Genomic DNA, 519,263 nt, shown 5'->3' with positions numbered 1-519,263 from the left:
CATTCTGTTTTGGACTAGGAGAGCTAAAAGCCTCCCATTTAAATTTTTAGTATGGCATTTAGCAACACAGGATGTGGAGCATTAGTTGTCCTAAGCTATGCTGTAGGTAATGTCCAGATGGCCAGATGCATTAAGGTAAATATGTTTGGGAGCTTGTATCTGAGAAAAATGGTTTTGCTGAGTATTTTATGTAAGTGCTGTCTGTACTTTGTGCTCACAGCCACGAGGTACACGGTGCTTTAGTGTGAAGGCAGTAATTTGTGTTGTTTTCTATCAGCCTGCTGGATTTCTGCAGTTCTGTCTTAGTAATCAAGAGTCTTAGAATTTGTACCTTAAAAAACAAGAGCTTGATCAGATGATGTTAACTCCTGCTACCTTCCTTAATGAACTGCTCTAATTCCTACAAAAAGCCAGCCATTACTCGTCTTTCTCAGATAAATTGACTTTAATATCCTGGAGAAGCCATAGATATAACTTTATTTCATTAAAATCCATGTGACAGTCTTATTCCTAATTAATGTAGGGATACCCACCATGCATCTGATTCTCTGTTAGAAGACAGTGGTTATTTAGGGCCTTAAACTCAATTATAAGAATGTATTTCTTACGAACTTGTAATTTGTTTTACTCAGCCTGAGATTCTGTGTGTTCTACAGCATTATTATTCCAGGTAAAAATGTATTTTTCCCTCATTTATGCATATATACTTAGATCCTCAGCTGGTGTGAAGTACTTCAGTTGTATGTAGCAGATTCAATGTAGCTATACCAATTTCACACTGCTGAAGGTGTGTTTTACTGAGAGCAGAGCCAGGCAGAGATTTGGAGTCTGCAGCTAGAGCTAATTATATCTCTGACACACTTTCCTTCAAAGGAAAATCAAATATTGGGGAAGTTATTTTGGGGAATGTATTGAAGCGTTAAGGATTAGTCTAAATCTCTGGTATGCTGGGTCAGTAATACAATGTGCATTTAAAATTGTTCTGGCAAATGGGTATTATCTGAGACTTGGCTACCTGAGCTTTGTGTTTTGTTCTCCTGCTAAGACATCTGCAAAAAACAAAAACAAAAACAAAAACAAAAAAAACCCAAAACAAACAAAAAAAAAACCCCACAGTTTTTGGGGGATGTAAAATTATAGTATGTAGATAAATTATTTAGGATTCTTTTGCATGGAAACCTTTCTGTGCATACCCTGTCCTAAGCCTTCCATCACTTCAGGCAATTTAATTTTTCTAGTGGAGATAAAAGTCCTGGTGCTAGGTGATGAGTATTTTTTTCCTCAAGTCATTCTCTTTATATTGAAAGGGAAAAGCTGCCCTTGACCTTTCTTAATCAAAATCCAGTAATCTTTTGGGGAGACATGAAACAGAATTGTCTCTGACAGCCAGTGAATCAAGATGTATCTGCAAGCTCAGGGCAAGGACGTTCCTGAGGAATCGCAGAAGTCCCTGAGCAGGATTCTACAGTGCACCTGGAGAGCTGGGCCCTTCTGCCTGCTGCTGAGGTGGGGCAGAGTATTTCTGGGGATGAAAGGCACAGCAGTAAAAAAACCCCTGCTCTTGCAAGTGCCATGTTTGTTTTGTTATGGAACTGGGTGAGTGAAGGGAAAATGCAGCAATGATAAACAGAGAATGCCCATTTTTTCAAGCAAACCAAAACACTGTTTCTGCTGGAGAACCTGAGCTGTGGGTCTTGCTGGGCTGAGCAACCTCCACTGAAGAACAAAAGAGCTTAACAGGAGCAATAAAAGTAAAGTGCTCTTGTGAGCAGCGCTGTCTCTAGAGGGAAGAGTTTGCAAGCCAAGCATCCGGAAATAAATGAGATGCCAGAGTTGACCCTATTTCTCAGGATGGCACCAGAACAGCTGGAAGAGCAGCAGGATGCTGCCTCAGCAGGAATTGTTACCTGTGGTACATTCATGGAGAGCCTCCACTGGGGACTGCAGAGTAGCCGCTGTAAGCACTTGGCACAAAGCAGAGTCAATAAACAGACCGCTGTTAATAAGCTAATGTACAACAGTGATTAAGCAATGGAATCAAGATTTTGGTCCCTAAACAGCTGTACATCAGTCAGTCATAACTCATGATGTTTTTTCGAGTGTATAGATGCACAAAACCCTAAAATCAAACTTTCTGAAGGAAGGTGAAATATACACTATGTACAAAGCAGAAGCAATGGGAATCTTAAAAAAAAACGGAGGTGCCTGTGTTTGGGTATTCTTTGTAGCACTGCAGGAATGTTTAGGGCATGCTGTTTGCAAAGCAAAGATTTGGGTCTAATTTCAGGCATGCTGTGCACACTGGAGTAGATGGAAATGCTATAGCTCCACACTGTGCTGTGCAACAGATTGGAATCCCCCCTTTGGCCTGTGCTTGCTGCGGGAAATGGGGTACGTTTTGGATTAATGTGAGAGTTGCAAGTGTGTTTGTGTGCTGAGGCAGGCAAAGGCAGCTGAGAGTCCCAGCTATTGGTCAGATGTTACCTGATTAATCACCATTGCATGTTAATTATGTATTAGTGACTTGCTGCTGTGTTGTCTTGGTCAAGTGGAGTCCCCTGCTGGAACAAGTGTTCGCAGCATGAAGGATAGGATGTGGATGTGATGGTTCTATATCAGGGATGTTTCTTAATTCCTTGTGCTAATGTGTATTTTCTCTGATAGTCAGCAATATCATCAGTGGCAAAAGGACCATAATGTCATGGTTGGCACCCGGAGTTGCAGGGCACTGTGCACAGCTTACGTTTCATATATTTGGGAAGTGCCTGGTAGTTGCAGTCGAGTTCCTTTGTTGAATGTGTAATTCCTTTTTTTTTTTTTCTTCCCTCCAGTGGTTACTTAGCATTCAAATGTGAAACGCTACATAAAGAATGAAATTGCCCTCCTGGTAACTAGGTTTTCCAGCACTTTACAGTTTTCTAGGCTATAGAACTTCTTGCTTTTCACATCAGAAACTCCCAACCAAGTTGACTCTGTGTCAAAACTTTTTATGTCTCTGTGTTTGACTTCCTAGCTAATGAAAATTATCTTCAGATCTGCATGGGTGGATCTTGACTCCAATGTTCTTCTCTGCCTAAATGTACAGGTCTCCTTTTAAAGTCTGTGGGAGCTCTGCTTATGAAAGAAGATAGGCTACCAATGTCAAGATCTACCATATGAAGCAGCAAAAAGAGCTTTTTGTCCTCTATCTGTAAAACTTGTCTCAGTGCTGAGTAGCAGAAGAACATTTCTATCCAGCAGTGTGTGAAGGCACCAACTATAATGGAGCTTTGACTAAGCAAGAGGAAATGGCAAAGTCTGAAATGTTTCTGTAGGTGCAGTTGGACAGGGAGTGGGATAATAGGATGAAGTAGCAGAGAAAGAAACAGTAAGATGCAATGAACATGAACGTACATCATGAGGTAAGTCATGATCTGGAAGATTAGGATCCAGCAAGAAATCAGAACAGAAATCTAAAGAGAACAAGATTGGGAGGGGAAATATTTATAACTCTGGTTTTAGTTTCTGCAGACATTTAGAGGAACTCAGATCTTCCTCTTTCTGCTCTAATTTTCTCCTTTGTTGTAAGTTTAAAATCTATGAGCTTTGTAAATGTTGTGTTTGTGCAAGTTCTTTGAATTTATCTCTGAAGCACTTTTGAAAATCTGCTTTAGTATCTTGTGACTTTTGTCCCAAGTACATTCGATCTGGCATTATCCATGCATTCAAAACACTTGCCCTTTTCTTTTGGTCCCAGTGCCAGAGTAGAATTGAAGTCTGTAATTTTTAGTATGTATATATATTTCTACACTTGTGCTGGAGATTCCCTGTGTGCTGTGTGACTGAGGAGCAGTTGCCTGTAGGTTACAAACTCATAGTGGTTTGTGCTCCATGGCCACCCTGCACTGCAAGTCTGGCAGGCCTTGGGGTTGGATTCTGCTGAGGCTGCTGGCTAAGGTGGGGACAGATGGCATAGGGTGGTCATGCTGAAGTGCAGTGCAAGTGTGGCTGCACGTCTCATGAACAAACTCCTGCTTGTGCATCTTCTGTAGACGTTGTAAGAGCTGCCTGAATATTATCTGACTGCGGCCTTTTTTATTTTTTTTTCTGGTCAGGGAAGTGTTGATTTGATTAAATCAAACTGTCTTATGTAGAGATATTGCTTTGGTGACAGCTATATTGAAAAGTTTTGCTTTGATAAGATCAAGGACCTCTGGTTCAATTTTTATTATATTGCATAATTTTGACATAATTTAAAAGGGTATTATAACAAATGCGAATGCAATTACTTTGTAAGAATAATAAAGTCAAAACAAAAAAATTTCATCTCTGAAGGAGAGTGTTCATCTGCATCAAAATGAAGCCACTCACTTCACAAGTGTCAATTCAAGTTTCTGAACCAGATTTTTTTTGTAATTTTTGTCTTGTGGGAAAACTTTGAAGTTTTGGCAGCAAGAAAGTGATGGAAAATCCCAATTCATGTATCTCCTTATGGCATGAAAATGCCAGTTCTAATCTGGCTTGACAAATAATTATTCACATTAGCAGAGAGTTGAGGGCTGGAATTGGGTTTAGGCCATTTCTGTTTGCAGTGCTCTAGGAAGAGCAGGCCAGGAGTTGGACTGGATGGTCCTTGTGGTCCCTTCCAGCTCAGGCATTGTATGTTTCTTGTTCTTCTCTGAGGAATGAAGCAGCAGCTTTTTGTTCCAATTCCCATCTCACTGCCACCAAGCTCTCTTGCAGTGCCTCACAGCTCACCCCCTGCTGCTGTCAGATACTTCTCCTGCTTCTAGGAAAGCCAGGCTACACAGCCTCTGCACAGCCAAAAAATGCTTCTCCTGGCAAGAGATCTGTGGTGACTTTTAAGCAGGCTGCTTTTTTTTTTTTTTTTTTTCCCAACAAATTGCCTAATAAGAGGGCAAATATTAATCACATGTCTGGAAAAAGTTTGTTTTGATCTCTGTGTCTGCTATTCCAGCTTTAAAGAACAGAGCCTTTTCTGAAACATTTTCCTGGTAATAGAATTAGGACATAATTCCTAGAAGACAAATCTTGGCAGGTATGAAGTGTATAATACCTGTCCTTGACTGAACTTACAGCCTAGCCTAATACTTCCCACATTTTCCTGGTTTCAAAGTGAGTTTGATCTTGTGCTGAAGGAAATGATTCTCTTTACTTGAGCCCTCTTGAATATTTCACAGTAAGAAGGATGTGATCCATTACTTCAGGAGCCCTCATTACGTGCAGCTGTGGGATACTCATCTTTTTCCTTTATCTGCTCTGCTGGAAAACTTGGATACCTTGTTTTACTAAACAAAATCAAGATCATGGATGTTAAAAATAGATTGACTTACTGAACTTGATGGAATAATAATTTTCTTGTCACCAGCTTTATCTTTTCTTTGCTGAAATAAGATTAGCAGAGATTAAAGCTATTTATTTTGGAGGTATAGCATTCTGGTCAGGGAAGCTGTGATGAGTTTTTCTTTAAAAGGATATTCATATTTTATGAATTTGCAAATTCTTATTTCTTTTGAGGGTTGTTTGTTTTTGTAACTGCTACTCTTGCCTGCAACTTCTCTTTTCCAAGAAAATACTTAGTGGAAACATGCAAATATCTTCTGTATTTGTTCCATTTTGCTCAGTTAAAGCAACAATGTTCTTTCTGATATAAAGCCATGCAAAATGAGATGTGAATTTTTTACTGCCTTAATAAGGGATGGCTTGTCTAAGGATTCCTCTAAAATTCACTTTGTGAAAGAAATAAGCACCAACCTTCATTCACCTTTATCGAATACAGTGAGGGCCTGATGTGGTAAAGCATTAAGCCATGCACTTCAGTACATTCCTAGTCAGTAAAACACTGGCGTGTGTTAGCTGAGTTTGTGTTAAAATGCTCTGATGAGTCTGGGCCAGAAGTCTGTGGCACAACCATGCCAGTGCTAATGCCAGCAAGGAACCAGTGGCTGAAGAGACCTGCCTGAGTGGGGGACTCAGTGTTAATCAGCAGGGTTTCATTTCTGCTAGAAAAAAACTACCTTGGTGCTCTGTGTTTTAAGGTCAGTTGTTCACTTTTGAGGAATATGTTGGGTAAATGTGGCAAGGTTTTGGGAGCACAGGAAGGAATTTCTGTGCCAGTTAGGCTTCATAAGGCTCCCATATCTCTCTTGCACCTCTCCCTTCAAACTTTCTCATAGTTTTTAGATTAAAAGAAGAGCCAGGTCTGGATTTCTCAAAATTTCCTGTATCCTTGCTTACAGATCAGTAGTACTTCACTTTTCCTGAGAGGTTTAAATGAGTCACAAGACATTAAAGGTAAAAACTAGGAAGTGCAAACACACAACGTTCTACACAAAGTCTCGACCACAAACGTGGTGCAAACCTTCCCTCTGCTTACAGAGTGCCCGGCTCTGCTGTGCATCACCTCTTCTCCAGACCACTGCTGGGAGGAGGCAGGATGCCTCTGCCTTTGCCCTGCTTTGTTAGGGTTTGAAGGAGTTCTTCGATGCCATCCGCAGTGTGGGAGCGGCTCTGCTCTGTAATTCCAGAGCTTCTCGACTAGAGGTCAGTAACACATCAAAGAACAGGAGCCTGAAAACCAGAAACTCTGGCATGTGAGCTGCCACTAAACATTTCATGTTGCATTTGAAATAAAGACTTGTGATTTGGTTAATCAGCAGCAGCTATAAATCATACAGCTATGGGATAAGAGCGGTGGAGTGCTTCTATTCTCTATTTTTTAAATTCTTTTTTTGGTATTAGAAGTATGTTGTAAGTAGTCCTTCCAAATTTTAAGCAATAAGAAAAAAATATCACCCTTTTAATATCACTTGGTCTTATGTAGTAAGTTGGACATTTTGACTTGATATGTAGTTTAGAAAATAAATCTGATTTTCAGAAATTTTTATTGCTAATTTTTTATGTAGTCACTTTAGCTGCATTGGCATTTTCTCCTGACAGGGCTAGCTAATTCGCTTGGAAGAGAAAACCAGTGTCTGAAGCAGAGGTGGTAGATTATAGATAGGCTTAGAGTCCTATTTGTTGTGTCTTTCCAACTTCGAATGTAGAATAGATTAGTCACTATTTAATAAAGTACAGGTTTAGGAATGCATAAAGGTAAAAGATTTGTTTGTTTCAGTTTCCTTAAAAAATAACCTTTATTGTTCTGTAATAATTTAATTCTGTTTTTTTTTTTTCCCTGCTGAACTGTTTGTACTCAGTGGTAGAGAAATTGGTCATCTGGACAATTAAAAGCAATTTATGGAGTATCTCTTTCTCATCCAGACAGATTTCTTTAAAGGATGCCTTGAGCTGTGCTGCCATTTTAATAGCAAGCTGGTCAAATGCATACTCTGAATTATTTCTTCGTAAAAGGAGGCACAAAGGATTCTGTTTGTATTCTTTGAGTGTGTCCTATCCTGAAAATACTCATTTCCTTTATCATGACTAGTGCCATGAGTGGTTTTGCTGAGCCATTTAGTTCAGCTGTGTTCATAACTGTGATTAGTGCATTTGTCTCCAGCTAAAATGCTGATTCGTGTTTGCATACTGCACCCCTAGGAGATGTGCTCTAAGTCTTTATGAAGGAGACGTCTCTGTTTACTGCGGTTTTGTGTCAGTTGTTTTTTTTCCCTGCAGACAGAAACCTAGACCAAGGCATTTCGATAATCTTGTTACTCAAGTCCTATTTCCTCCTCTCACACCACTTTTACACTTGCATGATACATTATGATTTATGCTACAGTTAGTAAGAGTGGAACCAAATGTAGTATTCCACAAAAGTACTATCTGTTCAGATAATCTCATAGGGAACCTGTTGAATAGTGAGAATATAAAGTAATGTTTGCATTAAAAAACTCCTAGTGTATCTTGAACTGAAAATTTAAAGGAATAAAACCAGGTGAGTGGGGCTGCTGTTGTGAACTGAAAACACAGGTACCTCTTGGTTTGGAGCAGCAAAATATATTAGTCTAAAAGTGGCTGGTTTTAAGAAATGATTCTGCCTTGGAAATGTTACATGCAGGACATGAAGATAAGTTTGAGGGATGGTATTTAGCTTTCTAGGGATATTATTAATAATAGTTACATTTAGAATGGGGATCAGGCTGTAAAGATGTGTCCTTTTCTTAATTTCTCTTCTCAGGCAATCTTTGGGCTGCACAGCACCTTCACTGCTGTGACCAGCTTGCACTTCCATGATCTCTATGTTCTGGTCCCACTCTAACCCTGACCCACTTGGTGCAATACCAGCACTTCCCTATTTAGCACCAGCAAAGCAAAAAGATCTTCACAGTGAGCAGTCACTGACTGGGGGCTGACTGGTTTAAGTGCTTTTAAAAGCCCAGGGCAGCCATCTCTTCAGGTCTGGCATCTCTGTTTCTTGAACTTGCACATTGTCAGAGTGCTCCCTGCAGCCTGCAGGCTCCAGAGTGAATGGTGAGAGGCCATCATCATCTGCTACACCCTGTCGTTCCATGGGGTTTAAAATGGAACCCTGAGCTTGAGGGGTACAATCCAGGACTCTCACATGTTTGGTCATTGAATGAGTTGGGGAAATGAAATATAATGGGAACTCTGCTTTTGTTAGCCTCTTCATACAGTAAATCAAGTTCTCTGCTTGTGTGACTGCATGAAAGACGCTGGGATTGCAGATTTGCATTGTTTCACTCAAATGACAGAGGTGGATTTCTAGTTTAAGTGGTGCTCTGATTTGGACTTTTTCCTAGAAAATGTTCAGTGTTTCAAATCTCCTGTTTGCAGTGCCAGACACCGTACACACCATCAGAGGAGGTTTGAGCTGTGGCTGAGCCAGCTGCCAACAGCAGGGACAGCCCCACCTCCGAGCTGCTGTTCACAGCTGGCTGGATCTTTTTTGGTTCATGTCTGATTGCCTGGAAACCTGTTCAGCTTGATAACCCACCAAGAAACACTTCTTTCTTCCCCTTCCTCCTGTTGGTTTAGCTCACCAGTAAGTCTGAGTAGGACCAGAGCTGGAGCAGGAAAGAGTGAGTGGCCTAAGACACATCTCCTGCCTTGCAGGCTTGGCACCTATGTGAAAAAGATGGATCAGAGCAATGCAATTGCCTTCCTTTTCCCAGTAATGTGTCTGAACTTTTCCAGTGGCTTTGCGAGGAGTGTGGTGGCTCTATGGAGGCAGCAGTGCAATTGGGATGTGCATTAGTATTTTGTTGCCAGGGTGAAGGTGGTAGCCTGGCCAGATTTCAGAAGGGGATGAGCACCAGGTGGGCACTGGATGAGCTATTCATACGGTGATACTATCACTTTCCAAAGTGGGCAGCATCAAGATCCAAACCCAGCCTTTTTTGTCAGGTATAAAAGACCATTTAAATGCTGCCGCTTTTGTCAGGTGTAAAAGACCATTTAAGCACTGCATTACTGGTGGCTTGGACAACAACTGAAAAAAAATTAATAATATTCCCATTGGGATGTTGCTTTGTCCACTGTTGTTCTGAAGATTAGTTTTTGTACAGTATGGTTTTTACCATTATGGATCTATAGTCTAATCAGAAAATGATAAAGTTGTATAATATTAGCAGACAATTAAGCCAATGTTTGCTTTAGGGTGAATGAGTTGTTCCAGCTCCAGGTGGAATCTGTAGGTTGGAACTTGGCAGATTTCTTCTCCTTCTCTCTGAAACTCTACAATCTGCTCTTACAATCCACTGTCTTGGACTTACAAAGAAGGTCCTTTAGCTCTGTGGTAGTATACTGTTTCAGAAAGCCCAGCTTTAGTCCTATAATTGTCTTATCTCCATAGACTCATTTCGTTATTGTTTACAGCTTTTGAAAATGGGCTTATTGCCAATGTGAAAGCAAAGAGCAAAACTCTCTCTGTGACAATTTTCATACATCTGGTATAATGATAAATATTTTATATTATTAATAATAAATAGAAGTTTTAGAGAATTGGTTCCCTATTATGGGCAATGGTAGGACAGCTGTCTAGCTTGTAGTTTTATATTTTGTCCTAGAGGCAATTTTGTGCTTATGGCATATTGACTTCAGTAGGGAATTCTGCTTAAAACCTGATCACTCTATTTCCATGAAAGCAGGTGTAGGCATTTGTGTTTCCACTGCCAGATCCCTGGGTGCCTCTATGGAGAGGCTTTAGAGGAAGAAATCAGTGGGATTTCTAGGTGTGTCCTGCATGTGAAAGGTGAACTTTCTAGGAACAGTTACAATGATCCACAACGTGAGAGAGCTGGAAAGTTACCTGCCCTCCCCTTAAGAATTCTTTTAATCTCTTCAGAATACCTCGTGTCTTTGGCATTAGGAATAGGATCACAACTTGGATCAATGTTAATGAAATTGCAGAACAACTCAAAAGTTTATCCAGAAAAGAAGCCACATCATGCTGATACTCTGGAAGTACAAAGACCTCTTTTTTTGATTTCCTGATGTGTGCTGGCAGACACGTCTAACCCCACCAGTGGTCCTTGTGTTTTGGTGAAACTTGCTGTGGGGAAAGGATTACTGTCTCTATCTGAAGGATCCCCTGATTCATCAGTGGTGGTCCCAGCCCCAGAGAACAGCCACTGACAGTGAGAAAGGCTGATTGTATTTAGCAGAGCTCTCCAGGTCTTGTGAGCTGAGCTAAGGTCTGTCTGGCAGGTGAATCAGAAACTTGAAAGCAGTAAGGATCTGGAAGAGTTGCTGGCTTCCCCTAACAAGACCCTGACCGGTAAGTCTTGGTTTAATACTTCCAACATTAATAGCAAAAATGCTGCAATTTACAGACTAGTTCTTGGACACAAACCAGATACCAGGGATCCAGTAAAGAAAGTCTTAATGCCCAAGGCTATTGGGCCATTTTTTCACTCTTTCAAATAACCTTACCTCTCATAAATCTGTTGCTCATTTAAAGCAAACTTTCTGCTTGCATCAGAAATTACTTCCAGCATTGGATATGAAGCATTCTGCAATATGTTTTAAAGTGAGGGCTGGATTCACTGCTTAAATAAAGAAAGCCAGTTTGCTTCAAACGATCATTTATTGCTACCTTCATGCTGTATATTTATTGTGAGGATATTGTCACATTTCTTTCAGTTTTGAAAATGTAAGTTGGATTTTCTCTTTCAGGTTGCCATCTGGTGTATTGCGAACAGTCTCAGAGAGTAAGAGGCCATCTGTTAATACTTTTTCAGGAAGCTTTTTATAGAGCAGTGAAGTGGCAAATCTCAAAAACACGTTGTAATGACTTACAAGATCTCGGGTATGTGTACAAGTAAAGGCTGATATTTTATTCCTATCAACAATATAGCTATCAAGCTGGGGAGGAAAGGAAGAGAAGAAAGAGAACTTGCACACAAATGCACATGCATTTTAATGGCTCTATTGCATATATTACTTTTTCTATTTTTACATAAAATGTAAAGTGAGTTTCTGAAGCTCTGATTCAATTTATGCTCATGTACTTTAGCAAGACTGATTGCCTCTTTGAGAAGCTGTTTCCTTCTTTAACCATTAACAGAGATCAAATTACCCAGGATTTTGCCCAATAATACTAAGAATGTAGCTTGTGTTCCCATAGCATGTGACTTTACATCTCTAGTGCTCGGTGCTCCCAAGATGCTGATATGTCTATTGCAAGATTCTGCCACATTGGAAAGCCTCCAGTTTCAGATCTGCCAACAACCTCTGGCCAATATTTGGTGCATTTCTAAGGCAAAAGGTTATTTCCACATTCAGCTCTGCAAGTAAAGAGATTTTCAACCCAGATTTGATATGCCCACTCAGTCACTAATGGCAGCAGTGGAGGACATGCCTGACAGAAAGGTTGCCTGCATATTCTGGCTCTTGTAGGAGTACAAGGCTGGCTTTATTGAGAGCCTCCCTGTGGGCTGTATATGTTGAGCAACTTTTTTCCACTCGCAAGGACTTCCTCCATTATTTTGTAGCACAGCAGAAGCAAATAGAGCTACATCATGTACTAGCCTGTGCAGAGCTGAGGTTTATCTCAACTCTGCTCTGGCCTGTCAGAGAGGAGACGTTGCTTTCAGGATCAGAGGCTTTGGAAGCACTCAGAGAAGCATCAAATGACTGATTGCTTTGTGGGCCTGACATGCAGAGAAAGAAAGGCAAGTGCTGATTATCTGGGCAGGTGAGTTGGAGCTTTGCTACCACAGAGATAAGGTGGTTTTTGGGTGCTCAGATGAATCCTTCCTGAATGTTGTGTTCGACTTCCAGCTCTGCATCATCTGAAGTGTCCCAGTCAAGCACATTTTTCTGTATTTTAATACTATATTAATTTTCTGTGCCTTGAGTTCTGCAGTAACAAGATTCTGTAGTGATGTTCTTGGGCATCCCTCTGTGGACCAAGTCCTGCTTCCATTAAGTGTAATAGTAAGATCTTTTTCTCTTCAGTGGTTCCAAATTTGATAGTGAGACATCAAAAGTATCATCCAGGTGTCACTGATAATAAATGTCAGTGCTGCTGCATGTCAAGGTCATAAAACCTCTAGTAAGGGCTGTTCAGGCTGGCATTGTGCTTAAATACTGTCATCATTTAAACAAAACTAGGCAGCGCTAAAAGCAAAGGCAGCATGAATATCACCATAAAATTAAGCCCACTAGCCAGTGGTGAGAGAATCTGAAGCCTGTATGTTGGAAGAGTTCTAAAAGCAATGCAGATTGGTTTTTTCAGTGCTAAAACCCCTCAGAAATAGAGAAATAAGCAATCCCAGCTGTGTTCAATATAATGTGAGTCAATTGTGCATAATGGTATTGAGCAGTAGTCAGAGTATCTTCTAAAATTTTTATTTATAAAAAAGAACTTTTCTTCCAAATTATTTTTAGAAACATTCTTTTATTGAATGAAGAGAAACTATCTTTGTCTTTTTCCTATATTTTTAGTGTAAAAGAAAGATAAAGAATGCACAGTAAAAATTGGGGGAGGGCTTTTTTGTTGTCCAAAGAGATCCAGTATCAGCCACAATTTTTAGTTAAGAAGCATGCTTCCCCCCTCCCATCGAATACTCATACTATGTGGTTGAATGATTATTAACCCCAGGCAACAGGCAGTCACAATTTTTAACCATATTATCTGAGAATGCTATTAGAAAGGCTTGAATCCAGGGAAGCATTCACAGGAATTAGTTCTGTTGTCTTTATTCTTTGATCTCAAAACAAGCCTAGGTGGTCTTGACTGGCAGCTGCCCTGGGCTTTAGCATCTTTCTTTCTTTGTTAAACAAGAGAAGCTGCCAAGAGGTCTCCTGAGATGTCAGGAAGTTAAGTGCTGGTGTGAAGATGTGCCCTGTGTCCTTCATCCATTCCATGTCTGTTAAGCCAGGTCAGCATAGAGACAAAAAAGCTCATGGCTGAAAATAGTTCCCCAGAGGTGGAGGCTTATACAAGTCCCCTAAAAATTACCTGCCGACAGCTCAGCACTGAGAATTATGGCTTACTGGGTCACTGTGGAACAGATTACTACACTCTCTGCAGATGAGTGGATTGCATTAACAGTGCATCCCTGATGAATTTTGAAGTGCCCTAGCATATGGGGTACTGCATTTTGCCATCAGAACTGAGATGCCACGTAAACATCTGTGTGCTACACCTGAGTTGTACTGGTATAATCTGGAGCCCAGGCCTAGGAAGTGTCAAGAACAGAACTTTCCTCTGTTGTGGTTTCTTTTGTGTTGCTGTGCATCGCATCTACGAACTGGTGTTGTGTGGATTTACTGGGGTAATGAAATATGAAAGATTGACTCTAGTCCTGTTCAGGGTTAAGAGTCTGTAAATCTACTGTGCTTGCAGAGACCAGGAATAATTTAAACACTGCTCACATTCCTGCCTCCACAGTAGGGGTGGGTATTTTGTTTTGAGGATTTTTTCCCTTATCTCAACTCCTGTACCATTTGGCTATCTGAAGCTTTTGCATGCTTCACAAACACCATCTGTTACAACCCAAGACACAAACACTGCAAGTGATTAGTAATATAAGGCAGTGTTGCAGCTGTATGTGGTGTGGAAACCTGATAGAACCAGAACTTTCTTTGTAAGCCTGACATGCTGAATAGTGTGTTTGTGATTTGTCTAAGCTTTTGCATTCGTCAAATATAGATTAACTTTCTGCTGCTGTGGAGACATGACAGAATAAAAAAATTAAGACAAACCATTACCCCCCACCCAAAAAACCCCAACCAACAACAACAACAACAACAACAACAAAACAAAACAAAAAAAACCCCAAAAAACCCACCCCAAAAAACCTTCCCCCAAAAAACCAAAAAAACAACAAAAAACAAACAAACAAACAAAAAAAAAACAACAAAAAACCCCAAAACCCCAAAGAACAACAACCCAAAACAAAACAAGAAGCCCAAATAAAACCAAAACAAAGCCACAAGCATTCAGTTTAGGAAATAATCTTGGAGTAGTTACAACATCTAGGATAGAGGGAGTCCCTAGCAGGGAAATGTTTCCAACTGCCACATGATAATACTGTATTAGATGAAGCTTTTCTGGAATAAACTATATATTCCATGCCCTTTTAAAGTCATAAAACATTTAAAATATACATATATATTAGGGACTATTCAGCTGTTCTGGCCATGGGCAGATTGCAATAAATGCCAATACACTCCTTCTTGGCTTGTCATTCAATACATATTCATGGCACAGACTGGTTCTCCTCAAGCTCCAGTTTGGTTTTTCTGTTTGTTTTATCCTCCAACCTTGATTGCAGTAACAGATGAAGAACTGCTTATGCTGGGAGGTACCAAATTAGAGAGGAACACCCTGTGTGCTCATGGGTGTACATGAGAATGAACAGGAAAGGAAAGCAAGGTTTAAATTTGACTGCTTGCAGGATAATTGTGTTACTGTGTAATAATCGAGGGCATGGTCCAGTTACAAAGACAGAAACTCTGAATTGGTGAGATGAGGCCCTTTTTAATGTTGAATAAAAGAAACTGTTCAAATCAATAATGGTAACTGTTGTGTTATTGCTAATCTTCCTCTCCATCACTAAGATATGCATGTGTCTGTGCCATCTCCAGGCATTTGGAAATATGAGGAAAAAGTTAGAATCACTTTTATATTTCCTCTCTCTGCACTCAGATCCTTATCCTGTTCTCATATCACGTAGTGCTTGTTTTGAAAACAAAAAGGAGTTTTAATTCTAAAAAACTCTTTCATTTTTGTTAGACTAATAGGTCAAATTTGGAAGAAGATAGGTCTATGGTTTTTGCTTATGCAAACTGTTTTCTCTGTATAAGAAGTGCACTATTGTCTTGAAGTTGTATTTTCAAAAAAATATCTCGTCCTTGAAGAGAGGGCAAGAAGTAAAGCCCTTAAACTGAAGCTAAAACTTCCAGCTGCATATTAAGGGAAAAAACCAAACCCTCACTGATGGAAAGGACAGCGAAAAGGGGCGAGACTCTCAGGGAAATTGTGATGTCTGCATCACTGGAGACCTTTAAGAGCAAATACCATATTTACAGTTCATCTCACCGTGAATAGAAAGATGAACTAAATGGCCTTCTGGGGTGTCTTCCAGTACTATGATTTTGAAAGCTTGTGACCCAGGAGGCCTTTCCCAGTGCTGTGGTGTCTGTGAGGAAGGTCAGAATAATCGGCAGAGAGCAAGCCTTGAATGCGGAGACACCCGGCTCCGGGGTGCAATCCTGAGCAGACTCCTAGGGGCTTTAGCATGTGCAGCAAAAGCTTAATGTCCCCCAGTGGACCCTGGATACTTGGCTGGCTGAGCAGGGAGGTACTTTGTTTAGCTTGTGGGAAAAGCTCAAGAATGAGCAAATCTTAATTTCTTTTCTCTGGAGTTGTGGCAGCAAGAAAGCAGCAGTGTCAGAGCAGTGTGTACAGTGAAGTCTTGCCTGCATCATGTTGTGCCTTGCTAAAATACAGTAGGTGATACCCTGATGGAGGAAACCAAACTTATTGTACTTTTCCCTGTTCATGGCTGCAATCTGGAGTGTAGTCTTGGTATGGTGATTGGCTTGTGAAAAGATGAACCCACCTTTTCTTCTTCCCTGAGTAAGTCTTCAGTTCCACTGAGTGTGCTGTGGCTGGCTGGACGTTTGCAGTTCCCCACCCTGAGGTCATCATGCTGGAGGAAGGCAATGAGACTTTCCCACCTTCTGAGCCAGGCATGTCCTTGGAAAAGGAAAGGTGCTGCCTTGCCACACGAAGTGCTGATGCCAGTGCTGTGGCCTGCCTTTTATCATGGGCTGGATTGCAATGCAGGGAGCTGGCATTTTCATAATAGAAAATCTAGATAGTCTATTCTGGTGGTTTGATAGCTGGTATTTAAATAACTGCAGCATATTCCAGAGCACTGAGCAGGCACATGTTTATGCCCTGCCAGTTGCCCTTTGCTGTTTATTATGAAGTGTAAGACAGCAGGATTGTGAGTGGCTGTGATTTGAATGACCAAATTTACTCTAGATTAAATGTTAGCCTTTCATGTTTGATTTCTCATTAACTGAGAATTTACCAAGTCAAGTACACAGTCCTATTCTTATTTGTAAACTTGCAGCTTTCTATCTTAATGCCTAATAATAAGTTCTCCCCTCTGGTTGTTTAATGTATCACTTGTAATTCAGTTTTGACAAATCTCTCAGCAGTTCAGAAAACTCTTTGTTATAAGGAAATAAATATCCTGCTGACTCAATGGGAAAGAAATGCTTTTTGTCCTTTGAAAAATGTTGCAGCCCTGTAGATTGGTCAGTGTTACTTATCTGAATAGTGCTATTGTAGAGAGGAAAACGATTCTTTATGGGCCAAAGAGCATTCGAGGGTACTGGAGTATGTAGGGCAAGGTTATCAAGGCTTTGCTTTGGTAATGTCTATTTTTGCTCTGAAAGATCATCTTACATGTGATATTTGTCTCTGTTAAATACATTGCCTTTATTGTTGTAGTAGCTTTTCTTTTTTAATTACAAAATGCTGACAAGATGTTTTGCAGTGACATATTATAACTACATTAACCAGGTGCATTAGGATCTGTGTGTATGGCAATTGATGCTTTCTCTTTGTCACTTACATAATGAACCTTCTGCCTGCACAGAATAAAATATTTATCTGGAATGCAGGCTAAAGCAAATGCTGGAGACTGGAGGAGGAAAAAACAGGCTGCCTGCAGTGAATAATTGTTATAATCTCATTGTCCTTTGCAAAGTTGTTAATTAAGCCCTTTACTAAGCAGACTGTGCTTGCAGGAGTCCCACAGAAGTCAAGTTGTTGTGCTCTTGTGCATCTGTTAGCTCACAGTGGTTTGAATGTGCTTAATGCAAGGCTCCCCAAGTTTCATCCTAGAGAGGCTATGTGTTGGGGGGGTGTCTTATAACATTCTCCCCTCTCTCTCCTCTTCACTTCTTTCTTCAAAATAAGAAAGAAAATAACACTTGAAGGAGGATGGTAAACTAATGTGTAGAGCTTGGGCATCTCCATCATCAATATTGGCATGTAAGCCTGCTAGGCATGTGGGGTTGTTAGTTTATTTGCAGGTGCTCTCTGGAGTTTTCTCTGCAAGGAGCAACTGGTATAAATTGTGTGTACTTTGCCTACTCTAGTTCCAAATTCTTTTTGTTATTTAGTATTTCTATTTCTATAGCAACTAGAAAATCCACTTAGGGATTTTGACCATTCCTGGTAGGCAGCAGTGTAAATAGCATAAGGAAACAACATTTTAGGTGAAGAGAGCTGAGCAAAAAATGATCTATTGTTGTCATATTTTCTGTAGGTAATTTTTGAAAACCAGAATGAATTAATTTTTAGGTTGTTTCCTGTGTGAGGGGAAAACATGGAAGGAAGAAAAGAAAGAAAAAAAGGTCTGATTTTAAAAAGCAGCAAATGGAGAAGTTTGGTGCCAAGGGCTGATTGGAGGCAAGAACTGACATCTTGAGAGCAGATGAGAGGAAATGGGATGTGTCAGTAAATTATGAACAGCCTTAAAACTCAAGGAGAGCAATTCATAAATAATAGAGAAGGGAGAGCCGAAGGAGGAAGGGAAAAACCAGCAAGATTTGAACTCAAAAAAAGGTATTTGCAACAAGATTTGGGAGGGAATGGTATTGGGGAACAATCGTTTTAGGAAGGCCAGAGAGAAGAACGTTGATGTGACAGGATTGACTGATTCCTGTGTGAAAAAGCAGGGGGAAAACCCCCAGCATTATGCAGACTGAATCAGCAAAAGAAGACTGAATAGGGGTGAAACAACAGGTGGAGAAGCAAGCAGAATCACGGTGGAGATTTCTGAGCAGGGACAAACTGAATGTGGTAATGCTGAGTGTAAGGAGACACAGAGGAAAATAGGAAATGAGGTGAGGATGAGAACAATTCCTGAAGAACTAAAAGCTGGCAGAAAGAAAGTAATTTCTATGTCTCATGGGAAAAGAAAAGGAGGAAGGGAGAAGGAAGAGTAAGATATTCAAATGTCTAAAAGTCTGGTGTCCTTTCTTTTTCTTGGTAGATCATTGGCAAAATCCTGTATGGATAAAGAATAAATTGTGGAGGTGGATGTATTTTTATCAGGAAAGCAGACTTTGTTAGAGACATGCCAGAGAAACTGATGGATAATTCTGGTCTCCACGATTCTTCTGGAACTGCTTTCTTTTCTGAACTGAGCTAATGCGGTGTAAATGGAAGTGATTTGGGGTAGAAGCTTGGAAAATGAGCTCTGGTTAAGTGAGAAAGAGTGAGAGAGATCTTATAAATGGAAAGGAAGGCAGTGAGGAGGAGGCTGAAAGCAAACAAAAGTTTTTCCTGTGTACTGGACATGTGAAGCAATTGAATTGTGAAAAAGCTGACAGTCATGAAGTGGGATAGAGGTAGAGAAAGCAGATAGTGCTAATAAAGGCATTGTAGTAGAAGGGCTTTGCAGCAGGGGGGTCAGGCCAGACCTGCAGGTGTGAGACCAAAGAGATGGGTGACAATGAGCACAGATAGCTCATTGGCACAGAAGTTGTCCTTGAATTAAGCTGAAGGAAAGCCAAGAGTCAGCGACAGAGGAAGGTGCATGACAAAGCTGGATTTAAGGTAGCCGCAGGACTCCTTGTTTACTAAAATTAAGTATCTCTTTGCTGCTTAATTAATCAATTGTTTTAAGTTTGAGCGCATATTTCATAGTTTTTGGCAGTATCTGTAAAAGCGGGATTTAAAAAAATCAACAAATATGTATAATTGAAAATGAGCTCTCAGTTACTAACCTAGACAGCTGTTTGGTGTTTGTTTGGTGAATACAGGGATAAACCTGGAGTCACGCTGTCCATTGCTGGTGAAGTAACCCCAGTGGAGAGAAGGTGGTTGGAGCAGCCCTTCCAGTGAATCTGCAGGGCCCCTCCAGACCCTGCCCAGCTGCTGAGCAGGACCAGAGTGGCACCAGTGAGGGGGGAGTTGCTGCTGCCCAGCCTGCTGACCCAGCCTTGCTGATCCAGCAAGTTGGATTTTTTCCCTCATTTCTCCTGTCTTTCTGAAGAAAATGAGTGCTTGGAAACCGAGCTTCCACCGGCAGAGGTTGCTGCTGTTCTCTTCACCTCCTCCTCTTCTCAAGCTGGTAACCTGTCATGTCAAGCGTTTAGCTGAAAGCAGTGGGAATTGTGAAGGTTTAATGTTTCCCAGACTGTAGTCTGCCACATTAACAAATCTTTCACTTTTCAGAAGATGATAGTGTCAATCACCGTGACAGCCTGAAAGACACCATTCATTGTTAATTAATTATTAGCTGTCAACTCGAAGACTTTGTTGAACTAAGAACATTCAGGCAGATTGTGGATTTCCTCTTTTTTAAACTTTATGTTTAAAGGACACTAAATACCCTTAATTATCAAAGTACATTGAAATCCTTTCAAACCTCTTTCTTCTGCAGGTGACTGCTTCAGGTACAATATTAATTATAAATAGAATGAAGATTTTGTAGCTTCTTATTGCTGATTTATGTTTTCATAGTGGGTGAACTAAAAAGAATTAAGTTGCCTTTTTTTTTGCTTTGGTAACAGCCTGTGATCTCTGGGCTGCCTCTGAGTTTTGGTTCGGAAACAAACAAAAGCAAAGGAACTGTTTTCTTGAGAGGGTCTGAGGGCTGTATGACCTACAGTGGAGACCATGACTTTGTGCCTGATTCCACCACAGAAATCCTTGGATTTGAGTTGCTATATTTCTTTCACTCTTTGGACCAAGAAATTGCCGCTAGCTTTCTCACTGCGCAGGTGGGAATGAGCTCTAATGGCTTTTTCCTATGCAGTGATCTGATTTCCCAGCAGTTCTGAGCATGCCCAGCCATCCCTGCAGAGCTGTCTGCTAGGGGAGCCTTGCAGTGAGATGTGAGGATGCTCACACGGGCACTGCTCTGGCTGAGGGCCGTGGGAGTGCCCAGCCAGTGCTTCCAGAATGTGCCTGCAAGTTTGAAAACACTCGCCAAGGCTCTCTCCATTTGGGCCTGCCAAATGCAGAAGGATACAATAATACTTACCTACCTTACAGGAGTGCTCTGAGGCTTAATTAATGCATAGGGTAAAATGCTTTGAGATCCTCAGGTCATAATGATACTTAGCACTTTATATCTTCAAAGCCCCATACCCAATGCGAAGGAGCTAATCCCAAACTAATTAGGCAAAAGGCACTATAAAAGTGCCAAGTGTTGTTATTTGCCTTAAAGTATTATTATTTAATCACAAATTGCCTCAAAGTGAAGTGTGACTGTATGAGATTAGAGACATAGTAATTAAGGCCCTGATTTAATATTTTAAATTTATTCAGCATACTTCAATGCAGCTCTTGATTTTTTTTCATTCTTTCCCAAACACCCAGCTCACATTTTAATTTTTATAAACACTGCATCCTCATCACTTAATAGGCTTTCCCTCTTCTCTCAGTTGTGTGCCCCTAGGATGTTGCAGTGCTGAGGGAAGATAGTTTGGTGAACAAGGATTTGGCCAAGCTGGAACACAGCAGACTGAGTGTGTGAGGGTATGAATTAAATATGACAAGAAGGAAATGTGTAAATAAAGTCTTTCTTGCATGCGTAGTAGATATATTTATGTATGTGCTGTGTAAGTTCTACAATGCAAAAAACAGCTCTGAAAGCATCTGTCACCCCACATTACTTATTCTGCCTTTGAGATACAGGCTGCAGCAGCCCTTCTGAAATACAGCACTTCCCTGCATGTCAGGGAGCAGCTGTAGTTAGACTGATTTGGGAAGTAATGGTTTTGGGTAGAGAGTCTGGTGAAATTCACCCCTTGGTACAGAAGCTCAGGCACCACTTCCCTCATAGATAAACCTATTTAAACCTATTTAAATGATCCTTGCGTACAGGATTAGATTTCATCCACAGCATTATGGTGAGTTTAGGGAAACTCTCTTAGTGGGTAGTGACTATATTTACTCTTCTGTTTAAGGCAATAGATCTGTTTTTCAGATGCAACGGACTTGAAGTTCATAGGTACATGTGGTACATGGTGGAAATAATCCTGCCTTCTAGAGCTGTGAGATTACAATTAACCTTGTTCAGCTGTGAGGCTGAACAAGGAAGTTTATGGGATAGAAAGGCTTCATAGTGACAAGGGAGCAGTGTGGACACTTGGTACAGAGTGAGCCTTGTGATGGCACGCAGCCATTACAGTAACAGATTGAAAACTCAGTAGCAGCCACATAGACTCACTCTACAATCACCACACTGGAGAGAAGACATGTCTGTAGCAAGAAAGATGGGGGGAGGCAGGAGTCCCACAGCTCTGGATTGCAGTATCACTGTGCTTTCTGAGGAACCTCACTGCAACAGGTGGAATTGCTTCCAAAACAAAGCAATGCTCAAATGACAGCAGCACCACTGATAGCATTTGAATCCTTTGCATTTATAAGTTATAATTGTTTAGCACTTATCCAATCAAAGGAAGCTTTTGGAAGTTTGGGGTTCTTTTGTAGAGCAATGGTTTCTCATAACAATAGTAAAAGCTTATAAAGGCAATTTTCTTAGAGCTCTGAAAACTCATTGTCTCTGCTCTCTTGCCTTCTCCCCAGAAACTTTCCCTTGCAACTTAAAGAACTTTTTTGTCTTGGAAATTTGTGAAGCCTACTTTTGGAGGAAAGCAGTTCTGTTCCCAACTGATCTTGGAAGAGCTTGGAGACCAGGAAGTGTTGACACTGATCTGCATGAAATCAGTCAGAGAATTGCTTAGGTAGCAGTTGGTGAGGCTGGCCTGAGCTGGGGAAAAAGTTGCAGGATATTTGTGGCTCTGTTACTCTGAGATGTGCAAACTTAAATTCAGTTTTGAAATGGACAAATTTTGAGGAGGCTCCTGACACAGCCACATTCAAAGCTCAAACTTCTGTTCCTTGTGCTGTTTACCTTGCATGCTGCAGGAGCTGAGGGAGATTCAGCCAGGGGCATGCAAACCCTGTTTGCATGTTCTGTGAAACTGCACTAGCTTCCCTGCTTTTCCACCAGCTGAAGAAACAGTGCTGTACACTGGGACTGAGCTGCAGCACACAACTCTTTGAAGACTCGGAGCTTGAGAGGGTTTCTTTCTCAGCACGAAGGACCAGAAGGTTTCTGTTTATTCTTAGCTTGCTTTCACTGAAGTGTTCAGCTGTCTTTTGCAGTTCAGGTGCATTGCGTTTTCAATGAAAGCCAAATAACCTTTGCCTCCTCCTGGAAGAAAAGCAAAAATCCTCCATCCTAACAGAAAACATCAACATAGCAATGATCTTTAAAATGAATAACTGAACCAGGAACTTGTGCTTAAATAAACAAATGTGGTTTTGTCATAATCTTATTGCCAGCATGTATTTTGATTGAACTTCATGGTAGAGAGGATCTTTGTAAAGCAGGGACATTTGAGTGCTCTAGGTAGGCTGCTTCATTCTGGAGAACTGAAGCTCTCATTGAAGAGTCTGACAGTAAGTTCTCTCTTGAAGCTTACTCTTGATGCTAAGGGAGTAAAAGGTGAAGAGATGAAACAATGAGACCTGCTGTACTTGGGAGCGTCTTTTGGTTAAACTTCAACAGCTCCTTTTGTGTTAGAAGTAAAGGCACCTGTGTGAATTGTGAGACAGAGAGCTCAGACTGGTGAAAGTCAGAACGACTCTGCTACAAGAATGCCAGCTTTGACCAGCTCAGCACCTGATCCATCTGCCCTTACAATGACAAAACCTGCTGAGGGATCCAAAACCTGCTCCTGCCACACCCAAACATAGGCTGGGGTGAGAGACATTAATGTCTTCCCACTTCTCACACACCTTGGGGAAAGATGAGGTGTAATGAAGCGCTGACCTAAAACACAAGAGCCCCCGAGGAGATAGGTGCTATCAAAATGTCATCTAGATAAATAAGGACCTGAACTCCTAGTATCTTAAGTAGCTGGGCTATTGATTAAAGAATCATGATAAATGAGTATAGGGCTGTGAATTAGATCAATACCATCAACCTTAAAAGTCAATCTCCTGTACCAGCTTGAGGAGAGACTAAAAAAATGCACTCAGGAGAACCACAAATCCTTGGGCTGATGGTGGCCTTGAGGCTTTGAGTTTTTCTCTACCATTTCTTTTCTTCCTTTGTTTCTCTGAATAGACTTTAGGCAGCTGGTAGAAGTGAGGTTTATGCCTGGTAAATATTTCATAGTTCACAAAACTAGGTAAGACTACCAAAATCCAGGCCTTGCAGTAGCTAAGAATGTCTGTAGGAAACTGTTAGGGTACTGTAGAAGAGAAATATTTCTGTGGCAATTGTGCTAGAAGTACAGGGTCAAATCCCCAGATATGCTGGACAGACATTGACCCTCTTGGGATGAGTTCACACCCACAAAGAAGGAAACTGTAAAGTTTCTTGTTTTGTTGAAAAAGGGACCATGTGCTTGGGATATTCTGCAAAAAAAGAAGTCTTTCTACAGGGATAGGAAAGAAATTACTAGATTTTGAAAAATTAAGTACCCTTGCACTGTGTAATTCTCTGCTTAAGGCTTGGGAGTGGGGAGTTGGTCGTTTTAGCACAGCAGGTTCTGAAGCAGACTAAAAGTGATGGTGCTATGCTGAATCAGAACTTGTGCCTTGCAGTAGGGCTCTGCATGTACCAGGGCTTCATTAAAGGGCCATATTGGCCTTTTTGTGTAAGCTTCAGCTTTCAGTTTCTAGGGCCATATTGGCCTTTTTGTGTAAGCTTCAGCAAAGTCACATAAACTTTCCCCCTCTCTGTTTTTTGCATCTACAAAATAGAAATGTGTAATCCTTATTGGATGCTGATATGTTTCACTTGTATCACATATTTTTGTTATTCTTGCAGAAGAATTGCTTCAGGGTTTCTTAAAGTACCTTCCTTTGTTTGCCTACATCTCTGCAAAATGAAGTTGTAGCAACCACAGTTCAACATCAAGGGCTGTTAATTGTAAAGACTGGTAAGGATGTTTGTAGGAAGTATTTCCTTTGTTTTCTTTTGGAGGGAGAAGTCCTAAGATACCCAGTCCTTGTTCTCGACTTTTAAAGTCTTTCATTCTTCAATTATGGTTCATTTCAGAGGTTATAGGTATGGTATTTATATCTCACTGTGAGGGAGAGACTTTCATCAGTGTTTCTGCACTCAGACAGGACTCAGCACAGACATTACCTGCAAAGGTGTGCTTTCTTGATGCTGCTTTTGGAAAGTGTCCTACAAATCAGAGTCTGTGAACAACCTATTTCTGACTGTATATAACAATTGTAATAAGAATTTGTTTTATGATGTTATTAAGAGGCTTTCCCAATACATGAGAGCTCTATCTCTGCTGGTAATCTGTATGTGTGTTGATTTTGATAGAGCACTCTCTTGTCATCTGACTTCTTAGGATGAAATTAACCCCCTGTGCAGATATCTGGCACTTGTGCATCACTTGACTTGCCTTTTGACATGTTAATTGTGATTGAAATGATACCTAATACTTCTACTGGTTTACTTCAGAGAATTGAATTTCCTGCAAGCTAGGTAGCAACTCTCATACAGAAATCATCTCCTTCCTAGAAGCATCTTCATCTTCACCTTCAGAGTGCTGCTGCTCCCACCTGAAATAAGGAGACAAACTCTCAAAAAACTGTTGAAGAGTAGAGGTCAGGGGGATTGCCTGGGAGCAGGTTGTCATTTGTGATCTTTTATAGAGGGCAAGAACCTCAGCAAGTGTTAATGTGTAGGAAAGAGAACCCCATCTGAAAGCAGGTGTCTACTCTAGGGAGTTTCAGTCCCCTTTTCAGTGGGGGAATGAGTCTTTCAAAAGGATTAGTGATGCAGTAGGTCATCAAATTGCTTTTAATCTTTACATGATTCTTCTTCATGCAGAAATTTGTATTAAATCAGGAAAAGTTAAGGGAGTATTTTCTGTTGTTGTTGAGAATATGTTTTCCAAATCATGATTCTAGAAAACTAAAAAAAAAAATTAAAAATGGACTCAATTAGAAATGCTAAATGAGGACCATAATGAGATATCCAAAGTATTGCCAAGTGAATTTAATCACTTTCTGATCCTAACAGCCACACAATTCAAGTCTTTCTTAGCATAATTAAGCAAGTGACAATGAGGATGCTATTCCAAGACATGGTAATGAGATGCTGTGGGGCCTGAATTCAGCTGGAGGGGATTTCCTATTAAATATTTATTGTATGTGCAGCTTCTTCAGTAGCTAGAAATATAGAAGAGGGAATTTAGCCAAATTGAACCTCTTTTCTGAAATTAATATGTGAAAAACTGAAGAACTGCCACCACTTGGTTTTGGACTATTATTTTTGGCCTGCAGGCTGAATTCAGCATCAATAAATATCATTGTTTGTGTAGGAGGAAAATAAATACGAGGAAGCTAGAATGTAGGAAAATGGAAAGGGTTTGAGGAAGATATAGGAATGTGACAAACCAATTAGGGACAGTACAAATGATAAAATTCAACAGGAATTAACTAACGATGGGCTGTAGAATGCTGAAAGACTAGAAGGTTTAAGGGAAAAAAACCCCCAAGATGTAGAAAGGAAATGGATAACAGAAATGAAGGTATGAGCCAGTGGACTAAAACATAATAAGACTTTTAAGCATAGGGAACATTTAATTTTGGATCCAGGGGCAAGTAAAGTATGCTTTCATCACATTGCTTTTTGAGAGTTGGATGTTGTGGAAGTCATGGCCAACATATATTTGACTGAAACTGCAGGAAAAACACTCTGTTGAGGCCCCAGGGATTTATATCACATTTGCACATATAAGCCCAAAAAGAATGCTATTTAGGCTCCAAAACTGAGCTGGGACCTTCTTGGTTATTGATTTTCTCCAAAAAATCCCGCATGCTTTAAATCTCTTCAGATGTCCTGATAATCTTCCATACTGTCTTATGACACTTATGATAAAAGGAAAAATGAAGTGAGAGCAGAATTTATTCTTTATTAAACTGGGAGCACCCAAAATAAATTTGGGAGGTGTTGAGAGTGGCTTTTTTTGTTTTGTTTTGTTTTGGTTTGGTTTTTTTTGTTTAAACCAAACTAGTGCATAAGGAAATGTATTGTTAAATGCCTTCCTGTTCCAGGCTGGAATGTGCAGGGGCAAAGGTGCTGGGGGTGCAGAGCAGTGCAGGTGCAGGGCCTGGGGACACGGAGGTGGCTGCAGCCTGCTCTGAGCAGAGCCCACCAAGCCCCACTGCTGGGGGAGCCACTGACCCTGCTCCCCTGCCTTGCCCGTGGGAGCTGCCTGACTTTTAGGGACTGCAGCTCTTCCTGGCCTTTGGCAGAGTGCACTGCAAGTTCTTTGCACCTTTATTTTCTCCATGGCTTTGAGAAACAGATGGATAGCTGAGAAATGAATGAGATCTGGGAAAGGAGTAAAGCCTTATTAGCTCCCATGCAGAAACTGTAGCCTTCCTTCCCCTCTTTGCTTCCTCACGCACCTATTCAGTTCTTGGGGTTTGCTGAACTTCTTTCCATGTGTGTTGGAGTGATGTCTGTGGAGTATATTGGAATTCCCAGGAGAAACTGCTATGTAAATAATAATAATTCCTGTCATACTTGCTAAATGGCACTCATAATTTTCAAAAAGTTTTTGGCAATAGGATCAAATTAACTTGATGAGAAAGCTCTTTTTTTTCTTGTAAAGTACTAGGAAAGCTGTGAGACAGGAGGTGCAATTAATTATCTCACTTGGATTAAAAGCTCTTTTATTTGATATTTGATCTCGTATTACTTGATTTCCTACAAAATTGCTGGTAACGTGCAGTCTCAATAGCTCATTAGCACTCTGGTAAGGTGGTCAGGTTTGTGTATAATAAAGCAGTTGCTGGCTAGCAGTGAATGACTTCAGCCATAATTAATTAATTAAATGTGTGTAAAACATGGTTCATTAGCAAGGTGTGTGACAATCTCATGGTGTCCAATGCTGTCCCTCTAATCGTGTATTGGGCATGATGCTACTGCAGCACCGCTTCATTAGTTTCCAGCTTCTGCTACTGTTATTTAGGTAAAAGACCTCTGATTTCCAGGGCTTGTTCCAATGACCTGGTGCTGTTGGCAGGAACAGTTTACGGTAACCAATCGAACAGCATTTCTTCCTCTTTTCACTTAAAACCCACACAATTAGAAATTATTGCTATAGCTTAGCAGCAGTAGCAGAACAATTGCTAGGGAAGCTGGAAATCTCAGTTCAACTGTAGTTCAGGCAATAACTATTCTTTATACTCAATTATGCACTGTAACCCATTAGGGAAGTCTGTGGTTTCCTGATGCAGTTTTTTTTTCCCCTTCTGTGTTACAGCAAGGTTGCAACTGGCTGCAAGTATATTAGAAATTGGTATGGTTGTTCAATTATTCTGCAGGTTATCTGACAGAACAAAGCCAGGAGGTTTAGACCTTTAACCCAGATTGTTAAGTGTGGAAGAATACTAATCTGCAGAACTGGGCTGTAAAGCCATTAGAAAGTCATTCTCCAGACCTACTAGATCCAGAAATAAGTTACTACTTGGACTTCTGGGCCCTGATCATGATTGTCTGCTCACAAAAGAAAAGTTTGAGGAGAGGTTTACTTGCACCACTTGAAACCTCTTCCATTCAATCTCTGTGAAAATCTGATTGATTGGTTCTATCAACATCTTGGTTTGCTTTCACAAGCAAGGCAAAAACATTTCTGAGTTTTTGAGACAATCTGTGGGTGTGATAATAACAAAATCAGTTAAGGGAGATATGATAATCCCCATTGTAGTGAGTAAAGGCATTAAGAATGTTGATCTTCCTTGGTTTTAGTTAGGTTCAATTATATTGAGCATGAGGTTCTTGTTCTGATACTTGTGCATTTATTCTTGTGGAAGTGTTTCTCTGTGCCATTTTGTTTTGTGGTTAGGAAAGCAAGTGGGTTTGTGGTGTTTATGTTATGGTTTTTTGCTGCTTTGTTTCTGAATGAATTCCCAGAGAGCTTTGGCACTCTGTGATATTGATGCACGAAGCCTGCAGTAATGATGTTGATGGCTCTGGCTGTTGTTCAGAAATATGGTTTTACAGGATTACTGTCATATTTGACTGGTATTTAATTAACTTTCTGTTCCTGATGTTTGCCATAGTCAGAACATGCATAGGTAGTTTCCTTCTTCAGTGGCTGCATTGGAGGTCATTAATGAGTTTATGAGGAAACTAGGAAAGGATAATGTGTGTGTCCTGGTGCCTTTTATGCAACCATTTCCACACCTGAGGCATGGCTAATTTCAAAACTGTGTTCATTCTGGAGTTAGTGTGTTAAGGTCTCTCTCAAAACACCCTTTCTAGATTTCTCCTGTCCTGAGAAAGTCCCCTGCTTCCTCTGGAAGAAGGACTGGCTTATTCAATTGTGCAGATTGCTGTGGTGTGACTTTGACTCAAGCTTTTGGATTGGGTTGTCTGAACATTGTGCTTCATCCAAAACATTACTGAAACACTGCAATACACACAGAGATTTTATCCTTTTACTTAAAATATATCTAACTATCAAGGACAAAGAGAAATAAAGTAACCAACTGCATGGGAAATATCACTGAGAAGAGCACCTCCAGTTTCGGGAGTTGTCTACTTGCTCCCATTCCATTTCAGTGCCATAAGTATGGACATGAGCAGGGAGTTACAGGCCAGATATGAATATGCAAAGCTGCTCTTCCATCCCTTTATTTGAGCATCCCTCACATGCCAGTTATGTGCTGCCAATGCCTTGAAAGCCATTAGCCCTCATTGCAGTGTTTTTAAGTCTTATCTTTCAAAGTTCCCCTATAATATGTTTCTTTCCAGTGGCAGGGAGTGAAACTTGGGTCTTTTTGAGTGTCGATTTCTGAGGCTTTTCATGGGTTTGTAGTTTTTGGTATTTGGAATTTTTTTGTTGTTGTTTTGGTTTTGGGTTTTTTTTATGCAGAAGGTTTTTTTTTTTTTTAATAAGGATATATTATTATTTTCTCCTCCTTGAGTCTTCTTTCCCTCCATTATTACAATTTTCAAAAATGTAGATATTTCCTAAATGTTCCTAATATAGAAGAGACTGTTCCACAGCTCTGCCTTTAATGGAGTGAGCAGATTGCAGTAAGAACGCGGTGCTGCTCAGTAAATTTAATGACTCTATGAAGATAAATGTTTCCCTTCCAAAGCCCCTTCTTGTCAGAATACATTTAATACCACCATTCCTTTGAGAACTAAATTCCTGTAGCACTTTGCAGCATATTAGCATGTTTTTCTCACCACATGAAATTGCACTTCAAGCAAGAAATAATAATGTTTCTGCATCCCCTTGTACATTTTTATTACTGCCAATGAATAGAAGTAAATTAACTATTATGGCTAACATTATTCACAGGGACAAATTCCTAACTAATTTTACAGAGAATAATAAATAACTGAATAAATAAGATGCCTTTAATTTCACATGTGAATTATCAAAGATTTCTCTAAATAGGAGGAATAGGGGCCAGTTGATTTTACAAACAAAATGCAGCTCTATAAGAGAAGCTCTAGATGTGTGTCCACTCATCTTTATTTCCTTTTATCCTCCCAAAACTATAACAAATATCCTTACTATTACATGTGATTCCTATGAAAACAGGTTTCTCCTGTCTAATTATTTGTTTCTATCTTTGTTTATCCAGATACTAATCTGGGAGATGAGCCACATTTCATTGTTGATTGCTTGGATGCTGCTCTGATTGATGGCAATTATCGTATGGTTTGCTTCATCTGCAGACCTCAGAGTGCTTTTTAACGACAGACTCATTGTAGCCTTTTACAATGAAGGAAACTGAGGCTCAGTGTGATTGGGGTCTTGTAGTAGTTACTCAACACATCCAAGTCAAAGCCCCAGTGGATCACAATGTCTTAGGCCATCCAAAGATTCCCTTGTCACTTGACCAAAGAATTGGTCCAAGAAAAAAGCCTATTAAAAAAAAAAATTATATTGGTATCCAGTTCATTAGGGATTGCTCTTCATTAAAGCATTTTAAAGCATACTTAAAAATTATTATCAAAATATACATATACTTCTGTATTATTCACCAACTTCAATTAAAATAGAGTCCATATTTCTGAATATGGAAAAACTGGAATATTTGCCCATGAATTTCTGTACTGCGAAGAAAAAAAAAAGCCATGAATAAGTTTCTGCTTATTCAAAATCTGATGGCAACAAAATATTTAATTGAACAAAAATGGTATTTAACCAGGACGTTCTACAGTTCTTCTTGATAATTTAAAAATTATATTTCAAGTTCATGTACTTTATCATTATGTCTGCTTTTCTGTCTGTGTTTAGGCATGTGCACACACACACACACACACACACACACACATCTGCTTTGGCTTCCTTCTGAACTGGTGCTGCACTGTTTTTTTCCAATAATACGTGGGGATCCAGGTGCCAGTGGTGAGAACATCCCTTCTTAACCATATTTGCCACCTAATTCCCTTCACTAACCCACAAGGGTCTGCCTTAAGCCTCCAAACTGAGGAAATTGAATTTCCAGTTCTGTATATAGAGGTGAAAAGGGCCAGGTTTAGTATGAATCTGTTCTGATAGTGCTGCCCCTGTCTGTTGGAGGTGGAGGAGAAGGAAGGGTGTACCCACATCCCATAATGCAGCATCTGGCTCTGTGTTTCAGGGACCTGTGTGTGTAACAAGAGTTGCTGTTCTTAGGCCATTGCTCATTCCTCGTGGAGGGCTGTGGGAAGGGTTGAGTCTGCGTGGTTTAACATACTCTATTCCTCTGTTATAAATTTATACCTCCATTCCTGTAAAGGTGAGCATGAGGATGTGTGGGTGCTGTTGTTATAACTAGAGCTATTGAAAGACAATCTGTGAAAAGTGTTTTTTACTGGGTGGAAAATTGTATCAAAGGTTTGGTGAAAAATACCTGTTCTCCCTGAAAAATTCAAATTCTTTATTGGAAGCTGCACACACATACCTCTCCCAACCCCCAGCATGGAGCAATTTTTATCACAATGAATTATTTTATTTGGCTTATCTTTATTTTGTTACAGAAAAGAATTTCCCTCCCTAACTGGTTTATTTCAGTCAGAAGAATATTCAGAATACCACAGGGAGAATCACACAACATCTTGGGTTGGAAGGGACCTTTAAAGGCCACCTTCATGTAGATCTTCCTTCATGTAGATCTTGTTGCTGAGATCCCTGTCCCACCTGACCTTCAGTGTTCCCATGGATGGGGCATCCAGCACCTCTCTTGGCAGCCTGTGCCTGTTTGTGTGGCACTAACGTGCCAGCGCTGAGCACTTGGAGTCCCTCAGTCCCAGAGCTTTGTTTCTTCCCCTCCTCTGTTCCCCTGCAATAACTGTTGTAAATTAAGCAGTTACTTCTCTTCCTACAGTTTCAAAGCACCAAAGATGTCTGTGAGCCCTTTACCTTTGATGCTAGTTTCCTGTCAGAACGTGTGTTTTGGCATTGCAACATCCTGAAAAAGTTTAATCTGAAGCAGAAGAACTGTAAAATGAAGAGAGCAATTATACACAGCCCAGAGCCCCAAGCAGCTGAAATGACAACAAAGTTTCATCTGTTTATTAGGTTAGCTCTGTTTAGGATAAAATGCTATTAGCAATTTATGAAGAGGAGAGTATGACTTTGAAATTGAATATCTGTCAATTAAATCTGGAAATCTTAATATGAAATGCTTTTAAAAGTCAAATAACATCTATTAAAACTCCAGATTTAGTAAATGAGAACAGGCTGTACTCCGGGTATACACAGAAGTAAAACTTGTGTATGACAACAGAATCTTACCTGGGAGTGGGAGGGGATCTCCTTGTAGACAGAGAGGAAAAACGAGGAATTAAAACAGCCTTCTACTCTTCAAAGAGAATTACTATGTAAAGATGGCTACAGTTGTCAAGGCAACTTTGCTTTTGTGAGTGCTCCAAATACGGGCTCTGAAATCCCTTCCTTCCCTGCACTGCTCCCCCTCTTCCCTCATCCCAAAAAAGACCCCAGACCCAATCCAAAACCAAAGAGCAACCCACACAGATTTATCTAGATAATCTCTATTTTTCCACAGAAAAACCTTGGATAAAAATCTGTGAAAATTGACATTCTTTCCAAGACGAAATAATGAAAAATCAGCCAATATTTGGAATTGGTATTTCTGTCTGTAACTTGTTCTTGGTAGTTAGTGATTAAGGTCTAGTGTTCAACAGGGTGAATTGGGGATCCTGCTTGGAGTATGTGGAGAAGAAAAATAGACATTGATAATCTTTAATGTAGAAGCAACTTCTGAGCTCTTTAGTTTCAATAGTATCCTTTTGTTCTGTGTTTGCACACCACTCAGCTCTTGTACAGTCTTAGTCCACTCACTGGGATAAGTCACTAAAAACCTCTTTCTTTAGGCTTGAAGGTAAGTGTGGAGAAGAGCACAAATCCTTTAGCTGACTCTGTTGAAGAGGGTGGCAGGGCAGCCTGGGTGAGTGGGATTTGCTGTTCCCTTTGCTGCAGAGTGCCTGCCTGACTTGTCCTGCTGGGTGGCCTTTTCTGTTATATTGCATTTTCACCTGCAGATTGAACACTGAGAGTGACAGCCCGCTGCTGCTGTGTTTACTGACACACAGATCTTGCAGCTCTGCCCTCACAGGACCCTTTGCTTTCCAGAGCAGAAACCATCTTTTGGTGTGTGTAAATGTCTGCATGTTTACAATGTCTGCAGCAAGGGCACAGGGTTTGTGATCAGCACCTAAAGTTCAACAGCAGTAATATCAGTATTTTCTGTCTCCATGCCTGTGGGCCAGGCATGAATGCTTTAAATGGTTTGTATACCACAATATAATCTTCACTGAAGCTGCCTCAGATTTTCTTATTTGGTCACAATAACACTGACAATAATCCTTGTTTATACTGATAATGCAAAAAGGACAATCTTGTACTTAAAGCCCAAAGTTCAGCCTTTCTGACCCATAGTACAGGAATATGAATAATTCCTTTTTCACTGCATCTTGCCGTACTTAAAATGAAAGCTCTGCAGGGCAGATGCTGTATCTTAGTGTGTGTCTATGTGGTACCTAGGATATGCTCTGATCTCAGCTGAGCCATCAAAGTGATGCTTTATCACCTGTAATGTCAAAGAACAGATGTAGCTCAGTTTTTTCTGAGCTATAAGAAGGGTTTATATCCTTCCTGTGGTGCCACACTTGAAAATCAATATGGAAAAGCTGTTGGTTTTGAGCAAGTAAATAATGTACAAAATTTGTTATAATCCTTATGTTAAATGACGGTTTCTATGGTTTCATGTATCTTTGTGGTGGTAGTGCATGACAGTATAAAACTTTTCTGAACAAGCTCCTTACATTTTTACGTTGGTCCCAGGAATTTCTTTGCCATGATACTGGTCACTGGTTGAACTTAATTTCCAGAGACTACACTTGGCAGAGACCATTACCCATCCTTTTTTTCCTGGACCTTCTGTGAAGTATTTTGTAGAGTACCTTGTATAATCCTCTGTGGATCCAAAGCAGGACTATAACACAGGCTGGTGAATGCCTGTCACAGGGATGTGATTCTGATTTCAAGATCATATTAAACAGTCCACTGTTGGATGGTTAAAAAAATACAGATTAAAAAAAAAATAAAAAGGCATCTATGTGAAGCTGTGCTTGGGCAAATAAGAAAAAATAAAAAGGCAGTTGTGATGCAAAATATTACAATGCATTGTATTAGGGAGTTCCAGGATCTTTATTTACATTGACAGAGTGAAGTAAATTATAAATTTTCTTTGATAGAAACATTGATAGGTGTAAGACTACACAGACATGGGAAAATAAATTTTTGCCTTAGGAAGGATGTATTCTTTCTAAAAATTCTCTTCACTGTCTCAGACCTGGTTTGCAGACAATGTTTCTGGGACAGAAGGTGTGATATCTTTGCTTCTGAATTAGTTTAGATTACTTTTAAAATCTATAGAAACTATGTGTTTTCTAGGCTCTGATTTACCTGAGTCCTTTTGATGTGCACTTTAGGGCAAGAAGAAAATGTAAAAAGATCTTTCTCTCTAGGGGCTATAAAGTCATACTGGACAAATAGCATGAATGCAGAAGTCCCCACTGGCAATCCAAGTTTGGTTCCTCCCCTACCTGTTGGGACCATATAATCCTCAGGACCCAGTTGCCCAGGGGTTGGACTGGAGTTGATAAAAAGCTGTTTCTGAGACATCCTTGCTTCTCAGCATTTCCAGTCTTTTGAAAGCCCAGACTTGAGTGTGAGGCTGAGCTGCTTTAGCTGAGTCTCTCTTCCCAGGGAGCTGTTACTGCTCAAAGGTGTCAGCGGTACCCAACTGCCAAAGGATAAATACAGTTGTGGCAAGGGGGGAAAAAATTCCCAAACTTGTGCCTGAAGTTCTTGACAAGTTACCCGCTGCAAAGTCACTTTTCTTTTCATGCTAATATGACTCTCCTGTGTGTATGTTGGTTTTATTTTTTGGTGGAACACATAAAGCACTGGTGCTTGTCTCCAGCCCTGCAGGTTTGAATGTGCCTGTGATAAATAGTTAAGAAAAAGCGTTATAGTATGAAAAGTGTAGCTCAACAAAAAGTTAAGCTACATTGGCATTTGCTACTATGTAAACACCAGTTGTTAGGAAATGATAAACATTATTGATATCCCAAATGTATGTATTAGTGGGAATGATGTTAGGTAAAATGTTAACATCTGTCAAGACAATATAAACAATTATAAGTAACTTTCTTTTAATGATGCAATTAAACCATAACAAAAGGTGCACTGTAAATTAACATGACACCACACCAGGTTTATGTATTTTAGGGGATAAATTCCAGTCTGTCTATGAAAATAAACAAAGTTTCCAGAAAATCCCTTCAGAAAAAAAAAACAAAAAAACACCTCTGCTAAAGCTTTACGAAATAAAGTCTGGGAACTGAGATTGTTATTAAATCTGACCTTGATCAGATTTTTATTATGTCAGAAAAAATGGTTCTTGAGAGACAGAGTTGTCATGGGATTAGAGTACATCTACAGCAAGATGTTTCCATGGCAACAAATCAAACACCATTTCCTAAGTCTGCAGTCGTCTGCCTCAAACCCATGAACTTAGCATTGAATAATTATAGAGAAACGCTGTAATGTTGTGTAAAGAGAGGGGGGAAAATAAATCAATCTGGAGGCAGTGATTTATTTTAAAATGCCAATTAACCCCGTAAGTGTGATTGTTTGGAGCTTCTGTTGGTGGCGACAGGTCCCACATAGGTATTTGGTTTTACAAATTGAAAGCATAATTTTTTTGTCACACATAACCTTAAAAAAAGTGAAAGACGAATCATAATTCTACCAGAATTAATGAAGTCTGAAAGTTATGTATAAAAGCTATAATAGAAATTCAGAGTTGTGTCAGAGACTCAAGGCAGCTGCAGCACATGATACTCTACCTGAATTCTCCTCATGTTTGAAGGATCTGAAAACATACTTGATATGGGTACGTGTTTAGTCTCCTACAACCAATGAGCTATCTAAATTCATAGGCTCCAATGTCACACAGCTGTAATCTTGGTGGAAAGTTAAACCAGTGAACACATCACCACTTAGAACTCGGGGAGTGAGTTAAGGCTATTTAGTTTATCAGTCTTTTACCCATTCTGCCATAATTGTATTACGAATGTGTTGTTCTCCTCCAGAAGCTGCACCTTCTGAATTTATCTGCTCTGTGGTGACATCTGCCTCTGACTCTCTGTCTTCCTCCTCTTCCATCCCCCAAAATGGAATGTGGTCTTCCTCCCCAGTAACTGGGAGGTTTCACAGGTACCTCTGAGACATTTTGTACCACCAGTTTAGAAGACAAGTTGTGTTTTGGCATTGCACCTGATGAATGACCTTTAATTAAAGGACACAGGATCACTATGGAGGCCATTCCTTGAGCACTGAGTGCAAATAGCCCATGCCTGATTCCTACATCTTCCAACAGGCACCAACAGGTGCCTGTTACTTCACAATGTGGAGGCTGAAAGAGAGTGTTGGGAGAAGCTTTGGAAACCATCAGTTTGAGACTCAGTAGTGACATTTTGTTCATGCTGTTGTAATTGCTCACACAGCTGCCTATTTTCATCTTCAATAAGGTCTCTCTAACAGAAACATTTTAGGAGGGCCATTGCTGTGCATTTATTCCAGCTACTAATAATCTGATTAGTAACAGTTGGTGTCTCACGATTAGGTTGCAGAAAGCCAGCAAAGAGAGAAATGTGCTAATGGTGGATTGTAGACTGCAGCAGCAGATCTGCTGTCACAAGCTAACAGTAAACTGGCCTCTGACTGCAATATAAATTCTGATGAAAAGTGTGGATTTCATTTTGCAGTGTGAATGGTCTTAGGAGAAACTGGTGTAGCCTTGAATCTGATCACAGCTGCCGCTTTCTCCTTTCTACTGGGTGATAGGTTCATTCAACTGACCCTGTTTCAGCTACCCTTGCTGCTGGTGTGGCCCAAGGAAATTTGTTTCCTGATGTGGTGATGAATCAATGTTCTGCTCCAGATCAGGTCATTTGATACCTGTGGGCTGTGGGTGAGTACCAGTCAGATTTTCTCAAGAAATGCTGTGGGAAAAAAATGCTAGAATCAGGATTTATACAGTATTACTTTGCCTACCTCAGGAGGCTAACTTCACACTGTAAACCAGAAGCTGTATCTTATTTTAATTCAAAAGATCTGTGGGGGCATTTGTGTAATTTTAAAATCAGTGAGTCAGAATAAGGTAAATGCTGCAGCTGAAATTTTCATGTAGATTGAAATGATAAGAATCTTTCACTTCTTATGTGTGCACAATTTACAGCCATTATAAGTGTATTAGTGTAGTAGAAAATGGGAAAATTGTTTGTTCCCTAAAGGTGTAAGGAAAATGATACTCTTCTTGTTCACAATAGGGAATTATTAATGAAGATGGATAAGTGATCCCTCTCTGAAATATATGCTGTTTTTAACATAGCTAAAAATATTGGTAATATTCTGAATTTTTAATGGAACACACTTATAAATAATTGTATTTTCTTTTCCTCTTTAATTTTTTACAGTAATAAGGCCATTGATGAAGGAAGTAACCAAAAATCATTACCATGGCATCAGAGATTTCAGTGAATTTCTCTTCCCAGCAGCCTAGTGAGGCGGAATGAAGTCTTTCTGGTTTTTACAATTTGAGAAGACAGCCTCTGAGAAGAGATGTATATTTTTTTCTTACAACTTCCTTAATACTTTCACAAATTCTAGGTGATGCATAGCTGCACCATTGACTACATGAAAACTCTGGAGTCTAAGACCTTCCCAGCAATACACCAGCAATACACTTAGCAGATAATGGGTTTTAAGCAGCCTTTTGCAAGGCTGTGGTTACATTTCTCACTGTTGGCCCAAACTTCTCAGCGAGGCCCACGCTCTCGGGCAGTGACGATCCAGTGTTTGGAGGCTGCTGTGCCACCTGCAGATGGACACCACGGGGAGTGGGCAGCCCTTTGCTAGAAGCAATTAGCTGCCAGCTGAGGTCATTGATCACCAGGCTTCATCCCTTCCTGATGAAGCAAAGTTACCTGAATGTGAGGAAGATGAGAGTGTCACCAGAAGCAGTGTGTTGCTGCAGGTATGGCAGAAGAGCCAGGTGAGGGAAGGCTGCTGCGGGACATGCGTCCAACTTGGCAAAGCCCAGTGGGGCTGCTCTGTGCAGGTCACCTCTGAGTCATTTGCCTCCAGAAATGAAGAGGTGCCTCAGTTTGTGCACCACTCAGGTCCTTCATGGTGGTCTAACTCTTAAATTAAAATATACAAAATGTGAAAGCTACCAAAGGCTTATGAAAATGGGTTTGTGGGTGAAGCGTGGCCCATTAAATTATATCAAAGTCCTCTAGGAGAACACGAAAGATCAGAGCCATGTCCTGTTTGTTGCAATGGGCCCTTGGCCAGGTAATAATTAGCCTTGACTCCATGATTCACAGAAGGCTGATCAATCTCTTTATTATATTATAACACTATTTTAAAACCCATTGCTTTTATAGACAGTTACGATATGCCTGGACCTAATTGGTCCTCCAATCCAAACACCATCACCATTGGCTAATTAAGAAACCACCCTTTGGTGAACAAATCTCCATAACACATTCCATGTGTTCACACTAACAGGTGCAGCAAGCTAAGAATTATTTCTCATTATTTTCTCTGATCTTCTCTCAGCCTTTCCCAGAAAGCCCTGGGAAAGTTGTGTGTTGCTCTCTGTGGCCAGAGAGCTGCTGCCACAATGTCCCTTTTCTGGTTTGACTCATATACACCTGCATCATGTATAACTTTCTGGAAATGTCACCCTGTTATCTTTTGCCCACTAGTTGTCAAGTTATGTTTAAGATTTGAGACATGTTTCCAAATGCCTTTCTTTCCTGTCTTTATTTCAACAGTAGGAATGTGTAGGGATGTCAATCCCACAAACAGCTAGATGGATGTGCCATCCTAGTGGATCTTTACAGCAGAGATGAGTTATATGAACCAGCATAGATTAAAAAGAAGTAACCAGAGATGGGACGTTTTTGACATGCTCAGGTCAAACTGCATGTTTATTGCTTTTCGTTTACAAGATGGTTGAGATACACAATCACTATTAGTTGTTATGTTGTGGAAATATCCAAATGTTACTTATTTTTTTCCCATTATTCTCACACTGAATTCGGCACTTTTGCCAGGAGACTACTCTGTCCTCAATGGATGGAGGATGGGAGGAAGCACAAAACCATCCATAACCATGACTCACCTGGTCTAAGGGAGGAGACTGCACTGCACAGGTCCTGAGACCTTTGGGCAGTGAGTTTCTGGCTGGATGTGGCTGCTGATGTTGGGTGGCTGTGGTGTGTTGAGCCAATGAAGAAGTTCTGGACAGTGTGGGCTTGTGGCTTGTCCTGTGGAGCCAGGTCAGTGACTCACTATGCAGTGAGTCAGAAGACCTGTTTTGGAGTATGATTTCAGAACAGCTACCCAGTTTTCAGGGTTTTCCACTGAGGTCCATGTACCTTCTCCCTGCAGGCTCAGAAATGCTCCAACTCTCATTCTTCATAATTGTTGGAGATGCCAGATGCCTGCAGGAGGGCCCATAGTTATGGGATGAGGACTTCTTGCTGTCAGTGATGGTGCTTCTTGGTCAAATGAGAACATTCTTGGGCAAATGATGTGAGGTCAGAAGTCTGAAAAAATTAATCTGAATGAATCAGACTACACTGAGTCCATGTATTTATGTGTAACATTCCTGGAATGTCTTTCTCTATAATTAAATCTTAGACTTACAGGTTGTGTATCCCATGTAAACACTGAGCTGCAGATGAATGCCAGAGCAACCAAACACAAAGTGCAAGAAAGGAGCATAATCAGAGTGATTTTCTCTCTCTAAATAGAAGCTCAGGAGAAAACTTTAGTGTGAGGAGAGACTGAAAAGCCTGGGCCAGTTGAAGAGACTGAGGGGAAACCTTGTCATGGTCTCATAAGGGGATGTAGCCACTGATATCTCTGGTGCCCAGTGACAGGACCTGAGGGAATGGCATGAAGATGTGTCAAGGAAGGTTGGAGTTGGATATTAGGAAAAGATTCTTCACCCACAGTGTGGCTGGGCACTGGAATAGGCTTCCCAGGAAAGTGGCCACAGCACCAGCCTGAAAGAGTTCAAGAAGCATTTGGAAAATGCACATGGTGAAATTCTTGGGGCTGTGCTGTACAGAACCAGGAGTCAGATCAGAGACTGATCCCTGTCAGTCTCTTCCAACTCGGGATGTTCTGTGATTCCACAACTATTAACTGAGCTGATCAAGAAAGGAAATATAACAGGGACTGTATCAAAATAGGGACTATCCAGACAGATGCAGGCGCTGGTTACTCCTGTTTGTCCTTTCTCCAGAAGGCACCGACAGGGAAAGATGCCTCAGTTAGGATGAGCTGAGGCACCCCGGGGTTCCAGGCACAGCCCCGCCGCTCGCTGCTGCCGTTCCTCTCTCGGTGCCGTTCCTCTCTCGGTGCCGTTCCTCTCTCGGTGCCGTTCCTCTCCTCGGTGCCGTTCCTCTCCTCGGTGCCGTTCCTCTCTCGGTTCCATTCCTCTCTCGCTGCCGTTCCTCTCTCGGTGCCGTTCCTCTCTCGGTTCCGTTCCTCTCTCGGTTCCGTTCCTCTCTCGGTGCCGTTCCTCTCTCGGTGCCGTTCCTCTCTCGCTGCCGTTCCTCTCTCGGTGCCGTTCCTCTCTCGGTTCCGTTCCTCTCTCGGTTCCATTCCTCTCTCGGTGCCGTTCCTCTCTCGGTGCCGTTCCTCTCTCGGTGCCGTTCCTCTCTCGGGCCGGCGCTGAGGCTCGGGCCGCGCCTGCAGCGCGCAGCGCTGGCAGCAGGTGGCGCTGTCCCCCGCCGGTGCCGCCGCGGGGCCGGCCGCGGGCTGGGGGCGCCGGGAGCCGCGGGGCGATCCCGGGAGCGGCCGGGAACCGCCGGGAGCCGCGGGGCGATCCCGGGAGCGGCCGGGAACCGCCGGGAGCCGCGGGGCGATCCCGGGAGCGGCCGGGAACCGCCGGGAGCCGCGGGGCGATCCCGGTTCCTTGTTCAGCTTTGAACACAGATTTTCAGCTGCGGCCATAGACCACTCCGTGAGATCCTGCTGCAAACGCCAGCTCTCGTGACAGTGGGTTTTCTGTTGAGGGTGACATTTAACAATTAATATAAAGGAGTTAAAATAAACAGTGCGTTATTTGTATTCTTGCTTTGTATCTTTGATGTCTCTCCCATTTTATCACCTCCGTTAGGACCCGAGCGCCAGCCGAGGCTGCCGGAACACACGGCTGCCCCGGAGGGAGGGACACACCCGGGCTGGGGGAAAGGTGTGACCTGCAGATCCAGGCGAGTGCCCAGAGGGGCTGCAGCCTCCGTTGTGAGACACGGCATCGATACAAACTTTCCTAAGAGGTCAGTGGCCCAAAGCGAGCGCTCACAGCTTTTGGCTGGCTAGCGGATGGCTCGACTTGCTTGACGTGGCTTTTTGGCCATGAAGCCTTGTGCACGGCCATCAAGGACCTTTCTCCTGTGCCTCCTGTGCCCCTGGGCCCAGCAGGAGCAAATGTGCAGAGTGCAGTACAGTTATCTTTTACCTCTCATCAATCTACCTCTCTATCCTCTGCACATATTGACTTGCTCTAAGGGAAGGAGCGGTAAAATATTGGCCAGGGGTTAGTTCCTGAGAGAACGTTATGTTGTTACTCTGTCTTTAGACGAAGACTGAAGACAGTAATCAAAAAGGCTATTTTTAACCATGGGTTGATTTATTTGTTTTTCTTGTACAGCTATTGCACCTGGAGCCACTGATGATGGCTTGATTAATTTTCAGTGATATTTTTTTTTTTCTCCATCTTCCTCCACGCGACTCTTTTGAGTGGCATGAAGTTACATTGCAGCAGCACAGTCTCTGGGCTCTGCCCCGCTGGCCTAAGTAAAGGCAGCTTTGGGCTGGCGAGGTCAAGGATCCTGGAGCGGTGTCTGAGTTGGCCAAGTGGGTGGTACACGTGGAGGTAAGTCAGCTGAGAGGGTTCTGTTCCCCTGTAGCCATGAGTAGATACAAGTGTGGCTTAACTCACTTCAAGCCAGGTACCCTATGCAGGGTGAGCAAAGAAGTGCAGGATAGACAGTGGCCGCCACTGGCTGCAAAGCTCTCCCAAGCGAGTGGATGAATTAGTGTGATTATTATCCAGCCTCTGGTGGATAATGTGCTTCCATCATTGCTGTGCTGCTGGCTGTACCACAGCTTGTTTAAAGTCAGCTTGGGTGTCCATGCAATACGGTTATATTGACTTTGTAGTCCTACACTGAAGAAAAAAGATTGATCTGGAGATTTTTAAATTTTTTTTTGTCTGTGAGCATTGAACAAATGCTGAGGATTCTCCTTTTCTTTGGGCTTGTTACTTGCAGTGGGGGAGAGAGGGTGAAATGGAGTTTCCCTGCCATATCCTGGGGCTGAATCTACCAGATCTGGACCCAGCAATACCTGTCTTGACTCTTGTACTCCAGCACTTAGTGCTATGGAAATTCAAGGCTACACAGTTATTGGAGAATTGTGGGAATATATAAGGAACCAAGATTTTCAAAAGTGTCTGTGGATTTTGAAATCACAGACTTCAGGGATCTATCCTGAGAAAACCTAAGGAAACCTGCTGGCAAACCTGCAGCAAAGTAACTACTTCTGCAAACCCAGTGCTGCCAGTGTGTCTGCCCTATCCAGAAGCCTTTTCAAAATACTCTGCCTCCTAGGATTTTCTAAATATCTTCCATTCGTCCCCATTGTAATTCACACCTTATTTCTTTCCCCTCTCTGTGACTCAGTAACAGTCACCTCCCTTTTTTATTTTTCCTAGTTAAAGGTCAGCCTGAGCTGTGTATTACAGATGAAAGGGTGCAGCCCAAAGCCAGCCTAGAGGCCCAATTTGTGTTGTGGATCTCTCCTGAGGGCACCTCTGTTTGCAAGTGTGTGCCTTGCAACTTCTGAGAAGCCTACAGAGATTGCTGTTGTTTAGGATAAGTTCTGTCCTATTTATTATTCAGGTAATAATTTTTTTTTCATATTTTCTTCAGAGAATCCAGTCACTTTCAGGCTGTAGTTTTGAGCCTACTCTGTGCCAAGTGTCAGGAATGACTTTTTGTCCTCAGTGCTGAGGAGACATTTCCCACCAATGCAGGTGAAAGCGTTGCTTCCCTCCAAGGATATAGAGGAGAAGAGGGCAGAAAGTGAACTAAATTCTGTTCTCACACTTGAAGATAAAAAGATGTCAGATTTTGTCCATCCACACATGTTCCTTAATATCTAATCTTGAGGTATCTTTTCTAATGTACTTGAACAAATAGTAGATAGATGTGGTGGGAGGGAGTTCTAGGGCAGCTGCAGTAATCCCTAGGTGTAAATACAACTGAAGAGAAATAAAAAAAAGACAATGCCCCAGTGAAGACAACCCTCAAAGTGACAGAACCTCTGCAGGACCTTCTAAAAGGAAAAGACGTGTCCACTATGTCATTTTTCTCTGTAGCTCATGCTTTCACCTAGGCTGCCAGGTGGATGTTTACTTCCAAAGCAGAAGTCGCCTTCCCCCAGCCTGGATCCCACTGCCTGTGGACAGAGTGGCTGCTGGCACTCTGAAACACCTGGCTCCCCCCATGCCCCATGATTAATGCTCAGAGCTGTCTGTGGCTCTGTGGATGAAATCTGCAGCAATGCCATGTGTGTCTGTATTTTAGTTTCCAGACAAGCTATGCAGATACACGTGGTAGAAACTTTATATATACCTTTGAGATGCACACCTATAAAGGGAATACACCAAAATCTTGTAACCTTGTATCAGTTGTAAATAAGGAATGGTATGTCATGTATTTTTTATTCTTTTGAGGGGATTTTATCTATAGGTTGAGAATGTTAAGGGAGTTTACCTCACTGCAGGTGTACCTAGCACTTTTATTGTGATGGAGCATAGACTGCACCATGATTTCTGAAGAGGCTGCTCTTTAAAGAGAGATACAAAACAACAAGGGCATTCATATAATAGATCATCATTTAAGGTAACATATTCTGCCTGACATGTAGTGTTTTGCACATTTTGAATTGTCTCCTGCCAAAATATTCAGGCCTGCAGCGGGAACCCCTGTTGGGAACACAGGACAGATGGATCTGAATCCAGTCATGAAACTCCCTGGGGCCAGCAGTGTGATGTTAATGATCACACCACAGTAAGATGTAAAACATACCTTTGTGCAGCTCAGTGTAAACAGCAACTCCAGTATTATGATGTAAATGAGAAACCAGCAAGAGATGATGTGTGAATGGAAACACAGCAAGGTGCTCTGAGGGAGCAGGAAGCACAGTGCAAGGGGAAATTCTGCACATTTCAAGTGGAGGTGAAATTAAACCCACTTCATTGTAGAGATAAACTTTAAATACTGCTTGGGCTGATTCAGAAGAGAGGGAACTCACCAAGCTGTATCTAACTCCACCCAATGGTCTGGCAGGGCAGTGGTTGGGTTACAATTAGGCTTCGGTGCCTGGGCTTACTAGTCAAGAGCTGGAAGATGGCACCTGGGTCCAAAGGGAAGATAAAAATCCCCAATAAGCCTTTTTCTGATATATCCTGTGGTCGACCTTTCTGCTCAAATCAGGCCTGGCTTTGAAGTTAGGCAGTGTTGCTCAGGACTTAGTCTGATTTTCAATTGTCTTCAAGGATGGAGATACCTCTCTTGGAGGGCTTGTTCTAGTGTTTGGGCAACCTTATGGTGAAAACATTTGCTGTAGAATCACATAATTCTGAAATGACACCATGGTTGGAGGGCATGAAAGATGAGAACAATAGGCAGAAATTAAAGGGACTTGATGCGGTGCCCAAAGGTGCAGAATGTGCAGCTGGGTCCTCAGCTTAATTGCAGAAATCCCTGGTGCCCCTCTGGAACCTCTCCCCTTTGTGGATAGTGGCAGCTTGACTTTGAGACATGATTTGCATTGGGTCCTGGCAGAACAGAAGGTGCAGTCACAGAGCCTGGTGTCGCCAAGGTAATTTAAAAATGTGCTGGGCAGCAGGAGCGGTGCTGTGTCTGCTGCTGGCGGCATTGTAACAGTGATGTGCCTCTTTGTCCCAGAGTTCCCTGTCCTCTTCCTCTCATCTCTAGCAGAGGAGTGAAGGGCTTGCTGGGAAGCTGAGCTTGAAGCTAGAGGAGGTCATACTTAACTAACCTCCTGGAGTTCTTTGAAGATATTACTGCCAGGCTAGATAAGGGGAATTCAGCAGTGTGCTTAGAGTTTCAAAGAGCATTTCACAAAGTTCCACATCAGAGATTAATAGCTAAGGCAAAAGGTAAAGGAAGAGGAGGTAATAGAGGCTGTTGGATCAAAACCAGCTCGAGGGCAGGTATGAGACAATAAGCACAGATGAAAACTTTTCAAGCTGGCAGAAGGCTGTTCTTGGGACTGTTTCAGGATCTCTGTGATGCATAATCCTGACAGCACAAAGGTGCCCCACCATGATCATGTCTCTAAGGCAGCCCAGATTTGGTACTACCAGCAGCAAAGCATCCTAGCAAGACCCCCTTCTGACTTCCCAGCCTGACCAGCCTGGAGTCCTTTCATGTCTCTGCTAGGTGGGAGCAGTTGTCAGCAAGGTCAGGAGTCACGGGTGCCTCTGGGGCTGTGGCAAGGGGCTGCCAGCCTTGCTGTGCTGCCACGTGTTTCAGAGCAGCCTGTGTTTGCTGGACCTTGCAAAGAGCGAGCCTGCTCCTCAGGAGCACTGTGTGCATGTGCACTGCTGGTGTCTCAGGAGCTACTCTGGCTTTGCAGTGGGCTGAGGAAGGAGATAATTTGGTGTAAGATCTCCCCATGACTGGGCACAGCCTAAGCAGATTCACCAGAGCCACAATATCTTCAATTACTCTGCTAACAAATTAAAATGGAGTTCAATGTAGAGAAACGTAGAGTAATTAACCTTGAAGGGGGGGAATCAGTCTGGGGAATATGCCTTAACAGAGTGAGCATTCAGCAGAGGGATGAAGAGAAGGATTTGATGTGTTGGGGGGTTAGATTCCTTTGGTAAAATCCTTGGAACTCTCTGCCTAGATCGCATCTGTGGCAAAAGGGCAAGAAAGAGACAAGGCTGCATTAATGGAGGGACAGGGAAAAAAAAAAAAACCAAAAAACCAGAAGAGGCAATATGTCTGTGGCAGGCAAAGGCTTTGGATCCCACCTGGAATATTGTCAGCAGTGCTGGTCACTGTACCAGTGTGTTGTAGCATAAGGCAACAAAGAGCAGCCCTGCAGAACCTGTGCACAAAGGTGAGAGTGCTGGGTTTTCCTCTGCAGGCTTCTTCCCACCCCATACATTCATCATCTAAAGAGGAAATCTGAGAAGCACAAAGGGTTTCCCTTTAACTCTAACAGAGGCTGGGAGTTTTGAAGTCAATTATATTTTTGTACAATTATATTTTTTATACAATTATATGTTGTATATATTATATATTATATACCATATTATATTTCTGTCTACCTTTCTCTTGCTAGCTTCTGTCCATTTCTTCTTTTCTTTTTTTTTTTTTTTCTCTTTTCATCCTTCTTTCTCTCCTCTCCCCAGCTGGGGTTTGATTTATTGTTCCCTAATACATTGTTTCTCCTCCACCCCTGCCTGGGAATAGAGGCTATTCAGTCAACTTGCTTCTGGGTCCTGAAGGAGCCACATCTCCAGTGGAGGGGTTGTTACTTACAGGCTGGGCAGCAGGATGAATAATACTTTTTTCCACATAGATTTGTATGAAAAGAAATCTAAGTTGTTGCTGTAGAAGAGGAAAAGCTCAGCAATCAAACTGAAGGGAGGGCATGGAATATTACACAAACTGACCATTGAAACCCTCAGATGTGGCTTTCCTTCCACACTCAAAGGAGTTCACAATGTAACAGCTGTTTCAAATCATAAAAATTCAGTACTAAAATCCTCCTTTTTTTTCCTCTGGTATATATTCAGAGCAAGTTCAGCAAGTTGCTCTGAATTTACCCAGCTATAGAAGACAGCTGATTTCATTTGAGCCGTACAAGAGGCAATCTTATTTTGCTTTCCCTTGGATTATGGTAAGCATGTCAACCAATGCCCAGGGCCAGTCCATACAACACAGCTGTGCCAGGTAAGAAATGCACTTGTCAAACTGTCAAAAGGCTCATTTCTTCTGCCCCACTCTTAACCAGCCCTGACCACTGAAGGAAGGCTAAGCATTTTAGGCTTGTATGTACATTAAGCTGGAAGTTATAAGTCACAATACTGACAACACCCTCAATGACAGCAATTAGTATTTCTCAAAAATAGTGCTTTTTTCTTCTTCATTGACTGATACATCAATCAACAGACTGATGCACAAAATTATAAAATAGGCCTCTAAGAAGAAAAGAAAAATCTATTATTCTTGCTTTTTAAATGCCCTGAAGCAGGACTGGCTACTGCTGTAAAATCAGTGGAGTTATCCTTGCTCTTTAAAATTGCAAAACCAACCTTCTATCCCTTTATGTTCAGATCTACAGAGTAACTTGCCAAAATAATCTCTTGGCACCACTGAGGTGAGGATCCACATTGCTGCTCATGTAACTTCCCTGCTCATTGAACCATTAATTCCACAAAGATTTTGACTGGGAACTTGTTTTTTAAACTATTTTACCTGCTTTTTAAAATACTTGCTAAGTTGAAGGAAATGAAGATGCTATAATGTGCCATGACAATGGTGGTTGTGGAGAGTGTAAAGAAACATTTAAATAGAAATTACAGCTAGAAATGAAGGCATGTAAGGAAAAGTCAAATTGTAGAATTTACCTTCCAATTCTTAAGGGCAAGGAGATTTGTTTGGCCCTCTTCTTGGTTGTAGCTGGGCAAGGGAAAGAAATGCCGAGTCTCATATGATCTTAATTATACACTGTGGGTGCCAGCAGCTTTCAGGGTATGTGTGGATTCTTGACTGAGGCTCAGTGTGTGAACTCTGTCACTAGAGGAGTATGTCACACACAGAGCTGGGATAGGAGCCATCATTCACAATTCAAACAAACCCCAAGCCCTTCAGAGATTGAACAGGAATATTCAGTTAACCATAGAAACTGTCACGATTCTCCATATCCCCATGCCCCTTGGGAACAGAAATACTTCAGGCTGCAAAGTCAGGCCCTTCTTGTGAGGCTTTTTGACTGGACTGGAACCATCAGCTATTCAAACCATTGTACAAAATCTTTCGCAACTCCCAGCAGTTTTTTCTAGACAAGGAGCACTGTAATTCTAGGCTATAGACGCAAGTCCACACCCTCCCTCCAAAACATCTCCCTTGATTTCTTGGGTGACTTGGCAGAGGGAGACTTTGGGCACAACAGTCTGGAGGTTCTTGCCTTGCCATGGGCTGAAGACAACGGCAGAGAAAGGGGCAAGTGCTCAGCACAGGATGCTGATTTTTACTGCTGTAGCAAAAGTGCCTGGTCCCTGTCAAGGTTCAACAAGAAAATCTGCTTGAAAGAGATGATGTTGGGAAGATTTAATTTCTAAAAATATCTAGTCTTCATGTGTTGACTGAAGGACTGCAAAACTTTACCTGCCTGGGTGTAAGACCCTCAGTGGGTTTGGCAACAACCTTTGAGCCTGAGAGATGGTGCAGCTGCCTCTATCCTCCCTCCCGAGCCTCCTGTGCTGCAGTGGGATGGCAGGCAGGCTGCACCCTCACCCGGGGGACACACCTGAGCTTGGTCTCCCAAAGGGAATCTGGTTGTGAGGAGCAGGAAAGTGTCCTTCATGTTGCCTCTGGAAGTGAAGTTAGTCTGCTTCATGTTCCTACATGAGCTGTGTCTGGGAGGAGGAGGCCATGTACAGTTGTTCTTGTGCTCCCCTGGGACTGCATCCTTAGCAGAAAGCTGGGGGATGTTCCTGTGGCCAGCCCTGCGACCACAAAATTACTGCTGGCATGGTCAGCAGTAAAGGCTTTGCTGCTGTTCAGAAATAAACTAAACGTCCAGACCAGAGTGAAAATCAGTTCTACACATGGTTGTTCACATTGTGGGCTCTTTGTACTGTCTTCAGGGGAAGAAAGTCTGCCGTGGAAATCCATCCTGTCCTAGCAATTTAGAAGAATTAGAGGGAACATACTGACTTACCTCAAAGAACAAATGCAAACATTTGGAGATAGTCTTTTTTTCCCATTAACCTTAGGAAGTACCAGCAAAGATTTTCATGTTTGTAAATTGCCATTTTCTTAGAGCAAAGCCTTATGGAAAAGTCAAGCTTTTTTAAATGAAAGATGTGATGGAAACTGTTACAGCTCTGGTCCTCACTATTGCTAGAAAACAGAGGTAGCAACAGAAGAGGAAAGTAAGCACTAAAGGTCAGGTATGAGCCACAGGAAAAATGATGTGGCCTCATCAGTTTGTTTTTTTTTTTTTGGCTTCCTGAGGTCCCTCCCTACCCTTCCAGGCAAGAGAGTTCTTTCTTCATTGGCTCCTGTGTGGATCTGTCCTCTGATGGCTGAACAATCTCTGCTCAGCAGTAATCAAACATGAGAATGATGACTGTGCAGATCACATCTGGCCAACCACTGTCATCTTTGTCTGTCCTGCTTGCCCTAACTCTTGACTTGGAGGGAGAGAGTCTGGCATTTCAGTTTATGAAATGCCAGCTGGGATCAAATTAATAACATTGATTTAATCTTGTGTCTCCAAAGTGTTGGAATTTTTCCTTTCCATTTTTTTTTTTCTCTAGCTCTATTATTTGGGAAGTGGAAGAGTGAAACAAAGGCACTGAGTGCTGCCAGTGGTCCTCAGGCACAGGAGCTGGAGCCAGAGCTGCAAAGCCCTCCATGAGTTTGAATAGCTTTACTCTTGCAGGACTATATCAGCTTTAGATGTAGGAACTTGATTTTCACTTTGGGTTGGTTTGGTTCACTGTTTGTGATCCCTAACAGGACAGAATGCCCTTGCTTGGTGGGACCTGCAGCCAGATGCCCAGCTGGTGTAGGTGACTTCAAACCTTAGATACTCAAGCCAGGTTACAGTTGCTGACATTTTGCTCTATATGTTTTTAGACAGATTATAGTGCACAGACTGTTAAAGGCAGTCACTGGTGACTTTTTTATGGGCAGAACAAGCAGCAGTACAGGAGGTTCTTTGTGCAGCCCCTTGAACCTGTGGAGCAGGCAGCAAAGCTGGGACGAGGGGGCTGCACCTCTTGCTGCTCTGCTCCCTGCTTCTCAGGGCAGTATGGACATGTAAATCCTGCTGTGCAGCAGTTGTAGTTTATCATGTGGAATGGTTATGGATGCTAAAGTCATGCCAAGATCTTCCTATGGACCCGTTTGTTCATGAAATATCAGAGGGCAGCGGAGGACAATTCCTAGTGAGGCAACTAGAGTAAAATATAAATGGAAAGATGCAAACTTGATAATCCAAATGAGTTTACTTTTTATACAACAGACGTTGTTTGACCCAGGAGAAAGAATAATATTATAGAATCTGAGGGGAAAAAATAAAGTCATCTAAAAATAAAACACAAATAGCAGCTGCTCGAATTGTATTTCTAATATATCAGTGTTTACAGCTCTCCTTTCCTCCAGTTGACCCAGGAATCTTGTAGAAATGGCTGGTAAGGAAGAGCTGAGGAGGAATGTGAGCAGAGGTGGTGGAGAGGCAGAGTTTATACTGATTAGTGTGTGTGTCCTGGGCAGGAGCAGTCTGAGTGAGGGGATGTGGATGGTGCCACTGCCCAGCCCCTGAGGGGCTCAGGGTCAGAGGCTCTTGCTGTGGTGTGTGACACTTCTGCACTTGGGAATATCACTGGAATAGGGTACAATAAAAATACTAAAACAAATAAAGTAATTCAAAATGATGTTGCTGCTGAATTCCCACTTAGAGTGAGGTTTCTGGGTTGCATTAAATTGGTGTCCTGTGTGTACCTATGCCAGATGAGTTGAATTTGCGTAAGGGTGGTGGGTGAGGTTGCTGGGATGTAAATGCAAGGCAAGTTTCTCACTCTGTAGGCTCAGTCAGTGGGAAAAATGCTACCTAGAAAAAAGGAAAAAAAGATCTTGATTTTGCAGTTCTGCAGCCAGTGGTTTTGGACTGGCAAGCTCGGGCTGTTCAGCCAAGACTGCGTGCCCAGGTCTGATTTGCAGCAAGTGGTAAACACCTCTTCTTTAACAAGTGGTCTCTGACAGGGGCTTGAGTTGAACACAAAAAAAATCAGGCATTCCTTCATTGTTTGTGAACAGTTGGGCTGGAACTGGCACAGTGGGACTGTGAGAAACACTGCCTGTGCTTTCCTTTGTGTGTGAGGAGCTGTGCCTCGGGCTGTGTGGCGCTGGGAGCCCGGGCAGGCACGGTGCAGCTCCCAGTGTCCTGTCCGCAGTGCGCGCTAGAGCAAATAACACATTTTTATTTTTATACAAATGTACATAACTTCATCCATTTCTTGTGGCTGCTCTGACAGGAAAAGGAAATTTATGACGCACATCACCCATTTGTTTGGCACAGGCAGTGTTTATTGCTGAGGGAGGCATTCTCATGGAATTGATTGCACAATTTCCTCTTGGTGTACTGTTTTCAAGTAATATCCCAAGACCTCGGTGTACTAAGATACAGAGGCACTTCTTTAAGACCCACAGAATACTACAGCAGAGGAAAAAAAGAAGCCATGTAGTGGAAAATAAAATGGAAAAATACAATTCTAATTACACTGTAAATCTGTGGCTCTCTCCACTCCGTTGGGAGTGTCTGTGAAAACACCCATTCCCAATAGGTTAAATTTCTAGGTTTCTCTACAGAACTAAGAACAGCTTTGAATTTTATCACTGTTCCATTTTCACAGGTATGAAAGGTGGGGGTTTTGTCCAGGGTTAGTTGTGTCTCATGCTTCAGGCATTCTGGGATTATGGACATGGGTGGGGAGAGAAATTCTGCACTTTAGAAAAAGAGAAAGGTACATGCTTAGTGTGATGGCTTGCTGAAAGGCTGGGGTTGTTGCCTGTCCCTACAGGCAAAAAGGGGTTGAAACAATTAATGTCACAAAAGGCAGGATGAGATGTGTTGTTGTCTTGATTCAAAGAACTGTGTGACAATATATATTTTAAACACTGTGAGTGCTACACAGTATAGAAGAAGAGAGAGAAACGTCTGTCCTGGAAGAGGACTCTTGGCTTTGTTTGTTTCTTTTTTTACATATTTAATTTTATTGTTTTTAAAAAAAATATTTAATCTGCCCATGCACAAGCATTTGTACCAAATCTTTGGTATAAGAGTTGTCTCATTTGCATGTGGAAAAGCATTGAGTTGGATGCTTGCACACAAAAATGTGCCAGGTGATGACAGCGGTTACAAGCAATCATGAACTGAAGATTGCAACCAGAAAATTTAGAGCTCTTTTGTTCAAAGATGACTCAAAGTGCAGGGACAGAAGAATGGTGGTAACATTGGTTATGGACAATAGATTCTGCTGCCTTCCACTCTGTAGGGAATGTCAGTGACAGCTCCACACACGTCTGCATGCTGAAGGTACACATCTGCTTCTGAAAGAGGTGGCTGATGAATACCTTTTCTTTCCTGGTTGCTTGCTGAATGGTTCCTCACCTGCTTCACTATTCTATTTTTTTGAAGGGGAGTTTGACAGCCAGCACTGCTTTAATTTTATAATTTCACTTCTCTGGTGTCTCCCTTAGTTTCTGTTAACTTACAAATTTTCTTTCAGGCTCCAGATGAAAGCAATCTCCTCCTAAGCTTCTGTTTTCACACTTCTGAAGGCAGCTTCCTCATCTCAGCCTCCTGGTGCTCCTCCTCAGGGCTCGAAGCTGGGGAGCAGCTTGTGCCCCAAGCTGCCTATTCCGCAGCTCTCGGGTGTGCAGCTGTGTCATGGGTTGCAGTGGGGTTTTGTTAGCACAGAGGAGGATGGCTCACTGGTAATGGCCTTTTGTATGTGCTGACCTCTGAACCAGAAACAAGATTCAAACCTCAGAGGAGACTGGTTATAAATCAAATCAGGGACCAACTGTGACTCAACCTTCAGATCCACAGCTGAGATTGTGTCCATGGCTGAATAAAAGAGGAAAATATATTTATTTACAGCTGTATCTCCCTCTGTGAAAGGACAAGGCACCATGGATAAACATATTTATATTTGTTAGATATGCAAATTGTGGTTCCTTTGAAAACCTCACAGTTTATCATAAAGCCCCAGAAAGCACAGGGCTGTTTACTGACACTGCAGAACTTCCCAGGACTGTGCCGTGGACATCTCTGCTTGGAGTGTTTGACACAGGCATGTCCACAGGGGACTGTGCCCAGGCACTGCCATCTGCACATGAAAGACTAAAGGTGGCTCCCAGCAGTCCTCTGCAGGACATAATTTTCTCTCTCAATTAAGTTACACTTTCTAGATGCTGCACTTCAGAAGCCTACACTCTTCCCAAGCCCAGCTCTACAGTCAGTCAGTGGCGAACAGAACATACAAACTTTCTATTGCTAATATATTTCACAGTGCTGTGTGATATTAGCAAACTCCAAATAGCTGTCAGGACCTCAAGGTATTCTGGAACATCCTTTGATGTAACAAAGTAATGCATTTTCCATATTATTCCTTTGAACGCATTATATATGCAAAGTCTAGCACTTCTTATGGGAGAGGTGGAATTATCATGCAACAAAATATTTTTTTCTCTAGTTCTTTCATGGCACATAACATATAAAGTTTCTTCTTAAAATCCAGGCTAGGAACTCAAACTTAATTTATTCAGTATTGAAAACATTACAGGGCATAAATCAGTTCAATTTTTAAAGTTCCTGTATGATATTTTCAGAGCAGCCAAATTCCTTCATTTGCCTGGACTCCTTCCAAAATTCTGCCAGCGCTCATGGAAATCTAAATAACTTTGGAGAAAAAGCAGGTTTTCTGTGGAGGCTCAGATTACCCTGTCACCCTTCCTCCACTGCAGACAGGCCTCTGATAAACATGGAGAATAGGGACAGGGAAATTACTTCATTACTTCATGTCCTTTTCAATTACAAACATCAAGGAGTCTGAGCCTCCTGCCAGCTCATGCCCCAGACCCTTGCAAATTTGTGGCTTTCAAAAGCCAACAGTTGCATTTCCTTTGCCAGCAGGGATAAGCGATAGGAAGCGAGCAGGGGAGCGCTCTTGAATTTTATTTCTGAGTGTTATTTAAAAAGTTTCAAATCTCAACTGTGTTTATTTAAAGTAGGACTCCAGCTGAAATGTAAGGCTGTGAACCAGAGAAGTGATCAAAACAGGGCTGCACCTTCTTTTCTTTTCTGAGAATTAATCACTCAGTGGTGGTGTGTTACTGTAATTGTTCTATGATCACTTAACCTGGACACAGTACTTCCAGGGAGCTTTGGAATATTCTCCTGCTGGCATCTTCAGATCTACTATTTGTACCGTTCACCTATTTTCATAGCACATGAGGTTAATGCATTGTTTTTCTACCATCTTTGCTTTGTGTTTTGATTTACACCTAAAGAAACAGGTGTATTTTCTTTGATGCAATTTTTCCATTATTGATGAACTAATGTTACAAAGCCAAGGCTGTTTAAGATCTTAGAAACACTGTTATTGCTACCAAAAAAAAAACAAAAAACCAAAAAAAAACCAAAAAAACCACCAAAAACAAACCAACCCCCCCCCAAGAAAAACCACCAACCAAAAAAACCAAACCAAACCTAACCTAACCAAACCAAACCAAACCAAACCAAACCAAACCAAACCAAACCAAACCAAACCAAAAACACAAGCCAACCCCCACCCCAAACAACCAAACAAAAAAAGTAGAAAACCCAGCTTCAGAACATTGTGTTGCAGAGGTGGGGGAAATATTGCAGGACAGGATCTAATTTTCCTACTTCAAGCATAAATCTTACAGGCTCAGCTTCCGCTCAGTTTTGAGGTCTGTGCTAAAAGTCACTGAAGTAGAAGTCTGTGTTTGGATTAACCACAGGTGTCTGTGTATAGCTCTGGGAGGGTTTTCTGTGGTTATTCTGCTCCTCTGGTTTTTTACAGCCAGATTCTGCCTTGTGGGCTCAGGTCACTTGGTACCTCAATTGGCCAGACGTCTGCACTGCAGTGGCCCATGGCCCTTGTGATCATTGCTGTGATCAGGAGAGAGGGAAGGGAGAAAGGACCAGTAAAAAGGTTGTGAGGTTCCTTGGCGCCTCACATTTTGGGTTTTGCTTTGGTAGGAATTCAAAAATCCAGATATTGTTGTGAAATGAACCTGAAGTGGGTATGGGTAGAGCAAACAGCTGATGACATGGAAACCAAGAGACTATCCATGAATTCTCTAAAGCCTTCCCCAGGTTTTACTTGTTTCTTACTTGTTCATTACTTGAATACTTCTGTTGAAGTCAGTGGGAATTCTTTGAAATGAAATTGAAGCATGGGGAGTTTTTAGTTGGAAGGCTTGCAGCATCTTTTTCATGCTATCAAAGCCTCATCCCTTGGCTACAGCTCTCCTGGATTCAGACTGTGTGTGGGTACATCTGTGTGTGTGTGTGTGTGTGTGTGTGTGTGTACGTTTGCTTCTTGAGATTCTCTGCTACCTCTTGGGCCATAAATATTGTGTGAACCACAACGGAGGCCTGTCTACTGCTGGTATCAGCCCAACTGTGGAAGTACATAAAACAAAAAAAGTACTAAGGAAAAGTTCACCACACTTGGAAAGTCCCAGCTGGCCAAGCCTGGGATTTGGGAGCTGCCTGGAATGAATGATCTGTACCTGGAATAATTTTGTCTACTCACTGACTCTCGAAGTTATGATGCCAATTTTTTTTTTTTTTCTTGCATAGTGCTAAGGTCGCAGTGATATAGATATTTTTTAAGTAATGGAAATTTTGGGTGCACTATAAGCAATTTTTCCCTTTAAGAAGGAAAACTACAGATAGACTCTCATTCTATTTGCTGATATATAATAAGGAAAGCTGTATCACCCCAAGAATGTATATTTATGTGACAAATCACAAGAAGGGGAGAAAGACAGTGTCTGCTAAATTTAGCCTGTACAAATCCAGTACATTCCAAATCCATGGAGTGAAATATTGTTTGCAGTGAAATATGATTGAAACATTTCTGGAAATATAACTCTGCTGGCTAGTTCACCACCTGGACTTAGTTTTCATATTGTAGGAGAGTAATTAAATTTTTATTATTTTTAAATTACAGCTCCCCCCCCCTTCCAAAATATCAGTTCTCTTGTCTTCCCACTGAAGCAAGCACTGTTAAGCTGCTATAACTTTTAGAGCATGAAAGCAAATGTTGTAAAGAGGTCACTGTAAAGGTCACGCAGCAGGTTTGATGTGTCAGTGGATAAATGATGGGATCACATCTGGAACAGTTTGGTGAATAAATAAAATGTGAAAGCTCATATATCACTGCCCACCTTCCAATCTGTAAGGGAAAGAGAAAATAAATTCTCTAATAACCTTGTAAAGCACATAAAAGATATTGAATAAACTCTTGAAATTTTGTGACTAAAACTGTCTGTATTAAATAATGATTTTAAGAGTGGCAAAAAGCTTGAAATACAGTATGAGTCTTCCTTGTAAAATGTTGTTTTATTTTATGGTTTATTTATTAGACTATACTTGGATAGCTTAGAAAAATATAATTTTGAGTTTAACTATGTGTTATTGAAACACTCTTCCTTTAGATATGTCCCCCAGAGGTATTTTATATTTACACTTAGGGAAAAGAATTTTCAATTTTTATTATGCAGTGCTGCATTATTGCTCATACTGCCACTATATTCTGCCTTCTGCAAGTTACATTAATATATGCATATTTTACTGCCATTACCTTCAAAAGGCCTTAGAAAACCCATAGGTCCAAAATAATTTCTCTAAGTTGGTCATTACTGACTACCGAATTAAGATACAACAGGCTGTATATTGTTTTACTGGGCCATTAATAATAAGTCCCTGTGAGCTGTAAGACAGTAAGCTAGAAACTGAGTAATTCTGGGCACCAGAGGAATGTACAGTATTAATAAAAGGCTCATAGAAACCTGTTCTGGAGTGTGAATGCCTTTGGTGTCGAATGTGGGAAGCAGGCAGGGGGTGGGTTTTGATCTCCAGACTCCTGCAGGGAGCTCCCTGGGGCGAGTGGCAGTGGGGCTGCGTGGGCAGGAATCACACTCGTGAGGGATCAGTCCATGCAGGGGTGTGTGTGATGAGCAGGCACTGCCAGCAGGCTCTCAGAGCTCTGCTGCCCCTTTTCCTCCCTTGGACAGACCGTGGCAGTGCCCCAGCTGTGCCCTGAGGCACACAGAGAGCCACCCTCTGCTGCAGTCACTGCGCTATCTGGGCAGGCTCTGGGTACACCCAGACACAGGCTGTGCTGTAGGAAAAGCAGACAAATTAGTCATGGCACTGGCACTGTTTTGCTGGGAAGGAAGAGCTGAAGCCAGTGCCCATTGCAGCCATGGAGAAAATGCCTCATCTACTTCAGCCAGAGTCATCTGGGAGCAGCAGGGTGAATGCTTGTTTTTGGAAGGTATGGGTGTAGGGAACTCTGGGGTGGATGTGGACTAGGGGGGTTCTTGGGTAGTTCTTGCAGAAACCTGAAATGTCACCACCAATGCTTGTTTGACTCCAACTTTTCACACGTGCAGTTCAAGGCATTTAGCATCTGGGATGATGCAGGAAGATCTAAAAATAAATGTGGGCAAAGTCTAAGCTGGTTATATCCACAAATAGAGCTTTTATTCTGAAAGACCATGTTACCTCTAACCTTTAAACTAAACTTGGAAATCACAGATCACCTTGTAACATTGCTGGACCTCTGTGAATTTGATGCCGGGAAGCAAATCCATGACTTACAAGAAAACTTTATTTTCCCAAATACAATCTTGTTGCAGATAAATTAATCCTGCAATTTCTCCAATTCATTTATTGAGCTCCCCCTTCATGTGGGTTTGGTTTCTTGTCCCTGTCAGCTGTTCTAAATATCGTATTCCTTTGATGAGCTGAAACCTCTTCAAATTCCCAGCTGATACTTTATAGCCAACTTAGCTCCATTAAATTTTTGGCAAATGTATGGTCATGTGTTTTTTGAAGACAGCCATATTTAATACAATTCTGTGCAGATTTTTTTCCTCAGAGGAAAGGCAATTTAACTCATAGAAAGAATTTTATACTTTAGCACTGGTTTCTGACTCGCTGAGCAGACCAGCAAGTGTGTCAGTCTTGCCAGAGGAACCTGGAGCTTTGGGGTTTTCTCTTTCATTTTCCTGTGCAGGATTCCAGTTACTCTAAGGATTAACAGAACCATGTGAAATTCTCCACAGAGAGTGACAGAGTTGGGGCAGAATGTGACACCTGTTCTAAGGCAACAGAGGTTGTAAAGGGAACAATTTCTTTAGCAGGCACATGATGAGGTGCTTTGTTGAGACAGTCTTGGCCAGTAGAAGTGATCCATGAGTTTCTTTGCAGAAATTAAACTTACTTCTTAGTCAACTTTATTCAGCTTACTTTTTTCTTTTTGCAAGCTGAATTGTATTCATCTAGAAATTCATCTGGGAATCTGCACCCAGGATGGCTGTAGGGGACAGCCCATGAAGAAAGGGACATGACAGACATTGCCTGCGTGATGACAGAGAAAGCATCTCAGCATGAGTGCCTATCAGAAGCTCATTATCTGTTACCAGCTGATGATTTTATCTGCCTCAGAGGTGCAACCTCTACTTTCAGCAGTGAAAAGCTTTGTGGTTCTGGACCTAATCAGGGCTTCAACCCTCAGCTGAGAGCCAAGGCTACACATCTTGCATCCAAGTCCCCCAGGCAAACCCTTTAAGGCTTCATTCTGCCTCATCTCACAGCTGTGGGGGAGGCAGGACCCCACCTTAAGTCATGTGGTTCAAAGTCCATGAACCAACTATTGCAAGCCTACACTGAACTGTTATGCACACAGTCTTGTTGGTAGCAAATGGTGAAGCTGAGAAGAAAAGCCAGGAGCCCTCATTTCATGGCTGGATTTCTGACTCTGTCATTCTAGCCCAGCACAGAACAGTGTCTCTGAGATTTCAGTAGTGGCTAAGCACAGAAATATCGCAGTTCATCTGGCCCTAATCCCACAGTTCTTTGCCCCACTCATACCCTCACTGTATTTTTGGAGCCAGTTACTAGTTTGCTGTGGGATGTCTTCAATTTCCGTGTACTTTTCTGAGAAGTTTTAATCTTGGGGGAATGTCTGGGTTTAGAGACATGCTCAGCAGAACAACTGTGCTGTGAAGAATGTGGTTTTAATCAGAGTGAAGCAATGCTTCTGCTAATTAAGTTGTGTAGTGTGTGTGATACAGGAGATCTTGTTCAGTTTTCTCTTCCATACTATGTGGACTTTCGTATTTTCTATCCCCTGCCAGAAGCCATCAAATCTTTTTGAAATTCAGTTGAAATTCAGCTGTCCTTGCAAACAAGAAGAAGTTAACAGATGATATTCTAGGATCAAGGAAGATCATGAGATTGAGGAAGAAAATATGAATTTTTCACATTCATTGGAAAGTCATGAGATTGAGGAAGAAAATATAAATCTTTCGGAATTATAAAGATCTGGCAAATACTCATAAAATTTGAGCTGGTGCCATGCTGTTAGAAGATCCAATAATTTTCATTTTGAAAGATTTCAGCACATTTACAACCTGTGGTCAGCTAAACATGCTGCTAAATCAATACCTGAAACACTTTTTAGCTTTTTCAGCTTAGTTCTTGCATCTGGCTTTTCTGGGGGAGGGTGCAGGTCTTCGAAAATTTACTCTAACATAACATATATGAGGTGAGATGTGATGCATGGCTGAGGGGAGGATCAGCCCAATAATCCATGGTAGGGCTACATTATGGTTCTACAGTCCCCCATCCATCTTTGTCAGGTCAGTGTGCTTTAAATGGGAAGTGGTAGCCACTGGAACATATAAGATTAATAGGTGATGTGTGTGTTAATTACAGGATCATAGATGCTGGGTTTGGAATGGCCTTTATAGACTGTTGAGTCAAATCCCTGGGATCTCTTGTGGTTTACCCCAGGTATTTTTCCTCTGAGAGTTCTCGCTGGCGTCAGCTGGGATGTGTCTGTTGATAATGCTTGTGGCTGCTTCTCTCTTCAGACTGCTACACTGTTGAATTACTGTTCCTGTTGGAAAGTTTTGTCTTGTTATCTAATCTAAACTTGCCCTTCTTTAATTTAAAGCCATTACCTCCTGTAGTACATTGCACTTGGCCAACCTTAAATAAGTCTTTCTTCTCCTTTGCATTATTTCCTCTCAAGCATTAATTACCTCCAACACTTCTCTTTATTTCTTTAAGCTATTTAGGTTAACTTCCCTTAACCTTTCTTCGAACCCTCCTCTCAAAGGTTATGTTAGCTGACATATTGTCTTGAAAATGTTAACTGTTGCTAAAAGGAGTTCTTACAGAGCACACTCCTACCGAGTGTGCAGCTGGATAAATACATGGTGACCTTTTTTCTAGGACGTCTCGTGGCCATAGCATGGCCATGTAGATGATTCTTAACCACTGATTTCCCAGCAATGTACTTGGTGTTCTCTGTTCTGTTTGTAAATAAATCGGGGGCTGCTTAAGAGTAAAGGAGCTGACCTGAGAAGTATCCAATATGATTGCTCAAAACCTAACATGAAAAACTGAGAGAGGCTGGATGGGCTGGCAGTAAAATCTGAATTGTGACCTTCTAGAGGACAGGCTCTGTTCAGTAATGCCTCAAGATTACTGAGGGAGTAATCATGGAACAGCACAGAGAGTTTAGTGCTGTACACCTCTGTTAGGGGCTCGGAGAGACTTTCAGTCTTGTTGGCTCTCACACCTGAGTGCTGGAACCTGTCTGGGGTCAGGACACTTCAAAGGCACTGTGGTGGAAACTCAGTTGCATAAGTGGGGTTTGCAACTGATGTGGACCCTATAACATAACTGCTTATAGTGAAGCTGCCCAGAAACCCCTTCCCCCCTGTCCTGCCCTTGGTAGGGTTATTCCTACCAAGAAATGCCTTCTTCCAGAAATTCACAGAGGAAAGTGTCTGTGCTCTCCTGGGCACATGGGTTAATTTTGTAGCTTCTAATGCAGGGTACTTGTGGAAGAACAGGTTGGAATCTGGTCCTTTATCAAGAATCATTATGGCAGGAGTAAAAAGTCTTGCTCTGCTAGTCTGAGCAAGGGACATGCATATGAGGAGAAATTATGTTATCCCTTTAACAATCCATCCATTAAACTCCACACGGGAACATCTGTTTCCTTCATATTCCTCACAGAGGATGGGGGTTTTGCTCTCAAAGACAAGGAGCTTTACTATCACATTGTATATTTTATTCTGTTCCACTCTTTTGCATTTTTCCAGAGTAGATTTGAGGTGTTATTTGAAACCTGTCAGAAAAAGGCTCATCTCTTACAGCATCGGCTTCTTGTGTCGCCTTTGAGACCCTCCAGTGTTGCTTGTTCCATCAGGGAATTAAAACATTCAGATTGATGCAAGCAAGATGAGAACAGGCTGAGATTCTGGCAGAGTGGTTTTTGTTAACAGTTGTTCCCAGGCCAACAAAATTTGAGGACCCCTGAGTTTGGGGCAGAGTAGAATCTGTGAGAAGCCACCTCGATGTCACACATGCATCCCGTGTGCTGGCTGACAAAAGCTGCATATCCAGCATGCTTTGCTTCTTCCATGTCTGACAACAAGCTCCTTGGGATCTTGTTTTAGAAGCACATGAACACTGGTAAAACTGAGGTTTACTGAATTCTTTCCCAGAGCTTTTCTGACTCATCATATGGTATATCCACATGTAACTAATTTTTCCAGCAAATCTTTACTCCAGACCTCAAAGAGGATACAGGAATGAATGAAGAGTTGCTGTTTCTTTTCTAAAAGTTTATGTGGAAACAGATTCTTCCCTATTTCTGTGGTCCTGATTGCATTTTCAAGCCTGGTGCTGCTCTTTGTGCTGTTTTAAATCCTGCACTTGAAAGAGTTCCAGAATAAAGGGAAATCCTTATAGTAGTTGTGCAGCTGAATTGAGCAGGTGACAGGTAATAATTTGGTGTAAAAAGGCAAATGAAGGTGTATTTATGAATATGCCATTCTCTCAGGAAAGTGAGAAAAGAAGCCCTTCTTTATTTTTTTTAATTGACTTATGTGCCACATTATAAAAGAAAAAAAAAAAAAAAAAAAAAAAAAAAAAGCTAATTCTGATCTCCAGATCACTTTGCATCAAATGTTTTACCCTTGCAAGAGCTTTTTCTGATTTTTCTGATAGAAGCCAACTGGCATAACCTTCCAGTCAGAGATGAAGCATGGAGGAGCTCTATGATGGCTCAGGGCTTGGCTGGCTTAGTGATGCTGTTGTCAGCTACCAGTTGTGAGCCTTGAACTCCTTTTGCTCCAGTGTTTCCTCCTTCCAAGGTGTGTTATTTTCTGCCATCATGAATTGGTGATCCCTGCTGTGGTAGCACAATTTCTGTAAGGAACTCCCTAAAGGGAAAATTCAATACCACTTTTGAATCCTAAAGCTGAAAATATCTGACGTATCAGTGCTGCTTCACCACTGAACACTTCCTTATGCAGAAATAGCAAAATGGGGCCAGGACACCAGGGCATGTAATCCAGGAATCCTGGAAAATCCTTTATTTCACCAAGCTTTTCAAAAGTTTGGGGAGTAAATTTTTTGCATCACAGGTTAAGAAGGCTGGTCTCCCTCCCTACATAGGAAATTCTAGAATTTTGTGCAGAATCAGCATTTCTAGAATGTATGGAGTGTTTGTGATGAGTGCTCCAGTGTGTCTGGGCACCTGAGCCTCCTCAGTGAGTACAAAGGGAGAAAAAGGGGAGTACAGCTCAATCTCCTGCTCACTGGATTGCTCTTTGCAAAGAGGGAATGATGTTGTTACTGCTCACGTTGGATGCCTGCACCACAGTAGCACAGTTTGGTAAAGGAGCCTCCTTTTGAAGCTCCCAGAACTCCTGATTTTGCAAACCTCCTGATGTCTGCCAACACACATGCACTTCTAGTCCTGTCCCACAGAAGCCAGAAATCACTGAATCGTGCAGAGACATCTCTAGAGGATCATCTTTGGCATATAAATGTTCATACAGAGTGTGAGAATGGGAAAAACAAATGTGGCACCCTCTTGAACGGGTTGATTTATGATAGAAGAGGAGTTGGGAAGTACAAAGCTGCCTTCTGGGAGCAGCTAATTTCATGTTTTAGTTGCTTGTAAATAAGTGTGTTTCAGATAAATGCACCCATCTAGCTGACTGCACGTTTCATTACTGGGAGGATTAAGCCAGTTTAAAAGATTTAAGAGACTGCTGTGCCAAGTTCATGTTTTTTAAGAGTGAGGACTGCCAAGCCCTGTGGGTGTAAGAGCTACTTTGGAAGCACTTTTATGAACTATTCCTGATGCATATCTTCAAAATATTTAAAGCAACACCTGTCATAGGCCGTTCTCTCTTTATCCTCTCTTCATGCCAAGTAATGGTGCCACGTGGTTTCTACAACTGACATAACTCTTGGAATACAGCATCCTGCAGCTCCGTGTGCAGTATATGTTGGCAGGACATCTCTTTTTCCTTTTTTTCCTCTCCAGGATTTCTACATATTGGGTATGAGTGCTAATAAACTGCTTGGGAGCCACTATTATTATGTTAATCTGGATTTGGCATTGAAAGGATATTAAAGCTATTCCATTATCAGCCTTGTGAATATAAAATACCATGGACTTTTAAATATTTACATTATTGCAAGGTTCAGGCCCAAAGGTATGAGGGGGCTGTATTCAGGCCTCCCACAATGGAGTCTTGGGTGTAAAGAGGGATTTAGCCTCCTGACTATGCAGGATTATCACATCCTGTCTCCCTATATAATGAATGAAGAATAAGGGATTTTGTTGGCTAAATTATGTGTTTATAGCAAATGATAATTTTTTCCACTAGTTTTAGAGGGAAGTGGTGTCTGAACAATAGGTTAAGTCCTTCTCATTATTCTAGATGCAGCCACTTGAAAATCTTCTCCCTTGGCATTCCTTGAGTTCAGGTCTATACCACAGTCAGGCTGTGCAGAGTTTCAGTTTGGGGTCCCCTGAGCCCAGACTTCAGGTTGCTTTACCTGTTTTTCTCAAAGAGCACTCAAAAAAGAGAAAAGCTTTTCTGGGACAGTTGTTCATATCAACACCATCATGTTCTTTTAGGGCATGTCTAGGCATTTTACCCAAGAATTATTTTTGTTGCCCTCTGTACCTGGTGGTGTAGGTTGGGGGTTGCTGCCACAGCACGATGTCGCTTCTCTGTGCTGTGCAGAACCTCAGAACACACTGCAGGCCATGTGAGCGGTAATATGTAAATCATCATTAGCATATGTTTATTGTTTCTTTTCAGAAAATCAGATTTAACTAATCAGCCTAAGTGAAACATATGCTGAAATTAATTAAAGTTTGTTTTAAAATAATTTGCATGCTTATTGCTTTTAACTGATTGTAATTGGGGCTTTTGAATACTTTTTAACAGACAGAGTCACCTAGGTTGAGCTTTTCAAAGCACCCACTGGCACGTTGCCATCCATCTTCTACCGCTGGCTAAATGATCTGGGTTGCACTGAGTTCCCAACCCCACCAAACCATGGTGAAAAAGGAGCATGTCATTGTTCCCCATTTTGCCATGGTGATTTTGTAACGAGTACCGTTGCTGAGATATGTGTGCCATGATGAAAGATGTGATGATTACAGAATAACAGAAGAGAGTAGAGCTTTTATGAATAGTACACAGAGCTGACAGCATTGCTTGAGCATCATGTGTGGTGGAAGGTCTCATTGTTCTGGCAAGATTGCTCACCTACAGACATAAATTCCAGCCACCTCCAGCATCACCCCTGGACAGCACTGGGGATGTCAAGACTGTCAGAGATGCCTGTGGTATGGGGTGGCCTTACAGGTAAGTGCCCTGGCCAGCCAGACTGTGCAGGAGCTGTCTGACACTCTGCTTTGAGCCTGGAGGGAGCCAGCTGGCTCTGCAGGCAGGGACATTTAGGGTGGGGAGGAACTGGCATCCTCTCAAGTTCTGCCCCAACAGGCAGCATGGCTCAACTGGCTCAACCCACTTGTCTCTGGGAATCCAGCAGAAGAGCCAAAGGCAGCAGCAGCCTTGCCAGAGCATGCTGGTGTCTCACTTGCAGGCTCAGCCAACACGCCTGGGTTCTGTGTCTGGTGCTGCTGCTGGCTTACTGCTGAGCAGTGGGCAAGTCGCTCCTGTGTGCTTTCCATGCTTTTCTAGCTGAAGGAAAGAGCTGGGTCTGAGAACTGTCTCTTTGATAACAGCAGGTTGTACAATGGGGCTCTGAACAGGACATGCTTTCAACTCTGGGCTTTTCACTGGGAGCCAATGAATCATGTGCTCGAGGTTTTACATGGGCTTCTTAATGGTCTCCAGGTGGAGATGAAGGTGTGGGTTATGACCTATAACTTCCTAAATAGCCCGGAGCTAGCCTAGCCGTGTGACTGCCTTTCTCTGTGCTGTGTCCTGCCATGGTAGGCAGAAATGTGCTCCTTAATGGAAATAACAAGGGGACCAGTAGTCTGCAGCCAGGAGAAGGGGAAGGAAAGGGATCCCTTTTCCCTCACCTCCTCTTCTTTGGTTTGAAATTATCAAGAAAGAAAATGTCAAGAATGGCCCTGGGAAAAAACATATTTTGAGTGAATCTAGAGCTCCTAGGGGTAAAAGGCTACCTTAGTCAACAGGTGAGCTGCAGTGAAAGGCCTCTCAGTAAGAAGAAAGTTATATTCATTGAAGTTAAATTTTATTGTATTTAGTCTCACACCCTCATCTGGAGAATCTAAGCAGACCTGGACTTGGGCTCCTTTATGCAAATCTATGGGCCTGTCGGTGGAGCCATGTATCAGCATGCTGCCACTGATAAACACTCTTCATCCCAGCAGAGGATTTGTCTCACTAGCACTGCTTACCCTGCAGCAGAGCTTGCAGGATTAGTGCAGGACTTGGTTTGTTCTTTTCATTCATTAGCTTGCTTAGATCTTCCTCAGACCACACTGAAGACAAGAGGCACTTATTAAGAGCAGCAGTTTGTTTCAAGTGCTTTCTCGTAAGTTTTCAAATCTTTCTGCTATAATGTCATGGCATCACTGACTCCTGTGATGGAGAATAACAGTGGTTCATTAAGCTCATAAATCCAAAAGGAAGAAAGACTCTCCTGGAGACATGAGTAGCTTTATAACAAACAGAGCAGCAGGAGAGCCTGCAAATTATCAGCCCTATGCTTAAGCATTTTATCATCAGTTGGGGGAAATTACAATAAAGAGCAATGAGTAAGTGAAACATAAACCATGGCATAAACATGCCCCATGTTTCCTCTGTCCACGTTTCATGTAAAAGCTTATTTGAAGTCATGGCACCAGGGTGAGAATCCAGGAAAGTTTCAGAAGCTCTTTCTCATCCAGGGATTTGCCCAGGCTGGAAATTACACTGGGTTATATGTTATGTGTACAAATTCTGCCAGAAGAGTGAAAATATATGCAACATTTAACAATATCTCCCCCATTATTCCAATGCAAGTGCTGCATGACAATGAGCTTGATGATGTTTACACCCTATCCAATAGTTTTGTCACTACCACATTTTTAAGTGTGCAGCTTTGATTTATGACTAGTGATACTAAGATCCCAGCCTGTAAATTTTTACAGCAAGCAGACTTGAATTATGTGTTGAGTCTGCTGCACTGGATCAAAAATGTTCAAAATCCTCTCTGGGAAGATTTAAATGTACACAGTCTCTAAGCCATGAAAATATTGCTCTAATGTGCCTGTGTGATTTTTAACAGATTGTGAGTTCAAATCCATTTATCAGCTGATGTCTAATGAGTTTGGCAGACCCCTACTACATTAAGTATAAGAAAAACTATGAGCATAATGATGTAGACTGAGGAGAATTTAATGAACAAATAAGTGACCTTCATGTTTATGTGAGGTAAAGATTTCATGCCAAATTTTGTATAATATACGCTGGAGATAATGGAGTATTTATTAGATTTCTTCTCTCCTTTATCCTCTTCTTTACACATTGTGTTTTGCACAGCTGACCTGTGTCATCCATGGTATGTGACTGGGAAGAGCGCAGCTGGCCTGCAGTGGCTAAACCTTTTAATTCTACTTGGGGGAATCTGACTGGACAAAATAAAGGAGTAAGTCATCCAAGGCCTGTTTCAGGGTGGCAGCTCTGCTGGGGGTCAGCACATGGTTGCCACATGTCCTGGGGTTCCCCTTGGTGCCTCCACTGACATCACTGCTTGTCACTTCTGCAAAATCACATCACCAATTTTGATGCTTGAATATGTATTTAGGAGCTTAATTACAGGCACAAATCTCTGCAAAATGCATCCCAGCATTCTGGCCTGAATCCCACAGTGTTTCCTGGCAAGTGACCATTAGTGACTGGCTCTAGTGTCTTTGAAGACAGGACTGTCCTCTGGATGAGGAAATCTTGAGCTCAAGACTTAAAGCTGGTTGACTTGGGCTTTGTTTTTAGAGCTGCTTTGAATGATGAGCAGGGTAAGGCTCCAAAGGTCTCCCCATCCTCCTGCCCTGCCATCTCTAGTTAAGCTCAACTGCTAACTGGTATTTAGAAGTCACTTTCTCTCTTTAAATGTCATGCCCTGCATGGTAAGCTCCTGGATGTTGTCTCGCCCCAGGCCAGGGCACTGACTGCATGGGGTGCTGAACAGCAATGAAGGTGGCAGACCTGCATATCTGGGTGGTCCTTTGCAGTCCCTACCCTGAGCTCACCACACACCCACTCATGGGGAGCCTCTTCTGCATCCAGACCAGCTGTAGCTGTGCCTCCATCCACTCTGCACAACCCCAGACCGAGCCATGGCCCTGTTCCCATAGAGCTGGGTGGGTGAAATGCTGTCAGATCAATAGGTGCTGCCTCCACAGCTCATCCCATGTCCCAGGGGAGCAGCTGGTGCTGACTCTGTCCCAGTGCACTGACTGCAGAGCAGCAAGCATGAAGGACAACCTGCACTTTGTAGAAACACAGTTTGTGGTAACTGGGAGTGGGGCTGGCCCAGCCTCATCCCCAGTGGGCACAGCTGTGAGCAGCAGGTGAGCAGCACTGACAGCAGTGAGCCATGGAGTGCCCAGGGGCACTGAGCAACCACAAAGGGAGCAGAGGGCACACAGGTGTAAAGCATGTAAGATGAAGAATACAGAAAGGGAGGGCTAAAGACATGAAGGGCAGATGCTTGCAGCCTTCTGAAGTGATGTGATTCTGTGTGGGCAGATGCCTGAAGCCTTCTGAGGTGCTGCAACAGCACTTTTCCTTGCCCCAGCTTCCACCTTTCCACAAAGGTGTCTGTTGGCTGCTGCCTGCCCATGGAAAGCCTGACAAAGAGACTGCTTGCAACAGTGAGCTGGACTGGCAGAAAAAACACTTTGCTGTTTTTTGAGTCCATGACATTGTACCTTCATTAAAAATAACCAGTTCTAAGGGTATTTCCATCAGAAGCAATGGGAGATTTTGCTGAGGCTGTCCAACTTGGTGGGAAGGAGAGAATCACAACCTGGTAATTGAAGAGGGATCAGGGCAGACAGGCACTGTTTTGAAACAAGCTGATTGAGCCAAGTGGTAGGAAAAAGAGTATCTTACTTACCTTTTCCCCCTCATCCTTGTTTTTGCTTATGCAGGAGCAGCAAAACCTGACTTCATTTTTCTAGTTTAAGTGATCCATGGCTTTTCTGTGTGTTCTGTAACTCGGCAGGTATTACAAACTGTATTCTTAACTAATGAACTGAGTGAATAATTTATTTAATGTGTCAGACATGGCAGAAGGTACTGCAGCCAGTCACCGCTCAAGAAGCTAATTGCTGCACTAAGAAAACAAATCTGTGCAAGTCCCCATTTCAGAGTTATTTCCAAACATTAACTCAAAAGTTATTTCAATAATGAGGCCTCTTAAAAGAAGCATCACTTTTCACAGCACATGGCAGAGCTCTGTTGACCCTCAAGCACTGCTCAGCTGGGAGAAGCATAGTTCAAATGAAACTTTAGCCATAAAACTTGGGCAAGAGGGAGGCTGTGTAAAGTCTGTGATTAATTAGCAGTTAGCAATATTGAAATGCAGTGAGAAGGGAAAGAACTGGTTCTGTGCAGAGAATTTGGAAACCTTTTTTGTGGTCTGGATGACAAGATATATCACTGGCAGAATCCCTCCCCCTTCCTTCTATCTGAGTTTTTTGAGCTCTTACACAGACCTCCACCTATTTAAAGTCACTCTTAGCTTATCCTGGAGAGGTTTTAGGGGTATTTCTCAAATCATTCCTTAGCCTCCTAACTTGCTGAAAGGAATATGAAAGAAAAGTCCTAGGTAAATTAATTTTTTTGCCCAGGCAGCAAAAAAAAAAAAAAAAAAAAAAAAAATTCAAAACCTAGGCAGCAGAAGATAGCAGGTAACTGGAAAATGATGAGCTGGTGGCCGGCTCCTGCTCACCATGGCTGTCCCAGGGAAGCCAGGGAAGCACCACAGAGAGGTTTGCCTCCCTTTGCTCTATGGCCAAGGGATGTCAGCCTTGATGTGAGTGAATGCAACTCCATTTATTTCCATTTGCATTTGATTACACCCAGACTGAAGCTGGTCCATGGTGGTTTATTGTATTCCTTTGTTTGATTTAGTTTTGTTTACTCTTCCTATACCATAGAGCTGACCAGTTGAAGCATACAGCATGTAGCAATTTACAGTAAACTGTCCTTGTGATAGATGGAAACAATTCCAAAGTTAATGGTATTAGTGAGGAAATACAGTCATTCTTAACCAATCTTGTAATGCCCTATTGGAAAAATGATACTTAAAACTACTTTTATAATTCGATTTACAAGTCACAGATTTTTGCAAGAAACTTGACTTTAAGTCAGTCACACACCTTATAAACTGTGCAGGGCCAGTTCACAAATGGTTTTACAGTTCCATACGCTCCCTGGAGGAGCCATCTCCTTCCTGCTGGCCAGACACATTGCCTTGAAAAGGCTGCCAACTTTTAAAAAGTTCCTTTTTGGCTATATTCTTCTTTTCATAGCAGCATTCATGGCCCCAGCCCAGGTTCATAAGGAACAAAGTATAAAATTAATCAATGGATTGATGCACTGTTTAGAATAAAAACAGCCTGGTTTTGGCTACATTTTCTGCCCTTCCAGCCAAAAGAGTGCATGTGTGTACATGAAATGTAATTTAGTTTTTCCTTTGCTGCCTGTTGATTTCCCCCTAATTCATTTTCCTTTTGCCTCTTATTGAGTCCCCTCTTGTCTGAGTAAGCTTAACCCTGCAGTGCCTGGTTTGTAGAGCACAGAACTATCACAGGGACCCTGTAGGTGGGCCCTGGCATGGTTACAGGCTTCATTAGCCCCTGGAAGGGACATGACAATATGCAGGAAAAGGGCCATGTGAACTCAGCAAGCCACAAGTGAAGCCTTTGGTAGGTAAAATCTACCTGGAGTTTTAATGACTTGTAAAGCCCTGAGAAAACCTCTCGATTGATATTTATTGCCTTGAAAGTCTTCCAACTGAACTTTATCTAAAATGCAGCTCAGCTTTTTGGAAGCCTTGGTTGGAGCTGTTAACACACAAACAGTTCTGCCCCTCCATGGACAGAAACCACAACCCAGTCACAATGGGATGTAACTCGAGATTCTGTGTTACAGGGCTTTAGTGCACAAACATGCACATTCACACTTTGAAATAACACTAGCAAATATTAATCAAACATCTTGAAGCAGAATGTCTGAAGCAGGAGGAGGGTTTGGGTGGGCTGATGGATAATTGCATACATCAAACAGACTCCAATGAGCCCTTTGCAGCCAGAGGAAAGTTGACAACAGCTGTGCTGGTAACCTTAATTTCAGAAGTAGCTGGTCTGGGAAAAAGTTAATCATATTTTAGGCACTGCCTACCGCCACTCAATCTCATTTCTATCACTCTCAAAGTCATGTATTTTTAAAAATACCAAAAGCAATTTAAAAATACATCTAACAGTAATCACTTCATTGGAAAGAACACACTGCAATAACATAAAACAGCAGCTACTTTCCTGTGAAGATTTATGAGACAGACTAGTTTTCTCACGACTTATGTTATTCCTGCCTTATTGTTTTGTCAGCACTGGATATGGAAAGTGGATGATATGTGAACACTCTCCAGCACTAGAAAGCTTCAGAGTTTTTGATTAGGTAACAAAATTGAAAAAGTGAGTTTGCTTTCCCTGTTCAATCTCTGTGATTTAAATTTCAGTATAACAAAGATGCCTAAGCAGTGAGCTGCCCTCTCCCAAACCCACACTGGCTCTTGCAGTTCTTATCCAGAACCTGTTTCTGAATTTCCCCGGCTGGGTCTGGAAATCCAAAGGGATTTTAAATGTCAGTCAGATGCTGACTTTGCAGTGCAATGAGAAGTAAAATGATAGCAGTGGTGAACAAATGGAGACATGAAGATATTTCAGGGCATGTAAAACCACATTGACACAGACTTTGTGATCACATGAGTGTGTTTGGCTCACGCCAAGGAAAATCTGTCCCATGTTTGTGATGGCTGGCTGCTGCTGTCCCCTAGAAATCAACAATGTGAGATGACAATGGTAGGCCAGAAATGAGGAGCCTGCACGGAAAAAAACTCCATTGTTAGTGGGGGAATTTACACCCTGCGAAAGCCTAGAGAATTCAGTTCAGTGTCCGTCACCTTGGCGGTGGAAGGCTGCTCAGTGGGACACAGGCTGCCAGCTTTCAGAGTGACAACAGAAAGCTTTGGGTTCATTCCCCACCTGTTCCACTGAACTGGAATGTCTGCCCTGCATGCAGCTAGCAGCCTCTGTTAGGCACTCAGCACTCCCTTTTACAGGTGTGCCTCTCATAACTCACACCTTCTTACACCAAATGCCTGCTACATCTGCAGCAGTAATGCAAAGAAACAGCTCTCTGTGGCTTTTAATACTAGAACAGTCATAGAAGTGAAATTTTACTCATATGTATATTATATATCTCTAGTTACAGAGAGAAAATGTATAAATAATAAAATGGGGTTTTCTATATGCATTTTTCCACCCCAGAACGTATTACAAAGCACTTGTATTATAATCAAATAGGAGCCAATAACACAATAAACCACTAGTCTGATACTGTTGCTCTTGGTTTCTCACACCTTTTAGCCTACTTCCCCAATGGCACTCCCAATGGCATCTTGTCTGTTGTGTTTATAAATTAATTGTGAGATTCTGAAAAAAAATTAATCTGGAAATGCCATAATTCAGTGTATTCTCTACTGACATGCTGCATATCCCAAGTCCCTTGGGTAAAACTTCTTCTGACTGCACAGTTGGCTAACATCTACCAGGTACACTTACTGATGGGAGACCATTTTGTCAGCTCAGACCATATATTCATTATAATTTGTAGCAATTCAATAAAAATAAGTTGTCTGTATTCCTAACAGAACAGCAATTAATGTATATTGAAATAGCGATTGCTTTGCTGTAGTTCATTAGGAAGTAAAATTTTAATTCCTATTTAATTACAATTCAGTTACTACAATTTATTACCAATAATTCTGATGAGGTAAATTAAGAGGTGTATTGAGGACTAATGAAAACGTTACAAAGGTTCATTTGGAATTCACACAAAAATTCCTATTTAATTACAATGGAATTACTTCTATTTTATTCATGTGCAGTGGGATGTGGTGTAATTCTTGCTGGAGGATCGGCCTCTGCCAGTCATGGGTGTTTGTTCATGATCCTCTGAGCTTCAACCTCCTGCACACAGAGCTGTGTCTGCTGGCTGTTGATGTGCCAGGATGCAGGAGGGCATCTGCTCTGTCTCACACAGAATCTGCTTCTGCACTTTGGTGACGTGCAGGGCTACAGGTGCCCTCCCACGGCCACCAGCTGTTAGACAGAGCTCTAAAGGCAGGGCTGTGATCAGCCTGGAGGAACTGCAGAGTCAGGAGGAGAGGTGCAGAGGAGGATGTGATGGGAAGTTCCCTCTGCCTTGGCTCTTCTGCAGGGAGGTGGAGTCAGGAGATTAAATGGAGAACAGTCCCCCTGACCAGCATCCGTGTGGGGATCATTTCTGAGTCATAGTGAGATGGGAGTGGTTGTATGCAATGGAGGAGAGGCTGAGATGTGTGTAAGAGGGCACGGTGAATTCCACAGGGATGTAAAGCTGGACAAAAAGGTGGAAAATGCTGTCTTTGATTTTGACCTGAGCCTGGCAAGAACTCCACATGGCAATGGGGCTGGTAATGAGGCTTTTCTCTGGTAAGAGCTCTGCTGTGCTCTGCCTTTGGAGGCACCAGGGCTGCAGATCATGAGATGCTGAAGTGAATTGTCCACTGATCTCTGAAAAATTGTTTCCAGAGAAGACTGGGATGCATTAAAAACATGCCTAACAAGGAAGGGTACCAAGCCCCAGGCAGGCTTCCTAAGCCTGGCTCTGAGGGTCTGCCTCATGCTTTTTCAGAAATGAGGATACAGTTCCTTAAGTAAAACCAAGAGACTGTGTGGGTTTTCTTTCCCTCCCCATCCTCAGGGAAGATAGGCTCTAGTCTAGGTTTAGGCTCACCTTTTGAAAGAAAAGTATAGGGTCATTTCTCACTTTGCTAAGCAAGACCACCTGATAAAGAGGAATTTGAGGATAGTAATTTTCCTTTGAGTTAGACAGCCTGAAATGTTTGTGGGAAGTTGCCATGCACATCCCTTGCTGGCATTAAGGTTTGTTATCTAAAATTTCCATTTAAAGCAATGAGCCAAGTGTGTCCCTGGTGTAAGCTGTTTGCTGCATTCACAGGCACTTCACCAGGGACTGATTTGGTCAGATGTGCCTGATGCCACGGTCCTAAATCAGCAAAAGTATTCCTCTTCTATATTCAGCCCAAGGCACAGGATATTTATAACACCCACTTACTTAGGCCCTCATATTTTCCCTCATTCTAATTTCCCCCTTCTCTTTATTTCCCTGTGTGTCTATCACCTTTTTTCATGTCTCTCCAGATGCATTTCCCAGCATAAGATAATTGAAAGTCAGTGAACTGAGTTCCAGGTTATTTTGCTAAAAGATGCCTATTATTTTGATGAAGCAGGTGCACAGAATTAAAAAAAACCCTCCATAATTGCTACTTTACTATCAGGCTTCTGCTGCCTAATCTTCTTTGATGTTGGTAGAACAAGCTTTCCATCTCTTCTAGGATGATTACAGGGAACATTGCACTGTTCCTCCTACAGAATCCAATCCTGATGGATATTAAACCTGGGTTATCAATTAAAGTTTCTTTATGTGCCAAGTGATTAGAGTCAGGATTGTGTGTGATTTCTAGCATAAAGCAAGTTTGAAGTGATTTCTGCCATTAATATTAATTAATCACTGATATGCCTAGTGCTCACAAATGAATGCACAAGGTAAGCATGTGCACTTTAGCACAGCAACCTGGGATTTAAATAAGAACTGAACTGCTCTAATTTTAAACATTTGGCAACAGTTTTTATAAAGTCTTCTTGGTATAATCAACTAAAAAAATGAAAAGGAGAAGCTAAATGAATAACTGGGATGTTAAGAGCGTGGCTTTAGTACTGACTCTTACCAAAAAGTCTGGCTCTGGCCCTCTTGTGCTCTGTTCTCACTTATGGCTCTGGCAAGCTTCAAATCATTAATAGAATTTAGTAAAAAAATGTAGTAAAATTTTTGATGCTGGATGCTAGCTTTTTTGTGTGCAAATGATACCCAAATATGTGTATGCTGAAAGTCTTATAATATATGTGGTGGTAAAGAGATAAGTGTACTTGTACAGACTCAAATTTTGGCAGAGTTAAAATCTGAAAAGCATCTAACCTCACGTCACTCACATCTCAACTTCTCTATGGGACTGGACTACCCCTGAGCTTGCTGGGGACATGTATGGGGGCATGCCAAACACTCACAGAAGTGAAACAGCCTCAGAAATGGGCATCCATGTACATTTTTAAGCCCTCACTACATATGAGTAAACAGTTTGCTTGCATTGAGGGAGAGGGTGGTGACTGCCCTTTCATCCAGGGTGACACAGGCATGTTTACACGTATTCAAGCAGCACTTAATCTGCACTGTCTGATTGCCTCCCAAAGGGAAATGAAATTGGGCAAGGAATCACTAAAGGTCTTTTCCAACCTAAATGATTCTATGATTATTCCTGTCTTGGAGATGGAAAAGATGAGGACAAAAAAGTTAAGTTGCACCAAAAACCAAAAGCAAAGTTGGAATAAAGAAACTCCTCAGTGTCAATCCTACGCTTTAGATGATCCTGAAGTCGAAAGGTCACAGGACCCTCTAACTGACATAATGGCAAACAGGCACAGTGATGACCATTGCACCTCTGACAGATGAATAGCTGGAAAATGAGATTTAATTATCCCACAACACTAATCACGCAGTCCATTCCCATTTTTACTCTTGGCAGGAGTATGAACAGTGCTGCCAGGCATTAAGGGCCTGTTTTTTCCCTCTGAGCATGTGATATTCTTTGCTCATACAACATCATCAGGTGCAGGCAGCAAAAGAACCTGATGCTGCACAGCTGTACACAGGGCATCTTCCAGTTGCTGTCAAGGTCCTCTTTTCAGCTGAACTGTTCACATGACTGGTCTCTAAGACCCAAATTTACTGCTAGAGCTGATGCAGTACCTTTGGCCTCCCTGGAGCTGTATATGTTTACACCAGCAGTGAACATAGCCAAGTGCATGTGGTAACTTGTGGCTTTTGCAAACACTTTCAAATTTCTCCCAAGAAATGCATCTCCTAGTTGGCCACTTCCTTATTTGCATCAGCACATCTTAAATCTGAGTCTTGTTCAGCAAATGCCCAGTTTATTCATTACTCACATTGTCATAAATCTTACAGAAAAGCAATTATGAGGAAATCATATTTCATACTTTTATGGAATTCCTTAAAGCTGATGAGAGCAGGCAGATGGCTATTTTCATCAATGAACCTTTGATAGAGCATTAGGAAACAGAGATGGTGTCTTTTAATAGACCATTATTACCTGCCTTGGGTGTGAGGAGCTCTCATGCATTCCAAAAGTATTTTAATGGCAGAGTAAAACATGACTTAGGAATAATATCTCCAGAAAGGGCCTTATTTTCCCTCTTAATATGATTTCAAATGGATTTCGCTTTCACTATTCAGCATGAGAGGCTGGTGAGGTAAACCTGCATTTCCAGCCCCCTGATACAGAGTCACGAGGCTCCTGCCCTGCACGTGAACCCCTGCAGATTCTCAGTGTAGGTGCCAGGTGTAGCTCAGGGCTGTGCAGAGGCGAGGGCGCTCAGAGCCCGAAGGGCAGACGTGGATCCTCTCACTGCTGGAGCAGGCACTGGCACAATAAACCAGCAGAGGACCCCTGGCAAAGTCTTTTGCCTCCCTTTCCACCTCCTTCCCCTTCCAGCTGTCCTGCCCCACCTGTCAGGCTCCAAAGGGGAAAGATATCAGGGTTATTTCCAGGACAATGGGATAACAGACATTGGTGAAGCTAGGAGTGCCACTGCATAGCAGGTTTTGCTCTCACCTGTTTCTGACCACACTGAGTTTACTTTATCCATCTTCCATGTGAGGGTGGACTAGGAGAGTGGGATGGGATGGGATGGGATGGGATGGGATGGGATGGGATGGGATGGGATGGGATGGGATGGGATGGGATGGGATGGGTAGAGGTGTCTGTACTGTGGCCTGCTGAACTCAGGTTTGTGTTCAGCAGCTCCTGAATGGAGCACAGAGGCAAAGGAGTACCTTCCAAAGAGCTTCCCTAGAGCAAACAATGAGGAAATATGCTCCAGATACTGAAGCTGAGAGAGAAGAGGTTCAAGAAAGGCAATAGAATAAAAGGAAATAGAGGCAATAGAAAATAAGGGAGGTTAACTAGGAAAATGGACAGGCACTTTTGGTTTTAAACAAAGCTGCTGTCTATGGGAGATGGTGATTCCAGGGAAGGCCAAAACAAAAGCTCTGGAGAAACCCAAGACAAGATTTGGCTGCAGCAAGGAGTAAATAAGAAATTCTGTGCTGCTTCCACAGGATATTTGAAGGAAAGAGGTTGACAGAAAAAAAAAAAGATTTCTCTGTTTTGGGAGAGATAAAGCATAAGTGTTTCTAAGTCTAAATGAGGGAATGATGAGAAATTCTTACAGAAGTGCTTGCCATAATTCTGGAGCACGGTGTGCACAAGCCCCCACAGTGACTGAGCTGTGTTGTGCTCCTTCCCACAGCAGCAGTGGAAGGGTGAGTCCAGCCACAGGACACCTCAGTGCCCTCACCTCCATCCATGGGCAGGCAGGAGGAGGTGAGCAGCAGGGCCTGAGCCGTAGCTGTGGTTCAGGAGGTGAACATGTGTTGTGTCTGACAACAAACGTACATTAACTGGCATTATCTCCCAAAACAGGAAGGCTGCAGTTTCCCAGCTTAGCACCAACAAGGCAACAGCTTCCCAGGGCTGCTGTCTGAGGCCTTGTGCTGCTGCAGACCAGCTCTGGGCACTGCCCGAGGAGCTCCTGCAGCCACTGCCACCCCTGGCCCCTGTCTGCACCAGTGACACCTCAGGGAGCACTGGGAAGAAAAGCTGGGGGGCACAGGACATTTGGAGCAAATTAATAAAATCAACAGTAAATAATATTTACTCTCTTCCATCACTATTGATTGAAGGTAAATTAAGTTTAGCTCTAAACCAGTCTTAAAGTCTTTCCACATGTGACTCTTAATTAGAGTTATGAATTTTATGGGGTTGTTTTTTCTTTTGGCTGCATAACATGAATTCTTTCTCCTCCTTTCTGCTCAGGTAGCTTTTCCTTTAACGATCTTCACAGACCATCTTTAAGGAAGAGGCAAGCAAGCAATTAACAAAAGTGTTAACAGGTGGTTGCTCTGCTACTAAAAATGATCAGTAGTGCAATAATTTCCTAATTATTATTACACCTTTTAAAGGTTTTTAGATACATTATATTTCCCCATTTCTTCTTCTGGCACCCCTCTTGCTCCTGGCATTATTTCTCATTCCAAATAATAATTAATGATAACTGAGGTATCTAATATATATTTTATTCCTTCTGTTTCAGTCCCTTAAGTAACCATCTTGTCACATTTGTTATGCAAATTTTCACACATTGCGTGTAATTTCAGCAATATGTGAGAATGCCTCTCAAAAACGCCTTGAGTATTTTATTTTATATATTTGTAAAAAATTATTGGTTTTTTTTCTTGAAAGCAACATTTTTCCGGAGCCCTTGAGAGAAATGGATGAAGCTTGCATAATTGCTCTTGCTTTATTGAAGTAAAGGAACATTTATAAACATATGATAGTGATAGCAATAGCATGATAACGCTATTAATGATGATGATGATAATATTTTGTTTTCTTTTTTAAGAGAGCACCCTTGTCTTGCTTTAGGGCTGCAAAATGTATAACTATAAACAAAGTACAGTCTTCACTTGGATAGGTAAGCATCATGTACATGTTTAAAGTTATTTAATGCAGATGATGGACCACATCAAATACAGGGTGCTCTAGTGACAGTGCAGCACATTCACTGTGCATTTGTCTGCTTGATCTGTTTGCTTCTAAAAATTTTGTTGTCTAACAGGAATCACCCTCACTGTGGGCTGAGTAAATGGATATTTAGGCACAAGGATCTGGATGGTCTAATGGAGCTTCTGGGCAATGGAGCAGCTTTTGGAGCAGAGCAAGGCAAGGGAGCTTTGCTCATCCCCCGTGCAGGTCCCAGTGCAGGACACCAGCGAGGCAGGAGCACGTCCCTGGCCCTGGGCTCACAGCTTCTGGGGCAGGGGCTGTGTGAGGAGAGCCAGGCATGGCACCTGTGTGGGCAAACTGCAGCCAGCACACAGCTTGAGGTTTGGCTGATGAGCCCCTCACAAGTTCCAGTTTAGAGCTGGTCAGTTGAGGTGGGTGATATCCAGGCTTGGACTTACATGTCCAACCATCCCTGGCTGAGCTGTCCAGATGCCATGCAGACACACTCCCTCTCTACTTCTAATCACCCTGGAAAATGAAAGGCACTGACTGCCTGGTTTTACCTGCCCCGTCTGTTTTTCCAACAGCCACCTCAGGCAGGATTTTCTGCTGTTCTGATGATGGGTCTGTCTCAATGGACTAAATTATAGAATTCCCATTCCTTGCAGCGAGAGCAGGATGCAAACCCAGTGAACTTCAGAAAGCATTTCCTTACAGACTGTCCTGGAACAAGGATTACTTCAGCAAGTGGTTGGGCTGGGAATTCATCTCTCATGTAGTCTGTGTTGTTTATTTCACTCCTTCTGGTTGTCCACCAGGCATGTCCACCACCCATTCCTTGGGATCTGCAGCTTGTACCTGTGAACTTCAGATGGGAGTGTCCCAGGTTCAAAAAATAAATGCATGGGCTCAATTCAACCCATTTTCCTGCTGAGTTCAGCTGCACTTTTCCTGCATGAAGCTATAGATTTCCCTGTTAAATTGCAGATGTGCACAAAGCAGAGCACTCATCAATTTGGGCTACATTTTGGATTCTGCAGCCAGCAAGTGTCCATCTGTAGGATGGCATAAGGCAATTTTTCCTGAGCCTGTTTAATTTTAAACACATGTGGAAAGAAAAAATGCTTTCTGGTATTAAACTACTGTATTGAGAACCTCACAGAATAAGTCCTTACTTGGAAAGACAGTGCAAATTCATGTGGGATATCTTAGCATACAGTCCAGAAGGGGTGAGGAAGAGAGATATCTGACCTGAGTGGCCAGTGTGACCCTGTGTGCATGCATATATGAGGATCAGATGCTCATTCCTGCAGGAAAGCTTCCATGTGCTTGCATTGCTTGCAGCCATGGAAAAATAAGGAAACTTGGACTTCTTATGTAGCAGTCTAATATGGATGTTATGAATCTATCAGTGCTGTACAACTCAGTGAGCAGAATTTTCCTTAAAAATTTCATAACCTTCCAAAAGGAGTCAGTAGGCCTGGTGTACTTACTGTTTTCACTATGATTTTTTACTGGCAAGGATCCTGGGGTCATGCAACTCTCTCACCTGGTTCTCTCTTTTACCCTTAATCATATTTTTACAGCGTTGGATAGTGGCAACCATTTGTCCCCAGAGTGCCTTCAAGGCCTTGGCAATCTGTTTCTGGTGACCTTTTCCATACTTTGATGGAGATGTGGTCAGTGCTAGCCTCAAATTAACCTACGAAGGGAATGATTAATTAGGCAAATTTGAGGGAAAGTCAGATCTATTTTTAAACTGTCCCACCTTACTGAACAGTGGAAATTCTCTGTAGAAAAAGGGTGGTTGACTGGTATAACAAAATATCCAGGGTGGTTATATGGAATGAAAGCTGTGAAATGTGATATTGTCAGTGCTGTAATGGGTGAGTATGGAGACCTGAGGTTTAAGGGCTTCTGTACCCTCTCTGCTCAAGTTCAAAACTATAATTTATTGTGAAATTAAAGATGACTATGTTTTGGACAACTATAGAAAATGTTTTTCAACATTAACAGCTTGGGTAGTGAGGGAGGGTGAAGGGTGGCATGACTCCGTGTGCATGTGTGTGCCAGCAGCAGTGGGAAGCAGCTCTGTGTCACCCTGCTGCAGAGCCCAAGCCTGACATCTCTCAGAGGTATCTCAGGTGGCCCTAAATTATGCCAACAGTCCATCCTGTGAAGGATGCTGCATGCCACACACACCTTTGGCTCCTGCCTCACAGCACCCTGCAGCCAGCCCGGGCTCTCTGGCCCTTCAGAGGCAGCGCTGTCCCTGTCCACTCCAAGTTACTTGTGGCCAATGCTCGGTGTCCTTGAAGGCCAATGTCAAGGATCAGTGTCTCTTTTAGCACGACTGATAGATTTTCCTCCTGCACAAAGAGTGAGAAGTAGCAGGTTCTGAGAATCTGAATGCCAACATCTGCTGGGAACCATCACTGCCTCTGAAACAAGCCCTGGAGTCTCAACAGCTGCACTTGGAGCAGAGCCTGGTGTGGGATACTCTCACTTAAACTGGAGGAATCTGGAGGTGTAACTCTGGGACTTCTTAGTCTGGTGTTTTCTATGCAGGAAAAAAACTTCAATATAGCAAACCCCTAATTCCCAAAGATTTGAAAAGCTAATTGGGAGGGAGCTAAAACCAGCCTTGTATGTAAATAAGGAGTGATAGTTTGCCCTCCCCATCCTAAAAATCCATGCAATAAAAATGTAAATATATCCCTTAAAGGCTTTCTTAATAAACCCTGTAATTTCCTTAAAATTCTTTCTATAATATCAAAATCCTAAACCACTTTGAGATGAGCTATTTTAGACTGTAATTGGGCTATTCATTCCCTATGCATACAGCGATCCTAATCTAATATGTAACAAGAACTTAAAAGCTAATCAATAATGGAACACGATTCTCTATCAGTAGAGCTGCCTGTTGACTCCTGTGAGAGGGATCTTCACAAGACAGCTCGGCTTTGATGACAGCCTTATATTTATTTTAAACATGAAGTTGAAACATCATCTTTCTCTGTATTGTCACTTCCAATTATTTTTGGAACAAAAGCACCAGGGGAAATGAGATCCTCATCCTGACGGGTACATTCATATTTGATAAATAGCCACAGATTCTGGAGAATGTTTACTGAAATGTGGGCTTGGAATGCTTTCTTGTGCATTTTACCAGAGCCATTGATTATCTGTTGTAACACGTGTCCAGGTCATTTTACCAAGCTGCTCCTTTCCTATGCCTTAGAGGTTGAGAAAGAAAAAGGGCTGATTATCCTGGTGTGGGCTTCCATGTCTTCCCTGAATAAAATGAAGGTAAAATTAGCATTGAGAGGGATTCAAAGTGCACTGTTCTTCAGTGGAAGTCAAGAAGCTCTTTATACCCTCACGTACAAAAGACAAATTCCCACTTTTCATGTCTAGGCAGCGGTTTGCGATGGAGAGGGTGGAGGGAAGGGTTAAGTGAGTACACAGATGTGCCTAAACCATATCAATCACAGGCATGAGAAATGCTGCCCCTTTAACAGGCAGACCCCACCAACCCACACAGCTGTATTTTGAATTTTATAAGCTCTCTCAATAAAACGCAAGTGGAAGACATCTTGCATCATTCCCACAGCTCTGACCATTTGGGCATTGCACCACTTTCCCTCGGAGCCACCCTGGGGAGGGAGGAGCTGAAGCCCTCCCTGCAGGGCTGGAGCCATGTACAGCCCCCTTGCTGCTGTCTGGAGACAATTAACATGCACTGCAGAAATATGGGGTAGGTTTCTGACGTCACATACACTTCCACAAAGGCAGTCGATTTAATCTGGAATTACTCAGGGTGTGAGGGATCAGGAGCCAGCTGGGAAAGCTCCTCTCTAGAGGGTCCTAAATGCCAGCAACTTCACATGATTATTTATTGAGCTTCATAATAGTGCATATATTCTCATGCACACCCTTTCTCCTACAAATTACCTTACAACTTTCCAGCCTTCATTACATTGTAGAGGTTAAAGCTTTCCTAAGTAATCAAAACATCCAGGAAGGAAAGCTTGCTAAATGCTGAGCTAAGCTTAAACACTGACCCTATCTCTTAACTGTAAAAAAAACTTTATGTACACTGTAAAAAGTAATAATTGCTGTGGTAACTGCTCGTTCATATTAACTAAGGGTGTAAATGAAGTTGTGTGACATAGCCAGGGCTAATGTTGGGAGCACAAGGGAGGTATCTCCATTGAAAGGTTTGATTGATACATGTAGAAAAATTTGCTTTTTACCCCCATAATAGGTATATTTAACACCTTTAAGGCAGTTCTCTTTCAACCTGCTCCCACTCTTGCCTTGCAAACCATTTGAGTATAGAAGGCAATTAGACAGTTGCAAGGAGATGACAAATCAAACATGAGCTGTGTTTACCTTTGTTTCACTCCTGGTTTTAACAGTGCAATAATTCAGCCCTGTCCTTTTCTCAGATGATGCCCCATATTTCAGCTGTGCCACACAGGGGGTCAGAGAGTGTGTATTCCTCCTTTCTGTGGTGGATTATTCCCAAGCTTGGACCCTGCTGTCATTGATTCTTCTTCACATCCTTTTGCCAGTATTTTGGTCACTTCCACAGTAAAAAATAATTTAATTTTAGATGCTCTGAGTGGTCTGCAGGAAACAATGCCAATTGAATGACTGGGAATTTTATACAAGCCAGTTCTGGACCTGCAACTACACTGGGCTGAGACAATGCATTCAGCCCAGCTGCTCAATGAAACACTATGGATCAAATAAATTCTCTATGCAGTTGGTAAAGTCACACTTGATGCATCCAGCCCCAGAAGCAGGGTGAATGTACTTAGATTGCAAACGATATCGCCTATCTTTTTACAAACACACTCTCCATAAGCCTTAGTTTAGAATTTTCCCTTTGCCTCACTGAAGCTCAGTCTGCACCTTGAATAATACATGTAAGTTTTTGATTGACATACAGTTCTAAGCATTTAGCTATCTTGATGTCTTGTCAAGTCATCCTTTGATAAAAGCATTTTAGGTGCCATGAAATGTAATCACTTCACTGCGGCATTCTACATTGCAGATTCAAGTTTCTCTGCACATTTTTCAGCTGAAGTTCTTGGCAACGTCAATAGATCTGTTCCATGGGCGATTTTGGATGGATCTATTAATATTCCTCTAAGAGTAATAAGTCCCACTCCTTTACAGAGTGAATAATCTGTCTCTCCTGTGGACAAGTGAAATTCTCTCTCACTGGAGTCGTAGTCCACAAGTTGGCAGGGTTTCCTGTTTTGTTAATAGTCTTCATACAGCAATGAAGTAATTTCAAAAGATGTTCAGCCCAGTTTCGGGGCCAAGTAGTATGTCTTGGCTATTTGTTTTTCTAGACAGGCCATGTCACCATTAGTCATACTTCAGAATGATGGTTTACTTTCATTATTCACTGACTGCGCTGCTTCCGATTCAGTGCTTTCCAACTCAGAAAGATTTTCCTGTGCTAATTCATCTGAATCATTTCTGGAGAAGTTTATATCAAAGGACACATTCTCAATGTTAATAAAGTGCAGCAGTTTTGAAACAGCTGGTAATTGTTTATTTAAAAATGTGCTTTTTAGAGATGTTTATGCTATGTGTGTGAGCACAGTGTATGCCAGTAGGGGTCTTAACATGATTGATAGCCCTTTCCATCTTTATTTACATTCTGTCTGGGACCTCTAGCACACTCACTGTGTGACCAGGACTGGGCAAACGTGGCTCCAGACTGAACACTGAGGCTACTGCAGCAAAACCAGATTGGTTAGAGTGAATGAGATTCTCTGAAGTTGCCAAGTTCCTTCTCTTGGTGATCAGTGGAAGGACTTGTGTATCCAGTCAATAAATGTGGGATGCTTTTTCTGAATACCTGGACAGGTTTTGTCTTGAATTTGAAGGTGCCTGTTGACGTTAGGTGCCTGGAGGCTTATGTGTGTTTGCAGGGTGTGAGGTCTGCTCAGCTCACAGCCTGAGCAGCTCCCTGTTCTAAAGAGAGAAAACACAGACCTCAGCTCTGCCCATCACTGCCCGCCTTAAGAACTTGGCATTTTCCCTTGGCAACACTTGAAAGTGTGCCGATTTTCCCTCACCCTTCCATCTCCCCTCTCCCATCTCAGAACACGTTTTTGGGTTTTCTGATTCCCATTTGGTATGGCTGACCTCTGAGCCCTGGGATTACTGATTGTGTTTGTTGCTGCTCAGATCCCTTCAAGCTCTCCAAACCAGTCCAAAGCTCTGGGCTTTCAGCCAATTTACTTACAGGTTTATCATATGCTGACATTGTTTCTCTATAAATAGGTCTACCTTTACAGACATTATTGATTCAACTGCCTCTCTTCTCACTAATTCTCTTTTTAATGTATCCAACCTGCCTTTGTATTTCACCCAATGAAAGGCTGAAGTCAGAAGGGTAGAGGTTGAAGAGGTTAAACTGTAAGCATAAAGGTCCTGGGCTTTAAAGTCAGAGTTTGCTATGGGAGACCCACCAGATTGTCAGTGGAGCAAATCTGCAAGTCCAAGCTATCTCTTCCACCAGAAAATATAAGCCATCAAGTCAATTTCACATTTTATTACTAATAATTTGAAATAAGAGGAGATTATTTTGCAAATTGCTTCATCTGATACATTTATGGATTAACAATGATAACACAGACCCTAATCTGCCTATCTTTGGTAAGAAGGAGCAAATTATCCCTCAGAGGTAGGCATACTTGCTGTTTGTCTTGGAGTTACTCCAAATGAACAGACCAAAGATGTAGTTGTCTTGCTTGTAAATTAAATTCAGTTTTAATAGATCATTTGTGTGTTTTCTATATATAGGGTTGGGGTTTTTTGGGACTGTTGTGGCAGTTTCTGTATACAGCCCAGCCCTCCAGTGCAGTGGCAGCAGGAGTGCTCAGCAGTGCATCACTGATGCAGGCAGCAGCACTGTCCTGCATGGTGGAGGGACAGCGCTGCCCCCTCACACCAGGCAAGGGCCAGTGGCCCACTCAGGCAGTGTGGTGGCCACTGGGTCATGCATTCTGCCCTGCAGACACCTGCAAAGCTGGAAATTCATTGCAGCCTTGCAGGAAACAAGTTCTCCCCAGGCAGTTCTGTGGACAGGGCAGCTGAGAGCTGGAGAAGCCCAGTGCAGCAGTGCTCAGCGGCCAGGGAGGTGCCGAGGGCTGGGATTGGGGCTGTGCAGGGGAGAGAAAGAGAAAGCTGCAGAATGAGATTGGTGTGGGGGAAAGTCCACTGGCACACGGGACTGGGAGCCATTCAAGATGACCAAACCTGGTTGCAGCCCTGCTAAAGGCTCCAGAAACCTCCAGAGCTGCTGGGGAAGCTGCACTGACCCACAGCAGCAGAGGTCTGACAGATCTCCAGGGACATCCCTGAGGATGTGGCTGGGAGCTGGCAGCTCAGCATCTTCACAGCACAGCTCCCTTCTGCCCTCACTGTGCACCCGTGCCAGGCTGGCAGAGCAAAAGCCCTCCTTAGTTTGTCTTATGAGGTTTGGTCTGCTGGCCCCAGCCCTGGCATGGCTCACCCATGGAGGCCACTGGCAGCCACACTTCGCTCTGCCAGGCTGGAAGCCCTCATTCTCCTGGTGCCACCTCGGAACTCCCTTTAGCCAAATGTCCTCAGCGGGGCAGGATAGTGAGTTAAACACTCCAGCCTGGCAAGGGAAACTGCCAAGGCTGCCAGAACAATATGTAATCAAATCCCATACAGAAACCAAACAGCTTCTCCCTCCCCAAATAAATCATTAGAAAGGAGAAAATGTTTCACATTTTAAAAAGTTTAGACTATCTCTGACTTCAGACATGTTGCCATTAACCCGGGATTTAATCAGGGTTTTCATTTGCTCCTTCTGAACTATAATGAGCCCTTTAACAGTGTAAATAAAAAGATCTAAAGATTCAATAAGCTATAATGTCACAAATGGCAATCAGCTACATTGTGAGGCCTCAGTGTTAAAAAGCATCTCACAGCTGGAAACAAATGCTTCTATATAACATTGTAAATAACCTCTAAGCCCACTACTAATTAAACTGAAGCCGCTCTTCTCCTGGGCATTGAATATATGAACCAATTAAGAAAATATAATTTGTTTTCTAAGAGACCTGTGCTGTCCCTTTAAAAAAAAAAGAGGAGGGGGAGAGATACAGAAAGACACGGTGACAGAGAAAGAGAGGGAAAGGAGAGAGGAGAAAGAAATGAAGAAAAGAGTTTCACAGGAGGGACCACACTGATGTGCTGGGGTTACAATAATGAGACATTTCTGCTTTAAGCAAATTTTGCACCTGTAACCTGCAGAAATATAGCCATAGCACTTGAAAAATTACTTCAATGCTGCACAGTGCCATGAAAATTTATCTTTGAGATGATTTTATTGCATGGTTACCCTAGGCAATTAAATCAATAAATCTTAACTGTCAGAGAGGTTGGCCTACTGCCAGGAATAAATGAAATGCATGGAATCAGTAAATAAAAGGTTTCTGACAACTCATTCTAGGAATTATTTAGCAGTTGGGCTTTTTGTTGTTGGTGGTGTTGGTGTTCCTTTTGTCTCCAGCATTTATTGACATTGTCCATGAGAAATGATTATGCTAACATAAACAACGTAACCCAGGGATGTAGATGGATGGGGGAGAAGAGTCAGGCTCTTCAGGGTAATAAATTACCCTCCTGGAATCACAGACAAACAGCAACTTTGGGGGGCTGATAGCACCAGCAGAGGCAATTAGAGAGCTGGGGCCTGAGCCATGGGCTGGCAGCACATGTGTAGCCCCACGGCATGTGCCCCATGCCAGCCACCAGCAGCTTCATGTGCTGGCCCACAGTGCCTCATTATTAACATAGATGTGCTTTTCTCATTGATTGGTTCAGAGATGATTGAGATTGAAATGCCTCCCTAGACACAGAGGTGACGTTTTTGTTGATCCAGAGTCCAGCGTTCACCACAGGAGATGCCAGTTTTGACAGTGAAATCATAGTTATGCCTGTGTAAACCCTGAGTGGTCAATGCAGCTGGATTGTTTTTCACGCTGGGGTTACAAAACTGAAGGCCCAAGTCTGTTTTCACTTACCCTGGGATTTGACATTTTAAGTTAGTGTGGAATAACCTGTATTTAGGCTTAAGCTCTGCCTCTCACTGTGGTGAGATCAGGTGACCTGATTAATAAACGAATCGGTTTTTAGTCATTGTGGTCATCTACTTTGAGTACCAACAGGCCACCAAATTCACCTGGTAAGTCCTGGTTCAAAGCTTCCTTCACTGGCTGAACAAGGCAAGGCAGCAGCTGCTGGGATAATGATGGGGGCATCCCTGGCCATGGGGGATCTGCATATTCTCAATGCCACTGGTGACAAGGACACCAATGGCAGAGCAATCTGCTATGCTGAGCACTGAAAGAGGCCTTACCTGCCTAGAATAGAACTAATTAGACTATTTACAAGGGCACCATCACATTGGGGCAGTCTGGGGCATTTGGTTCTGTCCTTGAGCCAGCACCAGCTTCATGGAGCCAAGAAGGGATTTATCTGAGTAGTGTGGGAAAGGGCCTGCTGTGAAAATGTCTGCATCCAGTCTCTGGACACCCAAGTGACCTTCAGTCATAGGAGTCCTTGGGGAGAAATTAATCTCTCTGCCTGAAGCTGGCAAAGGCTCACCAAAACGTGGTCCAAGCCAGAGACATAATGTTATCTTGGCTGGGGAATATTTCATTTGAAAGTATTTCCTTCAAGGTTCTCTACGGTCTCTCAATGTCAGTTTCCTAGCCATATTGCTCCTCTGACATGTCCAGTCCCAGTCAAAATTTTGCAGCCCTTGTGCTCCCCTGTGGCAAATTTTCTGCCTCTGACCGTGGGTGTGTGGAACCAGGCAGGAGGACACTCAGGAACAGCAGCTCAGGCTCAGGGCTTTGACAGTGTTGGGTGAGGGCTGGGGCACTGGGAATGCCCTGGACACCCATCTGGAGGAGGCTTCTCTTGGCTAATCAGCTCCCAGACCATAGAGAGCATTAGAGATCTGAGTGCTGTGCTGGACTGAATGAGTCGCACCCATTTCCAGGTACAGATAAAGCCGATGGAGTTTCACAAGGATGATTGGCAAGCAGCTTCTCATTGCAGATAACTCCCTGACAGCATATCCTGAACACATAGGTGATTGCTCTTAAATTGATGGATTGAAGCCTTTTTATTTAGCTCCTGCTTGATAGTCAGCAAATGTAGAGTTGCAAGAAAAAAAACCCAAACCACACGCACACACAACCCCCCCAAAAAATTAAAATTCAAAACAAATCCTAAAAAGAAAAAAGTGCTACAGAATTTGATCTCTGTTACACCTCTCTAAGGATGAAATTATTTGGAATGGAGAGTTAAAGCTCCTGATGCTCCTCAAAGCCTAGGATGAACACGAAGGGGTATTCACGGTGTGCTGACTTTTCCAGCAGCCCCTGCCACAGTTGGGAATTACCCTTCAAATGCAGCAGTCATTTGAGGGCTTCACTCTCCCCGCAGATTAGAGCTGGCATGCTGAATCTGAGAGGGAAGCTGGCACCCTGGTACTCTGGCTGGATGATTCAGCTCTCTTAGCAGAAAATGGAGCATTTTTCATGTGGCTTCATCACTTCCAGCCTTATACATTTCTCACAGCACCCCCTGCCAAAAGGGTGAACCCCGTGTGCTTGGAGCTGGCTGAGAAATGGGGAGTAAATGGTGGTGGTGGTAGTGGTGGCTGTTGGGTATGTCCTACTTTTTTCACTCAGATTTTCCTTTCAAAAATGTAACTTCTTGAGCAAATAATCCTACAAATAGGTAGAGTTGAAATTTGGTGATCCTGATGGGTCCCTTCTTACTCAGCTGATTCTATGATTCCATGATTCCAGATAGTATCTTCTGCAATCCAGTTCCTGAGGTGTGACTAACTCATGTCTTGCATTTGGCTGGTCTCATGTGTCTCATGTGTCTCATATGTCCATAGGTATACAGGTCCCTAAAACAGAGAAGAACACATCTCTTTCACAAGGCCAGCCTACACACATGCCTAAAAAATTATCAAGAGGGGCTCTTCTGTAGCTCATATGACCAGAAAATTTTGGTTAACATTAACTTGATGTGTGGTTTGTTTGCTGAACATGTTTACATTAGCCATAATAAAGTCCTTCCAAATGTATGGACACAGTACGGAGGGGAAAATCTCCCCATGCACATGTGCTTTTTCAATAAAAAAGTATCTAAAATCACATTGAAATGCAGCTGGTAAGTTAAATTCCTCCCTATTATGTAGAGTTGATGTTGCATTGCTTTCTTTCTGGACCATGTGTGTGGGAGGGGCTGAGGAGTGATGGTATCTGGGCTGTGCTTTCTACTCCTTAGCTCTACAGACCACGACAAGCTCCAGCCTGACTTTTTAGATATAAATAAGGCTTCAAAAGCTCTTCATGTTTTGTTCTGGCAATGAAACATCTTGTGTTCTAGAGCAGCTTGTCATGGACCAAACTCATTCTCGAGGCTGTTGTGCAGTTAAATCATCTGAACTGGCTGCCAAACTGTAGTGCTTCCCTCTCTCACTTGAGCCTTTCGTAGCTCTTACAAAGATCCTGCTCCATTGCCTCAGCCCCAGCTAGGGAGGGAGGGAGGATGTCTCCTTGGCTGTGGAACAGAGCACACAGTACTTTGCCTGAGGTTGTTGTGAAATTGTGTATGGAAATGAGCATCCAAATGCCCATCTTCCATTATCCCTGACATTGCCATACTTGGAGGAGACATTTCTCCCCCTACTCAGCAGGGTGGCATCTTTTGCTCCTGTGGGAATCCCATGTACTGGCTATATGAATAATTATCCCTTTTTTATTTCCAGAGTTTGTTTTTTTTTTTTTTGGTTTGTTTTTTTTTTTTTTTTTTTTTTTCCTGAATTGAGTAGTCACACCAAGACTGCTGTATAGCAAGGTTTATGTGGAGCCATTCATCATTCATAGCTGGGATCACAGAACACTTCACAGCTGATTACAAGGTTACACATGCAGGGAATGACATGAACTGCCAGTCTGAAGTCAAGCTTCAAGCAGGTTTCTGGGCACACCCAGAAGATGAACTCAGGGAGGAGTGAATGGCACACAAAGCATCGGACCTGCCGTCCCTCCTGCTGACCCAAAAGACGTGTCCCTGAGATATCCACAGAGGATGTTCTCTGTCTCCTTGGACACAAAACGGGCACCCATGACAGTGTGTTCCAAACACCCCATTCCAGATTTCCCTCTGAAGTGACTTATGCCTAATAAGGACTGGGGCTCCAGCACCCATTTTACAGGTAACTATTCAGACAAGTGGGATGATGAACTGCAAAAGCCTTAGTCTGGTCAGACCAGAGAGCTTTAATCTGTTTCATGAGGTCAGAGTTATTGGAACATGAGAAGCTGGAAGACACCAGCTACTGGTCCTTACCATTTTACAGGTAACTATTCAGACAAGTGGGATGATGAACTGCAAAAGCCTTAGTCTGGTCAGACCAGAGAGCTTTAATCTGTTTCATGAGGTCAGAGTTATTGGAACATGAGAAGCTGGAAGACACCAGCTACTGGTCCTTTGTTCTAAGGGGGACATTGCAACAGATACTCAGCCCCAAATCCAGACTAACACCTACTGGTGTGGCTCTCCAGGAATTCTGTGACACCATCTATACCCTGGGCTCACCACCCCATCCCCAGCACTGTCTGGGATGAGATGTCCCCACCAGCTGCCCCCCAGCCGTGCCATCCTCCAGCACCTCCAGAGCACGCAGCTCTCCAGGCTGAGATGGAAATGTTTTCAGCAGGATTGTGAGCGTGAGAGGCCACGAAGCAAACCACAGCAATGGCTTCTTTCGCTTGGAGACAGCAGCCCAAGATGGACTCTGTTTCGGGAGAGCTGCGCTTCCTCTCTCCCTGCGGGCACCTCGACCTCACTTGCCCGGTGAGCAGCAGCACAGCGCGCTCAGCCTGGCACTGGCCAGCCACATCACACGCTGCTCTGCATCTTCAGAGAGCTCTCCACATCTCTCAGCTGGTATTCGTGGCACTGCCCATCAGAGCTATTTCTGCAGTGGTGATACACAACGTGGCGTTCCCAGTTCTGTCATGCCGGGAAGCCCCTGGGGAACAAGGCACCCCGGCAGAGGGTCGGTGACGCTGAGTGGCACCACTTCAATCCCGCTGGAGCCCCGGGCTGCTTGTCCAAAAAACCCTCCTCGGGAGCCTGGCCCCTCTGCTCTCCGGGCCCCCTTGGGACAGACAGGATTTAGGCTGCTGTCTTGCAGCTGAGGCCCCTCGGGGATGGGGAAAGCACATTATTGATCCCGTTACCTCACAGCTGGTATCAGCACTACATGATTTTCTAACATCAAGTCATTTTAAGTTGCCGCAATGGCACAAACACATTGATTAAAAATTAAAGCCAATGATGGCTCTCCCACAACAGTACTTACTGTACCATACTTATTCTGTCCTGGGAGGAGAATGAGAAAATAGCAGAAGACAGAATAATTTATAGTGATAAAATGGGTTACATTTTCATAAAAATTTTATTTTACTTTTTTTTTTAAATAATTCAATGCACTGGCAGTATAATTAATCCCTCTATGAGAGACACGAATGTACCAGTTCAACCAATATTATTTATACAGAGACATTGTGTTTAAAAACAACAAAAGTACATTTAAAATGTTTGTACATAAAGTATTACTGTTATTTCTTTTTTTTTTCTGAAGGAACAAATGTAAACAAAATGCGTAATTGTGCAACACGTTGGAAATACAAAGCAAAACAGGCAAGATACAATTTTATACATATAAAGCAAAAGAAATCAAACTTTTATAACTATACAACATTTCAGTAATTGCTTGACAGTTTAACAGTTACCTTGGTCTGTACAAAACATCTTAACTTATACTTAAAACTTTACAAGAATAACATGCTTGTTCAGAACAAAGACACCTTGTGGAATTGCAATGATTATTGATATGATACTTGCCAACATGAGAAAAAGAAGAGGCTACTTCAATAGCAAATAAAAAATAAGAACATAAGAACGTAAGGTAAAAGGCCATTTAGTAAACCATAATCTAATTCCAATAGCTAATAAAGTTGCACTGCAATGCAGAAATTAAATCTGACTTTTGCTGGAAGACCATAAGGTCATAATGTTGCTCTATTTCCAGGAACCAGAAGAAAGCATATATAAATTTTCCTGATATTTTGGTTAATTATACATGCACGCACACACACACACACACACACACACACAAGAAAAAAAAAGCAAAAAAATAGTATTTGCCACAACAGCCAGAAATGGTGGGTGAGAGAACCCACAGACTAGACTACTCCCACCATGGCAGGGTTAAAAAATCAGGACAGCTAGAAAGAGCAAACAGCCACCAAGTTTGCCGGGATTGCTTTCCCTGAACCTTAGTTGTATTTTGCTTTTTTTTTTTTTTTTTCTAAAAGACAGGAAGAAACTTGAATTGAGTTGAGCCATTCCAAAAATTCTGGGAGTACCACAGCCAAGCCAAAACACAAACTGAAGGAGAGCTCAAAACCAAAGCAAAACATCACCAGATCTTTGACTTGTTTTTATATTCTGTGATGGTATGTCCTAGACATTTTGAATGTAGGTTTAAAAAAAACCCAGCATTTAAGATTCAGTAGAAGATATGCAATCCAGAGATGTCAAAAATACAGACAGGAATAAGTTATACAATATTTTATGGAAATACAAGGACTGGCAGCTTGGATAAAAAGTACATAATTTTTAAGTGTCCTCAAATGATACATATGGCTAAAATTAAACCCCTGATTGCAGCAACCTAACATATTCAGTGCCTGCTTCTGCAATCTGTGTGCTGAGCAGTTACTTCTGTGGACTTCAGTGGAGCAACCTGCTGACCAGGATGCTCAGGGGAAGAACAGCAGAATTGGGCCTAGATAAATATTTGCCATGACTTCTAAATGTACAGAACCCAATTGGCTTAGAAAAACCACTTTAGCCTGCTGCAATGTCTTTGAGCTAAAGTAACAGATTCCATCTCTAGACTGAGAGAATTTATGACATGTTTGAATTTATTTGCCATTTTTCTATGCAAGCTAATGCTGATGCCAGTAAATATTTAAACTGGTAGGTAATGAAATTGCAACATGCTTTTAGTTAAAACCAAAACATATGTTTGCTTAGATGGCAAGCAGAAATTACCCTCCAATTTTTTTTAGCAGGGATTATCTGGCACTGAATTGGAATAGTTCAATATATGCTCAGCCTCAGTGTGCATTTATAAAGCTGCATTAGGGCATGGAGCACAGTATGAAAAGGGAGAGGACTGGTTTCTCAGCTGGTGTAAATCAGCACTGACATCCACAGAGCTACTTAGAGGCACATCAGCTGAAGCTTTGGCCCACAGTCATCAGAAACATGCAGCCATCACTCAGACTGTATGAAAAACTCAGCTGTGGAAGTGCAGAGTGAGGTGTAATCGACATCAGATCAAAAGATGCTCTGCCCATCTCCTTTCTGAAAACACGTCTCCAGACTGGGTGGTCTAAAGCAGTTTTATGATGTGCTGTACACTGCATAGCTGTGCAACGTACAGTATTTCCTCACAGGCAAGGCTTATGGTATGTTAATAATTTCAATGGCATGATCAGTTAAAAGGCATGATGATAAAAGCTTTGGGAGTTTATCTGCATAGAGATATACTGGCAAAAATTAGTCTGGGATTAGAGGGTTTGCTCCTTGGTGTGTGCATATTGGATTAACTCCACTGAAATCAGTACTTCTTTACCAGTTTACAGCAGCTGAAGAACTTGTACTCTACCTCTGTTATAAATAAAACATTTGTGTTGCTAGCCACTATTCCGTTCTTTCATAAATTCAAGGGTAAATGTCTCCTGCCAGTGGGTCAAAGCTTCTCCGTGTCCATAACATCGTTACTTGTCATGAAGTCAGTGGTGGTTTCCCTGAGCCAGGGCTGAGTCAACACATGGTCTGCTTGAAGAGCAAATCTGCTTGCAGTTATTCCAGCTCTAGTACACAGACCTTGAGCTACTTTCACTGAGATGAGTGCCCAGCCAGAACAAAAATGGATGGAATTCCATTCAATTAATTGGGTTAATGCAACTTAAGTTCTGGCCTAATACACACAACTCCAGTAAGGTTATGGCATTTTTTTTTTATCCAGCTTCTCCTTTGATAAACAGTATTTGGCAAGCTCTGTAAGACTTGCACTAATGCCACATGACAGCAGAATTTGGTCCCATGAATTCCACCAGTTGAGCCAAGTTACATTTGCTAAGCTCAAATTTTGGTCCACTGTAGTTACTGTTGTTCAATAAAACAATTAAATTCACCTCAGAATCTGATCTTCCTTTGAATTCTGAGAAGAAGACAACAATGCAAATTAAGCCTATCTATACTTGAAGGGTCTTTCAATGGTATTACAATAGGGTGACACTCACACAGCTGTGAGTAAATTTATATCTAACACAGAGAGCTTATGGAACTTGCAGATAGAGGAACTCAGTTAAAATCAAAGAAGAAAACAAGCCTCAAACAGCTGCATTGTCCACTCACATGACTTTTTAGACTGGCATCAGTGGGACTCAGTCAGAGTCCTGTAAACACGAGTGGTCCTCTGGACACCACAATTAAATTCCAATTCTTTGTACAGTGGGTATTGACTGAGTTCTACGCTGTCACCGTGTGCACGGCTTCTGTCAACTTGATTGGCATTTCCAGACGCAGTGCAAGTACAAGTGAGTGCTCAAATCCCAGTCCATCTGCAGCTGCAGAGACCAAGACCTGAAAGCAATGCAGAGCCACAGCTCTGCTCACCCAGGCAGTGGGGCTGGGGTCCCTCAGCCCTCCTGGACACAGCACTGCTCCCCCAGGACAGTGGACAGGGCTATGTGGGCATCCACACCACACAGACCTGTAGTAGTCCAACACCCAGAGCAGGCTGAGGGCTCAGGAGCTCTGTGCGGCTCTACAGCCTGTGGGAGGCAACATCAGGTCACACAATGCTGCCTAAGGTGGCTGCTGGACCTTTGGGCTTGGTCCTTGCTTCTGTTGTAAAAATAAAGTAAACATAAAGGTTTAACTGGATGGTGACTTCAGGGTGGTGACCAGAATTACCTCTCTGTGACATGAGGTGGCACTCTGAGGTGCATTGAAGAATTGGAAGTGGTGGTGCTGTATTCTGATTTCACAGGATACCATGATATAGGTATTATTTTGCAGGACACATCAACAGTAATAAGTCCCCTTTCCCAAGAAGCACACTCAGCTTAAATTCACAATGCCAGACCACAGCAGCTTGCCCCACTTTATTTAAACCACTCTTGACATCTTTACCATTGCCTAATATCATTACAGTGCCAGTGAACTGCCTGACATGTCACTACACACCCTGTGATTCTGGGAACAGCTTTTCATCACAGTATTTCTGCTGCAGTGCCTCCTGATGAGGCCAGGTTTGATTTTCATGTGACACCAGTTTTATGAGTAACGCATCTGCACCTGAATTTGCTCTCATCTCTCTCTATAGAGCCACATCCTCCCCCGAGTTGAACACAAGATCTGAACTCAATCTATCATGACTTCAGCAGCCACCACAAGAGGTTTAAAGTGGTGTGAGATGATCAGAATCCTTGATCTTGGAAGACAAAACATCTCTGAAACAAAATGGCTTAAGGAAATCTATGAAGTCCATCAGAAAGGGAGGTCTGACAAGGGTACTGGGGAGAAGATGACGACTCTCTAAGTCAGGCAGGAACATTTTGCATTCAGTGGCAGAGAGGTTTCAGTAATGAAGGAGACCCCAATAGCTTTTAGCCTATACATATAGGCTAAATATCAAGTGATATAACCAAAATATGCCCCCATATAGACATATCTCTTTAGACAACAGAGAATGCCTGTATGCATTGGTGTGCTCTGGTTATATCATGGAAGTTCAGGAGGATTATTGGAAACTGAGGAATTGAGCTCTCCCAGCATTAAGATTTGTTTTATTTGTATTTATAAAGTAGCATGTAAAGTAAAGCTGGAAGATATCATAAGAACAAGTAGATTAGTTTTCCATCTTCATCCCCTTTGCCTCACTCCCAGTGTATTCAGGTGAAGTCAGGGAGATGCTGAGAGGGAAAGGCCCTTTGAAATGACCCCTTGGTCTGCAGCCTGCCTACAGTTGGGACACTTCTACACTTGCTCCAGAATGGCAACTTAATTTTCTTTGGTGACTTCTTAAATATTTTGTCTTTCTTAAAACTTCAAGACAGTGGTCTATGGCAAATGAGTTAATCTGAAAAGCAGCACATTGACACAGCACATTCATTCTTACACTGATTTTAGGGACCACAGGACTAAAATGACAGAGTTGCTGCTACTTCCTGCACACCTTCATCGTCTGCAAGAGGCAGTAAATGCAAACAGGACTATGCACAAACTACAGAGGAACACTTGAATAATGCCACTACCACTTGCAGTGGTAGGAGTGTTTTCTGTTTACAGCTACCGTATCTTTTCTCCTGTGCTATGAAGTAATGAGCAGGAGCTTTCTGCTGCAAATCTACACATAAATCCATACAGATGTGTACACACACTCACACTCATGGGCTTGCTTCAATGCTGCATTGAGTTTCTCCTGAACTCCAAATAATGAAGTATGTTAATACTTAAGTCAGAATCCCTACCAGCCCCATTTTTGTTACCTGTTTATTTACACTCACAAAACTAATAATTTGATTTAGACAGCATTAAATGCTGATAAAAACTCACTGAAACATTTTTTCCAAAGTATGTAAAAACATCAGTGAATCTAAACTGTCATAACAGAAGAACATAATAAAATCTGTGAAATTTAAAAAAGCATGGAAATTAAATTTCAGATTCAATTGGCTTATTTTGTTTCTTTAGGAGGAATGAAGATCTCCAATCCTATTTTTTGAAATCCCCCACATAACTATCAACAGATCTGTCTCTACTTTTCAAAGGAGATAATTTATAAATGAGGCAATCTTTTCACAGAGAGAATATTTCAATAATTGAAAGTCCAAAGAACATGTAAGAAGAAGTGAATTAAAATGCAAGCTGTGAAAGTTGCCACCAACACGATCACAAAAATGCTTTCCTTCAGCTCCCTTCTCTTGAGCACCCAACACACATCCTGTGGCTGGAGATGTTCACTGCACTTGGAGCTGGATATTCTGCCTGCACATTGTCAAATACTTAAGACCTGCTGCAGGCCTTGAAGTGGAGGTTAAGTGCTATGTAGATGCCTCTCTTGAGAATTTAGGAATTTGCTGCCCTTGGGTCTTTCATCCCAAATGCCTGAGTTTAGCCCTTTACAGGCCTGTTCCCTTCACTGCTCCAAACCTTCTCAGGCATGGGTCACAAATGACAGTCTTGTCAGTTCTGGCAGTGCTCTACAAAACCTGGTATCCTTCTTAAATCCAGCTACAGAAGTCAAGAGATTATATCACTGTTTATCACTATTAAAAAGAAATGTATCAGTTCCAGCCCTTGGCACACTTGTAAAATGACTGAAAATGTGTAATAAAACCAGTCCCAAAGCTCACCACCCAAAAGGCAATACAGGAACCAAAGAGTTTATTTAAAAAAACCAACAAAACCAAACCACAATTTTAAGCCAATCTTGTAATTTTTGGTGCTTGGTTAATGAGTTTGAAAGGCTGAATTGGGCAGTTTTAAGTGCAGACACTGCAAATGCCCAAACACAGACATTCTGCTTCCCCATGGACTGAAACAAACAAACAATCTTATTTGATTAGCTCTGCTGGAAGTAATATTTTAAGGAGTAAAATGATTCCATGATGACATGTTGGCAATTGAAATGAGATGAATATAGTGCCTGTAAAAGTGCAATAATCCTTAATAACTAACCCAAAAGAAGCATCATCCCCAGGGATAAGACAGTAATTTACTCTCCATATTTAATTTGTTTCTAAGCTGCTTTTGAAACAAGACTGCTAAATAGTAAGTTGGCTTGTGATCCTAGACTTTACTGCTGGACTTATTATCATCATGCCATTAATTCAGCATACATTTCAACCTAAGTCACAGGATACAAAATCAGGAGGGCTAATTCCTTAAGCTGTTTAAGCAAAAGACTGAACATGGGATAAATTTAGAGATAGGAACCTGTTTACCACAAGCAACAGGGAAAAGATAATATATGGTGATCACTGAGCGACTGCAGCAAACTCTGAAGAGTCCTGTGTCTGAAGACTTTCAAGACATTGCTATTCCTTGTAAATGCATGGAAGTCTTGGATTTCAATCTACATTAAAGGAGCAAGTGATGACAATGCACCTAATTAGACTGAATAGTTACTTGCAAAAACAATGGAAAACTCTGGCTTATGAAAAAAACAGCCCAACCTTAGGTCATCTCAAGTACCCAACGTTAAAAAATTATTTCAAATCTTTCATTTTCTTTTTCTTTAAAAAAACCCCGATCACCACCATTCATCTACATTTCTGAATAGTTCTCACTGGTTTTATTCATTAGCTACTGGGGCCAGAGTTGGCATGACCAATGTGTCAGATTCAGGTTTCAGCCGTGTTACTGAAACCCTCAGAGAACAGATAAGGGTGAATCAAACACTTCAGGAACAGGAATGTGCAGATAATACAGGATGGGCATGTTCTGCAAATGTCCTTTGCAGAAAACCCTCCACTGGATGGTTTCTCTAATGATGCACATTGGCTGTGTTTACAATACAGTCTTGTGGAACAAAATGTTAGGAATTATTGATTTTTAAGAAAAGGTAGTACTACAGGGAGCTAATATGCAACAGCTACAGAAATGTTTGTCTTAAATGTGCACTAGGCAGAGTCCTTAAACTGCTCTTATTGCAAATATCCAAGGCCTGCTCTAAAAATCTTAACAGTCTGAACCTTTTAAATGCAAATTTGTCCTATTTATCTGGTCACAACCCAGTGAGTAGAATCCAATAACTCACCAGATTAAAGAATATACAGGTTTATATAGCAGAAGGTAATTGCAATTAACTAATATCTGGATGGCATTTAATACACATATTGTATTATTTCAATGAGATGAGACAGAATAATATTTACATTGCTATGAGCATTTTTTGTTTATAGAAATGGAATTTACAGTTCAGTAAGGTATGCAGGCATTATATCAAGAATGAGATGAGACCATTTAAAGTCTTGTGAATTATTGATATAAATTCATTTTGTTTTGTTTCATGCACCAGCGCTTCTTGCAGCGGCACCAGAAGAGCAGTGCAGTTTATAACAGGGAAAAAAATAAGAGGAAAGAGCAAATGTGAAATGGTGCAATTTATTCACAATTGCTTTGAAATTCTATCTGAATTGTCTCATTATTATTCACGCATTAGAGGAATGGTCCAAAACATGACAGCATGGGTAAACAGATGCAAAGCTTGGAGAAAAGGTAATCTGACTGAAGTATTCATGGCCATTATTAAACAAATGTTATATTGCTTTTGGGTAAATCTGGTGATTTTATTTAATTTGACATTGTTTTCAAGATAGCAAGATAATACTGTTCGTTTCTAATGCTCTGAAATGAACAAAACAGGTGAAAATTGATGCCACATAGAATTATAATGTTTCAACAGTAGCTGGTTAGTTAAACTTCTAGATAGTTAATGAAGAATCTGCATACACTTATTAATGGACTTCTACATACAATATCAATGCTTAGAGTGCAGCAGTCCTGTTAAAATCTGCTTTCAGTGAGTCACTATGCAAGGAGAGATTGTTCTATGAAGAAAAATCTTGGATAAGTATTTGTTTGAGACTAAACAGTAAAACAGAAAGAAAATTCACAGATTTAGTATAGGAATGGTAGATAAGACTAAGAAAGCTAATATTTTGAAACTGCCTAAAAACTGCAATAAATTTTGCTTCCTACTGAAATTATTAAGCCAACAATTAACAGGAAGAATGGAATATCAAAACCTCATTGCATAGTGTGTCATCATTCTTTAATGAGGCATTCCTTCAACCTTTTACCTCTTAACACCTTTGGTGATCTTACATTATGTACCTGTAAGATATTCAACATTCTCTTTTAGAGATTAAACCCACAGGGAGTATGAAATCTTAGGAATGTACTGAGTCAGGTAATGATGCCAGAATTAAGCGTCAAAAAGCTTGGTTCAGGTTCAGAAGATGAGTTTGAATGAATAGCTATAACTTCTACTAATTTATTTCAGAAGGGACTTCTCATATATACCCTCAAATATTTAAGACGCTTTGTACTATTTCTCAGGAATCCGTATCTTCTCAAAGTGCTTTTTTTGTTTTCACTTGAAGGCAGCATGGACTTAAAACAACACTGCAGGGAATGTACCGTTCCATAAAGCACATAAGGATGGCAGGATCCAGGAGACACAAGGCATAGAAAATTGTCAAAGATGATTAGATGGTACAACACATACTGCTCTTGAGTCATAAGTTTCATTTATGGTGACTTCTACTTCCAATAGATAGGATATTAAAAAAGGCAATAAAAATGAAGTTACATGAATAAACTTCCAAAAATGAGTGGAGTTCCACCAGTGATCGTCTCTGCGCTGGTAGAGGTAGAAGAATGGGGATGTCATGAACAGGGCAGCAGTCACTACAACAAATGAGCCTCGATGCGGAGCCAGTGGAGTCCCTGGCGAACGTAACGAACCAGATTGGTCATACTGCTGTGTTGTGTTAAGGGTCCCATCACTGAGTCCAGCTCTACAAAGAACTCTGCAATACACAAGAAACAGAAGCAATTTTTCAGGCAATGGTACAGAAATAGAGGTATTACTATGATTTCCCACTCAGAAGCAGCACAGTGTAATTGGTGAGTTCTAAAGACAGTTGTGCACATGAGCATATGGTGAATAAGAAAGAATTTAAACAACAACAATATATTGAAACAAACCAAATTAGATTATCCACGCTGGAAGTCCACCACAGGATGGTATGAGTGGTTGCCAGTAGTCTTCCTTTAAGTCTGATCATCTTCACTGTCAGTTTTTCAAGATTACATTTGCTGACTATATTATTTAAATAGCTGGTAATGAAATCTTGCATTAATTTTCCATGCTATAGTCTTTCCCAGACATGAAGGGCTAGACTGGAGCTTTCCAGACTAGAAGACCTTTCTTGCTCTTTTCCCCACCCTCTAATTTCTGTTACTGACATTGCAGCACTTTTGGCCCTCTGCTCACCCTGCTGCAGCTGCAGGCCCCAGAGGATGAGTGTGGGATGGGAGCCAGGGAGGAAGAGCAGACAAACAACACAGCAGGAAAATAACTCCTTGGAGATGGGAACCTCTAAGGGGGAAGAATCCCAGCCCTGGGATTCCTGGTCAGGAAGGGTTAACAGGAGGTCACTAAACAGAGAGCCCCAGTTAGGAAGCGATACACCAGTTTACTTTATGTCATGTGTTAGATGCTCTCTGGGTGAAAGACTAATCCTGTTAGGGCCAACAGACCTTTCCTAATTGCTGTCAATGGAGAACTGAATTGTGCCCTGTATTCTCCCACAGTTCTTTATGCTCGCTGGGGCACAGGCATTCCCACATGTACAACACTTACACTATATTTAGGCAAGTGGGAACCCGCTCTCAGTTGAAGCCCCTCAGAGCTCAGATAACAACCAACAATCACAGTAAGGAATGGCCGAGCCCTCACATTCTCACCCTGTCTGCAATCCAGTACACTGAGCCAGCCAGCACTGCATTGGCTGCACTTCAAGAAAGCAGATGCTGGGTACAAAATCATTATCAGTACTTTCTTCAGCGAGTAAGTGCTGCTTTGAGGTCTTCTATCCAAGTATTGACAGCCTGACCCTGGTCAGCTTGGGAGCTACAGCAGTATCAGAGCACAAAGTGATTTGGCTGGAGGCAAGCATAATGAGAGCTCAGGGCTAGCACCAGTGCTGTTGAGATGCTGCAGCCAGCAGCTACTTTTAATCTTCCTTTCTCTGTCTTTCATTCATCCCCTCCAGTGTAAAATCAATACATTTTGATGAAATGGTGCACTATCTTGCTTGAATTCTAGAGATCTCATTTTAGGTTCAAATAAAGAATAATTGCTTTAAACACTGAGAATTCACCTTAAAGCCTAATTTCAGGTTAATATTTCTGGAAAAAGCTACAAGCACTTGAAGCCACTTAAAAAATTTATGCGTGAGAGAACAGGTCTTGCTCCTTACAGAGCTGGTAGTTTTCTACTGTAGAGAAGAAGTGCTGCTTTCTTCAGAAGCATAAAAAAAAAAGATCCGATCTTGTAAAGTCAGCTGAGAGTTTGATGCTATAGATGGTGAACAACACCACTTTAGGTGATCCAACACAAACCATCCCACGGGCTTTGGGAAATCTGCAGTTTAGTTTGGCCTACTATAGACGCAGATTTATGCCAAATTACATCTATTCTCCCCACACTCTCAACTCTATGGACCAAGGGAAATTCCACCAGAGGTACATGGCAGTTATGTTTCTGCTTTCGTTTTCAAACCAGATCAGCTTGGTGAATCACAGTTCTGCCGCTCTCTCTCTTGCTATGCATTTTTATTTTAATGGCACATCTTTTGTCAGGCTGACAAAGAAAGGCTTCTGTCTGCTGTTCTGAGCCAGCTGAACATGAGGCAAGTTCAAACTGGGAGCATGCAGGCAGACTCAGAGGAGCACAAAACCTGAGCTGGCAGCCGTGGACAAGGGGCGGCTGCACAGCTCCTACAGTGTGGTGGAAATTCCTTGTGACTGCATGGGCATGACCTAAGAAACATTCAGGACAGCAGTAAGACCCACAGGTAATTGCTATTAGGCCACAGTTTTATGCCCATCTCAGGACAGATCATCAAGGACATATTCTTATGCAAGACACACCCTGTGATTCAGAAGACAAGAGAAACAATTAGAACAGACCACAAAAACCCACAAAAGTGACTGAATCTGGGAATCTGGTTGGGTTTGTTTTTTAGGTTTTTTTTTTTTTTTTTTTTACCATGGTTTCTTTGCAGGTGTGTGGGTTTTTTGGTTTTGACATCATTCTTATTTCAATGGGATGGGGGAAAATCTCATTTTTTATATTGAACTGACTGCCCAAGCTTCTGAGAGAGAGGCCAAATGATCACCTGGGACTCACAACAGAGTCTGGGGTTTGCACTGTCCTGTTTGCTGTCACGGGGCAGTTTTGACCCCCAGTCCACAGGCCAGTGCAGCAGAGCTTGGGCAGTGCCAGAGCTGAGACAGCTGGCAAAGGTGGACTGGAGATCACTACAGAGAAAGCAGTGACTCCTGTTCCAGCCAACCAGATAAGGGTGCTTTGAATTATTTGAGAGGGGCAGATGACATCTAGTGAAACAATTACAGCCAGTTTTCATGAAACACTGCACCATTTCTCACGTCAAAGCGTCTTGACTACATCCTTTTTTAAAGAGAATCCCTCATGTGGTATGATGGAGACCTGCAGAGTACTACGACAGTTCTCATATACTTTTTGCTACACCATGAATTTTTCAAATTGCAATTTGTGTTTAAGCATGCAACTTTAAATCAAGCACTTAATTAGAAATGAGGTATCTTTCCAGAAAATATATAAAGGCAGACATGCTATAGCATGTAGGAAACTCTGATATCTCTCCAATGGTTTACAATACTTAAATGAAATTTGAAGTAACATGAACTTTGCATTCCCTGTAATATGTCTGCAGGTTGTGAAACAAGATATGAAAGAACAGGTCACAACCTTAAATGTCTTGCTCATGTGAGAAACCCTTATTCATGCATCCAGTCCCAGTAAAGTCAAAGGGACTGCTCATCTGAATAAAGAGTATTCCTATATGGCTTTGCAGAATTGGGTTTATTTGATCATAAATCAAAATGAGAACAAAGAAGAGAGTAGGGAGGAAAATGCAGAAAGAGAATCAGCAGGTTTTTTCTCATCCAGCTATAGGACTGATAACAGCAGTGGCTGGGTACATTTTCTGTCTGCTGGCTGAATGCCTGAGCTATTTTGATTTAATACCAAGTAGAACATTTAACAACTCCACAACACACAGGGCTAATTACAAGATTATCACCATCTCTTCCTCCTATCAGGGCATCCTTCTGTATTCCCACTGTAACATTCTGCATTACATTTGACAGGGAATCGCTTTCACAGTTTGTGAAAATGGATGCAGCTATGGAAAAAATCCAAAATGACTGCACTGCTACTAAATTAATCAATGTGAACAAAGACAAGAAGCAGTGGGGAGGACTGGACAGAACTTCTATTATTGTTCCTCATCCAGGGATGGATCATTATGACCCACCATTCAGACATAAAACTCTATAAATCTCAAGCTCAGTTTCTCTAAATCAGTGGAAATTTGCCACTGACATTAATGGGAGTAAGATCAAACTGCATACAGCAAGCACATTTGTCAGGACAAGTCGGCCATTTGAAATCTCACTATAATTTAAGAGAATGAGCCAATTGACGATGAGACTATTTCCTAGTTAGGTTCTGTACCTCTAGTGTCAAAGGAAGCTTTCTCAGTGATTTATGGAAGCCCAAAGCTAGAATCTGAATAACTACATTGTCATGGGGGAGTTCACAGCTGGCCAACAGCAGACCAAATTTGTCCCTTAGTTATATCTCAGTCATTCCACTATACTTCATATAATCCATCACAAACTGCTTGCCCAAACTCCTTTGAAATGACTGTGGTAAAGACTTACATTTTGTTGTTAGGAATAAACAAACAGATCTGCAATCCAATCATAGGAGAGTCAAGGTCATGGCTTTCAGTGGACATCTCCTAATCGGACTCCCCACATAAACATAAACATCTAGTGTTTGCTTATTATCCTAGCTAGCATTTTGATAGTCTTAAACCCGTTGACAGAGCAATCTGAAAATAACCTCAGTGCTCTACGAGAGGCTGAAACTGTGAACGAATTTGCAGACTTAAAAGCTCTCATCACTTGGGGCTTGTGTTCACTAAATTATTTGCCAGCTGCTCTGATAGCCCCATGTTCAGCGTGTGTTACACATCCCCCTCTGTGCCTGACAAGAGAAGATACGCATTGGCTACAGCAACCAGCAAGCAGATTTGGTCTGTTTGCTCAAGCTGTCACAGTTGTGCTCTTAGATGTGCTGGTTCTGGGTCCAAATTCAGAGGGCACAGCAAAAGCTAAAGCTGGGGAGCCAAAGGGGACACAGAGAAAGCAGAGAGGGCAGCACCTTTGTTCTCCTTGGTCAGCTTGTCAGCCATGTCCCAGTGCTCGTAGCTGCGCAGGACGTTGTTGGTGATGTTGACGTGGCTGGCAGCCATGTGGTGGATGCGCTGGGGGATGGTGATGGTCCCCGCCGAGGAAGAGCCGGCAGTGCCCGAGCTGCTTCCAGCAGAGCTGACGGGGGACGGGCTCAGGGACATGGGCGAGGGGGTTTCTGTGCTCCTGCAAGAGGCAGAGAGAAAGTGAGTCCCCCTCACACCCCCCACTTTACTGCCGTCCTAAATGCACTTGGAAAGTTAACTCTGCACCCCAGTAAAGGGGGAGCGTGCAGTTTACCTCCTGACTTTATGAGAAAGGACAGCTTATAAACTGGGAATAACTGAAAAAAAAAGGGATTTAATTCCCCCTTTAAATGAATCTGTTATTTAAAAAAAAAATCTATCATAAAAATAGAGCAATCTTTCAGAGAAAGAAGCATCTCGTAGCTGTAATGATTTTTCTACCTGCTGCCAGAAGCTGCACTGGCAGTTAGAAAACACTCAATGTACAATATTGGCTTATTATCAAAGTAGTTTCTGGAAACCACAATGACAGTTTGCTCCAAAAACAGTCACCACAATAAGTAAAGAGCAAGTCTTAAAAGCACCCTGCAGAGCAGTATTAGGACCTGAGGGTACTGTAGGATTATGAACATCTCCATAGGATTCTTTACGGCTATGGAGATTTGTTCTAATTGCCTACAGTTCATCCACACAGTTCTGCACAGTGCAGTGTTTTAAGTTACCTACTTAGTGAGGCACTAATGTTCTAATATAGATTTTCCTTTAATTCTAACACCATCAATTAGGAATCACCTGCTGGCTGCAGGCAGTGCAGCGGTCAGCACAGCACGCTCTTGTTTAGAGCTGTGTAGTGCTGAATGCTCACAGAACAGCTATTCTCTTTGAAAATATATAGGTTCCTGGATTTGGTCAGGTTGGAAAATACCTTTAAGATCATTGGGTCGAACAGTTAATCCAGAACTATCAAGTCTACCAGTAGCCCATGTCCTCACATGCCGTGTTGACATCAAGACACTTTCAAATACCTCCAGGGAAGGCAACTCAACCACGTCCCTGGGCAGCCTATTCCAGTGTTTGATGACCCTTTTGGTGAAGAAATTATTCCTAATCTCCAATCTAAACCTCCCTTGGTACAACTTGAGGCTATTGTCTCATCACTTGTTACTTGGGAGAAGTAAAAAGAGCCACCCTCCTGCCCAACTTGGTGTCATCCACAAACTGACTGAGGGTGCCCTTGATCCCCTTCAAGATCAAGGGGGCTTCAGATCATCAATAAAGATATGAAACAGTACCAAGCCCTGGGGAACATCATTGGTGACCAGCCCCAGCTGGATGTAATTTCATTCACCCATTTGGAAGCACTTGCCTAAACAAAAGCATTCTATTTGCTGTGGAATACACATGAGATGCAGGGCCAAGACATTCCTGGCACTCTCTGCATGAAGCAAAGAGACCAAAACTCTCCAGACAGGGATGTTGCAACCCCTCCCTGGACATGCAGCTGTAAATGCCTCATGTGTGCAACAGCATCAAGCTCAGTCACTGAGCCTGATCCAAAGCCCAGGACAGAAGGACTTGGCCTCTTGGCTTTAAAGGCCACTGCCAATGGCCCTGCCTGGGCACACACCTGCTGACACCTCAAGGTGCTGCAGGACAGACTGACACGACAGCACAGCCTTGGGCTGAAAGGCATTGATGGCAACAGCTTTTGCTGCAGATTTTCCAGCAGTGCCCGGCTATTACCTGTGCTCAACAACAGGCTCCTGTGATACATTCTTCTTCCAGAGCTGGAGATCACATTGATTTGGCAGCTTGTAGCTTTTTACCCAGCTTATGGGTTAGAGTTTAAGCATGTCCTAATGCACAAATGCTTTATTTTTAAGTCTCAAAACATCCTGGTTACCTGACTTGCCACAGTGCCTTTATTGCACAGAAGAGCTGAACTATACCAGATTAGGTCTGGGAGCAGTTAAAAATGATAACTATCTGAGGAGACCAAGAGTATTTTGTTAGAGCCACTTACAACCAGCTGACGCACTTCTGCCAAATAAAGCACATTGTTCATTGCATTTACCCTGTTGTGCACAGCCATTATTACTGTAGTGAGTCTACTAAATCTCTGTATTTTGTGCTTTCTGTCGCTAGAGGTGGGAAACATTTCTGTAATGAAACCAGAGAAAATTTGTTTCATTGCCAGGATGGAACCTGGGCCAGCTTTGTAGAGGTTCACAACCCTTTCAAACGAGTAGGAAGAAATTCCAGTAAGCCAAGCTGTGATTTTTGATGGATCTGAGATCCTGACTAGATTACACTCCATGCCAATTTGTTAAAAAAAAATATCTGGGATTGCCCCACTGTCCCCCCATCCTGCACCAGGCTGCTGCTCCATCTCCAGTGATGCCATATGCTGGATGGTGTTTGGTCTTTTTTTCTGTGGTGTGTGATTTCTCTTCTCATCTGACACAAATTTGCAGAGGATTAAGAGAAAACTATAGAGCAAGTAGACCTGGGGAAGGCAGAGCAGAAGCTGCCAATGGCAGCACGAGGCCCGTGACAAACCTTGGAGGAACTAGGAGCCACCTGAGATACACAGCAGCTCTGAGCCAGCTGGAGAGATGTTTTCTTCTGAGACTCCACACAGAGGGGACACAAGACCTGAGTGTGGACTGTGGTCTCTGTGTGTTGGGTCACAGGTGTCACAATAATGCTGTTGTAACACGGCCTTGTCACTCAATTACTCTCACGTGTCAAGTGCTTCCTGCCCTGAATAGAAGACAGAGATGTGCACTTTCAGAGCTTTCCTTCCTTATCTCCAAAGTTAGTGGGAAGAGACTGATCAGCTGGGTGTTATGTTAGAAGTGATGCTGACCTGAAGGCTGGGTTTCTGCTGCCTACTCTGTGGCCAGACAAGAATTTTCTCCTCCAGTCAAAACCCACTTATTCTCAATCCTGGACACCTCATAGCTGCTTTAAATAGCGAGGGAGATGTCATCACTTGCAGAGCACACACTTCATAGGGGTCTATTATAGGACAGGAATAAAAGGATAACTTCTGCTCCATGAAATGTTTATGTACAAGCCCCTTCTTAAGGAACAAAAGAGATGTTATGCTCCAGTGGTCTATTTGATCACTAAAACTTTATGTTAACATTTATGTATTTTTATTACAATGCAAGGTTTCACTGACACTTCAAGGCCTGGAAAAACTGGCACATAATGAATAATTTAATTTAGTAGTTGCTTTTCCAGTGTTAAAATATTTTTTCAGTTTTTATTTGAAGTGATTTCTTATTTCATCACTTTAGTTTGTGTTACAATCTATACCTTAATAGAATACCATACATATTCAAAATAACTGAGTATTTGGGGTGTGTATATATACCTATCTATACAGCAAAATATTTTGAATTATTTGAGGCAATATTTCACTTTAAGCAAAATGTTGGAATTTTTGGTTTTGCCCTGATTGAGTACAAAGTCTTGAAAACTTGAGTTCTTCTTGTTCTAAACTTCAACCCCTCCTTTGTTTCCCTGGTGTGTCTAATAGTGATTTCTTCTTCTGAACCACCAGAAAGAGACCATTAATAATAATAATTTTCACCTAGAATTTAGCCTACTCAAATAAAGATGGAAAAAAAGGTGAAGTCCTTCACCTTTGTTTTACTTGTGCCTGGATGTGTGACCAGGACAAAGAAGCAGGAGAAATGTGTGTCAGCTGGCAACAGCCACTGCAAGATAAAGGCAAGGATGCAGCAGCAATGCACCTCCACTGATCATCACTGCATTACCCTGACTTCATATCTGAGGTGAGGGTGTTTTAACGTTAATATGAAGCCACTGATAATTGGCTGACTAAGTGCCTTCACATTTTCATCACGATTATACCTTCAGTTTTATTAAACAGCACTTACCATATATCAATGAAATATTCATTGGTCTTTCATTGCTGAACGAATCATTGAAAAATCATTGCAATGAAGGTTAACTTTACTTTGGCTTCCTAAAGTGTCATAGTACTTGCCAGCTAATTAACTGATATTTTTATGGCCTTCATTTGGCTTGAGAAGTAAACTGTCAAAAGAATTCAGCACAGACCATGTCTGATTTTAGATTTAAGGAGGCTTTGCACACCTGAAGGTGTGATTCAGCTCTTCCTTCCTACCCACACTGGATGGCTCACAGGGGGATCTGACTTAGTCCAGTGGGAGCCCCTCACCCCCATGAACCCAAGGCATCTCTGTGATCAATTCTGTAGCCCAGAAGAACAGTTTCTACATGATACATGGTTGAAATATACCTACAGCTCCCTAAACACCAATCCCATGACCTGTCCTTTGCCTTTAGAGGCAGAAAAACACTTCCCCTCCTTTTGGAACCACTTGTTTCCAGACAGAAGTACTCAGCAGAAAATACTCACTTTCCATTGCCGCCCCAAGGTGAGGGGGCCTGTGAGGCTTTTGAAGAGTTCTGTAAGTACAAAACCAAAATGTAAATACAGGTGATGCAAGTACATGAATACTGATGACACAAGGCTCAACATTCCCCCTTTCCATTGCAAGAGCTACAGTGCATGGAGCAGAAAAGCTCTGCACATTGGTCCCATAATTAAGTGGCTGGTGGATGATTACTAGGTTCCAACCAGTAGCTTGAAAATCATTTGATGAAAGAGAGAATAAATTCCAGTAAAAGCAGATGTAGGTCACAAAGAAGTGGTTTAATTACCACTGAAACTTATTCTACAAAGTAAGTTCTTCAGTGCGAAAATGACTGCTTATCTTTAGAGGGACCTTCGATATTTTAATAAACAACAAAAATAATTTGGCTTGATGCTTTAATGAAATTGATCCCTCCCAAGCTGCTTAGGGAAGGTGGCTTGGGATTCAGATAGTATTATAAATAAAGTTTTTAGTACGGATCTGTTTGAATGCTTTTGTTTTTATATATTTTAGTTGCACAAATTGACTTTCCTTACCTGCTTACTCATTCTGCCTTTCACGTCTGTGTAGCACCTTGTAAAACCCTGTACAAAAAGATTGCCGAGCAACAATAAAGCCCAGGTCTTTCCAGCCTTGCTCAGACTGAGCGGCATCTTAGTTCCCATACAAAGTAGCAGTATCAGGGCTGAGGCTATCTGTGTGTGCCCTCTGAAAACAATCATTCAGCTCCCTTGCTGAGAAGTCAGCACGCACAGTGAAAATTCAATCAAGTTTTACAAGTTCTCTGCAAAGTATTACCCACATTCTTACAGCCCTCATCTGGTTACTGTAATCACTATGTTGCATGGGAGGCACAGAGATTCAGTGGAGCACAGACAGTACCCTTGATTCTGAACCACAGCTCACAGCCCAGCATTTCTGACCAAAGCAGAAAACATTGTCCAAGCCACGGCACTGGCCTGGCCTGGGCAATCCTGCACAGCAGCCACTGCTTGTCACAGAGGGTGTGAGCATGACTTGGGGTGTTTCACAGCACAGAGCATATGGAGGAAAGAGGGACCTAAACTGCCCTGGAAAGTCTTCAGAAATGGAGAAGAAGATTTTATTGTTAATTTTTCCTGTCTGGGGATTGTTCCCAGAAGTACCTGGAGACAAATAATAGCTCTGTCAAGATTAAGACTAGATTTCAATTGGAAGCAGTTATTTGATAATGAAAATATTTAGCAAAAATATTTCAATGACTACTGACAGCATGTTTTTAAAAACATGAAAATCTTCCTCAAACTTTCAGAGGAAATACATCACAGGATGTCACTTTTTCTGATCATAAAACGTTTAAATTCAATTAAAAAAAATTATCACTTTAGTGGTATTTTACTCCAAGTTGCCTCTAAATTTCAAAATTGCTTTCATGATTAAATGGCTATTTTCTGTTTTGAAATCTTAAAAGTATCATTTTGAAGCTTTTAATTGGAAATTAATCAGAACCAGTTCTGTCCACAAATGGTTTCAATTTGGACAAAGTGGCATTTGTGAGGAAAAATATAAAGAACAATTTAGCTGAAAAATTCTTCCCCAGCTCTGCTGTAAACAGTGGGCTGCTTTTCACAGTTAAAATTGTGTAAAAGTTTGAATAACAACTCTATTCAAACAGTTAATCTGTTTCATTTGTATTACAGATTCTTGCTAGTGAACACAGAGAGCATGGTGCAGCAATACAAAACTAACACATAGTTAATAGCTCCCATTTTTTTCTTTTCTCCTCCTGTGCCTTTATTACAGAAAGAACCTGAACATATAATCTGTATACACTCAAACACTGCTCCTAGCAAATGAGCTACAGTGCTCATAGCACACACACTGTAACATTAACTGAAACACTTAGCTTCAACTGCATGCCTATGCCTAGTATTCCTGATTCATCTATTTTATTGTGTTTTTATTTTTTCCTCTGATTTTAATTTACATTAAAAGACATTTTCTTATGCTGGGAGTAGTAAATATGTTCTTTATCTTACCTATTTGCACAGCTAGAGAAAATAAAGTGGCTTTAAGGCAAGAGAATCTCCCCTGCTCCTGCCTTTTTTTTTTTTTTTAAGAAATCATTACTTTCTGCAGAAAAGGTTTATTTGTCTAATAATCCTTTTTTTAAGATACAATCTACACTCATCCTAGATAAAATCTGAAGTGGCTGGAATACATTTCATGAAAATGCTGAGGTTACAAATGTGTGTAGCTCAAATTTTATTTGTTGTGCAAATCCCTGACTGAAAACTCCATGAGCACAACAGAGGCACTCCTAATGGTACAAGAGAGCCTCTATTTAAGCACGAGATTAGGACTAACATTACTGAAGTTGCACAGAGACACACATAGGGGACACATGGGCAGTCAGGACTATGGCTGCTGCCATGGCAGTACTGGAGCTTTACAGCAGAAGGACCATTTTATCACCATTTACATGAAAATATGAAAACTGCAGTGTTAGAGGTTTTTACTGGTTTGCAGTACCAATATGTCAAAGCCTTGAACAAATTCACAAAGGCTGAAAACACCAACAAAAAGAGACTGATGGGCTGACAAGCCAGTATAATTACATAATTATAGAATAATATGTAGTAATAAAGTAAAAGAATTAATGTATGCTTCAAACAGCATTAACCAGTGAAATATAAATATCAAAACCTCAGAGCTGAAGAAAGATTCTATTTCTCTCTTAATCTAGGAACAGTGAGGATTTGTCATTTTTACACATGGTAAAAAGCATTTAACAAGGAAAAACAAAACATTCCCAAGTCATGACCAGGCAAATCTTCAAGATGTAGATAAGGTAATTTGAAGTTCCACAGGAATAAAAGGAGAAATCTCTGAAACTGCAATAAGCTTCAGGAAATCTCACTGAATCTAAAATCTAAACTTAACTAACTACAGCCCAAATAATTACTCTATTATGGTTCATTGGGGGTCAATTCATAATCACTTGCACATTGAAACCTTGAAAGAATCAGAAACTTGCATAAACATTACATGGTGTTGAGAATAATATTATTTTTGTAGAATTACTGAGTATGGTCCTTTGAATCAAGTGACTAATCCAAAAATCCCCCAAATCACTTCTGTCCCCATTCCCTGGCAGCCATCCTGCCTGCATTTCCCAGGGGAGAGGTTAAATGTGGGACTTTTAAGTCATGCAGTTATACTTGTGAGAGCTCTCAGTGCTGGTATGAATTTCATTTAATATCAACAAATTAAACAGAATAAAGATTACCTTAAAATATTCCATCAGAGATCTGGAGTACTTCATAGCATGGTCCTTCTTTAGTTTAAACATTCTCAAGTAGAGAAGTGATAAGCATCGGTAGCTGTGGTAATTAGGAAAGGATTATGTTAATTCCATTGCTTAATGAAACCTATAAACTGTAAAAAAAAAAAAAAAGCTGACCTATATTTTGCAGTTTCTGTTCTAAGGTTACATTTTGAAACATAAGCAAATGAAGAAAAAAAAAAAAGTGGTCTAAAGCATTAAAATCCCATCTTGATAAGAGTATAAATTAGAAGAATAAATGTTTAGTCAGCTGCTGAAGAAATCCATTAGTTATCCTTTAATAGTTTAATGGAAAACAAGAATAATGATCTTCTGTAAGCTGTTTAAGTAATTCAGTACTTTTAAAGTCCTCCTTAAGATTTTAGCTGCTTCTCTCATTGTCGCAAAGGGACTTACCATAAAACTGCTAATTTCTTGTCCCCTTCTGTGGCAGAAGAGCCTGTGAAATTCTTGAGTCTCATTGCATACCTTGTCAGAAAGGTGAGAGATAAGAAATTGAGAGTTAAGATGTTTCCAAAAATAATCAGATATTCTTCTCCAACTGCAACCGTTATTGGTCACAGTGTTCTGTAATGAAGAGATCAATGTAAAACTCAACAGAAAGCATCACTTAAAATCTGGAGGCCTTAAGTAAATCACCAACCAGTTTTTTGGGCCAACAAGGTGAACTATTCTCGGGCATATTAATGATATTATATCCAGCCAACTAGGCTGAGTCCTGCAAACATTTGGGATGAGTGTTGAACAGAAGTGTAAGATCTTGGCCCTATAGGTACTGAAGTGTAAAGTAACATATAATAAGGTTTTACATATAATATTTTGGGCTTGAATACTATCTTCAAAATCCTTCTCATAAATATATTTTATATAGAAAATGGTTTTGCATATAGGAAAGGTCATGTTCACAGCTTTTTCATTATTGGGTTCATTAATTTATGAATCTTGTGTACTTGGTCTTTCCTCTATTTAATTGCTGCTGTCCAGCATTTGGATGATCAAGGATTGAGTATTCCTATTTCCTCTGTCTTTTTTTTCCTTTAACTGAGCACACTCCATTCTATGCATTAGTCTCTTGAAAATCAATTCATCCCATAAAATCATTGTTCTGAGCTGTAATGCAATTTCACAGGTACTTGTGTTAGAATAAGTAATAGGGTTCAGCGTTGCATAAGAAAGTTTTAAGGTATCCAGGCAGTCTTGATGAGCTCTCATTTACAAGGAGGTAATGGACTGCAGGCAGCTGTGCTGCTCTCCCCTGCCTTGCTCTCACCACCCATCCCAGCCCCAGCCTGCAGCTACACCACCCCAGCTGGAGTGCTTCCTCCACATCCTGTCCCACCTGCTCTTGGGTATTGTGGTTCTGGTCAGACTGGATGAATGTAATCAAACACAAAGATCTATGTCTCTTTGGGATTTCAGCATTACCATTAACTTAAAACACATTTGACAGTCAGATCTCCGAGAGTCCTAATCTCTTTGATGCTCCACTTGCTTTCACAAATAGGTGTCTGATGCAAATAGTCAGGGCAGACGCAGCTAAATGCAAAAGGGGGAAATTGTGCTTCTGATGAAGAGAGGAGTAAAAATGAGAAAAATCTCCCTCTATTTGTTATCTCACAGTAAAAAACGATGTTAATGTTAGCAGCTACGCTGAGAAGGCATTGTGTGCACAGCCACATACTTTGGTTGTACATCCAGCACCCACTGTAGCTCACAAGAATTGTGTCCTGGTCCATGGAGTTTTACTGAGCCTGTACCAGCCTGCTGCTCACCTGGGCAATCACCTTTTGTCCATGTGTGACCACTGACAGCAATTAAATGGACAAATCAGTCTCACTGGCTGCTACAAGATGCTACACGCAACAGCTGGTGAACTAAACTCTACTTTTGGTGGTAGGTGGTAGAATTAATCTCACCTGACTTAAGCTATTTATATATTGGAGATCTACTATAACATATTCTCCAGGTTCTTCCACAGCCAGAAGCAGTTCAGGTGCTGCTTCCATGCCAAGGTCTATCTGTCCCACAGCCTGCAGCAGGACTGTGCCAGGAGCAGCAAGGCAGCAGGGCTGTTGATGCTGAAGAGTGCCAATCACCCCAGGATACAGCTGTGCCCTCATCTGACTCCCTGCAGGTCCTGCCCTTTCGTGAGCCACTTCTGGAGCTGCCATTCTCTGACTTAACTGGTTCACATGTTATGGGTGAACAAAGCTTTTTTGTCTGTGCACTCTGAACAGACAGACTGTTGGACTGAGGAGCAATGATTTCAACTGGGCTGTGTGGTTTTCTTAAAAAAACCAAAAATAAATGCAGGCTCCTATGAAGAAGTGTTCCTTTCTTTAAAGAATATTTCTTTAAATACAATTTATTCTGCCATGCAGCTGCAGCTGTGTAGCTCAGGCCACACTGTCAGACTGCAGGATGATTTGGGCACAGCAGAGCAGAGGCAGGTGGCTCCTTTTTTAAGTCCTCTGCTCTCCAGGATGGAGAGGATGGATCAAGTGTTGAGTGAACATAATTTTTTTTCTTGAGTGATTTCTTTAGATTTGCTTCTTCCCTTTATGAAGTGTAAAATGTAAAAACCATGTTTTTATATATTTAACAGGCATATTATTTACCTGATAGTAAGAGCTTAAGATTTGATAAATTTTATTATGCAAATACCTACTTATTCAAAATGTTAAACATGCATTATTTTGGCAGTCCCTGATAGCTAATTTGGCATGTTAAAAAAAACCACCGTTGACATATTAAAAACCAAATATTTAGGGCTTGATTTGCCTCTTTTTCTTTCACTTCTGCAAACTCCCAGTAATTGCACTGACATTAACAAGGATGTTCCCAGCGTACACTGGGGAAAGCAAAGGTGCATCACAGTGAAGAGGAAAAATCCTGTTGTTCTACTTACAGGTAAATTTAAGCCTCCTTGATTTCACTTTGATAATTTGCTCAAGTAAAGCAAAGTTAGTAACTCAGGAGACTTATTTCTATGGACCCAACACTACGAAACAGTAAGGAGGCAGTAGCAGATTTTCGAATAATAATTCAGACATTTTATTAGTATGTAAAGACTCTCTTATCCATATTCTAGCCTATGAGTCTCCAAAACTGTATTAAAATTAATTCAGCTGGTTCACATTCCTGTAACATTAAAAATACACTGTTTTCAAGACAATATATGCAGAAGCTTCCTCTCTGGCTATAATCTTTTATCTCAAGTTTCAGCTTTTCTCTTTTTTAACAGCCAAGTTATAAACCTCTAAAAACCAGGGTTTGTAATAGAAATCCTGATAGACTCCCTTTAATGTTTAGAATTATAAAACTACACCTTTTAAAAGACAAGTGTCATTGCCAAACAGTGAAATTACTATACTTTACTTCCACCCACTACATTTCAATTTTAATTTTATGAATATTGCAAATTATAACACTCACATTATAACCTCTAAAGGGGATAATTTATAAAAGCAGTGTCCATCAATTATAAATTTTCCATGACATTAATAAAATGGCAAGAACTAATTATGATGACTTCTGAGATGAAGATGCCTTGGACAAATCATTAATACGTTGAAATGGTATTTTTTAAAACATAGCAGGTTCTAATTATGACTGAAATGAGATGATGAAAATGATCACAGAAAGGACATTAACCTGATGAGTTCCACAGTCTCTGAGTACATGGTGTATGGAGATTTAGCTTCTAATGGATCTCGCTCCATAGCGTTCCCGCACTCGATGAAGGAGAGGGCAGCATCAGCATAATTCACTGCTTTACCAAACTTCTCCAGCTGAAATGGGAATGACACTGTCAAGAAAATCCTTCAGCTTTGATTTCTAGGTGGGCAGATTATTCTACAAAGCAACACTAGCTTTAGGATGAAAGCAAAGCAACACTGGTAGTTAAGAATGAATTTATACAATAATTGAGGCAGGAATTATGTTTTTACCAAAACTTTTCAGGGTTCTATGTGGCTGAATGGTCCACAGAGGAAAGTCAGTGTATGTCCACTGACATCAGGGATTTACACAGGCAAGAAAGGGCACTGAGCATGTTTGTGCACATCCATACTGCCCCTTGACAGATGAACTAAGTTTGAATGTCACTATGCAAGGGTTAAGTAACAACTCCATGCCATTTGGCTAAAGTCATATTCTGTGTTAACTGTTGGTCAAAAAAAAAAATCACATCACTTATATGATGAGTAAAAGAGCAGGAAAAAAAAAAGGGAGACAATATAGCACTGCTTAATATTTCATTTTACTAGGATTTTATTGCAAAAGGTTTTAGCCCTCGTAATGGTTGTGATTAAACTGACTTAGACATACTGATTTCTTTTTTTATGTGTAATGAATATTATATATGACATTTTTATAGTATGCACTTTATAATAGTATTTAACATTTTCAGTTTTTGATAGCTGAATGTAAGAATTCTACTAATGTGGCATTTGATATAGGAGATCCAATATACTTTAAATAATTTAAAAATGTCTTTCTATGTCTCTATCAAAATATTTTTGATGCATCTGCATATGTTTCCATTCACAAAGCAGAAGCCTATTCTCACAATGTACTAAACAAAACATTTATTATTGGTCCAAGGTAAAAGTATACTTGTCTTTGTGACTTCTTCTAAGCCATAACTAGTTCTCTCTGCCCACCTTTAATTTCAAGTACTGCTCTAGTGCATTGATTACATACAGAGCCTTTGTATAATTGATAGGTATTAAATGAATGATCAGAAAAAGGGAAATGTTTCTGACTGCTCCCTCTCTATTCCAGTGGCTGCTTCTCAGCATATTCTTCAAATTCCTTTTTTCACTTTGAAAGAATTTCCATTCATTTTGGAAGACAAAAAAGTCTTCCACAGATGACTTTTTGTGGTATGGAAAAAAGAATCTGGCTGCAAGCAGATTTAGTAGAGACACAGAATTTGAGCCAGGAATGGGATCCGATTCTCTGAAGAAGGTGGAATTATTCCAGCTCGTCACATCTCAGACAGGCACACAGTGAGGTCTCCAAGATCTCTTCCATATGGTACAGCAAGTTGCCACTGCAGCAGCCCACCCAAATTAGCTGATCCCTTACTGCAGCCCCAGACAAGGAGAGGTTTCCATGGGGTCACTCCCGTAAGACATGAAATGTCCTGCCCTTCACCAGAAATCTATTTTCTCTACAAGCTCAGGAACACTGCTGCCACACATCTCATTAACATTTGCTGACACATTTTGAGGTCACATGCATTATCTTTCTAGCCACTGCAACACATCTTTCAATGCTGCCTGTGCTCTGTCATGTCAGCACCAAGTAACCAGCAGCAATTGTTTCCATAGGACAAGTAACACTATGGGATTGCACACCAAATGTGTTACATGGAGATTATTTGCGTGCAGCTGCATTGGGTGGAAAAAAAAAAAAAAGACTTGAGATCTAAATAGCAGAAGGAAAAAGCAGATACTTTGTTCATGGACATTTATGCCTGCCAACAAGTTGATCACAGTGGATGGCCTCACATCAGGACACTCGGGTTGTCAAACTGTGTGTGGCAGGCAGGATGGGCCTGTGGGCAGCAATGGGATGTGCTGTGCCTGCTCCTCTTGGTGCTGCTTGAGAAACACCCCTGATCCTGCAGGCACAGGCTCAGGTGAGAGCACAGGAGAGGGGTCAACACCTTGTGAGCGTGTCCAGCTGCAGAGGGAGGGAAACTGACAGAGCGTGTTGAGATCATCGGGAGCCTGAGCCTGTAAATATTTGCTAGCATGGAGCAGGTAGCCCTGTGCCAGCACCACGTGTGCTTTGTTTAAAGGTCACCCAGCTGTGGGAGGTGTTGTGAGACGCCAGGCTGTGGCTGGACGTGCCCTGCCGAGCTGGCTGGAAGCCATCAGGCCACCTCCTGTCAGTGGGCATGCTGGGAGGGATGACTGTCACCTTGCTGACAGTCACAACAGGTGCCAAAACCCTGAACCCACCCCACACAGAAAACACTTGGAAACACTGCGCCCCAAGCCAAAAGGGAGCCTGCAGAGCTGAAGCAGACAGCTTGAAATGTCACCTCTCCTTCAGCTCACTGACAGCAGAGGGAGAGACTTTTTTGTTTCATTACTTTGCTTTTTAAAAACATAGCATGTAATTGTTTTTTTTTGTTTGTTTGTTTGTTTTGTTTTGTTTTGTTTTGTTTTGTTTTTCTGAGCGCAAAATAAATGTCTGATGGGTAATGATAGAACATACATGCAAAACCCCCAGAAATAATAAAGTTGAGACGTGAACGAACACATCTCTTTGAGGGGCAAAGTGCATGGCCACACTCCATTTTAGACATCTTAGTTAAATTAAGTAGAGGAAGCAAGTTCCACTAAGTCTTCATGAATGAGCCACTGTTCTGCACCCTGTGTAGCATACAGGAGGCAAAGTCCTTTCCTACAAAGCAAACGTTTATTAAAGACACCTCAGAACTGGCATAGCTTGTATAGAACAAACCATGGTAGAATACAATCGGTCAGATTACAGAGTTTTATCAAAATCCAAACATTTGGCATAATTAGGCCAATCTTACTGTAATTTCATCTGGGGTAAAGCAAGCAAAAAAGCTTTCCCAGCATTGAACTACCTCACTACCAGATTTTTTGGGAATAAGTGTGTTGAGACTTTCTTTATCAGCCTAAAACCACGCAATAAAAATGAATGTAGTACATAAAAATGAATTGTTTCAGATTTTAAAGAATCAGATTGGAAATATCAAACAGTTTTACCACATGATAATGGGGTGTGAGGTGATTTGCCTGTCTTTCTTCTATGGAATATTTCATCACTTCTGTTTTAGGTTCAAAATGAATAGAAAAACAAATTTCAAATACACGTCAACTTTCATAAAACCATCTTACATACTTCATAAACAGCATGATTGTTGCTTCCCCTTGGAAGAAACACCAGCTATTGTAAGTAGCTTTCTTTCGGGAACAAATACTTAAAAGTTAGGAATGGCATTCAGGGTTTAACTTGTGCACAGTGTGTTTATGGAGCACAAACTGAAGCACAATTTAGTCAGTAGCAGAGTTCCTCTTGGTCTGAGAGGCTTTAGATCTTGTGCAATAATGTTCAGTTTTAAGCACTGAGTTCCACAGTGGAAAGAGACAAAAAAAACCTGTGATAACCTACCAGTGCATCTGCTTTATGCTTCAGCTTCTTAGCCTCTTGCATGTAATAATCTGCATTGTGCAGCCTAGAGAGACAAAATCAATTAATTCAAGTCTTTGCTTTCATATAGCTGGACAAATGTTGTTTGAAAAATACTGCTGACTGCTTTAAAGAAGAATTTTGACATATATGCCCACTTATCTTATTAAATCTTAACCTGATATCAATCTGAAGCTGCTGTATGCAGAGATATGATGGGTGACCAGAATGTTAAATAAGTAGCTGTAGAAACTGGCTGCCCAAAGGACCTATTAATGTGTGCTGAACAGAGGAAAAGGAAAAGTATTTTAAACTAATTAAGTATAAGAAGTTTCCATTAGAGGAGCTAAAAAAAAAAAAATTAAGAAGAATTACTGTGAACCAACATTCATGATCTGAAAACATTTATCAACAGAATCTTCATTAATCAGTGACAACAGTTCATTTGCCAAGATTAAAACTGTGTGTGCCTTTGTGCAGCACTATCCACACAGGTGCCCAATGCCAGTACTGTAATCAAAGATATTCTCTTTCACTGGGACCTCTGCTTGCACAAAAATCCCAATCACAGAGCACAAAGTCAATAAAACTTACACATCATCAAATGTTATTTTGGGTCTTCTGGGCTCAGAATTCCCATTGGAAAGCGTTGGCATTGCAGACCAGATGTCTGGTTCTAGATGGCTGGTGTCAAGAAGAGTGTTGGCTGTGGGTGTACTGTGAGATTCTTCCTCCTAGGAAACACAGGACTGTTATTCATACTTCAAAAAAACATCTTCCAACAATATAAGTGCTCACATCCATCCTCCCTGCCAAAAAACCTTCCCAACAAACCGAAGGCTAATGCACAAAGCCCACCTACCTTCATGTCACCTCACCAAACCACCCTTCCCTTCTTTGTAACATGAGCCTAAAAGATTAATTAGGGAGTATGACTCCACTTCTGAGCTCTCACCTGAACTCAGTAATTTACTTGAGGTGTAAGTTTTAGGTGGATACCATGGTGATACTGACTAGAGACACTGGTTAAAGCAAGGGTGGGGAGATCTAATGGGCCAGGCTAGATCTAAACTCAACTTCTTCAAGGTGTATCACACTAATGTAAACTTTATTCTATATTCCTAGGAGCTAACTGTTAATGTGGCTGAAGAGTCTGCTTGGATTTCAGCAGGGAACAATTTCCTCTCTTGCTACAGAAAGAAGAATGGAAAGCAGAAGTCAGTTGTGACTTTGCAATGATTAAAACCAGAAGCATAACAGAGATTTTAAATCAGGCAATTGCAACTTGCAAGCTTGGTCCCCAACCAGATAAACTAAATTACAGATGAACCAATGAACTAGGGAAAGAAATCTAACATATTTTAGGGGAAAAATATTTCTTGTATCAAGATAATAGATTAACCAAGGATAAATCTGACTAGAGATGCTGGGATGAGAGGAAGAGGCCCTGCTGTTTACACAGCACTGTTTATTTGCTGACATATGCAGTTCATTTTGGCACTGATTTCAGTTGAAGGCGTGTGTATTACTGGCGCAGCTTGAAGTGACACAATGATATCAGAAAGCAACAGGGATGAATGAATAAGGTGAAGTGATTTGTCACCTACAATTCAATGCAACTTGTGAGTTTTACTATTACAGTTCAGGGTAACAACCTCTCTCAAAGTGGTGAACTGTGAAAAATGGGGCTATGCATGGCTTTTTCTGTGGCAGAATTTTCTTCTTGTCTTTTAATTTTGATAGTAATACTAAGATACAGTTTGATAATATAAAGTAAGGATGGGCTTGAAACTCTAGAAGAAGGACTATTTTCTAAAATGGGCCAAAACCCTGGAGTTTCTCTGTTTTAACCTAAAAAGAGGACGACAAACTAATGTGAAATTTTAGGTTGTTTTAGTGAATTTGATATGCAGTTTTGGATCTTTTTCATGTATTTTCAGAAAAACACCCTACCTGAATCTGGTGAAAAGCCAGCAACAAAGAACTGTCTCTGTGAGAACCACTGATGGGGAGATGGCCCTAACAATGCGATATTCTAATATTTACAAATTGTCTAAAAGCTTATAAATAATTAATGAAGATTAAGCACAAATAAACCTTACTGTTGTGAGCCTGAAAACTTGAGAGAGGTTATTACCATGCTGAGTGTACTATGGACAGAAATACTTAGTTATATTTTTATTGTCTGTTCAGTTTAGGCCATAATATTCAGTACAACTACAGTGCTTAATTCTGGCTGAAAATTTGGGGCAGTTATTCAGGTGATATTCTGGAAGTTTTATTTTCAAAATGTAAGTGTTGCAGCTACAGAGTTAAGAGACTAATTTCAAATAGCTGATGGCTACAAAAGCTCTTCTCTGAGGCTCAGGGTCCAGGTGCTTCAGGGAATGATAGACAACACCAAGCAGATGCCTAATGCTGACCTAAAAATGGAGCTTGCAAGAGCTGTTTATGCCTGGCTCTGCAAAGATCCGCTCCCCCTGAGTGAGCCTACATAAGCATTTAGAAATTCATACTGTATGGAAAAAAAAATCCAACAGAATAAAGCTGAACTCTTTTCATTTTATCTTGTTCACCGTCACCAACTGAGGCTGGTTACTTACACAGATTCCTTTGGGGTTAGAAGAAGATTTATTTTCATTCTTCCTGTGTTTAGAAACAGAGGAGGAAGAGCTGCTGGTCTGTGAGGTGTTTGTGACAGTGGGCTCCTGGCTGAAGGAGCTGTTGTCACTGCTGTGCCGCCGGTGCACAGGATCGTCCAAGAGTGGGGACAAGGGAGGAGGGAACAGCTTCTCTTCTCTTTTCTTTGTCACCTTCTTCACTGAGCTACTGCTGCTCCTGGGACACACAGAAAAACCAGTTGCAATTCAAGAATATTGGTTAATTCTCCACAGCACAAAGCCCTACATTTTATTTACTGAGAAGCCAGCTCTGCCCTCCAATCTGTCCTGCAGTCCCGTGCCCTCCATGGTAATGCACAAGGGGACAGCAGTGAAAACAGAAGAGCTGCCTCTGCCTTTTCAATGACTGCAGAAACCTTCTGCTTTGGAGGACAACTTGCAGTGCATTAGTACAAATTGCACCCAATTTAAATGCTAATTTGAGTCAGTCTTCATTTGAGAGGTCATAGAGGTTCTGACTCAGCAAAGTGCTGGAAAGTTTTATGCACGGGTTTAGTTCCTTTGACATCAAGTATGACTATTTATGTGTTTAACATTAAGCATCTTTTTAAGAGGTGGATTAGGGCTCACATAAGCAACCTTTGCAAAAAAACCCAAACAGCACATGGCAGCATATGAACCAAAAATAGAATTTATAACAACTACAAAAATGATAACCATAACAATAACAAGATAATAATTATTTAACCCCTAGAATAAAGCAAATGTTCAACACTATATTAAAATGATACATTGTAGCTGGCAAAAGCCCTCGAGCAAATATTGGTTGATGAATTGAACGTGATTCAGAAAATGAATGTGGTTTTGACATGAAAGCTCAAGTAACCTGATAATCTATTGTCTGTTTTATGTACAGAAATTGCTAGCTGGCTAGCAATGGCAGCTGTGATGCACAGTAAAACCAGGAAAAAAAAGCCAACCTAGTAGACCTTTCTCCACTCAAATTAATCAAAAAAGAAAAACCCAAGCTCAAGACTTCACTGACTGTTTAACATGTTAATCAACTCATAGATTTTTATTTCAGGTATTGTCCCAGCTCAGTCAATGAAGATAACCTAAATTTTAATCTTTTGTTAGACATGTAATATTGCTCTACATGACCATTTACTTTTCATGATTATTGACTAAAATTTCAATAATAAATTAAGTCAACAAGAATTTATGTTTTGTTCCCACTTTCAGTCAGTGTCAGGAATTATTGATCTCCTTTGCCTCAAAGTAACCTGGGAAAGAGGAGAAGGCGACCCAGGTTTCCTTACTTCTCGTTTAGGGGCTCTCATTTCAGTCTGGTCTCTTCTGCAGTTTCACTGACAGTAACAATAGCTATACCTCGGTCACTGCCCTGCTTGGGACCTTTGGTAATACAGAAATATTTTAGCCTTATCTGTGAAACCACAGAGTGAAATCAAACAAATTTCTCATGTTTTATAGCTCCTCTACCCAAAACTACTTTAATTCAACTGAAGCAGAGTTAAAAATATCTTATTTGAAACTTTCTGATATTAAAGATCTTCAGACTGAAGAAATAAATCAAGCTCAAATTCATATTGCCTTATGGATGGATGCTGTCCTTCTTGGAAAACACATGGGTCTGAAGAAGATCAAAGGCAAACAACCATGTTGGACTACACTGGCAGTTCTTGGAGGAGACTGATTTTATGCACATGTGGTCTTGCAATATGTCCTCCAGAAAGTTCTCACTCCATCTGTTCACTTTCTGACTCCCAAAGGGCATTTTGGAATTCAGACAAGTTACCATAGTTATAGCTAACAACACTCTGTACTTTTTCCAGAGGAAAATTTTCCAAAAAGGGTGTGCACTGCCCTGACAAAGCATACACGTGTTCTTGGATTGTACAGCAGCGAAGAAGACACAGTTAACCCACAGAAGCACCCAGGAGCAGAATCTAAACCCTCTGCCTCCCAAGCACATGCTCAGCGAACCGTGAGCATGCATACACAGGGGGAACACAGAGCAAAGTGCTTTTCTGTGCCACTGTGCATGTAGGAGTTTCTCCACTATTTAAAACTTCACTATTTAAAATTTCACCAGTTCACTTCATCTTTGGGCTCAGATATAAGATGGGGCAAACCAAGGAACAGGTGCAGCTACTCAACTCTGGCACATAAATCACTCTGTGGCTTAGAACAATTAACCACAAAACAAATGGCTCTAGAGGATATTTTTTCTACATAAGTTACGTTTAACTTCACCCCCCCATAAATACAGTTTTAATTGTCAGTTGGATTTTTTCCTTTTCTTTCCCTTGCCCACTTAATTCTATAGGTTTTTGCAGGAATTAAGCTGATAATTTATTTAGCAATGTTACCTCCCTCTGATTTACACTAAAGCATTTATGCTAACAATAACCTCCATGAAATAGGTTGTTACCAGCAGTTAACCAGATTGTCACTTTGCTTTGGGCTGTTAATGGCCTAAGAAACTGGTCTTTGATTGCAGGAATCGCTAATTTTGAATGAATTTATTGCAATAATTACTGAGACTCAATGGTTTTATTTGCTGACATGATTGTTAGTTAAAATATATTTAAAATCTAGGGAGAAACACAAAGTGCACTGAAAAACTACAAGCAGAACTGATGGCCTTGTGGCTGCAGGGTTTTAATCTTTTGTGTCTAAAACAGGCCAATTATCAAAGAAGGAGTAGGTTCCCCATCTGCCTTTTTTTTTTTTTTTCAGCCTGGTTTGTTTTAGGGCAGCAAGCAAGCAAGCAAACAGGCAACGAGAAGTCATTGCATGAAGAAAGGAGAATTTCCAGCTACTCTCATGTTTCAAGCTGCTTTTCTTTGCCCTTTTTTTAATCCACTCTTTGTGGTATGCAGTGGTATCTCTGGCCTGGTGAGACAAAGCCACTGTCTATACCAGGAACTTGGCTTTCCTTCCCCTCTCCTCCCCCAGCCCACAATGAAATGCTGCACATTGATGATGTATCTGACTTTCTGCAGGGGTTCACAGGGAAAGGTCACTCCCACATCAGCCTGGACCATATGGCAGCACCTGAATGGAGCTGAAGTCATTGTCATAGATGTGAAGGCTGCCTGTGCCATGAAGGAGCCCAATGAATGCTGTTCTGACTATCCAAGGGACCAGCTAATATGTATTGCCAAGGAGAGGTGCATCTTCAACTAAAGGTCAAACAAAATAGAATGGGAAATTTTGAAAAACAAAAATGCAGAAATGCTTGCCTCAGACAGATTTCTAGCATGCCTGCTAAATGGTGGGCATGTTTCACTGGTATGAGTCCAGTTTGACTCACAGTTTGCATCAGCAAATAATTCCCTGTGTTGCTACAAAAAGCCAAATACTGGTGAGTATTTGGTGAGTCCAGTCTCTGTCTGGACTGGGTCTACCAACCAAATATTCATATATCAATGGGATTCAGCAGCACATACAATTAATGCTTAAATTAAAATTTCTCTGTCAAGGAACTAAATATAAATAAATAATCCTTTGTTGCAAAGCAGGCAGCTGATCTGACAAAAAATCAGCTTCACTGAAGTGCTTCAATGTATTCCTATAAACACACTGAAACACCTATTCCTTCATTTGCTGTAAGTATCAGAAATAAGGAAAATACAGTGGCAATAGTTTGAACAGTGTATTTTAAGTGTCAGGTCAGATTTTGGAAAAGGCATCAGCCCCTGAATATGTGAGGGAAGAAACAGAGAGGTAATTATGGCTTATGCAAAGACTACATAATACAAACCTGCTCTCTGGTTGTGCAAATGCTTTTTGAGTTCACAAGTGGCCATTTGAAATTTCTAAACTCAAATTATACATGCAATCACAGAAACTTGTGGAAATTAGGCATATAATTGCCCTTATTAGACATGTGACCCTTTAAAGATTAATTGTGCATCTTTGCTTGCTTTATTGAGTCCATATATTTAGGGGAAGATTATAAAGAAATGTATCCAAGTGCCTAAACCACAGCAAGGGAGGCAATGGGAGCTGTGAAAGCACAGGTGTGACCTATCTTTCGCTGATTGCTCCAGATTCCTGAATGCCTCCAAATTTTGGCCCAGATCGTGGTCTTTCTGTCAAAACACTCTTGTACCTTTAAAAAAGCCTAATAAAAATCTCATGTCTGCCTTGGGGAACTTGGCTTATTGGCATAGGGATCAAATTCTAATAGGAGAGACCAAAGTTTCCTACTAAGTGACAACATCCACCATGGGACTAAACACCTCCTTAAGGGATGAAGATCATCATCACACCTGTAGCTGACTCACCCTCATTTCGTAAAGTCCTTATATAGACAGTTCTAAAAGGAAACTTAGAACTTCTGGGAATAAAAGACCAAATGGCAAAGCCTGTCTTTCAACCTTTTACCCCTGAAAAGTTATTTTTCCCCATGGCCTTGAAAACTGGACTTTCTTCTGCCTCCCCTTAAAAATTTACTCAACCCTCTGGAGAACAGAATCACTCCTGACTGCTTAAAGATTTCTAGGGAATTGTCTTCACACAGTTCATCCAGCTCCCTGATCTTTTGGGAAATACATTGGTCTATATTCAGTTGCATGTGTCTGGGAGTTGAAAACCTGAACTGAAAATCTGAATCAAAAAAAGTATTGCATTTTCTTCAGGCAAACTGAGGAAACACTAGTAACAACAAATGCAGTGTGATCCAGGTCTCACCGAGGTGCAAAAGAAGTCAGAAAATTTTGTTTCAAAACTTCAGGCAGATGAGAGAAAAAGCTAGTATATGGAAATAACTATTGATGGACACAGTTACGTTTTAACAGAGTATAGCCAAGGGTTGAAAGCTCTGAGGAATCAAATTAATGACCTGGAAAACAAGCTCAAATTAAGAAACATCAGGTTGGGGGTGGATCCTTAGGGCCTGATGGTGACAAGAATAGAAAGATTTTTTTTAATGGATTGTGGAGGCGTTGGGGATGGATAATCCTTGATTCCTTCTACTGCTAATTGTATATCTAGCAATGACAATCAGGCAACACCCATCATGATGTTTATCAAATGTGCAACATGTTACAGATCCCACTGTAACTTTCAACTCATCTTCCTTTTCCAGACTCCAACTCTGATTTTCTCAGTGCCTGAATGAGGGGTTAATTGACAGACTGAGGTTACTCCATATTGACACCAGAATGAATAAAATTATGCTCAACTTTTTTTAAGGATTTTAAAATTAGCGTGCTATTTCATAACTTAATTTTGAACCTTATCTAAATTTAGCTATATTATCCTCAAATTGTTTTTAGAAGCACGCTATGATTTTTTGCTTATCCTAGTGCAAAGCAGAAAGAAGCACCTCATCTCAAAATCACAGAAGCATGAAATAACAAAAAGGAATTGGACTCTTTGGCTATTTATAGAATGTTAACCTTGTGACTCTATAATCAGAATCATTATTTATTTGGCACCTGTTTGTTCAAGCATTATAGCCATCTCTGACAGACACTCTGAAAGGCACAAACTACTGGATGGTCTGTCTGCTGAGATACAAAGCAGATGTCTGAGACACCTGGGATGGTGGCCCCTGGCATTGCTGTATACACAGGTAAAACAGTGAGGCAATTTCACTATTTTGTTCAGTAAAACTGGGAACTGTCTCTCATGAAAATGATTTCAAAAAATTAATTCCAGGCAAACAAATAAATCCCACTTTTAGCAGGATTCTCTGTCCACAGCGGTTAAAGGTAACAGAGGCAATAAAGAACATTGAAAGGAGGCTGAAGAGCACACCAGGATTGTGGCAGCATTCTGAAGTCTTGCAGGCCCATCAGAAGGAGGAACGAACCTCATCCAAAGCCACATGAATTCTCTTTCTCATGGATGGGAAGACCAAGGCTGTATCACTTATGCTGATGGGCTGTAAAGCCCATCTGACTCTACAGCAAAGATATTTACAGAACAGTACTGTGAAATCCCTCAGGAATGTGACGTCAAAAATCCACTTACTCTTTAGTGCTGGTTATTCTGTGGTTCGGTATTGGAGAGATGCAAGGTGGGAGCAGACAGGAAGCTGGAGGGTCCTCCAGGCGCTGCTTCTTGCTTTCAACAAAGGTTTCCAGGCTTTCTGTCTGCTTTAACAAAAAATGGCAGAGCATAAAAGATCCAGCATTTATACACAGCTTCACTGGCCACTGTGATGACCTATGGAATCTCAATATATTTCCTTTATAGCAGCAGCAGTTAAACTACTGCTCTAAGAGAAGTGAAAGTCACCTGAAATAAGAGTTAAACGTGCTCCAAACACAGGACATGAAGTTGCTATATAACAAGTGACATAGCAGATAATTAGGAAGCAAAATGTCTCGTGTACTAAAGTTATCTTCTGTAGTGCACTGGAATTTAATTAATAATTTAGATGCAAAGATTTGATAGCACCAAACTTTATTCAAGTAAATAGCTTTTACTCATTGACCTAATAGAAGTTGATGGGAAAACTTCTCTGAGTAAGTATTTCTCACAGGACTAGGAGTAGAGGACTGAGCTGGGGTAGTCATTAACAGCAATAGCTCATTTGAAATTTGCTTTGGAAGACTCCCTGATGCATGACTTTTGTGCCTGAACGAGGACGATACAAGCAAAGCTGATTATTGCTCTGTCTCTAGAACCTTCATATCAGTCTTCAAGTCCACTAATAGATGGCTAAAACAAATCTTTTAATAGCATGATTTAGAAATACAAATTAGTCTCTCCCTACCCTGCTTTAACTCTTGGTATACCCTTAAGTCATCCTAATTGGCTTGTTTCCCCTTGGGTAGCAGTGAACAATCACATGACAACATTACAGGGGCTGATTCAGAGTCTAGCTTATGTTAGCACAGGCTCAGAGCAAGATTCTCCATTTTGTTACTTTCTGAATCAAACTTTCAGTTAAGGAAATGATGAGGTTCCACCTTTCATATAACTCCCCCTATTTTTTTTTCTTCCCTAGGAGCCCTCACTTTAGTTGCAAATAGTACTCTTGTGTTTTAGTCAAGATTCCTTCTCCATGATACAGACACTCCACTAATCTACTCAGGAAGAATTATTTTTGGTATAATTAATATGCACCCTAGTGTACTCAGACATACATAAGTATGGACATTTATACATCCCTCTACCTTTTTTTTTCTCTTTCCTTCTTGCATCTCTGTAGTGTGGAGCTAGAATATAAATTGAATAAAAACCTGCTGAGTTTACTCATGTGATTACTTTCACTTAATTCAGCAGGGAAGGAGCCAGTGCAGTGACTCATTTAGGCAGGGGTGTAGACCCTGTGTCTGCCTGGCATCGTCTGTCTTTGTCTTGCATTAATTTTCTCGTAACACTGGACTCCTCAAACTTAGAATTTCAAGAAGTCCATCAAAACAGACATCTGAAGTCATATTCACAATGATTTATAAAATTTGGAATATAAAAAAAATAAACTCTGATGACTTTTCACAGGCAGACCCGAGTACAACCATTTCAGCTGGAAAAACTGACTACAAAAATTCATTTAGGATATAAAACCTCAGTTTCTTTTCTGAAAACACATTTAGTTTGAAGCGCAATGTCATATCCCACAAGGTAGGATACCCTTGGGCATAAATAACATAAAACACACAATAAAACATAATGTCTTCAGTCAAAATATATTTGTTTTTTTGGATAGCTGTGCAGAGAAAGCAGCTAGTTAAGTAAATTATAATTCTATGGATCATATTTGTTCATACCACAAAACAATATAAAAATTAAATTCACCAGGAACATAAGCAAGCACCATTCCACTGACTTTGATGAAGCCTGTTTAAACCAGTGGTGAAAACACCTTAACTCTGCAGACAATAAACCTCTCCCTTCCAAACAGAAGTCACATTTTCTGAGTATGGCTGAAACTGTACTAATATGAACTCATCACTTTCTGCAGATTACAGAACACTGGAAACTAATAGGTGAGTGAGCAACTACAGTGAAAAACCTGTAAGAAAAATATCAAAAAATACTTTTATTGATTTTGTCAGCTGGGGTTTGCTTTTTACTAGTTTCTGATGTTAATTTGTAGTGCACTTGTAAATGTCTGTCCATTGTAAAACCAATAAAGCCTCAGTGCTCTGATGCCTTCCACAGCCCAGCTGCAGGTGCAGTGAGGAATCACTGCTTCTGGTCCTGACCTCCAAGGTGCTCAGAAATGCAAGTGTTTCCCTTTAAACAATGAAAATTACTTACCTTGTGTTTCCTTTTGGATTTTGTGGAGGGTTTTTCAGCTGCTGGGGTAGGGGACTCTCGAGATGGTCGCCTGTGTTTCACATTTGCCTCTCTTGGTTCACTTTTCACAGACGTGGTCTCAAAGGTTTCCTGTCCAGGTATCCTAGAGAGTAAACTAAGGTCTATTTTCACCCACAGAGATTTGAGTTCTTCATATTCTCTCAGCGGGGACAGAAGTTCATTTTGTACGATTGGGATAGGAGAAAAGATCTGCTCCTCCAGGTCATTGCTGGTCTGGTCAATGGATGTGTTGCTGCCATTGCTGGTTAAGCTACTTACGCTGAGGATATTACTGCCAGAGTCCTTCACTTTGACACCACTGCCAGACCCAGTGCAGGCTGGCAGCACCTTTGCCTGCAAGCTCTCCTCCTGGTCTGTGTTTGAATCAGAAGTAGATGAATCAGTTTCAATGAACTCCCGGGACTTGGGGACAATTTTGCTGGGGCCTCTGTACTTTTTCTTCTCTGAAGTGAGACCTGTGCTAGTTCGTGGTTCTTTCCTTGGAGCTGTCTTCCCAACTGCTGCTTTAGTTCGAACCTTTGGCTGCTCGGGGGGTTCCTGTGTGTCTTTTTCTTTGGGAGTGTTGCTGGTATTATTTGGTTTGGGCCAGTTATACTCTTCTACACTGGAAGTCCTTTCTACCTTTTTGGGTTGCTTTTTCCCAGTAGTCCTTTGTGAAGTTGGCTCATTATGAGCTGGTGACTTCTGCTTGGAGCTTTTTGCCTCTGGGGTTTTCTGGGCGACCCGTGGTTTGGCTTTCTCTCGGATGGGACTAAGGATCGCCCGGTCTTTGGAATCGGTCGGGGGCAGGCTGTTGTTGAGCTTCCCTTTGTTTGGCCCTTCGGCCTGCTGGTTGCTCTGGGCCTGGGAGCTGCTCTCACTGTGAGGCTCATTTTGATTGTTGATGATGGTCTTGTTGTGGGGGTTCACCTTATTTAGCCATTTATCCAGCTGCCATTTGTTTGTTGAGGGGGGTTCGGGCTGCAGATTGAAGGATGACAAGAAACAAATCTCAGACAGAAGCAGTGTTCTTTCCTTTAAAAGAGAACTTTTTTAATGTACCCTTTTATTTCGGTCAACTAGTGCTGACTGCTAGTTTTATGGGAGTATTTATGGAGTATTTATGGTTAATTAGGCTTCCTTATCTGGTTTACAATGTAGCCCTGGAGAAATTTAATACAACTAAAAAGTTTAGCTAGTCCCTGAAGAGACAGTTTTGTCATGTTGCCTTTCCTTAGTCCCAGCTGAATACTGTGTCAATAAAATCTTCTCTAGCTACTGGCGAAAATCGAAATATTTCTTTAAAGCAACTCAAATGTAGGCCAGAAAGATTCTTCCAAAAGCTAGAATGAGTATGTGGGTCATACATGTGAAACGGCAAAGGGAAAAGAAGTCAACAGCATCAAACAGCACAGAATTCCAACATGCCCCTAGCAGGGAGTGGGGCTTTGCTCCCCTCCATGCTCCCCGCTCTGGGGAGAGCTGAGGGTGGCCTCACCTCTGGCGTGGCACTGCGTGACTCCTCGTTGCACTCGCTGTCGCTGGAGCTGCTCTCGCTGTCGGAGTCGGACTCGGAGCTGCTCTCGGACTCGCTGGAGCTGCCGGAGCCGCCGCTGGAATGGGCCAAGCCAGCGGCGTGTGCCACTGGCACTGGCAGGCTGCTGCGGGGACAAGATCCTCTCTTAGTGTGCTCCTGGCTTTTTGCACGTGCTGCCCAGTGAACCCCATTCACACCAAATGAACTCAGTGTCACCTCCCTCTCCTGCAGTGCAGACCCATGAGAGCTCCAGGGGCTGTGCCACCGTGGAGCCACCAGAGGAGCTGGCTGCGTTCATGACTCATGGGACACATTGATTATGGTAATAACATTACCATCATCGTCACCCTCCAGTAAGAAACACTTCAGTGTCACAAGCCTGAGCTTATTAGGCCAATGATTGCAAAAACTAACAACCACACTTAAATAATTCATTAATGGAATCATGGTTTCTTCATTTTTTGCCAGTTCATTTATAATTTATGATCAAAGGAAGGACATCAGGCAACTAATATTGGATGGGACATTTTAAAAATTAATTTTAGTGAATACTTTTACACTGCAGTGTACAAAAACCATGTACTTTTGACAAGCCTCCAGGGAGTGCCTGAGAATTTTTTATTTATAGCTTTTTTCTCTCTCATATTTATGATAATGCACTGAGAAAATAGCATTCATGCTGAAAATAAGCTTCTCTGTGAAATCTATTTTTCTGTGTGTTCAACTGTCCTCCAAGATGTATTTATTAGCAGTGCACTGTGTCATTGTTTCTCCTCATCATTTGTTTCTAATCTAAGAAGTCACATGACCCCAGCTTTTAGCACTACAGAATTCTGCCAATCTGAGTCTTTATAAACTCTTCTTTAATTTCAACTTTTTCATCAGGGAGATAACCATAAGGTTATATGTCTTTTCAGCTGATCTATACAGGGACTTTTGGATGATTGATTTTAAATTTGTGAAGCTGACAAAGCAAAGTGTTTGAAAATTGACACCATTTGCTAGTACGCCTTTATGGATATTCAATACTTCACCTTAATATATCATACACTGTGTGTGTCCCATATTGAGTGATCCAGAGGTGCCTACAAGGTATAATACAGCTTTGTCTCTGTTTCTATTTGCTTTTCTATTTTCCTCCAAGAAGGATTCAACTAAACCAGGAATATGCTTTCCTTCCCTTTTCAAACCAAGTTGCTCTGTGCATCAAGATGTCCTCTTAAAAATCCACAGAAACCAATAAACTGGAAAAGCCAGGGGAAGAAGCAAAAAAGAAAAAGCCAGAACAAACTGATGGGTGACCCTGCTCTGCTAGAATCTTTACAAGCATTGCCATTGGCTTCCGTGACAATAATAGATGGAGTTTAATTTTCTTCTTACACTAAGCTACTTTCTCTCCTCCTTGTTGGTAAAACCTATCGCTTACTCTGCGGTTGGTAACAAAACTGTCTCTTTGAGCCTGGCAATGGCCCTGCAGTGCCCATTGACAAAACAGCTTGGTGCTTTAGGGTGCATTAATGAAACAAAATTACTCACTTGGGTAATTGCTACAGATCAGTAACTTTGTTGCTCATTAAGTCCATACACTTTTTATTTTTTTAATTCTTTTAGCGGCTCCTTACTCAACTGACTCAAGTAGAGCTACTTAGAAAATTTCAACTGGACATAAAAGACAATTCAAAGAACAGATGATGAAAACATACAGGCATTTCTGAAAGTATCATGGAAAACTAAACACTGCTGAATTAAAATGGATCTTACATTTTGTATTTAATAAATTTTTTTTTGAAAACTGTTTTTATTTCTTCCTTTATCCCTCCTTTACAGTGAAGCTCAACAAAGTATAAGAAAACACACTTTTCATGCAGTTTTTTTACAGTAAACAAGGAAACAGAAAAGTGGAGAAAAAGAAAATGTGATTGTAGGGGTGTTTGCCTGTCTCATCATCTAGTAATTTTGGTCTTATTTTTTTTTTACTTGGAAAACACTAATAGTAGATGAAAAATGAGCTTTCATATTTCATTGCAAATGTTTCCAGGAAGAATAAAATAGAAAACACCACAACAATTCCCAGACTGAGGAGGCAAACATGGCAATTCCATTCTATAATGGAGCATCAGCCTTGAAAAAAAGTGTTATTTATGGAATCATCAGAAGACTGACGTTTTAATCTAAAAACAACTTTCCCCCTAAATCTGAGAGCTTCTCTGGAGTGGTTTGTGCCCAGGCAACCACACAGAGAGGTGTGTGTGTGGGGCTGCACACACAGCTGTGCACATCTGCCTAAGGACATGCTCTGCTCTCAGGAGTGGCGTGTCTGCTCTCATTACAACAGTTGATGTAAGGAGTAACACCTCTTACCTTCGATCAAAGAAGGGAAAGGCAGCGCCCCAGCCAGACCCTTCCCACCTCTAAACACAACTTACCTCTCTTAGCACTCTGGGACTAACACTGTAGCTGGGATGCGCTCACAAAACAACAGGAGTCATTCTGGAGCAGACTGCAACTGTCTTAACAAAGGGCAGGAATAAAACCATGGAAATAGATAGCAGCTCCAACCTGGGCTTATTTTCTTTCTTTCTGCACACCAGCCTCAGTCGGAAAAAGCTACCATGTGCCAAACATTACTGAGCAATACAGCTCAGCAAGCATGCAGGAACCAGACAGGCTCAAAATAATGTTTTTCATACAAAACACAATGAGGTCATATTTTTCTTTCATCTGGGATAATAAAATTATGCCTTGGCTACACCGGGCAGTTTCATGCTGAAGGCATCATTGCTGATCCTCGTTACCAAAGTAGAAGCGTTCATTTTCATCGTGTAGTTTGAGTTGAGAGCAACTGTGTATGCTTTGCAAAACAATCAGATAAGACCCAAAATGCCTTTCCTAGCATCTCACCCTACTAAAGATAGATCTAGTACATAGCTACAAGCACAATCAACTTCTTACAATGCAGTTCAGCAGACAAGAAAAAGGTATGCATACATTTCACAAACAAACAAACAAAAGCATAAAAGTGCATAAAAATGAATCTTTGCTTCCAATAAAATAACTTTAGTAGATATTCTGGATTGCCTTTTGTGATTTTTTTTCCTTAAATATAATGCATCTCTTAGTTCAAAAATACTTTGTTTGCACTCTTTCCAGAGATTTCTGCAGATATAAAGTTCAATCATGTTTTGAAAGATGTTGGGCTAGATTCTGCAATTCAAGCAGCTCTTATACAAATAAAGTGGGCTTCCTCACATAGGTTTCAACTACATGAACTGGGGGTTGCTTCTTGAAGAGACTTTCAAAGCAAGCTTTGTTATGTTGCTAAGATCCAGACAAGGAATGCCAGTCCAGACAAGGTTTAAAATGGATTTAAAGCATTTTATCATCAGACACAAGTCCTCAAAGTAACTAAAGGGGGCAGGAAGGACTGATATTTGAAACTATTGAATTTTTATTTCCCGGCAGGAGATGAGGACTCATATTGTTCTTCAGTGTTTGGGTGGACAATGTTTTTATATCATGTGAACTGAAAAAAAAAAATAATAAAAACAATGCTGCACAATGGAACACAGCATTGTTTGGGTAAATAACACTTAAAAGAAAGCCAGTTCATTATTATCACTCGAGATTGGAGGCCCCTACTGAGACCAGTGACCTGCTGTGCTGGATCTGTGTAAATACATGATGAGGCACAGTCCTTGGGCCAAAGAGCTTGCAGTGCAAACACACAAAGCAAACGGCAGAGGTATTACAGTCATCTTCATACTCAGTGTGGGCCTGTCACATTCTCTAAGAGCAAGGCCTCTCTGCAGTTAATAGAAACATCAGTTTTGCCCTCCTTTTAAGTTTGTTCTCGTTTTGCAAGCCCTGTGCTCAGCACTTGAGCTGAGTCCTGCAGGGCAGTCAGATGTGCTCTGCCCTGATGCAGAGCCCCGACCAGGCTGGGAGCAAAGATGTAAAATGACTCGGCAGAGAGACCCCCATGACTCAGACCAGATGGATCAGTGGCTGCTCACCCCTCTCCCAAGGAGCTCCTCCTGTGCCATGGGGATGAGAGCCCTGGAGTGACACCCACACTCAGGGGGAAGGGCAGGCAGGTCTCTGTCCCTTGCTAAGGTCACCATGAAGATATCTCTAGCTGCCTGCAGACTGGTAAGCTGGGACCTGTTCTGACAAAGGAGACCTGCACATCTGGAAGCCAGCTAGAAGGAAGTTCTTCTGCAGCACCTTCACCTGTCTCCCTTCTTGTGCTTTTGCAGTGAAAGCGTTTCCCAGTTCCTGATAATCATGCACAACATGGTCACAAAGAATGAGATGAGAAATGCCTTGAAGGAGGGGACAAACACCAGTACCATCAGTACCTGGAGGATTTTTCAGCTCTTGCTGAGCAAGCTGAGCCTTGCAGCTGTGTGGTTGCTGATGGCTCCTGGTGAGGAGCTGCACTGACCTCATCACACACCAAGCATCTTTCTTTCACTGCAGTTCACTGGTACAGGTGATCTGCCCAAATCACTCTGAAGCTTGCTTTTTAATTCATGGGTTATTTTTCAAAAGCCAGTTAAAGCAGTCATGGCATTATTATGTGGCTGGATCATTATGCTGCAAAGAGAACCAAAGGTCTGATATGTGGCTTATGCTTTTTTTGTTCTTGTTGTCATCCAGACCATTATATTGGTTTCAACATATAATTTACTCTACTGTTGTTATAAATGATCTTCAAAATTAAACCTGGTAGCTACAACAAAGATAATGTTGTAAATGTAAAGAAATACTCCAGCTTGTTCACATCTAATAAGAAAAATAACAAACTTTTAACCTTGTAAATACAGATGTAAAAAAAAAAGTATAATTCAGACTACAGCAGTAAAACTCATCAAGGAACAAAACTTCCTAGCAAGTCCTTAGCTATCTCCCTGAATCTTTTCCCAATTAGATGTAGTCATGTTAATTGCTGTGAGGAGAATTTGGCAAATAGATGGTGCTCTCCGACAATAGGTTTATTCATTCTAACCCTTCCTTTTTAGGGTAATGATGAATCAGCCATTTGTTTCACTGTTCTACTCAGAAATCAAAATGTAAACTTAGAGAAAGCAGAGCATTGCTGGACAGTGGGAAATTGTAGATGGGAACTGACCAGTGAGTCAACAGTACATCCATGTTGGCAATGTATTTCCATTAGAAGCAGCACTCTACAAAGGTTGCTTTACTGCACAAGCCTGTATTCAGGGAAAATTCAACCCATGAAATCTGGAAATGGCAAGGTCTATGCTCAAAAACTGACTACAGACATGACAGAGTAGTTGATCTTCCTGTTGAGGCATTGGATTGGGACTGAGATGAATTTTGGTTTTTGTCTGAGAAGAAAATATGTCTGTGCATCAGTTCCTGCTGAGTAAAAGAGGCTATGTGGCCTATCCTTAATCTGGCTTGTCTATTTAAAATGCAAATTCCTGAGAACAAAGAGTCTGATTCCACAGGGCACTGAAAACTGGGCACCCAGCTCTGAGCAAGACTTCTGAGCACTCAACTACACTGCAGCATCTACCAGAGCAGACAGCAACACTTTTATTTGGATACTGTTGTTGCCCAACTCCCTACATTTTATTTGAAGAGACACAGGAACAAACCCTCTGGAGTTGTTCAGAAGCCAGCCCAATCTCTCCTTTGGACCTATTTCTACAGAAAAACTGCAAACCTCATGGGCATTACTTGGAGTTGCTGGACTCACTGAATTCTGCATATAAAAGGCTGTTTCATTATTCCAGCAGATAATAATAGTGCAGCACCTAGCAGATTAATATTTAGTGTCAGAATTTAATACCATAACTGTTCAATAACAAAGTTTTATTTCTCTTCTATTCTTACACCATTATCAGGAAGTAATATTCTCTTCTAATTTGAAAGGGAGCTGCAATTTTTTTTTTTTATAATGAATTGTTCATATTTTTATCTTCAAACTTATATACGCCTGCCATTAGATTGCTTTTTAAAGAAAAGGATTGCCCTGGATGATTTGTTCACTGCCTTTCCATTGGTTAGTATTAAATTATTTAACATCAGGCTGGTAGGATTCAAATCTAAACTTTCAAAGACTGGGTTGACACAGGAACTGAAAACCTGTATCAAGGCTTCTAAAATATTAATCAGCACCCAGGTCAATGAAATGAAATAAGGTGTGGAAATTGTTGCTTCAACTAACATTAGCATGTGTAGTAAGACATCACTTATGATGGCTCTCTCATTTCAAAACACATGGAAAGGGAAAACCTCTCTAATATGTTATTCAGGATGTGGCAGCTGATCTGCCTGTATCAATCCTGAGCACTGTAATGCAAGTAGGAGCTCTGATTTATTTGAGGGGGAGGGTAGTTTACAAGATGTTGTACGTAAAAAGCCACAGCCTCATTTTACTGTGTTCAAAAGTAACTGTTTTAATCAAAGGCTGTTTATAACAAGGTTGATAGAGCTACTGAAACAGATTTTTTTCATATACATATAACCCTTTTATACTTCCAGCTTTAAAGACCATAAAAAAGGATAGTAAAGATGAAAGAAATAAAAAGAATGACAGAGCTAACTCCTATGAGCCAGAATCTATGTCAAAGCAGAACTAAAGTGATTGACAGCTTGCATTAGTAATGAATAGAGTGGGGAAAAGCTGCCAAGAATCCGTAACAAGGTCAAAGCCTTCCAATAAAGAATTACATTAGCCACAAATCCTAGGTGGAACTGGGTATATACATCTGCAATGTGACTTCAACCGTGGCACTGTTTCTACTGTCCTATTCTGACTCTTTTCCAGTTTTTTATTCCTGGGTTTCAGTAAATTCTAACTCCATCACACCTGTGATAAAGAACAGGTATAGCATATCAACTTATGATACTATAAAAAAACAAACAAAAGAAGAGGAATTTTAATGCCACATTTCTAATGGTGCACATAAAAAACTTTCTGAACTATTGGTATGGTAATCACTCTCTCTCCAGTATCACAGCACTGTTATACACACTTGACATGGAAGAGAAGGGTATTTTGCATATTAAAAGCAATATTGTATCCATGATGCTTGCGTGCATCACTCTGCTCACCTCAGAATTTAGAAACAATTTTGTGAGCTTGATATTATTCAGGGAATGCAATGTATGTAGGCTTTTTGATGTACAATATTTTAGTGAATACATTCAAGTGTCAGAGAGCATTATTTGTACTGTGCCCTGATGTGCTACTATTTGCCTGGCATCTGGAAGAACAAGAATACTCTCTCTTACTGTGAGACTCCAAAGGGTCTCATTTGATAAAAATGGAACCACTTTATTATATCAATATTGCTCCACTGAATCAAACTAGATATGAGGATTGATACATAGAAAAGTCTTTATTTTCCGCAAAGGAAATCCTGGAATACTGCATTTTTCAGCACACTTTGCAAATCTTCTGTGGAAGTGCAGAAACACATATTCGCCCTTCTACAGTTCACAATTTCAAGTGAACATAAAATGTTTTTTAAGAAGTCAGTTATTTACACTTTGATTTTATTTACTACAGCAGAAAGTCCAAGTTTGGTCATGAAAAAAACCATCCAAAGTGAACCTCTAAAAGCAAAGTGTTGTGTTTTTTCTCATTCATGTATGGCAGAAACTTAGGCATGTAACATTCTAAATGAGCTACCCTTCTCATTCTAACTCAGTTCTGCTTCAGCTCTAACTGAAAACAGAATCCAGCTTGCAGAGTCCAGTGGGAAGACAACTGTGGGCTTTGGGACCAAATCACACTGGTGCAGATGGATCCACATGACACCTCCAACTCCTCAACATTTCCAGTCTCATCTGTTATCTGAGGAAAGCTAATTTTACTATGCTGAGCAACCAAGCAGTAAGAAAACATTAGAAAGTTGGAGGGTTTTTTTCCTATTTCCATGTAAAACAACACCTCTGTGCTTGAAAAGGTGCCAAAAGGCATATCCTGATTTTCCAAAGCTTTATGGCACACATGAACACTTTACACCTGAGCACTGAACAAGTGTCCCAACATGAGCTCATGAAACCACGGGAGAATTTCCTCTCCAGGGGAATCCGTTGGGAACAGATCAGCAGTAAAACTGGTTTTACTGACCAGAGCAAAGGGGAGGAATTGGGAACAAAAGCCAGAGGAGGAAAAAAAGCCTGTTGCAGGGTGTTAAAGCTGTCCATATTTAGAAAAGACCCAAGATGGCTCCAACTGCAGTTATTATCAGGAGCATGATGAGTAAAACAAGCAATACAGAAGGGGGCAGAGATAAAAACTGAGTATAATCAGAACTGGGTAATATTTGACTAAATGAGCTTCAGCTGCTCACAAACTGGTAGTAGTCTCCATGCATTATGCACTGTAGAAAGAATGAAACTGCAGGATTGGTGCTACAGGCATGGTTGGTCATAGGCATGTACTACAATGACTAAGGCACAAATAATCCACCTCTGTGGAAATGACTGATGCACCTTTGTAAAGAGAGACAGCCCCGTGGTTACAGAACCAGTCCCACACTTCAGAACACTGCTTCAATTCCTGTGTCTCCCTGGGATTCAACGGACAAAATAATTGAATTCCTGGCACTTCCCCCTGTTATTAATACATGTAGTATTGTGAGACTCCAAGCAATATTTACGTTCATCAGATTGAATTTGTAATAACAGGGACCACAGAAGTACACAGGCACTCATGAAAACCACAAGTAGACACTTTGTTTCACTGCTACTGCCATAACAGTAAAAAGGAATCATCATTATTAATAATGGGCAATTACTCTGAAATAGTTTTTAAAGAAGTATTCCTAAAGGAACATGATGAATTTATGACACACCACCAGAGCCTTTCATGGATATAAAGATGTACTTCAGCACACATGACTTGTTTTTTGAACAAGGAGAAAGCTGTCTAGTAAAATATTAATAAAGCTGAATGCTGAAACACAGGTGTCTTCCTTACAATTCATTTTAAAATGAGATAGAAGGCTCCATTTGGAGTGAAAATCTTAACCTTCAGTATATTTATGTTTAATATGATCTCCTGTTAATGCTGCTGATTTTAGACAGTTACATAACACTGCTTTATAGACTTAAAAAAAGGTATAAAATCTATTTAGGATTAAATATCATCTTGAATGCTCTTATGTTAAGAACAGAGCTAAATTGTTTAGCAGCATCCACCCTTAATTATAACATACGTAGGTATTAAGGAAAAAAAGGTGCTCCTCTGAGTGATAAATGGACCTAAAGATCCGTCACAACATTCACTATAAATCACAAAAGACCATTAATAAACAGTCAGAAAAAAAATGACAGTTACTACAAATATCTGCTCTCATACTCTGCCTAATACTATCACTGTCATGTTTAAACCTGACATCTTAAATCTTTGACACGAAAACCCTTTAAGTCAAAAAGGCTCATCTATTTTAAACAGAATTTTCTATGCTTGTTATTTTGAATGACAGCAAAAGGAAACAGAGAATCTGTAATTCTGTAATCTTATCTGGCTGAAAATCTTTCCTTTCAGCCTTTTACATCAACCCCAAAATAAAAGGAAGATCCAAATAGCTTCTGCACTTATTTGCTGGGATCTTGTGGGCAAACAGTGTTCCATGTCTGCCAGAGGGAGCTGGTGGTGCTCAGCAGCACTTGACTCTGTGGGAGCCAAGTCAAAACACTGCAAACACAGGGATTGCACTGCCTGTCTGCAGCATGACGACAAGTTTGGAGCCAGCTTTCATTCAGACAGGAAAGAATAACTGGGACTGCCAGAATTAACACTGGATGCTTTCCTGAAGTGTCACACTGCCTGCTTTCTTAACACAGGCGGAGAAACTGGGATGCCTGGCAGAGGCACTTTAACATCTGCCCGGGAGTGGGCAAACATTGTATTCCCCAAGAGGGCTTCAGGAAAAGAGTGACCACAATCCTGAGCATAAACTGGGTTTTGTCAAGGGAGTGCTGAAAAACACTCAGTACGGACAAAATTATTTAGATCTTTAGGATTAGTTATATTATTTTTTTTTAAAAACCTTCCACCTAAGATGCTTTCTTCCTGGACATTTATGTTCCCGAGTGACCAGAAACAGACTTTTCAACATTATCACCATCCATTCTCCCCAGACTCAAGAAGGGTTATCGTATCAGCAATGATTTGTTGAAGGTCTGCCAACAAGCAAAGGTCAGGAAAACCCAACCCCCTCATGTATACAGAGGCAAATAGGCAAAGTTCGATCTCTCTTGCTCTTTTTATTGTTTTCCATTTGATAATCATTCCCTTAGTAAGGTGCAAATGTCTTCTTCACAAATCTGCTTGGACAGCCTCAATCTCTTAATGTTCTAGTGTGGCATGGAGGTGACTGATATCAAGAAACTTTTGTTTTTAATGTCAACGATCAGTACTGAGACGTCACTCTACCAGCAGGGAAGTGGAGCAGTGGCGACTTATTTTCAGAATTACACTTAAAAAATACCCCATCCTCTTGAATTCTACCTGCAGTGTTTGGGATATCACAGGTAATAAAGCTACGTTAATGAAGGACAGTGCTCCAAAGTCAGCCCCTGCAGCAGATGGTAACACAAATGGTCCAAGGTTGAGCACGACCAATTGCTTCAACAGCAAGGTCTGAGGTGAACACCATCAGTGCTTGCATCCCTGAAAATATGCAGGGAGAGACACAGACACTCTGGCCCAGGGCTAAAAAGCTCACCCTGCATTTCAGATCAGTACTAAGCTGGATCTTGTCCATTAATAACATTGCTTGGCTGATCCCTCTTCTTTTGCAGGGCAAAACCTACAAATGCCAGTCAGTAAATTCAGATGATGCCTTCAACATGCTGGAGCAGTTTAGCATCTATTCACTGCTTTGTTTCCTCCTTTGCTTTTTAAGTGAAGCAACATCCCTAAATGTTTTTGCAAGTCATTTGTGCAGAGGCTGCTGAGAGTAGTGTGGCAGCATGTTCCTCCCACCACAGTCAGGCTGGATTCCTGCACCAACAGACTGTCAATGGGAGTTTGCATTGGGCAAAGTTTTGAAGCTGAAAGCTCTACGTGCATGTTTTGAAGTGGAGAGGCTGGTTTTTTTTTTTGAATCTGAAGTCATAAAACATCGCTTAACATCTAAGTTACAGATGGACTCAGGATCCCACACTTGGCTCCTGACTGTAGAAAACTCACACTGCATATCTGTGGTTTGGGTTCAAGCCCATCTTGAATATAAGTTTAGAATGAAAGAAATACATGCAAATAGCAGGCACTGCCAGCTGTTTTCTTCTACTTATAAGGCCGTTTCTAAGAAAGCAAAGTGTTTAAGTATAGGTTGGAATACGGGAGTGATGACAAGCTGGTATCCCTGAGTTCAGTGTGAACCTGACATTCTCAAGTTTAGGGTGTCTCTTGTTCCTGACACATGCCTTCCTAGGCCTCTGAGGATACATTCTTCATTAACTTTGTTGAGAAATGGAACAGTATGTTCACAGCCCTTTTTTTGGATCTCTCCTTGAGAAATATCTGTGTTCTATCTGTGCTTTAATGACAGCACACTGCTCATTTTCCAAGAAAATCCATGCCAAAAAGTCAGGATAACACTTAACTCACAGGCTGGTATACACAGAGCTGGTCTTGCAGGTCATGTTCCCAACTGAGTAATGGACTCATTATATTAGCCCTGGCAAGTCTTGCAGGTTGGAATTTTCAAACAAAAGCAAACAAAATCAACTTTTGTTTTGTGATTTGATTATTTTTTAATGCCACAGCTCATTCATTTTGGTTTATTAATTTGTTGGTCCAATGATTTTTATGTGCTGCAATTCAGAATAGGTCTTTCTCTAGTATCATGTTTTATATAGATATGGGAAATGAAATGTAAGTCTGATACAATTACGGTTGTGTGCCATGCAAGACAATATCGTAAACACGACGACAGCCTGGAAAGCTGCTTAGCAAAATGATCTTAATATACAAGGCAGTGTGAAAATGTAAAAAGAATCTATAATGACAACAAAGATTAGCCATTTGCTCTCTAACCTTATTTACAGAAGCAATCAGAGGTATTCAGGTCGAGTTAATGACCCTGTCTCCAATTAATTCAATTGTCTACAAACAACACTGATGCAGTGGTTGTCTCAGAGTCTGCCACATAGTCTCTGAGGGAATACATAAGACTCCATTAAAAGTGACAATAATAATGCATTTATTACTGTAACACTATTGTATTATAAATAAATTCCTGATGTTAAATTATGCTCCACGCTTTAACAGAAATTCAATTACTGAAATAATAAAAAAGATGGTGTATTTGCCAAGTGCATGGACTATAATTTGGCTGCTTAGTTACCAGCAGTTGGCTGTTTTGCAATTTCTTGTTCATAGAGTATTTCTTTTGAATAAATGCCAGACTTTTTCATACAAATTTCATGAACAAGTTGCAAAATGAAATTTTGAGCTTTTGAATCCAATTATGAAAGACATAACTAAATCTATTATTGAAAAAATATTCTTGAAAGCCCTTCTTGCTGTTGTTCAGCCTTGTGTAGTAATTGAGGTAAGCACAGGTGCTGTTCATTATGGGCCATTGTGCACCATCTGAATTCTGGGAACTGAGGAATTCAGACGGTTTCAACTCTTTGTGTGAATAACAAACAGGCATGATTCGGAGGTTGTTTGTACAAGCTTGCACATCGCTCTTCTGGGACTCCTAAGACACCTGCTTACCCTTTTGAAGCCAAAACAGTATCATTTATGTTCTGGCTATTCTTCCTACAATGATTTTTGGAGAAGCAACATATTTCCCCACCCCTCTTCCTGCAGGCTGATATCAATGGTGGAAGTAGGAACAAAAGAAAACAAAGGATGAAACCATTATCTAGTGGGGACAAGAAGCCTTAGAGAAGCCCTTTTTGGCTTGATGAGATTCCGGCAGGGAAAAGCTTGTGAAAAAAGAACTGCTTCTCACACTTAGCATCATTCTTCCTCTCAACCAGTTTCCTGTGGTAGGCTGTTAAGCATAAAATATAATTAATTTTTTTCTCCTAACACCGATCTGTATTCTCTCTTTGGGGTTTGGACATGTATTTATCTTGCTAATGCCTCTCCCACTCTCTTCAGATGTTTTACAGGGAATAGATGAAGAGGTGCATGCATCTTGCAAATGAAAAACTGCTGACAGTCTTCCTATTGGGTCCCACAGGTGCCTGCAGCCATATGGCGGCGTGTACGTGGCTCTTGGCTCTTTGAGGATGACAAACTCTCACCTCTGCATGTTTCTATCAACTATAGATTTCTGGTGACAGTGATTATTTACTCTGCACTTTTATTTGTTGATATATTGCTAGTAGTTATCAGCAGAGATGTTATCAAAACATCTGGGGATGGAGTATGTGGAGAGCAGCTGCCAGGCAGCCCAAAGGAAGGAAACATGGAGGGGAAGTTCCACCAGTCTCAGTGGTAAAGGTACTTTTTTTTTACCACCCCCTTACACTGATTGCAGTGCAACTAAAACTGCCTCAGTTCAAGTACTCCTGGGATATATTGAGCTGTTAGGAGATGCTATCAGACTACATTTTGCAGAAGTCAGCAGGCACAAGAATTCCTTGAGCATGTCAAAGTTTCAGCTATAATTCAACACCTGCAATACGATTTCTCAAAACTCGCAGCGACCAAAGTTAGATGACTTATTTTCTGAATTAACCTCTATCACGAGCCATGTACAATTACAACAGCAGATCTCAGTGCCACTTGAAGGTCAAGTTAAGACATGGGAAGAGGAAATAATACCATACAACAGACAAAAAGTAAACTACTTTCCTGAACTTCAGAAAAAACAGATCTTCAGGAAAGAAGTCTTGGGATTTCAGGGGGTGAAGGACTGAACACCACAATAGAAACTGGAAACACTGGAGAGGACCCTAGTTACACAGAGTAAACCTACAGACTTCTAAAGGAGGTTGAGCTGGCAGTGAGGGACAAAGTGGCATGCCATTCACAGTGTCTGAGTTAGTGATGAATGGCAGAATCGTCCTCCAGCCAGGGAACCAGAAGGAATCTGAGCAGATTCCTTCCAGATGTGTGGTCAATTAGCCACACATGTATAAAAGAAAAAAAGACTGAAAGGAAAAGGAGAAGGAAAAGAAGAAAGAGGAATAAAAGTGAAAAAAGGAAAAGGAAAAAAAAAGAAGAGGAAGAGGAGAATGATGAAAAAGAAGTCAAAGGAAGCTGAGACATTCATCAGTCCAAATCCACTTCAGGAACTTGACGCGATGGCAATATTATAATAGCAGATTACAGATGGAATTAAGTTCAACAGCAAAACAACACATGCAAGGATGAGAAACAAAAGGCGAAGGTAAAGACTAGAATTATGCTGGCCTTCAAGCTCCAAGTCTAACATGGAGACAAGCTCCAAGAGCAACCACAAAGCTACAGAGTTTATATACAGGTACTGTTTTTCTCTGGGAGTGTGCCATGTTTTAATACACTGGTGTCAATTATTTGGGGCTTGGGCTGCAAATTGTAAGCAAGCAGTAAACTAAATTCCTGGAAAATGTATCAGCTCTGAGAGCAATCAGCTCTGAGAGTCCAAATCTCTGGGACTAGGTACAGTCCTGATTTTCACTGTATTTTGTTTGACTTGTATAAACATGCACTTAGTGCAGCCATCCCCACAGTCACTTGCACTTCTGCACTACAATAAAAGAGACTCAGGAGAAAGACATTTTCTGCAGATCTTTCTCAGGTTAGTCACTGCTGGTCATGTAGGGGAGCTACTCATCATCTGAAGAACAGATATTTAAGTGGGATAGGCTAGACAACTTGCCACTGTCATTTCTTTTTTCTCAGTAAAGCTGGCCAACATATGAGGGGAAACAGAATCTATGCTTTAAGAGAAGGGGCATGTGAGCACTGGCTTGGTATAGCTATGGGGTACCTTCACAGCCTCCACACCACGCCTTGAACCTGTGACAGCACTGCTGCAGTGCTGGGCTGTGCAAGACCCATAAACACAAAAAACAGATTATCTGCAAGTGTGACTTTAAGGAAGAGCTCACAAGAGAAAAGAAAATGAGAGCTTAAAGAAGCAACTGATGAAAGGGGTGGTGAGACAAAGCCTGAAATAGGATAGAAAAAATATGAGGTCTTGAGAGGAGAGCTGAGGAGATACAAGAACATGAGTAGCCACAGCCAGGGCAGGAATAGTAGAGACTCTTGAACAATTAGCTATTTTTGTTTGGACAGGAAAGAGTAGCCCACAGTTAGACTAAAGATGGCCTTACATTTTACATAGCCCTTGAGAACAAGATATTTTGTAGCCATTGGAAGACCTATTTGGCCTCAGATTCCTGCTAGCTAGACTTAACAGGTCACTCTATGACTCCTTCCTTCCACTGAAGATTCTCCCTACTCTACAGGAATTTAATTCACTAAACATCTCAACACAGCCAGTGAAAACAATGTATTACCATCACCATCTTTGTGCCAGCATAATTCTGTATAGTTCTTGGTAGAGCAGAGCTGGGACCATTGCATGATGATGAGGATAAGTTATTTAAACGTGGGACCTAAAATAAGGCTGGAGATGCAGAAAGATAATGGGAGGAGGGTGACACTAACAGCAGTACAGGCAGATTATAATTACTTAAGTGGCAATTTGGCTGAGACACAGGATTAACACCCTTCACTCAAATTCTTACGAGAAAGCTATGAAACCTTAAATGGGAGGACCTTTGCTTTATACCACATCTGAAGCAGCAACTCCTACAGCACAGTGGCCTCTAACACAATGGAAGGACATGGTTTCACAGGTGGCATGGGGACAGCAGCCACTTTGTCAGCCCCTACCAGCACCTGCAGAGCCACAGGCACCGCGAGGACATGACTGCCCCAGCCTTGTCAAACCCAGCTCTAACACAGCCCCAGAAAAAGGCTGGAGCAGAACAGCACAGGTGGGCATGGCTGGGGGCCAGCAGAGCATTTAGCTGTCATTATTCCTACAGCAGATTCCTATGTACTGCAAAGTAGGCCTAATGAGGGAATGTTAATTTATATCCACTCACAAGAGCGTAGTGGGGCTCAAACACTGACCAACTGGGGGCCTACCAGGCTTTAAAACTTGAAAACGCTGTGGGATCAGAGAAAGTTATACACATGATAACGTCTAATAAATCAAATAAAAATGGATAGCAGCCAAAGTAAGTTCCTGCATGTCAGATATTAAATATGACTAATGTTGTTTGACAGTGTTCCATAGAATGTGCATTGGAGTCTCACTTCTTCCTTATCATTATCACAGAAAGAGAAAGGTAAAGCACTGCAGGAATATAAATAATTTGAAAAGCCTCATAGACAATATTCTACTGTGCACCTCATTTGCACTTAAAAAAACCTGCCCTACAGACCTTATGTACTTTTAAGATTCATCTGAAAGATACATGAAGAAGTCTTCCAGTCAAAAATGTACATATTTAATGGAATTAGATCTCTAGGCAAGAAAATGTCAGAAGAAAAGGAGAAATATTAAAGTGAATGCAGGGTGCTCCTTTCTAGTGCTTTCCTGCTTTGATAAATATCTTCTGGGATGTCATTTACTAGAAAGTCATGATTTAACAAAAAGAAAAACTGCAGTATAAAATATACTCTCTTTATTGCTGAAGTAAGTTGCTATTTTCATATTTTCCCTCTATATTCAGCTTTTGTCAGCCAGAGGCCTTGATATTTGCTTTTATATCATCTCCATTGAAAATGCAGTGATTATTGCGAAATATTCAATTGCAGAGCTCTTCTGATTGCATGGCAAGGGGAGATCATAGGAATTTGTACTGCCACAGCCCTTTCTCTGCCTTCCAGCCTCATGCGAGGGCAATCAAACTTTAAAAAAACAAGAAAAAGTAAAAGACCCTGATTGTAGTGCTCAGTAATCACCCCGGGCCCAACGGGCTTGAAAGAAATCCTCTTTATTCTGTCACATCAGCTCCAGCTGCCTGAGCTGAGCAGCAGCTGAGCATCTGCAGAGCTCCTCACCCTCCACTGCTGGCAAAGTGGAATCACCTGGAAGCTGTGCCTTAAGTCTCACCCTGCAGAGACCCTGCAGAGGCCCCTGGCCTGATCCTGTACAGTCGGGGTACTGCCCTCTATTATAGCTTATTTGGAGGGTCTGCACCTCCACTAGTGATGCAGGAGGTTGTACCACAGATTGTCCCCGCAGCAGGACCTGAGGAGTACAATCCTAATTAGCTCTTCTATGGAAAACATGGCAGAGCTCTTAGAAAATCTCCCCTAGGACAACCTGACAAAAAACAAATTCTCATTAAATTCAGCATTACTACACGCAAGAAAATTTCAAACTCCCCCCACAAAGTAACACATTTCTATTGGGAAAATTCAAGTAAAATATTTTGAGTTAATTTAATCTGCAATGCAATATTTTGTTTCATTAAAATGAGTTAAAATGTTTTATGTAATCAGTTAAGCCCAGAGTGCAGTCCCTGCTGAGAGCTTTAAGTTGGCTGCATCCTGTCTGTGAGGGATGTCTTGTGCAGTGCAAAGCAAAGCCAGCGGAACCTTTCGATCAATTTAATAAAAGTGTGTTGTGTCTGTCAAAATATTTTATTTCGTTGGAGATATTTATGAAAAAAGCACTTAATATAGCTGAATTCATATGCTTCTGTTTCTTTTCTGTTAAAAGTTGTCAATTTTTCAGACTACACTAGAATTTTCCTCACTCTTATGCATGATCAACAGTTACAGTTTTTCACACACTTTCCCAAAAAGACCAAAAAGAATCTGCTCAGAGTTTCTAGGTTCTTCTCTACTTCTAGGTTTTGCAGGGACGTAACTGTTCAAGTATTTTCCTAGTGCACACTAGCATGTTGTGGAGGATGTATATATTTCACATATATGAGAACACATTTATTCATATATGAAGTCTTCAACAAAATGCCTTATTCCAAATTCCTCTGCACTTCCCACAACAATTCACCAAATCCCAAGTGAATCTTCTAGTGTTTCTTGTTTCTGTACAGAGTTTTAGGATGTCTACATCTTGACACACAGGCTGGAAAGTTCTGAATTGTTTGACCAATACTACAGAGATTATTGGGAAAAACGGCAAGCATGGAAATTAGGATTTCTATTTCAAGTCTTGTTTTTAGGCCACTGGACTAGACTTTTCTAGTTTCTCCTACTTTGTAAATACAGAATGCTGCTGCAGTAAATTGCAATCAGGGACATACAGGATAACGTGTATCTTCTTAAATGCCTGCACATGTTCATGTGCAGCTTCTCTCACACATGTATCTACCATACTGATACCTTGCCACAGATTTAGTTCCCACAGCATAGGGGGAACTCACCCTAAAAATGCCCACACAATCTCCTGGAGAGATGCTCCCTCCTTTCTGGCCATGCTGATCATTTGGGTGACAGATGTTGATCCCTGAAACATCCCTGCCACCATCTCTATCAGCCTGCACTGCACTGCCCAGAATTTTTTGCTGCTCAGAGAAAAATGTTTTCAGGCAATTCACAACCCAGCCAGACACTTCTGTATCAGTTACACTCAACTTCACTTTTAAAGACTTTTTTAAAATGCTCGGTAAAGACTTGCCTTTTGCAAAATGAGAAGTGTGAAGGTCCCACTGTAGCTGCCTGGGATGTGTTCCATCACATTTGCTTGTTTCCACACAGAACTGAACTACAACTGCTTGTTGTGGAGGAACTGATCCAGCTCACATTAACTTGACTGAGAGCTGGAGCTGATCCCAAACCATACCCACAAAGTGTTGCTGCTCTGAAGTATAAAAAAGTAATGCAAAACCACCAAACTTCCACAACTTCATGGGAAGCATCATACTCTTGCTCCTTCTTTCAGTTCAGCTATACTGGAAGTATTCACTGCTTTATGAGAAGATGTCTCCAAATCCTTCTGTAAAGTGGCTGAATTTTACCTCAAAACACGAGCAACAGATTCATGTCACTGACACAGACCCTTAGGCCCATTCCTCATTGCCAATACTGGCTCTTGAAGTCAATGTTAGTATTAAAAAGTTTATTTTGACAGGAAGTCCTAACATTGAGTTAGAAAGAAACATTTAAAAAAATGTAATAGATATTTCCTTCACTAAACTTAAAATTGTTTTGGATTACACCAGCTTGACTCCTGTGACTCCTGGCCCCACTCAGAAAGTCTAATGCTATAAGCTTAGCTATGCCAGGCAAACTTTTATTTACATTAAATAAGTAGGATTAAAAAACTCAAAACTTTTCATTGGAGAATTAGCTTGCTTACCCCAAAGTCACAAACTGTCTGTCTTCTCTCTACGTCTTGTACCTCAGCTGTTAGCCCCTCTTATCATTTTGTCAGCTACCTCTACTTTTGCAATGTTTTGGAGCAAAATTTTTTGCTGGGGTAACTCCAAAGAAATGAATAGAGATACACCAGAAAAGGTTTTGATTAATGAGGCAAACCCTTAACTGGTTTAAAATGATGCTGACCTAATGAAGTAAATGCATTAGTCGTGTAATGACAGAGCAACTATCAGCACAGCTGTGGTCCTTTGCATCCAGTCTATGGACAACTTTAAGTAGTCAGGAGAATTTGCTGCTGCTGCTATTAAACTGTGAACTTCTCTCACATGCTGGTTAGCCCAGCTGCAGCACTGCACTGACCTTCTCCCAGACCTGGCAAACAGAGACAAAGTGCTCTTGCTCCCCACAAACCAGGGCAGAGGACTTTCTAGCGGCATCTAACAATTAAGATTTCTTTTTTTTCCAGCCTGCAACAAGGGACACTGCTAGAAGTGGTAGCAATGATGCACACCAGCCTCCTGCTCATTAACATTCACTTGGGGAAAGAGATAATTTGCCTTTGTCTTTCTGAACCATGTTGAGAAATTTATTTCAGTAGCATCAGTCATATAAGATGATAAAAATGGTGCAAATCATGTAAGGGAAAAGAAGCTGCCTTAGCATGATTTGAGTGCATATGATGAATAAGGTCACTAATTAATTGGTAAAGTGCTATTTGTAATTGTTCCTCTGTGATAAATGGATTAGAACAGATGTTTTAATGTCTTTTTTTTTTTTTCATTGCTTTACACACAAAAATATGTGTAAAACTGAAATAAAAAAGTGGTGATGCACAAAGCAGGCTCTGGGAGATAAATGGAGGGTTACATAAGACAAAAAAATATGCCACACTCACTTCCTGGAACAGAAGTCACACAAAGAGCCCAATAACTTTCCCAATATGTGCAGTAAATGATGACATGATATGCATTGTTCATAAATGTAGATAAATAATGCCTAATCACTTCAAGCACTCATTTAGTGTTCTCCAGCCCAGGACTTGAACTGCTGAGGAGTGAACAGCAGCAGCCAAGGAAATCAAAAGCACAAGCCAGTGTTATCCCGATCCCGGGGCAGTGCCTGTCCCACTGAGGAGCTGCTGGAGGGCTGCTGTGCCTCGTGCCTGGTGCCTGCAGAGTCCCAGCATGGCACCAGCTGAGAATCTGCATGGAGAAGAGACCCTGGCAATGCCACACAGGGGCAGGCAGCAAGAACACATATGTAGTGCTGCCACCACCGGGCAGCCACAAAGGCTCCTGGAGCTGGTCAGCTGTTTGTCCTCGCTGTGGTGGCCATCCAGAAAGGAAGTGAAAAAGAACAGCCACCGTGGTTTTATTCCATTGTAGAGATGGGAACTCCTTAGGGCTGATAATACTTAAAACACTGCAGTCAGAACCTGATCCTGCATAGCTGAATAATCCTTCATAATCTCCTGGACCTCGGAGAGGTGCAGGAGACTGAGGCTGTGTCCCATTCCACAGGCAGCACTGTGGGGAGCATCCCTGGGCATGGGTCACACTGGCTCACAGCCCCATGCTCAGCCCAGCCCTGGGCTCTGGGCTCCCCTGAGCTGGGAGCAGTGAGGAAAACAGGAAGGCTTCCACCTTATCCCTGCCCCTCCAGAGCCCGCAGCCCAGCACTGAGAGATCTCCCAGCACACAGCACAGGGTGTCACAAAGGGTAGAGGCCTCTAATGGCCAGTGCATGGCCAGCTAAAAAGAATCCTACAATGTCCATCCTTCTAATGGTATTAAAGAAGGCACCATTACTTTTCATTTGTACAAAGTAATCTGATTGAGTGCAACATAGCTAAAATTTAATTTCCTATATCTTTATTAAAGCAGTGCCACTCTTCAAAGAGAAATGTTAGCAGAAGAACAAACAGAAACTATTTTTATTGTCTAGGTTAAAAAAAAAAAAGAAAGAGGCAGGTAGACTGGCTCCATATTAGCTTCTAATCAACCATGAAGACATTTTGGAAAAATATTAAAGGACTTGCAACTGCAATGTAATTAAGTTTTCAGCCTCTGGGGGGGATTTGTGTAAATCTGACCTGAACCATTCTACATGTCCAGGTAATCTGTTAGCTCTTACCAAAGGATAAAGATTACACACTAATTCAAAGGGTGTGTACGAGACACTTGTAAAATTGAATGGGTGTGCCAAAATTAATTAACTAATTAATTGTGTTTTTTTTGTTTTGTGACATATGACTTCCTCCAGAATGCTCTGCTTCTATTCTCCTGCACTAAAACACAATCATCTTTTAAGAAAGATGTAGTTTTGTGATACAACCATGTTTGAAACAGGATGGCATTTGCTCAGGCGGTATTTGCTCACAGAAAAATTCCTTTTAATGTTTTCATTAGTGTCCTTATTGTGCATAAAGTATGAAAACTTCACTGAAGAAATATTATGAGACTATAGGAAGGCAAGCCTCAAAAGATGCTCAGATTATTACTGACAAATGCCACTGTGTGATACCACCTTGCTCAGTAGTAAATGAACTAAAGAAGTGCTAATTGCTTTGAAGTTAATGAACACTATATTGCCTTTCAATAATTGCTGTTTGTTTAGCTACTATGATTATAGCTATCTCTTTCTCGTTGAGCAATGTAAGATGGCAGAAGTTCCACCTTTTACAAGTTTTAAATCCCTGTAGAATTGACAGAAAAAGCTGTAACCACAAATTGGTTTGCAATTTTCCTCTTTCTTCCCAGCAAGCTCTGTATGGTTATATTATGAACCTTGCTTCAAACAAACTGCTTCTGACTTTTATGATCCTTTTGTGATCTAAATGGCTATCTCATAAGATATTCCATTGCAGCTTCTTTTTCAATTGCTTTTACTGTGAAATGGCATTCTGGAGATTTCTGGGGACCATTTCACACTCTTATGGTATTGATTTGCTAAACCTGATGATAGGTTTATATTTAAGATGCAGTCTAGTATATGAACAAAGTGTAAAGCTTATGAAGAGGAGATTCAGGACTTTCAATAACCCCATTTTCTTGATGGGGTTTGCCTCTCTATAGAAAGTCAGTGTTTTACCCCGAATTTCTGAAGGCAGGTTGCTATATGGACTGTGTTTCTAATTGTCTTGGAATGTTTCCATTCCACTGAATTATGGCCACAGAAAACGTATGGAGAAGATGACTGCCAGTAACTTGTAAATCTTCCCACCATAAGGTCAGAGCAAATACACAAAAGCACATGGGAACCTAAATGGAAAAATGTGAGATTGTTCCCAGAGTTCCCACTTGCAAGGATGGCAGAGGATAGATTTACTCCTGGGGACACTAAAAAACTGACAACAAAACTAACTTCTTTGGGCTTTGGTGTTGGAGATATGTGCTTTTCCTTAAAAGACTGATCATTGTAAAATGGTTACAGGCCAAGAAAAAAACAGTCTTTGATGGAGTTATAGCACGAAAATGAGTCAGAAACACCTTTATGCACAGAAGGACAGTTTTTTATTGGGCCAAACCACAAGCCCATGGCTCTACCTTTACTCTGGCAAATGTTATGAATTTAAGACATGGACCCAGGTAATCTAATCACAGGAAAATAAAACAATCAGGTATTCACAAATGTAGTGAGGAACATGCAAAGAGCAGGGGAGTCCCAACAAGAGTTCCAGGACATTTTGTTTAGAAGATGAAGCAAAATCAATGCTATAAATATGAACATCAATATATACATATACCCAAGTCTGTCCCAGTTTTCTTCAAATGCAAGTGAACTCCTCCCTGCAGGACGGTGCAAAAGCAGAAGAATGAGGGTCTGAGACAGCTTCTGATGTGGAGGCAGTATTTAGGTCTCTATAGACCTGTAAGTGGTAAATTAGGGAGAAGAACTGAGAAATTCACAGCAGTGACATACAGGACAGAGACAGTGGGGAATCCTTTACCCTGTAACCAAGACACTTTGAGCAGTAATCAGAGATCATTTGACTGTAGCACGATTATATGCTAAAAAAAGAGAATTAAATGGTTTAAAAAGAGAAGCTGGAAAATGTATCCTGGAGAATAGGTATGTAACAATTCACTACATATATTATTAGATGCATGGCTTCATTATTGAAATGTGTGGATGTATTTTGTAGTATGTGCCTGAGTGATGATATGATTACATATGACTGCTGAGTGAAGTCTAGATGAATTGCTTGTTGATATTAAACAAATGAAGAAATTCCTCTAGCAATATCTGGAAGAAGTGAAGATAACACTAGTTAGAGCTGACCAGGGTCAGCTTTTGCTTACACAACAATCTTGTATGCTCATTTCTAAGCCTGGCCTAATGTCTGAGTTCTTTCTCTCTGCTTCCAGTCACCACTATTTATTTTTTTGCTTTGTTTTTGCACCTCTGTCCCTAAGTGGTGTAGGATCTGCACTAATCTCTTAAATGTCACGTAGACTAGAAATCTGGGATTTTTCTCAATACAATTTTCATGACAAAAAGGTACACATAAAACTAAAGAATTGCCAAGTGCTGCAAGAACATTGACAGTGGGCAGTATTTAATGAAATTCTTATGCGGTAGGTTAGAAAACAGTCAGAGCTGCAGAGCCTTAATTGCTGGTGAGGGACTTTGAAATGTATTGCAGGGAGTCATTTGTACATTTTTGTGGCTTGCTAAATGAAAGTTTCACATGTGTGCAAAAAAAGTTGAAAAGCTCATACCCTCCAGGATCTTCAGACTTCCATAAGAAGTCCTGTAAGATCTGCAGCCATTTCAAGAGTTTAAAGAGTTGATCCATTCTGGTAAACTGTCCATTACTGACCACATAAATCACCCAAATCATCATCAGTATTTTATCTCTTTGCTATAATAGATCTGCCAAGAAACATCTGCCAAGACTACAGCCTAGCTACTGCCACAGTAAACAACTAAACAATAAACACAAACATTTTAAAATACCATGACCGGTTTGGATGGGAGAACAGCTTGCTAAATTAGCAAACAATACCCATGTGAGAAGGTGTACAAGTATTTTGAAGGATGGGTCAGAATATGAAAAGATCCTGATGAAGTGGAGGTAAGATCTAAAGAAACCATGTAAAATTCTCTGTGGACGAGCACAAGGTACTAGAGTTTATCACAAAAATTCAACAGCAAAAATGCAAAATAAGGAATGACCAGTGAGGTAGCTTTCTACAGAAAGATCACACACTACACATCCATCAACAGTATCAGGTGGTTCCAGAAAAGGCAACCACCTTCTTGGGATGAATAAACAGAAAGTGTAGCTTCCAAACTCCATGGTATAATTCTTCTAAGCAATAGCACAGGTATAGCTTAAATTAAAGAACTTGTTTACCTGGGAAATTAAACTAAATTTTGCCTCCCTGCTTGAAAAAGAACAGCAGGTTCTGGTTTTGGGTGGTACATGAAATCTGCCTCTCTGCAGAGATGGGAACTACTGTCTAGAGCAAGAAGATGCTTTCAGGTCTGGTCTGTGGTATCCCCACAGATGCTGAGAAAGATTTCTGCTGAAACATAATTAGAAATTTTTCTTGTTAGCAGCTAATATTTAATTCTTCATGTTTCTCTCATCTGCCTTGTTCATTACGAAACAAAAAGAAAAAAAAAGAAAAAAAAAGAAAAAAAAGAAAAAAAAGAAAAAAAAGAAAAAAACACACCTATATGCTCTAATGTCCCATGTATCTGGCTCACCTTTATATAATACCCATATCTACCTTTTTGACTGTCTGCTTGTCTACCTCCTCCACAGAGATCTGTACAAACCAGACCTATACAACTGGATACACTGGAAACACCAGCATACAGTATTTCTGTAACACATACAAATATTTCCCCTTACTTGTCATCTCAGACCTTTTTTCACCAGATTAAAATTCATACTGCACTTAGATAACTTTTTTTCTTAGTTTTCTTAATTTATTTTTCACCCACAACAATTTTTACTGATTTTTCATACAAAGACCCTTGGGCTATGTGTAGTCAATGACATCTTTCTCCTGTGCACATGCAATTGTGCACTACAGGACTGCTGAAGACACATTTCAGAACAGGAATTAAGGTACTATATCCCCTGGGTCAGCTGAGAATAAACTAAAAGTAGAGCTGGCAAGAATTATTCTGTGATTTCCTCTGTGAAATATTTCAACACGGTCTTTAAAGATTCAACCAAACACTCCCAAAGTAAATTAAGCAGATGACATTATCCTTCCCTCTTGACTTCATGCCCTTAAACACTGAATGGAGACATTGCCAGGGTCAGATTCCCAGCTCCAGTGGAGATATAGTGACTGAAGCTCAGGGCTTGTCAGCAGAATAAGAATAAATAACACTCTGAAAAGGAGGGACTCAACATCCGGGCTTTGAGAACACCACTTTACAAAGAAGGACTCTGTCTGCAACAGTAGGAAGGCAGTTTGGACTACCAACTTGTAAAATCTGTTCAACCAAATTCACATGTAGGAGTCTCTTTTGTCCCAGTGCCTTTGTCTGGATATGCTGACTGTCCTTATTTTAGGAAATCAAACTCCAGCTATGCTTCTTAAAATAACCAAAGACAGAGCATAAAAGCTTTACCTTTCAGATTAAAAATCTTTATGCAAATACACCAAGAGGAAACTGAACAATCCAAAATATACAATGTTAATTTTCTATGGCTATTCCAGATAAACATTAGCAACACACGGGCTATTTTTCAATGTTGGTATCAATATCAAAAGACTGGAAAATCTTAAAACACTGAAAGACCATCTGTGCATGCTAGCAACTGCCAAATTTGCAACTGTGGTTTCTTCCCTGCTAATTCCATATTTTCCTGATAGATTAATGGGCACCATTTATCCAGAATAAATAAATGTGGAAGGCCCGCCTTCCCCCTTCCCTGTACCTCATCATATTACTGATTTCCACCAGACCACTGAGCACATTAGTGCAAGTAAGCCTCTGTCTGGGTTCAGAAATTATCACATTTGCTAGAGAAGAAGTGTTTGGCATTGCCAGTTTCTTAACATTGAAGTTAAAAAGAAATATATTCTGAGAACTCCAGACTACAATCAACACAGATAAAATGCAGTTGAAGGATTTTTCTTTCCTTTCCCTGACTTAAATGTAACCTCTGTGCAAGAAAGCATAGATATTTTACACACATAACTTCTCCTGTTTCACCATGTGCATTTATCTTATTTCTTTTGAGAGGCATGTTAGAGACATATATTTAGACTCCTGGCTTGCTAATTTATGCCAGCTAGTGTAAAATTATAGGGTAGAGAATAAAGTTGCAGAATCAAACCTTTATATGTGCTTTGAAGGAAAATTTTCTGCTATATACAGTCAGACTTCCACAATCCACAATTTGCTAATCTTTCCACTTAGCAATTTGCATTCCTGCCTGCACACACATGCATTCACAAACATACATCCTTCACACAAGAGAATGGTATTTCAATGAGCTCTCACATTATTCAGACTACAGATTCCTATAAAATATATTACTGTAGCTGTGCCTCCTTATATCTAACAGCTTGTTTAATCTACAAAAAGTCTAACTACATATATCTAACACATTATCTGTCACTTGGATGATTTCATTGTGTGTTCATGGGGTGATAATTGCAAATGTGGAATGCAAATAGTATACAACCTTGTTAAATACATTTCTTTAAGAGGAAGAGATATGCCTTTGCTGTGTGTTTGCTGTCCCCACTCACTGTAGCTCCAGGTTTTGCTAAAAGGTATAAGTTGATAAAGCCTGTTGGTGCATTTGCTGACATATCTTATCCTGAATGACATTATCATGACATATTACAGCTAAAAATAAATAAATTGCTAAGGACTGGGCATCCCATTGGCAAGTCACGAGCTTGCCACATGCCAAGAGAAGCATGCACTCCACAGATTTGTAGGAGCATTGCCGCTGTGCAAGCTCTGACAGAGATGTCTGTTGAAGCTCTTTGCTACTTTTGTAATAGTCTCTGTCGTCTCTCCTTCCTTGTAAATACACATTAGTTTAAAAACAAAGCCTGGAAATTCCTCCAAGTGAAGCACAAGTGAGGAGCCACACAAGCTCCCTTAATCCCAACAGACAGAAAAGGAAGGTAGAGCAGCATAGGTTCACCTTCAGCCCACAGAACTAGCAGAGGAAGCATTTTGGTTTTATTTTCTGCTATTCCACTACTTATCACACTATTGTTTCTAATATGCTAACTTAGCAATATGAAGGTTAAATTAACCTAAAAGAAATTACTAAAATAATTAAGGGAAAAAAAGTAATCTCCTTCTCTCCAAGAGGCTTTTCTCTTTTAGTTTTCTAAAGACAGATGCAAAAATGATGCAATCTTATACTTTCTAATTAGCTTTCGAAAGCCTGGACTTTTCTAGAAACCTTTTGGGTTCTTATTCCATTGCTTGCAACACTCTGTGCTAGATTTACTTGCTATTTGCTTAATTTTTGCGTATATTAAAATGATCTTTTTCAATACGATTTCTTTATATTTACATCAGCATGATGAGCAAAGTCAATCACATATATCCATAAGTTAATGAGAATATGAAATAGAAACTTTAATTATTAGTTAAGTAAGAAACTCTGATATTAGTTAAGTGAAAACTTAATGGGGCTTAGTGGGACTTAAGGAGATGATGAAGTATTTCTGAAATGGCTATTTCCTGTTTATGGCTTTTACAGCCCTGACTGAGTCTAAAGTGACAAGCATCAAGCTGTAACATTCAAGAAGTAGAAGAAATAATATATTCACAGCTTTAGAAACACCAACTGCACCTGCTTGTTCATGCATGCAGTGGCCATGTCATCATTATGAAGGGAATTGGTTATTCAGTTAAACAAATACATCAAGAACCAGGAAGAAGAAGAAAAAAATCCAACAACCCAGAATGCAGTTAAAAAAAAAATTAAAATCTGTCGAAAAAAATGGAAGTCCTCAGTTATAGCTTATCCAAGATTTTATGGAGGGAAGAAAGCTGCACTCTTTTGAGCCAATACTGTTTACAGTTGCTGCAATGAAAATTCTAATTTTGTGCTCTAATGAACACAAAACGATCCATAGTCAACCTTGGCAAAACTTATAATGACTGTGTAATTGAAGTGACTTTGTCACATTAAAAAAATATTTCACAAAATTGTAGGAAACTGCCAAGAAATAAAACTCTGGGATGGGCAGTCTTGGGTATGTGACACAGGCAGTCATATCATCTTTGCTGCTTGGTACATGTTGGGATTATAAAGCTGTGAGGCATTTGTCTGCAGTTGCTCTTCTTACAGCATATTAAGACTAATTGTGAATTACAGGAAGTGCTTTGTGGTGAATGTGTGACCCACAATTTTCTTTTTAAAGACACTGCTTGTGCTGTTACATTCTCTGGCACAATCCACGTGCATGGGACATGCTATATGGAAAGCTGCCAGGTGAATCTCTATGCACAGGCTGTGTGTGACACTGGTGGACCTTTAAAGAATTCCTCCATTTTTAAATTTACAAAGAAAGGGCAACAAAGAGAGAATAGGATTGGCCCATTAGGGAGGACACAGCTTCGAGCTCATGGGCAGAACATTCTCCATGACACCAGATTTCTCAGAAATATCCCTGGCAGAAAAGGTGAACACTTGTCTATCAGGTTTATGCTCACCACTACCCATGTTCTGGGCTTTTCCCTCTTTTTCTTCCCACCCTTCCCCATATCCTGACCTCCAGCAGGGTCCATGCCTTCATCCCCCAGCAGGTAAAGCCCTTGGCTCCCTCCCTCTGCCCACAAGGACATCAATCCACTGCACAGAGATGGGCCAGATGTGATGGAGAGAAGGTAAGGATCAGAAAATAGCAGTTCTGTGTTCGTGAAGCATGTTCATATTTAACAGATGCCATGCTGAAATACAAAGGGATCAATTCATATTTGAAGTCCATATTCTCCTCTAACTCCACCTACACAGAACTTGCCTTTAAATATCATAGTTTTGATTTCAAATATGACTGATCAAATATTTTCTATTTACATATCATAACAATGACTTCAGCAAGCACCTGAGTAAATCCTGTGAAGCACTCTAAGACCATCCCCAAATGCAGTTTGGGGATGAATTTTCCTGAATGATCTGGGGATTGGGCACCAAAGCATCTTTAGGAGAAATAAATAAAAAAATCCCTTCCCATTTTCACTGTGGTAGGAATTTTTCCAGACATCAGTATTTCAGAAGACTTTTTACAGCCCTCTTTCACTTGAAGGACGAATCCGATTCGACATGAAGTTCCATTACGAAGAAACTGTTACATGTGATGACACTGGTTATTGAAAATTGAAATGAAGTGAGAGGAAGCTAACACCAACTTGTATGAAATTCTGCAGTCTTTGAATGACACAGGGAACTCAATATATCTAATCATCAAAGTGAAGCCCATTGGGAACTAAACTACAGTTGTATTGCAGGAGGTTGCTACTTGATTGCTAGACTCAAAAGTGCTAAGCCATATGCCACTTATTTCTGTGTCTAAATAGCTTACTGTGATTGATACTGAGAGTGGCTCTCTTCTTCACAGAGAAACAATCATGAAAACAACAGGAATTAGGGTACAGTGGATACAGATTATTTTTTACAATCCTAATTTTCAACCCTGTTGTTTTCTTGAGCTTAAAGTAATTTATTCTTTAATGAATTCTAGCACATGCTCTGTATTTTCCCAGCAGAACACTAGTTTTTGCACAGACCTCAGTGTGCAAGCTGCATCCAGTATTTTTTTTCTCTTGCTGCTGTTGGTGTGTGGCCAGATGAGCCTGATTATAAGGGCTCGCTGTTGGCCTTGAGTGCAAAAAAAATTCCCTTCTTTCTTTAGAAAGATTTTTTTTCCACCGTCCTTGTGCCAATCTCCTTGATTTTTCTTCCTCACTAATCTGTCTCTCTGAATCAGCCTTTTCCCAGCTCTCCTGCAGCCTCCCCACGCTCAAAGTCGCTCCAAGGTCAGCGGCAGGCCCTGGTCCGCGGCGGCCCACGTGTCCCTGCTCCCAGCTGGAGGCAAAACGCGCCGTGTTTACAATATGCTCACTTTCCACTTGACGAGGCCTGGAAGCTGCTGCACGGATCTGAACTCGGGTGCCGTGGTCAGAGAGCGTGGCGCTGTCACGACATGGCCCTTCCGTGGTGACAGGGCTGCTGCAGGAGCTGATGCTCCCATTGCACTGCGGTGGGAGAGCTCAACGCAACTCAATGCAGAACACAGCACAGAAATCACAGAAATCAGCCCCGACATCGCAAGCACCCCTGCCCCAACAATGCTAATCTCTTCTTTCATCCATGATCTCTGCTAGTCACATAGCGTTACAGCAACGCGCTCTGCACTTAAAGGAATATCTGCAGCTTTCCTGCCACTATTGATAAAAATGTTTAATACTCTTGTTAGGAGGCGCAATTTGATTACCGAACTGTTATCCAACAAATCCTGAAAACAATTCAAAGGAAATTTCCCTAATATGTCTATTTTTCTATCCTGCCAGAAGGGTTGCTAATGAATTTGCTGCTTGAATGCACAGACAGATTGGGAACTATAACTGTGCTGGCCTGGGCAACATGGCACTGGCACCAAAAACCTATTTGTACCCATGCAAAGTTCTCTCTAGAGTATGTCTTTCATCCAGAGGTGATTTTCCAATAAAATCAGCCTCGATTATTGCAAGTGCAGGAGCAATCCCTGAGGGAGTATATCAGGCAATTCAATACTAGGAAACGTTGTACTAGGCAAAATTAACCTTGTAGCAGTGTTATTTCCTGAAACATTATCTAGCTTTGCCTTTCTTTTGTATTCATTGATCATAAATGACTGGAATTTTTTTCTACTTCTTTCACTTAGAACAAGATAATTACTTTTTGTAGTTGTATTTAAAAAAATGCTTGAAAGACACCTGTTTTCCTTTTATTTTGCTTACTGCCAAAGTAAAGGACCTTTTACTGTATAGCAGCATGTTTTTGGGGCATTTAAAAGGTGATAACAAGGAGGACCACGTTACTCAGTCCTATTTTCTTTATCATGATAAACAGAGGAACCCTACTAGATATATAATTACAAGGCCACAAACCAGAAAGAAAAGGAAACTTCATTGTCTCCTTGCACACCAACAAGAAGTAGGAGAAATGCCAGTGAAATTTGTGGAGCTTGACAGTCCAAAGGACAGCAGGCACAGGCCCACAGATTTCAAAGATACAGCTGGGAAAATACAGATTACAAGGACACAGTTTCAGTGAAATCCCACTGCATTGTAGCTTTATCCACTGCCTCTTACCAAGCTCTCCAAGGCAGGGATCTTAATCTGGAGAGTGTTTAGAACATGCTTGAATCTTACAAAACCATATAGTCTTATACATACTCTAACAGTAACAGTTTTGCTCTGGTTATTTATCTTCCAGCAACGCTAAAATGGTCTAACAGTGAAATTCAGGGGTATGAGATCTGAATGCTGGTTCCTGTGCTGGATTCAGCCAGCTGTACTGAAACCAGCAGCACAGGTTCTCCCAGTTATATCAGGATCAAGACCTTCCTTCAGTTTTCCTAGCATTTGTTGATTGGTTACAATACTGGAAACACATTTTTAAAGCATAAATATAAAAAAGATGACAGGTAGTTAAAAAATAGTTGTTATTTGATGTTGAACCCAAAGCAAGCACTTGGAATAATGGTTTGAATAAATGCTAAGTAATTTAAAATTAAAAATAATATCCAGGAAGACAACTATAAAATCTAAAATGATCAAAAGCACAGGATGAGTGAGGAGGAACAAATGGATGCTTCTTTGATCAACAGCAGATACATGCTAAAACTGGAAAAAAAATATTGACATTAACTAACTTTTTTCCCATCAAAAAGAGTCAGGAAAAATAAGGTTTTGTTTGGCTCTAACTTTCATTTTTTCACAACTTTTAAAAATGGACCTAAATTTAATCTTGACAAGCTGTATCACAATGAAGGTGCAAAAATGTTTTGAAAAATAACAAAAGTGACCTAGTTAAAATGAAAATACTTTTTTTCCCATCAGCTGCAAGACTCCTGACAAACTTTACAGAAATATGTGATTAGCCTTGATCGTCTGGCATATACATGTCTCTGTAAATACAAGGACCCAAATATAAGGATTCTCCAGGTGCCTGAAGTGGTGCCACAGCACCTTGGCAGCTGAGGGGCATCTCATGGCTGGATGCAGCCTGTGGTGCTTGATACTGATGGTGTGCACTCACATTTGTAAGAGATAAGCTGAACAAGCTCTCAGGGTCTGTCCATCTCATTGTCTTGTAAGCAAACACTGCGCACTTCACGGCCCATGTGGTAATTGAACCATCTCCTGTAAATTACACAATCCAATCGGAAGCATTTCGCTATAAAAGTGCATTGTGCCCATTTGAAAAACATGTGCTCTCTCCAGGTACCTGTTGTGGTGGTAGCTGAAAACCTTAATAAACACTACCTGTTTTATATTTCAGAGCCTACCAATGTGACTCATTTGTACAGTTTTAAGTCCAAACAAACTGCTAGTCAACTAAATTATAACTTATTACCACAGGCTACAGACTTTTAATACATTCTGTGGTTGGAACAGGACTGATTTACTGCTTTGGGCCCTGCCAGTAGTTATCATGCATCATTTCACTAGAAATAAAAATAGCCCTACTGTGGTTATCCTTTGGACTGATAAAAATTTATCTAACAAGATGTATCAGAGGAACAAATTCAGAAAATAAAGGTAAAATATTAAATAGACTTATTATTTTATGTCTAAAGTACTACATTTTCCAGCTGCTGTGATGACTTTGGAATAAAGCAAATGATACTGGAAAAAGGAAAAAAGATCTAAAGGAGCAATTGAACTCTGATAAAACCACATGGGGATAGCTGAATTGTCAGAGCTTTGCAAGAGTCAAAATTTACATAAAAATCAGTATTTAGGGATTAATGCAATATCATCAAAAAAGATTTAATATGTGCTTTTCTTTGCAAACAGTTGAAAAGCAGGAGTTCTGTAATCCATTTCCAACACTAACCTTTAACTTGTGTGAGTAAAGTAATCCTTTGCAACATTTCTAGAGTTCACATTGTGCTGAGGAAATGCAGCCCCCAGACAAAGCTCACTGGAGATCAGCAGCAGCCTGTGCCTCTTGGCTCCACTGCAGGTGCCGATGCCGCTGCGAGTGTGGTGGGTCTGCACAGACTGCACCATGGGGCCCAGCTGGCAGACCCTGGGGCATTCTGTGAAATTTTGGAGCAGCTTTATTGCTGGTGCAATAAACCAATCCCATTGACCAAACACTGCACCTGTGAGAATTCTTAAGTGGACAGACTAGGAAGATCAGGGTCTAAAGAGCATTGTCTATAATTGCCTGTAAGCAGGCTTTTTCCTGGATTTCTGCTGAGGATTTGAGTGCTTTTGCATGCTAGACTTAAAGTATTAAAACATAAATATGAATGGATTTCTTTGAGAAATGAATATGGGCAGGCAGTTTAGGCACTATGTTATAATGGATTTTTAGAACTAATTGAATTGGTGCTGTCTGATTTAGTAGTTTGCCAGAAATAGTCTGAAAAGAAATGTCAGGAAGGAAGGTTTAGAATCACAGATAAACAGGAGGCATGTGGAAATTGCTTGGGAGCTTTACTGAGAATGAGTTATAGCAGGTTTGGGGTTTTTGTTTCTTTAAAAGTGGTTTAAGTCTTTTAGTAAATGTCCTGTACATTAGAGAAATGTCCATAGGTACCTATGGCCCACAGGTGCCTATGTATCCATATATGTACATATATATACACACAGAAGGATGCAATGGTTTGGGCTGGAAAGGATCTAATAAAGGTCGGCCCAACCCCCCTGCACTGAGCAAAGACATCTTCACCTAGATCAGGTGGCTCAGAACCCTGTCCAACCTGACCTCGAATGTTTCCAGAGAAGAGGGATCCACCACCTCTCTGGGCAACCTGTGCCAGTATTTCACCACCCTCGTGTTAACAACTTTTTCCTTATATTGAAGTTAAATTGACCCTCTTTCACATACATATATGTGGCCATCCTCCCACACAACTATCCACGAATGGGAGGCTTTTTCAACCTCATCATGACACACTTTTTTCATCCCTTTTTAAACAGAGGCCAGGAGATATCCTGCAGTGGAAGAGCTGCATGTGTACCAACAGCATGCTGCCTCTTCCCTACTTCTATTGGGTAAAAGTGCCTGATCTGGCTGGCCGAAAACAAAACAGCTTTCAGAGTCAGCCCACTGGCCTGCATTTTTGCCAGTGGGAGCAGGAGACCTGTTTATGGTTACTGCTATTGCTGCATACATTAATTGACCCTCAGAGCCTGACCTGCTTGCCCTCCTGCTTAGTGAGTCAATAAGAAAATCCTTTGGCTCTGCATGACTTGCTTAGACCTCAGACCTTCCATGCAGAATAAGGTCCAGCCAGGGAGGCAAAAACAAGGTGCCACTCCAGCTGGTAAAACAAAGATATTTTTAAAGTGCAGTCAGGAGAAACAGGCAGTCCTATCCCATGTATAATCAAGGATGAAAAGGCCACGAAAAATACCACTGCGCTTTGCAAATGAGAGGTCAATTGAAATGTCAAGATATCAAATGTTAATGGATTGCATTTCCAATGATGGTTGGGACAGAACACCATACCAAGTCAAGTCAGAGGAGAAGATGAATTTTATGGCAGGAAAAGACAATAAACACCAGAAATCTTGCTGGTTAACAAACTTGTGGCTGATGGAAAACAAATATATTTTGCAGCAGGATTTTAACACAAGCTATACTCTCAAAACATGTATCTGGAAGTCATTAAAACTACAGCAAATTTAAGCATATGCAGGTGTTTGGGGAAAATGCCATTACTTTCTACTGAAGATTTTAAAAGGGACTATAAAAGAAGGGAGTATAAAGGACACTCAAGGAAGGCAATGTTTTCTTCCCTGAAGCAAGAAGTCGCTTCCAATATTTTCACAGTTCTACAGAATTTCATGGACTACATGACTACACTCTTAAGAGCATTCATTTTCCATTCAAAAATTCTGATTTCTTTCTTACAAAACTCTGCATTTCATAGTGTTGGATGACATCAAGTTTTACCAAATCATTCTTTCACCTGCCCACATTTTCCCAAGGAATCCACCTGGCCATTTTCACAAACGACTGTAATCGGAGACATTTGTTTAGAGTGACATAATATCCAGTCCATAGTCAGAAAGGTATAACTCATCTCTTTGTATGGAAACCTGAAAAGAACATGTTTATTTTCCTAACGCTGTCTCTGTCTAACACAGCAGACATAGAGTCTTGCTTTCCAATTGCAGAGAGACTTGCCCTGTGTCTGTATAGTTCACTGGTGGAATAATCCACATTATTAGTGCATCTGGAGTAGGAAGACTCCTTGGTCTATACAACAGAGGGATGTAATATCAGGAATGAAGAATGGTGACTAATCATTTTCTCTTTTCTGAAAGAGTAACTACTTGAGTGGATTCCAGTGAAAATATGAGGAAAAGGGTTTAAAACAACCAAAAAGATTGTTTTTCCCCGCACTGTCGTGCTCAATGTTACACAATATTGTGGTGACAGGAGGTATAAACTGACTTCATGAAAGACTTTGCCTGGAAAGTAAGTTCATTGGTGCCTCCTAAATACAGGATGTGTGTTTCTGGAAGTGCAAAACGCTGTGTGCAGGAAGGTGGGAGGATACTCCACACGGAGCAGGTCTCCCTAATTGCTATTCTTTGCCCCCCACCTTCTACTGCTGGCAGAGATAAAGCACCGGGGTGGTTGACCTCCAGTCCATGTTAGTGTAGAGGCTGCCAAGCCAACTGCACTTGTACTTGAGAGTGGGGACTACCCTGGATATGGGGGGATCCTGCAGCTCAGCCCACCTCAGGACAAACGATGTGATCCAAGTCAACATGAACATGATTCCTCTAAGTTTTATGCTGATGTGAGCTCCCACTATCTACACAAGTTGAGAAAGAAATCTGGGTTTTACAACAAAACTATTGTGGGGTTTTAATGCTATCACTGTTTTCCCCATTTTGCATCAAATAACAGGGTATATAAAAGATTAATTCCTCTGGATCTGCCCTAATTCAAAACCATCTCTCATGTAACAGATCTTTAGAAATCAGAAACCCTCTACAGAGTGAAATTGTTTAAGTTATGTTACCTCTTTCAGATGCAGGGATAGGAGCAGCTTGATAAGGACCAGCAAGTAAATAAGCATGTAGGACTTTACATCCAGGAAATCCCTTTTGTACTACAGACTCTCAGTGTAAACATGGATAAAACCAATGGGAGAAAGCAAGTGCTCCTTACATAACAAGGCCAAGAGAGCATAAATCAGTTAAATGTAATGGATTCAGCAGTTGTGGGGCCCACCTTGGTGTCATACACCCTCAGAAAAGGGTCTTACACTTTTGGAAAAAAAAAATCAGTTCTGCAGATACAGAGATTTCTTAGCTACTTTCTGAGTGCTTATTTATAGTAATATTATGTAAGATAATGCTACCAATACATAAAGATGAGTTCTGAGGATGCCTTGTGCCTTCCAGTACTACAAGCACCATGGAATTAAAGCCAAGCCTTCTTTCTGAAGCAGCCAAGTGCCACTGCACCTACTCGGGCCATCAGGAAGTTCCCACAAGATAGTCTGAGCACTAACATACCCTTGGACATTGAAAAACCAGCTGCTTGGCTGCCTTACTGAGCTGCAAAAAGAAAACTTCCTTGTTTTTCCCCCTTTCCTTGTATTTCCGCCTTATTTAATACTGTAGGGATTCCAGAGAACATAAAAGAACAGTAAAATTCCTGCCAAATATTACACCAGCAACGTTAATGAACTGAGCGATGAAAAGTAAACAGACCATTTCTACAGAAATCTTCATTGTGCTCCCAAACTAATACACTAAATGGTGGCACAATTGGCTCTGTCCAAGGACTTTACATAACCTACAGTCTTTAAAAGGAAGTGATTTTTGCTTTAGTTTTAGAACACAAGAAGTATGTCAGCATAAGGTAAAAACAAGGAAATTTTTTATGCTAATGACAACTGCGAATATTTTATATATATATTTATATATGTAAAAAAAATATATTATAGCAGACGTCAAATGCAGTTAGATTCAACTCTACTTATTAGTGCATGGCTTTTAGCCAAAAGCAATTCACATTTGCAGAAGTGTACTATCACATATGTCTTAATAATAAAATGTGTTTTTAAAAATGTATGTGATAAGTCACATATGGTAGAAGGAATCTGTACAGCTTTCAGCCCTTATGACAATGGAAGCTACTAACTTTATTTTGCATAGCTGAAGAACATTAAAATTCAAGTGAAATTCTCCTTGACATTTAAGAGCTACAAAAGCAGCAACTAAAATCTAGCCAAGCCTGAGCTGTACTAAGTGTGGCTCTGACACTTATATAAATGCAGTCCATGGCTACTACTGCTATCTTAAAGACAATATTCTTTTTTTTTTCTGGAGAGTTTAGCATACAATCATAATTGTACACAGGTACCTTAAATAGTTACATGTCACTGAACAAAACTAGGCAGATTTTCAGCTGTTTTGTTATGCATAGTGTAATTAATGTGTATAATGGATCCCCTAGGGTACTAATTGAAGCTGCCACCATGAACATAGTCAAGGAGAAGTTAAACAGCCAGTTGGGGGAAACATTACAGGGTGAAATACACACATGTAAGGGGAAAGAGTGAGACTGTCCATCTGGCCTTCTTCCATCTCAAAATGCTACCCTTAATCAAGTCCTATAAAATATAACTTAACCTAAATCACCCATTCCCCCCAAATCCCAAATCTTTCTGGTGGATTAATTTGACATGCTGTTTAATAACTGCAGTGCTTGATGCCTTTGTTATAAATGGGAAGATAAAATTCAGTTGAGTCGTTCTTGAGAATTTGACTCAAAATATATAAAAAAGTGTATGAATGATAAATGATTGTTTTGGAGCTGGTCCACAGGAATTTCACTACCTTGCAACTCCTGGATCCTGTATAATGTGAGGTGAAAACACAGCTCATTTCACTCTATTAAACAACCCCAGCTAACAATGACTTTAATTCAGCTTGCACTGAATTTGAACTAGCCCTATAGGCAAGAAAGGTCCCTTGTCTTATTACAAGTTTCACATGCTATCCTTGCTGGATCCTATTTCTAATTTTTATCAGACTGAATGAAACATAAAGAGAGAGTGATTTATGGTTATCTGACATATCGCCTAATCACTCCAAGGAGTGTTCATACACATTTTGTGTTCACTTTATAAGGTGTAAATGACGATACATGATGGAATCCAAGTGACAAATAGAGCTGTACTCTTCTGCTATGTGTGCTAGAACACAAGGACTGGGGAGTCCTGTCAGTGCATGTTCTTACAAACACAAATCCACTCCAGTCTAAAAGTCAGCATTATCAACAAACTACTAAAAAAATAAGAACCATGTCTGTAACAGGAATATCCAGTTACTGGGATGTAGTTAAACTGCTATGATAACCTACTGAAGTTTAAATTAGTGTTTTTATTAGTACATAAGAGCCCATTAGGACTGGAACATTCATTATTTAAACAGAATAACTGATGCTGTTAGCTTTAACTGAAAATGCCTTTTCTCAAAGAGCCAGGACATCTATACAGCAACTTTCTTAATTCAATGATATATAGTTGAGTGTTGCTGCTAGTGCCTGAAGATTTAAGAACTTATCATAAAATGCCCTTGAAATTGCTCCCTGGTAGCTTGCTCATCCTTCACAAAGCCCTGTGCAAAGAGCAGAAACATGCACGTGTGTATGGTGTAAGAGAGGCACACGCACAGAGGGGGAAAGAGCTCTTAATCAACAGGATAGCAAAGCCTTGATACATAGGTGCAAAAGATTCCCATGTGCCCAGAAATTATTTGGCACATTCCTAGTTATTTCCCTCATCAGACCTTCTCGAGGATTGCAATTAAAAATCGTAATCTTTTTAGCATGTACAAACCTCCCCAAGGCTAGAAGCGCTATGTATTGAGTATGATTGTGATTATTTGGCAGCTATTCATAGACAACACATTAATTTATGGAAACTGGATGAAACTTGAGGAGTGCAATCATTAGGGACACATAAGAAATCGAAAGCTTTCCTCAATGATACTGACCTTTTTACTACTATGATTAGGGGCAAGATGAATTCTATTATCTCCTTCATCACCCCTCTTACTGTCTTTTTAGTCATTGTATACAACGATGTCATTAAACTTGCATTTTCAAAGGGATATAAAAATAACTTACTTTACAGGAATGTTTCTCAATTTTGTCTTTTCGGCAGCCTGTAAACACAAGAGGGGTGGGGGAAACAAATCATTAAGCAAGAGCCACACCAAAGCAAGCAAACATCAGCTCACGGGAGCTCTTCACCAGCAATATCCCAGGCTGTGGGACCATTCAGAGAGATAGTGCTGAGTCTGAAATGCTCCTGCTCCAGTTTGTTTATTTTTAATGGCCACCAGTCTTTAGCAACCGCTCATTCAGGGCTGTTACTTCATTTCTCACTCTGAGGTTTGGCCCCTTTGTCACAAGCTATCTGTCCCTATCAGGAGCAAGAACAACAACAGGAAGAAATAGAGGGAAGAACGGATTCCATTTCCAAAACTGTTTTTATTCACCAGCAACAGAAAAGGGCAAGAGATGACCAAATGTTCAGATCAATTTCCTCTTGTGAAACCTTTGAGAAAACACACTCCAAATCATCTAAATGAGTAAATCTTTGGGCCCCTCGGCCTGCACCACCTCAGACATGGAGCCTGGTTCCAGTTTATTGCTGAACCCATTGATCTGTGTACAGTCCATTTATCATTCATGAAAAGAGCCAGTGATCTTCACAGTATATTAGAAGAAACAACTCAGATCATCTGTCAACGGCCCTCTTATTTCTGTTTCCCTCTCCACGGGGATTTCATCTCCTTCGATTCTTCTTGAATTAAAATGTTGCTAAGCAACACAGCTGGGGGCGCCGACGGCAGCGCCGCGCCAGTCTATCTCACTGGTTAAGCCGCTCGAGATGTTACGGGAGACTTTTCCCTTTAATGCTTCTCTGGCATAATTATGTAATCTGAACCGACCTTGCATCCCACTCTTGTTTTGTTCGGAATAGGTAAATAATATTTTAAAGGAAGAGGGCTGGAAATACCACTGGCAGAAAAAGCTAGTGTTGTATAATTTCGGAGAATTCCTCCTGGTGTTTGCAGAACAAGGCTGTAATGGATTTAAATGTGGAAAGTGGTCAGATGGTTGGTGAGATTACAAGCACAGAGAGTAAGAAAGGCAGAATTAAGACAACTGATCCATAAACCCATTATAGAAAGGAAAGTTTTAGTGCCTAATTACCTCCAGAGGTATTTTTACAAAGCCTGCCGACATTTAGGAGAAGGGTTATGATGAGGAACTTTAACCTCTGCTATACTTAGGGATGGAAATAAAATGGTTCCTACATAGAAAGTGTGAATATTAGTGGTTCAGAAAAATGCTCATATAAGCCCTTGACAAATTAAATCCTTTATGAAAAATTATGAACTTTTGAAACCTCTGGGATTTGCACAACTGGGCTCCAAATTTTGCCAGAATGAATTTTCCCATGAACTCTATGATGGGGCTAGTTTTTCAAAATACTTGCTGTTTTGGCACTTTTGCCTCCCATCATAGCAAAGGTAATATCTGCATTTAAATCCATGAAAATCCCTAATAATAAGTTTAAAATTTGGGAGAAAGAATGAGAGCTTCTGAGAGCTTGAATGGTGCAACGGCAATCCTCTGGGCTGGCTCCCAGCTTGCAAAGAAAAATGTGTTTGCTTCATTTGGATTATATTTTCCATCTAAAGAATAAATCAACGAATGCATGATAGGAATCAATTACATTAATTGTACAGTAGGGGTGCTAAATAAAACACTTAAACCTCAGGAAATGCTCAACTTCAGATTGCACAAGTAATTGAGAGAAACCCAGGCCTAATTATGCCTTCTCAAACAAGCTTATGATGAAATGGGGTCCCTGTCTCAGTGAGATAATGTGATTGTGTCTCTTTCCAATAGATCTCTGCAAATGCAGACTCAGAAGCATGCCATTAAGAAACTTACTAAGTAATAAACTACACGTAACAACACACAAATGCTTCATTTAAAACTGAAACACCATCAAAAATGGCATTTCAGTTTCCCAAACTTTTCACTAAATTTTTTTTCCCATCCTGCAGGAAAAAAATAATATTTTTAAAGCTCAAAAACATTCTTCCACAATGTCAGAATAGCTGGACCTTAACAATTCTGAGTTCAAGCATGTGAAACTTGCATCTAAATCAAGGTTTTCCCTGAATTATTCAAAAAATCACTACAGAAAAACATGTATCAAAATACAGATAAAGAAGAGGAAACAGCAGAGAGGAGAGTGTCTAGGATCACAAGTAAATAATGATAATGCAGTTGATTTAATACAAAGTACAGCAGAATATATTCTGGAGAGCACATGCATGATGGTGTGAGCTAAACTGTTTACATGAAAGATTAAAGAAGATGAAGATATTTCAGAGAGTGAGAACTGGCAATGTCAAAGTCACAGAATATTAAAGAGCAGAGTCTAAACTGTATGTTTGATTTTTGACCACTTAGCTATGTCTATCACAACTATTTGCCCTGAAAGAAAGGTAGCAGTTTCAGGAAGAAAGAACTATAGATATATTTTGTTTTCTTGGACTGTGAACATTTTAGCACATGTCTTTCCCTAGATTTTTACATGGAGAATTTCTACCTTTTTTTTTTTCCTTTGTTACCAGAAAATCACACTTTCCCAACTCTTAAGAAAAGGCACATGCTGAAGGAACAGTGTCCTTCACACACATGCTTGCTTATACAAAACTGAAAAACCATTGCAAGTGCTCGGGTTAATCTACATGCCAGCCCAGTTTAATGTTGGATCATCAGATAACTGGTCCTTTCCTATTACAAGGGATTGACTTTGAGTGGGATCATGGTGATGTTAAACACAGCACACAGTATGTCAGGGATTCCATCTGAGAAAGAAATGCAGGATCTGTCCTTCTGTTTTTATTTGTCTTGTAGGTGTTGCTCATTCATTTTTCAAAGTGTATTTGTTGTGATATCATGAGCATGCCCAGTGGCAGAAGATAAAGGAAGGCAAAATCAAAGTGACATTGAGTAACTCTACACATTAAGCTTTGATGCAGAAACATATTGTTTGAAAATATTTGGTGTGCAGCAGGTCTGTCAATTAGAGCTAATTATTTTTCTCTGATCAGGAAGAATGCAATCGTGTTTTAGGCAGGTTTCTTTGAAATGTACGTCTTTTATATAACTTCATTATAGGAAAATACTTCTTCCAAATTACTTCTTTTCTCGACTGCTTAGCTATTGACTCAAATTGTCTGTGTTGAGTAGTTCTCTCAGCTTTGATAATTAACTTTTGATCATTACTGAATTTAGCAGCTCTAGTCAGATGTGTTCATAGCCATCCTCCTCAACTATTTTAGTGTTCATCGCCTTTAATCTTTGAACAAAATGATCTCATTGAGCCTCCATCAGCCTTGCTACTCAGTTAATAATTCCTGTTTCTTATCTTCACGACTGAGTTTGATTTGTTTTAGACTTGATGCAAGCTTTTGATTATTAATTTAAGATAGTTCAAAGACAAACATGTTTTAAGAGTTATTTTTTAAATCTTATATTCCTGGGCCTTTACAAGTAAGAAACTGGTTTTAACTTCACAATGACTCCTAAACTTCATGTATGAAAAGTACTATCTAGAAACAGAACAGGTGGGAGGTCCCTAGACCCCCATATGTGTGCCCTGAGTGACAGATGCTGCTGCCAAGGATTGAAATGAAATTGGACTGGTATAATGTAGTATTTCAATGGGTGTTAGGAGAATTACATCATGGGACCTTTACTAATTTTGAGCCTGAAAACATGCATTAAAATAATTTAGGATGATTAGAAAATGGAAGTCACAGTGAACCAGACAATCATTCTACTTTAATTTGTAATTTTCTTCTGACTTTTTTTTTTAACAATTATGGCCTCTGAATAATTGTGCTTCTGCTCCCTAAGACCTTATTTCAACAGCTGACTCCAGTGTTGAATAAGAAGGAAGAAGATGAGGAATGTGTGAAAAGCAGTAAGACACAGAGGCTCACCTGTCAGAGAATTTTTGCTCAGGGATGTTTTACCCTGATTCTTGCAGCTGTGAATGACTCCTACCTCTACACCTGATGCTAGTTGTTTCTTTTACCATTAGCTGAAGAGGCACCTGCACTGTGCTGTTTATTCTGTAGTGTGGATTTACCCATCAACTTACTTTGTTAGAAGGTATTTAATTATTACACAAAAGATTAAACACAGGAATAAGCACAAACTACTTCTAGATTGTGAACAAGGACTGCAAAATGTGAAAATGATGCTTTTATTCATCACTATCATCACTATCTGACTGGCTTTCAGATTGCATGAACCAGGAAAAGTATTCCAGTCAGTACAACTTTCTTACATCACAAAGGGAAGATGAATGAACTGACAAGAGGATGACTCAAAAATAACCAAGTAAAATAGTTGGTATCTGCAAAATGCAAATTATATTTTTGGTGAAGTTACAGCCAAAGGGTCTGCTATCCAAAGAAAAGATGTATTTTCCATTGCATAACTGAAAATCCAGAATTTTCATTGAAAACTATTTGATTTTGAGGAAGTGAGATTAGACAAAAATTTTTTTCCAAGAATGCCCCCTCACCCTCTTGATTCAGAAGCACTAGTGAGCCAGCTAAGAAGGCAATTGCTGAGTCTCAAAGTATCTCGTAGAGTGAGACAGATGACACTTCATGCCATTGAATGTGTTGGCAGAAGAGGGCAGGCCTTCATGCTCAAACTTTCCCCCTTTATCCAGGAGCTGCTGCAACTCTAACTCAGGTTTATTTCCCAGTTTCTAACCAGCTCTGCCTGCTTGGGTGAACAGCCAAGTGACTATACAAGTAAGTTTACAATCCACCACACTCTTCTGTGCTGTAGGTATAAAAGAGACTCCTCAGAGACTCAATTCAACAGTACAGTAAAAACAAAGATACTTTCCACATTAGTTAAGTTTTACATATATAGTTTGTATCTTCTCCTAGGCTATAATTTATTTTGGAAATTATATCATTATTTATACATAATGCCTCCTCTATGATCCTAAGTAACCAGATGAGAACAACAACTGATCAACTGTGCAGTGCTCTGATTCTCTGATGATACAGTTGGTGCTAAACACAGTTGGACTTCCTCTGGAGGAGGAGAATATGGTGTGCAGCAAACAAACCATCCAGAATTGTGCTGGGAAGCAGAAAGCCAAAACCCAAGGCCTGAAGGATCAGTGTGTGTATGTATAAATATGTGTGCTGTGTTCCTCATTTTTTTTTTTATTCTTTACTTCATTGGTTACTGTCACCAGATGACACAAGGAAAAACGACGCACCACAGCTTTGGTCATGATGAAGAGACTAATTTATTTTTTCTGACTCCAATCTTTTATAGTTCTCAAAAGGTGCCAGTGGATTGCAGGGTGAACGTGCCACCTCTCCAACGACACTGGACAAACTACCTGTACATCAAATTTCTCCGCCTCTATGAAAGAATGCAAAACAATAGGTTGTTTACAGAAAGTTGTGTGGGAAAGTTCTCTACAAGAATGTAAACTCAGATGGCTTTAGAAAACTCTTGATAACCAGGGCGACAGGTTACACTCTCCTCTACCTGTCCCCTAATGTCAACAGAGGAGGTTGTATTTCTTTCTTGCTGATTGCCTTTGACAAGAAGTTGGCAACCTTGCATTTGAGATTCTGTGTGTGATGTTCCCAGTCATTCTCACCTCGAGGACAAAAAGGCCAATGTTACTGTATCTAGGACCAAAAACAATGGAAAAGATACTGTCCTCCTCATGTCATAGTTTTAAAAATGAGTATATTTCCCTCAGGATTCAAATGTGTGGAATGGATTAGCCAAAAACCATTTTTTTTTAATATCAAGTCACCAAGCATGTGGTATCAGCAAATCAGAATGGTTCACTGAGTCCTTGCTGTGTATGAACCACAGAGAGCTCCCATCACTGCTTTGAGCAATGCAGTAACCTTCATGGCTTCACAGAGAGATGCTCAGGAGTGCTTGAAATACTGAAAATTTCATTTCAATTGTTGCAGTGGAGGTTGGGTAAAACAAAACAAAACAAAAAAGTTTAAGTGACCAAATGCAAACCAGTCTGTCTGTGGTTTAGGAGTCACCTTCATCCCTGATGAACATGAACTAGTTTTAATTGAACAACAACACAGATAAATTTGGGCTTCTCTCAGCAGTTTTTTCCAAAACCCTTTTTTCCATCAGTGTAATGGTGTAAATCAAACTAAGAAAGTGTGCAATAACAAATGTGGCCACTTCCAATTCCTGAAGAACTATTCTATACTTTTTTTTTTAAACAGAAAAAAGAGCTACACACACTCTGAGTGCACACCATACTCTGAGGAGTGCTCGGCTGCTTGTGTAGACAATATCTGAGTAGGTTTTAAATTAGCCAGTGTGGGTACTGTGAAGATTGTTGCTCTCACCACACAGGGTTTAGTTTACTCAGCGTCTTTGGTGAACTTTGCAATAGAAACTGTTACAGCTATCTGTCAGCGAGCGGCCCTACTGCAAAGATAACTCACATAACATGTTTGCTTATTTTAGGACTTCAATACTAATGTACCTTGACCAAAGAGGCTTGAAACAGTGTCTTCCTTTCCCATAAAAATGCTCTTGATGAGAAGCCACTATATGTACCTAATTTTGAGTCCTCAATCCAACAAAGGAGAAATTGTAACATGACATTAAAAATTCTGATTCTGCTTTTGCAGTCCTAAGAATCATTGTAACCTACCCCAGGTGACTCTGCTTTGTCAGGGGAGTTGGACTAGGTGACCTCCTGAGATCCCTCCCAACCCTGGAATTCTGTGATTGTCAAGTTAATTTAACAATGCTAATCAATGTCTCATAAAACATAGCAAATATAAGTGTTCTTACAATACCAACTATGGCAGAGAATGGAACTCTTTCTAGAGCTAGACCTGATTTTTTGTAAGAATTGTTTTATTTGGAAAACAACTATACATCCCTGGTGACAGAAATTTGGAAAACTGTACTGAATGGTCCATTTTTAAGAAAAAAAGATCCACACTGAAATTGTGGTTTGAAACACCATTTCCTGGAAATTAATTTGTTACAAATTGATCACAAATGACCAAAGCTTAGTGGATGATAATCCTATTAGGAAAATATAAAATATCTATTGGTAACTAAAACTCAGTATTTGCCATTGTCTTATTTACTGATGATTTTTCTAAAATGTGTGTTTGGTTCAACCCTCCAGAAGGCTAACAAATAATAAAAGAATCCATTCCTTACTGGGCTTGCTCCATAGCTGTACTTCATCATGTTAATCACATGATTAAAAAATTGAAAAGGCAGAAGAAATATAAAAAAGGTCAAGAATCATTTATAAGAGAAACAAAAAGTTTTTCCCAAACTTCCTTCAAGGAATAAGCAGCAAAAGGCTTGTTTCAAAGAATATCCTGTGACCTTACTGTCCAGCTGCAGACAGTCACCACAATCTGAGTATTGTTCAGTTTCCCAGTTCTAGCAGGAGAACCATATTTTGTATCCCTGGAACTTACATGAAGAGTGCTGATATTTTGTGGTCTTTTTATTAAGGTCTCTCTGTCTCTCTCTGTAGTTTTAGAGTGCAGTGCCTGATTGTTACTTTCGCAATGTTCACTTGCTCTGCCACAATGGACAGGCAGACACCTCAAGACATGGCCCCTTGTACCCCTGCTCATTTGCAGTTTATGCCCTTAGGTTTCCCTTTGTGATAAAGGCCTTTATCTAATTTCTTTGGAATCCAGCCTATCCTTAGTCTTCCCCTACTTTAAGTAAATTAATAGTTCCCTAGACTTGAGAAGCAAAAGGGCAGAGTCACAGAGTACCAGCAGTGGCAGTGAACTGATGTTGCTGCTGTTCATGCTGCCCATTTATTTCCTGTGCAGGAAATAAAGACTTTGAGGATTTTAATTTATACTGAACATTTCATCTATACTGAATGTTAAATGCATTACAAGCAGACAACAGAGGTAAACACATGTGAAATAACTCTTTGCTGACCTTGGTCTGGTTTAGTACATTGCTAAATTGCACAGTTCCAAAAATTAGACTTAATAGTATTGCCATGAAATTGGGAATTTTGAAAAGCAGGCACACTCTCCATGAGAACACCCTGCTCAAATCAACTGCACTGTCACACTGTGGTCCTGACCTGTCCCTGTGTGCAGGGAGATCTCTTCTGGGAAGATTTGTCCTGCCAGCACAGGACAGAGCACCTACAACCCCAGCAAACCTTTCAGTGGCAGATGAATTCATCCTAAGAAAAACTAAGGTGTTTAGCTTTCATTACTGTTCTCTTTCTGGAATACCTCCAGGGGAGATCAACTTTCACTTCTCTCCTTATTCTGGCTGACAGAGGCTAAGTACTGGATTTATCATGCCCTTTCCAGCACCTACTTTATTGTTTTTCTGGTCACCTATGAGTCCCTCCTTCAGCCTTTTGCTCCCTGTCTCAAACCCAGCACTAGCACCATCCTCTATCAGTGTAAAAAACTCCCAGAAATTCAGATTTTGAAGTTCATAGACAGTTGCTTAGGCTTTTACAGAAGAGCAGTGCTGCAGATGGCCAGTGTAAGAAAACCAGACACTTTCTTCACCAAAATGCTTCACGAGACATTAATGATAAAAATCCCACTCTCCTTTTGAGGAGAAAAGGGAGATAAATGTGTCCTATGTGGTCAGATTAGTGAGTGTTGAGCACTGAGATGGCCTGCAGGTATCACAGACTTCAGATTTATTTTACAGGACAGTATGGCCAAAGCTGGCTTTTCTCTTAGCAGCAACAATGCTGGGGTTGATCAATTCTCTCACCTGCTGCTGCCTCTGCTTTGTTGCGAAAACACTACAGGGCTTTTGCATAAGTAGCATACATAGCAAGAGGCTCTGGCAAAATGTATTTTCCTCATGCTTATAATAAAGACTCCTTTAAAAGAATTGTGTGTGCAACCATGCACACACACACACAGAGTACATGGCCTGTCCTGTGGACTGAAAGCCTCATCTCCCTCTTCTCTCCCACCCCAAAAAGGCTGGCAGATCTCCAACATCAGGCTCTTATGGCTCTACTGAGGAATGACCTCTTTTTAAGTAGTGACAGAGGCATCAGGGGTTCTAAAGCTTCTCTCACACATGAAGTATGTCTTACAGTGGGGCTGACAGAGCTTGGTAGCCTCAGGCTGGTGGCAGAAGTGAACCCAAGAGCAGCCCCTGTTAGAGTGCTGGGGGATTATGGAGTGCCTGCTTACTTGTGGGGAAGAGAGGAGAAGACTTCTTGAAGATGTACATGTAAAACATTTCAGCTAAGGCAGGTCATTCCCACTTTGCTAGGGCTGTCTGCCTGCCAGCATTTCTTTTCCTCTATTTTTTTCTTTACTGTGGTGGTGGGTTATTGACACTGAGCTGCCAGTGTCAAGCCATGGAAACACTTGGAAAAGGTGAAGTGGGAAGGATGGGGTTCCTCCATCTGTGTTGGTCTGGGCAGATGCTGCCCCAGAGCCCAGGCAAGAGCACAGCTCCAAGATCCAGGGGCAAAGTCCTTCTTCTTGATCTGTGCTCCTGTGCACTCTACAGCAACTATTTTTCCTGAGGGTTGTGTTAATCCCCTTCCTCACTGATGGATGACCTCCACAATAACAACATGTGTGCAAAAAAATTACATGTGATTCTGTGAATCTGAACAAGTTAAAAGCTTTTGACAAAACTGTGTGTTTTAGTGGTGTGCTATGTTTTTGCAGAAAGCTCAGCCCAGATCTCAGGGTGGCTACTGAAAGCTTCTGCTGATAATAAACAAATGATATGAACCTACATCATTACCATGTGAATTATAACCTTAGATACATCAGTCATCAAATCTCTTAGTACCAAAGATTTGCCTAATACAAGCTGGAGTATTAACTCACACAGCTGATATCTTGTTGTTTCAACCACTGTTGTGCACAATAAAATAATTTGAATAACAATTAAAATGGACTGAGGTAGCAAGAAGGGACATATATCCATGAAAGGATTTTTCATGGTTAGAGACTGACAAGGTTGGAGAATGACTGTATTATCCTAATAGCTTCTGTTTTCATTAATGGCTTAATGAAAACATTTCCCTACAATTATAAAGCATGACTGCAAATCTTAAACCCCGGAATGTGTGTTCTTTATCAAACACACACTGCTGTGTCTACAACTGACGCTGCACCACTCTGGGATTTCAATGGAACCCAATGACAGATAAACTGTTTACATTAAAAGACTCTATCAAAGTTATTTTGCTCCTAGTTTCTTCCTAATCCATCTGATTTTTCTATAGCTTTGACAAGACGACCTCTCTCACTGTGTGTGCAGTATTGATGTCATTACTGAAGAGCTGTTCTTCAGCCTTTCTGCTGATAACAAAGTAAATGGAAATGTAGAGAAACCTTGGGGAAGTAAACAGCTTGTTCAGGATCCAGCTAAAAAATGGGAAAAAATACAACAGGTAAGGATATCTATTGTTACAAGGAAAGTGATCACTGTTGCACTTTAAAAATGTTTACATGATATGATGAAGGCAAATTATGCCTTAGAACTTCATAAAATCTAAAAATTTTAACTTGAATAAAAGCATTGAAAGCTCAGCATGTATTATAAAAATTCAAAGCTCAGCCTATGGCTGATTACCTTTTAAGATTCTGGTAAAAAGTCAAACATTTTGAATTTAATTATCTAATAATTACCTACCAAAAAAGAATTATGTTTATATAAAATACAAACAATAGAGCAGGGCCATGGATGACATACATGTCTTGTGTTTCTAGGGTTTTCAGAAAAGTGGCAATCACTAAGGGGAGAAGAAAAAAAATCAAGTATAAAAGAAAAATATCTTATTGATTTGTTCTGCCAAAACCACTACATACATGAAATACTGAAAATGGAGCAGGTCTGTAACTAGTATCAATGTTTCTTTGGTTCAAAAACACACAGAACACTAGCAATGTGCTTTAAATTAAGTACACATTTAAAAGGTTAACAGGACTATTCCTTAGGCAGAAGAACAAAGAGGAACTGGTTAAAGAAAATTGGGTCCACCACAGCTACTTAAAATACTGTATCCAAACACAACTCATTTGGATGCCTTTGAGCTCAAAGCTTATTTGAATTATACAGAGGTGCTTTAGAGAACAAAAATACTAACCTGCATTTTATTTAAGCTCTTTCAGCTGAACTGAGCTACTAATTAAAAATCTTCACTATTCTTCCTAATTTCTGATGTACTTTTTTAACAGAGTAATAAAGCCATCTAAAAACCTGTATCCTTCCTTGGAGAAGAGTGTTAACATTAGCATCTCTGAAGTGCCTTGTCATCTCCTGGTTTTACTAATACCATGTCTGTCATCTGCCTTGATTGTACCTCTTGTAGCCAGTCTGAACATCCTGTGCCATACTGAATGCAATACTGATGCATGTGCCAACTGACAACACCAAGAGAGTTCACAATCCAGGCAATGCTCACCTGTAACAGTACCTCTCAAAAAATACATTAAACAGATGTGTATCTGATATTACAAATATGTGACATAAAAATCTATTGGGTTGGTCAGGGTACATATTAAAAAACTATTCAAGTAGGTCAAATTGTGGATAACTTAAAACTTTAAAGACAGCAATTTTAATAAAACTGTCAATACAATTTTCTTTGTAAAAACATTTGACACTGATTATGCTGCTTATATTGAGAGAGAAACACAAGGTCTATATCTTTAGATCTTTTATTGAACTGTGAGCGCAGCATCAATAACTGCTTCTCAGCTGTAAATGAAAATTGATTCCAGATCTAACCCATCGTTTTCTGTGTGTCTTTAATCCCAAATCACCCACAATGAGATGTGAGAATCAGCATTTTGTCTAAGGGACAAAGCATGTGTCACATGGCCAGCTCCATGTCTGCACTGGAGGCACTGTGGTTGTGTTTACATGTGCAGATGCAGGTGGGTAATGCAGCCCCTCACTGCTGCACCAGAAGGTGGTGACAGGAGTTTGCAGCTGGGGTGGAGTCATTGTAACTGCCTCATGTTCTACTGCAATGACCTACATGGTCCAAAGCTTTACAGATCTGAAATCTGAAGGCACCTGCAACAAACATCCCACTGGGCCTCCTGCAGGTTGCAGCCCAAAGAAATTCACTCAACAATTTCTGCATCAAGCCCACAGCTGCCAGAAGGCTAAAAGGAAAAGAACCTACAAAGTTTCCATGCAATTCGCAGTGGTTTGGCACTAGGAGTTGAATTTGCAGTGTCAGCTCTCAGTTGCTGAAGCCTCTTAAGCCCTCTGGGGTGAAATTGATTCATCATTTTCTTGGTGATATGTTGCTAGGCCATCATCATATGTGCCTTAACCAAAATAAACATAACACTTACATTAAGAAGGGTTCTCCAAATCAGGAGAATTTAGGAGCAATTTCCAGTTACTCAAAATTCTTTTTGAAAAGGGAATGCCAAAACTGGGCAGCATGATCAGTAATAACCTTGCTGATACTACCTGTAGAATAAATACCTTCCATTGACTTCAACCTGGTAGTTCCTATCCTATCCAGAAATGAAGCTCAACTTCTCAGTTACATGACTGAGTGGAGCTATTGTGTGGTTGTGCTCCTCCTCAGCAGTGGGGAGAAAAGGAAGGAGATCTGTAACACCTGAAACAGTACAAGGCCCACAGATCCCTGAGTAAATGCAATACAGTTCATAAATAAGGGTGCTCGTTCATAGGAGTGAGGGAGCAAAACAGAAGAGCTTTGTTTCTTGCAGCCATGTTTCTAACAATTTTCTACTTTGACAAATGAACTACTGCTAGTCTCAGAACACGGGCTGATAGATCAAACTCTCCCCACATTCTACAGACTTTCACTAAAAGTTGCTTTCCAAGTACAGTTATGGATCAGTGTCACTACTGTCCTGTAAAAATTGAAGGGACCATAGGAATTCTCAAAGGAGAAATCCTAGGGCTCCCTGCTGACAACGGTTCCAAAGAATTTTGATTTCCTTAAAATTAGAGTAGAAATAAAGGAAACAAACTTGATTTTTACATACTGTGTTGGGGTTTTTTGAATAAAAGTGAGTAAATACCAGCTCATGCTTCACACTGGCTGCAGGCTTATAGCAGAAAAAATCATAAAGACTGTAAAGAAAATTGTTCCATTTCCTTATAGAAATGCTGCATAAACTTCTAGAACGGTTTTGAGCTAAGACTTTTAATCTTTTCTCTCCCTGCCAGAATGAGCACATGTGTACACCTGAATAACAACAGTCATTTGACTGCAAAATATTTATGTTGAAAAAGCCCTTGAAGTTACTTTTTTGTTGTTTATGTGTCTGACCAGTGGGCCAGATCAACCTTTCTTCCAATTTCCAATCCCCTCTTCTTAAAGAGATGTGGCAGAGGCTGCTGAAGTGCAATGAATGAGAGACGCAGCAGAGTCCTTCTGCTCAGCATTGCAAGGCCTTAGCCTGACAAAAATATAAAGGCAGACACTTATTAATTCAGGAAACCTAAAAAGCTGTGAGCTGTATAATTTTGTCTATACTCTATTTGTAAAGCAAATAGAAGACCATACATATATATGTGGGGTACACAGGAAAGTTCAGGGCATTTAAGAAATGTTCTCAGTGTGCAGTTGTGTCCAGTTACTTTACCTGGAACCCCTAAGGATGCAGGTCAGTTAATAGATGACACCAAATTGGGCAGTCAGTGGTGGGCTTGGTATTGCTCAGTTAAGAGTTAGACTTGATGATCTTAGAAGATACTTTCTAACTGAAATGATTGTATGAAAAAAACCCAAAAAAATTTTGTAAGTAGTACAAAAGTTTGAGAAACTACATGAATGGTCCCTGTGGTGCTCTCTTGTTTGTCTGCAGCCTATGCTGTGACCGTGTTTGGAAAGACACGTGGAGCTTTGGAGCAGTCTGAGGCTTCCTGCAGCTCAGACACATCCCCAGCACAGAAGGGCCCGGGCTGCAGCCCCTGGCCTGGCAGCAGGGACACTGCTCACCCACAGGATGCTGCCTTGGTGAGAGGCACATCCCACACTGACAGCACTGAGGGCTCCAGAGCTGTCAGAACCTCTCTGTGCACTGTGTTCTTCCCTGCTTGGGATTAACACCAGAGATGACATCTGCTCAAGTCATTTGATGTCAGCAAACACTGGCCAAGGCCTTTGCTTCTCCATTCACCAGTGATAAGGGATTTCCTCCTAGCAGTATAAACTGTGTGAATTCAGAACTCTGTAAATTCTACATAAGTCACTAGAAAACTATTACTGTGGGAAAACAACAGTAACTGCTACCTGACAATATATTTCCATTTCTATATTTTAGGCATCTCAGGATCACAATGTCATTTTACAGGACCATTTGGGCAAATTTCCAAACTTGATGGTGTCATTAGTCAACATGTTTGCACAACACTGCATTACACAAGTACAGGATTTTGACCCTTTGGCTTCAGAAGACATTGTGAATCTTGCCAGTGCTAAAAAATACTGACATGTATGACTAAGGGGTCAACTGTCACCAGAAGGTAAATCTTTTCTGGCATGGCCCTAAAGGATGGATGAGGTAGGCTGAAGGAGAACATTTAGGTGGTTTAAAAATAAATAAGAAAGAACAATTGGCCTATAATTAACATTTCCCAGACTGAACAGATGATCTTATGCTGAATTACAGCATTACCTTTCTCTCTATTGCAGACATTTAAACATTTGAGACTATTGCATATATAAAGTGAAGGATGAATTTAACACAAAATTCCATTTTTTTTCTGATAAGAATGTTGAGAATATGAATTTCACCAGCTTTCTTTCCCAGCATTATTCATAAATATTAATTGGGAAGGATAGAGAATGACATGAGCCAGTTTTCTGAAAATGATTCTTCATTAATATCCCAAGTACATGGAGAAACTTTCAGTATTGATTTAGAGCTACATGCTGAGGGCTTTCCCTTTCACAAATGGGAGTCACTGGATTACGGTGGACTCCCAACCCTTTACTCTCTGACTGGGACAAAAACTTACAGACCAAATTTTCTTGCGTGGGCTTGTATAAATGGACTGCAAAGTGCAAACAAACTCTGTAGTTTTGTTGGTGCTCATATGTGGTCCTCTTACACATACTTGGAAAAAGCTCATCAATTCAGAAAATGTGTGCAAAGCAAGGGCAGGCTGTTCCACAGTTAGCTTGGAACAATGGAGAACAGAGATTCAGAACACATTGGCTGTTCCTGGGTGATGCTCTGTGTGGTCTCTAATTCAAAGGTTAATAAGTCATATTTTGGTTTAGTTTAATCCACTTCACGAAGTTAACCAGCAAAACTGAAATACATTCCTGTTTGAGAGTGTTTCCTCTAATAAGAAGGAAGCAAACAAGGTTTAAGCTAATGGATTCTGCAGCACACCAGAATGATTTTCATGCAAATATAGTAAATCAACACACAAACAGATCCAACCAATGAAATAACTTTGTCAGCTGAAATGATCTATGCACTTATATTAGACGTATTTACCTGTTCATTATCATCTTCATCACTGCTGAGTTTTAGATCATCCTCAAGCATTCTGAAAAAAAAAAAGAGGAACAATACAGAATTACATTTAATGAATTAACTTCCTATACAATGGGCCAAATCTACACCTCAGCAAAGTCAAAGGAAAAAACTCTTTCAATTCAACAACAGCAAAACCAGACCTGAGGTAAACAAAGTGATGAATAGTCCATGTATGCATGTATTAGTGCTTCTTTGTGATTCTAGGGAAGAATAAATGACTTTCAGACTTCTCCATCATAAAGTTTGTCAGTCAGCTGCTTTTCATGTCCTTTTATTTCCACATTGTCTCACAGGGATTAGTCCATATACACCTACATGTGTTTCTAAATCAGAAGATAAATTCAGCTCTGAGACTGCTAAAAACTGAGAAAAAGTCATCTATGTTTCATTCTTAGTCTGGGGCACCATCGATTTCCTTTCTGGTACCAATCCCTACCTTATCAAATAGAGAATGCAAAGTGGATAATAGCAAGAAGAGGAGGTGCTTGTTTGAGGTTTGATGGGATCTAACAGTTTTTAGTGTCCAAAGGCAGACCAAACATTTTCCAAGCTGAGAACCTGCCAGTTCATACCCCTATTTTTTTTTTCATTTATTTATATTTTAAAACAGAGAAATCTCACAGGCCTGCACCCTGCCCTTGGTTAAGGGGAAGGAAGCTCCTAAAAGTTGTGGCTGTCCCTATGCCTCCTTCCCTTCCTTTGTCAAAAGAGTTGAATTGCAAATTACTGTATTAACACTCATATGACTTCTTTCAATCCAAGACTTGGGTACAGGAAATTACACGGGGTAAGAAGCCATGTTATTTGCTGCTACAGAGACAGAAGAGCTCTTTCATTTGGGGAGCTCTCTACCTAAAGAGAAGAGCAGTCACCAAATAAGCTCCTGTATAGCTTCCCATATATTCATGCTTTTATCTGAGCTGATAATAATCTGGGCACACTTCTACTTCACACCCATTTCTTCACCTTGACAGACTGTCTTATCACAGGATGACGCACAAATGAATTGGCACATCTCCCCCTGACCTGCTGCAGCAGCCATTAAAATCGCAGATCTTCCTTGCTGCCAGCCCCAGCTCCTTTACCCACGGCAGGAGGCTTGCAAATTGCAATTATTGTTTCCTTTCTGCCTTGATGGGGACTGAAGTCTATGATTTTTTACTGTTAGCCTTTAAATAACTCTAGCAATCAATGGATGTTCTGTTAGGAAGGTTTTTTTTTTTTTTTTTTTGTTTGAAGACTACCAGTAAATCATGGAAGCCTCCTGACACATGGAATTTTAAAGAGGGGACAATAATCCCAATGTGGAAATTTTAGAACATTTGAAGCCCTGATGGTGCCTTTGTGAAGGAGATCTTTAAACTGGTTTGTGAGTCCTCTGTCTTCCAGCGACCTCTGTTGTCGGGCAACCCAGTGGTTACAAAGTATCTGGACACAAAACTACCGGTCATTAGCATCCTGATAAATGGCCTCCCCGTAATATGGGAACCCATAAAAGTACCAGTGCAGCATGGATTAAAAAAAATCTCCTAAAACTTAGTATTTGTGGGGGGTTGACCTTGTCTGTATGCCAGGTGCCCACCAAAGCTGCTCAATCTCTCCTCTCCATCTGGACAGGAGAGAGAAAATGTAACAGGAGGCTTGTGGGTTGAGAAAAGGACAGGGAGAGATCACTCAGCAATTACTGTCATGGGCAAAACAGACTCGATTTGGGGAAATCAATTCAAAGTATTGCCAATGAAATCAGAGTAGGACAATGAGAAATAAAACTAAATGATAAAACACCTTCCCCCCACCCTTCCCTTTTTCCTGGGCTGGACTTCACTGACAATTTTCTCTGCCTCCCCGTTCACAGTGGTGCAGGGGGATGGGGGTTACGGTCAGTTCATTGCACATTGTCTCTGCATGTTCTTCCTCCTCAGGGGAAGAACTCCTCCCATGCTTCCCCTCTTCTTCCAGCATGGAGTCCCTCCCACACGGCCAGCCCCTCATGAACTTCTTCAACTTGGCCTTCCTCCAGGTTGCAGCTCTTCAGGAACCATTCCAGAGTGTGTCTCTTCTGTGGGTACATCCTCCAGGCACAGGCTGCTCCAGTGTGGGTCCCCCATGGGGTCACAAGTGCTGGCAGCAAACCTGCTCCAGCGCAGGCTTCTCTCTCTACCAGAACACCAGCACAGTCTTCCCATGGGGTCACAGGCTGCTTTGGGCATCCCCCTGCTCTGGCATGGGCTCCTCCCTGGGCTGCAGCGGGATCCCTGCTGCCCAGGACCCCCATGTGCTGCAGGGGCACAGCTGCCTCTCCATGGGCAGCACCAGGGGCTGCAGGGGAACCTCTGCTCTGGCACCTGGAGCACCTCTGCCCCTCCTTCTGCACTGACCTGGCTGTCTGCAGGGCTGTTTCTCTCACAGACTCCTATTCCTCTCTTCCAGCTGCTGTTGCACAGCAGTTTTTTTCCCTTTCTAAAATCTGTTATGCCAGAGGCACTGCTGCTGTCACTGCTGGGCTCAGCCTTGGCCGGTGGCAGGTCCAGCCTGGAGGTTGGCAATGGCTCTGCTGCAAGTGGCAGAAGCTTCTGGCAGCTTCTCAAAGAAGCCACCCCTGCAGCCCCCTGCTGCCAAAACCTTGCCATTCAAACCCAATACTCAATTTTTCAGGGATATTAATCTATAGAGGCCTGGACTTTGGTGATGAACAGAAACTTTTAATGCTGTTTATCTAGCAGACACATTCATTTGTTTCCCCAGAGCCATTACTTGCTGTGCCATTCTCAATGTATCGCTGTGCCTTGATCTATCCACAGTCCCTGATTGTTATCTGCAAGTCTCATTACACCAAAAGGACAATACCCCCAGGAAACCGAGACCATTTTCATACAGGACTATATCATTCTGACTCTTAACTCTAATTCAATCCTACACTCCTGCTTTTAAACCTACATTTCACTTTAATGTGTAAATTATCCACTGCTTTAAAGAATCACTGCTAGATAATGCATTCTATTGTTATTTTTTAATGCAGATTTAAGTGGATATAATGCAAAGATCATGAATGAAACCCAAAGGGTGGTATGTTTTCTTTCTTCCAGCTATTGGGTGGTTTGGGTTTTAGTGGGTGTTTTTTTGGTTTTTTTTTTTCATTTGTTACGTGTTGAATTCCTTTTTGACATACCCTGGTAGAAATAAACCAAAAAGGACAAAAGAAATTCCATATTGGATAAATGGAAAGAACAAAAAAGAAAACATAAAAAAGATAAATGGATACACTTACTAAACTAACCCTACAGCCATCTAAAATGGCTGATTAATAACTGTCCTCATACAGCCTACACTGCAGATACTTTCTAACAAGTACAGTAAGCACAAGACATGTTTATTGAATACTGAAAAATATAAAATTGATATAAAACATGATTAGTAGGAAGGACAACTGTTAGAGTTGGTTTCAGAGAAACTAAATTTGCAGGATTTATGAGTTCCCTTCAAGAGACTAATAGATGTTTAGACAACTAGAGAGAGGAAAAAATTGGATTTTGGCATTTCTTTAGCAGTTCCAAGCTTATCACTTGGGATATATAATTCTTCTTAGCCTGTTCTGCTAAATGAAGAATATGTCATCCCATTCAGTTCCAAAACTCAAAGCTTAAACAACTAAACCTACCAGCTTCTAAAATGCATCACACTCTTCTGGCAGATGGAATAATTAAAGAGAAACTGAGTATAGTATCAACCAGAAATATATGGTAGCCAGAGAAGTGAGGAAATAAATTAGAAATATACAGTACATGCAAATGTAGAATGCTGAACATTTCAAATAACCTGCTCCTAGAGAATATTGGTTAGAAAAAGTAGTATTTTACAGAACACAAAGGACTAGATGGTGTTCCACAATTTTAGAATGTGCTTAATATTCTGAAGACATGGGTCACAGTAGCTTGTACTGTTTAATGTTTCCATTAACTCTCATTTATAAGCAAGTACCATCTGATTGCACTCAAAGCTCAATAAGGACTTTTTAAGATTGCCAGCAACCTTAATTCAAGGTGACTATTTCACTATCATATCTAGAAAGGTATTTTAGCTTCAAAGCCTTGAGACAGAAGAGTTCTGTATCTATAGCTCTCCAAAACACTGTCTGGATGGTCTGAACGTGAAATTAGGCACTCTCGAGTGAGAGGTCCATCTAAATACCCATATGATCTATTCTGCTCTATGTAATTGTTCACCTCAGAAGCACCCAGACTGGAGATTAAAGAGCATATTTGTTATTAAGATCAGGACAGCTATTAATAAAGGCCAATTTGGAGGCTATGTTAAAATTACAATGAATGCTGCCAATGAGGGCAAATCAAAGAGAAAACTGCCTGTATCAGAAAGCTACCTCCAGGGGTGTTATGAATTCATTTTATTTCCTATTCTTCTCTGACCCAGCTGACATTATTATTGAATATACATGTACTTGTTTGTCTTTTCATCCATAGCTAATGCAAAACACCACTTTAGGGAAAGAATAGGATTAAGTAGGATTTTTTATTTCATTATTAGAGCAATGCCATTTACTATAACAGTAGAAGTTGTGTCAGCACATTTATTATAATCTACAATTTTCAGAGGTTTGTAATTTGGAATGTGAAATTATTGCAAAGCAGAAATGTTGGGACAAAGCAACACATTTATCTGTGGTGTAAGTAGGGGCAATCTCATTGACTGACTACAATACCCACTTCCTCCAGGGATAAATTTGCTCCCAAAGCAGATTGTTCCTACATTACAAATTTAGCTAGACAAATGGCTGAACAAGGGCTTTATTAGGATTGGTTCTCTAAAAGTCACACTAGAATAGTAAGAAAATGAACACTGAAATGGGACTTGTAGCCCATCCTGACTTTTGAGTTCAGTGGATGTTTTGTGCACACCAGACCTGCTGATTTGAGATCCTCTCAACAAGCAGGTGAGGATTTGGAGACATGAGATAATTCACTCCCTGAAAAAGTACTACCACAGTATTTCTCCATTTCAGTTACATATACAGAAGACTCTGAACTTTTCACTGAATATTTTGACAGTATAATTTTTTTTTTTTTTGGTTTAATGTATAACGGATTTAAATGCTTTTAACAAATGAATAAGGTCCTGCTTGCTAGTAGACTTCTGGGAATGCTATGGATTTCTTCCTGCTCTGGTTGTGGAGGGCTGGGATGGGAGTCTGCTGTGTTTATAGTAACATGATTGGTGATACAGCTTCCTTAAGGAGGAGGTATTTAAAAGGCAGCATGGATAGGACAAGCTTCTGCATGTCTAATTTACTCTGGGATCAATTCACCACTGCACTGGGGCTCACTCTAATGTGAAAAAAACCTTGTGGGAATGAAGAGGATGGAGGAAAGGGAAGAGGGTGTTGCAAGCAGACAACCAAGGTAATACTGGGCAATTCCCTAATCCTGAGCTGCCCAGAAAATTAACTCACTCATGTCAAACCAAATCTGTACAAAATGCATATCCCATCTGAGTCACATCACATCAAACACAAGTGATGATTCTGCAGGAAGGAGGCCAGGCAGTGGTGTTAACCAGACATACAGACATGTCATTCTTTTCTTGCCAGGTTTGTCTCTGGTAAAATGGGAATACATTTCTAAGATTTCTGTGCTACAACTAGTTATTTTATTCAATATTAAAGAGAGAGTTTAGACTCTTATAGCAAGTTTCAAACTTGTGAAACTTATTAAGACTTAATCCAGAACAGGCAGGAATCTAATAAATGTCTTTGGGGTGAAAAAGGTAGTACACTGCAGCCTGAGTTATGAAGGCCTTGTCACTCCTGTTTGCAGCAATATTCCTGCAGAGGGAACACAGTCCATGCAAATAGTGACTAGCACTGAGATGCAACCTGTTCTACCCCTGAACTTGCATGGAAATAAGGCCATCAGTTCAACACAATCTCTGCTGGTTTACCCCATGGACTTCATCCCCAGCTTGTTTTTCATTTTCCTAGTGCATTTCTCTGTAGTATACAAGGCTTCTCCAAGAGTGGTAACTCAAAAGGTATCATGCAAATGACAAACTGTATAATGGAATTCAGATGTATTTCAAGAATGTGTTGCACACACTGGAGCACAATTTTATCATTTATCAAGGGGGAAGAAGGGGGCCTATGTGTGTGAAAACATCTAACAATAGATTTCCCCAGAGAAGTTCATAATACAGTGAACAAAAAACTGAGGAAATGAAAATAAACGGTAGAGTAATTCCAAAGGAAAAAAGAAGATCTTTTGTTTTAAAACATCCCATCAATAAATCTTGAAACCTTATATTCATTCTTTTTCTGAAATGTGCAAGTCATCCTTACATTATTTCCTCTGAGATACTGTAAGAGTTATGGTAAAAGAAAATCTCAGAAGATTAAATGGAATTTACAAGCACCATTTACCTTAATAGTCAGGACCATTTGTCCAGCAATTTTATACATACTTAAATATAATTTATTAATTTTCCCTTCTCCTCATCCACCATTTTCTTTCATTACATTTTTGTCAATGATGAAGTCAATCTTGCAAACTGTTACTCACAGAAGTAACTTCTGCTCATTAAAGCAGATTCAATGGCCTCAACAGGACTAATTTGCTTAAGGTACAGATCAACTCCTCAGTCTGTGGCCTTAAATCACCTCCCCTCAGAAAGTACTAAAGTCAAGTTTTGTGTCTTCACTGCGAAACAACGTGTGAGCAATAGAGGTGCCTGTTCTCTTGCCTGCCACAGGAAAGGCACTCATTATGCTGCTGACATGGTCAGCCTCCTCCTGGCCAGTGATGGAGAGCGATGGCTTGCTAGGACACACTCCATCGTGTGTCACATGCAGCCTGCCTTAGTGTTCCTGGCACCATATCAGTAATTAGTGTAATTACAGATGGTGAGAGAGGAGTAACCCCTGTGGTTTTCTATTAGGTACCTCACAATTAGAGAGTGCACTTCATTACTCATCTCTCTGTATCATCTCTTAATTTCAAAAGAATTAAGCAAAATTAATTCTTTCAGTAGAAGAATTTCTTTATCCAGCCATCCATTAATGTCTATGTACAAAAAGCTCTTCAAAGCAACTAAGATATTAAGTTACTACCTAAGTGCATTATAACTACTGTTCTGTTGACAGGCATCTTGTGTTTCATTAAAGCTGAGACAAGAACTTTGGGAGAAGGGAGAAACCTGCAGCCAAATTTTAAGGGAATTGGCATGTTTAGCACAAATAATACTCTGGTATATTCAATAACTTCACCTCTCTATTGAGCTTCAATTGTGCTTGAAAACAATGCTTCCAACAGAATGGGATCAGAACTGGGTCAAATATTTTATCAGTATAATAGGAAGTTGCAAAAAAATCACAGAAAGCTGTATCCTTCTGTTTCGAGCTGGTGAGTTGATATTTTTGCCTTAATAACACTCATACCATTGGGTTATCTTTCTGCCTTAGAAAAGTGCAATCTCCTTCACCTTGTGTCTCCCTCACTGCCCAGTGACTCTTCAGTACAACACACATCTCTGTTTGGCAAGTTCAGAGTATGATGTATCATTGAAGCAAAAAGAGAGGGAAGAAAGAGAGAAAAGAGAGATGAGAACAAAGAAAAGTATGGGTCCAGGAAAAACACAGGGAGTGACTAATAGTTTCTAAAAATGCCAGTATAAAATGTGCATTCTTAGAGTTTGTGAAGAATAAAAATGAGTACCCACCTTTTTTAGTGTGTTCAATTCTGACTGTGTGCACAAAGCTTTTACTATTTTCCCTTTGATAAACTGCAATGGCTGATATAATTTTGGGTTCTGCTATTTATCAAGAGCAATATATAGTTCAATAGCCATTTCTGTGATACATACTCATTTCCAATATATTCCACATGAAAAACACCTGCTTACTCCAACCATATTTGATTAAAAGTGTCTCCTAGCCAGAGTACCACTATTTTCTCTGGTAAACAAGCTTTCAGTTGGCATATTTACACACAAAGGCTATAGGAACTTAGCACACAGTTAAACAATGATTTATAATTCTACCACAACTTGCAAAGGTGACTTTAAAAAATCATACCAGAAAATATATTAAAGAAATTTGTTCAACAAGGAATGAAATCACACAGGACTGGCTCATCTATCCAATGTTCTACAGTGCGTATGATCCTGTAAGTGGGTCTGGCTTCTTCATTTCTGTGCAAATGAACAACAACTGAATAAAACTGTAAAGGAATTCTTTACTTGTTCAAAAGGAAGACTCAAGATGTTTAATAAAGACTGGTTGAAGGAGGTCTTCCAGCTGAAGATACTGAAAAGGCAACAGAGTGAGTTGTGACATGGCTTTCATGATATGTTATGGAGAATGGGAGCTTTTGCTTCAGAAACAGTCTTTGTGCATATGAAGGAAAGTAAAATTGGCCACAGGTTTTTAAAGAACACTGTAAGCTTAGTGCCTGACTTACAGATTTTTAGGGGTGTGCATTACCAGAGCAGAATTCCAAGCAGGAATCCAAGTCCTCTGTACTGGCCTGCTGATGGTGCACAGTGAATAAAGACAGGGATTGGCCACAGGGAAGATGAGCAAGTCCCAGGGGCTTGTGTGTGCATGGGAGAACTGACCAGCACTTTCCAGGCTGCAAAGGCACTACAACTCTACAAAAATACTGCTGGACCATGCCTGGTACACAGGGTAGTTCAGGGATGATCATCAGCAAAAATCCCCACAGAAAGCAAAGATAAGGGGATCTTGGGGAAAGTAAGCTTCATTTTCACTGCCCTAATTTGTGATCAGTGTTTAAAGACACTTTTGTACCTGCAAAATCCTATATCAAGAATCCACAGCTATCCCACAGATCTGATTGAGACTTTCAAAGACAAATGAATCTTCAGTAAGACTGTTCACTTCAATCCCTAAATGAACATTCTGTTGATCAGTCTAAAAATGTATAAACAGAAGAATCCAAGTAGTACTAAAACTAACATAAATATAGGGGATAAAACCAAGCAAGACTAAAACTAATATAAATAGATTGGATAAATGAAAAAAATACTTAAATGATTTCTGAATCTGGATGATTTATAAGGCACTGCATATGCATGAGAGAAATCAAGTACCAAGCACAGTGCTGAAAACACTGACTCATGCAAATAATCCTTGCTCCTGCAAGCACTATTTTTCAGGCTCAGATCCAAACACAATGCCTGACACTGTTTGCTCTGATAATCACTCTAAGATAAACAGATTTGAATAACTGCAAATACTTCCAAGCATTTCCTTTCACTTATAATGTAAAAAGAAAAATTAGAGGATAAAATGAAAATGTGTGTTTCCACTTCTAGATTTCATACATCATTAATTCTGTAAAAATAAATCCATCTTCATGCCGATAGTTCTCTTTGCTTGGCAAGCTTGAAGAATGCAATATGCTAGATAACCTGACTGAAAATTTGATCCTATTGTTTAACAGAATGAGGATTGTTTCATAAGGGGCTCCATCATGTCTGTGCACATTTTCCCCTAAGTAACAGTGTAAGACTTGTATTTCCCCAGACAGCCGAACATTTATGTTGATGTACTTGGCTAGAGATCCAATCTTGCTCTGGCTATAATACAGGAGAATTTTCCTCAGCATTTTCAATTATGGCACTGAAATAATTTAACAGTGCCTTCTGTGCATGTTACACAAGTTTTCTGATACAGTTAGCTCTTACTGAAAGTTTGCTTACCCTATAAATTATGCCACATGGTTAAACCGTTCTTTGTCCTGAAAACTGAGGATATTATTTTTAGTATCACTGCAAATGGTGTAAATCTGGACGAGCCAGCACTTCCCCACAGCCACACACACCCTGTGTACACACACCCTCCAATCTTTATAGTCCCCAGGACCAGGTTACTTCTGAGCTCTCTGCTAATTTGTGCTTGCAGAGCCCTCTACAGCATTGGAAGAATGAAGCTGTGAAGAACCAAGAAAAGAACATTATTGTTTGTTTTAAATGGCTGCATTAGGGATACTCACAGACACTCTTTATGTCCAATTACAGAACCACAGAATGGCTGGAGTGGGAAGTTACCTCTGGAGATCTAGTTCAAAGCCCTGCTAAAGCAGGGTCACCCAGAGCAGGTTGCACAGGATCACATCCATACAGGTTTTGAGTATCTCCAGTGAGGGAAACTCCACAACCTCCCTGGGCAGTCTGTTCCCTGTTCAGTCACCCTCACACTAAAGAAGTTTCTCCTCCTATTCAGATGGAACTTTCTCTGTTTCAGTTTGTGCCCACTGTCCCTTGTCCCCTCAGCTTTAATATCTCTCTCCCAAACTCATCTTGAGACCACTCTGGTCTTCCTTTACCACAAAACCTTTGAGGAGCATTGTGGTTGATTCTCTGAGAGGCAGGTTAATATTATTTTCATACCAAATTGGTTACGAGATGAAATACATGTTACCAGTGAAAAAAAATCTCAAAATATGGTCCTCAGTGCTAAAAACATTCTAAACAAGAAAATTCCAGAGTACCATTTTTTTGCCTTTCTTTTTGACCATTTATATGTCTGGCACTAGGTTTCTTTGTCCATGACTTAAGTACCTCAATGTTATGTTAGACAAATAAACAAGAAAATTAGTACATGAAATTGATAAATGGATAGATACTCAGTGTTTTCTTCAAAGGGCAAAACTTAAGGATGATGCAGACTAAATTTAATTTAACTGTTAAAGTCTAATGACATCATGACTTTACAAAGACAAATAACAAAATAATAATATGCCAGAATTATCAGACTGGATCGGGTCCATGGTACATCTAGTTCTACATTTTGTCAGAGGAGGTTGTCCAATGGAACAATTTCTTAGTACTGAACTATTTTGCCTAATACAGCTGGAATGAAGAACTGGTTCATTATGCTCATGAAGCACATATGTCTCCCCAAATTCTTCATTATAATATTTTTTCGGTTTCTTTGAATCCTGGCTCCACTGTTGGCAGGAACCAGAGTCCTACCTGTAAGAACCTATTTGTTTTTCCTGGCCTTTTAATCCTAGCATTTAAATTGTGAGAAAATAAATGGGAATTTCATAGGTTCTAAGTGAGCCTAGGTGCTTGCCTCCCATCAAATTTCAAACCTTGATTTTCTATCAGAATAGTTATAAGGACATAATACACGTTTTTTTCCAAGGACTATTCTTTTGTACTTTCTCATCTTACTCTACGCAGCTGCCATAACAAGTCTAAATCTTAGTGACTATTATCTTCTGAGGAACAAGTGTGTACATTCACCTTATGCCTAACTTGCAAGCTGCAAAGCCCTCCACACGTTTGCTGAGTTTTGATGTTACTTCAATTGAAAAAGGATGAGTCCCACGAAGAGGAAATTGCACAATACACCTCACACTTGGTGCAGGAGCTGCTAATCTGCAGACTAATCCAGCTGATACATATGGTTAGGCAGTTGGGTAACTATCAGGGCGCAACACCACCTTTCATCTCCTAAGGTAATGCAAAAGTTATGTCTCAAATCCAATTTAAATTGGTGCTCCCTTGAGCTCAAAGATAATTTCTCTCTAATCCTCTTCTGGTTGTCTATAGGGTAACCTTCAAAATCTCAGAAATGACACTAAAAAAAATGATCAAGTCATAATTTTTTAGCACAAAACCTAGCTATTTTTCCTGGTGGCACTATGTTCCAGCTGTTATCAGATTCAAGAATTTTTCAACTGCCTTGAACTCTGCATTTACTTTACTTTTCCAGATTTTTGCCAATGAAAATACCTCAGCACTGCTTGAAGAGAAAATAATCTTGTCAGTTTTATTGTGCCATATCTGAGATGATGAAGGTCATGCTAACTACAAGTCTGTTCCAATTGCTACGGGGTTGGGTGAGGTGGGCTTTTTATTTTATTTTTGGTTTTCCCCTAGCTCCTACCACAAAGTAATAGGGATTTTCCCCTTTCATTCATCTTGCCTTTTGTTGTTTTTAATCGACCACCCATCAGTGCCGAATTGCCTTGTAACTGTCTGCTGAGCTTTCATTTGACAGAGATAGCTGCTATTGTTAGCAGGAGCCTTCACTTCAGCCCATTTAACTTTCCTCAGTTTGACAGCTTCACAATAGCCACCTTCCATCTAAGGAAAACTGTGATTTAGTAGAAAGGGAATGTGGGACAACAGCCTGATCTGTCACTCAGTCTCCAGTGAGTTCTCTTGGCATAAAGTTCCCCTACAAAGCTGGAGGATGAAATACTACATGAAAATAAGATGGTCATGAGACACGTTCAGTTATATATTCTGGCAAAATCTAAACAGCAATCACACTTAAAAATACAGCCCTTTCCTGTCAGTAATACCCCGTGCTAGGCAGCAAAATAAATATTTTGACTAATTCTAAATTTCCATTTTTTACTTACATTCCAGTGTAATACTTGACTTTTTCCCCCCTCTTTTATTCACCTAGTAATTGTTCTCAGACTGATCTACAAGAGCTCCTAGTGGAAACAATATGCCACAAGTAAATTAAAGCTTTCATTGGACCAGTCGTTGGTCCTACTGCATGTAAGTCTACATGAAAAGATGTTGATGAATTAAGAGCCTGGATGTCCTCCCTTACTGATGATTAAAAAAGTCAAATTCTAGCTGCCTTAGCACAGTCTCTGAATACTTTCTCAGCTCATCTCTACGCTCAGCTTTCCTTTCATATGTGCTGTGGAAATACATTTTTAGCTGATTTTTAGCTGTTGTGCATTTATGCCTAATACCCTTTTGCATTTAAGCTTAAATTTGGTTTTATCATTTGGCATCAATGACAAGCTGTAGACATCCCACTATTAGATTTCCAGGCACCATTTTTTTCCTAGTCAGTTAAGTAACATTATTTTCTTGTCCAAAATCTTGGTTCCCAGTTTGAGGAATGCTCTCTTGCTAAAAAATGTGTGTAGAAAATTGAATTTGATTACCATAAAGCATAATTTATTTCAGTCTATCTATATGCTTTTCTTTAACTCTCATTTAACTTCATCAGAAGAGGTGTGAGAATATAGAGTTGGTAGAGCTGCATGCTGCAAAAGGGACCCACTAATCTGACTTCTACATCCACCTGAGTCTGAGGATAATTTCCTGGTATTTAAAATAAGTAAATTACTTTGGTAGTGGTGACTAATCACTGCACAACACATGAACTTTTGTTTTGCAACAGCCATTCAAAGCTTTGTGAAGAAATTACCACAACTATGAGGAAAGGTGTGTACAGAAATGGAGACAGAAAATCAGATCACAGATAAACTCCAGTAGAAAGACAGATAATAGTTACTAGAGAGGAATCTACTGCCCAGCAGAGTTCACTTGTGAGAGAGTACCCACGAGGCTACAGCTAGGAAGAACACCAGACTGCTCCACTGTTTCTAATTAGAGACGACATCCTTCATTTTATAGCTCCTGTGGTCTAATTTGTAGAGAGCCATATCCCCTAAAGCTTTCTGTAAACCAAATTAAAACTCATTCCATCAAGGAGTTTTAGCAATATATGGTCTCTGATCACAATACATACTCATGGTCATGGAGCTGCTGCAGGCAGTCAGCTGGGGGGTGCTGGCTTTTTTTTTTTTTTTTTTTTCCAAGGAAACAGCAGATTTCTTCTAGGAAAAAACATTTTAAAGACCAGAGAATCTGGTCTGTTTAAACAGTCACTCATGAGAAGGAATAGTACACACAGTCTCTCTCTACTGATTTTCCTAGAATTCTCTGACTTTTAATTAAATCATTTTTCTCCCTCCTTTTTTTATTCAAGACACCTCAAAGCTTCAGCTCAACAAACACTCCTAGCAATTTTTTTTTTTCTCTAAATTAAAAAAAGTTAGCTTAGGGCTTTTTGGAAGCCTTAAGACTCGATAAATGCTTTTGAAGTTTGCAGTCCCTTTTCAACCCAGAAAACATTCATATAATGTGCAGCAGTAACACAAACACCCTACTGGGCTTTAACCCAAGGAGAAGAAATTCTGCCTCTATGCCCATTCAGCTGTTGGCCTCTGTGCCACCACTATCAAGAGTGCCAATTAGCACTACAGGTCCTGGATTTGGACACGTGTCCATTAGACTCCAAGGGAGAACTTCATTTCACACAGCCATTGAATAGCTCTGAGAGTGTGATGAGTTTTACTCCCTACAAATCTGCCTTGAATTTGAACTGGTAACCTGAAGGTGAAAGGATCCATCATCCCAATGCTAGGGCAGCCCATGCCAGCCAGAGTACCCTTTACACCAAGAATTTGGTGTCATTTGGTAGTTGAACTTCTCACACACACCCAATTCCCTGCAAACACAGCCCTCTGCCATCCCTGTGGGCTCTGATAGAAACACACAGCTCTGTGGATCTGGCATAGCTGCTTGTATCAATCAACACCAAGTCAGACCCTTGTTTCCTCCCACAGGCAAAGGGACTTAGCTAAATTTCTTCAAGCAAGATTTCAAGAAAGTATTTATCACAGCTGGTGTAATTACAGAATTACCTGTGAAAACCCACAAAGGCTGAGGGATCTAATGAATAAGTGGAAAACTACAGAGTAATATCAAACAAAATGTCTACAGTCAAAATATTCCACTCGGTAAAGGTCACAACTCCCTGCCTGGAGGAACAGCAGAGCACACTTTGAATGCAGGCAGGTGAGAGCTTTGCCCATATTCTGTGAGGAGATTTTGATAAACATTCCAACCTATTTTGACAACGGGTGGCCAATATGGCAAAGTGGTTCACTGTGGTTCACAGTAGCAGTTTGATATTAAAAACTGACCAGTGAGAAATTTGATAGGCTTGCCCAAATTGTGCAGTTATTAACCTTGAGTAGCTTCTGGAAATGGGATGCCCTGGGCAGGCACCACTGCCAGGGAGTCCCCAAATCCCCAGGAGGTGGCTGCAGATCACTCCACTCTGCCTGCTGTACCCAGCTCCTTTCTCCTCACTCTCTGTACTCGTCTCTTCCATTATCCACTCATTTCAAACAAAACAAATATATTTACTGTTGTGTAAAGGCTCATCTACATTTCCTGTGAGCTATTTTCATCAGCAGCACTCTATTAAAGTTATTTCAAAGTAAACTAGAGAGAGAGAGAGAGACTGTGTAGCACTATATCATGTGTCTCCTCAAACCAGTTAAAACTCAGCAAGAAGTTAAAAAAAAAAGAGATCTATTTAAAACTAGATTAAGCTCAAGCTGCTAAAGCATAATAAATTGCTCTATTTTAACTGACTGAACTGTGCACACTTAGAATACAAGGGCATATTTCATTTGGGTTTATGCAATTGTTCAGTCTACTTTTCTACCATTTCACCCATCACAAGATGAGAGAACTTGTCAGGCAAAATTGTAGTTAATGATGTTTAATGGTGGCTAAGCCTGATAGACTTGTTTATTTCTTTTCTACTTTTTTGTTGCTTTACTCTCACTGAAATAATGAAAATATTACAAGAAAAACTTCTATATTATTTGCAGGAAAAGCTTCCATTACCAATGCCAGGTAACATAAAGCTTTATCTGATTTATATAGCAATCTATATAAATCTACTTTTATGTTTTATTTGATTCCAGCCATTAGGCTGTGCTAGGAAGTAATTCTAAAATATATATCATAGTGGCAATTCAACGTACTATACCAAATTAATCTACATAAATCTATACCTGCGTGCAGGAAACCAGCATGGTAACATCACCAGTATGGAGGAAGAAAGGATGCCAGTAATTCTACTTCAAGGCTTTCTAGGAAGTTCAAGCTTTCTCTAATTACTGGGCAGAATACAAATGTCCCCTGCTGACCAAATTCCTCCACCTAAATGAATTGCACTGCCATTAGCATAGATCTTACATTCTAAATTTCAGAATACGAAACTGCATATTAGGAGAGGTATTTCCTCTTTATGACTGATCTAAAGTCAGAGAGCAGGAGAATGAATGGGCTGTTTGGAACAGCATATCCTTTTAAAAACCTGTATTCCTTACTGATTTAAGTTCCTTACATAGCTGAAGCCAATGTGCTCTGCACAGCTGAATGAGGCCAGCTGGCAAAGTAGGATCATATCAGCATCCTGACTGCTTTTCTTTTGTTTGAATATTGCCTCAGTGGCCACACACTAAATGATGTGAACTTGATGGGCTTGACTATGACCTCAGCTAAACTGAACAATATGAAGCTGGCACATCTGTAATCTCAGGCTTGCTATTTTTCAATTTATTTTTCACCTGATTTGTATTAAGATGTGGTTCAAATTTTAAAATAAAAATAAAAAGGGTCCTTCTGCATTCCGAATCAATCAGCAAATGCTGCCATGCCAGAAGGCAGGCTTCATCTGCCTCTTCACACCACATTTGGTGGATCCCTGACTTATGAGAGCTTGATTCTAAATGTTTATGCAGAAAGAAATGCTTTACACATCCGCTCCTTCTCAGATAGCCTACGGGGATTTCTGGCAATACTTTTTTTTTTTTTTTTGCCTGCCTTCCAGGTTTTGTCCCTGTGGATACATAAAGACAGAGTGACAGCAGGAGTAGGCTCAACTCACAGCGAGCAGCATCCGTGCTAATTATTGATATTGACTACATGAGATAAGCTGGACATCTGTCTTTACTTTTAGCAAGTTCTACAAGGATAAACATGAACATGAATGTGGGCTGCCCCATGGACAGTGTACTGGCACTCTTTTAAATTCCCAACCCATCGCTGGGCTTCTGTCACTTTTGTCTGAGCTACATTTCAGCCTTGGGTCACAAGAGTTCAAAACACAGTCAATTAATCAAATGGCTTCTATGAACATAACACTGCAGTTCAATAATGGTTTCCTATTCAACATAAGCAAGGAAATGAAAGCAGGAGGTTAATGTGAAGATAGCTAGGTTACATGTGGAGCTTTAAGCAGCAATCCTTGATCAACCATCATCAAACAGTGCATTTTATCTGAGCAGTTATTTTATGTGAGACAAAAGAACAAACCCAGGATGTTTATGGCCTAATCCTGCTCTCAATAAAGTCAAGTCAAGCTCTTCTCTTGACCTATGCCTACTAGTCCAGGATCTTTGATCTTTGCAATAAAATTAACACAGCAACAGAAAACAAGAGAGACAGAAAAACTCTCTCTTAGAATGCTCTGTGTTTACACTAAGGAAGGAAGGATTCAAGTCTGAGGTGAAACAACTACTCCCAGGAGGACGAGAACTCGATTTGGGACATGGTAGCCCATACACTGAAGTGTTGGGGACAGAGGTGGTACATCAGTGCAACAGGCTTGCACGTGTTGTATCAGTTGTATGAGGTGGCGTTTGCAAAGCTGCTGACCCCAGCAGGGGGGAGTGGAACGCCCAGATCCCGCAGCCTTTGCAGCGCAAACATGACCTGTCAAACGGGGTGGGAGGCAGAGCGCTTAGTCTGCCAGCCACCCCTTTAGAGGGGCTTTTCTCTGGCTCAGCTTTAGAAAAGTGCTGGGATTCTGCTTCGTATCGTCCAACTCTTCTGAAAAGGGGCTGGAAAAACCCTTCTAAGCAGTGTGAGAATTCTTTTCGATGCGATAAAAACCGTAAATATGTGTTTCTAACCACTGAAGACAGCAAGCTTTGGAGGGCTTAAATGGAAAAAGCTAGTTTAGATTGAGCCAGTTCTGGGTACTGCCACACATGTCAAATAGCACTTCACTTGACAAATGGTCCCAAAGAAATCTATGGAGCTATTCAGGGGGTACGGTGATGTTTGGTATGAGTAAGGAGATTAGAATCTGGCCCTTGCTTTATTTTCAGAGAGATTTCAAACATGTGTTTGTTCTAATTTTCCCTTCCTTCTAGGATTGCTGGTATTCACTTGGCTCGGCTTTAGAGGCAGAGGTATGTGAAAAACAGCACCAGTAAAAAAAATTACAAACTCTCTAATATATGACCAAAATAGCTTTTTCTCCCGTAAAATATGTGGCATAAACGAATTCCATAATGATGCTATGTGTTATAAAAGTTTTATTGGCACTCATTTGGGATTACCCGCATAACTCACTTGTGAGTTCACTACTCATGGGTAATGCACTCATCCCAAATGCATGCTAAACACCAGCTTATGTAAAAAGTCCTATTAGAGTTTAACCGAGATTAAACAGATTTTTTTACAGAAGCCTCTTATGGTACAAAGGTCCACAGAAATTACAAAAATCTTAGTCTATAACAGGCAATGTTTTCATTAGGTTTATTCTAATCATCCTGTATTAAATTCTGTAAATTCTTAACCAGTGACATGCATATCCTCTCTGCAATTTTACATTTTTCCTCTCCCTACACACAATTTTGTGTAGTATCACAGTCACGTGACTGCACTGAGAGAGAACACAGGCCCTGGAGCGAGGTCAGTACAAACACAGAGTGTAGGAGTCCTTGCTTTAGCAACTCTGCTCCCTAAACTGAAAGGGCAGGGAACGAATAGGAAAAAAACGTTGTTCATATTTACAGACTGAGAACAGAGACATAATTTCCTAAATGTCATACAGGAAGTCCCTGTTAAGGCTGGAATGAAAATTAAATTCTCCTAAGCACCAATCTAATGCCTTAACAACAAATTCATCTTCCCCCAACATCTGTTTCTTCATCTACTGTACTCCATGTTCATTCCTGCACCATTTGAATGTCTCTCTCTAGCACTGTGACATCATTAGTATCTGTTTTGACAAAGCATCACACAAGCCCCCTGCACACCTGGATAAGCCAGCTCATGAGGAGCAGAGATAAAGTTGTCAGGCAGTCTGTGCATCAGGAAACAACAGTTCAGTTTTGCACAATAACCATTACCAGGCACCTAAAATTGGTAACTTTAGCCTAGGGCAATTTCACAAAGAAAGCTGCAACAGAAACAGGAACAGAGCTGATGCTGGCTGGGCACAGTTAAGCTGATTTTCCTGTTTTCTTTCCTGCTTTCCCCTGTTTTCATCTTTGAACATCTTCTGAGTCATGATGATGCTTGGGAGGCCTATGCAGGCAACATTCAAACCTCCTATGCTGCCAAGCTCAACCTGAAATAGCACCACCACCCAGAGGAGTTCCTCTGCACACTTCTGTGCCTCCAACTACACATCCTTCTTGGACAAAATTAGGAAGAATATCTGTAACTAACCTAAGATTTCTTTTTTTTTTTTTTCCCTGAAACAAATGGAAAAGGGGGTAGAAGACACCCAAGGGACCTAATTGTTTTCTCTAAGTAAATATTTCCTCTCAATATTCAGATGAACATTCTGTGACAATTTATGACCAGAAATAAAACTTTAGGCAATGTTTTATGGACAACATCTTCCTATTAACTCACATATGAGAGAACTCTAAAACTTGGTATGAATTAAGGTTAACCCTTAAAAGAAGCATCTAATATGCTATTATAGCAGAAGATTGAAATTAAAGAAAATTCCTTGGTAATTTGCTAGGTATATTAAGTATTAATGTGATATAGTTATTTCCAAGGAAGGTGGAAACAGTAAGGAAAAATGTCTCTCCTTCTAATTTTTAGAATGATTTCCTACCTAAACATACACATATCACTTGATTTTTAATAATTTCAGAGCAAGTAACTTTCTCTAAAACCTAAAGAATCTACCTGCTATTAACAATCTCAGCAGTGCCTAATAAAAAACCACTTAAGCACAAACTGTACTTAATTTAGATGATGAGTAGATAGAAGTTATCAACCCCAGAATCCCATGCAGAAATTAAATATTCAGATTTTCTTTACTAATTCAAGCAGGATTTTTATCCCTCAATTGTACAAGCTTGACAGTGGGGGGAAATGAGTCAAGTCAATCTTCCAGGAAGCAACTGCATCATAGAGGGTGCTGGGAGGAGGAGAGATGCAGAGAGGTCAGAGAGGTAGAAAGTTTACAGACTTTCAGAGAATTCTCAGTTGTCAATACAAGAATAAATATGTCATCTGTTTTCACTGAACCCATTGGCAAAGCTATCAAATTGCTAAAAAAAAAATTATTTTACTCTTTTTAGCCTAGGCAAGCCCATTGCTGAAATGGATCACAACAGGAGTGGAAAGTGCCCGAATCAACAGAACAGATCTGATGTGCTGGATCAACGCTAAGGGAAAGCTGTAGGAACGACAAACACACACATTCTGCTTAGAACATACTGGAAAAGAAACATCAGAGGATTATAAGTCTGGGAAAGGGGATAGGAAGAAAGAAGGTAATAAAGCAATAATCTCAGGTCCTGCTCTGGAATTACCCAAAATCTGCAGTGTTTTGTAGGGATTTTAAAGAGCATATTTAGAAAATTTCTTAGGAATTAGGAAAGTAGGGTCAATACAGTTAAACTCTGTCAATAATCACTCTGTAATATGTACAAGGATCTTCCACCCCAGTGCCCAAGAGCTACCCCTGAACTTAGGACTGAACTTTTCAAATTTAAAAAGAAGGCAGTCATTTGAGAAAAATCTTATTATGGAAAAAGGACTAAAAGCTGTTTTTTTTAACACTCGGGACCGAAGTGCCTCCCCCTCTTTCCTCCCTGAGACCCTCTATGAACTAAACTCTGCCAAGAGGAGTATTTAATGAGAGGTTTTCTAGTCATTAGCCCAGCCATAAGAGGGCCTGGCTTGGCTGCAGGGACTGGCTCAGCTGGAGCTGGCCACACACGGAGTGCCCAGGTTATCCAAACAGCAGGGCATGGGACAGCACCCACAGGCGGCCAGGGAAGGAGCAGGAGGAATCCTTCTGCCCCCTACCAGCTCACCTTCACACCTCTGAGGCTGTCAGGCCATGTCCCCAGCACGTCCTGGTGTGCCAAAAGGGTGTTTTTACCTGGTGCTGAGCACACCTGGTCCTGCTCCCAGGGCCACCATGGGGACACACCAGCCCTGCCCGGGGAAGCTCTAATGCACAGGGACACACAGCTCTTCCCATGGCTCATGCTCACTGGGCCAGCCACAGAGGCTCGGCCACAGGCTTCAGGGATAACTTGGCATATGGCTTTCAGGAGGAGAAGGGAACAAAAATTCATTGCAAGCTTATGTTTTATTGGAGTATTTACAAAAAGCATGTGGTCAAAGTGAAAAAGCCCTCCACCTCTATAATTCAAAACATTGTGGCAGTACAGGACGCTATTAATGCTGCATTTATACAGATACCCACTGCCTGAGATTGTAGGCACTTGAATGGTGAAAATATCCAAGAGAAAGAGTGGGAGTTGTGTGCTACATAACATCAAAGAGCAAAATAGGCATTTTTTTTAAAGAGAACTACCTAAATCATGGATGTTTTTAAGAGGGCTATGTAGGCCCTAGAACTCGATATTGCTCTTTTTTTTGCAGATGACATTCCAACAGTCTTTTGTTGTTAAATAGCTCCAGGGTGCTGATCTGCAATGGTATGTTACCAGAAAACAGAAAATGCCCAGAAACAGTTGATAAACATGGCTCTTGAAAAGGACTTTCATGTCCTTCAGAGGAATGACTCCGGTAAGTTCACTGAGATGACATTTATGACTAAGGGTACTGGGATCCTGCTCCACTGTTAATTCATCCACTTTATCCAGCAACACAGTCAGGCTGACTCTGACAGTCAGGCCACCACAGTTTATACTTGTAGCAGATTCAGCTTTTGGGTGTCACATATGAAAATACCAACTTGATTTCAAAAATTTCAGATTTAACCACTGATTTCAGTTGGAATAGACCACAAAGAAACAATCTGTCATCCCTCATAGCAAAAAGATTTTGCTGTTGCTTTATAAAGAGCCTTCAGGAACTCAATCCTAAAGATTCTTGCCACTGAAGTCCTAACCTAGTCAGGCATGAGATCACTTGCACATGAGGTTACAACCAGGAGCTGGCAACACAGCACACTTGTGCCTACCATCACCCCTCCTTTTTCCTTAGCAGGAAATTTTGTTTTAGCACAATTTGAAGATTTTCTTGACCAAAGCCCAGTGGGTCTCCTACAGGTGCATGCCTGTGAGTGCCAGAACACACTGGCACCACCTGGACTGAAGTGAATGTACTTGGGAACTGCTGCAGTACCCTGAGGGCTGTCCTGGGCAGGCACAGCAAATCCCAGCACACAGTAAATAAAGAAAACGTGCATGTGTTTCTGTATGGGAAACATGACAGATCTGTGACAAACCTACTGCACTCTGCTCAGAAACTTTGTGGGACTTGGTACTAACAAGCACTGAATATCTGCAGCTGAAAACCTTGAATGCTTAATTCTGCACCCCTGCTTCATTCTGCCTACTTATGCTGTTCAAAATCCAGTGAAATAAACTGCAGTTTGAGTATCCAGATACTAAGTGGGGTTTTTTTTCCTGAGTACAAGCTCTGAGGCTGTAAATTATTAATATTAATAATGGGAAAAATCTGTTATGTATAAACAATGTAAGTAAACAGTAACAACCATTTAAAATTGTTAATCTGAGAATTTCTCTTCTCTGATTCTCTTTCATAAACAAAATATTTTTTTCATCAGGCAGTATTCATTATATTCATCCTTGGTGTAGTTACAAGGCAAAAAATGTGGATTATTGATGAAATAGATCATAATGACTCTTTCCAAGCCATTATCATTTATCATTTAAATGTGTATTCAATGAGCTTTAATCTGCAAATTTTTCACGTTTGGGAGACATTATGATTTAACAGATTCATTGTGTTTGCTTTATTCTTTTTTTAATACAATGCATGGCACATGTTCTGCAGGCTACACATGAAGTAATTTTACCTATCAGACTGGACTTTTAAAAAACTTACTAGAGAACAGCAGCTGATTATTAAGACCTCCAGTCTCCAGAAACACAACAGTGCAGGAACACTGTCTCATTATACTAATAAATGAGTCCTGAAAATCTTCATAACCAGATATATTGGCCTTTCTTCTGAAAAGTCTCAGTATCCCATTACTTCTAAGAACAGCACCTCAACCAATCACACCTGAGATTTCAACATATGAATTTTCTCAACTCTCCTGAAAAGGTACTTTTTCTAGTGACTTAGATTAAGCAAACAAAATCAAAATCAATGAATGCTCTCTCATTGGTATTAATCAGTGTGAGTTGTGTACCATATATTACCAGGGATCCAGGCAACGTCAGTCCTTGTGTGGGGCTTTTTTCAACTAACAAGAGTCAATAATAAGTGGTTAACACTTTGGCTAAAGCAAAAGAGCACAGAAAGTTCTGTCCTTTGGAGAAGGAAGGTGATACTGGATTTTTGGGTCAGTGTTTGCAAAGCTGCACAAGCTACAAAACTGCATGAAATTTCAGCAATTGGCAATACATGAGCTCCTACCAGGTTTTGGCTACAGTAGATTAATTCCACATCCAGACTGTATACAATTCACTTAACACCTTTTCTTACTCAAGTTTTGAAATTTCCTGAACAAAATCCCTCTGAAAAGGACCTGCACTCTCTCTGAGCAAACTCCCCTTGTCACCAGGAGCACTGCTATTTGCTTTGAAAGACATGATGGGTAAATGCAGACAAGCTTATCAACCCACAATTCAGACTGTGCCCTGGCTGTGATCTCCTGTTCCTTCCTGACATCATCCCTGACTGCTGAGAGTTGGGAAGGCTCCCCAGCCATGCACCAGGCAGGATGCCAACGAGGGCTCAGAGCTGCTCCTGTAGCACAGCTTCCCTCTTGCCTTTCCTATTTACAGCAGGCTGCTCTGAGCTGGTTCAGGGTTCTGACAGGGAGGGAAGTGATGTGCACATGACTGACAGACGTGCCAAGATCAGTTAGAAACGGTGGCCTCCACAACATCTGTAAGACACTCTGCTCCTCCTGGGGAAGCAGCCGAAGCCCTGCTGCCCTGGAGCAGCTGGGAGCTCACCAAGGCACCACTGGGCTCCAGAGTGAGGAGGCTCTGCCTGCCCCAGGAGGGGAGCTCTGACCACCCTCAGGCCATGCCTGCAGGCAGCTGAAAGGAGTGACAGCGCTGAAGGCTTTTCTCCTTATCCCTCACAATTCTGTAATTCCACAAAAAGCCAGTGGATAGCTGTGGCAGGACTGCTGCACTCTGCCCTTGTGAGGTGCACGGGGGCACCTTCATTCTACCCTCAAGCATGGTTTGCCCCATGCTCACATATTAATGAATTATTCACAGATTTTCTGAGGATAGCTGATTTTTCTCTTAAACACAACTATTTTCAAGTATTAAAAGATATGCATCTAAAAATAAAAAAGGAATCATCTATTGGGCTTAACACAAAATAATCTCACATAAAAGGAAGTCTTTTTTAACAGCACACATCTACTTTATGGCACTGGTCTCTTAACTTCATGCTTATGAGTTAAGGAAACAGCCCCTTGGTGGATTACTTTTCATAGTTTGCTCAGTAATGTGTTTACAAAGCCATTGTTGCAACTGGATGCTTATATATTTTGATATACAGTCTGCACTACAACAGTACATCTTCAGAGGTTTCATGCTTATTTCAAAAACCTATTTAAATGGTTCTTTACCTGCCTTCCCAGCAAAACACAAGTTTATTGCCAGATACTCCAGGGCTCCATAGTCTAGTCTAAGAGTAATTAAGGCAGAATTAGTGGTGTTTTGCAGGAAATGGTAACAGTGGCAAGTGTAGAGCGGGATGGGCCAAATTCATCTCTGACAGCAAGTCCTCTGAAGTAAGTAACTTACTCTAGGAATTGATTCAGCACTTCAAATTTCAAATAATGGCCTCTATTTTTAACTGTCTGAAGCACATAACTCAGAGTCTGAGAAATGTTAAGTGGCTTTTATTTTCCTTTGTTAGAAAACTGCTCATCTACTCACTTGCTTTTTACTGTGTATCAAGTGTCTACTCCAGAAATGGGGGTTTTGTTAAGACAATATTGCATTATTTGTTAAGATAATATAATGCATAATTTCAGTGCAACCTGCACTTACTTAATGCTTATCTGCCTGGAAAATAGACACTGTTAGTGATAAACATTTCTCTAAACCATGCAATGAACAATACAAACCCCATTAAGCAAAATTTTGTGAGTGTAAACATCCGCAACATTTCCTCTGATCCTGTAATTCTAAACTACACCTATACATAACTAAATCCAGTACTTGGGCAGCACAGTCTTTAGAAAACTAAAGGTAGTATTTTGCCATGCTTTCTACTTGTATTTAAACTCCAAACATGGCCTTGGGATTTGGACACTACACTTTGGCAAAACTATCTCTTCCAGAATTTTACTCATTGCTGTTAAATTTTCACCTAGCTCTATATGGTACCTACATTCTAGTCTGATTCTGCAGCAGTTACCTAACTCTACAGAACAGCTAATTCAATTCAACTCCATTTGTCCCTTAAGAAACATCCTTTTTCTCATATGTAAAATCTACATTTTCATGGGTTTTGCTGTGGGTTTTTTTTTGTCAAGAAGCCAGCAATCCCTACCAGGACTCTAGAAAGATAGGCCTAGCTGCTGCTAGGATGCAGCATTCCCCGGTGTGATGGGGGCTTGTTCTGGTCCTTTGTGGCACTGGGAAGGTGAGCAGGGCCCTCAGAGCATCCTCAGGACCTGGGGAGAGTGAGGAAAGCCACAGGTTTACACAAGATTGTGCTGCAAACTGATCTGCAAGATGATTTTGGGATGAGGGGTATTCCCGGATAAAGGAAAAAAGAGCAGGAAATCCTTTAGGTGACCCTCAGCACCTTCTCCCTTCAGGCTACTGCTGCATTCTGCTCTCCATGGGGGAAAAAACAACTTAACCTCCCTTAGCAGTGAAGGACTTGCACTATTATCTCCCTCTGACTGTTGCATTGATTAGATTGGAAAATGAGTAACTTTTATCACACTTGATCTGAAATAGCACTATCTAGCTTATGTTTATCCCTTTCCATCTACAGAACAGATAATTGCATGGATCCTTGGAGTCAGAGGAGACACTGTGATGTCTCTTTTGATCCCTCGTGTCAGGTTAAAGGAGAAGAAAACAGAAAGTTAACCTGTGATTTAACACTGGCCACTGTCTGGCTCCTGCTGCCAGTCTGGTCTGGGGGGGTTTCAGACATTTGCAAGTGCATGTCTGGCTCCCTTCTCACCATGCAGGTTCTCTTGCTGCCACCTCAAATGTCACAGTCTGCTAGATTCAGCAGCATGAGCTCTGAATTGCAATAGATTTTTGCCTAAAAAAAAATCAACTCACAATCATTTTTTGGGTTTTGCTTGTTTGGTTGGTTTTTGCCTTTAATTTCTCTCTTCCTTTTTTTTTTTTTTTTTTTTGGTATAGGGAGAGGCAGATTATTTCAATTAAGAGTCTGTCACTGACATTTGTAAGCAACCTTTCTTCAATTCAGTGCAGCAGTTGCAGTTTTAAGTTTCTCCCTGCTTCTGTCAGGATCTAATTTTCAAGGCCCGTTGCCATGGCAGCAAGTTGGAATTTTAATCCAGTACTAAAGGTCAAGACAGGTCACCAGTTTCAGTTCCTCTTCAATCTCCCCATAAGGAGCCACAAAAAGAAGCTGAGATAAAGGTCTGACCTAACAAAAAATTCCAGTCTAGCACACAGCCAGACTTGAAGCTCTATGATTTGTAAAGGCTTCTGAATTTGTCTGGAACTACTGAAATTCATGCTAAATCAAACATGGGCAGCACTGATTCACATTCCTCTCTCTGCAAAAAAAGCATATCTACGTCCTTAAAAACCAGCTGTGTGCATTTAAGTAAGCAGAGACACCCAAAAAGCAAATACTTAGTAGAGTCTAACAGGTAAATAGCTGTGAAAGCAATCCCCTCGTTACTGCAGACATTTACTGCTTCTGCAGACTCAGATGAGCCTGACAGCTGCACTTACATCTTTCCTGACAATATGAGGTAGATGAATCAACATCTTTCTTTCAAAACCTGTAAAGATCTTTTTGTGAAGCATTTTGAATAAACAAGACTTCCCAGTAAGGGACGATTTTGTTAAAGCTGAATCACTTCCTCCTGTGTTTCCACAAGATGGATATTAATTAAGCAATTGGTTTGTACCTACTAAAGTAAGGCAATAGACATCTCCCTCCTCTTCCTGGGCTACATTTTCTTGGAAAGCTGCATTTGCAGCACTAGGAAAGTCTCAAAATAAATTTTCTGAGATGTATGGACACAAGTGAGTGAAGCAGCTCTTCCTCTGGGAATTTAAAGCAGTAATTAGCCCAGCAGCGGGTAATATTTTCCTTTTTTGTAGTTTGGGAGGATGTATTTGTAAGGTACAAGTATTCTGAATCCGTGGCTCCAAGGGCTATCCAAAACAGCATAAAGCAGTGAGCATGGCCTTGCCCCATGGGGTGTTGTGAGAACTTCACTTCATAAAAAATAAGCCTTCTGGCCAGAAAATTGATAGGCTTTGGAGCCCTGCTGAGCCCTCTGCCCAAAGGATAATGGTAGCAATAGAAGTTCCTCTGGATAGAGACTGTGAAGCTGAGAAAAATGTGGTGGATTACTGGGGTTGTCAGAGGGATTCAGAGGAAAGATGCAAAGGATTAAGTTGGAATATTAGGAAAAGTGGCTGTTAGTCTTACCTAGGGTATTTAGGACACAAATTGGGAGTTTCAAGACCCACTCTGGTATTATGAATGCCAAGCTTCCTGGCAAAATCCATTCTTCTCTCAAACCCATTTCCGATTATGACTATTTTGCAGCATGGTGCAGATGAATTTGGGTGACAATTTTCTCTGTCTCAGGCTACTAAAGTCTAAGCCATGACAGGAAGAATGAAAGGGACTGGAGCAAAGGGCATCAGGAAGAAAAAAGCCAGAGAGAAAAATGGCTTGGCTCTGGACCAGAAATTTACTGACAGGTCAGAGTTAAGACAAAGGGAACATGGTGAGGTCGAAAGTATGGCAGCCAGAAAGCCAAGCAAGAACTTCATTTGTATGTCTTTTATCAGCAAGTGTGTGGGTCACAAAACAAATGGGTGGGAGAGGAACTGAGTGTGGTGGCTTCCTCTGCTCTACCCTGATTTACATTTTCAGATTTACTGAGTGTATTTCTTTTTCAAAATGAATCTTTGAAGTTGCGCTGAAGTTCGGAAGTGACTCCATCCCACAGAAATGTAAATTGGGAGGTCAGTTTGAGACTGGCCTTAAGCCATAAAGGCACAACATGTGCTGCTGCCTGTGAAAAAGCTCTTTCAATACAGGGAAACCTGTGGCAGATTTGCAGTCTAACCACTTTCCAAAATGGGAAACGATATGTAGCAGACAGGGAAATACATCAGGAATCCAAACATGTTACTGTGTGTCATTTACCTCTCTCTATTAATGCTGACATTTCAGTGGTCGCAGTTCAGCGACTGCATGCACTTGGCACTGACACAGGAGTGCATCCTGCTTGAGAACAAAGTATTTCAACTGCTACTCGTTAGTTAGGGCAAATAAATGTTGAATTTTTAATGGGGGGTTATACAGTATCAGAGGAAATTCAAATGGTTCAGTGCTCACTTGAGTCACAATCAGCAATGCTGGCAAGAATGCAGTTGGTTAGCTTGTTTCAGACAGCCTTAAAGGCAGTAAGCCTCTGATAGGCAAGAAAAATTATTAAAAATTGATCAGCAAAATATCACAGAATTAATTTAGTTCCGTTCCCACCATTTTTAAAACTGATTTATAAACATGTCAGGAGAAAGAGATCATGGAAAAGAATGTATTAGGAAATAACTTTATTTTGACAGGGAGGTTAAACTGTATGTGAGCCAGCTGAATAATGAAAACAAATTAAAAGCCTAATTTAGAAATTATTTTGAATTATGGGCTTATCTTCAAAGATGAAGGGCTTTTAATTATGACACTGGATTTTCACGTATTTCACATCAGCTGAAATATTTTGCAAGTTTGCTTCTATAGGCAACTGTCCATAGGAAACACTAGTATATTATTCCAAATTACTTCCTATTTTGCTCAAAAGGCAAAGCCTGCAGCAGTGAGGAACAAAGCAACAGTCTGGACTGACTATCATTGCTTCAAACCCAAGAATTTACAAGGCAAAAGGATTTAAAAAAAACCTTCTAGCTTACAAAACAAAACAGTAAATATGAAAGATGAGTGACATTTCTCAAAATAGACCCTTCTATTTTCATTTGCTATTTGTCCCTTTAATATAGTGCACTGGAGCTCTCTAAAGATTAATGGAGTTCCAATTACATGCCACTGTTGTTTCACTTATCATAATTTGTACATGGCACTGCGAGGCCCTTGTAGTCATGACTTTCCCAGTTTACCCAGAGGGAATATCTTTGGAACTTCCTACTTCTAACAAACAGGCAGCACTTAGTGCAATGATTCAGGCTGGCCACGTGAAGGTGGGCTGTGACAAAAAGCTGGCTGTCACCACTGAGGGCTCAACTGGTGCTCTCACGCTTTGTTATGGTCAGCTAAAAACGGTAATTAGTAATAGGAACATTTCAGCTTCTCCTGTGTATTACACCTGGGCTGCATTGTGACTGCAACACTGATAGAGAGTTGACAAATAAATAGAAACCTGCTTCCTATGCCAGCTGGAGATGAATTTTACATTTTTGGTTCCTGGTGCATTTCTGGAAATTATGCATGAACATGGAATGAATCCCTTTTTTTTTTTTGCTGTTGTTGTTTTTTTTAACTGATTTCTTTCCAGGTTAAGAATTCACCAGTGCTTCTTGATTTGAATGTTCTGAATAGTTCTGAATAACAACATTACTTGTTGTTGCAATATCCAATACTTGGTGTAAAATCCTCTTGATGTCTGATTACTCTCCATAAGGACCTCATGCTGATTCATTTCAAACTGTGAATTACCTTTAATTCATAGCTTGCACATGCTGCCAAATTTTGTTTTCTATGTTCCCAGGTGGCTGTCCCTGACACAGAGGAGATCTTCCAAAAAGCCATTAGATATTTATGAAAAGTATTTAGATGTCGAGAAGCACATTTCCATTTTCAAACACACTTCCATCAAGTATTATGATAATATTTGGGATTAGGAAAGTACTGGTATTTATTTGAATTTTTTTGGAAGTGTGAAGTGAAATCCTGGCCCAACTGAAAGCTGAGCTGAACACACGTAGGAAAATCCTTGCTGAAATATCACAAAAAGATTTTCAGCTGCTTGCTTTAGTTTTAAGCTCCCTGTATTTAGCTGCTCTCTACTCCACACACAGGTTGTGTATCATTAAGCATGATGGATAACAAAAACTCCATAAAGATAAAACAAGTTGGTTTTGTCTGATCCATAAAAATTTGCTGCTCTGAGTTTTTAATGGTTTCCGGTAGTTCACTGAGCCCATGAGAAGGGCCTTTTAATACTGTATTAATACAGTAAGTATAGGAAGTAATTTTATGACAGGGGAAGAATACCATTATGATTACATTCTTCTTTTTAGCTAGGCTTTTATGGAAACTACCCAAGACTACTCTGCAGTATGATTTCAAAACACAGGATGTGCTTGATTAAAAAGGTTCTGGGTAGTTTCCAACTGGACAAAGGCCAAATGCTAACAACCAAAACAGAACAAAAGGACTGGATGTTTGAGGATGACATACTTGCAATGGCAATTATATAACAGAAACCCAAGTCATGAGCTGAATTCGTCCCCTCAAATTCATGGAAGCTGACAGAAAATCCTTTGCAGTGCAATTGGTTGCACCTTATCTGTTCCTGCTTACTCTGCTTCATAATAAACTAATCAGAGCAGACTGGCTGAAAACTGACCGCACAATGCCCAGCAGAGATTCACACTGAATTTGAAATTACAAAAAGGGAAACCAAGTGCTGCAGTTTTACATAGCCTGATCTCAGCTGTAAAAATTCACCACAGTACACACACATGCATGCACATCGGTGTTCAAAATTTCATTTTCAAGATTTTTGAGTGTAACTTAGGAGCTGAGGTTAGTTATAAGTCCATGTTCTCATGTGCATAGGTGTAGAATTTAGAAAAAATCCTAACTACTCTATCTTCTATTTTACCAGCTGCACTGGGGATTTGGTTTATTCAGCATGTGGATGTAACAAAGTATACTGAAACATTATAAAAAGGATGAAATTTGTATTTCATAAAGCTTTACTTGGACAAGAAGCCATGCATCTTGCATCTCTCTACAATAGCAACACATTGGTAAATTAATCCACCTTGCAGTACATCATCCTCATTTTTCCCCTGGAAGTGTGCACCTGAGAGGTTATCTTGCAAAAATCATACATGCCTTTGGTCTGATCTTCTAGGACCCCCATGTTGCTACACCTGAACCCTGTAATGACATACAGACAGCTTGGCTGCTGGAGCAGAATGCAGCATCATGAAGGTAAAGTATCTCTGTTGTGCATTCGCCTCTCAAGTAGACATGGTATAACTCAGCAGTATGATGAATGCAAACACATTATTACCAGCTCCTTTGGATCTCTAACAAAGCCAGTGGAATGTACAGGACTGTCACTAGGACCAATGTAAACGGAAAAGATAATTTAAGTTTCACTTAAATTGCACATGAACTTTAAAAAGTTGGGTAACAGCTAGAAATATATCCAGGTTAAACGGACTCTAGCAAAGCATACAGACTAACAGAGTCAAATTCAGTAAGATTTGATCAAACTGAAATATGGATGACAGATCCTATTGACAAAATATGTAATTGGTGGGGGATAGTTTTGAAATCAGTAAGACCATACTGTGTGGCTGAGAGTGTAGCAACAGATGTTACTGGGGATAAGCTGGACTGTCATTTCACTCATACACTGCAATATCCCCCAAACCAACCAGTGTTAGAGAGACTAAATCCTCCTTTATACAACTGCAATCTGATAAACACTCTGTCATTAAAATACACAATGACTGCAGGAGCTGTCTACCTATCAGGTTTGTTTGGACTGCACTATCCAGCTCTACTTGATACCATTACATCTTTCTGTCCCACTCCTGCTTTAATTTCATTATGTGCTCAAGTACTGCAATTCCCCATGAAGGTGGTGGTAACTGCACGCACAGATCTAAAGAAACACATTGGCCTCATAATACCAAACCTCACAGTGGACTGCCTTCTAACCTCCCAAAGCCCTGTGGAAATTCTTAGAAGCTGCCTTAACAATTTTTCTGCAGTAAAAGAGAAAAAGTGATAGTAATGGGTTAGCTGATCTTCATTTGGAAGCTAAAAATAAAAGTAGCTTTATTGCAGCTCTGATCTCTCATGTGTAAAATCTATCACCTACCGTAAGAAGGCAGTTCATTGCAGCAGAAATCTGATTGATAGTACTGGAACTTTAGATCAAGCAGCAGAACAGAGAACAACTGGTTCATAAAATGTACTCAGTGTCTTCAGATTTTATATCAGGCTTCCTATAGAGAGCTTTGGTCCCATTAAATGCACTATATACCACTGAGCTCTGAAGCACTGTTCTTTTGAAATTCGGCTTATAACTATAAACCATGATTGACAAGTCTATTACTGTTGGTTACAAACTATTGAAATATTGTATTTTATGGTACACTCACTAAAATATTTTTCACAGTGGAATCCAAATACATTTGCTTTTAGAGAAAAATAATTTTAAGATGCAATAATATTTTTTCCGGTTTTTTTTTTACATTATGGAATGTGCTTGATGTTAGATTTGGATCACTTCAATGTTCTGAAGCATGAATGCACCCACCCTGTTACCAAGAACTATGGGTACAGTTGCTAGAGACTTCACAAAAAACCAAGTCATTACTGGAAGCCAAACAGCAAAGGGCAAAAATAAATTTGTTACTAAGTTTAATAAATAAATGCTATCCATGCAAATAATCTAAATATCATTAGCATTCCTATCCAATTCTCATTTAATCTGAAAAAAAAAACCTATTTAATTTTAAAATTTGATAATTCGCTGAGCCACAATTTTGTAAAGGTTTACTCAACCAACTGTATTTGAATGAGCACTTCCATAACTTGAGTTTGTGAGTAAAGAACTGGACCTTCAGAGCCTGCTGAGAACATCAACGGATTCAGTACCCACATCTGCTCTAGTCCTGTACCTCTCCCACAGTCACAGACACATCACGGAACTCCAACAAGCCCTTTTGTGTACACAAACCTGCACTAAGAATCGGTATATTTAAATTCATTTTTAAAACTTGTCTAGGTATCTCCACATTGATTTTGCTTCCCCTAGAGGGATTTTTAAAATTGTCTTTTGTAGATTAAGGGCAACCACTAGAATAATTTTGAAGTAATTTTAAATGAACATATTGTATTTACACAACTGTCAGTTAAGCTAGTACAGTTCTGCATTCAGTACTTTAGAACACTTAACACTAAAAAACACAGCAGCTCTGAACTGAAATCACACCCATACATTTTCGTAAGTATAAAACAATAGCCTACTGTTCAAAGTTGCTATTTAGCTCCTGTTTGCAAATTAGAGAACCTGGGATAAAAGTAAAAAACAATTCGGTCTCCACTCACTGCTATGCTACTGCAGCCTTACACCAGACAAGCACCAAAGAAAAATGGTTTAACAATGGAGAATTAGCTCTTTCTTTCACAATTTTCAACTGTCATATTTATAGATCATCTGTGATTTTCAGCTGTTTCAAAGTGTATGAAACTCAAGACCAGCTTTTCAACATTAGCTAGCAGAATCATTCTGTATGATGTGTTTTTACTCTCTCTCACTGTATGAATGTAAAAATTCCTGCATCATCTGTTCATTGGGTTGCATTTTCTATTGTAAGAGGCTTAGTATCTGATGAGAGAAGCATAAAAGTGATTTAATTTTGGCAAGCTGTAGAACTAAAATCAGCATTATTTCTGCTTAATAAACTCATCTTTCACACATACCTCTGTTAGCTAATGCTTAAAAAGAAGAAACAGTAATAAGCACTGGAAACATAAAACTGGTTTATGGCTAATTTTTAAGGACTACAGAGAACACCTGAACACCAGGACAAGATTATGAGCAGAGCCAGGTTTTAGTTACCTTTGGAGAAATAAGCTCATGCTTTATGATAAATTTAAAATGAGATTTAAAGCTGGAAATAATAATACTTACGACTTTTGTGGCACTGACTTAGTTGCAACTTTCCCTGCTGGATCACTCCACTCTGCAAACAAAGGAAACACATTTTCAAATGTCAAAAGATTACTGTAGAATTAAAATGCACCCAAAGCTGTCAGCCCATCTAATTATACTTGGTTTCACAACATGCCACAATGCATAACATGTAATAAAAAATGGAACTGATCTGCTTTAGCACCACAGAAATTAATTTTTTAGCCTTTGTTTTAACGATGTTAAGCAGACAAAAAAAATACCCAACCCTGACTGTTAGGACTAGGATGATAAAGACCTACTTTGTACATTGTATCCTGAGGTCAGATGTTGGGAGTCCTACAAAGAAGAACACACAAAATGTCAGCATTAGTTAAATAAGATGAAGAAGGTAAGATATATCTTGGCTTGCTAGATTAAGGGCACTGGCATTGTACCAACAGGGAAGGAGATGGCACAGGGAAGGGATCATGGCATTGTTAAGGCAGCACCAGTGACATTAGTTTAAAAAAACATTAACTGTGGAGACAGAGCACCACTGAGGGACCCTTCAGAGCTGAGGCAAGAGTATGTCCTCAGCTGCTGTAAATCTACACCCCCCTTTATGGAGACAACACACAGATTTACACCCACAGCAGCCCAAGCCTTCCCCAGGCTTGGCCATGGATGTGTGTAGGAGCCATCCAGGACATACAATTTAGAACACAGCATGAATGCAGCTATGCATTAAATTCAGTACCATTGCCTTTCTTTTGTTTGATCTCACTGCCTGGAAATACAGTAATCTTTTACTGGTAGCCACTGTATTTATTTGGACTGTGACACATGGGATTTGATAAAGACACGGGAAGTAGATCTTCACCTGATGGAAATTGGTCCAAATCCAATGAAATCAATGGAAGTACAACAACTAAAAACCAGCAAAGAGTCTGGCTTGCAACACTGAGCATGCTAATGCCAGGATTCTTGTTGGTTCACAATAACTAAGCTGTTTCCTTAATGTCACAGTGTTTTCTGGCTTAGTTTTTCTCTAGGCTCTGTAGTCCACAGTGATTGTCATCAGCTTTCCTTCCAAGCTGAGTTTGATCAGTTGAAATTAAGGTGTTATTTACAACCTCATCCTCCAGCCTGGCTCTGCTTTTCTGGAAGTGTTAGTTCTGTAGGATGTTAAAGTCATTAAAGCCCTCACTGCACTTCCTCTTAGGGCACTATTAGTTCCTAATATTATATTGTGCTGTCAGTCAGTCCCTTGTGAAGTAAATAATGCCCTAAGAGTAAACATGGCACTTTAAATTTAAATGTCAAAGGGATAAATTATTTTGATAAGCTCCACCTCTTTTATCACACTTTTAAAATGTATGTTTCTCATGAGAATACCTTTATTTTAACAGCTGAATTGAAAACTTCTAACAGTGCCTGTCTCTGGTTTATATGGCTGCACAACCTAGCCATATTATGTCCTAGATGCATAATTTGGCCAGCCATAGTTGACTTAAAGTGATGTTTTGAAGAGACGCTTCTGTTGTATTTTTTAAAGTAAGACTACCGAGCATGGAAACATTTATGTGCTTGCCTATTTCCTGCAATGCTGGCTCAAAAAAAAAAAAAAAAAATTAATTAGATTTTGTATTGAAGTGATATGGTCAAGAATTTTAGGATCAACATTTAATGTGCCCAGAAATTAACTTTGATGTGGATCTTAAAAGTTCAAAGCCAATTTGATAGAAACAGAAAAGCAAACCCAAAATTTTAGCTTCTCTGAAGCTCTGCTTATACTGCTACCACTGGAGATAGTGTTAGTCTGCAGGACCCAAACCAGTTTCTGAAGGGCTTATCAGAAAAAGAACACTAAATTAAGAGATGGTATAAATTTACCAGCTTCCAGTAGGTAAAAACTGTATTCACACAGTTCACCGTAAAGGGTTCAGCTGACTTTTACCCAATTTGCAACGAGGATTGTGCTCTTGTAATTATGAGCCTACAAGAAAGATGGAGAGGGGCTTTCCATAAGCACATGTAGTGACAGGACAAGGGGAAATGGCTTCAGATTGAGAGTAGGTTTAAATTAGGTATCAGGAAAAATCTACTGTGGGGATGGTGAGGTGCTGGAACAGGTTGTCCAGAAAAGCTGTGGACGCCCCATCCCTGGAAGTGTTCATGGCCAGGCTGGATGTGGCTCTGAGCAACCTGGTTTACTGCCCAAGGCAGGAAACTAGATGAAACCAGATAATGTTTAAGGTCCCTTCCCACCCAGGCCATTCACTGATTCAATGACTTCTGATGCTTCACACTGCAGCAGGAAACTGCAGTGACAGTGGTAGTGCTAGGGCAGTAACAATCACATTCCATTAAAATAAGACATTCTGGGCACTGGCTTTGGTTTTGTTTAAGAAGCCAAAGATATTGGTAATTTAATTTCTTTCTGACTAAGTATGGTAGCTATATTTCAGACAGGGGAAATCAGTAAGAGCAAAATCACATTCCAGTTTCTAAATCAGGATATGATTGCTTGAACTAAAATGTTAAGCAGTACCAGTTTAATGAGCTATTTTTCAAGATCCTGCCTTTGGAAAGAAACTTTTATGTAGCTCTATGACAGAATGGTATAAATTTCCCACCCTGGGGAAGTTCTCTTCTTCCCCAAACACCATCAGCTCAGTTGTTCAAGTCCCAGCATGAGATACCTCTGGCAGAACCTGTCCCAGGTACGAGCTTGATCTCTAGCAGTGCTACTGGAATCATAGCCAGAAGGCAATAATGCACTGTGGGCTAAGGGCATCTTCACTTATTTATTTAACAACTCAGTGTGGATTACACGAACTACAGGTACTCTCTAGGCAAGTGTGCCTAGACTCTGTGCCTCCCTCTGGGGCGTGACACAGAGATGCCACCATGCTCTTCATATGCAAGGACCTTTTCACTCACCATAACTTGTCTTTGCAGCCAAAACCTCACCATGCAATCAATCAGTAAGTGGGAAAAGTCCATTTCAAACCTTTTCATTGCACAAATAATAATGGAAGAAAACCGAACAAAATATGTTTTACTTGACGTAGAAAGACTCCCATAACAACAGAGATAAAAAGCTCACTTTACTTCCACTGGGTCTTCTGCAGCTTTAAATAAGCAGTTCTACTAGTAACACCAGTCTGATTGGGAATTTCCAAATAAAAATAGTATCAGAAATTGAATTAAATTGTTTTTAAGTGGGACCAATTACAAAAATAAACTCTCCAGCAAAGAACACTCAACAGAACAGAATGCTAATCAGGTCACTGGTAATAGCCCATTTGTACCTTGCTTGGGATGGAAAACTTGGTCTGCTCAGCCTTGCCTGGAGTGTGAATAGCAGTGAGAGGAGGAGGCCAGGAATGGGTCATCTCCTAGGGAAAAAAAGAAAAAGTTTAGAAAACAAATTCATGTACACAGAAAAGAAAGAAAGCCAAAAATGGTCTCATCTGCTCCACTGAGCCTGGAGATGCAATTGCTCAAGGAATCGACCCCACCACCTCACACTCTTAGGTCACAGATGAACACCTAAACAACCCCACAGGCAGGGCTTCCTCAGAATGAGAGTGAGGACAGGTTTTATTCTTGAAAATTGTGACCAGCCATGTCTTCATCAGAGGGCAACTGGCTCCACCTCTGTGTTCAGCCTGCCAAGCCTAGGCAGGAAGGGGGCCCTCCTGTACAGCACTGGGTGCAATCATGTAGGGGAATGCATGGTGGCAAGATGCAGCCCTATTCAAGACTGCAGAGTGGCAAAAGAAACAAGAGGCAGGTCTAGAAAAATCTGGAATGGGCTTGCAGCATGAATGCCTGGTGGAGCAGAGAGCAGAGACAGCACCACAGCATCTTCTTGTGGCACTGGCCACAGGCTCTTACTGTGGTAAGCAATGTCACAGCCTCAGAGCACTACTGATTCCACTTTAAAATGAGGGACTGAGAAATCAGGTGAATCCAGTGAAACGTGCCTACCAGACCATCTAAGCAAAACCCATCCATTTTCTATATCAGTGTGTTTATTCATCATTCGTTCCCTCATGTCCCAATTATCTTTAGAGAAACAACCTGGGTGCCCATGGCTACCAAGCAGCAGCAGAAGAGCAGCACACACCCACTCCTTCCCACTGCAGGGAGCTGCTGCCCCAGCAAGCCTGACAGGAGCACACTGGGGTTTGTGCTCATTGGAGCAGGGGGAAAATCACTAAAACCAAGGAACTGCACAAGTGCTGGCTTAGGCAAAGCTTGCCTAATGAGTGTGTTTTGTGGGAGACACTGCTTCTTTATCACTTATCTTTGTTTTTAATTTAATAAATATCCAGAGACGCAGTAATAGTTGTCCCTGGCATTCTGTTGCATCTTTGTCTTGGTTGTTTTTCTTTGCCTTAAAAGCTCAGAAGGAATTTTTTTTTTGAGACAAGGGAGGCAAATAGCAGAAGAGCATCCCATCTCAGAAATCTTGTGTGCAATGGACTGACTGCAGTAAACTACACTTCCCAGGTGCTATTACACACTGGTCAAACCCAGGGCTAGTCACAATGAAGCTTATAAACAGGCTAGTTTCTGTAGGTAACATGACAACCACTCAAATGAACCACAAATAAAAACATAACATAATGCAACTGATTAAGAAAATATAGGTGGTATTAAAAGGTCAATGTGGTGGGTGCATTTTGGCTAAACACATGCCCTGGGTGGCTACAGCTGATACTAATTATAGTTCACTGAAGACAGAGGCAGCAAGTTTCAGAACTACAGTTGTCCCAAAGTATGTGTCACAGAGGAGATTAGGAGAAAGGAAAACTCCGCACCATGGTCCCCAGTCAGTGGGACAAGCAGAGATACAGACTTCCTTGGGCAGATGGGCCAGGCTGCACTCCTGAAAGAACTTCTGGGTTTCTGCTGTGGAGCCCAGGGCCTGTTTTCACTAGACAAAGCCCAAACGGTGGCAATGAGGTGGAAAGGAGCAATTGCTGAATGGCTCATCCCTCCTGGGTGTGAGGCTGTGGCAGCTCAGTGCCATGACAGGAAGAGCACTATTAAACGGCACTGATTGTCTGGCCCCTGCACAGGGGAAGGCAGAAAAAAATTTCAGCATCCTGTGAACTTCTCTGTGAGATAATATAATCCAAATCCTGCATGCCTTGGCCAAAGCCTTTGCCATGGAGGTTGCTTTGTGGCAAATCTCTTCATATAAAAATGAAGAAACAGAGAGTGTATCACATAATTAAAAGAGAGCCAGGCATTCTGACTGAAGGCAGAAATGAAGAATATTCTGGAACTACAATTGTAGGCTTGACCTCAGTCTCTTCCTGCCCACACAGAAAATGCTGTACAGAGAGCCTGGGATTCATGGGGAGGTGATGCCAGCAAACATTTCAGAATATTGCCTGTCAAAACACATGTAGTATCCACTGCCTACCTACTTGGCAGGCTGAAGTGTAAGCAAACCTAGTCATCTCCCTATTAGGGGACACGTGAACATAAAACAGTGGGAAAAGGAGCCTGCTATTATTTGAGGAAATTCAATTACAAGGTAAAAAATTCTGCCTCCACTGATGTTAAGGCTGTCCAATCTCTGTGTTTACAGAGTGACCTTGTGAGCACCAAAATCTCCTACAAAGGTACAACCTAACAACATGGAAGCATTTCACTTCAATTCTCACTGCAATGAAAATTATTGGACAGAAAATTCCAGATAGGATCACACATGCATAATACAAACATTTAAAGCTCAGCATACAAAACAACACTGTGTGTGGAAGGAGTGAGAAAGTATATAGTTAGCTAAAGACACATACCTACATCTACCTACAGACAGGTACCAGAGCACTGTTGACCAAAGAACCTTGAACAGTGGAAGAGAAAGTTTTGTGTTCACTCATCTGAAAAATGTCACTTCAAAATGTACGGGCAGCAACCCCACACCAACCACCACACAGCTGCATGCTCCAGTCACACAGAGCTGAGCTACAGAAGGACATGCAAAAATGGCACTGCATGCTGTCAGTGAAGGGTAAAAATCCCAACCCCACACCCTGTGGGGATGTGACTGCTTAGCTCGCTCCTACTCTGTTCCTTAAGCACAGGTAGGTTACTATGGAGCATCAGAAGAAAATATGTCATTTGTTTAATCATCCACATGACTTCCCCATTCTTTCTTGTGCCCCAATTTCTTCTGGAGGTCCTTCATCTTTAAGTACTTGCTAAGCTCTATTTTGTTTAGCTCGTGAAATTTGATATATTGACCTTGTAATATGTTAAGACTATAAAGAGCCACACAGATGGTGTCTGTTGTGTATGTGTCCATTAAGATGTGTCTGTAACCACCTTAGTTTGTAAATACCTGGGAAAATAGACAGGGAATTAAATTCATGTTTTTTCCAGGAAAAGTTAAAACACTTTAATCAATCCAAATTTGGAAGTATTTAGAAATTCCTGGAAATAAAAATAATAAAAGCAAGCATATGAAACACTTTAAAGAGGAATTTAATGGAAACAAAGTAATCCCACAAAATTGAATTAGGATTTATTTTCACATGGTTTGGACTTAAAATAATTCCAAAATCATGTTAACTGCTGGAGTGGGTAGATGACTGCTATAGAAGCATGCATTTTTTTACAGACCTGGAGATTAAATGAGAAAGTAAACCTGCACTGTTTCTTGGCTTAAAAGTCACTGTGGTCCTCTGATGTAGTAACATCAAGCATCCTCCTTTCTGAAAATTATTTAAACATTGTTTTAATTGACTCCATGTGTTTCATTTATTAGAGCTAGACATGCTTGTCTCTTCAGCTAAGTCTGGCTTTTTTGGCTATAAAAGCCCTCAGGTAAGTAACTAAGAAGGACATATGCAGACATGCGATCTAATGAATCACCCAAAACACAAATACCCCAAGCAAACCTTCTGAGGGATGCAGAGGTACAAGGCCAAATGATTTAAATGGAAGGAGAGGACTGGGGAAGGATTTAAACTTGCAAGTTTTTAAGGAAGAGGTCAGAGAGAGAGTATTGAGTACAGGGGATATGGGGCATATGGTAAATAGCTTTACAAAACCAGTCCCTAAAATTAATAGCCACCTTCAAGATTTATTTCCTGTCTCTGTATTTCATTTTTCCATAATTTCCTTCTTGTTCAAAAGAAAGTGTACCATGTTTTTAAGTACAGATAAAAGCACTGAGCCAGGCTCTGAGAGGCCATTATGGAAAAAAGGAGCAGGATTGTGTACTCTGCATTCCTACTGAGGCAGCTTCCCTTCCTAGTGTGCTCTGAACTGCTTAGCCTGATCTAATTTGAAGTCTCCCAAGATACAGGGCTCATGCTACTTCCCTTGGGAGAACTGAGGGGAGACATGAGAACAGCCTTTAATTACAGAAAGAGCTGTTCCTAAAGGAGAGAATAATCTGTTCTCCAGCTTTATGGAGGATATGAACTTCAACTGCAGCCAGAAAAATTCCAGTTAGAGGTAAGAGAAAGCTCTTTAATGGTAAGGATCCTGCAGCACTGAAACAGATTGCTCAGAGGGCTACACAAACTCCATCTGTGGAAGAACATGCCTAAGAACAGATAAGCACATATCAGTCAGGCATGGCTTAGGCAGAATTGATTCCTACACTGGGACAGGGATGTGTAGTAGATGATGAGATTTCTAAGACCCTTCCCAGCCCTTTTTCTTGTTTTGTAGTTTTGATAGATCACAACTGGTTTGGCCAAACCCTACTCTTGCTGCTTCTCTTGTGGATACATCCACAAAAAGGCAGAAAAACAAAGCATGAATCCCATTTTTTTTTTCTTCTGTGGCCATAAAGGCAGTCTCAGGACCAACACCTTCCCACATCATTAGAGGGCAGCCAGTGGAGCAGGAGGACCAGCCCCACACACATCTCTAGCAATAAATTCAGTCTGAGACCACTGCTGCTAAAGAGATCTTACCTGTCATATTCTCTCTGTCAAATGACCTTCTATTTTAAATCTTAGCTAACTTTTAGTACTTTTAAATCTTAGCTAAATCTATTGCTCTAAACTTCCTCCAATTTTTGGAGACCCAGCATGTTGAAGTTACATCCAGAAAAAAATAATATGTGAAGAATAGATGTTCTAAGGTTATTACAGACTTGATGTTACAGCTGGTGCTAAGCAACTTTGATTGAATAAAGAAAGGAATAAAGACAGCCAAGTGATTTACCATTTATTAAAGACTCTATTAATGATTTATTAGTGCTTTATTAACTATTTATCAATGCAACCTTAGTAAAAAGCTCGTCTTGTTTCACAGCATCTTTCTGGTTTCTGCATTTATACAAACCTGATCAAACTCTCTCTGGTAGGAAGCCAGTAATGCATGCGGGGCAGCCACACTTTCTGTGTGAGATGCATACTGAATTAAAAACCATCTCAGCCTTTTTCAAGTTTGGGGGAAGGGCTAAGGAAAGAATGAATATATAGATATATATATTTATACATGGAAATGACAAGCAAATGACACTAAAGCCTAAAGGAACACAGAGACAATAAACCTATGTGTTGCTTTTATTCATATTCCTTATGAAGGAATCAATAATTTGAATAAGCAGTTGGAAATACCCTGACCAGTAATCTGCTTTATACTGGGTCAAAAGCTTCCTTAGGAAGGGATTTTGATACATTTTTGGTACTGACATGGATGTGATAGATAAATTCATTAATATATATTGATTATGATGTATCAGCATTTAAAAAAAAAATCTCATCATCAAAGGGATACCACCCCTTTTTCCCTGTAAGAGGAACAAATAATTTAAAAGACTTGGGGGATGGCCTCCAAAGAAAGCTATTTTTCCTGCTATGAATGTTAAAGCCGAAAACCTTTTGCTCGTGCAATTGTTTTAGCAAATTTATTACAAGTGGCTAGTGCTCAGCACATATATTTTGAGGAACAATGTGGTGGCATCTACAATAATGTCTTTGTCATACTAGAATTTGTCTTGCTACTGTCCCAAAAGCTGCTTGAAAGACAATTGGAAATACAGTGCATACATGCCTGAGTTTATTATTGAAAAACTAGAGTTGATTCTACAAAAAGCAACCATTTTTCTGACCACAGCCTAAACCACAGTGTTCACCTGTGGGTTCTATCAATGATGACTAATAAGTTCCCTTTGCCAGCTGGGGAATAATAGCATGCATTCCATATCATCCAATGGTAAATTAATATTTCTTTCCATTTTAACAAGAAGGGGACAGATAAAAATTATATTCTGTGAAAATGAATATAGAAATTGCTTTAGAAGCCAATTGTGGTTGACAATAAATTTTAGAGCATATGTTTTCCTTTCCTACTTTGTTAGCATTTGGAAATCCACAAAGAAATATGGGTATTTTCTTTTTCTGTTGAGTTTCTCAGTACTCTATGACTCCCATATATTTTAAACTTTTCAATGTATTTTCCTCATACTCTAGCTTTTATAACTAATAACACTCATATTCTTTGCTTAGAGCATTTACAAGACAATAAAAAAAAAAAAAAGTAAATCATGATTGATGCACTTACTGCTCTAACCAATCTCATGTATGTGAAGAAAAACAGTGCTCCATTACAGGGAGAAGATATCTCAGCTCAAGAGGCTGTTTCAGGGGGAGAGTAATGGAGCCACACCACATGAACCCACCACTGGATTCAATTTCACATGTCTGCTACAGTCCTAAGGAAACCATAGCCTATGTAAAGTGTGTGTGCCCTGCCAAAGGGTTCAGCTCCCTGCTGGGCCTGGCCCCAAATGGCCCACGCTGTGCATACAGGAGTTCACCCCCAAGGCTCCTCTGTCAAACAGGGTGAATGCTTTTTGCAAGGTGGATCACGATAATTTTCTTCAGGGTCCACCTCGGGAAGATTATATGGTCAAAAACTGGTCTGAATGTATTACATTGCTGAGGACAATTAATCCTTCAGTTCAATACCAAGCAGGTTTTGTGCCCTCCAGCACCTTCTCATGTGTTCTTAGCATTTTTAGCAGCATGCAGCACAATCCCTTATGGACCCACTATGGAAACACCATTATGATGAGCTGCACAGAGATCTGCAGCAGCTCTATCCCTACTCCTGCCAGGCTTAGACTCCCAGTATGAGTGAAGTGCATGTAGGACATGGGGAGTTCACAGAATACAACTGGCAAAAATAATCACATAATTTAAAAACTGAAGCAGAACCTAATAGCAAGCACACAGGACAGCATTCTTGACAAGTTTTATGTGATGAGAGAATTAAGAGTTCAGTGGGAAATGAGGACGTTGGAACTCAGGAAGTCAAAGGTAGATACACCCAGCAAGTATGACAGCCTCTCTGAACCACCATGTCTTTGTCTTCCACCATTGTCTGAGCTTCCAGCCAAACTCCAGGAGATGAGCAGGAGGCAGTGGTGTCTTTGTGATGAGCCATGAGCTTCCAAATGCTCCAAAGACAGGCACGTACTAACCAGGAATAACGACACTGACTGGAGTGGTAACTCTGCTTCCCAGCCAGGAGGAATCTTGTCAGGGCAGGGGTTTGTTAAGGGCAAGTCATAATGGTGGTGTGCAAGGAGAGGATGATCAAAGTTTTGCCAGGCACATATGAGATGCTGGGCCACAGGAGGTGCTTCTATTTCTATATAATTGTTCCTCTGCACAGACCTACTGATGTGTCAGGAACATCAACATCAACATCAGTATGGGTCAGACTCAAGGTCCTGCTCCTCTGGGATGCTACAGACAGTGTTTGGTGCTGTGTCTTTCACAGAGCACTTCAGGAACACCATGGCAATCATGAGGGCAAAATCCTGATCCTCCGTACTTAAAAATTCTCAGCTGTGCTGAGACCTTTTCTGTTTAATACAGCATCCAGAACTGGATATTGGGTTCACACCAGCTAACACCAGTTTTAGAAGTCAATGATATGTCCATAAATATTCAGGTACCTGCAGTCACGTGAACCAAACCCAGTTCCAGAAGTGAGGCATCCTTCTGCTGTCACTCCTGGTAACTAAACTAATGGCTTTGCTGCCCAATACACAGAACCAGAGCCCTGCTGTGGACAGTATGGCCAATGCAACACCTCCTGTTCTTGGCAGCTTCTCCACCCCACTGAGATGCACTGCTCTATCCCACTGATTTTATTTATTCAAAATAATACTTGTTGGTAACCATTCCCAGGCATGGCACATCTTATTGTCACAAGGGCCCCACGAGGTAAGAAGTATGCATTGAACTGTTAAATACAACATAACATCCTGGCACTACAAGAGTATAGTATAAACAAAGGCACAATAAGTCATAAAAAGCTAATTCTTTCAAAAGTTACTAATACCAACATATAATTTCATCTCTGCAATTTAAAAAACATTGGCAAAAACCCCATTCTCCAAGCAAATAAGCAACTGTGTTTTGAAACTATTCACTGCTGGCACTTGTTTAAGGGAATCTGGTAATTTGTTCCATCCATCCTCAGCTTCACAAGCAAGAAAGCATGTCTTGAATTGCCTCTTTTCTTCTCTGAAACTTAGGGTTCACACCAAGAGGAGAGCAGAACTATAATTTACAGTTACAAAACAAGACTACTCCTACCCTGAGGCACTCCACTGTGTGCGTTTATACAATACATTACATCATCTCCTTTACATTGCCAGATGTAATCAATTCATGAGTTTTTTCATACAAGTACAACAGGGTGTTATATAGTTACAGGACAAGACCTTATCAATGGAATTTATTATAAAATGCATTAAATTTCTGAAGCAACTTATGGCAGCATTGTGAAAAAATAAAATCTCCAAATTCAATATCGGGCAAAATTAGATTGCTAAACCACAAAACCTCTTGTTCTGTAAGCTTAGCACAGAAACTGTGTAAGTTGTATATTGTGCAATAATTTTGAGACCCATGTAACCAGCTTATAACTTATATCCTGACAATATGATGAAACTGAGTACAAAAATGATGAGGAATTTGAAAGCATTAATTTGTGCCAGAAAATACTGGATTTAGCTTTAAAACAGGAGGGTTAATTACCTGAAACAGCATATAGAGGAAATTAAGAAACCAAGTTAGGCAACTTATTTAAATTTAAAACCCAATTCTTTTGTTTAAGCCATGATTTGCTTTCATTAAAACTGGACTCTGAGTTGTTACTCATTAAATACAAAGAAATGAAGCTACCAGGCACTGCTGTACAATACACACTGAAATCCTTACAAAAGCTGTTTCTTTGCGTTCCAAATGGACTCTGCCAGATCTCTTATTCTGCTTACCACACAAGCAGTATTGCAGCAGGGTTTTCCTGCGTGGGTGTGCCAGGGTAGCATTTGTTTTTGATGTTATTCTTACAGTCTCATCACCTCCACTGTAATGCCATTAAACCAGCAGTCTGAGGCTAGAGCAAAGACACAGTGAACACCTAGAAAAGCTGAAACCTGCCCTTACAAAGCTGTCTTTTTTCACCATTCCTTTTCCTCGTCTATGTGATGCTCTCCCTGCCATGTGTCTCAGTTGAGAACTTGCTTCTCCCTTCATGCATGAAGAATTCACTTTCCCCTGTGAAGCATGGTTATCTTCCCAGTGCCTACTTCAGAGACTATGAATGCTCTGCAGGGCACAAGCTGTCTCATTTTTTGTCTTATGCAATGCCTAGGGCAGTGGTAAAACTTCTGAATATTGTCTGAAAATTTGGAATAGAGATTATGGGCTGAAAAATCCAATGGATGTGTCCAAAATGTATGGATAACACGGGCACAGCTTGATCAGTATTCAGCAAGCCCTGGATATACAAAGCCTGATGATTGGTACCTCTAATTTTGTCACCTTGGTTCTTTTGGAGAGTTAAAAAGCTTAGCATGTTTGCCGAACAATACACTATGGGTCCCCATCTGTAACACAGAGGTAGAGTCCTTGCTGCCTCTCATGCTCAACCATTTAATTCTGTTCTCTTACAGAAAGACCTAACCAGCCACCTGAAACCCTCTCATGCAACCTGGCATTTATTATAGTAATTTTAGCCTTCAGAAAAGAACAAACATTTCAGTCTGAATTTCCTTTTCCTCACTTGCGCCTTGAAGCAGGTCTGTTCCTGCATCTGTGTGTCCTGTAAATCATGCCAACACTCCCCTTTGATCCACTCCTGCTAGCTAACAGGTGTAGAAAAAATGGATGTGTGTTATAGAAGATGTTTTGATACAACATATACTTTTTTGGCATGTCAGCCTTATCCAAATAAGCCAGCTTAAACAGTAAAGAAAAGTGAAACCAAAACATGCTGAGGTCTTTTTTGATCTCCTTCAAGGTATGGAGGCTTCAGAGTATTTCTGGTAGACAGATTCCCACTGTTGCATTTGATTCCTCATTTCCCAGCATGGTTTTTCTTACAAAGCTAGTTGGAGGCTGGAAATGTTAAATACTTGGGACTGCCACTAAGACATACGACAGCTGAGGATGCCTGGTCCTGCAACAGAGCAGTCCCAGTGTCTGAAATCAGTGTGTTCTGACTGTGCACCAGATTGATAGAGCCTCCTGTGTCTGCATTTTTAAAAAACTTCTGACAGCAAACTACATTGAAACAAACTAACTCCTAAAAACAGGGCTGAAAAAGGGCAAAGTCCATAACCTTCCTGTCTCAAAGCACTACACTACTTCTTTTCCCACAGGAAAATCAATGAATGGGACACAAAAGCCACAGCACTGAAATGCTGTAAATTCAGGGCTCCGGCATTTAAACATCGTATCTCTACATTACTAGACGATGACATGTATTGTCTTTTTTGCTTCTAGATGGCCCAAAAGGAATAGCAAACTGTTCATTAGTAATAGTTTATCAGGGATTGTATGAGCAATTTGGAACAAACTTGGAGCAAGCCCAAGAAAAGACCACCCAGCAGACCCATGGCTGCCTAGCTAGCTCCAAGCAGTGTGAGCAAGTCACAGCTCCAGCTGGTGTCAAACACTGACAACTACCAGTTACCAGGCAAAGATGAACTGGAGTAAACATGTCAAAGGATGGTGGGGGGTTTTGGGGGGATTTTTTTTTTTTTTTTTTTTTTTTTAAGTATGAAGTGCAATGTATTATTATGTTCAAGCAACTACCAAAAGGAGTTGTTGATCTCACTTTGCTGGAGACACACAAAGGGTGGATGCAATAACATGGCATTCTTTTTGAAGGGTAACTTGTGTTGTAAGTGAAAGATGCTAGAAAACGACAATGCTGCTGCAAAGTAGACAGAATGATACATTTAGTCAAATTCCCAGTCTAAGCCTTTTCAAAGAACAAGCAGTTAGTGCAACATTCCTTAGGGCTCCTGTATCCTTTCAAACATGATCGCTTTCTTGTAGTTTACACTTATCATATTAAGAAAAATGGTAATGAGGAGATCATGACAACCTCTTTTAAAAGAAACAATGACTCAATTGCAAAGGAAAAAAAGGAGTGATAACTATTTTCATGGAAAGAAGCCTCCAGTGAATGCCTCACTGTTGAAACTATGTTCTTTGTTTTTGTCTGAACTCAGGAATGACAAGGGGCTGATCTTCAAAAAAATTCTGAGCACCAGTTTTCATTTGATTGGTACATTACTTTTTCAGATAACTAGCAGTTCAGACCTATTGTTGAAAAGATTAGGGACTCAAGAAGTTAGAAATGATAAAATACTGGAATAAGTGGGAAGGGATTAATTGGTTTGATAAAAAAAAAAAAGAAGTCACTACTGGGAATGCGCCTACAAACCAAACATGAAGTGTTTTTATCCTAAGGCTCAGAAGAGTATTTTTAAAGGTTACTGTACCTTGGTGTACACAACATTTTCTTTAGCAGGATATACTCATAGCAAAGAAATTAATGGACTACAAAGCCCAAAGGGGCTTTTAACACTCAATGCTTGTGCAATAAATGCCATCAGAAGATCTCAAAGCATCCCTCACAAAAGATCAGTACCTGCCATTTTCTAGCTTGGCTCCAGACGTGAAATTTGGTCCACATTTTAAACCCCTCAATCAACCCACAGCAAACACAGTGAATAATACAACTCTGCCCATTTTTTTCCTATTAACCACCCATGGCAGTCTCTATGCCCTTGTGAGTTCATATTGCTCCTGTTTCACCCTGCAAAGTACTAGTAGGTATTTCCATCTCCCCAACAATATTTGCTTACATATTGAACAGAAATTTTGGAACAGAGAAAACATTTAAACAAGAGCTGTAGAGTGTTGATAGCAGGTTTCTAGTGACAGGCACACCAGAGCCTGGCCCCAGGAGCTCTGGAAGGCCATGCAGTAACACTTTCAGCAGGTAGAATACACAGGTTATGCAGACTGTTGAAAAAACAAATCTGGGCACTTGGGTCAGACCTTCAGATTCTTGTTTGGAGACAGCCTTTCTCTCCTGCCTCTGAACAATGGTCTACAAACACCTCAAGGCCCTGAAGTAATCAAATCATCTTCATTCTAATGCTAGAACCTGACATTTTCTTCAGGAGACTTCTGCAAGGCTAGGTGCCTGTATGACTGCTTTTAAATCAAAAAGAAATGTGAGAAATTCATTAAAGAAAAAAAAAAAGGAAAAAAATACAAAAATCATTCTGGTCAGGTTTTCCAGCTATCCAAAGAAATTGTTACACCGCTGACAAATCAATGTGGCAGGATCTACTGGTTAATTAAACAAATGTGACAATTTTACCGTGACAATTTGAAAACACTCAAAAGTGCCACCTATCCACAGTGTGCATTCTTCTCAAATGTATATTAAAACCCGTGTAGCGTAATAAGAAATTGAAAGGAACTTACATATTCAATAAAAACACGATTGTAAGCATAATTTGAAATGTACAGCTAAAATAGATTGGAAGTTCATAAGGTTTCTCAGAACATTAAATTCAATGACACGCTTTCTTTAAAGAAATGTTAGAAATTCAGATAAGCCACAGTATGTAGCATAATTTTAAATATCTGATAGAGCCTTGCTTTTGCCCAGTTATCACACCAATAATTCCAGCTGAGGACATCAATGCATTTTGCTAACAACTAATTTAACTTTCAACAATGGCAGTGTGGGTGAGGTTCTATTTCACCATTTCACAGAAGGAGACATAGTGGAGCAAAGGGGCATCTCAAGGTTATTCAGGAAGATCAAAGGTAGGATGCTTTATCCGAGTCTGTGTATTCAAGCATTTATTGAGAGGGTGTTCAAAGACATGAGAAGATGAACCATACCAGTCTTTCACTGGCAGATTTGAAGTGGTGTATTCTGAAGACTGACAGCTGGAACAATCTTCACAGGTAAGAAGGAAGATGCCTTCAGAAAGAGCTCTGCTGACTATGGAGCATGACAGACCAATGGCACACAGCAAAGACACAAATTCTCCTCCCCAAAAGGCAGCTTCCAGAACTATTCTCAGTGCAGAATGTGGAACAACTTGAACTTAAGACAGATGAGGATCACAAGACTGCCTGACCACGTCAGGCTCCTTCCACAAAACTCATGGGGGCTGGCAAGTCTGACTATGTGTCACCACATGACTCTTCCCAAGGAAAAGTCCACCTGCTTGTCCAAGGGGTCTCTCAGGAGGAAATAAAATATGTTTTGGTCCATGCATCTGTTGGTGTCTGTATTCTTGCCCTAAGGAGAAGTTAGGAGTGGCTTCAGTTAAACTCAGACCGCAGTGCATTATGAAAGTGGCAACAAGCATTCCTGGCAACTGCTGTAACAGAACACTTCCACCCACCTCCGAGCCCAACAGCGGGATTCAAAGTCCAAACTTCAGGATTGCTCCAGGTGTCAACTTTGTCCTGTACTCTACTTTTCTTCAAGCAGCTCAAAGCAGTAAAGCATCAAAAGTTGCACATGCAGGTGTAGATAAAGCATAAAGGGGGAAACTGAGCATGCCTCAAGTACCTGGTGTCTTTTTGATCCATCACTTTAATTTCTCTAATGCTTTCCTAATGTATGTTTCTTTTAACCATCAACACTATTTTTTGATTGTCAGAAACTTCAGAGGAGAATGTAAAAAGTGTAAGCTCTTGAAACTTTCTGAAAGTTTGTTTAGTTACATCTCCCAGTCCAGTCTTCCCTTGGACACTGCAAGTGTCTCCTAGCCCTTTCCCAGTCTACTTCTCTTGAGTAATTGAGATTAGACTAAGTTATCCTTCATGGACCCCACGAGCCTCCTCAGCAGTGCTGACTTACAGGGAAGCTTTCTACCAGGATTTAAATCATGCAACACTTGCCCTCAGGGCTGCAAAAATGGAGCTCTGCCCATTTGTGAGAGAAAGAGCCACAGAAGATGTTACAGACATTTCAAACCAGAATTGTTTCTAAAGCATGCATTCATTTCAGAAAGCCTAACACAATTTTAATATGTTTTCAATATCTTCATTCTGTGCCGAAAGCAATTTGTATTGCAGACTACACATTCATAATCTATTTAAATGAAAGGTAACATTGCTAGCAGTTTAAACACTCACTGCCCATATTTACCATGTTTCATTCTGACGGGACAAGATGAAATAACAAAAATTATTAATCTGAGACCAGAGAAATATTCTACTACCTGTATCTCAAAATAGGACTAGATTTTTTTGCTTAATGTTCTGTCAGTAAGCTGTGTAAGTGGAGTATGAGAGCTTCAGATGGCTTTTCTGCTTGGCCACACTGCAGACTGTCATTTTGGAATCAGCAGCAGCACTCCAGGACAGACACACAACAGGCTCTGGAGTTCTTAATCATGTTTTTATACAACATAAACTCATGCAGCCCACAAAGTCCTTAGGAGAGAATACCTGGTACAGCTAGAGCCAAACACTGTAACGCTACAGTAGTGTTTAAAATTTTCCATCCAGTTCAGCACTTGGGACCTTTTTCTGTTCATGGGAGCAAACAAAAGGTCAGAGTTGATCTGACATGCCAGATTCCTTGGGTCTGTTTTCTTTCACACTTTCACTCCAAGATAAGGGAATTACTCTTTAGTTACAAGCATGAAAAAGGATGGGAATTCAGGTCCCACGGGTCTCCAAGCTGGGAGTGGGAATATTAGTTTTATGACATTCTGCACTCAACTACAACACTCCACCAAATTGTTTTCCCAAATTTTTGGCCTCTTTCACTTATTTCTGGAACTGCAAAACTTAGTGGTATTTGAAAAAGTAGTATATAAAATAACCAATATTTTTAAGTTCCATAGAGAGCGCATCTGATCTTCCCCAAGAGTTGCAAAACTTTCTATCTTTTCCTCTAAGAGAATAACTTTGCTTCAGTTACTTTCTTGTTTGAACTGGCTTTAAACAATTACTTTGTATAGTCTCATAAAAAGTAATTATTTTTTATCATAACGGAGTACTTAATCAGAGTGAGGATGCTGAGCATGTAACATTGCAATACATAGTGGATTGTTTCTGAGCTGACTTTCAATGAGGGGGAGAAACTAAAAATGGTTGTTTTGGTGAAAAGAGATACTGAAGAGCTTGGAAAACAAACTTCACTCCTTCACTGGCAGTCATTCACTTATCATTTATCATGGGAGTACTTTGTTTCTCTTCAGGAGCAGCAATACACGTCCAAACTCTTGCAATGTCAGCTCGCTTTACAGTAATTTTAGTAGCGATGGTAAATCTGGCAATGATGGCAGAATTATATCATACTACTGAAATCAGCAATATTTCAATTTGGCAGTACAAAAATATGTGTTAAAATATTATGGTAAAGAAGATAAGAAAACAGAATTGAATAGCGAGTTTGAAACAGGTGCACAGCAATCTCTCTCTCTTTTCCTGAATACCTTTTGTAATCTTTTTTTATTGTTACAGTGTAGACAGGCTGCAATAGACCCACACAATGATCAGATTTTACATTTCAAAGTTCTTTGCTAAATAATTTATTTAATACTGCTATGAAAATAAAACCTTTATTTGATAAATGTGCCTGCAAGATGGAATCAGACCTTGCTTGTCTGTCCTGACAAAGGTCTAATCTTTTGCTGCATTACATCTTGAAGAGGCATTTATCCCTGTAACAGGCAGGTGCAGAACACCAGCTTTCGAATACAGGAAACTCTGCACACCCACACACATTTGTCAGATCAGACAGTCAGCCTTTCCTCCCTGTCACCTCCCCAGCAGCATGCAGTCTGCCTTGCCTTCAGCTGGCAGCACAAAGCAGATTTATGCCATAGATCTACACCACAAGTGCATCGCTCTCCTCACATGTAACCTGTACCATGCCAGCCATGCAATGGGGACCCACAAAACAACTGCCTCAGCCAAACACTTGGCATCGACTCACCAGCTTCCCACTCTGCCAGGCTGAAGTTAGCTCTGAGCCTTAGACATGATGCACCCTCAAGTTAATTCAGGGACAGGGCTCCTGAAGTGCTTTTCTCATAGGTGCCACCATAATGTTATCACTGTAAAGGTGAATGGCCAAAAATTTGGATAATCCTTTTCTGCCACAGTCAGGTGCAGCACATGGGGGCCAAGGGTGTGCTCTGGGCTGGGAAGACCTAAGACTGCCTTTTCCAGCTCCCAAAAAGCCTTTTGCACTCCAAGCTTACACCAGGCTGTCCTCAAATGACTCCAACTATTGATGTCACCCTTCCTGTGTGCATACTGGACAGTGCACAAAATTCTGGGAAAAGGATTCCTTCGACCTTCCTGGAATTGCTGCTGAATGCAACAATTGTGGTGATAATGTTTGTGGTGATACTGAGACCAAAACTGAGCTGATGATCTACCAAACCAGGAAGAAGCTGTTCCATTTTCTGGAGTGAGACCACATCTGGAGAGTCATCAGAGCAAAGAACAGGTCTCTGCTTTTATGTGTATCTAAAGTAATGAAGAGGTAAGTCCTTTTTATTTTATAACAGCAGCAGCAGTGCAAGTGGAGCTGCTGCCAATTTATACCAGTGTGGGAGGAAGAAGAATTCAATGAACTCAAATGAGATCAGAGGTCAGTGGAATTACCCCTTGATTTATATTGATGTGAGAGCAAAAACTGCTTCTGCCTCCATTGAGAAAATGCTGATAAAAAGCTTGAAAATGCAATGGCTTAGAAATTGCTAAGAAATTAATTGTTTTTATCCATCCAAATCTTTGTGTACATAAGCAAAGTCTGAAGGAAAAAAAACAACTCTCAAAGCAGGCTATTACCCATTCCTTGCATGCTTTCAAAGGCTGTACGTCAGAGCAGGGACAAAGGCCACAGATCCACATTTACACTTGGGTTAACTTTTCAATCCATTTTTTCATTTCAATAGAAATAATAAATCACCTTATCCAGGAGGAAGAAGCAGCTTGACACAAAACATACGGTGCTGGGCTATTTTTATAGCACACCTAAGACGTATAGGGATTCATTTATTTACTCAGCTATTTAAAAGTGGCTACTCTTACTCATTCTCTGGACAGCTAAATGCCAGGTTGCTAAGTTACTGTTACTTGACATCATCTCCTCCCCAATGTGTTCCCACATTTGACAGGTTCACATGATTTACTAGGCCAGTCAGCTCGTTATTCACTTGTCCAGTGACGTCTGGATAATCATTTTAAATTCACATCATGTCCTCCTCAGCAAGCCCCCAGACTCCACATGAAAATATTTAAACTACCCGTCAGCTACTAAGTGCATTTGTAACCACACTGGACAGCGTACCTGTATTTTTCAAATTACAATTATTGTAATTAGATTTAGCATCATTCTTCAATGTTGTTTGTATTTTAGAAGTGAAAACAATTACTGAGGGGCAAATAATGGGCTATATCTGTTACAGTCTAATTTTGCTACGTGAACAGCTCACTTCAGCTGTGGGTGAGACATATTAAATCTGTTAGTGCTTTCAATCGGCATGAGGAAGGTAATCCTACACATAATTTGCAGAGTCAAGGGCATTTTCACCTGCTGATCAATTTACATATTCTTCTATGTCATTAGACAGGAGCTAGTCATCAGAAGACGACCATACAAATTACAGACTTTGCTCATTTAACTCCAGTCATTTCTACACTTATTACAATCTGAACTATATTTGGGATCTGTTTTGTGTCCAGACTAGAAAGCTTCTAATTACTATCACAGCTGTGCACATACCATCAGAAGTCCATCTAGCTACTTGATGCCTTCCTACTGTGAATATGCACGTACAAGAATTCTTTTGTTCCTCTAAGCAGGGACTGATTTCCAGACAGCAGAGCCTGCCCGGGTGGTTATGATACAGCCACGAGAGCTGCAGTGCTGGGTTGTGTCCAATTGATTGCCTGAACACCCAGCCCAAATTTCCAATTTACACTCCAAGTTCTCCAGAACATGTAAAAAAAAATTCCTTTCTCTCCCGTGCAGTGTTACGCACTTATCAACTCTTTAGCCAGGGGTAAACCAAGGCTAAGGCTCTCCAAAGACAGGAAAAGGATCACTGCTTGTTCACCCTCAGTGTCACCTACACACCTCCTTTCCCTGGGCCAGCACATGGTTCACATCACATGCCGTGACAGCAAGGCACACTGATGTAAACACTGGTACAAGTGGCACAAGTAACAGCTTTGGAAACTGGTTTTAAATGTCAGCTCTCCCACCCCACCTGCACTTTGGATCACAACATTTCAATGAACTCGTTTTTCAGTGGCTGCACATAGCAAGTGACAATTTAAATCCGTATTAATAAAATGTGAATTACACGCACATACTTTTAATTGTCTGTCTTCCACATTATCCACACTCTCAAAAGCATTGCATTGGTTGGAAAAAAAAGAAAAAAACAACACATTTTGGAACAGAAAAAAGTGTAGATCACCAGGTATTTGCCTTTCTCTTTCAGTTCGGTATTAACAGCCTATATTAGATGCAATCTGTGCTATCATTACTGTTTGGCCTTAGTTGTTGTATAAAAGATGATGGTGATTATTACTATTATTATTATTTACTATTATTTTTCACAACCTGCTCAGCCATCCTGGTTAGAAAAGTAAAATCAGCAGGAGACTGGTCTGCCATTAACCTTTGGCTGTAGTACTGGGAGCAGTCCTTAAGGCATTTATACAAGATGACATAAGTAGCTAAGTGTTTCAGGAAATCTAAAGGACTGTGAAATTTTGTCTCTGAAGACTCAGGGGTCTGAATGAAGTCAAGACCTTTCCCCTCACTTGGTTGAAAATTTTAGAATATAAATTCAATTAAACCTTTTTTGTCCAAGATGGGAAAAAAAAAAAAAAAAAAAAGAAGACGACAGATTATGAATTACAAACCTCTACAATTACAGAAACCATTAATCAAGTTCAGCTTGAAAAAAGAGCCATGTAAAATCAGAGGTCACAGATCTTCACAGGAGTACCTCTTCCTTGTAAAGTCTAGCCAAGAAACCCTCGAGAGTTACTGTGTCTTTCTGAGGGATGGAACTGAAATAAATCACTTAATTCCCCACCTTAAAAAACCAAAACAAATCAAAACCAGAAAAAAAATGCAAACTTCAAGGTATGCATTGCTCCAAGGGTAAGTGCCAGGCAGAGCACCCTTCCCCAGCTCCTTGGGGAGTGCAGCTTGGCAGCAGACACAGCCCAGAGCAGAAACTGCCAGAGGTTGCCAATAGTTTGGTTGGGCAAAATACACAATTACAGCCCAATTGTCCACTTTTGGGGCTCGACTGTCTTGGAATCCTTTGTGTTTACCTCTGTAAGATCCCTGAGAAGACAGAAATGTGAATAACATGGTGTTTTTACAGAAAGAAGTTGCCATGAGGGAGCTAAGACCCACACTCCCAAAAGTTCATCAGGGCCTATGTAAATGGCCCTGAAAGGCCAAGAAGTACCTGTCAGGGCTGGAAATTTAATCCAGGTTCTCAAAGTGCAAATTTCTGCTGAAACCAAGGGTTATTCTTTCATCTAGAGCAACCAGCCTGAATCTTCTGGCATGGTTTCCATGGTGTGCCCAAAGACTGGATTTTGACCACTGCTGGGCATCACATTCTCTTACTTATTTTCTCTCCATTGCCTGTCAAGTAGAATATGATACCCTGCGTGCAGCCAAAACACATTTCCTGCTAGCTTGTTCTGCAGCATAAATTTGAGAAGAACAAAGTAAAACACTGACAAAACCCAAGTACTTCTAGTGCCAGGTGTACTTCAGCACCACATGCAGCTGGAATCCTGAGCCGCTGCCCCGGGGGCATCCAGCTGGGGCTGGGGTCTGCTGGGTCTTTGCTGAGCAGTCCCAAAGCAGCTCTGGGTTGCTGTGTTCACAGTGCAGCCCAGTGCAGGCAGGTTACAAAAGGCTGAAGGCAGCCTGTGGGTGCCCAGAACAGCCCAACGCCGCGCCGAGGGCACAGAGCCCCTGGGAAGCAGCACCAAACCACCCTCCTGCACATGGAGGGGAGCACCCTGGGGAACCATGGCTGAGGTCCACACGCCAAGGCTGTATCTGCACCCCAACACAGGTGTCATGTGCTCCAGGTGCCTTCTGGCCTTGCCAGCAGCTATGGCTGACAGGTTTAGTCCAGGATGGGCACGAGGGATGCCTCTGGGCACCTGCAGGCATAGTCCAGAAAGATCTGCTGGTTTGTATCCCTTCTTCACAGGCCCAGTGCATGTCCTTGTGAGAGAGATCCCCAGAGACATAGAATCCTGCTAAATCCCTGCTCTGTCCACCCTAAGAGTGCCCCCAGGTTCAATGGCTCACTGGCAGCAGGAACGGGGACTCTGCAGTTCATCCCAATTGTCTAAAGGCAACAGAAAATCCTGCTCCAATCTCAACAGGTTTCAGAAGGAAGCCCAGCATATTGTGCTTGTTTGTTGACTCAAATTACCATCATGGCATAGGAAACAGGGAACCATCTTGATTAGAAAAAAGACATTTCTGCTTCCTGTGATTTATATGCACTGTTCCCACATTAAAAGTGTCACCTGGATGACTGATCCCTGAAATTCACCCCATCACATTTTTTTGATGCTTTTTACTGAAAACAACTGCTTTCCCCAGCCAACAAGTCATTCATTCCGAATATAGTAATGAACCTAACTGAAATATATAAAGAAGACATTTAAAATGTACCAAGTATTTCAAAGAGCCTTTCAGCATTTCCTTTGCTTTTGCTCCCTTAGTGTTCTATAGGCAATAAACCTCTGCTCACTTTGAAAGTTGAAAGTAAATATTATTTATTTCCTTGCATTCATTGCTCCTGGGTGCTCGTGCAGGATCTTCTCCCTTACAGCAGGTCTGCATGACATGCCTGCCTGCTGCCTCAACACACTTCTGCAGCAACACTGCCAACACATAAGGACATCTAGAGCAGCCCAAGATAATGTGTGTACAGAAACCAGGAGCAAGTTTTCCAAGCTGTTGAACTCTGAATTGCAATGAATAGCGAGAAGCTTATTTTATTTTATAAGCTAGAGTAAGTCTTTGCAAACAAACTGGCATGACTGTTACACATGATTTCAGGTCTGGGTAAGTCTGCAGCACTACCTCCAGTAACAAGGACATGGCTGGCACAAATTCCCACTGAAAGTTTAATCCCCTCTACAACAAAAATCAGCTGCTTGGCTGGCAATCCTAGGCAGGTAGCTCTGACAGATGGGAAACTCAACCCATGAGGAGAAAAACCTAAATCTGAGAGAGGGACTGGTGGGTTGCAAAACTGCCCCCAGGCAAATCTCACTGCCAACAGGGAATCCCAAAGTTGGGGTGTCCGAGGAAAAGCCCATCTTACACTTAGAGTAAGGCATGCAACTTGTGCACACTCCATTTTTTTATTACATGATCTTGTTGCAATTAAGCCATTCTTAGCTTGGAGTTGCAATTTTCTGTATTCAACCACTGACCAAAGATCACAGAAAAAACCATGTCTGTAAGTCTTTAACAAAACCATGAATGATGAGCAATTGTAGTCTAGAGGAAGGAGGAAGACTGTAGGTTAGTTTCTGAGTAGAAGAATTAAGGCAACTGTACCTCAGGATAGGAGAGAAATGTGTCGTGGATAGACTCAGGGACTGAGAGCTTGAAAAGAACAGGAACATGTGTAAATCCTGAGCTGGCAGATGCAGAGTCTTAGGTGAACTGATCTCACTCACTAAGGAATACCCTGGGCCTACCCCCCGTCTGTGTCTCTTAATACAGACCCACTGGTATGTTATTATTTAGCTACAGTGTTAAAGACAGCCTTATAAACCCTCTCCTTGGAAGATGAAAATAACAGCACTACAATTATACAGGAGATAAAAAAGCAAAGGGTATTACTTACCCGCAGTATTTCTTCCACACAGCTGGAGTCATTGGGAAGGGCAACCTAGGTTTAAAGAAAAAAAAGAAATGTTTAGTCAGGTGCTGGATGCAAAGTTCAACCACACAGGTGAACAGCTAACAAGCAACTGCCTCTGTTTGAAGACTGCTGTATCCATGCTTGCTGCCTACCAAATTTTCCAGTTCAGATCAACATAAATCATCAGCAAGACTCGTTTTGTCAAAAGTTGTTTTTTTCTTCCACGCTGCTTTGTGTTACTAACGACACTTTTGAAGCAATAAAGTACTCTGATTTCCTCACAGTTGAGAACTGGCAGTGGAATTGCCTGAAACTTCTGTAATTGAAGAAGATCCCACTGTTACTCCTATCGGCAGTCTTCAGAGAGAGGGTGAGGTTTGGTTTAACTTGCCACATGCTGCAGAGAAGGACAGAGGTGATAAGAGGAGAAAGCTGTTATCATCAACTATCTTATCCTACAGCTTAATAGGCTAACAGCCCAGACAGCTCCTAAATCTTAAATATATACTGTAGTAAAATACTGGTTGGACTATAAGGGTGGTTGCTGATTTTGTTGTCCCTCACTCCATCAGCCTGTTGCAGGTTCAGTGTCCTCTGCAGCCTGCAGAGCACACAACTATCCACCTCAAGAGGCCTGACAGCTGCTCCTTCTCCCCTTAGAAAGATTCAATTTATCTCTGCACCCAACCACGCACATACAGAGTGATGTTGTTAATATATTCCAATTGAAAATACTTGTTAAATGGTACTTACAGCATTTGCCACAATCCTTCATTCTAAAGATATGAAAGAGCGCAAAACCTTTAAATACTGTGAACGATTACAGAAACAACAGGCAGATGTGACCTGCATGTACAGCCACTCTGTGGCACTTGCAGAGAGCTGTGGTGGGCTCTTATCACGGGGTAAAGCAGGAGAGGAAGAGACAATATTCAGGAAGTTACCAAAGCACAGGTAAGTCCTTTGTGCCATAAATATTCAGTGAGACTTCTCTGCCTGGTTCTTCTACCTTATTGCCCTTAGTTACTAGTTTGGTGAAAGAAAGTCATGACTAAACTTAATCCCTATCATCCTAATCTGCTATAGAGCATGACCAAAGCACTGACCACGGCCTTCTGCCTGCATTTCAGCCAGCACTAAGCTTCATGGATAAATCCACACAGCTACAGAAGACAAAGACCACAGAGACCTCTTAGATCACCAAGCTCATGCTCTTCTAATGTAGCAGATTTCCCCCGTATCCTCTAGTACTATGGCTAGTCTGACCCAAAAGCTGTAGGGAAATGGGTCTCCCATTCCTTCCCTTAATAAAATATGAAGTGTTGTAAACTACTTGGTACTTCCTTTATAATGGATAAAACTTCATTTTCAGTGTCAACTCAGCTTTTCTGTAGAGTTCTTTCCACTAGTACAAGTAATTCATTACTTCCCTTCACATTTACACCATACACAGACATGCAGAATTATACTCCACTTTACTCAAATGCTGTATGTTCAACTTTTTACCTTCTTTCCTGATAAACCAGATTTTCCTCCCCTTTGGCTTATTTCATCACTGTTCTCTGAATTCCCAACAGTTCATCAATATCTTGGTGAAGGATTACTCAAGTGAATATGACTACACCATAGGGATATTAGTGATTTTTATCTATTATAGATTAAAATTTTCCACAACATCGCCTTTAAACTGTCAAACAACCAAAAAAAGAGCCTTACCTTTTGTCCCCAGTTTCTACTCAGCTCAAATTACCTAACAAGCCTGGCTGAGAACTGCCCTTGTGTGGTCAGCATGAACTGCAACACGCATGCAGTCCACCCTTATATGACAGGACTTGGACTTGATGGGACTTCCTCCATCTCCCTACTTTTCATTTAAATTACTTTTTTCTCTCTCAGTACTTTTAAGTTCTCTTCTCATCTGTGTTTTCCATTCCTCATACCAGCTCGCCATTCAGTGAGGAATATAGTTAGTCAAAAGGTTAGCAAGCAGGGGTATTACTGCACTATGCAGTGGGACAGAACACATGTCTCTAATACAAGCTTCATATTTTTTCGTTGAAAAACTAATATGTTGGAATATGAGAAAACAAAACAAACAGTCCTCCAAAAAGCTCGCATCAACCACAAAATTTCTCACAGCAGAAACAGGAGCAGCCCAAAATCCAGCTGAGTGAGTCAGACTGGGAAGAGTGAGAGCAGCAGAGGTACAGAAGCTCTCTTTATTTAACACCCTTCCCTACCACTACACATGCCAGCTGTAACGATTAGCCAAGGTGCCACATGTATTTATTTGTATAAGAAAGTGATGACTGTGTCCCTCACTATTAATACAGGACAGAGCATGATCTTGATTTGTCTCACAGTCCTCTCCCAATTCACAGCCCTGTTTAAGTTCATGTTACTTCAGAACTAATGATGATAATAATAGTAAACATACCATTTTACTTTAATAAAGCCCACTATATATTTTGCAATTGTAACCAGCTTCTGCTGGCAGCACTTGCTAATAACTTTAAATGCTCATGCATCAATTTAATTGTGTTAATGGCAAAGAAGATTTTAATGGCTTGACAGAATTTTTGTTCCCTTTGGCACTGCTTTGTTTTGAATCACTGGTATTAAAGTAATGCAAGATGTCAAAGTGCTGTGATTGTCATATAGGGAGATCCAAGTAGAAGAGAGCACAAAGAGGAAAACATTTAGATTGATGCAAACATTAAAAGAATAATTATTACAACATGGCTATCAGAGAGAAGATCAATGTAAGAGTCTTTCAGTACATTACTATTAATGGATTTCTAAAGAAATGAGACCATTTTTCTAAATTCATGCTGCAGTTGCACATTCTAAGAGACTTGAAAGGCACAGATCTATTAGAAATTTAGAGTGTCTTGAAAAAAAAAAAAGAAAAAACAACCTCTCAACCTCTCAAAGTGTGAATTAAAAATTGCAAGTTTAATTGTCCATAAACACTCGTGTTCAGCTAACAAGTGTGAGCGGGCCCACATGGCACACCATGGCATCCAAGCACAGATTCACTGGGACAGAATGAAACAGAGCAGATACAATATTCATCACTTTCTCAAGTGCTAGTGCTACAACAAATTGTTATTAGAATTGCCATTAATAAACTGCCACGACCCTCTTGTAGTTTAGTCAAGATTGGACATTCATCCCATACCACTACTTTCCTAATCTAATAAAAATCAAGCTTTTTAGGACCCATTATGTGATTCTCCATCCCCTCTCTCTCCTCTTCAGCTTTCATCACTAATCAGAGTCTAGAAAAGGAAGGCACAGTTTGCACTTGTGCATGCTCTTGGTGCTTTTCTTCCCTTATGAGCAGCATAAAGGTTATAACTCAGCTGAAAGGATAGAATCCAAGAATTTGGCATCTGCAAGACTGAGTGGTTGCAATTCACATCATGAGCTCTTCTCTCAGGCAGCAGTGCATTCACAAACCCCAGAATAAAGAACAGCACATGAGCTGCAGACAGACATCCTGAGGTAATAAAACTTCAATCAAAGCAAGGAGATTTCACAACAGCTACATGCTACAGTGAACTCATCTTCCAATTTCCTTTTAATCTGGCAAACCTCTTTTGCATCAAAATGCTTCATGTTTACTTTTAAATATTGCTTGCTAAAAAGAAAAAGAAAGGAAAAAAAAGGAAAAAAGGAAAGGTCAGATGGTCAAATATTCCACCTAATACAAGCCAGTATTCTACAGCTTTCTTCACTTTTTGGTCTCACAGGAGAGAGGAGAGAGCTTAAATGATGTGGAACCAAAGGGTTTAATGTATGGCTTGGGTGGCTCAGTGCTGAACTTTAAAGGGAGGGAAGGAGGGCAGGAATCTAAGAGTGAGGGAATAGTAGCCTTTAATGTTATACAGATCAAATGACATTGGGTGAATGGTTACAATATTTGATGAGCCACATTGGTCTAACCTTCCATTTATTCATTCTACAGTTCCTTGAACTACTCTTACCTCCTGGACAATTTATAACCTGCATGAGATCAGATTTTGTTTTCATGGCACAGAAATATCATGCAAAGACTCTTTTCCCTGTAATTTACATCCAACAGCAGACATTTCTCAGAAATGTTAGCAACACAATCTTCCAACAGACTTGTGAAAATAGTTCTGAAAATTCAAATGTAGTGCCATAAAGCAGAAATGCACCATGAATAATGTCTTTGCCAGAACTGACCGACTACATTTTCATCTGTATAAACTATCCATTAACAATCCCCCTGGTTTCATTGATGCACAATTGGCATTCAACAAGTAATCTCTTCTTCCTATCTTTGTTTTATTGAAAAGGTGAGTGTAGCATGGAAAATGAATGTAGGAGTCCACTCATTTCTTGCACAAGAGCACCTATGGTGCTTATACGTCAAGAGCTCAGCTTTCCTTGTCATCTCCTTTATCAAGGAATCCATTTTGACTCTGGGGAAATGAAGCTCATACTACTGTTTACTCCTTCAAACACAAATTGATTTTTCACTTGCCAGCATGAAAAGATCCTGTGCATGAGCCTTGATTGATCATTTCCAGTGTGCACCACACAGTGATATGAGGAAAACACTTAGAAAACCAGAAACAGCAAAAGGAGGACTGTCAGCAGTGGCTTTGTCCTCTGAGTGCCTTCAGCTCCTGCCAGGCTTCCCATTAACAGAGAGTGCTTGGTTTTTCTGATTTTTTTCTGATTAATACAAGTAAGAAATGGATGGGGCAGTACTAAGACAGCAGAATTTCCAGATAAAATACACTGGACTAGATGATGTTTGAACATCCTTCCAACCTGTATGAACCTATGATTCAATTCTTGTAATATGCACATTACAAATCTGAGAACATGCAACACTTCATCTGCACCTGTCATACACACCCATGTCTTTCCAACACCACCTTTCCTTTGACTACCATCAGTATTTTCTTGCACACTCAGGTTTCATTTCTCTACTTTAATGGCTCCCAACATTCCCCTCAGCTGCCATCTGACTACATACTTCTACTCCTGAGAAGATTGTTCATTTACTTCAAGTTCACACTGCTGCTCAGAGCCCACTGCTCAAACCTCCTTGGATTGTTTCACAGCTCACGATCCTGCTTCCTTTCTCAATACTATGTCCAAAAAGTGCCACTCATGTTAAAGACACTTGGAATAATTGCCAGCTAATCTCACTAGCTGGGGGGCTCTTGGCTCTTCCTTACTAATCTTAGTGCAAGTGTGTAAGAATGGAAGCAGCAAAAGAGCAAGGAATGAATATTGCCACTTGATGGTAGGGTTTTTCTGGTGTATTTGATATTTGTGGAGATATCACCAACATACTTTAGGACTGTATGTTTGCATTTTGGAGGAAACTGAATGAAGTCAAACATGGTGGTATTAAAATAAAAAAAAAAAAAAAAAAACCAAAATAAACAAGCCCAAAATTGCTCCCTGGGTATTCAAATACATACATGTGTTTTTCACAGGCTTATTCATTTTCAAGGGAGCCATTTGTGGGTCCTAAATAATGCATATCCACTGTTTTCTTTTAGTGCCTCCACCATCCTGGAACCAAAATACCATGAGAAGACTGCATTTCCCATTATTTTAACCCCAGAAATATCTCCTGGGGCTTATTAAAATGTCTGTGGAAATAGATACTTTTCTCATATATAAAAAATTAGGAGAGAAAGAAAAACTATTGCCTAAAACAAAATACAGAAAGCTGCTTGTCTATTCTCCTTTAATACAAATACTGCAGAAACTGTATAAAATATGCTTTTACTGGAGAACCTGAAAACACAAAAGAGTTTTAAGGAGTGAGTTAATTCATTTGTTAAGCTAAGGCAGCCTGGCCTGCAGTCAGAGCTGCTCTTCCAAAGGTGGCCAGAGAAGTTTATGCCTTTTCTATCTAGTAAAACACCTTAGCTAGGAAAAACAACTTACTAGTGCGGTCCAAAACGTGACTGAATCAGACTCACAGTGACTTCAGTGACCTTCCCAAAAGGTCTCCAGCTCAGAAGTCACAACTGCCCACAACGGGTACCTTTAGTTTCATACAAAAGCCAGTGACTCTCGTTTGCTCCTCTCCAAGAGCCAGACAAACCTGTGCAGTCACACCAGGAGGGGTAACTAACCCCACACTGAAAGGGATTCAGTTTCATCTCCCTACAAAGAACTCAGCTTACAACGACCTTTTTTACCAGTCTGAGCAAGCCCCGCTACAAGGACAATGTTTTTTCACTGGCATTTAGATCTGCTACAGTAACTTTTAAAACAGACTGACCTGGATGTGACAATTACACTTTTCTTGTTCTTCTCAGTATGTGTTGAATTTACTTCGTTTTTTTTTTTTTTTGGTGTTTTCCTTTAACAACACCATTTCAGTGTTGATCAGCATGAAACAGTCTCCATGAAAGCACAATATGCTGATATTCAATTTAAACTCAATGGTTCACCATTGTTTTCACCCAGTAAATTGCCAAACTATTAGAGAGAGAAGACTGATAAAGTGACCTCTCACTTCAAGGTCTCCTGGGAGTTTCTTCATGTAGGTAAGGCTGCACATTTTACTTATAGAATATTCTGAATGTAATATTTCAGAAACTCCCCATAATGATAACACCAGAGGATCTGATAATGTCAGTATTAAGCCAGGCCCCCCAAAAAGTGGGTTTTGAAGTACTTAATTTATGATCAAAACACTGGCTTGCATAAAGGCTGTTACAATCATTTCATATTGACAAAGACCAAGGAAATTTGGAATGTTAAATTTATTTTTCTTCCCTCCTCTTTCGGTTCCTCCTTCTCTTACAACTTCAAGTACTTACTTACTTACATAAAATACATATATTTTCTTATGTGTCTTGGCATTTTCACCTTATTCTGGAAAACACTACCGATACATTTCTGCTACAGTGATGACAAAAGGCGCCCTGACCTAAAATGCCACTGTGCACTTGTCCACTTGAAACATCAAAGCCTGACTAACAGACTGTGCAACCCTCTGCTGTGGTGAGATATGTGGTGTGGCAGAAAAAATGACCAAGTGTCTGTTTCTTGTCTTCCTTTTGCCAGTGTGAATGAAATTTAACTTCTCCTAAGACAATGAAGCAGTATAAAAGGCATGAAGGGAGCTTGCCTTACAAGTCCACTTGCTCTCAGTCAGGGGGATGTAAATTAGACACCGTATTTATTCTCAGTGTAACCCCTTGAGTAGAACCTCTTGAAAATCATGCAAAATCCTTTACTGTTAGACACAGCTGTCTAAATTTAATATAAGTTGGAATTGGATCTCCTTTAAATCTATTTCACATTAGTGGAATGCGGTGTCTGTTCCCAGTATGTGCCAGTACAAGAGCAGCATCAGGCAGGAATTGTGTAAATTCCTGCTAAAATAGTATCAAAGTCACAAGGTCAGACTGTGGCCTTGGCAATGGGACTAAAGCTTCCCTGAGGTCAGTGAGGCTCCATCAGTGTAACCTGAAGCATTACTTGACCCTCTGAATTCAGACTGTAACATTTCTTTGGAGGCTTTAAAGAGGAACCTTCTTAAATGTGTGTTTACATCTGACAGTACCCCTACTGTGGCTACAAGGTTACAGTGGGTGGTTGTGTTGGTTACCTGTGTCAGTTCTGCTTTTTAAAGCAGGTATGAGTGTCCTCACAGAAAAATGTACTCCTGGGTACAATTCGCACAGCAGCTCGCAAGCTGCGAGGCCCATGCTGGGACCCAAACTAATTGCTCAGAGCTTGTTTGCAAATCAGTTGTTTTCATACATCCTTCCACCACAGTCACAACTTGTAAGTCATGACCTCAGACTGTCTTCAAAATAGAGGGCCAGAATTCAAAGGGCAAGGACCTGTTCCAGCTCTGAGGGAAACAAATGTATTTTGAAATATCTTAGGGTTTAAATACCAATCTGTTAGCATAACTAGTCTACATAGATACATTTTAAACACAAACTTCAATCAAATAAATTAAATTCTTTTAGGAAATAAAAGCTATTTGCCTTTTATTAATACAAAGTAGTACAATTATTGAATATGTTTTTATTGCAATGGCATCCAAACTCAGACTACATTTAGAGCCAGATCTTATGCTCATTAAATAGTAAGACACGCAGTTATCCCAACTGCCACTGAATGTCACAGTTATCTAAAAAAGGGGAGTTAAATAACACTTTTTGGACAGTACAGAACTTAGAACAAGGAAAATCTGATTTTGAATGGGATCTTTATGGCCTCTCTTTTAGTTACATTTCTAATTAAAATGCTTTGATCTATTAATGCCAAGGGACACTGCTAAATGTATTCAATGCAGAAGTTGCATACTTTTCCTGAGCTCCCCAAATCTCTTAGATCTGTGTGCACTTATGCTGTGTGCAGTTAAACTGTTCACTAAAATGAAAAGATATCTAAGAATAACTCACTTCCATTAGATTTATAAATCACATTAATTAATTCTACATCTCCAGTGGTGTAGAGACCAAACTCTAATGCGAGATCTAATTAAAGAAAAGGGAAAAAAAATTGCAATTGAAACACAGAAGTAACTGTTTAGCCTCAAATTAATGAGGCGCTATGCTAAGCAAGAATGTCCATAAATCCCTAATGAGGATTTTAAACACATTAAAACTTCCTAATACAAAGTGTTTGCCTTCCTTTTATCCAATAACAAATAAGCCAATAATTTTCTGCCTCTAAATGACACTATTAACTGTCATGGCATGTTTTATTTGACAAACCCTCCATTCAAATACAGTAAAACCAATTAATTTGCCTGCTGTGAAATGTGTTTCTTGATAGCTTTTATGTGATTTTTCTTCTGAAAGAAATGTAAATAGGAAGTCAATGTAGGTGCCTGATTTTGCTTAAAAATACGACGCAATAACTATAGATTTTCTAGTCAGTTTGCATTTCAAATGAATTGAAAGATAACCTCCATTTTCAGGTCATCAATCACATAATGGTCTCCTGATAAGTAAACAGTTACAGAGTAATAGTTTTATTACCAGCGAAATGGCCCCATATTTGAGCTGTGATAGTTGCAAAATTACCACTTTGTTCCTTTATAAATAATGGTTTGCAGTGGGGCCACTTGGCCTCTGCCACCCCTGGCACCCACCACAGGCAACCCAGACAGCCCTCTGAGTCCACACTACAATTAAACCACACGTCTTGGAAGGCTGAAGATGGTGATGTATTACACTTTTTTTTTGGTCAGAAAAATCTATAGAACAAATAAAAGATAATTCTGTGGTTTCAGTGGTCCCCTGGGCCCCACTTAGCAGATCTCAGCAGAGCAAAGCAAGACCCTGTTACAACTGCCCCACATTACGCAGTACCTGAATCTCTGAAACTCTCTGAAGGTTTTGCAACTGGGAGGATCAGCCTGCTAAAAAGTACATGCTACATGTCAGAAACAGACTTTTGTCTGTGCCCACTACAGGAACTGAAGGAAAAGCAGAGGCTAACACTCTGCTTTATGGGGTCTAACTGAATGCCAATTAATCTTTACAACATATGGACAGTCTCACCAGCTCTTGCACTGCATCATGATCACGTGGAGACTGTGGTTTCTTTGCCTTAAGATGGAAACCCAACTGGAAAAAATCCCATGACATTCCCCCCCCCCCCCGCCCCCCCCAGAACAAGGAATTAAATAAAACAAAGATTTACCAGAGCTGAACAGGACACAACCACTCATTTATTTAATCATCTGTAATGGATTACCAAGCAGAACTGTGTAATTTATGTAGCGTGCCATGACAGCTGATTTTCAATTTGCACTGTCCTGTGTGTGTGTTTCTTATTGAAACAAGCAAAGCAAATCTGCGACTTCGCTGGTGGACCAGTGCCAAGGCTGCCTGACATGTGAGGAGGGCTGGGCAGAAGTGGGGCTGGGATGGATCAAAGGCAGCAAAGGTGCTCTGGAACTCTGTTAGCCACTGTCCCCATAACTGAGACACACAGCCCCAAGCCCACAGTTGCTCCTTTTTCCCAACAGAAATTCCTGTTAATATTGCTACAAATTTTTGCATAGTGACCTTTCCACAGGGATGTCTGGAGAAGCAATTTATATTTATACATTATCATCATACAAAATTACATAAGTACGTATTCAGATAAGAGAAAAATGCATTCTGCAAATATCTGTATTTTGCTCCTTAACCACAATCTTATTTAATAAGCTTAGGAATTGAATTGCAGCAGCTTCAAAAAGTAAATTGAAGAGACCTCTTGCCCTGCCTCAACAGTGAGAAAAACATGGTCTTTCTATACACTCTCAACTAATAAAAATTCCCAAATTAAACTTTCAAAATATTTAAGTGAACTATCCTTGACACAGTCAAATATCAGGAAATCAATTTCAAGTTGATTGAAATCAAGCTTCTGTGCTTAAGGTACTGCATATTTAACCTGCAATTTGCTCACTTTGTAACCCAGTGTTCCTGAAGGTTGAACCAAGCTCCAGCTCTCCCAAATGCAGCTGTCTGCATCTAATTTCGATGACAAAATGTAAATAAACATATTTATATTTTTGAAAACAATCTGGTATAATACCCCACATCAACAACTTTTACATCTACTTCTTAATCGAGACATTGAAGTGGGCTAAGACCACCTGACATTATTTCACTTCTGACCTTTTCAACTGTCAAAGCAGACAGATTTTTATCCTACAAGATTCGAGCCAAAGCCTCAAAGGTGCAGTGCCAGAGCATTAATCCATTTCACTAGACAGTCATTGAAATTATAATTGAAAGTTCAACTTACTTTAGCATTTTATGCTGAAATACTTCTGGCAGCCCAGGGCAGAAAGTCGAAATCTGGTTTCCAATGGAGACCATTTCCAATGGTTTTTAAATGCTGGCAGTGAAATTCCTTATTGTCAAAGAGATCAGCAGATGCCGCCTTCCATTAATTTACTTTCTGTGACTGCTGCTCACTTCAGGAAGCCTTTCTTTACCTAAGGATGCTGACCTGCTGCCAAATCCCATCAGAAATGGTCTAGGAAGGACACTGATTTGTTAGGAGACTGGGGACACCCCAAGAAAAGCCCCTACAGCAGCCAGGGCAGATCCCATCCCTCCATTTATTCTGACCAATAGCATAAGCAGAAAAACAAATCTGCACAAAAGACATGACACAGGTCTGTAAGAGGCCCAAATTCAAGATAAATAACCTGACCTATGTGCACCACACTATCAAGAGTACCTCCAGAACCTGAAGGATCAGTAGACAGCTTTTCCTCTTCACCAAAAGATGTCATAAAGGCAAAAGGAATCTGAAATTTTGAACCTGAATGTAACAGCACCATTTTAAGTGGTCAGTGGGCTGTAAATCCTTTGTTCTGGTATTCTAGAGCTGCCCAGAGGTCTTTGGCCAGGAAGTTCCATATAAAGAGCAGCTTTTTATTCTTGGATTCATGTCAAAAGCTATCTAAACAAGCATTTAAGTTAACTTGGCAGACATGTTTCAGTAAGCCTAAACTCTTTTTTTTTTTCTTAATTTTTGAAGTAGGAATTGACTAGTAAGTCTTTATTCTAATTCTGGCATCTTATCCAGAGGCTGAAAAGCTTCCTGTTTGGGAGGAGGAAGGAAGAAAAGGGAACATGAGTTCTAGTACCGGTTATGCAATGATAGGTCATTTTATCAATGCTTTCTACACCACTGTTGTATTTGCTCTATAAATTCTACTGTCTTTATCTGCACAAGGCCCCTTAAATCCTTAGTGCCAGGATATGAACCCGTTAATTCAAAGCACTGAGAAATAATTCTGCAGCAATGCATGAGCAGTGGGAAGAAAGCCACATTCACAGGGGTGTGATGGGTCTCCTTGAGGCACAGCCATCTCAAGGCTCAGCTCTCGAAGTCACACCATTATGGCAATGAGAAAACAGACCAGGGCAAGACAAATTTCACAGAGGGCATCGGAGACAAATACCAGAATTGCAAGACAGTTTTGGGACATAAGCAGTGACATTAACAAACCTTCTATACCCTTGTAAAAGGTGACTTGGCACTTCCTGCTTCAGCACCTTTAATGACTTTGCTGTTGCCAGCCTATCTGAGGTGTTTCCCACTCTGCACATGCACATGGGTATTTGTGCATGTAACTGAGTGTGTATTTCTCCCTTCCTTTCCTCCTCCTTAAATCTCAGTGGCAAAGATCACCTACAGATTTCTGGACTGCTGCTAGGGTTATTTCACACACACAGTGTGATGCTCCTGGCAGCACTTTGTGTCCAGGTCCTGAACCAATTGCTCAAGTAGGAATTGCTCTCTGGATCTGGGCTCTTACCCAGTTTCCTGCACTGCAGTCAACCCACAAACTCTGTCAATGACCCAATGCACAACTCTCATGCCTGCAACAGGATCAGGACACAGGTGCTTTAACACTGAACTTTCAAAGAAAACAGTTAATTTCAAACAGTTCTTTTTCACAAAAATATTCTGACAGAATTTATTACAGTAAAAGATAACATAATTTTGAAGCCACAGAGAGAATTTGGGAATTTTCATTTTGCTAGATGTGTGCTGCAGCTTTGGGTTAGTTAATTAATGCTGCATTTCTATGTTTAGACATTTGTAGAAACACAAGAAGCAACAGATAGCTTGCCATCACTTAGGTATAGCAGGAAACAGTGGCTTGGAGCTCCTCAGCAGGATGGTGTCATATGGGAGTGACATACATACACAAAGCTGTATACAGCTGGAGATTCCTGACTGCTGTAAATGTCAATCCTCAAAGACTGGTTTGACCTTTTTTATCTATTATTTCCATTTTATAACTGAAATCAGGTCTGACACACAGAGCATCTCATGGGAATAAAGGCAGCTTGGGGATGACTTTGCAGTCTCGTGTCTCACATCACATCCCTGAAATGCATGATCTCCCCAGAAGGACAATGCTGTCTTGGTATTTAAGCCCCAAGGACCTCCAGCATCCATTTGCTGGCTGACCTAACAAGCCAATGAGCCCATTATCAGCATGTCTCTGAAAGCCAAGGAGGTTTCTTTTAGTGGAACTGCTTAAAGCACATAGCAGCTTGATCTTAGAGAAGTTATTCTGCAGGCATTTAATTGAGATATTCCATGGGCAGTGTCACCTTCTGGGTGAACCCACTTCTGCACTGACTACAGAGAGAGGCCAGGGCCAGCACTCTGTTCAACTGGGGAGTTTCAGCTAAGGACTGAAAGTGAGGTGAATTAAATATGGATCACAAACCCCACAACTGTGCCGCGGGCTCGTGTGCCAGGCTGAACTTGCAGTGTAGAAATGGAAACAGATGGGGAATAAATTCCCCATCAGACAGTGACTTGGAGATTTGAATGCAAGATTGAGAGCCAACCACTCCTGTTAAGCCAGACAATGAGCAATTTGTTGCTTAATGATAATTTTGAATTGGAGGGAGGAAGGGGAATTGCTTTGATTTGGACTTAAACCAATATTTTAAAAACCTTACAGAAAGATGAAATTTTTAAGTTATTTGATGATTAAAAAAAAAAACAAAAACAAAATGGAGGGGTTTCCTACTGATTTCAACCTGTTAAACCACTTTCATGAAGGAAACAAAACAAAATAATGGCAGGAGCTCCGTAAAGAAACAATGCAGAATTTGTTTTAATACATAATAAAGCTAATTAAGAAAATGCCTAAATGTCTGCTCTTGATTGCCACAATTTGCCAGAATTTTTAAAACCCAGTAAAATAAAACAATATTAAAAGAAGTGGCAACACTGCTAAATTTGATCTTTCAATGTAGAAACTGTGTCCCACAAGTTGCAGAGCTGCAAGGCTCACTTTCAGGCTTTCCTCACCAACAATTTTGCCAGTGGGATAACAGAAAATCCAGTTTCCCTTCCACATACAACTCAGTTTATTAAAATCACAACATTGTTGCAGGGCTAAATGTGTGGGTGGTGTTTTGTCACAAATGCTTCTGTTTGTGTGCAACCAGTAAGCTCAACAAAATGAAATGGAAGAAACTCTCAGATATTATCAAATTGCCAGATTTTTCTCTTTGGCTTTTCCAGAGAACAGCCCTGCTTTAACTGGCTGAAAAGAAACAGCTTTTGTATCTAAAATGGCCAGAAGAGAGAAGAAGCTGGCAGAATGATGTCTTCCTCAGTGAGGATAGTCCAAGACTTAATTCCATGTGTCAGCTCAAGATAACATACAGTCATAAGCACATGATCTCATCAGCCCTTCAGGAGAGAGGATTTTACTTGATGTTTGGTAATATTATTTTAGAGACTTTCTTAATATGCTTGCAGAACACACAAACAAGGAAAAAATGCCATGTAAACCTCAATCTAGATACCACTTAAAGGGATATGTAATCATTGTAATCAGAGTAACTGCAGCATTATTAATTATGAGAGGAAAAACAAGGAAAGGACAATCAACCCATAGGAATTCCATGTTGGCAGAAGCACTCACTGTCTATCATCACTGCTCACATCTCTCCCAAGCCTATCTGCACCCCCATGTTTATACATGTGCCCCACTTGGGCCAGCAGTGTACCCAACACATACCAGCTCTGTGTGTTATTCAACAAAATAGGGTGAAAAACATTCCTGCTGCCACCTCTGCCCTGCCACCGTGAGCTGCTTGGAGGGTTCGTGCCCATCCACATTCCCTGGCCTCCAGCAGGCAGGCAGTGAGATGCTCCCTGGTATAGCACTGGGGTAGGTTTTGCAAAAAGGCATTCCAGAGCTTTGTACCAACTCAATGGGAATTCAGGGTCAGTTACTAGATCACTTCACATTTCTTGAGACACTGTAGGCATTTCCAGTGTTCCTGCAGGGACCCCAGGCAGGGGTTCCCCAGCAGCCTCAGGGCAAACCTGACCTGGTTTCTGTTGCCTTCCCCAGCTCCATCAGGGCTCACTGGTGCCGCAGCACAACCTGAACCTTACATGAGTTGCCCTTTGGCTCCCACTGGAGCAACCTGCCAACCCTAAAATGCAGGAGCTGGCCACACCAGCAAAAGGGGTCACGCAGGTTTTCTTTTAAGTAACAAAAGCGAAAAACTTAGGAGTTGATTCTCTGTTGTAACTTGACAGCTAGAAGGGAGGTAATAAAATTGTGCTGGCAGAAGCTCCCTTCTCAGACATGGTCTGGCCAAGCTCACAGGAGCGCTGGCTGCCGGACCCTGCTCAGCCATGTGCGGTCCCTGTCCCCAGCATCAACAAAGAGTGGCTCCCCTGCAAACTGCCACCCCTGCCCAGAGCCTGCTTAGGCCCCCAAACACAGCCCAAAGCCACCCTCAGCCTGCCCTCAGCAGGGTCAGAAAAACTAACAATCAGAGCTTTCTTTTCAGCCATGAAGGATAAACTCCACAATGCTTGACAGCAGCTTGCGCTCCCAGCAAAGCCATCAGCCTTTACAAGCCTTAGGGAGGGACAGAGATGCTTGTGGGATTTTATATATAAAGTCATACGTTTGTGTAAATATTGAGATGATTTCCATATATGCCCACTAGCCACACAATGCAATAATAAATTATTTCAATAAATGGCATTACTCTAAGAAAGCAAGAAGGATAAATATAATTGCACAAGGTTTAAACAGGATGTAAATCAGTGTGAAAAAAACCACAAAAAACCCAAGTTAACATGAAGCTGTTTACTCCTAGAGAATCTCCACTGTTCTAACATTTCAGCAATAGCCTCCAGTCGTGAGCGTGCTGCAGGAAGTAACAGAGAGCGGTTCAGCAGATGAAACAAAGAGGACCTAATTACCATGCGAAGCACAACATCCTTCAGATGTGATGAGAAACGTGACTGCATGAAAAACTGGTCCTGGGGAAATTTCAAAATATGACCACCCAAGCATAAAGAAGAGAGTGGTGAAAACCAGAAAAAATGCAACATGAGGGTATAGTATTTCTATACAAAGAATATGAGTTTAAAAACATTTACATACAGATATTGTGCATATACACACAGCCATATGCACAGAGACCAATACAAGGAACTGTGTAATTGTGGATGAAAGCTATAAGCATGTAAAAGCTCCCTAACTACATGATACATATTAATAAAAAAATCACATAAATTTTTTGTATGTTGATTCATGGAGATTCTTGACAGAAAAGCAAACAAACAGCCAAATGCATGAAAAACAACCAAGCAGCCTGACAATCCAGCACTATCCTTCCATTTTCATCATACTTGATCCCTTAATATTCATTTTTTTCCTACAATTCCACAGTGTGAATGTAAATAATTTATGAATATTGGCCATAAATTATTTTGGAGGGTTATTGTGCATGTGGTTTTGGTTTTGTTTTCTTAAAGAAGAGGAACATGGATGATAAGAACTGACACAAGGTAAAGCCTTGATTCTCAGTTAGAGGTAGAGGACTCGTGTCATTTGCACTAAAGTTCAAGGAGGTATTTAAAGCCACAACAGAGAAAAGGCTGGCTTGTGCTGCAGCTGGGCCCAGCACAGGGGCCACACTGTGGGGTCTGCAGCTCATCTCTGCCAGCCACACAGAGCTCACACGGGTTTGGCACCAGCGCAGACCCAGCGCAGACCCCCAACACCAGTATGATGTGAGGCTGTGCTGGGGAATGGTCATTACTCCCTCCAAGTGGAAAAATACAGGGCACCAGTTCTGATTGTGACGTATGAAATCATGCCCCTTTGGACAGGAAATTGCTAAAAAATGAGTATTTCCTGAATGTCCTTTTGCTAGAGAGCCAGACCAAAGCAGATGTTAACCTGCTCATTTATTACCCCAGCCAGGAGGTGTGGGTGTGGGGAGGTGTGTACAAAGCTGATGGTGCATCTTGAAAGGCTGTTCAAAGTGTGCAAAAGCTGAGGAATAGTTTGCAAATTCCTTGGCATGATCAATACTGCTCTCCAGCTCCAGATTCCCTTTATTGATGACAGACTCTCATTGCAGTGATTAGAGATTCTACATCTTTTAATCACAAAGAACATGACAACTACACCCTATCTATAGCTTTGTGATTTACAGCAATTGATGCACTATCATAATTGCATTAGTGCAGTGATAGCTTTTGGGTGTTACCCAAGCAGCTGAATTTAAATATGGTTGTGTTTGTGACAAACTGACAAGGAAAATCTGATGTTTGAAGCCAGCACTGATTTTAACCCTTTCAGCTTCCCTTGACTCCCTCCACCTGTTAGTGGCAGGGATGAACTATTCTTTTCCTGCCTCACAAATTCTAAGCATTTTAAAAAAAGGGAAAGCTGACACGTGGACTAAATGGAAAAGGTTGTCTTGTGTATGTGTTAACAGATATATAAGTTTCAGGAGCAACATCCCAATCTTCTAAAAAATTATTGACTCGTTTTGCTATGAGTGAGCAGATTTCAGCTTAGCTGTGTGCAGGCCTTATTTTGCACATTTTTAGACAATTCCTCAGTTTATACCACGAAGTCATCTGAACACTGATGCTTCTTTTGAATTTCAGGGGATTTGTTTGTTTTATTTTTAGCCTGATTCCTGACAGAAAAGACACCCACGGATTGTAGTCATGGGAGTCTGAAATAATGCATGTGTTTGTGCTCTCAGACAAAAAGGGTGTTCAACTCACCCCTGCTGTCCAGCATCAAGGTCAAAAGATATGGAAACTCTTCAGAGTTTGAAAAGAAGGCAGTGGGGGAGAGGAGAAGGACCCTACTGCTGTCCCATTTCTGGAAAAGCTAATAAAGCTCACCCTTTATAAGATATCAGAGGATCCACATGAGAGAGAGACATTACAAGCCAGGCTTCATTAGCTCCTCTGCTCACAGAGTGACTTCTTTTTACAAGAGAACAGAAGATCTCAGTCTCCTGAGCTGAAAGAAAGCACAAGCTGGCAGGGAAGAATGAGAGCAGATGAAAAGCAGGTTCTTCTTATCTCTCTCTAAATATTTTCATACAAAGTATTTGCTTGCATCCCCCCAGCAGTGTCCCACCTAACAGCACTCAAAACAATGAGCAAGTGCCAGAAGCTGGTGCCTGCTACTTGCAGGCAGTAGGAACCAATTCAGGGCAATCTGCAGCTTTCCCCAAAGACTGCCCAGTGCCTGAATGGCCGTGCCATATGCCACGGGCTTCTTGGGAGACCCCAGCTTGCTGCTCTACCAGATGCTTCCCATGCAGTCCAGGAGGCTGCACTCCCTGTCTGACCCTCAGATCTCCCCAAAGGCCAGAACAATGGCACAGGGCCTCTGGGAAGACCACATCACATCTGACAGGGGGAAGCCATTTCAGGATTCCCTATACTAGCACCTTGGTTGCAGGCACACAGCCAGCCACAGAACATTTACTTGTGAGAGCTTTGGCTTTACAGCAAGAACCCAAAAGCTAATATGAGATTGAGGACACTCTTGGAGGCCTAGATGGCTGTAGCAGAAGTGTCCCAGCACAACCCTGCATGATCTCCCAGTGTCTCTGTTTATGCAGTTAAGTGCTGGCAAGCACAGCCCTGGCTCCAGCTCCAGCATGCTCGGCTCTTGTCAAAGCAATGGGCAGGGCTGGCATCACTTCTCTGCTCACTTTGGACACAAAGGAGAGTGCCACAAATGGCCAGAGTGACGAGCCCAGTCACCACATTCAAAGCAGGGCAGAGGGGGAGGACACAGGAAGATAAATTTCCCTTACATTGACATGAAGCCTCAGAACTTATCTACAATGTTTTATTAAACTGCTCATTTAGATCCAACGTCCTGCTAATGTTTCTGAATATTTTGAATGACCGGGGGTTATCGACACCTCCGGATTTCTGGCAGGAGTATATGAAGCAAAGATAGCTGGTCTCTACCTTCCTTGCCAGAGATCCTCAGCCAGTCTGTCCAGACACTATGCTCTCCTCAGATGCTGCCTTCTAGGAAGGTCTACTGAGCAAGGTCTACTGGGATCAGCCTCATGAGCCTGGCTGTAAACTTGGCTTTGCTGCTGGAGCTGATCATTTTCTCCTGATGACAAAGCAAAGGAATGGGACTGAATTGTGTGTTTAGTTTGGGAATTTTTAAATAGCTGGAAGGAGAATGCTCCGCCCCAGTGTGCGTAGAGCGTTTATTGTTCTAGATTGAAAGCCAATACATAAACACACATCTTCTAAGAAATCCACTCTTTTTATTAAAGCTCTGAAAACATACCCAGGCTATTAAGCCTCATCTCTGGGATAAAATCTGTCTGTCATGGCTGCGTGCATGGAAGGACCATAGCAATGCTAGAAAAGACTAATTTTGTGTGCAGCTGTGCCTGCTCTCTCTGCACAGCCTGAGCACCATCTCGTTACTCCCCAGGTTCCCACTGACAGGCACAGAGCTGTAACTGTGCTGTGACCCAGCTACACTGGTGGACTTGCCCACCCCACTGTCTTGAGGCTCTCCTGATAAGTATCTACTGAACCACTAAGCAGAATTTTAAGAAACTTGGCTTAGACAGCTGCTGGATGTTCTGCTGGATATCCAGTTTGGATATTCTGCTTCTGGATACAGCTTCCTAGAATAAACAACTGTAGTAATCACAGTAAAATAAATACTTTCTTGCAGTTGAATAATGTTGGTTCTAATTACAGTATCATTGATGTATTTTCCTATTAGAGGAAGATTTCCACTTATTCTTTTCTATATTTATTTACCCAAAACATAATACTCAGTATGATGTTTACAATTGGACTGCTGCTGCTCTTTTTTTTCTGCCAGTTTTACAGCTGGTTGTTAGGCAAAATTGATTCCACATCCTTCCCAAAATCAAACAGGTAAAAGCTTAGCCCAGACAACAGACTCAAAAAGGCTTTTCCTATACCTTCTGGGGGTTAAATCCCCTACAACTGCTCTGACATCTGAATGGGAGTCTTTTCCAACGAATTAAAAAGCCTTCTGGATCAGACCTAACAGGCATTTAACTTTGTTCTTAATGCTCAATGGGCTGTGTTAGGAAACTCAGGTTGATATTTTGGTATAACTGGCTCTTCTTTGCCAAGAAGATACCCTACGGATTAGCACTTAGTAGGAAGAGAAAATTGCTACGAATATTGTTCCTTCAAGTTATTTTTCTCATTGGTGCTGCAGGGGAAAACTGCAACCACTTAAATATAGGACAGGCAAGGAGTTGAATGAGCCACAGCTTTATTTCTGAGTGTAGATAGTGGCTTACCTGCAAAATCCCAATAACCTGTGACTCGGCTGCAATACTATCATATATGCTGGCAGAGGTAAAAAACTACTTGCTATCCCTGTTGCTCCTTCCCTAGTGGTGCTCTGCATCTAAGCTCCTATGGCTGCTCCTTCTCACCCAGTTCCCATATGTTTGTGGTCTGGATGCTCTCCAAGGATGTGGAGCACCTGAGATTATGACCTGATTGGGTCATACAGGAAAACAGAGCAAGTGTTATTCAGGCAGTCTATCATAAAACTAAGCTCAACGAGAACAGGATGATGACAATAAAACTGGAAAGTGCAGTTTAAGAACAGAAGTCCTTCAGCAACGATGACAACACCACCATAACCTCGGCAAACAACTACAGAGACACATCAGGGGAACCACTGTGCTACATGGGCTGTCCATGGGCTCAAAACATGTTTATATAATACTAAAGGTCTCTGGATAAGAAAAGGAGTTGGAAGGAGATAATTTATTGATCTCCATGGCTTTGAGAGAACACTCTCCATATGCTGGACTGATATACATTCATTCAGAAAAAGCTTTAATGTCTTTCGCTCCTGATCCACCTTTTCTTGGAACCACTGCTACCAAGATGTGAAGGGGCTTCCGGATGCACTGGAAGTGAACACCTGCAAGGACTGTAGAGGTTTGCCTTAGGCTTGGACTTAATTCTTAGCAGATGACGTTGGGATGGCGGGAGAGAATGGAGGCACAGGAATGTGACAATCGCTGCTCCATAGAGCAGAGACAGGAACATACCCAGGGACCAGAGAGCAGTGAGAGTTTTCTGGAGGTTGAGCAGGAAACTGGGAACCAAATCCAGGGTCTCAGACCTCCACTGGCAAAACTGTCAGTGACTTCAAACACCATTGACTCGTAACAGCTGCGACAATTTACAGGAGCTGAGGACCTGCCCCCAGGAGTCCTGCCTGTGCCCTCTGCTCTTACTGCTAGAGATTGATGACTCTTACAGGTCAGATTTTTTGTTTTGTTTTGTCAGGCTTAGATTGCTTCTTTGTACACTGCTGAGATCAAATCAATTACTTTCCACTCCAACCATCTGACCAAAGTAATTCTAATGGAGCAGAAAGCAGAAACTCAGATAAAAGAAGGGACAACATATTTTTCACTGTTATCTTTGTGCTGAGCATGATAAAGAAGGAATGAAGGCTGAAATAAAGATCATTCTTAATAATTCCCCCTCACGTAAGAGTAATGATCTTAATCCCCACCCTTTGTCTTTGTTGTGGAGATTGGGGACATGAGTTTAGATGGAAGATGAACCCTGTAAGTCTTCAAACAAAGAACACTTATAACAGAAATCCTGTTTCCCTGATAATAATATCCAGGAAAACTATTATTTTGGAACATGATTGCATTTTTCAGCTACCTTAATACCATTTTTACTGTTCAGCTGCATGAAAAATTGCCTAACCTGTTGGAATGGATTTCTTGACCCACACATAGCTACATTAAAGGGTGTAATTTAATGCAATCTAACTAAATTAGCACCAATTAGACAGGCTAAATTAAAGGGCATGTCACTAATAAATTTTATGCTAAACATATTACTGATAATAAGCTCACTAAAAATTGCATAATGAAATAAAACATTCTTTTTAACACTGCTCAGTCTAAATATGAATATATAAAAAGTCATGAAATAATGAAATACAGTATGCTAATTCCCAGTTGCCTTTCAGGATAACATCACAGCAATATTAAAATGCATCAATTACAGTGGTGTTTAAAAACAGTAGGTCAAATCCTAGAGGGAAGCAGAAAGCCAGGCCAAATTCCATGCAATACACAGGATCCTGATCCTGCAAACATTTACATATATATACCCAGCTCCTTTGAACTCAGCAGGTCTGCTCCTGTACATGAAGTTGTTGGCTTGCTGCTGTGCCTGCTCAGAGAGATGAACTGCAGCAAGGAACAGGGTGTGATGGAAGGCTGAAGAAAGTGCCTGGATTTGCATTTGGATGCTTTTTATGAGAGATATTTTCCAAGTTCTGCTTTCCAAAATACCCTGTACCAAAATTTTACAGTACACCCTTCCTAAGTCCTGTATGTGAAGGTGTCCCACAGTACAAAAACTAAGACGAAGGAAACTATTGAAAGCTTGCAGCCACCAGTGCTTTCATCAGTGAGAGAAAGGTGGATTTCCCACAGCTCTGAGTGTACATCTGCCTGTCTCCTTCTCTCTGACTGGGTTCTCTAACACATGATGAGAGCTGGGCTCATACCATGTCCCATTTCCCCACAACCTCGCTGGGCTCTCTCTTTCCCAGCTGACCGCTGCTCTTCACAAAACTTTCCACTCTGAGAGCGCTGCCATCTATTCTAAGTTTGGTGTAAATTGGTCAAGAGGAGCTGGGTGGCAACACCACAGAAACACCACCCCCCTCAAATGCATAATCCCCATTCCCACCAGCCAGGGGTGGAATTTGGTGCCTCAGCCATAAACACAGGCTGGGAAGTGCACGTTTAGCAGGCTGAACACACCGGTGCCCACGTTTTCAGTTCTGCCCCAGTGAGCAGCTGGGAGAGGTGCAAATAAACCATTTGTGACTCCCTTCACTTCCATCCTCAAAACTCTTGGATGCCACTCACTTCCAAGGGCTACTAAGATACCAAATAAAGCCAGACAACCTGGCTGCATCCCCACTTAATGGACCTGTTCTCTGCTGGGTACACCCAGAGGTTTATGACCCTTTTGCATCTTCTTTCTGATCAAAAGGCCAGACAAGCTCTGGCACTCTATGTACCATTAATCTATCAGATATTTCTTAATCAGTAATAAAATAAATTAGGGATAGTAAAGTGGAAGTGACATCTTTATTAACACAGCGCAACATGTGCTGAATAGTAACGAGAATGGGCTTCTGGAACACATGCTCTGCATTCACACATTCACTAATTAGGGTCCTCAGCATGGACCTTGCTCACAAGTTGTCTTTTCTCAGACTGGTAGTCTAAAGTAAATATGCCCATTCATATGAGCAACATCTGTAAAAGCATGTTCTAGACTCCTAGTCCCTGTCTTCAGCTCCTCAAAAACCCAAAATACATTATACAGAAAGAGAGGTGCTGTTTCAGTAAACATGAACAAATATGCAGAAAATCTGCTTTCAAGTCCATCTGATTAATCAGCTTCTTGACACATTGTGCACAGATTGCAACGAATGCCTGACACAAAACTAAGCTTTAAGCCAAAAAGGAAAAGCAGTAATGTAAAGTAAACCATAAAGGGAAGTTTTGCAAGTTAAAAAATTTACATACATGGACATTGTCCACTTTCTGGGGCTGTAGCCTATTCTCAGAAAAAAGGAATATTTCATATCAGAGCATGCTTCCCTTCCTCCATAAATATATCCTTCCTCTCTCCTAAGAAAACAAATAGGATTTTCTGGATTCTGTTCAGGCCATAGTAAAAAAAAAAAAAAAAAAAAAAAAAAAAAAAAAAAAAAAAAAAAAATGTGTAATGACATTGAATGACATTGTGCAGTGTCCATTAAAATCCTGAAAAGTGATAAAGGCACCTGCAAACTTGGCATTTCCTGCTCAAGTTCTTCCACTGTTCAAACAGATTTTTAAATCAGCTAAGAAACCATGCCAAATGATTGTTGTTAATCAAAGACTCCTTTTAAATTGTATGAAAACAAACCAGCGTCAAAACAGTAAACTGCACACTTTACTACATGAGGAACTGAAAAATGGGTGAGCTCACATTGGTGCACAATGTGAGGAAAAATGTTGGCTTTGGAATAAAAGGCATGTATTTGGGGCTTTTTTAGGAGTGCTGTGATTTTGTTTTAAAAAAATGAATTCCTGGTTTTTAGAAGGTTTTTCCTTCAGCCTGTCTTCAGATCAGCATCCATGTGGATGTGAACTGCCATAATTTTACTTCAAATCAGTTCTAGGGCATTAGTCCTGCAGGATCTAGCCCAGTGGAGACAGGAATACCATTCCAGGACACTTCTGTGCATTGTGCACTGTGCAGCACAGAGCCCCAGATGGTGGCTGCCTCTCTGCAAAGTGTTCTTGCTAAATCAAAATCAGCCCTCTAAACATGCAGCTTCACTATCACTTCAAAAACAATACACAAGTGATTTATTCTCTTTAAAGAAATTATCAGTTTGGTTCATTAACCTATAGCCGTACAAAAGCAGGAGTCAATTACGTTGCCACATCAGATGTGTGTAAAGATAATTACCCTGAAAAGAAGATGTAAAGGTGTCCATAAAGGCAGTGAAATGTGACCTATTAAATCAAGCTGTAACCTATTATGGGTCAAAAAACACATTTGTAGGGCCAACAGGCTCATGGCAATGGCCAATCTAGCATGAATTCTGCAGGTGTCCTTTTCAAATAAACATGACATCTCTCCTTTTCATTCCTACCATGTTACTGTGTTCTTACCTTCCACACACACTTTACTCAACACACACATGCAAAGGACACACACAAATGTCTCCTCAAAATTATGCAGATGAGCATACCATATATGAGCAGTTAAATAGCAAATATGACACAAAATAAGAAAGAAAAACCAGAAGATACCAATACCCTGCTGTTTTACTGGTCCTTCCCTAATGGCATTAGTCTGTCATCTTACACAAAGTACCTGATCCTCAGTAAAGTAAATCTACATTGGATAGTCAAGATCTGGCCCAGTTATCTGTAAAGACGAATACAAATCTAGTAAATTTTCTGAAGTTCGTTTTTTGTGAAATTTTCTAACATTAACATGAAGTTATTAAAAAGAAAATTAGCATGCAACTTTTGTTGTCTGTGACTAACTTGTGAGTGATGTTCCCCTTGATTGATTTAAACCACTTCATTTTCAGTAAGCACCTCTAATATTTAAAGGACCTTGTTGAACCAGTTTAGATTATATTTTGCCTCATTTGTACTCACTACAAGTAATGGCTTGAAAAAAATCTACATTATGTCACATGCTAAAACACACAGGTATCAGAGAGATTTCTCAGAATGCCTCTGCTTTGGGATCACTCTGGATAACCTTTTGGGTTATACTGGGCTTGATTCTGCTGTCACTTGCACCAGAGGTCTAATCAGAAGTAATTAAATGGAAGTCACCAGAGCTCTTTCATGGCTCTGGTAGACCTCCCAGTAGAATTAGTCTGTAATTAAACTTGCAAATTTTTAGAGAAGTATTGCCTTCATACAGGTGTACAGGACTGAGGCAGAAACACTAATGCGTTGTAAGCAGTTTCACCTCAGTGCTGAAGACTGTCCCAGTGTGGGAAGCAGATGCATTTCTGATTTATGGAGCTGCTGTGTCAATGGTTCTGACTGCAGTCACTTCAACAGAGCTAAGTCAAATGACCACTGTGAAGGGTCTCACCCTTGAAGGGGGCACAGAAACAAACTGCAATCTGTGCAACACAGGAATAAATCATGAGGAACCCACACTGAGTCATCAGAGTTACTGGTGTAAAATCCACACATTTAGGTAAAGAGCCAGGGCCAAAGTATTTAATCCTTAAATGTATTTACATTATTAAAAATGTGATTTGATTAAGGTATCCATCAAAGAAAGAGCACACATTTTGAGGAAAAAACATCTGTATACTGGAAAGCATCCAGATGCTTTCTGGACTAGGCAGTTTTATGGGTAGCAGACAAAAGCCCACCTCTGTCTCCTTCAGAGTTATTATATTTTTATTCTTATCTAACATACTCCATACTCCTTTATATCCTTCACGCTGCATAGCAGGCTTTTAACTGTTCTAAAAATAACAGTCATTAAAGGAAGCACAGAGATGTTCCAGTCTCTTTGCTGAATGTGAATTCATACCAGCTCTGTCAAGGAAGGTTGGCCACAAACCTGTCTGCAGCAGGTGTGAGGCTGAGCTCCTTTTTGGAGAATTAGTCTCATCTATCATATAAATTTGTTTTGGGTTAACCGGTATGTTGCTCACAGCAAAAGAAATTGAGAAGCCTCCCACCCAGTGCAGAAGAAGTTTAAAGTATTGGTCAGTAAAGTGAAATGATTCTGCAGAGATATCTGTGGAGATAAATTGCCCACTTTATCTACCTTAATTTGTAAGACGCATCAGGTGTCATATAAGACATTATTCCTAAGAGAGTAAGTCACCTTCATAATCATCACAGAGGTGAAATTGTTGGGCAAACACTAAATCAAAACAAAAATAATTTTCTTCAAGGAAACAAAATTTGTGTAACGCAGAAGTCCAACAAACAAAGGTTTAACACATCCAGTATTTATTGTTTGTTTCCTTATGCATATCTGTATCTGCATACATGTCCTTTAAGAAAATCGCACTTAATATAGTTATGATGATAGCAACACTATCCTCTGTGTTCCTTCTTTTTCTTAAGCAATTCCAGAGAAGAAATTAGGTATTGATTCTCTCCCTACCTATGTCATCTTTTCTCTTTAATAGATTCATGGCGTTCAGGCTTTAGTTCCACAATCCAGTAGGTAGCATCTAAACAAGATTCACTTTTCTGAAAGGAGCCCTGATTGCTATTAATTCTTCTGCTTTTCTTTTTTTTTCCCAAAGTGTTGTTGAAATGCCTTTCTAGATAAGTTAAGAATTAAACATTTTCAAGTTTCACAGAACAAAGCCAAGAGAGTTTCTCCTTCACATTCACACCAGACTATTTTATGATGGTCCTGATGCCAAAATAGTCTCTTAAAACTTGGGCAAGTAATTTCAAATTTCCAGTCCCAGCTGACATTTAATTATCCTGCACAGAGAAGAGCAGTTCCAAGATGCTTGGCAAAGAGGTTCAAGACTCTAAGCTGAATTCAAGAGATTTGGAGCTTTGCCATCCACCCCACAAGAGTGCTCCAATTGCTGGATGGTTCCTCACCATCCTCTACCAAAATGGAGTCCCTCTCCTGCCCAAAGAGGGACATGTGTTACAGTGGCAATCCCTTGTACTTTTCTGCTGTTCAATGAATTCATTCATTTCTGCTGTCACTTTGCTGATGCCACACACCAAACTGGCACTGGCTGTTGGAGTGTCCAGTCTGAAATGGAAAGGTCAGAACCAGCCAGAGGTGTGCAAGCCAAGAGGTAACGATCTCGTTTGCCACAATTTTACCTGTATATGATAAGCATTAATCCCAAGAATTTCAGCTATCAGGAAGTCCTATCCTGCAAAATGTATTCCATGGGAAAAAAGGCATTTGCTGTTAAGTTCTCCAGTTTACCTCTGCCTCAAGTCAGCTTCAATGGAGATGGGCTGATTTATGTCAGCTAAAGATCTGCCCTTGCTTCCATTCAAAAAAGACAAAACAGACTTTTCTTCTGATCAAGAAGTGAAATTTTGTAATTCACTTAATGAGGAAGAGTTAATGTCCATAGAGACACTAGTGTTTAATATCAGATGTGTCAATCAATATCTATTAATGTTGAGTCGCTAATTTGATTTGTGAAATACTGTAACAAAGATTCATATAATTTATCCTTGAGGGATATTTGTTGGGTATTAAATTAACCTAGTGGATGTTTGTCCTGTTTTCCGACTAAAAAAAATGTGCTCACAATAGTTTACCATATAGGGCAAAGCCAGTGAGTATAGAAAGAAATAGAAGAATGCTTTCGCATTCATGTTTACTCTAGTCGTGTCATTTAAATTCATCTCATCTTCCTCAGCTCTTTACAGTATATCTTAAAATATGCATTCCTGGCAAGGTTAATTTCAAGAGTCAACGAACAAGGGTTGTGCTTTAAAGAAACCAAGACATTGAATAGACCATTCTGATCAATGAACTCTTGCTGGCATAAGGATGTCTGCATTTTGGGTCTCATGTGTAACCAGGCTCACACTTTAGGAAACTGCAAGATTACAGTTTAATCAGAATTATGCTGTTGTCTCTACTGTTCTGTTCTACACTAAAGACTTGAGAATCACTCTAAATCTCCATTCAGTGTTACAATAAAACACATTGAAAATTAGCTGATTAGTTTCAAAAGCAGGTATACCTAGGCATAGACTTAGGTTTTATTGCTACAGTGAAGTTCTGTATTTGGGGTAAAATGTAGGGAAATGAGAATTGAAAGAACAGCCCTCCTTTATGTAGCTGTATAAATTTACATGTGGCCATTTTTAGGCTTTGGACAAATAATATGTAAGCAAGAGTAAATTTTGGTTTTACACAGAAGAACAGCACCTGGACTATGCTTCACTGTGCCTGACAAAAGCCAGACTCAGTGAGCTATTACCACTGTGTATACTTTGAGCTGATCTCCAACAAACCATCTTATGGCATCAGCTGAATGAAATTCCTAGTTGCTAGATTATTTCCTTCAGCAAAGTGTGCTTCAAAAATTACCACCGCTCATATTTATCATTTAGGGACTATATTGTACAAACTCTGCACCAAGTGTCTTTGCACTCCCTGATTTAAGTGGAACACTCCCCAGGAGAAAAAGCACTAATTTACAGCAGCTATGGCAGCACAGGGCCCATAGAAATGCTACAGTTTACATCTGTTTTAACCACAATGGTTATTTTTGTTACAGCTAACATAAAAACTCCCTTCTCATTCATATTTGTCACTACTTTGTTTTTATGTAAAATAATAATCATTATAATAATAGTAATTCCAGATGTTCATGTAAAGGCTGCTCATTATATCACAGTTGTGCACTCTTCCATGTTGTAATTTACTCAGATAAATTCCATTTTCTTTAAGCAGGTAATAAATACATAAAGCTTTTCTATCTATATATCTTTAAATCGACTGCAGTCATTTAACCTAGACCCTCTAACCAAATTAATAATAGAAAACGTGTCATAACAATTCCTTACCACAGGATGAATTATCATTATTGTTTTGGCATTGAAAATCCTTTCTGCTACCTCAAATTACCCTTCTTTTCAACACTGCACAATACATGAATCGCTTCCCTAATCCTGCATGTTACTAAAAATCACATCCCAGTACAATAGAGCCATCTGACAAGCTACTTTCTGACAGCATGCTAAACTATTGCAGTGGTGAATTCCCAGAGACCCTCTGGATCTGTTTCATTAATAAAAGTTGCAAGTGAAAGCTGAAGGAGGAACTGCTCACAGCCAGTGAGAATCCACCCAAAGGCTGAACTTCACATCCCAGCTCTTCCCACCATCCTTAATGCCATGGGAACAGCTTCCCTCGTGCCAGGGAGGTGTTAAGCAGACAAACATCATTAGAGCTCCAGCTATACTTCTTTTGAAATCTAAAAAAAAATTAAACATCTGGATTTTTTTACAGCTGGGGGCAATTACAGTGTCATTTCCAAACACCATAAATGTGTGCCTATCCACAGTATTATACATACACAGGCTCTGATCCTCAGCTCCCTGTTAAATTAGTCACATTTGACAATGTCAAGCGAGTTGTATTGGATTTACAGCACCTGAGCACCCAGCCTTCCAATCTGCAACCATTCGTAAAAGGATGAGTGATCTGTAGAGCAAGGGTACAGTTGAACAGCAGTGAATTACAATTTTCAGTGTTGATTTTTGTTCTGATACTGACACCCTCCATGGCTTCAAGCTAGTTTGTTTTTGTTTTTTTTCTTGCAGCAACCTCATAAAACATAGTTTCTTCCCTGGTACTTCAGAAGCAGGACTTAGGCCCTGCAACAAAAAATCTGCACATTCAAAGATCTGCAACACACTAGAATTAGTGTTGCAAGTCTGTTTCTATTACTATTGTTTTTGAAAAGATAGTAAACCATCTTCCCTCTTTATGGTCTTCTAATCAGAATCAACTTGTGCTTTTACCAGACAAGTATTTAAGCGACTTTTTATTGCAGCAAACCAGCATTCATCAAAAGTGGTATATTTTTAACACTAATTCTAATTATAACAAGCAGTGCATTTTGTGTGCTTTCCAATTATGCATGAGAAAAGTCAGTGTAAGTGTCCTCTCTTATCATAATTATCTGTTTCTAATTTCAATTTTGGCTATGACTTTGCAGTCAGTGATGTAAATGTAAATGTTCCTGTCAGATAAAGATTAATTTGATTTAAGCCCTCTTTGTTCTAATTATATATTCTATTTCTGCTCACCATGCAAGTTTCATTTGAAGGCACATCTGTATTTTATCACAACAATGAAGAAATTCTTTGGTATTTAAAAAGGTAACTACAGGATTTCATCTAGTCCTGTCAGGCACTGTTATGACAGTGTACGCTAGGACTGTGCCAAATGAATTAATATTTGAGATGACTAATGCATGAATTACTGTAATTATTACTTAACTATTAAAGTATGTGAACTTTTATCAAATGAAATAAAACATGTTGCCCTAATTGCTCTCTGTACTCCTAAGGAAATATGACCTTTATGGGCTTTGAACCTGAGGTACCGAATAGTACCTCGTAGTCAGAATAGGAGACTTAACAAGCACAGAAAAATAATTTTATCTCTGACATGGAACATATCTCCTTGATATTTTCTTGTCTGGAAGTCAAGGTTTTAGGAATAGTCGAGAGAGATTTCTATCATTCAGCACATCCATGCTGTGTGGACATCCCAGTAAGAAGGTAACAGAAATATTGATTGGGTAATTCTGCTGTATTAGTCCAGACTTGAGGTCTCACACTTACAAGCACCTAAAACTATTTAAATACTGAGTTTTGTGGGGCCTGCACTATGGGAACACTCAAAACCACAGATTAGTCCTGGGTTTTGATGAAAATGGGGTATGATACACTGGCAATGTCTTCTGACAAAGCTCTTCTGGAGGCAGCACAGAATATGTTTTGGCAAAGAGGTGATTCAAATATTGCCAAAGCCCACTGTGTCTAACCTTGCTTGTGTTCACATCCTAGAATGACATGGATTTCACCAGAGCCATCACAAGGGAGGGCTAGCTGGCTGCAAAGTCAGGTCTCTACACACAGCTCAGAGAAGAGCTGTGCACACCTCTCTGCTGTGTGCAGATGGTTGCACATAATTAAAAAAATACAACACTTCTAAGATTCATTAGAAAGCTAAAAATTAAAATATTTTTAGCTAAATACTAAAAAACATACTTAAAAATGTTTATGGCAGTTTTATAGCCACAGTCAAGACTCAACAATATTGTTATCCAAACGCTCAGTGGTGCAACATCTCTTTGAACAGTTTTCTCCTGACATTTCTGTCCACTTCAAGGGGCAACCACTCAGATAAACAATCTAACAACTTGAGAGATTGAGATTTAGACACTTACCACTCACTGACATTTGAGTAGACTTCCCACTTGATCTGTGCCAACTGCTGTCTTCTGACATGCCTCAGCTGCAAATTGGCACATAAGTACTTCTGACTGGCTACTGTCTTCAGAATATATTTACAGCATCTTCTGGCTATCCTATGGCCTAGAGGAAAAACTAAGACTAAAAGTGTTTTTATAAAACATCTCACCACTTCATATCATTTCATTTATAAATGAAAGAGAGGATGCAAACAAATGTACTGTTTGTGTTGGTGCTGTTTTCCAATTGTTTTCATTTATAAAAATGTTGCTGTTTTACTTGCCAAAATAAAAATATACTACTTTAATATTGCTGTGATCTCGGCACAGTGCTTCCAGACAGGGCGTGACCTTCTGTACCTTTTATCTGGAGGAATCTGGCCCAGAGAAGCAGAAATCAAACAACTTGTGATTCAGAGTTGCTGCAGAACCCGTCACCTCTCATCAGCTTGTGATTTAGTGTAACCTGAACAGGGACAGCCCTGTTATTTTGTATAGGAACCTACATGACATTATCCAGAGCCAGGAGGTCATTGGTTTAAATCTCAACTAATCTGATGTGTCAGACCAAAGGCTCAGATTAGGCAGTTGGAGAAAATGGAAATATTCCCCTGCAATTTAATATCGTAATTAACTATGGACAAAGGATACAACTACTTCAAAAGAAATAAAGCTTTAGCAAGAAAAGATAATGGGTCAAATACACTGTTGGCATAAACTGCCAGAACTATGCTGATCTCACAGATCTCTGTCAGCTTTCACTAGTGGCAAATTAGGCTACAATTAATGAATTTCAGTGATCAAACTCCAATTAATTGTTCATTGCTGCAACAATCCAGCTGGAGATGTGTAAGGATGCAAACACTTTACAATATCACTGCAGCAATACTTCTGTTATCAAACAACAACAGACAGTAAGAGGCACTGTGGCAACTGTTTGTAATAGCCAAATTTACCTATTAATTTTAGTCCAGTTAATATTTTAAAAACAGTCAGATACTTATTGCTAACAGAAAAATATTCTACATACTGGGGAGAGAGAAAGTTTTACCTAAAAGTCCAAATATTCCTAATAAACGAATTACTTTTATTGAAATGGGCTGGACTGCATCCATCTGCAGATGAATATTGGCTGCATGTGCTTTCCTGGAGAGCATGCAATAAAGTGATTGAAGTGGTGATAAAAAGGAACACATTAGTAAAAATGTCTACCATAACTTTATAATGTACATTTTTACAGTGAAATATCTCTGAAACATTATAAACATCATTAAAAAATGAGCAGTGGGACCAGCTTCAGGATACTTGCCACCTTCTGCTGCAGACCTGATTAGCTGAGCTCTTGCCTAATCAGAATGGCCATTAGAATTTGTTAGGGCTTATCTGTTAGAAAATACATTCTTTGGAAACAAGGTATTGATTTCAGAAGGCATTTAAACACAGGCTTGAGTGTTCTTCCCAACAAATATGAATTCTACATTAAGACCTTGATTTGGCAAGTACTTGTAGACGTAACAAAAACATAGTTCACTTGACTTCAATTCAACAGCTTGAATACTCCAAGTTAAACTTTTATGTCAAGTGTTTGATTGGAGAGGGGGCTAACACATGTTTTCATCTTGAAAATGTTTGGGCTTTGAGGACATGAGCAGGAAAATAATAAGTGAAACTTTAGCAAACGTGCTAATCAATTTGTATGAAAAGATAAAATCTAGTTCTAGTTCTGTGGAGCTCCCCAGAAAGCCAGAACTCAACAGCCACTTCTGTTCAGGGGAGAACCTCTGGACTGACGCAGATGTAATGGGAAGAACACTGCCATGCTGCCCTACTTCCTAAATATATTTTGAGAGGAAAGAAAAACACACAACAAAAATATCTGGGACTGATGAAGGTTGACAGCTTCTGAATGACCTTAAATGCCTCTTCCTAATGCTACAGCCTTGCCCCCTGCTCTGAACTACTGAGTTACCTCTTAAATTCATTATTATTTGCAGCAGCAGTCTCCTCTGTCAATTTATAACCACACTTAAAATTTACCCCATAGTGTGTAATTTTCTTTGCAAAAAACATGGACTACAAAGCAACCACAGAGCTAAAACAACTAGTGAAATAGTTTCTACTCAGTTTCTCCAGGAGAATTTAAAATACTGTCACCCTAAAGCAGCTTTTTAAAATAAAACAGAAGTAAACAATATTTTCCATAACTTCTGCATACAAAGAAATATAATTAAAAATGCAGAGTATGAAAACTGTGGAAACGAGTTAATCCCATCATATTCCTATTTATTAAATCCTTATTACCCCAGATCCAAAAAGCTAACTCTTCACCCCCTCCTCGATATCAGCCAAGCAAGATGGCAGTTACCCATTCCCTGAACTACCTTTTGTGGATTAATGAAAAAAAAAGGAGACTGTGCTTCCCAGGTAAATGTGTGACAGAACAATTGTTCTTGAGATTAATGATATTAACTGCTGCACAAGGCAAGGAAGAAAAAGTGGATTTTAATGCTGTTGAAAATTATGGCCTTAAGAAATGTAGTGGATGACTAAAAGTCCTCTATTCAATGAAGAAATCATTGAGAAGTTCTTGGCAGGATGTCAAAAACTGCATTTAAGAGGACAATTAAAACAGTATAATGCAAACGCTATAATTAGAACCATATCTGGTTGAGCAACATACTATTTGTCTTCCAGGCTGTTAGAAAAAAAAAAGTCCCCATGAACTGCTGCCAGTATTTATTGGGGTATTTACTAAATAATACAGATTTGGCCAGAAGATGAATTTTGTTACCATAAAGATTAAGTAAAAAATTACATCCACCTCTTTACCTTGAAAGATTCTTCTCTGATACTCATTTACCTCCCACAAGTAACTTGACTCACAAACCTATATGTTTATGTTATTTTACAGGGACAATGACCAAGGCCCCCTCCAATTATTCAAACTCAGGCCTGCTCCCACGAAGGTGTCAGAGTTCTGTGCAGTTTAAGCCAGCACAGCTTAATTTGCACCAGTTGAGAAACAGCCTGGAATTTAAAGCAGAACATGGGAAATGTGCCAGAAGTGCTACAGAGACCACAAATTTCATCTACACACAACAAAATAGGGCATCCCTATCATGCATTATGATGCAGACACCTTGGAAGTAGTAAAATGGTAAGAATTTATCTCAAAAATGAAGCTCACACTTCCTAGTTAGTGAACACAAAACATTAAGTAGCATTTCCATGATACAGGACAACGTATGAGGAGAACATTTAAAACGAAATGCAAGCTACTATCACAGCAAACCTCTCTCTTTGAGCAACAGTGAAGCCCAGGTTCAGCACAGCACCGAGGAGTGAACCAGGTGGTTGCCAAGTGATGAAGTCAGAGACTCCCAGACAGTGTCCCCGCTCAGGGAGGACCCTTCCACCTGCTCCTCCAGGGCTGACATGAGAGGGGCTGGTGCTGACAAGGAGCAGGCAGAGCCATCTGTGGTCATCCCTGATGGAAACGAGCTGGATTCTTCTCTCACATCCAGCACTGGCAGAGCCACATGGATCTGCCCAGGGCACGGTGGCTCTGCCATTCTTGCCAGGCCAGGCAGGAGATCAGCTCCACAACGCCATGTGTGAAGCACCTACAGGAGCCCACAAGCCATGGAAGCTCCATGTGCTCTGGGGCATGACTAATAACAGACTTCAAAGCTTTGAAAAAGCTGCATTTTTTGACAATTATCTGAACCAAATTTCAGAATCTTTTGAAGATGGTTTGTCTCCACACAGGGGCTCCATTTTACGAGGCATTGGGAGAAGTTGCAATTGCTTAAACTCATTTTAACATGCAGCAATTTTACAGCGTGCTTTCCTTTCTTAGTGCTCTTGTTCCAAGCTCAGAGGTTTGGGATCCCAATGTGCTGGATATCTGAGATGGGGGGAACATGAGAAACCACTTGGAAACCATGAGGAGAGTCTAGTTTTCCATGCTAGGTCTGGGGATCCTGTAATTCAGATACACTTGCCTTGTGTTCGATACTGCCTCTTTGTGGAAAAATGCTGTTATACATGGTAAAGTTTAATTGTCCAGAGAAACTTTGTATCTGGGTTTGCAGGACAGTTTCTCTGAATTTAAAACAAAATTTAATGGAGAATCTCCTAATATGGAGTTTTATTTCCTGTGGGAACACTTCTGTAGAGGAAGAGGCAGGGGAATACATAAGAACAAGATGTGAATTCCAGTGGTACAAATAATCATAATGTTCAGCGCAGTGATTATACTGAGCACGATGCAAACTCCAGCAGAGAAAACCCACACATATGCATTTCTCCTACTGAAGAAAAACTAAGTGTAAAATTGAGGCTTAATCCTTGATGGTTTTCTTCTTTCTCCCACACTCTGGACTGCATAAATTCTACAGCATATTCTACTTTTCTTTATGGGTCCTAGTTAGTCTAGGTGAGATAGAGGGATATTTTTCCTAAGCCAAAGAAATCAGATGTTACTCTCAGCAGTAAAACATTACAGAATTAATTGACAGCCTATTAGGAATACATCCCCATAATAAAGAGTGCTACCCTACCACTCCACAAAGCAAGCAAGCAACAAATTTCACAGTTACTGTAACCATCAAACTAAATAATAAGTCTATTATCTTCAGCAATGCATTGCCTTATGCACGTGAAATATAATAGGTATTAGTACGATACTTCTTTTGGTACATGACAGATTACTTCAGATTATTTTGGCATTATTGAGATCTCTAGAACATCATATCAGTTTTAAAAGAAAAAATACAGCCCAAATTTGTAAAGGTCAGAGAGTAATTGTTAACCTTGGAGGGGAAAGAAATCAGTACTTTTACTGACAGCACTCAGAGCCTCTTGTAAATCATATTCATATTCATATACTTAAGCATTAATTTACATAGTTAATTTCTGACAGGTTGACAACTGCAGTCGTTCTATCCTCTTGGTGTAAAGTAAGAAGTCAATTGTTATTCAGTGTATCAGTTACAGTGGTAGTGCCACTAACTGTATTTTATATAATGTGCTATCTGCAGAAAAGCAGATAAGAATTTGATTTAACATCCAATTAAAAGCCGTCATTGAAAAATTACTTCAAATAAGCCTTTTATTTTCTTTAATCAGTCCTCAATTCAAGTCTTCCTTGGACCTACTGAACCAAGCATCAGGACTCATGAATTTTGATTAAAAAATTTGAGCCCATTTCTAACTTAAGCAGATTTTTTTTGTTGCACTGTTTGATAGAAATTTAATAAATCTATGAATCCTTGCCAGCGTCATTTATCATCTTTTTTTCCGCAAGACTGGCCTATTATGCCTCGGCAGTAAATTATGAGGAAGCCAGCAAACCAAAACTTTTCAGTCCGATACTGAAGAAGAGATATAATCACTTGCATTGAACCATATAATTATAGTAGAATATGAATCTCTGAAACATTAGGTCCTGTTTTGAATATGTAATGCCCATGCTTTGAGAGCCTACTAAGATTTCTAGCTGATCTGATATAGCTCAGTTTAGCATTATATTGAACAATTTGCTGTTAATGAAAATGACAGCAATAGCCATAAACAACAAGCTGGGAGACTCAGTAAGAAGTATTAGGGAAATTTCCTTGTCTTTGGAATAACAAGACAGGAAATCAAATAGTCACCTTTTAGGGTTCCAAGTTAACCACTTCTATTTTAAATGATCACAAAGAGCTTAACCTGGGGCCACGTCACCAAAGGTTTTCTGGTTTAGGCATGAAGTTGGGATGTGACTGAGCCTCCCCACCTTCCCGAGACAGTTGTAGGAAGAGAAAGGCCCCTCCAGGGGGGAATTTGGATAAGGAGTTGAATTAGCTGCTCCAGTTCCCACTGCAGAGAAGCCCATCTCTGTTGATACTGATCTATGGGAGTAAAAAGACTCAACCTAATTCAGCCCCTAAATTAGAGGGTAGGGCTCAGCAGTGCAAATGCCCGACCCCCAGCTGCCCCCACTGTGCGTTGGGATCCCTGAATCTACAGTGAAGGACACCTTGCCTAAGGAATACAAGGAATCCATGTATGCACACCTGGACAGAGACACAAGACAGAAAAGAAACTGTGTTTAGGAAGGACATCCAGCCCAGGTTTTCCATTATTTTTGAATGGATGTCCTTTCTTTGTTCAAAATATATATTTTTTCCCAACCAGAACAAGTTGTTCCATAAGCTGTGGAAATGCCAAGAGCTAGATTTGTGGTCCACAGTCCTTGCACAGCAGAACAGCCCAGCCCCTCACACTCATTCTGGGCAGAAGGGCCCATGCAGCACCCATGGCTCACACCAAACATGTGCTACCAAAGTCATCACACAACTGCTCCAGTCCGTGAGGCTGTCCAGAGGGTCTGATGGTACCTCATCTATCCCTCAGGAAAATTAACCAAAAAGAACTTAAATTTCTTCAGCCATCAAAAAAATGCTGTGCTAGGTCCATTTTGGATCCTACCTAAATGGGTTCTTCCACCATCACTTGGAAACAGTATTTTCAGACTACCATAAGACTAACTTTGTAGAATAATCTCACTTGTTCAGGCTTAAAGGTTTTTTCCTAATATTAAAATAACCTGGACTCTAGTTTGGCTGATGCAATGAACTTACTGTGTCAAAAGTGCTGTTCTGTGCTATAAAGCAACATCAGTTTCTTATTTTACTTTCAAACCACATTGGAACTTCTGTGTGAGGGTCTGATGATATAAAGTATTCATTCAAAAAAAGAAAAAGTCTCAAAAAGAAAGGTTAGGCTGAGCTGTAGGAAAATTAAGTACCAATGCACAAACAAGGACTGATATTCAAAGAGGGAAAACAGAATTTTAAATGAAAAAGCCTGTCAAGTATTCAAGAATTAATTAAGAATAGATCTAAAGTACATGAATATTCTACTTGAGTGGCTGTAGTATCATCAAACTTTTGCTAATAAAGCAGCCATTTCTTCTGATACTATCTCCTAAAGATTGATATTTCTTACATTATAGCTGCTCTACCATTTCTTAATTGAAGAGCTATTTTGTGATCCTGTAGTTAGGGACGTGAAAATATGTGTTATTTCAGTACTGCCCTGTAACATAAAAGACACTGATAAAATTAATGGACTTCATTATAGCCTGGAGATTTTTCAGACTACTGAGTTGCAGAAGAACCAAAAGGTCCCCATACAAAGCTGGTTTCACAAATTTGTATTATGACTTCTTTACATTCACATATGTCAGACTCCTGAAAAGAAGACACTAGGTGTGAAGTTGTTTTGTAATATAGTGCTTAGTGCAGGCAACCAAGTAAATCTTTCCAAATTCAGCTGGTTTATGGACACTGAGGGTAACCAGATCCAACCTATCTTAATGGCACTCCTGACATAAATCACTCCAGCTACCAGGCTGTTTATTTTACAGAACTTTCTGATCCCTCTCCATCAGACAGAGCTAGACACAGCCTTGGAGTATGTCTTAGGGAAACAGTCCAACAGTCCCAGATTTCACAAATACCTGTGCAGGAAAGCCTGCAAGTGTCTGGCTGGAAGAAAGCTGCCAATCAGCTCTGCAGTGTTAAGTATTTTGAAAGCTTCTTAAAGTAAAAATAATTTGAATTGCCTTTCCTCTGATCCATGGCAGGGAAAAAAAACCTTTTTTTTTAGTTTTTAATAAGCTTGGTAAACTAAGTGTAACCATACCTGCTAAATTACCTAAGTGATGATCTTTTGGCATGGAGAAGCATTTCTGTCTTGCAAAAACAAAACTGCCCATTGTGGGACATTTTGCATTAGGCTCAGAGGAGTGCAGGGAGTCGAGTTTCCTGCCCTGATTTTGATGCTCTCTACAGGAATTGCCCTCTGGCCCCTTGGCAGGAACTCCATGACCCAGCTGAGCTTTCTACTGAATAGCTCAGCAGGGTGCAGGAGCCAGTTGCATGGCTTCACATGGTGCAGAAAGCTGTGGAGATTTTCTCCTGAAGAGCACCTCAGCCATTCTGAAACATCTGCAATAGCTACTATTCAGGGGATGGAGAGAGAGGGGAAGAAATTCTCCAGCTGTTATGTCTCTGCTGAATTTTTCTTTATTCCCATCTACTGCCCTCATGATGATTCTGAAGGACACCAAATGGTTTCCATTATTCAGAATGAAATCACATCTGCTCAACAAATATTGTTACTCCTTGGGAAGCACCTCATTCAAGCAGCAGCTCTCTTTACAACATTACAACACGTTCTGTTTCATATTGTATTTAGAAGACACAATCTCACAGACACACCAGAGAAAGGAAGGGGGGAAAGTAGAAATAGCTGCAAACAAAAAAAAAATCTAAGATGGTGTTTGAAGAAAAGATCTTGTTCTGTAGTCGAAGGGGGTGGATAGACCATGTCCCCCACCTGTAGGGTAACTCAAGAGGAAAAATGACCTCTCTTCACTGCACCAGCTCATACACAAGAGGGAAAACTGTCACAAGGAGGTGATCATGCTGAGAGAGGACAGATGGACATGAGGTCAGTAGCATGGAATAAGTCCAAAGAGATCAGTTTTGGGTTTTATTTAGACTTGAACTGAAAGCTAAAGGAGAGAAATGGAAGTTACTGAGTTTCAGTTTCTTTGAGCAGAAAAAGAAATCATCTCGGAGCACTGAATTGTAAAGATTGGACTTCACATTTCTGATAGAAAGCTGCTACTGAAATCAAAATGTCCTTTTGGGCTGCTATTTCTTTCACATCACTTTTTTTTTAGAGCAGACTAGCTCAATAATCCAAAAACTGGGCGGCACTTAACATAGAATCTTGGGTGCTGACAAACCAGAACCCAGACACTCGCTGGACTTCACCCCATGACCTGGTCAAACACACAAATCTCTTTTAGCAGTTTAATTAAAATTATAAAAATCATATGAGGATATGCCTGCCTAGCATGTGGACACCTAGATCTATTTATTCAAATTTTGCTACTATCAGCATCATTTGGATGAGGAATTGAAGAAAGAAATAAGATTATGTGAAAGAATCCAACATTAAACTGATCTAGAGGCATACTTTTTAGCTTTGTAATTTCTTTTTGTTTAGGGGATGAGTGAATTTAGCAATATCATCAACATTTCAATTTACTGAAGCTCCGCTAATCCTGCAGTTCCTCAGCACCTGTCAGAAGGGCACTGAAGACTTCCCAGGACCTGCCTGTGGAGATGCAGTCATCAAATTACAAGAAAAAGCACAGACATCTGCACAGATGACCTCAGAAGAGATCTTTGTAACAGATAAACCCAGTAGTTATTTATTGTACTTCTGGTGAATAACTATTTGACCAGATTTAGGGTAATTTTTGGAGTAGAGATAACATCTAGCTAATGCTTATACATATAATTTCTGTGTGATCTCAAGTTGTATCATTTGTACATATTTGTAGAGTCATTATAAAGCTTGTGTGTTTAATGTTATCTACACCTTCATGTAATGTGCCAGGTGACGTAACGTGTAGTATTTAAAGACATCGTGACATTGAAAGGTCTATTTCCACAGCTATTAAAACTGTTTAGAGGCACATAAAGCAATGCAGCCAGATTGTTAAAAAGAAGTCTTTCAAAGTTTATGTTTTTTAAATGTTGATTCTATAACACGGTGCCAATTCTTACAGGTCTGGATTACTGAACAGGGGACCACTAAGCTTTTTACTTGCTAATTCATAGTGTTTACAGCTTCAAAAGAAAAGCAGAAGACATTCTCAGCTGTTTGTAAGCCACAAAATTCCTAACAGAGAGTTGAAAAGTCATATCTTTAACAGTCACCTCTAGCTTGTTTGCACGTCTAAGTTCTCTTTTGTGGGAGGTAAAAAGCCTCAGAAGCTATATGAATTTTTAAAACACCTCAAAAATGTAGATTTTACATTTCTGATAGCATTTCATAGTAATCTTTTACTTCAGAATACATTAGTGCATATCTGCTCTAATTATTACATTACATTATTTTAACATTACAACTGTTTTTAGAAGAATAGCTCAAAAATAATGTGCTTAAGGATAGCTTACTGCAAAGGAAGAAACTTGGCCCTGCGAACACATAACAAATTAGGCTGTTGGTAACCTCAAAGTCAACACCTGAAGCAGCTTGTTGGCTGCTTGCATCAGGAAGGGATGCACCTCTCTGGGCTCCAGCCTCTCCTCGTGTAATGCATCCAACAGCAGAGGAACCTCATTAACAGCAAAACCTGGCGACGCCGTTGCCAAAGTTCATCCTGTGGCTCCTGTGTGTGCCAGGACACAGCCTTTACGTTGAGTACTGAAGATTTTTCATGGCCAATGAGTGCTTCAGGAGAAGACAAAACAGAAGAAACAATAACTGAAGCGAGGGGAGGAAACACAAAAGCCCCACAGAGCAGCAGGAGCAGCAGGCACAGCAGAGGTACCAACAGACTGACGTTCAACTCTCTGAGCCATTCAAATTAATGAGCTCTAGAAATGTGGGGTCCTACTGTATTAATACCCATTCCATAATGTGCTTCCTCCCCCAGTAAATAGAGGATTCAGGATGCCTGGGGTATAGACAGTCTCTTACTGAAGATAATGGGCCCAAACTGATTTTAGACACAGGTCCCTTTCCCTGGAGACAGTTCCTAATGATCTTCAGTGTTACAAAGGCATGACAAAAATATAAAGCAGTCACATTAGCCTAGATAGATCTTTTACAATTACCTTGACTCCTGAAAACAGTCCATCATATCTTACTCACAAAATTTGTATTATTCTCTGTTTGCACTTATATAGCTTTGGTTCATTGCACTACAAATGGAATACACATTTATTTTTCATGCACACACCAAAATGCCTTAGATAAAAGAAGCAAATGTTTCTCAAAGGCTGTTCTTAATTTTACTTTTCTTCCCTAATAGTTAATCATACCATGTTTTAGCAAATTTTACTACTGGAAATTGCTAATATTACAAATGCAAATAAAAATTGATGTGGATTTTTTTTTTTTTTTGCTAATACAGGTTCCAATCTGATATTTACTCATGGTGTAAACTCTGGAAAGGCTTTCTTTCATCTTTGTACTTCTCTTCATTGCAGGTAGGTGAGGGTCTGTCCCAAAACAAATTAGTATTTTGTTGGCCATATTGTCAAATTAAAACATTTATTTATGCTTGTGAGACAGAAAGCCACAATTTTCAAACATTAATTACATTCACTGCTGGTAGTGAATGCATACGTACACACTGATACATTAAGAAGTTGTCAGCTCTTCAAAAATGCCTAGCAGCCCAAAAAAGTTAAACATTTGTAATTTAAAAAGAATTATTCCGAGTTTTAAGAAAATAAGAACTTTTTGCTCAAATGCATTTTTAAAATGCAGCATGAATAAAAACCCCCTGATCTTCCTGGCAAAATCTGCAGAGGGAAATGGGGCTTTTGAAACATCCAGGAGTATGCTGGTTTTGATAGCTGTCATGAAACCATGGGTATTTGATAAGAAGGAACCCAACAAAGACATGATGTTTTTCTCTTAATGACCTTCTTCTCCCCTGGAGCTCTGCTGTCTACCATGGAGAAGCTGGTGATGCTGCCTGCAGGACATCTGCCACAGGACAACATGAAACCTCAGGAGAAAGCTCACCCCAAAGCAAGGGAAGTTCCCTGTGCCACATTACAGAGCACTCAGTCATGTCAAATGCAGGCAGGCAAGCAACCACCAGATCCTCCATCCTCACTCCTGGTTCCCTGCTTATGCCTGTACATTTTCCAACATCCTCAAATCCAGTTGTACTGTACAGCCATGAAAGAAATACGCAAAGAGGTCTGATGGAGATAGGAGCAACAAAATCTGTCAGGCCCCTGCTGTTTAACTAAAATACCTGGTAATAAAGCATGGAAGGATGGTGAAATAGATAAATAGAGTTATGGACATGGGGTCTATCTGCCCAAGGCCTGGGACATTTGACAAGCAGTAGAAGAAAACATCCCTTTGGACAAGAGCAGCCAGTGTTGGTGCGTGCAAGGTGCTGGCGCTGTGCCGGCGCGGGTGTGGCTGGCAGATGCCCGGCTGCCCTGGGGACACCCAGGGTACCTGCCAGCTTTCCTCCTGCTGACAGTGTCCTGGGGCAGATAAGGCACACAGGGAATCCACAGTCAGCACCTACTGTGGGTTGCAGCTCCGCTCGATTTGGGTGATGCCGGCAAAACCCAGCACCCGCCCAGCGGGACCTACCAGAGCAGCACTGGTGTCTGCACAGAATTAATCACTGCAGCAATTAGTCTTAGCCTCTAATGACTATTTGATTGTAGGGCAGATCTGGATTCCGTGCTCAAGCCTGACTGAGTCAAAAGCATTAATATCAACAGAAAAAGATTTGGCTGTATGTTTGTATATTTTGCTCTAATAATGCTCCAGGACAATCCCAGACGAACGACATCTGCAATATTTACAGTGACAAAGTGATAGCGTAATGTGCCTTTCTCTGTACTGAACTGAATTTGTAAATGTCTCATTAAAATGTGCTTTTTGTTTCTTCCCTCTTTACCTTAAACTGATTCATCTCCTTGATTTTTACCACTTTGGGGGAGAAAATGTCAAGTTGCATAGTATCAAAACAGCCATTCTGGTTTGGTTTTTTTTGGTTAAGACATCCTTAGATGCATTTTTCTGACACATTTTGTGGTTAAAGGAATGGTTTTGAAATTCACATGTTTAGAAAGATTTGACATTTCCATTTTATTTTGTTTATTCCTAGAACAGGCTACTTATAACAGCTGCATTTGTCTCTAATGGCACAAACTAGACATAAATTAATATAAGCAAATACTGTATCTACAGTTTGCTGTGATAACATATTCTATTATTGCATGCTTACACTTAAAATGTGGGAATATAATGGAAATACATCTTCAATCTATTTCAAAACAGTGAGAGGAAAAATGATGTCCAATGGAACCTAAACAAGCTCAAAGAATAATTTAAAAAGCTATAGTATATGTATATATACATGTATATATACATGTCTGGTATTGCATGTCCAGCAAATACCTTTAAATGCCTCTGTTATTTGCCATCTGTTCTGCCATTTTCCCTTAGAATTTATATACTTTTATAAAAATTCTGCTTATATATAAGCAACAGATTAGTTTTTACAGGAATGGATCAAATATAATAGCAAAAGGTACTTTATTTTTATATGAAAGGTATGACCAGAAATACAGTGTAAGAAAGGTAGAGATATAGGACTGTTCTTGTCCATTGAATAATCCTTTTTATATGTCAAATAAATTGACCAAGGAAACTGAGCATGCCTCCAGCCAGGCAAAGTTTTACTATTCTCCCATGAAACATCCACCCACTCTGTTCCTGTTACATTTCTTTGCAGCTTCTGATTGCAGGAGAATATAAAAACTGTAACTAGGTAAGACTGAAATGAAGCAGGGATAGAGCAAAACCATAAAATTGGGATACAAACTTTCCCAAAGTCTGAAGGTGTTTGAACCCAAGATTTTGGCTCAAAACCATCCTTAATTTGAAGCAGCATCTGGCAGGCCAAATGCTCTGCAAATGCTGGCACTATGAAAAATGAAGTTTCATACGACTCAGAATATTGGAAGAAATACTTCCTTGATGAAGGAAGCCAGGTCACACAGGAAGGGTGAATGCAGGAAAGTTGGGATTTGCAGCTGCATGGAGGGACACAGCTCCCACCATCCTTGGGGTGCTCACTCGAAAGAAGAACAGACCTCCTGGCTGGATTAATGTAGTGCTTGTCCTCCCTGCTGATGCTCTTGTTCCCACCCTATTCTTTCAGAGACCCAAACAAAGTCAGGGACACAGCTGCCAAGGAGACCGTCTCTGGCACTGAGGTCTGTGTCACTGCACTCCTGACTGGCTCCTCCCAAGCCAGCTGCCCTAAGCCAGGAGAGCCCATTACAGCATCCCAGGAGTCTCTCCATGCCTGGTTTTCAAAGTGTTTAGGTACTTAAGGATGCATAGGGATAAAAGAAATTTCAAGGACACCTTGAGCCCGATGTTCCCAGTGACTTGGAAAGTCCTGAGCGCTTCTGAAAACTTCACTCAGCATTAACCACATCCATATACACGCAAGCTTGGTCTTCTGCCCTTAAACTCACCAGTTCCCACTCAAAACAGATAGATGCTTTATCCTGGTATTTCTGCATTTACTGTTAAATTATACTTAATTATAGTCACAAAAGCTATCTGTGTATTTTAACAGCTTGGATGGGGCTGAAAATAAGTGGCTTATTAGCTGCTGTGAGGAACATTTCACAATAGGATCTGCATTTTTCTAGAACTCTGTAATTAAAGTATGAGCTAACGTGACCACAACGTTTTTAAACAGCTGGCATACGAAGCTGAAAAAATAATTAGTTTTCAATAAAAAAAGTTGCTTTTTATTACCCAGGCAAAGTTCTCCAGTGACTTTTAAGGATCTGCCAAGTGAAATTCAAAAATGAAAATAGAGTCTCTACATTGGCTGTTATCCAAGCTGAATGAAACACGAATACACTGATTTGTGCCAAGTATTAGACATGCTGAACTGAGGCAAAGTGGTTAAGTATCTCCCCAGGTTGAATGTTACACAAAACAGTGTATCTGCCCCCCAAAAACTGCTGTACTCAGGGGGGAGGGCACTGCTGTGGCTTTCACTCATTATAGCCTTCTTCTCCCAGCAGTCAGGAAATGAAAAAGCAGTTCAGGAAACAACCAAAATATTCTCTACAAGGAGCTGAGGCCCTTGGCAGCAAACCCTATATATCTGGGCTTAACTGTTACATAATATGGATCAGGGCAGAGCAAACATGGCAACAAGGGGAGGTTGGCAGCAGCCAGGTGAGCACTGCCCCAAGCTCACCTGTGGCACACCCCCACAGCCACTGCCAGGGCCATGGCACAGCTTTGGCACCGAGGCGCTGCAGGACAGAGCCCCAAAGGCAGCACATCTCTGCTTCACCACCTTCACTTTGCTGACAACAAGGGAACCTGGGAGACTTCTTATTTTATGTTCTCAAATCTATAATCCTGACAGCTGTACCTGAGAATGAGTCTGTGGATATTACCCACTCAGATAATGGTTTTTTATGTGGTTCTTCCAGCAAACTGCCTTTGCATTTATACTGATGATAATGTCTTTAAATTAAGGCAACCTACACAGAATAAGGCAACCATGAAAAGCAACTGACTTCATTAGTATGTGCTAAAACAAGAGGTTTTGTAAGAAGGTGAGACCTTTGGCAGAAAAAACCCTATATATTTGGTTTTACCAGTTAAATAATCACAGGTAGGGGAAAGCAAACCCAGTAACAAATGGTTACTCTCAGACAAACAGGCACGTGAAAGCTACAGCAATTTATGGACATCCTGAAAGTCTTCCCAGACTTGCCAGGTGTTTTCACCTTCCTCATCGCTTGACAAAATGTAAAAAGACAAAAATTAAAGGAAGTGTGGTGTCTTCCCATCTCTCATTTTATCACCACCATTTAATTCACAAACACTTAAGTAACTGATCACTTGAAAGCTTATTATTCATTATTCACAGCTATTGGGAACTCACAGGGCCAGTTCTTCCAAGTTAAATGGTAGAATTAGAACTGGCAATTGAGTGCTTATCTGAGAGCACCAAATACACCCTGATTCAAGCCAGGACCTAAAGGTACTTTGGTCCACTCCATCCCACAGCTGCTGTAAGAGTTATTTTTACAGTACAGTTTGTCTACTGATTTACTACTATTGTTAAATGAATTCTAAAATTTGCTTAAACATTTGTGTTTGAAGTTAAGGGAAAAATAGCTTCGTTAGCAAAGGTTGAGTCTAATAAAATGGAAATAGGCCGTCTGCTTCCCACCTACCAGCTCTTAACAATTAGGCAAACTGTGGTAGATGAGCTCCAAGGACAGGGGAAAAAGAGGCAGATTTGTATTTCATGCTCCAATAAGGATAATTACCATGCTATTGTTAATTTAATATATAAATAAAAGCAGAATGGAAATATATTTCAGAGTTAGAGCATCCTATAGGGTCTCCTTTCACAGCACAATGCTGAAGAAAGCCAAACCTGGAACCAGTTATTTCAATATATATTTTAATTAAAACACATGGGCGATTTTCAGGTGGATAAAATCACAGTGGATTCAATGGCAAAGGACTGACTGAAGCTGCATTTGCACACTGAGCAAACCTGGTGTTAAATCATTGCAGCAAAGGTGCTCTGTCCAGAAGGCTTTCAAGTATCACAAGTAAAATAAGTCTGGGTTGCTTAAGTTCTTACAGCTGATCTCCTTTCATGGAAAAAGCCAATTACAGATCACAGATGTCTCGACTAATCCTTTTAAATATCACAGAGGCAGGAAATAATGTGAAAGTGCAATAAATGACAATTTGTATAGTTTGGGTAGGGGTGGAATAAGACGGCGCATGAAAAACAAACACAAAAAGGCTCAAACGTACAAAGGAAAAATAAAGGCTTATATTTTAACATTCAAGCTCAGTATAGCAAGACTGGAGACCATGGCTAGATCCTGTTCTGATTTACAGCCTGTAAATCCCTTTCAACTGCATGAAGAAAAATTAAGCACAGAATGTCTGCCTGCTCTATTGAATTGCTTATTTCTCCTCCTTTCACCTCCTTCTCCTTTATTTCGACACTGTATTTTATTCTAACTTTTCTATGATTTCTGAAATTTATTTTAATGCAGAGAAAGAAAAATTCTGCTTTCTGATAGTGCCTGCATCTTTCCAAGGCATATGTCTGGTAATTAGCATGGTGGGATCATTAGCATAAATATACAAAGAAATTTGATTTTAGAACACAAATACCATTTTTGCTACGGAGCAATATAGGACAGGTGACAGGCCCAGCTGGGAAACCTCTTTTTCATTTTTCTGTGACCACAAATCAGACATCTTGGGCTCACAGCAGGACAGGCTCTACTGGCAGTAATTGGCACCATCTGTAGCTGTCAGAGCAGTGCCTGGCATTCCAGCATTTCATCTTTCCAGTCAAGGCATTCATCACTAGTCCAAAACTCAGCCAGCTGACACTGAAAGATTAACTTGCATTGATTTGCTTGGATAAGCTCGCCTGTGCCTCAGTTGGTACTGAGCGTTCCTGTTAAATAGCCATCACCATCACAAGATGTTTACAAGGTGATTGTCTACTTAGCTGTTTCCTTTCCCTTACTTGGTCCTAATGTGTTTTCAATTATTATAATTTAAGAGATAGTGAATTAAAAGAAAGTGAATGTAGCCAGCAATCAGGGAGCGTGACTTAATGAAAGGTTTAGAAATTCACAGCAGTGGCTATTTACTGGTTTTAAATGAGCAGTTTCTCCCACTCCTGTGGGTCATGAGAAAAAACTTGTTGATTTGGGGGTTCAGCAACAGACCGAGTCTTCTCCAGCTGTCAGTCTTGATGATAAAACTAAATGAAACCGTTATTATTTTCAAATGCAATTTTCCAGTACTCGGGTAATTTGGTTTGCATTTTCCAGGAAAGCTTTATGGCAGCTACACCAGATGCAAAGTTCAACCTCTCTCTCTTAATCACCTAACACTACAGCAACTTACCAGTATTTTTAAGCCTCTGATGTGTTCAAAGCCCAAAGCTTAATCTTTCACAGTCATACAAGGGTCATTACTATTTCAATTTAGAAACCTAACATATTCTGTAGAATGTTTTTGGGTGAACAAATTGCAATTTGAAAGTTGAAAATTCATGTCTATTTTAGCAAATGACAGACAAGACCTCCCAGGCAAACCTAAGACACTGAGCTTTGGCCCAGTGTGAAATTTGTGTGTTTCACATAAATGACAATCCTCCTACTTAAAAATGAAAGCAATTATGGTTTTTTTTGAGTAAATAAAGGGGATTGTTGGGGGCTTTTAAATCTCCTATTATAGCTCTATCAAAATCCTGCTCAGAAATCCTTATTACTGCTCTCTCCTAGGCATTTCCTCATTAATGACTTATTTCCCATAGCACAGGTGATATGTCACAGTCCACACAACATGTCCATACACAGCTTGTTGGGAGTTTTAGTGGTTTGGGGCCTTCTCTGTGTATCTATTTCAGACTAAAAGCTCCATCATCTCATATTTCATTTTACACCCATTATGGGATGAAACTGTAAGAGTTGACACCAAGAAGCACCTGAGCTGTTGATGTTGTGTATCGACAGAGCACAGTAGCAGAGGATGGAGACATACCTGCTAATGCCACCTGTCTGAATCAGCTCACTTGGAGCAGGGGGCACATGAGCCCAGGCCAAGCACCCGGCTCATACCCCTGGTACAGCACCCGGCACCTCCCCTAGCCCTGGTCTGCATCGGGCACAGCTGGCTGACACTGCAATGGGCTGCACAGATGGGCCTTGAGGGTGTCCTGCTCATCTGGGGGCACCTATGGAAAGAAAAGTTAAAAAGCAGAGTGCTCACAGAGAGAAAGCACTGTGAGGGTGCACGAGCTACTGACATCAAGCTGTTAGAGAGTGTCCAGGAGGACACAAGGATGGTGCAGGGTCTGGAGGAGAAGCTGTGTAGGAGCAGCTGAGGGCACTTGGTCTGCTCAGCCTGGAGAGGAGGAGACTGACCGGAGACCTCACTGAGGTTTTCAGCATCCTCGTGAGGGGAAGCAGAAGGGCAGGTACAGATCTCTTCACTCTCACAGCCCGTGACAAGACTCGAGGGAATAGCATGAAGATGAGGCAGGAAAGGTTTAGGTTGGATGTTGGGAAATGGTTCGTCACCTTGAGGGTGGCTGGGCAGTGGAACAGGCTCCCCAGGAAACTGGTCACGGCACCAAGCCTGACAGAGCTCAAAAAGTGTTTGGAAAACCTTTTCAGGCACATGGTAACATTGTTGGGGTGTCCTGTGTAGGGCCAGGAGTTGGACTCTGATGACCCTGGTGGGTCCCTTCCAAATCAGCATATTCTATGATTCTATGATGAAAGAAAAAGGTCAGAAATGGCTGCAAAATCCAGCTGCAAGATCTTGCAGGGTGAATGGAATAGCAGATCCATCTATCAAAGCCCAAGGTTTGGCTTTAGGGATGGCAATCCCATCTGGGCACAGAAGCTCTGCAGGGCCAAGAACTACCAAAAGCAATTTCAACTTTGCATGAGGTACAAAACACACATGAAAAGGCAGCACTGTGTCAGGGAACATGAAAGAGAACAAAACAGCGGCTCAGTCAGGGGCCTATGGGTCCCCCAGAGCTGAACTTGCACTCCTGAAGGTGATTCATTGTGCCCCTGAAAGCAGGGTATTTTAGATAAAAGGGAATATTGTGGCTATGATTAGTGGCGCCTGTCCCAGCTCTGACACAGACTGCTCTGAGAACATCTCCTAACCTTAGAGATGCATGTTAAACTAGGCTCATAACTTAGTGGGGTTTGTCCTTTTCTGCACACAAAAATAGCCATTTTCTCTCTTTTTCCAATGAAGACAGGATGTACAATACTTCATCAAACAGAAATGAACTTAAATAGCTTATATAAATTACATCCATTTTCAACTATCTTTGTTAAAAACATTTCATCTACTACAGAACACTCATGAGTGTTTGCAACACATCTGTAGAATAAAAAAAAAAAGAGTTAAGCATAAAAGAGTATTAAGTCATCTGGTTTGGAGGGATTTGTATTAGATCTTGTTCATTTATTAAGTGTAATGTGATAGTGGCCAGATGATTAATAAAGTGTGGCAGGAGTGATGTAACAGGAAAGATAAAAATGGATATCATGAGCAGAGAAGAGGATGGGGATGTGGAGGGGGTACACAGAGAGGGTTGGGATAAGGAGGCTAGTGTTTACAGTGTCTGAGTGTGACTGACTTCCTTTGGAATGGGTTTTAGGGAGGTTTTACTCTTTTGGATGGTGATTATATTTCACAGGATTTCCCAAGTGAGGGAAGAGAGTACAGCATTACTGTGCTTTGAGAGAGTTACTACCCCTAGCCTCAAGATGTTCAAACCATTTTTCTGCATCTATGGGGAGGGAGATTTTGGCTGCCTTCACCCATTTTCATCAGTTTCCACCAGGTCACCCCACTACAAGCCTGGCAGGGACTCAGGGCAGAAAAGGCAGAAGTGATGTTCTGTGGCTAAGACAACTGCTGAGAAGGCAATGACTGAAGGATTTGCAAATCCCTGCTATTAATTAATGGGTCCAGCTGCCTTTGGCAAGACGTATCTGGAGAGCAACATTAACTATCAACAGTGTTGACGGACAAAAGATCTAAAATGGTGGCATTTATGCAGAAAAACTCTTTGCTTTCAAATATGTATTCTACCACAGCTGTTGAGATCTCTTACATCTAGTTGTATTTGGGATGGCTGTAATTACCTTGAACCAGTGTTTAACCAGGTGCTCTGTAGGACAGTACTACAGAATTCAGTTACAGCTGTGCTCACAGTGAGACCTGGGTCTGGACATCACTACCTCAACAGCCTATCACAGAATCCTTCTACTGCAGGGCCTTCTCCTCAGGGTCAGGTTTTCAAACACATTCAGCATCAGCACATTTCACTGGCGATGCCTGGGCAGATTTTCAAAGACGACCTGATCGCCCAAGAACAGCTACTGAATACCTAAACCTGAGGGAAACACAAAGGATTTTATAAGCTGCCCAGATTGATCACTTGCAATTTTACAGTATGAACATGCCAATTCAGACTATGTAAGGTGATGTCAACACACAGGAGAACCAAAGAAGAAAGGCAAGTGCTCAAGGTCAGCCATGGCCACACTGCACTGACATGCTGAGATCCCACAGTTCTATCTCTAGTAAGCACACTTGACAGGTTTCTTCCAGACCAGCCAGGAACATGAAACCACTGCTGATTAGAAGGAGGATTTCCCTTCAGAGTGGTAACTGCTCAGGGGAATCAGATTTCTGTATTGACTTTTACATATACAGAAGGTGACTAAAGGAATTAGGCCAGTCTGGATTGCTACAAGGGGATAACAAGCCCCGTGGTTAGATGGAAAGGCATGTGGATTGTTCTACACTCTTCTCTAAGTACTTTCACATACTATTAAAACAAACTGTACTTTTGTTTTCAAAAAATGGCTGTCTCGTTACTACAGTCACAGCTGGGCACAGACTCAAGGAGAAGACCCAGTGTCCTAAGTCCCCCCTGATGATAATTCCATGCAGAATTCTTTGCCTGAGCCAGAGCAGTGCAGGGTGTCACCTAAGGAGAGCCACCAGCTCGGGGGCAGCCGTGGTCCTGCCCATGGAGAAGCTGCAGAGCCCAAGCCAGGCTCTCTGGCCACAGCAGTGCAAGAGCGAGAAGCCAGCGGAGCTCAGCTCGCCACTGAGCCAGGAGAACCACGGTGACCTGTGCTCTCTCGGATGCAGCTGGCACACTCCTGGTAGCTCAAGACCTTGTACCAACTGAACTAGCAATAATGAAGGTAGTAGGACAATAAAGCCTACACAGATGAGAAATTCCAGACAGTGTGGAGTGGTGGGAGGTGTCAGCCTTTCCTACAGCCTTCACAAGGTCAGTAGGCATCTGTGGTGTGCCTCCCCCTGCATCACAACACCGAGGCCTCTGCCACTGCTGCTCCCTTCTTCTGACCTTTCCAGAGGCAACGAGGCAAAGCCAGGGCCATGTCTTTATAGTGCATGAGCAGAGCTCAAGAGCAAAACTGTTACTGACAAGAAGTCCGAGTTATGTGGAATACTGGCATAATGGTTCTAAAAGGATAGCTCAGTGAGACACTGAAGAGCTAAGGATGGGCTCTGATTTTATGAACCTTAATATTTATAGCACTGGAAAGGCTTATACTCAAAATCTTTGTTTCCATTAACTAGCAGATTCTTTCCACACCTTGGAGAGATGTGTGTCCATATCTACTCCAGAACAGCTCAGTGTACAACAGCTTCTGAATTACACAGTAAAACAACTACTTTCATTAAGATTAAGGTAATTATAGAACAAAAGATGCATTCTGAGACCCTTTATAAAACAAAACACCTTATTTATGGAATCAAGCAGAATCTGTTTGCTATCAGTTCGACTGCAGGAATAAGGAACTTTATTTTTAAGACAGCAATGACATTTTTTTTTAAAGGTACTCACCTTTACCTAAAAAGAATTAGAATAAATCTACCAACTTTGAAGAAACGGTGCTAGCCCACCAGATTTACACAGAGTTCTGAGACATTTGGTGTTTCACCTAAAGCCTAAGCTACTACATAATTTATTCACATGAAGAACACAGTTTCAATTTATTTAAGAGCTTCCTAGCTTACACAGTCCCAAAGAAAAGCTTCAGACTGTTATTCTTAGAAACCAGAAAGCAAATAGAAGCACATAAGAACTTATTACATTTTAAAATGTCATGATAACGAAGCCAGTCTCATGGTTTTTTTAAGAAACAACCTTTGTCTTGGGTTTTTTTCTTTTCCTTTTCTTTTTTTTTTCCCCTTTTTTGTTCAACTGTCTGTCAGTGACAAAATCCAGTTTAATAAATGTTTGGTTGCAAAAGCAGCATAGAATAATTGGTATTGCAAACCACATTTTCCAAAATTATTATTGGTTTGTGTGGCTTAATTAGAGGAAGTCCAACTTTAATTTCAAAATGACTGAATGTTTTCTGTAAAACCAAAGTTCTTTTTATAATCCCTTAGATTGTTCCATTGCCTCCCAAAATAAGCATTTGAAATTGCCCAGTGTACCCGAATACATGAGACAGAAGTGTGCATTAGAGTGGAGTACAGGTCTCAATCACACAGCTCTGAATCTCTGCAGGGAAAAAAAAAGATGTTGATTTCACCAATTCCAGGCAACTATTTCAGATGTGTTCTGCAATAACATAGCAGAATTTACATCTCTTCCAGCAGCAAGATTCTACTGTTAAAACTGTGGAAGGACAAATTAGGAAAATCTATAGCACAACCCTAATTTATAAGAGATGGAGACTGTTCTATATTTTAAGCACAGTAATAATGGTAAGGAAATGTGTGAAATCAGAAGCCTGATATGGTGTTTTACGTGCTTTACATTGCATAACTTTTATTATGAAGTCCTGCCTGCTTTTCACTCTACATCAGTGTTGTCCTCATTAATGTCAAAAGGATTTATGTGTGCACATGGAAGCAGGAATGTATGCCTATGCGTTTGCAGTCTCACCTGTTATCTTTCTCTTGCCATTATCTAGCAACTTCCCTTTCAAAGGACAACATTTATAGCTCACTGGTAAATATAAGGCAGATAAATTTTATGTACTGAAGCAACATGAGTGTGAAGTTGGTCTGACTCAACTGTATCAAACCAGCTGAAACAGATATTGTGTACACAACAGACATACCTCTGGTTCCAAAGTTTTCATAAGGAAAAATTCCTCTGGGCAAAAGAAATCAAAACATCGGGATGAAATACATTGGATCTCAGGAATTTCCTTTGCAACTACTAGGATCTGCACAAAAATGAACCATTAAAAAGCAATCCCCATTTTCCAATCCTTTCAGCTATAGCACATCATCAAGAGTTTACATAATTCTTAAAATCAGACACAAAATGTCAACAGAGTGCAGCTGAATGCATTATGGATACAGAATACTCTTGCAGAGTTTTCATTAAGTCTAACATGATTTACAGGACTTAAGACACATTGCTTCAAGATTTTTATATCACTGCAGTAAGTACTCCAGGGATGTTTTGACCCACTCAAAATTGTTTTAGCTGTGCTATTACCTAGGTCAGAACTGATGGCAGCATATATCAATTAGACTGCAGCAGTTTAATACCTGCTCCTATGCATCTGATCACTCAGAGATTCACATCTAAGATTTCCATACCCTAAAAAGAATATTACAGCAGAGCCCTGGAATGGGCTAAGGTTACCTCATTTATATAAGAAGCAGCCTTACAGAAAAGACATCAGGAGACTATACCCATTCAGATTACAGATGTCCCTTCCATTCACCACAGAGACTGGTAATACTTCTTTTTTTCAGATTACTTCTAATGTTTGCCTTGACCATTTTGTAGATTATGGGGCAGCACTGTATCTAATTGGGAACAGTGGACTGTAGACTTTTTGATAAACTCAACTAGTATCATTCACACTGATTGACTCCAGTTTAGAGTCTGGATTCTTTATTAGTTTTAACCCTAGTAAATAGAGAACATTTAAAAAATAGTGCCACTTCAATATTTTGTCATACCTTGAGTCAAAAATACATGGTTGTTACTTCTGTCTAGAGAGGTAACTATAGTTAATGACTGTGTCAGTGATGATCACTGTGTTTTATATGACATGGCATTAGTGTAGATGTCCTTTGCTGCAAATTGTTAACAGGCATTTTTATTGGCAGTGGATTTGTCCCTGCAACTTACTAAATTTGAGAATAACTGCCCCTGTGACATAATATTGTTATTCAAGGAGCAGGTTTACCCACAACTTTTTTCACCTATCCAGCACAACATGGTTACAGCTACCTTTTTAGTAATACCTGAGAGGCTCAACCTCTCAGGTAAGGAATTTTGTCTGATGCCAACAGGTGAGACATTTAAGAAACATCTGTTACTTACTTCTCTGCTGTAACAGTGTGAAGTTTTTAGATTCCTGGAAACACTGGGTTGACCTGGTCTACGCAGCAAGAGAGTTTAGCCAATTGACTTCATATAGCTCAGGGAAAAACCTGAGGTCACTAACACTTTATTTGTGGTTATGTCCTTAAGATCTGTCCTTTGCTCCTCTATACCTGTTACTCCACAGAGGTGCCATTTTTAGCATTAAAAAAAAAAAAAAACCAAAACAGGACATCAGCAGAAGACTGTAAAATCACTCTCTACAGAGCTCCTCCCTGCCTCCTCCTTAAACACTCAGCATATCTCTGACAGAGGGCCTTACTCTACCAACACTAATAAGAGCTTTCAAGACCTCTTGCTCCCTACCTGTGAGTGCCAAGATGTGAAACAGGAACAAAGACAATTCAGAATAAACACTAAAAATATGGTTAAGCCTCACATCAAGACGAACATCAGGCTTAAAAGTATTCTGTTAGTGCAAAGCACTGCACATATAAACCACCTCAAAATCTAACTTGCACATTACGTGGCAGTAGCATTTTTACTATCAAGCTTCTAAGAGTTCAACAAAACCTTAAAAAAGGCAAAACTAGGGCAGAAAAGATGAATTAAGGGTAAAAAGCTACAGGATTTGCCCTCCAAACTTTCCAGTGGGGGAAATCCATCTCTTTTAGCATAAATCTGTGCAGTTTTACAGTGGTCCTGCTTCTGCATGAATTTCAGAATACATTTACTAGAAAATTCATTACATGAAACATTTATCCCATGAATAAATTAGAGACTCTGAATTACAGTGCAATAAAACTTTTGCTGCTAGAAAGATTTTTATGGGTGAAATAATGTGAAAATTAGTAACATTAAATATGATTCTTCTTAACCCAGAATAGTCACCACACAATTATTTTGACATGTTCTGGCATACATCATCATAGATCTAGTCAAATAGTGTTATAGAACAGATTTGGAACCCTTTTATAAAGCATCAAGAAACACACAGAAAAGGGCAATGAAGAGGCAAGTTTTCAATCCTGAACTGCTGAAGAGAGCAATTTTTTCCAATACATTCCAGATAAGCAGGATGACTTTTTTTTCAAAAGGGTTTTGCTCGGTCCTTGAGTGGATGAGCAAATAGTTTCACTTTTGTATCTTTTGTGTGTGTGTGTGTGTGTGTGTGTGTGTGATGCCCTAGGATGGGGTAAATGTACTAAGGGCAAGCCTCCCATGGCATCAAATGGGAAGTCTGTATGCTGTGCTGAGGCATAGGCTCACTTCTCTAATTAAAAATTCTAGACATACATATACAGAGCTGCTCTGTGCCATTAGGTCAAGCACTGATAAACTCACTAACAAAGTGTCAGTACTTAGCTTTTTGGGGGCCAGATCCCACCAACCTTCTTCATGCAGAACAGGTATCTGCATTGTTGAAGATGCTGCTACTTCCTATGAATAAACTCATCTAGAACTTTAAACCCTTATTAGCAGGCATAGGAGCAGGTCAGTGTACACTGAAATGTAGTCTCAAGGTACACTGAGGTGCAGGTGAGATCTTTAACCTACACTTCTCACTCTTAGACAACCTAACCCTGGACAAAATGCTTAATAATTTAAGGAACTAAAAATCTGCTGGGATGAAGGATATTGCCAGAATTTAAATCTAACTTTAGAAAGCAGAATTTCCTTATCCTCTACTTTCCAAAGGCTGATGGAATTGCCACGCATCACATTGCCACTGCTGTACTGCACTCAGTTGCTTCCAAACACTTGTGCCAGGCCTGCATGAGAGGTGTCCCTGCTTCAGAATGTTTGTTTGTGAAAGAAAATAGATTATTTTTGCTTTATTGTGGAAGGCATTTTAGGGGAAGAGAGACAGAATCCATGTATTTTCTTTGGGCATTTCCTGATTCATAGATTTTTGTCTAGTTAGGTGGACCTTGGGTTTTGGCAGACTCACAGTAGACTTTGTTTATTGCCTATTCTGAAAAAACAGACATTTGTGTGGAACTTTTCTGGAGGTGCCCCTTTCCAGACTCAAATGATTAAATAGATGTTTATGAGTATTAAAGTATGTCTCTTTCTCAGGAAGGAAAAACCACTGATGCAACGGAAAGCACAGGGCTGCAGAGCACTCTGTGCACACCAGCCATTCCAACCCAAGAGTGCATGAGCATGACTGTATTCAAAGGAGGTAAATCAGACACCCTTGAATGCTTTATCTCCCTCTCTCTGTGTTTGGTTTCCCACAGCATAACTTTACACATTACCTCATGACATCTTTATAGTGGTGGAGAAAATTATTAGACTCCAGTCCTTGAAAAATCGCAAACACAGACTCATTTGTAGCATTTGGCTGCCCTAATTAGCACATCACTGAGGGGTAATGAATAGAAGTCTGTGAAGAAACCTAAAAATTAGTACCACTAGCAATGTTAGAGTAAAAATCAGAACTGTGAGTAACAGTACTCAGAGGATTTGGGTAATTACTGGATACTCCCAATATAAGGTCTGTCACTTGATCCTAAGGGACTCTAAGGCTTCAACAAGCCCCAGAAGCCCAATATTCTATCCCAATAAATGAGGTTCACAAAGTTCACTCAGAGTTAAAGGCAGCATCACAAGTCTATTGTTCTTGTTTCTTTTTTTAAAGGTGGTTCTTAAACAGCATGGAATTAGACAACCTTTTTTTGTATGTCAATCACTGGACTCCTCCATCTGTAATGAGATATTATAGCTTCCATGTGTGTGAAAGCATGGAAATTACATCACTCCAATAACCAAATGGATTCCTAAAGCCCGACAAACAGCTGCAGTATTTGTGCTAAGGTTCTTTAAACATTTCAATGGTCTCCAAGCAATTGAAAGGTGGGGAGGGAAATACTACTCTTCAGTGGATGGTGAGAGACCTTGAGCATGTAAAGAAAGGGCAGTGCCTTCACCTGCTCCTACCTGAGCACTCAGGCCACCCATTCCAGCAGCCTGTGAGCAAGGCACAGGGGGGCAAACATGTTGCAAAGCAGGTGTGCTCCCCCCTCCCAAAGAAGAATGACCACTGCCCAGTGTACACCAGCCCATGCCAGGCAGTCTGGGGCAGCCTCCAGAAAAGACCAAGCTGGCTCTTCCCAGCTCTGGGAAGCAGTGCCAGCTCAGTGGTGCCAGAGAACCCTCCCTCAGCTAAGCAAGGGCTTCCTCCTCCCCTATGATGGGAAGCTTTCAATTCTGACCCATTCTCAACCTGATGTAAAGGGGCTCCAGCCTGTGTTTTATAACATGTATTTTTAAGAAGCCCTGTAGGATCAACAAATTTTATTGCAACTTTCAGTTGCACCGTGCTCTTGCAAAGCCAGATTAAGCTGGGGTCTAAATGTCATGACCCTTTCCTCTCCCTCCTCTCCACCTTCCATCATCTTTTTGTTTGTCTCTAAGTGATTTCACTCAAGATGAAATAAAAAAAAATAAAAAAAAATAAAAGAAAAAGGAAAGAAAGAAAAAGAAAAGAAACAAGAACCAAATTCTGTATATAAACAATGGCAGCTTTCAGGATTGCTTTTCATCCTGAACCGAATGGGCAAAGAGCGTCCGTGCATTTGCAAGCTTTTCCAAGTGAGCCTAGAGGGGCCTGTTTACCAGAGATCAAATCTCTGGCAAACAGCTCATTGCAGCTCTTCAAACAAGCTGAAATTATGACCTTATGTTATTGTTTCTCAACAACCCAAACCTTTGATGTAAACTAATGTTGACCTTTCCAGCATAAATTTGACATGAAGCCACTTTTGTTTCAAACACCCTATGAAAATTCAGCTATAGTCCTATTGGATAAAGCCTTTTTTGTGAGATAACAAATAATAGATAGTAAAAAACTGGAGCAAATTTACTCACTGAAGTATTTTCTTTTCCTGACTATCATAATGGAACTTTTCTACCTTGGCTTGCGTTGGGCTGTCTCACACCACACCATGGGCCCATCCAACCTATGCTAAATCCTAGTGAAGTCAAAGGAAAAACCTCTCAAGAATTTCAGGTCCTCAGCCTCTGAGTGAAACCTAGATTAAACTAAACTAAACTAAACTGCATAACTCCCTTGGATCTCTGTGGAGACATTCCTACCATTCACTTTAGCATTAGGTGGCCGTCCAAGGTAAGCTGGTGTCTCCAGAAATGACCTCAAGACAATTTGGACAGAAAGGCTTCTAATTCAACCTCAGCAAGTGCTGACTTCTGTCAGTTACACAAAGCATGGAGAGGTGAGTTCCCAGTATAAGCACCTCTGATCTACTGAACTGGTGACTGTTCACTCTTGTTCCACCATGGTGGTGATTTGCACATCTTCCCATTCTGCCCAGGGGTCACTCATGACTGGTGTGTGTAGGTATCTGCACACTCTCTTCCAACAACATATTTTATTCGCCATGACTAATCTCTATTCCTTATTGCTTTGCCTGTTAACTTTTGAAGTGGTAAAAGGAAATCAACAGACAAAAAGGAAGATAATTCTGTTAATTTTTCAAAGTGCTGCTATTAATATTTAGTGCTCTCCTCACCAGCTTAGAAGTTTTAAAAACCAGAAACTTAGTTGCAGAATCCAGATAAAAAATGAGCAACCTTTATGTGGAGTCCATTAACTAATCCTAAATTAAAGTGGCATTGAAATGGAACTAGAGGGATGTGTATAAAAAAGAACACGTGATGAGCACATGGATACCACATGAATCCATTATGATAAGTATTCTTCCAGTAAAAGCAAATGAATTCATTCTGACCACACACTTAAAATGAAGCCAAAATTGTTGGGTTTTTAAATAAATGTCAAAGTATCATTTAACTGTTAAACTAAGCTTATCTTTTGTTGGGCCAAAAGACTTGTAAGACAGTGCTTCAGAGCAAAATATCAGTGTATATATATATATATATATATATATATATATATATATATATATATATATATACACACAAATACATGCACTATACAATTACTACAAATCAAACAGTAAGAACCTCACTTTCTTCATTTGCACTCCACATTGGTGATTCAACCCTTAGCTGAGCCTGTTAGAGTACATCTGCTTTGCTGTGTGAAACACACTTCAAGTGTCTGAACTCTGCTCTGCAGAGAGCTTCTTGTGCTGCTTCTCTCCATACCTGAGTAAATACAAGCTGCAAAACAAAGGTGATGAACTCAAGCATTTCAGGTAAGCTCCACTGACAGCAGCTCATTGCCTAACCTAATAACTACTTTCAGAGATCATCTGAAATAACTTTCTCTTAATATTAGAAACATTAAGCCTTGTGTCTACAGTCTAGTTTGGGGGCCAGACTAAAAGGCCAAGTATTTTTTTGAGATATGAGATCCATGCAAATAAAATACACACTTGTGAATTTTGCTTGCTAGTCATAAAGCAAGTCCCATGCAAATCACAGAAACAGCAATGACAAATTTCATGGGTTGGTCATGGCAAAAATAGCAGATTTCACAGCATGACACTGATTAAAAGACAGACAGGAAAATCACAAATAAAGACATTTAAGCTGCCAAGAAAATGATGTTTTTAAGTACTGAATTCTTTCTTTATTAATACAGTCATCCTGGATGGATATTCTCCAAAGCAGCAAAACTGTCACTGAACAAATCTGTAATCCAAAAATACTTCCAGTTTTAGGAACTGTTCAGTCTTCCTAATTCTTAGTTTACATACTGCTGAACAATGAAGTGGACAAGAATCCAGGATGACACAATGAACTTCACAGAAATGTATTTTCTGAGCACAGCCTTCCCTGAGCTGGCGGCCCAAGTCTCTATGCCAACATCTCTATAAAGGGTGCATTTTATCTCTCTGCACAAGAAGAAACCCCAAGGGAAGTCAAGTGTCACATCATAAGTATCAGATAAGGTCCCAGCCCTCCCTTATGGACTAAGGCTTCTTATTTATTTTTAGAAGCACTGACTCATCAGTCACTGCACTGAAGTCCATGTCCAACTGGTTGCCCAGAATGAATGAGAAATTCAAAGCCAAGCTAGCACTATCTGCTTTAGTGTTCAGGTCAGTGCAAAACCCCTATGTTTTGGTGTGAGAACTGAGTTTTCATCTAACCTCAAAGCTGAACCCAGGGAAAAAAAGTTAAAGCTCAAGTCTCTGTTACAGTCCAGAGGCTCTGGAGGGAAGCCAGGCTTTGCACAAAGCCAAGTGGTGGTCTCCTGCCCCATCCTGGTCCTTCTGCACCCCCAACTCCTCCTGCTGTTCTCCACACTCTGTGAAACAGGCTGCAAAGGGAAATGACAATTGTGGAGCTAAATAACCCAAACTGCTTGTTATGTCATCATTCTGTGCTCTATGACTTGGTTAGGAATGAGTATTTGCACTCAATGGAAAACTCTGCTTTCCAAAGGGAAAAAAAAAAAAAAAAAGGTCAGAAAGGAAAAAACATAGCCAAGATCTAAATAAAACTTCTCAGGAAACGATTATAATGTCCATTAATATTATATATAAATTCACAAATACTATGACACTATGTTTCAGAAAAAGATTTCAAAACTAGAAATATTTCTATCTGAGAATGAAATGTGTTTTACTTCAATCTGGAAAAAAACAATATATTCCATTTCAGTGGTTTACTCAACCACATGTATTCCATTTCAGTTATTTACTCTATCAGTTCTTAAATTTTGGCCGTTCAGCCCCTCCAGCAGCTCTGTCTGAAAAGCAAACAGGAACACAGTTCCTACAAGCACACCAAGGAGGCAGGAAGATCTCTCCACAGCACCATTCCAGGGTTCATCTGAATGTGGCCCTATGCTGCAGGCTTCTTTTAGGATCAGAAAGAACATGGTCTCCTATGAGAACTCAGCATGCCCCAGGATCATTAAGACAATGCAAAGAGAATTTTGTGAGGGGAGCTTCAGGGATCTTTCCATTTACATATGGAAGGATCCATATGGATCCTTTTAAAATAAACCTCTTATGGGGCATCTCTGAGGAAGGGAAACTCGGATGTCTTCCCTTCTCAGAATTGTGGCACAATGCTGTCAGTTGAGGAATGTGAGTGCAGCATCTTTCATAGAGAGAATTAACCTGAGGCTCTTGCCCAAAAAAGTACCACATACAGTATGCTGGCCACTAGTTTTTTATACAAATTCTTTTTAATAAATAGTACCAAAAGCCAAAGAAAACTTCATAAAAATGAATGGTTCTAGCACTTCCTAATGAAACGTAGACAATCCCTCATGCAGAAACAAAAAATTACCCCATCACTCATTTCTCAGAGGGAGGCAGCAATTTCACGGGGTAGTAGCCACACAAGGGACAAAAACTAAAATCTTCTTCATTATTACCCACCTCCTAGTTCTGCTCATCTGTATCTCATCAGACAGAAAAAAATGTTTGAATTTATTTAGAACTTTAAACCCCTGTTGAGGTTCAAGACTTTAAGCCAACAGGCTGTTGACCAAAAGTGGAAACCTCTACCTGGGATGGTTTATGGTCAGGAGTGGGAAAAAGGCATACTCACCTGGGCTGAGTTTTCTCTAGTTTTTTTACACAAGAACAAGAATAAATTACTATCTATTTAAAATCATTATTTCATCTGTCAGTCTAATGCTCTGACGTTTCCTACCATGGATGTTGGCCTCTACCAAGATGAATAAAAAAACCACTTCCACATATCAGCAATAGACAATATGGCATGATGGACATTTTTCAAAACCTACTGCACCCCTACATTTTTCTTGATTGCTCAACACATTGGTAGTCATTACTGTAGCAACTTATTTCAAGCCAAGAGATATAAATGTCTGTCTGTGCTGACTGGCAGGGTGCTGTAAAACAACGCTGCCAACCAATCAAACACACACACTCTCTTCCTCCTTGGGGTGACAGTACATATTTTCAGTGGTATAGCTGGGACTGATTGCCATCAATCAAGACTTGGATTCCCAGTCCATCTCCACAGCATACACATGCTGAGTGAAAGGCCAATCTAACTCAGTATACTTTGGTAAACTCCTGAAACTTTATTACATTAACATTTTAGACAAAATAATAATCAGTTCATCAATGCAGGAAAAGAGCTCAAAAGTCTAAATGCTTCCAAAATTGGATCTTCTATGCTTTTAAAGGTAAGCAGATGGAAAACATTTGATTCTTATTTATTACCAGTTAAATTTATGTCCCTTATTTCACCATAAACTACAAGACTTCACAAAAGTGTATCTTATTTCACTGATCTTTAATAACCTGAAAACCGGTAACAGAAACCTATAATGAAGCACCCCATATACTGTAAATTAAAAATAAATAAGAGACCTCAAAGAGGTTTTCTTCAAAAGCTGCTTCAGTTTAGTGTTTCATTTTATATATACACTAAGAGAGAGACATCTGTAAACATTTCTAAAGTATAATGCAAAGGAACTAGCTGTGCTATTATCTATTCTAAGCACATGGTTCAACATTTGTTTATGCAAACCATATAATTGGAAACTCTGTCCATTTTCTGCTTGTGCTAAATATTCTGTGTATAAATACTTTTCATAGTAGATAAATAAGGTTTTTATTTAGGTCTTATCACCTTCATATTACATATTCATTGATTTCTAAACTGCCTTAAACAGCTCTGTAGATGTGAAACATTATGAATTCAGTTTTGGCACCTTGGTATTAAATTTGCATATCAGGTCACGCACCGCTTGACATACATGCAAAATTGCACTGCGGCTATTTTATTACAACCCACAAAATATATTCAGAAACTGCATGCAGCATCAAAATAAATTAAAATGGATAAAAGACCCAATAGTGAGCAACATTTTTTTTATTGTTTAGTAGTGCCTAAAGCCATTTATATGTTCTAGTCAATAAACAAAAGTTAGGCTAAAACAATTTTTAGTCTTTCTGTTATTATATTTTAATTGCAGGGGTAAATATATTTTTCCCCCTTACCAATTGTATTCTACTTAAGGCTTGAATTCTTTTAAATCGTATGCTATAGAAAGCAATGTATATGGATCACTGGCAAGCCTTCATGTTTCTCTGCGTATGTCAGAATGTATATAGACACTGTGTATCAAAAGTCAGACATACAAAGCAATATATTTGTCTAGTTGATTTTGTAGTTGGAGTGTTTTTGTAACTTACTGTGTATGCCAGGGCTGCATTTGCATGGAGACTGCATTTACACAAAGTTAAAAGTACATCAGTCAGTGCTGCTCAGCCATTATAGTGCCCTCAATATATACCAACTAACTACCTTCAGTGCTTCATCTACAAATTGCCCTCTTTATATTCAGTAAGATGCAGCACAGATATTATAAAATTAAATAGTAGGGGACACATTTTCCAATTGCCCCTCACTAGGGCTCCATTTCAATGTCTACAACACTTCAGGATAAATAATTTGCCATTTCTATTCACTTGCTCCCAGGCCATGCTCACTTGGCTGCTCAGGTACCGCATCATGCCTGCAAACTGGGGACTCAGGTGTCTCACAGACTCTCCAGGGGAGAGAAGGGTGCCCACAGGGCAGCTGTGCCAACCCAGGTGGCCACGCCCAGCCTGGCCCCTCTGCCAGCTCCATGCTCCAGCCAAGCCATGGGCAGCGTGAGCAGCTCCAGCGCCGCTGGAAGGAGATCCCAAACAGCCAGCCAGAGCTTGTGCTGGGAGCCTCTGCTGCTCAGCACCATGGCTGCCTTCATCACCCTCGCAAAAAACACAGTTCCCTTCCATGCAAAGCAGGCAGTGTAAGCATCCCCGTGCTCTGTTATGGGTAACAAGTGTCTGTGAGCTCTGGGATGAACCCGTCTTCCTCAAACAGCCCAAGCCCGAACCCTGAGCCGGAGCACTGCTGCCTCCCCACACACAGACAAGGATCCCCTGCCTGATCCAGAGCTGGGCACACAGCATCGCATCCCTGCTCCTTTCATGTGTGCCAGAGTATGGGTGACTTCTCCTACATCACCTGCTCTCAGCCATTACTGACTCTTGAACTTGGGAGATTCATTAGAAAAAAAAGGTTGGGGGTGGTTGTTTAAGAGATTCTAAATGGCATACTCCATCAAATCAGGGCAACAGCACAAACGAGAGACATCCTGTAATTAACACACAATTAAATTTAGAGTGGATTTTACTGAGTTTAGCTCACACTAACATGGAAATTACATGACAGAGCACCCACATTAAACAACAAACAACAGCACCCACAGCAAACAACCTTTGGCAACACAAATGAAGCAGGTGATGAGTGCATCAGTCAGTTACTGCACTTGGGCCCTTAACCAAAACATCTGGCTTCTAAATTTGCTCTGTTTCTCCTCAAAACATCACAAAAGAAACCGGAACATCTACATTCTGCAAGAAAAACCCTCACTGAACTCAGGGGAGAAGGATCAGAGCCTCATCTGTAGTAGCTGGTGGAGACAGACAGACCTCTTAAGAAACCTGCATGACTACACTGAAAATCTAAGCTCATCAGCAACACTAGTTTACAGCAAAAACCTTAAAAAAATCGACATAATATAACAAATTGGTTCAAAGCATTGCTACAGACCACCGTGCTAAATTCTCACATCCTTAGCAGTTTGTAAAATGTTTAATTTATGTTTATGTATTCTTATTCAAAATGTTAGTTAACAGCCTGTAGGGACCTGGTAATAGGATCCTTTTTTCTTTTTTATGTTTATTAGCTACATTAATGACTGTTTCTGCAATTCTGCTACAAAGACTTGCGTTAATGAACACCAATTAATTCTGAAATGATTTTAAACAAAGGGTGATGAGAATAACCAATCAACCATGACAGTGTAAAGAGCAAGCAAGCTGCTGTGACCTAATTTTTCTGTGTTGATTCTTTGCTGTCAGAGTGCATTGTTATTCATCAAGAACACCTATAGATTTCGCATATACATTCTAAAGTATTATAATTTTAGAAATGCTCTGTTCCTTTTCAACATGGAAAGTATAGGTTTCAATAGTATTGACTCACAAACAGCTAATATCTCAAAGGTCAGGCAGATCTTCAGCAGCATTAGAAGGACCCTAGCAATTTCAGCTTCTTAGAATTTAAGATAAGAACTGGCTGGCTCAAATAATTGGAACATCAGGCCTTTCACTCAAAAACGTTACAAAGAATCATCTCCCTGTTTCAACCTGTTAATTAGAGGCATAATATACATCAGTTTGTTTATTGCCCACAATAAATTAATCTTTTAGCCATTTCACACAATTCACAAGGACCTGAGTGTAAAAGAATTCCCTGAAACCAGCAACAAGTTGAGTGATTACATTCCTGAAATAACACATATATGTGTCAAATCTGACCTAAAAAGTAAATAGACCATGCAGGCAGATGTGACTTACACGCCTATTGTGTGAACAAATATCAAAAAAGCCATCCAAAATTGTTCTAAATTTAAACAAAATGAAGTGAAATCGAGAAATGTCATTTGCTTTTTTACCGGTGCCTGGTTTGTGCTTCCACCACAAGAGCCTTGCTAATAACAAAAGACAGACATTTCAAAGCTACAATTTCTTTAAATTGTAGAGTGTACCAACAGACCAGATTCTACCACTTCATTTTGTGGTAGCCTTAGAGTAGAGAATGGACCTTCCTTATGAATATTATGAATGTCCTCTTTTGTCCAACACAAAATTTATCACATAGCAAAAATTCATTTTTATTGGTGGTTTTTCAACTGAAGGTAATGCCATTGCCTGACAAAGATGCAGAAAATCATTAAGCCTACAAACTGAGAAGGCCTCTACTAAAGAAATTACATGACCAATCCTATGGGATCATACTACAGTACACAGAAGAATAAGGCACAGGTTACAAATGGTACCATTAAATGACAAAGAAGCAGGCAGAAAGTTCAGCAGTAAAAACTTTATTTTTTTTTTTAGTTTACTAACTGGTGTCATGGACAGACTGTAAAACAAAATTAATGGAGGTGCAGAAAGGGAGCGCCATCTTCTAAGGACAACATAAACTATGTGATTACTGGCAGGTGGATATCTGTGGTACTAATTAACAGAGGCAGCATTTGTACCATGTCTATCCCCCTGTGTCATTCATGCCCTGTTACAGGCAGGATCCACAGCCACACCCTCACTCCACTCCACCTGCTCCCACAGCTCCTGTGAGCCTGTGTTCATATCTCCAGCCACACTGGCATCCCTCCTGGGCTTGGAACAGGTACTCCTCCAAAAGTCTAGATTCTGACAAAACCTAAGTCAGTGCAAGTACTTAAATTCCTGAAGGACTTAAGCTTTGGTGCTGAAGCTGAGGCAACTGCTCTTTCTATCCCTTATCTCAGGAAAAAGAGGAGGGAAATGTATATGGGCCTATACATGAGGTTCTGCTCTCAGAGAGCTACACTTGAAGGATTCTTCTTGTGTCCACTAACATATTTCAAATCCAAATCTCAGATCAGCATTTAGTCTTCTCTGTGCAACAGCAGATGCTCTCAGTTTACCATGGGGATGCCTTTTATCCCTCAGAGAAGCACAGCTGAAGTAACTTCCTTGTGAAAAAAAAGGACAGGAAAAGAATAAGACAAGAAGCTCTGGCATACAGATCTTTTTGTTCACTTCTCTACATGCAATCCAGAGACTGCTATTCTCAGCACAGTATGAAAAACATTCTCCTGAAAGAGAGCACAACGTGCTCTATCAGTTTTACTGGGAAACACTCATTTTTATTGCAGTAGACTTTACTTGAGTAAAGACAGAGGGCTGGAACCCTGATGCCAAAGGCAGAAGCTGAGATGGGCTTTGGTGCCTGTGTGAAATACACGCACAGACTGGGGCTATGTTTAGAGGACAGCCAGCAATGCATTCAGCCTCCTGCCCTCCAAATGCAGCAGAGCCAGCCAGTCCCAGCCTAAGGTGCTGCATGATCCACAAACAGCATTCCTCCCTCAACCAACCAACCATGTTCTCCACTTGGATCACCCTAGCAGACATTTTGTTGGCAAGCTGTCAGGGCTTTGAGAGTCACAGCCCCATCTTTCAGGAAAACAGGTTTTCCCATGTCCACATCCTGAAGTCACTCCATATTGTTGCTGACAGATTCATATATATAATGATAGAAGTTCTGCATTAATATCTAGCCCTCCATAAAGGGGTTATTACTGAAATGCCAATTCAACCATAGCTGTAATGGTTTCCCTATTTTATAAGGCACACATTTCAGGCACTTTTGCAAATAGTTAAAAAAAAAATGGAGCAGTTAAATTATGCTGCTAACATAATATGAATGTGTCATCACACCCTATCAAGCAATTTCATATCAAACAAGGATGTGATATGGAATTTTGCTGTTATGATGCAAAAGAAGGAACTTGGAGAAAAAAGTGCAGTATTAGAATAATGACACCCTTCTCCACCTTACCCTTGGCAACCTGTAGTGTCTTTCAGTTATGAGACAGACTAGGACAGCTGAAGATAAAGTTGGACTGACATCTTATTAGATTTTTGTTTGATTTGTAAATATTAAATGGAGGATCTCAAATTCACCATGTGATTTCAACCAGAAAAACTGTGTGAAACAACTGATATCTCAGCCCTAACGAAGCTGTATTTTCAAACTCTGAGTCTTCAGGTCTTTCATCATCATATTTCTGCATGTATTATACCACTAACGATGCAATACACAAAGAGGACAAAATGTCAGACCTCAATGGAAATGAACTCCCCACCCTTCAACATTCAGACCTTGCTTAATTTGAATGTGTTAGATCATCAGTCTATTATTCTTCCAGCTTTTTATAATGATTTCTAACACTGGCCAGGCATTGTACACCTGGCTGGAAAATGTTTCTTTTTAAACAATGCAAGAACTAACCAATATGTAAACCCAATAATTAAATTACATTTAGCTGCCGGCCATTGTTATTCTGCACTCCTTTCCCACTGAGGGAGCTACAGTGATCCGATTTAAACAGCAATCTAGCAGAACATTTTTCATTGCCCATGATTGTTGTGCAGAGTAAATTGGCTCACATCAGATTTGACTCTAATTTGGGTTTCAGAACAGTTAATTTGAACTTAAGCACTTATGGAAGGGCTGTTAACAAGAGGTGGCTGCACTGGAATTCTTCTCATTGCAGTGCTGTTATAATCCAGATCCTTATAGATCATATGTGTGTGCTTTCTAGCACACCACTCACAACGTTAGGCATGTCGGAAAACAACTTATCACATATTTAACACTGTCAAAGGAAAATAACACAGATGCACACAATAGAGTCTTGCTATATGAGTGGCAAACAGAAATAAATACATTTCTTTTCAAACACGCAGCTGCCTTGTGACTTAACCATCGAAGGATTAAATCTACCTTAGTCCTTTATTGTGCTGTTTTGGTGTTTCAGCAAAACAAGTAGGGTCAAGCTCTGCTCATTCATAAGTTACCAAGGGATCCATGGAAATACCTAAGGGTTGAATTTTGTCATCGTTAGCTCTTACATTAATAGTACTAATGTCTTAATCTTAATACTCTGGCTCATTAGCTTAGGTAAAAGACTATTAATATAAAAGGTGTATTTTAGCCAATCAACAGAATTTATAAAGGCTTTTGGTTTGTTTTATAACATTGTCTCTCTTGCAGTACTAGTGGTTAGTACAGACATTAGAGCATAATATTCTATAATTAATAATGAAAATATGATCTAACAATATAAATACAAGCTCTACTATCACTTTAACTCAGACAGAGCTTAACCTATTTTTACTCTATCATAAATCAAGTCTGTTACCACTATCCATACCTAATTGCTTGATGATTATTTTTTTCCCTAACAAAAGTACAATGCATTTAGAAGGAGCTAAAGGGAATCTGGGGTTTGGGTTTATATTTGCCTGTTTTCCAGCATATATCAAGAAACAAATTATTATAAGATAGGCTCAGAAATTGGTCTTTTAAGTGACAATGCTGCCTACAGAAAACAAAAGTATGCAGAACTTATCTTAACCACCAAGATGGTCCTGTGGGCAAAGGCAGACTCCTTGTATTTTGGCTTCTCATTAGAAGTCTCCTCCTATCTCTGGTGCCTAAATGTGATCACAAACAAGTGGTACAGCACAAACTTAACCAGAAATGATGCAAACAGACTGTCAGAAAGGACAGGTCTGACCATGGATACACAGTAACCCAGAGTCAGGGCCTACACTCTAAAACCAAATGTAAATTCTGTATGGGTGTACACACTGATTATGATGGGATTGAAAACCTGCAAATGTCCTTTCAAGGAGATTCCAATTACAAAGCCAAGCATCATTAGAGCATCAGTTACTGCCTGGATCCAAGTGCTGCTTCTGCAGTTTGAGGGGGTTGTTTTCTGTTGTTCTGTTCAGAATAAAGAGACAGAATGTCCCAAGTCCAAAGCTGTACTTGAGTGGATATAGAAATGCATTTAAGAAATACGTAATTAATTTCTTGCTTGACTATTATCCTTTTGCATCCTGCATTAAATTATGATCTGTATTTTGAAGTTCAGATGTAAATGAAATAATTAACAATAACAACACCAACTATTTATTACACAATTAAAATACGTTCCACACTGTTCTTCATGTGTACTTGTTCACTTCCTCCAGACATAAGTAATGTGTAGACAGATACATTGTTTATTTACGACCCCAGTGACAGTAAATGTGGCATATGTGCCTACAATGTTTGACAGATAAAATGAGTTATTTACAGAAGCCTGGTTTATTATGTATGAATACTGAAACAGTGATAGTATTTGGAAACTTCTCCATTTATTTTCCCAAGAGCTTGTTTCAGTGGAAATTGTGTTTTGAAGTGCTACATAAAAGGATAGCACAAATAGTCCAGTCCACTCTGTAATGCAGTCATCACTTGTATCTGCTAATTTTAGAATGGTCCTTTCTGACTTTATTTTTACAGGTCTTACTGAACTCAATGACAAATTTTCTATAAGCAGCTGTGGGTTTGGAATTCAGTCCTTATAAATAATATCTCTGCAGAAGGGGAGGTCCATTTCTGGGTCTCACTGTTTAGCATAATATGGAGAAGGTATAGATGTATGAGAGGAAGGAAATGGAGAACACTTTTGATCTATTAACCTTAGGTATGGGGAGGGGGGGGGAACAAAGAACACTTTTGATCTATTAAGCTTAATTCTAAAGGGATAAAAGTTGTTTCTAAAAATTGCTTCCATGAAGCCAAAAATAAAAATTATACTGACTTTGTCAGGAAAAAAAAATGGATCCTCCTGGAGAAAATGTATTGATTATTCTTTTTTGGTAAAACAAAAACTTAGACACCAGATTTTGAAAAAAATTATGTATATCTCTTTTACTTGTGCAAGACTGATGTGTAGTGAGGTATTTTTCTCCTTTTCCCCCAATGGTCTCCTTTCCTCTATTTTCTACCCTTAGTTTTGAAATGACTCAGAGCATTCTCACAGAACACTGCAGCCAATGTCAGTGGCAGTGAGCACTTCCCTGGCTCTAAACCTGCTGCTGTGAAGTGCTGCTTGTTGTGCAAGTGTGTTATGCAAGATGCTGCAAGCTGGAGAGCCCAGTGTCAAAGGTAATCCCTGTGGAGCCTTGCATAACAGCCACATGCAAAATTACACTGGTGGCTTTCATTGTTTCTGCATGTGGGTTGTTGACTTTTATGGTTGTTGTTGTAGGTTGGGTTTTTGTATTTTCAAATTAATTCTGAAATTTAACATTATTTTTCCCAAAATCTTGATAGAGTTGTGTGCACATATTGCTTAATTTTCAAGTGCATTTATACACAACCTATATGGCACATATTTTTATATACACAAACTCTTGCCACAGCTATCTAGGCCTTGAAACTTTTGGAACCCTTTGAAGGAATATTTGTGCTGTCTATTGTGGGCAGACCTGAGTTATCTCAATCTGTGTTTCAGGCTGGAAAAAATGAAGTGTAAGCCTGAGCTGAGGCTCTCAGCACAGTTTATTAGCTCAAACCCAAAGCTGTGGTAAATGCAGTCCTGTGGCTTTTTTCCCCCCACCTTCCTCAGAGCAGAGAGAAGGCAATCATTCATGAAAGAAAACTATTCCAAAATATCTGCTATGTTCTTTGCTCAGTGTGACATTCAATCCAAGGCGAGACTTTGCTACAAGGATGTAGGATTACAATAATCCCTATGCAAAGTCCAGCCTTCACCACTGTAAAAATACACAAAAAAATGGTGGGAGAACACATCTGAATACCTTCTCTTATGTACATAAATACAGAAGCTTTGGCTCGACACCTCATACACATGTATTATAACCACCTCAAGGTTTAAGAGCAGCTTGTTCACTCAAAGCTCCCTAACAGAAGATACTGGATTGCTTCTCAGTTACAAAGCACTCAACTTAAAATGTTCAGACTTTTATATGACAACAGAGTACATGTGCTGCTGTCACAACACCACAGCTATTTGCAACCTGCATCTCATGGTATGTAAGAGGGAAACAGGAGGAAAGGAAGTCCAAGAGTCAAGGGACATCAACATTGTGGGCAACAAGGATCTTGCCTTGTTTGGAAAGGGACTAAGTAGGAAAATAGTTGTGGGAACAAAGAAGAATTTAAGAAATAATTGTATGATCCCACTCAGTAAGAGACAGACAAGCACTGCCAGTAAATTTACGCATAGAATAGAACAGAAAACATTCAATTGGAAACTGATTCCCTTGGGTCTAATTTTTGGTGAAAGGACCAGAAATGACAATTTTTAGGACCTGTGATATTTGTCTATTCAAGGCCAAAACCAGAAACCAGATGCAGTGAGGAGCTCCATGTAAATCCAGGTCACAGGAGACATGGCAAGAAAATCTGTAATTCCTTCCCATTTCTATTATGTGTGATCTATTGTGAAAACACAGCAGTGTACCAGGAAAAGCCTTTCCAGCCTCTCTAAGTGTGGATGTAGATCCAAGTGCTCACCTACGTACTGCTATCTACAATTTTGTATTTGTACATATGCACATAGAGAAGACAAACTGATGAAATCACTGCCAGAAAAATAATCATCTATAAAGTCCACAAAAGCTCAAGTTAATACAGTGCAGGAGTCAGTTTTACTTCTGGTACTTTGAAGAAACCAAAGGTGCCCATAATCACCTCCCTGCTCACCATGCAGTGCCCCACGTTAGCTAATAGGAACACAAATGAAATACAATGCCTTCCCTCAGCCAGGATCCCTACTCAGCTTGGCTTCATTAAAGGACAGTCCTTGCAGTGGTTCGTCTGGGAGCAGTATTTCCTATCTATTTGACACAAACGGCCTTTTCTTCAGCATCAGAGCTGCTTCTCTTATTTTAGCTATTTGTTCTTGAACAAACATATCTCTTGTGGTTAATGAAAGGAGAAATCCTTCTCTCTGTTCATGCCTCTGTTCCCTTCTGTCCTTGAATGATCTGCTATCTGCCTTGCCCTAGAAACTAAAATGACCAGAGCAACCAAGTACATGGAGAATTGTTCTGAGCACTCATTACTGAAACCCTGTCCAAGATCTGTTATGGAAAATCTTCCATGCTTGGCTGTAAAGATCAGTTCCCTTTTAAGGTGCTTAGTTATGAAAGCTGCCTCTAGCACTTAGAGAAGTTTTCCCTTCTCAAAGAGCTGGAGAGTACAGCCCAAGGTGAGGAGAAGGCAGGGTCTTCTCCATTCCTGCCACCTGCTGATACAGGTGTTCATGGTTCTTACAGGGAAGCTATAGAAGTCAGGTGCCCTTTTTCTGCTACTGGGACAGGTAATTTATCCCAGGTCACTCACTACCTGTCCCAGGGCCAGAAAATGAAGCTGCATCTCCACTAGTAAGAAATGCAGCACAGCTGAAGTCAACCTGCAGAGAGAGTCAGTGCCAGAGAACACAGGGTGTGTGTCTTGGGGGAAAGGAGGAGAGATAAGGGGCTGTGAGGCACAAGTGTGACTTCTCCTGAGCACCAGAGAGCATCTGGAGTGTGTTACTGGCATCCCTGCAGAGCTTCTCTTGTTTTCCTTTCAACCTAAAAAACTTTATTTCACATATTCAGAGACTACATCTCAATCAACCAAAAAACAGCAACTGGGGAAGCTCAGATTTCTTTCCAAAGTGTGCTCCTCAGAAAAGGTAAAATGCTAACAGAAAGGCAGTATTTTTCTTTCTAGCACCTGGCTCTTGCAACTAAGCAAAGTCAATAGTAATATGATATTCTTGATTTAGTTAAATCATTTAGCATCTGAAATCTGGTTGCTTATCTGAAGTCTTCATTACAGCTAAAACACCAGCTCTGAAAAAGGGGGATGAAAATTACAAGTAAATAGGACATCTCTCACAAAATCTGATACTTGGGACTAGGAACTTATAGCATGCAGAATTCTAATAAAAGCAGGAAAAAAATCTCTATTATTATCAAAATAAATCAAATATATTCAATATATCAAAGTATATTAAAAACTGTAGCAAACAATTTTCTTGATGAAATGCAGGTGCAGTTACATCTTAATAAAACATGTTTACAAAAACAGCATTTGCAAATTTTAATTTTTCTTCTCCTCTGAAGAGCAATAATTCTCTACATCCTACTCTTGCTTTCAGTCCTAAATAAGTTTAACTCAGACTGATCATTTATGGCCCAATTTTGCTTCTTCTAATCAAAATCAGAAAACCTTAGTCCTCATATGGAATTATTTGGATTACCCACAGCAATACTATCACAAAAGGGCAGGACAGGTCTGGACTAGCTATATTTTACCATCACCTCAATAACCCCACAGAAAAGTGTCTGCTTCTCAGTCTGGTTTATTTTGTTTAGCTTTAGCACAGTGAACTGGGTATTTTATGTGTCAAGGAACTGGCAAGAACCAGTTCATCTCTACATGGAGGAGAAAAAGCAACGGCACTTGTATGTAAAAATTAGTGGGATTTAAATGTACTTCTTTGTATTCAGTATGCAGAAACTTGGTGAATGCAGCCCTGCCTCCACTCCACTCTGCCCAATCATTTTCTATCTGGTAGAAATAATTTATGACAATGAAAAAATACCAAGCATTGGCACAGGCAATGCTTATCCCCATATTGACTTTTTGTCACTCCACAGACCTCAGGAAACTTTAACGGTCAAGTTTTGCTCTCAGAAATACTGGCAAAGCTCAAAATCCCTGATTTCCAAACTTTGGGTCTGCAAACCATTTGTGGTCCATGACACCACAGTGCGTGGTGCTCGCCGTAAACCCGTGTTAAATGGTGACCTTTGTGATCACGGGATTGTGGAACGAATGATGTGGTTGCTAGGATAATTGTTTGGAATAAAAAGTACCCGTCTTAGTATTTCCCTAGCTAAATTTGTGCTGTATTTCATGTCAATGTGTAACTGCATGTGTTGGCAGGAAGAAAAGATGTTACAATCTCTCTCTATTCCAATGCAAAATAAACTGTGAAGTTTTTCTTCACAAGGAAACCACTTACGAAAGCTACTCCTGGATGCAAAGAGAGGTTCAAAATTAACCATGTTCAAGTGTAAGTAGCATATGCTAGTACCAGTTACATTTTGGGGGGAAGTTCCAGGTTTTCTGATGACATGAAAGTTAGGGTTTCTTGACATCAGAAAGGATTAAACTGAGTTAAGGTTACTGACATCAGAAAGGATTAAACTGAGTTAAGGTTACTGACCAGGATGTGAAGGAAGCCTTCATTCAGGATGAACTCTAGGTGATAAAATCCAAATCCTGACTCCCACAAGCCACCTGAGGATTTTTATGATTTTCTAAGTTTACAAAGTATATATTAGTATTTTAACATATTTAAGAAAGAATTATCTCAATGTTTATATTTAAAATACTGGCAGATGTAAATGGATGCCTGAGTATTTACAAACAGCAGAAATAATTGCCAGCTTGTCTTGTGGATTTAAGCATCACAGCTTGCAGTTCAGTGAAATATAACCCAACGAGTTTACATCTGGGGGATATAACAATGGGAAATTATTCTGAGGACATGTGCAAAGGGAAAGTAGCATGTATCAACTGAAATATGTTTAGACTGGAAGTATTAATTGGCAGTATTAATGGGGATTGAGGCTTAGACCTATGATCACTGACTTCTCTCAGAGATCTTTGTGAATCCAAGCAAAACTTCCAGCCTCATTAGCCTGGAAAATGACTGAACCTGTATTTATCTTGCCTCAGCTCTCCAAACCTTTTCTTTAAGCTCAATGTTACAGGACAAAAAGCTACTTGAGCAGCACCCATTGAAAACATGAAAATCACCACCTACCTTTTTTAACTTTCCTGAACTGAACAAACATAAAATTATCCTCCTAATGGGATTGTGGGTGATCAAACCTAAAATGCAACACCAAGAAACTTCTTGGAGGTGGTTTCTATATGCTCTTCTGTCATGAAAAAGAACAGTCATTCCCTCCCTAGGAAGGGAAATGGATACTCTGAGGGCCAACCATGGCCTCTTACCCTCAGTGAGGAGTTTAGTATCCATAATGCTACCACAGATATCTCTACCTGCTTTGTGTGTATAATTTAATAGTATGGATACCATTTGTTCCATTTACATGCTTACCTAAATTTATGCTATTCTGTTGCTCATAAGATTCAGTATAAGAGAATGGAAAACAAACTTTGCAATGACCCAGCAGGAAGAGAAAGACAGAAGTGAATTCCTCTACTCACAACAGGAGACCTGGTATTGGTAGTTCTACATCACACTGATTTTCAAAGGAAAGATTTTAAAACTTCCTTTGGACTGAGATGAAACTCTTAGAATTTTTAAGCTGTTTTCCTCTCGCTTTATTATATGAGGGAAAAATCCAATGTTTCTTTTAAAATGGGAAATGGTATCATTCTGCCATAACAAAAGCCTGTTTTAGATTGGTTTATTGCCCAATTTTTAAATGCACATTGCCACAGCATTTCAGAGGAATGTATTTACATTTACCTTTCTAAAACACACAGTATATTATGTTGCAGTTAAAAACCCACAAACTCAATCTGATATTTCTTCACTAATTTATTCCTAAACCAATATGTATTTTAATGTTCCAAACTGTTGCTAATTAACACATGGAAATATTTTAACATGGATTTTGATTAATTCCATTTAACAGTCTAACCAGTGCTAAAGCATATGTGGTGTGTCATTTCTTTCTTTTGAGGAAGGCATTGGCATTAAATCTTTCAATCTTCCTGAGCACCAAATGCTAATTTCAGGAAGATTAAATAACAGACTGCAGCTACAGTTTCCTTTCTTTACTTCCCAGAAGGTGAAATGAACATATTTATGTGGGAGGAATTTCTTTACTGCACAAGCCAAAATACAGAAATTAGATTTTTTTTCCCCAACACTGCTAATACACCAGCAATTGCCTGCCAACTAAATAACTTTAACCTATATCTGCAGTTCATGGAGCATTGCCAAGTTATATGTTCAACTTTCTTTCACTGTGGTTTTTTTTATTCAAGTATTCCCATATGATGTTTTCACTTGCAGCTCCTAAATGCTTTTCCATACATGAAGCAGAGACTACAGCTAATAGTGGGGTGGCTCTGGCCATAACACCAGAAATGCTTGTATAAGACCTCCTCTGACTTTCACATTTTGAAAGTTATACATATGATTCATGTTGTGCTGCTGCAGTGGTTTAAAATCTGAGTGTAGTTCTGCATGTCAGCAAACTAAAGGACAGAAAACAGCCTGCGGTGTGCATGTGAGTAAGCACCTCACACCTGTGAGAATGCAGGAGACAGAGCAGCAGGGGGGTCAGTGACCTGAGTATCAATCCAGCTTTTCATGAGACGGAGTCTGATCAGCTTAAGAACAGTTAAGCACTTCTGTTCTTGTGATCTCCATCAGAAAGGTGACCACACCTGAGTCCTGCAGTTGCTCTTTCCTGTATGGTGAGTCCAGTTTCACTGTGCTTACAGCCACTGTCCATGCGCTGCCCTGTGGTCAGCATGTTCCTACTGAGAGCCCAAGCAGAGTGCACTGCACATCACACCTGCATCTCCTCCATGTCCTACTCACCTCTGTTGTCTGAGTAACCTTTTCTTCTGATTCTTTCCCTAGGTCTTATTTTACTTGTTGTAATATTCTCTGTAAATCTTCATTCAGCTTCTAATATATGGTGCTGTCCCTCCTCCTCTACCTTTCGCTAGCTGTATTTCTGTCTCAACTGCTCATGTAACATCTGAAGTGTTTTATGTTTGATTTCCTACTCTGTCTACAATACCCAATCACATTCTGCACCATCCAGCTGTCCTGGCATTTGCAAGGAGCATTACAGTTGTTCCTTACTGATCTATGCCTACCAGATACAACAGTCGAATTTTCTACTCGACTACTGTTTTCATCAGGATTAAAACTTTCTTCTCCAAATCTGCATTTATACCCCCTGATTATCTTTATGCATCTTTTTACATATTTAACAGGTGTGTGTTGGATGCCACTAAATGAGTGGCACAGGGAATTTCAAAATTATAGCTTCTAGGGAGAGTCCCTGCTGTTGTTCAAGAAGCAGAGGCTGTCCAGAGAAGCCCCACGTTCAGACACAGTGATGGTTCACAACTGCTGTCACTGCCCCTGCAGAAATGTGTGCATACTCTCCTGCCTGCACTTGAAAAAACTTGTGAATTCTGTGCTCTCAGACTATTTAAAATCTTAGTTTCTCTACAAAAAATAAGGGTTGTGGAAAAAAATATCTGATATTTATTACAGGAATGAGCAGTGAATATGTAGGATGGTTTTCTCAAACTAGTTGTGTGTTATTTTAGAGGTTGCATCAACTAAAATAAAATTTAACATAGCTGGTGGCAAAGTTTAAAAATGGCCAGATGCTGATACCTGTATATCTGCCCATCCTGTTCTCAGAAAGAAGCAAGCATGCTAATCACTTGAGGACTGATCACAGCTCAGAGTGAAAACACACACCATGAAACATTCAAACACATGAAAATGGAGTTTCCCCATATTTTCTTACACAAGCATCGTTTATTTCACTGTTCAGAGAGAATATTTTTATTAAAGCTGGTTAGGCTCCAGAAGAGTATTAAAAAATATTGCAAAGGCTCCACCTTTGTTCCACCTGCTAGGCCGGGCCTAAAAGAATGCCCTTGTTAGCTGACAACTAAGCAGACTACTAATAGTAAGATACAAGAACATCCTTCCTTATGCATTTGCAAGCCAGATAGCTGGATACAAGGTGCTGAAAAATTAGGTCTACCAACTCCTGGTTATCATTCAAAAGGTACATTAACAGTCAACATTGAGATAACATGACACTTAATGCTGGTTTTACACAGATTGTGATATTTTCCTTAAAAAAAGGTGATTGTTCCATAGTCATAAACCAAATTTATTGTCAAAGTTATGAACACACCCTACAGTCCCCCTGCAGCCTTTGAATAATGCCTTCACATCCTTGCTCAAGCCAAACAAATTCTTCTACTGCTCTCCCCAAAGCCTTTGAGGTCATTTTACTTTGTGACATTTCATAAGACCCCAAATGAGACAAGCAAGTACTCTGGCACTGGGAATTTCAAAAAAGGTTTAAAAACAAAAAAAATCACTCTTCAAGACACCACATGTCTGACTCTTCCCAGACTTAACTATAACGTCACTCAGACTTTTTTTCTTCCTCACAGCAAGTCAAAATTAGGAATAGCTTGCAAAACAAGAACCACTAACAAATGAACAATGAGAAAGAAAGAACCTAACCCTTCTTTTCCCAAACCAAACACACATGGTCAGTTCTTTCAGCCACATTTATTCAAGCAACTTTAACTGCCCTCTTTGGAAATGCAGACTTCCCACTGGTCACAGTGGCTCAAAATCAGGCCCTAAATTTGCTTATTTATGTTTAATTTAAAATAGACAAGCTATCCTCTTGCTGCAAAACAGCTTAGCTAGCCATTGTCCAGGCCAAGGGACAGTAGCCTTCAAAAGGCCACAATAAGAGGTCTTCAGTCGAGTGGTGTCATATGGTCTTCATTTAGAAGTATCATAAGAACATTACTTCTCGCAGTATTTGCAAATTAAAAACATATGGCTGTAACCTCTAATACTGCAAGAAATACTGCTCTTTGGGTTTGTTTTTGGCCTCAGACTTTTGAAATATGAACCAAGCAAAGGGATTCCATCTTAATGCGTGATTCAGTCCATTCTTCTTCCAAGCTCAAAGTCGGGGGGACAGCTAAAGCTGGCATTTGAAAAAAGTGATTTGCCCAGAACTATGGTAATGTACTATGTTGGTAACTAGAGTAACATGTATATCAAAAAGGGGTGGGGCTGGTTAAAGGCATCTACTTTCTATTAAATTAAAAAAAAAAAAAAAAACAAAAAAAACCAACAAATGTATTATGCTGGCTTTGGTTCCTATAGAGAGTTTTATAAGTCATATATAAGCCTCCTGCATTTACTATTTAGGTTCAATCAATATGGTTATCTACCTGTCAATTTTTCTTGCTCTTTAATGCAGAAGGAGAACAGCCTTTTTTATAGCTAGCTCAGAAAGCACTAAGCAAATCAATACATGCAGCGATAACAGAATGATTTGAAACACGTAACAGAAGCTTATCACTTTGCAGTATACTGAACCCGTCAAAATATTTTCCTAGAAGTAAAGTGAAAATAGAAGTTCTCCATTTTTTATTCCTTAAGTGGAAAGTGACATAGATGTCGTAGGCCTTTTGGATTTGTTCCTAGCTTTGTATTTTCAGGAAAATTTTGTACAGGAACATTTGCTACTTTGCAGGAACATGAAGCCAATTCTGTAGTGAGATTTAAAAACTGCCTTGAGAATCAAAAATTATCTCAATTGCTCTTGATTCCCCATCTCTAAACCATTATTCGAAATCCATGCATTGTTCTGGGGAACTGGGCATAAGGTTTTCCAGGAATGCAGATTCTGATGTTCCCACAGACCTTAAAACTCTCTACTTTACTCAGTGCGCCCAGTAAATTGTGCTTGAACACAAACTGAAATGTACAGGCTTTCTTTCAGCTGTCACCTGCTGAGTTAGTCAATTTGAAATAATTTATAAGCATCTGATTCCTAGAGGTTTAAATATAGATAGATGTATCAAGATTCTGGATTTTAAAGCAGCAGAGAGAGGATCAGCTGTTATTGTGGTCTCTAACATCTACCTTTTTTGAAGAAATGCATAGGATTTAACTATGTGGCTCTCTTCAAGTGGTAAGTAACAATCATCTGCCATCATAGGATTTAAGTAGGTGGAATTCTACATAGTACAAAAGCTCTTTGCAATATTCCCGGCTTGCCATAATTTATCAGAAGTTAAATGCAAGCTCAAAATTAATATATATGTATTGCAATGTAAGTATGACATAAATACATACTAAAGAGACAGGAGTTAATAGGAAAGGAACAGGAAATAATGTTTACGGGTTGAGGCTTTCTATCATTTTCTCTCCCAGTTTTAGCTCCAAAGCCATTTCTATCAATTCTATGTCACGAGATCTGGTGGATTTCTGCATGTGCCCCAGGAACTCACATGATGGCCCTATGGCTTCCCAGTTCATGAAGATTTGCTCCACAGTTTCTGAGCCTCAGGGGCTGCCAGGCCTGGGCACTACTGGTGACACTGGGTTTTGCTCAAGGCAAACCATAAAATGTTTTACCTTCACCCTTAGAAAACAATACTGATATGAAAAACAAAGCAAAAAGGTAAAAGAAATCAATAGGATCACAAAATCACAAAGAAACCCTTCCATGACATGACTAAAAGTTTACAGAGGCTCTGCTACTTCTATTTCTCTACTAGAAATGGCCACTCATGGTGCAGTTAGGTCTGAACTAGCTCTGTGTGGGTGAGCCACGGTCTGTGAATCACACAGCAGCACCCACTCAGAGGCAAGGATTAGTCCACAGGTGTATAAGAGCTGCTAACCACCTCCTGACCCCACCTGGTGAGTCTGTGTGAACTCACTGAGAATCTCCACAACCTCAGAAATCACTGACCCACGATCTCTTGCCCAGCGGAGACACCAGCAGCGAGGCATTAACAATGCTGTCTGCTCCAGAGCAGCTGAAAGATGGATGGGCATCTCTGATGGCAGAATTGGGCCCAGCAAATGAGCAAAGATTCTTAGAGCAACACCTCAAGTGACACAAATTATGTTATAAAATTGATCACTTCCTTACACATGGCAGAACGTTTCCAGGGCACTCAGCATCTTATTCCATTAAGCCATGATAAATGACACCATATTTCCACATCAGTCTGAGCACTTCTTTTAAATCTACTTGTTCAAATATTTGGTTACTTACTCCCCTCTCTCTCTCTGTTAGATAGCAAGAACAGTCTTTTTCTTTTCCAACACTGCATGCCCTAATGGATGCCATTATTGCGGGACCATCACTAGGAATTTTATTTCTTTACAGAATTCCTCATCTTAAGAACAAGCAAAACTTTGAGAGAATCACTAAGAACCTTTCAGTGTACAATCTATCTGCATACACTCAGGAACTTGAAAAAATGGACTCAGATATACAGGAAAATGACAGAACAAATTATGCAGAAATGCCACAAAACAATTCTATTGCTAGCTTGAAGAAGATCACCACCAGCACCTGGAACAGTGTTAAGATGGAAACCTATGGAGTAGGAACAAAATTGTTTCAAGCAGATCACTACGGCTCGAGGTGGCTTGGGAAGGTTCATAAATTGATAAGCACCACCAAAGGATCATAAGCCTCCACATCAATTGTATAAAGATTACAACAGAGCCACTCACTGCAGTCATTCAGAAAAGGTTATGGGTTTCACAGGTGTGCACTGTCAGTTCTGATTAAGCTTAAACTAAACCAGTTATCTATAATGTTGGATTGGAAGGAGTTTTATAGCTGAACGCAAGGTAAATCAAATTCAGGATACACATCTGTGGAAAAACACAGAGGGCCAAAGTTCACAGTCCTGACACAGGCGAAAAAATCCAACTCTCCAAACTCAGGAGGAGATTTGCCTGTAAAAGATCCATCAGTCTGGCTATTGTCCAGTGTTCTGTCTCAGAAAGGAAAGTTATTTTGTCACAGCTTTGAGTTTTCTTTCCCTCTTCAACTTACTATTCACTCTCAAAATGCAGGCTGCTTTAAGATTATTATCTACTTTCATTTCTAAATTGCCTAGAGTTTAGCATTTATCTGAACATGAAATTAATTATAAACCCATACTTTTCACTACGCGGGATATAAACTAAAATAGCAACAAATTCTAATGCAATTTTTCATCTTTGCAACTAGGAATCCTTCCAGAAACAGCAGTACATATCAGAGATTCCTAGAGCTATGCAAGAAGAATGTGGGTGAAATTCTGTACCCAAAAAACTTTGTTAACAACTCAGTTGATTTCACAGTGCCAGGCTTTCACTCAAAAAGTAAAGAAATTAAAAATGCATTCTTAGTAGTTGACACAAATTGCAAAAGGTACAATTTATTTCCAAAAATACTTTGCATTAATTCTGCACTTTAAAGTGCTTCTATTGACTCATAGCATTAATAGATGGCAAGAAGGAAAAAAAATGTTTGCTTTTGCAACATCATTATTTCCTTTGCATGCAATTATTTACTTGCCAAACAATGCTAGTGACAAATCGCAGCAGACTCTGAAGTCATCTACACCAGCAGATTTTTAACCCAAGGTAAAAATAAACAGAAACATCTGTAAAGTAATCTTGCAGAAAGCTACGTTTATTAACAAATACATTTTCTAATAAAACACCATCTGCAAGCAACCCTCAACTTCCACTTGATATAAATAGGCCTTTTACTGTTTTCAGATGCAGTTCCCAGAAAATTATTCCAAGCTCTACTGCAAAACACATCAGTCTTTGTTGCTGCCTGGAATGTTAATAAATAACATCAAGTTTTTAAATAGTCAAACAAATTATTGGCTTGAAACAATTACTCCAATAGAAAAAGCTGACCTTTTGGTATAAAGCAGTTTAAGAATGCATCACTCCTCATTCCTAGGATAAAAATATTACCAAGCAGGGAAATATTTTTGGGAAAACAGAAAGCTATGAAAAACCCATCTTGCAATTCTGCTTATATGTACACTGTACACCTACCTTCCAAAGGTTACTGGCTTAGAGAAACTCAGACTAAGAGAAAAAATACGCAGAGTATAAATAGTTCAATCCATATCCTTATTATACATTTGTGCTTGGAATGGACACGAATATGAACCAACTAAAATGTTCCTCACAGGACTACTGTTCTGACCAGCAATACAGAATTCAACAGTTTAATCTGTTGGTTGTAGAGATTGGGACTGAATCCCAGTATTAAGGGCTCTTCAAAATGCATAAAAGCTTCAATGGGACACATTTTCATAAGCATTATTCACAACTTAAGTCATATTAACTCCAATAAAAAGAAAAAAAGGAATTTAGCAAACTCTGCAAATAAACTCCTTACTGGCAGGACTGTTTAGTACCACTGAAATTTGAACACTGCCATTTTTCCTTAGAATTTAAAATAGCAATCTATCAAACTACCTACTAACTGAGAATTCAAGAGTAAAAATTGCAGATGAACTGAGATATTAGAGTTCCCTGTCCAGAACCAGTGTAGCTGGTACACATATATTACACCCAACAGAGATCTAGCCTTTTAATATTAATAATAAACAAGAAATGTTAGTATTGCAAAATGTGCTTTAAAAACTACATTAAATATTGCTACTGGGACTATCACAACAAACCGCTGAAAGAAGTCATGCACATTTTAGAAAAAGGAATACACTGTATTGTTTATTCCAGTAATGCAACTGCATATTTCCAGAGAAAAATAGTTAGTGAATGTAATACTCAAGCAATAGTAGAGAGAAGATATTTTAAACCACTTACTTCACTAACAGGAGGAATGTTGAGCTTTGGTACTTTGTTCTTTGAACTAGGTGTGTTCACTTTTCCTTCCAGCAGTGCTCCAAAGGACTGATTTCCATATCCACTCTCAATTTCTATTGGGGGTTTCAGTTCAGGTGAGTCATTGGGTACCTGGTCCTGACCATCCATAGGCCTGACATAAGCTGTAGGCTTTTGCTGGACCATGCTGTTTTTACAGTGAAGTCCTGGTGGGAAATTCTGAGTTGAAAGACCATTGTTTGCAGTTAACAAAGAAGTGGAAGGAAGTGGAGATCCAGGACCATGGCCTACAAACTCAAGCTCTGTGGGCGACTTTGAATGACTGTTTTCTTTGTAAGTGTGTTCTCCAGGTGCTGACTTTGCATGAGTGTGCCTCCTTGAATGTGAAGATGTTGCCATAGCATTTGCTTCCTCAGTTCCCCCACTTTTATGCTGCTCACTCTGGCAATTATAGAGATCTTCATACCTGCCCTGTGACTGGTCATGAGATGAGCTGTGCTTTGTCCGACTCTGCTGACCACTGGATTGGCTTGGCTGGGCCCCACTGGAGTTGTGACCACTGCGTGACCAGTCTGTCCTCGACTTCCTGCTGCTCTGGTGGCTGTGCAGCAAAGTAGAATTAGATGACAATGAAGAAGGTGGAGGCATTGATGTTGATGAGTTGCCACCGATCTGATGAGATGGGATCATCCTGTTCCTCGGTTCTGGGAAAAAGTTCTGTTCATTTTTGTCAATGGGTGTCTGTGGGACAGAATTCTTTGGGATTCCTACAAGGTGGCTCTGGTTGGAGTGGTTGGTTAACAGATCCTTCATCTCATCATAATTTCCCAATGTGTTCTGGACACGGTTTGCAAGGGCGTCGCCTTTATTTGTCTAAAATATTAAAAAAAAAAAAAAAGACAAGAAAAGCGTGAGTAAATTCCTGATTTACAAGTTACTGCTCAGAATAGTTGTCTTAGAAGATGGCAAATGTTAGCTGTTTAATGGTGTCATGCTGACATTTAATTAAATTTCAATTACATTTTGCATATGTTATGTAAGAAAAACCTATCAATAACTGTGTTCAAAGAATTTCTTGAAACGGGCTTGCATCAGTAACACTTGTCTACTGCTTCCCATTTTCTTAAATGTGCTCTCAGAGAAGTGTTTAAATTGCATCAGTTATGGATGTTAGGCGCAAAATAATCTGGGTTTATGTCAGAGACGTTTGGCTTGTACATTTCATATCGTGCAAAACATGAATGCACAATTACTGGCTACTGAGCATTTGAATTGTAATCACACAGTTGATAGAAGTACGTTATTGCTCTATCAGCCCCTTGACCCACAGTTCTGCCATAAACAGAAGCTGGGTAGTCTGTAATGGCACCAAACTCTTCACTCCAGTTTAACTTCAATTACTTTTCCATCAAACGTAGAGTTTGACCTGAAGTATCTAATCTGAATCCAGAGAAGAAAACGCTTCTACCACATGCTATGGTAGGTTCAACTAAAAGATCATTCAAAAATATTTTCTCATAGAACATAAACAGACATGATTGCCACATTCTTAAGCATCGGGATTCTTCTGCTGTCTGCAGGCTGGTTGTATTTCTTAATCCTGCTTTTCTTTGATTTCCAGTAATTATTAAATAAATACTGACTCATATTTGTTTCACTGCTATTATACTTTTCCTTTTGAAGCATTAAGTTTCTTTTTCCTTTTCCCTTTCACTTGTAAAAAGCTGGACAAATAAGCTGGAAGCTATAATTAATACACAGCTGATTTCCTCTCTCTTCCTGTTCTAACTCGCCCCACATGGATGCAAAGCAGCAGCCTTCCTACTGACCTTTCTGTTCCATTGAAGTGACCAGCAGAGAACTAAAACACCTTATTCCCCATGCTCACAGCTTTACAAGACTCAAAGGATAAAAACAAAGCTGAACTACAGTTCCTGTTCAAGCAGATGGTTCAGTTCTACAGTCTGGAATTAAATGGCAAAGTTATGTCATGATACAGACAACTCTATTTCTGTTTGGAGGGTTTTTTTCATTCAATAAAACAAGTAGTGCCACAGTCCAATGGCGCCTTAACACCAGGCCTAAAGATGGGGAAAATCAGCAGTAGGAGCTTGTGCTTGGTTAGAGTGTCACAGTTCTTTGGTGAGGGATCCTACTATGCCCCTGATCCCATTTTCCTCAAGTATGAGAGAGAAGTTTGAGTGATGAAAAAAATTCATGCATGGATTTCTCCTGAAATATCTACTTACATTAGACACTGCTGAAGTAGTCAAGAGGATGAGCAGAGTACTGAACATGCCATAAAAAAATGTTAAAAAAAAGAAGATAATAAATGCAAATTTCTTTTTGCTCATTCTCAGGGATTGTAACATATATTAGCACTGCACTGAGGCAGTGATTTAAAAATTAACTGTTCCATGTTGTTTCCATTTCTATATATTTTGCCAGTGCTCCTAACTGATACAGTTAATAATCCCAGTTGTGGAGAACCACGAATCACTTTAATTCACTAAGTCCCTAGGTTGGTCATTTTAGTGGCAAAAATTATATTTTAGCTAAGCCAAGAATAAGCTCTTTGTATATGAGCAGTCTCCTTCAACTGAGTTGCACAATGAGCTGTTTGGGCAGCAGCCAAAACCAGGCTTTCTCTGTTCAACCCCCAAATTTAAAACAAGGAGATTCCATTGTGCTTAAGGGCCCAGCAGGAATTATGATTCGAAGTCTAAACACTTACATACTTGTTCTGTTTCCTCCCTGCCCAAACACTTTAACTCCTTGCGGGATAGAACATGGGAAATAACTGTACCAAAAAAAAAAACCTGACCACCAACCTTCACCTCTGTGGTTCAGCTACACTTCCAGGGAGCATTTGGCTTACTTTCCAGAAAGTAAAAGTTAAAAAAAAAAAGGTACTGACAATATATCATAACTGTAGCACTTCAACATCCCAGCACACTAAATGGCTCTTGTCTAGGTCCTCACAGAGAAAATGTTTTAACCTGAAAGCAGATACTTTCTATAATTTTATGTTGGAGGTATCTAATTCTCTCAACGTATTTTCTTTTACATGTCACATGATGATAAATATAACTTTGCTTGATATTAACTCTATTTTATGCCTAATGTTCACATCCTGCAGATAGAAGACATTGTATAAATGTTAGGTATTAATATTATTCATAGTGTTTTACAGGGAACATTAATAAAAATATATTTACTGAAAACCATGGAGACGAAATTATTTTAAACATCCTTAGTGTATTTTAAGTACACTAAAGCTCATATCCAATGGTTACTGAAGTCAATGGAAGGATAATTACTCTCTTCAGTGGCCTTTGGACCAGACTGCAAAGCAAAAAAAAAAAAAAAAAACCAAAACATTATTAAGGGAAATTTGGCTTACATTTAAATAAAATTAGAGCACATATGCTAAAATGAGACTTAGGCATCATATCACAATCTGAATGAGCTCAGGAATGTAGTGCACTGTTCCATCTCCATTTAAGACATAAGGCATAACATTAATGTTTTTACTTTATTTCCACAACAAATTCCAGGCTCTCACAAGAAGCACAGGATTCTTGACAAGCCCAGATACAAGCATGAGAAACACAAAATCCAGTCATAATTTCTGCTTGCTCTTTGTTACTTCCAGACTACCTTCATATGCTGGATAATTGGCTGATTTCCTAAAGAAAACCTCTGTACGTCTTATTTTTTGAACAGCATGCTGAATCACAATTTTGTTGCTATCAAGGAAATGCAGCATTTTGAGTATTCCAAGGCATAAATTATATGCCTGGTTTATGACTCATGGCTAGTAGCATTCCCCCGCATTCTAGGCTTCTGTTAATTTAGGAAATGCACATCTTCCTCCATTTGCTTCTATTTCTTTCAAAAGCTATCTATAATAGAATCCTGCTGGAAGACTAATTTGCTAGCTAGCTATTGCATTATAGTTTTACAAAGAAAAGAACTAATGCACTCAAACTTATAGGCCCCATTTACAAGTGTTTTTTGAAAATTTGTGTGAAACTTGAGGTTTCATAATTCATTCACTTCCTTATGCCTCATAGTTAAACTAACCTCCACGGATTAGAAGCTGAGATCTTTTCTATGCTAAGCTTGGAAAGCATGGAGGGGCTTTACCTGAAAAAGATACATGATTTAATATTCACCAAAGGCTCCACAATGGAAATGCTGCCCATTAGGTTCTCTTTCTCAAATTGAACTCTTCTGAGACAATTCCTTTGAAAAGTAACAAAAATACTCCTACTGTTTTCTTTTAAAATACTCATCTGTGAGTAATTCAAAACATTAAAAGGTATCAACAATTCAGTAGTAAAATTACAGCTTCTCCCAGGAAAGCTCCAACAGTGCTTTTTCAAATGTCTGTTGTTGTTACACTGCAGCCACTTCTCTGATCCCTTCTGCAAAATCCAGCATGTACAGGTTGCACCAGGGTTTGAAGGCAGGACCTGCAACCCACTTGCATTAAAGAGAAACACAACCCTTACTGCCTGACCTTCCCAAAATAATGCTGGATGTCATCACATTGTCAAAGGTGTTGTTTTCCCACATGAGACAGTCGAGCTTCAAAAGGAGACATTTATCTTTTAACAAGCATGGAAAAATGTATTTTATACACCCACAGAAATAAGTATCTCTTTTCATGTAAGTGCACACATACATAAACTACAAAGAATCAATGTAGAAACACGCATTTGTCCAAAACGATAATGAACACCCACGTTTTATTTGACAGAGGGAAAGAAAGAGGCTGTAACAGCTAGAGCAGAGAGATGATAGATGAAGGCAGATACTCCACACATCTCACGGTACACAATGGCAGGAGGCTCCATGAGAAAACCTGAGCTCCTTTCTCTTTTAATGCAACTTTCAATATCAATTTCTTAGTGCAGTCTTAAAACAGCTGCCAGTTGTTCAGTCTTTAAAACTTCAGAAACAGCAGTGGTGGTTTGCCCTACCCTGACCCCACCTAGTCCCTCCTCTGGATACTGTTGAAGCAAATGAGGAAGGAATGATAAATAAGGACACTAGATGTGGGAAAAAAAGAAAGAAAAAGAGATGTTTCCTACTTCCTGAAACCTGCTATTCCCAACCTTTTCTTTGTCACTGTAGGCTCCATGTCAGCTCCCACCCTCAGATCTTTCTGAAATGTACCAGCTGTACCACGAGCTGATGCTCAGCAGCAGAGCCAGCCCAGTGAGGATATGGACCCTGTGCCCACTACAGGCCACAGCACTCTGCTGGGCAGTGTTTTATCTCACTCTGCTCCCACTGAGCGTGACCAGAAGAGACAAGTGCAGCTTCTTGTGCAAGGCCTTGACAGAAACATCTGTTCATCTCAAAATAGAGAAGAAATTCAAACTGCACGTGCAGGATATTTGTTCTCACGTCAGGGTCTCTTCATTTTATTTTAGAATAAATGCAAACAAACCCCCGAATTTAATTTTGCACTTACTTAAGAATAAAAATCACTACATATCCACTAAGAGTTAGGTTCAGCTTTTATTAGTGCCTAAGAAACTCTGCTGTGGCTGGGTCTTCGCAATGCAGAACTTAAAAAGGAAGCAGTGGTCTACCAGTTTATCCCTTTTTTTCTCCTAGTGTAAAGTGAAGGCAAGACCTAGCTTTCCTATTTTGTTTTGCTTCTACCTGTTTTTTAAAAATTAAGATTGATTTAACTACTGAATATTTAACTACTTTTGTATGCAATTTTCTCTCAATTTTTATCTTTCTCGATTTATAATTATAATGCTTTCTTAGGGCTGTATTGTATTATATTTTGCTTAATCACATGAAGTTTACAAACACTCTGCCAAGTAGGTGAAAAGCAACTTAAAAAAATTTGCCCAGAAAGACCATCAGAATAATTTTTGGCTTTATAGTCATTCAGTTTTTGAAAAGAAACCACATGCTCTGTGTACATTTGGTGCAAATACACACACACTAAAATCAGATATTGTCATTCTTATTATACAAGAGATATTGGTGATATATTATATTAGTTCTTGCCACACAATTTTGCAGTCTTTTGCATACTGGTCTACCTCCTGAAATCCAAATAACCACTTGCATTAGTCTAATGGAATTATCCATACAGTATTTACAATAATATTGAGTATCTACATGGACTAGTAATGTTCCATAGGATTAATTCAGCATGGTATCAGTCACTTACCAAGTGTATGTCACGGGTAAGGGATCTCAGCCTTGGGTAAGAAAGGAATCTTTACCCCTGAGAGGCATCCGTGCTCAAGTAGAGGGTCACCTGGGGTGCAGTGCAGCTGCACTTCAGGGAGAGATCAAATTGGGCTCATCCTGGTGACAATATTTACAGGGTTAAGTAGTTGGCTGCCAATCAATACAATAGACAAGGTAGATGTCTTCACTTTAGCTCTGATATCTTCCTCCGTACTTTGGTTATCTTCCACTTCATGGTTTCAAAACCACCTTTTGAAATATTTGTCAAGGCATCTTCACTCTCTTGAACATGAGCCAGGGGCTTTCCAGCTGGCAAATTCATGCCAAGAAAGAAAGGCCTGTTGCTCCTCAGCCTGCCTGAACCAAAGTACAGCCAGGACTTGAGTGCATCCATCACACTTTCATGGTCTATAATTATTAGACACCATGTGATAATAATGGTAGTCTTTTCTCCTCCTTTTTGGGTGATTTTCAAAGAGCCCTCATCCTCCCTTACAGCTGCTAACAATGCAAAATGGAAAGATGAAGTGGTGGCCTTTCAATGGATGTCACTGATTGGGAGGAGAAAGATATATGGAAATTTACATTCTGATGAATTCTTTAGGGAATGTCTTACTGAAAATCAAAGCAGCAGAAATCATAAAGGGGGACATCCCTTGGTGATGAAAATCTCAGGCAGCAAAGCTCCTCAGAGAGAATAAGACTTGTAACAAAAGTCCCTTTCATATCCTTGTTATGCTCCCCAAAGATTCAGTCTCCCAAAAGACTTCTTTGGATGGTTATGATTGCACAAAAAAGATTATGGACTCATTATTTATAGAGAGGACATTGGTTTTAAAAACTCAGATATATTTTCTTCCTAAAAGTGAAAGAAGTTATTGTAAGCTTTGTAGGTACAAACCACTTGTAGAAATACCAGCTGCACATACTTCTACTGCAGGACTTTGCCGTGTGTTAAGAGGAAGAAATCTTGAACTGGACTGTAACCAAGACTCCTGATTCTGCCAATGTAACCTGGGCAGCACATTCAGTTTGCTCTGCTGCCATATGCTGATTTGGATAATCAGTGTATTCAAGAGTGTAAGTACCAAGGCAGATGCAATACTTCCATTTCTTAGAGGTGATGAGAAGCTTTATTTATATTTGTGTAAGACAGTCTGAAAATGCAAAATGTAACAATGTAATTTACCTTGTAGGGTTCCCCAAAGAGGTTAAAACCTGAAGCAAAGAGATCTTCATCTTGCTGGACTTCCTGGTTTCTTCTCTCCCATTCCTTCCGCTTAAGTGCACTCCGGTCTTGCTCATAGTGACTGGAGAAAGACAAAAATGACAACACATTATTTTCCCCATAATTTTGTTACATGTTTATTACTATCAGTAATAGCAACAAAACATCAGAAACAATGCAACTTCTGAGGACAATTCTGAAAGAAACAGCCACTGAATAATTTCCCCAAATTTAAATCTGGAATCATAAAACTACGCAAAATTGGGCAGTAGGGCAGTCAGTACACTTCTAAAATGGAAAGTGTTTCAATGACACAATGAAAATACTGTCTACAAATTAACAGAGTATTATGCAAAAGCATAAAATACATTTTGACATCCTTGTACTAGCAGCCTGTAAACACGTGCACCTGCACATAAACGCACACACGTGTACCCATAAAGCATGGGTCTGTGCAGGGAAAGCAAATGTGAAGGCTAGGAAGCACAGCAACATCTACAAATCCATTACACTGAACATCCATCTCAGGGCTCCAGTTCAGCCTTGTGTGATTTAGACCACCTAATTCTGTCCCACTTCTTGTTAAAATTTATGTATGGCTTCATTGTAGATGTCAAGGAGAGGCTAAGAAGTGTTTTATAGAAGCAGGCTGCCGGAAAAGATTTTAGGATAGTTGATTCCAGTATCAGATAATTCTACACACAAACACAGAAAAGGATCTAGCACCTCGGTGTAGCAATGGTGAGTGGCACTTATCTGTGTGTCAGCTTGCTTTGTGCACCTGCCAGACCTAGATGACAGGCTGAGAGACCACATTCACTTCTCCCCTGAATAACACTGAAGTACTTTGGTCTCTTGGCTCTGCAAACTACCTCCTGCTCCTCTGAGGGAAGAGATATAATTAAAACCCTGAAGGAGAGAGAAAAATAGCAAAGGAAAGAGGAAAGGAAAAGATGCATACTTCAACTTGCACTGACAACCTCTCATGTGACAAGCATTAAGGGACACTTATGTACTTTCAACCCACATTTGATTTGTTACGAGGCTTTTGGCTCTGCTTTGTGTCAGTTAATTAGCTCCCGAATTCCAGATGACAATTTGAATAGCGGATTCGGTGCATGGCCTGATGTTATCTGCAGTAAGCACAATCTCCCTGATAGATCCTGGCTGTACATGCACACATCCACACACAGCCTGTATGTACAGATGCTTACATACAAACACACATATTCCAGCTGTAACAAAGAACAGTTAATTCTCCTATCTCTGGTGAGAATGAATTAAATCTCCATAGAGCTCCACTGCACTTGGAAGATAACCAAATATCTACAACTTTTGCCTTTTTAGCTCAGCATGATATTGTATTGAAAGCTTCACACCGAGAGATATAATGAGGAATGAACTGCACAGTGATGAGGCTTTAACAGTGTATAAAGTCACTGATTTCTGAGTGAAACCACAATTACTAATTTGAAGCACCAGCTAATTAAAACCACAGCTATGTATTTAGCCTCTTGTTATACCTACTGCAGTTTATAATTATGAGGACCTCTTTATCTACTCAATTAAAGTTCTTATGATTCAGGCAGGTTGTGTTTGAACCTGCAAGCCCTGTGGAGAGCACAGGAAAGCATATGTCTGTCGCCTGATGACTCCATGTAGCCTTACACTTATACACTTGTTTTTATACAGTCAAGGAAAGAAAAAAAGAAAGACATGCCACAATGAGATTTCTAAATAAAAAATATGAATTAATAATTGGTTTAAGCAATTCAAGACCACTCAGACTTGGACTGAATAAGGCTTGATTATGGCTTGTAAATTGAATGCAAAGCCACCTACATAGGCTGAGCTGAATGACTGCCATCCACATTTTCCTTCTACAAATTAGAAGGCTGAAAATATGCCATATGTTGTTTTATTTAATTTAATTGTTTATAACACCTCCTGATGGACCGACATCACTAACACCAGGAGCAAGCTCCAGAACACTGTTATAATCAATGCTGTATTTTTGCAGAAGGTAGAGTACTGTTTGCTGGTCTCCTGAGGGAGACAGAAGGGAAATTGTTGTAAGGACAGTCACTTTTCTATTCTACACATGACCACATTGCTAATGTAACACTGTAAATCACAAGCAACCTGTTCACAAAAAGGTGAAGGGGGGAATTCCTTTCAAATGCTAAATCAAGATTATAATCCACAAATACAGGAGTAAGTGAATGCAAGCTGTTTCCCAAACTGGTACCCAAAGATGAGGCCAAGGCTGATTCAATCTCTCCCCATAGCTCTACTGGAGTAGGGGGTGGGGTTAACCCAGAAATAATCCAGCCCAGGAGCAGTAGGAACACACTTTATTTATCCCTCTCATGGGGGATCTTTCCAGAGATTTCTCTGGCAGTTTGACCCATAGACTGTGTGACTCTTCAGCAAGATCAGGTCATGGTGAAATTATAAGCCCAGTCTCACAGACCTAGTCTAAGCAGGATTTTACATCCTGCATATGCAATATTTGCTATGGAAGCGTTGCCATCCCAGGACTGCCAGCATTCACTTCAGAAAGAATTATTCATGAAAGTTAGAGCTGCATTTTACAGCTTCCCAGTGGCTTCCACGGCCTGGGGTTTCAGGGTGAAATCCCAGGAACGTTCCAATCAAACAATCTGGCCACTGAACACAGAGATCACAGAGTACAGCACACAACACATCTCACCCCTCATGTGAGGTTACAGCATTTTGTTATCTACAAGCCAGCTCAGGTCACAAGCATGCAAAGTATTTAGGAAACCAAGTGAGACATTATGCCATATCCTATCTGAGTAAAAGCAGAAATGACCCTAAGACTACTAAGATATGCTTTATGACACATTACAAAACCACAACTTCAAAACCTATGAAAACAGCACTGGCATAATTCAAAGTGGCATAATCACTTTAAAAGACATTAACTTAAGCTAACACAGTGTTTAGAATGTTCACATTAAAAGTTTGAAAATATAGTATTTTCCAATACAGCACAGTGAAGTATTTATCTTTTATTGTGTTTATGAAAGATTTTTTTTTTCAGCCACCCAAGAGGTGAGTACAAAGGCACACCTCAAGCCCTACACCCCAACAATGTTTACAGACTACAAAACTGTGAGAATCCATGTTACAACACAAGCAAACCTTAAGTAAATTGTTACCTCTACTTCAATCCAAATCTCACTCTCATATAGTTTCTTGTAGTAACAATAAAAAAGAATAAAATTAAAGCTGCATTTTGAACTTCTTACTGGCAGTCACAGGGCAGCCTTAAGTGTGCAAAGTATCTATGCAAAAGGAAGTGGTTGTTCATCCTGTCAAGTCCATTACTTGGTTTATTTCTCTGCAAATGTACTTTTGCTATGACAGTGCTTGACACGGTGCTGATTGTGGCTACAGGAAGTCAAATATTGTAAGATCATACACAGATTAGGATAACAACTTATTTGGGTTCTGTGTAATTCAAAGAGAAATGCTGATTAGATCTTAAGGCCGCAGTGCACTGAGAACCTAATGGGATGCTCTCCAGAAATTCTTAATGCAGCCACAATGCAATCTCTGGGACTTATGTTTAATTTTTAGCTTAACTAATGTTCTGTGAAATACAGATATGCGATTAGTGGTGAAGGTGCCAGTGAAAACTATAGTCAGATACTGTGAGGAACATCAGAGTTCAGTTTGTCTCACTTGTATGAGAAATACTTCATGACGCCTCTAAAGCCAGGAGAGCAGGATATGACAATACAGGCTTTCGTAAACATTTTATAAAAAGAGATACAGAAGAAAACAGCTGTAGGCCACAATATTCACTATATCCAAGAGGGCAGCTCCCTAGACACAACTATTACATGACAATGTGTCACTAGAGGACAATAATGCCATTTAAATATGTTAGCTCTATTGTTTGGTTACCACTTATTAGATTAATAATTGAATTTGAATGGGGAAGCCTGTATGTAAATCTGAGAAGATCAGGAATGGTGAGCAGTAAGAATAGTACAAGAGCACATGAGACCACCAACCTACAAATTACCAGTGTGGTGGATATGGTAGAAAGAATAGCAACGACAACTGTAATGTTGTTTTGGTATGCTAACATTGGGGCAAAATGCATTTTGAATAACAGCACTGGATATTTAATGCTTTGCAATCAGAACAGCACTCATCCATTTGCCATTCTTCTCAGCTACAGGCACAGCGTGGGGACAGTGGTGAGCTGCTGCCCTGTGACAGGCCAGGTGCTCAGCCTGTGGGAGTCTGCAGGGTGTCAGCAAGGACAGCAGAACTGCAGCTTCACCCCCACTGCAGCTCACGGTGGCTGGAGGGACAATCCAGCCCAATCCCTGGAGAACAGAGAAGAGGAGGAAGTGGCTGAGGCAGAAGGAGGTTCTATCAAGGCAAAAGATAACAGACACACATAGGTTTTGGACTAGAAGCTAAAAATGTGGATCTGGCGATAAGAGATGAAAGTCAGATGAGCGCTGGCTACAAAAAGAGAGCCAGAAGGAGAATAAAATTTGGGGCACTGGAAAGTACAGTGCTGTCATCTGCGGTGAAAGTGAGAGGATGTGGTGCAAAAGATCTGGAGGAAGAAAAAAAAAAACCTTTTACGACAGACTGCAACAAAGTAAGAGGTTATAGGGAAGAGTTAAAAGAAAGCTGATGAAATGAGACCAACAGCTAAAGGCTGAGCCCTAGCGTTTGGGGCTTATTTTCAAAGTTGTGCTAACTAAAGCCACAGAAGTCTCCCAAGGCGTGGAAGACTAGCAAAGAGCCTGAAAGACTGGAGAAGGAGCAGAAGAAAGAAGTTAGACCAGACAAGTTTGAAGGAGTAGTCTCTGTGATATTAAGAAAAAGTAGGAGAGAAAAATGATTAAACATCTCATGTTGCAGACAAATCACGAATGAGAACAGAACACGGCTCTGTTGACTCAGTCAAAACAACTAGAGCCCAACAGGGAAAGAATCAATAAAAAAGCAGAAGCAGAGAGGCTTTATAGCAGTGACAGAATAGATCCATGAGAATAAATTAATGACATTCAAAAAAGCCAGCATTTATCTGCAATTTAAGGAAGACGTAGTTGCTGTTCTCAATAACATCTCAATTCACAAAAATGCACACTACATCAAAACAAATATTTCCCTGTAGTAGTTCCACCCCTTTTAAAATATCAGATATGCCCAAATGATGAAAGAAGTTCTCAAACTGAAATGTTTGTAATTTGTGGAAGCAAAATATAAACACAAGCTTCTAAACTAAGACACAGTGGATATAAAATGATATGGATTTGAGAACTGAAAGTCCTTTCCCAAGGTTGCTGCTTCATAGTTTTTACTTTGCCCATGAGTACTCAGGAAGTTGGAGAAGTAAACTCAGAAACTGGGCTTCCTCAAAAACTAACTCATACAAGGTATTAAACATGCCAAATCAAAACCCACTCATGAGTATATGTAACTTGCAGGAGAAATCCAGCTCTGGTCAATGAGGATATGCTCAATGAGGATAGCCCCCATGCTTCAATACATACTTGCTTCTCCACACCTGAGCAATTCTTCTTCAATGCAACTTAAAAGCATAAGGCAAAAAGCATTTCACCTGGCAATCAAACTAGGTGAAAGACTACTTCTAACAAATACATTACAATTGGAATTCACGTCTACGTTACTCCAGTTTTATCTCACCGTAACTCCACTGATTTCATGTAAAAGCCGACTCTCTTCCTTCATCTATGCAGATTCTCCCAGTATAAACAGTGGTATTTTAATGCATTTATTCCAAATGAAAAAAGAAAGAAAAAAAGAAAAAGCAGCCTCAGGTCTTAAATTTCATAGCAGGTCATAAAATGTATTAGGTAAATGAGAGGAATTTCAAAATCTGATATTTAGGCAGAAATATGACCAACTTAATGTATCTTCCCTGCTGATCTGAAGTCTTTGTTTCACTAATGATAAACAATACAAGCACTACCACACTTAAAATAGCAAAATCCTTCTTCCTCTGTTTATCACCACTGAGCTTACATCTTTGTCCTGGTAATTTTCCTACTTGACAGAGACAAACCAAGACATAGCAAAGATGGCTTTGCAAGTTCTTAGTATCTTTCATATTTAATGTTTATTTTAATGTTGTCTCCCTTTTCATAGCATGAATATCGTTACTGAGAGTATCTAGCACAGAAGATATCTATCACTGCACTTCAAGATAAATGATTTATTTTAAAATATAGAATATTCTGTCTTTGATGTTCAACAGTTCTGCAGAGAAACACTTGAGATGGTCAATGGTTATCTATCTACATGAGCTAAATCTCTTCACAATTTGCATTAAAAACAATTCAATTCCTGTAGCACATTTAATAGAGAATATAGAAGATTAAAGCCCCCAAAGAAAATAATGCCCAAGAGACCCCGGGGTAAATTATGGAAATGTAAGCTAGGGGTTTGGTTAGTATTCGTCATATTCCTCATTCTTCTTAGTTATTCTCACATGTACCAAGCACCTAGAAAATGTTATTTTTACCTCAGTTTTCTCCTGTTTTTAGTACTATGCAGCCCCAAACCTTTCCTGAACATGAATTTGGAAGGAACGATTCTGGGGGAATGGATGGCAGAGATAAGCTCCTGGATAGTAAGCATATAAAGAATAGATGAGGTTTCAAAGGGGAGCATTTATTGTTTCCTGTATCATAGCACATTGTCTTTCAATATGATTAGTTCTCAGTCTGAGTTATCAAAAACTGGGATGAAATAGAGCGCTTACGCAGTTATGCTTCATTGATGTCAGCTAGGGGAGCATGAAAATCTCCATGAAGTTGGGTAATTGATGTGTAAATCAGAGCTCAATCACTCTGTAATAGAAATGGTCCCACTGAAAGTATGGTTGTTGAACAGTATGGCAGAGGGGTGGGGAAGGAAAGAGAAACAGAGTCAAGACTTATTTATTAAAAAATATAATAACTGGCAATTTACACAATTTTCTCTTCAAAGGAGAAGTGCTGTCAGAGACATTTAAATGCAAGCTGCAGATCACTGCATTTGGGTACCCTTATTCGGTAATAATTAACTGTTTCTGTTTTATTAAAATGCTTGGGGACACTGTTATGGATATTTAAAAACAAATTAAATGAACATGTTCATCCTTTGAAAGGCAACACGTGTAAATGACATCAGCAATTGTAATTTGCTTAACAATGTGTGTTCAAGGTATGTTTTGGAGTCATATTACAGTCTTCTTGTCAGTTCAAATTTGCAGTATGACCAACAAAAGCAAAACTGAAAGAAAAGAGGGGGAGGGCAAAGGAGACTAAAGAGAAAAATGGTTATAACCACATCTTCAGAAGGACATAAAAGACAAACAGTCATTAGAACATCAGTCACATAAAACAGCTTTCCAACATGTGGTATTTCTAAGAGTAAACATCTGATTCATGAAAAGAGCTAGCTAAGATAACATTATGGGGTTATTTTTGTTGTAATGTTTTTTCTTTAAAGAAATGAATGCACATTGAGGTGTTGATACCAACCTCCCAGAAACACCTGGAATCCAGTATTCTAGTTATGACTTGCAATAAACTACTGATAAACTCTAACAAACCTACATAAATGTGAAATTAAAGAGCATTTTTGGCATCAAATGAATTACATTCAGGACACTAGAGCTCGATTAGGAAACTTTATTAGATGGGTAATGTGCTGTGACTCTAAAGGGACTGATTACTACAAGGAGGTTGAATAGGAAAAGAGGTTCAACCTTTATTCTCAATTTCATTGCCTGCATTTAACAGAATATAACATATTTCTAAATGTTTTTTGGTTTGGGGTTTTGTTGTTGGTTTTTTTTTTCTCTTTTTTTTTCTATTCAATTTGTTCCAGGATTCGATGTTTCTACAAAATTCACTGAAGGCAGTGAACCCTGGAAGCCTTTGCCAAAGCCTGTACTGTGTTTGAGAGACACCTCTCAATGACTTCCTCACTGCCATCATACTTCACATGCCCATCAGCACCAGCACTCTGTGTATTAATGTACTACGGGTGAATATAGTTGTGTTTAGCTGCTGTGCATTATTCTTCATACACATTAATAGCAAATGTGGCATAGTACTGCTACAAAGAGTATATTTTACATATATTACTCCCAAGACATAACACTAATTTGAATCAATAAAAACCTTCTGACAGTGCTTGTTACAGTCTGTTTTCCTTCACCTGAACACCTCAAATTGTGAAATATTCCTTGGAAATGTCCATTTATTTTTGTACATGTACCATTTTCAAATATTAAAATGCATTTTAAAGTATAGACACTCAAAGTCTTTAACTTATCACTTAATGTGTACAGATTGAATTCGTACACCTAAACCAAAAACTATTTCGGAACTCTAGTTTTGTCTTTATCTTTTCTCATTGTTATAATTTAATTTTTGTTTTAATACTGGCACTCAAAACTTCCTGGGGACCTGTAGGATGCTTTCTTAAAAATGGAGTCCACATGTTTGTATTTGCTTGAAACTTTGGCAATGATCTGCAAGAGATGGAAGAATAGACAGAAATAAATCTTGTCTTTCAAAAGAGTCACAAAGCAATCACTGATTAACACAACCTTTGGGTACAGATGAATCAGCAGAATCAACTGCTTGGGTGTTTTATTGCAGAAATGCTTCTGTGTGCTCCTACAGCTCTAATAAATGCATTCATTTACTAACAGGCACCTCTGCTCCCTTGAGCATTTTCACATGCTGTGCAGCTCTTTAACCACATGTTCTTAAACTTAACATGTGCTGAAGAATACCACCACAGGAAAATTAACAATTCAGTAGGATGACTATTTCATTCATCACTTTTAGACTGAGGGAGAAGTTCATGCAGGTCTCAGTGTGCAGTGCACACATACAGGCCGATTCAGACTCCAGCGCACAAAAAATAGTACTGTAAGCCTAATATAATTTAATTGCTTGTTATTTAGGACATTATCTGGCTAAAGAAATTATCATTTATATAAATTATTCTTCTCTCAATTGAAATCCTGTATAATTGCCTCCATGTGTTTTGGTAGAACCAGAGGAAAGGACAGAGATGATCAAATAAATTCAAGGTCCTCTCAATTTAAATTCAAGTTCAGCTGCATCCCCTTTTCAATGCTGTTGTGAAATATATTGCTCATTTTGGGCACTACCAAGTTGCAGGAAATGCAATGGTCTTGTAGCTTCATAACATTTAGCACTCATCAGGATCAAAAGAATATAGAACATTGCAAACTCAAAATTTTCAGCCTTCTTCCACCAGACCTTAGAAAGCCTCGCAGAAACAAGGTGCCTGTTACATACAGCTTAGGAGAGAATAATAATAGTTTGTGCTTACTTTTCCTAACTATATTCAGAGTCAGCAGGTCAATGGATTATCATCATCCTTGGCTTCTAGTGAGGAAGATAATCTGTAACAAATACTGTTCGTGCCTTCAGCAAACATGTAATGTTTATTCCTCATTTATAAACACAGCATAAAATATGACAAAATAATTTAACCAAACCAGCACAAAGTTCATCAGCATTGCTGAGGTTTACATCCTCTATAAGGGCATAGTTCAACTTCAACTGATGCTACTGGCAATTTTCCCAGTGAATTCAATGAGGGCTGGATGGGACCAAGCCATTTAATAATGACAAAAAAAGCCAGGTCTCAAAACGCAGCCAGCTCTAAGCAGCAACTTCTTGGTATAAACTAAATTTTCTGTTATATTCCTCATGCTAAAAAGAGATTTTTTAATCCAGTGTCAAGAGTTTAAAACTCCTAAGTACACATCAGCACATACCAGAACTTCTATGGTCATTACTTAAACCTGATATTAACTGCAGAGATTTTCTGCTTGACAAAGGTAAATAAACAAAATGTATGCATGTCTTTAAAAACAAACAAACAAAAACCAAACAAGCAAACAAAAAAAAACCACCCAAGAAATCAAGCAAGATACCGAGTAAGTTTCCTATTGTACTCCACAGGCCATTATCACCTTGAGCTAAAGACCACGTATATATAAATATACATATTTATTTTGTTTTAGTGGTGTCATAGATTGTACACACGAACCTCAACCAGCTGACTGGGGAAAAATCAAATTTGCCTTTATACCACAATGAGGTACACAGACACGCACACCAGGCCACAGATCACACACCCTGTCACAGAGAAAAGGTAAACCAAATGTAACATTCTCCCTGAAAAAAACAACGCCCTTCAATTTAACTGGACAAGGGAATGCTGTGCAATTAGGGATATGGTATGTAGGTCTTACGCAGGTTTGAAATATGTTCTGGGACTTGAAAGCTAAAAATGAGCACTTAATATTGTAAAATACTTCTTCAGACAGAGTAAAATCATAACAAAATGTTATTTAGACTGGCTAAAACTACAAACTCATGCCTGAAATTACTTGAATTTTTAAGGTGGGTGTGATGCAAATGATTATCCCAGTACTGCAGTTCCCCAGAGTCAAAGAGAAACTATATCCATCTCTGCAATTATGTTTTGAATGTGTTTGAAACCTCACATCTGACTTCATGAATGACTGAAATATCACAATGAAGAAAACAAGGCCACTTAAGGCCAGCCTTCCAGAAGGAGGTGAGACCAAAGCTCTGTTTAACCCACTGCCTCTGACAACAGGCACCAGGCCCAGGGCAGAGAAGTCTCCAAAATACTGCCACTGCCCTGAGAAAACCTGGGCATATGAAGCTGTGTGTTAAGTACAAAGGAGCAGCTGTATTTATATTTAGCATCTCTAGAAGACTCTTCTCCAAAAAATGCTATGGCAAGGAGTTGTACAACTCATCTGAAAATCACCGCCTTAACTCAAAGGAGGTTTGCTGCTCACATCAGTTGATTAAAAAAGATTCCTGAAGATTACTGAACACTTGAGAAGAGAACTCAAAGGTATTTTTGAGGGGCACTGACACTTACTACAGGCAAACAGAGAGGAAGCTCCTGTGCTCTTTAGTCTCTGGAGAACCTCAGGTGCACATTCCACAGCACTAATGATACCCTGCACTTTTAACACCAGACACATGGGTTACTGCATCCTGAATAACAGTTATTTGCACCCCAAAAACCTATTTCTGTCCCTTCTGCTGTCAATCAGCAAATGAGTATCACTTATTTTCACAACATGAACACAATGTGATACTTAACAAAAGTGCATCCTATTTAATTCCCTACCATCAACCATTTGTCTAATAGAAATATTATACTAGGTAACATGCACAGATTAAAATGCAATGTAAGTTGAATCATATTCATTGGAGGCTGGCCAACTCCAGTACATTTTTGTATTTAATAATAAAACAGTCTAGTGTAAAAATATGTAAACTAGCTTCCATCCTGCTTTAATATTCACTTAACATGAGAAGAAAGGGAATGCAATTTTGTTTAAATATTAAACATTACATTTCTTCTTTTGATTATTAAAGTATTATTAAAGTTAAATGAAAATGTGTTTGCAACCTCCTTCCTCTGAAGTCTTACAGGTCACTGTTATCACTAATATTTTGTCCCTCTAGCTGGTTTCTTTGGGGATCTTAAAGCACTTTAGGAATCAGATCAAGCCATGCCCAATTACACCTCTGGGATGGAGTAACTACTGTCAAGCAAAACAACTGAGGGAATGAAAGTTTAAGTGAGGTGATGACAGTCATTCAAGAAAAAATGGCTAAGGAAAGAAAACTGAGGAGTCCCAGCTCCCAGACATTAAACTTTACCCTAAGACCAGCTGTAACTTGCAACCCTTCATCCACCTTTCAGCTCTGAGATGACAACCACCAAGTTGAAATTTAAGACTATCTAACACCACCACATAGCAAGGAGGAATTATCTTTATGTGCCTTTCCAGAACACTGGGTCATACATTGTGAGACAAGTTTTCTCCTGCTGAATGTCACTGGGAGAGGTCAGAAAGGATGTTCTTATTACATTTGCTGGAAGGATGGAGTATATCAAATGATTTAATTTTGTGTAGTGCCCCACTTACTTTGACAAACTGATACTGCACAGGGCATAATGTCATTAGGTGATTAAAGTACAAGAGCACTCAGCTTCCCACCTTCTTTCATAACAAGAGCCTGTGAGAGCTGTTACAGCAGGCTCAGGACCAGCAAAGTTGTGGCTGTGGAGGCAACACAGACCCAGGAGCATAGAACACCAAACTCCTCCTCTCAGCAGGAACTCCCATCCTGGCAGCAACCAGAAATAAGCTTCATAGTCCTCCTGAGAGATCCCACCATCCCCTTGGGCTCTTGCAGCACTTTCAGCCCTGGCAAGAGCCCAAACCCATATGTGACCTTCAAGCATCCTCTGCCCGGCCCTCTGATCCCCACAGCAAAAGGACAGCAAAGTACTGACAGCAAAGTGACATGACACGATCATAAGGATATTATGTACTTCACTTTTCAGCCTTTTTGGCATTGCCTTTGAAAATTGCAAATGTTGAGTTCTCCTCATAATGCCAAACGTATTAAAACCTCAGAACTCACGGTAGGAAATGTGTGTTTTGTCACACACGCCCTTTAAATTTATGTTTTCTTTCATACAAATATCTAATGGGGTTTGAATAAAATAAAATCTGCACATTGCCATGTGGAAATTAATTTTAAAGAACTGTTTGTCAATTTAATTTCACTGATAGTAACAGACAGATTTATGAAGCAATTAACTAAATATTTGTTTTTTTCACATTTCAATTCATTATAGTAAATTAACAATTTTCCACTTGAAAGTCTTGCACTGCTACACTGAAAGCCTAAATAAAAAGTGTGTATTTCTGTTGGTCTAGGAAGGATTCTCTCATTTTCACAATGTGGATTATTCTCCTCACATTAACTTAATATACTGTATATGTAATTCAACCCCTCTCATTTCTATATTACCACAGAACCTGTCATTCTTTAAATGCCAGTTTCAAGCAACCAGACATAAATAAAGAATAATTACAGCTCTAAAGCCAGTGTAACATCTGCTCAAGAAAACAATCCTACAGAGTGGATTTTATTGCCACATAACACCCACCTACGATTGAGACAATCCGAGAGACAAAACCAAGGCTGCTGACAGGTCCAGCCTGACCCTGAGCCGTGATGTCAACATCAGACTACGAGCCCTGACAGAGCCAAGGGAAGGAGCAGAATGAACTGAGCCTAATGTGATGTTCAACACCAAGTAAAAAGTTCACCCTTTCCTCTAAGGGGTATGTATAGCCCCATTTCACATCTACTTTTACTTTTTCCGATGATTTAAACATCTGAATTAATGATTTCAGCTCCAAGGAGGTCATCTGGCCATGGCCGTGTGGATCTCTAGCATTGCTGGCCAGATATTAAACACTTTAAGGAGCAGTCATAAGACAGAACTACAGCTTTATGTTCTTTTAACTGGTATTGTACCAAATTAATATCAGGAGGATTATACTCTATAAATATAAAAACATCAGCTCATATGGCTATTGGATTCTTTTCTCTCTGTGTCAGTGTTTCAGTACCTGAACAGAAATAGCCTTGGTCCCACCATATCTCAGCTCCCTTATGGAGAGCAGATGTGTCAATTCTTACTGATCTCGTGGGTTTCTGTCATGTCAGCTCATCAAAGATAAACCCTCTTGAGGGAACTCTACCTACTACATTCCTCAATTCTGCACAGATTCTGGTTAAGTATTTCCCTGAATAAAACATAGCTTACTTTTTAAAAATCATCCTGTTAATTCACTGGATTACAACACAATCACATCAGAGTATTAGTCTAAATAGGATTTTGTAGTCAGATCTGATCGAGAAGATTTAACATTTTACAGGCTTCCATCTCATAATGCTGACAGAAATCATCAGGCAAAGAGAGATATTGGGACTGCATATCACACCAAACGATGGAAACCACCCCTGGAAACTATCAGATAAATCCCCCTGGTTTTTTACTTTATTAATATTTACAAATTTGGCAACAAAGGCTCTCCTGACTAGTTCAAAACAATATGCAAACACTGGTTAAGCAGTTAATTGCCATTAGCAACATGTATTGAGAAACCCAGACATGCAGAAGTTAAAGAACTTGTTCATGGCTATCGGATGCATCAATGGCAGCAGCAGGACTGGAACCACTTCCCATTGCCCATGTCTTAGTCCTGGTATTTACAGCTAAATTAACCTCCCTTTTCAATGATAAGGAGTTACTATTACAGCATCTCTATTTGCAATACCTGCCAGAAAACATAACCTCCACTTTTCATGTTGCAAGGGTTTAAGCATAAACTGAATGTTTACCATAAATACTCTGTTTATAGTGGTTTTCACTTTTTAGTTGCATTATCACTGACAGCAAAGTAACACTTCAATTTTAGCACTCAGGAGGCTAATAAATATCAAATTAATAAAATACTAACAAATGCAAAATACTCCAAGTGGCTAGTAGAGAGGCATTAATTCTTGATAAATGGTCCATACATTATTATTATTTGTCAAGTTTTTAAGCACTGCTTAGTATGTCATCAATCTACCAGGTTAAACAGATGAAATAAGTATCAGCACAGTATTTGAGGATCGTTAAAAACACAGACAACAAATTGGAAATGCTCTTTATCTTTTTCACTTAAAAAAAGAACAATCAAAAATATTAAAAAGAAAAAAGATCAGTAAATCAGTGATCTAAGTACAGGGCGTTTTCTGGAGACTAATGATGGGCTGGGATAGATGGCCCTCACTTCTACTTTAGGTTATCAACTCCTCCCACACAATCATTAATTTCCCAGGAAATGCCTATTGCTTCAATAACTTTTGCTTAAATAGATCACCAGTGAGAGGAAAAAAGTCATGCCACTAGAAATGAACTACTGTAGAGCCTCTGAGCTGCACCTACCATAATTTGCACATAAAGATTTTACAGGTGACTTGCAAAGGCCATTTTAATTGTATTTCCTACTCCTCCTTTTTGCCCTTAGCATGATAATAAAAGCAGCCAGTGGGCAGATTTGTGATGCTCTCTCTAAGTTTGCTGAGAATGTCTAGAAATGTTAAGATGCTTTTGTTGAGCTCTCATCCATTAAAAGGTGCAGGATACTGAGCCTGAATTAAAAGCTTCTAACAGTGGCTATTTCTGATAGATGAAACAGCATTAGGCCCCTTAACTAGAAGGGAGGGGAAAGATGGGAGAGAAAGAGAAAATAAGGTTTCAAACCCTACTTGAATAGCAAAATAACTCCTAAAAGAGCATACTCCAACTCCTTAATCTGTTTGCAAGACATATTTAATACCAGGATGCTGTGGAGAGCCCCTGTATCACTCAAGTTTCATTATCATTACAAAATATAGCAGAATGCCTTACAAGTTTATTATCATAAATAATTAAAACAAAACTATCCTTATGGTACGAAATAAATGAACAAAGTACATTATAGAGTGCATTTCTTCTGTGTTTTATAGCTGTTTCCTGGCTCCCTACAACAGAAAATTCTCGAATTTGCAATCACTCTCCTGCTCATTAGTCCAAATCAGGAAAATTTTACTGCAGCTGCCTCAAATGACTTGTTCTGTCAAAAACAGGACCATAAGTGCTCTTTACTAGTTGCATATGCAACATACTTTTTTTGTGATAAATCAGAGTTTGTGATATGCAAAATGTTAAAAGAAAATCAAAGCATAGGATTGATTGCTGAGAAAAAGAAAGAAAAGAGAAAAAGAAATTCTACCTCTAAAACTGACTGTCTGATTTCTAATTACAAAAGTGTGCTAAGGTACAGATGAAATTATTAAATCTCTGCAATACTCACGCTAACAGTTTGTTCTCATAAGCTTGAAAGTGTTGGGCACACTCGTAATCTTTGAAGTTTTGCTTTGTTCCTTTGACTTATTTTATGCAGGTCAAAGATCACCATCGCTGCACATATCTGTCACTGAAGGATAATAACACTACAACTCAGTTTGGAATCAGGCTAGGCTGGCATGTTAAACCAGCAACAGACACATCAATCTTGCTGCTCCTGAAGACTGCGAGTTCAGCGCCGGGAGAACCTCAACTAATGATAGTTACTGGTTTCTGCATCTTGATGCACCAGGTTAAGTCTCTCTTCTTTTGAGCAGTCTGTCCTCACGGACAAGCAAAACATGCCAGGAAAGCAAATTATCCTGCTAATCCAGCAAACACTGACAGAATCCTACTGGAGAGCAGCAGGATTGCAAAGAAACATGCAGAGACCTATGGCAGCAAAAAAGAGCTTTCCAGGGAAGACTGAGAAAACAGAACAGTCATCAGCAGTTGGGTAATAATCATAATTTGTGAGAACTGGAAATAGTATTATCATTTCTGTAGCAGCATACAGCATGAATTACTGGAGCTTTCCTGCTGTCTGCCAAATAACTGATCAGCACCAGCCAACAGGCAGGTCAGAATATAATCCCTGACTCATCAACTGGAAGTAAATTTTCTAATCTATTACTTAACCATGATAAAGAGCAGAATCATTTTTATTTTTACCTAAGAAACTAGCATGCAATATGACTATATAATGCATTTACCTGCCAGTCCTTTGCATACAAGTCCAATTGGTACTTGATGAAATTCCAGTCTCTGTTTTACACTTACATATAAATTCGATCAATGCATGCCTGTAACAAAATGCAGCCATAATCTTGGCCCACAATGAAACTCACCTGCCATGCTAAACAGAAGAAGAATTTTATACATTAAGACAATGGCATTTCTTAGTGCCAAAAGCAAGGGGAGGAGAGGTGATGTTTATGTTCAGTGTTCATACCTCCACTTGTCAACACACGGCTTGGTGTAAAACATCAAAGAGGATGCCTTTGCTGAGGTTTTTTTGGTTGAACTGAGCCAGATTTCTGAACAGGTATATATGTATAGGTGTGTTTACACTGCACCAGTTCCTTGAGAGCCATCACCTTACACTTCACACTTCCCACCACAAGGACTACCAGAGGGGGAAGTTTAGAAGAAAGATATCATGTAAAGATCATACATTCAAGTGTTTGACAAACCCAGGAGGCAAATAGGGATCTTTTATATTGGAACTGGTATGGCATTTTAAAACAAGGAGAGGAAAAGTGGCTCAAAGTTCAAGCAATGACTGTAATGGGCTACAACCTTCTCTTACAACGTAAGAATTGAAATGGCAAAAATGGCAAGTACCATATTCCAATGTTTCTATTCTTTCTATCTCAGGCATACCTGAACAGTCTTGTGGATCAACTATCCCTCTTTTGTGCATCAGAACCAAATCCCTCAAAAACAAAGTGGGAGATCTCTGTTGACCTCAGCAAACCCTACATCAGGCCCTACTGCAGTAGAAGGATGGCATTATTTTGCAAAGAGACAGTACTTATCAAAATCACATCAAAAACATACTGTAACACAGAAGAATAAATGATTTTTAATCAAACACAGCCTGTATTACCTTCTTTACACAGATATTTCCATTGAATCACTGTTGAGAAGGGAGGTGAGGGGAATCTCTTTGCCCTCAAAACTCCCATGTACTTCTATTCCCTTGTGAAATTCTGCACAGAGCAGTACTCTAGGGAGCCAACTACAGCTGTGTTACAGAAGAGAAATAGCTAGTACAGCTTCCTATTTACAATAAAAAAATTTTGCACTTAAAATGTGGAACTAGTAAGAGAGAAAAATATGATTAATACATGTAGGATTTTTTAAATGAGAAACTCTGAACAGAGCCATCGCCAGCTACTCTGTAACCACAGCACATAATGGTTGAAATTGTTACTGATGCTGCAGAAACAAAAAAAACCAAAAAAAACCAAAACAAAACAAAAAAAAATTAAAAATTGAGAAATAACACCGAAGTTATTAAAGCCAGTTTGATGCCACCAATAGAGCTGACCTCAGATTCGAACAAGCTGCTGGTATGTTGGGACAGAAGATGAAATACCCTTCAGGAGTTTAAATTCCAATCTCAGCTGAGGAGTTTCTCTTAATATCAAAGTAGCTTCTTAGGAAAGCAAATGAAGTACATTACCTCTGGTAATGGTAACCATTTACTCCTTGAAAAGCCTTGAGAGAGCTCTCACTCAGGATAGCCTATGTTTTATTAAATCCTTTTGCATAGTTTTATTTTCAGGTCATATAATCTGAAGGACAAAGTATTCGCTTAAACTTTTTAAAGTATTCTGGTTGTATCGAAGATTAGTTTTTCTGATTCTTCAATAATTCAAGCTTCATCCTAACTATGTACCATGTTTAAATGTGAGCAGCATTAAATCAGAACACCGTCACACCCTATTTCCGTTGAATCCCAAATGTTCAGCACAAACAAATCACTGGCAAGACAATCAACATTAAGACCTTGCTAAGATCCTAAATTATTCACATTTGTTGTTTATACTGATGAAATATTATATGATAAAAGGATTATTAAAAATTATTTAATTGCATGGCATGAGAACATGGCCACATCTGCCTATAGGCAGTTATTTTTCTATTTAGAAAATGTGAATCAGAAAGAGAGAATTGGATATTACCTCAACTTACTGGTTGACAGTTATATAAAATAATATACTATTATTTGGTACAATACTTGTGTCCTAAAATTATACAGAAAAGTTCTACTAATAAACCAGCTAAGTGGTGCATAAAAATGCCTTATTTTACAAAAGCAGATTATTACATATATTTATTACATATATTTAAAGTAACAAATAGTATATATTATTTTAAAATAACCCTGAAAAGAATTTAAATCATGGGATCATCAAGATGCTTTTACTGGGAACCTCGCATCATCACTTTAATGTTAATTTTGGCATTATACAAAGCATAGAAATTTTACCCTGGACATCAGAGGACAAGAGACCTGATCCACACAGTTCGAAACTGGAGCGTGATGGCAAATATGCATGACTGAGGCACCAAGAAGGAGAAGCAACTACAGTTTAGCTTGAATTTCTGCTAATGACTGAGAAGACAGGGCTGCTTAGAAAAACTATGCTTGACAGAGAGCTACAGATTCCCCTCCATTTGCCAGATGAAACATGCTGCTTTGTTTTCCTTCTTCATCACGATGTACCTCTCAATCTTCTCAATAGGACCGAACAATTCCTTATACTGAACTGCTCAATCAAACAAAAGTGGGCCTCCCCTGCTTAGCTGGCTTATTCCCCACCTCCTCTAACGCTTGGAAAGGATTCAGACAAGAGCTACAAGAGCGATTAGAGCGCCTGGAAAAACTTGCCGTACAAGGAGAGACTACAGCTCAGTCTATTTGGTTCATAAAGGAGAAGGTTAAGAGGCAACCTGATCACAGACTATGAATACTTACACAGGAAAGAGATTGCAGAGAGCAGATGGGTATTTAATCTAGCAGAAAAGGGTGTAACAAGATCCAGTGCTTGGAAGCTGAAGCCAGTCAAATTCAAACTAGTTTATGCAGCATCCGCTTTCAATGATAACAAAATAATAACCATTTTAAGAACTTAACTAAAAAGCAAGGAATCCACAGCCATGTGCAGTTTTTACACAGGCATTGGAAATATTTCTTAAAGGTACATTACAGCACAGAGGGTTTGGCACAGGCCCTGGTAGGAGGGATGAAATGAAACCTCAAGCTAAGCAGCCCTGAAGACATACTCCTGGCCTGAGCTGCAGAGAAACTCAGACCTGTTTATAAATGGCTTCATCCAACTCCTCAACACACATCGCAGGAACACAACAAAACCACAGGACCAGAAGTTTCCAACAGTGACATTAACAAACTTGTACATAGGAAGATGCTGAAGTTCTAAGCTATGACACAGAAAGAAATTTGGAAAGGATTTTAGGTTTAAAAAAAAAAACAACCCAAAAACCACATAAAACAGCCTAGCAGACACAAAAGATACAAACTGATGCACTTGAATCTACCACTGCCATATTAATCCACGAGACAGCAGTTATTCACATAAGTATAATATAATCCACCAAAATATAGATTGGGCCATCCCACTCCACCAGGCAGCCCCTTCTGCAAAAGCAACAGCAGGCACCCATCTGCAACTGGGCCACAGTGCTGGTACATGAGGCCCTGTGGAAAAGCTTTGCACAGCTCCACATCTTCCTCAGGAAGGCCTGGAAAGACTTGTTTCAGGCAGCAATGCAATAGTTAAATATTACCGAGTTGCTAGGAAAAATACCATCAAACCCGTTTATACCTTACCGTATTTCCACTCCATTCAAACTGTATTATGCTGCACACCATTTCATCACTTCACAATGCCACAAACTACCTTTTAATGCAAAACAAAGCTTTTCAATGTAAAGCCCCATATTGTAATCCAGAAGAACTTTCCTTATCTATTTCGACAGCAAATCTTTAGTGGCAACCACATGTTATTGTGTTTTAGGGATTGAGACTTTTGTATGAACATGCTGATTGTCTCCTTGAGACATATATAATCAGCATTTTGTGCCAAGAAACACTTAAGCCAACAGAGACTTATACCATTCAGAAATGCTGTTGGAATTGAAAATGTATATTTTGGCTTATTTCCTTAATTCCTGCGATAGCAGGAATTTCTTAGGGTTTTTTTATGATTTTATTTTAACTTCATTCTCTTCTCAAACTCTCAGAGACTGAACAAAAAGTCAAAACACATGTTCTGAAAGAAAGGAGCTATGCCAGGAAAATAATTCATTCTGATACACCAGCACTACCTACTACAGATCCCTCCTGCCATAGGGACATCTACCTCGGAAACTCCTTGGTCACCTCTCTGCCTGTGTCCGTGGCTGAAGAGCTGTGCCTATACTCACTCACAGGCAGCTGTGAAGGTGGAAAGGAATGCACTTTTTTAGATAAGTGAGTGGGTATGAATCTTATCCAGGAACAGAGCAAACACTAAAGCAAACAAGTGTCTATTTGTGTGTTTCAGCAGCTCCCGAATGTCAGTTAACGGCTCGGAGGAGTTGCAGGAGTAGCGTGTTCAGTATTCAGAGAGCATCCACCACATTTGCTGCAACAGATATTTTTAACTCCCGTTTGCTCCATATGTAGAATGTGCAAATACACAAAAGAATGTCTTAATTGGTCCTGCTTTATATAAATGAATAATGGGCTAAATGGGTTGAAGTGAATGTCATATTTATCTCTCCACTGAGGAAAGACATGATGATTCAGAAACAGTGAAGCCAAGAGGATTCAGAGCTGTACTCACAAGTGGAATATATATCTCCTGTCAATACATTATGTATTCCATTTCTACTACAGCCCCCTAAAGGCACAAATAGAAAAAGAGAAGCAAAATCTAAATGTTTCATTTCTGCTCAACATATATTCTTGGATGTGAGAGGTTTTTATACTTGCTTTCAGGACTTAGGAATCAAATCTCTGGAGCTCTTTATTTTACTGAGTTTTTGTAAATACTAAACTCTCCAGTGTTAGTTTCATCATTTGATATTGCCATTGCCAAAAAATACATTTTATATTCCTAGGAAGCAGAGGCACAAGTAACAAAAAAGAGACCTGAACTGCAGCTGCAGCACCTCTCCAGTTAAGCAGAGACACTTCCTACTAGGCATTGGAAAGCAGGTCAGGAAAACAAAAATCTTTAAAGATTTGGGGTTTTATTTTCCTGCTTACAAGTTTCCACATACAACTACTGATTAAAAAAATCTATGTAAAGAACATATGCACTTTACATCGTCCTCTTAAAAATACAAGCATCACCGAAGAGCTCCAAGAAAAATAAAAAGCATGGTGTGGAAGACTGTGCTGATATTTTGATTCTGATGATTCTGGAAACTGATATTTTCAAGTCCTGCTGCTCTGGTTGGATTTAATAATTATACTGAGCAGAAAGCAAGTCTCCTCTGCACTCGCCTTGCCAAGCAGGGAATCACTTTTAGGGCTGCTGGAGAAGTGGAACATCTCATTTCCATTAATCTGGCTCATAGCTTCAGATTCCTAGATGGCATTAGCAGAGCACCACTTTCAGCCAGAGTGGAAGTTCAGCCTTGTGTTTAACTCTGCATTAACTTGAGCATGACAGAGTGAAAATGCAGGAAAGATGGCAAAAAAAAAATCATCTGGTAATACTTTTTCAGCAGAAGAAAAAGCTTTACAAAATGTATAGGTTGAGTTATTCCCAAAGCAGTGTTTTGTTAGTAGCATAGCTGTGCATACATTGCTATGGCTGGAGGATCTGCCTTGCCCACGGCAAGTAAGGTAAAGCCTCAGGCACATGCAATTTAAAATTCATTTTTACTCTAGCAGACAGCTTCAGACCAGCACCTATGTTTATTTTATAAATACAGCACTCTCAATTTGCATTCCTGTAGTCCCTAGGAGCTAACACTAAAACCATCTTATGCTTGAGATGTGTTTTAGAAAATAATGCGCAATTGTGTCTTTAAAATCCATCAGCATAGGTTGCAAAGGATCCCTCTGAGTTCCCACATCAGTCCAAACCTGCAGGAAATTCCTTCTGGACACACCCATTAGGAAGTGACATTGCTGGCAGGAGGTATTTGTCAGATTGTGCCCAAGCCAAAAAAACACATCCCTCACACTGTTGATTTTAAACATTGTTTCTTAATTAGAAAGAAAAGAAGGCCCTCCAAACTTCAGTAATTCTTGTCTCATCAGTTACTAAAGGTGAGCTGAGGTGTGCTATCTGGGACTCCCACACAAAAATTGTGGGCAAACAACTTACTGTTGAATTTCCCTCTTCTTGCTTCATTTCATTATCCCAGTACTCACATTATCCAATATTTAAAAATAGGTAATTGTCAGTAATAACTGCTCTTGACAAGGTAAACTATCTGCTTCTTTCAGGAGTTAAATTCAGATGGATGGTTATAAAGCTGACTTATATCTTACTCTTGCTAAAACAACAGACCACAAGCTGCCCTCAGTCACCTATGGACATGTACTGCCATAACAAAGGACTACCAGGTATAACCAGATAACAGAATTTTGGCCTAAATACTATTGTCTTGATCAAGTGATTAGTTCATTTTGTACATTACATTATTCAAATACAGCTGAAGGTCTTCAAATCCTACCAACTTCCATATGAAGACAATTAGATGTTTTACCTCACTGTGACTTACAAGTGGGAACTGTAAGTTGCTTCTTACAGTAACTATAAGTAACTGTAAGAAGCAAAGAAATGGTCACCTCTAATGAACTGCTTATTCAATTTAGTATAATATCAGTCATGAATAGTTTTGTTAACATTTCAATATTCTTCTTTTTGAAATATAAACCTTGGACAAAAAGATACAGTAGTGTCACCTATTGATTTCCATATAACGGGTTAATAAGTAACTAGAGTTGGTAAGCATAGAAGATACCATTATCCAAACACCATTTACAAATGACTCTTGATTTCTAAATTAGAAGAATGCCTGACACACCACAGTTACCTACATTAGCCACCAGATCACCCCAGTTGGGTTCTTAACTATAAATAGTTGGATAGCATGAACAAAGGTCAATGAGTGAATTTACTGCTGGATGACTCCATAAATTGCTAATTCAGAACACCTAAAGCCCAAGCTGTACCTGCAGGCATTTGAGACAAACAGTATCACAGTCTCAATAACAAGGGAAGACAAGTGAAACCTGGTCTGCTTGAGTGTTTGACACAGATGCTTCATTTTTTGAAACCTTAAAGTATAAATACTATTGCAGAATGAAAATGTGCATTTACTGCCTCAGGGACTAATAAAAAATATTTTGCTAACTACTGCAGAAATGTTTAGAACAATTAGTCACAGGTAAACACCTCAAAGAGCTCAAAAATTAATTTGGGTTTTCATCTGAACAGATGCTCTTAAAAACTATGAATTGGTATTTCAGGGAGTAAGCTCATACATGTTGACATCTACTAAAAGCTAGCTTGCTGTATCAAGGAAAAGAATATAAATTAAAAGGACAGGGTATCAAAAAAGTTATTGTGTCCAAAGGACTTGGACATGACAGTGCGGATTTGGATAAGTCCCTAATTGGTTTATTCAACCATAACTCAGATACTGAACAGTTTCAACTGCACTTCATATGCTCAGCTCTGAGGCTCATGTTCTTATCAAGATGCATGAGCCTGAGAGGTCTTTGACATCCAAAAAACCCTGGATACTAATCCAAGACCAGGAGTGCTCAGTATTTAACAATTACAACGAATTAAAAGCATCTTTCTTTTTTTCTTTCTTTCTTTATATGGCTATGTATTTGTTGAAGGTGAGGCAATAGTTTATTAGTTTTAATCCATTTCAATTCCCCTGCCTCCATGAAAGCCGAGGCTGAATTCACAGGGTATCAGTCAAATTGCCTTACTGCTGAAGACCATGGCAGGAAAGCTCAGATTGAAAGAGGAAGCCAAAAAGAGGAACCAGGAGATACACGATTCAGCCAAGGGTGGTGTACAACAAAAAAAACTATTGAAATTCCCAAAATAATATCTGGTTATTAACTGTACTTACATTATAAGAAAAGACATTATGTATGCTGATGGGACTTGAGATGCTTATAATCCCTTGGAAAAGCAACTCTCTCCAGCTCTGCATTTGGCAAGAAAGGAACATATAAGCAATAGGATAAGCCTGGCTTGTGCTCTAGCACTCTGTGCAATATTTTCTTCCACTGTTCCATCAGCAATTAATAGTGCCTTCAACTTCATTAGTTCATTAGAAATACAGTCAAGAAATTAGGTGGCAGCAGTCTACACTAAACACTCAAAATTCCCTTGCACCGAACAACAAAGAGAGGAGCCCCAAAAGTGAATCATTTCAGCCTGAAATGTATCTGATTGCCTATATTATTCCATGGAGAGAGTCCACAGAATCAGACAATATAGATTCAGCCATGAGGCCCTATAAGAGGAGCCATGCCCCAAGTCTAAGGAGAAATTTATTCCAAGACATAGAAGAAAATGCACATTTTGGAATATTTTCCTGTAAATAGTTCTCTATGTCCCTATGTCCATAAGCACCTCCAGGTCCTTGTGTGGCCTGGCAAATTATCAGACCAACAATTTGTTTCAGCAGCTGGTGAAATAAAAGGTTTTAAACCACTCAAAATGCTAACGGACAATGATGCCCTCAATTTATATCTCTCACTGTGTGAAAGTCAGGCATTTGTCTCATTCTTAGCTCTGGCTCCATCGTGACATATTTTTATGTACACTCTAAACACATCCATACACAGCCAAACTAAAGGTTTTTCCTAAGTAGCACTGGCTCTCCATGAATTAATTCCCATACTGGGAAGCAGTGCTGCAGGTCTGTCTCAAACAGAACAACATTTGCAGCGGAGTCCAGCTGCCGCAATCTACCCCGTGCAGATGGACTAATACATTCCTTCATGGCTATTATCTGAGCTGCAGGGCCAGAAAGCAGGGGAATGTGTAACAGACTGAGCTCTTGCCACATTGTGAGAAAAGGTAAATTGTCAACAAACATTTCCTACATCTGATATCTTTTGTATGGAGAGCTACGCTTTTAATAAAGAAGCAGCTGCCACTGCTGAACGATTAATCAATACTGGTAAGCTGACATCTTAAGAACTTGCTGAACTAAAGCTTTTCTTTTCCTCCTGCATTTACAAATAAAGTGCTCACTATTTGACTAAAGCCTGTCTACTTGACTGGAAAATATCAGAGTCCTATTTAAATGACATTTGCAGAGAATGAGATTTTATCCTGGTCGCTGCTCCTTATCGCTAATAATAACATCAGATTAGTGGATTTAGGCCAGCCAAGTAGCAATGCCTTTTCTGATCCCTTCTTAAAGCAGCTCTTTCCATCTGTCTAGCCAAGCTTTCCTCTGCTTGTACGGGCCAACGATTAAGTCTTAAATGGAGCTTCAATTGATACCATGTGGGATATCTATACAGAGGTTCATTGTATTGCTAAATTCCAGCCAAGACATTTATCAACTCTGACTACTGCTTACTTCAAAACGGCAAAACACCTGGATATTTCCAAGTACAAATATTCCTACTGTGTTGCCTTCTCAAATAAGTACAATAATTAGACAATCCAATTTCAAAAACGCACAATTTGCTAAGATCCTCCAAACAAGATACAGGATCAGACACCAAGCTCATTTCAGATAGCGTGACTCAACTAAGTACTGCAGAGTACTGCCTGCATGACTTTCTGCACATTCAGATCCCATCCCACAACCTGTCAATTAATGGGTGACTTACACTTAAGCACAGTATGGCTTTGCCAGCAACAGTGGTTTTCAACTGGGGCTTTTGAGGTCATGACTGAGCAATTTGGACACTGGCAGAAAATAAACTGCACAGCCCCCCCCCTCACACACACACCCCCCACTCCCAGTACAACTTTTTAAAAGAACTATTATTGGTTTTGTCATCCTTGCTTTTAATAGTAGCTGAGTTTAGTAGCATAAGCAAGATGTAATATCCAAATGCCAAACACTTTCAATAAAAATTACTAAAGCCAATTAGAAAGTAAATCTGTTTTATTTCCCCTCCTCTTTTTTGCGGTTTTTAGTTTAAAGGTCACTTTGTATTCCTAGTGAGGCCACTTACAGTATGTTAATAACTGACATTTCCTCTTCTGACATATAATAGAGGCCTGACAACTGCTGTGCACTAAAGATAAGATGTGAAACCAATAGTTCTCATAAGAAACCAGTATTTCTAGATCATGCAAATCTTCTAACTCCAGTGCTTGTTTAGTTTTTAACAAGGTCTGGCTCATTCCTAACCTTGATCAAAAAAGTGTTTCCACATGGCAGTCAGACTCATGCCAAGTATAGCTGCACACAGAAAGTTGCCTGACTCAATCAAGCAATGCTGGAGACATGAAATGAATATTTAGCAAGGTCAAAGTCAGACTGCTCTTTGAGAAGCAGCAATTGATGACAGTTGAATGAGCAGCACACAAATCTGGGATCCTATTTTAATACCTACATATTTTCACTATTTGTCATCCTGTTAACAAAACTGCATTAAAACACAATATTAGAAATCTAAGAACATTTTTATGGAAAGGATAAAATCTACTGTATATTTATGCATGTCATAAAGCCCATAATGTATCTTGCATGAAACCATTTATCTTCATTTCATAGGGTCACAACAAGTACACGCTACTTTTCCTTCAGGAAGCCTGTGGCATGTTGAGCCAGGCATCAGTCATAATAAGAAAGACAAACTTATTTCATTTTAAAATGCTGCATGAAGTAAAATGGAAAAGTCCAAATTTTTTAATTAACAGGATTGTGAGCATCGCTTATCTTCAAAAACAGCAAATTGGAATTAATCACATTTCAAGACCAAGTTAATATTCTCTCTCTCTTCTACAAAATGACTGTGATTGATCTAAATCTAGTTATTTCATGCAAAACTAGGTTAAATACTGTAGATCTTTATGACCACACAGAAAGCATTACCATGACAGACTATGCTATTGTATTTCTGTTGCTGGGTAAGCCGCAGTAAGTCCAACCGCAAGCGATCAAAACGGGGAAAAATCTCCAAGCCTTGAGAACAAAATGTTTGCCCGGTAACTTTTCTACAGGAACAAACTACTGACTTGCCTGGGCACCCAGGTCCAGTAAGAATGCCATCCATCACACCCCCTTCTCTCCTTGGCACACGAGGGCACCACAGCCAAGGACAACCCACCCACCCACAGCACAGACATTCACAGGCTGCTCCCATGTCTGACTGCCATGGAGCCATCCAGAGAGGGTCACTGAGGCACCAGGGGCTCCTATCACGTGGCCTTCCACGCCCCTCTTTCTTGGGGCACCTCACATGCTCAGGTATGGCCAGGATCAGCAGGCACCTTTCTCCATGAGAAGAGATGCTAATCTTTAGGAGGTACCTCTAGGGAGGCACCTGAAGTCTCCAAGTCTGGCCAACTCTCCTCATATGCACAGAACTGTCAGAAAGGATACCAACTTTTATACTTTTTTTTTTTTTTTTTTTTTACACACACACACATACATACATATATAAAATGTATTTACTAGCTGTGAATTACCATGCACTGAAACATGCTGGTATCTCAGTACTGCTATAAACCACTCTAGCTCTGCAACCATGCAAAACACTGTTAACACCTCAATAATTAAAGATAATGAGGAGCAATAACATCATAAGAAAGTATGACAAACATAATTGTAAACCTTTTTTTGATTTGTATGTTATTTTGTGTCCATACACATAACAAAGCTTCTTTACAGCTTATCTACCAATATTTAACATCACAGTTCAATAGCATGATTTCAGGGTTTATCAACTGTCTGAAGCCAATGTGAACAAAGGCCAGATTTGTTTGCACATCAAAAGAGAGCTATGTACTGTCAAAAGAGAGATCTATACAACACCCGAAGAACAGGCAGCAAACGCTGGTTTTACTGAGAAAAGCTGGTGACTGGATATTTCCAAGATGTAAATGACTTCTTATTTGGTGAGCCATCCAGTTAGATGCTGAGAGTGCAGCTCACCATTTCTCTCCTCAGATTCTGGCAAGATTTCCCACCCCTCCAATTCAGTTTGTATAAAATCTTACAGAACTTCCTGCTAGCAAGAAGGCAGTCACAGGGATGTGGCTGTATGAAGATAATCAGATTCCTGAGGGAGCAAAGGTCCTCATTTATTTTTTTTTTTAAAATCCTCAGAGGAGTGATTTTCTCCTAACACACACACCCCCCCCCCCCCTTCCCTATTGTGTCTTACTGCTTAATTAGCTGCCGGATGAGATGTAGTTCTGTTTGCACCAACTTTATGTCTACTGTAATTGCCCTGAGTTGCAGTTCTGAGAAGAAAAAATTGATCAAATAACTACATATTTTGTTTGATTAATAATGAAAAAATCATTAAGGGATTAAACCGAAACCATTTCACTCCTGTTGATCATGCTCAGCAATTTGAAATTATTTTATGATCCTGATCAATGTAATTAATGAGAATGGCTGTTAATTAGTTACACTAGCAGGTGGGCCACGTAAAACATATTCTCTTAATGCCATAGAATATCATGCAATTAGAATTTGGGTTAATTCTGTAGCATTCCCAGAGTAAGAGTTTAAAAAACTGCACAGGACCATAGTCTTTGAATTTTTTGTACACACATCACACAGACACATGTGCACACTCAGCCAAGCAAAATCACTCTCATAAAGACACCATGGACACACAGCTGATTTAGGACCATAATCAAACATTCTTCTTTTTGCAACTGTCATCTTTATGACAAGTTCCTACACTCCCTTACAGCAAGCTCTCCTCAGGTACAAACCAGATTTCAGTGTAACTTGGGGCTTCACTCTCAGCATCTTGTTAATTCAGTCACTCTCATCTGGTCCATTCTGGTCTCTCCCTAAGGAGAGAGGTTTTTTCAGGAAAAATAACCTCTTGGGTGTGAGCTGAGACAGACAATGAAAGTGTTAACTACTTAGCAGTGCTATGTAGCTAATTAGCAGTATTACGAGTTTAAGGGTGGTTTTGATAATCACAGGGTCTGTGAGGGTTCCCCATTCCCTAGGAACACAGGCAGATTAATTTATTTTTTTCTTTCTTTGAGAAAGAAAAAAAAAAGGCAACAAAATGAATTGTGGAAAAATGTGCGTATTTATACGGGGGATACAGTTCAGGTTTGCATTTCCTGTAGGACCAGAGAAGGCAGTATAACATTACCCAAACTGAGGGAGCAACATAGCTCCTAGAATTCCTCTCCAGCCAACTTATGGATTGGGTCTAAACACCGCAGCATCTGGAAAAAACATGCAGTCTCACAAAGGCAGAAGCCATTTCTGAAGCATACTGGTGTATTGACAAAGCAGGTCAGAGAAAGGAAGGTTTGGGCACAGTGACAGTCTGGGGCAGGACAAGGGCAAGAGGAGGGGATCCACCAGAGCTGAGCACAAAATTTCTGCCCCCCTTTTTCCAAGAAGAACTTGGGGAGAGTCAATGATAGCCCTCCTTGCTCTGCAGTCTGTTTTGTTTGACATCTGCAAAGGTTTTTCCCTTTCTCCTCTCTTTTGCTATACTCTAGTCGTAATATCTACACGAGCCGATGTATAGAATCTCAATATGACACCCATTTGGCTACACCTTGTAGTCACACACAACCACACTGCTGTACTAAGACATAACTACATCTGACAACCATTAAACTTCAAATATTTCTTTAAAAAACATATGGCCTTGTGATTAAAAAAAATAACCACAGTCAATCAAACCATCACAAGTCATCCTTAAATATCAAAATGACAAGTGCACTAGAAATAAAGATTTGAACTTACTCTTTGCATATTAAGAATATCCAAGATTAGAGACTCTAAAGGCAGAAGTGATTAACAGCCACACAACTAAAGACACAGCCAAGCTGTGTTTGCTGTTGGTAGAGGAAACTCCAGGTGAGCTTGAGCTCCTGATGAATCCCTGACATGCTGGGTCAGTCCACGGCTCTGAACTACACTGTTTGCAGAAGGCTTTTTTCACTATTATCATCAGAAAGAAGGCAAGAGCTGTCTTCCTTTGAAAAAGGCTGACATATCAGTGAAGGAAGAGACAGCACAGCAAAACTACTGTGATAAACCTTAGGAGTAAGCAATCCCACAAGAGCCTGGTTCTAGCAGGACTCAAGTTTAACAAGCTCTTCAATGGCTATGACCCATCATCACCAGGGACACTGGGTGTAAGAGAAAGGGCTGTGTTTTAGACAAAGTGCTCCCCAACAAAAAGAACAGTTCCCTATTTACAAAAGAGTACAAAAATGTAAAATTAACATTGCCGTTGTTTCTATAAGGTCTTAATGGTAACCTCAATGGACTGGATCCAGATTCTGTGGAATCAGCCTCAGTCTTTACCTGCTGGTTCCTACACTAAATATTACATGTACATAACTGTCGGCTTGAGCCAGTGTATATTGGCCTCTTCAGATGAAAGAAAATTGGTGTCAGCAGCCTCCTGAGCACATTTTAATAATCAGCCTGATCATGGGTGCATGGCAGCTGCTCGATTGATGGTGTTAGACAGCGAATAAAGAAAGATGCCAGCAGTGCCCTCAGATCTGACATAACGAGGGAAACATCAGTCATTTGGCTAAAAGGCTCATAAAGGCTCCATCAGCTGTGACACAGGAGTCTGTCTTATGCAAAGCTAATGAGGAAATGTGGCAGCGTTAGCATTCTCTTTAGACAGTAACAAGTTGCGAGTGAGCTGCATTTTAGATGAAAAATTCAGTTGAAAACAGGGCAGTTTTCATGATCTCTGCCTAGATAATATCCTGATGTCTGGGACAGACTGTTAGAAATGAAAAGATTTTGAAAGGGTTTTAGGACAGCCACTGCCAGTCCCAGTAGCCTGTGTATTGATTGTCAGTTGATACTGTGTGTACAAAAGGATTAGCTCTTCTGACTAGATTTTGATCACCCTCACTATGGATCTCAGACTCCCTTTTAATGCTGGGAACCTCTGGGTGTCCACTGGTCACCAGTGAGCAAGGATTGGGCACAAACAGGGCTCTCTAATGGATTGATGCAGACCTGAATGGGAAGCAGTGAAGACACAGCTGCACAACCCAGCCCTACACCCGGCCGGCTGCTTTGTGCCCCTGAGGGCTTGGGAAGCAGCGGTTTGGAGTCATTTGAGAACACTGCCTGTGTCTCCTGTGTGAATATTTTAAAGCAGTCCTTCTTCAGGAGGGTACAGGCAGCTCACCCTGCCCATGGATTGGGTTGCAGATCAAGCCTGTGAGAACAGCATACCCTGGAGCTGTCAGAAGGGTTGCTTTGGAGGGTAAGGTAACAGTAGGGAAATGGGGAAGAAGAGACTCACAGATGAACTTTTGCTTTCAGTCAAATTTCCATTTCTAACAACTTCTCCCATTTCAATTTCCCAGCATGCTGATATATTACACTAATTATAAGAACGACCTTCTCCCCTTCTACATTTTTTTCTTCCTTCCACCGCTCCAGTCAATAGATTTACAGTCTAATGTTATTTCTGTGTATGTCATGAGAGCCATTCCAACAGCAACAGGGCATTATGAAAAAAGCAGTCAAAAGGTAATTAGAAATCTTGCTGAAATGTTATGTTTGTTACGTGAGGATTACAATGAATGATTCAATGAGCCTCAAAGTTCATCCTTAACATTGATAAGTGAGTTTCTGCCAAGAAATGCACAGCTGGTGACAGCAGGGATTCAGGGTTTGGGAGGGACACACACTTCTAAGGTGAAATTGGAGACAAGGATTAGAATTGCAGAAAACAAAGGAGGTCTTTATTCCTGGAAATGTTAAAGTCATTTTTCAGTGGCAAAGGAAATGCCATTTTTATAGCACATACCTAATCTTTCCCCTAGTTTTGATAGCAGATGTTTAGTTACATAAGTACAAAGTGGGATTCCAGAGCTAGACAAAGAAAATGGCCATCAGGTTTTCTGACTTTGTTCCCACATTGTGCCTTGTATGTGCCACATTGTCTACCCATACCTCTAGCTCCACATTAACACAGCATCTAGAAAAATAAAATACTGATAGGCAGGATTAAGCTGCCAAAACCCAGCACTCTGGAACTGTAGATGTGCAGAAGCTACCTACATGTTCTAACATTCTATTCCAGTTCCTGCCCAAAGTTACAATGCTAATTGCCACAGGAATATTCAATTCTGAATATTCAATTCAGTTCAGCTTGCCTGAAAAGGCAATCTGCTGAAATAACACCTATGAGGTTGATTCCAAGCACTCTCAATTGCTCTAAGTAATCTTTCATTTATTCTTAGCAGTCCATCTCACCTGCATTTTTTCAGTCTTCTGAATGACCATTTACAACAAGTTTCAAAATGATACCCATTGACAGTAGCTCCTATTAAGGTTAATTAATTAATGTTTCTGAAGACTGTTGAGGTTCTTGAACGAAAGGTTACACATTGTATATCAGTGCTTCACTGATATTAGAGAAGGCAAAAAATACATGTTTTTCTTATGAAAATTAATTCTCTGGCCTCTTTTTAGACCTCTGTACTGTAAACTTTGTCTAGCTGCTTTCTATAGAGTAATGACTTACAGACCCTAATACCTTTCCTGGGAAGAGACTTCAAAATTGCACCAGCACTTTGGAACGCCCTGTCAGCATCAGAGTTACACTAAAAATGGTTTAAGCACATAGTTTTTTAACAATAGGGCTTTATTTGTGCTGCAAGTTAACATCACTGAGGTATTTCACGATTATCTAACGCCATTTGCACTTACATTTGCTTGATAATGTGGCTTTGCCAAGTTATACTAATATAAATTATGGGTTATTGTTTTGGGATATACTCTTTTTTTCAGTTGTATTTTAGAGCTGCACAATTTGTATGTGGTATTCTTTGCAGTTTACTTTCTACAATGTATGTGGTATAACCATACTGCCATTTAGTATAATGTATTAGGTTAAGGGCATAAACTGCCTAGTTTGTGAGAAGCCAGAGAAATTTTCCTGAGAAATAAATGCATGCCCTAAAGCCATTTCTGCAAAATACTAAATGGTAAACAATTACAATGCTTATGCTAAGCTCCGTGTTAACAGCTGCATGTATTACAGACTGACACATCGAACATTGATACAGCAGGGGCTGTACAGAGCGTATTTAAAACCATATTTCAAAACTTGTAACATGCCAACATGCAAATTAATAAATTTTTCTTTCCAAATGTCACCGGCATGGTGATTTCCTGCCAGCCTGAGCATCATTCTCCTGAAGCAGTAAAAGTAACACAGTCAATCTCCTCTGAATCCTATCTCCCCTGCTTCCTGCAGGGTCCCTGGGAGTTTATGATTCATATTCCAAAAGCTGTGCGCAGTAGCCCTTTGGGGATATATATTAATGAAGAAATTTTCTCACGCCAGAGCTGCCTCTTTATTGGAGTACGAAGGGTACAGTCTGTTCTGAGCGGCTTTTTAATTTCTCATAATTAACCCTGCCAGAATTAACATCGGTGGCATCACTGACAGCAAATTAAAGAAGCCACATCAGCAGAGTTAAAGCTTTTCTGCCTTCCCCTTGCCCTCCTCCCCTTTTCAGCCCCCCCCCCCCCCCCCATTTTCTATGTGTTTAAAGAAGAAAGTTCTCGAAGTCTGACAAGACGATCATCCTGTCATTGCACTAAGAGCCCTGCTGGGAGAGGTATGATTAGAGCATTTCTAGACTTCCCTGCCGTTAATACCAACCTATTTCAGCTCTTAACTGGCCTTGTGCCATGTAGATTTGTGGCAAAGAACCATGGTTTCGGTTTCTTTCACTCTGTGAGGTACAGTGGCTCACCTGAGCTCCTCTGTAAGCTGATGGAACCAAGATCTAAAGCCCTCTGCAGCATTCAGACAGCTTCTTCTACCAACAATGTATTAAAAGGCAGATCAGCTGTGCTTTGAGTCTCTTTAATCTAGCTTCATATCAGCCCCTTTTACACAATTCTGGGCAGAACATGAAAACATTCTAGGAACACCAAGATACCCAAACAAACACATTCTTCCTCTGTTCAGCCAGAAATAAATGTGTTAAATTTTGATATTCTGCAGTCACAGCCACTTAAATGTAGAATTTCATAGAAAGAGAAAAGGAATGGACTATCAGTATCCTACCTGATTTTCTTCACTGCATGTCCAAGAGGAGAGAGGGATCCTGGAGAAAGCCCAAGGTGGTGAATGCCATTATAAGAATTACAGTTCAAGCCCTCCTGTCCTGTTTGAGTGCTCTGAGCATCAAAGCCCTAGAGGTCAAAACTAGATTGGCTTACATAAATATTTACCCCATTGTTTGATCTTTTGCTGAAAACTGATGAATTATGAAGCTGAAACACCTACCAAAGGCAAGATATGATAAGACTGCTGCTGTTATAGTCACATGCAAAGTAACAGTGGATGAACCAAAAAATGTGCTCTCCATTCATCTACTTACTAATTTCTGCAGAAATCATATTGATTGATCCTCTTATTCCCTCTCTATAATCATAGCCTTTCGTTAGCAAGGAATGAAACTTGTGATCACAGTCACTTTGCTTTCTGCAGGGGAGAACCTAAGGCACATATATCTTTGCACATGATCACACTAGGAGCTGGCGATTTTAAAGCCACAAGGAGAATTTCCAGTACTACCCTGCTGTTCTGCACTTGCCTGGTTTCATACTGCCTTCTTCCCATGAGCCTGGCATTGCATCCCACTTCAAATTTCCAAGTGTTAAAGCATTTGCCTGGACTTCAAAATGTCTGTGTAAATACAGGATGAAAATTTTGCACAACACTGTGTGTGAAGCATCTTCCATTACCTGGTATGATGTTATTGTAAATATCAATCTAAAAACCCCAAATCCACGAAGCCAAAAATATTTTCAGAGATCTGATGGCTTAAGACCAAGAATGGGGATTTCCATCAGCAGAGGGTAGAAGTCAGGGAGAACACAATGGCTCTGAGCAAGCATGTGACAGCTAACAGAGGTGCACAGACACTTTCCTCGACAAACCACAGATTGCACCGTAAAACACTGCAGTTGGTATAGCACTGGAAATGTGCCAGTGCAACCAGAATGAGGATATGCTTCCTGCATTGTCATCTCACTTGATAGGCACTGTTCGAACACAATCTGTGAGCAATTTCAGTGTGCCACGGAGCCCACCAGAGGGAAAGGATCTGATTTACATTCAGCGGTCTGAAAGGTTGCAGCAATGATGGTGCTGAAGATTACTTGCAGATATGACAGCAGCATCAATTTCTTGAGACTATAATATTAAGTGTTTGTGTGTGTCTCTGTACACAAAAATATATGTGCAGTTCTGAGAGAAGGAAACTAAATTACTAAATAACTTTCTGCATTAAAACTGGGGGACAATTGGATTTTTCCAAAAGTTGTCATTATCTCTGACTTTTTCTATTATTTGGGAAGCAAAACAACCTTGAGAGGGAAACAGTTTAGGACACAACTGGTTCCATGAATGTCTCAGTTTACAATGGAAGAGGGATGGTATGTAGCACCAAAGAACTGGATCTGAAAGGCAGCAAAAAATTAGAGCCAAATATGCTCTGAAGACAAGCTCTTCATCTGGTTATAATTCCCATGTAACTCCAGCTGAGAGTTTTACGGGAATGTCAGCTTTAGTCATCAGTAAATTGTCCTTCTTGCAGCTACAGTCCTGGACCATATTCTTGTCCACCTTTAACTTCTCTGATCTAACTAAAAGTCTCATCATTTTAATTAACTCCCTATGACTCTTCCCAACAAAGACTACAGCTGAGAAGATTACCAACTGCAGGAATTTCTGGGGTTGAATCTTGATGGTCCTGAGGGAATTACAAGAGGTTTCCAATAGGTAGCTGGTATTCACACACCCTTCTGAGTTGGTCCTCTTGATTATTTTTGACTATTTCCATTTCTAACATATCTTTTAAAGGTCTACAGATGGATAACTTAGTTGGGAGTGCTGTAGCATAATAAGCCAGGAAAGAGGGAATACACAAGAAAAGAAACAGGCAAAGAGTGCTCAGAGCAACTGGGAAGGTATTTTGAGCTTAGTGTAGAAAAATCTCTGAAGCCATTTGTTCTGTGTATGGCTGCAGTAAAAGAAACAGCAACAAGGACACAGAGATGCACCAGCCAAGGGCTGCAATACAAATCATAGGCAGCAAGGTGATTTCTCTAATAACTACCTCACAACTGGAATTCTGTCCACAATTTTAAGCATCACACAGATAAGCTAATTTTACTGTAGAGGGGGTGCAGCTTCAGAAACCTTGACTAACCTTGGGTATCTAAAGTTATCTCATGTCAAGACAGGCCAAAGTGATCGAATTTATTCTTGACAGGAAAGAGAAAACTTTGAAATGACTGAACAGAAATATTTAATTTCAGATTAGGAAAAAATTTCATATAGCACAGAGATGTGAGAGATGGGGAGAACTTGTTCATTACCAGTTAAAATAAAATAAAGCCAAAACTGTGGCCATCATTTCACATTTGGAAATAAAGAGCCAGTATCTGCTATCAGTGACAGCTATAAAAGACTCATTGATTTCAATGAAAGCTGCAAGTGTGCATCTAATTGAGGAATCTGGATCACAAAATGTAAAGAAAAATCATTTTGCTTAGAAAGTAATGAATATGCCACATTATGCTGCCAAGTAATATTACTGCCACGAAGTCTCAATGAGTTTATGAAACAGATTGATATTTTTATTAGTAGAGAGTAGATTGAAAGAGAGCAACAAAACAAAATGAGGATGAAAAAAGGTAAAAGAAAGCAGGTTTGCTGGGCCAAATGGCTTTTTCATGTCCATAAATTGCTAAGTGTATTTCTAATTAATTTCCCAATTCAAACAGCCAGAAATAAAAAACAGGCTTTTGAGTGTGCTGTGAACTCAGGAGAGACTCCGTAGACTTGGACAAATAACAGTATAAAATAGTTTATGAAACCAGAGGGTTTATGGTCTATAAATAACTTCCATGTATTTTTATTCTTTACACGTACAATATTACTGAGGACTGGATGATAGCTTTTCACCGCTGCCTGGTTGACTTCTTACACACACACACCCAAGGTAATGATGATATTGATCCTGAAGAGACATTTTTTGAGACAGATAAAAAAGCCACACAACTGAACTAATAGAAAGGGCCTAGCAACTTTGGTGGTAAAGCTGTGGTCCTTTAAGTGAACTGCAATTGGCCATACAGTTTAAAACCTACATCCCAATAACTTCAGGCATCTAGGATGAAAAAAAAAAAAAAAAAAAAAAAAGAAGAAGGAAAAAATAGTAAGCCATCTAAAAGATGACTTGTGGCATTTAGTGCCTTTAACAGCTCTTTAGATAGCTAACATATAAATTTTTAGGAATCCAGGTATTATTTAAATCAAATAAATATGGAAGATATGTGTATTTGTCAGTGTAAACAAGAGACTCACTGAGAAAATGCTTCTGATCTTTAGATTTACAGCACGCTCTTTTTTTTGGCCAAATGTGCAATTCAAAACGTGCCTAATTCCTAAAATCCATATATGTGACACTGCCTGGGTTTCCATGACTACTGCTCTGAAAACCATATTAATTATTCAAGAGGTCCATGCCATTCTCCCTGTGTTCCATAAGGAATGCTGGGAAGCACTGTCTGCCTTTATAGAGTAATACAGATATTTAAAAGGACTGCATCGCTGGCTCTAAATACCAGATATTTTCTTACAGCACTGTGACATCTGCATGATAGGTCCCATAAATATTATCCAAACACTCCAGTGCATCAGTACAAAAAGAAAAATGAAAAAAACCAAAACAAAATCTCCAAACCAGAAAAACTCTCCTCTTTGCTTTTTTTCTTCTCTGTTTCAGCAATCTTCAAAAAGGTGCTTTAATTCTAGTCCCTGTTTATCATCCTGATATAATCCTATTTTAAACAAAGTCAACTAGCTTGCATGCAGGAGGGATTAATCGCCTGTGTTTTTCTAGAGGATACAGTTTCAAATGGTGAGACTTACATTAAATCAAATTTCTCACATCAGCTGTGACTAAGCAGCTGTTTGCCATATCTGTTGATCTCTGTATATTTTAATAACCATAATCAGTGCAGAGAACATTCTTTACAGATAACATTATCAAAACACGCTGTAACAAAGTAAGGAATGTCAGTGTTGGAGCAGTACATACCACCGCCGACGTCCTGTCACAGCGGAGCGATCAGTGCCAATCCCACCACAGCAGCACTGGCGCATTACGGGGCCAATTACCCAAAGGCAGAGAGGAGAGGAAAGTGGGCCAGATCCTCTTCCAGTGGGAGTAGAACAATGGAGTTATCCCAGATTTATACTTATGTGACTGAAAGCGTAATCTGGCCCAGCATCAGTCTTGCTGAGAGTCGCTTGGGATCTCAGATTGGCATATATGTAATACTCAGGCAGCCCTTATAGAAAAAGTCCACAGGACGTAAGAGAAAATGAGGGCTTTTCTGCAGAATTTTGCAAGTCAAACCACTATAGAAAATGACACTGCCAAGATATATTCTAGACCTCAATTAAACACTCTTTATTCCTTCCATATTTTAGCTGTAAAAATAATATTTTTTTACTGACTACATGCTTAGGGAATATTTTTCTGCTAAAGAAAATGTATTTATTTTTTCTTTCCAAAACCTTCAAGTCCAGCTCTATTACATTCTCCAGGAACATGTACAGCATATCTGCTGCATATGCTGCTACTTTTTTACCTGAAGTGGGGATTTAGCTGGTGAGGTGAATCTGAATTTCCCCAAAAGCAAGGATACAGCCCTGTCACCACATAAAAAAGTGAATGACAGGGAAAACAGAGCTCCAGATTCAAAGCCTATTGAAATCACAATGCCATGAACACATCCCTGTCACTCCCTGAGCATGATCAAATACACAATAATAAACAAACCAAAACATGCAGAAATATTTTCATGTCTCAGAACCACAGGAACACCCACCATGCCTGAGCCTACCTCTCCCCATGTCCTGTCTCTTTACAGCTCATCTTTACAGCACATCCCATTGTCCAGGCTGGTCAGCATCCTGACGTGGGCCACAGCACAGTGGAGGTGCAGGAGCAGGATCCAAGACTGAGACGGCAGTTTTTTCTGAGATCTCCCACATCCTCTAGCACCGACTCACCCCCTCTCCACAACTGCTGATGCTTGCTGGATGAAGATCTCTGCCCCTCGGGCTGTGTACAGCACCGAGCACAATCCTCACCCTCCCCCAGGTCAGCTCTGGCATCAAGACATTGTTATGGTACAGCCAATACACTACTACATACAATGATAATTTCCAGTTGCCTGTTTTCAGGGGTTTGTTTTTTCAATCTTCCTCCCAAACACATTCCACTAAGAGGGCACCATCATTACTATTATTATTTACTATTCAGATTGCAGCTCTAGCGCCCACAGTGAGCTTTCTTTATTACTCCCAAGTTCTCACTTGCCATATAAAGTGCTCCATCGAAATACAGATAAAAAGTAATTTCCTCAAGAGCAAGGTGTGAACAGAGCATACTTAATTGTGCACTGTTATATCAACTGTATAATGTTGCAATAAAATTCCAAAACAATGTGATTAAAAATTATACCAAATGAGGATACCTAGGTGCCATAGCCAGTCAAAGCGCATTTATCCAATCTAAATTATATGCTAAGCAAATAAAATAAACATGCAATTTGCTAATTAAAGTGCACTCTCATGTATCCTGTAACCACCATAAATTATACAGCAACATTTAATTTTTTGACTGTTTAGCAATGTTTATGACTGCTTTACTAAATTAAACACAGAACGAAGGGGGCAAATTAGAAGGAAAGCAGCGCTTTTCCCCATTTCCTTTCAGATTTATTTTTTCCATAGTTCTGTTGTTCTGGTTTTTAATAATTGCACCTTTCTATAACAGCATGTTAATTTTACTGTGGATTTTCTCCATTTTTACTTCCCAAGTTCTACTCTAGTCAACCCCAGCTACTTGCTTTTGCAAATTCTCTCTAATATGGAAGTCAGTTTATATTATTGGAACAATCCTTTCATAAAAACCCCATGCTCAAAGTCCCCACATTTGGACAATGACAAAAATGATGGGTTTTCCCCCTCAAATAAGACGACGGTATTTCAATCCTTTCATTTCACACAAAACCTACTGCCCAAATCACAATGACTGGGTTCTACTTGAGGCTGTAACCCTTCCATCATCTGGAGTCAAATGCTGAAGGCATTCCTGGACTCCACTTGAGGGGAACTGTGAACAGTTGGGGTTTGTTTTCTTTCAAAATCTAAGAAAAGTCTCAGACTCTGTTTGCCTGACAACCAGGTTAGCTGTGTTTTAAACTTCTGACAAACATGGTTTTATCCCAGAATATGGTCAGGTAAAGAGAAGGAGGAGGGGGGCACAGAAGTCACTGTTCAATCCCTTAGTCTACTCTTTTCTACAACAGAAATAATTAAGGGATCTGACTCTTCTCCCAGTTTCTTGCTTCCCCACTTACCACCACTCTTCTTCCCTTTGCACTCATATGGAAAGCAAAATATCAATAATTCATAACTACGGATGCAAAGTGGCTCATTTTCAAATTCACACCCAACACCCAAATATTAAAATTCCTCAAAATTTTCTATCTACCTGAACTTCAGAAACCATTTATGACTAATGTGTTCTTGCAAATTAAAATGAAAGTATCAGACCACAGGACAACCTTTACAGCTGGCCATTACTTCGAGCACCTGTTCAGTGGTATTAGCACTGGAGCTGATGTTCTGCACCCAAGAGTTACCTGCAGGCTGCCCCAACCCCTACATCCCCCTGGCACACTAAACCCTCTAGATATGTGCAGTTAATCCACACAGCCTTCCTGGGCAGCAGCGCTCCTGAGACAGTTTGGCAGATTCTGGTGCATTCAGAAATGCAATTCCAAACCAACACACAGCTGCCAATACACTAAAAGAGTTTTATGCAACTTTAAAGATGATTAAGGGCAAGACAATCTTTCTGCTGAAGCCAAGGATCACTCCAGGAAGCCCCAGATGGCTATATTCAAACAGGGAAACTGCTACTGAGAAAACCTTCTTACAGAGGTCAAAGTGCTTTGCTGGAAATGCACAATGTTAACATCCTAATGTCAGTAAATTTATCCAAAGTTAGAATCTTTGCTGAGCCATTTTCTTCTAGAATATTCTAGAACTGAATGCTATCAGAAACTGGTCAGCAGATACTCTACACAGAATAGGGCTTCTAACAACAAAGCAACCAAGGAACACTTTCTCCACCTTTTAGTTGCACTTGAGAATAGTAATATTGTTTCATACATGTCTTCTTTCGCAGCAACTGAGATGAGTGAATCTGTACTTTGTTCGTTACAGATGCCTTTTTAATTGGTATTACTTTGCTGGGAGGATCAATGAGATACCTCGGTGCTGCCCAATTTGCAGTTTTGCTGCAAGACCTTTTCCCTTAGAAATACTCCTAAATTCTTGTCTTCAATGAAAACTGCCTCTCACTAGAACAAGGAAATAATTTTGCTATCTAATCTGCCTCCTGAAACCTTGCCTAAAGACAGCTCCTGCTTCATTGGTAATTTATTTTTTGGAAAATGGGAAGAAAATGCATTTCTTTTTGTCTTTCAGGCCATCCTTTTTCTAATTTTTCCTGCCGACTGGCATTTAATAATACTGCTTCTGCAATGAACAGAAAGCACAAGATTCTCTTGAAAACAAAATGTTGCAATTTAGGGAAAAAAAAAAAAGAAAGTCAATTTCTTCTTCTTACACATCCACAGAGATATGTTAGCTAGAAAATAACCATTATGCCTTGCCCATGGGGTGGTATGACACCATCCCTCAAACCTCTGCTTATGCCATGTGATGTAAAATAATTTTAAGTACTAGACAGAAACGGTCCCTGCAACCCTGCAGGTTTAAGGATGAATCATAGTTTCTGCTCTCTGAATTATGTCTCCATCTGCTTTGATTTTGGGGATTGGAACTCGATCTTGGACAAAGAAAGTTGATGCCAACAGCTCGTGAAGCCAGTGCCCATCAAAGAGATGTGCTGGCTTTAAACTGAATGGCCCATGTCAGTAAATACTGGGAGGCTGAACTCCAGTGCAGGAACACCATATGTGAATTGAGAGGAATCAGCAAATGCCTAATTCAGAGGTTATAAAATGGATTTGCTTTGCATTGGTGAGGTTCTAGACTCAGTAATATTTGGTCCAGCTGTTTATCAGACTTAGCACATTTACATATGACCTTCTTCAATCCCTCCTCCTCTCCTGCCAGCTGAGAAAAATCAATAGTGCTTTGTTGTAGGGCTGTGAGAAATTCCAGAAGTGCAAGATAAGCTACTTTTTCTCAGTTCAACCCTAATAGCCAATGGAGCTCAAGGGAACTCACAATTACTAGGGCTATGGCTCACTATTTCTGTGCTATAATGACTTAAGAATATGCTGGGAAAAAAAGAGTTGCCATCATTTCCAAATTTCTTTCTGCACGATACTTACATATGGTGACCTGGGAAGCCTTCATATGAGCCCTCAACTTTTGGACAAATGGAATCAGAAGGTCTCTCATTTCCTTCTTCTCCCAACATGAAAGAGGCAAACTTATTTTAAAGTAAAAAACAGTGGTAGAAAGCATTTTTAATTAATTCCCAAATTACTCAGAAAAGCCCATTTTATAGAAAAAAAAGCAACTGAGTTACAAAAGAATTCAAGCATCTTATTCTTCTCTGTTTTACCACTGTGAAGCCAAAGTACACCACAGGGCTGAATTGTATTAGACCAGACTTCCTGAAAATAAAAGATCACAGCCTTGCCTGTTGACCTCTGCAGGATTTTTGCCTAAGTGACGACTGCAAGATAAAGCCTTTTGACAAAAAAAGAAATGAAACTCAATTTTACAAGAAAAATGTGTAAAAGCAAATTCAAGGCAATTATCTGATTACTAATAGGAAGAGGTACAGAGCCACAAAGTATAATGTTCAAGGGATTATCCAGCTTTGAACAATGCTTGCTTAACAGCTGCTACCGAACTGTGGTTTGTGTACTTGGCAGAGAGTTTCATTAATGATAATCTACAGTGTTTACAGCCCATAGGCCTCTAAATATGTTAGGAACCTTTTTTATTTGTATTTTATAATCCTTTTCCCTTATGTTTTATGTTTTTCTTGATATTTTTGAGATCTGAGGGGGTTTATGTTTCAAAATGATTCATTCTGCTCTGACAACTGCAGAGCAAGATTGCAGTAAATGTTCCCTTGTTATCAAGACTATGTATTTATAAACAGAAAGGAAAACCATCTAAATTCATACCAGGATTTGGAACACCACCAGCTAATACATTCAGATGCCAATATACAGTGCTCCATTGTTTACATGCGAAAGTAAATGTCAAACAGAGGTGTCTTTGCCAGTTACTAGATATTCCTCAGTCACTCCTTGGATCTGTCAGGTTGCAGCAAATTGAAACTGCCTTATTTTTGACATTGCATGTGACCTGAACTTCATTTAGAAGAATCCTGCAATTATTTTAAAGGTACGGTATTGATTAAGACCTAGATTTGCTTTAAAATTTGGTTTTCAAATGCATCCCTGGTCTGTTCTCTATGGCAACACTTAGGTAATATCAGGAAAACAGAACATAATTAAGGATATAATTTTGTTGTGGAGGGCATTATGTATTATGCAGTACACTAGGAAGATCATCACGATTCAAATGCCAAGTCACTGAGTCCTGGCTGCAATGCTTTGAACACACGCTATTTCAGTGGCCATGATTCTGTCACGATAAAACCGAAGGAGTTTATTACTTCAAAGCAATTAGCACAGCTAATTCTGACACCGGGTAACACACTTCTCCTTCAGCCTTTCCCCCCTTTTGTGCTCTCCCCCTCGTCGCGCTGGGACTCGTGCGTGTTCGGTGGCGGCGGCCGCGCTCGGCTCCAGAGCCTCCTGCCAGGCTGCGCTCCCCTCCCGGGGCCTGGCACGGCAAAGGCTCCCTGCACCCGCCCGCTGCCAGCCAGGGCTCCCAGAGATGTGGGACCCCCGTTCCAGCTGGTTCCACAAGCCCAGGGACACCGCACCTCGACCCACCGGAGCTCTGGGGTTTTCACACTGGCCCTCCGGAGCACTGAGCTGCTGAGCCAGCCTCACTAAAATGTACACTTGAAAGAAAGCCTCTCCCCTCCTGATCACTATTGGTTTCTATAGAAACAAGAAGGAACCTCTGTTCTTCTCTAAATTTTTCCCCTAATGCTTTTTGCAGACTGTGTGAAACCAATTTTTTCTAAGTTTTTTTTTAATTTTATTTTTTAGACTCCACAGCCCTCCATTTCTAACCTAATTCATCCAATTAAAGAACAATAGATTAGATGAAAAATGGGCATGGGGTTTAAATTTTAAGCAACTAAATCCTATGCATTAACTATCTGTGGTCAATCCATCTCTCCTGGGTCATTTTATGACTCAAGCATTTCAAAGTAAATAGTTTAAAACAACGGTACATCACAAGAGTTAAAAGGGGTCAAGAGGATATTTACTTAACCACTAGTTGACTTTTTAACTTAGAAATATTTCAGCAGTTACTGTATTTAAATGAAATCCATCTCCTCAGCATCCCCATAAATTATTCTAAAACGCCAGGGCTCCCATCCACGTTGTGAGTCACCACCCCAATGCCTGAAACTTCTTATTTAGAGAACTGTGATGTTTGCTTGCTTTGTTATTTTGCCCTTCTCTGGAGACTGCATTTGCACAGGAATTGCTACGGCTTGTAAATATTCTATCTGCCTTGTTGTAATCATTACACAAATATACTTGCAGTCAGTCATATAAAAAAAAATAAGGGCTGTTGAGCCATGAAAAAATGCTCTAACACAGGTTTGACTTTAAAAAATTAGAGAAGAAAATCTTTACAACAAATAGAGAACAACAGCCAGAAGTGAAAGTGATGTTATTTGGGATCTGCTGTTCTCTCCTATCACAAAATAAAGGAGGCAATAATCATTATTCACACCACGATGATGCAATTTAATGCCGTTTTATAAAAACAACAATGAGCACTCAATTTCAGCATAAACATATAACTTTCTTTTATTGTCAATTCATATTTACTCACACGTTTACTTGGGAAATTTAATATTCATGCACATACAAATCACTTACTGTAGGTAGAGAGTTGAGCTAAACAGAATAGAGGTTGATTATATCAGGCAATTGCAGATGGGACCAAATTGATTCCTGATGTCGTACTAACACAGTAAAGTGACACACAGGACAGCTTCTGCCCACAGTTCTGAAGGAAGAATTCAGTACAAATACTGAGTTTGCTACTGTTGCTACCACACCAGCACTGTCAGATTATCAGCAAAGATAAGAACGGCACAACCGTGAAGCTGCAATCTTTGAAGTGTTATTTGTTTTATAATCCTATGTTAGCCTTTTTTTGCTTTCAACTAGTTAAAATCCTTCTGCAGGTGCTAAGAATATTATGAGAGCTGTAAACTGAACAAAGTGCTGTGTCAGATTCCTCCCTACTTAAACTCTAAGTCAGCACACAGTTCTTGTACTTCTATATATAATGTTATGACTTTCAACACCAGCTCTGAGGGTCTAGCACAACAATGTGCAGGGCTGAAGTCACCTCAAAGCCCTTGGAGGATCTCATTAAGGTCGTTACTCAAAAAGATATTTTTTCTCAAGGAAAAAGGAAAAAAATGCACTTATTGTTTCTTTCAGTAAATAATTTGTCTCATGTTTTTTAATCTATTTATTCTTGTTAGATTCAACATGGCAGCTACAAATGCAAAACTAATTCAACACAGAAGTAATGAATAAAAAAGCATGCCAATGTTATATTTTTTCAAAAGAGTCTATCATAGAAACAGCTGTTCAATATTAATTGTTTCACATTGCCAGAGCGAACTTGTCCCATAACTAACATATTTTCAATTTCTTGGAAAAACAATTATGAAGTGTTTGCTCCATAGGCACTAATCACACTAGAAGTCATAAATTTGCAGAGGTTTTATTCCATTTCACCACAGAAAAATGTTCTATGTCCATAAAGAACCATTTTCAGCATTCATTCCACTTTTTAATATTTATTAAAAAAAAAAAAGCCAAAAATCAAACAAAAAATCCAACAGTTCCAGCACAGACTGGCACTCCTCAAAGATTAACATGAGAAAAGATGTATATGACTGGCTTATTCCAGCACTCAGCAGTCCATCAATGATGCACTGCTATTAATAACGATGGAAATATCGAATGCCTAGTAATCTGCCAAAAAATTGTATGTACCTACTATGCACTTTCTCCTCCTGTCTCTCCAGGGAGAAACAGCTCTCTAGAGCTTCATGCAAAGAAACTTATTTTAAGGGATATATTGGCCAAAGGGGGGAGGATGAAAATTTCATGTGAAGAACCAGAAGAAACACATGTGCCACAGCTAACTATTACTGTTACACCTAGAAAGAATTTAATATACGCTAAACTCAAAGTGAATGGATGCATATGATGTAGAAGAGTGCAAGATTTATGCTAGTTCAGAAATCTCTGTGAAAGTGCAGAAACTCTTTGTCAACATTAGAATTTAGTGAGGCCTACATGTCCCTAATACGGCAGTGGGGGAAGAAAAGACACCTTATTGATGTTATTCAACTTTTAGAAGTAGAAAAAAATGTCAACATAAAAAACCTAAAAGCTTTAGAAACAGATGCAGTGATATACTTTATTTGGGAACAGCAGAACATGCCTTCATTCTTTACCTTACTCCTGGTTTACCTTACATACAACTCCAGGCCACACCTGTGGCCACCTCCAGCTCTTGTGACACAGCTAACAGAACCCTCTGCCTCCCTCAGTTTGCCGTGGCTGCTATTACAAGATTATGTAGCAAAACAAGAATATCCAGTTGTTGGTCATTGATTTATCTATAAAACAGTAACTGTAAAAATGATAGAAGAGGTTCTGTACTAGACAGTCTTGTGAAACAGTTTATTACTTAAGCATTAATGACCCGTTTAGAGGTCTTTACTGGTCAGGTAATGACCAGCTAAAGGAGTTAAGGGCCCGAGGCAAAGCACTCTAATAAAACCCTGCATACAGCATGTGTTTGGTTCCTCCAAATTCTATTAGGAAAGAGAAGCGTAAAGGGTAATGAAAGACATGTCCAAGAGGCACTCATATCAGCCCTCTCATTTTATATTTGGCATAACACACATGGCCTTATTCCAGTGGCACAAATCATTCCTTGTTTATACTACCACCTATCATGGAGAAGAGCAGTAACTACAGCTGAAAATGGCCAGCCATGATGTTAAAGACCCTGTTGCTCTGGGCAAATAAACCTTCCTGCAACTGACAGAACCCATGCTGCTATAGGAACACCCACTGTCCTTTGCACCTACAGAGAACGTGTGCTCCAAAGGAGAAGGGAGCCAATATATGCTGCCAGGCATCTCAGCCAGCCCTGCCAGTCCTAAATCCTACTCTAGTGGTATTAAGGGTGGAGGGATGAAGTGCTTTCTGTATTCCCATGCAATTCTACTTGAATATGAATATCCACTTGTTTTTTACTGTTTGCATTATGAGAAAAGGCATATTAAAACAAGAGTTTTATACCGGTATCTCCAATCTAAGACTGAGACAGAACAGCTGTATATATATACTCGCCAGTTAATTAGAAGCCAGAAGTTGGAACACTATCTAGGGCCTCACTCTTGGCTTCAGACACAGGTAAAACACTCAGGCCCACACAACCACATCTCACTACTACAACCCCACAGCAGCATTGATTTTAGTCCTGATTTACAGCATCATTTGTTCTTGATGAGAGCCACTTGCCAGCACTACTCAGAAAAAAGTAAAATACAATCTAGGAGTGGAAATTAGAAACAAGAGAGGGTAAGAGCCCAAGAACTGCTAAAAAACAATGGGTCAAGATTCCTGTACTTGCAGGACAACATATTCCAGGTACAAGCAAGTTTATTTACTCAGCATTTATTATTGTCTTCTCAATAGCAAAGGAGGATAAAGAGCATTTTGATGAGTAAAAAAGTTTTTTAGTAAAAAAGTTACTTAATTTCACTGTCACTTCTTTGCCTATAGTATATTTCAGTATTTAAAAAATACACTCTGCAGTGTTTACATAACTAATTCTAACAGCTTCTGTAGAGTATTTCTAATTTTTTTGTGTGTAAACAGCCTTTTAAGCCATGCTCAAGGCTTATTTCAGAATTTAACAATCCTTCAGAGCTATTGCAGCTAATCATATAAACACACATTAAGCCAAATTTAACTCGTCTACTGAGTAGTGAAACGGTGGCTTAACACTTGCACCTTCCAGCTTTCAAGGTTAAATATCTCAATGCTTTATTTTAGACCATCTGAAGCGATCAAAACAGTCTAGGCATTTACTAAAATTAAGTTCTCCATCAGAAGTGGACAGAGCAGAAAACACACACAGTGTTAAATAGAAATTATTATTTCTACAGCTACATACTTAGGAGAGCTAAGGTTACAAAAATAAAATTCAGGCCCTAACTGGAAGTTGATTCAGTGCATACAGCACAAAGCCTGTATTCAAACCACAAGATTTCTTAATTTTTTAGAGCCAAATTACAATTTTTTTGCAACACAGGGTTAACAGCAAAAGTGCTGACACAACACTAAGTGTATAGTGGCGCCTGCAAGCAGCGCTATAATTAATCTAAGTGTACTGTCATTACACTAAACACTGCTTCTGCAGCATCATTCCAAATCATGAGGCTCTCTCTCTGTTTCTCAGATAACATGCAGTTTATTTCCAATCATGTACATTTCCAGTCATGGCATGATTTGCTAAAGTAACATTAGGTCTTGAAGCAATATCTTAATCAAATCAGAATCTTCTGTAAAACAAATCTTTGGCTCTCGGAGAATTAGTAACATCTAATGCCTTAGGACAGAGATGTGAAACTGTGAACTGAAAAATGCACTGCTGGAGACCATACTCAGCCTCCTTGCTTCCAGCCATTTACAAGTACATCTATCTAGCCTCCTACCTACACACCTCCACTTTATATGGTCATAAACCACCAATGCAATATCTAAATTATACCCTGAAAACTCCAGGTTTGAAATGGGTTGTATGAAAATTCACCTCATGTGGTTTATTCATTTCTGCAAGAATACAAAACTCTGATTCCTTTTGGATGGAACTCATTTAAACAAAGCCCAAGAGCAAACACCCATAAATTAAAGCATTATTGGTATTTATGAAGAGACACACATAAACTGAGTGAATTCTGTGTAAAAGGCTCAAAAAAAGGAAAGAAGTGGAATCTTCTGTATAAAACACTAATTGCATTCACAAAGTTATTAAGTACTTCATGAGTTAATACTTTGAAATACGCATTACAGGGAAAGAAATAAAAATGCATGCTGTCTGGAAACCTGTTTATTTACATGCATTTCAGATTTATTTCCTAATGCCTCCCACATCCACTGAAGTTATAATGTCTTAATAAACTAAGAAAATATGGGAACAGAAGGAATTTAAGTATTTCACAGTATCTGTCTGAAGCTAGTAATTTATAATGGATATAAATTTACCCAGTATATACTCACTTCACTCCAACAAAAGCTATATTTGAAGCAATTGTCTGATTCAGTGAGCAAGCTACTAGGATTATGTTTACCAAATTAAAATATAAATAATATATATATTATTTATTCTTTACTTTTCATATGCAGGTGACTCATTAAAGGCCAAGAAGAATTCTACAGCAGGACTTCTATAGTTGTGACTTTAACATGGAATTGGTATGATAAATTCATGTCCTCCTTTGGAGGACTCTTCAGTATTGAGCTGGTAAATTTATTTACAGAAACTAAAAAACACACAGTAAAAGTCAATGACCAGATGAGAAGCCATGGAACTGGGCCAGCATTGGCCACTGAGTGTTCTGCACCTTCAACCTTTGCAGAGTTCCAACAGTGAGAATTAGATAAAACATCTTCAGAAGCACCTGTGTTTAAAAGACACAAACACCACTAAGCAATCATGCATGCTAAAGGTTGATGTGCTGCAAAGTCAAGTCATATTTTTCCACCAATAAATGTATTTCATCTGGTAAACAAAGAGGACTGCAGTACACATACACACACATACATACTCAGAGAAGCCATGAAATATGCCTGATAACTATTCTACTTTTCAAGAGTGAATAATGATTACAGGCACATGGTCTTAGACCACAGTGTGTCAAAACCTAGAGCAAAGTAATATTAACAAAATAATCATACTTATTCCTTTATATCTAAAGATGGCAGTCCAGAAACATTTTAATTTAGCAGCAATTTTGCTCCACTCCTTGTGTTGGCAGTGGCATTCATGCAACTGCACAGGCAGATAGACCAGGAAATTAATCTGGCTGCAAAGCAATTTCCCTCCCTCCCATTCCCACCCCCACAAAAGAGAACGAGCAGGACCATTCAGCTGATCTGATTCACAACATGACATCCTAAAGCCAGTAGCAGCACAAGGCAGACAGAACAAATGCATGGCTGGGGTAACACTGGAAGGCAGGACAGCATTTGTCAGGTAAAGTCAATGAACAAACAATTGACAGTGTCCAGGCAGTGATATTTTAAAGACAATTACATGAATACCCAAGGTTCATTATTCCCTTTGTCTTTTCAAGCTTTCCAGCTCTCACCTTTGGAAATCCAAACTACCTCTGGCTCAGACAACCACATATAAAACATATCACTGTAACGGCTACTAACATGAACATGTCCTCTGTGCCAGGCAACAGCAGCACATCAGGCTATTGCTATTGAACTGGAATGGCCAAACGCTGCCAGCTCCGTTACAGCCTGTAGACACACCTGTAGTTAGGGAAAATTAAATTTAATATCCACAGCACAGACACAGAGAGTCCACCACTTTGCTTGGTAGGGTGATTCTCTGAAGTACAGTGACCACCAGAAAGCTGCTGAGAAAGAAAAACCTAGGCTAGTGTCCTAAAACATTCAGAAAGAAGAGACCAAGGGTGTACTGTCCCCTGTTGACTGAAGAAAGGCATCAGCAGCAAAAGACAAGGTGGTTAAATTGTGTGCCAAGTGATACTTCATCACTAGCCACACATGGTTAACCCTCCACATCACCAGGTCACAAGTGTGCCTGGGAGGACAGGTGAGCGCAGCAGGTTTTGGGAGCCAGACACAGGTCCTCAGCTCATGCCTCCACATCTACTTAATCCACTTCCCATTTTTAACATTCTTTCCTCGGTAACATGAAAGATCTGCTAAAACCAAAAGCAGGCAATGACAGTGGGAAGCAAGGAGTGCTTGGGATGCAAAGCACCCCACCATGGTGTGCAGGCCACGGTCACCCAGGTTCTGCTGCCCCTCAAAGGCAATGTGTTCACTTCCACGGCACAATGGCAGCTCACATCTGTCAGCCGAGACGAGAAGTAGGAATCCTGGTCATTTTGTCCCATGTTTACCAGCTAGAAAACATAAACACGTCCGACCAAAGACCCAACCACCCTCCCCAGGTGAATCCCTGGCCACAAAGCTAAAGGATCAGACTTACTTCTGACGCTGCGACTGCTGCATTTTTGGTTGTGTTGTAGCTCATCTTCAGGCAGGTGCATAGAGACTGGTTCCTCCAGGGTACCCTCTTGCTGGCAAGAGCAGCAGCCTCTGTCCTCTCAGGGTGCTGAGAGTCCCAAAGACATGCTTTCTCTGCCACCAGGTTATTACAGTAAAGCCACAAAGTGCTATTATGGCAGCAACGCTTTCTGAGGGTTTTGCTGCCTTCAAGGAGACAAGATGGGCTCAGATACCTCACATCAGAAGAGGGCTGTAGGCACCAGATCATTAGTGGGCAGATACAACCCTGAGTCAGAGCTGTATGCCAGCCCTAAAAGGCAGGAGCTCAGACATCATCGTGTATCCTGCATTTGCTAGTGGCTAAATGTAGTGATTAGTCAGCACCGAGAGCTGCTGAATCACTCTTCAAAGGCACCTATCCCCCTGCTGACATCAGCGAGGCAGCCACGCAGCCACTGAAACAGCCGGGGCTGCTCAGCTGCCGACAGGACCCTGGCACTGAGCTTGCACAAGGCCTGAACTGTGGCTCACAAATCTGATCCCTCACCTGCCACAATACACTTGCTAATACAGTAATAATGTTCACATGCATAGCAAAAAGATGCATGTAATGTTGTATTAGTTGTTCATATAATTTGTCTGAAAATATAATTTGAGATCTAATGCAGTATTTACATTTGGTTTTAAAAATTTATTAATATATTTTAAAGTCTTTTGAAGTTCTTTTCAATTCAGTTTCTATCTCTCATTATTAATTGTTTGGGTATTAATTATTTTAGATTAAATTAGGCATTGATATTCATAGAAGACAAATGACATACTAAGCAGATGAGACAATTACACGAATTACTTCAGTCAGCTTAAAGTCCCCAAAATCTCTTTTTTGATTAAATAAAAAAAAATCACAATATTAACATCATAATTTATTACAGTGATCCTTTAACATTTTACTGACCATGGCAGACTTCACCTGGTTAAATCTGAATTCTGTCAACCCTCAGAGTAACAAAAGCCAGTCTTAGAGATAAGGTGCTCTCCACAGGGGCCAAACAAAAGCTAATCAATGTTTTCTAGCTAAAGGACAATCTCTGAGTCAAGATCTGTGCAAAGAAAATCTTTAGCCAATTCTTAGAGGAAACCAACTACTTAGAAATACATAATAAGCAATTAAACATATTGCTTCAGAATTTAACAGGAGTTCTAAAGAGTGGCAATTATTTCTCATGCTAGTGGACGAAAATAAATGTAAACAGCACTTAAAAATGATGCATGAGAGAGAAAATATTTGTGACATAAATCGGAAAAACTAATACAGTGAAACTCCTGCTCCTCAGTGATAAAACTGAACAAAAGGCATGCTGGTGTACAAGGGCTTTGTTCCTGACAGAATTTTGGTATTTTTCTAACATCTACATTGACAGAAAATGGCTGTTAAGCCCCGTGTAAAGAATATATTTAAATTTTTTCTTCTTTTCTGTTTCTTTTTTATATCTGAAATCAATTAAACAATAATTAAGAATTGATTCTGGAATGCTTAATCCTGTACATTTGTGAAGGGTTGTTTATATTTTTTTTTTTAAAGTAGGGTTTTGTTCCTTCTGGGGAGACTTAAATATCATTGAACAAAATGCTCAGGACTTTTCTTACCAAACAGTGAGATTTATAACAGAGAGGCAAATCCTCCTCTCGTTTTTTTAGAGGAGTGCTCCTGTCAAAGTCAACGACACTGCAGCATCCTTGAAAAGCAACAGAGCTCACACTGTATCACCCACTGGAGTCAACAGGAGTGCCAGGAGGATGATAAACGGAGCTATGTTTCAGAAGCACTTTAACACCTAAACAGAGACAAATTAGAAACACTTAGTGGAGGTGTGTACAGGAGAGGTTAATACAATTCCACAGAATGTCGCAGTTCGGTTCACATCTCCAATCTGTCCACTCATGGTGTGGCAAAAAGTCAATATATGTATTTCAAGAACCATCAGTAACTTCCCCACTAAATCCTGATTGTACTACGACCATGGGAGGCTTCCAAAAGATGCAAGTTACATCAAACAAACACATCTAATATGTCTGTGCTTGAAGACTGTGAGAAGGGCCCCATCTGACCACGAGAGGGAGAATTGAATCATACACATTGTTTATTCACACACATCTCCATCTCAAACCAAGTTCACAAGGAGGGCAGTTCATAACTTCAGTGTATTCAGGGGACTCTGGGCCCAGCACTGAGATCCCTGCTTGGATGTGCTTAAGGGAAGAGAGAAGAAAACCAAAACTCAGAACCTCCCTTTTATCAAGGGATGTTGAAGCACAGTTAGGAATGCTGGGGTCAACAGGGAAACACCATTTGAAGACATACAGGGTATGAGCTTTCCTATGATCTTTGGAAAGATTCAGGAAAGCTGTCACTGATTTTTTTCAGATGCAGCCATGCATTGTGGTTTCCACCTCAAAACAGGATACTGGTGTTTCTCTCCTGGGACTAGCTATTTCCGAAGTGCCACTGATGCTCCAAAGTCTGTATGGGTGGTTTTGATATAAGCTTCTGGACGCTGCATTTAGCTCCTAACACTTCTGCTTGTTTGGATTTTGTCAGTCCTGTTCCTCATATGGAACACAGCAACAATTATGACCCCAGTCCCCCAAAAACTTCAGAGATCCTGATGACAGTATTTTCAACAAAGAATGTGGACACTGAAACCTGATCTTTTCCCCAAGTCTGCAGACCCAGAGTTTGCTGATAAACCCTTTTCAGGCCCACTGCAAAGTTAATCTATTTTCTGGCTGCTGGAGAAGTCACAAATTGAGGAATGTATTAGGCTGTCGTGAGGGGTTTATGTTTACTACATTTATTGCTGCTGATAGCAATAACTAAGAACAGTCCCCACTGTACAGGACTTTGCAGATCTGCAATAAGCTCTTGTGTTCTGGTCAAGTTTCAGTGCTTGGAAAAGTGCAGAGTAATGGATGTAAATAAATAAATTGCAACGTGGATTTTTTCACCCAGCTTCAAAACACACTCCTATTCCTCATTTTTTAGGATCAACCATTCCTCACACTCACTCCTGAGGATTTGCTTTATTTACAGAACTCATAACTGTATGAAAAATTCTATCTCAAAGCTGTCGTGGTTATCTGTGACTGGAATAATCACAGACCAGTTATGAGAAATTTGAGGCAGTATTAAGTATAGAGCATGTTTTGTTTGTTGGCCAGGATGTCTGAACCTTTTACTGTACTTGAATATATTATGTAAATCTCCAGCCAGCAAAAGGAGATGGGAAGAAAGCTCTGTTCAAGCAAAGCAAGTCACAGCAGATGTGACTGGGTCCCAAACCTTACATGCCAGCAGACAGATCTGGAAACTCCATCCCAAGCCAACAGCAGTTTTTTAAACTACTGATGTTTAATGAACATCTACTTCAACACAAGAACACATGATGTACATTCTCCTGCTTTGGAGGCATGTAGCTAATTTTTCTCCATTGGATTTTTTTTTTCCTTAGAACACAGCTAAAATCTAGTTCTACTCAGAAAAGCCAGTCTGTATCTGACATACAATAGCAATATGGGAACACCTGAGCCACATTTCCTATGCCACTGCAGCTGCAACAAAATTAATGAGCTGACCTACCTCAGAAGGGAGCGAAAACAAACTTTTCCTGCACAATAGCAAAAGCTTTGTTCAGAAATAGGTCTACTTACACTATTTCATGTTACAGAGTTATATATACTTAAGCTTAGGAGAGGGCATTTTGAAATCCAAGACACAGAAAAGCAACTGCTGCTAAATGACTATGCCATGGCTGTACTGCAGCTTGGGAAACCACAGATCACCAGCCCATTTTCCAGTTGTGTGGAGAAACCACACAGCTGCAATTCCATCATCGTGTGTGATGCCACAAAGCATCACTGTAAGAACACAGAGGTATAGTGTACATAGATGATATGGTAATATACATGCCCTATACCATGCATATGTATACACAAGTGATATATGGATATTGTCATACAGAACACGAACAATCCCAGCAGCTACAAAGGTGTGTGCACAATTTACAGAGCTATATATGAGATCTCTAAAGCCCAAGAACCCTCCGTAGCACACACTCAGGGCCTGTTTCTGGACCGTGTGTCCCAGATGAAAGCGCAGCGTGTCCCCAGAGCTATGAGGCAGGGAATGGCATGGGGCTGGCACATGCCTTCCCATGTCCCTGGAGCAGGGCATGCAGGACAGGGCTGGAGGGCACTACCAACGATCCACCTCCCTGATCAAAGGGTTTCCCCACAGGCAGAAGGGGAGAGGTCCTGCCCCCAGGAACTGCCAGCACTGACACAGCAGAATCAGTATGTTTAGGTGGGTACTTTCTTGAAGCTCAAGAATCTGCAAAGAAGTTTTAATGAGTTTTGCAAGTCCTGCTGAAAGCAGAGGTTCTCCATGGACCAGTAAAGCTGGCCAGTGATACTAGAAAATACCAATGCCAGCACTTCTGATAAGCAGGTTAGCCTGCAATGCTTCAGCTGCTATCCTTGGTGTCACTAACTGCTTCATCTTGAGTGTAATTGACTCCAGGGGAAAACAAAAGAGGGGATTTTGTTTTGTTTTGACAAATCCACTGCAAGGCACCACACTAAGGTGCCAAAGGCTACTTTGTATTTACAATGCTGATGATAGGCACAACTCAGAAGTTTCCTGACCTCAAGTACAAACACAACATGAAAGGTGATATATCAAACTGACACTATCACAGCTAGGAAAAAAAAAAAGAAAAGAAAAGAAAAACACCTCAGATTTATACCAGGCTTGCCTGCCTAGCATAAATACTAACATCAAGCTTGCAGGCTTTGTTATATCACTGCTTAAAAGTGTGTGATACAGCACAAGGGCAAAACAGTACAAATCCAAATGGAAAGTGTTTCCAAACGTAAACTTAGAGGAGAAGAGGAAGAAATTTGCTGGAAAGGAACTTCAAGTTCACAGAAGTAACAGCACATTCAGGCCTTCAGTACCTTCCCTTTGTCTTCATGCCTCATCTTACCTCCAACCTGCAGGCTGTGGCATCTCTCTTTATTGCTCCCACACTTTTTTTTCCACCATACCCCTGTGCATGTGTGAGTTCTAGCAACAAAAGGTTTCAAGCCCTTAAAACACACATCTCCCAGAAAGTCTCTGTACTTCAGGCTTCTTTACATTGAGGCATTAATAAAAACACTACTAAAAAGCCCAAAAGAAAACAGGCTTCCTCCTGCTAAAAAAAAAAAAAAAAAAAAAAAGTGCTTGTTGGGTTATCTGGAATCAAATGGAGTGATCCCATACTCAGCCTGGCACTCACTCCCTCTGTACATTTGGGGCATTTTAATTTTTATAAAAGAGCACACATGGATTTTGAGCTGTCTCTCAGTCAGGTCCAACAGCACAGACAAGAAGCTGCTCACTATGCTCCATGACATTCCAGTACAACTGAGACAAAAAGAAACTTTTTTTAACAATAAAGTAGGGACAGATAAAAATAGCACTACACAGCATCTAAATGAAAGTAATAATGAACAGAAAAATTTGCAGTTGTAATTGTATTTAATGCCTAAATGACCCATTTGGAAAGAGACATTAAAATAAGTCACTCACTTTATAAAAGATAAAATAAAAGCATTGATCATAAGTGTGAACATAGTAAAAGCAGACATGTATAAAATAAAAATTTTTAGTGCTCTATATAGTCTTTCACACAGACTAGACTAATTGTGGATATTTTGAAAATAATAATGTTAATAACATGGAGATAGCACTGCATTTCCTCCAAAGAACATACATTTGAATGACAATATTTATAATATGAGCTCTGTATTGTAATTTAATTTGACCATGAAACCAATTTCTGCCTTCAACATTTTATGTTTTACAGTATGAAACAGAACATTATTTGCTGTAATGTAGTTTATTTAACCTTAACCTGATGTGGTGCAACAGTGAATACAGATACACTCAAAATGTTAATAATATGACACACTGAGCTGATTAAAATTTCAATTGTGTTTCCTCCATCTCCTCTGGAAAGTTAATGAATTAATGAATCTTTAAAGGACAGTCAGGGAGGCCTTAAAAAGAAGATGCCTTTTTGAGTAAGGAGAGAAAGTGGCAGATTACAACTTAATGGCTTCAGAATAATGGTAATTTCCCTATTTTCTTCACTTGCCTTAGCTCAGCTAATGGCTTCATTAGTGTCCACACTCTCAAACGAATAATAGAGGACCATGTCACATCCATCTTAGTCACATCACAATAAAACCGTTAAATACAATTCAGCTACCTGCCTTCTGCCGGTCTGGGCTGCAAGGCAGAATTAGCAGCACAATCAATACGGAATCCTGTTATTAGATTTTTTTTTTTTCCTTTAAAAAAGAAGTATATCATCAGGTATAATCATGCAGTGCTATTTAACTGCAGTGCACATTTTATGCTGATTAGCTAACTAGAATTACTCAAAATGGACATAAAACAAAGGGGAAAAAATGTGCTTACTTTACACCAATACATCAAAAAACCCAACAAAATTCTGGCTCTTTATTTGATAAAACTGATGGGTTACCTCAAAGTCACCACAAATATATCAAATTTTTCATTACATCCCCTCTACCAAATCATTTCACACAACCAAGCTAATTAAGCAGCTAAAAACCTTCTTGGCTTTAGCTACCTCTACCTTGGGAGAAGAGATGCCATTCAACCAATTAAAATTTTTTTGGAAAAAAGTCAGTGTAAATGAATATAGCTCCATCAAAATATATCAAGCCTGATGCAACAAGTTCACAAACTGATATTAGCACTGTAAAAACAAACGGGAATTATAATTTTTTAGAAGTACGTTAAAGGTTTTTAATTTTCCAAGTAGTTGAATTTAAATTATTTTGTGATCATTAGTTTTAAACTGGATTTAAGCAGCACTGTGCTTTTTTTTAGTCATTATACGGTTTGGCTACTCTGTACAACATGAAATCTCTGCTCAAGCGTATTTTTCTCATTATATACATATTTTGTACAACAAATAATAAGCAGGCTTTTTAATAACAGTGGTTGAAATATGCACACTTGGCAAAATCTAATGCACAACTACTATTATTGTCTACTTTTTATCTGTGGAACCCAAAGGAGCAAGCTCCAACTTCTACCTTGCTGAACTGCAGTTGGCAGCAACACATAAGTAACAGGCAGAGGAAAATGGCCCGTTTAATATATCAGGAAAATCTCAAATGCTTCAGGCAAGATTCTGTTCTCAGATCCACACCACAGATCCTGCTCCAGCGCTCTGCCCCTTCTTGACCCGAATATCTAACGCTACCAAAAACTGCTACGGACATGCAGAGGCAGAGCTTTATTGGATCATACCAATCTAAGGCAGGATTTTGCACAAAAGGATTCCTGGACTGATTCCCCAATTCTCTACATAATCCTGCCATAACTGACGTCCAGGAAGAAACTGCTTTGTAAATCTCAGCACACATGACGTGCCGGGCAGCCGCACTTGTCAGCGGAATAAATTTTTCTGACAACGTAAATCTGATCTCACTGAGAAACCTTTTTAAAAATACATTATTGACTGAAAATATTTATATGCACCACTTTTCCTGTTAGTAAAGGTAATATATTAACTGCTTTGCCATTACCACAAGTAACTGTAGGCCTAAGAGACAATATTTCTGTATGCACACTATATATCCATTTCGAATTAAAACACAATGCCAATATTATACTAAATCACAACAGAAGTCTCAGTCCTAAACAGATCTTGAATGACATCTGCATTCTAATTTTTTTTTTTTTATGAGCAGTTTTTCAATGATGAGACTTTAATGAGAAGTACTGCTTTCAAAATATGTAGCTACAGGTAAACATGAAATACCCTCTATTTATCACTTCAGTTCTTAGTTGTTATAGAATTGAGTGAATTCCAACAGACAGGTAGCAGGGGTACAGAAGATCACCTACTTCTTGTCTACCTTAGTATACTAAAACCTTACACATAAAAACCAACTCATAAAATAACCACAACCCCAAACTACTCAGGGTGATTCTCAGATCAGTTCATAGCTCACTGGGGAAGGATTTACTCCCACTGTCCAGGTGTGCCACCTTGGCCTAGGCAAATTCCCATCAGAATAAAGGAGGAAAATTCCAAAAGTACATTTGCCAGTCCATTCTCAGAATTTACTTCACTACATGACAGCAGGCTGCAACCTTCTCTAATACATATTAGGGTCCTAATTAGTTCTATGACTGGGCACAGAGAACAGCGCAAAACTGATGGGTATAAACTCCAGATGCTGTTCCAGCATCAGCATTATAGCATTACCAGGCCCAGACACTCCAGATATCACACTTATTATCTAACATCAAATGGACACAGAATTGCCTATGCTTTAAATAAAAAAAAATAATTTGAACACATAATTCATGCAGAATATTCAAAATATGCAAAGGTAATTTTAACATCTACTTTTACAGACATCCTTAGGAGTTCTAAGTGAACTTTTTCCTGGTCACTGCCCCTTTAAGATTTCTGCACCCCCTCTTTCATTTAATTGCCTGTAGGAAGAATATTTACTGTAGTTAAAAGATGCAGGATGGAGATTACAATTTGTAGGTAAGTTAGGCAAGGAAGATGCATTTACAACTTTGCTGCTTAAACTACCACAGAAACCAGTTTTACACAGAGTAGAGGTCCCCTCAGAGTAAGCTTGCTTAGCATGCAAGTACACTATCTGCCTAAACTCTGCTTTTCTGATTAAAGTTTTGTATTTAATTAAAATTGTCTTTAATTAAAATGCAAATATTCTAGGACTTTAACAATAAATTGTTTACACTAGACTGAGAAACAGCCCTCAAAGGCTTTGGGAAAAAAATAGTTTCAATTGCAAACTGTATATTCAAACTTCACTGCTCAGTGAAAATGGGTAAAGATCCTTTTTTCTCCTATTGGCTTAATCTTTTTTTAAACAAATGGAATGATATCCCAATTTGTATCTAGAATTCACATAGAAAACAATTCCCAAAGTTATTGGCTGTTGAGTAAGTAATTAGGCCAGTTCAAAACATCTATTGTGTTTGAAACAATTCCTTTAGCCAATTTTGCTAGGAAATGATACTGACACCACAAAAGAATTGCCAGTTAAATGAACGACAGCACAGCCCCTTCGCTGAGTGATAAACACGGAGTGCGCCTGTGTGCACGCAAGGATCCATCTGCATTATCCCTTCACCAGAAACATCCTGCTCTGGGTTCAAAAATAGCCATTCTGTTTACAAAAGAGCACGGTTTAGATACAGCAGATATACAGCCTGCTCATTTCTTTCTTTAAACAAACACAGAAAGACTCTGCACCCCAGGTTTTGATTTAGCACAAGGCAGACTATGTGCTCTGCAGCATCAACAGTCCTTTTCTGTAAGAAGTGTTGGGACTCACAGGTGAATTTTCCTTATGACCATTTCATAAGCATCCTCCACTGGGAATAAAATCAAGCCTTTGTGTTTCATCTGACTTAATATCTTGAGAACTTCAATTTTTGCCCAGAGAAACTTCAAACTGAGCTCTTAGGACTCTAGTGCAGTAACAAAAACTACAGTTATGCATGGCTTGGAAAGAAATTTACCAAATCCCAAACCTTCCACCAAAAAAAAAAAAAAAAAAGTAAACAGTGCTTGGAAGGTTTAGGTTTTATGGTTCATTAGCAAAATACTGCATTATGCTCATCACCATATCCCTGTTCAAACACTGAAGAGCAGTGATATAAGTTAAATGAGGTAGTAACATTTAAAGTTTGAAAAATTCACTTCCAGAAGCCAGTGGAACAAATCATACACGGGAACTTTCTAACTGGAAGTACTAGCTAGAATAATGGTATGAATATGACCTCTGTTGAAGTAACATAAAGTATTCTCATTCTTGCAGAGAAATTCTTACAAAGAAATTCTTACTTGTTATAAATTTGAATTTCCTAAATTCATTGCAGATCTGAGAAACCAAAATGAAATAAATTACTACAGTTTGACACCATCTCCTTCATCACAGTAATTCCAGATTTCAGTATAAAAGCCATTACTTAACTAGCACGCCATAATTTACACACTCTTTTACACAATAATTTTTGATCCAGGAAAAGATTCATTTTCCTTTCATAATTATCTCATGTCAAAGTCTTTAACCTTTTCATCTGAAAAGCCAGAGCTGGATTCCTTCTGGAAACACATGCCCTGAGTTCAGCTCGTGTCTTTGTGCCATGGCAGGAAGAGGCTGGACATCAGCTCCCCTAGCAGGAGAGCAGCTAGGGGCACTGGTCTGCACAGCAGGGCACCAACAGTACCAACACCCAACTCCCAACAACAGCTGCCTTCCAAACCCTCTACAGCAAAACCGTCTATTGTAGTGAATAGAACCTGTGTCAGCCCAACGTGAAGTTGTAAGTACAGCATGAGAACCACCTAAACCACAGCGGTGTGCAACTGCTGATTTGCATAATTTATACAAATTAATGTAGATTCAACAATTAGCATTTCAAGAGGGTTTCCTGGTGCCCAGGGAAGGCTGGTGTGAGCCTGGGCAGCCTCAGCTGACATGGTGCCATGGGGGACTGTCCACACACAGGCACCCAAATCACGTCCTTCCTGCAACACGCAGTCGAGGTATTTCATTCTGGTGCTTCTCCAATGTCATGATAAATATAGAGCAATATTATATCTTACTAAAATTCAGACAACTTAACTGGATCCATACACACTTGTCTTTTCAAAATAGCACTTCACAGTTACAGGCAGGAAGCCTGGGCTGGCTCCAGCAACTGTGGGCTCACTTCAGGGTAGGCAGCAGAATAGCCCCCAAAGACACAGGTATCCTGAAAAAGAGCTGCTCAATCTCCACCCACATTTGGCTCCCCAGTGGACTCCTGTACCAGCAAGGCATCCTCATCATCATTCTTCATCACACACACCTGGGCTGTACCTGCATTTCACACTTCCTTCACTTTGGGAACACACCTTTCTGCACCAAGGGCAAGAGGCCACTGTATAAAACTACATGGTCTGAGTGGACTTGCTTCCACCTGAAATCGTCTAGTAAAATGAAAAAAAATTACTTTAAGTGATACAGCAATTATGTTCCCCATTCCTAAAAAACACACCATTCTGTTACACAGCCAGCAATTAGCTCTTACTTCAGGCACCTCTGCTGCCTCAGGAACAGACTGCTCATTTTTAGCCTGTTTCCAATTTACCCGCTGGCAGAGGTATGCAAGAAGTCTCTAGCAATGGAGCTGCAACCCACATCAGTATAAATTTCCTTTTTGAGAAGTTTCAATCTTGTTTTATCAGAGACCAGTGCCTGTGCTGAGGAAAGCCTATAATGATTTCTCTTTTCCAGGCTTATTCTAGAATTGCATCTATTTTGGGGTTTTGTTTAGATCTGTCGCAGCTTTCGTCCCGTTGATCATGTTGTTTTTCTAACCCGCCCTGAACATCTGTTGGCTCTTTCTGAGGCTGCACAATCCTGGTTTTTTTCTTTCTCTTATGTATTCCACTGCTATCAGCTGGCTGTTATTCTTGGTTTTTATTTTTCAGTGTTTTATTTTATTTCTTTTAGTTTGGAAAAAAAAAATTATTTTAAAAGCACTGATTATTTCTGGACTCATCTTATCCTGCACGACAAATTCATATCCACCACAGCTTTTGTCTTGTTCAGCTGGTTTGTTCTTTTTTTGTTTCTGCTTGTCTTCTTTAAAAAAATGTATTGATATAAAAAATCAGGTTGCAGGAGACCTAAAGGTGGAGTGAGAAGACGATGAAGGATCTTGTTTTCATAATGATAAAAATCAGTACTTATAAAAGATACAGGGCTGGCAGCCCTGCAGAAAACAGAGCAAACACCGTTTAACCACAAACCAGACACACACACTCTCAGCAGGACCACTGCAAGCACTGAAAGGGGAAACAACAGTCAAGCCTTGGCCTCCTCGCCGGGGCTGCCAGCAAGGGCAATAATTAGTGCCAAGCGTGGGGGTGGGTTTTTTTTGACGCTGACATTGGGAACTGTTTGGAGACTACAATTATTTTGCATAGCCTAACAAACAGTTATCAGATGGCAATAGCTCCTGGTCACTACCAGGCTGGACTGCATTCAAGCCTAAGAGAGATATATATCTCCTCAGCCAGCAAGTCTCCCTACCCAGTGATTAAAAAACAAGTAAGATTTTGAGGTTGACAAGAGTCCCTTTTAGCAGCATTTGGATTATAAAATTGCTCTGACTCACTGCAGCGTATTGCTCCCTCTTAATTAACAGAGCTGAACTTTGTACATGTCTAGACTTCCTCCTGCAGAATGGCAGATTTTGGCCTCCATGAATATCATTTGAAGTCATATTTACAGAGCCTTTATTCATTTCAGTCATTTGTTTCAAACATATTTTCCACAGAAAGAAAAAATGCACCAACTGCTGGGCCATTTAATCCAAACTTAACAGTTAAGATGTTTTATTCAGCATTTTAAAAAGGATTGTCTTAGGGAATTTTATGTGCTGCATTTCTAATGTTAACTTTACAGATTGTAAAGTGCCTTGGGATGCACTAACATGAAAGGCATTAAGGTATTGCAGGATTTAAGCAAATGTGCATTGCACTAAAAAGAACCTTTTATGAAAGCACATACAGATAAAAACCACAGTAAAGCTAGTGTTTATTAAGAGATGCTCAGATTTATTTCTTAAAGCAAAACTATTTTCCTCCTCCACTGGCAAAAATGATCCTTTTCTAAATTAAGAAATTTTCTGCCAGTACTGACATAAAATTGCTGAAATTTTATACTTTATGGAAGAACGTATTTTCCCATTTAAATGTTCAGTCTTAAAAAAACCCAACTGGATTCACATAAAAAAGGCTTTTTTTCCAAAAAGTAGGATTTCTGGTTTGTGGGTGGTCGGTTTTCTCCTACCAGTTATTATGAACAAATTAATTAATTATATTAATTAGCTTGGCTATTGTTACAGGATTTTATGGGTACAAAGAAGGATGAATCATACATTTTGATCCATGCTTCCTATTACTATCAAAAAGTTGCATTTCAAATACAAGAAAAAGCTTGTACAGCTAAATCCCTTGACACGCCTGGAAATCACAGAGTAGGCTTGTACACCAATCACTTATGAGAGAGGATTTAATGTCAGTGGGTGAAGTTCAACGCGGCGAGAAGGAGCAGCATTAACACAGCCAGAGCAGCCTTATCAAGGAGAGGTGGGGTACTGTATCAGGCTTTATCTCCACCCTTTAAGTGGGAGGGTGGATTTGATCTTCACCACCTCCCTCCCTGTTTTCCACCTTTGTAACACCCAAGTACTCCAGCTCTGTGGTCTCAAATCCAGAGACTATTACAGCCTGTTAAAAAAGTATCACTTGATTTTAAAAGGATACAGATAAAGCCCAAAGAAAGTGTCATGGATTTCCACTCATAGGACTAAACACAAGATCAAAGTTTAAGTGCAGAACATATATAATATTATTCAAAAAAAAAAAAAAGTAACGCTGCTGGGAGTCCTATCACTCTAACATCAGAAGAGAAGCAACAAACAACTTTATAATGCCAGATACACCTTTTCATTAAAATTACATTAAAAATAAAACATGGTGAGGAAAGTTAAAAAGCAGCATGTGACTTTTACCAAGGAGAGAAGGATTAGTTGTCCTTTGCATTCTAAGTTTGAAAGTTAATATGACAGTCACAATACCTACTCAGAGCCTCAGATCTTTTTTGAATGATTGGAACATTTTCTCAAAGACTTTCAGCTACAAAATAGCCCTCAAACAGATTTGTTTCTCTAGGGCACCTGTAATTCAAAAACATTACTGACAAATAAAGCTGAAAGTATTAATTTTATTTATAAGTGAAAAATTTCAGATGACTGCCCTGAAATCCAATTCTCCCGTTTCAAGAAAAATAGTGGAGCTATGTACTCTAATTACAGTGGGTCATAAAACTGAATTAAAGGAACAAGATACTGTTTTAGCTAATGATGATTTTTAACTACCTCTCATGCCTTTCAAGTACTATGGCATTTACAGTTACATATTTGCCACATTTTGTTTTCACACAACTGCCTTTTCAAAGGCAACTGCCTGAAGTTCAAAGGAAGATCAACCCATTTAACTTAATCTATACTTTCAATATAGGCATCAAATACCCATTTCAGCCTGTCCTCACAGATGCATCTCCTTGTGAAGAAAATCCAGACAATGTACGTCAGCAAGGTATCCTTTGCCAAGCCACAAAGACCACATCTCAGTAACTCTGAGAAATGGAAATACTAGTGTCTACATATTTTACACCTGGATTCGGCCATATTTCCACAGTGCTTTGTCCACACACTATTGAAAAGATTTACTGAGCAACAAGCTATATAACAGGTTGAAACATTCAATGGTTCTTCCTGTGATGGACTTCAGACTGGGAGACTTGCACCTTCCAACTCTTGGCTGCTCCCATATACTACACTTTAAGCCCTGTCGAGATCCTTTTGCAGATCTGGGTCTTCCAGATACACAGTTATCCATGTTTCTATTTCCTATCTCACCAAGATGTCAACCAAAAAAGGCTGATGGAGACACTTCCCCTGTCACAGGGCCTGCTGACAGCCCTGTTCATCGGGCTGCCAATTGAGGCATGACTGCAGTTACTTTTACTCTGATGTGGTGTAACGTACAGTTACGACAAATACAGCCCCTTTCCTAAAGCCAGTTTTTTATAAACTGCGCACCTGTGCAAGTTCAGAAGAGCAAATCTGGGGACTCCATGGCAAGCAGCCTGACTCCCAGAGTCGATTTGAGTACCACGCTCAAATATCACTGATTGAAACTGCAGCCACATACAGCACCTTTCTCTTTGTCGATGTGTTTATTTTACACTAATCACTAAAACATCACAGCACAAAGTGATATGTTATCTCTATATCCATCTCAATATCTATAATTACTTTCTCTTTTGTAAAAACTAGGACAGGGAGTTGTAGCCCTCAAAGATTACAGATACCCATCTTCCTAAGCCTGACTAAGCCTAAACACACAACAATTATAAGATGGTAAACAGCAGTAATTGTACACTAAATGTCTTTTTAAAGAGCCAAATGTGCACTTAAAGTTTAACTCCCACTCACTGCTGCTCTAGAACAAACAGTAAATTAGTGAATACAAAACTAAAAAAAAAAAAAAGCCCTGCAGCATGTTCCTCAGGCAGGAAGTAATTCTATTTCCCCGCCTCTTTTTTTAAACCTTTGTAGACATAATGCAGGATAGTTTCAATAAAGCACTGCCTGCAGTAAAAGTATGTGATGATCTTGCAATCCAAACTAAAGCGTGATAATTACCCTGCATTAATGGAGAAGGGGATGCATGCAGAAATAAACAACCCTCACCCCGCAAAGTGCAACTGTATTCTAATTTATCAACAGTCAATTTATTACCTTATGTACTTTCAGACTGGGGGGGTTTATTTGCACCTGTATGTCTCAGTAAAGTGCAGCTAGTTTCGTGACCATCACAAGCAGTTAAGGCTTCCTCTTTTCACTGGAACAGGTGGTGTGCACAGGGCAGAAAACCACTCAGCTACTTTTATCCCACGTGCATCAAAACCAGCTCTGAGGTTTCACTCCAGCCCCTTTCTCAGTGACATTACAGAGGCACTGCACAAGTCTCATGATACATTTGCCTTTTGTGGATTGGTTGGAGATTGCTTTGGGAGTGTTTTGGGAAGGAGAATAGCAAGAATGAATACAGAAGTCAGTCCCTAGAAGCATGACTGAGATGACAGTGTACAGGTACAGGAATAAGGGATTCCCTAACTTCCTTCTGGAAGTGGCCAGACCTGAGCACAGAGGAAGAACCTTATTCTGCCAGGGGTACTTGATAGGCAGAGGACACCAGTATCCAGAGCTGTTTGCCTTACCGGCATACATGTGTAGGGAGAAGGAGGAAAAATAATTAAAATATCTTACAAAGTAATAAAATGTAGCTGTGAAATGATAACAGCTGATTGTTCTTGCAGCGTGTTACTGTGTGACAGCTCTCCTGGCAATTAAAATAAAGAGGTTGCGTGCACTAATGGCAATGTCTACGGTATACATAAAATATACTATAAATATTCCAGCATTACCAATAATGTCTGCAATATTTGGTAAGTTGCTAAGAGGTATCATGTTTGCTTCTTCCATGTCCATTTCCATGTCTCCACTTATAATACTGAGCACTTAATGAGGAAATTCCCTCCTCCCAAGTAAAAGAAAAACATTTTAATACTGATACAGTTTTGCTTGGACATATGAAAGCTATTTGAAAGGTCTTTATGTATCTTCACAACTACAAGGCCCTAGAGGGTCTCAAAAGCCAAGTGTATACTCCAGTGTCCATTTTGCAAACAGAGTGAGGCAGAGAGAGGTCATCTGCTGAAAAGGTTCTACCCAAAGCAGGGCACCCTCTAACTGGAACTCCACATCTACCCTACCCCCATTACACTGGTTGGTGCTGCCATTTATTTCCCAACATTTACTACTGTAATAATGTCAGGAGATAGCAGGCCACATTACTCTGTGCCATGCAAATATGACAAATGGCTACAGAGCGATTCCACTGCAGTACAAAACCTGTAAGAACTAACTGTCCTCATGTAAAGCATCACAGGACAGGGGAGAAAGGCAGAAGATATTCTGAAAACTTTGAGTTTTTCTGTTTTAGGAGTAAAACTTGAGTATTTGAAGCCTCCCCAAAATTCAAGGGTTAGATGATTTATTTTGTTTTGAAGCATACCATCACTTTGAATATAGCAGTTAAGCAAATCAGCACCTGTCAAGTCTACTGAACTACTCTCTATTTAACCAAAATTTACATTTACTTCAGTCAATTAATATAAGCCTGATCAGTTTCATGATAATTAGCACATTTACTAAGAGAAGTAACATCAGTAGAAATGGTGTCAAAGAAGAGCTTTGTTGTAGTTGGGTCTCACCAGAGACTCCTATCTGATCTCACCTATCGCCAAGGCAACCCACTTACTCTGCTCTTAAACCAGACAAATTACTGTGACAAGAAGCAGGCTTAGGGTAGCTTCCATTCACAGATCACTTTAAGTACTTTACAGGTCATGTGCTATTAAACTACTTCCTTTATCAATTTCTTTTGGCTTATCCAAGGCTAAACTGTTTTAATTGGAGGAGGAGGACTTATTTTGTATTTTGTTTTGCTTTCTTTTTTTTGATTATGCTTCCCTTCCTGTTTTATTTTTACCATGAATAGTTGAGGGCTGTTGGACCAAAAATAATTTTAATCAACAAGGAAAAAAAAAATCAACTTTTGCTTTCCCTTGCTTCACATATATTGCTGAAGTGTACTTTAATACAGGCAAACTTCTTTAAGCAAGTATCATTGGAGCAACCAATAAGGCCACTTTTTGGTAACCTGTTTTAAAGGTAGTCCTTTAATGGCATTAATGGACAGGTACAATTTAGACTCTTCACACAGAAGATGCCCTCTTGCCTGCCATTCCAGTGTAACTTGAAGAATTTAACAAGATTTGTCAAATTCCATATTGTTATTTGTACACATACACACTTTTTTTATGACTCTCTTGAATTGCAGGGTCATAAGGGTATCATTTACAGTGCAAAGTAGTGTTTTAAGATAATAATTACTCAAAGCATAATTGCTGGGTTTTTTTCCCCCAGCTTGAACTGATAATTTTCCTTTTCTCTTAAACTCATAACCATGAAGCCACATCATTAGTCCAAATTATTCTAAGTCTAAAAGTTAATATTCTTTGACAAAATTAGCCACTGCTTTAACAATAAAGGGAGTATTGTGCTATCCTTCACTTATTAGTATTCTTAAATATTTGATATTAGATAAGACCTGGAGAAAAATGAAATCCATAAATTGCACTGTGGCATATTCTACAGGCAGGCAAGAGACTTTAAAGAAGGTGAGACAGTGCTATAAACTAAAAGTCAAATCAGAAACTGAACCTTCATTTTAGATTCCCGGGCTTTTTAATGGTCAAGATAGACTGCAAACATTCTCTGGTTTTGTGAGAGTACTTACAGAAGCAGAGACAATTTAATACAAGCCGAGTTGAACTGTAGTGAAGGTGTTTCCAGGCTATGTTTTTAAGAACATACTTGAAAGACTGGCAGAACAATCCAGTGCTCTGGTATTTTCACAAATTCAAAACAATGAGATACTTAAGACTCTATTCACACACAAAAAAAAAATAGAAAAAAGAAAAAATGGAGGGGAAAAATGGAGACTTAAATGTCTCTAAGTGGAAGAAACATTTCCCATTTCAACTTTAGCACTTTACTACTGACATACAATGAAAAAAGTACTTGTATATAACCCAGCCATGTCAGCAGCAAAATGAATCTCCGGGCTGTGCAATGATCTAAGAAAATCTGAATGGGCATATGGGAACAGCTCATTTTGCAAGACCTCCGAAACCAACCTACTGATAAACACCGGAGGGTGCCTGACTGCCTGAATACTCACATGCTTATTTGTTGTTATTCTTATTCATTACTGAGTCATTATTATTATTTAAGTGCCGACAATGCACTTGTGAACCAGAACAGATGCAAAATATCCTGTGCTAATGAGAAAATCAAAGCGTTTCTCATATTAGCAATTTCATATTATAGGATCTCTTTATTTTTGCCAATAAAGCACAAAAGTAATTAATACAGCAATATTTTCTTATTGTTCATGAGTAAAGCAAGTAAAACTGCTCAGATTCTGCTTTGGCTCTCACCCCTACCAGCACAAAATACAAAAAATACTATTGAAGAATTCCTATTAAGATAGCTGCCAAACAAAATACAACAAAAATCTCTCATACAAAGCTGTTCTCTGTTTATTCAGAGATACAGTCAGTACTCCTCACTGAAAATGAACAGTGTGGCACTGCTCTTTCATACTTAAATACTTAAGCTGTGTCTTATTGCTGTAACCATATCATAGGATAGGTTTTTAACTGAAGGCTAGAAGGTGACACTAGTCCTCAGTGTATTACCAAACTGTGGGCCCATTCCTGAATAACAATTAGAATACATAACCAGCACACACTTTTCACCCCCAAAATTATGCTGCTATATACATGAGGAATCTGACAAATACTTCCATTTAAGTATCTGTGCACACAGAAGGTGTCAGGTTTGGATATTCTCTGATAGCAGTAATGGATGTGGGCTGCTGCCATGTCCAGCTCCAGGATGACACCCCCAGCAGTCCAGGTTTGATGTGAAAGAGGGCGGCTGGGGAAGGCTCCCTGCAAAGTCAACCTCCCCCAGTGCTGCTGGAGCTGCATCTGCTTCTCACGACCACACAGTTTTAAAGCAAGGTCACAGATACTAGAGCTGTTTCATTGTGTGTAGGTAACCCTGCACAGAGGATACTTAAATTTAGCTGAGGAAGTTTCCATTTGGGTACAGCATCCCGTATCTTGTCCTCAGCAAACCAACCTGTGCACACTGAGATGTGGCCCCAGAAACTCTCCACCTCAGCAAACGTTACTGCCCTTTTGAGGACCGTTCTGCATCATGGGAATGCATATGACCAAATCATTTTCGTGAGAAGTAAAGGGTTTTTCCCCCTCAATTTCAGTAAGGAACATGATTTAAGCACAAAATGACTCAGGTATGACTGCAGGCTGAGCAGTGAGCACAGCACTGCTGCAGAGACACCAGCCATGGTGAGCAGAGCTAAGCCCTGCTGTCACTTCTCCTAAAACAAAGGATGAAGAACAATATATAAGTCTTATAGTCTTGTTCAAGAAGCTTGCTGGAATCAGAGACAGGCCCAGTCCTGTGCTGGGAGTCAGATGGGTATAGTTCTGTGTAAACTCTCTGGCAGCCCAAACCCACACAAGCCCCCTTCCCACCCCAGTGCTCCCACTGTGTCTGCAGCCAAAGCTTGCAGGAGGATCCCTGACCTAGAGAGGAGCCTGACCACAAGTTTTATATCAAAACACTCCTACCAAATCAAAGTATGTGGGCAAAGCAGCCAAGATTTAAATGACAGAGCCAATTAAATTAAAACATGTATCAACAAATGAAAATGTGAATGAAGTTTTGTCCTCAGCAAGGGGAACTGAGATCCTCAGAAGCTGCCTTGACTAAAAAGACAACTGAAAGAGCTGGATAGTACCTTCTAGTTCAACACCAGAATCCAAGACAACCTCATGTTCAGAAGACCAAGTCTGGCTCTAAATACTTAATAAGATTAAATAAAAATGGCAAGATCCTTACATACAAATAAGAAAATATCTATGGAAGGATCTACTGATACTACTTTTTGAAGGTCTACGTGGAAACAACTGCTAGGTATAACAGCAGCATCCTGTCAGTAGATGACACACATACACATTTCAATAAAAGGAATAAAATACACAAACCATAAATAAACCTCCCAGCAACAGTGGATTAAAAAAAATGCCTTAATTTGTAACTTTCCATTAAATACTAACTTAATAAAATCAACAACCATTCATCTGAACTAGAAGAGTGTTTTTAAAAGCAGTGGAAGTGTGACAGATGAATGACAGTTGATCACAAGTGACAATTCACATTGAAGTCCAGAGGAATGCTCAGCCTTCACGTCCTCTTAAATTAGCCTTTAGTTAACACCCGCTCATCGTTCAGCGCACACTCGGTGCCCACTGACACAGGCACACCCACAGTCAAGGGCTGGGTTACTCCAGTACCTGCCAAACTCTGACACACACACACACGTGGCCATGCTGCTACAAGCCATCACTTTCAGATTTTTGACAGTCACCCTTTGCTCACATCCCCATTTGTTCCTGGCTGGGTATGTTCTTGGCCAGAACCTTCATAGCCCCTGGTATTATCCCTCCAGAGCTGTGACGCATTCTTAACCACAACTCTGAGAAAACACTGACATTATAATATACAAACATGTACGGAAGATATACACACTCAGACACGCCAGGGGATAAAACAGACTGGGAGGAAATGAGGAACTTTATGTTACTGTCTTTTCTAATGAGATAGAAAGTGGCAGATGTAAAGATTTCATTCAACCAACAATCTCTTTTATGATATGAATAAACTACTAAAACAGATTTAATCCTTTATAAAATCAGATTATAAGAAGCAGACAAAATCACAAGTTTCTTCAATACGCCATCTTATCCAGTGTGACTAATGCATTATTTGTATGAAGTTAAAGTGGTGCGTTAGAAAGCTATGAAATAAATCAAATGCTCTACTTTATGTAATCTTAACAGACAGATCCCATTAGGATTCTACTATGCATAGCTGTTGGTTAAAATCATTGACCAGTATCCTTATAAATTAATCAACTGAGGTAATGCTGGCTTGGCTGTCATCATTTATTCCTAATCCACATTTAGAATTCCATTCAACTTTTCAAGCCCTTTAGAACAGGTTTATCAATTCTCTCACCCTTGCTTCAGACATCAAACTAACCATTAATTGTTTACAAAAGACCCAGTACAATGGAACAGTATCTTTTTTGTTCCTTTTCTTTCCACAGATACCAGAGGACATATAGACACTGCGTTATAATTAGCTAGAAAGATATTAAATCTTGACCAAACATTCTATTCTGCCTCAATTTTTTGATGAGACCTTTTATCATTGAAGTTGAATTTGCAGGCAGATTGTGCGAGTTTACACAAGCGAGAATCATTACAAAATCTAAAATAACCCTGATCTGGTTGAAAGGCAGCTAGCAGAATATTTTTGATTATACATCTATAGGAGGAAAAAAGCCTCCTAGATATCAGGTTATTTGTGGAGTTCTAATGTGTTTTCAAACATATGACTTCTGTGTTATGTCTGTGTATTTTATGCAGTTTCTAGTCATGTTTGTTAGATGTCTGCATGTCACGTACTGCAAGATTCATGAGCAGTCTACAACCAGGCAAAATTCTCACACAACAGCTTGTCTTGGGTAATGGGAAAAAAAACAGCAGAGAGAAGTGACAGGGAAGTGTATTATTTATTATCCTGATGAGGATAACACCTAGTCATGGTCTACGATCCAAACATGCTCACTGTCCTGCTGACAGAACTATGATTCTGAATGAGAATGAAACACAGGTGTTTCCCTACACAAATACCAAAACTCTCTTTAATTATATTCCCTTATCTATGATCCCTCCATGGGCCCACTAAAAAAGACTCAGTTTGGGCAAGAGCTCTTTAAAGACAGAAGAAAGACTAAGCATTAATAAAAACATTGCAATGGATTGCATAATATTTCTGGAGCTCTACCACAGAGTAGGTAAAGGTCATCTGCTCCCAAAATGAAATGAGAAAGGGAAGCTGTGGCTAAGTATGGTTTAGAGTTTACTAAATCAATGAAAAACTTCAACCAGCTGCAGTGGCCTCCAGCTCAGCCCTCTAGTGCAAATTTACTGGCCCACAGACAACTATCAAAGCTACAAAGACAATGCTACCAAGCATGTACAACACTAATCATCTCCCTAATTGCCTAAAAATGATACACAGGATTTCAACAAAATTCAATCCCTTTTTCAAAGGCACATTGTTCATTTCATAACTAAATTCCACCAACATAGTCTATTAAAACAGTATATGAAGATACCTCCTACTTTTCAGGGTCATAAAAATAAAGACCATTAATTATTTTTGCTGCCTGTTTTCCCTTGAACCATGAAAGAAAGGACCTTAGAATAAAATTTTGCCCTGCATTCTTTTTCTGTCCAATCACAAGGATGTACTTTTCCTCGTGCTTGCTGAACGCAACACAGTAATTTGTATCCCCAAGTGGTATAAATAGAAAATATGCTCAGTCTAATAACATATGTGAGGAAAACTCATGCCCAGGGTTAACCAACAAAGCAGCAGTGATCTGCTAGAAACAAAGGCAGCTGGCTTAAAGAGCAACAATGCTTCTGAAAAACCGTGGATGTACTATTCAGTGAACCATCCAAGAGATGACGTTTTCTTATGCTACAGCTGCATATACAAAGCTTTGCTACAAGATCTGGTAAATGACAAGTCCTCTGGAGTAACAAGATGGTTCTGTCTCCAAAAGGTCCATGGCCTTCCCGTCCAGCTATACTAGCAGGGCAAATTACATGCAGTATACACTCTATAAATAAATTCTGCCCTTCAGAAGAGTTCTTTGCTTTGATTATCTTCTCTTGCACTGCCCAAATCCCACCATTTCTCTTTACAGGCTTGCCTTCCCCTCTGCTAATATATCTGCCTAGGTTTCTGTCTTCCTCTATCACCGTAAACATTCATAAACATTAAGGGACTTAACCTCATCACACCCCCATGGAATAGGAAAATATACCCATCAGACTTGGCAAGCAGTGAAGTGGAACTCAGCTCTATTCCTGACCAATGATAAGTCCTTCTGCAAGTCACTTCTCTCTTCCCATTCCCCACTGTGTAAGGGGGGGTGATGACAATGACTTCTCTGGAAGTCTAACAGTAAAAATTGGAGACATTACACTTCTCACTTCACAAAAGGAGGTAAAGCAGAGACAAATCATTATTGGTTGAAGGGTTTGTGGCTAGAAATATCACCCCATTTTTCTAAACATGTGTCTGATATCATCAGCACAAATGTTGCATCCAACACAAGGATCTCTGTGCATCAGCTATGACACAGACAATCAATATAATTTGCTTTTCTTGTAGGCAACACTGTACAAGCAAGCCAGTGAAGGACTACACAGCTAGAGTGAAGTTCAGAGTAGAGAAAATGTCAAAAGCAGCTCCCAGCTGACACCCAGGAAGATGAAAAAATGAGCAGAAAGACCAGATAAAGGTAACTACACAGCTGGCCCTTTTCTCTCATGCTTTGCACCTGAACAAAAAAAAAAAAAAAAAAAAAAAAAAAAAGGCAAATCACCACAGAAGTAAATACTATTGCCTCACTTTTGACAGATACCAAGTGACTTTCCAAAGGAAGTAAAGTATAAAGTAGCTAGTCACAGTACCAGTGAGAAAATCCATGTTCTGTTCCTAAAAATATATATTCACCTTGATTTCACAAACTTAAAAATGACAACAACCCTTTCCTGTATTACCAAATAAAAGCAGTGCAACTTAGTTCCTTCTCCAAGCAACCACTAGCCCTCAGCCACTGGCTAATGCCTCAATTCCTTCACCTACCCCTCTTCAAAGGTTTGGTGAAGACAAATGGGCTTTCCAATGTGCAACCAAGCAGCAAGCCATGAAAATCAAAAGGCTGCTTTTTGAGTAAATATGAGCTCCAAAGCCATTGTCCTATCCCACAGAGGAGATCTATGAAAATGCTTACTATAGCATATGCACAGTATTCTTTACAGCTCTGCCTCCCTGCTGACCACCAGCCCCAGGGCTCAGTCCACTTCCCATTACAATTGGCTTCACCACACCCACTGACTTGTATTGGAACTCTTTCAGGGACCCTAACTAATGAGTTTTTAAACACTTGTAGACAGAGGAGATAATTCCTCATCATTATTCTTCATAGGCAACACCAGGAAGAATGTCACTCCATTGTTCTACAGGAAAGAAACTGGAAGAAAAATCACCCCCACATTCAGAAGAGCAGCCCGAAGTTTTCTTACATGAACTGGCTGCCCCCCAAGCTATGGGGGTCTCACCTGAGAGTTCAGGACAGGGACCTAAAGTATGTGCAACCTTCTGAAAACATCTCTTACTCTGGCATCTCTGCAGACTAAGAGGTCCATAACCAACAGACATATAATGCTCCAAGACAGTATTCTCAAATACAAGCATGGCTACTGACAGCAGCACAGAAACAGACTCACCTAAACACCATATTACTGCAGGATCTCAGTTTCCCTCATGACACGAGACTGAAATAAATAGGAACAGGAGACCTTAATAATAGTTTATATTTAAAGCTTTGCATTTGCTTTCTCTACTGACAGTTGTGTGTTCTTTTTCCTCACAAGAGAAATCTTGACCTAAACCAGTAATAAAAGACAAAAAGAAGAACAAGTAGACTTACATAATATACCCTCAGACATAAAAAACATTTTAAATAAAAACATTCCATTATGAAGCCACCTTCTCAGCACAGATCATAAGCCACCAAGGACTGCTCTGCTTTTACCCAGTGTCACTTTCAGGTGACTTTCAGGTCTATCATTTTGCAGGATGCAGATACTATCACATATCAAAAGAGCTTACACTTGGATGTCCAAGAAAACTTTTGAGCTACAACTGAATCCTGCCAACAGTTCGTGTAAACAAAGCTCCAAATGGAAAAAGCACTAGTCTCAGTAGTAAGGCTTCTGCAGGTTTGAGCCCCAGGCACTGGCAATATAGAGCTACAGAATTTACTCATTCCACAACATCATGTACACCCACAGCATACAAAAATAGCTATTATAATACTTGTCAAAGGAACAACTCAGTGATTTTTAACTTGGTGCTCTATCTTGTTTTCTTCTTTGCTGGTTGTTAATACCCCACCCCTATAACTACATATAATTATGAGTGGGCTATTCATGTCTTACTATAACTGGTAGCACCATGAAGCATGTGAGTCAGGAATCTGAACTGCTGACTACAGCTCCTCACTAAACAAGTCTTACACACCACACATAGTAAATGGCATTCCCTATTCTCTGCTCCACCTACAAGGAAAATCAGCTTCCAGTTGTGGTATCATCTCCAACTCTCCTTAAAACGCACCATCCCAAATTCCATGAAATAAGGACTCAATTATAAACTCCAGCAACAAGACACAGATCAACAGCTGAGGTCACAGGGAAAAAATATTTCAAGTGAGAGTTTTCTTCTCTCAGTGGCTCAATTTGAATATATTAATAAAATGTTATGAAAACATTATATACACTTTTACTAAAACTACAGACTAGACCTTTGCTTAAAAGTCATAACAATTTATGTCGTTGATCTACTATGTACAAGTTGAGAAATAGTCTCTTCATGATAAAACATTTTGTAACAGCTGGGAAGTTAACTTCAGGAAGTTTTGGGTTATTCCCTTACCTCAGCTCTCTTGCTCCACATTACTTTTTCAGCACAATGAGCCCAACCTTGTAAACCCATCAAACTAACTGCATTCAATAGCAGTCCTGTTGAAATTTAAGAGCAATATACAACTTTTATAAAGTTTCTTTGAGATTTGACTCCAGTATAGTGTATTTGAAAACAAGCCCTCAAGCTCATTCCCCCATAATTTCCTCACAAATAAAGATTTAACATCATATGCCCTTAGTGAGAAACTTTGGTCAAACAACTGTCTCATTAGAAGATATTCAAGATGGAGCTTAAAAGCTACTGACACACACACTGCCACCCTTCCTCTCATTTTTTTAATCTCTACAGTTGTCCATTAGTCAGGAGCAATGTACCTTCTGACCTCTGACCAAAGCTATTAGAACAATTTAAACAAATATTTTGGTTTCAAAGCATCAACACAGAACATTCAATAACAATAAAGGGATGAAAGAGCTGTCTTTTAGAGTCACTGTTGTGACTTCCTGACCATGTTATATTATGGAAGGTTATACTAACTTGACATCTTACTTGATTTACTATCTTCTTTTTCAATGCTTAAGAAAGAATTTGCAACATTGCAAAACCCAGAATTGTGGCACATTTTCAGTTTTTAGTGTTAATAGTTGTGTGACGACTTTAGAAAATCCATTCTGCTAACTGCAATCAAGAGAAAAGATTCAAGCTTTCCCCTCCATTTTTCTTTTCTTTCCGTAAAAGAAAGGCAGTAAATTTGAATTGGACAGGTTCAGAATTGGGCTCTGAGGAGTTTTTCCACACGCATAGTATTAGGCATGCGCACAGTGCCGTGCTGATTCTGCTCATTAGAGAGTTGTTCTACATTTAAAGAAGTCTGCCTTTTGGCCAAAATGGGCAAATCAAGGGCCCTCTCAAGTCAACTGGGAGCACCTTCACTGGAATCACTGGCCATTGCTGGAGGAATACACAGGTTCTTTATGGTATTTATTGACTATATACATTTAACAAACATTCAGGAACCAAATCGTTTGAGTCCTTGACACAAAAATTATTTCATTACCTCAAACTAAAGGCACAGGGAAAATAGAGGATAGGGTCTATCTGTTTAGATGCTTACTCTCTACACTTCATGGGCTTAAGGCATAAAATGGTTTCTACAATCCCTCCAGATTTTTTTAAATGAGATTTAATATTTGCATTCTTTCTGACTGCCCAGTTATTGGTGAAATCAGGTAAAGCTGCTGTAGATTTCAGGGAAATAGATGGGTACTGTACAGGCAAAAATAACATCTTTCATTACCAAATACATCAAAAACTGGGATTTAGTAATTAGTAAAACACATTGAGCATTTTGGGAGTGATCAATAACCCAGTTTGGTGAAACTTAACTTGAAATCAGAGTTGTTTTAATAGGGTCTCTCATGTGCTTAAAACTACATACCTGTCTACGGGCTCTGCTAAATTAAGGCCCACATGCTTTTTCTAAGTTTAATGCAAATTTTATCCCATCTCACCATGTTGGGCATTTTTCTTTATCTAGATAAAAACAAAATTTGGGCCTTGTAATACAAAAAGCATCACAACGCCCCTTCCACAATGCTGGAGCATATTGTCTCAGTCCTAAGAAGCATAAAAAGAGCAGCAGTGTCCATCCATTTTCTCAAAGATCATTTAGTATATTTAAGTTAATACTTTACAGAATGTCACATTTTCCGCTCTAAATTATTTAGAAAATTCCAGGTTGGAGAAGTACTCTTGTCAGACAAAAGGAATAATTTTGCTTTACTGAAGGATCTGCATCATAATACCATCTTTTACTAAAGAAGAAAACCCCAAACAATATAATTGGCATTCATGTACAAACTGCTTAAATGCTCTCAAGTTCTGCCTGACTTCAGAATAGCTGAACAGTACCTGAAGTATCTACTTCTCCATCCCAATTTGTATATTTTAAAGGCATTAAATTATTGAATGAATCATTAGGAAAACAATTCAAATGATGTTAAACTGATAGTAATTTTGCCTCATAGGAGAGATGTGAGCATAATGTTTGCAAACATCCAAATTCTTTTAAGATTTACACTCCATGAAGTTCAGTATCAGCCAGAGAAGAGCTACTAAATCAGGATGTACTTCAAGTACAGGTTTTGGCCCAAGACTATTTTTGGTCTTTTTCAGCTGCTTGTTTTGACAGCATCTAATCCTCCTCACACACCCACCAGCAGCCACACAATCTATCCATTTACACTTTCAAAGCAAATTGAAAATGAAACATTCTCAAATAATTACTCGCGGATGTCTGTAATACAAATCCAAAAAGTAACTGCAATTCAACTGTAATATTTCTTAGGGAAAAGAAAGGGACAGGAGAAAAATCTTACTGAAATCCATTCAAAATGTGACTTTTTCCTACACTAATGCTCTCACCATCACCCCATAAAAATTAAAATAAAAGTAAAAATTAAATCTAACTCCCAAAGAGCTTATCTGCTCTATTTCACACATTCCTATCAGAAACATAACACAGCTTCCATGTTTAGAAGACTTTTCATTTAGTGAGTTATTACACTCCCTGGTGAAAGAACAGTAACTGAGAAGGTCTTCTGCAGGGGCACAAGGCAGAGAGGGAAGCAGGAAGGTGGGTGAAGAGGGGGAAATAGCCAGGGCTGGAACTGAAACAGTTCACCTTTGTCTGGAGAGCAGGATCACCCCCTCCAGGTTGAGGACTATGCTGAAACAGTGTGCTGCTGTGGCATGCAGTGTGTTTCTCCATTCACACAGGAGAGGAACCTGGCCCACAGATGGCCTGTTCTCAGCTTTGTCAGCCACAAACAGACCTTTGAACTTTCTATTTATATAACAGTTTAGTGAGTTTAAGCCTCTTCCTGTATAACTGGCAGTTTGCTGGTTTTGCTGTAATTAGGCTACTTGTGATATATAATATAAAATAGGAAAAAAACAAGAGGCTTGTTTCTCTGCAGGAAGAAGTCTTCCTCCTTGCAACCACACAGCTAAGACAACACTGTTACCTGTTCATCTTATTTTACCTTGCCAGGTTTTGATTTACATACCTGAAGATGCATTTTTGTGCTAAGTATTTTCTCAATTTCTACTTTTTTAAAGATTGGAAGGCTTAAAAAGATTAATACCTATGACAATCAATATAATAATATAAACCAAGAATTTTTCTGCTTTTGTTTGTGCTAGCGAGGAGCATATCTTCCAGGGTGGCTGGGTCTTTGTTGGGTTTTGTTGTTTCCCAGCTGCTGATTAATGACACCACCTTACTCTGTAAGCAGGTTCAAATCTAGCCACATGGTCCCAGGCCACAGCAAGATTTCATTTACTTGGTTACCACAGACAAGCATGGAAAATGATTTAAAAGATGAAATTTGATTTTTAACAGAAAGTGGTCCCCTTGGTGCACACAGGCATTCAAGCTTTTCATTATATCCATCTCCCTTTCTTTCTCCCTCATAGAGTGGCTCATATGAAATGCAAGCCCAGGTGAACACTTCTTATTCATCCAGGAGTCATAGCAGACATCAGCTTTGGCCCATTCATCTCATCCTGAGTTTACACTTACCTAAACTGTTTTGGGTATTTTTCAGTTTTTTTCAAGGCTGGCAAAACATCAACAAGGATATTCATGGCCTCATTTTACACATTTTACCCCAGTGTTAACACAAACCCCCACACCAACTCTCAGCTACCTTCCTAATCACATTCTCAACAAAGGGTCAATGAAACATCTCATTCTTGTACTACTTGATCTCTCCTAATATGGGAAACTAAAGGGCTGATTTGCAGTTTGTATCATCAAGATAAAGCTCCCACTAATCATGCAGAAGGCCAGGTGAGAATTTCAGCACATGTGTAGTGGCACTGCACACTGTAACAATCACAGCTCTTGACAAAATATGTTTCAAGAAGTGACACAAAAATGTACCTCCATTGGAGGTGGGGGGAAATTAACTGTATTTTTCCCATCAACAAGCAGCTTTCACAAAGTCATTTCCTGGTATAAAGGCAAGGCAAAGAAAGTTTACCTTTACATCTTTTCATCAGATTAAAAAAAAAAATCTGCTCAAGCTATAAATATTTTTTTAATATATTTCTCAGGCTAACGATGTTTCTGTTGTACTTTGCATACAGATAATACAAACACCCACACACAGAGTAGGCCTGAGCATGCCTTCTTGGTGATTGCAGCACAGATTAGAAGTTTTGGGTTTGCAAGGAATGCAGAAGAGGGTCCCTAATTGCCTTATAAAATGCTTGTGAAACACGTTTTACAAAGGCCAGCTCACAGGCAGAAGGAGGACAGCTTCAAAATAAGAAGCAACAATTCACGCATCATGCTATACGTACTTATTTGCAAATATTACAAAGCAAGCACACACCATATTGGATACACAGACAAAATTAATAAATCTTGATGGATGTGCATGCATATTCCTGGGTGTGTGGCAATGATGTATGTATAACACATTACATACATACACGTGTTTGTGGACACAGGAGCTAAATTTAACTCTCTGTAAGCTATGCAACTACTTGTCAGAGACAAAAATATTTACATGTATAATAAAATACATGTCACATTTGTGTAGACATGTAGATTATGTACCCACATCTTATATATGCACTTACACATACTAATTGGATTGCTAAAAGCTAAATGCAACTTGATCTCTGCAGTGTGTGTGAATGCCTGTGCCACATAGAGAGTTTGAGCAGATACCAAACTGTTTGAAACGGTCAAAGTAAAAATGTTCTCTCCTCGTGAACCCTAAAACCACTAAAAACAATACATTTCACAGTACAAACAACAGCAAATCGAATTTTAGAATGAGAGTCAATATATTCATATTTTATGGAAAAACCGAGGCACGAGAGTTCCCTTCTTTCTGATGCACATCTATAAATCCACATAAAATCATAGTCAAATGAAAGTAAGTTATTAAGCAAACATTAAAACTCAATACCTATAAATGCTTAGTATTTGAACTACACCCACATATTGGGTTGTAACAGCTTCTATTAAATTAATGTTACCCACATTATAAATTAGGCAAATTGTATGCAAATATTATTTGAGTGGTAATACGGTGGTTATCAGTTGCTTGCAAAATAAATTAGTGTAGCAGAGTAAAGATAGCGTAGTAGAAGCATAATATTTAATTGAGCACTAATTTTATTGTGATTATTACTTTTAAATAACAACAGCATGATTATTAAAAAGATGTAATACAATGGATTATGCGGCGCTGATAAAACATGCACATGATCCAAAATGCCTGCTTACAGATTAATATTGATATAGTGTAATTTATGGTTGTGAGGATTTACTCCCAATTACTGTAAAATGGAACGTGACAGGTATTTGGTTCTGATTACTATGGATTTGCAAGTATAGCTGTTAGACCGTGTTTGGCAAAATGATAGTTATTAACAAGATATATTACCTTTTTCCTAGACATACCTTTATATTATCAACAAAGTAAAGTAAACCCTCTGCAAAACACGAGGTCCAAATGCACAGACATACACACGTATAATCTGTGTGGCATTTAGAGATTAGGATCACAAAATACAGTATTTTAGTCTCTTTCTTCCTTGGCAAACTACACTCCAGCCTAAAAGCATTTAACAAAGCAGCACCCAACCTCTGAATTTCCCCATGCATAGTTAAGGAATTATATTCGCTAAATTGAAAAGTAAAGAAAGAGCCAATAAAACCAGCCAAAGAATAAGCATAATCTCATTAACCAACCACAGAAGTGACTAAATACCTACCCAAATCCTAACTTTCCCAGCTACTTATCACCCATCAAAAATTCCTTAACATCCACTTTGATAACAAGTTTACAATGCACTTAAACAGATGCACCGACCTTTTTAAGGTGTGCACCTATTTACAGAGGAATATAAACCTATATTTCCACTCTTAAAATAAATGGAAGAAAAGGAAAATGAGACAGAGACGGGCAGGAAAAAAAAAAAGACCTGTTATAATATCACAGGTACTGATCTTCCCACTTCCAAAACTAACTTCAATAACGCTTCATCTAGAATAGGAAACCAGCATAACCAGCAACAGAAGCCCCCACACCGATCAGAGCTACAGCCGAACTGTGCCACACAGCGAAACTACAGTTGCGGTTCTCCCCGTGAAAGGAACATTGTCAGTGACAGCAGTAAACACAACATTAGCGAAGCCGCGATCCCGGGGAACATCGCCGCCCCTGCTCGGAAGGGGGCTGCCACCGCTGATCGCAGCCGGCACCCGGCACCTCTCGGCGCTGCCCTGCGGGCCAACTTCGCCCCCCGCCGCCGCGCTCCGAGCGCTGCTCCCCAGCCGGGGCCGGCGGCGCGGGCGCGGAGCGTGGCTGGAGCCGGCCGGCACCGGCTGCCCCGGCCGGCCCCGCTGCCCGCGGGCGCAGCGCGGACCCGCTCCCCGCTGGCACCGGGTGCTGCGCTGCGCCCCTCAACAAAGGCTACGGCACCGGGGGAAGCGAGCAGGGAAGGGTAGGAAGGAGGCAGCTGGAAGAAGGAGAGGGGTGGAGAGACGGGGAGAGGAGGTGGTGCGGGGTGGGGGGGGAGAAACCAAAACCAAAAAAAAAAAACCCACCACCCGAAAAAACCTACCACTGCTGCTCTAAGTCCCAGTCCCTGAAAAAGTCGAATAGGTCCATAACGATGTGGTGGGGAGACTCAGAGAAGTGGTGCCCCCTTCCCCGCCCCGCAGAGCCGAGCCGAGCCGAGCCGGCGCGGCTATTGCTGGCCGGCCCGCATGGGCAGCGGCGCCGCGGGGAGCGGCGGCCGCCGCGGGGCCGCGCGGAGCCGCCCGGGGTGGCGGAGCGCCGCCGCCGCCGCCAGCAGCGCGGCGCGGCTGTGCCCGGCTGGGAGAGGCAGCACAGCGGCGGCGGCGGCCCGGCGCACACACACACAGACGGGCGGGCAGGCTGCCTCGCACACCGCGAGGGGAGGAGCCGGGGCGGCCCGAAGCCGCGGCATGGAGCCGCCGCGGCAGCACCGCCGGGATCCGGCGGAGCGGCGAGCCCCCGCCGGGAGCGCGGGGAAGTTTAACTGGAAGGAGGAACTGCGGGGACGCGGGGAGCGGCGCGGCTTCGAGCCTGCGGGAGATCTAGAGAGGCCTGGCTGGGGTCGGAGAGGGGGAGAGGGAAGGGAGAATAGGGGAGAGAATTAAAGAGGAAAAAAAAAAAAATAAAAGCCACACGCACAAAACCAGACACATCTAATCCTATCATTTAATTGCCAAAGCCAGCTCCTGCTGGCTGTGTGGACAAACCTGCCTGCACGGACATGGCAAGGCCAGAGCTCCGGGTCAGCTGCACTGGGAGATGCAGGATGGCAGGCAAGGGTCAGAGCAGAGTCAGGCTCTGGCAGCCCAGGAAGGCTGGGTGAAAAAGGCCCTGGTGAGGTCTGGATCCAGAGAAGCACCTCACTCTCCCACTGGGATGATGACACTTCCCACTTGCCCTGCGATGGGCAGTGGCACAGCTCACCTACGGGAATTAGTCAGGACATTAATCAGAGGCATCCCAGAGCTCCCTACAGAACCCACCCCCCTCCCCCACCAATCGCAGGGAGAAGCTAAACACAAATCCCAGGCTGCCCCTACACATAAGCAGAAAGGGGCCCACTGCTCCCTCCATCCCCTAAATGAAATTATTCTCTACCCAGATTCACACTTTCATATCTGGATTGCCTTCGTAACAGTAACCAATATCTTATGACTTTTCACATCCATTTTACACTTATAATACTTCAAATATATGTACCCACTGAGCAAACAAGCGCATACATTGGTTTTGCAAAGACAAGACCAAAGCCATTTTCATTTTTACTCCAGTCTTCCACAGAACCAATCACTCCCTGAACATCTCTGCATGCCAGCAAGTCTTGAGGACTTGGTGAAGTTTGAAATGGCCCTTATTTTGGTGAGGTCCTGTCTCCACAGCTGTGTCCCAGCCCCAGGAGAGTCAACACAGCTGGTCACAGCAGCCAGTTCTGCCACCACAGACAAGGCTCTAGTGAACCCTCTGGCAGAAACATCAGGTGCACACAGCATTTCCTTTCTTGCATCTGTTTTCATCACTGACTCAAACACACTACTCTGTCCTTAAAGCTTTAAAATATCATGAGTTGGGCCCCTCTCTCCACTTATTTTAGTGTCATTGTTGGTTTTAAAGGCCCCATTCAAAATCCTAATTTGTGGCCAATACTTTAGACCAACATGGGAGGTGGAGTCACATTTTCAAAATTTCACATTTCTCCAGACATAGGTACAGAGAGGTTTTATTTTTTTTTTTAACAAACCATTACTATTAATAAAACTAAAAGCCTAGTCTGTCACCTAATCACTTACATTCAATATCTTGCCTATTTTCAGTGCATTGAACTTCAACCATTAAACTCAAACAACTTACTAAAAGCACTGGGACTCACAAAAGGTGGCAGTTCTGCTTCCTGTTTTCTCAGAGGCTCTTTTGGCTGCCAGCTGGTCACGCTTGCACCCAAGCAGTCTGCAAGAGGCCAAGGGCTCTTACCCAATAGAAAGAAAAATCACTTCCCAGGTATAAGCATCTTCACTTTCTTAAAGCAAACCCTTTACAATTTTTCAGAAACTAGTGAAAGATACACAGAACAGATCCTGAAAAGGCTTTCAGAACTCTTTCCAGGAAAAGAGTGGGAGATCCTTCATCACCAAGCAAACCTGCTGTCCCCATGACGTACCAGACGTAATGGATCTCCTCAGAAATTGCATGTTTGGTACCTGGAGCTCCCCAAGCACCCTCTGCCCTCAGGTCTGTGCCAAAGTTTGCAAATGAAGCAGCTTTTTACTGTCAGTTTCAAATCACTTTTCGTAGTCAGTTTCAAACCCTCAAAGATGCACTTGAGTGTCACCACTGGGGACACCCAGACCATGCTCCTCTGAAGCCCTGTGCCGGACACACATCTGTTACCACAGGGGTGGAGGAACAGTGCTGCGCCCAGCCCTCTCCCCAGGGACACAGCAGCCACACTTGGCTACACATGACCTGGACACACAGCAGTGGAGCACGAGCTGGCCCGCTCACAGAGGCCTGGCCTACAGGAGCGAAGGGCTGCGGGGACATGTTGGGGTGTAGCCGCTCCCCCAGTGCCCGGCTGCTGGCACGGGGATCCGGCACCCTCCACAAGGCCCCGGCTCACACAAGTAAACACAAGCATGAAGCTGTCCCAGCTCCGGCTGCACACAGCAAAGGGTTCATTTACCCGAACAGCCAGGAATAGAAAATTCAGCTGCCCTCAGCGTGACCTCTTTTACAGTTATAGTGGGAAATACAACTGCAGTTCCCAGCACCTGCAACAGCTCAGAACGGGGATAATAAGATCAGCAAGGCCTCCTGGCCCTGTGCACTGCGGCCTGGCCCCGCAGCCTGCTACAAAGGGGAGTGCTGGCTCAGCACGGGTCAGGCTCTGCTTCTGCCGACCAGGCTGCAGGAGGGAGCCCGGCTGCCATTCCACCGGCCCTGCCCTGTGCCAGCCGCCCTGCCCGGCCTGCTCGACAAGCCCAGAGCCGCCTTCCTGGCAAGATGCTCCTCGTGGGTGGCTTGGGCAGTTGTCTCCATTTAGGGTTAGAGGAGAAGGAGTCCTGCCTCCTGCCGGAATCTCCCTCTGATGAAGGCACAAATGCCTAGACTGCTCTGGTGGCTGCTGTGGCTGAGGTGTGGGTGGACTCACAACTGGAAACACTGCGCAGCTATTGGAGCTGCTGGGCTTGCACCAAAACAGTCAAACCTCCCACCTCCTTCATCAGGTTCAGCAGCAAACAGTGGAGAAGAGAGTTTGAAGCAGGGAAGGGACATCCTAGCTTCATCCTTTCTCTTTCAAACCTACCTACATCCCTTGATAATCTCCTTACCCAAAGTATTTTTGTAATCTGCATGCAAAGGAACATACAAAGGCAATGAGGAAAGTGTGAGCTAGTAACAAGGGCTGGTGTGGTGCTCCAAAGGCCAGGGTGCAGCTGCCATCACCTGCCCCAATGTCCCTGTTCCTGAAGGAGGAGAGATAAGACTGTCCATGGTGGGTCAGGTGAGACAGGCTGAGGTCAGCAGTCCACAGCCACAGAGGCACAAGTTAACTGAACTGCACCCCTTGTGAGACAACACAGAAACCTTTTCTGCTGAGAACACTCCATTTTATCCAAAGAAAAGCTTATTTTCCCCCAAAACAAGAATAATGAAATCACAGTTTTCTATCCAGAAAATGTTAATGGAAAATTTGTGCCCAGCTATGAATACAGATTGGAGATATTTGGATTTCTGAGGAAAGGAAGGTCAAGTCATTTTCACAGTGTGAAAAATGAAGCTAACAGAGTTCATATTTCTCTGTGAAGCAATGATTGATTTTTCTTTCTGTGCCTCATTCATACAGCACTAAACATGTATAGAGAACAAACTTACACCTTAGATAAAGCACACAGATTACATTAATACATTGAAAATTAAGTTAATATTAGCATCTATTTGAAGGTAGGTACAAGAATATTTAGTTCAACTCTGTGAGAACAGGCAGGAGTTGGCATAAATCTTATGTATCCTAAAGCTGCCATATCACAAAAAAAAAAAATATCACCATTGAGATGTGCATATGTAAAGTAGGAACCCATCATGTTCTGCCTCTATGGCTAAATCTCCTCTTTGGAAGTACATAAGCATTTTAGTTACTTAAAGGATGTTGTTACTCATTTTCAAGTGTGTGTGTATAGGCAATCTTTATTTTCCTACCATCTTAATTGTAATTATCAACTCTGCGCTGCCTGAGCAATTCATTTAACTGTGCAGAACTATTCTTATTAGAGTTGCTACTCCTATTTTATGAAACAAGATTAATTTAAAACAATAATCACTTCTAGAAATATATTGATAATGTATTCTTGCTGTAAGTAGTGGGAATGTTTTCATGTCCTGTTGAATAATCCTTCAGTAAGTTTCTCTAGACTCCTTTAGGAAACATGGCATTTTTGTTATAGTGGAGTTCATAATGGCAAGCTCTTACATATCTTATGTTAGGATGTGTCCATAGCTACCTGCCAGGACACACTGAGTTTCACCACACTCTGATCCTATAAGGCTCACAGGGGATATTATAAGGTCCCACAATGATTAGATGTGAATTGGCCATAGGGGTTTTCAACTCCCTGTTTTGTTACTTCTCTGTTTCTCAACCATGTGTTCCCAAAAGCCCCAGGAATGCCATTCAGGTGGTGAGAAAATCCTCCCTGACACAGGTTACAAACTAATGCTTTCAAGAGATGCACATTGATAACTCAGCAGTTGTGCTAGAAGTGCTTTGGTGCTTAGACTGTGACACTGTGACCCTACCTGACCAAGGCACAGCTCCACTCAGTGTTTTGCCACTGTCAGAAAAATGAAGAGGAAAAAAGGCAACAGCAATAAGATTCCTATTTATTGCTATCAAACAGCACATTAGCCAGGCAGCTCTTAAAACACTGTCAGGATAGTCTGAACTTTGAAAACCAGACAAGACAGAGGCTGTAGTCAAATACTCCAATAAAGTAACTTCAGAAACAAGTAACCAAAAAGATCTACTGGAAAGCAGATGCAAATCAGCTGTGAAAAGCAAAAGGGAGAATTACAGAACTAGGAATTTGGAGGGCACCACTGGCCAAAAGTACAGAGGCTTTATGAGAAAAAAAATCAGAACCAACTTGACTTTCAAGTAGACATTTCATTAATTAATTAGAATCATCACTGTTTGATCTTTCTCTGCCATCCACCCCCCATCCTTTTCCTTTCTTTTTTTCTTGTTTTGACATTTATGACCAATGCTTTGTTTTGCAGGATTTAAAGCAGCTGGCAATCTTCTTCTAAGATTTAAGGAACAAAACTTTATGTCATGATTACCAACTGATTGTGAACAATGGGTCATAGGGAGCAGTTGAAGAGTTGGCCATGTGTTGCAATCCTTCCCTTTAACCAAACCAATTGCTTAGAGCTTTAGCATGGCTCTCATCTCCTAGCCTGGCACACAGAAACAATCCCTGTAGTAGCTTTAACCAATTACACAACCATATGTTCCCTATGAGTGGAACTGAAGGTCACACACAGTGTAAAATAAAACTACCAAACCAACTTTGAAACACAAACACAGCCAGAAAATTGAAGTGCAAAAGCATGGTAAAAAGGCTTTTCACATCAAGTTTCCTTCTTTCTGCCATGTTGCTTTCAAAAGGCAGAAGCACTTTACAGCAATGATGTCTGTACATAAGCTGCTGAAGTACTGTCTTGTCTTCAGTGATTTTTATGATGATATTCTCTAATGCACTTTACAGAAATGTAACACTAGGCAAAGCTTCATTTTTATGAAGGAAACAAAAAGAATAATATATGGCACATAGCATTAGCACGGAGGTGGAATATCAGACAACAAAAGCTGATCTTGTTTCCTTTCTCTTTTCCCCCTTTCTTCTTTTATTCTGATCACTGTGTTATGTTCATCCTTTTAAACCTCAGTTTTCTGGTCACCCTATTTTCCTATGTTAGGAAAATAAGGCTTTCTTGTCTTCTATTAACATTAGAACATGGTATCTCTAGCAAACATATTCAGATCAGATCCTGTAGCTGTTCAGGATTAACCACGAGGGACATAATTCAAGAAACAGCTTGGGTATTTGTCTAGATGTTTAATACCAAACAAAGGAATTTGATAAATACAAAACACTAAAAAGTGCAAATACTATCCACATATATAAAATTCTCCATGTGTACAGTGAAGAGGGCAGACAAAACTGAAACTCATAAGAAGAGACTTTCCCCCAAGAGGAAGTTGATAAATACTTACTGTTTCTTTTCTAGTTAAAAAAAAAAAAAATTATGTCAAATTAATTGCAGGGTCCTTGTCTTTTCACAAATACATTCCCAGTGAAGGTACCTGCTGTTTTTGTTCACAAATTTGTTCGATTTCACAGTATTTTTGGAGCATTTTACAGGTGCATTGGGGTAGGCAGAGGGGAGGCAATAGGCTTGAGTCAGTTGCAAGAAAAACAGAAGCATCAGCTTTCCATGGGGAGACACAGCCCATGGACACAGCATCCTCCAAATATTTTGGCCGTTAATGGATAGATCCTATAGACATGTTACCTTCTAGTTTGCTATGATGTGACAAAAGTTATGGTATAGAATACACCTTTAGGCTATCTGCTCACATATCCATTTGACAAACTCAAGCACTGCATGACCATCAGTGGTTGTGGGTATTCATACCCGCCCAGCATCTTACCAGAAACAAAAGCTAGTTCTGACTTAGTAGACAAGAGCACAGAACCCCCCATCTGCACTCCTCCTAAGCCCTGGTGGACCTGGTGCAACTGGTGCTCAATACAGAAATAGCATCAGGATTAGAGCATCTGAGATGGTCCGTCAAAGGCCTTTGAGAGGTCTTGGAAAGGTTCTGCTAAGAACAGTGCAAGACCATTGCAGCAATTTCTTTTCATTCAAGAGATGAATGTCTGGCATATTTATTTCATAAAGTGAGAACCAGTATCCCAAACAAATAGCTAGAATGAGTATTATTCAGTCTTTTTCCTGGCAAACAGCTTAAACGACCATGTCTTGCTTTTCTGGGAAACCTGCCAGGTGAGCTTTGAAAGGATTGTAGTGCTGACGGCAGAGTCTGGAGGGCTCGTTCCATGCACTAACCAGAGGTCTGCTAAAATAATCAGGAGGAGGAGGCAAGGCCTTCATCCTGCACAGGAGAGGGCTGGAGCATAATGGCATTGCCACAGGGAAACCAAGAAGGCTGTTAAGCTCACTGGGGCATGGACTGTCTTTTACCATGTGTTTGCACAGCTCTAGCACTGAGGCACCCCAGAGTAAAGTCTTTAAAATGGTTAAATGACTTATGCTCTTAAAATCTAGTTCCAAAAGTGAGTAGTATAACTTCCATTTACTCCCCTCATTGGGTCTGGGGTGCAATTCCACTCCCACTTGCCTTTTTTTTTCCCTCATTCCTGAGAAAAAATTATTGCCTAGTCACTTACCTGGTTTGTGACTCTGCTGCTTACAGTGACTGTGCCTCATGAAATTATCTCCACAGCTAGAAGAGGGGGTGGCACCAAATGATGTTTTATCATTTTGTGATGTCACCACATTTACTGAAAATTAAATTTTGAGGAAAAAGGTGAATAGCCAAACAGAATTCTAAAATCAGAATTAACACAAGCTACATAATAAAGAGCTGCCAAGTGAAAAATTTGCTACTGTGACTTACATAGTGAACTGATTTAAATGACCTAATTTAGAAAAATGCATTTTAGAATGTCATTCTGTCCGTGTGGAAAACTGGTGCTGTAAGAGTCAGTAATCATCAACCTTTTGATAGTATTAATGTGAATTTTCCTATTATATAGTATAGATTATTAGCTGTTTCATCCCCAAGGAAAACACTGATATTGACAAAGGAAGAATTTCAGTTTGAGTGGAAAAGCCATACTTGGCAAGGAGTTTAAAAGCAGAATAGTATTTATGTAAATATAATGAGATTATAGCTGATCTCCTTGATGTTATTCTTCCATCAAATGATGGAATCATTAGAAACGTATCTGAACAATGCTAAAATAGCTAATTTTGAAAGGAAACCTTACAGCCAGCTACACTGAGGCAACACCTGAAAAGCCTATTGTCCACTCTGTTCGGAATAGATAACTCTTTGTACATGGTGACTAAAATCAAACAGAGTTTGTTATAGATAACAGTGCAAATCACCAAGGAGCAGCTGGTGGAAGAATTGACCTAAGTGATGACAGACTCTTATATTGCTTGTTCACTCTGTTTGAAGACCCAGAAATAAAAACTGAGGCAAATGATGTATTTCTGTAATGCAACTGAAACATGGTATTCATGAGTATACCATATTTATGTTTTTTAAAAGGTAGAAGAACAATATTGCACCACTACACCCAGTTACAAGAGCAAGTAACCAAGTCAGTGGTCATACTTGGAAATTAGTTTCAGGCTCCTGGTAGACATCAAAAAAAAGTCAATCAAGAGCAGAACTGCCAACTGCCAGCATAAGGGTATTAAAAATAGAGAACAATATCTATCACTCCAATTGTAACCTTAAAATTGCATAACACATCATTGTTAGGAGAAAAAAAAAATCAACCACAGACCAATGTAGTCAAGAGACTGATTATTTGACTGAGGAAAAAATTAGTATACTATGCATAGAGAGGTTTCTTTTTGGATTACAGTGACAAATGCTTCCTGATCTTTCTAAGACCTGCGCACATTTGCTGATGGTTCGTTCAACAGCCCTTACAAGAGGCAAAAATTTTCTTAAGTAGGTGCTTGAAACTGCATTGGCGTTTTTAGAGGAAAATCAAAACAGTTCCTTTGGTCCTGGTTTGTGAATGTAGTTTCAAGCATAAAAGTTTTAAAAATTAGGGTAGGAGCCTTTGGGAAGGCTGTACACAAAAGAGGCACAACACAGTAAGCAGACGCAAGTAACTAAACAAATTAAAGCATGCTTAGGTCAGGACAGCTGCTGTAGTTTTCTGCATGTTATTTTAAAAATCTTTATTTATTTTAGATATTTTTCCCGATAAAAGTACTTTATACCTTTCACATTTCCTATTAGTAGCAAAGCCACAAACTCCTGAGTACTACTGCCACTATGCAAGAAGAGTTATTTTAGGGGTCAGTTCAGGTCTTCAGTTTCTGAAATCCAGTTTTATCGCATACATTTCCTGATAACTGGGCTCTATTTTCCTCTGTCACAATATAGAATTATTTGAACATATTTTAAAATTAGTTACGCTAACCTGTACTTCAAGAGCAGTCACAGTTTTAAATGATAGATACCCATTAGAAGGAACAAGTTGAAGCCATTGAATCCTTTATACAACATTTTTGTAAAAATTTAAACATCATTTTGAGAAGCAGAAAACGTACCAGTCCAGTGATATCTGTCATTACTCATTTTTTTATATGCTCGACATGATTATTCATTACTCAGAAGTGACATAGTTAAATGCTAACTCTTGCTAAAATATTGATCATAATATGTAGGGGCATATAATTTATCTGAATCAAGTGAAATATGTTTTCCTCAGCGAGATGATGAAAGCTTGTCTCATTACAGCATCATTTCTACTGAAGTTTCCACCATTAGTTAGTTTAATGACTCTGTGAACATTTTAATTGAGAAGATCCCTGGGTAAGTTGCTCATTCAAGACACATGGATGGGTTTAGGTTTGAGAATGAGAGAAATGTGCAGTCAGCAGTGCTCAGCCTGAGAATGCAGGCAAAAAGCAGAGAACCAGGTACAACAAAGTACCCAGATCAGGAGGGGCAGGAGCATTTGGAGAGGAAAAGGCAAGCTGTTGCAAGCCAGGAGATGTTAAAGGATGTAACTGGCAAGTAAGAATACTCAGGCTGGCAATGTGATGTACAAATATGTGTTTGCCTAAATTGTTCTCGCCCCTGAAAAAATAAATGCACTGAGGCCACTGGAAAACTGCACTGCCCTTTGAAAGTTAAACCTGATAAGAAAAGGTAAGTGTGGCTATGACCAGCCTTGGTTTCACTCTGAATATATATTTCATAAAGGAGAACAAATTAACCACACTCTTGCATCATCCCCTGCCTGCACATGATTCACATACATTCAAAGGCAAAAGAGTAAACCACTGTTTAATGTCAACTACATGCAGCTGGTCAGCAGATCTGTTCTAGTGGTGCTCTGCTGTCCTCTGTGGGGATGAGCTGGGGCTCTAGACTTCCATGAAGATTGGTATTGCTGTCAGGAGTACCACACCAAAGTGCTGACACCAAAATAACTTGTGGCTATCTCGTCCTTGTGACTGATAAATTAAGGAAGGTGTAAATACTGTAGACTTCATTCCCTCTGCCTAAGTGGAAGTGGGGTCATTCCCACCTGCACAGGCATTTCTCTGAAAATAGAGTAGTCTAGGAGGAAAATAGATATGTGTCCTTATCTAATCAGAAAAATAGCCTGGGGATAGTGAAAGTTTTTATTTCTAACTCCTAGCTACTGAAACAAAAGCGGAGGACTTGAGTGATTTGCCTGAAATCACAAAGTTCTACGTATTTAAGTCAGAACGTCAGATCAAGCAATAGGGCAAGAAGAGCGAGCCTCAAGTTGTGCCAGGGGAGGTTTCAGACTGGGTATTGGGAAAGATTTCTTCCCTGAAAAGGCTGTCAAGCATTGAACAGGCTGCCCAGGAAAGTGGTGGAGTCACTGAAGGCATTTACAAGATGTGTAGATTTGGGCCTCAGGGACATGGTTTAGTGATGGGCTTGGCAGTGTTTGGGTAACATTTGGACTCGATGATCCGAAAGGTCTTTTCCAACCTAAACAAATCCATGATTCAGCTACATGGAAGCATTACTACCACACTGCATCTTGCATTTATGAGCAGAAAGAGCAGAGAAAGCACAGCAATATTAAAATGTCATTTCTTTTAGGAAAAAAATGGAATCTCTGAATATTTCCCAGAATGCTGTTTTATTAAATGTATCCAAACTTAAGCCTAGAAAAGAAGAAAAAAATTAAATCTAATAGGATCCATTCTAAACAATCACACATTCTACATAAAGAAAATGAAGTGTTTGACATAAACACTTCATAAGCAAGATGATTTACATTATTTGCACTTTGTTTCTGATTAATTGATATAAAAATACACAACCCTGCATTAATTTCTAACTTTTTCTATAGAACCTTTGCTGAACCTCTCTATGAAATCATGCACATGCAGGATCAAAACAGAGAGATGGGAAGTAGAATGTGCTTCATTATGGCAAGTACAGCTCATCTCCTCCTCCACAACACAATTTATTAGTATCTAATAGAATTGTAATGTTTCTCATTCTACATTTTTACAGCTGCATCAAAATATTAAAGTGTGAATTGCAATTAAACTCACACAGTGCTCTTAGCATAATTTCCCTTGTATTAATACTTAGCAAACCAAGTTATTGGCGTAATATTACTCTTGATACTGGTTGTCATAAAGGGATAAAGCCTCCAAATAGTAATAAAGTATATTTTACTGGAGAGAGAGCAGCAGTACAAAAAAACATTATGCTACCGGAGTCGTTAATTTCTGTGGAAGAGGGTGGGGAGAGAAAGACTTTTGACTCCTTAAATTATAGTTTGCACGTTAGTACATCAACTCACTTTAATCTCTCTAAACAGGTAATTTACTTGCTTTCTGAAAGCACCCATGTGCAAGAAAATGCTAGTGCACTCCAGGGATGATTCTAAGATTGATTGCTTGTCCCTAGTCACCAATAACGGTATGAATTCTGCTAAGCTCCATTTTAAACGTACCTGAAATATTTAAAGATTTTAGAGGGGCAAAAATGGAGAGGCAATATTTGTTTCCTGTAACCTCAATTTATGCATATGGTCAGCTTAACTAAAGATTTTTGAATCAGAAGGGCTGAACTACTACTTGCAAATGACAATAGGTACATTGACTTGGGATAGAACAATTGCAGGTGTGATATCCCTGCTTATGTAATCCCTTAGGGAATTCAAAAGTTATTTTGTATTTCCCAGCTGCTCCTCAGATTTGCAGTTGGCTATAGCTATTTGTGGTTTTTAGTTTGGAATTGAACTCTGCAAAAATGTGCTCATGGGAAAAATTGAGAGCTTCAGTATTTTCTTATGGAGGGAAAAAAGTGGCTAAATTAAATGCCATTAAGTAGACATGAGTTAGAGAAGATTGTCTGGGCTGGATAGTTCTCTAAAAGCATCTGGAAGTAGAACTCAAATGCCAAGAATTACCTTTTTCCTGCATCGTTTAGGAACACACCAGGTAAAAAAACTTTTCTCATATTCTCTAAGTGCTGACCCATATTTTCATATTCTAAGTGCTGAAGTGTAACCAGAAGTGGAGCTGCAGGATGGGCCAACATTTTTGATCAGGCTGTGCCTGATTACCAAGGACTGGAAGCAATGAGGACTTGGCCATGCAGGCTGCAACCAAAAACCCAATGAGGTTGTGTAGTCTCCTCTGTAAATCATGCCATGAAAACAAAAGACCATTTTATTAAGTTAACAATAAAATCCCAGTCTCAGGGTGATGCTGAAGGAGGTTTTGAAAGATTATCTTGACTTATTTCAGATAGGTTTGTGGTTTTGCAGACATCCAGTATATGTTATTGATAAAGGACTCAGTTGTTTCTTTCCAGCTTGCAAAGCTGTTTCTGTCAGTGGAGATTTCCCTCCCTTACAGAAAGAAGTCCCTTTGCACCATGATTAAATACCACTGGGTAGGAGAAGTGAATCTGAACAGATCCCCTGATTCAGGTCCATGCAGTTTCACACATCATGGAACAAAATATAAATAAAACAAAACTTCCAAAACTGCTGCAAGCTCCAGTCCTACCTTCCATTGATGTTAGATTGTTTTTAACAGATTTGGTTTCTGTCTGTGACAGTTACTGATGATAGATCCTCTAATCTGAGTAGGCTGAACATGAGGAGTCTGTATCACAGCCCACAGAATCAACACCTTGATGTCTGTCATTTGCTGTGTCATTCATGAACTGCCAAGATAACTGCATCACTGCAATGTGTCACACATCTCATATTTTGCCTCCCATTTTCTTCTCCCTCCCTTATATTTTATCTCCCAGAAATTTAATCTATCCTGCCTAAGCCACCAGCTACTAGAATAGACCAAAGTACTTGAATATGATGAAAAGGCCATTAATTGCCACCAGCCTGACCTCCCAGCAGAGGCTGCCTCCCTCCTCACTTGGCATGGAGAGGTTAATCTCCAAACTCTGTGCTGCTGTACCCAGCACAATAATCGCTTCTGAGCTGCTGCAGTGGTGACATCATCTTGCTCATGAGGCTATGAATACATGGGGAGCTAGAGACTACAAAAGTAGTATGGTGACAGTCTACTTTAAAAAAATTATTAAATTTTCAAGGGTCTAACCCAAAGTTTATTTAAATTCAGTAGAAATTTCAAATGTGGCCCCTAATATCTTCAGCACATCTTGGAAGGACCTTGAGCACCCAGGGCTGTGGATAAATTTACCCATCTAAGTTTGGTTGAAAATAAAATTCTCCATTCCTTCTCTTCTATATTCCTCATGGCATGTTTCCTAACAGTATAATTTACAGAAAAATGATCAAAATATCATTAAGGAATGTCAGTACTCTCAGCCGAGCTCCTTTCAGACATATAAGCAGTGTGTGGCAGGCATAATAAAGGCATGATTAGGAGTGTCCTTTAAATCACAGGAATGGGAGGCAGAGTAAGTAGACGTACCCTGCTCCATCTCTGAACTGGTTCTTTGCATGACTGCGAAACAAATGCATAACTAGTAAATGCCTGGGCATAACTCAGTTCTTTCATGCCTGTAAAGATATTCATATTTCTGACTACCTAGCAGTAGCAGTAACATCATCATTTTCTCCCTGTACATCAGGAACCATGGGCAAACCTGTCCAGAAGCTGCTTCCCTGCTCAACCCTGTGCTGGGGCCAAGAAGAGGCAAAGCAGCAGCTGAACCACAGAGCATGAGAACAGAGGTTGAGGGATCCTGGACATTAGCAATGGACACAGTTACCTCAGAGTTAGACGAGGAAAGGGCAAAGGACCTAGAAGAAAGAGACCTAGTACTAAAGAATGTGTTCTGCATGAGCCCCACCAGTTCTGAGTGTTCTCCCAGCCCTGTTTCTGCTAACAAGCCCACACACACAAACCAAGGCAGACGTGCATGTGAGAAGTGATTTGTCCCACAGTAATGTTACTCTAATTAGCCACTTATTATGACACTTAGAACTACATCTGAAAAAAAAAAAAAGTACATTCTTCATCGCCTGCTCTTTTCCTAAAAAGAAATAACAAAATGGCCTCTGTGGAAAGCACACTCAATAAATGAATTTGGGTAACACCAGGAGCTTTGTGAAACAGTGTTTAACTGCAAGTCTGAGAGAAACTGAGAAGAGCCTGTATGCTAAGATAATCAAGCACATCTCTGTGTGCAACACTAGGTTTGTTGACTGCCTCACATTTTAAAGGAAAAACCCATGAGACGACAGAAAGGGGTGAGCCCTCAGAGCATTATTCCAGGGAGTTATTCCTGGCTCACTTCCATAAAGGATACTCCCAGGGTGGATATTTCTATTCTAGGACACAAATACCTCATTTTGGATTTCTTTAGTCTTTTTAGAAACAATAGCTCACCTGTTATATTCGGCAGATTCTGCCAAATCCTCTTCCTTGGGTAGACACCCTCTTAATTGTAACAAGTCTGTTCTTAGATCCACGTAAAATATTACGTGACCAATCTAGACATGAATTAAAGGAAAATATATGCATGAAGTGTTTAATATATATAACACCTGTCAGGGATGCTGTGGAGTTCTAGATCTTGACTGCAGCTCCAGCCTAGGAGCAGTGGATGGAGTGAGGCAGAAGCTTCAGTTCACTTGTGGCAATATTGCCATGAGTATGCCTGTGTCACTGTCAGTCACAAAACAGGTATCCCAGGAGATCTTTGGACAAGGAAGTGCCTGATCCTCAGAACCTGTATAGGAGTGGGGTCAATCCTATCAAAGGGTTCTCTGTGAGCCTGTTCTAAAAACAAGCTCTTCAAATCCACCTATGTCTAGGTTGCCAGATTTGAAGCAGATACCAGATTGTTTTACTTCCTAAGTTTGGACATAGCAAACAAACAAAAACAAACCCCAGACCAACCCAAACCCACAAAGTAATACACATGGGAGATGTGAGCTTTTCTTAAAGCTGAAATGATTCTTTCATAAAACAAAATATTTCTGTTTGCGTAGTATTGCTGTAAATGTAATCAGTGCCAAAATGTACATTGGCTTTCCTAGCCTCATTTGTCCAGCTTAATCATAAAGTGTTAAAGAAGCCAAAGCCTAGATGCCAGCTAAAACTGTGGCAAAGCCACAGGTGAAGACTAGATTGTACTGTCCTTCTGGTGCAAAGAGTGAATAAAGGCACTGAAAAAGGATTTGACTTATAGACAAGGTGACAATATTTCTGAAATAAAAGACTGGAATATTTTCGTGGTGACCCTTTAGGGTCATAAAGAAGACAAAATGCCCATTTACCAAGGCTGCATGCTGGTGGCGTTGCTGCCAGCCCGTAAGGTGACAGCGACACTTGCATATCACTCCCAGTGCAGGTTTATTTCCAGACACTCCATGTTCTGGAGACATTTATCAAACGCCACCAAACTAATGTTAACATCCACTTTGAGCAAAGGAACAGCTTTAAATGTCTCTGCTGATCTGAATTTTTCTCTCTTCTGCTCAGCAGACACATCACTTGTTCTGTTGGACTGCTTATTCCTGGCAAACATGGAACAAATTCTTCTCAGCCTTGGAAAACAAGCAACTTGTAGTTATTAAGACAGAAAGTGAAGCAAAAAAATAAACCGGGTCACTGAGATGTCAGGAAAAAAAAAAAGAATTTGCTTGGGTATCATGAGAGAAGGAAAAAAAAAAAAAAATCAAGACTGTCCCAAGTTTTGTTGTAGAAGAGACAATCAGGAAGACCTTGAAAAGAAGATAAGGATTACTTTACAGTGCTAATACTGTGACTTCTCCCAGCTGCCAAAAGGGATGGCAAATCCAATAGCTCATGACCAGAAATAAAGAGCAATTCTAGCTGGGCAAAAGAAAATTGATACCTTTAAATGTATAATCTTTAAATGTATAATCTCTTATGCTGGTGCCTCCCAGCAAAGAACAGAAGCTAGACTGCTGAGTTTCCAGTGTAAACTTATGGCATGCTGCTTAATTCCACTTTTATTTAATGCTTCTGTCCTTTATGTGGCATTAACTTTAATGTAATATTGAAGGCTTTGGGTTTTTTTTTTTAATAGCGTCATAAGTGTAAATGTAATAGTTATATAACAATAACAATAAATCAAGAATGTACTAGAGTCACTGCAATAACTAATAATAACATTAAGACACAGTTTATGATGTATCTAAAGTTCAGTACCTTAGAGAGTTAATTAAGTCCTAAGTTAATTGGCAATGATCTTATTTCTAGACAGGAAATGTAGCCAATTAGCTTGTTTATGCTTAAACAAGTAACTGAGGTCATAACAAGACTTTTTGGGGTGTTATTGATTGATTTGTAATTTGTTAATTAATTTTGATTGACTTTACAAGTATCCTGCTTAATTCTTTGCTTCTAGGGAGATGAAGCTACTGACATGACTGGTGGCAATGTAAAGTCACAGTCACCATTCTCACTGTATGAAACGTGTAGTTTTCCCAACTCCACTTGTAAGATGCCACACTTACAAAGAAAAAGCTTTTGTGACAAAGTGCAAATCAACTCAATGTTTTTATAACTTTATGCCTACCTTTACCCATCACAGAGTACATAGTAACATCAGAATTGCCAAATTGTATTTAACCATTCTGACTCGCACTGCTTTGTTACTTTGTATGTTTCTATTGTTAATTGCACAACATTACCATCTTATTGCTTTAGTAAATTATTACATCAAAAAAATAATTAATGGAAAAATATATGAAAACCAAACCCAGGTAATGTTTCCCAGATGAGAATTGTAGGGAAGAAAACCAATCTTTTGCAAGGTGACCTTTTTTAATCACAGCAACATCTTGAAGATTTTTAATTGCAAGTGGCTTCTCCCCACATAGCCTTATCCAGAACCAATCCATCAGTTATTACACAGATTTAAAAAAAACTAAACATCCTGTTAAAATTCAGCTCATGGGAAAGAAGGACCTTTAGCTCAGGGCATCTCCAGTGAAGAAATTCTTTAGCTGCATAGTCACATAACATGGGAAAAACAACTCATTTACCTTGCCTTCTGCCATTGGAGACCATAATAGAGGTACAGAGCAGCAAAATGCCAGCAGTGGGTGACCGTGCAGGAGTGTACATCTGCCTGGGATAGGCAGAGTGGGGTGAGTTGGGCAGCAGAGCTTCTGCTGCTGCAAATTCCTGATCCCAGGGGAGAGCCCTCAGCAGCAGGGCTCATGCACCTCCTGCAGTGCCCCAAGGGATCAGCTGCACAAACAGGCTTTCTGTTCCATGCTGATGGTCTGGTAACAGAGATGGCCTCTCTTTACGAAGCAGATTAACCTCGAGGTAATTAAAGGCCACAAATGATATGCAGGAAATTCATATCTAACACTACAGAATCAGAGCCAACAAATCAGTTCCAGGAGGACAAAGAGTCTGAACTGAGAAAAAGTAACAAGACTTTTTTAAGATCAGAAGCATCAACTGATGATGAGATGCTAGCACTTTTTAAAAGGTTAAAAAATGCAGATATGACCACATTTAAACCACTACAGCCTAGGCAACAAGCAACAAATGGTATGAAATTAAAACTACTTTTCTGTTGTAGATACAGAGCAGTTCCACAGTGATAAAAATAGTTTCCTTCTTTATGCTCATTCCTTCTTGAAGTTCAGGCCCTTTTTTTTTGTCATAAAAAATTCTCATAGTTCAGGAATTAATTGACAAACCAGGATGTTTTTTTTTTCCCCTTTGTTAATGGGCCTGTTCTCACTTAACAAAATATTGTGGCAATTTAGAAATTATTCTTTACATTGACACAGCACTCTTCTACTTAATTATGTTTTATTTCATTGCTGGAGTTTTCTACTTCCTTCAAGTCCTACTTCAGTATCCCTTGAGTACCACTATTTCACTCTTATTTTGATTCTGGGCCGTACAATTCATAGCAAAGCATTAATTTTCAGTTTTATCATATATTCAGTGTTGAACGCAACCAATCACTCCACCCTGACTCCCTTTGTAGCTGGATCAGTATTTCTCTAGCATGACCAGTTCCTCCAGTAGTGAAAGGTAGAAGATATCCTTTGGATAAACACTTCCCTTGTAAGAATGATATGGGCTGATTTATCACACTTGTCTCCTCCTGCAGAGCTAACACCAACCTCCTAGATCAAACTGTTTCCAAAACTTGCACTATTTTGGAGGCAGCCACCCCAACGCAGAGGGAGGACACATTTATTCACATGTGCTGAGACTTAGTCCAGAGCTTCATTTGTGTTAAGGTAGATTTGTTGTTAAGAATCATAGGACCAGTTCTAGTTTGAAACTTGCCTTTATTGCCACTCTCTTATCCAGAATGCAAGTCCACAACCATTTAGGAAACTAAATCAAGGTATAATGTCCCCAGTATTACTGTGGGAGGGTTCAGGAAAAAATGAGCATTTTATAAGGAAAAGCTATGGGGTTTTCATTCTGCTTATCATCATTTTCCCTACTCTTATAGTCTATCTGTCACAATTGCATCCTTGAAGCTTCAGACTCCGCCATGAGCACTTATACTTTCTTTCCACACTTGCAGACTAATTTTTAAAGTATTAGGGTGAATTTTTATTTCACTGAAGAGGGAGAGTGCTTCCTTGCTTATCTTTCAGCTTCTGTGGTACAAACACCTTCTACCTAGCAATCTTCTCCCTCCACCTGACACAGGGAAACCCCCCATATCCAGAAATAAGGTCAACCCTCTCCTCACCAGGAATGTTGCTTTTCCTACAATCCAAAGCAAACATAAGAAGAGCCAAGGTTCTGGGGTGGCCCTATCTGTAATGTTATTTTATACTGCGAGACAATCGAACATCTTTTTTCTAGGCTGGAAAATATAATCATATAAAACTGTCATGGTTTAAAAACCAAAATTACTCAGTCAAGTATAGTTATAAAAATAAAATACACTTTAAAAAGAAATAACAGTAATGTCCTCATGCTGTATAAGACCTAGAACACAGATAACAAGTGGTTATCAAGATTTTATTGTCATATATATTGATACAAAAGTTCAATATGCAACACATTTAACTCCCTTTAAGCAGTCTGAAATAGGTCTTTAAGTAGAATGGCTAGAGAGAAATCCTTCAGAAGTTTATTCACAGGGGTAAAGCCTGTGCAAGATGTACTTGCGCTGTGCAATGCACATCAAAACAGAGGAGCTCAGACTGGCACAGGAACCCAGATCCAGGGGGATGAGCCACATGTGTGAGGTGTCTCATCAGTGCTCATTAAGGTTTATTGGGTGTGACAAAGCACTCTGGCAGCACAGCCCCATGGGGCTGGTATTTCACTGCTGGAACTGTGGGCAGGTTTGGCCCAGTGACTCCACATGCTTTTGGGTCAGAGTTAATTTAAGTTGCTCTTGCTCCCCATACACCATTTTACATTACAGAAATATTTGTATTTTTGTATTCTTGAAGGCAGGGGCCAGCACAAAGTGCTACTGCTAGGGAACAAAGCAAAGCACTGTGACAAAAGACAGCAGTGATGGCAAATTCTTCTGGGCACCTTTGCTCTCCATGCCAGGCCAGGACTTAGACTGTTGTCTTTGGGACAGCCCATGCAAGACAATGCAATAGAAACTTCTGCTTTTATGATCCTGCCCTGAATTTTATGTTCTACTTCAAAATGTATCTACGTTATGAAACTGTTATGCCACCAATTTTTCTCTTTTCCTTGTCTATGCTCTTTGGAGACAAGACTGCCTGTAGCATTTCTGCAAACCTCTCTCTTCTTGCCTAGTCAACATATACTCAATTAAAAATATATTAATAGCCACAATCTTCAAATATTCATTTACATAAAAAGAGGGCCAAATGGTACCTAATCTTACATGCCACCTTTTTTGAAGAGATATCAAGTGCTTGGAAAGCACTGTAAAGATTTGATTGTCTCCTAAACAGTAGTGTCTGCACCAATGCTGTTACTAGTACATGTGAGTTTGTGCTCATTCATCTTAATTACAAGTGAGACTTCAAATAAAACAAATTAAATTCTGATGAGGTATGCAGCTCTTAACAAATCTAATACCCTGCTCACAAATGCCATGCAATTTATGAGTAGTGTCCTCTGGGTAACAACCAAGACACAAAATGGAGAGCTACAGACACATGAGAAGTTAAAGCAGATTGGCCTAAATTTAATTCTGGGGGTTTTGTTGGGGTTTTTTTCTTTTTTGTTGGTTGTTTGTTTGGTTGGTTTTTTTTTTTTTTTCTTTTTAATTCTTTATGATTTTAATAATTGTGACTAATCATTGGTCTTTATATAAATGTGGGGAGAAAAGGCAGGATTATCAGGATCATCTTACTTCATGAACAGAGAAAATATATAGGTAAACTTAATCAAATACAATCTGTTCCCAGAAATCATAATTTTATGAACTGTTGCAGCAGTCTCATTTTATCAGCCATTTACTTGTGTTGCTGGTGATGGGTATATGAGCAGCACATGATCATTCTGCCAGAAATAAGTGTTACCCCTTTCTCCAGCCTTGTCTTAGCCAATTCTCTCCCTCCCCTCCCTTGGCTATAGTTTGATATTTTAATTTCAAAAGTTTATGGTTCATTGAAGATTTTTGGTTGGGTTTTTCTTTTGAGTCAGCAAGGGAAAAGGGGAGGAAAGTTCAGTTTATAAGCTAATGATCTTGTTATCCAACCCATTTCCCCTGTCCTGTTTTCAGTTGTTACAGTCATATACAGCTGCCCTCTGCAAATTAATATTACCATTGCCATGCTTCAATGCTTTGTATTTCCAGCCCCTTTAAACCTCTTACTTTTGAACAGTGTTGTGCAATAACATATTGAATAAATGAGTAACCACTTCATACTGTTCTTGTATTTATGAATAGCCAGAGAAATTTCTTTTTTGACAGTGAATGAGAAATTAGATGTACTTTAAAGGCTTCGAAAGTGTATTTTCAGTTGCTACCAGATGAAATCAAAGAGACAAAATTACTTTTTCCTACTTAAATATTTCATTGATTTTTCTTAGAGCACCGTGCTCCCTCCTCTGTCTCCAAGGCATGCATAATGATTCCCTGCCTATACCATAAGGCAGCCTTTATAGATCTAAACCTGATCAGAGTATTTATAAAGAATAACCCACAATAATGTTAAATGCATTTTAATGCACATATTCCACCTGTATAGTGTACTGCCCAAGAACTTCATAACAGAAGAACTGAATTTTATTCTCTGCCTGACAGGCGTGTCTACAAGAGCTGTGTCTGCAGTGCTAAATTACACCCATATTCTGGCTGCCCGTGGCTTCACACACCCCATGCACATTAATTGTTGCAACCAGAAACAAAATTGAGAAAGGCATGTGAGACTGTGCATGAAAGGGGGGCACACTTATTGAAATTCATGTATTGCTCTGCTTGATTCCTCAAGCCACACGTGGGAACACTCAGCCGTAGGCAGCTGCATCACTGTCTCAGGGAGAAGAAGGAACTGGGGTAGAACAGTTCCACTGTGTGGTTTCAATGTTGGTCACAGCTTTTCAGACATGCAAGGCATAAACCAAGAACCTGGCCTGTTGGGTTTCAGTGCCTGCAAATACAGAATAAAATCCACCTAGAGGTTCTGTGGCAATTGTGTACCAACTGATGTGCAGTTAATCAGACCCCAGCTATTTTCTAAAAGTAAAATGCAAAGCCTTACAAGTTGTCATCGCATAAAAGCAAAAAAATCTTATGCATTCCTCCAAACTGAGATCAAACTGTGTCCACCAGATGTGCCAACAACCTGCCCAGCATTTTAGTGACAAACTTCTTTAGTCTCTCCAACACAGAAAGAGCAAAACACAGCATTTTTAAATAAAAAAAAAAAAAAAAAGAAAGTTCCTACTGCAAAGAAAGACCACACACAATTACAGCAGCACCCGTGTAAGTCTGCATGTGTGCTTTGGCTCTCACTAAAGCCTTGCACAGCTCTTTGCTGGTGTTGCTGCCTTAGAAGCACTGGTTATTTCAGCAGGAGACTCTGCACAGGGGCCATCCCTACATCAGAGTGGGCTTGAAAAGAAAGATTCTTTGATTTCAACAGCCCATTTCTTAATTCTTAGCAACTGGTGTAAATCAAGAGCTCCATTCCAGTTGCTCCAGTGTAAAACCACTTTAGAGAGCATATCCAAGTCTAGTCTTTCAACTTGCAGAAGCACCTGGACTCTGTCCAGGCTGGACTGGTTGGCTTTCTGCAGTTTGGAACTGAAACAAGGAGAGAGCTGCATTTCATACAGTTCCACTGCTCATCTCTCTGAACCTGACAGAATACAGCCCTCAGGGAGGTTACAAGTACACTTTTTTTCTGGTTAGATTGAGTCTTGCAAGTGCAGATAACTTTTTAATATTTTAAAATACATTTTGAATTACAATTGTAATTAAGCAAGGAGATTTTTTCCCCATAATCACATAAAATGGCCCAAGCAATTTAGTGTTCTAATTTTTATATTCATAGAGCAAATATTAGATTGTCCAGTTACATTATTGAACAATAGATAATAAGCCTAGGTCACGCTGTATGTTCTATTTAACATAGACATAGAATAACAAATACTAAAAAATATTATTCTAAAATTACAGGGGTTTTTACATAATTTTTCTTCTGGCTTCAAATTGTAATTCTATTGGGAGAATAAGCCTTCTTTTTCCTCAACATTTTCAAACTACTTCTTTCAGGACACTGCAACCCTGAGACAGCCACATACCTTCAAAGTAACTACTTAATATTTTTATATTTATGCCAGACCCCTATGAACCCATTAGTCCAAAACTAGAAGCATGGTGTAAGATTATGCATGAGTGTCATCCCTAATTGAAAAGAATGAAGCTAATTAAATATATATTTGTTCACCACAAGTTAGGAAAAAACATCATTCTGCCACTCCTATTTCAGATCCCATTTCATAAACAGTCCCTAAAAAACATCTACTTTGTGATAAATCATGTTTTTTGAGGATCCCAAAACCCCACATTTTCCATAAATGTTTCCTTGAGCATTCTGCATCAGTTCTGTGTTCATACTTAACTGGCTCCTATCATACCACATTCTTCAGGAAAGCAGCTGCTTTTCTGTCTTTGGTGTTTTAAAAAAAATTAAAATGAGACTTAACACTTTTAATTAGATGTTTAATTCATGCTTTTGTGAGCTATTTCCTTCCAATCTGAATTTTGTCACACAACTATAACAGTCTTTCCACTGCCAATTTTTTTTTTTTAATGCTAACTCAGTGTCTCAAAGAATGTGTATTGCACAATTTGGTAAAGAATTTGAAAGTGAAAGTCTAATTTGTGAGTAAAGTAGGAACACCGAGTAACTGGCACAAGCTGTGGCTGTAAAAATATGCAATGTTCAGAACAAAGACCCCTCCAAAACCAAGGGAACAATTTAAACACATTTCATAGGGCATACAGTAAATACTAAGTTCAAGGGACTAGTTGAAAGAGCAAATTGAACAGAACATGGCTCTTACTGATGAGATACAAGTATTTTACTACTTTTGTGGTTTTACTTTTAAAGAAGCAAATGCAGAAATACTCCTCAAAAACCAGATGAAATGTGAGTCAGCCATTTGACGAAGGTGGCAAAGAGGAGCCCAGTTTTCAGAAGGAACTTCCTCTTTCCACCCTTCCTGGCAGTCAGCACATTCACAGCATTGCTTTCCAAATCCTTCAGGAGCAGCTGAGTGTCATTCAGCCAAATTATGTTCCCATTAAGAAAACAGCACATACCATGGCTTTTTCTCAGATGTCAGTTATTGTTTCTCATCAGAGGATGAGGGCGAGCAGGATTTGGCCTGTCCTCAGGACAGCATAATGGATTATCATTAGTGGGAATGACAATGTTCTGTAGGCAAGAGTCCTTGTTTTGCTGCACCTAGTGCTCAGGCCCAAAATGAACAGCCCTGTTAATCCACTTGCTAACCTGGCAAACCTGCTCACCCTCCTCTGAGCTTGTTGTACCTGTACAGCGCCCACTGTGCACACTTGGGTGAGTCTCTTCAAACTGCAGACTTCAACTGGGCTCAACAGCAAACCCCATGGCTCGCCAAGACACAAGCCCCGAACTAAAGGCAGTTTCCAATCCTCAATGGAGACAGAATTTTGAGGACTATCCTGAGATACTTAAGGTTGTTTGAAACTGCTAGTTCTGCCTGGACACTACCACTCTCCTTCAGAAAAAGTATTTCTACATCTATGCTCATATAAGCAGATTAAATTACCTTTGGATAAGTTGGCTGAGAGTTTTCACATGATTTTTAAAAGTGACCTTAACATCTAAAATCCAGGCAGGCTCAGAAAAATACAGTTTTGCCCACAAAATATGCATTGTCCTAGCGCATTTTGAGAGTCTGAAAACTGCATCAAAACAACTGTGATCCAAAAGTTGTGCTCAAAGCCTGGCTCTACCAGAACTGTATTGCCAAGCACAAGTTGGTGGCCATGCTTCTTCACCATTCCTCCTTTTGTACAGGCCCTGTCACCTGTACTTCAGCTGGCAGATTCTGAGCCTGCATTCAGATGTAAAATTGTGAACTATTATTGCTTGTGCTGCAGAACTGCCAAAACAGCCAACAACTAAAGCAAACCCCCCACCCTTAGACCAAAGTGCATGTGGCAGGACAGGGACATTGCTGCTGAGTATTACCTGGCCTTGGATGCTGGTAAATATTACCAAAATAACTACCAAGTGCTATTTATCAGTGTGGACGCTCACAGAAGGTGCCATGATATTATCAGCATCACTAACTGAAGGTAGGAGAAGTGTGACAGTGCAGCCTGGACAGCCTGAGAACACACAGGTTCATACCTTGTCCTTTCCTCTCCTTGAGGCAAGGTAAGCGGGTCAATGCCTGAGTGGCCATATTTGCATCACTTCAGGTAACACCTTAGGTCACAACTTGAAAACACCCACAAAAATCTGTATCACAATCAAACCCTTAAATAACCAGAATCTTCATTTCACTCCAGATATCTGTGCAAAGAGCTGCTGCATCAATAGTTTATATACTTCAGTCAAATTCTTGGCAAAAGCAAGGTCAAAACCTCAGCAGGCAGTGGGGGACATGCTGCAGAGCTTCAGAGTGCCCAGTAGAGATAGATACACACATCCAGAGGCTGGCAATCAACCCCTCACTGCAGCTGGTGACTATGGGCTTGTGAGGGCATATGGAGCACACTCACAAACATCTTTAAATTTGGCTTTCTCATCTGGGTGGCCGAGTTCAGAAAACCACTCCAGACACCTCCCAAAGTGTTTTCTCAACTGGGAGCCTAGTTAAGTCACTTCAGGGGGAATTTAAATCAAAGATGGTTTTCTGCATCCAGCTGAAATGGATTGTTTAGTGATTACAGAAATACAACCGTTCAAGAGGGCTCGGGGTTCTGTGGAGAGGTAGAAAGGCTGGGAGTAGTCTGCATGAAAGAGAGTAAATAGTTTTGTGGGGGGAAAGGCATTTTTCTCTTTTAGCACAGCTACTAATGAAATAGCAAGAGTGGCTTACAAGGAAAACATGCAAACATTAGACTGCTGTGAATTATGCAGTTTGGTAAGAGATAAAATAATCATCAGCTCACCATCAAGACCAAATCTCTAAGCTGCTTGTAGGATCATGATCGGAGCGGTGTTGAGTCATCTCCTGTGCACCCCTCTGGGAACACGGCATTCCCGGCATACCAGGGCAGCAGCCGCAGCGCCGGGAGCGCAGCCCGGCGGGGCAGGCAGCGCTGGTCACAGGCACCGCCGCTTGGGAGGCACATCCCAGGGACCCACAGCTTCTCCTGGCTTCCAGCCACCTCTTCTTCCTTTATCTCCTCTGGAAGCACTCCTCCCCCTCCCTCTCACACCTGTGAAAGGCCGAGGCTTTCAGTCACTGATGGGATAGGTCACGGCTTTCATTTGTGGGTACAGGGAGGTGTCATTAGCTCGAGGAGCCCTTCCTGGCTGAGTGTATTTAAGGAGCTGTTGCAGCAGTTCTAGACTGCCTGATAACCTCGTTGTCACCTCCCCAGGTGGCTGTAATAAAAGTGGTGCAATTTTCTTTAGAAGGGCAGGAACCTGCAAAAAAAAAAATTAGATATGTCAAGTTAGTCCAGTGTGTGGAGACTCCAGGGTAATTTGCTTCCCTTTATAAACCTGAACTTGATTTGCTTCATTTCTTTCTAGATGAACCTGAACACTGGCTTTCAATTCTCATGGCCTCTTATTTATTATTTTTTAGACAGTTCATCTCTTCAGACACAAATCATAATTGCCAGAGACTGGAGGGAAAGAGCCCAAATTCAAATGAATACATACATACATATGTGTGTGTGCACGTGTATATTAAACTGCTGCCTGTCAAAGCTGGAGGGAAGCTTTTAAATAAAGTCATGGAGAATGTCAAGCAACGTGAAGCAACCTAGTTAAACACTAAAAATTCTGTCCTCCCTTTCGTTTGGCTCCTGATTTATGTCAAGCTGCAGTAAGTGATAATAACACAAGGTTATTAGATTTATTTGTGATATAAATATGAAGTGTATGCATTTAGTAACCTTCAGACTATAAAGCACAGATGAAAGTACATCCATACGTTCCAAACCACCTCATTTAAAACTTATGCAAAGCACACCAAAAAGAGAAAGCATGAGAAAAATACTCAAGTGTCAGTACTCTCCCTGAAGCACAAATTTTCTCTGAGAGCCACATTAGCACAAAACTGCTTGAAGGCAAAGACTGGCCGGTGTACAAAAACGTCAAGCTCATGTTTAATTTTCATCAGATCTTAAGCCAAACCTCCTGCACAAGGATTAGTTTAACAGCTGTGAGAAGGCATTACCCAGCAGGACACGAACACCCCCTGTTAAGGAGGGTGAGCCCTCTCTCCTGCTCGGCGGGGAGCGGTGCCGCACGGGGACAGTCCTGCTGGGAGCCACCGCTGCCGCGACACGGCCCCGGACATCCCGCCAGCGCTTCTGGGCTCGCCCACATCCTGTGCACACGCGCGGGTGTCGCGGCTGCCCTGGAGGCGCAATGTCTGTCTGGCCGGGGAGTTCCCTATCGCCTAATCATCCTCCTCCCTTGCTCGGGTGGGATATCGCTGTAAGAAACTTCTCTGAACACACCTACACAACATCAATTTCCAGGAAAGTGGCAATGCTGTTAGTAGTTCTGCCTGTTCTCAACCTCCTTTGCAGCAGAGAAGTCTAATAGTGAATGTATTTGACTTTAAAAAACAATAAACTTCACAGAAAGGAAATTTATATTTTCACACATCTTAGTTCAGCAGGCTTCAGTTTAATTCTAAGCCCTTCATTTGAGAAATCAGTTGTGAAGTTGCTAATATGTCAAAATATCCAAGCCAAAGAATCATCTGCCCAGGGAGGTGGTGGAGTCACTGTCCCTGGGCGTGCTCAAAAAAAAAGACTGGACATGGCACTCAGTGCCGTGGTTTAGTTGATGAGCAGGTGTTAGATCTCAAAGATCTACAACCTAGGCCACTCTGTGATTCTGTAATGTTGATGCTATTTCAAGAACAAGTGGAAAGTGTAAGGTAAAGAGTTAAGACCAGTGAAGAACAGAACATTTGAATATTATCTTCTACAGGTGACTAAAGATCTAATTGCTGTTAGTAAAAGCAAACCCTTTGTGTCAGGAGTGCTTACTTCAGTGGCTGCAGATTAAAATACTCTAGTTAGTTCTTTTTATATTCAGGAAAAAAAATTAGCCCATAAATTCTTTTATGCTTTCAGTGAAGATATTTTTGGAACTGCAATAAATTTCCCATTACATATAATACACTACTGTCTGATTATTTTTTTTTTAATTTTTACCTTAAAATTATGTCTAAATGGGACAGTCCAATTATGTCTGATTTAATGTTCTAATGTAATCCTGTGTGATTACAAGAAAGGTCTTGGGTTATTTAACAAGTGACATTTTGGATTTATTACAAAAGCGATATTAGAAGTATAGGACCTGTGGGGAGCCAATTAAACTTTCCTGGACATCATCTGCTTGGCAGTGTCCTCCTGCCACCCATATAGCCCCTTGCCTGGGAAACTGGAGTTTAGTTTAGGGCTGTATCCTTTCAGAGAGCACAAGAAGAAGGCTAAAGACAGATTTCAGCTGTTCCTGTTACTGACTCTGTCAAAATGAGCACCCCATGGAAATAGTCAGGCCACCTTGTCTGTGGTATCCCAGAGAGTCAATGCCAAGGAGAGAGTGGGCCTGCGTAAGTATGTAAGTGAATAAATCTTACAAGCCAAAGAAGTGAAGCACCTGAACCAGCTTTACTCCCTTTTGTACAGAACTGATGTGGAAGCTGAAATTATGCCCCATCCATTCTCTCTGTTTCAGTGCATCTGTGTGAAAATCCATTTCAGGCAAGGCAGAACGCTGCTTGGAAAGTCCTGGTGGCTGGAAAGGATGTGTGAAGAAGGTTGACCCTGGCTGGGCTGGGTAGAGAGCTGCTACAGCTGGCAACTAGAAAAGCTGGATTTTAATTGCAAATGAAGAATATTTGTTCAGTCATAGACATGGAACTGTGTGATGACTGTTACAGAGTCTTTTTCAGGAGTGGAACTTGCACTTGAAAATGGATTTATTAGAAATTTTATGGTTCTATTTCTCATAATGAGATATTGATTTTTCAGCTAGATATAAATGAATTAAAATAAAGGGGAAAAAAATCCTAAACTTTATCCTAGTGACCAAAGTGATGTCTGCTGTAGAAGCCTTTTGCTCATACAGGCAAGCTAGACTTTCTCAGTCTTGCCACAGCAGTCTTCATGTGGCCAGGCCACACAAGGAAAGTTTCATATCACTCCATTGAAGCCACTTGCAGAAGTAGAATAGGATAAGCTTCCTCAAAGAAGTGCAATTTTAGCAGAATAATTCTGTTTATATAGCAGCTTTCACTGGTACAATTATGATGACTAGATATTACAGTCCTCTCTGCACCTGAGAGGATTCATTCCTGTGCCAACAAAACCTTCAGACCAGGCCAGAAGCAAAAGTTGAGTTAATTAGAATACAGATGAGCACTTTATGATTTACCTCTGTTTTACCACTCTTATTACACAAGCAAAATGAAAGTCATCTCATTATGCTAAAACTGTACCAGCACTCAGCTTCCTGCTACTGGTTTCTAGCTGGAAACCAGCTGCATTGATGGATGTAATGAAGAATAGACAGGTACAGACAAGGAGAGATCCAGGGAGTGGCCAGTCATCACAGGAAATATTATAATCTTTTGATCTCTTGCTGTATCCAGATCATTTAAACATTGCAACTGAGAACAGTATCACATGAAAACTCTCACTCTGCCCTGATATGCCTTGCAACCATTTTTATGTTCCTCTTCAGCCCTCAGAAGTCTTATGCCTATGTTATTTCTTTATTGCTTGTTTGTTTTTCTCTTCTTCACTGCAGCCCAGCTCTGGCTGTATCAGGCATAAAGCAGAATGCACGATACACTTTTTCAAGGCATTCAAGCATGAACTATTTTTCACTCTGGATTCCCTCTGCCCTGTTTTGCTCCATAACTTTTCCCAGTGCAGTGATCAACCCGTCCTCCAATCGGCTTTACAACCTCCCCAACAATACTGCTCCATAGATCAGCCCAGGTTGCTGCAGGATCATGATGGTTTTATGCCTCCAGCCTGCCACTTCCCACTGCCCCTAACTACCCAGCGAGTGGAAGTCCCAAGGTTGTTTGTAAGCTGGTGTGTGTAATACAGCCAGCAGGCTGGCCTGGGTTGTAAATTTGATGTATTTCATACTTAAGTAGGACTGTCAACTGTTAAATCCATTCCTTGCTAAAAATAAAAGCTACATAATAAGCCTGATACTGTAGATCACTTTAAACCAGATACTGTAATCCCCACTTGAGACAGATACATGACCTATTAAATTAAACATAGATTCCCTGAAATTACATGCAGAACCTCTCTCAGATCAGACTGACTCCATTACTTTACCCTGTAAATAGAAATATTGAACTTGTATATATATTCAGACATGATGTATATAGTCACTTACCAGCTTTTGTATATGCATGCTGCATTAGCAGAGGTGTGCCTTGAAACAAAAACAATGTTGACAACATTTTCAAAGCAAAATGCCTGATACCATCTTTCTAAATATGTACTTAATTTTGTTAACAAAATAGGTCTTTATTTTCTGAACAGGTGACATCAATGGCAGCTGAGGAAAAATAAAACCATCTATATTAAGGTGCCGATAAATTATTTTATTTGAAAACAGATTTTAACAACTGGAAAACAACAAAAAGCAGAGGTGAAAACCTTGGGAATGCCCTTATATTTGAATAGATCCACTGTGATTTTTTTTTTTTTTCCTGGTAAAATGTGTATTTCTGTAGATTTTGCAACTCAATAAACTCTGTTGTTGTAGTTGTATTTTACAGCTTTCTAGCTATCTTCACTCTGTTACTGAAGGGTAGCTCTGGTGATCCATGAGATGGAAATATTGAGGAAACCAGGAAAGAAGACAGCCCTGTGACCTGGTGTGGAGAGAGGATCTGATCACGCCAAGACTTCAGCCTTATTTTCCCATGGTTCCCAAGATGGACAGAAGAATGAATACTGTCTTCATGTGGATTATTGCAGAAGGGAAGAAACAGGTTATGCATATTTTATGCCTGTGTGGCACCTACTTAGTGAGCTTTAGCACTGGACACTGCATTATATCATTATGTACAGTGTTAAACCAGATTACTGCTGGGTACCCACACCCAGCATTTCACAGCTGCTCTCTTGCTTTGGCACACAATCAGGGCTTTCTTCCAACATAGCTCAGCAAAACTGCTACCTCCGTGTCTTGCAGCAACTCTCATTTATTTATTCAGATTTATCACCACACCTATCAAGCTCTTTGCTTTTACATGTTTCCTTTCTGTCTTTTTTTTTCCTTCTCAAACTTCACTGCCTCAGCTGTTTTTCTGAGGACTTACTACAAAACTGGGCCTTTTCTACTCTTTTGGAGTGCAGGAGCAACTCTGCTATTTCCATATAAAGCTCCAAATTGGGAATGTCAAATGGAATCAACAGCATCTGAAACACAAGCAGCCAGCTGACCAAACAAATGAATAAGCAAAACACTAAGCAGGTTATGTGAGGCCACCATTCAGGTGGATGCAAAAAATAACACTTGTGCTTCTAGAATGAGGATAAATCAAGATGCTGCAGTCTGTAGCAGTATTAGAGGGGTAGTAGTTTCCCACACAGTAAAATGAAGTTCTCTTAAGCAATTCCTGCAGTGGATGAGTCACTGTCTGTCTTGGCTGGTTTATTCAGAATTATTTCTGTTCAGCATGAATGGAGGAGAAATCTTTTTCTCCCCTGTCTGTGAGCCCTCAGATTTGCCAGACCTGTGCTGATGCAATACATTCCACAGCCCCACTCCAGGTACAGTCTCAATGAGTCTGTAGTTTTCCAAGCAGCCTATCCATGTTGGAAGCAAGGAAGCTGAATGTAATCTGTTGGTTTTTTTGCAGGAAGCCCTGCTCCTGAGCAGCGAGGCTGTTGAGGCAGCAGCAGCAGTTCTGTGAATGGGGAGCAGCAGCTGATGGCAGCGGGACGTGTGACGCCTGTCTCAGAGGTCACAGCTTTGGGGAGTAGCTGTGACTGGGAGGAGCTGAAGCCATTCTTCTATGAAGAAGTGTGAAGCCAGCCTATATATTGGTGAAGCCACTTCAGGGATATGCTTCAGCAGAAAGACATGACAAGCTGTGAATTACAGTGCATTAATTCAAGCCTAACATATTGTCAAGTATGGGGCCAAAGGGCTAAGAGCCATCCATACAACTAGGTGTGAATTAATTCACACTGGTTCACACACTGAAGTGTCTTATTGTGATAATAGATTTAATACTCCTAAAATGTTATTTTAAAATATCTATATATTATTAATTAAGGTGTAAGACTTATGCCTCCAGAACACTGAATTATATCTCAATGAAACCATTGCTCAAAATTCTTATTAACCCAGAAGGTCACTCAATTTCTCCTGCCCATTTCATAATAATAAATAGTATAAACTGTTCCGACCATTCCATCTCTTTGTTACAGGAACTATCACCATCAAAAGGGGAATCCCTCTTCCTGTATGTAAAATTAATGCTCAAGTATGTGGTTGGATAAATGTTTCCTGCATGTAGATGTTCAGCCATATGTTTCTGGATTTCTCTTTGATAAGTAAGTGCTGGTTACCACTGAGTGATTATGTGCAAAACCTGTGCCAGGAGGAAAGGTGCCTGTATGCAAGTGCTAATCAATGAACTTTGCCACCCGTCAATTCATATTTCCAAAGTGCTTGCATTGAAATGAATGTCATTACGGCTATGCCAATTAGTAAGAAAAATACACTGGGCTTTTGTCTCTTGCCAGTGGAGGTCAAGGTACTCTAATTTTAACAGGATGTCATCCAGAGAGGAGCTGAAAAACAGATTGGGTGGAGCCCAGCCCTGAGGAAAGTTTATTAAAGCTGATGGGAACTGCCCAGAGTAGGTCAAACTCATTCTCTTCTATCAGGAATGAGTTTGGTCCCCAGGGAACAGTTAAATATTAAATCCATTTCTGGTTTTTGTTTTGTTTTGTTTTTAACCGAGTCTTGGCTTCTGAGCTGTTTATAAGAGAAAATGATATAGTAAATTATGTAAGATAAATGATACAGTCTGGCAGTGTGAGAAATCTTCTATTCCTAACTAATTCTAATTTTTTAAGCTACTGTATGTCATAGCTAAAGCAGCACATGCTATCACTGAGCTGTCTTCGAGATTTACTACTTGTGTTAGTGTTTCATCGTGGTTTGTTTAAAATGTTTGGGGGGCTTGAGACTGTGGTGCTGTGCTGAGGTTGTGAGCTGCATGTAAAAGGCTGAAAATGCCCTTCTGCATTTGAGTGGTGAGTGGAGAGGTCTGCTGTGGAGGCAAATTGAAGTAAATGACCAACAGTCAGTTAAATGTTTCTCTATCAAAGAGTGCTCTATCGGGTGTGACACTGAAAGACCTTGGCATGGGTGAAGACAAGATTTTGTGGACCTGAATGGAGCAAAGACAGCCAGATCTGAGGCTCAGTATGAAGGCAGCCACGAGAACACGTGCCCTCCGCAACCTGGCTAAGCAGACCTGTCTCCTCTTAAGACAGAAGGCTTCCCAGTAAAGGTTTTTACATTTTATTGATCTTTGTCTTTTATCTTCCTCTGCAGCAAACCTTTCCAACAGCACAAACATTTTATTAGACAGTTACACCGTTGTGGCTGCTGTATGTTCCTTCCAGAGCACACCTCTTCTATGCCGTGCTGGTTTTGCCTTACAAAGCAAGTTAATAAATTATATAGTGATGAGCTTTGATTGCTTCACATTCAAGCTGCACTCTCCCAGAGGCTGTGTCACCCAAGATATTAGCAGAGAGAGCTGCTCTGACCTCATTTAGTGGGCAGGCAGGAGCAGTGCTGTGGTGCAGCCCCTGGAGCATAGTGAAACCATTGTCTCCTTCCAGGACAAGCCACAGAACCTGAACCGCAGGAGCGTACCCTTGGATGTCTGTTGGCATTTCAGTTCTGCTACACAGTGAAAGGAGACTGTGTCTGAGCATCTGGGAGAAAAGCCTGTGACAGGTTTATTTGATATTTTTACTGGAGACCATACAATTACTGGAATACCTGGATTTATTTGAATGGAAGTATTATAGAAATATTCTCTCCAGTGGTTTCCTGCACAGAGAGGAAATTTCATTTTGCAGCCAAAATTTTGTCAGAGGGTCACAACCTCTTTCTCAATGCTGAAAAACTGTTGGAACTCACCCTGTAATAAAATGAAAGTCTTCCAAACAGATTAACCCCCCTCAGCCTATGATGGAGTGTCCCTCCACACTGATGCTGCCCAAGGCTGGTACAACATGTTGGGCACTTTCTTATTGGAAAAGGCCTCGAGAAGGGCAGCATCATCACCAGGACCTGCTCTGGGGCTTGATGAAGGGCAAGACAGGCACAAAAGGTAAACCCAAACGTGAAATGTATGTTAAGCCCATTTTTGAAGGCAGCAAACTCCTGATGAGAGACTATTTCTCAAACCCCTGTGCTGGCAGAGTCTGGGGGCTTTAGAGTAAGAGCATCACAGCTACAGGTGAGGAGAAGGGGTACAGGATCCTGACTTGTGCAAAATGCAGTCAGGGTTTGTTTTCTCATGGAATTACTTCTGGTTGCTGTCTTCTGAGCAAAACCTTTTAAACATGCAAAACATGTGGCTAAAAGGGGAATTCAGAAGTACTGGTCTGCACACTTTGAAGTGAAACTGAAAGTTTTGGGTTGGAAATCTCAGTGACCTGGTACAGCCTTGCCTTTCCTTTCTGTGGAACCAGCTGCTGCCATTTCTGTGCTAGAGTGAATAAAAACCACGAGCTAGGGTCAGAACAAGCCTGTTCCCACTTTTTTTTATTTCCCAGCATCTGAATTGCCAGATGAGATCAGAGCTAGAGTCCACCTAGACCTGTTTCCTGTCTCTGATAGCAGCCAGAACCAGATCCCTTGGATAAAGGCATAAGAAATCTCACTTTTGGCAAAAAAAGAATAATTTAGCCCCTCCCCCTGCCCCCCCATGGGTTCATCTTAATCTCTAAGAGTGGGAAAGTGTTTGAAACTTTGAGGTATGAGCTTTTACAACCTTTCTACGACTCTCTTAGCATTAATTATCATAACTCTGGCACCTCTAAAAACTTGTTGTAACATTTGGCACTGTGTCGAGAGTAAGGCATGTTGAAAGAAGAGAACAGGACTTCTAAAAACGCCGAGCACTGCTGGGATTATTGACTCAAGGACCTCAGTGAGGGAACATAACATAGGGTCATGTTTCTCAGTAATAACATGGGTGGTTGACTTCCCAGCATAAGGAAAAACTGGAAAAAATTGAAACTCATGTTGTTTTGGATAGAGCCCAAGAAGTTACTGGAGATTTACAATTAGATCATGCAGGAACTGTGGGCTGATTTGGTTTCATTTTTTCAAACAGATGTTGGAGAGGTCGCACAAGAGGTGGTGTGGAGGGCGCTATATTAGTAACTGAAATAAGTGTAGCTAATTCCAATTTAATACTGCATTTTATGCATCACAATCATTTTCCTAAGTGTAAATACTGAGCATATTAATTATTGCATGGTAATTTTCTAGCCCTGTAATTAAGTCGTTTTCCTTGAAAAGAACCTACAGAGTCGTGGTGCAGATTTTCAGCAGGCATTTCTCCTGTTGCTGCTGCAATTGGCAGCAACATAATCTATCCCATTGTCATTGATGAGCTCTTCTGACTAAGAGGGAAAGTGACAGTAACATTCATATCGGATCATCTGGAATTGGCCAACTGCACATTGCATTAAAATATGAAGTGGAGAGCAGTCCTGTGGGGGCAAGGTTAACAGTTCCTTTCCATCTGTAATTCCTGTCATTCTTGGGTGCAGTCTGTAAGCTGTCACATAGCACAAGCATTTGTGGAGGATACACGAATTACCAAAACTGACCACAGCAAGACAAATACAAGCTGTTCTGGGACTACTGGTCAGTGTGGGTTTGTACAATAGAATTTAATTTTCATCTGTGACACTGGAGACCGTCTTGGGGTGGAGGATGTCACGTGGAATGGTATCTGATAGACTTTCTCAGATTGTTCATCTTATTTGCTGTCTCAGGTAGTCATTTCTGCCTTCCTGTGCTGGGGTACTGATGCTACCAGTCTGGCTTTACCCAATCATCTTTAAAGACAATTATTCTGTGTGGTTGTATCCTTAATTATATCATACAGTACCCAGGAAGCAAACATGCTGTTTTCTCTTCTGTCCACTATTAACAAAACCCCGTATCACCACCAGCATTAAGCACTGCAGCCAGAAATCATATTACTTAGGAAACAATCTCATTTTCTTTTTCCTGAAAAAAACCCACACAGAACAAAACCAAAGCACAGTTTTAATGTTCTCTAGTGTTTGTTCTCTAAATACTGGAGGACACAGAGAGCTCTAACAAGCTCAGCTGCCCCTCACAGAGCTCTCTGAATTCCCTGGATGTTCTGCACGCAGAGCACAGACCAAGCACATCTCTCTGTGGCTGACCCTCTCTTCTTGTGCAGGCACCTACCAAGAATATATTACCCCCATGATTTGGCAAAGCACAAATAAACTTCCAGAAGTTTTGCAGTATCAATGTCCTCTCTAAAAATAGAGCTTCATCTCTTATGGAGTGGAACACCAGGAAGCCATCAGCACCTGAGAACTGCCCAGCCTGCTGATGTGGTTTTCCTTCCATACTCTGCACTGAAGATCAGCCAACCCTTTCATTCCTCCATTAATCACCTCTCATAATTACAAAATAGTAACCACAAAACAAGCAATCTGGTGACTCTTGCAGCAGTTTAGCATTTCTGTACTTCCTAGCAAGGCTGTGAATATTTGTGTTTCCAAAGCAAAGGACCTGTGGGCTCCTGACACATTCTTCCTGTCCCACCCCACAGGGCACAGCTGTGCCATGTAGTGCCCACTGTCTGCAGGTGAGTAAGGGCTGGTGCTTCAGCAGCTCTGGTTCACTTTTATAAAGTTCACTGGGAGCTGAATGTGCTCACAGCCTTGAGGCTGGGGCTCAAAACATCTGAGCTAACCTTTAGACACCTCTGCTCTGGTGTGTATTTAGTGAAGTGAAATGAAGACTATAGAATAATCAATCCTTCTATATTGTGACGGGTCAATTGCTTATTTTAGAACTGTCTTGGCTGGTTGATTATTTAATTTCCTTGAAAGCAAGAAAAATAATCATTGTGAAAGTTACTAATGTACTCCAGGTGAAATGCAACTAAACCATTCATTCCAATATTCACATTAGCCAAAATATGCTTGCAGTTTTATATTTTGACCCTTTGCTCCTTCCTTGTCAGAAAATAATGATAAAAATGATTAAATGATTTTAAACTATTGAATTCTAATTTTTTTAAATGATTGACTTGACATTTCAGTTCATTAGCTTTCAACCTGAATTGAAATTTGTTCCACAGTTCTTTACTTAATTTGTTAAGTTCCAGCTTTTCTGTTTACATGATTGGCACTAAATGAAGAAATCATTTACCAATGCTTTAATTGTCATGCTTTGTATGCAGTGCACTATGATAAGACTGTCTGTATTCACTATAAAATGATCAAAACATAGAATTTGACTTTTCTTCTCTTTTCCTTCTAAATTTCAATACAATTTGGGATTTTTATAAAGCTTTTTTTTGTAAAAGCACAGGTTCATATGCACTTAAATAATGTTGATGGAATCATAAAGAGAAGCTGTAATTATATTGTCAACTTTCTTTTATTCATTCTGTGCATTTCTAGCAATATTTAGAGCTGCTCTATGTTTTTACTACCAGATAAACCTGATTTGATTGCAAACTGTGTAAATTAAATAATCAGTGACTCTCTGTATGCTGTGTCCTTTCACAGTTTCTGAGCTCACTTGTACTGTGGTAAAAAAGCACCAATTGCTCATTGGTGCTTCTCTCAGGGATGATTTGGGGTGAGTTATATTCAGTAGATTCAGGCCCCTAAATCTAAACCTTGCATGCTTTCACCACACAACTGTTGAGGGGGAATGTAATGTCCATTCAGGCTCCACTGGGAAAGCTCTCCACTGCCAGCAAGGCCTCATTCTTCCCAGAGGTGAATAAATTTGTGTTTCTCCATTCCCTAAAGCTCCCTGGAGTGCAGAAAGCAGATGCTTCTCTCTGGCTCTCTTACAGGGAACATCCATGCCATGCCGTGCCATCCTACGTCACACCAGTGTTCTCGGGGCAGATCTGAAAGAAGTCCAGGCAGCCCATATTTTCTGCCATTTGGGCAAAGTAATGGATGAGGTGAACTCTGAGGGTTATTTCTAGACCTCTATTGATGATAAATATACACAGGAGTAAAAAACACCCATGAGCAAGGGTGAGCATAACTCCCTGACTGTGTTGCTGGACCGGTCATCGGTGGAGTGGAGAGAACCAAGCTCTGCTCTTCACCTTTTTGGGTTTTTTAAAGAACTGGCTCTGCATTTCGAGCACAGCTGTGCAGCCATCTAATTACACACAAACCAGATTTTATTCAATTCTTCTTACATTCAAGTGTTTTCTGTACCTGTGGGTTGAAACAGGCAGGTATTTTTCAGCCCATGACTGCGATAAATTTTCTGCAGCACAGTGTACAAAGGCTAAGTTCTTCAAAAACAGGGGTACGGCCATGGAAAGGATCCAAGCTAATCAAATGGAAGAAATTTCAATTATATAATCAAACAGTTATATTTTAATTATAATTGTTGCCACAGGGCAACCCAGGATTACTTTGTGTGACCTTCTGCTTAAATGTTTATTTCTGAAGTAAAACATTATAAGGCATCTATGGCAATTTCATTATTATTAAGAAATTAAAAAGAATCTATAGTTATGTAAGGGACCAGTACAATTACCGACATCATCTTTCAGAACAGTTAAATGCAATAATAAGCCACAATGAGAAACTGGAGCCTTAGAAATGAATGAGATGGCACTAAAAGAGATTCACTGACAGGGAGCTCAGGGCTTACTGAGCTGTTATTTATTGCAGGGCTAGATTTTTAAAGCTACACTAGTGACAATAGAACAACAAAAAATAGTACAGCAGAATTAATTGTACAGATTCACTCTTTAAAGCCAAAATAGACTATCAGGAAGTAGTCTTCAAATGAAGTAAGGAATTCAGAGAATTTAATTCATCTCTCTAAATCTCCAGGGAAAGCATTGTTTCTCTGACAGAGGCCTGAGTGTGACTCAAATATCCCTCCTCTTTAAAATCCACATCCCACCCTCTTCTCTCCACCCATCTGGATGGTCAGGGAAGCTCTTCTGGAGTCCCCTGAGCTGTGCTCCTACCAGTGGTGTGTAAGTATGCTTTGAGGAGTATCTGCCTCCAAGAGTTCTGATCCATAAGACAAGCATTTTGACCTTTAACAAGACCTTTGGGTAAAAGGAAAGCTTTCAGTGGCAACCAATCCACTGGTATTGCATTCCAAGTGGACAACAATTTGAATATAGAAGGAAAGTGCATTCAATTTGATTTTAGACTTTTAATGGAGTTTTGAGATCAGTAGGGAGCAGAGCTCAGGCCTTCTGCCCTCTCCCCATTTCCCCACTTGGTGCAGTCAATGTGGGTTATCAACAGGTGCCTTTAAGGCTGGGGGCCATGGGCACTGACTTTCCTGAATACTTTGAAAACCTGCCCATATTCCATATTCCATCACATCAGTCTGCAGAAAACCCAGGCCTTCATAAATTGTGCATGATGACAGAGGGGAAACTGCAGGAATGCACCCCACTGTCTTGCAGAGGACCTTTTTACCTCTTTCAAGTAGGACTGTGCTCCATAGATGATAAGGAACAAAACAACTGTGAAGAACCCCTGAAGAAATTATACTTTTTCTGAACAAGGGGTGTATTGATTGGGAAACAAAAACTGCACTGGAGAATGTAGGAAAAAGAGAAGTTTATTCAGTAGCAACATATCTACTTTGTTTTGGATAGGAACAGCAGAATAAACCTCTTGAGAAAGTTTTTGGTTTATATTTAGTGTTGCTCTTTGGGAATAAAATTGGATTAGAGAATAGTTCATTCTTCATTTCTTAACCCAAATTGTCATCACTCCCTACACACTTTTGCATCAGCAGCATGATTTGGCTGTACTTTGGTCAGACCTTGCTCAACCCCAGTGACTCATCTCTAGAACTGACCCATCACTGAGAGGCTTCGGGCCCTGGGGAAAACATTTCATCTCAGTCCTTGGACCTTGGACTGGAACAGAGTTTTCCACTGATTCAGACCTTCAGCACTTTATATCAGACCTTCAGAACCTTCAGAACAGTACTTTATATCTGCACACAGATTTTGTCAAAATAATGATCCAGTGATGTTGGAAATCATATCAATATTTCAGAGTGGAAGAAGTTAAAAATAGTAAAGAAAAATTTTAAAAAAGGTAAAAAGAAAGAAAAAATTTGGAAGATTTAGTTGGATGCACTAATTACCAGAAAGGACAGAAAAGGAAATATAATAGGAAATATAATATGGAATCTTAATGTAAATTGTGCTTGCTTTCTGCAGTAAGTAAAAATTAGAAACCACCCAAAAATGATCTAATGGCAGGTTGAGGCCAGTCTTTGAGCATCTCATTGCCTTAAGAAAATTTACATTTTGTGTTCAAAAATAATTGCTTGCCTGGATCTTAACATGTCTTGGTCTGTAGACTAACCTGTGCAAGTACTTCTGCTACTGCTGCTGCAAAAGAAAAAACTAAATTCCAGGAGGGCTCTGGAAAAATTGGAGATGGAGAAGCAGTTTCCTGATGGATTTTAATATCTTATTGACACTCCTCAACCCCTGTATCTAACACATCAGCTTCTGAAATTTACTCACACTGAACATGCTGTTTTGCCTCTTATGCAATTGCTATTAGCTATACAGCTATTGTTTTTTCTTGAACACAGACACTCAGAAAAGATGTTCCATGTTTATAATATAATTTAGTCTTGAGAAGTATTTCTTGCCTGAACCACTGCCAAATAGCTGATAGTTTCACTTTACAGTTTCATTTAACATTGGCTTTATATTATAGAAGGCACATAGGAAAAAAGTGCATGGAAGTTTTATTGCAAGATTTTGCTCACCTTCTTCATATACGAGCTTACATTAATCCAGGACAATCCAACTTTGGAAATCTACCATATGCAACAGCATCCTTTAATTACCAGATAATTACTGCCTTCAACGAGAACATTTTCTGAACAAGATCTGCTCAGCCTGGAGGCCTGGAGGAATAGCACAAACCAGTTACAGTTTCCCCATTTCATACACCAGTCTGTGCCAGGCACCAGCACCCTTGGAATGATTTAAGAAAGAGTTGCTCTTGCCACATTTCTGCCACCCTACCCTGAGAGCCAGCTCTCAGCCTTTCTGTTCCATCCCTTCTCCCCAAACAGTCTTCCTAAATCTCTTGTGTGCATAGAGCCAGGTGCAGGAACGTGGTTTTAAAAGGATTTGAAAATGTCCCAATCCAAATATTGTGTGTTTCCCCTGTCCTGGTGGCCTTGAGATGTTTCCAAAGCCAGTTTTGCTCTCGCTGTCCTAACATTAATGCTATGAATAATGCCACAACATGTGACTATAATGCTGTGCATCTCCTGGGCTTAGAGAACAACACAGAGCTTTGCAGATAGACCTTAAATGCATCTTGTGTGCAAACTCTCAGTAAGACATGACCTTTCCTCTGGAAAGGATGCCTCGACCCACTCACCCTCCATGCAGGCAGAACAGGCACAGCCAGTTCATTTACATAACCTCAGCACAAGCTCTCTTCCCCGCCTTTGCATCAGACCAAACTCCATGTACAGCATGTTTTTAGGATATAATCAGAGCATATGCAGTGTAGGAACTATAATCCTCCCAGGGAGGCTGCTACTACATTGGCTGTACCCAAATATGTAATTTGTTTTGGCTAGAGGTGTTCTGGTAAATCTGCCCATGGTTTGGTGCAGGGATGGCCACCAGGCCTGTCAGTCATCAGCCACTCTGCAGTGTCTCTAACCATGGTGAGGGCACAGATCATTTCAGCACTGTAGTGACAGCAAAGGTGTCACTTCTTGATGGGCAGATGCTCTAAAAGCTGCCTCCCTTTTGAGTGTCTGAGGTTAGGATCTCTAAACCAGTAACTTGGTTTAGGTACTTGAACTACTTTATGCCCATTAAGTAATTTTTAAAATTAATATATTTTGTAGTGCTTGTATTAGACTTACAATTTTTATTTAAGTCACATTAAAAGACATTGAGAAAAGGAACAAGTCACCAGCTCTCTTTTATGTCCCTTGATTTCACTGACTATGGATGGAGGAGATCTTTGGTATCCCAGAAGTGTTGTTTTACCTCTTACATTATGATCCCCTCACCAATAAAAGCTGAGTCAGCTTTGATGTTCTGGTGTTAATTGTCACAGTACATTGTGTCCCACAAGACAGAATAAGGCACAACTGGTACATAAAGAATAGAAAAACACCAGGACACTCGAAGGACATTTTGATACAATAAAAAGGAAAGCAGGCAAGTGAGCCACATCTGCTCCTGATATTTGGATTAGCTGATTAGTGATTAATACATAAAATAGGTCTGGAACAGAGTTTGAATAAACAGATAGTTGAACAATAGTCCGCCCAAAAGTGCAAGGCACAAATTTAGTCTGGCTAACCAACAGGGATAGGGCTGGAACACATCACAAGACACCTGATTTTTTCAGTGCTTTCTTTCCAATATTTCCCATGTCACAGGTTTCAAATAAATCCCTCAAATGGGATGAAAATTTTAATTGCCAGAACTTTTTCTAACTGAAATCAGAAAACCATAAAGATTAAGGTTAATTCAATATTTTGGTTTCAGTGTTTCAGTCTTTTTCTGTTACTCCATTCTACTTCAGTTCAAGTTAATCCTCCAGATTTCACAATAGAAAGTTGTCAGTAGCAGGGTTATATTTTGACAGGAATGTTTTGAGTTCTGAAATTCCATAAAACTGGATTTCTTTCTAAAACATTTTGGATTTGATAGATTGGCATCTCTCAAGGATGTGAAATGAAATAAAACTGTTCCTGCAAATCATCTACCCCATACAGCATCTCTTAATAAAGCAGAGAATATTATCTGTGGGACCTCAATCCTGCACAGGGATGCACAGTGCAGACACCTCTCCATACCTTGATCAAAATACCAGGAGACAGTGGCAGAGGTTATAGGGTAGGAGGGAGATAAACAGCAGTGTGTTCAGCTAAATAGAAGTTTTGCCTACATTTTTTTTTCCTAGGTGATATATTGACTCATGCCCATCCTCTCTGAGGATCTTCCTAACCCCTTTACAGGTTTAAGCTAATTTCTGATGAGAACTGGGCATATCCTTGTGCATGGCCCTTTTGCACCTCTACCAGTAAAGGCCCTGTGAACCAGCTCAAGCACCAGCCCAAACGTGGTGCTGCTGTGCCTACCTCAGCCTCACAGCCCACACATGCAACAGCCCCATGTTCCACAGGTCTTTTATCCACCCACAGCCACGTGCCACCTTTCTCAGCCAAATTCTTCACCTACACCTTAAAAAAAATCATGAAAGAAGACATCTGCAATAGCTTAGTCTACCTGGCATGACACAATCAGTAATGGCCACTGGCTCCTAACTCATCAGAGCACACTCCATTTCCATGTAATTGAGAAGCAGAGTAAGTTTGCACAGATTATATGGCTGGTTTAATGAAGTTTAGTAAAATGAGCTCATTAATGCAGCTTTCAAAGGAACTTCCATTTTCTACATCACAAGGCATGATTTTACAATCTTTCAGCACTAACATTAAAATCTCTCAGATTCTTCCATGCTGCCAAATCACAGAGTGCACATGGAAACTCCAGAAGTTCCTCTAATTGCTTGTAAAATGCAATTACCATCTCCTACTTATGTGAGATGGAGCTGTGACTGGCATTTCCCTAACTGTGGATGGGATCTGCTGCTCTTGCTCCCATTTGTTTGTTTTGCAATACAATGAGGAATGCAGAACTTAAACAAAAAATTACCAGGAAGGTATCCAAATAGTTTCTAATGATACCACATACATGCACACAGACCTCCATGGTTTTTCAAGCACCCCTAGTTGTGTACTTAGGGTATGATTTCTAATTTCTATCCCACGGTATTTTTATCACAGCATTTGAAATCTCCCAAGGTGCTTTTGAAAAGAGGTGTTTTCTTAGACTGTCAGCACAGCACTTCAGGAATACAAGCAGGTGCTGCTGTGGAGGGGAGCGCACAAACCACACACTGGAGTGAAATATCAAGCACAAGGATTTCTCGTGACTCTCTAAGATACCCAGAAGTCAATTAACCTGATTATAGTTTGTTGTGCAAAAACCCAATCCATTGTTTTGATCAGAATCAAATTAATTTTTTTCATCACTCTCAGTGGCATGATGGCACTTGTGAAGTTGTTTGTTATCAGGACATGAAATGCCCATTGGAATGATAAAATGTGTCACCAGATCATTGGCCCAGGTATCTGCCATATTTTATTTGAGGCATGAAGCCATCTACAAGTGGCTAAATCTCTCCAGACAGCTGTTTTAAAATAAAGCCTATCTAGCTGCGTGCAAGGTAAATCAAGATAAGGCAGTGAGCTCAACAGTGTTGGAGATAGCCATTGTAGGGCCTCACATTATGTCAATATGGAAAACAACAAAGGAAAAGAATGAGGAAAAAGAAGAAGATTGTATTCGAGAGAAGTTTATTTTCTTGCCAACAGCAGGCAAACAGATGGGCAGAGATGGTGGCAGAAAGCTTGCTTCTAGTCTTTTTCTTATTCCTTCTTGCCATAAAATTGAGACATTAACATACCTGTGCATTTATGAAAAACATTCCAACAACGGAAATGGAAAAGGGGCTTAATGAGGTTTCTTTCAAAGAATAGATAGTGCTCAACTTTAAAAAAAATTGAAAGCCACTTATAAGGACAATCCATGTGCAGTCTCTGTCTGCCCTGATAGCCAACCAAACACATGCCAGAAGCACCAGGCAACAACTGGGATGTTCCTTCTCTCCCCTCTTGAAAGGGGACCAGTCTCTATGCAGATCTTCCTTCATCTTAAGAAGGTATCATCCTGAAGCACCTTTTCCTTCTGTTGTGTCCCACAGGAGCCAGGACACACAACTGGCAGCTGGAAGGAGTCTTGTCCTCAAGAGCAAAACTTACCCAAGACAAGAACAGAAAAGAGCACTTTTTCTTTTGCATTAAAAAAGAACTGTACTCCCCACAATATTTTTTGGCTAAAATACTGGGGTCAAAGGGATAGCCAGTTCACATTGGAAAAGGTAGTAATTATCTTTAGCTCTTCAAATAAGCATCAATCACTGCTTAATTAAGGCCACAAAGTAAATGCGCAGCACTAGACTTCTCCAGAGAGGAAAAGCTCATGTTGTGTATAGTTATTTCCTTCTTTAACATGTGCTTTGATTTACATCCACATTTACAGGGGCTTGGGGTGACAAATAACATCATTACTGGAAAAGAGTAAACAGCTCACAGAGAATAATTTACATGATTTAATACAGCTTCACTTTCTGTTCATAGAGCATATGTAAACACACTGATTTTCTCCAATTATTCAATTGAATTAACTTGACAATATGTGTATATATTAACTTGTTTACAATCTTGTATTTTGAGGATCAGCTGCAAAACACAATATCTGATATTCCAACTTGGTTGGTCATTTTAATCGCAAGAAAGTGTTTCTGTTTCCTCTTTGGATAGTCCTGTGGTGAAAGGATGAGGAATCATCTTATGTTTGTTCAGCACCCAAACAATTCAGTTCCAGTCCTCCCTAGAACATGTGCATACTGCCATAACTCAAATTTATGAGGACAACTACAGAACTCCTATGAATTTGAATTTCACCATATCCTGGCATTTTAGCATCTATGGATCTATGACCATAAGAGTTAGAAGGGTTTCAAAGCAAACAGTAGGAATACACCAAACACTGAAAGGATTCGATGCCTCTAATATTCATACTCGTCTTTATTAGTTAAAAGAAATAGAATATGGCATTGTTGTTGGAAAAAAAATGCAGTCTTTCTCATAAAAAGCCATTCAGTCACTGAAAACCACATAACAGTAATCCATCATAAAACAAAATAGATTTTAAATTATTCTCCAGTGACCAAGACAACTAGCATTTTATTTCCTGAAATATCTTTGACATTTCTGCTTGTTTCTTAGAACTTAGTAATGAAACAATTTCTCTAATACTTTTTTTCTGATCTCTTAAATTTTATAGTCAGGAAAGGAAAGAGTTGCCCAGCTATCTTAGGTTCTCTTAGGTTTCTGCCAATGGCAAAAAAATTATGAGGATTGAAAGCACAGAGCTAAAGATGATCCCCTCCTTTGCATCCACACCCCGAAAAAACATAGAGAATTCTCCTGTGTAACCTTGTGTTTGCTACTCTCCCTGCTTTTACTGAAGATCTTTGAATAAATGGTGGAGGAGAAATCAAGAGAGAAAACAGACTACAGTGCTGACGGCATTAAGCCTCAGAGATTAGTTAGAGTTTATCTCAGCACAGATGGCGATCTCCCAAAGGAGCCCTGGACCTTGGTGCCTCTAAGTGTTATGCAAACACAGCACAGAGATGGTGGCTGTCCCACAGGGCTTCTGAGTAATCGCTTTCTGTTCAATTACCTTCACCCAAGTTCATTTGTAGCTTAAAGCATTGTTCAGTGTGAGATGGAACATCAGCCTGAACTTCCACAAAGTGAGAACAAAGCTCTTCGTTTGGTGATTACATTATCATTAATAACATTTCTGTTGTTGTTGTTGTTGTTATTATTATTTCACTAGATTTAAAAGACTAAGGGAGGTGGGGTTTGGTGGGAAGGTCAGCCTTGATTTGAATGTTCTCAGCCCCAACTCAGCACAAGCAGGCTACCTCATAGTTGCAGGCAACAACGTTCAGGGACAGTATAGAGTGGGTAAAAATGCACCGTAGATGACCATTTCCAGATGGAAAATTTTAGCTGGGCATTTATGGTTGGATTAAAACTGCTTTGTTCCAAACAATGGGTGAACATTGCTTGTGACCTTGCCATGACCGTGGCCCCTCTTTCCATTGAATTGGGAAACTCCCTTCCTTGCACAATATAAAACTAACTCAAGAGGAGGTTCCAAGTTTTCACCTCATTAGCTATTCTGGTGGAAAGCAGCTGTATAAAGAAATATATATGAAATCCAGGTGTGAAGTATTTCAGTGTCACAAGGCAGTTTCCAACTAGGCATTCATCATACATAAAAATTGCAATTTCAAGATCACTACCAAACCAAACAAAAAGGAACGTCTTTGCGTGTGTGTATTTTAATAGCCTCACTTGTAGAAAATGTTGGTAATGATTTTGAGAGAATGGACAATTTTCTTTAAGTCCCTGGTTTCTCCTCTCTTTAAGCTGCTTCTTCTATTGCTCTCTTTCTATTCAGTATCAATTTGCTGATTTGCAATCCCCAAAGACATTTGTTTTCTCTTCTTATTTTACTCCAATTTTGGCTGGACCTCAAACCAAAGCCTGTGTGTTCTTTGCTCAGAAATTCATTATTAAGTACAGTCTAGTGCTTCTTGCATCCTGCCTTTTATTTTCCCAGGCCTAAATCCACAGAGGGACTAATAAGCCTGAAGTGGAACATGGGTGGAATTTAGGCATTTATGTAGAAGAGCATAATTCCTAAAACGTCCTACATAAAGCCTAGCTGGAGTCCCCAGATATCTAAATTTGCATTTCTAAAGTCTGTAGGCATGTAACTTGCCTGTCAAGAAGTGTTGCCCTCCCAGAACAGCACAGTAAGTTGGTGCCTCATCTGCTCAAGGGCTCTCCAATCTGTCAGACCACAGTCCAAATCACTGCAGGAGCTGGAGCCAGACACCCAACCCAAGCTGAGTGTGCACAGATGCAAACGAGCTGCACACAAAAGCCCAGCAGAGAGGGCTTTTCTCTCAGCTGGGTGCTGGTGTCTGTCCTGCCTACACTGGTTCTGCTCAGCCTCTGGTATGGCATGCAGGAGGTCCAGGCTAAACAGCCTTTCAGGAAACAGAGTCTAAAATCCTCTCTCCCACCTTGCAAGAGTACCAGTGCCTCTTCTGGGTTCTGGGACTTCCCACTCTTAAAACTGAACTTGCAACTATGTGCAGGAAAACATTTCCAATTCCCCATTTGAAAGGAAGAAAACTGAAACATGTCTGACTCAGATACCCTAAACAGGGGCAGGACTTTTAGTCTGTACTCCCAACATTTTTCAGACATTTTACATTGGATTATCTTTGGAAAGGATAGAATAAATTTATATAGGACTTGCTTGAAGAACAGAGTGCCTCTCACAACCTTGGGGAGCTCAGACACATTCTTGACCATCTCAGCTGAGGGCTGGTAGAAGTAACTTTTGCTCAGTGAACACCCTTCTGAGGTGACCATCTTTGCCTCTACAAAGCATTATTAAGATTTCAGTTCAGATTCCTAGCTTCCACAGATGGTCAGGCCCTCTCAAGCAATGTGCAGTGATGACAAGCATCCAAGATGGAAAACATTTATAGCGATGAGGTTCAGTACCATTTCCTTCCCCAGGTGAGCAGTCATTTTAGTGTTCTCAATCAACAAATCAGAAAGGAAAATATAAATGATCTCTCTCTCCCTACTATGTGGACTAAGATGGACAGGAGTCTCACTCAAAAAGAACAGGCACATCTATCACCAGATGGACAGGCACATCTGGTTGCTGAGGGCAGATGTTTTGGGGTGCAGGTGTTTGGAGCAGATGCCTGCCTGACTTATATGTTCTGGTAACTGGGAAACTGAGCTGTACTGCATGTACAGCAGATAAGGATAGATACAGCCAGGATATTCATTAATGCTTCCTCTGAGAACATGACATCAAATAGGAAATTAGTAAATTGCCCTCTGACACGGTGTAAAGTTCTAAGTATTCAATCCACACATTTTAGGAGCTTGTTGACAAGCTGGAAATTATCCAGAAACATTTTTGCAAGGATTTCAGGACTGCAGAACCCATCCTGCTGTTGGATACTCCAGAAACTCTGTCTGTTTAGATTATGCCACAGAAGGTCAGCTGATGATTCACTCATGCTCTCTAAGTAAGGAAGAATAATCCTTATTAGGGAAAAAAGCTTTAGTGGAAACACAGAAATTAGGTTTTTATGTAGAGAGGAAAGAAGTTTTTATATTTTTGGTAATTCATAATGACAATGAAGAGATATGGTTATGTATCCACAGCTGGATCCTCAGCATCTGAGTTCTTTAAGTATACCTGGGATCTGGGATGTTCTCTCTGACAATAAGAGAGCAAAGGCTGGACACAGAAATGAATGGGGGCAAATCTATGGCTCTGTTGTGCCAGTTATCTTAAGGTCATCTCAGTAGTTCAAGCTATTTTTAAGAACCTATGCATCTTTTGGGAGAAATCCACAATTATTTGCACCACTATGCAGTATTTTTTTCTGTCACAGTTTTACTTTGAATCTTTCAGCAAAGCATATGATTTTCCATCTTGTTCTCCAAAACTGTCTTTTTGGCAGAGATTGCCAGAGGTTTTTTTTAATCCTCTTGGGATGTCGGAAGGTTCTGCATTTTGTCAAACTTTGTGGTAAATAACTCAAACATTTACTTTCCTGTTTTGCTGGCTGCTTCACAGATAGAGTGCAGGACCTTTTCTCCAAGCCAGTATATCATGTCCTGGTCCTGTAAGGCAATACTAGGAATAATTTGAATGGTTTCAATGGCAGTGAACAAGACATTATTTCAAAGAGTAAGACTGGTAAAGTCATTAGTGGCTGTGCTTAGACAGCATGGTGGTCAAACACTCACCCTGAGGGTTTGGTTTCTGCTGCCCATCTCTGGTGCAGACACATCCCCTGTACCCTGCTCAGGCAGCCACCAGCTCTCACTGCTGTCACCCTCACTCTGGCAGTGTCACACCACTGCCTCTGTCACCTAAGTTTCACACATGTGGTTCAGCTGTGTAATACAGATCACACACACAAACTACAAACCACGAGTGTGGCAACTGGGGGGACACCAGTGTTGACTTAAAAGATAGAACTCTGTGTTATAATGTATATCATTTGTTCCCAGAATTTTTGTTCCAGAGCCACACATGCAAATACCAATACATCATTTCCTGAACAAAAAACAATGCACTTTCAGATAACTCTGCAAAGCAGTAACGAAGATAAAATTTAACTTATTTCAATTAAGAAGGTTTATGAGTTATTACTTACAAGATTTGCTAGAAGCCATAAGAGAGATTGCCACTATCTGAGGCTTTTTTTGAACTCCAGCTGAGCCACAGAAGCAGAGAGTTAAGAAAAGCTACCTGACTGATGTGTTGAGCTCCTGGATTTCTACCATGCTAGGACTGAGTGATCTTACAGCTTAGTAATGACAGGAATGATTACCTCTCCGGATGGATGTAATGCTACATTTCAGAGCTTAGGTGCATAACTGCTTTCCTCTTATTATATCTCCCTTTTGTGCTCCATGTATTTTACTCAATGGCACTGCAATTTCCCAAGCAACTCCTGCTTTCATAAGGAGCCCTGCTAATGACTCTGCCTTGCCTCATTTTCTCCCCAACAAAATTAATAGCTCCCCTGCCCTAACCAAAGCCTGTTTTTATTTTCCCTCCTTTACATTTGTACTTTCTGTGATGGATGTTAGAGATATGGCTGTTTTCAAAATTTGGTGAATTCAGGGCTGAGGAAAAGCTCCACTCCATCATGCCACAATACCACAGCTACCTGTGGGACTCTGGTGCTGGGGTCAGCTCTGCTCCCTGCACCACAGTGCCCCAGCAGTGACCACGTATTACTGGGAGGATCCAGGCAGGACAAAAGTGGATAATTGCAGCACAAAGGTGGATAATTGTAGCATGTTGTGAGGACTTAAATCTGAGCCTTGGACATGTGGGCCCTGGGGCATGAAGGAGCTCTAATCTACACACCCTGGTAAATTGAGGCAGGTGAGCTACCGAGTACAGTCACCAGCCCAAAACTAAAGTCTGTGTAAAAGCTGTGGTCATGTAAAACTTGGATCTGTCACTTGACATGAAACACCCTTTACCTCAGCCATCCTGCAGCGTCAGATATTCCAAATACACTATACTGCTGCATCACTTTTTTCTCTTTTTGTTATTTTAAACGTTGTCCATGAGGCTTCAGGAAGCAATTCCCATGTTGATTCTCCACAGATATTTATCAGACACAAAATGCGGTGTCAGATCTCAAAGTGCTGACAGCTCCCTCTGTACCAGGCTGGTTTGCCCTTGTTTGGGAATGTAAACAGGGTTTATTCCTTGAGCCTTGTTGCACAAGGCAGGCATTGAGAGGTAGTCAGCATTCCTGGATACATTCATGATGATGAGGGAAATCTCCCAAGTCATAGGATCATCAAGGTTGGAAGACACCTTCAAGATCATCCAGCACCACCACTGTAACCCCAAAACCACATCACCAGCGCCTGATCCAGACACCTCCTAAACACCTCCAAAACTGGTCACTCCACCATCTACCTGGGCAACCTGTTTCAATGCCTGACCACTCAAATAGTGGAATGTTTTTTTTTTCTAATATCTAATCTGAATCTCCCCTGTCTCATGAGGCCAGAGGACCCCAACAGTGGAAACCAAGCACTTTGTTCACTTTACTCCTAATATTTTTCTTCTATTTTACAATTTCCTTATTTTCTCTCTTTCTCTACTGTGGAAATCCATGGAATGTAGTAGCTGCTATTTTCTTCCCCTGTTCTCCTCCACTGATGGCTATTTCCTTCCAGTAAATATACTTCCAAAATGCTAGTATTTATGTTGTATTACTGGCTTTGTCTTTTTTCAGCATATGTCCAAATAAAGAAGCTGACAATTTAAATGACACTTGCAACCTCATTTTTGCATTCACTTCATGCAGAAAATATTCATACTCACAGCACACTTACTAAAGCACAATATCCCTTTAAATCACTCTGAACATAATATCTTTAAAGCACTGATTAAGTAGTTGCCCCTTTCAATGTAACTACTGCCTGCTAAGTGTGCTGTTAAATCAGCAGCTCATCAAATGGCCTGATGCTAGGATGTAACAAGTTTCTGATGGAGTTGTGCTCCTTCAAAGAACAAGCATTTTTTTCATCACCCTCTTAGTCACCTAATTTGACTGAGATCTAAGATCCTAATGCATCAATCTTGTTAATTCTCTTGCCAGTACATAAGAAATTGAAGCAATAAACCACAACCTGTTTGTGGTGGTGTTAACATTATTATGTAGTACACCAGCTGACAGGAGCACCGCTTTTCCATTAAACTTCAGCCAATACAACAAGTCTGTAGCTCTTAGGAGTGTCTATCTTGTCATGTCTTTTTTCTTTTCTTCTTCCTGAACCACTGATGACTCATGCAAACTGCTGACCCCTTACTCAGTGTTGAGTTTTGCATGTGAAACACTGACATGGGCTCTCATTTCTATTGTACTTTCTCTTTGAGTGATGCTATCATCTGTGCATCACTAATGTTGAGACTCCAACTCAAACCAGCAGGTGTGAAATGCTCTGGGAGAATGGTCAAAAAATTTCTTATGGGGTTAAAAAACATTTTTCCTCTAATCTGACTCTTCTAAGTGGTTGAGCCTTTTTTTTGTTTAAGCATTTAAAAAAGGAAACAACTCAGGCAAATAGCATCTGCTTCAAAATGTCAGCCATAGAGCTGAAGTTTGGCAAAGTTGTACATACAACTAAAAATATAACACAGCATATGATAACATGCTGTGTTGATGAACTGTAGCAGCTCACCCTTGACAAATCAGCTTCATCATAAAAAAAGAAGTTCAATCTCGAAATTGGACACAAAAACTAATGTAAGCAAAGTGCCCTGTAAAAGCCTCAATGAAAAGTGTATAGAATGAAAACCATACGACAGGATTTTAATGGGAGCTTTGTCTGAGCAAAACCTACAGTATTCCAGCCCCTGGGAGTCATGGTGGTGCTGAAAGGGAAAAAGGGAGTTCTGAGGACTTTTTGTATTTTACTTTTTACATTTGGGGCAAATGCTGTGTTTTTTCATCATTTCTGCAACCTGGTTTTCCCATCCTTAATTATTGTGTATTGTTTCCTCACAGAAAGAAACTACACCCTTATTCATTTGCCAGAACATGCATATTTCCTGTTGGTGGTTGTTAGAGATACCCTACTAGTATATAACTTTCCATGTGAGGGCTGCCATGGTAACACAATTTACTGTATACCAGGGTTAATATGTGCATAGACACAGAATAATGTGCAGATACACAAATTACTGCTTCCCTATGGACTACTTCTGGCACTGATTTTGCTGCTGTTGTTGGACACATGCTTTATACATTAGAGAGTGAAAAAATAACCCTTTTTACATTTGATCTTGTATGCTGAATGTTGGGATGTATAACAGAGATGTGTTACTTACTCTTGGAGGGGGGAAGAGATTGCAAAATCACATGTGCATTTGTGCTTCTGAAAATGCTACATGCAAGTGAAAAATTCAGAGCTGTGGCAAATTAACAGCTTTTTAAAGGTCTAGTCTACTCACAATGGCAAAAATAAAGTTCTTTATTCTAAATAAGGAATGTGTCATTTTGAAAAATAAATGAATGAGGCAAAACAAAAGCTTTGCAAAATATCAATGGGATTTCCTACTCTGCAGCTGTGTGCTATTACCAGCTATAGTATATCACTCAAACTCTGCTTTTAGAGGGGTAACTGTCAGCCTACAGGGACTGAGATTGAGAATTTGCAATTCATCATCTTTATTTGGAAGTCTGGTATCTTGCCTGCCCAAATTAAATACTTTCTCTATCACAAGTATACTTTTCAATTAGTTAGAAACATGGACTGCATTTGATTTCAATAAATAAACAAATTATAAACTCTCGAATCTTCATTAATTTAAATCAACAGTTTAAAATTCAGTCTTGCAAAGTACATGACACTCTCAGATATCTTAATATAATTATGCCAACCTATTTTTCTGATTGTCAGAATCTCAAACATTAGCTCAATTGCTTCAAATACAGAATACTTGATGCAAACTGTTGGCATCAAGCTGCTTTAGAATTTTGCCACAGAAATTTTGCTAAGGGTGACACTGAAAACAAGATCAGACCTACATATCTCTACATTCTTTCTTTTCTGTCTCTGGAGTACAGAGTTGCACTTAGGAAAACATTATTTATCTGTTTAAAAAACTTCCAGTAATTTGCAGAAGTGGATTTTCAACCAGAGTAATTAAAAATCTTACTGCTGTTTCCAGCACTGTTTATAGCATTCAGGCAAGGCAGGGTGGGGTGGATGAATTAACAAATTACTGCTTTTACCCCAGGACAGCTGACCTATGCATAGGCAGGGTAACAAAAATCCAGTTGAGACTGAAGTGGCTGGAGCCTGTTTAAATGACAGGTGCAATTGCTGAGATTCTGGCTGGGCTGTTTGCACTGCCAGAGCAGCTGGTGTTTAACACACACTCGTGTGTGTCCCGTGGGACTGTGGGTGCACACAGAGCTGCCCATTTACACAGGCACAGAGCTGTGTTCTTGCTCCCACCTGCCTTTGCAGGTCCTGGGCTCCACAGAGCAGGTTCAGCTGCAGAAGGTGTCACACATCCCAGTGGAGAACAGGCTCCAGGAAGGGCTTGGGCTTGGGACGGATCAGATGGTAGCACTCTCCTGGGTTTAATTCAGCACCACCAGTTTCTAAGATGGTTATGGATTATTGTGTCAGTAGTGCAAATAATAAAATCTAATATAGTGCTCATCTGACAGCATGTAGGAGAGTATGAGTATGAATATGGAAGATATGGCAGTCCTAGGAACCTTTGGAAATTTTGGGTTGCAGAGTTTCCATGGACTTTACAAGAGATTGTAAGATTCCCAAAGGTGCAAGAAAATATACCATGCACCATCACAAACTCTTGTGGACAAGCTATTGACGGGTGCTTAGAAGCTTTGCAACTGTGGGTGCTCAGTGTCAGCTCAAGGCACACTAGTTCAATGTCATGCTGCCAAAGCTGCATGGATTTCATGGCAGATAGAGCCTTAAAAGTGGAAATACCTCTTGCTTTGAGTAGAATTTAATGTTTCTGGAACTCCATCCCTGATTTTTACTTCATGGTCATAGAGACCTACTTCCAACCCTTGGGCTAGACAACAGTTCCTACAAATTCCTTCATGAAGCTCTCTGGTACCTCAGTATTCTCCCAGCCCCTGACTCCTAAGGAGATCACAGGCCCCTTTTGTTTTCAGTACTGGATTATCCATTAAAGCCATGAACACTTACAGCTTGAATGCCAGTTAATGAAACATAACCACACAACTGGAGGTATTCAGCCATCAGAACAGAGGAGAGAAGGAATAAATCCAGATAAAATAAATAAGTGCTTTATGGCAGTAGTTAAATGACTAAACCAGCAAGGACTGACTGCACGTCAGGCTGTTCTTCCTTTAGTGAAAGGAAGTGTGTGGAGAGGAAATCTCCTTTGGTAACCATAAACACAGAGTAAAAGCACACATAGGACACTAGGTATTATTCACTAGCTGTAATTGCTTCCTGTCAAAAATTGACAAACAGAACAAAGTCATTCATCAGACTTATCTCTGGGTTTTATTGAGAAGAGAGAAACTTAATGTGAGAGGTCAAGCATGAAGAACTCCAACCTACCCAAGGAAACAGGCAAAATGAGAGCCAGCTCCAGCCTGGCACTCCTCCAGGATGTTCAGCCTCTGAAGCTCACATGGGGGACTCTGTGCTGCACTGGCAGCACACGGTGGGACACAAACTACACCCCAAGGTGACACTGCAGTGTCTTTCAGTGGTTGGCTCTTTGGGTCAGGACACACAAGTGACCCCAGGTCACAGCCCCTGGGTGCAGCCCAGCTGCCAGTGCTGGCATGTGGATTTACAGCAGCTTGGGAATCTGGTAATCTAACGCACATAAAAACAGCTTTGTCCTTTATAGGTCTCCTTATTTTGGGTAGAATTTAGTCTTGATGAAAGACCATTAGTGATTTAGGCATGCCTTTGTAACTTATGTAATTTGTGTGACAAATATACAATTTTTTCTCTTACTATTTGTGTGTAACATGACATGTTACTCATCTTCAAATAAGAAACAAGAGCAATGTCACACATGGTTTTATAAAATGCCAATTTTCCTTTGTCTGATACCAACTCTCAGAAGCCAAACCAAGAAGCTGACAGATCAGTCCAAACTCAGTCCTATTTTTGTGTGCTAATCATTAATCCAATTTAAAGCTTATAATACCACAGAGAAAGCAGGTTCATTCTTCCATTTTGGTGCTATAGAAAAATAATATGGTGGCTCCATTTCATTAATTACAAAAATAACAAAGTATGTGCTTTCTGTATTTTATTATGCAGGAGAAATATACTCAAATCCATTAAGAAAAGCTGCACATGATGAATAGTTCTGGACTGAAATTTTTTTATTGGCATGATATGACATTCTCGAGGCATTTCAAGAAAAATTCCCCATTGGCCTTACTTGGCAGGGGGCTGATGTCATATTTTGTCCAAGTTGTCCCAGCCTCTCCCCTCATGTCCCCAAGGAACATCAGTGGCCATGCTGGGGGGTCTGGTGCTGATCCTTTTAATAACCATGTTTGAAGCTGACAGAAATTGGCCAATTTGTATTTTTAATTCAATATGTGTTTTTTAATTAATTTGTAATTTGTTTTCCTCCTCCTAGTGAGTTTTTCCAAATGGTTTCCAGTAGATTCTCTGGGATTTATGAAATACTGCAATAAGTGGAGGCTTTTCAGGACAGTTCTGCTCTATTGGGTATCTGCAGAACCATCGCTGTATGGTTCACTTAAAAACCAAGACAAATGCATCAAACACATTTCAGATTAAACACAATTATTCATTTTCCCCTTTCTCCATCTTCACAGAGTTCTTTCACCTCATAATCTTTCACCAGTATGAGAGCAGCTTTCCCCTGAAAAGTCATGATCCAACAAACGTCAGGATGACTTCAGTGCTGTTTAGGTCAAGGTTAGGAAATGACATGTGTAGTACCTGAGTTTTGCTGTGATGCATATCATCTCAGAGAGATATCTAAAAGTAACTATTTCTGCAGCTGCAAAACCTAATAATAGAGAAATGCTTTCACCAAGAAAGTGACTTCAAAATAAAAATAAAATTCAAAATTCATTAAACTCAGGACCAGTTTCTAGGAAAAAAAAGAAATAATACATTGTCTCTAGTGTGTCGGTATTGTAGCTGATCATCCAGTTTTTGAGTGCTATAAAATTGGTTTAAATATAACATTACAGGTTACATTTCCAAGCTATGTTTCAGGAAAGGCCTTTTCAATGGGTTCTCATGGGAAAATCATGCTGCAGTTTAAGTGGTGACATTTCAGAAAGCAGAGAAGTTGCACGGTATGAAATTGTCTGCTGTGGAAGAGATGAATATGCTATTTATTACAGTAAGTACTAGTTATGTCCAATCACTCAGAATTTACTCTTTAATGTGTGCAAGGGGAATGCAAGGTACTTAGGTTGCAATTAAATGCACCTTGGGCTATTGAAGTGATGAAGAAAGAATAGGAGAAACAAAAAAAATCTTACAAGTGAGCTATGAGAGGGGCAAAAAAGCTCTTAATTTTCTATGACAGACTTAACAAGGCAGATCAGAAAGTACAGACACATCAGAGGCCTCAGGTTCTGAAATAATAAGGCAATGACATCAGCAAACACACTGGTCAATATTATGTACAGAATTTTAACCTACACTCACACAATTTCTTCTAGGACTGCAGAGAAGAGACCAATGTCCAGTTTAGGCTGATACTAAAACAACCCTTTTCATACAAAATTTGACTTACTTTCTCAGAAAAACTAAATGTTTCATTACAATTTGTCTGTTTAAAGGGAAGTTCTGTCTGGATATCACCAGGACTGTACTCTCTCATGTAAATCTCAGAGGCCAGCAGGAAAGTTGGCACAGAAAGCAAAAGCTGCACAGAGCATGTCAATGGAAAGAACCACTTGAGCAGCATTTCCTGGCTCTTCCAGCTATTTACCCATTTGCAAAGGGAAAAAAAATCACATTTACTGACTTTATCAAAACAAAGATTACAAGAAGCTCCACTTAGAAGTGTGCAGATCTTCCCAAAAGCCATGTTGGAAGAAATGAAAGTTTCAAGTTTCACTTTAGATATGTACATTTACAAACTTGCGACACTCACAGCCAGTGATTCTCCAGATGTTCACTCCTTTACAGAAAGGTGCAAGACATACTAAGTCAAGAAAAATAAGCTTGTCTATGACTCTCCACTCTGCTGCATGGGTATAAAATCCTCAGAACATGAATAAATAACATCACTTCAGGGTTATGCTGAGTCCAGGTAGATGAGTTTTTTCAAGCAAACCTGGTTTACATTATTTTTAATGACTGTATTGGAATTAATTTCAATTTTTGCAAAATTTCAGATTTTCAAATTTTGCAAAATTTGCAAAAGAACCCTATCTCTGGGTTTCAGAGAATGCCAAAAGCAGGGAGTGGGACTGCTCAGGTGTCTATGCCATTCATGTCCTCTTACATATTTGAATCTTCTACAGACATGGGCAGAGGGCAGGACTGACAATGTGTTCCTAAATGTTAGTGTTGCTTAGTTTTACATCATCCATAAACCTTTCCCACCCTTTGCCATCTCATTATTACACTGGTGACCCAATTATAGCATTTGTGATTATTGCACTTGGACTTCCCAAAGAAACAAGAGCAGCAACCCTTAAACCTGTGTATCTAAACTCCTGTATAAAAATCATATTCCTGTTTCAGTGTGGAATTTAATAGTGTCCAATACTTTCTTTTGGCATAACAACACAGTCAAGAACTTGGAGAAATTCACTTTCCCTGCTATGCTCTATTTCCAGTAGTAGCTGGAAGTTACGCATCTTATCTCCACAAATCTTCAGGATAACAACTGAGAACAAAGTCTCTGTGTAAAGCAGAGGACACAGCCTGATCACAGATTAAAATACAGAAGGGTGATTACAACCCCAGCAGAAGGCAGAGCTTTTATTCACTACTACATAACACAAACTGGAAGCATCCAAGTACTGCACAGTCGTCAATAATAAATAATGACGAGAGGTTCAGTTTTCAAGTTGTAGATAATACTGAAAATTTGGCTAATAATTTTGCACCTGTGTACTATAATTACATGTTTCCTCTTAAATTTTAATGCAATTAATTAACATCTGATTAGCATATTTTTATTTAAGGAATGGAAGGAATACTGCTTCTTTTGGATTTGTAGAAGAAGCACTTTGCTAGGAAGCAGGATTTCTGTTGAACACTCATGCAAAATTACTGTTTGTATCACAACTGGTTCAAAAAGAAAGTGAGATTTTTAACAGGTGTCACTCCAATGACAACTAGTATCAAGACTTCCATTATTTTTATCTAATCCGTGAATATATAGTTACAAATTATTTATATACCTGCAACTATATTCATAAAGCTTCAGAATACACTATTTTCCATCAAGTTTAGATTGCTTAGAATAAATTATAAATGTAACAGTCATTAGTTAAGAAAGCTTCCCAGTGACATCACCACCAACAGTGTTAAAAGGAACTTCACAAAGTTTCATAATGAGATACAGAGATGAGCATTTCATTACCAGCTGAAAAATTGTTGAAATATAACAGATAAATTTGTCAAGGTTGCATGCTAGAAATAGTCTTCTCATTTATTTATTTAGTTTAGCTATATTTAATTGTTCCAGTAAAAAGAAGTTGAGTGGCATTTCAAAAGGAGGAGGGATCATTAGAAATAATAAGTTGCACTTCAGATAGTGGTGAAAGCTTGCATTCAAGCTTAATTTGTAAAAGCATTTAAGAGACTGGATGGTGCTTAGAAACAAAGGCAAAAATACATCAGTGTCCAGAAGCCGAATGCAGTGGAGACAGTCATTTAAATAGCCCAACTATTCCTCCTGGCTGAGCTGATAAGCAGAAGAAATACTGCAGTAGCATACACTCATAAAATGCTGGTTGTAGATCTGTAAACCCAAATGTTTACCTTCTAAAGCTCAGGACAGAAAGAAAGAGGACTGTATTTGAAAGGCTGCTGTTGAGTAAGTTCAGTAGCACCTCCCACAAAAGACCTCTCTGCTCTTTCCTATGTACTTCATGTGTTCTGCTTCAGTCTGAGAATTGATAAACAGATGGTGAAAGCTGCTGTTCTGTGACAGGTTACTTCTGCAATCTTCTCTTTCTCTATGTATTTCTATTTTTTTCTACAGTATGCTGCTCTTTTCCACTTACTCTGTTCCATTTGTTTAATTTACAGAGGGTAAGAAAAGGAATGAGGACAACACATGACCAGCAGAGGTTTGTTCAGAAAAATGTGTCATAGAAGAGAATATTCAAAAAGAAATTGGACCATATTTTTCAAGATATTGAAATTCCTGATCATATTTTTCAAAATATTGAAATTCATAATCTTATTTTTCTCTCTCTTGTAAGTATTCCAAAGGTATGGCCACTTCTCAGGAAAACTCCCTCATGTGCTCACAAATTTATGGCTATTTTTGAAGACTCCAATGCCCAGTGGAATGCAGATACCCTGGAAAATCATGATTAGAGAGAAGGAGACAGGCTCTCTTTCAATCTACTCTACTTTCTTGGAAGACTGAATTAATTTTTCCTCTGTAACAACAAAGATGCAGTAAAAGAAGAGCTCATGAAATTTACTGGAACTCATTCAAGACATGCAGTTCCATTCCTGGGCCATATGCCCTGAAAATCACTCAGGCAACTTTCTCATATATAATAGGAGTTGAATGAAACCAATCTTTCCCCCAAAGACATGATGAAACTAAACACAATAATACTTTAATTTTAGGAATACATTTTGCAATGAGAAAATATTGTTGTCTTCCTGAAAAATACTGTATTTCTAATGTAATCACGAGTCCTTAAAAAAAAAAAAAAAAAAGAGACTAGTGCTACAGGAATAATCTTCTATTGATAATTGTGCTTATCCCATAAAATTTCATGAGTAACACTTTTCTCCTTGATTAATATAGCCCCAAAGGCCTTTGTTTCAAATATTATTTCTAATTATTCATGGTTTGTAAATGCAATTACAAATAAAGATGAGAGGAAAGCAGGCTTATAGTTTAATGAATTGGATGGAAACACTGAACTTTAAAGATGTATAGAAATTGAAATGAACACTCATATCTCCAGTCTAACAATTAGGTTTTGTCAGAGGTAGGATTTTCTTTTCCATGGTAATACATTTGTGTAAATAGCTTTACACCCATGGCTTCATTCACAGTGAACAGAATGCAAGATTAACAAGAAAACTGCTGTGAAAAACAGAGGTAACGGTGCTTATTTTTTATTGACTTTTCCTATTCATTCTGTACGGGATGACTCACCAGCAACCCACTGAGATCTGGAAGGGTGAAATCCAGACCAAGTTTTGGGTTATAGCTGCTACTGGGTGTTTGCACTCCAGCAGAACAGGTCCAGCTCTCCTCTAGGTGAAGAATAATAGCCCAGTTAAAGCCCTGGCCTTTCTCACTAACAGATTGAAATTTGCCGTTTCAGACACCCTGTGTCCAAATTCTGCAATGCAAGAGAACAGACAGTCAGGACAAAGTGATCTTCTATCCTGAAGATGAAGAAACTCCAGATATTAATCACCCAAAATCTGACTGGTGCAAAACACAAACCATGGGTGCCCAAAACTGGGTTGACTCTCAGCTCTGCTGTTGTGGCACTGTTTTGCAGATATCTGATCAGGATTTATAGAGTGAGGTACTGACAGGCCAGGCAATAAGAATTCAACCAGTGTATGAGCACATTTCCATTGTCACAGCCTGGTCCTTCAGTTTGCAGAAGAAAACCCTGGCACCTGGTGTTAGAGCAGACACACTATTTCAGGCACAGCCCTCTGTGAGGTGACTGCTAAGCCAGAAACACGGTGGTGTGCTCCAGCTCCAGGTTCATTGGAGGATGGAGAATTTTCCTTATGTTCATTTTCCTTATTTTCATTGGAGGATTTTCCTTATATTTATTTACAAAGCATGAGACAAAGAAGGTTTTGCATGGAAACCATGTCAAATTTTTCTGTACTGGAGAATTTTTAAAAAATTCAAAAAATAAAGAGTTGTTTTCCTCCAAATCTGGCCCTGCCTGTGTCCTTAGACCATCACAGCTGTGATTTGTGTAATGTGCCTGTGTTTCCCATGTTCTTTAAAGTGGACCAGTTTCTGCAAGTATCTGTGATCTAGGACTCCATGTGCAACTAGTGGCTTGTTAGGATTTAGCCACACATTAACATCACACTTCCCTCAGCTTTCAGTGTGGCAAAGAGAAAAACAGCCACATGAAGTGAGGGCTGAAGGAAGTGCCAGGCAGCAACATCAGAGATACCACAGGGAGATCTGCTAAATGAGGGTCCTGCCAACAGAGCACCACAGCAACAGCCACGTACATTTACAACATGAAATGCACTTCAGTTCTAAAGCACAGCTGAAGCCTCAGCTTGTAAGTTCCTCCAACAAGTTTTACATCAGAGCAAGTGCATCTGCTTCTGGATCACCCACAGTTTTGTCAGATCACCTGGTCCTGAAATGCACAGAGAGATTAAACAATACATAGTAAAGAGGAACACCCAGACAGGCAACACCTCCACAACTGCCTTTGAATGCTAAACAATGCACAGCAGAAGCTAGAATATTCTGTGTTTGTCTTTAATCACCAAACACCACTTTTTAAAATTTAAATTTATGCCTTTGAGTCAGTTTTTGTTGCCAAAAGCAACAGGTCTTAACAGATACAGTGTGAAACCTATTGTTTAGAACTGGCACTAACTGTTCTTCCTCCTTCTGTAGCAGTAGGGAGTTTTTCCAGGTATGTGGGAGGCAAGCTGCTTGGAGCCATTATATTGCTTGTTCTCTGCATGATCTCCTTCATTAAATAATCTTTTAATGCAACATTAATAGTAATTGCAAGATTACAGTTCAAAATATTTGATAACATCACACTATGCAGTTGAAAAGCTACGGATCTCCTCTCTAAAGCTGGCTGTGGGGGGCAAGCCTACTGTGAAACACCACTGGTCCCTTGAACTGAGTGTTGCAATTCCCTTTATTATTTCTGTTCCAGATCTGGATGTCTCACAGGTGATAAGTGGTACAGCCTAGCAACAGAGAGCAGAAGCAAGGAAAACAACTGGTTAATTCACTTTTTACTTGGTACTTTTAAAGTATGTGAATATAGAGAATTTTTTTTATTGATTCACAAGGTGGAGGGCTCTCAATCACCTATTAGAGATGATATTTATGTACCAGTACTTGCCTTCATAATTTTTGACTACCCATAGGTATTTTAGAAATGTAAAATTATTCCATTTTAATCTCTATTGAGTCATCTGCATCTTCTGCATATTTTTCATAGATATAAAAATTACTATTAAGGAGTTATTTAACATTAGATTCTGTGAAAGATTAACAAAAAATGCTTAAACATACTATTCTCTCTGAGTCAAATATCCTTTCTGTAGTGATTAGTATTGAGTTCTTTTGACTTCCTTCAGAAGAAAGAATAAATTGTAAGCCATTGCTTACACCAAATATTTAGGCTTAGTTAATTGGAAGTTATTTCTTCCATTCTCTCCCACCTAAGTATCCATCACTGTTCTCAAAATTGGCCACTTACAGAACTGGAAAAAAAAAGTCCTTTTCCTCTTTCTCTTGTGTATTAATCTTCAATATGAAGCTTTATGTTGATTCTAACTTTGAATATCAGTAGCAGTACTGCTACCAATAAAAGCATTTCCTAACTGAAGAACTAGTCTGAATCAGAATTAAAAGAAAATGTTATCAGCTCATTGCTTCCTAATTTTGTTATACACAAAGTTCCTTAACTCTGGACTCTCAGTTGTCCTTAAGGTGAAATAATCAGAAACTTTACATCAGGGAGCATGACAAGATGGAAGGGTCATGCAGCGCAAACCACAATTTTTGTTTACACAGGGTGTTGAGAAGGGTTCTTACAAGAGCTTCACAGCAGAGCAGAGTGAACCAGTACTGGAGAAAGGCCTAAATCCCAGACTTTGAATGACTGATTGCATTAGGCCATGTAAAATATTCAAGAGTCACCAGAAATTCAGGCTGAGGATTACAGCTTGTCTTCTCTATAAAAGGGAAGAAACATTCAGAAACTGCATAAAAAATCCCCTGCCTAAATTAGCTTAATATAGCATAACTAGTTCAGCATAAATGATGCTTAGTTCAAAATAACTAATATAACTGGAATAACATTTCAAGAGCAGCTTTATCTTGGAGCAAGGTAACCAAACTCCTTAAACTCAGCAGGCAAAAGTGAGGACAAAAACTCTCTAGAGGCCATGATTTGTTCTGGATGGACATTGTTGCTGCCTTCCATTTCTGTGAGCTTTTCAGTCTTAAATTCTGGAAAAAAGGGATTTTAGAAGCCATTTCATGATAGAGACTATTTGTGATCACTTTCTCTCAGCAGGACAAAGCTGGTCTTTTACCACTAACATAACCTACCACTTATCTGTAGCAGGCTTTCACAAAAATGACTGAACTATGGCTTTGTTTTCTCATTCCCTGTCTTGAAATAAAAACAGGTGAAAACAGGAATGTCCCAAATTTTCAGAAAGGAAGATTTGGCAGTGTAGCCAGACTCTCCTTATATATATATATATATATATATATCAACACTCATGGTTAGCATAAAGAAACCTGCCACCTGCAACCTATTGACATGTTCAAGGCATTCTCAACCAAACAGTTTTTTGGTGTTGGAAAGAATGTGAAAAAAAAAAAAAAATTGAAAAAAAACCACAGGTATTTCTCCGGCATGGAATTACCAGGCAAAATTGGATCAGAACAAGCTGTTCCATGAGCCTGGAAGAAGTGTTATTAGTATAAGGAATCTGACAATGTGGAGTGGATTTGTTATCCACAGGACAGAGTGGTACAACAAAGACAGCTCTGTAAAGAGGCAGAGGTAGAAACTCCAAACTTTGTCCCATGACAAAGCCTAACCCCTGTCAACATGGCCAAATTAAAGTATTTCAGCCCTCAGACTGTGAGGTGAGAGCCCTTCACACTCCCTGAGCCATTGCTGACCATAAACTCGTCATGCCTACACCACACTGGCTCTACTAATCCATAAACACCAAACATGGCCAGGAATGGACATTTGCATGACAGGTGAAGACATTCCAATAATTGACTTAGTGAGTTGCAGACAGAAGCAAAGAAGTCATATCACTGCCATTAATATTGCTATGAAATTACATAATTTAAATAAAAACCTGAAATAACTGAAAAATGAACAGCAAGGTTCATTACTAAAAGAAAAAAAGAAAATTCAAATCAGAAGTAGCCAACCACCCATATCCCAGGGAACTTGTAATAACAATGTTTTCTGCAGGACATATTAGTTAGAAATTCAGGAAAAAAATGTAAAATATTTTATAATTTATATGGTATATACATACCGCTGAGTATGAGGAATTCTTTCTGCATGAAAAGCCAGCAAGTGGCACCTCATTAAACAGGACCTAGACTTAATCTAACTTGGAACAGATAAAAAAGAAAGGATTCATATGAAGCTATACTGCCTGGGGGTTTAATCTCAAAGCTTTTGAGTATAATGAATGAATTAAGTAGGGCAAGTGATTAACAACAAAGAAGTGATCACATAATAAAAACAGAAATAGTACTGAATTTAGAGCAATGTTTCTATTGTTTATGGACAAGATCCTGCTGTGCTATTTTTATTGTTTTAACTCTTAAAGAATAGGCAAGCTATATGACAGCACATGTTCTCCTGGTTTGGATGGAAAGATGTGGGAAAATGCCATGAGCAGATTACCTAATGGCGCATAAATAATGGACTGTTCGGATATCAATATTTGGATCATTATGAGAATAAAACCAGTCTGCAGGACTCACCAGTATTTTAGAACATATTTCTCTTAATGATGTAAGAATGGGATAAACACCATCAGAATGATGATGCTTATATTCCAGGGGCTGCTACAGCTGGTTTGCCCATCAGCTGGAGCAGCAGGAGGCATGGATGGAACATGTCAGAGCTCAGCAGCTGAACCTCAGCAGCCCCCGTGCTGCCAGGGCCGAGACTGGGCTGCCTTACCTTGCAAACTTCCTGACTCAGCCAGGGACAGGCGCATGCTGACACATCCCAGAGCTGTGCTGGGGCTTGTGCTTTAAGGCTGGCGTATCTCAAATTAAACTGACTGCCAATAATGCAAGCCAATTCTCATCAGGGCAAATAAGAGGTGTAGACAGGTGCAAAGCAGTGCCCACATCCCCTCAGCTGCAGCCTAAGGTAAATCATGAGACACTGGGATTGTCCAGGTTTCAGTCCTACTCAGTTACCTTGACTGCTCCTCACTAGACAATTTCTTGCATTGCTTTCTTTACCCCTGCTCTGGCATTATTAATGCTCTGGTATTTCTCAATCCTTCCTAAAATATTTCACTGATAGCAAATTACATGCTGTTCTTTAGGGAGATCCTGAAAGAACCCCCTTGAACAGAGATCAGGATGACTCAGGGTCAACAGTGAGAAGACTCTTCCTAGCATAGCAAACTCCAAAGCCAGCCCACATGATGTGAAGGACTAATACCCCAGTGACTGCCACAGGTAACTGCTCCCAGGTGAGCAGGCAGCACTCAGCACTTTGCCACCCTTCTTTATGCACACGGGCTCAACAATCTTGAAGCAAGAGGGCTAAATAGTATTTAATAGTTTTTTCTGGGTCATGAGTTCTTCTCATAGCACGTGTTGAGCAATATAACAACTTAGGTTCTCACACAACATTGACAAAACAGTGGCCAGCAGAGATGGAGGCTTGTGGTCTTTTATATGCCAAAGTGAACTTGAGAATGCACAACACCCAAACTGATGCATTTTCTTCTACTAAATGAATATACCAGTCCAAATAATTCTTCAGGGTCTAACAAGTATCAAATGAATTGCACACAATCCTTCTCTCATGGTATTAAGTGCCAAGAAAGAATATGTTTCTCGGGTTTTTTTCTTCTATTGCCTTCAGAAGCAAATCTAGTGTATACTGAATTATGTTGAACAGAGGAAAATAAACACTAGCAGCTTGAATTTTGAGATTTCAAGACAGAGATCACTAGGGAAAAGCCCACATTTTCTCAAGGCACTTGATTGGCTCATAAATTTTGCTTTCCATTCACTAAAGCTTTCAGGAAAGAGAATGAGAGGATAAAGGCTGTAATTGATGGTACAATGCCCACAAGCCTCAACAGATGTGATCCCTCATAATGAAGCATGTGGGCCTAATTTGGCATTACTTACTACCAGGAGGATCTTATGCAGGGTATCTTTCTAAATCTATGTTTGGTTGGCACCTGTGCCTTTTTGAAACTGGCATAGCACCTTCTGAGTGGGCACAATGCCACTCCAGCAGATGGGCAAGAGAGCAGATAGATGCCAGAGATCCAGTACTGAATTTGCAACAAGCTAAAAGTAGCAAGGTCTGAGGTCTCATCACAGGACATCTAAGGTGGGAAGACACCTCGAGAGATGAGCCAGTCCCACCCACTGTTCAGAGTGGGATCAGCTAGAGCAGGCTGAGTCCAGTTTTGAGCATCTCCAAGGATGGAGACTCTGCAGACCCTCTGAGCAATCTGTTCTGTGTGTGTGTGACCATCCCTACAAGAAAAAAAGGTTTTGCTTATGTTAAAAAGGAATATCCTGTATTTCTGTTTGTGCCCATTGCCTCTTGTCCTGTCACTGGGCACCAGTGAGAAGAATCTGTCTCTGGCTTCTTTACTCCACCATCATGTGTTCCCACAGACTGGTGAGCTGCTCCTGATCTTCTTCTCCAAGGTGCAGTGTCAGCTCCTCTTTCCCCCACTCCTATGACAGATGCTCCAATCCCTTTATCACCTTCATGGTTCTTTGCTGGCCTCTCTCCAGTAAGTCCAGTATGTCTTGTACTGGGGAGGCCAGACCTGGACACAGCGCTCCAGGTGTGGCCTCCCCAGGGCTGAGTAGATGGGAAGATCATCTCCCTGGAGCTGCTGGCATTGCTCTGCCTCGTGCAATCCAGGCCATTGCTCTTGGCCCTCCTTGCCACAAAGATGTGTTTCTGGGTCATCCCAGGCTAATGAACGCAAAATGCACAGTGATACAATTCTTAGGCCTAAAATAACTCTGAAAATCTGAAAAGTATCCTCTGTGTTTGGGAGATCATGGTCCTGCCAGGAGGGGAGATGAATCACGGAAAGAATGGTGAGCCAGAGAGACAGTCCACTGAGCACAACCCCCAGAATGAGATACACAGGGGACAGAGGAGATGGCAGAATGTAGCCACCTTCCCAGCTAAATACATTTCATTTGAGAGCCATGAACTGCACCCCAAACTGGAAAAAATGATAATGGGAACATTTCTAAACAGTAGAACTGTAACCTATAGATCAGATATAACTGAACAAAAACAAACAAACAAACAAACAAAAAAACCCAACTCAGCTAATGCCAATTTACAAGAGCTGTCAGCTAGGTCCAGTGCTTTGAAAATAGCCTATTGCTTTCTTCTGGTCCTTCAGACCATTAACTGGTTAGCTGTCAGGTGCAATGGCACCTCCCCATAGTGCCCATAAAGCAGTTTAGTCTACCAGATATGAGCAGAATTTTTATGCTACATATGAATTTGTATCAACACACAATAATTTTGCTGTGTTTAGTAGAGTGATGCAAGGTGTGGACCCAGTCCTCATTCTCATATTACTTCTCAACTTCATGAATATGTGAATAGAAAGCACCAGATCTGACTCTCTTTCCTTGTGTCAGTGTTTCCTTTGGTCACAGTACCAGCACCTGCTGAAGCAAAGAGAAGACCACTGGACTCCATTCCATCATCTTTGGGTTTGCTCTTTGTTTTTTCTTAATTAGTCCGTGGTACAAAAGATGCTCCTCTAACTGAAATTCACTACTTCAAAGGGGAAATATTGCATTCTGCGAGCCAAAATGTTTTGTGAAGAGTATTTTAAAAAAATATTGTGCCAGTTGCACAAATTAGAAAAACCACATGTATTGAAGTGCCCCTGAATTTTCAAGCTTGATGAGTGATTTGTGTGATGTTCATTGCACTGAGGTTGAAAACATTATTAACATCTTTGCTCTAAACCTAACAGACCAATTTATTCTAACTGGCACTAATAAAAAGTACCATTAGCAAACAAGGGTCAGTGGAAAACACAGCACAGAGAACATGCAGAGGAATAACAGATAGTTCAAGAGAAAGGATTAAATCTACTTCAAGCTGACACTGTACAAGTGGCTCATCAGAACATTATTCTAACAAATGATACATACCACAATCATAGTAATCTATTATGCTCAGCATTAAAGCAAAATAGTACTTCAAGAAAGTGATGCAGAAGAAATGTATTAGCTTCTTGGATCATGTTTAATGACACCAAGTTTAAAGTATGATATTTTGTATTCATCTTCTTATCTACTAAAAATATTCCTATACCAATTAAACTTGCAAATTTTAAATCTGTATTTTGATTTATTACAATTTTTGTATTCAAGAGTCCAATTATTACCACTTATTTTCAGCATGATAAATTAATTTTGCTGCCTTTGCGCTTATGTCTTTAGTTATTTATTTTTAAAACTAACTTGCAATGTTGATAATTTCTGAAAGACAGAGGTTACAGTGAACTTTGCTATTGTGCTGTCATGGTCTTTCCTGTTGGATCCAGGTCTTTCAGAACCTTCAGTGCTTTTTAAGCCTGTCATTATGCCATAAAGAAAAAGATAAACCTCTTCCCAATTAAGCATACATACTCACACAACACAGATAAATCAAAGAGAAAAAAAAGCTGAACATTCTGCAAGAAGTCCTTGGACAGACTGGGAGCAGAACCCGAGCTGGCTGTGTCTCAACACACAGCACCATTTCTTCCTCCAGACCTCCATGAAAATCTCTACGCATCTTCCCATTTAACTTTGGTTTTCACATTGCAAAGATACAAATATTCCAAGCTGTTGGGATTTCTAGCCTTTTACAGACATTTTAAACTATTTCATACAACGAAACCCAAACTGTCTCCAAGGATAGGATCCAAAGATATTATCAGCATTAATTTTATCAAATGAAGGGTTTTATGTGGAGTATCTGGGAGGAAGCAAAACTCTTGCAGATGGTATTGAATAAATGAACATTCAAGCACAATAAAGAATATTGAATGAGCCTGATTTTCCTGTACAGGTGCAGAAGTAAAATATTAGATGCTGTTTTTCACTCTTCACGTAGCACAAGTATGTTTAGTCCATTCTTGCACACTTTCTGTGTACTAATATTTGTTGCTGAACAAATATTAGTCCTTAAAAGGGTTTGGCTTTAATACTCCAAAGCTTTGGATAATGTTTCATGCTCATAAGGAAACAAATACAATGAAAACAGAATGTGTAAGGGTGATAAGGCATCAGCAGTCTACAATAAGCATTATAAAGCCAGAGAAACAGCAACATTTTGAAAAATAGCAGATCTCCATTAGGATAATCAATTTAAACTCTATGATAATTGTATAAAATGTGGCAATTTCAGCCTCTAACTCTGTATTGTAAACACCTTTGAATGCTATGAAATGGAGAGAAAGTCAGTGAATTTAATCTACTGAGAGAAAAATGTCTGCTCTTACAATACTTGGCAAAAATCTGGTATTGGATAAAAACTGAATGTGGGACTTCAGTGGCTAAGGCAGAGGTAATTCTGGTTGGCAAAGGAAAGTGTTTTGAAGAATTGGCAAGGTCTAAGAGTACTCCCTTGGCTGAGAGCATCTGCTAACCCATGGAGAAAGCACTTTATAATCTTAGAGTTACATTCTTCCTTGCTCCGGGGGCTCCAGGTAGCAAAAAGAATCAATCAACCACCGCTCTATCTTTCTATAATCAGCACATTACATCTTTGCCCCTCAGATTCAACTCCTGTCCAGGCTACTTGTTGCCATTTTTTGCCTCAAACTGGACTTCTAGCTCTTGGCTGTGGTTCAGTCCTACCAATAGGCTTTGGCAGGAGCGTGCCAGTGCAGCTCCCAGGGAATAAGACATCCAGCTGAACACAAAGCTACACCTGCGTTCCCTCCTCCCCACCCCCTGCACCCAGCAAAGCAACATTTGCACCACTATTCGCAACCAAGAAACAAAACCCAGCAGAAGCACAATAAAAACAAGCAGCTGCTTTAGCTTTGGATCCCTTTGAAGTTTACACCCAGCCATGCTCAGGCCTGCAGCAGGATCCATGGCTCCTGGGGGAGCTGCCTCTTCTCTTCTCTTCTCTTCTCTTCTCTTCTCTTCTCTTCTCTTCTCTTCTCTTCTCTTCTCTTCTCTTCTCTTCTCTTCTCTTCTCTTCTCTTCTCTTCTCTTCTCTTCTCTCTCTTCTCTTCTCTTCTCTTCTCTTCTCTTCTCTTCTCTTCTCTTCTCTTCTCTCTTCTTTCTCTTTCTCTTCTTTCTCTTCTCTTCTCTTCCTCTTCTCTTCTCTTCTCTTCTTCTCTCTTCTCTTCTCTCTTCTCTTCTCTTCTCTTCTCTTCTCTCTTCTCTTCTCTTCTCTCTTTCCCAAGGCTGTTTCTCTCTCCCCAGCCTTCCTTGCACTGACCCGTGGACCTGCCTTTTCTGCTTCTGAGAAAGGCTGGGACATACATGTTTAGCCCTTGTCAGGTTCACACCTTTGAGGAGTACTTGCCCCCCTTCATTCACTCCCACTGTGCCCCTCAGGACTCCCAACACTCAATGCAGACTGTGCAGAGGATACCACATCATAGCAGGTATTTAGTAAAAATATATATATTTTAGGTGAAGTATGCATGCCTCAAATAATTTTGACCTAGATAGAAACTGCTTTTATTAAGTTGCCACATCTATTACCAAGGAGAATGAGTCAAGTAGGCTATAGTATTCCATGGATTTCTTTTTACAAGCTCTTCTCTTAAAGGGGAACTTTTGAAACATTGTTCTCTCATCAAAGAAGATGAGAAAGAATAGGATTAAGGTGAAGAGAAGGATTTCTTTGAATAGGGAAGATATAATTACACATTTTCCATGACACAAGCTGAAAAATGTAATATTGGATAATGCAAGTAACCTCAAATTTTTCATTGTATTTTAATAGAGAGCTCTCTTTTAAGGTTTTTATATTATATACAGCATATAGTTACAGATACTTCTCTCACATAAAAGAGATTGAAAAGGAATCAAACAAGAATAAACTCTTCCTCCCTAACCACTAAGGAAGCATGATAAAGAAGGACAATATCAGATTAGCTACAGAATTTCCATCTCATTGTTTCCTGAAAAATAAAATTTTATAATGAACATACTCCATGCAAGCTGTGCAGAGCAAGTATCTCTTCCAAAAATGCACAGAGCAGTAGTAAAAATCAAGCATGGACTCAACGACATCTGTTGTGGCATTGTTATCAAATGCCATCTTTTTTACACAAATCTGTAACAGTCACTACTTTTTTTTGTGTGGAAATATTAGTTTGTATGCAGCATCTAAAAACTGGCACACGAGGACCGACAGATGCTTTGGTTTTACCTCATCTTCAACTTACTTGGCTTCTCATTACACTAGCTACAGCTCGGCAAATTATTCCTCTGCTTTGGAAAGCCGACAAAATGCCATCTGTCTCTGCATGGTTATCAAAACTAATACTGTAAAGTGAAAAAACTGTGATCTGAAATTGTACCTGGCAACTGCATGGTGAGGTCGAGTATCCTGTTAGATTACTCATAGACACAAATTTCTGTGAGTGGACACCCACCTATCCCGCTGTGCACTCGGCTGCAGGAGCAGCCAGTCTCTGACCTTTCTTTCTTGTAGCTGTTTCTCTTGCCATTGACATTGACTGACACTAATTATGGCTTAGAATACAAAATGAGGTAGCTTCTCACCAACTGAGACTCCAAGGTCACTATGATTAGAGTATGAGCAGCTTTTGGTTTTCCTTATAAAAATGAGAGGCTGAATGCATGGAGGAAAGAGGTGGAAAGGTCAAGGAAAGAGAAAGAGCAAGATTAGATCAGTGTGGTTCAGCATGTAATCACATTGGTCCAACAGCTACAAGATTCATCACTAAAGCTTTAGGGAAGGGCAAACATGAGCACGGTGTCATTAGATAAAACAGAAAAGAACCAAAAGGTATGAAATGGCCTGACAGTCCTGCCCTTAAGCTGACAGAGAAGTCATCCTCAGAGCTTCTCTTCCTTTCTAAATACCACAATAATTTCTCCACCAACTGGTGAAGTACAGCCCAGAATAAATACCCTGTACAGACACAAAGCTGGCCTTTGTACACTGCAGAAATCCTCTAATGCCACCTCCAGGGTTAGCTCCTACCAAACACATGCTAGAGACAAAACTGAGGTGAGGAACATGTGGAACAGAAAAGGAGAGGTGATTAAAATCCAGTATAGTAGACACTTTTGTGGAGCTCCCGAGCTTCACACTGATCAAAATAAGAGTAGAGCAGTTGTTCTCCTCCTCCTAATCATCCCCTACGGCTTGTGGCCAGAGACAGGACACAAGGTGAGCTCTTTGGTCTGCAGCAAAACCATGTTATATTTTGTTGCACAGAGAAGAGGTGAGGGTTGCACAAAAAAGTCCACTTCTCTCTGTCTGTATTCAGCAAAATGATCCTGTCATACTCCAACACCAAAAGACTTCTCCTAGATTCTCTCTGGTTGAGAAACCATCTCTTGGCCAACTTTAGTCATGCAACTGAGCAAATTAACTCAGAGCAGATTGCACAGAACATACAATCCTAATTCTTATTTTGTGTTTAAAACACTGCAGAAAGAGCATTTCTATCCTCTCCTCTACTTTCTCTATCATCTGAGATGCATTGAAGTGAATATTAATTATTTCTCAAATTGCATAAATGTATTCATATTCAATATGAAAAAGACTGACCCCCAAATCCCATCCCTTAAGTATTTTCAGGCTGCAGTTACTCCTGTCTTGCACTGATGTATGGTAACAATGGAGTTCACTCCTGATACAAATGTGGGGCTTTTTAAAGCTATCCAAGGTAGGAGAACACTTCTGGGGAAAAAATGCTTTAGATAAAACACTTTATTTTGCTGTTTGTTTTTTATTACATTTGAAAATTTGGCTCAACAAAATCAACATCTTGAGTTATTACTGCTTTCCTCCATCATGACCACTTTTTTCTATCTAAATATGAAGTTTGTGTAAATTACACACCACCTTCTATGCAGTTCTGGCAATAGTTACTAGGGGTCCCTTACAGGGATCCACTGTATGCTGTAGCAAGAAGTCCTATGGCATGTGCCTTGAGAATGATGTCCCTTTAAGCTGTGCTCTGCTACCCCTTTGAACTGGCACCAGAGAGTAGGACTGAGAAATCATTGGATCCCATTGGAATCCCTGTCTGCAGAAGAGGCAGTGTGCGCTGCCTATCAGTTACATTCACACCTCGTCTAAATGAGTAGAAAAGAACAGAAGGATGGAGAAGGCTCAGAGCTTCCTCTCTTCCTTCAAGGCTCCTTTTTTTCTTTCTATACAACATTCTCCTTTGTGTTCTTGGCTATGCTGCATTATCATGAGCTCCTTGGGAAAAGACCTCTTCTCTCTATCTACAAAGAAATCATTAAAATCAGTAATGTCTTGGCTTCACTGTGTAGTTAGTTTCTCCTTGCATGTTCTTGCTCCCAGCAGTGTTAAGTCCATGTGTAGCTCTTATTCACAGGAAATCCTTTTAGTCTTACAATGAGGTCTTTGTAGCAAGTCTTTGGTGTTATTCTTCTGTATTTGCAAGGACTCCTGAATACCAAGCTGCCTGGGACACAGTATCTAGGGGAATAACTAATATAGGCTAAACATAAACTAATTTTGGGGAACAAAAGCAGCCTTCAAACTATATGCAAAGTTACTAAAAGCTGTTTTTTCAATGAGGGTGAGTGGAAGTGACAATTCTTTTGCACTTAATGAGCCAGAGTAGCAGAGATTAGAGAAACCCTCTAAATTATTTGACTGTTGAATAAAAATCCAATTTAAATCTAGTGGAAAGTAAGAGCTTTGGTTCAACTGGAGAATCAGGGTGTATAGGCAAGGAAAATAAGCAGTCTTTTTAGATCCAGTCCCTAAACTAGTAACAGTTTATTATATAAAAGCCAAGCAAGATAATGAGAAAAAGAATATGTTAAGAATAAAGAAAAAAAGAAATCCATGGGAGACCAAGAGGTTTGCTCAATGTTATTAACTATTCTATGCAAAACAGTAACCTTTCTAGAGAAACTGATATGCTTTCCTCTCACACTCCCTTGGGCCAGAGCCTCAGAGGAGACAGCAGCTCATAGTAAGGCCAGCACAGCAGACATTTCTGCTTACTGGTGTTGCTCAGGAGCACCCATTAAAGCATTTCAAGCACCTGAAAGATACTCTGTGAGGATCTGGCATAAAATCTGCACTGCAAGGGAGTGAAACCACCAGAACTGCAATAGAAGAGAACAGGAAAGGTTTAAAAGGTCTGCAGTGTGAACTTCAGTCAAGTATCCTCAACCTTTCTCATTTTGGAAAGTCCCACTTCAGCATCAGCCAGGGAAAAATTCCATTTCTTGTTTTGTTCACAAGAAAGAACTATAGCTTGGCAGTGGTCCATTGCAAACAATAAACACCAACAGAACCTTGCAAGTTTCCATAGTGGTTATACATCTTGGAGCCCGTCCTTTCTTCGTTACTTTGGCTGTCTCTGCAGGCTGCAAGGATTGTCTACAAATTTTTTGACCACACATATGAGTGCAGTGAAATGGAATTAAAAGCTCTGTGCATGAATAGATCACGACTTTTGGCATTCTTGAAAAGTGTGACTCCCTAGATGACAATTTAGTCTCAAAAATGAAAAAAATATAAGCTCTTTTCTCAATACAATGAACAAAAATAACACACACGTGCAACCTTCCCAAAGTGTTCTGTAACTGTTAGTCCAGCAGAGCCGCAGCCAGCTGGCTTCCTGTGGATTTATCAACTTAGACAGACATCATCTTTAGCTAAAACAGTCTCGAGGAATGGGGCATTCACATGCCTCTTCTCTCTAGAAAATGTGCTATTGAAACCCAGAATCCCGCTCCTGTTTAAGCGGGATAATCATGGTCTTCTTCACCATGTACTTCCATTGAACTTGCAACCACGTCTCATAGAGTTCACTGATTTTCTATTCTGTTTCATTAAAATAATCAATACAACCAGCTAATAGAAGTGGGACAAACGGGAAATTCTGTCACATGATCACATCGCCTAATTTCTAAAACAAATAAAGCTTAAAAATCATAAACCCCAAAACAAACTAAGAGGGTGAAGTTAGCTCATGCTACAGCTGATGAAGTTTCAAAAGACAGCTAAGCTAATCTAATGCCAGATGAGTCCACAACACCCTCTAGCTCATTATTAAATACAAATCTATAGAGCACATCTCTGTATTCAGCCCTCAGAAGATAGGTCTTTATGGTGACTGTAAAACTCTCATTAGGCTACTGGGATTATCTCTTCCCTTTATCTTATTTGTTTGGCTCTATAAATGCTGAAGAAAAGACATGATGAATCAATGCGTGATTCAGATTTTGCCTTCAGTCTTTATCATCAAGCATTTATCTATTTTTTGTCTCTGGAGTTTTTTATCCTGCAGCAAATTTATTGTAGTGCCTCCAAGTGATTTTTTTTTTTTCTCTTCCTTCCCCTCCCTTGCCCCAATACTCTATTGATTTTCTCATTTTTACAAATAAGCATAGCAATAAATAAAATTACAAAAGCTCAGGACAGAATTGTAGCTGAATAAATACACTCATCAAGAATAAAAAATTGTTGGCTAGACTGGGAAAATTACAGCTCCCTCATGTACATTCTTTATTATGAAGTGAAAATGCAATTAGTAAAGCAGAAGAATCTCAGAGTCAGGCTTTTATTTCCCATTTTGCTACTGATGCACTGTGGTCACAGGTGGTGTATTTTAAAGTAATTGGGCAACATTACCTAAGGTGGGGGTGAAATAGAGGTGTTCTAACTCCACTGGCACCACTGCTTGACAAAAAGGTCATTGCATCACCCTTCTGTCACCATCACAGCTCTATGCAAAATCAGTGTAATAGACACTCACCTCTCGGCTTGGCTGACAGATGTTTAAATGGAATGTTGGCAAGTTGATTTTTAACTCTTGGATTGAAAAGATCAGTTATACAGCACATAGAGGAGCGATGGATCAATATCTTTCTGAATATTCTACAGACTTTAGGATTCTAAATTCTTGTTCCAAAGTATTACGGAATTATTTTGTGGCCTTAGGCATATTGGCATGATGGAAGGGCTGGCTTGCAGAGTAAGATCCAGCTCAATATTCTCTATTAGGTTTCTGTTTTCAACAGATAGATTTATATTAGTACAAATAGTCTCCTAATATTTGAAAAAAAACATAAGGCACCAAATATATAATAAATATTTCCTGAAAGAAACCAATCAGATAAATTTCACAACAAATTCATGGCTGTCTGATGTTAGTATCTTAAAAGCTTGCTGCAGTCAATAGGATCCCATACATGAAAAATCTGACTGCAAGATCAAGGCCTAAAATTTTCGGTAGTAGTCCTTTGGCCAAGCCAAAACTAACAAACTTAGGGGAAAAGGTGGCAGAATTCTGTCATAACACTGGACTTGGAACCTGCCAGCAGAATTAATAGGCAACTCATTCTCATTCAACTCAAACTCCTCGTACTGATGTTCTTGCTTTATACACCCGATTTGACCAACACCAATAAAAAAGGTCTAAAAAGCTGGGAGAAGATACTATAAAATTGCATATCAGCATATCAGTTAAGGTGCTGCATGCTCTCACTAACCTTATATGCTTAGAAAGGTTTGAAGATTTATCCTTCTGGAAACAAACAAACAAAATACCTGTCATTTCGCCAACTCTGAAAACTAGTTATGAGAAATGTTTTCAAGTATCTAATACATCACCTGTTCTTTTTTTTTCTGCATAAAGAGAAAGAAAACTTGATTTTAAAAGTGCCGACAGCCGCTTTCCCGGAATGCCGCAGCCGCGGGTTCAGCACCTCGGCCAGCTCCGCGCCCGGCGGGGACACCGCGCTGCCCTCCCGAGGGACAGCGCCACCAGCGCTGCCACCAGCGCTGCCCGCAAAGAGTCCCTGCAAGGGGCATGGGGGAGAGGGACAAGGATGGGGAATAATTGTGCCGCGCTCCTGCGCGTTCGCTGGTTCAGGCAGCGTCTGTACAGCTGGTTTCGGCCGTGGCCTTGCTCAGAAAACACATTTGTCATTCCTGTCGTGAGACACGTTTGGAAAAACTAAAATACTGAACAACACAGGTGAAAAATGAACCACAAAGGGAAAGAAACATCAGGGAGGTAAAACTGAAGGGAAATATAAAATGAAAGTTAATACTTTTTTTTTTTTTTTTTCTGCTTGCCACTCTAACACAAGGACCACAATACAGTTTGTTTGTGCCTTTTTTAGAGGAAGTAAAAGTAGGATATAGGGACAAGCCACAAGACAGCTGCAGGCAAAGTACACTAGAACATCATTGCAAGATGGACTTGATAAAAACAATAAAATCTATAATCTCAGTGGAAAAGAGAGTGAGCTGTGGTTGAGAAATTAATGGTGCTGGACAGCACAACTAGTGAATGAAAGCTCCATATGGATCAGGTTGACACTAAAATAGGCTAGAACAGAGTCTGGCAAGTTGACTAAGCTAAGCAAAACTCCCAAGAAAAATATTACAAAAAACATTAGAGGAAAAAATCAGTAGAAAAGTAAGTAAATTTGGAGAATGTGGAGACTGTGAGGTGTGGTGGTGATTTACATCCCTGGCATAAGGAAGCAGTACAGGAATTACATAAATGGAAGAATTCATTTTGCAGAAAAACTACCTGAAACCTAAATGTTGAAAGAACTCCAAAGGAGATTAATATTGCAGGAGTTGCTCATGCAAAGCTGTGTGGGATGATGACAGAAACAACACTGTAAGTGACCTCATCTAGCATCAAAGGAGCTGCCTCTGGCACAGGAAATCAAGCAATTGCTTCTGAACACAGGCCTCATTTGCTCCTGATAAATCTTAACGAGATGAACAAACCAGGGGAACTTAATGGTATCCTCAAATAAGGATACCTATCTCCATATCTATATTTCAGGAAAGTTAATAGACTTGATATTTACTACTAGAAAAAACATTCTTGATTTAAATATGCTACATCTGGCAGGAAAATATTGGTATTGCTAGAGCAGTCACTTGCAGAGTCTAGAGAGCAAAGGCCACATTTTATAGTCCAAGCATAGGGGAATTTTACTTCTTCACAGTTGTCCAATTGCCAAAAAAGAATTAAAAAATATGTAACTAATTTCTGAATTCTATACTTTAATTCAGTGAGGTCTTTAATTGCATGACAGATCTATATCTTTGCAAAGACGGCCCCGTGTATGACATAGAAACCCGCACCAAGAATTTCCAGGCATTTGCCCCAGAAAAGGAGAATGGCAAAAAGTTAAAAGCAAAGGAGGTAATTTGGAAGGTCAAAACAATAAAAAAACCCACAAAATTCTAGCAGTACAGAAGAAAGGCAATCCAATCCAGCTTTGATTAAAGCTTTCAGCAAAGACTATTCAGTACGTATTCCACCTTCAAGGCAAAAATAAAGTTCTTCACTTCAGTCAGTGATACAGGATAAGTTGAAATAAATTTAATTAATTGGAGAGATTTGAAAAGGTCATTTAAAAATTACCACAAAGTAGATGGCATCACTTGGGCCTGATCCTGCCCTCACAGAAAACAATGGTGTTCCTAAGCTTCCTCAGACCTCAAAACCAAAAAATGTTGCATAATTAAGGAGGGTCACAATATGTGCTGGCAGGTCAAAACAGATTATAGCCAGAGCTAAGTTTGAACCCCAGATTCCTTTTCTAGATGGAGTACAAAACTGTATTCAACACAGTAGGATCTGAGAACTGCTAAAACAGAGTCCCTTTCTATTAAAAAAACCTTTCAAATCTGTAAGAGTAAAACATGCTCAGTCATGTATGAGTAATAAACACTCTGCTTCTCTATTACTTCCAGAATCTTTTCTGATTTACTTGCACATCGACCTGGGAAAAACATGAGAAATCTTTCCAGCATACCTGTTCCAGTACCGCAAAGGTACACAGAGAACAGCAAAATTCAGCCTTATCCTCCATATCAAGAAAAAAAAAATATTCTGGTGAATGTATTACACCTACTCACAGTGCTTGTGGTCCAACATATCCAAGTTTGAAAAAGAAACCAGGAGATCAGTAACTTCCATAAAAGCAGCTCTTTATACTGCCAGGGACCCAAATTTTGTTCATCATAAGTCTGTTCATTATGAGTCTGCTTGCAAGAGGAACACATGGACTGGGACCTCAACCCTCCCCCTCTTCTCCCCTGGACACCTGTAAATATAAAGATATCTCCTCTTGTGTTATGTATTTGCTGTTGCCTTAAATGATCTATTTCTTTGGGAATGGATAGTTTCTTACTTTCCTTTGTAAGAAGCCATGTGGGCTATATTCCAGGCTAAATAGCAAATTTACTCCTAAGAACAGAAACAGCAGCCTTTCCTGGCAAGATGACTTCTTATGTGAGGAAGTCAGAGCTTGGCACCTCTGTGTCACTGCCCCTATTTTAAACTTCACCAAATCCATTTATCTCACTGGATACCCAGTTTCCTTTTTTTTTTTTGAAAAGCTTTCTTGCCTCTGGGGAACATTGGGAAGACAAATTCATTAATCTCTGCAAAATGCTGAGAGGTCTGCTTACCACTGGTTTAGAATCTCCCTGAGAGTATATTCACAAGAATGGAAAGAGCATTGTTTGGTTTGGATCCCACATAAAAATCTGAATTAATGGGAGTGATGAACACATCCAGTGGAACAGAGGAAGCTGCAGGAGGGAAATACCTGCTGAACTGACCCAGAAAGAGTTAAGTGCCTAATGGAAAAAATCCCTATGGGTTTGAATTTAATGTGCAGTGACAATGAGGAAATCCATCTGGATGTAAAGCTGCAAGAAATACAAGGCCTCAAGAAAGGCAGCATTCATGCTTTTTGTGACTTAGGAGTTATTGTATCCAGCATTTATCATGATACCTTAGATAGCACATAATTGTTCTCCAAAGGGTTGTCCATAGAGCTTGCATAATGAAGCAGGTTTCAAAAATGCTTGGTGCAAAGAGAAGAAGGTGTCTCATGACAAACATAAATGTTCCTTGTATTTCAAAAGGAGCCAGTTTCAGTAATTGAAATAAATTCTTCACACTGGTAACAGGCATGTGAACAGACCAGATTATATTTAAAATCAGGAAGATAATCAGAGCTCTCATCTTGCCTGTTTTTAAATCCAGGGTGCTGCTCTGAGATTTGCAGACAGCCATGTCCAGCAGGAGCTTAGCAGGGTCAGCCATAGCTCATTTGTGGAAGAGCTGGGGCTTAACAGCAGCTGAGTTAAGAATTCAGAATAAATTAATAAAACCAGTATGGAGTCAGATCAAGCACAGCAAAGACAAGCAAGACGTTTATTTCATGTGCAAACACATTTTTGGCAGTTGATTTTGTATCTCTGTGGTTTTGGGAACAAAAAGGACCATTCCTTCTTTGCTTGCTTCCAGAATGCACCTGTTTGCATGAAAGATGGGAGCCATCAAACCGTCAGCCAGACTCAGTAAAGCACATTTTTGTAGGACTGAAAAAGTAAGAGGATAAATGAGCACAACTCAATGAGAGCAGAAAAATTCAAATGACATTGTAAGAAATTAACACTTTATTAAATAGAAATTCATACCAAGGTGATGAACTGATTATGAGGCAAGCTCAGGAGACAGTTCAGCTGGACACACTGGAGGACTTTGGCAAGTCATTTAGTCAGCATTGTCCTCACCTGACTGAGGGAAATAATTTTCTAGTGTTTCAAAGACACAGTGAACTACCTGACTTATATATTGATACTTGACATGCTCTGAAATTCTGTAATGTGCTTATTACCATAACCTTTAATCAAGTATTTTATTAAAGGTGTTTTTAAATAGTGCAGCTTAGAGGGTAAAATTAACAAGTAAATAAAGTATTAAAGCAAAGTCAAAATCAGAATGAGCAAGACACAGTACTTATTTCTTGAGCCTGCTCATGTTTTAAACACTCCCTCTCAGGGCTGCTCAGTACTTTCCACTGAACACAACAGCATCTGCTGGTGATTGACACTCAGCCATTACACAGTGCAGTTTTGTCAGCAGGAACTCAAGGAAAAAGTGAAGCTGAACACCTTTGGATAAGTGTGCACTCCTGAAAATGGCCATAATTTACTCAAGCCTCTTCCATTGATGCTGATAGGAGTAACATTTTAAGATAAGCCTGTAGAAAAAAACTGTAATTTTCTGGTTTCATAAAAAATCCTTGTTTCTTTTCCTACTGCTTTTGTGGGAAGAGGAAGCCCCAGGCATCTGACTGCAAGCTCTCAGTCACCCAGTGACTCTGACCTACAGAGCATAATACAGAGCAATCACACCTCCATGGGGTAGCTATTCAGAGACATTCAAGCCTATACAGGTGAACTGGGTTCCTTGCTTTTTTGGCTTGGATTTTTTTTCCCCCTTTCTTTTCATCTCTGAATTCCTCAGTCTGGGCAGATTTTCTTTTCTCTTTTTATTTTATTTCATTTTTATTATTTCACCTCATCTTTGCCTTTGCCCCCCCTCAAAGGTACATCAATCACCGCTGCCAGTTTGAGCTGGGAAAGGAAGGCTACTTCAAGGTCACTGTGTAAAAAGCCCTAATGCTTTCCAGTGAAAGGGAAGGGAAAAGAGGCTGCAAGTGGCTTCCTGTTTCTAGTCATTGTTTAGGGAAACTCCTTAGGAAGGAAAGAGAAAGTATGCATGTGGGGAAGGCTGTATGGCCAGAGGAAGGGCCATACACAAAAGGGCAGTCCTTAAAGATAATATCCCGGAAAGAGGAAAAACTGATTGGCATGCAAATAGATGAATGTGAGTTGGAGAGAGATGAAGGAAACAGATGCAATTCCCCAGGGACAAGCAGTCCCCTTGAGGCCAATTGCCCGTGAAAGGGGCTGGCCATCCTTGACAAGGACAGATATCAAAGAAGGGAAGTAGGGGAACTGGTACAATAAATCCAGCATGTGTTCCTTCCTGGATTTTCTCCATTCTGCCAGAGGAGCAGGCTGCATGGAGCAGCTGTGCTGCTCGGCCCTGACACGACCTCTCAAGATCGCCAGTGCTGCTGCTCACACCATGCAGGTGGGTACACAGGGGAAAAGGAGCTTTCATTGTGGCAGAAACCTCATAAGTGGCTGCCCCTTCCTTCTCTGCTTTCCTCCCTGTTTCATGTTAGTGTCCTACAAAGGAGATGCTGACCCCAAAGGGGCATAGGCAGCAGAGGAGCCACAGGCACATGACTGAGCAGGGTATGGAGATCCAGGCCCACTGCCCCATCCCCAAAGCTGTTTCTGTTACCCAGCCCTCTTAACAGCAATTCTTGCCATCACCCTTGGGTTTACATGCACCATTTGTATTCCATATTTAAGATAAAACTATGCTAAACACGCTTCAGTGTTGTTTTACAAGAGAGGAAGTATCACATTCTGCCTTCACTGAGGGCTGGATTAAGATGCACATGCACAAGGATAAAGCCAAGTTACTACACACTATTTCTTGTTAGCAGAATATTTTGTAACGTTGTTTTCCCTAGGTTTAGGGTTTTATGTTTTCTTTGACTATGTGGGCACAGGAGAGGGAAGAGAAGTGTCATACTTTTTATTTTTATATTGTTTACCAACTACAGACTTGCAATAGAGCTGTTATTTATCATCTTTCAAAACACATTTTGAGTACTGTGGCTGTTGAAATATTAGTTTTCAATACCTATTCAACTACAGTCACTTACAATGACACTATTGTTCTAGGTACCTTACTAGTACAGAATAAAAGGCAATCTTCATCTCCAAGAATTTATATTCTATAGATTACACATAACATTTAGGCAAATATTTTCAAATGGATATTCTTATTTTATTTCTGGACAATTTAGATATAAGTATTTTTCCCTCAAATGATATTCCTATACAGGAGTTCCTAAGAGTGCCATTAAGAGGAAACTGTTAAAAGAATACACTGATTTATTTAGTGTAAATATTCATGCAGAGCTGTAGAAAATATAGATTGTTTTTGTCACAGAGAGAAACAATGCAAGTGATTAATAATGTGGACATTATTGAACTTTCATTTCCTCTTGAATGCTGTGATGCTTGCCTTCTGATTCCAAAGTATTCCTACATTATGCTGCAGCAATAAGCCTCTCATCTTTAATTATCAATTCCCTCACAAAGCCAGAGAGGTAAAATGTATCCGAGTCAAACAATGCCCACCAAGTGCCCTATTGCACCGCATTTCAGGGAGTCTGCGGAGAGATTGCAACACAACAAGAGAGCTAAAAAAAGCCAACCCTGGAACCTGAGATAAGGAAGCACTGAGAAAAACAGCAACCACAAGTTCTCATGGGATGGGGCTTGGCTGAGCCAGAGCAAGAAATACATGAAAGAAACAAGTGAACCGCACCCATCAAGTGACAGCTTCTGTTCGGTGATAAAGACCCAGATAGGCTCTCACAAGCTGGGTCTCTGCCTTGGCTATTTATATAATTCAAACAGGAAAACCTACTAATATATATAAACAAGAATTATGGAGTCAAATTATTGGTGATTATCTATTTAATCCGCTGTATAGATTTTGAAAAATGGCATACCTAGCATCTTCTGTAAAAAAAAAAAATGAACTATAAGGAAACCAGTCTCCGACAAAAGGCTAATAAGCACAGTAATGCAAGATTATAGACACAGTTACATTATGTAAAATTTTCAGTGTATCTCTGCCCCACCAGTACTTTTGGCAGTAAGACAAAAAGGTCTTGCCACCTCAAGTTTGTATCAATTCAACACAAACAAAAAACAAGCACTGTACATCCTTGGTATGCAGTAATAAAGTAAAAACATGATGATGAGGATTAAAGATTAATTCTGATTCAACCTGAAACCAAAGCCAGGTTAGTTCCCTTAACTTTTGTGCTCTCTTTTCATTATAACTGTGCTTCTTTAGAACTTCTGTTCATTACCCCCTTGAAATTCAGCCACTTCCCGAGTGGGTTTCCTAGAACCTACAAAAGTAAGTGAACAATATAATTCAACACATCTCTAATCTATGCTGTTCCTCGAACAGATGCACTGAGGTTCTGTAGACAGCCAGAGCACAAACCAAATTCTCATTTGGGATTGTTCCCTTACCATTTCACCATCACCAAGTCTGTGAATAAAATGTGCCAACCTCACCTTAGTCCACCAAGCCTTGCAAACACAGCTGTGCAGGATTCCTCATCAGGCTATACCCCCCTTCCATGGCTTTAACAACTAAATGATTCCATGCAAATGAAGTTGTGTTATCAGTAAGTTTTTATGCCTAGAAATATTCCTGCAGACCTACATGGGCTTACTGATGTCTGGTGGAGTTTAAATCAACCTGAACTTTGTTGGACAGGTCTTAAAAGGCTGTGATGAAAGGAGCTGACTTGGATTAGACATTTGGAGGGATGGGTCATGCTTCTTTGTGCCTACACTAATGACTGTACACAGGACACACCTACTCTTTCATCTCTCCAGAGACAGGTGTTGACACTCTGGATTCAGCTCTGTTCCCACACACTTTCTCCTGCTGAACCACCTGAGCATCCACACATGAACCTCTCAGTCTTGCACTGATTTCTGTTTTGAACATGTATGAGGCTTCTGTGATAAGACTGAGCTGCAATTCATGGGCTTGCTCTGCCCTGTGCAGGGAGCAGATGGATCAAGCAGAGCCCTGCACTTCCCTGCCCATATTTCATGGGAGAGAGCAGGAGAGCTCTTCTCCATCTGGCACAAGATGTCCATCCTTGCAACCACAGGAAAAGTGCACAAGAAGTGAGGTCCAGTGTTAAGAGAATGGGAACCTAAGGAAAAAAAAAACCAAATAAAAATAACCCCAGACCTGTTTAGATCCAGTTCCAGGCACTGAGGCTTACTGTACACCACAAGCAGATCTTTCTCTGGATACAACTAGGTACTGCTGCTCCAGCCTCCAGAAAAACTCAACTCAGGAGTTAGAGATTTTGGAGATCTACCCTTAACAGTCCCATATGTCTGCTAGATAATGCAATAAAATTAGAGCATTGACTAACTTATAGGGTGAAACAATAAAATAAGACAGGATTGGAAGACAAACCCTTACAGTACAAAAAAACCCCAAAACCAAAACAAAAAACCCACCCAAAAAAGTAGTGTAACTTAGAAGGCATGGTCCAAAAAATGATGAAAACTGCAAGAAGGACAGATTTGCAATGATGACATGATTTACCATGTAGATTAATGCCTTCTAAACAGGACAGGATTGAAAGTCAATGCTTCAGTTTATTGATTTTGGCAATGATTCTTATTTCTTACATCTTTCAGCAGTATGAATGAAACACTCTACAGGATGCTACTGATGAAAAACAGGCTTTATGTTTGTAACTTGAAAACTATTAAAAATAATGGAAGCACATTGAAATGAGGACAACAATATAATGCTCTACACACTGTTCACCAAGGAAAGTTTTAAGCTTGGAAACTGAGGAAAACCGTGAACCACAAATACTATTTACAACAGTCATACCTTTAAAATTCAAACTGGAAAGAACACTATCATGTTTACCTTTGCTTTATGCTATATACAAATTTTTCAAATGTTTGCTCTTTAAAGACCCAATTGGCAAAAATAAGTTACTTTTAGAAATATATATGATGTATGCTTAAAAATTAATCAGTTTAATTCTGCAATATGTATTGTATGGATGGCTCGACCATGGTATTTTCCTCATGCAATATCTGATATTAATTCTAATCTCAGACTGCTCTCTACTGGTAATAAATTATGTTAAAACTCATTAAATAGGTGCAATTCTAGAGACATACAAATAACTGCATTTGGCAAATATTCTATCTTTGAATGGATGCTGGAATGGGGGAGCTTGGGAATACAACATGAATATGAAATAAAGATTAAAATGCAAATGTTCAAGCCAAAAGCTTTTTATTGACCCATCATGCCCTTTTTCCTGCTCCCACAGAACTTGGTACCAAAACATGAAGCTGCCCCAGATTATTTGGTAGGGGCTTGGCCTTCTGAACATAAACAATTCTTTCTGCACTCATGCAGGATGGGACTTGCAAGAACAAAGCATGTGGGCGGCAGGTGGAGAACAGGGGCAATTTGGTCCCTGTGCTACTTCAGCTTTTCTTGACTGCCAAAGATGTCTTTGTGATGACTTTGTTACAATTGCTGGGTACAAAGTAATTTTCTTCTTACAATATCTTACCTTAACAAATTGTCCCATAACACTGTGAGGCATCAATCTGAACCTGTAACAAAGGCTAAGTACCCCGTACTGTAGCACTGCCATTGCCCTACAGCACATATGCATTTTGCTTGATAATGACAGTAAAAATACACAGTTCACAGTCTGATCTTGCTTTTTTAAGTGAAACACGTCTTAATACCTCTGTGAGGTGCACATGCACTGAACCTCAGGGAGACAAAACGGGACACTGTGGTTTGTTTCTCTTTACAGACAGTCAGGCCATGCTGAGGCCCCAGCTTTGAACTTCACTAGTTCTGAGGCAGGAGCTTGCCACAGACCAGGCACAAATGCCAGTCTGCTCCACTTCTCATTTTCTCAGACCAGCCTCCCAGAAAAAAACCAAACCCACAAACCAAAACAAATCCCAATTATTATTGTGACACGAGTTGAAGTCCTTTCCCTTTGTCTCTCCTTTCCACTTGCTCTTCAGAGTTTGACCATATCTCCCTGTCACTCTTTCAAACTTCTTTTTCTTTCCTGGCACAGATTTACACAGGAAGGGAAAGAAGTTAATGCCAGGGGTTATTCACCCTGTTCAGCACAGCATGAGCGACCATTGGCCCAGATACCTCCGTTATTCCTCTTTGTGTCCTGTGCCACCTGTTGCTTATTTTCTTTTCCACATGTTCTTCAATAACTGCCCAGACTTAACTCTGCTCTTGATAGAGTCATAATTTACCTTTTGTATTGTGGTTCCAGCCACCTCCTCCACCCCCATTTTTTTTGCTAGGATGGTTCATTAACCAGTTTTTAACATTGGTACATATGCTATATTTTGTTTTGTTCATCCTTAAAACCTGTTGTAGCCATCAAGATAAACTGAAATCTAGGCTTATGAACAAAATTTAAAAAAAAAATAAAAAAGAAGAAGCAAATATAGCAGGTCAAAAAATAAAGTTCTACACAATTTGGAACATAATGGAAGTACTGGCTGATCTGTTGCCACCCTCTGTGTCAAATTATTCAAGCGTGATAATTGTTTGCAAACATATGGAACACATAAAAAAAAAAAAAACTTGTAGATTTAGAGAGTTCAAAAGTATCTCTCATATTGGGATCTTGCTTCCATTTAATTGAATTGGATTAAATTCATTTTATAATCTAGCAAGAATGTTAATGAACAAAATCTGAGTTGCTCCATAAGTTTAGAACAATTTAGACAGTGTCTGGGACATTCTAAATCTGTGAAAGCCTACCTCCAAACACCCCAGCACTGCATGACACAACCCTTTCCAGCAATACTGCTGGAAGGATGATCCCAAAGGAGCCCCCCCCCTGGAGCTAACAGCCTCCAGAGCTGTGCTGCAGGACCCCTTGGGCCATGGACCAAAACCCCATATAGGGACTCTTGTCTGTGTTCAGGGGCTCAAAGTCAAGGCAAGATCTTACTACAGGCCTGAAATGCAATTCCTAAAAGGGAAATCAAGGAATCATAGAAAAGCTTGGGTTGGAAGAGACCTTAAAAATCACCTTGTTCCAACCCTCCTGCTGTGGACACCTTCCAGTACCCCAGGTTGCTCAGAGCCCCAATCCAACCTGGCTTTGAACATTTCCAAGGATGGGGCATCCACAGCTTCTCTGTGCAACCTGTGCCAGGGCCTCATCAGAAAAGACTTTTTTCTTTTTTCTTAATATCCAATCTAACTCTTCTCTCTGTTCAGTTTGAAGACGTTCCCCCTTGTCCTGTCACTTCATGCTTTGTAAATAATCCCTTTCCATCTTTCTTGTAGTCTCCCTTCAGGTACTGGAAGGCCACAATTCATGTTTCTGGCCACTGAATTTCAGAGGATGGATATACAGCAGCTATCACCCTGCCAACGCAGCTTGTCCCAAAACTTTTCCTCTAGTGTCAATGTGGGAAATTGATGGTTGTTTCAAATTTCATAGACAATACAACATTATTTACTGAGCTGCTCAGGAAACATAGCAGTGTAGAACATTCATCTCAGCATAGAGTTACACAGCAACCTATCACAATTCCAATGAAAAAGAATGCACTGATGAAAAGATTTAAAAACAAAAAAAAAAAAACTCTCAAAATAAAACCACACTGAAAAGAAACTCCAAAGAAAAAAGCCCCACAAAAAATAAAAGGAAAAAAAACCCCAAACCAAACCTAAAAACCCCAACTTCCCCAACCCCAAAACAGGCATTTCTCCAACCATCAGCCAAACAACTCAGGTTGGAGAATTTACTGCCCAATTATTATTATGTGACCAGTTACTGGACAGAGTTGACAAATATTTCCTCCGCTTTCCTTTGCTTCAGAGCTGGCGCTGCTCTTCTGCCTTTTGGAAGAACTGGAGCTCTTGCCAGACTGCTTGGCACTGCTCTAATTGACAATTTTAGGGCAGTAAATTAGAAGGGTTTTTCATGTTGTTTTACTTCTAATTTTAATCAGACATAGAACCACTTGGCACACCAAGCCACACACTCTTCCGTGCAAGTTCACAGCGCCTCCATAAAAATACCCTCATTGAAATGTAACTTAACTTTAAAAGAGTCACACAAAAGCAGTGTGCTGACTAAATGCGCTAGTATGGTGCATTGAGAGACTGTGAATTCCAATTTCAGCCATGCCAGTCATTTGGCATTAAAATATGCACCAGCTGTGAGTGTTTGGATCTCGATAAGTCAGAGTGTGCTGGAAAGCTGACAAGATACTGCTGTGAAAATGTTTCCAGCCCCTAATCTCGGCTGTCTCCTCTTTTTCATATTTTGCTACCCATGTTGGTGTATAATATAGGGAGAAATAAATGCAAAATCCAAGGAAGATGTGCATGGGGTGACACCAGTATTTATAGAATGTTTAAGATAGTGCTGCCACTCACAGAGCTCTGGACTCCTCTTTGATGGGTTGTCTCTGGTCAGCCTTTCTAAATTGTTAATTTATTTTCCTTATGTGAGAAAGAGCCCTGTATTAGTAAACTAGGATATGTAACATTGCTGGGACAGGAAGGAATAGTGGGATTGAAATCCACAGAGAGCCTTCCAAATTGGGACACTAGCTGCTGTCAAAGGAGCTGAAAAATGAGTCTCAATGAGGAGGTATTTTTGGACTGATTTATCAGTGGAGCATATCACTCTATAAACTCCTTTTTGAGCAAATATTTCTTTCCTTTCTCTCTATTATTTATTCATATCCATATTAAATCTCATACACAAGCCACCAGACTCTAACCTGCTGAGGAGGGTAATGCAGTGTGCTTCCCATCTGCTCTACTTAGCCTACAAGATGCTCTGCATCTTATCCTGCCCTTCTAGAAGGAAAATCTTCCCACTTTGTTGCAACCATCTTCCCAGCCACAAAACAGGAGTAAGCAAGGGTGAGGAAGGCTGCAAATTCACTTCAGTCTGAACTTTCTGTAGCAGAAAGCTGAAAAAGGACAGCCTGAAAGCAACAAGCCATTGTGGGGTTTCAGCAGTCGCAGCTGCTCTGAGGCTGAGCTCGGTGCTCTGAAGTGGTCACACACCATCCTCCTCCTCCTCACCTCCCTGCCGGCTCCCAGGGATGCAAGACAGGCCAACACACAGGACCTGGGCAGCTGGCAGAGAGCAGGAACCCCTCAACCTGCACCCAGCCTTGCTCCTGCTGCTCCGCAGGTGTCAGGTGTGAAGCTGCAAGAAGGGACCCAGGACATTCCTGCTCCAGCCACAGGGCAAGGACAACCTGCAGAAGGGCAGGGGCTGGCACAGGAGTCACAGGGCTGCTCTGTGCCAATGGAACACACCCAAATTTTGTACTATCTAGATCAAATTCTTGAAAGCCAGCAGGATTCTAGCGTTAGCTCAAGGGTGTTTTAGCAATGCAAAGTCCTTAGAAACCCTCTAGCCTAGGGAGAGTTTCATCCATTAAAGGGAGACAGAGAAGTTTCAGAATCATATATTTATCCAAAGGTACAGCTACAGAACAGATGACTGGGGACAGAAGCATCATGAAGTCACCCTAGGACAGCACCCCCTCTGGTACTGCCATGAATGCAGCTCCAGCTGGGAGCACCCCAACCCTACACACACTCTCACAGTATTTAATATCAATTAATGCTTTATCAAAGTCGTGAGTAGAAAGAGGACACTAATTACAGAGCCTGGTATTAAAGAGAAACTGCTGCAGTAGATCCTTTTTCCCCAAATGAGGTCTGCAGGGGAATAATATAATTAAGGTACATGCAAAAAAGGCAGTGAGCTGGCTAAAGCAATGTTTTATAATCAAAACACCATTCCACAATTGCAAGGGTCACCTTACCTAAGACTAGCAAAACTGAAAAGAAGTAATTTGATAAATCAAATACAGAAGTGGGTTTTTTAAAACTCGTTCTTATAGAAATAAAAAATAAAATAGCATACATGTCTTATGGCTGAAGTCTGAAAGTTAAACAGCAATCAGGTGCAACAGTTAAATCCAAAGGAATTTCCCATTTCAAGTCAAGCTCACTGCAGGGAAAACAGAGCAAACTAATTATGATGTAAATCCACAATGAATGATGCAGAAATAGTATGCAGTGTAAACAATAATTTTGAAATTCCCAGTTTATATCAGCACTGATCTGTTTTATACACTCCAGAAGTGTAACTTAGAAAAGATATTTTTGCACTAATGAGAGACTTCTACTTTTTAATCAAAGAATAAATTAAAGCATTTTCAAAAGCATGCCAGCCTCATTAATTAGTTCTATTAAAATGTAAAATATAAGTACATACATTTGCCTCACTTTGTGCTTGCATCTCTTTACCTTAAATATCCTATCATGTATTATTACAGGCTTGACTGGAAATAATATCTATTATTAATATTCCTTGATACCTCTCATTAGAAGATCCTGCATTCAGTTGTTTACAATTTATCTCAATTATAACTATTTGGGCTGAAGTTTTCACAGTGGGCATTTTAGATAATTTCAGCCAAAGCACTGCATTTTCCAATGATGAAATAAAGGGAAATAAGCAATTTAACCTGTGTCAAAAAAAAAAAAAAAAAAAAAAAAAAAAAAAAAAAAAAAAAAGTAACAATTGCTTCCTGAACATAAAAAAAAACCCAGTTGAATCCATTTCAGAAAATACATTTTGGAAAAGGTTTGAAATATAAGAGAAGGCTGTTTCATGCTGTCCCTATGAAAATCCATTGGCATTTAGCAAGCTATAATCCATTCTGCTTTCCACAAACCAATTTATTCATCAAAGTCTTTCAGCTTCATTCCTTGATTGCATTGATCTGAAAGCGAGAAAGAACCAGGGTGGGGACTCTGCTGAGTGCTCACCCAGATCTAGTGACTTCCACTGTGGGCTCCTGCAGCCACCAGGTTAAAAGATCCATTGTCGGATTAATTTTAAAATTCTCTACAAATCCATTTCCAACACTCCATTTGCTCATGACAAAGCTTGCATTTCCCCCAACATCTCACGCAGAGGGTGATAGAACATCACCTGGGCAGCTTTCTCTAGGTGCACTGTGGGAGATCTTTGTGGATTTAGGCATTTCAGCATTTTAAAGCACCTTACACCTCCAGCAGGTATTAGGACAATGTCTCAGGACAGAATTGCTTTATAGTCAATTCTCTTTCAAAAGCCAGAAAATCAACCCAAATCAAACACCTACATACCATTCTCAGAAATGTTTTTGGATGGCCACACTTATCACTCAAGATAAGTGAAAATATAAGCTTCTCTCTTATAGTCATTTCTCTTTTTGTAAGAATTATCCTAGTCTTTCTATTTTCCCCACTGGGCCAATTTCATCCCATGCACAGCAGGAATCATGTTCACTAAATGAGCAACGATTCAATAATTCCTCCTTCTGTCACTGTTCATTACTGGTCTAGAGCCTTACTTTTTGCATATTATTTAGTCCAAGTTCTAAACCAGCATTGTTTCTGTATTTGCCAGTGCAGTATCAGACCATTTCCAATACACTAATTGACTTATTCTCCCAATTTCCCTGCAAGATAAGGGGGTTTATTATTCTCATCTAGGAATGGAAAATTGAGTCCTTTTGTGTGTGGCATAAGTTGAAGGTGGAGCTTCAAAGTAAAAGCCAAGCGAGTACAGGGGGGAAGAAGCCTGTTTAACTCCTGACCACGCTCACAAGCTGGAGAATTGTCTAACGTGTCTAACAAGCTGGATCCATGTCTAACACAAGTGACTGAACCTGTGAAGGTGTGGGTCCATTACTGCAGACACAAGATGCCAACAGCACTCATGCACCAAGCAAAGAATCTGCATTGTAAAGCTCTACCAAATGTAAGGACACTGCTCACTGGTAG

General features: G+C 40.2%; 2 protein-coding genes across 6 annotated transcripts; both read right to left on the bottom strand.

Annotated features, from left to right (window-relative positions):
* Window positions 1-92,016: 92,016 nt before the first annotated feature.
* AFF2 (ALF transcription elongation factor 2) lies at window positions 92,017-451,405 on the bottom strand. 5 transcript variants are annotated; one of them, XM_053989974.1, is made up of 22 exons: window positions 451,328-451,405; window positions 340,675-340,795; window positions 333,240-334,130; window positions 247,488-247,532; window positions 225,574-225,660; window positions 222,580-222,616; window positions 222,278-222,329; window positions 188,257-188,308; window positions 172,802-172,839; window positions 133,128-133,290; window positions 131,591-132,610; window positions 129,353-129,477; window positions 123,329-123,563; window positions 121,320-121,459; window positions 120,708-120,771; window positions 117,204-117,340; window positions 113,946-114,017; window positions 113,493-113,586; window positions 110,761-110,808; window positions 110,206-110,255; window positions 105,734-105,948; window positions 92,017-101,261 (listed from the first exon to the last, which is right to left on the bottom strand). In XM_053989974.1, the coding sequence occupies exons 3-22, from the start codon at window positions 334,068-334,070 to the stop codon at window positions 101,140-101,142; spliced, it is 3,627 nt and encodes a 1,208-aa protein (XP_053845949.1). In that variant the 5' UTR covers window positions 334,071-334,130; window positions 340,675-340,795; window positions 451,328-451,405; the 3' UTR covers window positions 92,017-101,139. The 5 variants fall into 5 exon arrangements, with proteins under 5 accessions (XP_053845949.1, XP_053845945.1, XP_053845946.1 ...); XM_053989970.1 differs by lacking the exon at window positions 451,328-451,405 and adding an exon at window positions 425,513-425,609; XM_053989971.1 differs by lacking the exon at window positions 451,328-451,405 and adding an exon at window positions 425,513-425,609 and having other exon boundaries at window positions 129,353-129,474.
* On the bottom strand, window positions 425,950-505,731 carry LOC128814568 (uncharacterized). The gene is made up of 6 exons (XM_053990511.1): window positions 505,675-505,731; window positions 503,554-503,685; window positions 428,235-428,593; window positions 427,337-427,413; window positions 426,114-426,393; window positions 425,950-426,025 (listed from the first exon to the last, which is right to left on the bottom strand). The coding sequence occupies exons 1-6, from the start codon at window positions 505,729-505,731 to the stop codon at window positions 425,950-425,952; spliced, it is 981 nt and encodes a 326-aa protein (XP_053846486.1).
* Window positions 505,732-519,263: the final 13,532 nt, after the last annotated feature.

This window comes from Vidua macroura, chromosome 14, assembly GCF_024509145.1.
Source record: "Vidua macroura isolate BioBank_ID:100142 chromosome 14, ASM2450914v1, whole genome shotgun sequence".
Classification (NCBI taxonomy): domain Eukaryota; kingdom Metazoa; phylum Chordata; class Aves; order Passeriformes; family Viduidae; genus Vidua; species Vidua macroura.
Note: the sequence above shows the minus strand (reverse complement) of the source record. Positions and strands in the feature narration are given on the sequence as shown.

Coding starts and splice junctions, on each gene's coding strand:
- LOC128814568 (XM_053990511.1), bottom strand. CDS start 505,731: ATGGAGGATAAGGCTGAATTTTGCTGTTCTCTGTGTACCTTTGCGGTA. Junction 503,686..505,674: donor CCTTTGCGGTACTGGAACAG/GTATGCTGGAAA, acceptor TGCCCCTTGCAG/GGACTCTTTGCGGGCAGCGC. Junction 426,026..426,113: donor GATAGGATTAGATGTGTCTG/GTTTTGTGCGTG, acceptor CTCCGACCCCAG/CCAGGCCTCTCTAGATCTCC.
- AFF2 (XM_053989970.1), bottom strand. CDS start 425,559: ATGGACCTATTCGACTTTTTCAGGGACTGGGACTTAGAGCAGCAGTG. Junction 222,617..225,573: donor AGTTTTCCATCCCAAGCAAG/GTACAAATGGGC, acceptor TCTTCTTTGTAG/GACTCCCAACATCTGACCTC. Junction 121,460..123,328: donor CTAACCCCAAAGGAATCTGT/GTAAGTAACCAG, acceptor TGTGTTTCCTAG/GAGGAAGAATCTCACAGTAC.